Raw genomic sequence first — 477,205 nt, 5'->3', positions numbered from 1 at the left:
CTTTTTAATCTTCCTTTTGATTTCTTCTTTGACCCTTTGGATGTTGAGGAGCATGTTGCTAAATTTCTACATATTTATGAATCTAATCATTTTTATTGGAAAAAAATTAGTCTATTCCATTTGAATGTGGACTGATTATGGGAGAGTAACATGTAACTGCTTCTTTATTAACAAATTTGAATTTAAAATAAACTTGTTTAATGTCTGTAAATTAGGGATATAATATTATATACCTCAAGGGTAGTTGTGAGGATCAAATGAGTTTACAACTTTCAGAAGTTATAGAACACTGTAAGCACATAGAAAGCCCTATGTAAGTGTTTGCCATATAAATAGAAAAATAAAATCTGAGAAGAAAAAACTAATAAACATCGTAATCTTTCATTTTTTTACAGCTGGCATTCACATGTAAATGACAATATGTAAAAAAGGATTTTTGTGGTACAGAATTCCTCTCATCGCCCAGCCATACAATATAGATGCATGACATATTCAATTCCATATTTTACACACATGCTTTTATTTTCTATTTGTAATGTGACCTAAAAGATGTTAAACCTTGCCTTGAGAGTCTGTATCATTGCCTCCAGCACTACCGATTTATTATATATTCCATATTCTTAGAAAAATCATCAACCATCTTATTCCCTCTGATATAAGCATCTTATCTCTAAAAGGGATATGGGCCTATTTCACAAATATGCTTCGAGAAGAATTGAGCTAATTATTCCTTACCCTTGTCTTTATTATTAACAAGTAATGATAAAAACAGGTTACCAGATTGGTTCTGTTGTTGCTGTTATTTTTCTTAATGTTCAAACCTTGTGAAACAAAACCCTCTGATGAAGACTTCATAAAAAGAGTCCCTTGAACTTGGTCATGTAAGTAACTTGAGTAACATTTCCAGAAGGTGTCATGGTTGGGGAATGAGGTGTTTAGATTAAAGTAGGAGAAAGGAAGACGCTTCTCGCTTTATGGAGTAAAGCTGCTCCCTACTGATCCTACCCCAGCAGAGTGGACTCCTCTTCACTTCCAGATGAGGGTGGCAAGTGCACTAATTGGTCTAAGCTCTCAGCTATGGATGTTTAGAAATACGACTCTTTACCAACCCTAAGACTTCGCTCTTATAGCTATGCCATCACCCCTGGTGACAGCTCACTTAGAAAGAGATCTATGAAGATCCAAAATCTAGGCTGTCTTGGGTAGATCTGGCTGAGCAGAATAAGCCTGTGGAGAGGTAAAAGGAAGAAGAGGTAAAAGGAGGAAGAGGTAAAAGGAGAGGAAGTACTGAATCTTCCCTCTAATCATCCTCTCTAGCAACCTGTGTTCCACAGGAGACTATAATTTTGTTTCTGTGTAGTTCTTTCAGTGAGTGGTCCAGGTATCCTCAAGTATGTATAGGAAGAAAGCCAAAACTTGCTATTACTGTGCTGACGTGTGACACCAACAAGGCTTTAGGCAGCTCATCTTCCTTCTCCAGGCTTTGTTTTCTTCATCAGTAGTGGTGTCACCTGCTCTTTGGATTATTATTATGTTTTAAACTTAGTTAGGCAAAAGTGATCATTCTCCCTAGGCTACGAACTCTTTCTGAGCAGGGACAATGTCTTACTTATATTTGGATCACTGTCACTTTGAATGTAGTGAGCGTTTTAAAATGTTTGGTGAATAAATGAATGAAAGAAAGAACAAATTAAAGAACAAAAGAATAGTGAAAAGGGTTGGACTAGGTATCTTCTGAGAGCTCCCCATGACAGGCTGAATCAATACCTCCCCACACCAATGAAAACGAAATTTTGTATGGGTCCAAGAATAGATAACAGAACGATTCAGAAGAACATAGGAAATTATAGGTGAGTTCATTAAATCTCTCATATTCCTTTTGCTGTCTTCCCCAATTCCCACATCCACTCTTTGTCCCCTTCATCCTAAAGGCTAAGATTTGCTTTCCTATTTTCTAAGACAAACAGAGAAAAAAAATTGACATTTGCACTTCTCCACTGGCCTGTGTCACTGTTTACTCAAAAAAACCCACCACTTTCTAGTGCCTTAAAGACAGTCCATGTATGATGCAATATGTCTTTGGTAAATGCAGCCCTTTTTATACTAATCTGAACCCTTTCCCTCAGGTGCACAAAAACCCATAATGTGCCACAACAAGCAGAAGAAAACCACAGAATCCCTTCAGTTCCAAAACCCTTGATGGTTGCAATTAGCATATGTGAACTATTTCTAAGCAGCTTCAACCTTTCCCCCCAGTGTGGGAAGACTTAGGCAGCCAGCTTGGGAACGCAGGCATCCTGGGCAGTGCTTCGCCAGATTTCACCTGCAATGGAAACTTCTGCCAGTTGCTTGAAGGTTCTAGTTGCCTCGGGGAGTGTGACTATAATACTGTTTAGACCTTTACGTTTTACACTAAGGTCAGGGGAAAAGGCAACTTTTAAAATGGCATATACTTAAGTTGTACATTTATCAAAGTTTTTTTTCTTATATACTTCTGGTATTATGTGAAATTGAAAAGCTCCACACATTCAGGTAAAATAGAAGACCTCATAATGCAGGTGATTTTGAGAGAGAAAGAGAAGGGAAATGTGGAGATATCAAAGGACTGTTGGTTTCTCTTAATGCTGTTTCCAAGAAACAATTCCTTTAATGGACCTAGAAAGGAAGCCAAGGAGGACAGTATGAGGAAAGGCAGTGGAATTTAAATCCATGGTTCATAATAATGTGTAATGAATGACTAAGGCTTAGATCAAAGCCCAGAAGGAAAAGAGCAGTCCATCCTTGGCTGTGAAAGTCACAAGTCAAAATGTAAATTAGCGGTGGCCCTCTCTGGACAGTACCATCCCTCTGTATGGCTCTTTCTTTTTTAAGGAAACATATGCCATAGAGAAAACTCGAATCACTAGTGGACATTCTTAAAGGAGTAGCTGTGTGCTCCTTTGCTGCATAATGGTTCAGGAACTGAGCCTCCTGACTGTGTCATTGCATAATAGAAAAACCCAAAGCTGGCAACCCAGGGTTTGTAGCTTCTAAGAACCCTAGCCAAGTCTAATTTCTATATGCTTGCACTTTCCAGACAAAGCATTAGAAGGAGAGGCATCAGGGCTTCTTCACAGGAGTATGAAAATCTGGTGACCCTCAGGCAAGACACTGAAAGTTTCTCTCCTTCTCTTCGTCCCACTTCTGCTGTGTCATGTGCTGTGTGCAAGTGGGCTGCATGCCCTGCCACCAAGAGTTGGCTGCATTTCAGTGGCAAAGAAGATGCCACAGAGCTGTGACTACTCCTTACTGCTTCTGAATATGATTTCTCCTGAATCCCATTACGTATTTTTCAGCATGTTTCAGTCACTGGACCCTTAAAGTCCTTTTTCGCACAGTGGCCACCCAACATTAAAAGGATGTTGAATATTGCTAATTACATTTGTTGCTCAGTCCTGAACTGAGTTCACCGTTCCTACTAGTGCAGTATAATCTGCATGCAAGCAGATTTTTTATATTTGGAAGATTTGGAGAAAGTTACCAAAATTTTGAGATTCCTCAATCCAATCAACAGAGATGTTTCATTAAGATGTTTCCTACATCAGTAGGGCATTCAGTTCATTCTTCATTTTGATCCAATGCCTACTAAGGGGACTGAAGAGGCTATGTGTTATTTAAGTAGGCAAGGCCTAGGGTTTTCAAAATAAGTGACTCCTACTGAGTAGTTGAAACCTTTGTTCTACAGAAGGTGTGGTCAGTGAATGTAAAATTATACTTAAATCATCAGCGAACAGGCTTGTCCCCTACCCTGTAATGACCACTGCCTGCCTAAAAAGCAATGAGACTACTGTGTTTCAGTAAAACTCTCAGTATTTAAAACATCCAAGTGACTTTTGTCTTTCACAAGTAACCTGTTCAATGCCAGTATTTCATATTTTGGAACACCTTGGGAGAAATGCCTTTGGAGCCAGTATCTGAGTCATACAAGAAAAGCACACTTATACCTTCAGATCCACACCTAATCCTTAAACAAAAACAGCATTACCCAGTTTGATCCACCCCCCAATTGCTCATAAGACTTGGATTTCAAAGACTGTATGCCCTTTCCAAAGATTAAATCCATTCTCAAAAGACCAAATTTTTATACCACCGAGAGCCATAAGAATAGGCCCTGAAGGCCGTTCCCAAAATAGTGGGTCAAAATAGGGGCAACCCCAGAATCCTACTGGAGTAAATGCGTGGTCCCCAAAGGGACAACCCTTATTTCTATGTTTAAAATATAGAATGTTATTTAAATAGTGAGGAAGGGGTAAGAAACCTCAATTTAAAGTAGATTTAAAAAATCTAGGCTCCCTCATTTTTAAAGACAAAAATTGGGGTTAAAAACATTGATTTCAAAGGGCTACTGTGATAAATAAATGAGATAGATGGATCCATTTTATAGACCCCAAAGTAGACATTCAGGAATAAGATGGATGTGTATGTAGACAAGTAAGCATAAGTATTTATACATAAAATCAAATCTATTATATTCCTGTCTTATATCCATAAGGGAAACACGAGGAAGAGTTAAAGAGGATAGAAATGAAAGGAATGAGCATTTGAGTTTAGATAGATTAAAAGAGTAGAAAGGTGAATGTAGTTTAAAAGTAGAATAGGAAGGCTTGAAATTTACTAATGATTCACTTTTCCTATCTTAATGCCAAATGGCGCTATTAAAAAATAAGGTTAAACCCTTGAAGAAGAGAGGACTACATTTAAATATAATGAAAAAGGAATTCTCAGTAACTGCTAATGGCGCCTAATTACTCCCAAATTGACTTAGGATTTCTTATTCTTCTTATACTGGTATTTCAGTACAAAACACATTTAACCAAAGGAAGCTAAATGAATGGAGTAGCTTAATTTTAGTTCATTTGAACAAAATTTTACTGGATGAATTTCCTTTTCAGAAATATAACACTTGATACAACTCAAGACCCTTAAAATAAAGAGTAGAATACAGAATTTATCACAGATCTTTGAGTGAATGATTTGTTTTTAATACTTTTCTTTTCCTTTTCAAATTATACACTCAAAGAATCACAAGGATATTTCTCAAGTTAAACTCAACTCTAAGTATATTGGTGGTAGGTTAAAAACTCAATTACTTGGAACTCAACCAGTTAGAACTCTCAAGTTACTGGAATGTTACTGTTATTAACTTGTACTCAGAAGCAAGTAACAAAAAACAAATGAAAGTCAGCCAATTTAGTTAACAAATACTCCCAAATCTTTCGGAATGGAGGGTCTCTTAGTTTTACACTGAGCCCCAATTTTCTACAATTTTCCTATGATCGCTATATAAGAAAATAAAGAAAGCAATAAAGGTTTATGAAACACTTTCTGTGTGCCCATCTGTGTGGTCTGGCCCTGGCTAACATTTTGTACTTATTCCCTCACATATCCTCTCTTCCAGTCATCCTGAACATCTGCCATTTCGTTTAATCTTGACAATAACTCTGTTTTAAAAAGTCATATATATTTAATTTTACAGATGAGGAAACTAAGGCTTAGCGATGTTAAGTAACTTGTCCGAGACCATGAAGTTAAGTCACTTGTCCAAGTTCACATAGTTAGCAGTAATAGGCCTGGTATTTGAATCCAGGTTAGTTACACACCTTAGCACATATTTGAATGATGACCCTTGAACACTGTAAAATCCTCAACCAGCATAAAAATATTGTATTGGCATTCATTAGTATCTCTGTCCTGAGTGGCCTATGAAAGTAAATTTATATACATAAGAAATATTTTCAGCAAAAGATGAAATTAAAACGGCCTTCCATTTAAACTTCAGTTAACTATGGTTTCTTCTAATTCTAAAATTCCAAGTTAAAAGAAAAACGTCCATCAATTAACAAAATAAAGTTATTCATATGGAGTAAGTACCCATATGATCACAATGCAATAATATTAGACATTAATAACAAAATTCTCTCAAAACTTGATACTTGGGAAAATATTTAAATGTCCTTACAGAATGAGTCAAGTAACATCAACAGAAATGACAGAGTGGGGGCCTCTGAAATTCTTTCCTAAAAACAATGAAAAAACTGGCAAAAACTTTCAGAAACAGCTTTTTCAGAACTCTGGATTGCTGAAAGCCTTTGTTAATTTCCAGAGTTCTGTAAAAAGATATACCATACAAATGATAACAAACAGAGAGCTAGAATGGCTATGCTAATACCAGACAAAATGGACTTTAAGACAAAAATTGTTAATGGAAAAAGGGGGACATTTGACTCATAATGATATATGAGTTGATCCTTCAAGAATATATAACAATTATATATATAGGCACCTAACAACAGAAGACACCTAACAGTCCTAAGATACATAAAGCAAACTGACAGAACTGAAGGGAGAATTTGTTCAATAATAACAGTTGGAGACTTCAGTGCCCCACTTGCAATCATGGATAGATAGATCAATAGAACAATAATGGACAGATCAACAAGGAAATAGAAGAATTGAACAACACTAAGCCAACTAAACCTAACAGACATCTATAGAACATGTCACCCAACTACAGCAGAACAAACATTCTTCTCAAGAATTCAGGGAATATTCTCCAGTATAGACCATGTGGCAAACCATAAAACAAGTCTCAATAAATCCAAAAGGATTGAAATCATACAAAATACATCCTTCAACAACAGTGGAGTGAAAGTAGAAATCAATAACAGAAGAGAATTTGGGAAAGCCACATATATGTAAACATTTAACAACACACACTGCATAAACAATGGGTCAGAAAAGAAAACAAAAGAGAAAGTATGTTGCTATGAATGTAAATGAAAAAACAACAAACAAAAACTTATAGAATGCAGCAAAAGCTAAGCTTAAAGGGTAATTTATAACTATAAACACCTTATTAAAAAAACAAGAAAGACCTAAAATAAATGACCCAGACTTCCAACCTAAGAAACTAGAAGAAGACGAGCAAGCTAAACCTAAAGTATGCAAAATGAATGAAATACTAAAAATTAGAGCAGAAATTAATGAAATGGAGAATAGAAAAATAATAGAGAAAATCAACAAAACCAAAAGTTGGTTTTTGCAGTGGTAGAGAAAACTGGCAAAAGTTTAGCTAGATTGACCAAGAAAAAAAGAAGACTAAAGTTACTAAACTCAGGGTTAAAAGAGAGATATTACTACCAATCTTACAGAAATAAAAAGGATTATTATACAAGGATACTATGAACAATTGCAGGACAATAGATTAAATAACATGGAAAAGGACACCAACTACAGAAAGTGACTTAAAAAGAAGTAGAGAATCTGAGTAGACCTATATCAAATAAATAGATTGAAGTAGTAATTTTAAAAATACTACAAAGAAAAGCACAGTCCCAAATAGCTTCACTGGTGAAATCTCCCAAATGTTTAAATCAGAATCACCAATACTTCACAGAGTTTTCCAAAATATCATAGAAGACAGTACACTTCTCAGCTCATTCTATGAAGCCAGTTATTACCCTGCTAACAAAGCCAGGCAAAGACGTTGTAAGAAAAGAAAACTATAAAGCAGTATCTCCTCAAAAGTTTTGTTTCCATATGAGAAAGGAAGAGAGGAAGAAAAGTGAGAAAACAGGACTCCTTCATACAAAGGACAAGTACCATACTGGACAACTCACCCATCTGCTCCATTCTCAGGTGACTTCTATGATTTAAAATTACAGTGTTATTCAGGTTAACTTCTGTGTATTGAACATGCAATATGAGCCAGGCCTAGAGCTACAAGGATGAATACAGCAGTTCCTGGCCTCTAGGAACTCATAGTTCAGTGAGGGTGACAGGCACATTAATGAGTAATTACCCAACAATGGAATTAGGGCTTTAATAGATGTGTGAACAAAGTGCTGTAGGTTGGGGCCAGAAAATGGAGGGACTTAACTGCATCACAAAGAGTTTGTACTTTGTCCAGCAGAGAGTCCTTGCTTTGTGAGCAGGGAAGTGACAAGGTCAAATAAATGTTCTTAAAAATCTGGTGGCTTTGTGTGGTAGGGACAAGGATATGGGAGAAATTATAAGAACGAAAATACTTAGGAGACTATTTAATTAATTCTGACATATGACAAGAAGGGTTTGAAATAAAATAGTGATGGTAGTAAGTGAAATAAAAGAACATATATAGCATTGTTTGTTATTTCAATGGAAAAATTGGAATCAACAGGGCTTGGTGGTTGAGGGGTTGGGAAGGACAAGGCAAAAATGGTTTTGTGTCTATGTAACTGACAGTGTGGTGGTGCTATTGATAGAAATGGAAAGTTTATGAGAGGAGAATATTTTTATTGGTGTATAGTTGTTTTACAATGTTGTGTTAGTTTCTACTGTACAGCAAAGTGGAGTTCCCTGTGCTATACAGCAGGCTCTTATTACTTATCTATTTTATACATATTAGTGTATATATGTCAATCCCAATCTCCCAATTCATCCCACCACCACCACCACCACCCCCTTTCCCCCGCTTGGTGTCCATACATTTGTTCTTTATATCTGTGTCTCTATTTCTGCCTTGCAAACTGGTTCATCTGTATCATTTTTCTAGATTCCACATATATGCGTTAATATACGGTATTTGTTTATCTCTTTCTCACTTACTTCACTCTGTATGACAGTCTCTAGGTCCACCCACATCTCTACAAATAACCCAATTTTGTTCCTTTTTATGGCTGAGTAATATTCCATTGTATATATGTACCACATCTTCTTTATCTGTTAGTCTGTCATACCATTCTACTTACTGTTTCTGCGAGTATGACTTTTGGAGATTCCACATATAAGTGATATCATATAGTATTGAATATTTGTCTTGCTCTGTTTTTTCTATTTCATTTAGCACAATGCCCTCAAGTTCCATCCATGTTGTCACAAATGTCAGGACTTCCATCTTAAGGCTGAATAATATTCCTGTGTGTGTGTGTGTGTGCACGTGTGTGTGTGTATGTGTGTAACATTTTCTGTATTCATTCATCCATTAATGGGCGCTTAGGCTGTTTCCACATCTTGGCTATTGTAAATAATTCAATAAACATGGGAATGTAGATATCTCTTCGATATCCTGTTTTCATTTCTTTGGATATATAACTAGAAGTGAGATTGCTAGATCATATGATAGTGCTACTTTTAATTTTTTGAGGAGCCTCCATAATGTTTTCCATAGTGGCTACACCAATTTACATTCCCACCAATGGTGCACAAGGGTTCCCTTTTCTCCACATCCTTTTTAACACTTGTTATCTCTTGTCTTTTTGATGATAACCATTCTAACAAGTGTGAGGTTATATATCATTATGGTTTAGATTTGCATTTCCCTAATGATTAGTGATGTTGAGCACCTTTTCATGCACCTGTTGGTCATTTGCACATCTTCTTTGGAAAAAATGTATATTCAGGTCCTATGTTTATTTTTAATTGGGTTATTTGTTTTTTTGTTATTGAATTGTATGAGTTGTTAATATGTTTTGAATATTAACCCCTTATAAGATATATCATTTGCAGATATTTTCTCCCATTCCAGAGATTATCTTTCATTTTATTGTTTCCTTTGCTGTTCAGAAGATTTTTAGTTCAATGTAAACCCATTCGTTTATTTTTCCCTTTTTTTTTTTTGCTTTTGGTGTCATATTAAAAAATTACTGCCAAGACCAATGTCAAGGAGCTTTTATGTTTTCTTCTAGACGTTTTATGGTTTCAGGTCTTACAGTTAAGTCTTTAATCCATTTCAAGTTAATTTTTGTGAATGTGTAACATAGGGGTCCAATTTCACTTTTTGCATGTGGTTATCTAGTTTTCCCAACACCACTTATTGAAGAGACTGTCTTTTCCCCATTGAGTATTCTTAGTTCTCAAGTCAAATGTTAGTTGACTGTAAAAGTTGGGGCTCATTTCTGGACTCTTGATTCTGTCTCATTGGTCTTTGTGTCTATTTTTATGCCAGTCCCATACTGTTTTGATTAGTTAGCTTTGTAGAACAGTTTGAATCAGGAAGTGTGATGCCTCCAGCTTTATCCTTCTTTCTCAAGATTGCTGTGACTATTCAGGAACTTTTGTGGTTCCACACAAATTTTAAGATTGTTTCTGTTATTTCTGTGAAAAATACCATTGGAATTTTGATAGGAATTGCATTGAATCAATAAATAGCTTTGGGTAATATGGACATTTTAACAGTATTCGTTCTTCTGATCCATGAACACAGGATATTTTCCATTTGTTTGTGCCTTCTTCAATTTCTTTCATCAGAGACTTGTAGTTTTCAGTGTAGAGATATCTCACCTCCTTAAATTTATTCCAAAGTATCTTATTGTTTTTGATGTTATTGTGAATGGGATTGTTCTCTTGTTTTCTTTTTCAGATAGTTCATTGATAGTGTATAGAAATGCAACCAATTTCTGTATGTTGATTTTATATTCTGTAATTTTATTGAATCATTGATTGGTTCTAACAATTTTTTGGTTGAGTTCTTAGGATTTTCTATGTAGAAGATCATATCACCTGCAAATGAGAATAATTTTACTTCTTCCTTTCTGATTTGGATTCCTTTTATTTCATTATCTTGCCTGATTATCCAGTACTATGTGGAATAAAGATGATGTAAGTAGGCCCCTAGTCCTGTTCCTGAACTTAGAGCAAAAGCTTTCAACCTTTCACCATTGAGTATGATGTTAGCTGTGGGCTTGTCATAGAGGGCTTTATTGTGTTGAGGTTATGTTCCATCTATACCCAATTTGTTGAGAGTTTTTATCATGAAAGGATATATTTTGTCAAGTGTTTTTTCTGCATCTATTGAGATGATCATGTGATTTTATCTTTCATTCTATTAATGTTGTGTATCACATTTATTGATTTGCAAAAGTTGAACGATCCCTGCATCCCAGGGATAAATCCTACTTGATCATGGTGTGTGATCCTTTTAATGTGCTGTTGAATTAGGTTTGTTAATATTTTGTTGAGAATTCTGCATCTATATTCTTCAGGGACATTGGTCTGTAGTTTTCTTTTTTCTTGTAGTCACCTTATCTGGCTTTGGTAGTAGGGTAATGCTGGCCTTGTAAAATGAGTTTGGGAGTGTTCCTTAACAGGAAATTATTTCAGCATTTCCTAATTATTGCCCTCTGTTCTTCAAATTATGGTGCTGAAGAAAAAAGAACAGATGGATAGGCATTGAGAGGAAACATTAAGTACCAGGAGAAATCAGATCTAAGAAATTAACTTCTCAACCAAGCAAGGACAATGCTGAATTGATTATTATTATTTTGCTCCCAGCAGTGAAATATTCAAATTACCCCTTAAAGGTAAAAAAAATCAAATCAGAAAATAGAACAATCTATTCATATATTTTAAAGGGAAAAGAGCAGCTCCTCTTGGGTCAAAGGAGAAATAATTATTTGGAAAGCTATAGCTGTGTTGCTACCTATAGTCATGTTTTCTTGGTGCAAATATAATAATAGTGATTGGTAATAATAATGATAGTAATGATCATTATTTGAGTTATTATGTGCTAGGAATGCTGCTAAAAATTTTCATTTAATCTTCACAATAACCCAATGAAGTAATTATTAAGACCCCCCTTCCCTTTTACAGAGGAGGAAAGTAAATCTTAATTAATCAAATGACATATCCAAAGTCACATAGCTTCTAAGTGGCAGAGCTGGGTCAGGAACCCAAGCAGTCCACTTGCAACAGCATGGATGGACCTTGAGGGCATTATGCTAAGTGAAATAAGTCAGACAAAGAAAGACAAATACTATATGATCTCACTTATATATGAAATCTTAAAAAAGTAAACAAAGAAACAAACTCATAGTAAAAGATTTGTGGTTACTAGAGGCAGGGGCTGGGGATAGGCAGAACTGGATGAAGGTGGTCAAAAGGCATAAACTTCCAGTTATGAAATAAGTAAGTACTAGGAGGGAGGTAGTGTACAACATAATGACTATAGCTAACACTGCTATATGATTGCTAAGAGAGTAAATCCTAAGAGTTATCATCCTCATTACAATAAGTATTTTTTCTTTTTCTTTCTTTTTTTTTTGGTATTTATATGAGATGACAGATGTTAACTAAATTTATTGTGGTAAACATTTCACTATATATGTAAGTCAAATCATTATGCTATATACCCTAATCTTATACAGTGCTGCATGTCAATAATATCTCAATAAAACTAGGGGAAAAAAACCCAGGCAGTCAATCCTAGAGTTTGCACTGGGGACACAATTGTAAGCCAGCACTGACATGGCCCCTGCCCTCATGTGATGCAAACTGAGAAAAGTTCTGAGAAGGAAGTGTGCCAGTGACCTGAGATTGTACATACAAGGAACTTGACTGGTCTAGGGAATCAAGACTTCACTGCATTAAAATCTGAAGTGTGAGCAAATGCTAAATAAGCAAACGTGGTGCAAGGCAGGGACATGTTTGGGGAGAACATTCCAAAAAGAAGGATTAGCCCAGGCAGAGGAAAAGTCCTGTGACTATAGTACATCCCAGTAACAACAATGATGACGTCAACGATGCCAAAAATGGTTGTTGTGGCTGGAATATAGTGAGCATAAGAAAGTATGATCACACCAAAATCAGAGATGTGAGCAGAGTTCAGCTCCTGTAAGGTCTTACAGGTAAAGAATTGGGATTTACTTTAAGGTGGTGACTATGAACTGCGATTTTGCACACTCCTCTGCCCCAAAGGATATTTGGCAATGTCTGGAATCATTTTTGGTCATCACAACTGGGGGTGGGCTGCTACTGACATCTAGTGATTAGAAGTCAGGGATGCTGCTAAACATCTTACCATGCACAAAACAACCCCCTACAACAAAGACTTTTTGGCCTGAAATAGAAATAGTGCTGAGGTGAGAAACACTGTTCTAAGGGTAATGGGAAACTATCGAAGAGTTTTAAGTAGGCAACTGGTCAAATCTTATCTGTATTTTAAGACTGATGTCTTATATCTGATGTCAGTGTGGAAAAATGATGGTGGAGAGATACGACTGGATATAGTTAAACTAATTAAGAGGCTTTTGTAGAATTCCAGGCAAAAGGTGACTAAGAAATTGCCTATGTTTAGAAGTGGTAGCAGAGAAAAGTGAAAGGATTCAACTTCTACTTTAAAAGTAGGTACTAGAGGACTTGCTGAAGGACAAAATGGAGGTGGGTGCAGAAGGAAAATGAGGAATCAAAGATGATACCCACATTTCTGGCTTTAACTGATGGGTGGATGGATGGAGTTATGATTAAGGGAGAAAAAGAAGATTGAGGGAAGCAAAATGTGGAGGGAGAGATGACTTCAATTTTGATGATGGTAGTTTTGAAGTTCCTGTTTAAGATATAAACGAAGACATCAAGAAAATAGATATATGAGTTTGGAGCTCAGAGAAATCTATGCTGGAGAGATACATTCATGAACTGGAAAAGTCTGGAATGTCTGGAGGCAAGTCTTTACCTTCTGAAAAGAGTGTCATGAAAAGATATTGTTGCTCTCTCCTCAAAACTCTCTTGGTATCACAACTGGGTCATAGGGCTTACAGAGCATCAATTTTCTTATATTCTGTAAACCAATATTCATGTTACTTAAATGAAAACCAAGCAGTTATCATTTCCATAAATCATGAAGTGTCAAAGATGAACACGATTGTATGGGTATACCATTTCACACTTGAAGCTAATAAAGTTCTTGTAGATTGGGCATCTTAGGTTTAATTGTCTGCCTATCACTCTAGAGTTCAATTCAAATCACTATATCTAGAATGGTAGGGTATGAGGCACAATTTTCCAAAGAAAAGTCCTATGTTGCTCCAGATTTCACTACATTAATTGATCGGTGAATCTGTCTACCTCTCTCCACATCTACTGCCATCATGCTGGGGCAAACTACCAGCAACTCCCTCCTGGACTTCTGCAACAGGCTGATATTTGGTCTCCTTGTACTCAATCCATTCTTCAGATAGCTGCCAACATTGATTATTCAAAAACATAAATTAAAGCTCATTACTTAAGTCCTTTAAATTTTTTCCAGAAGTTTCCCATGGCACTTGTAGTACAATCAAAATCATCACCAAGGCTTTGTATGATGTATAAGTTGCCTACCTCTCCATCATCTCGTACACTCTCCCCATGCTCACCATGTTCCAGACACAGTATTCTTGTATAGGCCAATGTTGCTCTTGCCTCAGGATTTTAGCACTTGCTGTTACCCCTACTTGGGCTGTTCTTTCCCCAAATATTCACATAGCAGGTCTTAGTCATCCCCTCAGAGAGGGCTGTCTCTGACTGCATTTACTTAGCTGTGTAGCATTGGGTAAATTGTTCACTTTTCTAAGCCTCAGTATCCTCATCAAGGAAATGAAGGTAAAGAGAGTTCTTATCAAGAAAGATGGAAATTTTCATAAATGGTTCTGAGAAAACTGGTTAGCCATTTGGAAAAAGAATAAAACTAGATCCATAATTTAAACTAATTGCAAAGATAAAGTCTATACAGATGAGAGATCTAAATGTAAAAAATGAAAGCAAACAAATCCTAGAAATAAACATGGGTGAATTCCTTTTTAACCTGGGTGTGGGGAAAGGCTTTTTAATTATGGCTTAAAATGAAGAGGCAATAAAAGAAAAAATTGATAAGTTGGATTACATTAAAAAAACTTATGCATGTAAACAACAACCCCCCATCACAATCAAGATCAAAAGGCAACTGAGAAAAACTGGGAAAAAATATTTGCTACACATATCATAAACAAAGGGCTGATATCCCTAACATATTAAAAAATTCTTAAAAATTGAAAGAAAAGGCTGAAGACCTGTTAGAAAAATGGGCAAATGACATGAACAGAAAATTACCCCCACATTTTTTAAATGGCCCTTAAACATGTGAAGAGATATTCAATTTCCGTCATGACAGAGTAATGGAAAGTAAACTTACACTTGAATACCATTTCTCATGTACGAGATTGGCAAAAACTAAAAAGTATAAAAAATGACTCTGTTGGTGAAGCCCTGAGTAAGCTGGCATTCCGATGCATTGCTGGTTGGAATGCAAATTGGTACAGCTCTTCTGGAGGGGAATTTGGCAATAGTTAACAAAGCTACATGTGCATTTGCTTTTTGACCTAGCAAGCCCACTCTACCTTGAAGATTCACTTCCAACAATAGAAAAATAGATATTCACAAGGTTATTCATTGCAGCATTGTTTATAACTGCAAAATATTGTAGCAGTTGAATAAACTATGATGCCTCCATACAGTGGAGTACTATGCAGTTTTGTAAAATAAAATTTTTTGGAAGAGAATGAAGACGATGGTGAGAAAAACAAAGTGTAAGACAGCATTGCAGTATGCTACATTTTGTTTAAGGAAGAAGGGGAAATAAGAAAATGTACAGGAAACTGGTCATTTATGCAAAAGACACAGGAAAAACAGGCTTTCCAGGCAGGGTGGGCCGGGAACTACCCTCAGCCTAGGCTCTGAATTAATTCCCCCCATCCGGGTGGTAGCACGGGAACCCACCATGCAGTTCTGGCTTTTTTCGGGAGGCTGTCAGCCCCACCCACCCATCTCTCAGCTACCGCACTGTTGGCTGCGCAGCTTCCAGGTGTCTGCTCCTCTGGTGAGACGGGGCTGGGAGATGCTCTCCTCAGCTCCTTGCCTGAGTGGGCAAGTCAGGCGCTAGGGCCGACAGAAATCCTCGTTTCAGCGTCCCCGTGAGTTCCCTGGTCAAAGTGCTGCAGCTGAGTGGAGCGGCTGCTTGGGACTACTGTTCGGGCACTGCAGAAAGCCTTCTTGGAATCTGACATGTTATCACATTGGGACCGTTGGCCAGCTGCTCCTGACTTGGCCACATGAAGGCTCAGATTGTCCCAGTATCTGAACTGAAGATAACCAACACTATTAGCATATCTCTCACCACCATGAATGCAAAGTATTTCAATGAAGAGTATCAGGAGGACATCTAAAAATCCCAGAGTGGCATGTGCAAGTTCTGATGAATGCTGGAATAACCCAATGGATCTGGGTGACCTTTGGAGACAGCTGAGACAGAGCTACAACAGGGCACTGGCTGACACCCAACTCATAACCCATCTTCTCCAGCTGTGGGGCGGACAGGGTCTTGGTGCTCCGGCCGGCTGTCAGGCCTGAGTCTCTGAGGTGGGAGAGCCAAATTCAGAACACTGGTCCACCAGAGACCTCCTGGTCCCACGTAATATCAATCGGCAAGAGGTCTCCCAGAGATCTCCGTCTCAACGCTAAGACCCAGCCTCACTCAACGACCAGCAAGCTCCAGTGCTGGACACCCCATGACAAACAACTAGCAAGACAGCAACACAACTCCACTCATTAGCATACAGGCTGCCTAAAATCATAATCAGTTCACAAACACCCCAAAACACATGACCGGATGTGGTCCTGCCCACCAGAAAGACAAGATTCAGCCTCATCCACCAGAAAACAGGCACCAGTCCCCTCCACCAAGAAGCCTAAACAACCCACTGAACCAACACTACTCACTGGGGGCAGACACCAAAAACAACGGGAACTATGAACTTGCAGCCTGGGAAAAGGAGACCTCAAACACAGGAACTTAAGCAAAATGAGAAGACAGAGAAATACACAGCAGATGAAGGAGCAAGGAAAAATCCCAACAGACCAAACAAATGAAGAGGAAATAGGTAGTGTACCTGAAAAAGAATTCAGAGTAATGATAGTAAATATGATCCAAAATCATGGAAATAGAATGGAGAAATAAAACAAACATTTAACAAGGACATAGAAGAACTAAAGAGCAAACAAACAATGATGAACAACACAATAAATGAAATGAAAAATTCTCTAGAAGGAATCAGTAGCAGAATAACTGAGTCCGAAGAATGGATAAGTGACCTGGAAGATAAAATAGTGGAAATAACTACCACAGAGCAGAATAAAGAAAAAAGAATGAAAAGAATTGAGGACACTCTCAGAGACCTCTGGGACAACATTAAATGCACCAACATTCGAATTATAGGGGTTCCAGAAGAAGAAAAGGAAAAGAAATGGACTGAGAAAATATTTGAAGAGATTACAGTTGAAAACTTCCCTAATATGGAGAAGGAAATAGTCAATCAAGTCCAGGAAGCACAGAGAGTCTCATACAGGATAAATCCAAGGAGAAACACACCAAGACACATATTAATCAAACTATCAAAAATTAAATACATACAAAAAACTATTATAAGCAACAAGGGAAAAGCAACAAATAACATACAAGGGAATCCTTATAAGTTTAACAGCTGATCTTTCAGCAGAAACTCTGCAAACCACAAGGGTGTGGCAGGACATATTTAAAGTGATGAAAGGGAAAAACCTACAACCAAGATTACTCTACCCAGCAAGGATCTCATTCAGATTTGACGGAGAAATTAAAACCTTTACAGACAAACAAAAGCTAAGAGAAGTCAGCGCCACCAAACCACCTTTACAACAAAGGCTAAAGGAACTTCTCTAGGAAGGAAACACAAGAGAAGGGAAAGGCCTAGAATAACAAAACCAAAACAATTAATAAAATGGTAATAGGAACATAGATATTGATAATTACCACAAATGTAAATGGATTAAATGCTCCAACCAAAAGTCATAGACTGGCTGAATGGATACATAAACAAGACCCATATATATGCTGTCTACAAGAGACCCACTTCAGACCTAGGGACACATACAGACTGAAAGTGAGGGGATAGAAAAAGATATTCCAGACAAATGGAAATCAACAGAAAGTTGGAGTAGCAATTCTCATAGCAGACAAAATAGACTTTAAAATAAAGAATATTACAAGAGACAAAGAAGGACACTACATAATAACCAAGGGGTCAATCCAAGAAGATATAACAATTGTAAATATTTATGCACCCAACATAGGAGCACCTCAATACATAAGGCAAACGCTAACAGCCATGACAGGGGAAATCGATAGTAACACAATCATAGTAGGGGATTTTAACACCCCACTTTCACCAACGGACAGATCATCCAAAATGAAAATAAATAAGGAAACACAAGCTTTAAATGATACATTAAACAAGATGGACTTAATTGATATTTATAGGACATTCCATCCAAAAACAACAGAATACACTTTCTTCTCAAATGCTCATGGAACATTCTCCAGGATAGATCATATCTTGGGTCACAAGTCAATCCTTGGTAAATTTAAGAAAATTGAAATCAAATCAAGTATCTTTTCCAACCACAACACTGTAAGATTAGATATCAATTCAGGAATAAAACTATAAAAAGTACAAACACATGGAGGCTAAACAATACACTGCTAAATCACCAAGAGATCACTGAGGAAATCAAAGAGGAAATTAAAAAATACCTAGAAACAAATGACAATGAAAATATGACAACCCAAAACCTATGGGATGCAGCAAAAGGAGTTCCAAGAGGGAAGTTTATAGCAATACAATTCTACCACACAAAAAAAGAAAAATCTCAAATAAACAACCTAACCTTACACCTAAAGCAAATAGAGAAAGAAGAACAAAAAACCCCCAAAGTTAGCAGAGGGAAAGAAATCATAAAAATCAGATCAGAAATAAATGAAAAAGAAATGAAGGAAACGATAGCAAAGATCAATAAAACTAAAAGCTGGTTGTCTGAGAAGATAAACAAAATTGAGAAACCATTAGCCAGACTCATCAGGAATAAAAGAGAGAAGACTCAAATCAATAGAATTAGAAATGAAAAAGGAGAAGAAAGAACTGACACTGCAGAAATACAAAGGATCATGAGAGATTACTACAAGCAACTCTATGCCAATAAAATGGACAACCTGGAAGAAATGGACAAATTCTTAGAAAAGCACAACCTTCCGAGAATGAACCAGGAAGAAATAGAAAATATAAACAGACCAATCACAAGCACTGAAATTGAGACTGTGATTGAAAATCTTCCAACCAACAAAAGCCCAGGACCAGATGGCTCCCCAGGAGAATTCTATCAAACATTTAGAGAAGAGCTAACACCTATCCTTCTCAAACTCTTCCACAATATAGCAGAGGGAGGAACACTCCCAAACTCATTCTACGGGGCCACCGTCACCCTGATACCAAAACCAGACAAAGATGTCACAAAGAAAGAAAACTACAGGCCAATATCACTGATCAATATAGATGCAAAAATCCTAAACAGAATACTAGCAAACAGAATCCACCAGTACATTAAAAGGATACTACACCCTGATCAAGTGGGGTTTATCTGAGGATTGCAAGGATTCTTCAATATACACAAATCAATCAATGTGATAAACCGTATTAACAAACTGAAGGAGAAAAAGCATAGGATCATCTCAATAGATGCAGAAAAAGCTTTCAACAAAATTCAACACCCATTCATGATAAAAACCTTCCAGAAAGTAGGCATAGAGGGAACTTACCTCAGCATAATAAAGGCCATATATGACAACCCCGCAGCCAACATTGTTCTCAATGGGGAAAAATTGAAACCATTGCCTCTAAGATCAGGAACAAGACAAGGTTGCCCACTCTCACCACTATTATTCAACATAGTTCTGGAAGTCTTAGCCATAGCAGTCAGAGATGAAAAAGAAATAAAAGGAATCCAAATCGGAAAAGAAGAGGTAAAACTGTCAGTGTTTGCAGATGACGTGATATTATACATAGAGAATCCTAAAGATGTTACCAGAAAACTACTAGTGCTATTCAATGAATTTGGTAAAGTTGCAGGATACAAAATTAATGCACAGAAATCTCTTGCATTCTTGTACATTAATGATGAAAAATCTGAAAGAGAAATTAAGGAAACACTTCCATTAACCATTACAACAAAAAGAATAAAATATCTAGGAATAAACCTACCTAAGGAGACAAAACACCTGTATGCAGAAAACTATAAGACACTGATGAAAGAAATTAAAGATGATACAAACAGATTGAGAGATATACCATGTTCTTGGATTGGAAGAATCAACACTATGAAAATGACTCTGCTACCCAAAGCAGTCTACAGATTCAATGCAATCCCTATTAAACTACCAAAGCATTTTTCACAAAACTAGAACAAAAATTTCACAACTTGTATGGAGACATAAAAGACCCCAAATAGCCAAAGCAATCTTGAGAAAGAACATCAGAGCTGGAGGAATCAGGCTCTCTGACTTCATATTATACTACAAGGCTGCAGTAATCAATACAGTATGGTACTGGAACAAAAAACAGAAATATAGGTAATGGAACAGGATAGAACGCCCAGAGATAAACCCACACACATATGGTCACCTTATCTTTTTTTTTTTTTTTTTTTTTTTGTGGTACGTGGGACTCTCACTGCTGTGGCCTCTCCCGTTGCTGAGCACAGGCTCCGGACGCGCAGGCTCAGCGGCCATGGCTCACGGGCCCAGCTGCTCTGCGGCATGTGGGATCTTCCCAGACTGGGACACGAACCCGTGTCCCCTGCATCGGCAGGCGGACTCTCAACCACTGCGCCACCAGGGAAGCCCTGGTCACCTTATCTTTGATAAAGAAGGCAAGAATATACAATGGAGAAAAGACAGTCTCTTCAATAAGTGGTGCTGGGAAAACTGGACAGCTACATGTAAAAGAATGAAATTAGAACACTCCCTAACACCATACACAAAAATAAGCTCAAAATGGATTAAGGACCTAAATGTAAGGCCAGACACCATCAAACTCTTAGAGGAAAACATAGGCAGAACACTCTTGGACATAAATCACAGCAAGATCCTTTTTGACCCACCTCCTAGAAAAATGGAAATAAAAACAAAAATAAACAAATGGGACCTAATGAAACTTCAAAGCTTTTGCACAGCAAAGGAAACCATAAACAAGACGAAAAGACAACCCCCAGAATGGCAGAAAATAGTTGCAAATGAAGCAACTGACAAAGGATTAATCTCCAAAATTTACAAGCAGCTCATGCAGCTCAATATCAAAAAAACAAACAACCCAATCTAAAAATGGGCAGAAGATCTAAATAGACATTTCCCCAAAGAAGATATACAGATCACCAACAAACACATGAAAAAATGCTCAACATCACTAATCATTAGAGAAATGCAAGTCAAAACTACAATGAGGTATCACCTCACACCAGTCAGAATGGCCATCATCAAAAAATCTAGAAACAATAAATGCTGGAGAGGGTGTGGAGAAAAGGGAACCCTCTTGCACTGTTGGTGGGAATGTAAATTGATATAGCCACTATGGAGAACAGTATGGAGGTTTCTTATAAACTAAAAATAGGGCTTCCCTGGTGGCACAGTGGCTGAGAGTCCGCCTGCCGATGCAGGGGACACGGGTTTGTGCCCTGGTCCGGGAAGATCCCACATGCCATGGAGTGGCCGGGCCCGTGAGCCATGGCCGCTGAGCCTGTGCGTCCCGAGCCTGTGCTCCGCAACGGAAGAGGCCACAATGGTGAGAGGCCCGTGTACCGCAAAACAAACAAAAAAACAAAAAAAAACCCCTTAAAACTAGAACTACCATATGACCCAGCAATCCCACTACTGGGTATATACCCTGAGGAAACCATAATTCAAAAAGAGTCATGTACCACAATTTTCACTGCAACTCTATTTACCATAGCCAAGACATGGAAGCATCCTAAGTGTCCATCGACAGATGAATGGATAAAGAAGATGTGGCACATATATACAATGGAATATTACTCAGCCATAAAAAGATACGAAATTGAGTTATTTGTAGTGAGGTGGATGGACCTAGAGTCTGTCATACAGAGTGAAGTAAGTCAGAAAGAGAAAAACAAATACCGTATGCTAACACATATATATGGAATCTACAAAACAAACAAACTAAAAGGGTTCTGAAGAACCTAGGGACAGGACAGGAATAAAGACGCAAACGTGGAGAGTGGACTTGAGGACCCGGGGAAGGGGAGGGGTGGGCTGGGATGAGGTGAGAGTGACGTGGACATATATACACTACCTAATGTAGAATGGATGTAGAATGGATGGCTGGTGGGAAGCAGCTGCATAGCACAGGGAGATCAGCTCGGGGCTTTGTGACCACCTAGAGTGGTGGAGAGGGAGACTCAAGAGGGAGGGGAAATGGGGATCTGTGTGTACGTATGGCTGATTCACTTTTTTATACAGCAGAAACTAAGGCACAATTGTAGAACAACTATACTCCAATAAAGATGTTGAAAAAAATAAAAAGACACAGGAAGAATAAACTAGAGACTAACAAGATCTGTTCCCTACAGGGTGTGGGTGCAAACATGGTTGAAAAGTAGATACAAATGGAGTAGGCGTGACACTTCTCTGAGGATTCCTTTTTGAACATTTCTAACTCTTGGAACCATGCTAATGTTGCACATACTCAAAAAAAGAAAATCAATAAAATCAACAAGGATTGGGGAAAACCCTACAGTGGAACACAAATAGTAACAAATGTACTGAACTTTATATTTTTAAATGAATAACATAACTACACTAATTCACGTAACTTTTTTCTTTCACACATGAGGTTGTATTGATTGTCTTGAAGATCAGCACACAGATATTATAAACAATTTGTTCAAATTTTAATGAACACACCAAAAATATACAAAGCCATGTAGTTGTAAATCTTTTCTAAGTAGTTATTTAAGTGACTTTCAGTTTAAAATTTGGAGGCAAATTTTCCTTAAGAGGATATCAAGTACCAATACCTTCAAATGTTTGGTAAGCTGCTACACTGTAAGTCTCACTAATTCACAATTTAATATCATACATGCTACATACACGAATTTTCAACCTTTCACAGCATATAACAAAGTTATCAGGAAAACTGGACTACCATAACCAAAAATACATTACAAAGTGCAAACAATTCTGACAGGGAAAGCCAAGGTAAGGGGGTGCTTTTCTTTAAGAAACAATTCTATTAAAAAATGACATGGAATAGAAATCATTTAAATGTTGAAGACATTAAATGCATGACTGTGACTCCAAAGTGCCATTTCATATGCTCTGTATTATAGGATATATTTAAATCTGCCTCTTCTCAATCTACAGAATGTTAAGTTTACACCCAAGATAGTCAAACCTGCCCATAATTAAATATCGCACCATTTTCTGTTTGCACCCAAACAAAAAACAAAGCAAATAGAAACCAAAAAACCCACCCAGCAAATGATTTCACTTCTTGAATAAAAGCATTTACACTTAACAAATGAGATGAAGCAGCATTCCCTTCTTAAGTTTTCTAGAGCTACAAAAAAAAAGCTTGCATTTACAAAATAGTTGAGAAAGATATTCCTATGATAGTACAGAGATATAGGGCCCACTCATACAACTTATAAACAGACTTGGCTTCTTTCTCTCCTGCTTCATTAGAGGCTGGATTCTTCTTGGTTTCAGTTCTTTTTCAGCAGGTCAATCTTTAGTTGCTCCGTTAGTCACTTAGGCCTGTTTGCCATTTGTCTCCCTTTTCACTTTTGTTTGCGCTTTCTTGCCTGAGGATTTATTCTTTCCTGCTGCCTTCTGGGGATTCATTTTCACATTTGCAGGAGCAGGTTTAGGCTCTCTCTTCACTGCCCTTTGGACTGAACTGACTTTCCTCTGGGGCATCTTGGCAGCGGAGGGGTGTATGCCCGGTGCCTACAGGCCTCTGAGTGCAGAGAACCTTCTTGAAGCTGGGCTGCCAGTCTGCTGTCCCTCCTTCTGCCCTCCAATAACTTTTGAACACGGTATTTGGACAATGACCTCAGAGTAAAGATAAAAAGAACTCTAAAAAATATTAAACTCTAGTTTGTAGGCTTCTTTTTCTCAGAGGCATGGGTTAGCCATACTGAATTACTTTCTGTGTATTCTAGGATTGACCAAACACATAGATATATTGTGGATAAAGCCAGCCAGGTTTCTCCTTGTCACTGAAGGGAGTCACAAATACAAAAAATTGGAAAAAAAATATAATGAACACTGTATTGTTGCATTGGATTTGGAGGTATCAGTGTGACCAAATGGATGTTCATATATAGGTATGTAAATAGATATAGATGTATATGGGTGAATATATGTGTCTACTTTCTAGCTTTGCTCTCAGAGGGGGCCTAGAAGGAATGACACCCAAGAAACACTGGGCACATCTAATGCCCAGATCCTGGTTTCTCAATACTCAAAGGAACCTGAACTCATTGAATATATGGCTGATTTCAAGGCTGGGACAGGAAAAGAACAAGATGAGTCTGTAATACCTTGGTGTGCCAGAAACTGTTCAAAGCATGAAGGGAATATGTCAAAAGGAAATAGGAACCATTTGTTAGGGGCTTCCACTGACCAAATGAAGGATAATTTGAGTTTCTAGATAAATGATAGTAAGAGATTTTATTTCATTAAATAAAATAAGAATTCATGAGTCGATATTAATATACTAAATAAATAAATAAGAAATGAAAGGAGAATGGGAAGATCCTTCTTAGACTAGAAAGCCAACTAATAAAGGTAGAAGTAAGCCAGACAGAGAAAGACAAATATCATATGATATCACTTATATGTGGAATCTAAAATATGACACAAATGAACTTATCTAAAAAACAGAAACAGACTCACAGACATAGAGAACAGAATTGTGGTTGCCAAGGGGGAGGAGGGATGGGGGAAGGATGGATTGGGGGTTTGGGATTAGCAGATGCAAACTATTATATATATAGAATGGATGAACAACAAGGTCCTACTGTAGAGCACAGGGAACTATATTCAATATCCTGTGATAAACCATAATGGAGAATAATATAAAAAAGAATTATATATATGTACAACTGAATCACTTTGCTGTACAGCAGAAATTAACACATTGTAAATCAACTACACTTCAATAAAAAAAATAAATTAAAAAAAATTAACATTACCAGTAATGGGACTGATCAACATCATGTGTCCCCTGATGTGATGCAGAAAGAACCCAACTTCACTTCAGAGTTATTCCTGCCCAAATTGCATAACCTGAATATAATTAGGAGTAAACATCAGACAAACCCAAACTGAGGGGTATTCTATCTAGTCAGTGCTGTTAAAAACGTCTTAAAACATAAAGAAAGATTGTGTTTCAGGTTAAAGGAGATTGAATAGACATGACAACTGAATGTACCGCGTGTTTCTGAATTTTGTTTCTAAAAAGAGCATTATTGGGGCAATTGGCAAAACCTGAATGAGGTCTGTAGATGGATAAATAATATTGTGTCAATGTTAATTTTCTGATTTTGATCATAGTACTGTTGTTATATCAGATTCTGTCTTTGCTTTTAGGAAATATACACTGAAGTATTTAGAGATAAAGGGCCATTATGTCTACAACTTATTCTCAAAGGGTTTGGAAAAATAGACATAATAATATGTATATAAAATAATAAGTGTGTATGCATATATTATATGTATATATGTAATATGATGTGTATACAATATACATATATGTTACATGCACATGTGTAGAAAAGTCCTTACTTTGTAGAGATATTTTAAGGATTAAAAAGAAAGTTGTATAAAGGGATTAGTACCGTGCTTGGTACACTACAGATGCTGTATACATGTTAGCGACTGTTGTCATTTTGGGCACTTAGAATTTAGTTTCTTCACCTCTAAAATGGGATCATTTATGCATACCCCAGAGGGTGTTAACCAAGATAATATCTGCAAAAGTGATATGTGAACCCTAATGTTCTCTGAAAAGGTAGTCATTAAAATTATTTTTAAATTTTTTGAGTACTTCCATAGCACTTATTGTGTAGCAATCTTGACTCATTTAATCTTCACAGCAACACTTTTGAGGTAGATACTATTGTCACCCCATTTCACATAGGGGCTAAGTAACTTGCCCAAGGTCATACAGCTAGTAAGTTGTAGATACAAGCTTTGAGACCAGGCAAAATGACTCGTTTGTATTCTTAACCACTAGTCTATGCTGATTGTCATTTCTTTTACTACTTCATTTTAATTTCATGTATCCTAACACCTTCTTCTCCAGGTTTTAGGATGAGGTATTAGACTGCTAATATTCCAGGATTTGCTGACAACCCCATGGTGGCCTTCTCTATACAACTTAACACAGTGCCATTTTGAGTTTCATATATATATATATTATATATATATATATATATATATATATATATTTTTTTTTGGTACGCGGGCCTCTCACTGTTGTGGCCTCTCCCGTTGCGGAGCACAGGCTCCGGACGCGCAGGCTCAGCGGCCATGGCTCACAGGCCCAGCCGCCTTCCTGGACCGGGGCACGAACCCGCGTCCCCTGCATCGGCAGGCAGACTCTCAACCACTGCGCCACCAGGGAAGCCCTGAGTTTCATATATTTTTTATACACTCCTTTTCTCTTCATACTGAAAGCACCTTTTCTCTTTTGTATGTCATTCTGCTACTCTCCCTTATATAAAATTATGAGCAAACTTTCTCATTTCATTTTCTTTTTCTGAATCTTCCCCAGACCTGCACATAGTGGTCTATGCGTGACAGAATTATAATTTTATAGAAGAAATGAAGCATGATGTTTTCCATTTTGTTTCCAGTCCCATTTCTGAAAATGGCCAGCCTTTGGTCAGTAATTTGGGAGGATAAGCTGTTAGGTAACCTGCCTTCAACAAAACTGGTGCTCTTAATCCTGTCTCTGGGAAAACAATTAAAATAGGACTCTGAAAGTGACTTAGGGGAGGAGTCTAGAAATAATTTGCTTCTCTCATGCTTTACCTTTTGCTTTCTTGGTTAGAGTTAATTATTCTAATTATTCAGTTTTATATGTTTAAACATGATAACTAATTTCTAGAAAGGTGACAATAAATACATAACAGCTATTGAAGTTTGTAAGAGATACTGCAACAGTGAAATTGCTGTTTACCTAAAATTCTGAAATATGAATTAAATTTTGGCAAATTTGCTCCTAAATGCTAGCTTTAGAAATCTACAACTTAGCTCTTCTCCCAAGGGACTGCTCCTTCGGTTCACAAATTGGCAAATATATGAGGCAATCATGGCTACAAGTAACAAAAAAATCAACTCTTGTTCTTTTAAGCCTGTCATAAAACAGTTGTGTTTTAACTATTTCTCTTTTAGGAAATTAGGAAGCATGACTGTTTGGGTGTTTTCATCCTCACTCTTAAAGAAATAACCAGCATAAAGTGAAAGCAGTAGGGAAATGATTAAAACAACAACAGTAGTTTGGTGTACTAAATGATGCTCCACACTTCCCTGAAGATCTGTTCAATTTTCTTCATTTTAAAATTCTCTGTTCTTCAGATTGCATGTTGTGGTCTGAATGTTTGTGTCCTCACAAAATTCACATGTTGAAATCGTAATACCCAATGTGACAGTATTAGGGAGTAGGGACTTTGGGGGTGATTAGGTCATGAGGATGGAACCCTCGTGAATGGGGTTAGTGCCCTTCTAAAAGACACCCCAGAGATCTCCCTCCCATCTCCCACCTTGTGAAGCAGAGCTGTGGAGCTCTTCACACTCATGGCTTGCCTTTCCCTCTGGACAGAATCCCTATGCCACTGCGTTGGAGCTGGGGCCAGTCAAATTTTCCTGGAGTGACAACCTCACCCTATGAGACTGGTACTGGGCAGTGGTGGCAACCTCTGATCTTCTTCATTTCCCTCTCCAGGCTTAAAACCTTCACCCTGTGAGCAAGCTGGGTTGATTCAGGCCAGTATCCTTGGCTTGCTGCATGTAGCATAGAGCTTCCACCCTACAAGTGGGGCCTTGTTGGGGGAAGAAGACCCACTTCTTTTGGCCACATCTGCCTGGAATAGAGTTTGTACAACATGATCCAGGGAGATGAGAAACACCAGTATCTCGACCCTCCCAAGTCAAGTCCCAGATTGGAAACTGTGGGGAGAGGGAGCTCCTCTCTTCCTGGTTGCATGTCCCCAAGTCAGAGCTTCCATAATGCAGAGCTGCGAGGGGTGAGCAAGGCTTTTGCTATTCTCATAGACATTTAGTAAATTTGCTTGAATGAATGTTTCTCAATTTGGTGTATACCCTTAAGACACTATCCAGAGATTTTAAATGACTGCTTGATATAAATTTCAACAGTTTGTTTTTTGCTGGAGACGGTTCACTGAGTTCTTTGTTCCATCATTCCAGAAGTCCTATTCCCCACACCCTTTTTTTTTTTAACAGGATGAAACTGAAGTCCAGAGAAATTGTAAATTGCCTACACAGTGATGGGGCTGGAACCAGAACCCAAATCCAATATTTTTTTCAGTATTCCAGGTGCTTCAGATGGGTAAAATGCCCATTTCTGTTTGAGTCATAGTTGAGTAGATGTGATCCAAGTAAAGGGTCAAAATCATAGATAGATCCAGTAATCCAAGTTCAAATCTAGTTCACTGAAGTAACGTGTTGTCAAGTGACCCTACTGTTTCCTTGATGCTTTTCTTCTGATTCTTTTGTGATTCACTGATCCTCCCACTCTCTACTTTATCTCTCACCTCACCCTTTTCATAAACTACACAGGGTCCTTGGGCAGTGGTGAAATTTCCAGAGCCGTTATTCTACTGAGAAGGCACAGGTAGCTTTGAGTCTTTCTGGTGAGTATTGGTTTATCAAACATAAATTTCAAACTGGTGCGTTGATGTAGTAAATAGAATATAGGTTTTGACATCAAACTCAGTTTTATTTCAGATGGGAATGGAAAGTTTATTAAATTGGTAAATGTTATATATCAAAAACTTACAGTGTACATCATAATTTATGAAGAAACTTTAAGAGGCATTCCCTTCAGAAACAAAATCAGGGACAAAATTACTGTCAGTATTTAACAAAGTATGAGGTATCCTGCCCAATGCTATAAAGAAAGAAAAAGAAAGAAGTATATTGATTAGGGGAAAAAGAGGGAAAACCATCATTATTTGCAGGTAATATAATCCTCTAGCTAGAAAAAAACAACAATCAGAAAATTATTATAATTAGTAAGATAATTCACAAGTTTGTCAGTAAGGTCAACTTACAAAAAATAAAAGCATTTTTTTTCTCACCAACAGTAACCAATTATAAAGTGTATGAAAAAAACAAGATATCATTCAGATTACAAGCTGTTTTAGACCACAGCTTGCCCACTTTCTGGTTGGGTGTTCTCTGGCATGTTGGACAACCTTTCAGAAGCTCGATTTCCTGCATCTGAAAAATGGGAATAATAACGCCCTACAGAATGTTGTGAGGAATCAGTGTAGTCAGGCGTGTATAGAATTTGGCCCAGAACAGAGACTCAGTCTGTGGCAGCTCCTTTCCATTCTCAACATCTTTGCTGTTAAAGAAATGTTGGTTATCAGGGTTTCACTCACTGCTCCTTTTCTGCCGATTGTTGCTTAGTTTCTTGTTCCTGATGGTATCTCTTTTGGACATTATGTTGTTCAATTGACGCACGTCCTTAGTACTTTACATAATATAATGCTTTACCTAATATTAAATTCAGTACATTACATAATATTAAAAGGGCAGAACTACCTTGGAGATAGATAGAGTCTGAATGTCTGGTCATTTTGTCCTAGGCTGTGAATTTGGTGTTCCTAATTCCATCCAGCCTCTTATCCGTTTGTGTGGCTGTCCCATTAACCTCAGTTATCAGAGCATCTAGAAATAGTGAAGTAATTCACTAAATTAGTAGTCTGTAGTTCAAAGGGCAATTGTTTTATGTAAGTGTTTTAAAAGATTCATATCCTCCCAAACGTAAGCAATTCAGTAAATCTGCCCAGTCTAAGTGTGTTATGATTAGGCTGGATTAACCTCCTTCCATTAAAAGAAAAATGCAGAACTTTGTTCTGCAGCCAAAGGGAACTGGTTAATGTCCATCAGGGATCGACAAAGTAGTTGTTTGGTCCTAGGCTGACATTTCATTTCCCAACTTCGGAGTTTGTTCATGAAATTGGTATGAGCCTTAGAGTCTGCTGAGAGTGCACAAAGAATGTGTGTGTGTTTGTGTGTGTGCATGTACTTCAGTAGGAGGGGTCTACCTGTGACCTTGAAGGTTCATAGAGAGGTCATGACAGGTCACCAAGGATCATAAAAATAATTAAGAATTACAATGTGTTTATAACGCTGAGGCCCTATTCTAATTGCTTCCTAAGTCTTCATTCATTTAATGCTCACAACAATCCCATCAGGTAGTTATGATTATTATTCCCATTTTTTTAACTTTTTATTTTATATCGGGGTATAGTTGATTAACAACGTTGTGTTAGTTTCAGGTGTACAGCAAAGTGATTCATTTATACATATATATGTATCTATTCTTTTTCAATATTCCTATTTTATAGATGAGAATCCTGAGGCACAGAAAAGTGACTTGCCCATGGTCAAACAGAGTTGGTGTAGAAACTAAGATGGTCAGCTTCGAAATTGATACTGTTAATTACTACGCTGCCTCTTGCATAACGACGTGGGCTATGAAGCATTCAAATGGCTTTTCATTATCCCTAAAGCTGCATTCTTACATTTTTTTCAAAAATTTTTGTGGTAAAATACATATACTATAAAATTTACCATCTTAACATTTTAAGTGTACAGTTCAGTGGTATAAAGTTCAGCTTTTCTTTTTAAATTTATTTTTTTCTTTTTTTTCCTCAGCTTTATTGAGGTATGACTGAAAAATAAAAATGGAATATATGTATTTAGGGTGTACATTCTTCACCCAAGTAGCCTAAGTAAAGGCTGCCCAGTGAGCAGACAGCAAGATATACTCCTCCCGAACCTTGCCACTGACAGTGGAAGTCTGGCTCAACAAGGATGTCTCTCAGTCAATCAGGGTTTGAAAGTTCTGCTTATCTCTCTTATGGGAAACCGAGAAGATGTTACAGTGAAAGCAGCCACTTTGAGAGCAGCCTACTGACAAGGAGCTCAGCTGGGAAGCAAGGGCAGTGCTCCTGGGCACCTAAGATGCTGGAGCAACGCTTCCATCTAAAGTCGACCTTAGGGAGGATCCACATGCCAAAAGCTATCCCAACTCTGAGCCTTCTATTGGACAAGTCCACGTGTCTTCCAACACACAAGATATGGCTGCTGACATCATTAGCTGCTGTTTGTCAATTTAAATGGCATCGGTATGCATAGGATGCATTCTATTTGTGTTGAATCTTTTATTGCTGAGGCTAGTTGCTTGTTTCTTACTTTAAAAAGTATTTCTTTGATGTGATGTAGGCCCCTAAAGAAAGTAGCTAAACAAACCATTGACTACAGAACTCAGACTCAACACAAGCATATTGTGATAATTTGCTGACCATCAATTATAGATTTTTGTCTGCCATTTGCTCTGTTGGGAGAGAGATGGAAAGGGAAAAAAACCTCTGAAAATCCATCTTAAATTCATCAGTAATTGTACCAAAGCAAATGCTGGAGGGGTATTTTCTACCCTGATCTTCAGCTTCATGAGAGACCTTTGCTTTCTTGTCTACACATTAGAAAGTGTCTTTCCTGATAGGATATTGTATCTTATGCCTTGAAGAGGGAAGGAGAAAAAAATTGTATAATAAACTAGAGTTACACACATCTAAGATGTCATTCTCAACTGTTAATTCAAGCAGGGGGCTTATCTAGATTTTTGTCTAATGGAATGAAGCATTTGATACATTGTCTATATTCAAATTGATTTCCTCTTACAAAACAGCAAGTGAAAATGACTGCTCAACATGGATTGATTGATACCATACCTCAGGAGCCACTGACGGAAAATCCCACCTGTTGAGAATCTCAAAAAAGATTTTGTCCCACCGTGGAATCCCAGTGGGGAGATGGAGAGCAAAGGAGCTTGTTCAACTCCCGCCCCATAGAAGGGATATAGGAGAAAGGAGATAGACCCGCTTTGTGCTCTGATAGGTTTTGCCGGGACCCTAATGGACCCTGTGCTGATAGGGGTTTCTGTTCTCTCCCTTCCTCTGCTGACATCCTCTCCTCTTAAGCCCTCCACATCCTTCTCCGTTTCTCTTTCTCTCTCTTGTCTTTACCTTTCTTCCACTGGCCCCTTTTCTCAATTTCTTCTTTTCCCTTGCCTTTTCATTTCGAGTTTTCCCTATTGTCATGATGGAGTTTAATTTGCATTTACCTAATGGATAGCCATGTTGAACGTATTTGCATGGTTTATTTGCCATCCTTATATCTTCTTTGCCCATCTTTTACAATTAGGTTATTTGCTTTCTATTGGTGGAGTTTGAGAATTCCCTGTCTCTCTGTGTCTCTTTCTGTCTCTCTGTCTCTGTCTCTATAGATAGATACACAGATACTTAAATGGATAGATATACATATATAAAATCTATATCTATGCACTGGATCCAAGTCCTTTGGCAAATATTTGATTACAATTATTTTCTCTCATTCTGTGCTTTGTATTTTCATTTTCTTAACATTTATTTTTGAAGAACAGAAGTTGTAAATTTCGATGAAATCAGATTTATCTATTTGTTATTTCATGTTTTGTGTTTTTTGTTGTCATATCTGAAACTCTTTGACTAATCACAGTCCCAAGGATTTTTCTCCTATTATTTCCTGACAGAAGGTTTTATAGTTTTAGGTTTTACATTCATGACAATGATCTATTTTGAGTTAATTTTTGTGTATGGTGCAAGGGATGGATAAAAGTTTATTTTTTTCACATATGGATATCCAGTTTTTCCAGCACCACTTGTTAAAAAGTCTATCATTTCTTCACTGAATCACCTTTGTGCCTCTATCAAAAATCAGTGCAGCATATATGTGTAGGTCTGGATTCTCTATTCTGTTTAATTGTTCTATTTGTCTATCTTTATGCCAATACTACAGTGTTTTGATCACTATAGTTTTATATTGAGACTTTAAAACAGGTAGTGTTAATCCTCCAACTTTGCTCTTCCTTTTGAAAGTTACTTTGTCTATTCCAGGTCCTGTGCATTGTCTTGTGAATTGTAAAGCAGCTCATCAAACTCTGCAGAAGTTTGAGCGGGATCACATTAAATCCATAGATCAATTCTGAGAAATTTGACATCTTAACAAAATTGAATCTTCTAACTCATGAACATGACATACCTCCCCATGTATCAATAATAAAGCATAATATGCTGAAAATGTTGCTTTTTTCTTCCATCTTCAATATTAAAATGGCTACACAAAAATTCACCAATTTTGATAAGGTTTTTTTAAATGCACACTGATATGAGAGCTGTCATAATATAATCTAACAAAATTGTTTCAAATGAAGTTAAAGACAACTAAGTGCTACTAGAGCCATCTTACGGAAAAAACGAACAAAACTTTTAGCCAACCCAATACTTTGCAACCTTACTAACCTCACTGATCAGTTTCAGGAGCTTTTGTAGATTCTATCATGATTTCTACGTAAATGATTATGCCATCTGCAAATAAGGACAGTTTTGCTTTTTCCTTTCTAATCTGTATTCATGTTATGTCTTTTTCTTGTTTATTGCACGGAATAGAACTTCTAGTACAACGATGAATGGAAATGATGGTCTTTTACTGGCCTTAAAAGGAAATCGTTCAGTTTCTTACTATTAATTATAATGTCAACTATAGATTTTTGGCATATGCCCTTATCAAGTTGAGGAAGTTCCCTTCTACTCCTAGTTTGCTCAATATTTCTATCAAGAATGGTTGTTGGGTTTTGGCAAATGCTTTTACTGCATATATTGAGATGATCATATGGTACACATTTTTTGTTTAATAGATTGAATGAATTACAGTGATTGACTTTCAAATATAAAACTAAGCTTGCATTTCTGAGAAAATCTCACTTGGTCATAATATATTATCTTTTTTATATATCAGTGGACTCAAGTTGCAGAACTTTTGGAAATAATGTTTGTGTTTATGCTCATGAGAGATATTGGTCTGTACTTCCCTTATAATGCCTTTGTCTAGTTTTAATATCAGGGTAATGCTAGTCTTAAAGAATTAGTTGAGAAGTATTCTCTCGCTTCCATTTTCTGGAGGAGTTTATGTATAATTAGCATTATTTCCTCCTTAAATGTTTGGTAAAATGTACCAGTGAAGTCAACTGGGCCTGGAGTTTTCTTTGTGGGAAGGTTTTTAACTACAAGTTCAATTTCTTTTATAAATATGGGGCTATTAATGTTATCTATTTATCCTTGAATGAGCCTTAGTAGTTTGTGTCCTTCAATGGATTTGTTTATTTCATCTCACCTGTCAAAATTATTGACATATAGTTCTTCATGATATTTCCTTATTACCCTTTTCAGATCTGTAGTATCTGTAGTGATGACATCTCTCTCATTCCTGATATTAATAATTTGTGTCTTCTCTTTTTTTTTTTGATCAATTTGGCTAGACATTTATCAATTTTATTTCTCCTCCAAAAGAATCAGCTTTTGGTTGCCTTCATTATTTTATCTATTGTTTTTATGTTGTCTATCAATATTTCATCGATTGATACTCTGATCTTTATTACTTCCTTTGTGCTGGTAACTTTGTTTTAATTTGCTCTTTTATTTTACTTTCTTATGGTAGAACCTGAGGTCATTGATTTGAAGCCTTCATTCTTTTTAATGTGAGCATTTAGTGCAATAAATTTCCCTGTAAATACTTCTTTAGTGACATTCAACAAATTTTGATATAGAGCATTTTTACTTTCATTAATTAGACTTAATGTGTAGATTGCTTTAGGCAGTGTAGACATCTTAATAATACTAAGTTTTTTAATCTACAGATACGAGATGTCTTTCCATTATTGATTTACATTTTTTAAGAGGTTAAACATTTCCAAAGAGTATTTCATGTAGGGAAATGCTTTTAAATTTTAACTTTTTATATACAATGCACTGTGCAAATGTAAGGAAATGTAGATAAGTGAATGCAGAGATAAAATATCCTGCGGTTCCACAACTTATAGAAAATCAGTGTTAATCTTTTGGGGTATGTACATATCCAAAATATTTTCTATGCAGTCACACCTCTAGACATCCATTTTAAGAACTGGAGTCAATTTTAAATGCTATTTTTATAACCTGAATTGTTACTTAACAAAGATCATAAATATATCGTAGTAACGGCAAATAGAGATTTATGCCATCACTGCCAATAGCTGCAGCGTATTCCATGTTACTGTCCCACCATACTTCTTTTAATCACCCTTTATTTAAAAAGTATTTCAACTGTTCATTTTCAAACAAAGCTGTAATGAAAACATTTTTAAAAATAGGCTGGATTTTACCTATAATAACAGATAATAGTACCTCAAATTCATTTGCATCTGGAAACCACAAATACACACACACACACACACACACACACACACACACACACATAGAATGCACCACTTAACTGTGTACCCCTTTCTGGCATTTGGCTCAACTGTGCACGAGTTCAGAGAATCATCCCAATTTGTATGATCTGAGCACACACCAGTTCTATGAAAAAAGGGATTTGAATGCCCTCCACCACAGAGGAAAATAAGTAAGTACAAAGCATAAATAACCCCAATATCATTCACGCAATCTTGATAGAATTAGTAGAGAGCACTAATGTATAAGAATAAAAACACAAGTGGCTTTTACTGTTTTATTTTTTTAAAACCCTCTCTTTACACCATGATCAGGTGGGGTTTCTCCCAGAAATGCAAGGATTCTTCAGTATATGCAAATCAATCAATGTGATACACCATATTAACAAATTGAAGGAGAAAAACCATATGATCATCTCAATAGATGCAGAAGCAGCCTTTGACAAAATTCAACACCCATTTATGATAAAAACCCTCCAGAAAGTAGGCATAGAGGGAACTGACCTCAATATAATAAAGGCCATATATGACAAACCCACAGCCAACATTGTTCTCAGTGGTGAAAACCTGAAACCATTGCCTCTAAGATTAGGAACAAGACAAGGTTGTCCACTCTCACCACTATTATTCAATATAGTTTTGGAAGTTTTAGCCACAGCAATTAGAGAAGAAAAAAGAAATAAAAGGAATCCAAATCGAAAAAGAAGAAGTAAAGCAGTTATTGTTTGCAAATGACATGATACTATACATAGAGAATCCTAAAGATGCCACCAGAAAACTTCTAAAGCTAATCAATGAATCTGGTAAAGTTGCAGGATACAAAATTAATGCACAGAAATCTCTTGCATTCCTATACATTAATGATGAAAAATCTGAAAGAGAAATTAAGGAAACACACCCATTTACCACTGCAACGAAAACAATAAAATACCTAGGAATAAACCTACCTAAGGAGACAAAACACCTGTATGCAGAAAACTATAAGACACTGATGAAAGAAATTAAAGATGATACAAACAGATGGAGAGATATACCATGTTCTTGGATTGGAAGAATCAACATTGTGAAAATGTCTATCCTACCTAAAGCAATCTATAGATTCAATGCAATCCCTATTAAACTATCAATGGCATTTTTCACAGAACTAGAACAAAAAATTTCACACTTTGTATGGAAACACAAAAGACCCCAAATAGCCAGAACAATCTTGAGAAAGAAAAACGGAGCTGGAGGAATCAGGCTTCCAGACTTCAGACTATACTACAAAGCTACAGTAATCAAGACAGTATGGCACTGGCACCAAAACAGAAATATAGGTCAATGGAACAGGATAAAAAGCCCAGAGATAAACCCACGCACATATGGTCACCTTATTTTTGATAAAGGAGGCAAGAATATACAATGGAGAAAAGACAGCCTCTTCAATAAGTGGTGCTGGGAAAACTGGACAGCTACATGTAAAAGAATGAAATTAGAACACTCCTTAACACCATACACAAAAATAAACTCTAAATGGATTAAGGACCTAAATGTAAGGCCAGACACCATCAAACTCTTAGAGGAAAACATAGGCAGAACACTCTAGGACATAAATCACAGCAAGATCTTTTTTGACCCACCGCCTAGAGAAATGGAAATAAAAACAAAAATAAACAAATGGGACCTAATGAAACTCCAAAGCTTTTGCACAGCAAAGGAAACCATAAATAAGATGAAAAGACAACCCACAGAATGGGAGAATATATTTGCAAATGAAGCAACTGACAAAGGATTCATCTCCAAAATTTACAAGCAGCTCATGCAGCTCAATATCAGAAACACAAACAACCCAATCCAAAAGTGGGCAGAAGACCTAAATAGACATTTCTCCAAAGAAGATATACAGATTGCCAACAAACACATGAAAGAATGCTCAACATCATTAATGATTAGAGAAATGCAAATCAAAACTACAATGAGATATCACCTCACACCAGTCAGAATGGCCATCATCAAAAAATCTACAAACCATAAACGCTGGAGAAGGTGTGCAGAAAAGGCAACCCTCTTGCACTGTTGGTGGGAATGTAAATTGATACAGCCACTATGGAGAACAGTACGGAGGTTCCTTAAAAAACTAAAAATAGAACTACCATTCGACCCTGCAATCCCACTACTGGGCATATACCCTGAGAAAGCCATAATTCAAAAAGAATCATGTACCACTATGTTCATTGCAGCACTATTTACAATAGCCAGGACATGGAAGCAACCTAAGTGTCCATCAACAGATGAATGGATAAAGAAGATGTGACGCATACATACAGTGGAATATTATCTATAAAAAGAAACGAAATTGAGCTATTTGCAGTGAGGTGGATGGACATAGAGTCTGTCATACAGAGTGAAGTAAGTCAGAAAGAGAAAAACGAATACCGTATGCTAATATGTATATATGGAATCTAATAAAAAAGAAAAAATAATGGTCAGGAGAACCTAGAGGCAAGACGCGAATAAAGATGCAGTCCTACTAGAGAATGGACTTGAGGATATGGGAGGGGGAAGGGTAAGCTGAGACAAATTGAGAGAGTGGCATGGACATATATACACTACCAAATGTAAAATAGATAGCTAGAGGGAAGCAGCCGCATATCACAGGGATTTCAGCTCGGGGCTTTGTGACCACCTAGAGGGGTGGGATAGGAAGGGTGGGAGGGAGGGAGATGCAAGAGGGAAGAGATATGGGGACATATGTATATGTATAACTGATTCACTTTGTTATAAAGCAGAAACTAACACACTATTGTAAAGGAATTATACTACAATAAAGATGTTTAAAAGAAGAAAAAAGAAAGAAAGCGATTAACCACAGAAGATTGGGAGAAAATATTTGCAAAACATATATGAGAAAGGATTTGTATCCAGAACACATATAAAACTCCAGCTTTTACATATACATTATTATTTTCTATAGGCACTGTGTTGCAATTAGATCTCTAGGACTTATGTTGCATAACTGAAACTTGTACACTTTGATTAATAGCTCCCCATTTCTTCCTCCCAGAGCCCCTGGCAACCACCATTTTACTTTCAGTTTCTATAAGTTTGACTGTTTTAGATAGTTAATAGTATTGTATACTTTATTTTATTTATTTATTTATTTAATATTTGGCTGTGTTGGGTCTTTGTTGCTGCATGTGGGCTTTCTCTAGTTGCCACGAGCAGGGGCTACTGTTCGTTGCAGAGCACGGGCTCTAGGTGTGTGGGCTTCAGTAGTTGTGGCACGTGGGCTCAGTAGTTGTGGCTCATGGGCTCTAGAGTGCAGGCTCAGTAGTTGTGGCACATGGGCTTAGTTGCTCCACGGCATGTGGGATCTTCCCAAACCAGGGCTCGAACCTGTGTCCCTTGCATTGGCAGGTGGATTCTTAACCACTGCACCCACCAGGGAAGTTCTGTATACTTTAAAATTGCCAAAAGGGTAAACTTTATGTTAGGTGTCCTTATCATATAAACAAACAAACAGATAAATAAATAAAAAAGGTGGGAGAGAACTTTTGGAGATGATGAATATGTTTAAGGCATTGATTGCGGTGATGGGTTCAATGGATATATACTTATCTCCAAACTCATAAAGTTGTATACATTATATATGTACAGCTTTTTATATGCCAATCATATCTCAATAAAGTGGTTTTTAAAGAAAAAGCTGCACTTTATAGCTTACTAATTCCAAGCAACCGTGGACAATAACAGGACTAGATCCTCTGATTTCATTATTATTGAATTTGACCTGTGTGTTTTCAGGACTGCTCTGAGAGAAAGGAGAGTATTCCTGAATAGATTACTGGATTTCTCTAGAATTAAAGGAAAAATCTTACAGGATAATATACCTATTTTCTCTCACAACTTTAGATTTCCAATGAGTAATTTCATGCTAGAAATACCAAAGAATGTTATTTTCAGTTAAAAATATGTACATATGCCATTTAAAAGTATGTACACATATATACACAGTCTAAATAATCTTATATCTATATATCTATGTCACATCTATAGATATAGATATTAGATTAAGATTAAGTTACTAAAAATAGAAACATGGAATCCAGGCTGCAGCATTAGGCACCATGATGTGCAGTGAACATAATACAGAGGATATTTATGTCTCATTCTATTTTATGTCATCTCATCCTGTTTACATTATTGTTTGATGTGTTCATAGGATATAGATTACCTTCAAACATTCTTGTCAATGACATTTTCTAAAGAGACGCCAACATTCTAGGAAATCACTGTTGTACTTGGAGTTGCAAGGATGTTTTAATCTGTTATGACTGTTCACCTCTTATCAAAAACTCCTAGATCTTATTGAACCAGACTGTGCAGATTCTTCTTCTGCCAATGTTTAGTTTGCAAATTTTTCCAGCCATAAAAAGTAAATTACTTCTTTAATGTGAATGAATAAATATGTATCTTTGCTTAACTTACTTAGCAGTTCTGCAATTAGTCCAGACATATTCCAGTTGTAATTTTACAACCTTATCAATATTCAACAAATATTTGAATATTTGTCAATTATTTACTATGTGAAAAGCACTGTATTAGGTGCTAAAATGGGTGTTACAAAGGTACAAATGATGTCATCCCTGGAATCAAAGACACTAGTAAGGGAGAAAACATGTATGCAAATAACCTTAGTAAAAGCACTAAATTGTAGGTGTGGCTCCAGTAAAGTACTACTGAAGTTTAGAGCAGGGATCAGGAAATGCATAATGCACGATATGGCTTTTGTTCATGGAATGGCAATAGCCACTGAGGCTGAAACGAAGGTTGTGTGAAGATGAATACATTGCCATCAGGCTAGAAATTTAGATTGGTATCAACTATGAAAAATCTTGGATATCACAATAGAAAATCTGACACAAAGAAATTAGATGTTTTTCAGTACACAAGATACTCAGTCCCTTCTGCTGCCATTGACCACTTTCCCTCATTCACCAAAGACTTTGACTCACAGCCTTCTTCTCCATTCCAAACCTTGCCACCTTCATCATTGGTTACATCAATGTCCACAATGGACAACCCTTCTAATACACTGGCCTCTCTATTCCTTAATCTTTGTTAACTCCCCACTTTAACTCCCCACTTCCATGGCAACATTCTGGACTTTTTCATTACCAAAAACTGCTTCATCTTTGAAATCTTAAATTCATATTTCCCACTATATCAATAGACACTCATTTTTCCAGTTCTTTCATTCTGTTGCTCTTATTACACCTGTACTTTGATGACACCAAGAGCTCTATCAGGTCGCTCCCATTACTCCCTTTTCTATGTAGCCTGGATCCTATGGTTCATAACCTCCGTATTCTTATTAGTAACTTCACTTACTTGAAACATAATTTTGTATTTACACCTCCTGGCAAAAATTGAACTTCTGGATCAATCAATTTGCTTTCTCTACATCGATACCAAGGTTGCTGAAAAAAAAATTCTCCAATATACAGAACAATTTCATGATACTTTCCTAATTTTCTATCCCAACTGGCCCTTCCACATTACTCGGCAAACCTGTATTTCCCTGGTCTGCTGCCTTTCTCTTTTCCATCTCCAACCTATGCTCTCTTTTTCAGAATATAATCTCAACTCCTCCTTCACAGAGAAACTAGAAGCCATCTCAAGGAAATGTTCTCGATTTCCTTGTATGCCAGCTATGAAATTAATCCTCCTCCACATCCAGTATATAGTTGGTAACTGAAGCCATGAGAAAGACTAACATTGTCTAGGAGATAGTGTGTAAATTGAACATTGATTTTCAGTATTAAAGGTATATCTTGATCACCTAGGATGCTGAATTAAAATGCAGATGCTAGGATGCTGTGAGATTCTGAAATGGTAAGGGGCAATTAAATTTGCATTTCCACTGAGCACCTTAGGTCATGATGACACAAGTGATCCCAGAATCACACTTTGAAAAATAACAGTGTGGAGTGAGTATAGAACGGATCTAAGAGCAGAACCTTGAGGCATACCACCATTTAAGAGGAATCCGTATGAGTGATCCAGTAGGGAAGGGTAGAGGGGAAAACCAGGAGAGCATTATACCATAAAGAGGGGGAAAGAGGGAATTTAAAGTAGGCAGATGAGGTCAATAATGCCAAACATTCCAGAGATGTCAAAAAATAAGACTAAATAGGTCTGTTTGATTTATATTAAAAAGGTGGGGGAGATAAGTTGATGGTTTGGTAAGAAGGATTTCACTATGAGGAAAATGGTATATTGCAGTAGTTTATGGAGAGAACTGGAGATAAGGCAGCATATGCAATGAATATAGACTTTTCAAGAAATGCAAGTACAAAGTTGAAAACATTAGGGCAGCATTTGGAAAAGATCATGAGATTCTAGACGGAAGACTCTTGGAAGGCAGGGGCTGTGTTTGCTTTGGTCCTTAGGATCCAGTCCAGTCCCACTACATGTTTGCTGAATAAAATAAAATAATTCCTTCAATTGTATGTAATTATGTGTTTCTCTCTGTGATACCAATTTGATTGGAATAGTCCTCAAAGACCCTTAGTGGCAAAGTCTGAGGAGGTAAAGAGTTGATGACCCCAAACCGCTTAAACTCACTAGTGACTGAGGAAGGAGGAAGGTGGGTATTTCATTTACAACAGCTGAGGGTCTAGCTCATGGGGCCCCTACTGCTTTTTTTGTTCAATTAATGACTGAGTCAGAAAATACTCAAAGAGAGAGTAGGAAGAAATAAGTCTTGAAATGTGAGTGGGGCCAGGTCACAGAGAGCTTTGAATTCCTGGTAAGAAATTTGTTATGCCAGACAATTAAAGGTTTTTGAGCAGAGAAATGACAAAATCCATAGGTAGTTAAGCGGATGTTTCAAACTTAATTATCTTAGCTCCTACCTGCCTCATGTGAAATATACCTCTTTCTTTTTGCTCACGGCATCTCTAGCCATATGCTGGGAGCCAGTGGAATGGGCTGGTCAAAAGCAGGGGCTCTAGAGACAGACAGACTTGCTTTCATATCTGGCTCTACCATTTACTCATGGGGTGTTTTAATGAGTCTTCGTTTCCTCATCTTTAAAGTCAGGTTTTGAAGATTCAGGGAGATAACGTGTGCAACGTATTTGACATAGGTTAAACACGAAATACAGGTTGGCCACTATTACTGTTATTATGGAGAATTATAGGTAAGTCCTGCTGGTGTGCTCTCTCTCCAGAGAGCGCCTACTTCTGAGCCAGAAACAACAATTTCCTTTCCTCAGAGCTTTACACCTTTCAAGATGGCAAGGGCACAGATCCTTTTAACTGTTACATTAAATGCATCTTAAACATATCACATGATACCCCACATGAATAATTAAGGTGAAGATAAAAAGCAATTGTTGCTGAAAGCTTGATTACCACTTTATCACTTCACAAAATGGAGTTGTGATGCTTCCATTCTAAGCACTTTTTTAACGTTTCTATTTCCAGAAAGCTTGTAAGAGACTCAGGCAATGTTGGCCAGCATTATTTTTCCTATCTCAGCTGACACACACATGCTCAAATTGAGAAAGTTAAAATATAATCCAATATGGAGTAATTTTTTGATGGTTGAATTTTAAAAAATATTCTCCTGTAGATGGTCTGTGTGCTGGACAGCTGAGATGGCTATGTAAGAATCCCCAATGCCTTGCTTCCATATTTGTGTCAGGAAAAGAGGATGGATCTGTCTTTGCATTTAGTAGGGCATTAAAGTGTCTGCTAGTTATACATTGCCCATCACCAAATTTTATGTATTGTTTTCAAAGGATTGAGCTATAAAATGCTTTTTGTGGGCACATAGCGCTTAAAGTGAGCATCTTGTTAATGATTTGTTTAGTTGATTGCCTTTAGCTAAGATACAATTACCCATCAGGCTCTGTTTCAAGCCCTTGGATGTCAAATGGGGATTTTTAAGCAATTAGAAGGCAGCACCTCTTGCTTTTGGGATCCCTGAAGCAATAAGCTGATGCTTAAACTATTTATTATTCAGTAGTGACTGAGAGGACAATTTGCTGTGCATTTCTTGTAACACAACCACATCAGGTTTTTTTCTTTAGAAATTCTTCAATTGTACTGGGATGGCTTCAATGATTTCCACTTCTGGTATGGGTTCTAAATCCTCAAAATTACTTAACGAAAGAATTGTTAGGTCTTTGGTTAAAAACCCATTTTCAGTACCAAAAAACTAGAAACTGGATTTTGTGATGTGAATCATAGATATAAAGCAGGCTCATCTTAAAAAAAAAAAACTAACAGTGAGGGAATGGCAAAATCTCAGAATAAGGTCTTTAATCTGGGATGAATTTTCTAATAGATGGACCAGTAGTTTCAAGAACTGTTACAGAAACTACTGTAGAACATAAAAATAATGGCAACTTTCTAATAGTTTTGTTTTAATCAGGCCATGTTTTCCTCTTTTGAGCCTTTTTCCCATCCTTAAAAACTCCTTGATTATGAGCTTCTTAGCTACATAAATTGTGACATCGAGTACAAAATGAACATGTGAGATCCCTTGCTCAAAAATTATTGAGTTCCAAGATGGCAACAGATGAGCATGAAACCAAGTGCAGGGCCCTTCTAAGTGTGAAACCGTGTGTGACTGCATAAGTCACATACTCATAAAGCTAGCCCTGTTCCTAGCTTTATAGAATCCCAATGTGGGAAACTTTGCAGATAAATGTCACCTTTTTGTTGAGTCAACAGTCCAATGATCTTCAAATTTTTGCAATGACTAGGACTTCTATTACCTCTTTCATCTCCTCTCCTTTTCTTTTCTTTTTTTTTTTTTTTTGCGGTACGCAGGCCTCTCACTGCTGTGGCCCCTTCCGTTGCGGAGCACAGGCTCCGGACGCGCAGGCTCAGCGGCCATGGCTCACGGGCCCAGCCGCTCCGCGGCGTGTGGGATCCTCTCGGACCAGGGCACGAACCTGTGTCCCCTGCATCGGCAGGCGGACTCTTAACCACTGAGCCACCAGGGAAGCCCTCCTCTCCTTTTCTTAATGGCTCTTATGATATATCTTGAAATAGAGAAATGTGCTTATTTTGGTATTGTAAAAATTTTCTATGCTTTGCTTCCTTTCAGATTTTTGTCTTTGATCCTTGTGTTTAAAAATCTTGGAAAATATCCCTTGGGTGTGCACTGAACTTTGATGATAAAGCCCCCACTCAGTAAGTGTTTACTGTCATTGGGACTTTTCTTCCTCCTAGTTGCAAGGTTTGTGCTAACCAATTAGATGTTAGAGTGCATATATATTTTTTTCTGTTTGCTTTTCTAATCAAGAAACATATACAACTCTTCCTTTGTTTGTGAGTATGAGTATTTAAACTTAGAGCTACTTGTCTCACTTTTAACCTAGGAACTTCCTTTTGATGCTAATCCTGTCTCTATACATAGCTTTATTGGCTCTAGCTGTTACAGCTCAAAGCTTTGAGATGATTTTCATCAATATTCAGTGATTGGATTGGGGATCTGCTAAATTTTTCATATAACAGATTGGCTTAGTGGAATATTTTTTCCAGGTTGAGTTAATGCTCTCATTAGGAGCTCTTGAAGCACAGGTTAGTCAGCACTGGTATATTCATTTGGAGAAGACTCTGTTTGCATTGTTCAAAGATAAAGTAGGAGTGTTCTTGATATCCCTGATAATGTGTTTTCTTCATTGACCTTTCATAGATTTGTTTGTTTAGAACTTTATTTTATTTATTACTTTTCTGTATTTTCACTATCTCCACACACACTGCCCTATCATATATCTCAATATACATGAAGCTTTTTTTTTTAAGTAAGTCTCATTTTGCCTAGTAAAAAACTACACATGTAGAGAGTTATCTGGGAAGAGTTCTTTTAAGGTATGTTAAATGCAGTGATGCGCTCAGGAAAAACCTTCCATGGGGACACACTACTTATGAGAAAATTGATTTTTCTTGTCCTTCTTTAACTTCATAGCAAAGAACCCAGGCTCCACCTTTGCTTCAAATCTGAGACCAGACTTTGTAGGTAGTTAAGAGTTAATCATTACTCCTAAGTGGAATCGTACTCATCAGTATTTCTGAGATGAACCCCATCACTTTCACTTCCCAGTACCACTTTTCCCCTTACCAACAAAAGAAACTCGTAGTAGAGCTCAGGCTGCTGGTCACAAGTGTGGAATACAAAGCACAGTAGAAGTGGTGAGGTCAACAAATAAATCAGCCTGGGTTTGGGGCTTCCTGTGAATGTTACATGGGCATATTAATTGCTTACCGTACCCTCACAGGACACTCAAGGTCTTTTGCTTTTTTTCTGGCTGTCAATTCAGCTCAGATTCTCCAAGGTTCACCATAATTTCAAAAAGCAAGTGGATCACGACACATGGTAGTACAAGTCTGACACTCTTATAAGGCTCAGTGTATATTTGGTAGAAGCCATATATTTGTGTCATAAATATAAAAAAAGCAAGGACTCTAAGTGGCCCTCTGAAGGTGGTTCCCCCCACCTTCTTGCTTTCCCCCACTTGCTAAGCTCAGGGATTGGGGTGAAATTTTGGGTAGAGATCGATTACGGAGGAATTCCATTCATCTCATTGGATAGCAAGGGCAGTCACTGAAGGTCAGGGAATTTCAAATAGGTTTGGGAAATTCTGGGAACTGTTGACTACTCTGCTTTCAGGTGAAGCTACTGTTTAGATGTCTAATTCCTATGACACTAAGTGAGTTGCGGCATTTGTGGTTTTACCTAATGCAATTTGCATGATAAAAAGTCTGAGAGGGCTCCCAAGCTTGGCTCAACAGCTGTTGCTGATCATCCAGTGGAGCAGAGGTGTATCCATGGTGATCTTGTTTCAGCCAGAATAGGGATTCCCATAGGGCTTAATGGCCTGACATATTTCTAGCATCCTTAGTAAATAAAATACTGCATCACACAGGGGAAAATCTGAAACATCCTTTCAGAGAGAGGGTGAAGGTAGTGATATTTGCTATGTTATGTCAGTCGGGGGTAATAGTAAGAAGAGATTCAAATTGGAGGTTATTAAAACACTTCTACTCTTTGAAGGGTCTCATTTTCTCCATTCTTTAATCATGTAAATGACCAATGATTAACGTTCCCAGGGGTATGCGGTTGATTGCACATTACAAATGATGAGAAGGATGCCATGTTGAGGGAGACAAATAGTAAAAGAAGCAAATTTGATGGAGAGGCATTTCTCATTTTATATCCTGTTAGTTTGGGAGCATTTAGGAGAGGGGGGAAATGACAAACGTGTGACAATTTGGAGAGCATCTGTAGCTGGGTATGGGTGAGCATAAGCCAGGGATTTGATTATTTAAAGCATAATGGGAAAGATATTAAATCTTTCTCTCCCTCCCTTTCTCATCTATTCTAGGATATATTTCCCAGATGAGGCAACAAAAATGGTACTGCTGTTGAGAGGGGGGGAAGAGAGAGAGAGAGAGAGAGAGAGAGAGAGAGAGAGAGACTGTAAAGTAAAAGGCATGGTCATTGGAGATCCTAGAGGGGAAGATGGCACAAAAGTAAGACGTGGAGATCACCTTCCTCCCCACAGATACACCAGAAATACATCTACACGTGGAGCAACTCCTACAGAACACCTACTGAACGCTGACAGAAGACCTCAGACCTCCCAAAGGCGAGAAACTCCCCACGTACCTGGGTAGGGCAAAAGAATAAAGAATAAACAGACAAAAGAATACGGACGGGACCTGCACCAGTGGGAGGGAGCTGTGAAGGATGAAAAGTTTCCACACACTAGGAAGCCCCTTCGCGGGCGGAGACTGCGGGTGGCGGAGGGGGGAGCTTCGGGACCGCGGAGGAGTGCACAGCAATGGGTGCGGAGGGCAAAGCGGGGAGATTCCCACACAGAGGATCGGTGCCGACCGGCACTCACCAGGCCGAGACGCTTGTCTACTCACCAGCCGGAGCAGGCGGGTCTGGGAGCTGAGGCTCGGGCTTCGGTCAGAGCGCAGGGAGAGGACTGGGGTTGGCGGCGTGAACACAGCCTTAAGGGGGCTAGTGCACCACAGCTAGCCGGCAGGAAGTCCGGGGAAAAGTCTGGAGCTGCCGAAGAGGCAAGAGACTTTTTCTTCCCTCTTTGTTTCCTGGTGCGCGAGGAGAGGGGATTAAGAGCGCTGCTTAAAGGAGCTCCAGAAACGGGCACGAGCCGCGGCTAAAAGCGCGGACCACAGAGACGGGCATGAGATGCTAAGGCTGCTGCTGCCGCCACCAAGAAGCCTGTGTGCAAGCACAGGTCACTATCCACACCCCCCTTCCGGGGTGCCTGTGCAGCCCGCCACTGCCAGGGTCCCGGGATCCAGGGACAACTGCCCCGGGAGAACGCACAGCGGGCCTCAGGCTGGAGCAACGTCACGGTGGCCTCTGCCGCCGCAGGCTCGCCCCGCACTCCGTACCCCTCCCTCGCCCTGGCCTGAGTGAGTCAGAGCCCCCGAATCAGCGGCTCTTTAACCCCATCCTGTATGAGTGAAGAACAGACGCCCTGCAGCGACCTACACGCAAAGGCAGGGCCAAATCCAAAGCTGAGCCCCTGGGAGCTGTGAGAACAAAGAAGAGAAAGGGAAATCTCTCCCAGCAGCCTCAGAAGCAACGGATTAAGCTCCACAATGAACTTGATTTACCTTGCATCTGTGGAATACCTGAATAGACAACGATCATCCCAAATTAAGGAGGTGGACTTTCAGAGCAAGATTTATGATTTTTTCCCCTTTTCCTCTTTTTGTGAGTGTGCATGTGTATGCTTCTGTGTGAGATTTTGTCTGTATAGCTTTGCTTCCACCATTTGTCCTAGGGTTCTATACGTCCGTTTTTGTTTGTTTGTTTGTTTTTCCTTTAAAAATTTTTTTCCTTAATAATTTTTTTATTTTAATAACTTTATTTTATTTTATCTTTATTTTATCTTCTTTCTTTCTTTCTTTCCCTCCCTCCCTCCCTCCTTCCTTCCTCCTCACTCCCTCCATCCCTCCCTTCTTTCTTTCTTTCTTTCTTTCTTTCTTTCTTTCCACTTTTTCTCCCTTTTATTCTGAGCTGTGTGGATGAAAGGCTCTTGGTGCTGCAGCCAGGAGTCAGTGCTGTGCCTCTGAGGTGGGAGAGCCAACTTCAGGACACTGGTCAACAAGAGACCTCCCAGCTCCACATAATATAAAACGGCAAAACTCTCCCAGACATCTCCATCTCAACACCAGCACCCAGCTTCACTCAACGACCAGCAAGCTAGAGTGCTGGACACCATATGTCAAACAACTATCAAGACAGGAACACAACCCCACCCATTAGCAGAGAGGCTGTCTAAAATCATAATAAGTCCACAGACATCCCAAAACATACCACCAGACGTGGATCTGCCCACCAGAAAGACAAGATCCAGCCTCATCCACAAGAACACAGGCACTAGTTCCCCTCCACCGGGAAGCCTACACAACCCACTGAACCAACCTTAGCCACTGGGGACAGACACCAAAAACAACGGGAACTACGAACCTGCAGCCTGCAAAAAGGAGACCCCAAACACAGTAAGATAAGCAAAATGAGAAGACAGAAAAACACACAGTAGATGAAGGAGCAAGATAAAAACCCACCAGACCTAACAAATGAAGAGGAAATAGGCAGTCTACCTGAAAAAGAACTCAGAATATTGATAGTAAAGATGATCCAAAATCTTGGAAATAGAATAGACAAAATGCAAGAAACATTTAACAAGGACCTAGAAGAACTAAAGATGAAACAAGCAACAATGAACAGCACAATAAATGAAATTAAAAATACTCTAGAAGGGATCAAGAGCAGAATAACTGAGGCAGAAGAACGGATAAGTGACCTGGAAGATAAAATAGTGGAAATAACTACTGCAGAGCAGAATAAAGAAAAAAGAATGAAAAGAACTGAGGACACTCTCAGAGACCTCTGGGAATTAAACACACTAACATTCGAATTACAGGGGTTCCAGAAGAAGAAGAGAAAAAGAAAGGGACTGAGAAAATATTTGAAGAGATTATAGTTGAAAACTTCCCTAATATGGGAAAGGAAATAGTTAATCAACTCTAGGAAGCACAGAGAGTCCCATACAGGATAAATCCAAGGAGAAATATGCCAAGACACATATTAATCAAACTGTCAAAAATTAAATACAAAGAAAACATATTAAAAGCAGCAAGGGAAAAAGAACATATAACACACAAGGGAATCCCCATAAGCTTAACAGCTGATCTTTCAGCAGAAACTCTGCAAGTCAGAAGGGACTGGCAGGACATATTTAAAGTGATGAAGGAGAAAAACCTGCAACAAAGATTACTCTACCCAGCAAGGTTCTCATTCAAATTTGATGGAGAAATTAAAAACCTTACAGACAAGCAAAAGCTGAGAGAGTTCAGCACCACCAAACCAGCTTTACAACAAATGCTAGAGGAACTTCTCTAGGCAAGAAACACAAGAGAAGGAAAAGACCTACAATAACGAACCCAAAACAATTAAGAAAATGGGAATAAGGAGATACATATCGATAATTACCTTAAATATACATGGACTAAATGCTCCCACCACAAGACACAGATTGGCTGAATGGATACAAAAACAAGACCCATATATATCCTGTCTACAAGAGACCATTTCAGACCTAGAGACACATACAGACTGAAAGTAAGGGGATGGAAAAAGATATTTCATGCAAATGGAAACCAAAAGAAAGCTGGAGTAGCAATTCTCATATCAGACAAAATAGACTTTAAAATAAAGACTATTAGAAGAGACAAAGAAGGACACTACATAATGATCAAGGGATCGATCCAAGAAGAGGATATAACAATTGTAAATATTTATGCACCCAACATAGGAGCACCTCAATACATAAGGCAAATACCAACAGCCATAAAAGGGGAAATCGACAGTAACACATTCATAGTAGGGGACTTTAACACCCCACTTTCACGAATGGACGGATCATCCAAAATGAAAATAAATAAGGAAACACAAGCTTTAAATGATACATTAAACAAGATAGACTTAATTGATATTTATAGGACATTCCATCCAAAAACAACAGAATACACATTTCTCTCAAGTGCTCATGGAACATTCTCCAGGATAGATCATATCTTGGGTCACAAATCAAGCCTTGGTAAATTTAAGAAAATTGAAATTGTATCAAGTATCTTTTCCGACCACAACACCATGACACTAGAGACCAATTACAGGAAAATATCTGTAAAAAATACAAACACATGGAGGCTAAAAAATACACTACTTAATAACAAAGTGATCACTGAAGAAATCAAAGAGGAAATTAAAAAATACCTAGAAACAAATGACAACAGAGAGACGATGACCCAAAACCTATGGGATGCAGCAAAAGCAGTTCTAAGAGGGAAGTTCATAGCAATAAAACCCTACCTTAAGAAACAGGAAACATCTCGAATAAACAACCTAACCTTGCACCTAAAGCAATTAGAGAACGAAGAACCAAAAACCCCCAAAGTTAGCAGAAGGAAAGAAATCATAAAAATCAGATCAGAAATAAATGAAAAAGAAATGGAAATGATAGCAAAGATCAATAAAACTAAACGCTGGTTCTTTGAGAAGATAAACAAAATTGATAAAGCATTAGCCAGACTCATCAAGAAAAAAAGGGAGAAGACTCAAATCAATAGAATTAGAAATGAAAAAGGAGAAGTAACAACTGACACTGCAGACATAAAAAAGATCATGAGAGATTACTACAAGCAACTCTATGCCAATCAAATGGACAGATTCTTAGAAAAGCACAACCTTCTGAGACTGAACCAGGAAGTAATAGAAAATATGAACAGACCAATCACAAGCACTGAAATTGAAACTGTAATTAAAGATCTTCCAACAAACAAAAGCCCAGGACCAGATGGCTTCACAGGTGAATTCTCTCAAACATTTAGAAAGGAGCTAACACCTATCCTTCCCAAACTCTGCCAAAATATAGCAGAGGGGGAAGAACACTCCCAAGCTCATTCTACGAGGCCTCCATCACCTTGATACTGAAACCAGACAAGGATGTCACAAAGAAAGAAAACTACAGGCCAATATCACTGATGAGCATAGATGCAAAAATCCTCAACAAAATACTAGCAAACAGAATCCAGCAGCACATTAAAAGGATCATACACCATGATCAAGTGGGGTTTATTCCAGGAATGCAAGGATTCTTTAATTTACACAAGTCAATCAATGTGATACACCATATTAACAAATTAAAAGAGAAAAACCATATGATCATCTCAATAGATGCAGATAATGCTTTCAACAAAATTCAACGCCCATTTATGATACAAACCCTGCAGAAAGTTGGCATAGAGGGAACTTTCCTCAACATAATAAAGGCCATGTATGACAAACACACAGCCAACATTGTCCTCAATGGAGAAAATCTGAAAGCATTTCCACTAAGATCAGGAACAAGACAAGGTTGCCCACTCTCACCACTCTTATTCAACATAGTTTTGGAAGTTTTAGCCACAGCAATCAGATAAGAAATGGAAATAAAAGGAATCCAAATCAGAAAAGAAGAAGTAAAGCTGTCACTGTTTGCAGACGACATGACACTATACATAGAGAATCCTAAAGATGCTACCAGAAAACTACTAGAGCTAATCAATGAATTTGGTAAAGTAGCAGGATATAAAATTAATGCACAGAAATCTCTGGCATTCCTATACACTAATGATGAAAAATCTGAAAGAGAAATCAAGAAAACACTCCCATTTACCATCACAATAATAAGAATAAAATATCTAGGAGTAAACCTACCTAAGGAGACAAAAGACCTGTATGCAGAAAATTATAAGACACTGATGAAAGAAATTAAAGATGATACAAATAGATGGAGAGATATACCATGTTCTTGGATTGGAAGAATCCATATTGTGAAAATGACTCTCCTACCCAGAGCAATCTACAGATTCAATGCAATTCCTATCAAACTACCACTGGCATTTTTCACAGAACTAGAACAAAAAATTTCACAATTTGTATGGAAGCACAAAAGACCCCGAATAGTCAAAGCAATCTTGAGAATGAAAAACGGAGCTGGAGGAATCAGGATCCCTGACTTCAGCTACAGTAATCAGGACAGTATGGTACTGGTGCAAAAACAGAAAGATAGATCAATGGAACAGGATAGAAAGCCCAGAGAGAAACCCACGCACATATGGTCACCTTATCTTTGATAAAGGAGGCAGGAATGTACAGTGGAGAAAGGACAGCCTCTTCAATAAGTGGTGCTGGGAAAACTAGACAGGTACATGTAAAAGTATGAGATTAGATCACTCCCTAACACCATATACACAAATAAGCTCAAAATGGATTAAAGACCTAAATGTAAGGCCAGAAACTATCAAACTCGTAGAGGAAAACTTAGGCAGAACACTCTAGGACATAAATCACAGCAAGATCCTTTTTGACCCACCTCCTAGAGAAATGGAAATAAAAACAAAAATAAACAAATAGGACCTAATGAAACTTCAAAGCTTTTGCACAGCAAAGGAAACCATAAACAAGACCAAAAGACAACCCTCAGAATGGGAGAAAATGTTTGCAAATGAAGCAACTGACAAAGGATTAATCTCCAAAATTTATAAGCAGCTCATGCAGCTCAATAACAAAAAACAACCCAATCCAAAAATGGGCAGAAGACCTAAATAGACATTTCTCCAAAGAAGATATACAGACTTCCAACAAACACATGAAGGAATGCTCAACATCATTAATCATTAGAGAAATGCAAATCAAAACTACAATGAGATATCATCTCACACCAGTCAGAATGGTCATCATCAAAAAATCTAGAAACAATAAATGCTGGAGAGGGTGTGGAGAAAAGGGAACACTCTTGCACTGCTGGTGGGAATGTGAATTGGTACAGCCACTATGGAGAACAGTATGGAGGTTCCTTAAAAAACTACAAATAGAGCTACTATAGACCCAGCAATCCCACTACTGGGCATATACCCTGAGAAAACCATAATTCAAAAAGAGTCATGTACCAAAATGTTCATTGCAACTCTTTTTACAATAGCCCGGAGATGGAAACAACCTAAGTGCCCATCATCGGATGAATGGATAAAGAAGATGTGGCACATATATACAATGGAATATTACTCAGCCATAAAAAGATACGAAATTGAGCTATTTGTAATGAGGTGGATGGACCTAGAGTCTGTCATACAGAGTGAAGTAAGTCAGAAAGAGAAAGAAAAATACCGTATGCTAACACATATATATGGAATTTAAGGAAAAAAATGTCATGAAGAACCTAGGGGTAAGACAGGAATAAAGACACAGACCTACTAGAGAATGGACTTGAGGAAATTGGGAGGGGGAAGGGTAAACTGTGATAAAGCGAGATAGCGGCATGGACATATATACACTACGAAACGTAAAATAGATAGCTAGTGGGAATCAGCCACATAGCACAGGGAGATCAGCTCGGTGCTTTGTGACCACCTAGAGGGGTGGGATAGGGAGGGTGGGAGGGAGGGAGACGCAAGAGGAAAGAGATATGGGAACATATGTATATGTATAACTGATTCACTTTGTTATAAAGCAGAAACTAACACACCATTGTAAAGCAGTTATACTCCAATAAAGATGTAAAAACAAACTGATAAACTATTTTTTAAAAAATAGGCATGGTCATTAGAAGTCTCTGCAAAAGGAACATGTCACTTGGGAGCAGATGGGCAACTTACTGGCACATCTCAATGAATAATTTAACAGTTTGACTAATTGCCGCTTTGAAAGCCACAGTTCTGATCCAGAGATGGCAACAGAGGACATTGTATTGGGGGTAGTAACATGACAAATCAGTGATGGTGTGGAGAGCAATGGGCGGTGGGCTTGGAAGGGGAAGCCCATAATGATGGAGTGCTGACAGGGTAGATGCCCATGAAATGAATTAGAGCCACAGGGAAATAAAATGGTTATATTTATGTCTGATAAAGAAGCCAGAGGCTTCTTTGTTGTTGCTGTGTTACTTTCAGGTGTACGGCAAAGTGATTCAGTTATACATATACATGTAGCTATTCTTTTTCAAATTCTTTCTCAAATTCTTTTCCCATTTAGGTTATTACAGATATTGAGCAGAGCTCCCAGTGAAGCCAGAGGCTTCTTGGAAGGGCTTCAGTTTCCGTGATAACAAAGGAGGATGACTTGGTGACTTACACGATCCATTCTAGTCAGAGCCTGTGGATCAAACTGAAGCATTGGCTCCCAACCACGGAGTCTTTTATTTAGTAGCTATGAATGGAAATCAATAACAGATTTTTAAGGTCTTTAGGAGATTCTGATACATGACCAGTCTTGGCAACCACTGTTTTAGAAGGAAGTAATTGCAAAAATGACCTGAATTCTGTCTAGGCTATATTATCCCACAGTTTTGGGGGAAAAAAAGAGTTATATAATAGATAAACAATTTACAGATAATTTCTATTTTTAAATCTGTGATATTAAGCATAAAATTCCCTTCCCTTTTCAAGACAAAGTGAACCTTTAAGACTGTGTAGTTGAACAAGCACCCAGTGGATCTATTGCTGTTTGGTGATAGAACACTCAAATATTCAGTGTTTTTATTTCCTTATTTTTTTGCTTGTTTGTTTCTTTTGGCTGTTGGTGGTAAGATTTTTTTTTTAATTTTTGGCTTGTTTGCTTAAGAGGGGAAAAGACCAGTTTTGAAAAGTTAGTCCTCTATCCCTTGAGTTAGAGGGAATAGCAAACATTATATGTGTTCGTATAAATGGATTAAGCCTCAGATGGAAAATACAAGTAAAAAATATTGACAGGCTCTAGTCACAATAGCTAAGAGGTGGAAGCAGCCCACGTGTTCATCTATGGATGAATGGATAAGCAAAACATGGTATATGTACACAATGGAACAGTATGTAGCCTTAAAAAAGGAGATCCTGACACATGCTACAACATGGGTAAAGCTTGAGAACATCATGCTAAGTGAAATAAGCCAGTAACAAAAAGACAAATGCTGAATGATTCCACTTATATGAACTATCTAAAAGTAGTCAAATTAATAGAAACAGAAAGTGTAATGGTGGCTACCAGGTGCTGGGGGGAGGGGGAAAAGGGGAGTTATTTTTTAACAGGTAGAGTGTCAGATTTGCAAGATGAAAAAGTTCTGGAGATCTGTTTCACAACCACATGGTTATACTTAACACTAGGGAACTGTACACTTAAAAATGGTTAAGTTGGTAAACGTTATGTTATGTGTTTTGTTTTGTTTTTTATCACAGTTTAAAAAGTAACATTAGCAGTCTCTCACAACCCATCAAGCCATACAGGAATTTCTTTTCCAAGCATGTGAGAATTTTGAACTCTGGCATACATTTGTTCTGAGCTTCCAATAAGTTGTTTTAAAATTGTCTTCAGACATCCTGTAAGTTATTAAGCTTATAAATTCTTCAGTTTTTTCCTTGACGTACACAGCTTTTCCATGGTTCCCCTTTCCAAATATTGAATGCACAATGGATTTATTTCTTTACTTTTCTATTCTGAATTTCATTGTGTCATGATCACTGTGAAATAGGAAGTACCTGTGGGAAATGCAAACTTCCTGCTTTTCCTTACTTTAATCCCAGATAGCCTACTTCTAGCTCCTATGCAGCAAAATGACACTTCTGTATTCTTGGCACTTACATTTTCCAAGTGATCATGATGCTATCACCCTGCCCCTGTTTATCCCCCTGCTGGTGCTTATTCAAACTCATGTCCACTTCAATTATCTTTATAAGAAGTCTCTGTAATCCATCTCTTATTTAATCATGGCATTGCACTTTTCAGAACTCTCTCCAATTTGTTCTGCCTTTTTGTACCTGAAGATCCCTGAGCAATTTATTTGCTCTTTCAGGGGTGGAAGTGGGTTCTGTAAAAGTATCCAGAAATTCATTTCTGAGTGAGAAAATTTTCTTTCGCATAAGGAAACTTTGATGATTGTATAGTCCAAACGATGCTCATCTTTTGAAATATGAGCATAAGAAAAGTTGTGGGCCCTCCATAATAGCATTTTGGACTTTAGCTGTCTGTTAAATGAGAAAATGCACAGTGACCAAAAAATCTCCTCTGAATTCAGTAACATTGTCTTATCAATAACAACATCTAGACACATTTGAAGAATAGGAATATACATATGGGAGAGGTGTATCATTTATTCAATCTCCACACCACATTTATTGGACATATAACTCTAGACAACTTCTCCAACACCATCCCACCCACCACCCTCCAAGAGCTCTACGATCCAAAGTCTAGGAGAACCATTGTATAGACCAGTCTCTGATTCCAGGTAAATTTCACAGAAGTTACTCCAGAGAGAGAGTTATATGATCTATCCTAAACACCTCCAGCAAAGGGGATTCCACAGGCTTGCACTTCCATTCCACAAGCTAATGTGGCAGCGCTTAATAATTCCTTTGTTTTAGGCTCCCTACTAGCCTCAGGCATCATTGTCAGCGAAAGGCAGTAACTCGGGGCAGTTTTTCGTTTCTCCAAGCCTGTGCTTCTCCCCAAGTTGATATATGCAGTCATTTCAGGGGATGGCTTATATGCCTCACCTTCATGTTGCAGAGGTGAACAACAGGGAGCCAGTTACAGGGATAAGGATCTAGAGAGCCCAGGTCTCACATCAAATACATCAAATGCATCCAATGCTATATCTGGAAAAGATAACAGCTGTATTTCAAAAAGATACATGAATCCCAATGTTCATAGCAACACTATTGACAATAGCCAAGAAGTGGAAGCAACCTAAATGTCCGTCGACAGATGAATGGATAAAGAAGATGTGCTATATATATATATATATATATATATATATATATATATACAATGGACTACTACTCAGCCATTAAAATGAATGAAATAATGCCATTTGCAGCAACATGGATGGACCTAGAGATTATCATACTAGGTGAAGTATGTCAGGCAGAAAAAGACAAATATTATATGATAACACTTATATGTGGAATCTAAAAACTGTTACAAATGAATTTCTTATTTCAAAACAGAAACAGACTCACAGACATAGAAAACAAACTTATGGTTACAAAAGGGGAAGGGGGGGAGAGACAAATTGGGAGTATGGGATTAACAGATACACACCACTATATATAAAATAGATAAACAACAAGGATTTACTGTATAGCACAGGGAACTATATTCAATATCTTGTAATAAGCTATAAAGGAAAAAGAATCAAAAAGAATATATATATATATATTTGTATGTATAACTGAAACACTTTGCTGTACACCTGAAACTAACACAATATTGTAAATCAACTATACTTTGATTAAAAAAAAGCAATGCATCAAATGCTGTTTATTGTCATTTCATGTGTTGATCTTGGACAAGTTACTTAAGCTCCCTGAGTTTCTATAGCTTTGTTTGGTAAATGGAGGCAAAAGCAGTGGACAGGCCACTGTGGGGCTTAGATAATTAAGATTCTAGCTCTGGGGAATTTTCCAGCAGTCCAGTGGTTAGGACTACTCGCTTTCACTGCTTCGGGCCCGGGTTCGATCTTTGGTCAGGGAACTAAGATCCCACAAGCTGCGCAGTGTGGCAAAAAAAAAAAAAAAAAAGGATTCTGGCTCTGGACTTCTGTTTTCTAAAGGCTGCAAAGCTGATGAATACTTGCCCTCCTCTTTGAAATCATTCATAAAGTTGTTAAAGAAAGTGTGCTTAATGGTGACCCCTTGGTGGAGAGCTACACCCAGACTAGAACCAAAGTGTATAGCTATTAACTATGCTTAGAGTCTTTGTAGAATCTTGGAATTCACAGGGATCTCCTTTATTTAAGTATTTTGGTTTAAAAAATATTGTATTATTAATATTTTTTTACTTTTTGGTGAAAGAAAATGTAGCCAGAAATGTAGTATCCGGAAAATAGCACTGGACAAAAATAAGATGATAGCTGGTACTGGCTGATTTTATGACCTTAGATACACTCTTACATTGTCTGTGCCTCAGTTTCTTCACCTTTAAAATGAGGTGTTGGAGTAGCTGATCAACAAGGGCTCTTGCAGCTCTGCTTTCTCAAATTCTGTGCTCAGATCACATTGCAGTCAACTGAGACTAATGGCATTATTTTAGAAAACACGTATTTAAGATATAATTTGTGGTAAAAATGATACAATCATATTAGGCTAGTAATTCTCCAAACAGCTATTTAGCACTTATTTCACTATGTAGACTTACCATCTATAAACTAATGATTTGCAAGGTAATAAATACTGGAAATCTGAGTCAAGACCTTGGTTTCTAACATCACTCTGCACGTAAGGGAACTAGGACAACAGAGAGAAATGACTGATTCCAGGTTGACTACAGAGAAGGTACAGATAAACCTTGGACATCTTGTCATATGAGAAAGCAATGAAGTGCTCAAAAAATAATGGAGACGTGTCACAAGGACACAGGAGCTGTCTTGGAGGAGCTCCCATTGGCCAAATCTGGGACAATTTCAGCATGATAATAATTAAGTAATAATTATAAATCGTTGTGGAAAAAGTAGGAAATCATAAAGTCCTATCAATAATAAATAACCAGGGAGAAGGGATAGCTCTTGCCTACAGTTGAATGCTGAATGCTAACTGGTATATGTGAACGAGGTGCTGGATTTGAAAAATCAGTATTTTGTAAGCATCATGATGAAGACTGGATAAAATGAAAATCAATGGATGTTAAATCTAGGTGGAGATTTTGGTGAGGAGCAGGATATTTGCATGGAATTAAAGTGCCTTCCTGGGCTTCCCTGGTGGCGCAGTGGCTGGGAGTCTGCCTGCCAGTGCATGGAACATGGGTTTGGGCCCTGGTCCGGGAGGATCCCACATGCCGCGAAGTGACTGGGCCCGTGTGCCACAACTACTGAGCCTGTGCTCTAGAGCCCGCGAGCCACAACTACTAAAGCCCGTGCACCTAGAGCCCGTGCTCTGCAACAAGAGAAGCCACCACAATGAGAAACCCGCGCACTGCAACGAAGAGTAGCCCCTGCTTGCCGCAACTAGAGAAAAAGCCCGCGTGCAGCAACGAAGACCCAACGCAGCCAAAAATAAAATAAATAAATAAAATTTTTTAAAAAAGTGTCTTCCTACAGACTGCTTATTAGTTGCAAGGGGAAAAGTAGTAATTATACAGTGAAGAAACTGGACAACAATTAGGCCAGGTGATCAACACTAACATCACTATTGATAGACAGGTGAACATTGTGTGCCTTCAATGCAATGCCCTGAGATCACAACACTGATGTAGTGTTCAAGCCTAGAATGCACAGCCGGAATCTAATCATGGATCAGACAAACCCCTCCCCACAAAAAAGGAATGTTGAAAATGTCAATGTCATAAAGAATCAAGAAAGCTTGTGGAATGTTCCAGATTAAAGGAGGCTAAAAATCATGACAACTATATGTAATACCTGATCCTAGACTAAATTCTGCACTGGAGGGAAAGAAACGCTATAAAGGATGTTATTAGGTAAACCGAAAAAAATGTGCAAAATGGATATATAGATGGTAGATTAGATAAAAGTAGTATATCAATGTAAATTTATGAAGTTGGTGACTCCCCTATAGAAGCATACACTGAAGTATTTAGGGGTGAAGGGACGTGATGTATGTAAGACACTTTCAAAGGGTTCGGGAAAAGAATGCATAGGAAGAGAGAGACAGAGAGAGGAGGAGTGAGGGAGGGAGGGAGGGAGAGGGAGGGGGCAAGTAAATGATAAAGCAAATGAAGTAAAATGTTAACAAGAGGTGAAGCTAGATAAAGATTATACATGTATACTCTATGCTATCTGACTTTTGCAACATTTCTGTCTGTTTGAAATTATTTCTAAATAAAAAAGTAAAAAAAAACTTTAAGTAGTAAGAGTTTTCTTAGATACAATCCCCAAAATACAATCTATAAAAATATTGGTAAATTGAATTTCATCAAACTTAAAAACTTCTGCTTTTGAAAGACACTGTGAAGAAAGTGAAAAGACAATCCATGTACTAGGAGAAAATAGTTGTAAATCATATGAAAGACTTGTATCCAAATAAAAGACTTGGATCCAGAATGACCTGCAAGATGATAAACACTAGAAATTTTTTTAAAAGCTGAGCCTGGACCTTGGTCTCTAACACCATTCTCCACCTAAAGGAACTAGGGCAATGCAGAGAATGGCAGAAAATACAGCATGTTAGAAGTACAGAAAAGAACTCTCAACACCAAATAATAAAACAAACAAGCACCAGAGAAGATATACAGATTGCCAACAAACACATGAAAGAATGCTCAACATCATTAATCATTAGAAAAATGCAAATCAAAACTACAATGAGATATCATCTCACAACAGTCAGAATGGCCATCATCAAAAAATCTAGAAACAATAAATGCTGGAGAGGGTGTGGGGAAAAGGGAACCCTCTTGCACTGTTGGTGGGAATGTAAATTGATACAGCCACTATGGAGATCAGTATGGAGGTTCCTTAAAGAACTAAAAATAGAATTACCATATGACTCAGCAACCCCACTACTGGGCATATACCCTGAGAAAACCATAATTCTAAAAGAGTCACGTACCACAATGCTCATTGCAGCTGTATTTACAATAGCCAGGACATGGAAGCAACCTAAGTGTCCATCATTGGATGAATGGATAAAGAAGATGTGGCACATATACAATGGAATATTACTCAGCCATAAAAAGAAACGAAATTTAGATATCTGTAGTGCGGTGGGTGGACATAGAGTCTGTCATACAGGGGTGAAGTAAGTCAGAAAGAGAAAAACAAATACCGTATGCTAACACATATATATGGAATCTAAGAGGAAAAAAAAAAGGTCATGAAGAACTTAGGGGTAAGACGGGAATAAAGACACAGACCTACTAGAGAATGGAGTTGAGGATATGGGGAGGGGGAATGGTAAGCTGGGACAAAGTGAGAGAGTGGCATGGACATATATACACTACCAGACGTAAAATAGATAGCTAGTGGGAAGCAACTGCATAGCACAGGGAGATCAGCTCGGTGCTTTGTGACCACCTAGAAGGGTGGGATAGGGAGGGTGGGAGAGAGGGAGATGCAAGAGGGAAGAGATATGCGGACATATGTATATGTATAACTGATTCACTTTGTTATAAAGCAGAAACTAACACACCATTGTAAAGCAATTATACTCCAATAAAGATGTTTTAAAAAACAAACAAACAAGCAAACAAAACTAATGAAAATGATAAAAATATTTGAATAAGCACATCACCAAAGAAGATACACCCACAGCAAATAAGCACATGAAAAGGTGATGAATCTCAATGATCATTAGGGAAAGGCAAATTAAAACTACACGATACCTCTTCACAATCACTAAATTTAAAAAAGCTGACCATACCAAGTGATGCTGAGGATGCAGAGCTGGAATCTTACATACTGGTGGTGGGAACTGAAAACGATACAACTAATTTGGGAAATATTTTGACATTTATTTAAAAAATCAAACCCGAACTTATCATATGATCTAGCCACTCTACTCTGGTATATACCCAAGAGAAGTTAAAGCATATTTCCACACAAAGACTTGTATAAGAATGTTCATAGCAGCTTTATTTGTATAGCCAAAACTTGGAAACTGCTCAAATACCCATCACCAAGTGAATGGGTAAACAAATTGTGATGGGAAACTACTTAGCAACAAAAAGAAATTAACTATTGATACATGCAACAACTTAGATAATCTCAAAATATTTATACCTAGTGAAAGAAACCAGACAAATGAAAGCACATACTGCATGATTCCATTTATAGAAAATTCTAGAAAATGGAAACTAATTGGTAGTGACAGAAAGCAGAAGAATGATTGCCCGGAGCAGGAGAAGAATAGGGGAGGGAGGAAGGGAAGAGATTCAAAGGTTCATGAAGAAACTTTGGGGAGCGAACGGTAATGAATATTATCTTGACTGTGGTGATGGTTTCATGGGTGTGTACAGATGCCAAAACTTATCAAAATTTACACTCTAATTATGACCAGTTTATTGTGTGTCAATTATATCTCAATAAAGTTGTTTTAAAAAGAGGCTAGCGGGCTTCCCTGGTGGCGCAGTGGTTGAGAGTCCGCCTGCCGATGCAGGGGACACAGGTTCATGCCCCGGTCCAGGAAGATCCCACATGCTGCAGAGCGGCTGGGCCCGTGAGCCATGGCCGCTGAGCCTGCGCGTCCGGAGCCTGTGCTCCGCAACGGGAGAGGCCACAACAGTGAGAGGCCCGCGTGCAGGAAAAAAAAAAAAAAAAGTGGCTAGCAGAGTGGCTGGCATGGCTGGCATTCACTACATATAATTTCTCATCTATTTCCTCTAGGAACCGCTACTCCCCATTCTTTACTATCTACTTAGGAGGGGCAAATAACACTAATATTTGTTACAGTAGTTTTTTTCCGGAAATTTAAAGACAAAAATAAAAACAAAAAACATATACACGAAAGCTGAGCATTAATTACTTGTGTTCACAAAAAAGGGGTGGCAATTATCTGTTCTCCTAGATTTTCAGATAGATAAATGAAGAAAAGAAAGATAGGCAAATGGACAGATGATAGATTCCCTCTCCTGCTCCAACTCTCCACCCCTCCTCTTCCTCCTTCTCATTCTTCTTCTGGCAACTAGGTTTTGCAAAGATTTAATGTAAACAAGAGCCACCACCTTGGGATAGAACTTTCCAGGTTAATTTACGATATGATGCTTACATTAGGTTTTAGGCTAAATAAAATATTTATTCTTTGAAAATGCTGACTCTCTTCTGAGTAGAAACTGGCATTAGTACTGAGGAAGAGTTCTCTGCACAGGTTCATCAGACACCATTGAGAGGATCCAAAGATAGATTATTGTCAATATTTAGTCTAACCCCTTAGATGGGTCACTGAAGTTGTCCTAGAAATGTATATTAATGAGCAGCAGAATAAAGGTAAAGGATTGAAAGACAAATGAATGAGCAAAAAATTGCAAGAGAAACATTTAATCCAAGTTTTAACTTAATACCATCCAACCAGTGGGGCAAGTACCAATAGGCAGAATGATATATGCCCATTGTGAAGATATTAACTAAAACTATAGTTTAAAATATTTTGGTGTGTTCAAATAATTTAAAGGTTTTGAAAAATAAAATAAAAAGTATAAGCTTTTATGGCTTATTTGCTTTCTGGTAAAAGAGATAAGTTTAAAATTTTTTCATATAGTGCAGGTCAGTAAGCCAAACCTTTCTCTAAAAATTCCTGTAACTCTTTGGATACTGAATGGAGTTAAGGGGGAATACTATGGCAGCTTAAAATCAGAGGGCCCTAAATGGGTCTACAGTAGACTCACAGAAGGAACAGAGTAAGCTGGCAATTTAGGACATGATACCCTAAAAGAAAAAGTAGGCATTTACAAGGTTTGATGCTCCACAAGCTGACAAGATTGTTTCTCTGTGTAAACAGCAACACTAGATTTTGGATAAACAGTGGCAGGGCTAAGAGGCTATACTGAGTTTAAGACCAAGGTGAGTTTAAGGGGGACTGTAGCTTAGCCAGGGAAGGGAAACCAGTGTAGAATTAGTTCAATATTTGAGACTGAAGAAAACGTATCAATTTTAACCTACATATTTTGTATCTTAAAATTTGTGTTTACATTTTTATATTTATTCATATCCTAAAGATAACAGCCATATTGTTATTTTTTGTAGATGGCTTTAAAAAACAAAGAAAAGAAAAGGAAAAGAAAGGAGCAACATTTGACTGCATTGCATCTTTTAAAATTTGCTTCTCAATTATATAACCCTGGGGAAAGCTGAACTACAGAGACCTATGCTACACAGACAAGTGCCATTAATAGGGCAGTGACCTAAATGACAGATGTGATACCAAGGAAACTCTAACCCATCTCTAGATCGTTGAGTGTTTCATAAATGTCACCTGATCTAGTAAGGCCTTATCAGAATGAAGATTTTTAATTCATGAAATCCAGTTATGAAAAATGCCTACTTGATCTTAAATGTAATTACACTGGCTTTTAGTTCAGCTTTGTGTCATGCTGTTTCTCCATGACTGTCAACTAGAAAGAAAACAAAACAAGCAAATAAAGAAATGAAAATAGAAAAAAGGGAGCTAATAAGGTAACCAGGTAATTAATTTTCCATATATCAAGACTTTGGAGGTCTAGCTAGTAAATTTAAAACATCTCCAGGATTCCAAAAGAAATACCCAACACATTCTTTTTCACACATGCAAGGCCTTTCAGATCCTGTGAGAAAATAAAGGCTCCTTTTAAAAATCAATTTTGAAATTTGAAAATAAAGGCAGAAATGTGATCTTATAATGCAGAAAAGAGGGTTTAAATTCGTTAGATTTTCTTAAACTTCTAAAATGCTCGCCAACTTTTCAAAGGCCAGTGTCCACACCAAGACCCTTGGGGAGTTCCACCACCACCTTCCCCAGGAGATTCCATCCCTATCTTTTCCCCTCATGCCTTTGTCACTACGTGAATATCCATTTTTTCTTTCTCACCCAATCCCTGTTCTGGTATCATCTTCCCTGTTCCCTCCATCCTCCTTTGCCCACCCTCCATTAATTGGCTATAACATAGAACGAGGTTTAAAAAAAGATAATATGTGAGCGTAATGTAACCTTTTAATTTAAAAACCAGATGAATAGAAAATTCTATATATTTTCCTCTTGGGGGGAGAAAATGATTACTTTTTACTTATATGACCTTGGATTTTTTTCCCCCTGTGGGTCAATGGTCAGAAGGAAAAGTTCCCCACCCTTGATTTATGTAGCCAGCGCTGGGCGCTGCAACAAGGGTAGCGGAGTAAGGAACCAGCAGGAGTCCAGGAAAACTTCTGCTCCATTCCCTGTTGTGAAGGTTGTTTCATTATTAAGCTCTTGCTTTCAACACACTTCCTGAGCAATGGAAGAAAAATGTCCTTGCAATGGTTCTGCCGCCCTTACCATGGAACATGGTTCCTGCTTCTCTTGGTGGGAGGGAGTTAGCCCCTCCAGACTATGTAATGCTTTGGAGATATAGCAAGACGGAGCTTTTACTTGTCAAAAAAAAAAGCTTGTGGGACTGGCTGTGGAATTTCCTATCCAACAACTCTTGCTACCCCTCCTGTTGTTTTCCTGCTCTCCCATCCACCTAATCCTCTGGCTCCCCTACATCCTGTTGCTGTGCTGCCAACAATTCCACAGGCCCTGGGACACTAACATTTACTGAAACATGCGCTTGTCCTCCATGTCCTTGTTTAGGCTTTGAAGGAAGTGTCGCACAGGGCTTTGTAATCAGGAGATGCCCAGTCGAAACTGAACATGTTCACAAACAGCATTCTATATTCAATGTATTTCTTTCTTTCTACAGATGCCTGGCCTCACACTCCCCTTGCACCCCAGCTTCCTTTCTGTCATAAGATCTTATCCTAGAGACTGACTCAGTACTTTGATGTGAGTGTTCTTAGAATTACCTTATACTTTCTAAACTTAGAACATAACCAGTGCGCCGCCCCCGCATGCTGATATTTAACACTTTCGGTGCTCATCAGATGCTGTGAACACAATAAAAAAGCAATATTATCAACAGAAATCTAAGGGCTCAGTCCTCAGAGAATCTTGAGGTTACGGGAGACCTTATTTTGGCTGTTGGGCAATGTTTTTAAGAGGCGTCAGAGGAACAACCATAGGGCAGCCAATGGCCTGTTTAAAATGGCCACTGGCTGAAAGATGCCTCTGCTGTTTCTCTTAGTTTCCATCCTCAGCTATGATTTTTTTTGGGGGTGGGGGCGCAACCTCCTCATTTTGTATCTTGGCCTCTCCTAGTGACCACTGGATATGGACCCTTTCCAACCTGTCATCTTAGACCATGAACCGTACCTACAACCCGCTTACTCCTGTCCTGTAGAGACCCCGCTGCTCCTGGTTTTGAGGTTGCCTGAGGTGCCAAGGCCAGTGGCTGTTGAAGGGAATCAGCATTTAAAATACATGCTTCGGGTTTCCCTGGTGGCGCAGCGGTTGAGAGTCCACCTGCCGATGCAGGGGACACGGGTTCGTGCCCCGGTCCGGGAAGATCCCACATGCCGCGGAGCGCCTGGGCCCGTGAGCCATGGCCGCTGAGCCTGCGCGTCCAGAGCCTGTGGTCCGCAACGGGAGAGGCCACAACAGTGAGAGGCCCGTGTACTGCAAAAAAAAAAAAAATTATTTGCCTAAGGATGGTTCCAAAATCTCTCTGCTGTCCTTTTTGCCATAGTCTAGCCCCTCATTTCTGGATGCCTCTGCAGTATATGTCAAATGCAGAATATCCCCAAATTCATTCCACATCTTCTCCCTAGAAAGTGTTCATCCTCCTGTGTTTGCTCTTTGAGTGGCACCGCCCTTCCAGTTACCCAAAATCATCTCTCGTTCCTCCATCTCCCTTGGCTTTCACATTCAAGTCTTCTCAATTCTACCTTCTCAAATCTCTGGTATTGATTCCTTTCTATTTGCAATTTTATTTTGCTAGTTCATTCCTGTGTTTCCCAAACTTTCATGACTGTTAATTTTCTTCATTCACTGTACTTGTTAGGCTGGCTTTTAAGACATTCTTTTATCTGACATAAATCTATTCTTCCAACTACATGTCCTACTAACTCTGCTTTTATGGAACTTTGATGACAACCTAATGGGATTATTCATCCTTCACCCACACACACATTGCTCCACCCATAAGACATGCTTCTCTTTATACATTTTGCCTGGATTATCCTTCCCTCTATTACCAACTCATCCTTCCCTGGCTAGCTAAATTGACACATCAACCTAGAACTTTCCAACCCCAGAGCACTGTATCAATGCCTCTTCTCTGGTACTTAACACTTTCCACCATGTGTTGTCAATTATTTACAAACACGGCTTATATGCCATAGAAGACTTTGAGCTCCCTAAGGACAATACTTGTGTCTGATTTTTCTTTTCTTCTTTTTTTATTGTGGTAAAATATACATACATAAAATTTACCATTTTAAACATTTAAGTGTACAGTTCAGTGGCATTCAGTATATTTGCACTGTTGTGCAATCACCTGTCCTCATCTAGAGAAATCTGTCATCATCCCAGACTGAAACTCTGTACTCATTAAACAGTAATTCCCAATTTCTCCCTCTTGCAGCCCCTAGAAACCACCGTTCTACTCCCTGTCTGTGAATTTAATGATTCTAAGCACTCACATAACTGGAATTATATGATAATTGTCTTTTTGCATCTGGTTTATTTCATTTAGCATAATATCTACAAGGTTCATCCATGTTGTAGCATGTGTCAGAATTTTATTCCTTTTTAAGGCTGAATAATATTCCAGGGTGTGTGTGTGCTGTGTGTGTGTGTGTGTGTGTGTGTGTGTGTGTGTATCACATTTTGTTTATCCATTTATCTGTCCATGGGCTGTGTCTGAATTTTTAACTCCTATGCCCTCAGTACTTAAAGGAATGCCTATGCCCAACAAACACTTGATGCCTGTCATTTGCATGGCCACTCTTTGGTAAGCCTCTTCCTTTCTCCAAGCTTTAGTTTACCTATGAAATGAGGGGTATAGATTACAATGCCTTTAAGGGATGTTTAGCCTGACATTTAGTAATAATGACTGGGATGGCATTGGTTGCTTGAATGCTTCTGGTGAGTGGAAGTAGGAGATAACCTTTCTGCCCCATATTTACTTACATTAGCTATTTTACATTCAGACTCTATTGGTTAGGGTTCCTTGGCTGCAAGCAACAGAAACCAATTCTGGCTAATTTAAGTAGAAAATGGATTTATAGGAGTGATATAAAGTAGCTCATAGTATCAACGGGGAACCAAGTTTTTTAAAAAAAGAACAAATAAGCAGCTTCAGAGATAAGAGTCAGGAACTACTCACTAGTCTTGTTAGGGTGAGCACACTAAAATAACCAAGTTTCAGCCATTTTCCTAGCCTTAGGTATTTCTTCTCAAGATTAATATTCTTGGGAGAGTCCAATGGCTTATCTTGGGTTATGTGCCCACCCCTTGGGCAAAGGTACACCAGGACAGCATATCATGGGAAAGAGATCATTCTTCATGAGAAAATCAAGATGCTAGGTAGCCAAAACCCAACATTATATTTTTCATTATAGGGACTGAAGAACCTACTGAAGGAAAAGAATTTAACTTGTGTCCAACTTCTGGGTCTCATGGACTACAACAACCCTAACTGAGGCCGTATTGCACAGAGGAACAAAACAGATTTCCAGAGAGATCTTAAAATGAAAGAATAAGGACTGTATAATGATGAGTAGATCTTCCCAAAGAGCCTGCCTTTAGAGAAGAGGGATGATTCAGGATACCACCCTGACAGAATATGTGTGCCACAGGGGACCATAACTTTGCTGTGGGCAGCCTATCTAGCTGCAATTAATAATGGAGAAAAGATAGTGTTCTAACTTTGCAATATCTAAGGGGAGGTAGTGATCGTGGTGATTTAAAACATAGTTCTAGTCTCAGAGGAGACTGTGGTGGACCTATTTGGAGCCTGCATCTGTGGATTCTAAGCTCTGCTAACTGATGCGGTAAGTGACAACCAGGACTAATTTGTCATCAACTGACAACACTTATGGAAATTCTCAGAAATTTTGGGGTAACTGTCAAAGACTATATTGGTTATATAGTCAAATAAGTGGGATCTGCAGAGTTGGCACGATTTTGACACTAGTGATACAATCTCAGTACAATCTGGTTGGTGGAATTGGGAAAATAGACAATATTTCAATGAATTTTTGAAGCTATGAAAGCATCCCTCAAACAGGAGGGTTGGATATTGCAGATAGAGTCTGTTAACAGTAAAAATGTAGAGCAAAGTGAGAAAAAGGAAACCACTCTTAGCTCCATTTGTGATGGGACGAAAAATAGCTAATATGTGAGAAGGAACATGCCAATTTTTCTTATAACTGCATGTCACATCCCTATCTGAGATTTTCCTTGTTTATTTATCTATTTGACTAATTGTTTATCTCCCCCTACTACAAGGTAAGCTCCAGAAGAACCTGAATTTTTGTCACTTTTGTTCCCTGCTGCAGATAGCAACGCTCAATAAAAATTTGTTCAATGAAAGGATAAGTAACATAGTACATTCCTTGAAAGTTTAAGCAACATTCACCAAAATAATTCAAGTATTTGATGGGTGGCCAAAGTATGTCCTTCAAATTCAAAGTGGTGAGTTTTGGGGGGCAGGGATACAGTGAATTCTACAAGTACCATTTTGCATTCATCTGACATTTGTGTAGTTTGTTTGTTTGTTTGTTTGGTATCTCAGCAACTAATGCTCCATGCAAGTACCACATAACCTGGACTTCAGAGAACTAGGTCCTCTGAAGCATGAATCACACTAAGCCTGATAAACTTTAATTAAATTTGTGTGTCTCTTGTTTCCACAAGGGCATTTAATGGTTTTTTAGAACATTAATAGGAATTAGCCTTGCAGTAAATTTCCTTGTACCTTACATAGCGTCTTGCATAGTGTTATACATAGAGAAATCAACAGTAAGTAGTTGTATAATAAATGAAGGAAAGAATTGAATGTACTCTAGAACCAGGTGAACTTAGATTATTGTCCCAAGGTAACTGAAATAAATAAATAACCATGAATCTGATCTAACAGTAGCTCCCATTTTGCTCTGGTAACTGAAGTAGAAGATATTGAGGTTTTTGGAAATATGAGCTATGTGCTCTTCAAGTTTTCTTTCTTTCCTTCCTTCCATCTTCCCTCCCTCTCTATTTCCCCCCTCCCTCTCTCTTCCCTCTCTCCTTTCTCTCTCTCTCCCTTCTCTCTCTTTCTTTTTATTTTTCTTTTAACAGAACAGATGTGCCAGGACTTTGTGAAGGCTGTGCTGGTTTCAGGGTGTTGTGCTGAGGGAAATAGTTTGTGAACATTATTGAATGTTATTCCTTTTAGAATTAAAAATGACAGCAATTATCTTGGAACACTTAATTATTCCATTAAATCATTGGACCAGTTACCTTAAGGGAAAAAAAAAGACAAGCTCATGACTGTGACTAATAACATCAGAATTCTTTACATCAAGAAGAGTATCTGGTACAGATAAAGAGGAGGATGAATCCAATAGGAAAATATTTGAATTATACATTGGCATTCTTATTTTTAGAAAAGAGAAAAATAAGAAATAATTCAATTGGAATGTAAAGTCAAGCACCTGTTGTCTTAATGTTTTTTTATGAAAAAATAAAGAGTGATAGAGAATAAGAGCAAAGGTTGGTAAGGCATATCATAGGAACAAAGAAAGTGATAAAAATAATATTTTTCAAAATTAGTGTTAATGAAGAAACTACCACATAGCTATGTTGTTAAATTGATCTTAGACTGGTTTTGTACCAGGAGTGGTTCTAGAGAAACAGAATATAAGGATGAGTTTTCTGAATTGGTTCTAGGGTTCCTGGGATTGATTCTCTAATCTGATTAGATTTAAAGACACTAATGACTATTTCCAGTAGTAGCAAGAACACTGATTGTCCACAGTGTGATCTGGCAATAGAGGTATGCAAAACATCATCACTGGGTACTCCTAATCAACTACTTAGAAGAAGCAAGGAGCTAGGTGACTTTCTGTATAATGATTTTGAACATTTTTGGAAAACTAACAAGTATAATATGCTGGTTGGTTGCTCCTAATGTCCCTGGACAAAATGGTGAAAGAAAAGGATGAGCTCAAGGATTCAAATTCTCAGCTCAAACGCTACAAAAATGACCTAAACGCTTCTATATGTGCCCCTGAAGGAGACCCTTGTCTCCCATAGCTGCAGGGCTGAAATTGCTGAAAATCAGAACTTGATCTTGCAACTGGCTGAATTACAGCATAAGTTGAAGTCCCAGCCTCCCAGGGTAACTACTGTTAAAGTGAGAGCATTGGTTAGGAAAGAATGAGTTGGGATGAGAACATGTGGAATGATCTTGATGAAGCTGGGTATGTTGAGCCCCTACATTCTGTTGAGTATCTTTTTAATCAGTGGAAGAGGTCTATCCACCCCCAACAGAAGTATCCTCCTCCACCCCAGAAAAGCTGCCTCCCCATTCCGAGTGGCAGGGTCATCCCTACCCACAGTGGTTTGGGCCTTTCCACCTTCACCTGCACCACCTGAGGAAATCTTAATGGCCTCCCCATGAGGCATTTGTCGTGCAAGGCAATGCTGATTCTCCTCAGGACCCACCCCACCACCCGTCCTTCTTCTAGATGTATAGCTAGACTCAAATCCCAGCAGGCCCCTAAAGGAGAGGTACAATGTGTCACAATGAGGAGATATCTTATACCTGAAAAGGACTACTTGAGTTTTCTAATTTACACAAACAAAAATCCAGGGAACACTTGTGGGAATGGATACTAAGAATATGGTATAATGATTGAACATAAAGTGGGATCAAGCTGAATTTACTGACATGTACTTACTAAAAAGAGATTCTACATTTAACATTGCAGCTTGGGGAGTTAGAATGGTCTCAAACAGTTTGGTTGGTAGACTCAATCATGGACTAAAAAATGGCCCATTTTGGGGTGAATTGGAAATGCCCGACATCCCTTGGTTTATTGTAGAGGAAAGGACTCAAAGGTTTAGGAAGATTGGAATGTTACAGTAGAATTTTCATTTAAGACTTTCTCACACGTGCTGGAAGACATACTTTTCATCAATACTGTGAGGAATTAATTTGTGAAGGGAACTCAGGCATCCTTGAAGAGCTCTGTGATCACTCTTCTCAGTCACTGAATTGAGAAACCAAATGCAATGGGAGTCCTTGGATCCCAGAGTGTCAGGCAGTTTGGAGGCAACATATTCTTTATTTGGGTGTGTTACTCCAGCCATTTACCAAATAACTAAAAAAGTTTTGAATGGGGCTTATAACCAAACAAGGCTCAGCACCAGGTCCAGGCTGCTGTGCAAGTTGCTCCTCCACGTGGGCCACATGATCCAGAAGATCCAAAGGTGCTTGAAGTGTCAGTGCAGATAGGGATGCTGTCTGGAGCCTTTGGCGGCTACCACAGGTGAATTGCCTTGCAGGCCTTTAGGATTTTGAAGCAAGGACCTGCCATTATCCACAGATAATTACTCTCCTTTTCAAAAATAGCTCTTCGCATATTACTGGGCCTTTGTAGAGACTGAACGCTTAACTATGGGCCACCAAGTTACCATGTGACCTGAGCTGCCCATCATGAACTGGGTGTGATCTGACCCACCAAGCCATAAAGTTGGGCGTGCACAGCAGCATCCATCATCAAATGGAAGTGGTATATACATGATCAGACAGGAGCAGGCCCTGAAGGCACAAGTGAGTTACATGAAAAAGTAGCCCAAATGCTCATGGTCCCTACTCCTGCTACACGGCCTTCTCTCTCTCAGCTGCACCTATGGCCTCATGGGGAGTCCCCTACAATCAGTTGACAGAGAAAGAGAAGACTTGGACCTGGTTTAGAGATGGTGCTGATAAGCAGGCACTACCCCAAAGTGGATAGCTGTAGCACTACAACCTCTTTCTAGGACGTTTCTGAAGGACAGTGGTGGGGAAAAAATCCTCCCAGTGGGCAGAAGTCCAAGAGGTGTACCTGTGTGTTCACTTTGCTTAGAAGGAGAAATGGCCAGATGTGCAACTAGATACCTAATCATGGGCCATATCCAATGGTTTGGCTGGTAGTTCAGAGACTTGGAAGGGTCATGGTTAGAAAATTGGTAACAAAGAAATTTTGGGAAAAAGTATGTAGATAGACCTCTCTGAATGGGCAAAACACTTGAAGATACTTTGTGTCCCATGCGAATGCTTCAGGGGAGGAGGATGTTAATAATCATGTGGATGCCGGTTAGCCTCTTTCCCCAGCCATCCCCATCATCGCCCACTGGACTCGAACAAATTTGCCATGGTGGCAGGGATAGAGGTTATGCATGGGCTCAGCTGGCTTAAAGATGGAGGGGGACACAAGGCAAGAAACGTGGGTGGCCTTTGGAAGCTGAGAATGACTCCTGGCCAGTAGCCAACAAGGAAACAGAGACCTGACTCCTATGACCACTTGGAAATGAATTCTGCCAGCAACCTGGATGAGCCTGGAAATGGATTCTCCTCACAACCTCCAGAAAGAAGCACAGCTCTGCTGACACTTATTGTCAAACCTGGAGCAGAGAAATGTTGTTAAGCCCGTCTGTATTTCTGACTTACATAAGCATGAGTTAATAGATACATGTTGCTTTCAGCTACTACGTGTGTGGCAATTTGTCACACAGCAGTAGAAAACTAGCTGCAGATTTGAAATTTGAAGACTGACTAGGGTTTAGTTGGGTGAACGGTAGAGGGGTGGAGAAGACAGACTTGTTATAGGTACACAGGGTAACATGCACGGTCCTGAGCAGGAGGAAGGATGGAAGGGTGAGGACTGAACGAAAACCAGAGTGACTGGCTCACAGAGAGAGACAGCAGCACAACATGAGGTTGGAGAGAGATGCAGGAGCCAGGTCATGAGGAGCTTTGTGGGCCAAGGTAAGAAGTTTGGTCTTTCTTCTAAAGCAGTGTTCATTCTCAAAATTTTGTCCTCAAAACCACTTTGTGCTCTTAAAAATTAATGAGAACCCGCACCAACTACCACCAAAGCTTTTGTTTTTATGAGCTATATCTTTAGATAGTTACTCTATTAGAATTGAAAGCAGGGAAGTGTTTAAAAATATTTACTTACTAATTCATTTTCAGACAATAAACCCATTAACATTTTAAAATGAAAATTAGCTATATTTTCTAAAACAAACCAAAAATAGTAAGAAGAGTGGCATTGCTTTACATTTTTGCACATGTTTTTCATTCTGGCTAAATAAAAGAAAGATGGGTTCTCATCTCTTTTTCTGCATTCATTGTGTTGTGCTATGTTGTTTTGGTTGAATTATTTGAAGAAAATTCAGCTTCACCAAGATATATAGTTGGAAAAGGGAGAGGTATTTAAATAGCCATCTCAGATAACTGTGGATGTTCTTTTTTGATACTAGACCAAAACTCAATGTGTCTCAAAAGTTAGCTGTAATGTGAAATTTGAAGCCATATCAACAAAATTTGTAAGCTCATTTTGAAAAACATATATTGGTATATCTTGCACTTTGAATGAGTCTTTTACCCACTTATAATTTTACAACACACTGCCTTGGTCATTTGAATTATATTGGTTCAGTGATTTATGCAGAACTTCCACATGTTGACATATATTATACAATATTAAAAATTTGCATTCATTGATTTCACTACCAATCTCATCAGAAAAGTCTTATATATTGGGAATCTTTCATATTCACAGTTGCAGATGTAAGTTTTCCAAAATTCTAATTTTCACTTGAAAGAGGGAATTTCATCATGGCCAAAAAATACTGTCTTTTCCTTGAAGTGACAGGCTCACTTATTTCATTTTTGAGAAAATGTCTGCAAAATACCTGAGACTGAATAACCATAGTTTTGGGGGGTTTTTTTTGCCAGTAGTTCTGTCATGTAAAAATGGCGTTCCATGGGGAAAAGCGGCTAGTTCAGCTCACGATTCAAACAATTATACAGGTGCTTTTCCTCAAGTCTACAACAGAAATGCATTATGCAGTTTTCATTTTATAACATTGAACATATTAAAAAGACATATATTCAAGGGTCAATACTTAATAAAAAGTAATAATAGTTACTGACTTATCAAGGACACTATTACATGAAAATGGCTTTGATCTTTTAAACTGTGAGTGTGTGGTGGTAAAGAATATAATTACTAACTAGTACAGTTTGGTGCCAGTGCCTTGATTTACACCAAGGCACCAGCAGTTTTACTGTCTGTTGCTTTTGCACCATCTGTGAAAATGTCAACAAGTGAAAAAGGCAAATCGTCTTTTAGTATTACTATGAATATAGATTTGACCTTGTCAATCCTTGAAAGGATCCTAGGGATGCCCAGGGGTCCACCAACAACTCTTTGAAAACTGTCGTTCACAAAAAAGAACATTGTCTGTGATGGATTTTAAGCCAGGCAGAGACACGATCAGAATTAATTATAGTAGAAAGTCAAGTCTCAATTGCCACATCTGTGAAATGAGTATAATAATAGTACTGACTATCCATGGCGATTGTGAAAATTAAATTAAATAATGCAGGAAAATATGCTGAAAATAGTGCCTGGCACATAACAAGCACTCAATAAATGTCAGTCATTATTATCATCCCTGGTTGAAAGTTCTAAGTCTTATAAGACGGAGAAAGCCTTTTGAAGTAAGTGCATTTTATTCATTGGTGAAATATTAATTGTGCACTTATTATGTGAAGAATCATGTGCAGATGGTTAAATCAAAGCGATAAAGTGTTGTTGTTTCATAGAACTTTGTTTAAGATGATACATGTATCTTATCTGCCTGTTAGGAATACTAACACATACCTAGTAGAATTGTTGTGAAGACTAAATAGGATAAACCTGATCCTAGCTCTAGATATGGCAGAGAAAACTGCTAAATGTACCAACTGTCTTAGTGAATACTAAGAAATTAAGAAGCAAGGCAGTTTCCTGAGGTTCATGGAATATCTAATTCAAATCCATTTTGCTTTCCATTTCTGCATAGTTAAGGATGGGTACATTTTGGCCTGAAGTAGCTGGCAAATGGTTATAGTTCTCTCTTTCTCCTCTGCAGATACAGTGACACCCAGGCTTTGCTAGAAACATCTTCATTGCTCTGTGTTTGACCTCAGAAAAAAAGGCAATGTTCTCAATGTACTGGATAGGAGCAGATGTGAAAATAACATCTGACTCAAATTCTATAGCCCAGAGTTCTTTTAGCGGAATTCTTTTGTTGAAGGTCACATACTCTGGAGTCACAAAACTGCTACTTTGATTTATAAACAAAGATCTAATTAGAGCTTAATATGTAATTCTTCAACTTTATAAAGCCAATGATCTAATAGTATTTGTAATATCCTAGAATTGCTCTTTGCTTTGTAAATTAATTACGGACATCTCATCTTGGGGTATTGTGCAAAGCCGGAAGAACAATATGGAGAAATTGTGAAAGTAACAGAGATAAAGACATGCAATTTCACTTTTGTAGCCATGTTTTGTCCCCGGTCATTCTTCAAGCCTACCACCCACATTATTTTCCATATGAAGTAAATAATCAAGTGAGTCAATCTTCTCCTCCTACTTTTGTTCATTTTCATAGAAACCGTAGATTCTCAGACTCATACTAATGCATAGTTCTTCATCTGTGAAAAAAAATGTTTCAATATCTTGAAATTAAGTATGAAAAAAATGTAAGGATTTTTGGGAAGTGTTGGTTTTGTCTGATCTAATATTTCTGTTTAGATTCTCTCTAAAAATCACATTCTGGCTTTTTATAAGTCAGTTGGACATATGCCCGGTGGCATAGGGTGCAGCCTGTACTTTGTGCACTTTTAAAGCAAAAGGAGAGCGAAGCCTTTGGGAATTTCCTTGGCTTGTTTCGTGTGGGGCTGTCAAACTCTGTAACAATCAATCAATCATTCTTTAATTGACAAGGAACCTTGTGTACCACCCATAAAGTCACGTTAGGGAATGATAGTACATAATCCGTATCTGTATGTGCCTGTTCCACTTAACAGGCCCGGCAAAAACTGCCAGATTCTACCCGTAGGCAGTTTCTGCAAAGAAATAAACGTTTGCAACTCTGTCAGTGAACTTAAGATATGGACTTTTAACACAGAGAGATCTTCAGTTCATCTAAGCAAACTCTTCATTTTGCAGATGAAAAAAAAATGAGGCCCATAGATGGGGCTGACTTGCCCAAGGAAACAGAACAAGCTACAAAGTAGAGCCAAGACTGGAAGTCCGTTGTTCTCCCAGCTCAGTGCTCATTCACGTATGTAGGCTGCAAGAATGGAGGTCATGACACAATGTGAAAAGTTAAAAGAAGGCAAAAGAGTTTTATATCCAGTAACATTCCACAGAAATATTATTATTCCACAGAAATAAAAGTATTAAGCATTGTTATGGCATATTTGCCAAAAAATAGCCTCAAGAGTGTCAATAAGGAACTTAAGGATAGAGGGAAAATGTCTCTGATAGTTTTCTCTATTTTTTTGGCCATGCCACACTGCTTGTGGGATCTTAGTTCCCCGACCAGGGATCGAACCCTGGTCCCTGGCAGTGGAAGCATGGAGTCCTAACCACTGGACCACCATGGAATTCCTTCTGATAGTTTTCTCATAAGGGTTGACTAGTTTGGTTATTACTCTTAGGTTCAGGTGAATTTTCTGAATCATATAACATGCTAGACTACATTTTTCTAATCTGTCATTGGCACTGAGTTCTTAGTCTCATTTTCTTGATTACTAGGTAAAGAAAAAAATAAACCTTGAAAAATAATAAAAATTACGTGGCCAAATGATTTGCAATTTGCTGGTGACTATATTGCTGTTGAGAAATATGATAAAGCCACACTGCTGGGTATTTTCCCAGAATGAGGTTTCATAGAGTTTGGGCACATCAAAAATTATACATTGATTTATATATTGTCAGTTTAATTCAATGTCATATTCTGTAGCTGATGATATGGTAGCCTGTGGGTTGGTGAAAAATCTTGAAGTATAATAACATGAAAAATCTTTGCACACAGATTCTGAGTGTGCTATAATGTGTCTGCCTGCAAACAGAATTTTCAATAACATTGAAGTGACTTGCCAAAAACAATTTTAATATGAGTGTGATCTAATCTAAACCTGAACTTCTGCACAAAAGGTTAGATTTCCATTTGTATGTATACGAATGTTAGAAGAGGAACAAAATATTACATGTAAATTACAATGTTTGTTTTTATTTGGGAGGGAAATTACCATTGGACTTATATATAAGAGCTGAGTTATAGTCCAAACACATCAGAATGCTGGTATCCTTTTTTTAAAAAAAGTAATCCTTTCCTTTTGATCGGCATACAGAGAAAGTATAAGATGAAGGTGGAGGAAAAGGAAGACTTTTTCAATAAATGATACTAGCAAATGGCTAGTCATCGGGGGGGGGAACTAAATCATATCTGATGCCTTAAATCAAAATAAATTCCACATAATTTAAAGATTTAAATGTAAAAGAAAAATGAAACACTAACGTAAAAGAAATATTAAAAGTGCTTGAAGAACCTATAGTTGAATATTTTTAAAACTTTGTAGTGGAGAATGCTTTTCCAAAGATGACATAAAAAGCAGAGGCCATAAAAGGTTGACAGATGGGAATACATGAATGAAAAACATTTATATATAGTAAGAACAGCATAGTCAAGGTAAATATCAAACTGAGGGAAAATAATTGTTACATATAACAAAGGGTTATTAGATATAATATACAAAAAGCTCTAACAAATAATTGATAAATGCATATCCCAATAGAAGGTAGGAAAACAATGTAAATAGCAATTCAGAAAAGAAGATATGTAAATGTCCATGTCATACATGAAAAAACAATCTCACTAGTAATTGTGGACTTGGAAAAAAAAAGTGAGACTATTTTTTTTTGGCCTATCACATAGCAACTTTAGTTTGTTTTTTATTTGAAACACTTGTGTTGTGAAAAAGAGTATATTATATGGGTTCCATTGCCATAGATGTGATCATTGTCATTTTATTTCCCATAAACAGCAAGTTACCAGATTCACTGAAGCCCATTGTTGGGTGTTTGGCAAATTAAAGGCTATGATTATTTGGTCAGGCAACTCTGCCATCTCCTCTGAATCCGTAATATCGTTTAGTGCTGAGTAGGAGATGTTTTCAGTCTGGATCTTCAGGTGGCATGAGCTCTTCATGCCCATGGAGTGATACGCTCTTTGGGGAATGGAGATCAGACATGGAATGGTGAAATTTCTCCCACTAGTTTTTGGACAGACTGACACTAATGGTTCTACAATTAAAACTTGATACTTAAACACAGTTGGAATGTAATCAGTCTCCTCATAAATCAGCAAACCCTGTGATATGACACATAGCCCAGGCTAAATCCTAGTGATCTTTTTTCTTTCAAATTTTATTGTTTGATTTTTTTCAGACATACAAAAATGTTGAAAGAATAGCACCATGAACAGTCAAATAGCTACCACGTCAACTGAACAATGAAACCACCATATTTTAAACACATTTTGGAGACCTGTTTCTAAACATCTTTCTAGATCTAAAGGCATACAAATACGCATTTACAAGAATGAGGTCATACTTTACATGTTATTCTGCAGTGCTTTTTGAATTTTTTACTTAAAAATATATTACAAATATCTTTTCAAATTTCACTAAATGTTCTTCCACAACATCATGTTTAATGGTCCTTTAGTATCTGTTGTATGGATCAGTTATAATTTTCATAACCAATTCCCTATGGTTGTACATTGGTGTTGTTTCTAATTCTCCATTATAATGAAAAAAGAGATCAATGAAATTCATGTGTCTTTTTGCCTTTGGGTGAAAATTTCCTGGGGTAAATTCCTAGACTGAGGATTGAGAGCCAAAGGACATGTGCATTTTATATTTTGCTTAGTCTACTTTTGAGGCAAAATTAGTGGCAGACAGCTTTAAAAGCCTACTTTAGAGATTTGATGACGTCATTTACATGCTACCATTGAGGAATTCGTAGTTCCTTGGAAATAAAATATACCAATACCTGAAGCATACCTATTTTGATACCAAATAATTGTTGGCTACTTGAGCTAAACCATATCCTTAAAATGTACCACATAGGGGCTTCCCAGGGGCTTCCCTGGTGGCACAGTGGTTGAGAGTCCGCCTGCCGATGCAGGGGACACGGGTTCGTTGCCCGGTCCGGGAAGATCCCACATGCCGCAGAGCGGCTGGGCCCGTGAGCCATGGCCATTGAGCCTGCGCGTCCGGAGCCTGTGCTCCGCAACGGGAGAGGCCACAACAGTGAGAGCCCCACGTACGGCAAAACAAACAAACAAACAAAACCACATAGCCTCCTGATTTCTTAAAAAGACTATGCTCAACATAGTTTAATCAATATTACTTTTTTAAACGAAGATTCAAGTCATGGTGTGTTTTTCTGGACTATTTGCTCCCACACTAAATGGCCCCGGATTCTCCTATCTTCCTTACATTATCAGATCCTAGTGTGTGGGATACAACATCCCGCTCTTTTCTGCCTCCTTCTGCTCCTCTTCCCACGTCAATAATCTAATAAGAACTGAGGAACAAAAACAATAATTAAACTTATTAAGCCACAATTTATATCCAATTCTGAGTCAATAGACTCTGACCTGAAGCTACTTTCACTCCAGTGTTGCACATCGCTTCTCAGAATTCTTTGACACTGACTTCCCAATTGACATCTTTGTACAGTTGTTGAGATTGGTAAGAATTGACTTGAAGATAATCAAAGTGTTTCCATCACAATGCAGTAAGTTCTTTTTTAAAATTTTGTATTGGAGTATAGTTACTTTACAATGTTGTGTTAGTTTCTGCTGTACAGCAAAGTGAATCAGCTATATGTATGCGTATATCCCCTCTTTCTTGGATTTCCTTCTCATTTAGGTCACCGCAGAGCATTGAGCAGAGTTCCCTTTGCTATACAGTAGGTTCTCATAGTTATCTATTTTATACATAGTATCAATAGTGTATATACGTCAATCTCCACAATGCAGTAAGTTCTTATCAACGTAAAATACTTTCAGTTAAGGCCAAGTCTACATAAGTTTATATTATTTGTCCTGACTCAACTTTGTCCCCCAGCCTAGCCTCTCCAACAAAAGGAAGAAAATATTAGAGGCAGAAATGTCCACTCCTGACCAGGTTTCATTAAACTTTTTCTTCCCAGTAATTGTTTCCAATTATGCATTAAACAGGAAGTCCTATACTTTTATTCTGTAAAGTGATGGTTTTGTCACTAAAATTAGCCTATAAACATAGTGTGCCAGGCACACTTTATGGGAGAAAAAAATGATGCCCATATAGCAAGAAATTATCTGCTAAATTCACTCACACTCAAGCATGAGCTGGGTCTACATAATCAAAGTGAAGTAGAGAATTTAAGTAATTTGAGATAATTCAGACCAGAAAAATCTACCCCAAAACCTTTCACCTAATTGCATCAATTATCTAATTGAAGCAGACCTTGGAGAATTGGGGCTTGAATTATTCTGATAATGGATTTAATTTTCATTTAGTTGTGTGTATGAAAATACACCCACATACACTCTACCTTGAAGCTTTCTATTTAGTGACAAGCTAATGCAGCCTTCATTACTGCAACTGACACAATATTTCACTTGTCATTTCCTCACATTGGCATATCCTGACCATAAGATCTCATTGGCATGGTTATAATACAGCTCTAGGGGGAAAGTTTCAATTTTCTACAACTTGAATTATGTAACTGGATATCGTTTTAGGAGGTGAGGAATGGAGAATTCGTACACTTCTGATATAGACTCAAATTTTTTCTATTTTCCTATTTTTGCTTTTTACAAAATGATTTCTTACTTTTTTTGTATATCTGACATTTTGCTGGAGAAGCTGGAAAACCTTCGTTGGAGAGAAGAGGGCCAGGGGAGAGTTTCACTGCTCAGTTCTGCTAATTCAATAAGAAAGTATTGATATACTGTGCTCATACAGACTCAAAAGATTCCACACATTATCAAATATACAGCTCCCCACATTAATTAAACCCTCTGAACTGGCAGTAGGGGCCCACTAGTTAGTCCCTCTGCTCTTGAAAGCAAACCATCCTCTTTCTGCTTCCCTGCTCAATCACTACTAACTTGGAGTAGTTCAGAAGCATCAAGTATTTGCCTATTCAGACTTTGCCACTAATGGATACCTAAAGACTATTCAATCCAAGCCAGTATCACAAACAAAAACTTATAACTACAGACTATTGTAGGAGTTATTTCATTCAACAAACATTTAGTGGCACTGCGATGGGCCCCGGAGATACAAGATAAGTACAGTCCCCACCCTCCAAAAGTCTTCAGCGTAGTCAAGGAGGAGACAAATAAACTGACAAATTTCAATCTAAACTGAGAGTGTTCCAGGAGGGTAACTGATCACAGGGTACTGGGGGAACACACAGAGGGACCTCTGACCAAGGCTTGCCCTGGGGGTCAGAGAAAGCATTCCAGGCCATAGTCAAGCTTCAGTTTTAGGGTAATAGGACACTATTCAAGAGTTATAAGGTAGGAAATGAAGTTATGAGATCACTCTGGCTGTGTGCCAAAGGAATTGGTGGGGAATGGGAAGGATGGAAATAGGAAATGCAGGAGGACCAACTATCAGGGTGTCACAGTGGTTCAGGTAAGAAAGGATGCAGTGAAAGATGGAGATTAAGTGAAGAGTTGAAAAAGATATTAGGAGAGAGAATCAAAAGGATTTGGTGATTAACTGGATGTGTGGGGTGTGAAGGAGGAGAGGGAGAGATGTTCAACAAGTCTCCTTCATTTCTGGCTGGGGCAGCTGGGCGAGTGATGACACCATTCATTGAGCCAGGAAATGCAGACAGGAAGAGGAGCAGGTTTGGTGTAGGGGAAAGATGATGAGGTCAGTTTTGAACCTGTAGAGTTTGAGGTGAGGTGTCAATAGGATTTTCAATTGGAGATCCAGTAGGCAGTGGGCAGTTGGGAATATGGGTTTAGACTCAGGTAGGAGCTCTGAGCTGGAGGCACTGAGGTGGGATTCCTCAGTATATAGCTGGTAACTGAAGCTATGGGAAAAATTAACATGTCCTAGAGGAGAGTGTATAGAGTTCAAAGAGACAAGAACCCAGGATAGAAACAGCAAGAATTCCATTACATAAAGAATAGGTAGAGGAAGAGGGGCCACCATAAGACAAGAGTAGCCAGGGGAGTAGGAGAAAAAACTGGATATTAGAGTCAGATAGACCTGGGTTTGTTCCCCTGCTCTAGTTACTTGTGTCCTTATGCAAATTACTTAGCTTTTCCAGCTTCATTTTCTTAATCTTTATTGAATTAAAATTAGTAACATCTACTTCCATGTTGTTAGGACTAAAGAAATAAACACAAGCAAAAAGAAAGCTCATGACATAACAAATCACAGTCAATCATAAAGGAAAGAATCATTTAACCTATAGATTTATTCTGGGAATGATGGAAGCAAATGCAGATTTCTGTTTGTTTTTTAAGATTATTCAATGACATATTACTTATTAATAGCAAAATTTTACATATGATCTTGAACTAATACAAAGTGTTAGATGTCAATTAAGATACACAAGAATAAGAGATTTTATCCCGTACCAGACTTAACTATTTTGAAAGATACAGGCTATTTAAACAATAGAAGTAAATGTACTGGCAAAAACTAGAGAAGCATGGGATCAGCAACCCTTTGGTGTAAGTGAAGAATCTTTCTTTAGTATAAATAATTGCCTATTCTGATTTATCAATTTCATAAATTCAAATTTTATTACAACAGATTTTCTTAAATCAGGGCCCACATCTGGTTATATTTACAGCCATTGTTAAAGTACATGAGCAAGAGTATTATCGATGCCATCTTTTTATTATCACTTAGATGGATTTGCGGTAAAATGGATGTTTAAATTAATTACTCTAAATACAGATGTAAAGTTATTGAATATTCCCAATTTTTTTCACAGAACCTTCTCTCTTTCACTTTGCTAATAGCATTTACAAATTTAGCTCATCATCACTGAACCCTTAAAAGTTAGCTAGAACTCTCAACATCTATAGCAACATCCAGGCTGCAATGTCATTAGTATTTTCAGACTTGCAGTTGGTCACATTGGCTAATGTTTGACAAAAGGCAGAACATGAATGCAGCTGGGTTCCTGGGAGCCATTCATGGATGTGGCTGATCAGAGTGTACCTGCAGGCCTCTGGTCAGGATACACTGACCACTCTTTGGCAGTCTCGTGCAGTGAAAGAACATTTATGGTGTCAAGTGAGGAGCAATTGGATGTGCATGCGACAGAACAAACAGGGTAATAAAATCTACAGCAACCAACTGCAATCCTAAAATCTGAAGGGTTGTTTTCCATTTGAGAAAGTAGGAGAGGAAGAACTGTGAGAAAAAAGGGCTCCTTCATATAAAGGACAAGGACAACACTGGACCACCCACCTATCCACTCCACTCTCAGGTGATTTCTATGATCTAAAATTACAACAATGTTATTCACGTTAACTTCTGTGTATTGAACATGCAATATGAGCCAGGTCTAGAGCTACAAGGATGAATACAGCAGTTCCTGGCCTCTAGGAACTCATAGTTCGGTGAGGGTGACAGGCACATTAATGAGTAATTACCCAACAATGGAATTAGGGCTTTAATAGATGTGTGAACAAAGTGCTGTGTTGGAGCCAGAAAGTACAGGGACTTAACTGCATCACAAAGGGTTTGTACTTTGTCCAGTAGAGTCCTTGACGCTTTGTGAGCAGGGAAGTGACATGGACAAATAAATGTTTAATTTAAAAAATCTGGTGGCTTAGTGTAATAAGAACAAGGATATGGGAGAAATTATAGGAAAGAAAATACTTAGGAGACTAATTAATTCTGACATATTACAAGAAGGATTTGAATTAAAAGAGTAATGGTAGTAACTGAAATAAAAGAACATATAGAGGTGTCTGTTATTTCAATGGAAGAATTGGAATCAACAGGGCTTGGTGGTTGAGGGGTTAGGAAGGACAAAGCAAGAATGGTTTTGTGTCTATGTAACTGGCAGTGTAGTGGTGCCATTGATAGAAATGGAAACTTTATGACAGGAGAATACTGTGAAGGAAAGAGGCTATTGTGTGTTTTCAACATGCATGTTTTGGGCAGCAATTGAGCATCTCAGTAGAAATGTTCAGCATACAGCTGGACACATAGGCTTGAGCACAGAAAGGAGGACAGGTGTAAGGAGGAATTATAAGTGTTCCACAACTAGAAGACAGCTGAGGTGGTAGGAATGCATATATACTTTGAGAAAGTGAGTGGAACAAGAGAAAAATGAAGAGCCATAGGACATAACTTTGAGGAATGCTGATACTTATGGGGTAAGAGTAAGAAAAGCAGATAGGGAAGAGTATAGGAAAATTCCAGATATGTTTTCCCAAAAAACACAAATGAGAGACATTCCGTGTTAATCCTATGGTGAAGTCACAGAGGAGGATGGAATTAGAAGAAAAGGCTATGGTTTCCAGGTTTTAGATATCACTGGATATCTTTGAAAAAACTTGTTGAGTATTGCAGGAGGAAGCCAAAGTGCATGGATTCAAGGGAGAATAGTAAAGGCAGCAGAGATAGAGACCACTCCCTTTCACCAAATGAGCCTTTTCACCAAGCTTCCATCCAGTCCGGTGGAAGCACCACTCCATAATGGAGCATTTGCCAATGATTCAATCTAGGGTTTTGACCATGAACTGAAGAAAATGTAATACTCTGTTGAGGGAGCAGCATCAATATCTTTGAGATATAAAGAAAGGCCTTGGAGGATGGACAGAGAGAGAGGATGCATTGAAAACTCATACTGTATTGCTTCTATCTTCTTCAGAACATAGGCAGACAAGTGAAGGAGAGACCTGGGTGGGCAGAAGAATATGTGAGGCATGAGTTGCATGGAGATTAAAAATAAGCATTGAGGGGGCTTCCCTGGTGGCGCAGTGGTTGAGAGTCCGCCTGCTGATGCAGGGGACACGGGTTCGTGCCCTGGTCCGGGAAGATCCCACATGCCGCAGAGCGGCAAGGCCCATGTGCCATGGCCGCTGAGCCTGCGTGTCTGGAGCATGTGCTCCGCAACGGGAAAGGCCACAACAGTGAGAGACCCGCGTACCACAAAAAAAAAAAAAAAAAAAAACCCAAAAAAAGCATTGAGGAGAGTGTGGACAAGAATCAACAAGAGAGGAACTTCCCCGGTGGTCCAGTGATAAAGAATCCACCTTCCTATGCAGGGGCTGCGGGTTCGATTCCTGATCGGGGAACTAAGATCCCACATGATGTGCCACAACTACTGATCCCACGCACCTCAATGAGACAGCCCATGTGCCATGAAACTACAGAGCCTATGCACTCTGGAGCCCGCATACCACAACTAGAGAGAAAGTGAGTGGAACAAGAGAAAAATGTGCCACGTGCCTCAGCGAAGAGCCCGTGCCACAACAAAAGATCCCACGTGCCTCAACAAAGATGCCAAGTGCTGCAACTAAGACCCAAGGCAGCCAAAAAAAAAAAAATCAATAAGAGAAAGAATAAGAGGGAACAGGAAAGGGACTCATATTCTTAGCACTCCTACTATGAGCCAGGCACCCTACTAGTGACTTGTCAGATAAGTAACAATAGTGAGTCTTGAAAGGAGTAGTTGGTCCAAATTAGAATGTTAATGGAGGGAAACTAAGTGCAAGATCTCAGAGAAAGAGCATTTCTTCATGAAATTGGAATTCAGGAAGTCACCAGTATGGTGCATAACTAATGTAGCATGGAGTCTGGGCTCAATGGAGCTGAGGATAGGATGCCATTCTGTTTGCTGAAGTCATCAAGTATATACCAAGGGAAGGAGGGAAGAGGAGAAAACCATGAACTAGTCACCAGAATAATTGAGGAAGGTAACTCCCAGAGCACTAGGGGGTGAAAATTTAGCTGACGTTTATAATTAAAGAAAAAATTCTCCACCTTTCTAGTGAAGAGAAAACTAAACCCAAATCAAGCAAGAAATAAATGAAAAAATAAGGATTAGAGTGTAAATTTAAAAGTAGAGAATGGAAAAACAATAGAAAAAATCAACAAATTAAAAGTTAATTGTTTGAAAAGATAAATTAATTGACAAACCTTTAGCTAGACTGACAAAGAAAAAATAAGCAAACTCAAATTATTAAAATTAAGAATGAAAAATGGGATATTACTACTACCTTAGAGAAATAAAAAGAGTTATAAGGGAATACTATGTATGATTGTATGCCAATCAATTCAATAACCCAGATAAAATGGAGAAATTCCTAGGAAGACACAAATTATCAACACTGACTCAAAGAAGAAATAGAAAATCTGAAAAAAGCTATGACAAGTAAAGAGATTGAATTAGCAATAATTTTAAAAAAAGAGAAACCCAGGCTCAAATGGCTTCACTGGTGAATTCTACCAAGTGTTTAAAGAAAAATTAACACCAAGTTTTCACAAGCTCTTCCAAAAAATAGAAGCGGAGGGAACACCTGTGAGCTCATTTGATGAGGCCATTATTACCCTGACACAAAAACCAGACAAAGACATCACAAGAAAAGAAACTACAGACCAATGTGTCTGGTCAATGTAGATGCAAAAATCCTCAACAAAATATTAGTAAGCTAAATTTAGCAGCTTAAAGGATTTTTATACCATGACCAAATGGGGTTTATCCAAAAATATAAAGTTGCTTCAACATACAAAGATCAATCAATGTAATACACCATATGAAGAGATTAAAGGACAAAAATCACATGGTCATCTCAATATATGCAGAATAAAGCATTTTACAAAGTCCAACACCCTCTCAGATAAAATCATTGAACAAAATAGGAATAGAAGAGAACTCCCTTAACCTGATAAAGGCCATCTATGAAAAACTCATAGTTAGCATCATACTTAATTGTGAAAGCCTTAAAGCTTTCCCCCTAAGAACAGGACCAAGACAAAATTGTTTACTTTTGCCACTTCTATTCAACATTTTACTGGAGGTTCTAACCAGGGCAGTTAGGTAAGAAAATGGAATAAAAGGCATGCAGATTGGAAAGGAAGCTATAAAACAATCTCTATTCATAGATAACATGGTCTTGTATAATATAGAAAATCACAAATATTCCACTAAAAAAACTATTAGAGCTAATAAAGGAGTTCGAAGTTTGTAAGGAACATGATTAATATACAAAAATCGATTGTATTTCTATACAGTGTCAATGAACAATATGAAAATGAAATGAAGGAAACAATTCCGTTTACAGTACTGTCAAAGGAATAAAATATTTTGCATCCAATTTAACAAAGGAAGAGAAAGACATGTGCACTGAAAACTATAAAAACATTTTTAAAGGAAGTTAAAGAAGACCTAAATAAATGGAAAGATGTGCCATGGATTGGAAGACAATGTTGTTAAGATGTCAGTACTTCCCAAACTGATCTACAGATTCAACATAATCCCCCTATCAAAACTCTAGCTGAAAATTCAAGGGACCCAAAATAGGCAAAACAATCTCAGAAAAGAACAAAGTTGGAGGACTTACACTTGCTGATTCCAAAACTTACTACATACCTCTAGTAATCAAAACAGTGTGGTACTTGCATAAGGATAGACATATAGATGAATGGAATCAAATTGAGAGTTCAGAAATACACCCTCAATTTATTTTTGACACATGTGCCAAGACAAGTGAACAGGGAAAGAACAATATTTTCAACAAATTATGCTGGGACAATTGGATATCTACATTCATGAGAATAAATTTGAACCCTTACATATCACCATATTAACTCAAAATGGATCAAAGACTTAGACATAAGAGCTAAAATTATAAGAAACCTAGAAGAAAACATAGGGGTAAATGTTCAAGACCTTGAATTAGCAATGTTTTTTCTTATATATGACACCCAAATTATAAGCGACAAAAGAAAAAATAAATTGAACATTATCAAAATTAAAAACTTTTATGCCGCAAAGAACATCATCAAGAAAGTGAAAAGACAACCCACAGAATGGCAGGAAATATATGCAAATCATAAATCTGATAAGAGTCTTGTATCCATAATATATAAGTAACCCATAACTCAACAATAAAATGACAAATAACCCAATTAAAAATGGGCAAATGATTTGGATATATATTTCTCCAGAGAAGAAATACAAATAGCCAATAAGCACATAAAAAGATGATCAACATCATTAGTCATGAAGGAAATGCAACTCAAAAGCACAATAAGATACCAATTCATTTCCACTAGAATGGCTATAATTTTTAAAAATGGACAGTAACAACTGTTGACAAGGATGTGGAGAAGTTGGAACCATCAAACATTGCTGATGGAACTGTAAAATTTTGCAGCTGCTGTGGAAAATAGCTTGACAACTCCTCAACAAGTTAAACATATAATTACCATAAGACCCAGAAATTCCACTCCCAGGTATATACCCAAAAGAATTGAAGAGAGATATTCAAACAAATGCTTTCACATGAATGTTCATAGCAGCATTATTCACAATAGCCAAAAAGTAGAAACAACGCAAATGTTTGTCCACTGATGAATGTATAAATAAAACGAGATGTATTCATACAATGGAATAGTATTCATCTATAAAAAGGGATAGATTTTAATGATGTAATATCGATGAATCTTGAAAATATTATGCTAGTGAAAAAAGCCACCCACAAAAGACCACGTATTGTATGGTTTCATTTATAAAAAAAGGTCCAGAATAGATAAATCTATACAGAGAGAAAGTAGATTATGTAGTTGTTGCCAAAGTTCTGAGAGGGGAATGGAAAGCAACTGCTTAGTGGGTATGGGGTTTCCTTTTGAGGTGATGAAAATACTCTGAAATTAGATCATTTTGATGATTGCACACTTTGTGAATATACTAAAAACTACTGAATTGTATGCTTTAAAATGGTGATTTTTATAGTATATGAATTAGATCTCAATAAAAAAGCAAATAGCATAAATAAAATCCGAATTCGAAAGAGAATTAGAGGCAATCCAAAACCTCCCTTGTGACTGTGATGTCATTACATTTTGAAATGTATTCAAAAATACATTTCATTTCATTGTGTTGATGGTTTCCTTTGCTGTGCAGAAGCTTTTTCGTTTGATGTTGTCCCATTTGTTTATTTTTGCTTTTGTTTTTCTTGCCTGAGGAAACATATCTAGAAAAGTATTTCTAAGACCAATGTCAAAGAGCAAGCGTACTGTCTATGTTTTCCTTTAGGAGTTTTATGGTTTCAAGTCTTATATTCAAGTCTTTAACCCATTTTTAGTTGATTTTTGTGTATGGTGTGAGATAGTGGTCTAGTTTGTTTGTTTGTTTGTTTCTTTCTTTCTTTTTCTTTTGTTTTGCATGTAGCTGTCCAGTTTTCCCAACACCAAATTTTTTTTTTTTGCGGTACGCGGGCCTCTCACTGTTGTGGCCTCTTCTGTTGTGGAGCACAGGCTCCGGACGTGCAGGCCCAGCGGCCATGGCCCATGGGCCCAGCCGCTCTGTGGCATGTGGGATCCCCCCGGACCGGGGCACGAACCCATGTCCCCCGCATTGGCAGAGGGACTCTCAACCAATGCGCCACCAGGGAAGCCCGCAACACCATTTATTGAAGAGACTATCCTTTCTCTGTTGCATGTTCTTGCTCCTTTGTTGTAAATTAATTGTCCTTGTATGCGTGGATTTATTTCTATGTTTTCAATTCTGTTCTATAGATCTAAGTATCTGTTTTTTCTGCCAATACCACGCTGTTTCAATTACTATGGCTTTCTAATATAGTTTGTAATCGGGAAGTGTGATAAATAGATATTTTTCCAAAGAAGACATGAAAAGATGTTCAACATCACTAATTATTAGTGAAATGCAAATCAAAGCCACAGTGAGATATCACCTCACACGTATTAGAATGGCTATTATCAAAAAAGCAAGAAATAGCAGGTGTTGGTGAGGATTTAGAGAGAAGGGAAACTTCAAACACTGTTGGTGGGAATGTAAATTGATGCAGCCACTATGGAAGACAGTATGGAGATTCCTCAAGAAATTAAGAATAGAACTACCATAGGTACCAGCTATCGCACTTGTGGGTATTTATCCAAGAAATATGAAAACTCTAACCTGAAAAGATATGCACCCCTATGTTCATCGCAGCATTATTTATAGTAGCCAAGATATAGAAACAACCTAAGTGCCCATCAGTGGATGAATGGGTAAAGAAGATATGCCATATAGATACAATGGAATACTACTCAGCCATAAAAAGAAATCTTGCCATTTGGGACAATGTGGATGGACCTCGAGGGTATCATGCTAAGTGAAATAAGTCAGATGGAGAAAGACAAATATCATATGATTTCACTCATGTGGAATAAAAACACAAACAAAAATCAAAATAAATAAACAAATCAAACCACACAAAAACAAACACCTAGCTACAGAGAACAGAGTAGCGGTTACCAGAGGGGAAGGGACAGCAGGGTGGGGGAGGGCAAAATGGGTAAAGAGGATCAACTATATGGTGACAGATGGAAACAAAAATTTTGGTGTTGAGCATGCTGTAGGGTATATAGAAGTAGAAATATAACATATACATGAAACTTGTATAATATTATAAACCAATAAAAAAATAAATCTTAAAAAAATATATTTCTTTCTACCTAGATGTCATTTTAAGATAGTATAGTCCATAAAGGAGAATGACTTTTAGATAGAAGCTTCAGAAACAAACTGAGATTTTTGTCATTAGAAATATAGGCATAATGCAACTAAATATATATAAATAGGGACAAAGGCACTGATTACTTTGATGTAGTAGGAGTAGGTTTTGGTTATTCTAACTTGATGCAAATTTGATATATTTTGCACTGTTCCTGGCTCTTCCTTCTGCCTGGAATATTCTTTCTCTAGGTCTCTGGATGACTAACTCTCATCCTTCTTTCAGGTCTTTGCTCAAGTGTCACTTTCTCAGTAAGGTCTACTCTGATCATCCTGTTCAATAGAGCAACCTACCCACCCCACCCCACACTACCAATTCCCTTAACTCTGCTCTATCTTTTGTTAAATTTTCCATAGCATTTATAACCTTCTAACATACTGTAAAATTTAGTAATTTGTATGTATATTGTTTATTGTCTCTCCTTCCCTGCTGGAATATGAGCTCCATGGGAGCAAGAATCTCTGTCACTTTAGTTCACTGATGTATTCCAATATCTAAAGTAGACCTTGGGATAAAGAAGTTGTGGCACATATATACAGTGGAATATTACTCAGCCATAAAAAGTAACGAGTTATTTGTGGTGAGGTGGATGGACCTAGAGTCTGTCATACAGAGTGAAGTAAGTCAGAAAGAGAAAAACAAATACCATATGCTAACACATATATATGGAATCTAAAAAAAAAATGGTCATGAAGAACCTAGGGGTAAGACAGGAATAAAGACACAGACCTACTAGAGAATGGACTTGAGGACACGGAGAGGGGGAAGGGTAAGCTGGGACAAAGTTGAGAGAGTAGTAGTGTATATATGGACATATATACACTACCAAATGTAAGATAGATAGCTAGTGAGAAGCAGTTGCATAGCACAGGGAGATCAGCTCGGTGCTTTGTGACCACCTAGAAGGGTGGGATAGGGAGGGTGGGAGGAAGGAAGATGCAAGAGGGAAGAGATACGGGGATATATGTATATGTATAACTGATTCACTTTGTTATAAAGCAGAAACTAACACACCATTGTAAAGCAATTATACTCCAATAAAAATGTTAATAAAGTAAAATGCCACATTAAAAAAATAAATAAAGTAGAGCTTGACACATAACAGACAATAAATGTTTGTTGAACAAATTAATGTATCACATGTTATGTAGCTGGTTTCATGTACTTTTTTTTTCCTCTCAATAAGCTTTTTTTTTTTTTTTTTTTTTTTTTTTTTTTTGCAGTACGAGGGCCTCTCACTGTTGTGGCCTCTCCCATTGCGGAGCACAGGCTCTGGACGCGCAGGCTCAGTGGCCATGGCTCACGGGCCCAGCCGCTCCGCAGCATGTGGGATCTTCCCGAACTGGGGCATGAACCTGTGTCCCCTGCATCGGCAGGCGGACTCTCAACCACTGCACCACCAGGGAAGCTTTTTTATTTTAGTTTTTACTTAGAAAAATTAGTAAAAACCAGTTTATTAAATATAAAAAGACTTTGAGAATCTATAAAACTATGCTTCCTATTTCATATCACTTAAGATTGATTTTAAAAGAAACTATTATTATTATTATTACTACTACCACTATTACTATTATTATTTTTTTACATCTTTATTGGAGTATAATTGCTTTTGGTTTCATGTACTTTTGACAGTTTTTTGATGCTTACAAACATCACATCATTTCCCCTTCATTTGGGAGATCAAAATATAGAAATTCCACCTCCCTTTTCTTTGACAACCATCTCCAATCTACACCTGTAATTTCAAGCTCTTTATTTGCAAACAGACATATCTGATTCTAGGTAGTGTGTCGAGGATCACATACAGTTTAAAAATCAAAGAACTTGAACCCTTTGTTTCAGTTTGGGAAAATACAGCCAAAGCTGGATAAGACCAGAGGATGAGAAATGATAGCACAGTCACAGATATTTGAAGAAGGGAATAAGGTGTTAGCATTCCCATCTTTGGATAGAGATACATTGACAGTTGGGCTGGAAGGCTTCTACGTAATTAAGAACAAGCTAGATGAAGTATCCTATGCAATACTCCTTGAAGAGTCCTCAAGAAAATTGATTCCTGTAAATCTCATATTGCTATGGTTAGCAGAATAAACCTTTCTCTGAATGACATAAAATCTTCCTGTTAAAGAAAAGCATGGAGGATATTTTCTGCTACTTCTTGGAATGAAAGGGTCACAGGAAGAGGTGGTTTGGACACTGAAATGTTTGAATTTGGGGAACATTTCCATTGACTTGGGAGAACAACAACGGATTTGAACTTGGGAGGCAACGTAATGTAGTGGGAAGGACATGGGCCTTGGGGTCAGATGAAGCATTGAATTCTGGCTCTGCCACTTATGAACACAGGCTGAGGAGGAAGAAGGAAAAGTGCCTCTTAGTAACTTAGAAGAACGCAGTTTCATGGCCTATAACAATGGAGGTGGCCTGAGATGATTTCTTGTTTAGATAGAAAAAGAATGAGGTCTGTGCTAGGTGAGTGCAATGATCTATGTCAAAGCAAACTATTTATAACAAATCTGGTGGTTCCAGCAATGCTTCTGAGATCATAAACCAGCTCCATTACTGCTTGATAGAATCAGGCAAAGATGTTCACTGATATCAGAAAGGAGGTGTAAGAGATCTCTAAGCATTAACCAAAACTTCTAAAATCCTCTGAGCCTTTCCAGGAGCCCTTGCTCACCATCTGGATGATGCAATAAGATTCTGTGTGAATTTTAAAATATTAAATTATTTAACCAAAGCTGATCTTATAAAAGTGTTGACAGTAAATGGTATATCACCCTTGAATTTCTATTGCTATCTTTTGTTAAAGTCCTTTGACCTTATTTTCCATGCTTATAAGTAGTAGAAAGTCGCCTCTGCTTGCCTTTGACATACACAGTGAGGTGATCAATCGTGGTCTAAAACACTCAATGATAGAGCTTCATGAAGAATCAGGTATTGAATTCCAGCCAAACTTCTATGACTATATTCACAAAAATGTCAAATATAAATCAGGGTATACTGTACGACAGAGGCATTGTGAGTTGCTTTTAAGTGTGAGAGAACATCTGAGAGACATAACTTGTACATGGAAATGTTTGAACTTGGGGACCATTTCCATGGTATATGGCCACAGAGAACAGGTATTTTAAATCCAGAGTCAATTTTCTATGGTAAGAGACAGTAAGGGTACATGGACAGAGCCAAACTTTGGAGTCATTGAGGCCTGGGTTTGAATCCCAGCACCATCACTTAATTAATGAATTTATTTTTTTTATTTTTGGCTGTGTTGTGTCTTCATTTCTGTGCTAGGGCTTTCCCTAGTTGCGGCGAGCGGGGGGCCACTCTTCATCGCGGTGCGCGGGCCTCTTACTGTCTTGACCTCTCTTGTTGCAGAGCACAGGCTCCAAATGCTCAGGCTCAGTAGTTGTGGCTCACGGGCCCAGTTGCTCCGCAGCATGTGGGATCTTCCCAGACCAGGGCTCGAACCCGTGTCCCCTGCATCGGCAGGCGGATTCTCAACCACTGTGCCACCAGGGAAGCCCACCATCACTTAATAACTGAGTAAATCTGTAATTTAATTCCTACACCTATCAACATGGGCATATTTCTATATTCCTTACAGGTTTATTTTGAGGACTCAATGAATTGATATTTTTAAAAGGCCTGGCCTATAATAGGTGCTCCACAAATATTAGTTCATTTATTCATTCAACAAACATTATTGAACACTTTCTGTGTGTGGCAATCATTGTACTAGGTATTGGGACTACAAAGAGACATGAAATAGACTGTTCATTTTTTTTAACATCTTTATTGGAGTATAATTGTTTTACAGTGGTGTGTTAGTTTCTGCTTTATAACAAAGTGAATCAGCTATACATATACGTATATCCCCGTATCTCCTCCCTCTTGCGTCTCCCTCCCTCCCACCCTCCCTATCCCACCCCTTTAGGTAGTCACAAAGCCCAGAGCTGATCTCCCTGTGCTATGCGGCTGCTTCCCACTAGCTATCTATTTTACCTTTGGTAGCGTATATATGTCAATGCCGCTCTCTCACTTCATCTCAGCTTACCCTTCCCCCTCCCCGTGTCCTCAAGTCCATTCTCTACATCTTTGTCTCTATTCCTGTCCTGCCTCTAGGTTCATCAGAACCATTTTTCTTTAGATTCCATATATATGTGTTAGCATACGGTATTTGTTTTTCTCTTTCTGACTTACTTCACTCTGTATGACACACTCTAAGTCCATCCACCTCACTACAAATAACTCAACTTTGTTTCTTTCTATGGCTGAGTAATATTCCATTGTATATATGTGCCGCATCTTCTTTATCCATTCATCTGTCAATGCACACTTAGGTTGCTTCCATGTCCTGGCTATAGTAAATAGAGCTGCAATGAACATAGTGGTACATGACTCTTTTTGAATTATGGTTTTCTCAGGGTATATGCCCAGCAGTGGGATTGCTGGGTCGTATGGTAGTTCTATTTTTAGTTTTTTAAGGAACCTCCATACTGTTCTCCATTAGACTGTTCATTCTTAAGGAGGTCAAAATTAAGGCCCGAAGACCTAGAAACAGACAATTAAGATACAGTATCAAAAATCTGACACTATAAAGCTATGCATAGGCCATTATGAAGGAACCAAAGGAGAGTTAAGGAAGGCTTCCTGAAGTAGGTGATGAAACTTAATGGTTAATTGGGAGATTTTCCAGGTTAAGGGGAGTAGAAGGGCATTCCACACAATAGAAGCAATCTGAGCAAAGGCCAGAGGTGAGAAAGGTAAGAAACATCATATGTGCAAGATACTATGACCATTTGGGTGTTGAGTATGAGGGAAGCATAGTGTATGAGAGCAGGAGTTGATGGAGGTGAGAATGGAGATGTGGGCAGGGAAAGGATTGCAAGGCCCGCTTTTCCTCTTCCTATCCTTTCCTTCTTGGAAAATCCAAAACATGTAGTTACTGTAGTTAGAGCTAGAGGAACAGATTCCTATTCCTTTCTAGGCTATTTGTATGGTACATCTGGAGATAGGAGGGCCATTTTGAGACCACCTACTTCCATTGCCACTTGGCAGCCAGAATGTATGGAAGAAAAAACAATTCTCTAAAGCTCTTGGGTGGGGCAAGTAGACTTAGTAGTTGTGAAGTTAGGCTCTCCTTGCAGTAGAGCTTAGGTAGTTAAGAGTGTGGGCTCGGGCTTCCCTGGTGGCGCAGTGGTTGAGAGTCCGCCTGCCGATGCAGGAGACACGGGTCCGTGCCCTGGTACGGGAGGATCCCACATGCCGCGAAGCGGCTGGGCCCGTGAGCCATGGCCGCTGAGCCTGCACGTCTGGAGCCTGTGCTTCGCAACGGGAGAGGCCACAACAGTGAGAGGCCCACGTACCACAAAAAAAAAAAAGAGTGTGGGCTCTACAGAGAAAAGAATGAAATAATGCCATTTGCAGCAACATGGATGGACCTAGAGTTTTTTTTTTTTTTTTTTGGCTGCGTTGGGTCTTCGTTGCTGCGTGAGGGCTTTCTCTGGTTGTGGGGAGCGGGGGCTACTCTGCAGTGCGCGGGCTTCTCATTGCGGTGGCTTCTCTTCTTGCAGAGCACGGGCTTTAGGCGTGTGGGCTTCAGTAGTTGTGGCACGTGGGCTCAGTAGTTGTGGCTCATGGGCTCTAGAGCGCAAGCTAAGTAGTTGTGGCGCACGGGCTTCGGTGCTCCGCAGCATGTAGGATCTCCCCAGACCAAGGCTCGAACCTGTGTTCCCTGCATTGGCAGGCAGATTCTTTTTTCTTTTTTTTAACATCTTTATTGGAGTATAGTTGCTTTACAATGGTGTGTTAGTTTCTGCTTTATAACAAAGTGAATCAGTTATACATATACATATGTTCCCATATCTCTTCCCTCTTGCATGTCCCTCCCTCCCACCCTCCCTATCCCACCCCTCTAGGTGGTCACGAAGCACCGAGCTGATCTCCCTGTGCTATGCGGCTGCTTCCCACTAGCTACTTATTTTACGTTTGGTAGTGTATATATGTCCATGCCACTCTCTCACTTTTTGGCAGATTCTTAACCACTGTGCCACCAGGGAAGCCCGGATGGACATAGAGATTATCATACTAAGTGAAGTAAGTCAGAAAGAGAAAGACAAATACCATATGCTATCAGTTATATGTGGAATCTAAAATATGACACAAATGAACTTATCTACAAAAGAGAAACAGACTCACAAACATAGAAAACAGAGTTGTGGTTGCCAAGGGGGAGGGTAGGTTGGGGAGGGATGGATTGGGAGTTTGGCATTAGCAGATACAAACTACTATATGCAAAATAGATAAACAACAAGGCCCAACTGTATAGCATAGGGAACTACATTCAGTATCCTATAATAAACCATAATGGAAAAGAATATGAAAAAGAATGTATATAAACTATATATATGTGTGTGTGTGTGTGTGTGTATGTGTGTGTATATAATATATAAAACTGAATCACTTTTCTGTACACCAGAAACTAACACAACATTTTAAACCAACTATACTTCAATTTAAAAAAAAAATTTAAAAAGAGTGTGAGCTGTAGATTCAGACAGACCTGGCTTATGAATTTTACTTATTATAAGCGTTACCTTGAACTAGTTACTTAACTTCTGGGCCTTAGTTTCCCCAGCTGCAAGATGGGTTTAATGAAATGATGCATGTAAAACACTTAGCACACTGCCAGGCTATACAAAGGCACTACGTAAATATGATATTGCTATTGTCTGAGTACTGTCCACCAAAATTGTCATAGAAGAGCAATGAGCCTCAAAGTTGGCCCCATTTTCCCAATGATTATTTCCAAACCCTCCTTACCACTATCACTTTGACTTCATTCCATTTAAATATGACTTGACTACACTTTAGTAGGACCCCCGAAGCTCTGATATTGTCAAACCTGTGGTCATAACAACTAGGAACATAGCAGTCTACTTACGTGTCAAATTGGAAAAGCTATTTTTTTTCCTTCTTCTCCAGGCAAATTCATCTTAAGGGAGGAACATCCAGGGAACCGTCAAAATTCGTTTATGCATTATCACTTATATAATCATCTCCTTTTCTAGACATTGTATGTGCAGAAGATATTAAAATGTACAGATGTGATTAATCATCTAATTAGGAAGCAAATTGAAGGATTCATGTTGTTTTATGAACTTACTTTGAGTTTTAAATACAACTTCACATATGGTAACAAGAAAAAAATTAGACTCAAACCTATGCAGCGTGTTCATTTACAATCTCTTTAAATTCAATTAAACTTAGAAAAGCATGTTAAAAACCATGGCTTAAGAACTCCTTGGTCAAACTGCTAAACATAGAGTTACAACATGAGCCAGCAATTCCAATTTTAGGTATTTACCCAAGATAAATGAAGACATATGTCCACACAAAACTTGTACACAAATGTTCAAAGCAGCATTATTCACAATAGCCCCAAATTGGTAACAACCCAAATGTCCACCCACTAATAAATGGATAAACAAAATGTGGTATAGCCATGCAATGGAGTATTATTCATCTATAAAAATGAATAAAGTGCTGATACAACATGGATGAACCTTGAAGATATTATGCTAAGTGAAAGAAGCCAGAGGTAAGAGGTCACATATCATATGATTCCATTTATCTGAAATATTCACAATAGGTAAATCTACAGGAACAGGAAGTAGATTAATGGTTGTCAGGGGCTGAGGGGAGAGAAGACAGGGAAGTCGCTGTTTAGTGGGTGTGGGGTTTATTTTTGGAGTGATAAAAGTGTTCTAAAGTTAGATAGTGGTGATGACTACACCAAGAACGACTGAATTGTACAATTTCAATGGGTGAACTGTATTCTATGTACATAGAATGAACTATATTATATCTCAATACAGCTGTTAAAAATATCCCACTGCCACATCCCATGTTTATAATTGACCATCTTGGGATTCAGAATGTTTATTTTGCTCCTGAACAACTCCCTTCTCTACCGCTGCTGTTTACCGTGTATGGTAAGAGAACTAATCAGGTCAATGGAAGCAGAAAGGCTAATCGTTGTTATTAAACAACATATTTGTAAACAATAAAAATAATCCCTTTGCCTGATGTTCAAGACAAGTTCCTGACTGTTGGTCTTCAGCAAGGTTAATTAATTTCCTACATATTCCTGCGTGCTAGCTCACCCCATGTGCCCTTCTGCCCTTGATAATTATGCCTCCCGTTACTCTGCAATTGAGCATTAATGTCACTTTTCCTCTGTTGAGTAGTTGAGAAATTTCAAATTGCTGCTAATTAAAGCTGTAACCATTCCCTGAATGGGTATAAATAAAAGGGATGTGCTTTAACATTAAGTGAGAAGCTAGGGGCTAAATGATCTGTTCCAGGCAAGCACTCATCATTTCCAAGTTGGGGTTAAAAAAATAAACAGATTTTTTTCTCACAAAGCTAGATTCAGAAAGGTATACCAGATCAGAGGAGGAGTGAGAGCATATGAATTCCGTAAACAAAATGGGCAAGGTTCATTTGTAGCCCTTTTAAAAGTCAAATTAAACAAGGTCATGGTCTCCAAAAACTTTCTTCTCCTTTCTTTTGAAAAGAATATATTTTGGTGTTAGGTAAGAGATGACTTAACAGTGCCCAAATAATTTCTTAGCTGGTAAGTTATAAAAAGTAAATTATTACAGGAAGAGAAAGAATCAAAAGCTAACATTTTAAAAACCAGGCAGCCAGTTTAAAGATGACCCATTTTGACACTTGGAGCTGTCTAATGGCCGTGCCCTGTGTTCTGCCTTAGATGATTAAAGAGCAAGATCCTAACTTTAATTAAGCCCTTTTATAGGAGGGGGAGTAGATTATACATTATTCCATACATTAGCCTGAATGGAATAGCTGCCTAAAAGCTCTGTTATATCCAGATAGAATCCAGTGAAATGAGTTTAAGAAAGTTTTCCACAGGCACTGAATTCGAAGATAAAGGTCTGTTTTTTGGCAGAGGAAAAAACGTAAAAAACACAAACACATGGAGGCTAAACAATACATTACTAAATAACCAAGAGATCACTGAAGAAATCAAAGAGGAAATCAAAAAATACCTGGAAACAAATAACAATGAAAACATGATGATCCAAAACCTATGCGATGCATTAAAAGAAGTTCTAAGAGGGAAGTTTATAGCAATAGAAGCCTACCTCAAGAAACAAGAAAAATCTCAAATAAACAATCTAACCTTACACCTAAAGGAACAAGAGAAAGAAGAACAAACAAAACCCAAAGTTAGTAGAAGGAAAGAAATCATAAAGATCAGAGCAGAAATAAATGAAATAGAAACAAAGAAAACAATAGCAAAGATCAATAAAACTAAAAGCTGGTTCTTTGAGAAGACAAACCAAATTCATATACCATTAGCCAGACTCATCAAGAAAAAGAGGGAGAGGACTCAAATCAATAAAATTAGAAATGAAAAAGGATAAGTTAAAACAGACACCACAGAAACACAAAGCATTATAAGAGACTACTACAAGCAACGCTATGCCAGTAAAATGGATAACCTGGAAGAAATGGACAAATTCTTAGAAAGGTATAAGCTTCCAAGACTGAACCAGGAAGAAATAGAGAATATGAATAGACCAATCACAAGCAATAAAATTGAAACTGTGATTAAAAATCTTCCAACAAACAAAAGTACGGAACCAGATGGCTTCACAGGTGAATTCTATCAAACATTTAGAGAAGAGCTAACCCCCATCCTTCTCAAACTCTTCCAAAAAATTGCAGAGGAAGGAACACTCCCAAACCCATTCTATAAGGCCACCATCACCCTGATACCAAATCCAGACAATGATACTACAAAAAAAGAAAATTATACACCAATATCACTGATGAATATAGATGCAAAAATCCTCAACAAAATACTAGCAAACAGAATCCAACAGCACAATAAAAGGGTCATACACCATGATCGAGTGAGATTTATCCCAGGGATGCAAGGATTCTTCAATATACACAAATCAATCAATGTGATACACCATATTAAGAAATTAAAGAATAAAAACCACATGATTCTCAGTAGATGCAGAAAAAGGTTTTGACAAAATTCAACCCATTTATGATAAAAAAAACTCTCCAGAAAGTGGGCATAGAGGGAAACTACCTCAACATAGTAAAGGCCATTTATGACAAACGCACAACAAAAATCATTCTCAATGGTGAAAAACTGAAAGCGTTTCCTCTAAGATCAGGAACAAGACAAGGATGTCCACTCTTGGCACTATTATTCAACATAGTTTTGGAAGTCCTAGCCACGGAAATCAGAGAAGAGAAATAAATAAAAGGAATACAATTTGGAAAAGAAGAAGTAAACGTATCACTGTTTGCAGATGAAATGATACTATACATAAAGAATCCTAAGGTTGACACCAGGAAGCTACTAGAACTAATCAATGAATTTGTTAAAGTTGCAGGATACAAAATTAATGCACAGAAATCTCTTGCATTCCTATACACTAACAACGAAAGATCAGAAAGAGAAATTAAGGAAACAATCCCATGCACCATTGCAACAAAAAGAATAAAATACCTAGGAATAAACCTACCTCATGAGGTAAAAGACCTGTACTCAGAAAATTATAAGACACTGGTGAAAGAAATCAAAGATGACACAAACAGATGGAGAGATAAACCATGTTCTTGGATTGGAAGAATCAGTATTGTGAAAATGACTATACTACCCAAAGCAATCTGTAGATTCAATGTAATTCCTATCAAATTACCAGTGGCATTTTTTACAGAACTAGAAGAAAAAATCTTAAAATTTGTATGGAAACACAAAAACCCCGAAGGGTCAAAGCAGTCTTGAGGGAAAAAAACGGAGCTGGAGGAATCAGACTCTCTGACTTCAGACTACATACAAAGCTACAGTAATCAAGACAATATGGTGCTGGCACAAAAACAGAAATATAGATCAATGGAACAGGATAGAAAGCCCAGAGGTAAACCCACACACCTATGGTCAACTAATCTCTGACAAAGGAGGCAAGGATATACAATGGAGAAAAGACAGCCTCTTCAATAAGTGGTGCTGGCAAAACTGGACAGCTACATGTAAAAGAATGAAATTAGAACACTCACTAACACCATACACAGAAATAAACTCAAAATGGATTAGAGATCTAAATGTAAGACCGGACACTATAAAACTCCTAGAGGAAAACATAGGAAGAAAACTCTTTGACATAAATCACAGCAAGATCTTTTTTGACCCACCTCCTAGAGTAATGGAAATAAAAACAAAAATAAACAAAAGGGACCTAAGGAAACTTAAACCTTTTGCAAAGCAAAGGAAACTACAAACAAGATGAAAAGACAATCCTCAGAATGGGAGAAAATATTTGCAAATGAATCAATGGACAAAGGATTAATCTCCAAAATATATAAACAGCTCATGCAGCTCAATATTAAAAAAAACAACCTAATCCAAAAATGGGCAGAAATTGTTGGTGGGAATGTAAGTTGATACAGCCACTATGGAGAACAGTATGGAGGTTCCTTAAAAAGCTAAAAATAGAATTACCGTATGACCCAGCAATCCCACTGCTGGGCATATACCCAGAGGAAACCATACTTCAAAAAGACACATGCACCCCAATGTTCACTGCAACACTATTTACAATAGCCAGGTCATGGAAGCAACATAAATGCCCATTGTCAGACAAATGGATAAAGAAGATGTGGTACATATATATGATGGAATATTACTCAGCCATAAAAAGGAACAAAATTGGGTCATTTGCAGAGACGTGGTTGGATCTAGAGACTGTCATACAGAGTGAAGTAAGTCAGAAAGAGAAAAACAAATATCGTATATTAACGCATGTATGTGGAACCTAGAAAAATGGTACAGATGAACTGGTTTGCAGGGCAGAAATAGAGACACAGATGTAGAGAACAAATGTATGGACACCAAGTGGGGAAGTGGCGGAGGGCGGGTGGTGGTGGGATGAATTGGGAGATTGGGATTGACATATATACACTAATATGTATAAAATAGATAACTAATAAGAACCTGCTGTATAAAAAAATAAAATAAAATTTTAAAAATAGGTGGGTGTCAGGGGGTAAGATTGAAACTTACTGATCTAGAGCACTGTTTCTCAAAGTTTAATATGCTTACAAATCACCTGGGTATCTCGTGCAACAGCAAATCAAGGTTCAGTAGGTCTGGGGTGGAGCCTGAGATTCCGCATTTCCAACAATCTCCCAGGTGATGTTTATGCTGCTGGTCCATGGACCATACTATGGGTATCAAGTGTATAGAGGACCACACCAGCTCTGAAATTCTATGATCTTTATGTGTAATTACTTTCTTCTCACCCCTCTCCCTTCCCACTATGGGTAAAAGGATTGACCCTAGATATCAGGTTTCAATGAGTCTGCTGGTTTGGCCAAGTGGTAAAATGGGGAACTAGGAAGACCATTGCCCCCATCTGGCCCCATATGCCAAATCCAGTTGCTTGTGTGCTGTATATAACATGTGTGTCAGTAGTCCTGACTCTGGGTTCTATGATCCTACTAGCTCTTGGCTATGGGAGTACTCTTTGCCACATCAAATTGCTGGGTAGTGTGGGCACTGACATCTTCCCTAGGATTCCCTGGCATTGTAGAGTGGGGTAGTCCATTTTCATCAGAGAGGCAGGCTTTTAAATGCAGAAAAAGAAACACTATGGGGGAAAAGGGTGATCAATCCACATGGGAAATTTTTCCAAGACTTCTGGCACTAAAATATCGATCTCACTTTACCTTTATGGTTTCATGAATAAGTGCCTTCAGTCTTAGATAGTGAGCCATCCTTGTTCAGCACTATATACACAGGGCCTACCCCAGCACATAGCACAGAGCAGGTGTTCAGTAAATATTTGTTGAATGTATGAATGAATGACAGCCAGAGCCATAGTTTGCTTAAAGAAAACTTCTTTGGGGAATTCAGCAGGAGGAACAACAGAATTAGCTGGAAGCAGAGGGCAGGGAAGCAGGTACTCATTGGGTCATAATTGTCTGAAGTGTCCCTGCCCTTGTACTCCTCTTTGTTGTTCTGTAATACACAACAGGATGCACCTGCCCAGGCATGGGAACTCTAGCTGGGTAGATAGGAAAGCTGATACAAAGCCCTTGTTAATTAAAAAGCATTTGCAACTGGAACGGTCTTCTGGCAAACACAAAGTACCCTGCCTCCTGATGGGTTTAATGTCTACATGTGTTGAGAATATACAATGAACAGTCTCAGGATTATCTCCTAATCCTGAACCCAGCAAAGGAAACAAGATATCCAGTCACTCTCTGGTCTGTTATTTATTATGTAAAAGCCAAAAATTAAATTCATGAACGACCAGATGGCCAAGGAAATCAAGTTTCACTTTTTTATGGGTTATTCATGAAAATAACGTTTAAACATCTCTGCCCTAATTTTCTCTGGTTTCTTACTCCTTGGTCCTACTTATCTCTGAATATCTAGCCAAGAAATAGCACCAATGCCCATGCTAGAACTTTCAGAATGATCTACTCAAACAATTTACACCAAGTTTTCCAAAATCTAGGGGAATTTTCATTTGGACATTAATGAATTTTCAAGAGGACACTAATGAAACCAATGGGATGGATCGAAGATAAGATGAGTGAGAACAAAGTGGAGGTGGGGAGGGAATTCTCCCAGATCTTACCTGAGGCCATGTAGGTAGGCCACCTTTCTCTGCCACACCTGTTAATTAAGACCCTTCTTGTCCCACTAAGTAGATTTGCCACCAGGAAATTAAAACAACTTGTTGTCACCGGCCAACCCAAATCCATTCATTCTACTGTTGCATTTTCAAATTAGCCTAGGCAAAGATCTCCTACTGAACTACTGGGACAGGGAAGAGTTGGTGTCTGCATAAAAGAGGACTCTTTTGTGGCCTGCTGGCAGCACTAAATGACCTGGCCTTCAAACTGGACAGACTGAAGTCCAAAAAGACCAGAGAAGCAGGCAAGTGTTCTGTGAGCTTTCAGCTGAGAGATCAGTGTGCTCCCCTGTGACCAAAGCCTGAACTGCAGCCACTGGGGAGGGGTTCTTCCTGCTAGAGCCTCACCATAAGTAGTGTCAGGTTGCTTTGTTTTTCGAGGGCAGAGGGGAAAGGGGAGGATATTTAGAAGAGCTTTAGAGGTAAATCTAAATTCTGCTCCCAGCATTACTAATTTTCTCTTTGAAAATTAGCAACTCTTTAGTAAAACTCTTGATAGAGCTCCATTAGGGTTTGTGTGTGACAAAGAGTAGCTACTAATGGCCTTTGATGATGAGTAAGTGGATTGCCCAGAATATTACTTATTTAATGAAAAGTAATGGCTGTCTCACTGCAGCGAGGAGAGTGATGCTAAGTGGCCTCTTCACATGTATGTTCCTTTTAGCGCTGGCCTTTGGCGGAGCATACATACTTGAGAGACTCTAAACAAAAAGGACTCAGGCCCACCTGGTAACAACCACTACAAAACACACCCAGAAATTGCTTTCAGTTCATTTTCCACGTGCTCCACAGTGCTTCTAACCAATTCTCAACCTCTTTGTGGTTCTAAAGGTTGGAGACTATTGATCTAATGGAAATGGACCAGAAAAGTAAGGAAATCTAATTTTTTTTCCCTCTGAATCAAATCTCCACTAAGTAGCACATGATGACATCTGTATCCTCATCTAGAAAATAGGGCTTAGGCTCAAGGGCCTTAAAGGACAGTCCTTCAGAATCAGGTTTTCAATGTTCCTGAGCTTCTGTTCCGGTTGTAAATGGAAGGGTGATATTACTGAAGCACACACTTGAAACATGAAATTTATTGGTTGATTGAAAGCAAAAAACGCTTTGCAGCCTTGCTGACTTCTGCATTTATTCGGCCTGCCAGAGCATAGCACCCTAGCCCACTTCCTGCCTCAAAAGTATTGATATTTCAGAGCTGCTACCTCTCTGTTATCTTATCAGATTATTTATGTATTCATAACATGACTTTCCCCATCTTAGGGTGTGGGGAGTCTCCTTGCCAGGATTTTTTAGTTAATCCATGCTATAATCAACAAGGTGGAACAGAATTAGTCCTTCCTAGAAGTGTGTCTTATCTTCCCAACCCAGCGACAACAAACAAGACTAGGATTTATTGAATGTCTACTATGTGTCATGTGCTTTGCTAACTGCTTTATACCTATGACCTAATTGAACACTAATATCATCATTAGGGAGTAGGTATGATTAACCCCCAACTTAACAGATGAGAAAATAGACTCTGAGAAGGTAAAAACAGGAGAAAGGCAATACAGCTTGTGTGTGGTCAACCCGGGATTTATACTCAGGTTGTCTCACTCCAAAGTCCATGCTCTTTCTATGACATGCTACTGTTTATCGTTAATCCATGATGAGCCAGCTCACAAGCCTGGCCCAGAACTTGGGAACTATTCTGCCATGATTCAATGATAAATGAATTATTAAATGATTTCTAAAATGAAGTACTATATCTAAACTGAATATGGGCTAGTGAAGAAAGTAGACATGTCTTTTTTTGAAAGTCATTATAAAAATGACTCTTCTAGTCTTGAGAGTGAACTTGGGAGTACCACCTTTCTTTCAGAGATAGGCAATCATGCTCTCCTATATCTCAACCCAACACTATGACCCTTTCTCTTTTTCTTCCAGCAAATGGTTATTGTGACATTATTATCTTTGTTAGCTTTGCTTTGTTATGATACTAAGTTCCTAAAAATATTACTATTAATGCAATTGAAGAACACAATAAAATAAACAGGTAATCCATGCAAGAGAAACTACAGAAAACAAACACATGAAAACAAAAACCGAAATGAGATGTCCCTTGTCAGTTTGGGAAACTCCAACACATTCTGCAGGAACCAACTTCCATGGTAAGTCTGCCTATGTTCCAGAAAAGCAGAGGTAAACGCATATATTTAATCTACCCCCATTTGCATTCCTATGGAAATGTATACAGGTCTCTGTTATACCACACTCTCTTCTCCTTATCTATCCCACTAGATTGTGAATTCCTCCTAGGCAGTGCCCACATTTTATTCATCTCAATGTCTGTAGTACCTGGCACAATGCCTAACTCAGTATGAGTTCAACAAACATGTTGAATACACGCACCACTTATACACATTATTCAACTAGCAAAAAAACAAAGAAAAATAATTTTTAGATTGCTGTCAAGGGAAACGAGCATACCCATCATCTCTTGGTGTCAGGATACATTGGTACAATATTTTTAGGGCCCAATCTGTATCAAAGCCCATCAAATATTATCAGCCTCAAACCCAATAAGTTCAATTCTGGAAACTTCTCCTAAGCAACAAGTCGAAAGAAGCAAATGGATACATGCACAAACACGTTTACAAAAGTATAATGGGAAGAATGTGGAAATGGCTTAAAAGCTCAACAGTAGGAAAACTATTAAGCAAATTTACAGCTTGGTGGAATATACTAGGCAGCCATTGAAAATGATGGACAAGAAATTGTGTAATAAGAGGAAGGAGTATTTATGAAACACTAAAATGTTTCAAAAGGAAAATGCAGCATTGTATATTTACCATGATTACACCTAAGTAAGTTGTGTAAGCCCATAAATAAATTTTGGAAGGGAATGCGGGGAAATGAAAATAGTTATATTTAGTTGGTAGAGGTTGAAAACGTTTTCGTTTAAATGCCCTTTAATGTGGTTGTAACATTATTTTAACAAATTTCTTAAAAACCGAGTTATAAGTGGACCCTATCTTAAAAACAGGTTATGGTCCTGAGATTGATTTGTAAGTCAGATGTTTGGTACACCAAGATATTATACATGGTGGCTGTGGGGAGTCTCAAATGTTTTCAAAATATCCTCCTGAAGATAACGAAAATACAACTCAAATGTTGAGTTTTTGATTTAAAACTAGTATAAAACTACATTGTTGCAATAAAACAGAAAAAATAGATTTTTTAAACTTCTCTTGAATGATGGTGGTAATTAAGGAACAGCAGGTTTAATAAGAGGAAGGTGAGAAAAGTAGGCACGTACTTTTGTTGACATTCTGAAGGGGTCTTTGACAGTTTCAAGGACTTTAGCAGTTCACGGCACTTGTTCTGAGTATACTTTCATATCATAATTTATGAATTTCTCCTTGATTCAAGTGCATCACTATCATTACTCTTATGCATTTTAGACCTGATTAGGGTTATTATTTTTTGACACTCCAATGAGATGAGTATAGAAGGAGACAAAAAAAGAAACTTTCCTGAGGTAAAGTCAGAGCTGAGAAAGAAAGAAACAACTAAAAGGTGGTTAAAGCAGATGTACCCCAAAATTTAAGAAAGAGACTGAAATGAAATTGCATAAAAAGAGACAACGCCAAGTTTATTTCTGGTGTTCTAGCAGAATAACTATCTTGCCTGATGCTCCTGCCTTAAAAAAAACGAACAAGCACACACACACACTAAACTAAAAATGTTGAATGAAATATTCCAAACATCTTTAAAGCATCGAGGAGCTTGAAAAAGAGTTAGTAGTTACCAGGCCAAAATATAAGTGAGGGCTGGAACTTGGATACATAGCTGGGCATTAATAGTACTTCTGAACTAAGGGCATTTACTGAACCTGGAGCATCTCAGTTTAAATTGTCACAGCCTTCTGGTGTGGGTGACAGAAGGTTAAGCCCAGAGCCACCCAGTATTATATCTAATACTGATATAAAATAGACCAGCAACACGGATGTAGTGCATAGCAAGAGAATTATACCGATTATCTTGTAATAACCTATAATGGAGTATAATCTGCAAAAACACTGAATCACTATGCTGTACACCTGAAAATAACACAATGTCGTAAGTCTACTACACTTCAATAAAAAAAATACTGGGGCTTCCCTGGTGGCGCAGTGGTTGAGAGTCCACCTGCCGATGCAGGGGACGCGGGTTCGTGCCCCGGTCTGGGAGGATCCCACATGCTGCGGAGTGGCTGGGCCCGTAAGTCATGGCTGCTGAGCCTGCGCGTACGGAGCCTGTGCTCCGCAGGGGGAGAGGCTACAACAGTGAGAGGCCCGTGTACCACAAAAAAAAAAAAAAAAAAAAAAAAAATACTGATTGGGCTTCCCTGGTGGCACAGTGGTTAAGAATCTTCCTGCCAATGCAGGGGACACGGGTTCGAGCCCTGGTCCAGGAAGATCCCACATGCCGTGGAGCAACTAAGCCCGTGTGCCACAACTACTGAGCCTGTGCTCTAGAGCCTGAGAGCTACAACTACTGAAGCCCGCACACGTAGGGCCCATGCTCTGCAACAAGAGAAGCCACCAAAACAAGAAGGCTGTGCACCGCAGCGAAGAGTAGCCCCCACTCGCCACAACTAGAGAAAGCCTGCACGCAGCAACGAAGCCCCAAAGCAGCCAAAAATAAATAATAAAGAATTTTTTAAAAATATACTGATTATATAATTATAATGCCTTGTGGGGTCAAGAGAACCGAACTAAAAAATATATAGCAAATCTGTCTACATATATATCTCTCTATCTATATCAGGAGAAGAATAAATATAGGTAGTGTTACAAGGTCTAATAATTGTCCAGGAGAGTAAGAATATGAGCCAAATATTTTTGGTAAGTTAAGTATGCACTCTGCCATTTCAAAGATAAACATTAAAAGCGTAAGACAGAGTCTATAACGTCCAAAGTAGTAGAGGAGAAAATTGAATGACAAAATATACTAAACCCATCTAAAATAATGGAGAAAGAAACACAGAACAAGGGTACAAAAGAAATGGAGGAGCTGAGCCAATTAGAAAGCACAAAAGTAATATGGTAGATATAAATCCAAAGACATAATTAATTAAATCAAATGTAAGTGGACTAAAAGCCCTAGGTAATAAGAAAGACGTTCAGACTAAATTAGTAAAAAGATCAACTAAATGTTGTTTACAAGAGATGCAGCAGAACGCTAAAGATATAGAAAGGTTGGAAATAAAACATGGAAAGAAGATAGAGCATGAACATGCTGAAAAAAGGAATGCAGTGTAGCAAGGTTAATATCTGTTAAAATAGACTTTGAGGCACAAAGTATTGCTAAAGATGAAGATCTCTTTGGGGCTTCCCTGGTGGCACAGTGGTTGAGAATGCCCCTGCTAATGCAGGGGACATGGGTTCGATCCCTGGTCCGGGAAGATCCCACATGCCGTGGAGCAACTAAGCCCATGTGCCACAACTACTGAGCCTGCATGCTGCAACTACTAAAGCCCGGGTGCCTAGAGCCCACGCTCTGCAACAACAGAAGCCACCACAATGAGAAGCCTGCGCACCGTAACAAAGAATAAACCCCACTCGCTGCAATGAGAGAAAGCCCGTGCGCAGCAATGAAGACCCAACACAGCCAAAAATAAACAAATAAAATAAATAAATTTATTTTAAAAAGATCTCTTTTTGTAATGAGAATAAGCTTAATTCACAACAATATGACAATTCTAAATTTGTGTCTCCTAACACCATAGCCTCAAAAATATAAGTAGCCTATAAAAAGATATAGAAAGGAGGAGCTTCAAGGTGGCAGAAGAGTAACACGTGGAGATCACCTTCCTCCCCACAAATACATCAGAAATACATCTACACATGGAACAACTCCTACAGAACACCTACTGAATGCTGGCAGAAGACCTCAGATCTCCCAAAAGGCAAGAAACCCCCCACGTACCTGGGTAGGGCAAAAGAAAAATGAATAAACAGAGACAAAAGGATAGGGACAGGACCTGCACCAGTGGGAGGGAGCTGTGAAGGAGGAAAGGTTTCCACACACTAGGAAGCCCCTTCGCGGGCGGAGACTGCGGGTGGCAGAGGGGGAAGCTTCGGAGCCACGGAGAAGAGCACAGCAACAGGGGTGCGGAGGGCAAAGCGGAGAGATTCCTGCACAGAGGATCAGTGCCGACCGGCACTCACCAGCCCGAGAGGCTTGTCTGCTCCCCCGTGGGGGCGGGCGGGGCTGGGAGCTGAGGCTCAGGCTTCGGTCAGAGCGCAGGGAGAGGACTGGGGCTGGCGGCGTGAACACAGCCTGCAGGGGGTTAGTGCGCCACGGCTAGCCGGGAGGGACTCGGGGGAAAGTCTGGACCTGCCGAAGAGGCAAGAGACTTTTTCTTGCCTCTGTATTTCCTGGTGCGTGAGGAGAGGGGATTAAGACCGCCGCTTAAAGGAGCTCCGGAGACGGGCACGAGCCGTGGCTAAAAGCCCGGACCCCAGAGACGGGCATGAGACACTACGGCTGCTGCTGCCACCATCAAGAAGCCTGTGTGCAAGCGCAGGTCACTATCCACACCGCCCCTCCCGGGAGCCTGTGCAGCCCGCCACTGCCAGGGTCCCGTGATCCAGGGGCAAATTCCATGGGAGAACACAATGGCGTGCCTCAGGCTGGTGCAACATCACACTGGCCTCTGCCGCCGCAGGCTCGCCCCGCTTCCGTACCCCTCCCTCCCCCCGGCCTGAGTGAGCCAGAGCCCCTGAATCAGCAGCTCCTTTAACCCCATCCTGTCTGAGCAGGAACAGATGCCCCCAGGAGACCTACACACAGAGGCAGGGCCAAATCCAAAGCTGAACCCCAGGAGCTGTGCGAACAAAGAAGAGAAAGGGAAATCTCTCCCAGCAGCCTCAGGAGCAGCAGATTAAATCTCCACAATCAACTTGATGTACCCTGCATCTGTGGAATACCTGAATAGATAATGACTCATCCCAAATTGAGGAGCTGGACTTTTGGAGCAGCGATATATATATTTTGTTCCCTTTTTCTCTTTCTGTGAGTGTGTATGTGTATGCTTCTGTGTGTGATTTTGTCTATATAGCTTTGCTTTTACCATTTGCCTGAGGGTTCTGTCTGTACGTTTGTTTTTTGGGTTTTTTTAGTATAGTTTTTAGTGCTTGTTATCATTGGTGGATTTTTGTTTGTTTGGTTGGTTGCTCTTTTCTTTCTTTCTTTCTTACTTTTTTTCTACTTTAAAAAGAATTTTTTATATAATTATTTTAATAACTTTTTTATTTTATCTTCTTGTTTCTTTACTTCAGTCTCTTTTATTCTGAGTCGTGTGGATGAAAGGCTCTTGGTGCTCCAGCCAGGTGTCACGGCTGTGCCTCTGAGGTGGGAGAGCCAAGTTCAGGACATTGGTCCACAAGAGACTCCCAGCTCCACATAATATCAAAAGGTGAAAATCTCCCAGAGATCTCCATCTCAATGCTAAGACCCAGCTCCACTGAATGACCAGAAAACTATAGTGCCTGACACCCTATGCTAAACAACTAGCAAGACAGGAACACAACACAACCCATTAGCAGAGAGGCTGCCTAAAATCATAATAAGGCCACAAACACCCCAAAACACACCACCAGATGTGGACGTGCCCACCAGAAAGACAAGATCCAGTCTCAACCACCAGAACACAGGCACTAGTCCCCTCCACCAGGAAGCCTACACAACCCACTAAACCAACCTTAGACACTGGGGGCAGACACTAAAAGCAACGGGAACTACAAACATGCAGCCTGCAAAAAGGAGACCCCAAACACAGTAAGTTAAGCAAAATGAGAAGACAGAGAAACACACAGCAGAGGAAGGAGCAAGGTAAAAACCCACCAGACCAAACAAATGAAGAGGAAATAGGCAGACAACCTGTAAAAGAATTCAGAATAATGATAGTAAAGATGATACAAAATCTTGGAAATAGAATGGAGAAAATACAAGAAATGTTTAACAAGGACCTAGAAGAACTAAAGAGCAAACAAACTGTGATTAACAACACAATAAATGAAATTAAAAATTCTCTAGAAGGGATCAAGAGCAGAATAACTGAGGCAGAAGAATGGAAAAGTGACCTGGAATATAAAATAGTGGAAATAATTACTGCAGAACAGAATAAAGAAAAAAGAATGAAAAGAATTGAGGACAGTCTCAGAGGCCTCTGGGACAACATTAAACACACCAACATTCCAAATATAGGGGTCCCAGAAGAAGAAGAGAAAAAGAAAGGGACTGAGAAAATATTTGAAGAGACTATACTTGAAAACTTCCCTAATATGGGAAAGGAAATTCTTAATCAACTCCAGGAAGCACAGAGAGCCTGATACAGGATAAATCCAAGGAGAAACATGCCAAGACACATATTAATCAAACTATCAAAAATTAAATACAAAGAAAAATTATTAAAAGCAGCAAGGGAGAAAGAACAAATAACACACAACGGAATCCCCATAAGGTTAACAGCTGATCTTTCAGCAGAAACTCTGCAAGCCAAAAGGGAGTGGCAGAACGTATTTAAAGTGATGAAAGGGAAAAAGGTACAATCAAGACTACTCTACACAGCAAGGATCTCATTCAGATTCGGCTGAGACATTTAAAAATTTACAGACAAGCAAAAGCTAAGAGAATTAAAACCACCAAACCAGCTTTACAACAAACCCTAAAGGAACTTCTCTAGGCAGTAAACACAAGAGAAGGAAAAGACCTACAAAAACAAACAAAAAACAATTAAGAAAATGGTAATAGGAACACATTATTGATAACTACCTTAAATGTAAATGAATTAAATGCTCCAACCAAAAGACATAGACTGGCTGAATGGATACATAAACAAAACCCATATATATGCTGTCTACAAGAGACCCACTTCAGACCTAGGGACACATACAGACTGAAAGTGAGGGGATAGAAAAGATATTCCAGACAAATGGAAATCAACAGAAAGTTGGAGTAGCAATTCTCATAGCAGACAAAATAGACTTTAAAATAAAGAATATTACAAGAGACAAAGAAGGACACTACATAATAACCAAGGGGTCAATCCAAGAAGATATAACAATTGTAAATATTTATGCACCCAACATAGGAGCACCTCAATACATAAGGCAAACGCTAACAGCCATGACAGGGGAAACCGATAGTAACACAATCATAGTAGGGGATTTTAACACCCCACTTTCACCAACGGACAGATCATCCAAAATGAAAATAAATAAGGAAACACAAGCTTTAAATGATACATTAAACAAGATGGACTTAATTGATATTTATAGGACATTCCATCCAAAAACAACAGAATACACTTTCTTCTCAAGTGCTCGTGGAACACTCTCCAGGATAGATCATATCTTGGGTCACAAGTCAATCCTTGGTAAATTTAAGAAAATTGAAACCATATAAGGAATCTTTTCCAACCACAGCACTATGAGACTAGATATCAATTAGAGAAAGAAAATCTGTAAAAAATAGAAACACATGGAAGCTAAACAATACACTACTTAATAACCAAGAGATCACTGAAGAAATCAAAGAGGAAATCAAAAAATACCTAGAAACAAATGACAATGAACACATGACGACCCAAATCCTATGGGATGCAGCAAAAGTGGTTAAAAGAGGGAAGTTTAAAGCAATACAATTCTACATCAAGAAAGAAGAAATATCTCAAATAAACAACCTAAACTTACACCTAAAGCAATTAGAGAAAGAAGAACAAAAAACCCAAAGTTAGCAGAAGGAAAGAAATCATAAAGATCAGATCAGAAATAAATGAAAAAGAAATGAAGGAAACAATAGCAAAGATCAATAAAACTAAAAGCTGGTTCTTTGAGAAGATAAACAAACTTGATAAACCATTAGCCAGACTCATCAGGAAAAAAAGAGAGAAGACTCAAGTCAATAGAATTAGAAATGAAAAAGGAGAAGTAACAACTGACGCTGCAGAAATACAAAGGATCATGAGAGATTACTACAAGCAACTTTATGACAATAAAATGGACAACCTGGAAGAAATGGACAAATTCTTTGCAATGCACAACCTTCCGAGACTGAACCAGGAAGAAATAGAAAATATGAATAGACCAATCACAAGCACTGAAATTGAAACTGTGATTAAAAATCTTCCAACAAACTAAAGCCCAGGACCAAATGCCTTCCCAGGCAAATTCTATCCAACATTTAGAGAAGAGCTAACACCTATCATTCTCAAACTCTTCCACAATATAGCAGAGGGAGGAACACTCCCAAACTCATTCTACGAGGCCACAATCACCCTGACACAAATACCAGGCAAAGATGTCAGAAAGAAAGAAAACTACAGGCCAATATCACTGATGAACATAGATGCAAAAATCCTCAACAAAATACTAGCAAACAGAATCCAACAGCACATTAAAAGGATCATACACCATGATCAAGTGGGGTTTATCCCAGGAATGCAAGGATTCTTCAATATACGCAAGTCAATCAATGTGATACACCATATTAACAAATTGAAGGAAAAAAGCCATATGATCGTCTCAATAGATGCAGAGAGAGCTTTCAACAAAATTCCACACCCATTTATGATAAGAACCCTCCAGAAAGTAGGAATAGAGGGAACTGACCTCAACATAGTAAAGGCCATATATGACAAACCCACAGCCAACATCATTCTCAATGGTGAGAAACTGAAACCATTTCCACTAAGATCAGGAACAAGACAAGGTTGCCCACTCTCACCACTGTTACTCAACATTCTTTTGGAAGTTTTAGCCACAGAAATCAGAGAAGAAAAACAAATAAAAGGAATCCAAATCGGAAAAGAAGAAGTAAAGCTGTTACTGTTTGCAGATGACATGATACTATACATAGAGAATCCTAAAGAGGCTAGCAGAAAACTACTGTAGCTAATCAATGAATTTAGCAAAGTTGCAGGATACAAAATTAATGCAGAGAAATCTCTGGCATTCCTATACACCAATGATGAAAAATCTGAAAGTGAAATTAAGAAAAGATTCCCGTTTACCATTGCAAAAAAAGAATAAAATATCTAGGAGTAAAACTACCTAAGGAGACAAAAGACCTGTATGCAGAAAATTATAAGACACTGATGAAAGAAATTAAAGATGATACAAACAGATGGAGAGATATACTATGTTCTTGGATTGGAAGAATCAACATTGTGAAAATGACTCTACTACCCAAAGCAATCTACAGATTCGTTGCAATCCCTGTCAAACTACCACTGGACTTTTTCACAGAACTAGAACAAAAAATTTCACAATTTGTATGGAAACACAAAAGACCCTGACTAGCCAAAGGAATCTTGAGAAAGAAAAACGGAGCTAGAGGAATCAGGCTCCCTGACTTCAGACTATACTACAAAGCTACAGTAACCAAGACAGTATGGTACTGGCACAAAAACAGAAATATATATCAATGGAACAGGATAGAAAGCCCAGAGATTAACCCACACACACATGGTCACCTTATCTTTGTTAAAGGAGGCAAAAATATACAGTGGAGAAAAGACAACCTCTTCAATAAGTGGTGCTGGGAAAACTGGACAGCTACATGTAAAGGAATAAAATTAGAACACTCCCTAACACCATACACAAAAATAAACTCAAAATGGATTAAAGACCTAAATGTAAGGCCAGACACTATCAAACTCTGAGAGGAAAACTTAGGCAGAACACCCTTTTTGACCCACCTCCTAGCAAAATGGAAATAAAAACAAAAATAAACAAATGGGACCTAATGAAACTTCAAAGCTTTTGCACAGCAAAGGAAACCATAAACAAGACGAAAAGACAACCCTCAGAATGGGAGAAAATATTTGCAAATGAAGCAACTGACAAAGGATAATCTTCAAAATTTACAAGAAGCTCATGTAGCTCAATATGAAAACAACAAACAACCCAATCCAAAAGTGGGCAGAAGACCTAAATAGACATTTCTCCAAAGAAGATATACAGATTGCCAACACACACATGAAAGAATGCTCAACATCATTAATCATTAGAGAAATGCAAATCAAAACTGCAATGAGATATCATCTCACACCTGTCAGAATGGCCATCATCAAAAACTCTACAAACAATAAATGCTGGAGAAGGTGTGGAGAAAAGGGAACCCTCTTGCACTGTTGGTGGGAATGTAAATTGATACAGCCACTATGGAGAACAGTAGGGAGGTTCCTTAAAAAACTAAAAATAGAACTACCATATGACCCAGCAATCCCACTACTGGGCATATACCCTGAGAAAACCATAATTCAAAAAGAGTCATGTACCACAATGTTCATTGCAGCTCTATTTACAATAGCCAGGACATGGAAGCAACCTAAGTGTCCATCGACAGATGAATGGATAAAGAAGACGTGGCACATATATATAGAATGGAATATTACTCAGCCATAGAAAGAAATGAAATTGAGTTATTTGTAGTGAGGTGGTTGGACCTACAGTCTGTCATACAGAGTGAAGTACGTCAGAAAGTGAAAAACAAATACCGTATGCTAACACATATATATGGAATCTGAAGAAAAAAAAAAGGTTCTGATGAACCTAGGATGAGGACAGGAATACAGACGCAGGTGTAGAGAATGGACTTGAGGACATGGGGATGGGGAAGGGTAAGCTGGGACAAAGTGAGAGAGTGGCATGGACATATCTACACTACCAAGTGTAAAATAGATAGCTAGTGGGAAGAAGCCGCATAGCACAGGGAGATTAGCTCAGTGCCTTGTGACCACCTGCTGGGGTGGGATAGGAAGGGTGGGAGGGAGGGAGATGCAAGAGGGAAGTGATATGGGGATATATGTATATGTATAACTGATTCACTTTGTTATGAAGCAGAAAATAACTCACCATTTTAAACCAATTATACTCCTATAAAGATGTTAAAAAAAAAAGAGAAAGAAATCGAAAAACCCACAATAATGGGAGATTTCAAACACACCTCTCTCAGTCATCCATAGAACAAGCAGGAAAAAAAGGGGGAAAATGATGTAAATAGTACATAAAATACATAAGGGCCAAAAAGAGATCTTAACACCACAAAACTGCAAAATATATATTTTCCCCAAGCATTCATAGCACATTTTTATAAAGTTAGAGCTTCAACAAATTTTCAGTCTTCAAAACTACACAATTCACTTTAGCTTACAGCAATGCAATAAAGCTATAAATCAATAACCAAACAGATGACTAGAAAATACATTTGTAAATTAAGAAACATTTTAAATGGGTGAAATAATGAATTATAATGAAAATTAGAAACTAATTTGAACAGAAGGATAATGAAAACCACAAGGAGAGACCCACGATATTGGCAAGAAGGAAGTAGTCGGGGTTCCCTGGTGGCGCAGTGGTTGAGAGTCTGCCTGCCGATGCAGGGGACACGGGTTCGTGCCCCGGTCCGGGAAGATCCCACATGCCGCGGAGCGGTTAGGCCCGTGAGCTATGGCTGCTGAGCCTGCGCGTCCGGAGCCTGTGCTCTGCAACGGGAGAGGCCACAACAGTGAGAGGCCCGCGTACTGCAAAAAAAAAAAAAAAAGAAGGAAGTAGTCTGACAATAACAGCTGTTGATGAATCTGTGGAGCAATGGGAAGTCTCCCACACTGCTTATTAAAATGTAAATTGGTATAAAAATGTAAAAAGAAAACAGTTACCTCCGTAAAATATGCATGCTTTTTTTAAAATTTAATTTTATTTTTTATACAGCATGTTATTAGTTACCTATTTTATACATATTAGTGCATATATGTCAACCCCAATCTCCCAATTCATACTATCACCACCCCCCCCACCCCCGCTTTCCCCACTTGGTGTCCATACATTTGTTCTTAACTCTGTGTCTCTATTTCTCCCTTCAATGCATACTTTTGACTCAGTGAGTCCACTCCTAGGTGTATACCCTTGGGCACCTGTATTTCAGAGATGTGCACAGGAATGTTCATACTACTGTTGTTTGTAATAGCTCAAAAGTGGAAGCAGCCCGAATATTAGTAATAACAACACTGATAATAATGCTGATGATAATAATAATGTGGATGAATAAATAGTGAAAATTTTTTTCTTTTTTAAGACTAGAAGATTTTTATTAAATGGATTGCTGCACAGCAGTTTGCAGCAACATGGATCAATTTCACAAAGAGTGAACCATGCCATTCATAACAGCGTACTGTATAATTCCGTAATTTACATAAAGTTTTTTAAAATCAGGCAAACTAAACTTTAGAGATGCACGCTCAGGGGCTACTACTGGGTATTGTAGGTAAGGGAAAGATAAGCAAGGGAATAAGTAATGCAAAGTCAGCACTGTGGTTTGCTCTGTGAGGAAGCGGGAGAAGAAGAAAGTGAGGAAGAAGCAAAGGGAGCTTCCAAGATGCTGGCACTGTTCTAAATATTTTTTTCTATTTACAACAAGTTTTATTGGGAAGAAATTCATCCAAAAACTGCAATGCATATGCCAAGTTCTGCTGTAACGTGTTAAAATTGCTTCAGTATCACGTTTGTGGTCCATCCATATCTAATCTCTCCATATGAAATGACACTGTTCTATTTTTAACTGGGATGAAAGTTACACAGGTGTTCTCTTTAATATTATTCTTTAAAATATGCCTTTTTTTTTTTCTGTGGTACACGGGCCTCTCACTGCTGTGGCCTCTCCCGTTGCGGAGCACAGGCTCCAGACGCACAGGCTCAGCGGCCATGGCTCACGGGCCCAGCCGCTCCGCGGCATGTGGGATCTTCCCGGACCGGGGCACGAACCCGTGTCCCCCGCATCGGCAGGAGGACTCTCAACCACTGCGCCACCAGGGAAGCCCAAAATATGCCTATGTTTGACATGCATTTCTGTATGTGTGATGTGCTTCACAGAAATGAAACCTAAACCAATATATTAATTTTTTAAAACATTGAGAAAAGAAGGGGTCACTTCCTCTTTAACCTCCTTTTTCACTCACTAAAATATTGAGTTCCTGCTACGTACCAGGTATCGTTCTAGAGAAGATACTGATGATACAGCAACAGTGAAGACAAAGTCCCTGTCTCAAACCTTTTTGTTCCAAATGACGGAAAATCTAACTCAAACTGCCTCACCTAACTGAAATGTCTAGAGGCAGATTTAGACTTCGATGAGGCTTGACCTAGCAACCGAATAATGTCACCAAAGTTCTTTGTGTCCCTCTGTCTTGTCCTCTGAAGTACCAGCTTTACCCTTGGGTTTCACATGATGATCCCCAGCAGCATCAACTGTTACCCTCCTGGCCATCAGTGGCTGTAGCCCCACATCTTCACACCCAAGGAAAAGCAAATGTTCTGAGGTTTACCTTAATTGGATCAGCCTAAGCCTGGGTTATATATTCCCATCTCTGACACAATCAGTAAAACTTCAGGAGGGGGAGTAGATCATGCCACTGGGCTTGGAGTAGGTAATAGGGTCAACATACTAATTCCAAGCACATGGCTGAAAATCTTATTTGGGGCGTTTCCCAAATCGTCATGGGGTATCGTCTGGAGAAAGGGGAATGAAAGAAAGGCAACCAGAATCATCATCTACAGTGACTGCTGCCATGGAGCATACATCCTTGGGAGGGGTTGGGAATCAGTAAACAGATAAATAACAAGCTAGTCAGAAATAGTGGTGTGCTATGACAGTAACAAAGTAGAATGTCACCTCCAAGAAAACAGGGATTTTTTAACATCTTTTTTTATTGAAGTAGAGTTGATTTACAATGTTGTGTTAATTTCTGCTGTACAGCAAAGTGATTCAGTTATATATATATTTTTTTCATATTCTTTTCCATTATGGTTTATCACAGAATATTGAATATAGTTCCCTGTGCTGTACAGTAGGACCTTGTTGTCTATCCATCCTGTATATAACAGTTTGCATCTACTAATCCCCAAAATCCCACTCCATCCCTCCCCCACCACTCTTCCCCCTTGGCAACCACAGGTCTCAAGAAAACAGGGATTTTTTTTTTTTTTTTTTTTGCTGCGTTGGGTCTTCGTTGCTGCATGCAGGTTTTCTCTAGTTGTGGCGAGTGGGGGCTACTCTTCATTGCGGTGCGCCGGCTTCTCATTGCAGTGGATTCTCTTATTGCAGAGCACGGGCTCTAGGCACGCGGGGTCAGTAGCTGTGGCTCGTGGGCTCTAGAGCACAGGCTCAGTAGTTGTGGTGCACGGGCTTTGTTGTTCCGCGGCCTGTGGGATTTTCCCAGAGCAGGGTTCGAACCTGTGTCCCCTGCATTGGCAGGCAGATTTTTAACCACTGCACCACCAGGGAAGTCCTGAAAACAGGGATTCTTATGTGATTTGCTCATTACAGTATCCCACGCTTCTAGTCCAGAGCCTAGCACTGCCCTCCTTGGGTTCCTTGTCAGCCACATGCCTTTGTCTATATGATTCTTCTCACCTGGAACCTTCTCCATTTTCCCTCCATTATCCAGGTCTTATACATCTTCCCAAGTGCTGTTGAAACTCCACGTTGTTTTTTGTTTGTTTGTTTGGCCACAGTGTGTGGCTTGCAGGATCTTAGTTCCCCGACCAGGGATTGAACCTGGGCCCACAGCAGCGAAAGTGTGGAGTTCTAACCACTGGACCGCCAGGGAATTCCCTGAAACTCCATGTTCTTCAGGACATAGCTGCTGTCCTTAACTCTCCTTCCTTCCCATCCCCTACCCCCACCATGACATTTATCAACAATGTGCCTTGTAGCTCTGGGGTTTATTACATTTGTTAATTTGCCATATACTCTTTCATAATGTTAACTAAATCAATTTTACCTTTACACATTTTTAAACCTCAAACAGAACATGATTTACCTGTGGATAGGCATTGGTACTAGCTATATATGAACTTGGAGAAGTGATTCAGCTGGCTGCTCTGCAAGTCAATTTCCTGATCTGCAATATGGGCATAGTGCACGTAGGCTGCTCTGAGTGCTGAGATAATGTATGCCGGTACCATGTGGTAGGTGCCTAATAAACAGTAGCAATGAGGAGGTCGAGGAGGATGGAGAAGAATTTCCTCCTTCTTTCTCTACCCCCTCCCTTCAGCACCGAGCCCAGTTAGGGGTACATAATAAGGGCCTAATAAAGACTTACTGAATTTGCCCAAAGATTCCCATTTCCTAGAAAACTGCAGTCTTGAGCCCTCTTTCTTGTTTGCCACTGGTGTGGAGACCCAGCTGCGAAGCCCACCTTGACTTCAGTGTCAACAGGAGGGACCTCACTGAAGCGCGACCAGCTATGTCACCACACTGCTGAAATGGAGAAGCTGGGAAGGAAGAGAACAGCGGGAACAGGACACAGCCATGGCGCTAATACTCAACTACCACACATCCAGCATCAGTGTGGGCTGAGTGGCTGAACACACACTCAGTAGTTTCCTAATTGACTCAAGTGATAGTCGGTGTGTGCATCCCACGGGTCAAAAAAGAACAGATACTTCATCTGCCACGGGAGGAATGGCAGCAATTAAAGCAGTCACGATGCCATGAGGTGGTATTAACGGAACAAATGAGGACTCCGTCTCTGGGTAAAATCACTCTGGACTTTTGGGGGAGAAAAGCCCTGCCTAACTAATTTCTGTTTACTTTTTATGCTTGTAGCCCATGATTGCTCAATTAGATCATTCATGAACATAGTGTCCCCAAATGTAAAGAGTGAAATGGACAGGCTTTCCTCTAATCCCAGCTCCTCTGCTAGCTGGCTCATTGGGATTAGAATACACCTGCTGTCTTCTCAGCCACAAACTTCCCTGCATGACAATTTATTTTTTTTTTATTTTTAGCACATAGAAAGCACTTAATAAGTGTTAGCTATTACATTAAAGACCTTTGTTGTTATTGGTGTTAACTTGTTTTATTGTGAAGCAGAACACACGCGATGGATCCCCAGAAGCTCCTGTACCCAAGTCTTTTTTTCAGGTTCCCTGCACGACAATTTAGACCCAACTTCTTACCCAAGTCCACCCCATCCAGCACCACTTCCCACCCAGGAGTGAGATTTGGGTCTGGGGAAGGTCAGTACTGAGCAATAAGGTTGAGTGAGTGAAGCCTGAGGTCCTGACCTGGACATATAACTGGCAGGAAAAGCTTTCTTAACGTGTTCAAAGTGTGCTCATTCTAGTAGTTAAGAGTACAGGCTGTGAAATGAGATCGACCTGACTTTAAATGGTCCCATTTATTAGTTATGTGGCTTTCAGCAAACACATCTCTGAGGAAAAAAATAGGTCCTACCTTACGGAGTAGTTATGAGAATCAAATAAGATGGTGCATGCATGGAGATTGGCATGGTGCCAGGCACAGATTAAGTGTTCAGTAAATGTTAGCTCTTATAATTATTGGCAAGGGCAATGGTGATACTGAGAGCAATGGCTTTAACCAGGGAGCTGGATGGATGGATGCTATATCATCTGGATCAACTTGTAGCTGCTCAACCAGGCTGGCCTTCAAGGAGAATTGGCTTGTTTCATAGACCATAAGTGAGCTAGGACACCTACATTTTTTCCATAAATTTTATTCTATTTTATTATTTTTAAATTTTATATTAGGGTATAGTTGATTTACAATGTTGTGTTAGTTTCAGGTGTACAGCCAAGTGGCTCAGTTATACATATACATATATCCATTCTTTTTCAGATTCTTTTCCCATATAGGTTATTACAGAATATTGAGTAGAGTTCCCTGTGCTATACAGTAGGTCCTTGTTGATTATCTATTTTATTTATAGTAGTGTGTATATGTTAATCCCAACCTCCTAATTTATCCATCCCCCCCACCTTTCCCCTTTGGTAACCATAAGTTTGTTTTCAAACTCTATGAGTCTGTTTCTGTTTTTGTAAATAAGTTCATTTGTATCATCTTTTTAGATTCCACATTTAAGTGATATCATACGCTATCTGTCTTTCTCTGTCTGACATACTTCACCTAGTATGATAATCTCTAGGTCCATCCATGTTGCTGCAAATGGCATTACTTCATTCTTCTTTTATGGCTGAGTAGTATTACATCGTGTGTGTGTGTGTGTGTGTGTATACATATCACATCTTCTTTATCGATTCATCTGTCGATGGAAATTTAGGTTGCTTCTGTGTCTTGGCTATTGTAAATAGTGCTGCAGTGAACATTGCGGGCACCTGCAATTTTAAAAAGAGAAGTATCTTCTACAAAGCATTAGTTGTCAGTATCCACGAAGTAGACTTGGTTCCTGCCAGCCCCAGGAATTTAGCTGGGTCAAATGGCTCTGACCAGGTATAGGTGAATCAGCAGCCAGAGTATTTCAGGATCATTAGGGGTTAGCAGCAGCAGCATCTGCTGGCTCAGTGGTAACGTGCAGTGAGACTACTCACATGTACAGTAAGCCTTTGACACCAGCTCTCGTGTGTTCCCATTAATCAATTTGCTAGATCGGGTCCTGCAAGAAGCAGAGATCAAGACAGGATTCAATGTGCAACAATTTCATCAGAGGAAACAACTGTGTGAGAAAATGGGGCAGGGTGGGAGCTGGAGAAGCTGGGAATTGTCTCAGACTGCAATGTAATTCTGACCCTGTGAAGCAAAGGAGAGAGGTCAAATTCCGCAGAGGATCTCAGAGCACAGCAGCTGGGGCCTTTGGTCATTTATGTTCTCTGGAGTTGGAGGTCTGCAATGCGTGTTTTCATGGCTGCCACAATCAATGAGTGGAAAAATATTGAAAAGACACAATGATCAAATTTGCAGATGACACCGAGATGCAATGCTCGGAATCCTGTCTTGCCAGGTTTTGAACTCATCCTTTTTCAAAGGCGAGCATATCCACGAGTTTCCCATAAGAATGCACCAGTTTCTTGGGTTCTCCCCTTATTCTTTCACATCATGATCATCTGTGGCTGTAGAATGAGAATTACATTTTGACAGGTTTAAGAAATTGTACTGTGGAGGAATACTTGATGACATGAAAAGATATTCAAGATGTATTTTTAATTTAAGAAAAATTTGTATTTACAGCATGATTTCCATTTTGTTAAAAATATATATACAGAGGAAAATATAGAAAGATAAACATAAAAATATTAACAGTGGCTATTTTTTAACTTTTTTGTCTCTGTGGTTTCTCTTTTTCCACAGTGAATGCGTATTACTTCTGAGACATTCCCAATGCTTTGGAGCTATCGTCTCTCAAAATCCCCAGTGCTTATTTCAGTGTACCTTGCAAAGGCTGGGGTGTGCCCCTGACTGGCTTGGCCTCTCTGTGAAAGAATGAAATGACAAAGTGGTTTATTTCAAGACTTGTCACTGTTTCAACTACCTTGTTACCTTTTTGACTCTTTACTTGCTTCTGACCATAGATAACTGCTGACACCCTGTCTAGGTCACTATGCCCTCCTAGTGTCCAAACCTCTTACCTGACTTAACTTGAAGCTACTATGGGATTATGCCCTATTGGATTTATTAGCAATAATAATATTATTAATAATTTGGTCTCGCCTCCTCTTTTCCTAAAAACAATGATCAACATTTACTGAGTGCTTACCATGTGCCAGGTACTGTGCTAAATGTTTTAAATGCATTGACTGACTTCGTTCTCTGTGTAACTCTGTGAGGTTGATACTATTATTATCCACATTTTAAAGATTAGGAAACGAGGCAACAGAGGTGAATTAAGTGGGCTAAGCTCCCACAGCCAGTGAGTGGCAGGCCAGGATATTTTCCTACTTTTGCCTGGAAGATTGATTGCCTGATGCTTCATCCTGCCTCCAAACAGTTATCCCTCTCAACTGCCACTGGCCCAGACAGAAGCATAAAAGATCTCTATGCAACTTTGCTGTACACAGGGCACCATGTGAAGCATCCAGCTGTGACTTCGGACAAGTCATTTAAATCCACGGAGCCTCGGTTTCGCCACCTGTAGAGAGGACTAATGTATCTTTTCAGAGTCCTTAAGAAGACTGAGTAGCACAAGGTTTGGATAACACCTAATGCCAATTCCCAATACAGGGACGACACTCACTGAAGGGGAAAGTAAAGAAGAAATGGGAATAGTCACCTTCAGTTAATGGAGGAGAGGGGACTCAAATATGAGCACTATTAAATATGCATTTTTGGAAATGAAAAAAGAAAGATTGTGTTCAGAGTGAACCTTCAGATCAGTGGCCTCCAGAGTTTGGGCATTTGAAAATGTAGACAGTGAAGGAACTGCATGACTAACACCTTGATAGGAAATGTACTGTCCCTCAGGTCCACCCAGGGTGCTATGGAAGCACAAAGGTGTTCCCATAGAGGAGGAGACTAGGAGAAGGGGCCTAAGAAAACTCCCTGGAAGAGGTGGTGTTCACGTTGAATTGTGAAGGGTGGATAGAACTAATCAAGAAAGGGGGTTAGAGCATGCCCTATAGAAGGAACAGCATGCACAAAGGCCCAGAGGCAAAAATGACATCATCATCATCGAAACTATCTTTGAGTACCTGCTATGTTATAGGTACTATACTGTACTAGGTACATTCTATATGTTATTTCAAATCTCCACACAACCCTGTAAAGTACACATTATTACGCACATTTTACAGAAGAGCAAACTGAGACTTCATAGGTTCCATAGAGTTGTGTACATGGTAAAGCTGGAACTGGAGAGCCCAGGCATGCTGACTCCAAAGCCCAGACTCATTCTGCTGCACTGAGGCCCTCCTTTGAGACATGAAAAGCCACTATGAGTTTGGGGAACCATGGACTATTCAGTGTGGTGGAGATGTGTCTGGGGAGTGAGAGAAACTAGGCTAGAGAAATAAGCAGAGTGCAAGTCTCATACAGCTTTAAAGGCCATGATCATGAATGTGAGTCATTTCCCTTCTCTGAGCTTGGGGGTTTTTCCCTTCATGTAAGGCAGCATTAAGAACATGGACTCTGTTGCCAGACTGCTTGGGTTCAAATACCACAACACCACTTATTACCTGTGTGACCCTGGGCTAGTTATTTAATCTCTCCATGTCTGAGTTTCCCCATTTGTAAAATGGGGATAATGGTTATAGAGTTGTTATAAAGATTAAATGATTTAATACCTGCAAAGGACTTAGGACAGTACTTGGTAAGTGTGATATAAATGTTTTCTGTGGCTATTATTATCTAGTCAATGAGGCAGGTGGACCAGGTGTTCTCAAGTATTTCTAGAGTCCTCTTTCCCTCTAACCTAAGCCTCTCCCTGACCAAGGCAGATCCTCGCTGCAGGCCACCCATACCCTCTTAACTTAATTAAAGGGAGAATGCCTTCTCCCTGGCAGCCTATCCACATCCTGCCGATCTATTAAAGGCTTGCTCTACTCTACTCCTATGCAGAACCTTCTCCACATACCCCCATCCTAAAATTTCCTTAAAGCCTGAATTATTTATGCTGTACACACTAACATCTCTTTCATTTTGTGATGAACACAATTCTTGCCTTCTCCTTTCCACTGTTAGGTCTCTTGAGGGCAGAATTGTGTTTTCTATTTCTGAGATGCCCCACAGTAAGTCCAGGAAAACAACTGAATGACCACCTGATGTCAAAAGAGCAGAGTGGAGCTTCTCTCAGAACCATTCTGAATACCGTTGGTCTTGTGTGTCTGCAGAGGTGGTGGCAGTCGACAGGGTGCAACTGGATATGACCAAGAAAACCTCCTTGTCCAAAATATTTCCCTCACCTGGGCCAGGTGTTCCACCATCAGTAATGTCTTTGTCTTAGGCTCTTCCCTTTCTATAACCCTTTCTAAAAATGTAAATACTCATGGGATCTTTATAAGATGGAAAAAGCAGCAAGATTCAAAATGGGAATATGTGGAACAGTGGTGGAAAGAAACATGTAACTGAAGTCAAGTGTCCTCATTCCAATTCCTGGCTCTTCTAATTCCCACGGAGAACTTTCATGAATCACAGTCTCTCTGTGTTTCTGTCTGTATAAAGAAATATTACCCTGTGTAATTCCCAGCATCTCTCTGGCTTGAACCTTCTATGATTCTACTAATGAATCAAATAATGAAAATTCAGGCGTACTTTCAGGCAGCTAAGGAAATATTTCTTGCTTTGTGTCTGTCTTTCAAGCCCTGAGATTGTTGATTGATACAACTAGCTCAGGAATCAATCTTGACATTTATCCAAAACTTTAAAGAGGTTCACATTCTTTGATCCAGTCATTTCATTTCTGTGAAATCATTCCAAATACACCAGAGCTTTAGCAATGAAGACTTTAAATACAGTGATATTTATAATAATGAAAACAGAAACAGCCTAAATGCTAAATCATATGGAAAAGGCTAAGTAAACTATAGATTCCATTCATTCAATTGCCAAGTAGCCTTTAAAAAAGAACACAGCAGGGAAAATGTTTATGCTTTAAAGATAATTTTTTTAAAGTATGCAACATTACATGTACAGTATTTTCACAATCTTGTAAGACAAACAAATCAGAAGAAAAATTCTGCATAAAAGAAAGATTGAAAGGTAATATAACAAAATGGTGGGATTTAGGTGTGAATTTTTTCCTGAATTTTCTAATATGAACATATAGTTATTTTATAGTAGAACAATACTCTTTATTTAAATAATCTATTTAACAGAATTTAATATGCCACAAATTGTAATATGGATGCTAATTTCTTGGACAGTAAAATGTCAAAAATGTTATATCAGACCTTCAGACTACCCAGCTCCAGTCTACTGAAGAGTGGCCTACCTCACAGACATAGAAAACAAACTTATGGCTACCAAAGGGGATAACGGGGCTGGGGGGCAGATAAATTCAGAGTTTGGGATTAACATATACATGCTACTATATATAAAATAGAAAAACTACAAGTGCCTAGCACAGGGAACTATACTCAATATCTTGTAATAACATATAATGGAAAAGAATCTGAAAAAGAATACTATATATATATGTGTGTATATATATATACAAATGTGTATGTATAACTGAATCACTTTGCTGTATACCTGAATCATTGTAAGTCAACTATACTTCATTTTAAAAAAAAGAGTGGCCTAAAGAGTGACCAGCCCTGTAACTCTTTACCTGTGTGACTTTGGGCCAGTCACTTAACTTCTCTGAACTTCCATTTACTCCAAGTATAACATAGGGGTTAATTGCATAAAACAACTTAGCACAAAGGCATGCTCAAAGTACCCACTCAATAAAAATTAGCTATTATTGGTTATAATAGTATTGTTGTCTTTTCCCCACCAATTCTGATAGGAAACAAAGATGAGTAAATTTCCAGTAAAAGGTTTTGCTTTTTGTTTTTTGATTTCACGTTTTTTAGGGGGGGTTGTTTTGTTTTTCTTTTCTTGGTTTTTTTGTTGTTGTTTACTAAAATATGAAGATGGGTTTGATGGTCTGCTTGCATTCACAAAATTACTTGCCTAACTTTTACACTTGCATTAATGAAAACAGAATCACGATACAAAGTGGGGCAGGAATCTAAACAGCAGAGGACAGGTTCCTAGTATATATTTATTTTAAAAGACATTGTACTATGTAGAGAGAAAGCATGGGGTTCACATAACTGGAGATTAGTCATTTAAACTCTGAATATGAAACCCCACTGTAGGATCAGAAGAGGCTTTCTCAGGCATTATCCCCATCCGCAGCGATATTTCCAGGAGTTAACAACTGCAGTCTGTGGCATAAGTGGATTGGAACAAAACTACCTGTGAGAACATTTAGGAAGCAGACTTATTTCTTAATACCTTTCTCTAGCCCTCAAAAGATTTGAAACAGCTATATTTAAAGATAAAATGGTGTGAACCAAAGCAAGGAATAAGATCATGCTAACAACTGATGTATAGGAAAATATTACATATTGTACAAAAGGAAGAGGAAATAGTGTGGTTCTTTGAGTGTGTGGGGAGGAGGTTGAAAACATGACATTAAAGTCAAAGGATGTGGAGAAAAGGGAACCCTCTTGCACTGTTGGTGGGGATGTAAATTGATACAGCCACTATGGAGAACAGTATGGAGGTTCCTTTAAAAAGTACAAATAGAACTACCATATGACCCAGCAATCCCACTACTGGGCATATACCCTGAGAAAACCATAATTCAAAAAGAGTCATGTACCACAATGTTCATTGCAGCTCTATTTACAATAGCTAGGACATGGAAGCAACCTAAGTGTCCATCAACAGATGAATGGATAAAGAAGATGTGGCACATATATACAATGGAATATTACTCAGCTATAAAAAGAAACAAAATTGAGTTATCTGTAGTGAGGTGGATGGACCTAGAGTCTGTCATACAGAGTGAAGTAAGTCAGAAAGAGAAAAACAAATACCGTATGCTAACACATATATATGGAATCTAAAAAAAAAAAAAGGTTCTGAAGAACCTAGGGGCAGGACAGGAATAAAGACGCAGACATAGAGAATAGACTTGAGGATGCAGGGAGGGGGAAGGGTAAGCTGGGATGAAGTGAGAGAGTGGCATGGACATACATACACTACCAAATGTAAAATAGAAAGCTAGTGGGAAGCAGGCGCATAGCACAGGGAGATCAGCTCGGTGCTTTGTGACCACCTAGCGGGGTGGGATAGGGAGGGTGGGAGGGAAATGCAAGAGCAAGGAGTTGTGGGGATATATGTAGATGTATAGCTGATTCACTTTGTTACACAGCAGAAACTAACACAACATTTTAAGCAATTATACTCCAATAAAGATGCTTAAAAAATAAAATAAAATGATTGAATTTTTAAAAATAAATTAAATAAAAAAGTCAAAGGAGACTAACACAAACACACACACACACACACACACACACACACTTAAAAACACAGCAGGCAACATGGGTTGCTTAAATCTCCATGAATTGGTACTGAGCAATCTTAATTGATACTGAGAATTCAAAACAGTATCTTAGGACTTGCATCCTAAAATGTTTAAAGAATCATTTAGATTCTTTGAAAAACTACTGTACCATGTTTGAAAATTCTTGGAAGCCAGCGTTTCCTGGAGATCATAACAAGGACAAAGGCACCACCTACCTTTCAAGAAAGGGTACAGTCAACATAGACATGAAAGGTAAAATAAATCTCATGTTACTCTCAGGACAGCATCTAAAAAAATAATTTCACAATAAAAATTAAAAGAAAGGGAAGAACAGAGAAGAGTCCACACCTGTGCTGCTCAGATCTCCCAGATGGACATTGGAAATAGTTTTTGATGGTTTAGGGCCTCTTTCACTTGACCCCAGCTGTGTGGCTGACAGGGTCTTGGTGCTCCGGCCGGGTGTTAGGCCTGAGCCTCTGAGGTGGGAGAGCCGAGTTCAGGACATTGGTCCACCAGAAACCTCTCTGCCCAATGAAATATCAAACAGTGAAAGCTCCCCCAGAGATCTCCGTCTCAACGCTAAGACCCAGCTCCGCTCAGCAACCAACAAGCTACAGTGCTGGACACCCTATGCCAAACAACTAGCAAGACAGGAGCATAACCCCACCCATTAGCACAGAGGTTGCCTAAAATCATAATAAGGTCACAGACACCCTAAAATACACCACAGAATGAGGACGTGCCCACCAGAAAGACAAGATCCAGCCTAACCCACCAGAGCACAGGCACTAGTCCCCTCCACCAGGAAGCCTGCATGACCCACTAAACCAACCTTAGACACTGGGGGCAGACACTAAAAACAACGGGAACTATGACCCTTCAGCCTGCGAAAAGGAGACCCCAAACACAGTAAGTTAAGCAAAATGAGAAGACAGAGAAATACGCAGCAGATGAAGGAGCAAGGTTAAAAACCCACCAGAGCAAACAAAGGAGGAATAGGCAGTCTACCTGAAAAAGAATTCAGAGTAATGATAGTAAAGATAATCCAAAATCTTGGAAATAGAATGGAGAAAATAGAAGAAACTTTTAACAAGGACCTTGAAGAACTAAAGAGCAAACAAACAATGATGAACAACACAATAAATGAAATTAAAAATTTTCTAGAATGAATCAATAGCAGAATAACTGAGGCAGAAGAACAGATAAGTGATCTGGAATATAAAATAGTGGAAATAACTACTGAAGAGCAGAAAAAAGAAAAAAGAATGAAAATAATTGAGGACAGTCTCAGAGACCTCAGGGACAACATCAAGCACATGAACATTCAAATTAAAGGGGCCCTAGAAGAAGAAGAGAAAAAGAAAGGGACTGAGAAAATATTTGAAGTGATTATAGTTGAAAACTTCCCTAATATGGGAAAGGAAATAGTCAAATCCAGGCAGCACAGAGAGTCCCATACAGGAAAAATCCAAGGAGAAACATGCCAAAACTCATATTAATCAAACTATCAAAAATTAAATACAAAGAAAAAATATTAAAAGCAGCAAGGGAAAAACCAACAAATAGCATGCAAGGGAATCCCCATAAGGTTAACAGCTGATCTTTCAGCAGAAACTCTGCAAGCCAGGAGGTGGTGGCAGGACATATTTAAAGTAAAGAAAAGGAAAAACCTACAACAAAGATTACTCTACACAGAAAAAAATCTCATTAAGATTCAAAAGAGAAATTAAAATCTTTGCAGGCAAGCAAAAGCTAAGAGAATTCAGCAACAGCAAACCAGCTTTACAACAAATGCTACAGGAACTTCTCTAGGCAGGAAACACAAGAGAAGGAAAAAACCTACAGTAACAAACTCCAAACAGTTAAGAAAATGGTAATAGGAACATACATATCGAAAATTACCTTAAACGTAAATGGATTACATGCTCCAACCAAAAGACATAGACTGGCTGAATGGATACAAAACAAAACCCGCATATATGCTGTCTACAACAGACCCACTTCAGACCTAGGGATACATACAGACTGAAAGTGAGGGGATGGAAAAAGATATTGCATGCAAATGGAAATCAAAAGAACGCTGGAGTAGCAATTCTTATATCAGGCAAAGTAAACTTTAAAATAAAGACTATTACAAGAGACAAAGAAGGACACTACATAATGATCAAGGGATCAATCCAAGAAGAAGATATAATAAATGTAAATATTTATGCACCCAACATAGGAGCACCTCAATACATAAGGCAAATGCTAACAGCCATGAAAGGGGAAATCGATAGTAACACAATCATAGTAGGGGACTTTAACACTCCACATTCACCAATGGACAGATCAACCAAAATGAAAATGAATAAGGAAACACAAGCTTTAAATGATACATTAAACAAGATGGAGTTAATATTTATTGGACATTCCATCCAAAAACAACAGAATACACTTTCTTCTCAAGTACTCATGGAACATTCTCCAACATAGATCATATCTTGGGTCACAAATCAAGCCTCGGTAAATTTAAGAAAATTGAAATCATATGAAGTATCTTTTCTGACCACAATGCTATGATACTAGATATCAATTACAGGGGGAAAAAATGTAAAAAATACAAACACGTGGAGTCTAAACAATACACTACTAAATAACCAAGAGATCAATGAAGAAATCAAAGAGGAAATCAGAAAATACCTAGAAACAAATTAGCTTTGAAAACATGATGACCCAAAACTTATGAGACGCAGAAAAAGCAGTTCTAAGAGGGAAGTTTATAACAATACAATCCTACCTCAAGAAACAAGAAACATCTCAAATAAACAACCTAACCTTACACCTAAAGCAATTAGAGAAAGAAGAATTTAAAAAAGGTCAAGTTAGCAGAAGGAAAGAAATCATAAAGATCAGATCAGAAATAAATGAAAAAGAAATGAAGGAAACGATAGCAAAGATCAATAAAACTAAAAGCTGGTTCTTTGAGAAGATAAACAAAATTGATAAAGCATTAGCCAGACTCATCAAGAAAGAAAGGGAGAAGACTCAAATCAATAGAATTAGAAATGAAAAAGGAGAAGTAACAACTGCCACTGCAGAAATACAAAGGATCATGAGAGATTACTACAAGCAACTATATGCCAGTAAAATGGACAACCTGGAAGAAATGGACACATTCTTAGAAAAGCACAACCTTCCAAGACTGAACCAGGAAGAAATAGAAAATATAAACAGACCAATCACAGGCACTGAAATTGAAACTGTGATTAAAAATCTTCCAACAAACAAAAGACCAGGATCAGATGGCTTCACAGGCGACTTCTATCAAACATTTAGAGAAGAGCTAACACCTATCATTCTCAAACTCTTCCACAATATAGCAGAGGGAGGAACACTCCCAAACTCATTCTATGAGGCCACCATCACCCTGATACCAAAACCAGACAAAGATGTCAGAAAAACAGAAAACTAGAGGCCAATATCACTGATGAACACAGACGCAATAATCCTCAACAAAATACTAGCAAACAGAATCCAACAGCACATTAAAAGGATCATACACCATGATCAAGTGGGGTTTATCCCAGGAATGCAAGGATTCTTCAATATACGCAAATCAATCAATGTGATACATCATATTAACAAATTGAAAGAGAAAAAACATAAGATCATCTCAATAGATGTAGAGAAAGCTTTTGACAAAATTCAACACCCATTTATGATAAAAACTCTCCACAAAGTAGGCATAGAGGGAACATACCTCAACATAATAAAGGCCATATATGCCAAACCCACAGCCAACATCATTCTCAATGGTGAAAAACTGAAACCATTTCCTCTAAGATCAGGAACAAGATAAGGTTGCCCACTCTCACCACTCTTATTCAACATAGTTTTGAAAGTTTTAGCCACAGCAATCAGAGAAGAAAAAGAAATAAAAGGAATCCAAATTGGAAAAGAAGAAGTAAAACTGTCACTGTTTGCAGTTTACATGATACTATACATAGAGAATCCTAAAGATGTTACCAGAAAACTACTAGAACTAATCAATGGATCTGGTAAAGTTGCAGGATACAAAATTAATATGCAGAAATCTCTTGCATTCCTATACCCTAATGATGAAATTTCTGTAAGAGAAATTAAGGAAACACTCCCATTTACCATTGTGACAAAAAGAATAAAATACCTAGGAATAAACCTACCTAAGGAGATAAAAGACCTGTATGCAGAAAACTATAAGACACTGATGAAAGAAATTAAAGATGATACAAACAGATGGAGAGATATACCATGTTCTTGGATTGGAAGAATCAATGTTGTGAACATGACTATACTACCCAAAGCAATCTACAGATTCAATGCAATCCCTATGAAACTACCAATGACATTTTTCACACAACTAGAACAAAAAATTTCACAGTTGGTTTGGAAACACGGAAGACCCTAAATAGCCAAAGCAATCTTTTTTTTTTAACATCTTTATTGGAGTATAATTGCTTTACAATGGTGTGTTAGTTTCTGCTTTATAACGAAGTGAATCAGTTATACATATACATATATTCCCATATCTCCCCCTTCTTGCGTCTCCCTCCCACCCTCCCTCTTCCACCCCTCTAGGTGGACACAAAGTACCGAGCTGATCGCCCTGCGCTATGCAGCTGCTTCCCACTAGCTATCTATTTTACGTTTGGCAGTGTATATATGTCCATGCCACTCTCTCACTTCGTCCCAGCTTATCCTTTCCCCTCCCTGCGTCCTCAAGTCCATTCATCTACGTCTGTGTCTTTATTCCTGCCCTGCCCCTAGGTTCTTCAGAACCATTTTTTTTTTAGATTCCATATATATGTGTTAGCATACGGTATTTGTTTTTCTCTTTCTGACTTACTTCACTCTGTATGACAGACTCTAGGTCCATCCACCTCACTACAAATAACTCAATTTCGTTTCTTTTTATGGCTAATATTCCATTGTATATATGTGCCACATCTTCTTTATCCATTCATCTGTTGATGAACACTTAGGTTGCTATCAGCTCACTGCTTTGTGAATCATATACATATGACTCACTTTGTTATACAGCAGCAACTAACACAACATTGTAAAGCAATTATACTCCAATAAAGATGTTTAAAAAAGAAGAAAGGTAAGAACAGCACAGGGTGCTGAGTAACAATCAACACTACATTATGAAGGAAAAAAAATACTGCTGAACAATGTAATTTTTGTTGGTAACAGATGACAAGTCTAATGGATTTTGGATACCAAGCAACATAACATGTATTGACCTTAGAAAGTCTTTTGATTCCACTCCTGGCAATGACCTACTCATTAACGAGCTTGAAAAATATGGTTCAGACCATATACAATTGGCACTAGAGGATGATATTGACAAACTAGGTTTTGATAGTTCAATAAGATCCAGAGGCAGGGAAGCGCACTGTGTTGTGTTTCTCAAGGAACTGACCTAATGCTGATGCTCTTTAATATTTTCATCAGTACTCAGTTGGTATAAGGCAAATATGCCTGTTCATTATAGGAAAATACAGTAATGAAAATTTTCAACCCGGAGATAAGAAATTCCATAATAGATGGTAGCTAGTTTTAACTTTCTCCAGCAAAAGAAAATAGATCTAGAAGAGTATATGAAAGATGGGCAGAGGAAGACACTAGTCTTTGACACATACTATCTTCTAGGATAAGGCAAAAAGGAGGTCATAGAGAGTTATGGTGGAGAGCACATAAATGATAGGGATCTCAGAAAAGGAGCTCTGTGTAGATATAAAGATTAAGGCAACTAGTGGAAAAGGCTGAAAAGTCATTTACAAATATAACTGCAGGTCAAAATCTGATGGTGATATGTGACCCGCAATCTAATATACCTGTTGGAAAAAAGTACAGTGAGGCGCAAATTGCAAAATATGCCTCAGGAGTGCGTTTAACGCAAGCACTCAGCAAAGAAGGTGAACTAATCGGCTAAAATGGATAGCATTCATCATGGCAATTTTTCCTCTGAGGGTAAATAGTTAAGGAGTTGAATGTGGATGGAGGCTTGATGGATGCTACCCTGGTGCAAAAGCATATAAGATACTCAGAAATCAAGAACATTCAACAAAATGCAGTCTAAGAAGGCAAATGTTTTGTAACAAACCAAAAACCATGATAGAGGTCCCCAGGTGATCATGAGGAAATTGTGGGGCAATTGTGAGGATCCCAGAATGGATTATGTCATTTTTAGTCCCTGGGAAGAAAGAAGAGGTGAGAGAGCAAGAAATAGAGTTGGCTGAAGTGACAATTCCCCAGAACCCTGGAAAGAACATTGGAATGCTTTTACAAAAGTCCACATCTAGCCAGATCACAGAACCCTAATGACAAGTACTGAAAACTGCATGATTGTGTAGAAGTGCAATTTGGAAAGCCCTAAAATAAGAAAAGACACAAAAAGTAAAGAGGAAAACATTCTTCAATGAGTTAAGGCAACGAAGGAGGCTGAAGGAAAGAAAAACATGCTTTTCTAGCCAACCCTCTTGCTCCTCACCCCAACCCCTCCCATCATCCCTTGCAGGGCTACAACCAGATGACAACCAGGAAAAACTTGTAATAAAAGCGAATTCTGTGGACCTGAAAAGAACAAAATTAAGGGGTATTAGGAGCACACAGTTGTTAATCTTTATCTCATGTAGGTCTTAGCTTTTAGATTTCTTACTGAGGATTATTTGGGCACCTGTGAAGCTTTGAGAAGAGAGGCTGTAACTTTTCTAATCCTAGTAATATCTTTTAAAATAAATTTATTTTTAAATTTCATAATACGTTAACACATGCTTATTATTAAAAATATAGAGAGAAGTATATAAAGCAAAATGTGGGAGTGTTCCTTCACATTGTCAATCCAAATCCCCTCTGGAGAGCTAGAGCTAATCAGTATTATCAGTTTGTAGTGTGTCCTCCCAGATCTGTTTCTGTATGTTCATACACACACACACACACACACACACACACGCACACACATTTTTTAAAACTATATAGACTGGAGATTGGCTCATGTCAGTACATATAGTTCTGTCTCAATCCTTTTAACAACTGCATATCTCATAGTATTGATATGCCAGTTTATTTAGCCACTGGCCTAACTGATAGAAAATGAGATTGTTTTCCATCTTTTCTAGCATAAACAATGCTGTGATGAGCATCTTCATATGCACAAATTTGGGCACATATTGAGTATTTCTATAGGAGAGGAGACATTCCTAAAAGTGGAATTTCTTGGCATACACATTAGAAGTTTTGATAGAAGCTGCCAAATTGTCATCCAGAATTTCTGTTAAAATTTATTCTCAAGAGTATATGAGGTTTCTTTCATCAGTGTTTTGTAGTTTTCTGAATACGAGTATTTTGCCTCCTTAGGTATTTTATTCTTTTTGTTGCAATCATAAATGGGATTGTTCCTTAATTTCTCTTTCTGATTTTTCACTGTTAGTGTATAGGAATGCCAGAGATTTCTGTGCATTAATTTTGTATCCTGCAACCTTACCAAATTCACTTATTAGTTCTAGTAGTTTTCTGGTGGCATCTTTAGGATTTTCTATGCATAGTATCATGTCATCTGCAAACAGTGACAGTTTTACTTCTTTGTTTCCAATTTGTATTCCTTTTGTTTCTTTCTCTTCTCTTAGTGCCATAGCTAGGAATCCCTATCAAACTACCAACGACATTCTTCACAGAATTAGAACAAAAAATTTTACAATTTGTATGGAAACACAAAAGACCCTGAAGAGCCAAAGCAATACTGAGAAAGAAAAACGAAGCTGGAGGAATCAGTCTCCCTGACTTCAAACTATACTACAAAGCTACAGTAATCAAGACAGTATGGTACTGGCACAAAAACAGAAATATAGATCAGTGGAACAGGATAGAAAGCCCAGAGATAAACCCACACACATATGGTCACCTAATTTATGACAAAGGAGGCAAGAAAATACAATGGAGAAAAGACAGCGTCTTCAATAAGTAGTGCTGGGAAAGCTGGACAGCTATATGTAAAAGAATGAACTTAGAACACTCTCTAACACCACACACAAAAGTAAACTCTAAATGGATTAGATACCTAAGTGTAAGACTGGACACTATAAAGCTTTTAGAGGAAAACATAGGAAAAACACTCTTTGACATAAACCACAGCAAGATCTTTTTTGACCCACATCCTAGAGTAATGAAAATAAAAACGAAAACAAACAAATGGGACCTAATGAAACTTAAAAGCTTTTGCGCAGCAAAGGAAGCCATAAACCAGGTGAAAAGACAACCCTCGGAATGGGAGAAAATATTTGCAAATATATTCCAAAATATACAAACAGCTCATGGAGCTCAATATCAAAAAAAAAAAAAATTAAAAATAGGTCGAAGACCTAAATAGAGGTTTCACCAAAGAAGAAACACAGATGGCCAAGAAGCACATGAAAAGATGCTTAACATCACTAATTATTAGAGCAATGCAAATCAAAACTACAATGAGGTATCACCTCACACTGATCAGAATGGCCATTATTAAAAAATCTACAAACAATAAATGCTGGAGAGGGTGTGGAGAAAAGGGAACCCTCCTGCACCGTTGGTGGGAATGTAAATTGATACAGCCACTGTGAAGAACAGTGTGGAGGTTCCTTAAAAAACTACAAATAGAACTACCATACGACCCAGCAATCCCACTACTGGGCATATACCCTGAGAAAACCATAATTCAAAAAGAGTCATGTACCAAAATGTTCATTGCAGCTCTATTTACAATAGCCAGGACATGGAAGCAACCTAAGCGTCCATCAACAGATGAATGGATGAAGAAGATGTGGCACATATATACAATGGAATATTACTCAGCCATAAAAAGAAACGAAATCGAGTTATTTGTAGTGAGGTGGATGGACCTAGAGTCTGTCATACAGACTGAAGTAAGTCAGAAAGGGAAAAACAAATACCGTATGCTAACGCATATATATGGAATCTTAAAAAAAAAAAAAAGTGGTCATGAAGAACCCAGGGGCAAGATGGGAATAAAGACGCAGACCTACTAGAGAATGGACTTGAGGACACGGGGAGGGGGAAGGCTAAGCTGGGACAAAGTGAGAGAGTGGCATGGACATATATACACTACCAAATGTGAAATAGATAGCTAGTGGGAAGCAGCCGCATAGCACAGGGAGATCAGCTCGGTGCTTTGTGACCACCTAGAGGGGTGGGATAGGGAGGGTGGGAGGGAGACACAAGAGGAAGGGGATATGGGGATATATGTATGCATATGGATGATTCACTTTGTTGTCCAATAGAAACTAACACAGCATTGTGAAGCAATTATACTCCAATAAAGATGTATAAAAAATAAAAGTAAAGTAAAAAAGTAAAATAAAAAAAAGAGTATATGAGAGTATCTCTTTTGCTATACCATCAACAACCCTGGATGTTATCTTTTTTCCCCTTTCTGAGAAGCAAAAATAATGCTATTTTTTTCATTTGGATCTGTATTTTCCTATTACCAGTACCTAGGGGCTTTTCATATGATAATTAGCCATTTATATTTTTTCTGTAAATTTCTTGTTCAAAGATCCTTATTCATTTGGCTGTTGGCTTGTTTATCTTTTCCTTGTTGGTTTTATATTAGTTCTTTGTAATTATGTATATTAACCCTTTGTCATATATGGTATAGTTATTTTCTTCTAGACTTTCACTTGTCTTTTATTTTCTGTAATATCTTAAAATTATCTTTCTATAGGATTTTCTGTTTAGAAAACCAACAATTTTTCAAATTCTAGTATTAAATTGTCTTATTTTTGAATAGAATAAAATTTATACCATTTTACATTCTCTGTTATGTACATATAGCTAATCTTTCTGACCAATGTATTATTAAAGCTGAGCCATACTTTACCTGTTGAGTTGTGAATTCTTTTCTAAAGCACTTAAAGGTAGCTTTCACTCACTTCAAAATCCTATATTTTATGACATTTTAGCCAGGCCCTCCAGGTCACATGCCTACCTTTAGGAATCATGCTGCTAATGGGTGCTATGAACCAATCTACCTTCGTCGAGCCCCAGACAGACGAGACAGCAACACATACTTGCATTAAGACTCTTAAGCCATCTTGAACTGCTGCTATTTCACTGTCCTGTACAGGACTTAAGTGGCATAAAGTAAATGAAACTCTTCATCCAGGCCTCAAGAGAAAGGTATATGGTTAGAGGGGCCAAAACTCTGTGTCCCATTCCACCCCACAACCCATCAAGCACGTCCAATGGCAACAGAATCTGTTGTATAAAATGTGCCAATTTATGCCACAGTTTATTAGCTTGCCATGTAACTGACAAAAGCAAAGAACTCATGATTAGCTGACAGATTTACAGACTGCATACCCACTACTCATCACTACAATTTCAGAGCCAAGCATGGCTGTAAATAGGTTTTCTTCATTTTCAAACACTGCAGATAATATTTGGTAAAACATTCAAATTCCCTGGCTCCCTTCCACATTTGCTATCTTCCCAATGCTTAGGCCCCATATGGAAAGACAAAAAAAGCTGAATATTTAGAGGGCCTTTATCCCCAGCCCCCTCCCCTGTGTACACAATGTACACAGTCATTGCACCATCTTGTGGCCATGCCTATAAACTGCACATTCCTTGCTAGTAGGCAACCTGCCAAGATCCTCTCTGCTGAAACCTTGCAAAACATCCATCACCATCTTGTCTTCTTTTTTTCTCTTTCCAGCCACCAAACTGGAAAGGAAAGTCTGTGCTAGCAAGGCTTACCCACTGTGTTTCCTAAGTCCTTCTCTCTCTCTCTCTCTCTCTCTGGCCTGTCAGGACGGCCTCAATGCCTCAATCAGCTCTAAAAACTCAATCAGAAATCCTGAAAGTCAGAAAAGTGACTTCCAGAATAAATTCTTCACAAAGGTACTGTTTCTTTCAATCACCAATATCACCTACCCATAGACATAGCAGGTCTATGTTTGATTTTTAAACAACTCCTCTATAATCCTGCATAGCCTCTGAAGAGCTATTAAGAGGCAGAAGAACCCAAGGAAGAGTCCTCATTAAAAACAACAGCGACAAATCAAAAAAATCAGCTTAAACACTGCAGAAGAAAATCACCTGTCAGCTCCATAAGATGGCGTTTCTCTGAGGGCTGTGACGATATGACATATTTAAAGGAGTAACAATGTTTGGTTCAAAGTACACTGAGTCAAACAGGGAAGTCTGACACACTCAAGCAGGGTTGAAGGATACAGGTTATATTTTTCTACTGTGAAGGAGTAAGGAGCATTTGATTACTGGCTCTAAAGTATGGGGGTTGAGTCAAAGCCACTGTGTTGGCTTTGTAATGAACCCACTTGCCTAGGCCAAGCTACATTTCCCAGTATTCCCTTTCCCGGATGTTTCAGCTAGAGTGGTCTCCAAGACAGATTCAGAAAGGAAGCAGCAACCATGTTGCACACCTTGTCGCTTATCTGCTGGCTCACCTTGTTGCTGTAAGGATGTGACTGGGCCTGCAACTGTTCCATCTTTCCCTGTATCCTCCTTCAGCTTCTCCAACTTCTGGACCGGGTGTGCATGTGTTTAGCTTTGTGACAAAGTGTCCTGGCCTCTTCAGGACAGCCATGCTATCAAGGTCAAGGCAACAAGTACTGGCATGGGTTTCAACCCATCCTCATGAGTTCCACCACATTCTTGCTTTCCTCCACTTTACATCCATCTTTCCTTCCCAACTGCCTGCCCTGTGGACTTTAAGCTTCAGCATCAGACATAAAGACAACTACGTTACAAAGATGACCGAACCGGCTCCCACGACTGTGTCTTGCCAAATTACTAAAACAAATCTCTTTATAGATAGATAGATATCCTTGTGGTTCTGCTTCTCTGATTTAACCTCTGACTGATAGAGCCACATTACGGATGGACCACACACAAAGAAACTCACTACACCACGAACGGCCCTTGAACTTAAGTGAAGCTTTTCCAAGAATATAATTCAATGAAGAAAGCCCCAATACATTTCCTCACAGGAAAAAATCTAATCCAAACACACAGGTCTTGTGATGGGCAAGTCAATAATAGGAGACAGAAGATGCCTAAAAAAGCACACTTTTACCCTAAAGAATATATTTACAGTTCAGTAAGGGAGATAAGGCAGGCACACAAAAAATAAAATTCAAGGCAGTATGTGATAAGCTCTGGAAGAGAGGTTCAAAGTGTTGTCAGATTATCTTCCTGACCAAGGATCCACTATCAAACTGTATATAGAAATGACCACAAACATCCTACTGCATCACCTCTAAGGATATGCCTACGGTTCTCAAGTTTTCCAAAGGGTATATAAATCAAAGAGAACAGCATCCTATCAAGTCGCATAAAAGCTTATTTATCGCTGGAGGAGAGCTCTTAGAGAGGAGTTCCCAGGTTGGGAGGCTGCCCAAGGCCAGGGACCAGGATGCTGGGTCATGTGCATTGGGGCCTGTTAAGAACTCAGTGAATGGCTGAGTTGGGGCAGCAGCCCCTGCTATAAGCAGCTGCCATATTCTCAAGAACTAGCAGCTCAAGGACTGATGTTAGACCGCTGATGGTCCAGGGCTGCCTGGAGAGGAAAACCAAGATAGAGAACATAGAGATCAGGATTGTTCTTTCCATTACAAGTGACCCTTCATGATAACAGCCTTTGCAGCAGAATTCATTTCAATATCCCTCAGTCAGTAATTAATTCATCAACAAATATGTATTGAGTACCTAAAATGTACTCCCTTTCTCCTCTGACGCACTGCCTCTGTGCAACTAGCTCCGTCTCATCCTTCATGTTGCAGTTTAAATGTCACCTCCCAAAGTAGTCTTCCTTGTTCACCCTAAATATTTCTTCTTTGTTACCCTTTATCACTTTCCTCTATACATTTCCTTCACGGCATTTAGCATGGTCTGGCATAATAATTGACTTGTAAACTATTTTGATTAGTATCAGTCTCCAATGCTAGACTGTAAGCTCCCCAAGAGGGGGGCGGTCATATCTCTTCCATTTATATCTGAATATCCTAGATGAGCACACACCCGGGCATACAGTAGGTTAAATATTTGTTGAATGAATGACTACCAGGGCACTGGACCTATGAAAACGACTGGGACAGGCCATACCCGTGCTTTCCTGGGGCTCACAGCCCATCAGAGGAGGGAAATGGGCAACCAGAAGAATGAATGGTAGAAATGGCCTCAGACAGCTTAACTCATCACGTCTTAAAGATACTCTTACCCCTATCAAGTTTGTGAAGTGCATATAAATCAAAGAGGACAAGGTCCTATGCATTCATGCAAAAGACTATTTGCTATTCTAGGATGAGTGCTGGGATGGGGGTTGACATGGAGGCTGGGGGGAGCACAGGTGAGAGATGACTAAATCCAGGTAGGAGGGGGTCAGGGAAGACTTGCCAAAAGTGGTGACATCGAAGCAGAGACTGAAAGAGGAGCAGAGGTTACCTGTGCTAAGAGGGTGCCTTTATGTGTGTGCGTTATTGGGTGGGGGAACATGCGACGGTGGTAGAGAAGGCAAGAGTGAGGGGGATACAGAATAGCATTTAAGGCAGAGAGAACAGCATGTGTAAAATGCCTCTAGGTGAAATGAGAGATGATGGGAGAACTCAAATAGCTCCTCTTGGCTGCTGCCTGGAGTGTGAGGGGCAGGTGTTAAGAGATAACACAGGCAAGTGCCAGATCCTGAAAGGCCTTGAATGCCAGACTAAAGATCTTAGAACGACACTCCAAGATAGTCGCTGAGTGGGCTTTATTTACAACTGTATCATTTTGTTGGTTATATGCAACCAGGGATTAAAATTAAATGCATGAAGTAATGCTAAAATTTAGTACTAATACTAAAGATAATCATAGTTTTCAGGACAAAAACTGGAACTTATGGACTGACAATGGATTAGAATAATAGAAATCATGATCGCCACGGAAAATGCACGGCCCGTGGCTGATGTGTTCATTGCCTGTACTAGAGTCAACACACAGGGAATTCTGAGTACAGAGCCAAGTACACTTCGCGCATCTGCTGAATAGCGATTCCCAGCATTGTTGAGGATAGCCATTGTTCTTATCTATCCAAAAAAGGTAACTGCCAAATTTACACAGATATTACTGTGTCCAACAAAGTACCCAGTAGGTGTAAAATACAGTACTGGACCCCATGAGGGGAGAGTAGGAGAAAAAGAGAAAGAAAAAAATGTATAGAAATCTAGTTTCTGCAGGGATTTGGGGAAATATTTCCTTTTAGTGATAGTGAATTCAATTACTGGGTAACTTAGCAGAATTCAATGAATGGTTGGGGTGGGGGAAGAATGTAAAACATTACCAAGAAACACAGTGTAGGTGTTCCATTAAAAGTTTCTGAATGAATAAAACATATTAGTCCAAAATAATAAATTGCTTCAGTGCTAGAAATGTTTACCCATATTAATCCAATCAAACTGCAAAGAACCAGAACTCTGTTCTAAAATGCTTTGCATGTTTTAACTCATTTAATTATTACCACAAATCTATGGAGTAAGTACTATTATAATTTCAATTTTAGAAATGAGGAAAGTTAGGCTCAGAAAGATGAAGTCATTTACCCTAGGTCACACAGCTAATAAGCCAAAGCTTATTAGAGTTGATTAAAACTCTGTTAAGATGGCAATCAGCCAAAATAAGATTTTATATAGAGCCTGTTAGAATCTATGATATCTCAAAGACTTCCATTCAAATTCATTTTGCAAGTCCGATGCCTGGGACAAGAGCTTTAGCCTGAAGCAAAGGTTCAAGTTCAAGTAAGGTGGCATTCAATGATGAGCATGGGCAGAGAGTGGGGGTCAGATTATAGAGAGCTTTGTGTATTTAGCTGATGAGTGCGGACTTCCATCTGAGGACGGTGCAGAGCTCCCAGCACTTTCTGAGAAGGGCAGTGCGGTGATCAGACATACGATTTTGGACAGTAGCTCTCCAATGTACCTGCGCATCTTAGAATCTCCTTATGGTCATTTTAGAATCTCACCCAAAAAGGCAGGATCTCTCGCTTTGTACCAGAGATTCTGATTCAGAACCTCTGCGGTGGGGCCCAGGGAATCTGCGTCTTTAAACAAACACATCAGGGAAGCTCCTGAGGCCACAGGTCCATGGATTAGGTTTTGAGATGCAGTTTTAGGAAGATGAGGGTGGTGGTCAAGAAAGAGGCTGAGGGCAGGAGAATAGTTAAGAAGGTATTGTGACCATTCATGTGGGTTACATAGAAACCTGACCTTGAGTAGGAGTGCTGGTAAATCAAAACAATGACCGCCCTGTCAAGTTCCCTGGAGTTTGGGAAAAGCATGTTTCCAACAGCGACAGATGCTGAAGAGCATTGGGAAACTACTGATGACTGTTTAGGTCAAACTCATTCTTGATAAGTCCTGTTCATCTTAACAAGTCAGTGCTGAGGCTCCTTACTTAACCTTCCTTCCTACCTGTTCACTTTTGCAAAGCCTAAATCTGCCTCTTGGGTCAAATTCACGAAGTCTTTGCCACGTAATCCCAAGGCCCTTGATGGACGCATGGTCCTGCTCTAGCTAGTTTCAGGGACAGAAGACCTTTTTCAGGCCTGAGAGGAAAAACCACTCTTGTGTTTGAATTAACCTCTCTTGTGTTTCCTTGAGAAAGCTGGTGGGGTCGAGCTCCAGTTGGCTGATTAGGGCCTATCAAGCTACGGTTAAAGCACTCTCTTAGGTCCTCCTAAGTCACATGAAACCCAGTAGAGCATTTTTAAGTCACAAAAACTGTTAAACTTTTCTTAGGCCCAGTTAGGCATCAGTAAATCTTACTGAGCTTTGTGAAGTCACAAGATTTAACCAGGCACAATGAGAATAGAATTCACACAATTTAGTGAGACTTGATGAGGTTTATTGAACCCTATCCTGCCCTTCAGGCAATAAGATCAAAATTTTAAAATTCAAATGAGAGGGAAGCAAACTATTCTATTTCTTTTCTTTTTTTAAAAGTGAAGTGAACTACCTGAATTTACAAGACTTGTGTGTCCCCTTCCCTGAGGGCCCTTCGTGACTGCTAACATGATAAACTAGGAGGTGCTTTTAATGGGTTGCTCTCCTCCCTCTCTCCTAGGTGGCATAGGTGCATTTTAATAGGGTCTTCTGCACAGGCTGCTTTCACCCAGAGTAGAGACTTGGAGTGTGGGAATTCCAAGCACCCACCCAGACCGGTGAGGGAGGCAGCTAGATCTTTGGGGCTCTCTGGGATCTCACTGTGAAGACAGGCCCATACTCTGACAATGTTGGGTGGGGAGGTGGGTGGGAAAGGAAGGGGCCTGCTGGTGAGTCATCTTTGGTAAGTGCACTAAAGTAGGTCCCCAATCAGCCAGGGATATCATGCATTTTCACTGCTGGAGAGAGTATGGGTGACTCACTTGGCATTTTGTGGATTAGATCTTTCAGGAGATCTGTTCACTGGCTACATTCAAAACTCAGAAGTAAATCTTAGGGTAGGTCTTTTATACATTTAATTATGTAACCTTTGTTATATATATATATATTTTTTAATTAGAAAAGTTTTTTGTTTAATCACAACAGGACATATACTACTTTTGGCTTATTTTCTTGCCAGCACTTTCAATTCTTCATCTCAGAGTCAGTCTTTAGCTATCAAAGACACAGGCATCCATCAGACATCTAGGTTTCAAACTCGTAGCAATAATAATGATAGTGCCATCAAATACGTATCAAGCTTATTTTATGTCAGGCACTGTTCTAAGTGCTTTATAAATATGAACTCATTTAATTCTCACAACAACCCTCTGAAGTTGGAGCTATAATTTTCTCCATTTACAGGGGAGGAAACTGGAGCATGGAAGGGTTAGTGACTTCCCCAAGGTCACAGACCTGGTAAACAGTGGGGCTGGGATTCAAACCCAGGCAGTATGGATCCAGAGCCAACATTCTCAACCTGTAACATCAGCAGTAATCAGTTTGGGGGCTTAGGGGCTTAGGGTCAACCATCCACTATATTCCTATTTTGGAAGGAAAACCAGGATACATTGTTGAGCTTAAAAAAATGGAAACTGAGTAACATTGAAAACTATATGGTTTCATTTTTGTTATCAATATTATATGTGTGTGGGGAGAGAGAAGGGGGGGATTAGATTTGAATGTGAAAAGGACAAGGAGGTCTGGAAGAAATCATATAATTATACTAGTTACTTTGGGGGAGTGAGAATTGTGTAGGTAATTGGTCATTTCATTTTTTATTTACATGTTTCTATATCATTTGCAGTTTTTACAACCATGTAATCAAACACACACACACACACACACACTGAAGAACGAATTAAGCTTTTAACTATACTCTCTGGCACAGCATTTGGTTTAGATTTCCTTAATCCTTTGAGGAAAGATCAGATTCTTCCCTGTTCTTAGGCCTAATGTGGTGCCTTTCATATAATAGTAGGTACCCCATAAATGTTGGTGTGTTGTTGGCTCATTGGGAAGTGTGTTGTTTGAATCACACCCTTCTGTTCTCTCTGACTCTGGAATCATTATAAACTCTGCCAAGATTTTACTATTTGGGAAATTTTGACTGGCTCTCTAGCTCAGAGGTTGACCAATTTTTTTCTCTCAAGGGCGAGAAAATAAATATTTTAGGTTTTCGGGCCATTAGATGTATGTTGCAACTGCTCCTGCCTCTGGGGTATGAGAACAGCCAGAGGAAATATGCAAAGAAAAGGGCATGGCCGTGTTCCAATACACTGTTATTTACAAAAGCAGGTGGAGAGCCACATTTGGCCCCAGGTCTGTCCTTTTGGGACCCCTGCTCAAACAGTGTCACTTGCACTGACAAACAGCTGGTTTGCTTTGTCCTCAAGATAGTTTTCTCCTGCAGTTCTAAAGGCTAGTTCTGAAGGTCTGATTGATGTGTTATAAATTTACTTTAGGATTTTTGAGGTCTTGATCTAATTCCTTTGATGTTTAAAACTGTCAACTCACTTCACTTTGGCCATTTGAGAGATTAGGATTGCCTTATTCCACAATCCCATGGGGTTATATTTGGAGTCAGCATACGCTGTGTCTTGTTAGACTCTTTAGAAAACACCTGGGCTTTGTTTATTTGCTTGGTTTAATCCCTAGTGAAGACAAGAGAACAGTATTCCTCAGCACAGGGCAAGAAAGCTGGGAGTTGCATATCACCAGCCTGGACTACAATGTTGGTCTCTTCTGTGTCTCAGGCATGGGGAGAATGCAGTTGTCTAAAGCCTGTCCTGTGATGTTTTATGGCTCTTTTGGGCTACCTCAGTAGACCCTTTGCTCAGCTTCTGTGTCCAGAAGGATAGGGCAGGTTTTCAACATTTTCCCCACTTCAGTAAGTACTCTCCAAGAGTAGCCTCCTGGAGGGTAAAGGGAAATAATCTTTATTTCCTAAATATTTCAAGTTCTTGACCTCTACATTTCTGTTCACAGTTCCTCCCAAGGGGAAGCCATGGGACCCTTTTGCAGTCAGGACCTTTGACCACCCGATTATTGCTCAATGAACAGTTGATGGGCAGAATTTTTAAAGTATGAATAGCTTGCAGGCTGAGTATAGTTAAACCCCCCAAATTTTGTAGCTTTCTTCCCTCTAATCCTATGAACTGACATCTAAATTCTCTTTTCAAAAGGGCAAGAACAAATCATCCCCATCCATAGTCCTAACCATAAGTTTGTTTGGAAAGATATGTACATTGAATACAATTAGAGCATATTGTCTTCATAACTTTAAAAGCCAATACTTTAATGCTCACCTTTAACCTCTATCCTAGACAGAGGGGATAGATTAAAAAATAAAAGTGCTATTTTTCTTTTCAACATGTGCTTAGATGTGCGAGTATATCCTTTAATAATTTTTAAATTAAAACACTCACATATTTCATTTGCATAGCATAATGGACTGAATGTTTGTCTCCACCAAATTCATATGTTGAAACTCTAATCCCAGTGTGATGGTATGTGGAGGTGTGGTCTTTGGGAGGTGATTAGGTCATGAGGGCAGAGCCCTCATGAATGGGATTAGTGCCCTTATAAGAAAAAGCCAGAGAGTTAGCTAGCTACTTTCTGTGATATGAGGACACAGCAAGAAGACAGACTTCTGCAACTGAGAAGAGGGCCCTCATCAGAACCCGACCATACTGGCCACCTGAGCTCAGACTTTCAGCCTCCAGAACTGTAGGAAATAAGTTTCTGTTGTTGATAAGCCACCCCGTTTATGGTATTTTGTTATAGCAGCCCAAGCTGACTAAAATGCACACTCAACTTTGTCTTTCATTGACAACTTTGTTTTATTCAAAGGAGGACACACTGCGGACTCCCAGAAGGAAGCACCCAAAATTAAGGCCATTTGGGTGTGCTAGATTAGAATGGCTCATCTCATTTCCATACCTGGTGGCTGAGAGGACAAAAAGAAACTCCTTGAGAAAAGAAAATTCTCTCTGTGATGTCATAATGTCTAGTGGCTGCAAACCTTGAAATCACGAAATTACTCAGAGCCTGTAATTTAAAGTTTATTTCATATCTATTGTTAAATTACACAAAAATCAGTGAATGGTTTGTAAAGCTACACCACTGGAAAGATGTTTACAGTCAAAATCATGGGATTTACATGATGGTGACCAAAATGTATATTTATAACGTCCCCTATATACAATAAATCAGTATAGACAGAGAAAATGCACTTAATCTCTGCAAACCATGCACACCACAGCAATAACACAAAATATTTTTTCTGTAACAAGCTTTTCCACTGGCTCGGGCTTCAACCTGCTTTCCAGCAGTACCTATCAGTTTTAAGAGCAAACAATATCAATCAAAACAAAACAAAATTGAAATACCACAGTGATCTACAGAATCATTAGTTTAAAAACACAGAGTACACAAAATAGTTTCACTCTAAAACAGTTTGACTTCAAGATGTTTTGGATTTTGAAAATTTTTTTCCTTTCAGTTTTCCAGTTCTCAGATTCCCAGGACTGCGATACTGTCGGACAAAACAAAATTTAGATCTACTGATACAAGTGCAGAGTCAAGAACATTTATTTTTTAACCAAGTACTCAGCTTCTTGTCCAGCTTGTGGCCTTATTATTACAGATGAAATTAGATCATGCAAATGAGCAGATTGTACAAGATGTGACTTTATGGTCACACTTCTAAGCATGTCCCTCGTGAAAACATAAATGCCACTTCCAGTTGCCTTTTTGATTGACAGCCAGGGGCTTAGCATAAGTCCTTACGAAAGGATAGCAAAACCCGTAAAATGGAAACTGCCCAGAATCAGGATGCCTGCTTGCACGGTGGGTTACATCCTTCTTTGTGCCCTGCGCAATTCGCAGTTGATACCCTAAAAGTATTTCTGCACAGACTTCCAATACCAAATCACTTTCTTCAATCCATATGCTTCTGATGTTTAACCTCAATGCAGAACACTCCTGCCTTTTGTTTTCTCAAAACAAAACCTGGTACACGGTTCACCCAAAGTATGGAGGTAAAGCTTTTGGTGTTACTGAATAATGCTGACTATCCTAGTGCTTCTTCTACCCTTGTTTTTTCTCTTGTAATTGTCTATACTCTGTCAACATGGAAAAGAACTAATGGGCTAGAAAATAGCCAGCCCAACTGGAAACATTACAATAAAAATGCACAAAAAGTAAATAACAATTCATTCACATTCAGGTTTAATTCTATCTGATCAAGAATAATAACTTGAGCAATATTTTAAGACACATTATCCTGTTCAAGAGTTTCTTGATAAGGACCTCACTACACAAACATTGATAAGACAATTCTACAGAAAGAAAGTCCCGACTTTAATCCAGGATTATATTATCACAATGAATTCAGCAACACACCATTTAGATGATGAAGAAAGATTCTAAAATGGGTTAGTTTGGAATGAGCACAACTCGGAGAAGCTTTAAAATGAATGAGAAGCAGTGCCAAAAAGAGTCCAGAATTGTTGAAATTACAGTGCCCAGAAATCATCTGGAAATTAGATCTTTGCATTGGTACTCCATTTGGAAAAAGTGTTTTATTTAATATGAGATACACCCTGTTTAAAACCTTTAAATAGTAGAAGGCAGAAAAAGTTTAAAATTTTAAACATCTCTGAAATAACAAGATATGAGTCCCGTTCTACTCGAAAGCCAATATTTTTACATAAAACTACCCATGTTTGGGAGAGAAGTTTTTCATTTTCTACAGTTTGGTAAACTCTACCATCAGTTCTTATTCTTTTAAAATAGATTCCTTGTTAAAATCAGAAGAAAATGAACAGTTTCGTGTTTAATTTTAGTTTCTTTTGTGTTATATTCGTGCTTACCCCTGGAAAAAAATGTTTGCTTCCAAGACTGGGTTTCGACAGTGTATCATGAACAATGTAAAGTCCATTTATTAGCTATAAGTTAAACGGCCACATTTTATGTTTTCATTTTGTCTCTATGACTAATTTAAGAACTTCTGAAAATATCTAAACAGCAATTTCTGATGAGTCTGGTTTGCCTTTTGGATTTTATAAATTCCCCACGAACAAAAAAGAAAAAAAAGACAATTTAATTACATATTGAAATTTGTTTTACCCATGCACAGTAGGACACTGAATTGAAAGGCAACTGTAAAGGCAACATCTTAACTTTTGTAACTTCCAAACTTAAGGAAGCAGGATGTGTTTGGACACTCTCATGTTTGAAGACTTGCCCTATTTTGACTGGCGCTTTGGGAGGAGTGTGCAAAAGCCCTTGGGAGCCATTTAGCGCCATTTCTCTACACTACCTATGTAGTCATGGGTGCCATTGCTGGTGTTGCCATCGCTCTGCTCTTGGCCAGGGCTCTGCTTCTGGCTTTCCCGATTCTCCTTCGGGCTCGGATTCTGACCCGAGCTCTGAGTCAGATTCTGAATCAGATTCGGAATCAGATTCTGAGTCACATTCTGATTGGCATTTAGGTTTGGGGTCTGACTCGGATTCTGACTCGGATTCTGGCTCTGGCCCTGACTCTGGCTCTGGAAATGGGTCTGAAGGAACCTTCCCTTCAGAAATTTGCGTTGTTCCTGACGCTTCCGCCTAGCTTCCTGATGCTCTTTCTGCCTCATAAACTGATACCTTTGCAAAAAGAGATCCTTTGCATAGCTGTACAATTCCATATCCAGAAAATTCAGTCCCTCAATACGCTTTTGGATTTCCTCATTGATCTCTACGCTAGAGGCCCTAGTGGTGTTATATTGGGTAAACGGCGAAATAAAGTTCATGTTGAAGGTTTTCTCAAACAGATACTGGGTCTTCCGCTGAAACTCGGTGAGGCCGAAGAACGCCATGTGCTTCAGATTCGATTTGGCGCTTTCCAGGAGGACCTTGTTCCTCTGCTTTTCGGGCATGACCGACAGGTTGTAGCAGCCGACGAGGGTCAGGTCAGAAAGCATGCGCACCTGACGGTTGTTGGCTAGGTTATAGGGACAGTCCATGAACTCTTTCAGGGGGCAGCCAGACCAGTCGTCTCCAGTGTAGCAGCTGGGCAGCTCTTCGGAGGTTGGGGGCCTTCCATCGCAGACATGTAGGGACGCTTTCCATGTCGCCCCTCTCTGGACATGCCTCCACTCACTCAGGTACCGGGACACTGGGTCACGGAGGATGGTGATGTAGTGGAAGTTCCTATGGACAAAGCACAAAGGCCAACGGTCAGGGATTCGGGTGACATAAGTGGAGTCCGGGAGGTGCATGGCATATGTGATGTTCACTGGTCAGGAAGGAAGGCAAAAGGGAAATGATGGCGATCTGGTGGCAGTTGTCCTGTGAACTGTGCTATCGTCCCCTCTCTGAGTCCCACTAGCCTGTCCAGAGAGCTCATTTTTCACCCAATTCGCTGGTACTGCAGCTAAAGCACTACATCCGCGGAAACTCCCCTCCCCTCCCCTCCTTTCCCTGCTTTTCTCTCTCTCCAACCAATGACAAAGTCCTCCCAATGACCTCATTTATTTCATACTCCCCACCCCCAAACCCCCATTAACTGATCGTGAAACAGAGACTCAGTGGAAACACGTGATTTCACTGAAGTGATACGAGGTTGACAAGTGAGCTCAAGTTCTAATCTTTCTTACTAAATACACAAAAGCATTTTTCTAATATCTAGCCTAATCGGGATATCTTATTAAAGAACAAAACTTCATTGAAAGAGTGTGTGATATGATGCTTTTGATTCTGGCTGTTGTCATAACATCATGGCTCCTACGTGATGGCAGTGGAATGTGGAGATACGCAGCGCAGCCGGGGGGCCTCCAGAAATGGACATTGTGGTTAGTCACTGACTGAAATAGACATGGTAGCTGCCAATGGCACGTATATAAGCTACTACCTTGGTTTCAGCCTTTGCTCACGTGCTAATATTCCCAGCAGAGGCAAGTTAACTCTATCAGCTCCAAAATGCCCCTTTTCTTTACCCACAGAAAGGACACCCTGATGTCAGCATGTGTGGAAGCTTTGCTGTGTGGCTGTCTTCAATTTAAAGCTGCAAACTGATCAAGTTCTTTGCTCAAATAGCAGACTAGGAAACATTGAAACCACACACCCACACACACCCATACATAGCAGGTGCACGCACACACGTGCACACCCCCCCCCGCACACACACACCCCAGAAGCATCCCAGCTTATAATGTGATGGGGGAAAAGCAACTCAGCAGTTGTGCTTTCATAATAAATGAGCTCCCACTCAGGTTCAGTGGATAAAGGACGAGGTCGTGGATGAGCCGGCCTATCGTGGAAGGAAGACAACAATAAACGCTGAATATTAACATTTAGTTTCTGAAAAGAAACCTGGGGAATGGCTTGCAGCTTCTCTGAAGTTTATTCATTCCCATCTGAGGGATGGTGGTTCTCTGAGTCTGGTAGCTGATATCCTCTGAGCAGACTCTCCTCCTAAGTCTTGGGCTTCGAGCAACGAAGGCACTTTGGGATCTATATCCCGTGTGCCTGTTCTGTGCGTGGTGTTTCCTCTGCCTGGTGTGACCTTCCTTCTTTAACTGAAAAATTCTAGGCATCCTTCGAGTTCCAGTCCAAGTACTATCTCTCCTCTGAGAAAATGTATCCCACCCCTTGCTGCCAGCCGTCACCTCTTCCTCAGTGTCACTTCCACACTTGAACCTTTGTGAAAACACTTTTGATACTGAATTGCAATCAGTTGTTTGTATTTCTGCTTAAACTAGGTTTTCCAGGGCAGGGGCTTTAGGCATTCTTCTCCAACTCTCATCTCGTCCATTTCAGCTTTGTACCAGGCACAAAGCAGAATCTCCTAACTCCCTTAATTACTTCTTTAATGAACTATCTCGGGAAGAGGGGGGAAAGAGTTTGAAACTGGGAAGGCCATGCCTCATTATATTAAAAACTCTGGAGAATCTAAGTGTCTGGCAAAAATTATAGAAAATTTAAAAAATCACCTTCTATGATTTTCTGGCATAAACAAGCATGGGGCACAGGAGAAGCATTGGGGAGTGAGGCCGGAGAGGGGGCCAAGACGACCTTCACCTCTCTCAGTGCTTTTCCTGGGACCTGACTTTGCTGGTGCCACTCAAATTCATCTCTGTAGAGGCCCACTGCTAACCAGTAGCAGCTTTTGTTGACCAACAAAGGTGACTGCTGTTCCCATGGGCTCTGCCCTTCCACTCCTAGCTTTGGTATTCATTCATTCATTCCTTCAGTACAGATTTATCAAGCCTTTATGCTAGGCCTGAGGCCATAGCTTTGTGGCAATTAGTCTGCTTCTTTGGAAAAAAAAAAGAAATTTATGAAGTGCAGTGACACATTTGGATTAGTCTTTCAACCAGCTTTTCCAGGCATGCATCATAAATGCGTGCTTTAAACCCCCATGATGGAGTCACCTTCATGCTCAGCTGACAGTCCTCTGTTTTACTGGTTTAAGCCTACAGTGACATCTTCTGGTAAATTCTAGAGTGCACCCCTGTGCAAGCCTGCGGCTCTCCTACCTAAAATCTCTCCCTTGTCCTTCAGAGTAGACAGATCGCAACCAGCAGGGTTAGTGTCTGGACCAAAGCACCATCCCCATGTGGAGAGAGAGAGAGGCAGCACAGGAAGGCAGAGGCAGACGCTCTCATGTTATGGATGCGCGACTCCTCCCAGATGAAGGTCTCCTAGTGCCGTTATGAGAGGAGAGCCGTCCAAGGTGCGCAGCCTCGGTCTCCACACTGTAAGGATTATCACAGCAGCAGAGAAATTAGAGGCGTCTACACGCGTGCACGCACACGTGCTAGTGATGAGAGCTGCCCTCCACTCAGATGCCAATAGCTCTGGAGAGTCAGTGATTGCCAGCAGCCCCCTTCTTCCAGGGGAAATAGGCCCGGGGTGCCAGACTGCCTCAACTGGAAACACTTGATGCTTCTTGGAAAAAGATCCCCTGGATGGAAAGGAAGATCCGCTGAAGGGTGGGTCTCCAAGACTGTCCAGTGGCCTCCCAAATGGCATAGCGTGTTGGAGGTGGGAAGGCAGGTGAGAATAACCCCTGGAAGGTTTTGTTGGGCAAAGGATCGAGGATGCTCATTATTCTGAGTGAAGAGCTGTCAGGGAAATGTCAGAGAAGCCGTCTCCCCACCCAGAGCAACTGAGGATATGAAAGTCCAAACCAATGGCACAGTGAGTGGAGAGGCAACTAGGCACAGAAACATGGGTGGCACTCTTCCAGCGCTCAGTTCTGTTCAAGCACCTGTGTGCCTGGCACTGAGAGAGGTCCTGGGGATGCCTAGAGGGCTAAGACTCGGGGCCCCTAGCGGAGCATTCCATTCTAATGTGCTATTAATGACTGCAGCAGGGACAAGGCACAAAGAAAGCACCTTGCAGTGATTCTCAGCCTAGTCTAATGATAGAGGAAGAGTTTCTGTAGCTTTATTTTGAAAAACAAGGAAGAATTAGATGAGGCAAAAAAAGCAGAATGGAGTATGAGGCAGAAAGGTCAGCGTGAGCAAAGGCACAGAGGCATAAACTAGCCTGCTGTGTGTGGAGGAAGGGCATAGGAAACATCTTACTGGGAATTACGGGCCAGTGGCCAGAATGGAGGATGGAGAGGTAGTTACGGACCAGGTCGTGGAAGGCCTCAGATGCCACATTAAAGAAGTTAGATTTCTGGGAATTCCCTGGTGGTCCGGTGGTTAGGACTCCACGCTTTCACTGCCGAGGGCCTGGGTTCAATCCCTGGTCAGGGAACTAAGATCCCACAAGCCACTTGGCACGGCCAAAAAGGAAAAAGAAAAGAATTAGACTTCTGAAGGCAACAGGGAGGCCTTTTTAAAGGGTTTTAGGCAAGAGAGTAACATGATGAGGTCTGCGTTTTAGAAAGATCACTGTATATGGTGTGTGGAATTGGGGAAATGAGTTGAGGTTACTATAGAAAACAAGACAGAAGAAGAGGGAGCAGACTAGAGAGATTTAGGTCAAAGTAACAAGACTTAGTGACAAAATGAATATAGGGGAGAGAGAGAAGGAGGGGTAAGGAGGCCTCCCAGGTCTCTGGCTGAATGGACAGATAGAGCCTCAGACAGTGATCTGGGCTTCAGATGTGGAGTTGTCAGCAAAACGTGGTAGTTTCAGACCTTGAGGACTTACTTAGGATCAGTTTTTAATTCCACAAGTGTGGCTTCAGGTATTTGAAGACAGCATTCCATTACCCCAAGGTTTCTTTTCTTCATGCTAAATATGGTTTTCAACTGTTCTCTCCACTGCTTCAGGTCCCCTCACTATCCTTTTGTTTGCCTCTGAATATATTCCACTTTATTGGAACATGCCCTCTAGGCACAGTCTGACAAGGAACAAGTAGGGACAGTCTATCTCCCCCCTCATTCTTGACACCATTTCTCTTCACGTGGCCTCATATCACATCAGCCTTTCTGGCAGACGCGCCACAGCACTGACACACTGTCAACGACCTTCTTGCATTCTTTTACACACAGGCCATTTGGAAACCCAATCTCCTTTGTCCAGAACTGATGCAGTTTGTTTGTGGCCCTGTTTAACTTCTTCTTGGTAGAGGAAGTCTAAGCCTGTCAAAACGCATCTGGGGGCTTCCCTGGTGGCGCAGTGGTTGAGAGTCCGCCTGCCGATGCAGGGGATACGGGTTCGTGCCCCGGTCCGGGAAGATCCCACATGCCGCGAAGCGGCTGGGCCCGTGAGCCATGGCCGCTGAGCCTGCGCGTCCGGAGCCTGCGCTCCGCAACGGGAGAGGCCACAACAGTGAGAGGCCCGCGTACCGCCAAAAAAAAAAAAACACATCTGGATTCTGATCATATCGCCCGATATCTTCACCATATCTTCTTGTTTTCTTCTGGCAATGCCTGGATCCAGGCATTGATTGAAACAGAACAAGATGCAGGTGAGAGCAGATCTTTGGTAGCTGCTGGAAATCTCCCTTCGAGTTGACATAAACCCGAAGGGTGCTGCTGAATTGTCTGATTTAATTTTAAACGAGTGAGCCAAGCTCAGCCACAGAAAAATCACACTCAGCCTGCTTCAGTTAGTAGTGATTGGACAGGAATATCTTGTGGCCAACCATGTCATTTCATTAAGATGACCGGGTATCACACCTTTACAGTCATGACTCCCCCTCAGTTACCCGAGTCGATTTAAAGACCATTGTTTGGTGCCTTTGTATGCCCATGGTTTCTCGACAGGCAGGACACAGTGAAAGGTTTGTCACCCTCTACAAGTCTAGGCCAACTTTTATGTGTCATTGGTAAGCAATTGTGGAAAAACAGCAAAGAAGAAAGAGCTGTCCAAGCAAGAAACCTGGAGGCCGTCTTTGACTTCTCTATCTCGCTTACCTCCAACGTCTGAATTTTCCCTAAGTCCTGCTGATTCTAGTTCTTAAGAGCTCACAAATCCATCCTTTTACCACTGCCTGGAGTTAGGCACTCATCACGTCTCTACTCAATCACTGCATCAGCGTCCTGGCCACCTCCTTGTCTCCAGCCTCACATCCATTCCACAGCCCCATATGGCATGCATCTGACCTACCACTCCCTAGTTAAGACCTCTTAATGGCTCCCTATCAATTATGACATGAGGTTCAAGCTCTTCCACATGCCAGACACAGCCTTGTGGGACCTGGCAACAACATTTCTTTCTCTCCAGCCTTATCTCTATCAAGCTCCCTCTACACAAGTCTTTCTCAACCATGAGTAATTTTGCATCGCCCCCTCCACTTCCCTTCCCTGACTCTAGGACCTTTGGAAATATCTGGAGACATTTTGGTTGTCACAACTGGGGGTCAGGTGCTACTGGCATCTAGTGGGTTGAGTCTAGGGATGCTGCTAAACAGCCTACAATGCAGACTATTGACTAATTATCAGTAGTGCCAAGGTTGAGAAACCCTGCTCTATACTCTACATTCCAAGTATGCAAATGTAATCTTAATATTCCAAATTGGTCCCAGGCAAAGATCCTACAGGCCCTTTTCCTTTGTATATGGAGTGCCTACTCTTTGGAAGGGCTTCGATCTGTCCTTTGTACGTTACCTGGAAACCTCCAAGACTCAACTCTCCAAAGATTGCCTTTTCCACTTTCCCTGACCTTCCTGGGCAGAGTTAACTGCCCTGGTATTCCTCTGTTCCAGCTGTGCTGGTATTCTCCTATTGTAGCATTTATCACCATGGGCTGTGATAGTCTAGTGATTTGTCTGCTTCACCCATTGGACTATGAGCTCTGGAAGGGTAGGGACTGAGTAGCATTTATCAACATGAGCTCCTCTGGGCCTGGCACAATGTTTGACATAAAATAAGTGATTAATAAAAGATTGTTGAATGAATGGCTGTAGCAGAAGCAGCAGAGCGTACCATGAGCTAATGGGAAAATGCCTATCATTTTCTTTGATAAGGAAAAACCACTAGATGTCAGTATTAAATAACAGATATACCATTTTACACCTGTGCCGCAACATTTTAAGGAGCTTTAGCTATGAAGGAGATCCAGTTATATTTAGCAGTTGTCCCTGACTTTCTGTGTAGTAGCCCAATGTTAAAGAAGGCTGGGAAGTTTAAGGATATTAAGAGTAAGTAAATGGATAAAAACAAGAAGCATACAGTTTTCATTTTCATTGAAAGAGATTATTCTGAAATAAGTACCTGAGTTCTAAGTCACAGAATTCGAGACTTGGCAGAGCAAGAAGAAACCTTTGAGGTGGCAAATTATCTAAATCAAAGTCTTCACTTTACAGGTGAAGAAATCAAGGCCCTGAGAGGCAAAGATTTGCCTACAAGTCACAAATTGCAAGTAGCTCTTGGGAATCAACCTAACTGCAAGGAATATTCCTGGGCTGAAGGCCTGTATTTTTAGTAGCTCCTGTCTTTGTGTCGGTTAATTACCTAGGATGGCACAATAAACCGTGCCTGGAAGAGCCCACTAACCCTCAAGAAGGGGAAGCATCTGACTGCAGAGAGCAGGCATTTCCTTACACCAACGGCATAGCCAGGAGCTGGGAGCCTTCGTGCCTGGCACTTACACATTAACTCCCAACAATACTGTGAATCAGATATTATTATTCCCATTTTGAGGATGAAGAAGCTGAGACTAACAGATATGATTTGACCCAGTGTCACAAGTTAAAGTAGGGATGCTCAGACATGAACCAGTTTCTCTTTGACTCTAGAACCTGGATTCTTCCCATCTTACTGCTGGGACACAAACCCAGGATTCTGCTCCTATGAACAAGCTAAGGAAGTGGTTCTCAAATTGTGGCCCCAGAATCAAGCAGCATCATCAGTATCACTTCATAAATTGTTAGAAATTCACACTCTTGGGTCTACCCACTGAAGCAGAAACTCAGGGGCTGGAGCCTAGCGATCTGTTTTAACAAGCCCTCTGGGAAATTCTGATGGACGTGTGCTCGAGTATGAGAACCACTGTCCTAGGCATGTGGCTTCAGATATCAAAAGTCCCTCAGAGATCCCAGGAGTGCCCAGAGTGTGGACAAGTGACCCCAAGAGAAAAAAGCATGACAAAACAAGTCTAAGGATGCCCATTGCTGTCCAGGGAAAGCCCAGGGAACTTGGCCTGAGCAAAGTTATGAGGATTATGCTGTAAACATTTACTTTCCTTTAAGGCCACTGGTTCACAAAAGGCCACAATCAGGTTTTTCCTGCACCACTCAAAGTGGAAATAAATATTAAAGCCATTTTTTTATGGAAGAAGACCAGCAAAACTGTACAAGTTAAGGTCATAGGAGTGATCAATAAAAAGTTAATTTAAGAAAGGAAACAAATTCTTAGCCCAAATCAATAGGACTGAACATTTTGGTATACCTGTAGCTTAGTTTTGTGTTTTATTTTTAAAGTTCAGCCTTTGCACATCTTATTCTTGGAGTAATGATGAGTGGTACAGAAATAAGAACTGTGGTTGGTGGTCCTAAGTAGACTTGGGAGGGGGGCTGTACATGACGTTGGGTCATTAATGCCGAAGGTCTGGTCTCCTTCCTTGGTTAGTGATGTCAAAACCAACTGCACGGGTCCTCCCATTGCATGTAAACAACTCGGTCAAAGCAAGGAGGATGGCTTGCAGATCAAACAACATTAATATACGAACACAGATGAAACGAAAGTATAGTTAAATGATTCAAAGGCAAATATACCTCTGATGCGATTGGATCCCCCAAGCCCTGGGGTTACCATTTTAGCTGTTTTTCTTGTGTGACTCATATACCAGCAGTCCCCAAAGAGGAGTCCCATAAATGCTGTGATCAGCAGTGGCAGCAGCCTCATAAAAGAAGTGTGGAACTTGGGACTTCCCTGGTGGCGCAGTGGTTAAGAATCCGCCTGCCAATGCAGGGGACAAGGGTTCGAGCCCTGGTCCAAAGATCCCACATGCCGCAGAGCAACCAAGCCCGTGCGCCACAACTACTGAGCCCGTGTGCCACAACTACTGAAGCCCGTGCACCTAGAGCCCATGCTCCTCAACAAAAGAAGCCACCGCAATGAGAAGCCCGCGCACCTCAATGAAGAGTAGCCCCCGCTCGCCACAGCTAGAGAAAGCCCGCACGCAGCAACGAAGACCCAACGCAGCCAAAACAAATTAATTAATTTTAAAAAGAACAGTGAATTCTCATGGCCTTTAGAAAACTTTTTTTAAAAAGAAGTGTGGGACTTGAAGAGGGGACAACTTTGAAGTGGGTGGATGCTCATTTAGATGTGTTGTCTTTGGTACATTTGTCAAAACAGTCTTGTGGCTTAGTAGTCATGTTCGGTATAGTGAGAAGAGTGAGCCCTTACAGTCACATAAAGTGTGTTACTTACGATCACTTGACTGTCTTCACAACACTAGGAAGACCTAAATGATCTGGATGCTGAATTTCTCTCTTTTTCTCCTTCAAGCTGATGCTCACAACTAGGCCAGGCTCTCCCGGGCAACCCAGGAGAGGTGGGGAAAAGGACCAATCCTTGGGAGCCCACTGATCTATAAGACAGCCACGACTTTCACTTGCTCTTTGAATGGGTTGACTTAGAGTCCTTAGTGGTACACAGGCATTCCAGGAAAAGCATCTACTGGACATAAAACCAACTCGGAAAAGGCTGAAGTTCTCACACTCCCCAAATAAGCCATCCAGTTCTCCTTGCAGGGAGTTTTCTGCTATTCTTCACACCTCACCCAAGGGAGCAGTTCTGTGTATGTAAACTAACACCGTAATCAATGCCTTAATTAATTGTTTCCCCCCCCCCTCTGGTTAACTGAAGGTTAGCCTGTGTGTATTGTGAGGGAACATTCAACGAAGCACAAATGGGATTTCCTTAAACAGAAGGATGTTTTTCTATGCCATTCTTCTTTTCTTTCTTTTACAAGGCAGGAAAATGATGGTTTCTTATTTGGTGAAAGGGAAGAAAAGAAGATTTCTTATGTCTGTAAATTCAAACCCAACGTGGAACTCTTCACACAATAAGTCCTGGTGATATTTACTTCTTTTTAAAGGAAATCTAGCTCTCCTCCTTCCCAAAGCCCAGTAGGCTCCAAAGTACATAAATCTAAGGACTTTTGCAAACAGTGAGAAAGCTGAGATTTTTAACAAGATGTGAAATTCCAAGCTTTATGACCCGTAAGTTACCAGACTTCACCCAGAGTCCATGCAACTGCTTGGCAGCATGAAAAGTTTTGCAGCTTACACTGCCCCCTGAAATTTTTTGCATTCTAAAATTACTCTGTGAGTCTCGGATCATTAATACTCAGTGTGGTTCTGAGGTGGAAAGAACTTTTAGAGAAAAACCCTTTCAGTGTGAAGGGGTACGATCTATCTATGTCCCATGGAGACCAGTTCTGCCACTGATTAACAGACTCAGGCTTCCTGCCTTCTCCCTCCCCACATGGTATTTCTCAGCTTCCGGAGTGTTTCCATGTGGCATCCCCCTGGCAAACTGTCATCCCCTGAGGGTTGGCATCTGGGGCAGCCAGGGAGAGGGGTTGGTTTTCTTCCTCCCTCCAAAAGAGCGGGCAGAGGTGAAAAGGGGTAAACTTCACCCCCCAGGGGACAGGAGGAAGTCGGGACAAATGTCTAAATGCCTCCCCTGGGACCACCATGGCTGATGCCTTGCTATTTGGATAAGCATCCTTGGTATCTCTTGTCGTGGGTGTCAGTGAAGATAAAATGGGTGATATATATAAAGTTCTTGGAACCGAGCTTGGAAGCCAGCACTGCACAAATGTTAGTCACCATTGTTGTCATTGTTATAACTGTTGTTGCTGTACAGATTAGGGTATTCAGCTAAAAGATGTTATTCAGTCCTCCTAAAATCACAAAGCTGGCTAATGACTGTCTGTCAGGTCCGTGTGACTCCTGAGCCCAGACTCCTGCCCTCCGCCCTGGCTGATGGTGCCCTATTTGGTCTTTGGCCAGGTGTATCTGAGCCTGCAGCTGGTGTGCTCTCTCTGGGTTGTACATCCCCACTTGGACCTGGGCACTGAGCACAGCCTAAGGAGCTACAGGCCAAGGGCACAACTGGCCTGGCCAGAGCAGGAAGTTTCAGGAGGAGGGCGGTTGGATATGCCAGGGTGTGAAAGGAGGGGCTGGGTCCGTGGTTTCTGCGAGCCCCTCAGAGCGATGGGACGTGAGCACGGCAGAGCTGGGGGCCCCCACTACCCATCGCACAGATGAGGAAACCAGAGAGCTGGCTCCCCTGCCATCTCCAGATTGTGAGAAATCTGGAGCCCCTCGGGATCCTTGCTTTAGGGACTTCCCCAAAGACAGGGACTCAAGTAACAGGCCTTTTGCAGATGGTAGGCCGTCAACAAATAGCATTTAAGGTCATTCTGAGCCGGCACCTCGGGTGTGCTTTGGAGAAATCGTTAGAGGAGAACTGGTGGGGATAAATGCCTGCTCTCAGCATCGTGCTATTTTCCAGAACAGCACAAGGGAAAAGTTTCCCCCTCGATGAAGGCTGCCCTTCTCGTGTCCTGGGTTGATGTTAATGAGCTCTAATATTGTCGTAAGGTGCTGAGAGAGACGAAGCGCAAACCCTGGCTTTTGTGGAGAAAACAGACCTTGTTTACCATTTAAACTGTGAAGACCGGGAGCCATTCAGAACTTCCAGGGCTGGCAGGGTCGTGCCTCCTTTCCCCTGGGAGAGCTTTTTTTTTTCTGCAGGTATTCAGGCTGCAAGAGTCACAATTACTGGATAACGCGGCTGTGCTGTATGTGTGTGGAAATGAGCATTATATACAGCACCAGGCACAGCCTGGTTTCCTCACAATGATAACACTGGAAACGGAAAACGAACTCACTAATTCCCCATCCGACCTCTCTACCTCAAAAAAGGATCCCATGTCACGCTGGAGTGAGTACAGGAAGGGGCACCAAAGACAGAAAGATTGTGCTGGAGCAGAAAGAATGATTTTGAGTAGATAAGAGACTGGATAACCGTGTTTCCCCTCTAAGGCAAAAGAGGACCTTCTCTGGAAGCAGTGGTGCCCTCCTCAGCCGCTGCCAGTCACAGGCTGCTTCTCCAGTTTACAACTGAGTATCGCACTGGAATGACCCGAGTCCTGGGGAAAAGATATTTTTGTACCTGTCCAAACTGCGCCAGAGTGGGAAAACTTACAGTGTGTGAAAACAGACAGTGACAGATGTTGTGAAATAGAAGTCCTGGTTCCATTTTGGTTGGTGAAAGCACAGACATCCCACAATTTTTGACAGAGTAGAAACTCTATTTATTTATTTAGGCCTCGCCACATGGCTTGCGGGATCTTAGTTCCCCGACCAGGAATTGAACCCGGTCCACGGCAGTGAATGCGCGGAGTCCTAACCACTGGACCGCCAAGGAATTCCCTAGAAACTCTTTTGAGATGGCACTTTCCAAGCAGCATCTTGGGCCAGATGGAGCCCTATTTTTCTGAGAAGGGGTGGGGCCATCTTCTAGTCACAGTGGGGAGCTGCTCTCCAGATGGGGGAGAACCAGGTTCTGTGTGCGCAAACCGGCCCACCTGGTGAAAGTGAACCCCTCGTGACGGGCACTGATGGCAGCACCCACAGGTGACGGCCACAGACCCATATTTCGCACAGAATAGCAGGGCCGGCAAGCCCCTCGGAGGTCATTTGGTCCAATCATTTTACAAACGAGAACAGCAGAGCCCAGAGATAAAAGATAGGGGCTTGCCTGGGGTCACATGAACCGTCTGTGGCAGAGCCGTGATCCGAAACCAAGTCACTGACTCCTTCCTCAAGTTTCAAAGATCATGCTCAAGGTGACTGACAAACAGGAACCAGCTTCAGGAAAAGGCAGCCCCTCTGTTTGGTTAGAAGCTCACTTATTCTCCACTGCAAGATTTGAAAGCCATAAAGAAGGACTAAAAGTCAATGCTCATATGGTAGTTCTATTTGTAGCTTTTTAAGGAACCTCCATACTGTTCTCCATAGTGGCTGTACCAATTCACATTCCCACCAGCAGTGCAAGAGGGTTCCCTTTTCTCCACACCCTCTCCAGCATTTATTGTTTCTAGATTTTTTGATGATGGCCAGATAGCTAGTGGTAAGCCGCATAGCACAGGGAGATCAGCTCGGTGCTTTGTGACCGCCTGGAGGGGTGGGATAGGGAGGGTGGGAGGGAGGGAGGGAGACGCAAAAGGGAAGAGATATGGGAACATATGTATATGTATAACTGATTCACTTTGTTATAAAGCAGAAACTAACACACCATTGTAAAGCAATTATACTCCAATAAAGTTGTAAAAAAAAAAGTCAATGCTCAGACTAAGAGATGTCTGACTCTGATTTTCTAATCGAAGGCAAATGCTTGAGGGTGCAACACCCTCGGAATCTTCCATTAATCATTGACTCTGAAGACATGTCAGTGGGCAGTCAGATTCATTTACATGCTGCAGGAACCACCGACAGAGCTTTCTCCCGGGGCTTGGCTTTTCTCCCTGGAATCAAGGTTAATTCTCAGACATAGTGACCCACAGGAAGTTGGATTGAAGGCCCCAGATGATTACTCTAAATGACATCCCCCTTCCCACAGTGGTTTTTCAGAAAGGTCATCTGAAAAAAATCCACTGATATCCTGGGACAAGGAAGGAAGGAGGGGAGGAGAGAGGAGGGCAGGGAAGGAAGGAAAAAGGGAAAGCTGGTCAACAACAATCAGAAGTTTCATGTGAAATGATGGATGACTCACTGCTCTTATATCTTTCGTTCCTCACACAGGACAAAATACAGAACTACCATTTTACAGATGAAGTTTGAAATTCAAACAAAGGAAGTGACTTGCCCAAGGATACACAGCTCATCAGCAATAGGTCTAGGACCATAACCCAAGTCCCCTAACTACCAATTCTCTGTTTTCCCTACCATTCTCTGTTGCACATTAAGCCCCCAATGGCTGTCTGAACAGTCTATTTCTCTTGTTTTGTCTTTCCAAGCAGGCTGTACATTCCTTAAAGGTCAAGACTACTTGGGGGAATTCCGTGGTGGTCCAGTGGTTAGAACTTGGTGCTTTCACTGCTGTGGCAGGGGTTCAATCCCTGGTCAGGGAACTAAGATCCCACAAGCCAAGCGGTGTGGGGGAAAAAAAAAGATGGTAATCAAATAGTATGTACAGCATTATTTTAAAACAAAAAAGACTCCTTGGCATGTCTCCCATCTCTCAGCACTGGGCCTAGCACCTTATGGGAATGCAGACTGGTGGGCCAGTTAATGGAACATTTACCATCAAGCCTTGGAATTGGCCAGGATATTCTTTTTTGTCTTCTTCCACCTCTCTGTGCATCAGCTCCTCCTCTCAGATTATTCACCACTAAACAGAGCTCAAGGGCGTTATTCCCCAAGCCACACGGGCCTCTTACTCCCAACATTACCCTGCCTCTGGCTTGCTGCCACTCCTCCGGCCCCAGCGTTGGCATTCCCTAGCCAGGAGAGACTGTTGCATATGCAATACCACCTGAAAGGGTGAAGAAGGCCCCTTCCCCTCAAACACTTCCTCACTGAGGCCCCAAATCTCACCCTTAGTTAGAATTTTGTTTGCCCTTCATGATGGCTAGAAGCTGTTGTCCTCCAGTCTTCACCATCCCTGTCCTACACCTCCCCTTTCCTCTCGCCTTTTCCTGCTGGACTCTCTCAGCTTAGGCTGTTCAGAACCTTAGATATGGAAAGAAAGTGCTTAGAAAAACTCCATTCATCAAAGTGTCATGTACTTGGCGCCACCAGAAGGATTTCCATTCTAGAGAGGCATCCCCTGAGGGGCAGTGCTGCACCCTCTTCACTTAGGAGAGAATTTCACAGCCTGCAGGTGACTGGTTACTGCATGCCGGTGAAAGTCTGCTTCAATAGTCTCAGTCAGGATGCCTGATCCTTTATGCTCAAAGAAAGCACAGGAATTTAAAATGAGGCCATTTGGTGATGGTTTTGATCAGACTGCTTTTCCTTTCCAGAATCATGAATCAGTCATGAACACACTAAGGTTTGATTTCCCTAGGGCTATTTTTGAAGTCCTCTTGTTTCCCTGCCCCACCTCTTTCCCATTTAACATTCAGGAGTCAAGATGTTACAAGAAATGTGTGAGGGGAGAACACAGCAACCTTCACCTTCTGTGTGGTGAGAAAATGTGTTGACAGTTGAAATATGGGCAGGTACATTTTGGAGAGGCCGGTGTTGCCGCATTTCAGTGTACCAAGCATAGTTCAGGTGACAGGTGAGTCACCTTTGAGGTTCTTAAATAATTTGAAATATTTCTATTTCTCAGGTCATTTTCAAGGATTAAAGAGCTATTATTCCAAACATTTTTGAAGGCATAACACTCTCTTTGTCCTCTTCTTCTGAAAAGTTCTCTATCGCAAAGATTTTTTTTTTAACAAAGCACATTTTCTTTCTCTCTCATTAGATCTTTACAACATGCCTGTGAAATCGACAGGTCCAGTCCATTTCATAGATGCAGGTATTAGTGCACAGACAGGTGAAAGGTCACACAGCTAGTAAGGAATCAAGTTACCTATGTCTGAAACCCACGTCTAGACATCCAGACTCGTCTTGCTACCTCATGCCACTGTGCTCATTTATTTGAGAATGAAAGGAATTTCGCGTGAAGCGGTGCAGAGCTTTCTGCAACACCCTAATAGGACATGCCACCAGGGCCAGCCTCGTTGGGTGGCAGAATTTTCAGGGGTGCTGGGAAGCAGAGCTCCCCCTCTCACAGTTGGCCAGGAAACCACAATGTAAGGTTTATTCCATTCCTTTAAGGATCTGCCTCCTGTGTCGGGGGTGGGGAACAGGCGATAGGGGGTAGTGGGTCATAAGCCACTAAGACTTACCAGTCATTTAGATGTCAGAGGGTCTAAATGACCTCTAAGATATCCCTCCTGTAAGTTTAATCATCAGATCTCACGCTGGGGAGGGGGAAAGGTGGTGTGCAGGACGTGTAAAGAGACGGGCATCAAGTTTTGAGGAAGAAACAGGAAACTAAGGAAGAAAACTGAGTACACCAAAGGCAAATGTGGCAGCCTTAGAATTTTTCGGGGGCTAAGGACCCGTCAAGAATCTCTGGTTTAAAAGTAAATGTAAAAGCAAAGATATAAAGGGTAAAGCACAAGGCTTTGCAGGGAAAATTAGCAGACCGATTTTTCATTGAATAATGCCCACGATTTATCACTAAGTTACTGGTCCAAAAGTATCTTCCATCCTATCCCTGCTCTCCTGCACATGGAATCCCACACGCTCAGCCAACCAAACTCTCCCTCCTTGTGCCTTACAAGCCTCCTCACGCCTCTGCTTCTGCTGGTCCCCCAGGCACACTGCCTGCTCCTCTCTACCTCTCTCCAAACAGGTCTTCTCCAGCCTTCCTTCCTCCTGATGGCCATAGTTGAAGCAGCCACACCTTCCTTGGAGCCTGTAGAAAGGGTTATCTTGACTTCTCTCCGGGAACTCTGTTCATCTGACTTTGCGATGTTGGTGTTCATGTCCAAGTCCCCTTTTCCCTCCAAGGCCACGGGCATCGTGGAAAGAGGGTAGGACTGGGTCTTCTTTATATCTCTTCTCCTCTCTCCCCGTGGACGTAGCTGACCCCGAGTCTTGGGAAGCAGTCAGCCACTGATAAATACTTTGTACTTAAGAGCTCTGTCTCTGGGGTTAGAAAGTTCTGGAAGCAAGCCCCAGCTATGGAACCTTGGGCAAATTACTTAACCTCTCGGTCTTCGTTTCCTCAGCTCTAGGCACCAATCTCACGGTGTTGTGATTCTTCAATGAGGTAACCCATGTAAAGTGCTTAGCACGATGCAGGTTGCCTGGTACGTGTTCCACAATTATTTGCTATTAATATTATTTTTCTCTTAGTGAAATGCGCAGTCCTCTCAGGGTCCCTTTATCAATCACCCAAAAGAGACATCATCCCAGAAGCAAAGGGAATTGTGTCAGGAGGGTTTGTTCAATGCCCTGACTCACACTCTAATTACAGCAATATTTACCTCATCAAAATGCAGGGAAGGACAGGAACTGGTTTCAACCTGAATCCAATATTTCTGGGGCCCGCACGCTGAATGCTGCCGAAGTCTCCACTCCCTGAGCAGCGGTTTGTAGAGATGGAATAGCGGCAGTTTTTCATTTTCCAGAGTCCACTCACCCTTCCAAGAATCTCAATGCCTCATTGATTCATAATACAGTGCATAAAGATTTCATTTTTCCTGTCCACAGTGATACATTATGGAAGCAATCTGTTTTGCCACTGAAAAGTTTGCTTAGTAGAAAAATTTGGAGTTTTGACATTCAGGAAATTACAGTCATCTGTAAAACACGATTGATATGCCAAGGCTAACATTTTCATTGCACTCGCAGAGCCAGAATAACTATGATAAAATATGTGTTACCCCACACACGTTTCAGGATCTTTTAAGGAAACATTAGTTAGCTCTGAGAGCCCCTCCCAAGGCTCCTGGACTGCAATGGCTGTGCCAGTTAGCTGTTCGCCATTCACAAGGGTACCTCCATTGACCAAACCAAAACTCGGGTCCTCAGAGAAAGCAACGGCCTAACACGTCTTCCGACTTGGCCTTGGGTTGGAGGCTGGAACTACATATTCTCATGCCAGCAGGTTAAAGACATGAAAGAAGATCGAGGAAAATAAGTTAAAAATATTCCACCCCCATCGTGGAATTGTTAGCCAGCCACAAAAGGCCCAGGTTTATATTAGTTAGAACTAGAAGTTGAAGGCTTACAAAAGAAAAAATTAGACTGTTCTATATCTGCTCTCTATATTTTTACACCCAAGCATTTCTTTGTCTCTTTCTGGGTACCATTTTCAGTGTTAAATGGCATCAGAAACCTGAGTCTCTGGAGTTATCCACCTGTTCAACTTTTGATTTCGGAATGATAAATGCAATTTAGCTAAGGAGTGTGGATGATCTTTATGGCCACGTTGATGCAGCTGTCCGTTCAGGTTGGGCTAGGTTACGGGCAGCTTTTACTTGGTCCTTATCCATTGAGACCCGTGGGAAGTACACATGCAAATGGTCTGGTTCTGGGGGTAAAGGGACAGGTGCCACTGCCCTTGACACTGGAAACAGCTTCACATGATTCCCTATCTAACCACAGGTCAACTTCTTTAGGTACTGAGAAAAGCCTTCTGCACAAAACATACAAGTATGCGTCATGGACCAAGCAGTCTTTAAAGACCTCAGAGAAGTCCTGCATGCACTCAGTTACAGCAAGTGTTCACGGACCCTTTACTAAGTGTGAGTCTGAGTGATTAACATGGAGTATTTCATTTACTTATTCTCACCATCTATGTGGCAGGTGATAGTACTATCATCCTCTTTTTATGGATGAAGAAACTGAGGCACAGAAAGGTTGAGCAACTCCTTCAAAGTCGCACAGTCATAAGAGGTGGAGCTGGCATTCAAGGCTCCAACAGGGTGGCTGTGGAGCTCACGCTCTTGACCTCTATGCTGTATTGCCTTGCTTAAACGTTTTCGGGGAAAAGCCCTCTCTTGTCCTCCTGAAGCTCTTGGATACTCCCACCCCTTTTTTTACATTGACAAAGCATTCTCCTCCTGCCCCATGTTAAGCTTCTTGCAACTAACAACTTAGCTTCATTCATTTCCCAACAGTGGTTGCACAGATGCTAGAGAGGCAAAGCTAAAGGCAAAGGGGGTGGGGCGGAGGACAGATGGGTGCCAGACACACATTAGGCAAAGAACATGCCGACCTAGGAGCATTTGGACCTACCAGCAGGGGGATCCGAGGAAAAGTGATTTCTCAAAAGGGTGGGGAGGATCCTTTTGCCCCCCACTGGGCTTAAGCTTTGGGGGGTACCCATATTCGGGGTTTCTGGATCCCATTGCTCCCCTCTGGTCCTTATTTAAACTGATTCGGCAACTAAATGAGGGAGGCTGAGAGAAAGGAGAACGAAAAGGACTCATCAGAAGACTAGAATGAAGGGAAGTAGAGGTTAGAGGAGTGGAGAAGATGGAGAGGAAGAAAGCAGGGTCGAGGGGTTGGTAAAGAAAGGAAAGGATGAAGGGAGAACAGAGAAAAGAGCAGAGAGGGAGGAGAAAGCGGAACACAAAGGAAGTGGCATGAGGTGGGGTGTGGAGTTGTCTAAGAGACAGAGGGAGACTGAAGGGAAAGGCAAGTGGAGGTGCTCTCCCTCCTGCCTTGCTGTGATCCAAAGCCTGTCCACACAGGCTCTCATCTTCTTTACTAGCCGTCCTTGAGCCCTTGGGTGCCAGCGCAAGGCTCTTCCCTTGCACCGGGCTCCATCTAGATGACCTTGCTCTTCCCCTTCTCTGAGCAACAAGAGCAGTTAGAGTCAGTCCTTGACTCTTTTCCCTGAATTTTTACACATGCTATTTTTTAAATTTATTTTATTCAAGTAGAGTTGATTTACAGTGTTGTGATAATTTCTGCTGTACAGCAAACTGATTCAGTTATACATATATATATACATTCTTTTCATATTCTTTTCCATTATGGTTTACCACAGGATATTGAATATAGTTCCCTGTGCTGTACAGTAGGACGTTGTTGTTTATCCGTCCTATATATAATTGTTTGCATCTGCTAACCCCAACTCCCAATTCACATGCTATTCTTTTTTTTTTTTCGGTCTGTAACTAGGCTATATACTCTTCAGGGGTTGGGATCAACTCTTACAGCATTATTTCTGTCCCCAAATCTGTCTCCAACCATTACAGGAAATTCTTTGAGCATTAGGGTGACTGACATATTTAGTCTCTTATAATCATTAGTTCATATTTATTAGCACGTACTTTATTAGAAAGGAAATAAATATCTTTGCAGGTATGGGACACGAGACAGAGAGTTTTTCTTGGGAGGAAAGGCACTGTTTGGAGATTGCAGGTGCTGGGGGAAGGGACCAAAAGCACACCCAAGGGAAGAATGGTTCTAGGTGCCCCACATAATTCACTCACTTAACAATTCCCCCAGAGTTTATCTATTGTATAAAGCGAGAGATCCCTGATATATTCATGTCCTTACATAATCCTTCTTCTCTATTTATATGATACACATGACTCAACTTTAAGAAATAGTTCTTAAATACTCCTAGGCACGAGTAAGAAAGCTAGGGCTTGGGAACTAGCAGCCTCGGGTCTCTTCAGTGAGGCAAGGGACTGTCATCCCAAGGGACGGTTTCCAGCGATGACTCTCACAACCCCTGCGGGTTGTTGAGAGTGGGAAGGGTTTGGCAGACCCGCTAAAGACAGGCACCCAGAGTGCCCTGGTCCCACTCAATAATGAAGGTGGGCTTTCCTTCTCAGTCCCTCTTGCTTCAGACCTACACCGACTAGGCCCGTAACTCTTTCAGTACAGCCAGTCTTCAAGACTTCAAGAAAGCAAGGCTTTTTCAGGGCTCTGGAGGTGCAAGCGGGGGGCAATTCCAACACAGCTCTCCCTGGCTGTCCTTTCTTTCTTTTCTTTTTTCTTTCCTCTCTTTCTTCCTTTCTTTCTTCTTGAAGTATAGTTGATTTACAGTATTGTGTTGCTTTCAAGTATACAGCAAAGTGATTCATATATATATATATGTATATATGTATGTGTGTATATATATATATATATATATATGTATATATATTCTTTTTCAGATTCTTTTCCATTATAGGTTATTACAAAATGTTGAATATAGTTCCCTGTGCTATACAGTAGGATCTCATTTATTTTATATATAGCAGTGTGTATCTGTTAATCCCAAACTCCTAAATTATCCGCCCCCACTTCCCCTTTGGTAACCATAAATTTGTCCCAGCCCCTTTCACCAAGTTCTCTAGCTTCAGGGATTCAATCCCTTACCCACTTAGCAATTTTCTTCATTCCTGTCCCTAGGTGGTTTCTTTCACACCTCCCCCTATTGTTCTGTTTCCTCCAATTCCAGGGTGATCGATGACCCACTAGGCATTTACATTTACAAAGCAATTGCATTTACATAAGATAGCTCTTACCAAGAGCCCAAAAAGGCACAACTATAATACATATATAATAGGGAGAGTGCCTATTCATCACCCATTTTTACAGTGCCTTCCAACAGGATGGACAGTTCTAGGAATTGGTATATAAGGGGAGAGAGCCCTGTAAAATTTATCGCTAAAGGTAATCAATGAGTTCCAACTAATGCGCTCCACACCTCGAGGTGAAAATATAACAAAAGTATGGGGAAAACATATTTACTCCGTAAAGTTTGCTGAATTCAATTTGTGCTTTCATTGATTTCATTTAATACAAAGATTATATAATCAGGAAGTCAGTAGCAATTGAGAATACCAAGCCCAGTCTGCGCCCATCAGGGCATTTTGATAATATCTAGGAAAGGCAGGAGATTCTCATTTAATAGAATTGGAAATGCGACATATATTAGCTTACAGAAACTTAATCAGTGTGATCAAATTAAGACGGGCCACTCAGACATACCATGCTGATTAAGGCACTTGCAAACACTCCACAATTATCAGAGATTTGTGGTGTTAATGATTTAAACTCAGGTTTTTTCTCTGGGGATTCAGCTCTGGACCTTTTTTTTTTTACTAGACAATTAGAAAACTCCATCCTTTATTTTGAAAAATGTTGCAATAGTATTATTGACATTAATTCTCAAAGAATGCAGAATAGTAAAGAGCATGTGCTGCTGCTTAGTTTTTTCTTTTAACAGTCAATGACTTCTCTTTGGGATGACGATCATTAATCTCAAAGCTTTAGCTCTTGGGTGTGGTAATGAAGTTTGGCAATGGTAAAGTGACCATTTTTAAATGTATCAGAGGAAAACTCCACTTTTCTGCTTTCTGCAAAGCAGCTCTATGTTTTACTTAAAGGCGTTTGCTTATAGCCCTATTCCAAAACCACTTGGAGTGAACTGGCTTGTTGTTCTGGGTAGCAGACTGCAGAAGTAGGCCATTTCTTTTAAATGTGTTCTTAATAGACCATTATGAACATTAGCTTGGGAGATGTCAATTACTCCTCCCCCACTTTAAAGCCCATCTTCCCAACCTACCACCCTTAAAATGCAGCACTAGTTAATTACCTGGAAAGGATCTCATGTTCCTAGCTCCGTTATTTGTGTGAATAGTGGTGATGGGGGCTTGTCTAGCTATTTGTTTCTCCTTTAGTCAGCAAAGCCAGTCCCTACATTAACAGCAGAGAAAATGGAGATTCAGAGAGGCTAGGTGACTTTCTTAAGGTGGCAGAGTTAACAAGGATCAGGTCTGCGGCTAGAATCCCAGTCTTTCAACTTCCAGGGGTTTTTGTTTTTCTCCCATCAATGCTTGGGCCCAGCCCAGTCTCAGTTAGGACAAATAACAAGTCATTGGAATCTGCCTTAAAAGGATGGTGTACTAAGGAATAAGCCAGTCAGTTAATGAAAATAAGGGCTACTGTGGGGATAGAGCAGAGGATGGTGAAGAGGAGGGGAGGGGAATTGCGTGCTGAGATGGGGGAGGAGGTCTGACTTCCAAGAGGCCTGGCATTAGCCTGCTATGGCAAGATGGTTAGAACCAACATCCACCAAAGCACGATCAGGCTTCATTTCCCAGACACCAGTTTGGAAAGGCAGGGACAAGTGATGGGTTAAAACAAAGAGGCCTGGGGCTTCCCTGGTGGCACAGTGGTTGAGAGTCCGCCTGCCGATGCAGGGGACACCAGTTCGTGCCCCAGTCCGGGAAGGTCCCACGTGCTGCGGAGCGGCTGGGCCCTTGAGCCATGGCCGCTGAGCCTGCGTGTCTGGAGCCTGTGCTCCGCAACAGGAGAGGCCACAACAGTGAAAGGCCCGTGTACTGCAAAAAAATAAATAAATAAAAAGTAAAATAAAGAGGCCTGTGGGGTCAGAGCACCCCAGAATCGCTCCCTGCACCTGTCTGTAATCTCACAGGCTCAGGGGAAAGCCAGGAGTCCTACACTTGGTTCAATACCCAAATCCCCAACACAATTCTCTTTGTTTAAAATAATCTTGAGGGTCTTTAAGATTCCAGGAGAAGGATTCATTTATTTATTAGTCTGTTCATTGAAAACATAGGGCTAAGTCATTTTAACGTTTTCACATATTGAGTTACAGTGCGTTAGTGTTCTACCCTTGCAATAAGATGAAACAAGAGAATAGGTGGTCTTTCCCAGAGTGTGTTGCAGACACTTTATTCTGTTTCCTATGGACAGTTTACAGAAGTGTCTCATATCAGTGCATACACTAAGAGCACGATGATGTACTCTGGAACACTGTGGAAGAGAAAAGAATTCCACCTACTTTTCCTTAAGGAGCCATAGCCGTACATTAGCTGGAGACATCAGTAAACAGGGGGAAAGTGAACAATAAGAATGAGAGCTGTTACTTCCAGAACTTTGTCTTTTATTATGCAGCATGCACACTCCTGCAGCTGCGTCTCTGGTTGCACCTTCTTTACAGAGCACACCACTCTGTTCCTTGGATACTAGGTATCTGCGTCTATCAGCATCTTCTCTACTTGAAAAATAAGATGCTTGGGACTTCCCTGGAGGGCCAGTGGTTAAGACTGTGCACTTCCACTGCAGGGGACACAAGTTCGATCCCTGATTGGGGAACTAAGATCCCATGTGCCGCGTGGCGTGGCCAAGGGAAAAAAGAAAAATGAAAGAAAATAACATGCTTAAGAGCAGTGACTGAATCTGTTTCTGTTTCAGCCCTGCTTTCTCTACCTCCTCCCCTCCTTCTCTCACATCTACCTCTCTACTCCCACCCACCCCCAGCATCTGGTACTGTGCCCATCGCATACCAGATGTACAATATTTGCTGATTGACTTAACGAACACATGTTAGTGCCTGGTTAAATGCTAAATGGATATTGTTCAAAAGGGGGAAGGGATGCTCTCAGGCTGCATCAGGAGAGACGTGAAGGAGGAAGACGCATATTAATTGTGTTTTACAGTATGAGTAGTAACAATAATTCCATTTAATGAGCACCCATGTGGACCAGAATATTTGCATAAGTTATCTCACTGACTCCTCAAAGGATCTCTAGTAGAGAGAGGTCTAATTATTACCCCCGTTTTATGGATGAGGAAACTGAGGCTCAAAGACAATAAGTAACTTGTCTAAGATGCTAGAGCTGGGATATGAACCCATCCCTAATCTAACTGAAAGAGTGAGCTCTTTCCAACAACTAGGATTTAGACAGGTGTAGACAGGTCATTCGAGATAGGTGCAATGGGGGAATCCCCTGGCTGTCCAGTGATTAAGACTCTGCGCTTTCACTGCTGAGGGCCCAGGTTCTATCCCTGGTCGGGGAACTAAGACCCCACAAGCCACATGGTGCAGCAAAAAAAAAAAAAAAAAAACCTTCTGAACTTTTAAATCAGAATATACCAAACACAATTATTTAATACTGTCTTAAGGGACTTCCCTGGTGGTCCAGTGGTTAAGACTTCACCTTCCAATGCAGGGGGCACGAGTTCGATCCCTGATTGGGGAAACAAGATCCCACATGCCATGTGGCACGGCCAAAAAAAGAAAAGATAGGTGCAATGGTATGAAAAAAAATAGAATGTGGCAGACGAGGAGACCAGTATAAACAAGGGGAGGGCTGGGCTAATGATGACACTAGATAGTTGTGATAAAGCTGAATTAGTCAGTGAACATAAAATAAAACACTAGAGAGTGAGTTTAAAAATTATAAAATTTTATATAGGATTATATAGAATACCTACAATGAGTAAATATTAGAAAACCTTCCAAGCCTTCTAATGGCGTTCAAAATAACAATACAGACTTTAGCCTAAACACCCGCCTGAGAATGTTTTCCGGGAGAGGATGGCTTAAGCAACTAAAATAATCCTCTTCCCAAAGCTAATGGTCTTTTCCTCCCCTACAGGTTTCATTACAGCCTAGCACAGAGGCCAGTTTAAGGAAATGGAGTGGAAATAGTGTGTGTTCATTTAGTCTTCAGAGCAGAAGCCAATTGGGGAGCATTACTCAAAATCTGTGGCATTTTTTTCCCTCCAAGCATTTCAGGTTCAGCCTGGGTTTAGGGCTGTAATCTAGAGAACAATCACCTGTCAGTCTGGTTCCTTTCATCTGTTCAGAGCAATTTGGCCATAAGAAGAGAAGTATCTCTTTTTTCAATTTACTTCTTCTTTTGTTTTTTCTTTTTGTTCTTAAGAGCTTGCAGAATTGAGAAAGGGGACTGCCAGACTGCCCAAAAGCCAGAGCTGCTTTGCCTGTCACTGGGGAGCTGGGGAACGGTGGAGAAAGGCCAGTATCCCATACTCTGCTCCCCCAATATCCTCAGGCTGGGTTGGACCAGTGGTTATCAAACTCATTCTAAGCAGCAGGGCTTTAAAAAAATGAAATCTAGTCACACCCCGATATATATATATAACAGATTAAAATGGAGTCACTCAGGAAGAGGTGGAGTGGAGGCCTGGAGCCCCATCTATTTACTACTTTAGACTCCCCATTATCCCCACTTTCAGCAGGCTCTGAGGTCCTGCTTCTGAACCCAAGAGCTATTCAGAGCATAGATTGAAAACCGCTGGACTACACAAAGGAAGGATGTGGTTAAGTGCACCGTGATGGCTCTATGAGCCCAAGTAGCTTCTTTAGACTTCTTTTTAGCTCTTTTCCATCTGTTAGAAGACAAAATAGGAATAGAGAATGGTGACAGAATGAACAGGTAGATTCCCCACCAGGAGGCATCTGCAGACGGGGGGGGGGGGGGGGGGGGGGGGGAGTGTGGGAGGGAGAATAAACCTTTGTCTTGGTACTCCTATAGCTTAGCACAGAATGCCTTGTCCATTGTAGGCATTTGGTAATGAATGGGAACAATGACTCCAACTTTACAAGAATAATGAAAAACAAGTCAACAGCCATCCACAATACCATGCATTTGTTTCTTCCTTGCCACCAAGTGGGTGACACAGACCCAGATATTCAGGTAAAGAAACCCACGGCCTCCAAAATGAATGTGTTTACAAGGACAAAGCTGGCTATGTCTAAGTAGTCCCTGAAATGTGGATACTAAAGAAGGAAAGTAGAGAAATGAATATTTGGTGTCACACCAGCCACATGATTGTGAAAAGGCATGATGGCCTGTGGGGTAACAGGGGCAACCGCAGCAGACCTGGCAGAAGGAGAGTCAACATTCTCAGGGAAAGAGTCTGAACCTGTCAACTTTGCTTACGTGGAGATACACTTTTGTCCAAAGTTCCTGAAAACACTAGAAAGAGTGTATGTGGGGCTAACTATTTTTTGAAAGGTCTTTAGAGACATGCTATTGCTTGTTTTCACACCCTCCTAGGGATGCCGGGGGAGTGACGAGAAGGATTATCTGCATTTCACAGAAGGAGGAGCAGTCTTGGGAAAGGGATGTGGGCGGGTAGAGGCAGCAAACTATTTTCTGACAAAGATCACAATTGAAGCAGGTGCCCTGGTGCCTACTGTGAAGGCACAAAATAGCCTGATCACCCTGGAAGGTTCCATAGGCATGAATGGGAGAAACGAAGGTAAACAGGCAGAGGCTGAGTAGAGAGCATCTCATGAAAGCCCGTGGAGAACACATCTCCTCCTCAACGATGAGAAAAGAGGACACTGTTGAGGCCCTTGGAAACAAGCCCAGCACTCTTACTTCTGTCATTATGCTCTTTGATGCCAAAAAAACCAAAACTCTTTAGATTCCGAGGCTTGGAGAATCACTGTCCCCAGCTCAGGTCCACAAGCCAGCCACACTCAAAGCTTCTCTCTGCTGAGGTGCCTGGACATCCACCCTGAAGGGGACCTTTGGGATTGGATACGATCCATGCCACTGAAGCAAGTGATGAGCTCTCCTAGAACCAACGTCAGGGGGCAGTTTTCAGATTAAATGAGAAAATGCATTCATTTAAAGCACTTAGAATAGGGCCTGGTGCTTCGCTGATGTTACAGAGGTTACTTGGTTATTACTCTTGGGGATTCATTACCAGCCCATTGGTGACCATCCCAATGAACTTATAGAGCATATATCATTATTTACAATCATGATAAATATAGTCATTTTTTGCTTCACAGTCACTCTCTAAACTTCAAAATTATGTTCAGCATTTTGTAAAAGTTTCTTCAATTTTCTTATAAAAACTTTTAGCTGGTGTTAGGGTGCAAATTTGTTTTCCTTAAAATAAAATTATTTGACTAATTAAAAAAAAGAATAGGGCCTGGTGCGTAAGAAGCACTCAACAAACGTTACTGCCTATTTAAAAATCCTGGCCCTTGTTATAGTTGGCAGTCTTTTACTGCTTTTGTTGGGAATGAATTCTGTAAGTTCTCTACCTGCATGTAAAGTATGTTTTGCTTTTTTTTTTTTTTTTTTGGTCAGGTACCTAGAATTATTTGACTTAAATTGAAGAGTAGCCTGCTCTTGGGCTCTATGGAGTAGGGAAAATAATTTAGGATTTAGAGAAAAATGGGCCCTGGTTTCATTCATCGCTCTGTCACTTACTATCTACGTGGCTTGGGGCACAATGTGTCATTTTTCTCAGCCTGAGTTTTCTCATCTGTGAGCTGTAGATATAATTCCTGCCTCATACGTTTGCTGATAATGGATGAGAATGCTCTTTGCAAATTATAAAATACTATAAAAGTAATGGGTTCTTTTTAGTATTAGGAATTTGGGGCTTAACCAGACTTGCTTCCCTCCCGCCTCACATGTATCCCCCAATTCACTCTGAGCGTTGCAGACAGTGAAGACCAAACATGTCTCAGGTCTGCCAAACTGCATAGAACTAGTTGACACCAAATAGTCAATTGACCGTTTTGATTAAATTATCCAGCCAATTCAAGCAGTCCATTTTCTCAGTTGTCCCCATCTCCATCCACAATCAACCCCACTCAAGTGACCCAAAACTGTGGCTTGTGATATCATATAAATATATCCTTCAAGCAACGTGATGTTCTTCTTGGACCATCTTCACCACCCAGGGATGCTAGGTACCTGGGAATCAATTTGTGCTTCAAATGCATGTGACATCTTAATCATCCAATACAAATGCTACTTCAAGCAAGCAATAACAAATGGTGGCCTGAATTTTATAGCATCACCAGCATTTTCTGGGCAAAATTTATAGTTCAATCATCAGTGAGCTGAGTCCTGCCTCATTTTTTTTCTGTTTAATCTTTAGCAAACAACCATTCTGAAAACCCAAAGCATGTGCTGTAATGAAGCAATGACCATTGACCAGTAATGTAGTATGTATTTCTGTCCACCCCACTCCTCCATTCTCAGATTGTGTGCACCCAACACACATAGTAAAGAAAGTGTCAAGGCCAGGTGTTGGTGTGGGGGTCCCAGGGAAGAGCACCTTTATCTTCAAGTTGAAATGCTAACAGGAAGATGGGATTTCACGACATTGCATGGCCCCTGAAGAACCTTCTACCTACTCAATACTCTCCCCTCCAACTAAGGCCTCCAGCAGCAGGACCAGTCTTCTGATCCTTGTGAATGTAGGTCTAATATAGTCCCTCAAGCATAAAGGGCATCTTCAGAAAGGATGGATGAACTCAGCCTCGTGGGACAAGCCCAGACACGGTTGGAGTCTTGGTCCCATCATCTATTACCTACGTGACCTGGAACAAGTCAACGTCATCTCAGATTCCTTGTCAGTAAAAAGAGCTAATAATAACCTTTGCTTTATAGACCTATTGTAATGATTAAACAAGATAATATTACATAAGGCACTTTGCACAATGCCTGACACATAAAAAGCACTCAATAAATTGTAGTTAATAAAAAGCGTTATTATATATTTGCTATATGTGAGGAATGGTTCTAATTTTTAACTGTATTACCTTATTTAAATAAAATAAATCTTTCCTCAAATGTCACTTTTCAGTGAGGTCTTCTCCAACCACTTTATTTAAATTTACTAATTTCCTGTCTGCATCACTCCTTATCCCTCTGCCTTGCCTTTCCCCCCTTATAAGTTATTCCCTTTTAAAATACTATATAGTTTACTTAATTGTTTAATGACAGTATCCCTCCACGAGAATGGGCATGAGGGTAAGGAATTTTGTCTGTTTTCTTCTTTGCTGTGTCTCCAGAGCCTACAATAGTACCTGGTATCTCATAAGCAATCAATAAAAGTTTTGAATGAATGAATAATTTAATCCTCAAGAAAATCCTATGAAGCAGACACTATTAGTATCCCCTTTTTACATGTGAAGAAGGTGATGCACAGAGAGATAAAGAAACTTACCCAGGGAAGGGTTGGGATTTTAAAGCAATGACTTGGCTCCAGAGTTTGCCATCTTAACCACTATACCACACTGTTTCTTTTAAAGAACTCATGGAGGGAGAGAGGGGGGAGAGGGGTGAGGGGAGAAGGGAGAGAAAAGAGAGGGAGAAGATACGAATGAGAATAAAGGGAAGAGTGTATGTTATTCTATTTTTCATTTTGTTTTTTGCTTTTTGTTTTCCTCCTCCTCCCCAGGATAGTATCTTTTTCTCTGATGAAATTTCTGTGCAGTACTTTGGGAATCTAGCTTTGACCTTTTGATAAAGGCAGTGATCATTCATTTGTCCCCAAAATATCATCTTTGGAGGACACTTCCATTGTCCAACTATCACTCCGTTGTTTTTATGTGTCTTTTTTACAAAGCTAAACAGGTAGGAATTATTTACACACCAAATAACTCATAGCTATTCAATACCATACTAGAGGTTCTAGCCAGTGCAATAAGGCAAGGAAAACAGGCATCCATATTGGAAAAGAAGAATTAAACTGTCTTTACTCACAGGTGATATAATTGTCTATGTAGAAAATCCAATGGAATCTTCAAAAAAGCTCCTCCTGGAACTAATATGTGAGCTTAGCAAGTTTGTAAATATAAGACTGGTATACAAATATCAATTGTACTTCTATATCCTAGAAATCATACTAAGTGAAGTAAGTCAGACAGAGAAGAGCAAATATCATATGATATCGCTTATATGTGGAATCTAAAAAAAAATAATACAAATGAACTTATTTACAAAACAGAAACAGACTTACAGACATAGAAAACAAACTTATGGCTACCAAAGGGGAAAGGGGGGGGTATAAATTGGGAGTTTGGGATTGACATATACACACTACTATACATAAAATAGATAACCAACAAGGGCCTACTGTACAGCACAGAGAACTATATTCAACATCTTGTAATAACCTATAATGGAAAAGAATCTGAAAAAGAATAGATACTTATATATGTACAACTGAATCACCTTGCTGTACACCTGAAACTAATACAACATTGTAAATCAACTATAATCCAATATAAAATAAAAATTTTATAAAAATAATGGAAACTTGGGGGAAAACAATTAGAAGTTAAAATAAAAGGATACTATTTGCCATAGCATCCAAAGTATGAAATAGTTAGGGATACATCTGAAAAAGTTAGGAAAAACATGTACACTGAAAGCTACAAAACACTGCTAAGTGAAATTAAAGATCTCAATAAATTGAAAGATACACTGTCTTCATAGCTTTTAAGATTGAGTGTTGTTAAGATGTCAGTTTTTCCCAAATTTGATATATAGATTCAACACAATCCCTGCCAAAATCCCAGCAGTTTTTTTTTCTTTTTCTGGAAATTTACAGGCTGATTCTAAAATGCGTATGGAAATTCAAAGGACCTAGACTATCCAAAACAACTTTGAAAAGGAAGAATGAAGTTGAGAGACTCACACCATCTGATTTCAAAACTTATTATAAAGCTAGAGTAATCAAGACAGTGCAGAACTGGCATAGGGATAAAATATTGATCAATTAAGAATCTAGAAATATATATATATATAAAATTGATTTTTGATTTTCAACAAATGTGCTAAGGTAGTTCAATGGAGAAAAGATATTTTCCTTAAGAAGTGGTACTGGAACAACTAGATATCCATATGTGAAACAAAACAAAACTTTGATCTCTACCCTGCACCATATGCAAAACCTAACTCAAATTGGAAAACTGCCCTAAATGTAAAATCAAAACTACAAAACATCTAAAAGAAAACATAGGTGAAAACCTTTGCAACTTTGGGTTAGGGAAAGACTTCTTAGATATGCTACCAAAAGCATAATCCAGAAAAGAAAAAAAATGATAAACTGGATTTCAACAAATTAAAAATTTCTACTCTACATTTAAATGCTTCTACACTCCAGATTTTTAGTCAGTGTTGGATTCATAGTAATTATCTGGATAGCACAATAGTTTTGCCCTGTGTTCCCATCCTCTTTTTTTAAAATTAATTAATTTATCTATTTATTTTTGGCTGCGTTGTGTCTTCATTGCTGCGCGTGGGCTTTCTCTAGTGGCGGCGAGCGGGGGCTACTCTTCCTTGCGGTGCGTGGGCTTCTCATTGTGGTGGCTTCTCTTGTTCCGGAGCATGGGCTCTAGGCACGCAGGCTTCAGTAGTTGTGGCACGCGGGCTCAGTAGTTGTGGCTCGCGGGCTCTCTAGAGCGCAGGCTCAGTAGTTGTGGCGCATGGGCTTAGTTGCTCCGCAGCATGTGGGATCTTCCCGGACCAGAGATCGAACCCGTGTCCCCTACATTGGCAGGCGGATTCTCAACAACTGCGTCACCAGGGAGGTCCCCCCATACTCTCTTAGTACTGCAAACCATAGTGGGCCATGTTTCACTGGTTATTTGTCTGAAAAACAACATGTTTGGCCTGGAGGCATTAGAAGATGCCATTGATTTAGCCTCTGTAATTCCTTCAGCTCAGAAAGAGCTAGGCTGAAAGCTAAAAATATTGGGGTATAAAGGCAAGATGGAGCATTGATAGATAGTTGGATGGGGAAGGAGGGAGGAAAGGAAGGAGGAAGGGAGAAAGAGAGGGAGTTCTAGACGGAGAGAGACACGGACTGCAATAGGGAGACAGAGACGGAGAGAGATGTGTTACTCAGAGGAAAACGGAGGAATCCTATTTAACATCCCTCTTCTTTGCATTCCTAGGCCTTCTCAGGTGAGAGAGGAGTAGAATTCCAGCCAGCACCTGGGAAGTGGACGCAGCCCTGAGGTCCCCTGGAGCAATGCCAATGAGAGTTGTCAACCATGTATGTCACAGAGGAGAAAGGAGTTATTGAGGACCCCTGCTCTAGAGAGCAGCATGTTGAGTCTGTGATTTTGTGCAGCAGGTGAGAAGGGAGAAGAATGACACCTGCCTCCTAAGGCTCCATTAGCACAACACCCTTCTTGACTAAGCTGAAGAACCAGGGTCAGCATGGACAGTCAGATATTTAGGGGGATTTATGATGTTACTGAGTATACTCTACATCCTAACCATCACAGAGATGCACGTGTACCCCCTAGGGAATATTTCCATAACTGGACTGTTTCTTCCTGGATCTTCCAGTAATTTCTTGTCTCAATCTGTGGGCATTGTTTATGTATTGCCAGTGGTGCTGGGGCGTCTGCTTCCCCATTTCTGGAGCTGGCAAAGCAGATAACCAGAGCTCTGATTTGCTCAGGATCATGCTGGCCAGGTCACACTGTCCAGCTGCAGTATGTTGGCAGCAGAGGCAAGCATAATCACTAGTTGACATTTATTAAGCACTTGCCATGTGCCAGGCACTAGAAGAGTCTTACTTGGATTTTATTTTATCCTCACGACAGACCAATGAGGTAGGTACTAAGCTAATCAGTGATAGAGCCAGGATTCACATCCAGGTCTATCTGACTCCAAAGCTGATGTCCTTTCAAATACACACAAGGCTGCATGATTAATTTATTTAAAGAGATCTTTGAACAGCCCCATCTACAGTTGGTTAGCACTAGGTGAAACCTCAAAATATGCCAAGCCTATGTGTTATTTACCCCTTGTTATTAAAAGTCCTTTTCAAATGTCTTACGTTACTTTCCTGCCTAATTAATGAGTATACTTTCTGGGGTAGATTTGACATTTTTGTTGTGACCAAAAGTCTCGCACTATCCTGGCTGGCGAATATTGGAGGGAAAAGGCAATTCGGCTATAAATGTACTGATTCTCGGGCACACTCCACTCCAAGTTGTTCTTAGGAATACATTCTGACATTGGCTTATGTTTCTGTCATTTGCTTTTTTCTACAAAGGAGCAACAGCAGAGATGGAGGGGGAGGGAGGGAGGGCGTGGAGAGAGAGAGAGAGAGAGAGAAGAGAGAGAGTGTTTGGGGCTTTGGTTTTTCACAAGCTTTTGTGATATTAGACTTAGTCTAATAGCTAAACTAAGGCACTATTGACATCATCATCACATCAAACTACAGCGCTTATTTGAAAAGTTCAGTACTTGACCATTTGATTGCTATGCTCATACAGCATACCACCATTGTGAAGTGAAAATACACACACACACACACACACACACACACACACACACGCTCTTTCATACACAGAGGCAAAACTAGGGGTTTTAGTGGTAGTCACAGCCTACTGTCTTAGAAGAAATACATGGCTCTCAATGAGAGGAAATGACATAATCATGAGATCATAGTACACAGGACATGGACTCCAGTGATGCACATGTAAACAACTCAATCTGAACATAAAACTGCACCACACTGAATCCACACAGAACAAGCAAGACTTCACCTCTTCTCTCTAAAGCAGGAAAGTTTTCCGTTTGGGTCCTGCCAACCAAAACCAAAGGACTGTTGGTGTGTTTAGTTGATTTATGAAGCTATGTGCTCCTGACTCTGCTCATCTAGAGACTGCTGAAAAGATAAACAGGCCTGTCCGTTATGAGACAATTTTGGCAAAAACAGCTTGGAATCAGTCTTCCTGTGGCATCTGCTACCAGGGTCGGCTCTGGGTAGAAGTGTAAAGTGAGTAAGAATTGACTTGACCATCTCATATCCCCCTTCTGTACTCCTTTTTCTCCATTTTAGCATCCCCTCCCCAGCTTAATTCATTTAAGCCAATATTTATGGAACTGAACTCAACATTTATGGTATCGTCTACCAGGCACTGTGCTTGGGTGCTCTGCCCTGGTCCTGCAATATTCCTGGCCTTCACCAGTATTTGAACATTGAACTTAGTCTTTGTCTTTCCATAGCCTGAGCCTATGTGAAAAACACCTCAGGCTGAGAGGATTGATTCATTTCCAGCCTCATCTGCAACTGCCTGCAATCTAATTTTTAAATTGATGCCTCTGAATGTTATACACACACACACACACACACACACACACACACACACACACCCTCAGCCTTGGTTGTCTGGTTTGAAGGAGAACAGCTATAGTGATCTACGAGTTCTCTTTATTGCTTTCTTGATGAAAGGGTGTGTTAAAGGCTCGAGATAGCTCAACAGTAATATTGAGAAAGGGTAACTGTCCAAACACAACCAAAATGATGTTATTTTCGAGAAAAAGTGAAGTGTTTGAAAAGTACATGCTGTTTCCCTTCATCATCACTACCCCTACATTTTTTTTAAGTGGAATGATTCCAATTTCTCCCCAAGGGCTCCATTTTCACAGAGGCTAACAGAACCCACCCACACAGGTATGGTAACGTAAAAAGGGCACAGCACTCAGCTGGACATCCTGAGACCAGGCTCCAAGCCTTGTGTGGTGCAATTGGCCGAAGTGTCTTGCTATCTGGGAGCAGAACTGCAGCACACATTGCCGTAGAAAGAGCACAGGACAAGTATTAGAAAACCAGGATTCTAGGCTGACCTCTGCTATGAACTAGACGCGTGACTCTGGGAAAGTGACTGACCCTTCTTGAGTCCTTATCAGGTCAGCGAAAGTGTTGGTCTCATGTGACGTGTGAACACGTTCAGGTACAAAAAGAAAATCTGTAATGGCTCCTTGTGGCTACCATGTATGCTCAGTCTTGACAGTTTAAGTGCTTGCTGGGAATAACCCAATGGATCAGCAAAAGGATTGACTGTGGCTTGATGTGTCAGACAGAATAACAGATTCACATTATCGAAGGGAACCAAATTAAATATGGTGGCCTGGTCTGGCTGGTCTCTGATTAACCTCTGCCAAACCTATGCTTCCTGATCTCAGTGGTATGGCTCTGCACTGCTTTTTTTCCCTGTCCTGTCAATTTGGCTCATCGTTAGCATAGAAGAAACTGCATGTACCTCCCTGAAAGTCACTGCCAGGGTAGTCTGGCTCTGCTGCTCAGACATATCCCATTCCATCTGTTCCTCCCTGAAACAGAGGGCTGGTACCCAGCTTCAGATCAACAGCCCCCCGTGACTGCTCACTGTAAACACCGTGTTGCCATCCTCTGTCCTCTATGAAGACTGAGTTCCTTGAGGGCACCTATTGTATCTTGCATTTGTCTCTGTGGCCCAGGGTCTAGCACAAGGGCACAAAGTCAAAGCTCGATAGATTCTACTGATTGTTATTACTATTATTCGTGCTAAAGAAGGGTTTTACCAAAACTGTTCATTGGGACACCCCATGTAGGCACACAATATCCTCTCCAAGCCTCAATTTCCTCGTGTATCAAATGGAAGTAATAATAGTGCCTACTTCCTGAGCTTTTGGTGGGTGAGAATTAATGACACGAATTGTATCAAGCGCTCGGGGACAGAGGTTGGCCCATAGCACTCACTCAACACATACTAGTTGTTACTATTTTTAGTCATGAGGTATATTTGAGGCAGCTTGACTTGTCTTCAAAAACAGAGGAGGCCAGTTTCTTTCCAGAGAAGAAAAGACACCTTCTGTCTCCCAGCCTGTATCTGGCCTCAAAATAACAGAGGAATTCTTAAAAACTGCTATCCCCCTGTCATGAGGTCAAATAACATGAGAAAACCCAGCAGGACAGCACCCACCCTGGATGCTGTCCACTGTGAAAGGCACCACGGGGAAAATCCCAGGGAGCAGAAGCCCACCTAGCTCCCCACCTCCCCACACACACTCCCAAACCCAGAAGTAACCACTGTCTCTGAAGTATAACAACACACGTGCCTAGACATTGATAGACACTGTTCTAGAGAGTGTGGGAAAATGCCCCCCCCGGATAGTCTCACCATATTCATGGAAGGTCAGTACTGCTGCTGTTGACCAAAATATCCTGAGGAGAAAATGTGCAGAAAAGAGTTTAAAAAAAAACCCAACAACTTCCCGCCAACTGATGGGAGATAAGAGAAAGGGAACCTGAAACATATCCTTGAAGAGAACACTGGCTATTGGAGAACTTTTTAATCTTCATTAATAATCCCCGAAAAGAAAGAAAAATTGTAAAGAACCAGCGCAGTCTGTGAGTCACGTACATGGCAGATAAAAGACACCTAGCTCAGAACGTGCGGGAAGGGAGGCCCTCACCATGGCAGAAGTTTGGGAGGTGTCCAAATCCAGCAAGTGGGATATAAGATCATGTTTATCTACTTAAGAATGTATTTATGCAGGCCTCCTACTGTTAACAAGCCGGGTATGGTATTAGCTATGCGTTCTTTATGTCATCTGAACTCCGATTCTACCGACTGCTCCACGGGGACTCTTCATTCACAAGGTAAGAGTCTGGGTTCCCGCAAAGCCAAAAGAAACAAAACAATGCTCCTTTCAAAGTGCAACAGCAATCACAAACATCCTTAATTATACATGAGGGTCTAATAAACGGAGACTGTGCCCTGCAGTTGTCAGCAGGACAGGTGTGTACAAGATACCCAGACCAGGGCCTGCCGTTTCTGCAAGCATGGAGCTCAAAGAGATTCTCCAAGGCTATCTCTGTTAACCGCGGGCGCATGCTGACGATGAATTGGGACTAATTTGGAAACATTCAGCTGCTTGGGAACGTGTGTATCAATTCCCTTCCTTCATAATTTATTCAGCATTTTGATTGTGGTGCTCAGCAATAAATAACTGAAACGAGTTCTAACTGCTCTGAGATTTCGTCTTCTGTCTTCACCACTGCTTTTGATATTCTCCAAGATAGCCCACATTCAACTTTATATGCAAACCTGAAATGGTATTCAGGAGGAGAAGGGAGAAAAAAAAGGGAGCCAATAGCTCTTTCACTTTGGGAGTTGAAAATAAGATCATATTCAAAGTGCAGCATTTATGGTCCAATGCTGAATACATAAAATATATGACCGTTACAAATTCACCTTTCATGGCAAAGCCATGCTCTTGTAGTGATATATCTTATTGCTAGATTAGAGCTTTTAGCATGATGAAGGCATCTTTCATCTTCTCCTAGATGCAGGCTGGGTTCTCCTTTGGGGTTGTATTTCTGCCCGTCACAATGCCCCACAGCCCTGAGACAGAGGGCTTACAAGAGGACCTGAGTCATTCACCAAAGGGCTGAAGCCACTTCAAAGGGGGAGCGACTAATTGGAGGTATGCCATCTGCATGGGATCACACTGTTTCAGACTGCCATTCTCTGCTGAATCCAAAGGGAGAAGTCGGCCAATGTTGCTTCCTGGAATCAGCCCAAAGAGGTAAATCTAACATCACAAATATTCAGCCAATACAAGTTTTTGGCAATACCAAAAGGACAGTTTTGGGTTAGGTCATGGTACAGGTTAGTCGCTAGGAAAAGAATACACATATCATGTACATCAGTGACATGGTTACAATGCAAATGTAATTAAACCAGGATAGTTATGGAATGGCTTTCCAGATTCTTCTAAATCCACCCCAAATCTTAGTGTATGGATCAAAGACAGATTTTCATGGATTTTGCAAATCATAAAACGATTGATCAGTGCCGCTGCTTCTTCTTTCTTCAACTTTTGAGACTCATAGTCCAAATCTTGCATTGCTATAAGTCCTTACCCATCACAATCAGCCCTAAAAGCTATCTTTCCAAAGCCATCTCTTGACTTCCCCCTCCCTCTCCTCCCCTTCTTTAGTTCTTCATGCACCCAATATTCCTGACACATTCCTTACTCATTTAAATTCCCCAGTGACTAGCCCAAAGCAAAGCACACAGAAGGCATTCTGCAAATCTTTGAATGAATATGAATGAATGACAAAATGAGGACAGTACATGGCTTGGTGACAGCTATGTTGGATGCACAGGGGCACTTTTCACTTACTTCCCGTTCTTAGATGTGTTCCGGGACTTTGTGGATGACGGAGAGTTGGCACCTGGATTAGTGTTTGGAGAACCCCGTCTATCCTTACTACACCCACAGAAAGAATAGAAAAATATATACAACAATGACCACAGAGACAAAAAGAAATTAGTTATTTCATTTAAAGACTTTCAAGGCGTCTCTCTTTCAATATCTTAATCTCTCTCTTCTCCCCCCCACGCCCCCCCGTGTGTGTGTGTGTGTGTGCGTGTGTGTGCATGCGTGTGTCTCTCTCGCCTGTCAAAATAAAGCGTGATCTTATCCAGTGCTGTCCTTCAAAGGTACAGAGAGTGGGAACCATTGGTCAAGTTCAAAGAAAGCTATTCTTTTGGCATTCAAAGCTTGAGCTGGTGGATGCCATTAATGACAGTGCCACAGCCCAGGCCTCAAGAGAGGCTCTGGCCAAAAAAATTAACTAGTCTTTAACATAAAATCCTTTATTTCCTGTCTCTGGGCTCTCTGTACTTCAAGTTCAGTTCTGAAGCTGCTGACTTGTTGTGAAGTTGTGGATGCCAAATGACTTCTAAAAGTCTTTGGGAGATACTATCAGATAAATTAATAATTTTCACTCATAATGTTAACATGGGAAGGCCGTGAATTCAGATATTCTTTCAGGTGAAGCACCACCTGCTTCATGAGTAATTGAATTTAGATCTCCACCTTCAATAACTCCACAGCTTATGTCAAACCTTGGAAACAATTACGAAATAAATCACTAGGAAGGTCTGCTTAATCTCTTCAGGTTAATAAACGCAGACAAATTAATCACTTGAAGGTAAACAAAAAGGAATAATTGATTGGAGGCTTCTTGATTACTTTATTCTATTTTCTTTATCAAACTATTTTTACCATTATCTTCAATTCAGCTGCTCTGCCTTGAAATTATTACTTTACTTCATCTCCAGATTTCCATGGAAACCAATTCAAAGCCTTTTTCCCCACTTGATGATGTGTGGAATTATTTATCCTGATTTCATCAGAAAGAATTTTTTTTTGTTACTAAGATCTACGTCAGCATAACCTTTTACAAAAAGTGAAGGTAAAGATGAAAAATGCATATCTTGGCTTTCAATGAGTATAATAGAGCCTTCCAAGGGCACAGAATATTGTCTCAGAGAATGTCAAAGAGCTTTCCAGATATTTATGAATCTTTTAAGTACCTCAGGAATAGGTGCCTGCAAGCAGCTGTATTTAGATGTGGGGTGAGGTAGGGTAAGAGGGTGGGTCACAAAAGGTATTCTGCCTCACATCCATCAGCTTTAAGTGGCTATGTGGATGTGACTGGAACAAGAGATAATCATGGGTTCCTGGCGATTGCCAAGGCAATACAGATGTGTGTGAGCACAGGGCTAATCAGACAGATAGCGAAAGTTCCAGCAGGTAGGATTCAGTGTCCAGGAGGGCTCCAAAGCACTCCTTTGAAGTGGGAGTCACCAAGGTGAGCGCCAATCCTTCTGCTGGGGTGGGTGGCTCTGGAGAGAGTAGGCGCACAGTCTGTCTCCCAGGAGGTGTCAGAAGCCCGCTGAGACAAAGTGCTGAAGAACTCATGCAGCACTGCCCCTGCCCATCCACGCTGACTTCCTGGCAAAGAACTCCTTAACCATCCCTGGGACCATAGCAGCTACCATCCCCATTCAGAACCCCCCTCAGAAACGAAGTGATAACTGGACAAAAGACTGGAACACAGAAGAATTCAAAAGTGTCTCTTCCAGAAGGCTGCTGCAGTCTCATGCAGAGGATGAAATACGCTGTGTGTTGCAAAATTCAAGCGGGTCTCAATTCCCTCACTTCCACATTCAGCTCACTGGCCACTGAGCCTTCCTCCTCCCACCCCCTCACTCAAACTGGAGGCAGTGGGAAACTTTGATGGAAGCCTTCTGAAACAAGGGATCTTTTGATCTTGCAGGCTGCTAGGTTCAGAATAGTAGGTGGTCACTCAACACCCTGTCTTCCGAGTCACTAAGTTCAGGCATCCACGTTCTTTTGAATAAAAGACACCCATTCCCACTGCTGTATTCCCAAGTCTGTGCCTTGCGAGCCAAGGGTCCTTTAAAATCTGCATGACAAGTGACCCTCTTTAAGCTCAATGCAGGGCACCGCAGGACATCCGGGAAAGCTGTCAGCTGGCCGTGGCGGCCTTATTAACAGCTGCTATGGAGGTGGGAGGAGGTGGTGGTCCTGGAGCAGTCTTCCTTTAAGTGATCGAAATAAGGACCCCCCTCTGACCAAGTGCCAAATCCTTTAAGGGCAGATCTGAGTGGAATAAACACAAAACTTGCTCAGAGAAAAATCACAGACGGAAGGTACGGCACCAAGACTGGAGGTGAAAGTAATCAAGTAACTCAAAATGTTTGTTCCGTGCCAATAGCAGATCCACTGACAGTGGCAAAAGGTATCTGAAAGTGGGGGAGTGGCCAGCAGAATGGTGGCAGGCTTGGATCCTAGGAGTTTAATTCTGTAGATGTACTAAGGAACTGTTGTATAGAAAGGTTGGCCTAACACTGAGGGAAAAGAGCTCCCCCTCAAAGTTCCAGGCTGAGTACGTAAGTCTGGACAAGATGCTATGATTCTGAAACTTTGAGAAAGAGAGACCTCAAGTTTTCCAGAAGTGCTCCACGAGAGAGAAAGAGAAAATCTTGCAACTGCAGACTGTCTGGGAGCCTCAGAGATCTGGAAAAACATGGGTCAATGATCCAAAGATTAAGATGCTGCCAAGGATGCTGACCACTGAAAGAAGCATGTGGCAATCCCAGGGACTTACAGGAATAAGCCCTGCCTGCTTTTAGGATACCTGGATGATAACTTGGGGATATATGAGATTGGGGGGGGCTGCCTGGAATTAGAGCTAGTTTCCAACTTACACATCTGAAACAGGCGCACCCCAGTTGTCATTATCTTGTCTGTCTCTAGACCACTTGTCAGCCCTTTTGACTTTCATCTCCTCTTTGGGATATTAAAAGCTATGGCCTGAAATCCCAGGGGGCATGGATCCAGGCTTCTCCCACTCCTCAGGAGTAGCTATCTTTTTCCTGGGGTAAGATTCTTTCCTCTCTCCCTCCCAAGCCGGCCTCATCAAAGACCTATGGATACAATTCCAGGTGGGTTCCTGATAGGAAAATTTAATGAATGCCAGCACTCGCTCTGTCTGTTTGGTCGGCTGTCCATCAACATGTATTGTAAACCATTTTCCATCGGCTCCACAAATGTCTCCAACACCAGAAAAGTGAAAAATAAAATCCTGCAGTATTATGCACATTGTATCCAGGTGGGAAAACTGACTAACCCAACTCTTCAGCATTTTCAAAGTGTTTCTGATTGAATAATTTGATGCTGAAATGGCATCCAGGGTACTTAACCCAAAATGGCAATCAGATCCACTCCAATCTGGATTTTTCTCTTAGGTCAGAGAGGTACTTGAGGGAGAAGAACCTAGCAGTTTCAAACACCCTCGACTCACTTTCTTGATGGGTGGCATACAGAAACTTCTGCATTTCCGGTAGTACTTCGTAAGCTCTTTTTGGAATTAATCCGTCTCAGACCCATGAGAAATAGTTGTGTTGCTCTAACTAAAACAGCACTGAAGTTTTAAAAATTAATTTTCAGGGCCCTAGGAATTTGAAATTGTATTTCGGAAGAGAGAGTTGGGCTATAATACTCATTGTCTACATATCTTTTTTTGGCACTTAGCATGTGGTGCCTGTAGTGTTGTTTATATTTTACTGTTTATCCATCTCTCCAACTAGCTCTTAAGAGGGTGCTCCAAAAAATATTTGTTGAACAAATAAATGAAAAAGCTGCATTTCGGCTCAGTGGAAAAGGAGTGCCAACTGTATCAATGTCTGGCACTGGTGGGAGAGAAGGAAGTGGTGACACGCATGTCCCATATTTTCCACGCTTAAGGAAGAACGGTCTGGGAAAACTGGATTCCAGTTACTGATGGTTGATCATCACGTGGATCACAAAGAGGTGAGCTTAGAAAGGACTTGCTCGGATGGTTGGCTAGCGCCACGAATAACAACAGAAAGTCTGTTGCATTTGTATGGCTTTTAGTGTTTTTCCAGTGTGTGTTCTTGCAAGTGGTAACAGAGACGAAACCCAAGCTACTGTTAGGGGTTTACTTCAAGTCTCTCTGGGGAAATGGTAGCTACTCTTTGCTCCCTAGAAGTAACCCTTGGCTTCTTAGAGCTCCCAGGATAAGGAAATGTGCTTTACAAATATAGAGTCTAGCAGGCATAGAAGCTCATCTATCTCCTTCCCAAAAGGTGCTTGAGTGCCCTCTACAACATATCAACCCACCAAGTGGTTGTCTTTTGAAGCCTTTTAAATCATGATTGCTTCCCCATGAAAGCCTGCTTTTCTATTTTCTAAGAGGCTCACGTTGCTGAAGTATTTTTGCCCTTGTCCTGTTACTGAGCAAGACAGCTCTTCAAATATTGATTTCCTTTAATTAGAGCTGGTGAGGATTCTTCATTTCATTTTTCTGTCTTGCTAGGTTATGTCCTGAGTGGTTTTCTTTCTTGGTTCCAAACTTTTTCATTTTCTTCTACCCGAAGTGTCTAAAGTCGAGTCCATGTCTCTTTAAGCATCCTCTTCCCATGATCTATGATTTCTATTAACCATCAAGCAAAGAAAGTTCAGTTCACTAAGCTGTGCTTTCCTTTAGCTTCCTCCCCTAGGTTCCCTTTGCTTAACTGTGGGCAATGACTGAGGGTTTTTAGACAAGAGAAAATGCTCATCTTTATTGCTGTGAAGCCCATTGTGGCTACAGTCTCTCAGAAACAACCTCAGGCATTCAAAGCATTTACTCAGGAATCTTGAGTTCTAATCCTGGCTGCCAGGGAGGCATGTGACTTCCTTCTGTCTTAGGATTCTCCTCTCTAAAGCAGAGGGCACTCAGCTGATCAGATAAACCATTCACACAGAAGCGCACAATTACTCTGTAACTGCAGAGCTCTTGGAAAAGGCAGCTGGGACACTCGCATTATCTTGGCCTCTCCCCTTCCATTAACTTTTCACTCCAACAACTCACCACAGGGGCACTGGGGACTGGAGCAATAAGCTTATTGATTATTGTTGCCCTTTTGCTCTCTTCACCTCTTGGCACATGCTGTTTCTGCCCAGGGAAGGCGGTCACATCCCTGAATGCCTCACTGGCATCAGGAAAGAACATGATCAGTTCCTAAATGATATTATTTTCTCACTTCGGCTGGCTATTCACTTAAGTCTTTACCAAGAGCTTGGATGTTGGCTACAGACTATCAGAGGCCACTGGAACTGTGTCTCACCACTATTGCATTCACATCTAGCCCTGGGTTCCTCCATCAGATAGGGGATTGAGAAGCAAAAAAAAAAAAAAAATCATAGTTCTGGTATTGGATGGTTTAGGGTGATTGAGACCTGAAATATGACGGGAACCTGGACCAGAATAGTTGTTACGCGGGTGGAAAGAAGGAAACCACGCACGGCATAGCAAAAGGAAATGACTGAACTTGAGAACTGACTCCATCTGGAGAATGAGAATAAAGTCTACATGAGGCTGCCGAGAAGGTTTGGAAGCTGAATGACTGGGAAAACAGAGGTGCCAGTGAAAGAGACAGATTCGTTGAGAGGGGATCTGGACTAGAGGGGAAGATGATGGATTTGGCCAGGAGCATATCGAGTTGGGGTGTTGATGGACAGTGTCCAGCAGGCAATTAGAGAGATGGCACAGCAGCTCAAGAAGAAAGAGACAGGGTCAGATGTACAGTCATCGCTCCCAAGTGGGAGTCAAAGCTGTGAGATAAGCCGCAAAGCCTGATGGGACAGCAATCCGTTGTGATTAACGAGCGGATGTTTGGGGCGGGGGACAGCCTGTACTGGAACCCGCTTTCTTCCACCCCAGTTTGTGATGATTTACAAGAGGGTTCCAAAGTCTTATAACCCAGGGGCTCAAGGGAAAGAGCCTGAGCCAGTTCACTTACTCGTATAGGGTTCAATGCTAAAGTTAATGAGGGAAAGTACAGGCCTCAAGCCTTTTTCGGTCCATAGGCTGCTACGGGTCTGTGCCCATAGGCTGCTTCTCCCCATCCTCTTAGCCCAGCCAGATTGCTTACAGGTCACAAGGCGAGCTGGACACCAAGGGGAGTGGTGGGTGGCAATCACCGTCAACCCATTTCCCAACGACACCTCGCAAAGTACATCCCAGGCTGCTGTCACCTCAGTGTAAGGAGGGCAGCCTGGCAGAAAAGCAAAACTGAGCTTTAGACTTTGGCTTCACTTGCAGCTCATGCGCCTTCCTCTTTGCTCCCTTTTCCCAAGGACTAACCACATATCAGAGACTATACCTCCCATCGATCGTGCTAAAATCCACTCCTATTTTTTGGCATTATTCCCTTCCCTTTTCCTGTTCTCAGCCTTTGCACTGTGCCTTACGAACTGGCACCCTCAGTCACCCTCTCTTAGCATTCCTAATGGTACAAGGATGACACAACTAGTAACATCACGGCTGGGGATGGGGGCAGCCTGCCTGGGAGCAAATCAAGGGCTTTGCCCTTGAAGAGCCAAAGTACCTCAGGCTTCCTGAGTTGAGCTGAGTTCAGGAGGGCAATGTTTAAGGACCTGTGGCCATTACCTTTCCCAAATTGAGGCAAGCTTTGGCCTCAAGCTCTCGATCTGTAATCGACCCACCGAATCACCTAACTTCTCTGGGTCTCAGTTTCCTCTTCTGCGAGTCCTACTTCTTAAGGCCACATCAAAGTTTTGAAACTTATAAAACGTTAAATAATATATTCACTCAAAAACGTTTACTGTGTGTTTTCTGTGTGCCCTTCATCCTGTTGGGCCCTGGGGATATACTGATGAGTGAGACAAGGTTCCTGCCCTCAGGCGGCCCAAAGGCTGGTGCAGGAGGCAAGCACGTTGACAGATACAAAACAACACCTTGTACCAAATGGGACAAAGCAAGTGTGAAAAGATACTAGGGAAATAAACCAGACGGCAACCACCTATGCTTAGGGGAATCAGGGAAGGCAAAGGTAAAGCTGAATTACTATGATGAAATTTATGATTTGTGTTAAAAATCATAAATCAAAAAAAATCAGAAATCAGAAAATGAAACCTGGGTTATGAGAATTTTCAGAAAATGGAACGAATTATGCCTATCCTTAGTTTGAAACACTTATCTGCCAACAGTGGCTCATAGACTTAGACATGAGAATAACCTGGAGAACTTGTAAAACCCAGATAGCTGGGTCCTACCCACAGTCTCTGATTCAGCAGCTCTAGGAAGCGGGCCTGTGAATTTACACGTCTACCAAGTTCCCGGTGATGCTGACGTTGTTGGCCTTTGAGAGCCACTGCCTCATCGCTTCTCCGCCTTTCTGCTAAGATCAAGTGGGGAGAACCACTGCCTCACAAGAAGCATGAGACAGCCACACTTAGTGGCCACTGAGGGATCACAGTCTGCCGTATCCATTGCCCCTGCTTTCCAGGCAACACGATTAGAATCTTCTGGATGAAATATCCCCCCCGTACTGCTACTGAGTGAGGAAAAGGCAGACGCCAAGGGCTGCCAACATCCATCTCTGGAGAAGCTCCTCTTTCCTGAGGAAGTGGAAATTACTGCAAACACCACAGAGTGGAGCTCAGAGCAGGTGAGACCAAAATTGGATCCGACAGCATTAATTGAGCTTGAAGTTCTATTTACTGAAAATGATCTGGCATAATTAAAAATTCACAACTGGAGCCTAGCTGGTGAACATTATGCATTAAGGAGTCCCCAGAGGAGGCCAGAAAAGTCTCAGTGAACTTTTAGGAAAAGCCAAAGAGGCCAATTGCTGTGGCAGGAATTAGCACACAGAGGGAAAACGAAAAGTCTGTCCATTTCCTTGGAAGTGCGATTCTGACTTTCTACTTCAGAATGACGTGAACCAAGGGCGTCGCTGGGGGCGGGGGCAGGAACTGATCATTTATTCATTTCCTTTTCTCTGGTGAATAATTACTTTGTTTTTACTTTCTACTATGTTCTTATGGGATTCTCAAGAATGTCCACTCTGCCTGCACATTATATATTAAGTTCTTTGAGGACAAGGGTAAATTGTGTTCCTATATGTTCATAAAGTTTCTTACGACATCTGTCATATAGAAGGTTTTCAATATCTGTTGACCGCTAAGCATCCTGATAAATGTGGCTTCTGACATATGTTTTTTGAATTGAACAGACTAACACATATTAAGTTAGAGGTCCGGTAACAGAGTCATGTGCCTTTGGGTTTTTGTTCAAATAACATATCAGACCACACCGTAGGCCTACAAAGGTGATAGCCTATCACAGTGCCATTACTGAGCTCCAATGCCCACTGATATGAAAGTCAAGTAGGATAAAACCAGTGGGAATCAGCAACTTTGGAGACTGGCATTGCCAAACGAACTGAAGGCAACTCTAAAGTTGTATAAAGAGCATGGGCGCTGGCATCAGGCAGACCTGGGGTCATACCCCGTCTTTGTAATAGCTGGATGATCTTGGACAGGTTGGGTGATGGAGGCAGGGTTGGTCCTGCCTAACCAAGGCCTCTGATCTTAACACTGGGGCTTCAGGGCACCAATTCTCTAGCTACATGTTAGTGTCCAAAGCCAGGAGCATTCAGATACATTCTTGTGGCTGAACTCCACATCTTAAGTGCTTCCTAAGGGGGTGAATGTATTCAAGATTTAAAAGTGCAGCTGGGGGCTTCCCTGGTGGTGCAGTGGTTAAGAATCCGCCTGCCAATGCAGGGGACATGGGTTCGAGCCCTGGTCCAGGAAGATCCCACATGCCGCGGAGCAACGAAGCCTGTGCGCCACAACTACTGAGCCTGCGCTCTACAGCCTGCGAGCCACAACTACTGAGCCCACATGCCACAACTACTGAAGCCTGTGCACCTAGAGCCCATGCTCCGCAACAAGAGAAGCCACTGCGATGAGAAGCCTGCACACCACAACAAAGAGTAGCCCCCGCTCGCTGCAACTAGAGAAATCCCGCGTGCAGCAACGAAGACCCAACACAGTCAAAAATAAAATAAAATAATAATAAATAAATAAATAAAAATAAAAGTGCAGCTGGCTCCTTAGAAATAAAATAGAAGGGCCATGTCAACAAGGTGTTGAAAATGCTTTCTGGTGTATTTAGGAAAGAAAAGTTCTCTCAACTCTGCTCCAGTATGTCTCTTAACAGCACTGTGCCTCTAAAGCAAAGGTTTTTAAAGGTTTCTCTTCATTTATATTGAGAGGGACAGTTAAGGCTCAAAAATATTTCCATTTTCAAAGTGCTCAAGCATCACTCATGCAGGGATCACACATTTGTTTGACTGCATGTTGTTTCTAAGTAGGGGCTCCTTTGCAAATATTATCTGTTCTATGATGTGTATAGGCAACTTCTAATTTTCTTTTCCGAGTGAAACCCAATAATCAGCTTCTTTCTGTTGTGTTCCAATTTGGAAATCTGAGCATTCTTCTACTGTGTATGTTCATGGGAGATTAAAATACTGAAGATTCATGGAAACAAATCTTGTTCTCCTTCACCCATTAATCACTGTAGGCCTTGTATAATTTATAACAATATACTTCTTTCCACGAATATGAGTTTTTAATAACAGTCTAGTCTAACACAGAGCACTTAGCTAAGCCAAAGATTAAGGCTCTTTATTGAATATACCCCACCTCAGGTAATGGAAAGACTCAGAAATACGGAGCTAGAAGGCTCCTTAGAGACAAGAAAGTAGGGTTCAGAGAGGAGAATGGATGGACCCAAGGGAGGTATCCAAGCATGGACATTGAGTTAATGATAGAACTTGGCTGGCACCTAGCAAACCTGGTCAGAGCCCCTACAGAATACAGAACAAGGCAGGAAGGCTTGGGACCAAAGATGAGGTAACATGAATGAACTGCGGCTCCATTTGCCAACATAAGTAGTACAAGAAGGCGGGGGGGGGGGAAGCCTTTGGGAGGGCGGAGGGTATGTGGAAGGAAATGAGAGGTTCAGTTTTGGGTTATGTTGAGTTTTCTGTGCCTGTGGGACACAAATTGACAATTGGATATGTGGAGGCAAAGCAGCTACATATACCTCAGCTGAAGAATGGTCTCCAGAGACTTGGAAGTCTTCAGCATATTGGTGGCAGTTGAAAATCTTAGAGTAGAAGAGATTATACAGGGAGAGTGTGTAGAATGAGAAAAGAAGAGCCTGGGAGGAAGATTAATGACAAGCTAGAATGGAGAAAGTGGGCTCATGCAAGCCAAAGGAGAAACTGGATCTGGAAGCATGAATGTTGCAATCAGAAGAGACTCATTTGCTGATTGTAAGACAGTTTTGTGTCTTGGGGTTCCAACTGCTCCATCTTGCTTTCTCCTAGTGCACTTTTCTGATTAGCTGTGGTATTTCATCAGTCATGCTGTCCCTTATAATGCCAAGAGTATTTGATAGAGAATGAGCCTTCTTGATCACATGCAACCTGTTCTCATCAGTTCCTGGAAAAGATGATCTGAAGTATGCTGAAGGAAGCATCTTGTGCCAAACAAATCCATAATTATAGGCTTCGGACATATTTTTTTCAGTCTGGCCTTATTTATTGAAACATAGGTCAATAAAACAAGAAACATTTTTAGTGCCTAAACTAGATGAAGCAACTGTACTAAAGTTTATGCAAATATGACTATAATCTCCCAAAGAAAGAACTAGTCTGCTTTTCATTATTGTTCCTGTTGTTTGCTTTCTCTATTATGTACAAAATCAGAAAGGGGCCTTACTGCTCCCCCCTTGGTTTTGAAACTTCAAGAGAATCTTGGCTCTGGAATAATCAGAATTCAAGTCAGCCACGTGCCAAGACCCAATTGTTTTGCACTTGGGCAGGCCTGGGCTTCCTGAGAGTCCTGATATCATCTCTGTCACCTTTTTGCAAGATAGGTTCTGTGCTTTGAAATAACGGCCCTCTAGTTGTCCCCAGCTACTAAACAATCAACCTCCTATCAACAAGTTCTTTAAACCTGTACAAACTGGGTGTCCATACATTTCTCTATAGCAAACACTGAAATCACAATGCAAGATCTCCCTGTCTGGGAGCACTTCTTGGCTTAGGGAAAATGGAGAAGTGGAGAGGTAGAAAACTACAGTGATAAAAACATGAAAGGCACAAATGAAGCTTATTACTGCAAAAGTCTAAATGAAGTAAAGAACAAAGTCCTCATGAAAAATGTCCTCCTTACTGACTGGGAGCAGATCCTACTAACAGAAGATCCTCCCCTCTTCCTTAACTCCCTCAGCCTTTGTGAGGAAATGACTGTCTTCACTCTGTTATTGACGCTGTCTACGAAGGAACGCCATGAATGTTAAACCATAGTAAGCCACTACCAGATCCCTCTCAATGGGGGATAGATGGGTCAGAACACCCCAGCAACGGGTTGTAAAGAATGATTCTCGGGACTTCCTTGGTGGCACGGTGGTTAAGAATCCGCCTGCCAACACAGGGGACACGGGTTCGAGTCCTGGTCTGGGAAGATCCCACATGCCACGGAGCAACGAAGCGCGTGCACCACAACTACTGAGCCTGTGCTCTAGAGCTCGCGAGCCACAACTACTGAGCCCACGTGCCACAACTAATGAAGCCCACGCACCCTAGAGCCCGTGCTCCACAACAAGAGAAGCCACCACAATGAAAAGCCCACCCACCGCATCAAAGAGTAGCCCCCGCTCGCTGCAACTAGAGAAAGACCACTCGCAGCAATGAAGACCTAATGCAGCCAAAAAATAAATAAATAAATTTATTTTACGAAAAGAAAAAGAATGACTGCCTGTGAGATAGGCAGATAACTTAAGCTCTGAAGGGCTGGAACCTTCTTCGGGGTTCAAGAATGGCAGTTAATCATCCTGCCCTGGAAGGGGTGGGGGGACTCTGGAAGCAGCACAAAAGATCCAACCAGGGAAAGCAAGAGTTGACACTCAGAGGAAAACAAGGTGGTATTTATCTCAGGGAAACCCAGAATTGGGAGGAAAGGCACCCAGATAGATGCATAAAATGGGTATAATGGCTCAGGGGCAAAAGAAATGTGCTTCCTAAAGCTGTTCAATGCTTCTCCTGGGATTCTCAGAATTATGGATTTTGTGACTCCTGTCTACTCAATGCTAATTGTGTTTTCCTTTTGTCTTCTCAGTGTGATTTATTAAGGTTACCTTTGAAATTCTCAGCTTATCTGGGGCTTGTGGGAGGACCGTTCAGTGTTAAAGTTCCAGAAACTCAAGAGGGAGCTGAAACCCCAGAGGGAAAGTGTGACCCTCTTACTCTCAAAAAGGTTTGCTGTTTTTTTCTTTGAATTTCCTTCAGGAGCTCTTGCTCTACTCATTTCTTGTAGGCCTGGGTAGGACTGTTGTTTAAATTAAGGGGACATGGCCTTTACCACCTGCTTGCCAGAATGTCAAAACTCAGCCAGACCTTGTCAAGGCACATTGTCCAACTGCCCATGGTTCTAGAGAAAGGTTATCCACGGCCCATGCAAGACCATGAACTCCAGGGAGTCAACAGCTTGCAGGCCTGGGTCCCGACCCATCTAATTTTGGTTTCTGGGCACGGTACAGAATCTTTGTTTTCCTAGACAGCATCTCTTCTGGAACAGACTGTGCCCTTCAACAAACGAGCAGACGGAGCAGAGTCAATTTTTAATTCTGTCAAGTGATGGCCACAAATTGAAAGTCAAGTAGAGCACCAACAGCCGCAATCCTAGCATCAGTAACTGCCACAGGTCAGTGATCCCTGTGCTGAAAGGTTCTGGCTTAAATGGAAATTTCCTTCTTGGCAGTTTTATACAACTGGCTCCAGAGATAAGAAAACAACAGGGTGGTGAAAGCTGCTCTATGCACTCCCTTCCCACTTTTTCTGATATTTGGAGGCATCTAGAAATTACGATGAAAGATGTATCAATATATAGGGGAAAAGCATCAAATCTATTGTGGAAATAGGGGCTGTGACTAATGGAAACACAGTTTATTCCAAGGAGCACAAGGTCAGGGATAGTAGCATGGGCGAGGGAGAATGCAGGTTGGTGTTAGACCATCACAGGCTAGGTCACAGCAATAATTTTTTGTAATTTATAACCTACCACTATCCCAAATTAAAGGTAGCTTATCCTAAGGTACACCTATAATACGACCCTGGGAAAAAACAAGATCAATAAACATATTTTTAAAAGGGAGAGAGACTCGTTCTCAAAATCTTAGGCAGCAGGATTACTGAAATTGACAGCTAGAGTTAGCTCTGAGTTTCCTAGCAACGAAGGCCATAAGGGAAACAAGTTGGATAACAGTGTTTTCAACTTGCGATAAAAAGGAAGGGCATCCTTTTGTCAGGAGAGTCAAACTTATTCCTGGTGCCGAGTCTAAGAAGCACAGATTTTTCTGGAAATACAGAAGCATTCTCCATAGGACAGTATCTTATATAGACTTTTTAAAAAGTCAAGTTGAGCTACTATATATAAAATAGATAACTAATAGGGACCTGCTGTATAGCACAGGGAAGTCTACTCAGTACTCTGTAATGACCCATATGGGAAAAGAATATAAAAAAGAGTGGGTATATGTCTATGTATAACTGATTCACTCTGCTGTACAGCAGAAACTAACACAACATTGTAAAGCAACTATACTCCAATAAAAATATTTTTAAAGAGTGAAGTTGAGTGCAGTATAATTTCCAGACTATAAAATTCATCCATGTTTAGTGGCTGAGGATATCTTGTTAGAAGGTAAGCTAGTGGCAGCAACCTGCAGGCAGCTAAGATAATGTGGTGTAGGTGCAGCCTTCCTGGTGATCTAAGCGGCTACTGGGGGAGAGGGTGGAAAACCTAGAGGCATGCATTTGAACATGGGCCCTAGACCAATGGTTCCCCAAACCACACGCTCATTGGACTGCAGAAAGGATAGATCCCACTGAGTCGTCTTATGTCAGTGAGCTTGGGGCTTTCCATGGCTTTCTTCTCCCAGTTTCCCTTGGACTTCTTTCTAATTCTTTGTTCGGGACCCCTGGGGCACTGCTCTCCTGTCAAACTCTTTTATCATTATCTCCTCCTTCTATTGGCAATTCTCCTTCTATGCCTCCTATCAGTTCCTCAAGGCAGGGCACTGGCTCATCACCTGAATTGCAAATCTAGTGATCTGATGCTCTTTGCAGGCTCGGAGACCACTTTTTTCTTTCTTGCTCATAGCTTACCTAGGAAAAGTAAGGAAATAGATACTTTTCCCAAGGCATACTCCCGTTTAATCAAAGAAGACACAAAAAGGCACCAGGCCAAACAAAAAGGCTCCCTCTTTCAAGACCTTAACAAATTAAAACCCACATTAATTAATTCTCTGGCCTTTTAATTGTTCCTGGATTAAATATACTGGGGTGATTTTTCATTCCAGCCCAGGTTTTCACAAGCTCAGTAATTCACTTAGGGAATTCTGACATCACATATTTGGCCCTGCTAGTCAATGAAGTCAAAAGGAGTAACTCATTAGGAAGTAAGAGGTATTAATTAGACTTTTGTAAATTTACACTCATGAAAGATGCTAGCTCCATCCAGATTGCTGGAAGGAAAACCAGGCTCAGAGTTACTTGGCAAATAAGTAGTCAAGGTAGGCAGCGTGACAAAGTCTTGAAACAGATCATTAGCAAGAATCCAGGGCCTATATTATACCCAGTGAATGCTGGTCCTCTTAAAGTTGTCACCTGAAGAGGCTGTATACAGATTCCAAGGATGCTGCCGGCATTCACAACGTTTCTAGGGCTCTTCTCTGGGAACTATCTTCACAGACATTTATGAAATATATGAGAAATATCATTCACGACTGTGTGGTCACACCTCACTTTTGGCCCTAACCATAGAACCCAGCTTGATCATCCAGTTAGTACATCATAATTACCTTCTGATGACATTTGACTGATTCCAAAAACCTAATGCAAGCTCAAACGACAAAGATGTCTCCTTCAGTGGGCAGAGTCAAGAGAACATGCTACAGCTGTCGAAGTAGTAACCAATGCAGCTACATGGAAAGCTTGATTATACTGAAGAAATCGGCACTCTTTTCCATCTATTAATCCTGCTATGTTTGTTAAAAACAAATCTGTTCCATTCTTTTATTCACGGTTGTGCTTTGGCTTCATTCTCCTTTTGATTAGAAATAAATCCTAGTATCAGTAGTCCTGGATAAGTTTTTGAGAGTTTTCTTAGTGCGTAAAGACGAAAGGCCCAGGTACCAAGCTGAAATGCCCCCCTTTTTGTAGCTCCTCCCAACGTGTGATCTTTCACTGACTTCTCTAATGGAAATAGTTCTGCTGATGCGTAAGGAAATAGATTCATATGTCAGTGCCTTCAAAGGTCCATTAAACATAACGTTATTTAAAACACATTAACTATCCTAACCAGTGTCAGACAACACCAGGGAAGTGCAGGAGTTTGAAGACTGATGCAGAGCTTCAGGATGCTGAATGAGAATGTAAATCACAGCTCTCACTAATTAAAACTTTGGCCCTTTGATTGCTCCTGGATTAAGTTCACTGGGGTAATTTTTCATCCCTGCCTGGGTTGACACAAGCCCAGTAATTCACTTTGGCATTCTGACGTCACTTGCATGGCTCTGGAGTCAAGAGAAGTATCTCATTAGGGAGGGAGAGGTATTAATTAGACTTTTGTAAATAGTGACGGTGAGGGATGCTAGCCCCTGATTTCACCCAGACTGTTGAGAAGAGCACCACGTGGACAGATGGAAAATTGGGGTCCTTGTTCTAAGCCATCACACAAGTCCCTCAATTGATTGGTATGCCTCGGTTCACACAGATGAAACATGGGGTAAAACAAGACAATCTCACTACCTGACTTCACAGACTAATGATGGTGATAAACGGGAGATGTCAGATGACAACAATTTAATTATTTTATAATTAATATGTGCTGATGATTCTGATTTTATACTCGTTATAGCAGTCGAGGCCTTACTGTACAAGTTCACAGCTGTCCTCTACTATTGTTCCAACAACAACCCACTTACCACCTGCTACAGGCAAAGCTCGAGTGATCCAAAAATATTATGTGCTCTCGATTCTCAGAGAAATTACTGAGTTGTAATATTAAATTCTAGGACACTCAAATGAGCCCTCTTCCTTGCCCCTTGCAGCTAGGTCATGGTACATTTAGGAGCAATAAAAGAATAATTAGTTCATAATAGTCTGGTTTTGTGCAACCTTTATACACTAATAGAAGTCCTCTCCTGTGCCCACTATATTCAGGCTTTTCCTTTCTCTGCCAGTCTTGGACTTCTTTGCCCAGCTGCCTGGATGCCCTCTATCTACGTGTCAGCTCTCCTTGTGGGTCATCTGGAATAGAAGCTGAGGACAGGTCCCTTGGGGATCTCAGCAGTAGGGGAGGGGAGGAGGGGTTTGGATGAACCCTCCAACTTATTACTTTCTCCACGGACGAAGCAGGATGATGAAAAGGAGAGCCAGGGAGCCAGGGCTCATTTGGATGGATAAGTTCTGCTATGTTTGTTAAAGCAAGCCTCATTACCTCATAGCGCTGCTTGGCTTAATGAAGGCCCTTGCTGAATAAACAATCGTACCTAGAGGCAATATGAGCATTCTGGGCCCATTAAGGGCACCCTTTGTTGGGGGAGGGGGAGAATAAATGGCTTGTGATGGCTGAGGGATCAATACTTCTCTGAATGAATTTCATCGTAAGTGACACCCCTTTGGGATAAGGAAGGGCCGACTGGAAATTGTTCAAGGTTATCAACTAAACAACAGCATCTAGAGTATTCAGGTGAAACATCTGAAATGTAAACCGGTGATCATACAAGAAACTACAATGAAAATTGGTTGTAACCTGCCCAGACAGAGGGCACCAATAATTCGACATTTCCGAGAATCCTCGTACAAATCTTCAGTCGAGTAACCAGACCCATCAGAGGATAGCTTTGTTTTGATTACAGAGAAGGTTTCTGAAATACAAATTCAAGCTGCTTCTGATGACTTTACAGAGTATAAAAGCCAGGGGATGGGGCTGGGGGGAAACCTTTCTCCTAGACTTCACAAGAGTCAAAAAACAAGAGAGCTCTAGAAACCCATGAAAAATGGCAAGATCTCCAAGATAAAATGTAATTGGAAATGTAAGGTCATAATTGCATGAAACTATTGATTAGAAACATAGAAACTAATGGGAAAATTACAAAGTACAGTACTCAAAATAATCTAGTTCAAAGAGGCAGTGATGGAAATGTGAAGCTGAAAGGGCGTTGACCCTCTCAGCTAGGAGAATAATCTCAACTAGGCACAGAATCCATCCTTTTCTCTTAGCTTTAAGCTGCAGCTAATACAGTTGCTTGGGAAAGAGGCAGAAAGCAGAAAACTGCCTTAACTGTATGGGCTTAAATGACAGCTAGTCAATGCAAAATATGTCTTTAAACTGCACGAGAAATGATTCATAGGTTGAATGTCTCAAGGTGTAAAATGTGTCTTCCTGACCTTCCAGGGCCGATCCTCAGCTCCTTCACTTATCTCCTGAGCCTCTGTCCCAAGCCAGGATCAACCCTCCCTCATACTTAGTGACGAGATCCAGGAAGAAGCTTTAGGTGAGTATTTAAATTCCTGCTTGAATCCCATTATTCAAAAGCACCCTTGGAAAGCCCAGCTTTGTATGGCATTTTGATGGGAGATGCCACAACAAATAGACAAGTAATAGCCAGAAATCAGTACAAACAACTGCCTGTCCCAACAACCTAAAAACTGTTGCTATTAGAGGTATTAGAATCTACACCTTTTTTTAAGTCAAAGTGCTGACTTAACCATTCAGGCTTAAGCTACAGTTAATCAATACCAAATGTGTCCTCAAATGGCCGGCAGACCCCAGATTGCTTGCTGGTGGTTATATGAAGCAGGTCATTACAAAGGGCAAATGATAAAATTTCCTCTTAATCTCATTTGGGATTATTAGGAAATTTAATATTACATTTTAGAAAATTTAAATATCTCACGTACCTCTACAGAATACAATTTATAGTTAGACGGTCAGCACAAGATTCCATTTTTCTAATTTGATTCTAAAAGTATGGTGGTTGATAGTGTAAGTCACTGAATTAAGTTCTATTGAACCAGAGTGTCCCAGGGTCTAAACTCCCCTCTGGTTAAGAGCTGGGGCTCAGAGAAAGTTATTTAACTCTTTCAGATCAGGAAGCTACTTCTATTTAAAGCAGGAGTTGACAAACGTTTTCTGTAAAGGACCAGATAGTAAATATTTTTGGATTTGCAAACTTTGGTGCTGCAACAAAAAAGCAGACACAGGCAACACGTAAACAAATATGTGGCTACATTCCAACAAAACTTTCTTTACAGACTTTGAAATGTGAATTCATATCATTGTGAAGTGTCACAAAATATTTTTCTTAATTAAAGAAAACATTTGAAATAAAAACCATACTTAGCTCACAGGCCATGCAAAAACAAAACAAAACAGAAACAAAAAAGCCCTGCAATGAACTGGATTGGCTTCGAGGCTGTAATTTGCCGACCTCTGAATATAAAACCCACATCAGCAACTTCCCTAGGACATTAAAAGAGTCTTCAGTTTCCCAAGGTACTAACTTCTAAGTAGAAAGCTCAGAGAGATTCAGGTGCTTTATGTTCAAATAGCAGCAGTTTACCTCAGTGAATGTATGAGTTTGGAGAAAAAGAGACATAATTTTTGTAAGTTCCAATCTCATACAGAGGTTTCTCCTCACCTCTTCCCTTTTCCCTTTCTCAGCCTCTTGCCTTCACCTTCTGTCTTTCTTCCATTTTTTTTTTTTTTTTAGTAACCACAGTTCCTTTTCACCGTGTTTTTAGAACTCAAGAGCAGTATCTGGAAATCCATTATCAGTATTTATTCCTGACCTAGGATCTTCCACTGATGTGTCTCCCAGAACTGCCCACTGGATCTTAAGTCCATTCCAATTCTGTGGTAGTGTTACTCACACACAGAACGTTTTGATGTTTTTATTCACAAATCTTTTTAGAAATGACAGGAACAGGGACTTCCCTGGCGGCGCAGTGGTTAAGTAGGCGCAATGCAGGGCACATGGGTTCGAGCCCTGGTCCAGGAAGATCCCACATGCCGCGGAGCAACTAAGCCCGTGCGCCATAACTACTGAGCCTGCGCTCTAGAGCCCGTGAGCCACAACTACTGAGCCCGCGTGCCACAACTACTGAAGCCTGTGCACCTAAGAGCCCGTGCTCCACAACAAGAGAAGCCACTGCAATGAGAAGCCCGCGCACTGCAACAAAGAGTAGCCCCTGCTCACCGAAACTAGAGAAAGCCCGCGCACAGCAACAAAGACCCAATGCAGCCAAAAATAAATAATAATGACAGGAACATAAAGTAAAACCTTCCTCAGTCCCTTTTCTTTTTTTAAAAAAAAAGCATTCAAACTCCACTTCAGAAAAGAGATCCCATGTACAACACACTATAATTTAAAACGCCACCGATAAAGCCATCAACAACACTGGCAGTTGCAGTCAAGATGCTATGGTGGGGAGATCAGCTCAGTGCTTTGTGACCACCTAGAGGGGTGGGATAAGGAGGGTGGGAGGGAGGGAGACGCAAGAGGGAAGAGATATGGGAACATATGTATATGTATAACTGATTCACTTTGTTATAAAGCAGAAACTAACACACCATTGTAAAGCAATTATACCCCAATAAAGATGTTAAAAAAAAAAAGATGCTATGGTGAACAGCACTGTGCACACTGTAAAGTGCTACATGCCAAGTGTTAGTGATAGTTGGTGGTATTATTATGTCAAGTGTCAAGGATGCAAACGTGTCAACATGAATTTTTGTGAAAGAGCCAGAGTTATTGCTGGGCTACTGGAATTGTCCCCAAGCAGCAGATGAAGGCCTGCCCTCATCTAATAAAGTGAAACACCTGGGTTATAGACCCGATTCTAGCTCTATTTCTGCTGAAGACTAGCCGAGGACAAAGGGTAAATCACCTAACTTCCATGAGCCTTCCTCCTATTTTGTAAAATGGAAGGGTTTGGAAAGGTCCACATTACGATTTCTAAGCGTTTTAAGTCAGAAATGATGACAAAGGACGAAAGTGAAGCTTGCTACCTCAATGTCAGAAAAATGATCAAACAATAAACACTTCTAGCTGCTCCTGTCTGGCTGTCACTGGGCATGATGGGAACAGAGGAGGTGCTTTTCTTGCACAGTCAGTTGCCTCATTTGCCATGATTGTCTGGTCGCTGCCACTCTTTCCAAGACAAAATTTAGATCTGACTTATAAGTTATGACTATTTATTACACATCTGGAAGGTTAAGCGCAGTGAGGTCCCAGACAAGAAAAGGTCAGTAAGCCCTAAGGTTGTTTTACGGGAATACATATCTCGATGGGCTGTAGCATTTGAATGCCTTTGGCCTAGAATAAAACCCTTCAGGATGAAAACTACTTCCAACAAATCACTCAAACAGCAACAGTCTCTGAGGGATTTTTCTCTTTAACTCTTCTTCATCTTGAACTCTAGGCAGTGTCTCCTCAGTTCCGTTAAAAGTAAACCCCTTCCCCTTCACCAGGCGAATTTTAATAAGTTGCGTATTTTGAACAGTTCCACACTCCCTGGGTGTCTTAGTCTGACAAGGCACAGCAGGACTGCTCCACATGTGAGGGATAAAGGCATGGCTCTCTGACTTGTGCACAGCTCAAAAGCACTGGCTCAAACCCATTGGGAGATAAACAACAGAAGCATCTGTTTCCAGGTTTGTCCCTTGGGCTGGGGGGGCGGGTAGCTGGTTGTTTATAGAACAATTTATGGTTACAATTTCAATGGCTGATTTACCTGATTTCTTTTTTTTTTTTTTTTGATTTACCTGATTTCTTAATCCAACTCCTAATCACAGATCAAACACCGGTTCCAATAATGAAGTAATTTTAGGCATGATTACAAACAGCCTCCTACTGAAGGCTTTTGCCTTGGAACAAGGAGCTTTCACCCCATGCTCAGCATAACACAGATCAGGACAAGTGATGGGATTGCAGCATTGACCCACCCCATTCTACCCTCCGGACTCTTGAGCTATTATCGTCTTTGGACAAAATGGCTATTTCGCCCCTCCCTTGCTGGATCTCCGCAGATGACTCCCTATTGCCTACCAATCCAGGTCTGCATCTCAGCCTGGCTTCCGAGACCCTCCATGATGAAACCCAGCCTCACGCATCTTCTAAAGGCCACACCACTGTCCTTTCCAGATCCTCTACGCTTGTGTGTGCTTCTGGGCCTTTACAAAGCGGCTTCCTCTGCCTGGACTGCCCTGCTCCATCTCAGCCTCCCAGCAAACTCCTGCTTCTCTTTAAAAACCTACAGTGGTTGCCTTTTCCTTGGTGTATTCTTCTCCACAGTCCTGGGCAACATCAATCTCTTCCTCCTGGCTCCATTTCGTTCAAATCTGATTATATCGCATTTAATCATAAGATTTCTCTACACTTTATCTTTATGTCCAACTTTTGTGGACGGTGGGCTCTTTTGAGGATAACTGGACTGTGTTTCATCTTGGCATTTCCCCCACCTCCTTTACATACAGGCCGATTGGCCCTCAGCAAATGTTTTCTGAATGAGTCTGGATGGCATATAAGTGTTTAGTATGTCTTTGATTTATAGCAGAGGGAGTCAGAGAAAAATCCTCTTGTGCAGGGCTATGAAATGACCTCAAAGGATGGTAGAGTGACTACCTATTCTGGGCCATCCTTGTGATACTGTCTTTCTTCCCATATAGCTGAATGTCTCACATGATAAGCATGGCAGACACCAGGGCAGCCCCTAGGGGCTGACCCTAGGAATATGTTACAAATCACAGTCACTTTCAGGAACTAGAGGGTTTGAAGTCTGTAACTTGGACATCTGCAGGCTGACCTGGCTTCAGGGCAATGATAGAAATGGGAGCAGTGTCTTGCCGAGCCATCGGCTTAGAGGTTCCTGTAAGTCCACGCTGCAGAAGTGACCTTCACATACTCCTCAGACAGCAAAGGAGGATGGCATTCACTGTTGGTGTCAACAGGCTCTAGGAATAAAGGGTTTCAGGGAAGGCCAAGGTTCTCTAACTGGTGTTTAGGGAAGGAGCTCAGAGGGCAGAGCCTGAAAGGAGCAGCAGTATATAAACAGAATGGCCATGCTATGCTTGTGCTTTGAACTTCAGCACCACTGTTAAATAAAGAAGGGGAGATAAAGAAGGCGAAGGCTGAACCCAATTAAAATCATTGGAGGAATCTACATTAAATGTATTTTTTTACCACCAGCTGAGTGTAAACTATATGAACACTGCTAAAAACATTAAGATTTTGCTTAACCCCAAGGATAGCTTTTGAGTTTAAATAACTCTTCCAGTGTCTCTAAAGGAGGGATTTTTAAAGGAAAGTGAGCTAGTTAGTACACAAGCAGAGATTGTCTTACCTCCTTAAGAGACCTAAGATGATCTCAGCCTCTACCTGCCCATCCCCGTGTGCCCCGAAAACCTCTAAGTCACGTGTTTGACACCACATCACATGTCAGTACTCAGGGAACGGGTCTGCAATGAACGCACAGGTCTTATTTTACAATCATGTTCCCTGAAGAAAACTGACGCAGCCATCACAACATTCATTTAACGTGTTTTAATGTAATCGACTGTTTAAAAATAAGACTCCTGCCTTCATTCCACAAACATTGACTGAAAACCTACTGGGTTTCAGGCACTAGGCCGGACACTGGAGACACGATGATGAATGAGACAACAGCGCTGAACTCCACAGCACACAGTCTAGTAAGGGATGCAGATGGTTAGAAAATAACCCATCTCTTCTTCCACCATTTGACTGAGTTGCTCTCTTAAGAGATCATCAGTGACGGCCTGCTGGCCAAGTCTAGTGACCTCTTTTTAAGAATCAGCCTTCTTGGCAATCTTATTCCTGTGACATCTGAGGAAAGACCTGATTGAATTTAAACACCAAGCCCTGCAAATATCTAGAGGAAGAGCTTTCCAGGCAGAGACAAGAACAAGTGCAAAGGCCCTGAGGTAGCAGCAGGCCTGGTATGTTTAAAGTGAAGCAAGGAGACAGGATTACAGAAGGATGGGCACAGGACAGAGCAATAAAATATGAGGTCAGTGAGAAAAGAGGGGCCAGGCTATTGCAGGCCTTTGCAGGCCAGGGGGAGGCCTCAGTCTTGTATTCTTTGTGAGATGAAGTGCCACTACAGGATTTTGAACAAAGGAGTGACAAAACCTGAATTAACATTTTCAAAGGATCTTGATTTCAGCTTGACTGCTGCGTGGAGAACAGGCTGTAAGGGAGCAATGGTGGAAGCAAGGGAACCAGCCTTTGACAGTGACCCATGTAAGAAATGATGGTGGCTTGCTATGGAAAACAGTATGGATATTCCTTAAAAAACTAAAAAGAGAGTTGATCTCACCATATGATCCAGCAATCCCACGCCTGGGTGTATATCTGGAAAAGACGAAAACTCTAATTCGAAAAGATAAACGTATGCCAGTGTTCATAGCAGCACTATTTACAATAGCCAAGACATAGAAGCAACCTAAATGTCCATTGACAGAGGAAGGGATAAAGACGATGTGATATGTGTGTGTGTGTGTGTGTGTGTGTGTGTGTGTGTGTGTGTGTGTATGAATATTACTCAGCGATAAACAAGAATGAAATATTGCCATTTGCTTGCGCAACATGGATGGACCTAGAGATTGTCATACTGAGTGAAGTAAGTCAGTCACAGAAAGACAAATATCAAATGATATCACTTATATGTAGAATCTAAAAAAGTGATACAAATGAACTTATTTACAAAACAGAAATAGGTCCACAGACACAGAAAACAAACTTATGGTTACCAAAGGGGAAAGGGGGTCAGGGAGGGATAAATTAGGAGTTTGGGATTGATAGATACACACTACTATATATACAGTAGATAAATAGCAAGGACCTACTGTATAGCACAGGGAACTATATTCAATATCTTGTAATAACCTATAATGGAAAAGAATCTGACAAAGAACAGATATATATGTATATATAACTGAATCACTTTGCTGTACACCTGAAACTAACACAACATTGTAAATCAATTATACTTCAGTATAAATAAATAAATAAATAGAAAGAAACGGTGTCTGGGAAGAAGATGCAGAGGAGATGGTGGTGAGGGAGGTCAGATTCCAGATCTATTCTGAAGGCAGAGCAGGCAGAATTTGCTAATGGATTAGATGTGGCCTGGGAGAGAAAAAGACACATGAAAGATACTCTGAGGCCTTGGGGGAGCAGAGGTGCCACTTACTGAGGTGGGAAAGATTGTTAGAGCAACAAGTTTTGGGGGAAAGTCAGGAGTTGGTTTCGGGGCAGGTGAAGTTTGAGATACCAATTAAGCTTCCAGTGGCAATTGGGGCTGAGAAGTTGGCTCTACGAGTCTGGAGACCAGGGGAGAGTTCAGGCCGGCGATGCACATGGAAGCCAAGCCTGTCCTCAGCCTTCCAGCGTCCTCTCCAAGCAGACTCCATGTGCCTCGACTGACGTCCTCAGCCACATAGTGTAAGAACAACCTTGCCTGAAGCCAGCCTGGCGTCCTCACGCATCTTGCTCACCACCCTGGCCTTTGTTCTCAGGACTCGTTTGGCCTGATAAAGCGGGAGTTCTAGTGATGGCAAAAGCTGCTTAAGAAAGTACGATATTGATGGGTGCGATGTAGATCCTGTTTCCCTGACGAGCTATCTTTCACTGAAGAAACACATTATTGATGAAATTTCTTTTCTTCTAACACGTACAAGCAGCAGAATATGAAGATCTGGATAACTTTAGACTGGAGTCTTAGATGCCACAGAGAGACCAACATTCAATCAAATTCATCTGGAGGGGGACCTACCATCAGGACATGCACCCTCAAGTTGAACTCTTGGGCTATTATTTTAGGGGGAGTTGGTAAATTGTAAGCAAAGCAAGAAAATCACAGTGTTTTGTTTTTTGCATAAACCAACGAAAGTGAAATCAACCACATACTACAACCTGTCTGGAGCCTCATTTTTTGCTGCACTCAATTTGTCTTCTAGGTACCTGGTTAGCCCCTCACTAAAGTCATTTGTTGGCTGCTGGGAGCTTGACAAGTACAACTATTCTCATCAGCTCCCCAACCCTGCAAACTAGATTCACAAAATTAAAAGTGGTAAAATTGGAAAGCCTGGAGAACACAATGTGTTCCAAATTATCCACAGAGCTTTAGAAACACAGACAGGTATGCAGACAGAGCTGGGCATGAAAATGCATGGTAGGTTATTTGAGTTTCCTCATCCTCAAGTGGTACTAGCCCCTCCCTACACGCCCTCCCCCCCATAGAAGGTTCTGTTGGGGGAGCCGAAGTAATGGTCATATGTACAAATCCTGACATCTGAGTTCTCCTTCCATTTGGGTATGAGAGGTCATTTACAGATCCTCACATAGCTACTCTTTTGAGCCTGTAGAGGAAAGAAAGACAGCCATACCAGTCAGAAAACGACTCGACAGTGGCCCTCAGAGGGCTAGGCCAGTGCCAGGAAAAGGAAAGCTGCCAGTTCCTCAGATCATCATGGCAGTATCAAAAGTGAAAAGAGGATTCTGTGGATCTGGCTGGTCCGCTTTGTAATTCAATGTCCATTGGCCCACCCTAATATTGGCCTTATCCTATTTTTGTGAAGCCAGCAGACGCATGTTTGCAGTCAGTCAGCCTGTCTGTTTGCACACCTGTCTGTGTATATTTTCTACCTACCCACCTGCCTGGCCTTTTCATATCCTTAGCACCCAAAAGCAGAACTAGAGAGTTGGTAAGTTCCATAGAGTCGCCTTCTGGCACAACCCCTCGTTTTACAGATGGAGAAACCGAGGCCCAAAGAGAAGTGACTGAACCAAGGTCTCAGAGTGATTTGAACAGCAGAATCAGAATGTTAACCCCAAGTTGGCTGATTTTCAATTCTTGGTCTTCGTCCATCTCTGACTCAGCCTCTTGCTGCTTTGTTCGTCTTCCTTTCTTTTAAAAAAATTTTTTTTAATTGAAGTATAATTGATTTACAACGCTGTGTTAATCACGGCAAAGTGATTCAGTTATTCACATATCCTGTGATAAACCATAATGGAAAAGAATATAAAAAAATTAAAAAATAAATTTTACAAAACGTCTTCCTTTCTTTATCTCTGCATTTCTGCTCCTCTCTCCGTCTTTGTCTCTGTCTCTCGTACACACAAGCCTTGGGAGATTAATCTTGGTTTGGCACGTGCCTTACTTTTGCAACATTTTCTCACAAATGCTCACATCCCTATAACATAAAGACTTCGTCAACCCCCATTAATTTACTGCATTGTCTCAGCTCCAAGCTTCGGTCATGTCTTGGTAATATCTCCTTTTGCTAAAAAGGCCAAACTAAGCAACTTTATTATGCCACAGATGTTGCTTTCACCTGTGGGATTATTACAACTCAGAAATATCTCAAGGCTAGTTACTTGAATTAATTTTTATGATACCTCTTCTACCCCCAAGCTGACCCTGACCTTAGAGTATTTAAAATACTGCGCATATTTCCCCATGGCAAATTGAGAATCCACTTTTAATTTGATCCATACTTTTCCAGTGTAACTTGTTGATAGTTAAAAAAAAAAAGAAAGAATATTGCTTGCTTTTTCATCCCCAATTGAAAAAATAACACTATAATCTATTGCATATTATACACAAAACAGCTTTCAACTTGAAAAGTCACAAAAACAGAAAGAATACTCTCTAGAGGTTTCACAAATCCTGGAGAATGTGACTTGCCACTTTCTGTTTTCTTTGAATTTATATGAGAAAGGAAATGAGCATATTTCTTTGTGACGGATATGGTTTCCAGTTGTTGTCTGTTTTAGATTATAAGCTCCCAGAAGACAGGGCTGTCTTAATCCTCTGCTCAGTGGCTATTTAGCGTTTGATGTAAACAGGCAATGAATCTCCTTTTGCCTCAGCTGCAGTTGCTGCTAGAAATGGAGCTGGTGTTGCAAAAAGAGAAAAAAAAAGAAAATCAAGGCTGGCTTCTCACAACAGGTCAGCTGAGGGTTACTCTGACCCAGTCTGATTCTGCATTCAAGGACAAACTCTAGAATATTCCTTATAAACTCCACTTATTTTGAAGCTAGATTTCACAATTCTACCTGCCTTTAAAAATTGGCAAATAGATTTTGTAAAATTGAAGTATAGTTGATTTACAAGATTGTGTTAGTTTCAGGTGTACAGCAAAGTGATTCAGTTATACATACGTATATATCTATTTTTTCAGATTCTTTTCCCTTATAGGTTATTACAAAAGTAGAGTTCCCTGTGCTATAGAGTAGGTCCTTGTTGGTTATCTATTTTATGTATAGTAGTGTGTATATGTCAGTCCCAAACTCCAATATGTATGCAGGTGAATCATACCAAGGCTGCAAAGAGATTTATTTCAGGTAAAGAACATGAGCATACCTGCTCCATCACTTGCTCTCACAGAATAGTTCCCTCAGTCGCTTCTGACCCAATAGCCTCAACCTAGCGCAGACTCTTTAAGGTACTAACCGTGTACCTTTATATTAGCATGCGCCATATTCCGTCACACATTTATTCCTGTCTCCCCAGTTCGACTGGGCGTACCATAAAGGTAGCATCTCTCTCTGATTCACCTTTGTGCCCTCAGTGTCTGGCACAGTGTCTGGCAGAGCAGTTGCTCAAGTAGACACCCCCAGAGCAGATCAGTGCTTTTCAAAGTGGGGGGCTAAAATGACACTAAAGATGCAATTAAATGGCAATCATTGGCTTCCTCCCATTTTACAAAACCATCTTTATTAGCCCTCTTTACTGAGGACACAATCAAGATTTCTAGAACACATGGAATCACTAAAGAGAAGTGGACACCACTTACGTTAGCACAGGAAGGAGCACACAAAGGGTTTTCGGTTCTCCTATCATGGCTTCCTTCATCCGTTCATCTTAACATTGTTGCTTATAAACATTTTCTTTTTTTTTACACTCAAATTGATTATATCTCATCAAAATGGTATATTAGCATTCTACAGATTTATTTGATACAAAATAGCATAAATGAAATTTCATTTTATTGGGGCTAATAAAATGAAAGGACTAAATTATAAGCTGTCATCACCAAGTTTCATGCATTATAGCTGTATTACATAGTATGAAATATCTCAATATTTATTTTATATCCCACTCCCAATCCTAGGATAATTTTTACCAACACAATAGTTAAAGTGCATTTGCCAATGATGACAAGGATAAACCAGAATAAAAGAGAAGCAGGGAAATAGAGACAGTGCTATTGATAGCGAAATATGCCTAAATAATCATTGAAGGACAGTACTCCTCTCACTGCATTTAAAAACAAAGACGTGTAGGGCTTCCCTGGTGGCGCAGTGGTTGAGAGTCCGCTTGCCGGTGCAGGGGACACGGGTTCGTGCCCCGGTCTGGGAAGATCCCACATGCCGCAGAGTGGCTGGGCCCGTGAGCCATGGTCGCTGAGCCTGTGCGTCCGGAGCCTGTGCTCCACAACGGAAGAAGCCACAGCAGTGAGAGGCCCGCGTACCGCAAAAAAAAAAAAAAAACAGAGAAGTGTATAGCACTACTCAGCACAGAATGTATTTTTATTGGCACTCAAAAAATATTACATTAAGTACATATAACCCTCATTTGGGACCAAAACTATTATCCATCAATTTGATCTTCCATATGAGACCGGGCTCCATGTCATGTTTCCAAAAATCATGTCCACCCACAAAGGATAAAATTTGTCCCCAGTGAGTTTATTCCAAAGATGACCCATTCCCTATCTAGCACTCTGCTTATTTCTTTCATAACACCTATCACAATCTGGACGTGCTTTATTGACTTGCTTACTTTGGATGGTCTGTATCCATCACCAGAATGTAAACTCCCTGAGAGCTTTACCTGTCTTATTCAATTGTCAAATCCCCAGCACTAAGAATAGTGCTGGTTTATGGGAGGTGCTCAATGAATATCTCTGTAATGATTGAACAAATTAATTACAAATAAATCTTCAACTACAGTACTAGACAATCACCAAGCTGGAGGTCCCCTCCTGGCTCCCCCAAATCTACTGATGGCCATCACCTGTTTCCTTCAGTCTCAATATGACTGAGTGCCAACCACATTTGATTGCAGGTGATGAAAAGAAGTGAACAAGAGTGCCTATTGCAAAGAGGTGAAACACCTCTTCCATGAGAAGAGGAAATCAGAGTTCTTGTGCTTGAGATTGTTATAGGACGGAAGGTTGAGAAAGGGGACCATCCCCTAGTTACTCTGTTTTCACTGGGCACTCAGATTAGACATGCAGTGCTCTAGCACTCACGTTCATGTAGATTGAGTTTAAAGTCGACCTCAAGAGTATCATTTTATTTATAAATATTTTACTAGCATTGTAAAATAGACACTGAAGGTGCTCATATAGAAAGGAATAAATGAGGCTTACGGAACTTTCCGGGTGGATGGCTTAACATGAGGTTTTACGATCACCGAGTATTAAACCACATGGCTCTTCAATGATATAACATTGTATGGTTTTCAGGGAATCTTCATTCAAAGCTTCTATCCTGTCATCCTATTTCATTTTCTCAAAAAACATACCAGTATTTAAAACTAATTAATTTTTGAGGTTCTCTTAGTTTATTTCACCCTTATGAATTTCAGGAAACCCTCAGTGTTTCCCACATAACCAGAAATTGTCTCATTAATTAGTCGAGAAAGGTTATTTGAGCAAAAGAATATCCCAGTGACTATTTTCCCCTGCATAGGTTCGGAAGGTAGGCTATGGTCTAAAAGGTGTTTGTGAAAGCATCACATAATGTTCATTTCTTCCCTGTAGCTTTTATTCCTTTTCATGCAAACAAGCTGTAATGGGCTTAAGAAACTCTTTATTTTGCCTCATGCATCATCTCTGACATTGTCAAATCAATTCATATGAAAAAATCAGAGAAAGACTATGCACAGGCTCCTCATAAAGTCTTATGCACATTTACATGTTAATATAGGAACAATCAGTAAAGGCCACTAAAAGGCCCACTTATGCCCGTTTAGAATGACTCTGACTTTCCACAGTTGTACATGAGCAGCCTTCTTTTAGGGCTCCCGAAAAATGAACAAGAATTCCCAGAGAGGGCTTCCCTGGTGGCGCAGTGGTTGAGAGCCCGCCTGCCGATGCAGGGGACACGGGTTCGTGCCCCGGTCCGGGAGGATCCCACGTGACGCGGAGCGGCTGGGCCCGTGAGCCATGGCCGCTGAGCCTGCGCGTCCGGCGCCTGTGCTCCGCAACGGGAGAGGCCACAACAGTGAGAGGCCCGCGTACCGCAAGAAAAAAAAAAAAAAAAGAATTCCCAGAAAAGAGAAGGTAAACTGTGCCCCGTGGCGAGCAGAAATAAAGTTGGAAATTGTAAAAGCCATGAGAAAAAGACCAATGTGCAACCAAATGCCGTTTACACATGGTGTCTGGCATACCCAGGGCCCAAATTATGAAAGTTGAAAAGTTTTCAAACTGCATCAGGCCTTGATGAAGCCCCTTTATAATTCCAGTGTCTGGCTGATAAGGCAATGCTGAGCTGTCCAGAAAATCAACGGAGCAAATTGGATGGGCAGCCAATGAAAGTGAAGGGACAGGAAGCCCCATGGTGCCACAGTGACAGTCATTTTTTTTTCCTAGGTGCAATTTTAGAATTTCAAAGAAGGCTATTTGCCAAATAGGAAATATTTCAACTCTGGAAGGGGAACAGAAATAATCTAGTAATTTCTACCTTGTAAAATAGTGTTCTCCATTTTATGTGCTCATAAGATCTCCTATGATATATAGTTGTACTACGAATACTCTGGACAAGACAGTGAGACCAAACTAACAGAAAATATTGCACACACACACAAGAAAACCATCTAGAAGAGTAAAATAGAAAGACAAGGCAGAGGCAACACACACCTGGAAAAGGATTCAAGGTACTGAGAACCTAAAATAAAAGACATTTAAATCTTTTGATGGAGAAAGGGCTAGAGCTGTAATTAAGAATGAGCATTAAAGAAATGATGTATACACTTAACCATGGAGCCCCAGTCTATAGCCACGATTCTTCCTGTCTTCATTTATTTCAACTGAATCTTGCATTTTAGGCTCTATTTCCAATCCAGCTACTCTCTCCTCTTTGTGACCCTGGACTAGCAGCTGGCCCCAAAGCCTCCAAAATAAATGCACTTTACCTATTCCTGAGGGATTTTGCCCCCTTTCATTGATAAACTTCTGTGAGAATAATGAACTACCAGTGCTGTGAACAGAAGTAGCACCCAGAATTAAACAGCAAAAGCAAGCAAACAAGATTCCCAGGTAGCACAGGTAATTCCAAATCAAGGCCCCGGACAGGATGCAGTTGACCTAGATTCTTGTTCTGAGTCTGCCACAAACTAGCTGTGTGTACTTAGATAAGTCACTGTCTTGGTGGGTATCTATTTCCTCACCTGCACAACATTACAGCCTTTTAATGAGAGCCATACAGGAACTCTCTGTGCTATCTCCCTCACCTCTTTCCATAAGCTCTATTCTTCTTCAGTGTCAAGATACTGTGACGGTAAATCAGAGACACACTTCTTTGGAGTTTCCAAACCCTCTTGGATCTTCTTCTTCGGACTCCCTGACCACAAAATCAAGCCCAACTTTTCTCTGGACTTTCAGAAGACTGAATTCCTAAAATCTAGTCATGGAGCTGATTCTTGTGTTTAGAACATGGCGAGTATCTGAATAATAAGTGGAATAGTAGCAACATAGAAGGGAGTTGCCAGTGGACTTCAGATGTTGGTGACTTTCTATCTCTTCCACCCTCTCCAAAACTGCGCTTCCTGCTTCCCCATCTTCTCCCACAAAGCTCAGTGCAGCAAATGTAGGGAAGGTGTGGGGAAGTTAGGGAAGGCAAGCTTTCCAACTCCTACTTTAGTTCCTAACTGGGCTTTGGCCAGGTGCTGAGGCAGACAGCACAGCCACGGCTGCAAGAATCCTGAGTGGCCCTCTAAGAGTTAAGATGCTTTTCTTGGCACCTAACACACTAGTGGGCAACACCTATGCCATGTCATTTTGAAGCCAACTTAGAACGCCTTCCTTCGTTTCAGTGGTATTTTGTTCTTTTTGGAGATTTCCTGTGGGCAGGCTGAAAAGACAGTGAATTTTCAGATATTCACATATAAGAAGTTGACAGTTACGTTTGTGGTGTTGAATTGTTGCCCTCGCTGGCAGAGGTTAAAACAAGAAGCAATGTTTTAACTTCTTGTGACATTTACAAGAATTGTAGAGCTGGCTTTTGCTGGAAAACGTATGCTTAATCTACGCAGTTCTGATACACTGGAAAATGTTCCTACACATCCACTTTACAAAATTAAACAGAATGTTGGAAAGAGATCTTGGCCCACGTCTCTGAAAACAACTGTACCACTTTAGAGCTAGAAAGAACCTAGGGATCATCTACTTGGAACACTGGTTTTATAGATGAAGAAACAGGCTCAGAGAAAGGAAGTGCTATGTCTAAGGCCATATAGCAGGGAGACCCTTCTCTTCTGATCCTCAAACTAGGGCTCTTCCCCCCACAGAAGTGGGCAAAACCAAACGCCACCACAATTACTAACCTTTCATGCCTGTGTTTTTCTTTCAACAGGTAGTTTGTCTTGAGTAACAAAAGTGCTTTGAGTAATCAAGTAGAATATCCCTAAGGGTTAGTAGGCCTATTTACATTCTATGACAGGGAAGTAGGTTAATCTGCCGAATTCTAATGCTGACAAAGATAAGAAAAGTATGGAACAGAAGTTTAACAGGGAGCATACTTTGGGTTATACTTCAGGACTAGCTAAGGGGAGGTGGTCCTAATGACAGAGCGGCCAGGATCCTGAATCCAGGAAAGTATGAAATAGAGGAAACCAAAGAGCCCATACAAAGTGTTGGTGAAACCTGTACAAAACCAATAAAACAAAGAGCAAACTTCACCTTGATCACACTCCACCCATCCAGTCACTCTCTGTCCACTTTTGTTTTATTTTTTTCATGACATTTATCACTCTCTGAGATTAGCTTGTATATTTGTTTATTTCCTGTCTCCCTCCAACACGTGTGCATGTGAGTGTGTGCGCTCGCACACATACACCCAACATGCCCTTTAAGAAACACAAGAACAGAAACCTTGCCTGTCTTATTGTCCCCAATGCCTAGAACAGTGCCTGGAACATAGTAAGTGCTCAGTGCATATGTTTTGAATGAATAAATTTGAGAAAGGTAAAAAATGTTAGACTACAATTGAGGCAAACTGAGAATAAACACATCCAAGACTATAAATTCAAGGATGTTTTTATTATTCTTACTTCCAGTTAGAAAAAGAGAAGTAGGACTTCCCTGGTGGTGCAGTGGCTAAGAATCCGCCTGCCAATGCAGGGGACACAGGTTCGAGCCCTGGTCCGGGAAGATCCCACATGCCGTGGAGCAACTAAGCCTGTGCGCCACAACTACTGAGCCCGTGCTCTGGAGCCTGCGAGCCACAACTACTGAAGCCCGTGTGCCTAGAGCCTGGGCTCTGCAACAAGAGAAGCCACCGCAATGAGAAGCCAGCACACCGCAATGAAGAGTAGCCCCTGCTCGACACAACTAGAGAAAGTCCATGCGCAGCAACGAAGACTCAACGCAGCCAAAAATAAATTAATTAAATAAATAAATTTTTTAAAAAAGAGAAGTACATCAACATATCTAACTCATTTAGGGCAAGAGGAATAGGAACGCTGGTCAATATGTGCACCATTATTAGGACAGCTTTTGTGCCATGAAGGTCCTGAAGGGGGTGCTGTCACAGTAAAAGGGGAGTGGTGCCATCTACAGATCCATAGCAGGACTTTGGGGCATCAAGTTTGGTTTTCAAGATTACAAATGCAATGAGGGATCTTTGGGACCTGAGGGTAACCTTGAAGGGGACTTTGAAATGGACAGCTGTGTCCAAGAACACTTGGATTTAAGATTTGCAAACAAAGGGCCATGCCAAATTTCTAAAGAAGAAGCTGGGGTGCACCCAGGAAGGCAAGGAACTCACCCAGTTTTCTAGACCATTACAATTTGCAGGGTCTGATGACCTCCACATATTCCATAGGACAGTAATTCAACTGGGAGGGATTGCACTTAATTTTGGGAAGGAGGGGAATAAGGTCACCCTCCTTCAAAAGGAATATTGTCCCTGGTGCTAATGCTATAAGCTAGGTCTGTAGCTTCTGTAAGAACAGTTCATTTAGAAAGAATTCTCCTAACAATACTATACACATTAACCAAGATTTGTCTATCCCTCTGCTCTAAGTTTTAGGTTAGACGTAATCATTCCTACTCTGAAACACCGAGAGCCAACTTGAAATGTAAAATCCCAAAGTAATTCAGTATTTGCTAAATTTAAAGGAAGTAATCAATTTCTAATTGGAATTTATGCACATTCCTTTCCTACTTTAGCACTGTCTTTATTTCCCTTAAGTTCCTCTTTGGTCATTACGGTTTTCAGCAGGGCTGTAGTCATTGAATAACCTGTCACACACTGCAGATATTTTGAGACCAAATTAAACTCTCAATGTACTTGCATACAACTAAAGAAAACTGTGTTAGACACTTCAGGACAAAGACCCTGTATGTTCTGTATTGACAGCCTGTTGCTCCACAGAGAGTGTGGCATCTAGTAGGTGTCCAGTAAATATTCGCAGAATAAATGAAAGAAAAAATCTATCTCCCCTCTGATAGAATTATTTTCACACATTCAAAATCTCAGGTATATCTGACCAGGCATGTGTGTATGTGTCTATTCCCACATGCTCATCCTTCAGGATGAAGACATTATCCGTCCTCTGGGCATGTATGTTTGTATAACAAAACACCGAAGCAAGATTCACCATACAAACTGTCCCAAGAAAGATCATTTTAATTAACATTTCCTCAAACATACCAACATTCCAGCACCTAAAAACTGATCTCGATTTTCATTTAGGCGAGCTGTTCCCTCTGCCCTAGAAAACATACACCTTTGTAAGTTTCCATTGCCAATTTGTATCTCCAGTTCATAACAGAAATTCACAGTTAACTTGTTATGCTTTCCCTGGAAAGCTCGGTTTGAACCACTTTGCTAACTTAGACTACTTTTACTTCTGCTCAGACGACTGCCTGCGACTCTTAATACTTCTTGAAGCTAGATTCCCCCATCTGCATTCCTGAGGCAGAATGACAAAAGCCAGACTACACTTCAGCCTCCTAGGATATCCTGCCCTGGAGATGCTCAGCAGGCAATTGGAAATTGGAGTTAGCCTGGAGCTCCGGAATAAGTTAAGAATTAGAGAGGTCAATTTGGGAATCATTAGTGTAGAGGTGAAAGGTGAAGCTATGTCAGGAGATGAAATTACCCAGAATGAGAACATAGCAAGAGAAGAGAAGCAGATCAATGACAGGACCTTGGGAATTGCTTCATTGAAAGGGGCGGGGGGGGGCAGTGAGGAGGAACGCTGTGTGTGTGTGTGTGTGTGTGTGTGTGTGTGTGTGTGTGAAAACAGATCCAACAAAGGAAACTTAAGAAGTGTTGAGAAGAAGACAGGAGGTAAACCAAGATAACTGAGGAACGCTTTCAAGCAAGAGAAGATGTGTAAAAGTTCCATAACCTCCAAAGAGCTCAAGAATATTGAAGCCAGAGAGGCCACTGGATTTTGAAACATGGTGGTCACAGATAGCCTTTGGGAAAGCAGTCTTTCGGGTGAACTCTGTGTGCCCATATGCGGATGTGAATAGGTGTATATGCACGTACACCAAACCACCATAAGATGAAATATTAGTATTGAAGGAGGCTGGTACTGGGTGTACCAGACAATGGTGGTAATAACCACTACCATTTATTGACTGTTTACTATGTGCCGGGAACAGTGCTAAGCACTTGATATGCCCGATCTCAGTTTAATCCTTGAAATAACTCTATAAGGTGTCTACGTTTTATATGTGAAGAAACAAAGTCCACAGAGGTTAAAGAAATGACTCAAGGTCACACTGCTAGAAAGTGGCAGCACCAGGATCAGACCCAAGGACAGTTTGACTCTAAAAGCCCATACTCTCAATCACTGAAGTAATACTTCCATATGCTGACCTTAGCAAGGTAATCTGTGCATGAGGGGAAGAGAGCTGATACATTGGTTGAGTGTCTCCTATTGCCAAGGGTTTTGCATAGGACATCTCCTTTCACATATATACCATCAACATCATGGCTATGTTTAGGCAAACTGTATAAAGGCATAGTTTTAAAAATCTGATTCACTTTTTTGGAAAAAATAGTTGAAGCTGTATGATTCCAAAACAACCAGTTATAATTCAAATGTATTTACTACAATAGCTCCCAAGGGTTCGAAAGTTAAAAAAAAAAAAGTGTGGCATCATTGATTTGGTGGTTGTTACTGATATTCAAATTACTGACAAACTCATCTGAAAAGTGAGAGAATTTCACAGGATAATCTTAAAGGCCTCCTCCAGCCTTGACTTTTTATGATTCTCATATGCAGGTCTAATGTCAATAGTGTTAAAGGTATGGAATATGAAATAGAATGTAAATGCAGCAGCAGAACTGGTTTGTATGTCAGTATCCTTTTATTCCTTAAATTTATAGAATTTATAGGGCCCACTGTTAAAATATTATAAAAATAGTCCTTGGTTGTTTGTGGCATTGACTGCTAACTTAAGTAGAAGCTTGGAAACTCCATCACAAAACAATACCCTGAAAATCCAGCCAAATAATTTGCTTCCAACCAACTGCAGCCCTTATAATACGGCTGGCTATAGGAAAAAGAGAGAAAGAGAGAGTGGCAAACACCCCAGCAGTTAATGTTTTTGCTGTCTATAGAAAAACAAATGAGGTTCTGGTCTGAAACAATTAGCATCGCTGTTAATTGTGCATGTGTGAAGCAATAAGGCAAGGCGTTTGGGATGGCTCCCACTGATTGTTCCCTGCTTTCTCTGGATTAGAAAATCCATTCAGACAACTGAATAACAGCAAGCATTTATGCAAATTGTTAATTATGAGGCAGAGATAATCATAATCTTGTATATTTATAAAAGTGCATGTACAATGGGGATTACCAAATGAATTGTTGCTTTATTATTTTACTAGTGGTCGAAAAACATGCTAGCCTTGCAGATAGCTTTCATACATCATTCAGTCCACCAGAATTAAAAATGGCCCCCATGGATGTTTACCAAAGCCAATTCTTTTCCATCTCACCATCTGTATTCCTCTCTTCCTTTCTCACAAACTAAGAGCAGGTATAAATTATTCTGATAATAACTTCTGGTCAAACTGATCAGCCCCATAATAAAAATAAAGAAATAAGTCAAGATTTGCTTTGTAACATAGCAAAACTGTTAGAGAGAGATGATTCTGGCATGGAGCAAATTTCAAAACAAAAATAAAACAAAATTCTCCATATTTTACCTGTGAAAGCCATTATAGGAATAATAGTCCCTAGGTTAATTGTCCATTATCTTAATGGTCATCCACTCCATTTTATTTTACAGATGAGGAGGTCAAGGTTCACAGCAGACATAGGACTTGAGCAAAGTCACCCCACTAGTTAGTGGCAGTACCTAGTACTCTTGCCACCATGACACATCCAATCTCTGATGCTTAAATGCCCTCCTATACTACTATTGTGTGATTAGCTGTCTATGTGTGTCTATACCATTTATCTCAATGAATTTTAATCTGACTATGGAATTAAACCCTGAATTTACTCTTCTTAGATGTCAAATAAATCCACTGAGGCCCTGATGGGAATATGGAAGGCCAGCTACTGAAAGCCAAACTGGGCATCTAAGATATGGTCAATCTGCTCTATTTTAATGAGTCTGCCCAAGTGGAGGAATCCTAAGGCTAATAACCTTTGCTCTTCCTAAGCTATCTGGCTAGGGAACAAATGATGTAGGTGGGTAGGAAGAGAAAGTAGAGACACTGGTAAACCTTTATGGAGCCAATAAGCCTAGAATAGGCCAAATACGGTGCTGGTGTGCAGGATGATCTTATAAGACCACGTGCCAAGCAACGAGAGCCACATTTACAAAATGGCTTACAATTCTCACCGCCTCTTCAGCACTGATGGCAATATGATGTCACAGCTTGTGGCAACAGTCGTTGCCTGGAAAGACACTATTCTGTCGCATTCTCAACAGCCCCTCCCCCTGACAGTTAGGAACTTTCCTGTGTTTGATTAGACTTGCTCTGCTGCAGAGTTTATGTCACAAAGGCCCCTGGCCTACGGGATTACTCTACCTTGCAAGTCTACATATGTACATACTTTACAAGCCCCTGATATTTTCCAGTAATTGATTTCCCTTCAATAAAATGCTGACCTAGGTGTTCCCTAAACCACCATCCAGCCTAGTGACAGGCAGGTGGGCCTGAAGCACCATGGAGAAAACTTTGTTGATGGTGGGGTTTTCATAACAGAACACTCTACTGTGTCATCCAATGTCAGCAAAAACGAAAAGAAGCTAGTAACCTACTGCCCAGCTGTCTGGGGTGCTGGCCCTGAACTTCCATCCCACTTCTGAACTAGGTAAGCTTTATAGCTGAGACTATAAGCTCCAGTAGTTTCAGCTGTTTTAAACTAAAAAAGAGCCCTGAAGAGAATCTGTCCAAGTGGAAACCGAACTATTTATTGTATGGAAATTAAACTGATAGGCAATGGCAGAGTCTATTTATTCTAGCTCACTTGGGTTCAGTTCAGCTAAAGATCCATTGTCACTTACCTTGCTGCATCTAGAATCTGAAAAATCCTCCACCTGTTAAAGGAACAGTAAAACCAGGTGCTAGCAAGAGCTTGGTAAGAGAGGAATTAAAATAATAAAAGTTTTCCATTTTGCTTTGATAACATATTTTTCCAGCTTTCCAAAGCGCAAGGAAACAGCTCATGGATGGCTCCCCAACTTTGCTCCCCACTAGCTCCTCTCATGTAGTGGGGGATTATGAATCAGAGGGCTTAAAGGGGCAGGGCAGCACTGAGAGCCAGACCTCTGAAGGGCTTTGGGCTGAGAATGATAGAGCCTCCACTCGGTCGTAACTAATTGCATTCCCCTTCACACATGCGATGGCAATCTAAGCAAAAAACAAGTCAATAAACCAAAACCCAGACCATACCAAACCAAGCACTATGGCATCACTAAAACAGAAATGCCTGATTGAAAGAAGCTAGGAGGAATTTACAGGGATTTTTCATACCATCAGGGATATATGAAACACAAGTAACAAAAGGAAAAGAAAAGAAAGAATGATTAGACTTTGCGGATGCTTTTCAAACAGATGAAAATTCAAAGCACACAGAAAGTGATACATAAATCAGCACTAGTTCCTTCCACCCAAATGCAAGACATCCATCAAAGTAGGCAATGTCTCTCCATTTAAAAAAATACTCACCTGTTTTCATAATATATGTCTTAAGAGTCACAAAATACCAATTCTACTACGTGAATTTCTGATATCGGCAGGGACTGGGAAGTTGTGCACGGGTCAATTGCTAATTTGAGAGTTCAAATGGGCTCAGTTAGCTTTTTGTTTTACTATATTAAGCATGGGATATTATAATGTGGTAACACTTTTGTGCCCATAGCGAGTTATATGGCCTGGATATTTTCTTGGGAGAAGTATTTCTTTACATCAAATATATCTGGAGGCTTTAGGAATGAGGTAAGAGAGACTTCATAGCACAACTAGCAGCAGAGGCCTTGCATCAGCATTTGAGAAGCAATATACAGCTCTTTTATCATCAGTTCTTGGCATGGCTAAGGCCCCCTTCCCTAGTTCTACGAGTTGTTAAGACTGGTGGAGAAGCAAGTGTTATGAAAACAAAAGTGATGTAGTTAATGACATCAGATCTGTTAGACAAGACACCTCCATTAGCTGACTCACCATCCAGGGCCCAATGCGATCCTCTTCCATTCCGGCCACAAGAAAGGAGTAATCTAGAGTATTCTGGCCTACCCCATGACTTAGTTTCCCTACACAGTGAAGAAAGGGTAGTACCCCTTCTACTGCACTCAGCTTCATGAACAAAATATAATACAACTTTGGGTGAAAAATAAAAACAACAACAACATGAAAACGTAAAGTTATATGTTGAATCTCAGTGCTAGAAAATTCCAAAGTCAAATATGCAGCCCTTTCCAAAACTATAATTTTACTTTTGCTGCATTAATAGAAATCCTCAAATAATATAAGTAGGTACATAATTTATGTATATTGATGTCTATGGGGACCAGAGCAAATTTAACTTTGCCTCTTGAGATTTTTTAAAAACTTTCTATGTAAGTTTCTCAACTGTCTATTAAAGTTTGCTCAGGGATTACACTTTTGGAAGCTCATTGCCTTACCTGGGAGTCCAGGTTGCCGGAGGTGGATTATTCAGTGGTGATCCAGGAAGATGTTACAGGTGCACCAATCAAAAGGGTGGGCAGTCATTGGAAGTGAATCAAATGCCATGAGGAAAAAGATAAAAAGGAGAGGCATACTGATTAGAAAAAAAATGAATTAACTTTACAAGTCCATTTTACTTACAGGTACACACACACACACGCACACACTCTTTGGAAAGATTCTTAAATGGAATCTTCTTAAAAAGACCCTTTAATAAAATGAAAGGATAATTATGTAATGTGATAGAGGTGCTAATTATCACTACAACAGCAATCATATTACAACATATAAGTGTATCAAATTAACACATTGTACACCTTAAATTTACACAATGTTATGTGTCAAATATATTCAATTAAAAAATCACCCCCCCCCAAAAATGTGTCATTTATTATGTGACAGGCATCATTATAGGTACTTAAGGATACGGCAGTGAGTAAAACGGACGCAAATCTCTGCCTTCACAGAGTTTACAATTTTGTGGAAGATGTTTTTATACCATCTGTTCGGAAAAGAGTTCCACAGAAATATACTATATGTTATGAACTCTAGGAAAATGTTTCTCCTAGTTTTATTTCTGTCTTTATGTATGGAGAACATATCCACTGGCATCAGATTCAACATCTGTATTAGAAAGGCTTCTCTTTCTGATTGGAAGGGACATTATTTCTTTTCATGATTTCTCTGTGTGGAAACTTCCCCCCGCCCCCCACCAAAGGCTGTAAGTCAGGTTTCTTTTTAGTGAGGCCATTTGCTGTTCATAGAATTCCACGTGCGTATACCTTGAAATACTGTGAAAACAAGAAGTCTCTAGATGGCAGCTTCATAATACTGTGGGGTACCACATCCCAGCAGGGTTTTTCTCATTGGATGCTCTAGTGTTCTGTACCACTCTGAGATTGGACTCATCAGCCCTCAGCAAGCCACCTCTTGAGACAGCAACAGCAGGTGGTGGACAAAAGGAGCTGTGCTTCTCATGCCCATGACCCAGACACTGGCTGGAGAAGAAGCAGTAAGAGTAACCTTCTGGACCAAGGTTCAAGATGGGACCAAATATCTCTCAAGTGACAGCTACTACCTAAATATTAGATTAGCAGGAAAGGAATAAAGACACAGACCTATTAGAGAATGGACTTGAGGATATGGGGAGGGGGAAGGGTAAGCTGTGACAAAGCGAGAGAGTGGCATGGACATATATACACTACCAAACGTAAAATAGATAGCTAGTGGGAAGCAGCCGCATAGCACAGGGAGATCAGCTCGGTGCTTTGTGACCACCTAGAGGGGTGGGATAGGGAAGGTGGGAGGGAGACGCAAGAGGGAAGAGATATGGGAACATATATATATGTATAACTGATTCACTTTGTTATAAAGCAGAAACCAACACACCATTATAAAGCAATTATACTCCAATAAAGATGTAAAAAAAAAAAGCAGGAAAAGGAAAAGATGAAAATGAAGGGAAAACACACACACATATATACATACATATATATATATATATATATATCTCAGTGGAAAAATGGGAATTGAGGGGGAGACTTGGGAGCCCCCAAAACTCCAGATAGGTATTCGTGCTAACTAGAAACCTCAAATGATGACACCTACCCCCTGGCATTTAGATTCTCAGGGTAGGTGCTTAATGCTTCAGAATTTAAAAAGTGAAGCTTTCTAAGCACAGGGAACTATATCCAATATCCTGGGATAAACCATAATGGAAAAGAATATAAAAAAGAATGTATGGATATGCATAACTGAATCACTTTGCTGTACAGCAGAAATTAACACAACACTGTAAATCAACTATACTTCAATTTTTTTTTAAAGTGAAGCTATCTATTCACTTTGACATTAAGGATCCAAATTAAGATGTAGGAAAAACAGGATGATGTAAAAATCCGAGAGCCTCTGCCTAAAAATCTGGATTCCTGGTTTCTAATCCTGTTTTGCCAATGACTCATTTGATCTTGGGCAAATTCTCTTCTCCACTCTCTCAGGGAGCCATATGAAGAAAGGGATTTTCACAAGGTGGTTTGTAAAAATCCTCCAGTTCCAATATTTTTGTAATTCTCTAATAGCTTTGCCTTTCATTTTGGTGCCAAGTTAGTTAAAAGGACAGAAATCTCTAGTCGTTTTCTCAGTACAACATGCCATTAGTAGTTCAGAGAGCCCAGAGCCCCACAGTCTGAGCTTATAAGTAGATGAAAACGTGGCCAAAACAATAACAGCCAAGTTGAAATGCAGCCGATCATCATTCTGTCCAGGGAAACAGCTTTGTTTATTTGAAATAGAGAGTGGCTGGTTCTCTAGGATGGAAAAGTTCTACAAGTAAACTTAACTGAGAATAACAAGGAAAATCTAATTTATAAACAACTAACACCCACCCGCCCTTCTCTTTCTGCTGGTGCAGCTGCTTCATCTGCCGGGAGCCTGGGATGTTGGCGACTGTCAATTAGCAGAGACCTCCACAGCCACACTCTCCCAGATAAAGGCTTACATAGATGCTCATATTTTGCAAAGGGTGGTTAAAACAAAACAAAACAAAAACCCACCAACACTGTTTTGGTCTGATGGCAAATCTGTGGCAGACAATACACTCTGGGAACCAATTACCTCCCACTGTTCCAGGGCTGCCAAGCAAACGGCCGATTCAAGCTCTCTGATTTGTGATACTGGATTGGTTTGCTCCCATGCCCAGAGCTGCTGTGCCCTTGATCTCCCACCTTCTTCCCATGTAGAATGCCCTTCCACTCTCATCCTGGTCTGACCTAATATACTGCTGCTCAGTTACCCGCCACCTCCTTTTGTATCTTAGGCCACATCCTCATTTGGTATCTGAAGGCCAAATACAGTATACGTTATTCTGTATGTTGAATCTGGTCCCCTAAATGGGAAGGTGTCCTACACAAAGTCCCAGGTGAAGGACTCTTACTCTTTCGTTGTTTTTCCCAATTTTTATATTTTTATTGCTAATTACCATTAAGTACTTTTAAAATTTTTTATTGAAATATAGTTGATTTACAATGTTGTGTTAGTTTCAGGTGTATAGTAACGTGATTCAGTTATACATTTTTTTAGATTTTTTCCATTACAGGTTATTACAAGATATTGAGTGTAGTTCCCTGTGCTATACAGCAGGTCCTTGTTAGTTATCTATTTTATAGAAGGACTCTTATTCAAACTGGTGGGGGGAAATGCAGAAGCCAGATGAAAGGCCTGGATGATTTTTAAGGCCCTAGGCAAAAAAAAAAGCAACTCGTCTTCTTTACTTGTCTTCTTTACTTTAAAGCTACTATAAAAATGATGCCTGGCCTCAACCTTTTGCTCATGCACAAGCCTGAGAGGCAGTGGGGGGCCGTGGAATAAGCCTAGGTCTCACACAGACTGGGTTCTAGTTCAGGCTCTTTCACTTACTAATTGTATGATACTGCAAAGGTCCCTTAACCTCTCAACCTTGATTTCCTCATCTGCAAAATGGGAACAAGTATAGTACCCACACAAGTAATGATGTTCAACATATTTAACAATCAATACGGTATGGGCACTGGCCAATCAGAAAGGAAGCCAACTGTCAACACCCTGTGTAGACAGGACAATGCATGCCCCAAAAAGTGGTCGTGAGGATTAGATGAGGTCATGTCTGGTATGCATGTTTGGTAGCAAAGTACCACGTCCAGGGACAGAACTCAATAACTTTTGTGCATGATTATTTTCATCCAGGGAAGAAAACTAGTAAGAGAATTGTCCAACAGTATTTTGAGTGTAAGGCGGGCCAGGGTCAAGCCTCCTAGCCTCCTGTGGCTGGCCCTCTTGCCACCCTGGGAACACAGGCAGCTTTTCAAAGCCACAGTTCAAGGACATCTACATGTACAAGGCCATGTTGAAAGGAACCATATTTATTGTTATGGGGGAGGAGTATCCCCCAATATGCATGTTCTACTGTTTGACAACTCTGCTTTCTTCCTCGTTCCACGCCAAGCCTACCAGAAACTGTGCAAACTCCAAGAAAGGGAGCTCTTCAGAGTCTGTCTCAGAAGACTAGAATCCAGAATATCCTTTCCAACATTTACTCTGTAAGTATTTGCTTTCATCCCCTTTGGCACAACTCTGAGGCCTCCTGAGTTTGTCTTGACTGCTCCTATCATAATGGCCTCCTTCCCCCCAGATACTAAATCTGGCTTCCAGACCCATCCTCCTGGCCTACTTTCCCTGACAGCTGACACGATTTCAATCCTATCCTTGCCTTTGAACAGGAACATTTTAAGACTACAGAGTCTTCTAGATCCACAGGAAGGACCCTCTAAAAAATGGTTCAATCTCCAATCCCATGACATTTAGAGAGGACATTTTTTTAACATGTTTATTGGAGTATAACTGCTTTACAATGGCGTGTTAGTTTCTGCTTTATAACAAAGTGAATCAGCTATACATATACATCTATCCCCATATCTCCTCCCTCCTGCGTCTCCCTCCCACCGTTCATATCCCACCCCTCTAGGTGATCACAAAGCACCCAGCTGATCTCCCTGTACTATACGTCTGCTTCCCACTAGCTATTTTACATTTGGTAGCGTATATATGTCCATGCCACTCTCTCACTTCGTCCCAGCTTACCCTTCCCCCTCCCCGTGTCCTCAAGTCCATTCTCTATGTCTGCGTCTTTATTCCTGCCCTGCCCCTAGGTTCTTCAGAACCATTTTTTTTAACATCTTTATTGGAGTATAATTCCTTTACAATGGTGTGTTAGTTTCTGCTGTATAACAAAGTGAATCAGCTACATATACATATATCCCCCTATCTCCTCCCTCTTGTGTCTCCCTCCCTCCCACCCTCCCTATGCCACCCCTCCAGGTGGTCTCAAAGCACCGAGCTGATCTCCCCATGCAATGCAGCTGCTTCCCACTAGCTATCTATTTTACATTTGGTACTATATATATGTCAATGCTACTCTCTCACCTCCTCCCAGCTTACCCTTCCCCCTCCCCGTGTCCTTAAGTCCATTCTCTACATCTGCGAGAGAGGACATATTTTTGATAGGGATTTGTCCCCATACCTCTCCATTTATACCACCTAAATACACTATATACAATACAGTGTAGAATATGTAACAGAGAGCTACGTTGGCTATGTCAAAACCCTGTGGTTCATAGCTGCTGGTTTCTTTTTTTTTTTTTTTTTTGGTACGCGGGCCTCTCACTGTTGTGGCCTCTCCCGCTGCAGAGCACAGGCAATGGACGTGCAGGCTCAGCGGCCATGGCTCACGGGCCCAGCCACTCTGCGGCATGCGGGATCTTCCCAGACCGGGGCACGAACCCATGTCCCCTGCATCGGCAGGCGGACTCTCAACCACTGCGCCACCAGGGAAGCCCAGCTGCTGGTTTCTTATTCGCTGGAGTCATGTGGGTGGGGTGAGACAAATGCAGCACAAGGGAACAGGAAGAGGCCTGGACGAGAAGTCAGAAGACCGAGGTCCTCATGCGAGCTCTGCTGTGTGACCCCTCACCAGTCCACTCTCCAGAGGGGAAGACGGGTCTCAGTTTCCCTATCTGCACAGTGAGGGTGTTAGATTAGGTGCTTTCCCAAAGGCCCCTGTTCATTAGAACATTCTAAGACTTTATAAGGAATGTGACTCCGGAACATTCCTATGAATAGAGCCTGGGTTCTTACCAACCAAGGCTGAGAGAAACACTCTTGCATTGCTCTGAGAGACTCTAGGGCCCAAGGCTGAGTAGACAAGCTTCTTTTCACTGGCCCACTTTTTCCATTAGGTCTCCAGACCTCCCTGGCTCCTCAGGGAACTGCACCTGTGCATGCTCGTGACCTTCTGGCCAGTGCCCGGCGTGTAAGTCAGGAGTTACCTAAATTCTGCGTAATAAGCCAATTTAAGGAGAGCTACTGATGGCCTAATTGTGGTCACTCTCTGAGGTTATACTTGGACTGGGTGGGAAACCTGAAGGAGTGATTAATATGAGCAGATCAGCTGCTCTGGGCTGGAATCCTTCTAGTACCATCTCTCTCAACAGCATGGAGTCATTCTTTAACCCAACATTGGATTCAGAACTCAAGTGGCCAGTATAAATGAGTGGTTTGAAAGGTCTTCCTACCATCGTCAATCACAGACTCCAGAGGGCTGGGAGATGTCTCTGGGTGATCTATCTTTTAGAGACCATTAGTGTTGCAGAACCCTTTCCTGACCCGAGTCTCTGCAGAGGCGGGGACTTGCTGCAGATCACAGACTGCCTCAGTGGCAGGGCCAAGACCAGGATCCAGCTCTACAGGTCCCTTTCCATGACAGGGTACTACCCACCCCATGTCCACCAAAGCATGCCTAGGGCAGCAGACAAGCAGCCATCTGTGTCCCCACATACAACCACACAACCCTTCAGAACAACTCAAAGAGCAATGGCTGCAAAAGACTGGGAAAACAACCCTAAAAGACCCCAAGGACTTTCAATTCTTCCTTTCCAGTAGCTGTTAAATTGTAAACACATTTTCCTAAGCTGCTCTCTCAGGTTTTGTTCTCTGCCTACCCGCACGTTGACTACATCACACCGTAACCATCAGCAATTCTTCTGTTCTTTTCCTTTTGAGAAATAATGCCTAATACCTGGGCCCTGTATTGCCAAAACACCAAGCACGTTTTGGAAACAAAGTGGATCTGATGAGGAAGATTGCTACAGTCCTTTTCAAAGAGTGTTTGCTTACCTATTGGCAAGTCAGGCAATTCTCAGTTGCAGAGGTCTTCCCTAAGCTGTTTGTTATCTGCAGTCATTGCTGAAACCGCCCCATCAGCTCCCCCCCACACCCCTATCCACCAGTTTTTGGTAAAATCCTCCCATTTTGGCATCATAAGAGTGCCCTCTAGCGCTGATCTAATTAAGAACCTGGAGACTGAGGGATTCCTGTTTTTGTGGGAAATGGGTTTAGCTATAACTTGTCCTTGGCTGTGTCAAGATATATTCTTTCTGAAGCATCTCTAAAGCACCTACTTGACAATGTAGTCTTTCAGAAAGCAGTGAAAGGAGTGTTTTGCCACTGAACAAACAATGCAAACCAAAAACCAAAAGAAAAAAAAAAAGGGAGGGCCTTAAAAGAAAACCTGGCTTATGCTCCCTGCTGAGATGCATTCCCACTCATGATGCCGGGGCACTGTTTGAATTATAAAAGAGGGTGCACAGACGCAGGCCGACTCCATCAATTAAAAGTTAACAGTAATTTTAAAAAAAATAAAAAATATATATACAATTTTTAAAGGTTACTTTCCATTTACAGTTATTACAAAATATTGGCTCTATTTCCCGTGTTGTGCAATATATCCTTGAGCCTACCTTATACCCAATACTTTGTACCTCCGACTGCCCCACACTACCTTGCCCCTCCCCCCACTCCCCACTGGTAACCACTAGTTTGTTCTCTATATCTGTGACTCTCTTTCTTTTAAAAAGTTGAGATTGATTTTTGCACAAGGAACTCTGTTCTGAAGTGCCTGGTGCCACGCTTCTACACTCAGTAACCTTGAGCAAGTGACACTAGACTAAACACAAAGAAAAAGAAAAAGGTCTCTGCAGGTGATGAGAAACGTGTGAGAACAGGCTGGATCGAGAATGAGGCACCACGAGGCCCAAGCTGAAAGAAATAACTACTTTCAGTACATCACCCTGACAGTAAAGAGCAAAGGAAAAGTGACGTCTGAGAACTGCAATGCGTTCCGCTTGAACAAAAGAAAGTTGGGTTGTGATAATATAATTCTGGATTCCATGGAATGTTGTGGCTCAGAGAGGCAAGAGATAGAAGACAGAGAAACAATATAGTGGTTCACAGCTGGGGAGTCATTTTTCCCAGGATGAATCATACCTTGAGGTTCAACCATATCTGATTTAGTTGATACTTAGCCGTGTGGCTCACAGGGTCTTGGTGCTCGGCCATGTGTCAAGTCTGAGCCTCTGAGGTGGGAGAGCCAAGTTCAGGACATTGGTCCACCAGAAACCTCCAGGGTCCATGTAATATCAAACAGCAAAAGCTCTCCAAGAAATCTCCATCGCCACGCTAAGACCCAGCTCCACATAACGGCCAGCAAGCTACAGTGCTGGACACCCTATGCCAAACAACTAGCAAGACAGGAACACAACCCCACCCATTAGCACAGAGGCTGCCTAAAATCATAATAAGATCACAGACACCCCAAAACACACCACCAGATGCGATCCTGCCCACCAGAAAGACAACATCCAGCCTCATCCACCAGAACACAGGCACCAGTCCCCTCCACCAGGAAGCTTACACAACCCACTGAACTAACCTTACCCACTGGGGGCAGACACCAAAAACAACGGGAACTACGAACCTGCAGCCTGCGAAAAGGAGACCCCAAACACAGTAAGTTAAGCAAAATGAGAAGGCAGAGAAACACACAGTGGATGAAGGAGCAAGGTAAAAACCCACCAGACCACACAAATGAAGAGGAAATAGGCAGTCTACCTGAAAAAGAATTCAGAGTAATGATAGTAAAGATGATCCAAAATCTTGGAAATAGAATGGAGAAAATTCAAGAAACATTTAACAAGGACCTAGAAGAAATAAAGAGCAAAGAAACAATGATGAACAACACAATAGATGAAATTAAACATTCTCTAGAAGGAATCAATAGCAGAATAACTGAGGCAGATGAACGGATAAGTGACCTGGAAGATAAAAAAGTGGAAATAACTACCGAAGAGCAGAATAAAGAAAAAAGAATGAAAAGAATTGAGGACAGTCCCAGAGACCTGTGGGACAACATTAAACGCACCAACATTGGAATTATAGGGGTCCCAGAACAGGAAGAGCAAAAGAAAGGGACTGAGAAAATATTTGAAGAGATTATAGTTGAAAACTTCCCTAATATGAGAAAGGAAAGAGTCAATCAAGTCCAGGAAGCACAGAGAGTCCCATACGGGATAAATCCAAGGAGAAACACGCCAAGACACATGTTAATCAAGCTATCAAAAATTAAATACAAAGAAAAAATATTGAAAGTAGCAAGGGGAAAACAACAAATAACATACAAGGGAATCCCCAGAAGGTTAACAGCTGATCTTTCAGCAGAACCTCTGCAAGCCAGAAGGGAGTGTCAGGACAGATTTAAAGTGATGAAAGGGAAAACCTACAACCAAGATTACTCAACCCAGCAAGGATCTCATTCATTTTCGACAAAGAAATTAAAACCTTTACAGACAAGCAAAACCTAAGAGAATTCAGCAACACCAAACCACCTTTACAACAAATGCTAAAGGAACTTCTCTAGGCAGGAAACACAAGAGGAGGAAAAGACCTACAATAACAAACCCAAAACAATTAAGAAAATTGTAATAGGACATTACATATCGCTAACTATCTTAAATGTAAATGGATTAAATGCTCCCACCAAAACACACAGGCTCGCTGAATGGATACAAAAACAAGACCCGTATATATGTTGTCTACAAGAGACCCACTTCAGACCTAGGGACACATACAGACTGAAAGTGAGGGGAGGGAAAAAGATATTCCATGCAAATGGAAATCAAAAGAAAGCTGGAGTACCAATTCTCATATCAGAAAAAATAGACTTTAAAATAAAGACTATTAAAAGAGACAAAGAAGGACACTACATAATGATCAAGGGATCAATCCAAGAAGAAGATATAACAGTTGTAAATATTTATGCACCCAACATAGGAGCACCTCAATACAGAAGGCAAATGCTAACAGCCATAAAAGTGGAAATCAACAGTAACACAATCATAGTAAGGGACTTCAACACCCCACATTCACCAATGGACAGATCATCCAAAATGAAAATAAATAAGGAAACACAAGCTTTAAATGATACATTAAACAAGATGGACTTAATTGATATTTATAGGACATTCCATCCAAAAACAACAGAATACACATTTTTCTCAAGTGCTCATGGAACATTCTCCAGGATAGATCATATCTTGGGTCACAAATCAAGCCTTGGTAAATTTAACAAAATGGAAATCGTATCAAGTATCTTTTCTGACAACAATGTTATGACACTAGATATCAATTACAGGAAAAAATCTGTAAAAAATACAAACACATGGAGGCTAAACAATACAATACTAAATAACCAAGAGATCACTGAAGAAATCAAAGAGAAATCAAAAACTACCTAGAAACAAATGACAAAACACGATGACTGAAAACCTATGGGATGCAGCAAGAGCAGTTCTAAGAGGGAAGTTTATAGCAATACAATCATACCTCAAGAAACAAGAAAAATCTCAAATAAACAACCTAACCTTACACCTAAAGCAATTAGAGAAAGAAGAACAGAAAACCCCAAAAGTTAGCAGAAGGAAAGAAATCATAAAGATCAGATCAGAAATAAATGAAAAAGAAATGAAGGAAACAATAGCAAAGATCAATAAAAGTAAAAGCTGGTTCTTTGAGAAGATAAACAAAATTGATAAACCATTAGCCAGACTCATCAAGAAAAAAAGGGAGAAGACTCAAATCAACAGAATTAGAAATGAAAAAAGAGAAGTAACAACTGACACTGCAGAAATACAAAGGATCATGAGAGATTACTACAAGCAACAATATGCCAATAAAATGGACAACCTGGAAGAAATGGACAAATTCCTAGGAAAGTACAACTTTCCAAGACTGAACCAGGAAGAAATAGAAAATATAAACAGACCAATCACAAGCACTGATATTGAAACTGTGATTAAAAATCTTCCAACAAACAAAAGCCCAGGACCAGATGGCTTCACAGGCGAATTCTATCAAACAATTAGAGAAGAGCTAACACCCATCCTTCTCAAACTCTTCCAAAATATAGCAGAGGGAGGAACACTCCCAAACTCATTCTACGAGACCACCATCACCCTGATACCAAAACCAGACAAAGATGTTCACAAAGAAAGAAAACTACAGGCCAATATCACTGGTGAACATAGATGCAAAACTCCTCAACAAAATACTAGCAACCAGAATCCAGCAGCACATTAAAAGGATCATACACCATGATCAAGTGGGGTTTATCCCAGGAATGCAAGGATTCTTCAATATACACAAATCAATCAACGTGATACACCATATTAACAAATTGAAGGAGAAAACCATAAGATCATCTCAATAGATACAGAGAAAGCCTTTGACAAAATTCAACACCCATTTATGATAAAAACCCTCTAATTTACAAGCAGCTGATGCAGCTCAGTATCAAAAAAATAAACAATCCAATCCAAATTGGGCCGAAAAGCTAAATACACATTTCTCCAAAGACATACAGATGGCCAACAAACACATGAAAGGATGCTCAACACCACTAATCATTAGAGAAATGCAGGTCAAAACTACAATGAGGTAACACCTCACACCAGTCAGAATGGCCATCATCAAAATATCTACAAACAATAAATGCTGGAGAGGGTGTGGAGAAAAGGGAACACTCTTGCACTGTTGGTGGGAATGCAAATTGATACAGCCGCTATGGAGGACAGTATGGAGGCTCCTTAAAAAACTAAAAATAGAACTACCATATGACCCAGCAATCCCACTACTGGGCATATACCCTGAGAAAACCATAATTCAAAAAGACTCATGTACCACAATGTTCATTGCAGCTCTATTTACAATAGCCAGGACATGGAAGCAACCCTAAGTGTCCATCGACAGATGAATGGATAAAGAAGATGTGGCACATATATACAGTGGAACATTACTCAGCCATAAAAAGAAACGAAATTGAGTTATTTGTGGTGAGGTGGATGGACCTAGAATCTCTCATACAAGAGTGAAGTAAGTCAGAAAGAGAAAAACAAATACTGTTTGCTAACACATATATATGGAATGTAAAAAAAAATGGTTCTATAGAACCTAGGGGCAGGGCAGGTATAAAGACGCAGACATAGAGAATGTACTTGAGGACACGGGGAGGGGGAAGGGTAAGCTGGGAAGAAGTGAGAGAGTGGCATGGACATATATACACTACCAAATGTAAAACAGATAGCTAGTGGGAAGCAGCCGCATAGCACAGGGAGATCAGCTCGGTGCTTTGTGACCAGCTAAAGGGATGGGATCGGGAGGGTGGGAGGGAGGGAGACGCAAGAGGGAAGAGATATGGAGATATATGTATATGTATAGCTGATTCACTTTGTTATAAAGCAGAAAGTAACACACCATTGTAAAGCAATTATACTCCAATAAAGATGTTTTAAAAAAAAAGTTGACAGTAATTTTTTTTTTTTTTAGCGGTACGTGGGCCTCTCACTGCTGCGGCCTCTCCCGTTGCGGAGCACAGGCTCCAGACGCACAGGCCCAGCGGCCATGGCTCACGGGCCCAACCGCTCCGCGGCATGTGGGATCTTCCTGGACCGGGGCACGAACCCGTGTCCCCTGCATCGGCAGGCGGACTCTCAACCACTGTGCCACCAGGGAAGCCCTGACAGTGATTTTTGAATGTGTTTTAGAGTTTCCCAGATGCAAACGTCTGTATTTGTATGTTAGGTTCCAGCACTGTGTTTCCTCAATTTGATCATATACATACTTTTGCTTTGAAGGGAAGGATAGACCATTAAGAATCCCTTAGAAATGTTCTGGGTATAACAGGGCTTGCTTTCTGATAACAAGAGCCTGAAAAGGTTTCACTTATAATAGAAACATAAATGTGCGTGTGTATTTCTATGGTTTATTTCCATATTTTGGATTTAGGCATCTGGAATATCCACAATGAATGCTATCTCAGCACTAGTTCAACTCAGCAGGGAAGATTTTCACTGTACCTTTTACATTCCGCTTCACAAGAGGCTGTTCCTCTATCGAATTCCAAATAGTGGATGCTGACACAGACAAAGCATTCACATTTTAACATGTTTAAAACACAGAGCATGACAAAGTCCCTAAGGAGTAATCCTTCGGCAAGCGCTAAAATAAAGATCGAGATCATTCTCAAGAAATATTCAGCCAAGTCACTAAGATGATCAGACAGTAACAACACATGGAATGGTCCATCCTGGACATATGTCACTTGCTTTCCTCAAGGAGCTTCTATCTCTGCTGATGTCAAAGTACGGCAGGAGCCAGTGGCTTGGGTCTGAAACTTCCCTCAAGCCAGCCCCAAAGAGGGAACCGGCAGGTCTGTGAAGAAAGAGGCACGTGCTAGGGTGGAGCCAGCACTGGCTTTGGAGCTGACAGAACTGTGTTCGAATCCCAGCTCTTCCAAATGTCTTTGGTTGCTTCAAACCCATCAGTCTCACTTTTCTCAACAAAACTGTGACCTCCTTGTGATCTCCAATATCTGACAGAGGGCACAAACCTGGTGCTCAATAAAACCTGCTGAATTTACTAAAACCAACCATTTTGATTTAAAAAAATGAAAAATACCCCTCATTGTCCAGATGTTTGGGAAGAAGTAAACAAAACATCTGTATAATGGACTCCATTGTTTAAAATCTGTGTTGAAGACTTTAAGCCACTGCTGCTCTTGCCCACATAGATCTTGCTAGTCTCTATCAATGTGACAAATCAAAAGGTCCAGGGCGATGCTTGAGACCCCCAGGCCAAACAGTTCTTTCAGTTTGGCAGATGTAATATTCATGATTGGATTTAACTTGGTGCTATTGATGGATGCACCGCTTTTTGAAAATTCATGACCGGTTCGACATTTTTGTGGACTTTGGACACCTTCCCATGTGAAGATGTAGCACCATTTTTAGGCAAAGCCTGGGTTTTCATGAGAAAGCAGGTTTCCTTTTATAGCAAGATTCTCAGTTTCACCTGAAGTTTCAAAACCAGGTACCAAAAACACCCTGAGTGTTTCTGCCCCCCAAACCCAAAATATGGGACAAGTGTGTCAGATCATCTGGAAGAGTACACAGAATATCTTTTCTAGAATTACTGGAAATTATACCTAAATGACAAACAATAACAATCGTACTATTAGCTATTAAATAATGAGTACTTCCTATATGCCAGGCACCATGCACTTTACAGGAGTTATTTCATCCCGAGCAGAAGTCTATACTCATTGTATAGATGAGAAAACTGAGGCTCAGAGGGACTCGTACAACTAATAACCCAAATCCAGAGTTGTAGGATGCCAGCGCCCAAGCTCATTACCCATTAAGCTGTACTGTACCTGTGAGGCAGGCATCATTTTCATCTTTTTACAGGTAAATTAGGTGAAGCTCAGAGAATAACTTGCTCAAGGTCACATACCTAATAAGTGAAGGTGCTGAGACGAGAATATTCAATATTCCCTGACTCCTAATATTTTTTCTAAGTATAATTGATTTACAACATTGTGTTAGTTCCAGGTGTATAGTAAAGTGATTCAGTTATATATATTTTTTTCAGACTATATTCCATTATAGGTTATTACAAAATATTGAATATTGTCCTGTGTTATACAGTAAATCCTTGTTGCTTATCTATTTTATGTAGAGTAGTTTGTACCTCTTAATTCCAGACTCCTAATTTAACCCTCCCCCTCCCTTTCTTCTTTGGTAACCATAAGTTTGTTTTCTATGTCTGTGGGTCTATTTCTGTTTTGTAAGTAAGTACATTTGTATTTTTTTAAGATTCCATATATAAGCGATATTACATGATATTTGTCTTTCTCTGTCTGACTCACTTCACTTAGTATGATAATCTCTAGGTCCATCCATGTTGCTGCAAATGGCAGTATTTTGTTCTTTTTTTACTGCTGAGTAATATTCCATTGTGTATATACATCACATTTTCTTAAGCCAATCGTCTGCTGGTGGGCACTTGAGTTGTTTCCATGTCTTGGCTATTGTAAATAGTGCTGCAATGAACACTGGGGTGTATGTATCTTTCAAATTAGAGTTTTCATCTTTTCTGGATACATGCCTAGGAGTGGGATTGCTGAATCATATGGTAGTTCTATTTTTAGTTTTTTAAGGAACTTCCAGACTGTTTTCTATAGTGGCTGCACCAATTTACATTTCCGCCAACAGTGTAGGAGGGTTCCCTTTTCTCCACACCCTCTCCAGCCTTTATTATTTGTAGACTTTTTGATGATGGCCATTCTGATCAGTGTGAGGTGATAGTTCACTGTGGTTTTGATTTGCATTTCTCTAATCATTAGTGATGTGGAGCATGTTTTCACATGCCTGTTGGCAATCTGTGTCTTCTTTGGAGAAATGTCTATTTAGGTCTTCTACCCGTTTTTTTGATGGGGTTGTTTGTGGTTTTTTTTTTTTTTTGATATTAAGTTGTATGAGCTGTTTGTATATTTTGGAAATTAACCCCTTGCCCTGACTCCAAATCTTATGTATTCCCTACTGCGCTATGTGCCACACCTCCACAAGGCACAAACGTAGAAAATAATCTCTCTGTGCACGTGAAACCTGCACTGAGAGCAGGGGTTGCCCTCTAGTTACTGTACAAGCCCACAGTGTGCTCGGAAGTGATTCGTTGTGTGCCTCTCTTCAAGCTTCTTGTGGGACCACTTTTCATTTTGAATTTCAGGATAAACTTGCAGGCGGTGAGTGTCAAGCACTTGACTACGCAAGGAAGGGAGGAAATAGCTCATTTGAAGATGAAAACCTAGTGTAAATCTTTACCGCAGCTATGCCACTCCCCTAGGATGTAAATCAGGTGGCAGTGGGTGGGCTAGGGGCCTGTAGGAAAAGGAAGTTGGCAGGCAAATCAGTGCTCACAGGCGCTCGCGCGCTCTCTCTCTCTCTCTCTCTCACTCTCTCTCACTCTCTCTCACTCTCTCTCCCCTACCCCCTCCCTCCCTCCCTCCACAGCAGGGTGGAAGTGAGGGGTGCTTCTTGCTATTATACCTATATTTCCTTATCTATAGGAAAATTTGATTAAGTCATATATATATTAAATCATATATATTTTCGAATCTAGAAAATCCAAGGCAAGTTGACCAAGGCAAAAAACAGGAAGGAACAGGAGTACATGCCTCATTCCAAGAAGTCCCATGTAATTACAGTAGTAAGAGAACTGTTGCCTTGGGAAGGAGCTGTGTTTGTCTAATGATGGAGGAATTCATTCTTAAGCAGGGTGAGCCAGGCCACTCACAATTTGACCTGGATGTAGCTTTAAAACCTATCAAAGTTGGAAGGTACCTTAGAGACCATTCTAAGACCACCCACTGCTTTTTTGCAGGCCCCGAGAGAGAAGGGGACTCGTCCAAAGTCACACAGTTAGTACGTAACAGGGCAATAACCAGCTCCCAGACCTCACGACTTCCAGTTTGAGTCTTATAAGTACCAGGGTCCTCTACAAGAAAATGAATGTGGCCATCTAAGATAGAGGGATGGGAGTGAGAAGGTCAGTTGGGAGTCAGCAGTAGGGATCCAGGCATGAAGGCTGGGCTTAGTTGTTTAATTGGAACGATAACCTTGAAAGATGGTCTTTCCTGTCTCTTTGTACAAGTGACGAAACTGAGCCTCAGAGAGAAGGGGCTGCCAAAGGTCCGGCAGCTACTTAAAGACTGGGACTTGAAGGTTGGTCTGATTCCAAAGTCTAAGTGCTTTTTGCCCTACCTATGTTTTTGCCCCCTCAATTCTCTGTGGTCATCTCCCAAATAGAAAGGAGGTCCCTCCAAGTTACAAGTGAATTGTAATGCCTTCATTATTTTGCAGTTGTAGTGAAAACGGGGTGAGCCCTCATCTGCAAACCCACATCCAACAAAGCCTTGGTCAGTGCCTGGTTCTCAGCTTCCAAGGAGCAACTCTGTACTGTCCTTGGCCTTGGGAACCAAGAAAAGACAGGAAGCCATCAGGGTTACCTATCAAGTCCTTCAAAACCACTGAGGGCTTTGTAATCCACGCACCTCCCCCGCAACAAGAACTGGTGGTGTCACCTGAGGCTGCTGAGGCTGCCCATCTGGGAAGTAAGGGCATCTGAGCTGTCAGCTAAGTGGGATGATGCTGTGGGAGGTTCTTGGTGCCTGAAGGCAAGGGATCCAGCTGAAGTCTGCATACAGCACTAGGCAGTGCTCATCTCCACGCACAGCTCCCCTCAAGGAGTCCTGCCTCAGCCCTACGACGGTAGCCCGACGGCGGCAGATCGGTGTCTCTTCCTTCCGGAAAGTTGACAGGCACTGAAGTAGCGGGGCAGTCCCCAGGAGTCAGAGGAAGAATTTGGAACTGCTTATTTGAAGCTGGACTTGCTGAATTGCTAATTGCCCAACTGGCACATCATTAGGCTACTTGCTCATTCTTCCTGATCAAGATGGGGTGGGGAGTTGGGCAGTGGATATCCTGTAGGCAGTAGAGAAATCACCAGGCAGCTGGGTTTGTGGAAACCGAATCCTAGTTTCCCACTGACACACATCCTGATCAATCTCCGACTGCCCAACCGTTGGCAGTTGCCCTTCACATTCTGGCTTTAAGCTACTCTGCCCCCAGCCCCTCATCAGATAGGTAAAGATCTGAAAGCCCACACGAGCTGCTGCTGTAAAGGAAGCCCAGTGTAAAGGAATCTTTCTCTAGAGAAACCCTTTGAATATATCAGGGTAGTTATTTTAGATTTTGGATGGACATCTTTCCCAAAACAAGGACACACTTGTCTTTGATTCAAATTTTATTCTTTATCCTTCTGACCTATATCTAAATTTCAACAGCTTTATTGAGATATAACTCACATAACCATATAATTCACCTATTCAAAGGGTACAAATCCGTGGTTGTTAGTATAGTCACAGATATGTGGAGTCCTCACTACACTCAGTTTTCAAACATTTTCATTACCTTGAAAATGGTAGCTGTCACCACCATGTCCCCCTACCCCTCCCAGGCCCTGACCACCACTGATCTACTTTCTGTCTCTATGGATTTTCTTATTTTGGACATTACGAGTAAATAGAATCATATAAGGTATTGCCTTTTGTGACTGGCTTCTTTGACTTAGCATAATGTTTTCAAGGTTCATCCATGTTATAGCATATAACAGTACTGCACTCCTTTCATGGCCAAATAATATTCCATTGTATAGCTGTCCAAAGTAAATAAATAAATAAAATGCATCTAAACAATGTCATCCCTACCCACTAGACAAGCCCACAGTCTGTCCTGAGCACCTGCCACCTGCTATGGTACATCTATGACTAGCACCATGGGAGTACACCATGGAGATGAATAAGAAGATACAACAAAAACATCCAAGGATTCACCCAACAAACATCTATTGAGCGTCTCCTACGTGCCAGGAATGTGCTGAGACACTGGGAATATGAGGATGAGCGAGACACGGTCCCTGCGTTCCATGAGCAAATCGTGAGAAAAGCAGTGGGAAAACCATGTATCATAAATATACCTCCACAGGACATAACTACTGAAAGTACCTACACGCTATGGTAAGCTCATTTTCCACTGGGGAGGAGTTCATGGCCCAGGATGAGGTTCTTGAGTCCACAAACATTCATGAGAGAAACTAGCCCAAGAGAGGCTAGCAGCCAGGGTTTCAGGTGTTTTTGTTTGTTTTGCATATTTTTAGTTGAGATGAAATTTACATAACATAAAATTAACCATTTTAAAGTATACAATTCAGTAGAATTTAGTTACATTCACGTGTTGTGCAGCCACCACCCGTCTCTAGGTCCAAAACATTTGTATTATCCCAAAAGGAAACCCTGTACCCATGAAGCAGTCACTCTTTCTTCCCCCTGCTCCCCTCAGCTCCTGGCAACCACCAATCTGCTTTTTGTCTCTAGGGATTTGCCTATTCTGGATAATTCATATGAGTGGAATCATATACCACTTGGCCCTTTTAGTCTGGCTTCTTTCACTTAGCATAATGTTTTTGAGGTTCATCCATGTTGTAGCATATATCAGCACTTCATTCCTTTTTATGGCTGAACAATATTCCATTGTATAGATGCATCACATTTTGTTTACCCACTCATCCTTAGATGGGTATTTGGGTTGCCTTTACTTTTTTATTATCATGATTAATGCTGCCATGAACATTCATGTACATGTTCTTTGGTGTGTGGATCTATGTTTTCATTTCTCTTGGGTATAATACCTGGCACTGGAAGTGCTGGGTCATATGGTAATTCTATGTTTACCTTTTTGAGGAACTGCCAAACCGTTTTTCCAGAGCAGCTGCACCATTTTACATTCCCACCAGCAAGTTACAAGGGTTCCAATTTCTCCCAGAGATTCAGTTTTAGTTTTTACCCCCAGAGAAGAGTTCTATTACATTGGAGACACCCAATTAACCCAAATGATTGACCCTAATGCTGGGCATTAGGCACTGGGCCCCTTAATTAATGCTTAGGCTGGTGGGAGAAACAAAGCAAATGAGGACAAAGAGGAGAGTACTGCCACAGCTCTGGGAGTGCCTCTGCGCATGCTCACAGCCTAAAGGGGAAAGTGTGCAAGCCGGCTGTGGAACCATTCGCCTGACCCACATCAATAGGATTCACAGTATCTTGCCCAGTTGAGAAGTGGGAGGAGAGCATTCTCAGCTATAAGAACCAAGCCCTGCAAAACCCAGGAGGTAATTTTATGAAAGAAATGACATGAAATCAATAATGACTCTGGCAGTCAGGGAAAGAACAGCACAGCCTTCTCTATTAGACAAGAAATTGGAAGAAGCATCAATGGGTTGTGAGGGCACTTAGATCCCATGGTACTTGGCACTTAGATCCCATGGTACTTGGCACTGGCTCCTGTCCCTTGGAATAAAGATCTGACAGATACCTAGGACATAAATAATAATGAAGTATGTCGAGCTCTAAAGATGATGGCGTATATCACTGAGACTTGCCCTTATGGCCTGTCTCTCCCCACCCCCCGCAGTGATCAGACAGCTCGACAAACATTTGATCCACTCCTCCAGCCTATATCAGTCCCTGGGCAAGTGAGCTCCACTCTGAAGCAGTATTAAATCTTTCAAGCCATACGATGCCATTTTCCTGAGCTGAGACTGTCACTTGCCAAGATGACATGCCACCATCCCTGAAGAGCTGAGTCATGATCCCAAATGCCCCTCCTCAAAGCCTGAGAGGCTCTCTTTGGCGAGAGGAAGCCCGGGGAAAGCATCTCAAGGATCCCCCATCACCTCCCAGATCCTTGGATCTTCAGTAACCTAAGATTTGGGTGGGTGGATTTCAAATACTTTTAGAAACACAGCCCTCTTTTCAAACAAAAATCTTCCAATAACTCCAGTATATAAAACACACAAAATCTGAGCTGCTCAGTTTGAAGAGGGGGTGGGGTGAAGGGAAAGGCGATGAGAGCTGCCATTTATTGTCCCCAGGATGGGAAGTGTACAACTCCAAGGAGCATCATTCATGTAGAGCAGCAGTTCTCAAAGTGTGGCATGATGGTAGTCCCCAACACCCTTTCAGGGGGTCCCTGAGGTCCTCCCTCTTCCAAAAATATGGGTGTATGAGGCTGGATTTTCTTATCCTTCAACCGAAGTAACATATTATGAGGGATGGAACGCAGAAGCTGATATGAGATTTCATCTGTCTTCTATAAAGCCAGATATCAAAGAGATTTACAAAATATAAAACATTGCCACTATTTTTTTTTGCTTTGGAAGTTAGTTTATTTTTCATAAAAAATGTTATGTTAATATGTAATAGATGTATTCTTACTTTGAGTTAATACATGTTTTCGAAAATTGCTCAGTTTTAAATTCAAATACAGTCCATACCAATAGATGTATCCCATATAAATAAAAGCTCTTTTGAGCCTCAGTAATTGAGTGTAAAGGAGTCCTGAAACGGAAAAGTCTGAGAGCTGCTGACACGGACTATGCTGTGAATGAGAGTTGTGCAAAGCCCGGGGGCTCTGGGGGGTGGGCTGGAGGGTCTGAGTTCTGCCTGTTCAGCCTCCTCTCTACCTTCCATGCCCCTGAGGCAGCCCTCTGGATACCTCTGCAGAACCCTGAGGGTGCAAGTTTGAAAATAATTGATCAGTTCAGCCCTCTCATTTTAGAAACCAGGAAATGAGGGAAGGCGAGGTTTATGGATCCATAAGGCAAGAACAGCTGGGGTTACATCCGGGTCTTCTGCCATCGGTTCTGGATTCAGGTTCTCTCCCCTGCCTGAGTTGCCATTAAAATAACAGCAGCTACCATCGGTTGAACTTTCTGTGCTCGGCACTGTGCTAGGCGCTCTGATATCCAGCTCGGGCCGCCCCCAGTGCCTCCTGGGTCCCACTTGGCAAGCATATTTGGCCCGGAATGCTCCATGTTTGCTAAATCCACAGAGAGAGAAAAGCAGGCAGTGGGCTGCCCTGCCCCACCACCATATGCATCTGAATCAAGCCAGCCCAGGCATTCTCAATACAAAGAATTCAAGCTGGTACTGGCTTCCTAAGCACATCTTGATAAGCAGCATGCGTCCCACCAGAGAAGGGATTTTTTTTAAAAGCCAGGAATCAATTAATTTAATCTGGTTCCTGTGTGGTTCAAGAAAGGCCCACATGGGCAACAACTGGGAAGTTAAGAGCAGTGTCTTGGCAATTGGCCATGTGGTGACTCCACAGAGGATGCCTTTGTGCCTCCTGCCCTTCTGCCCAAGGAACACCTCCATTCCTTTGAAAAGACTGCTGGGAGGGGCAAGCTGGATATAGTATTGGGCTAATCCCTGTACCACCAGAGTGGCAGCTGCAGGGCACACAATGCCTGATAAGGACCCATCTAAAATTCTCGCTCATCTCCCCAAATGGCAGGGCGGGCCCACAGGGACTGGGTAGCGCCAGGATGCTAAGCCAGAAGTCCACAGCAGAATCAATCACCTGGGAAGCCTTTTTGTTTTTTTTTTTTGGTTGCACCGAGTGGCATGCAGGATCCTAGTTCCCCGACCAGGGATTGAACGCGCACCCTCTGCAGTGCAAGCACCGAGTCTTAACCACTGGACCCCCAGGGAAGTCCCTGGGAAGCCATTTAAAACACACAGGACTTCGGGGCCCTGCGCCAGGGGAAATTCTGCTTTGGTCAGTTAGGGATGGACGGCTAATGAGCACTGCAGATGAGAAGCCAACGAGAGTCCAACTCCCTCTCTTAACACATGGGGAAACTGAAAGACAGAAAGGCAAAGAGTTACAGCTGCGGTGAGACATCGGCTAGCCTGGCCCCCTAGTCCTCTGCTTGGTCCACAATTCCAGGCTCTGCTCAATGGAGGGGGAAAACTAGCGTAGGCACACACGTGGGTGGGGATGAGGGGGCAGTAAGGGGCATTTAGAGATAACCAAGCCATTTTTACTTGATTCATACTTTTCAGTTCACATTCTCCCCCTTTTCTTCCAATTTGATCATTGGATCCAAGTCTTTCACTTTTAGATAAGGAACCTGGGGGCCAGAGTGGAGAAGGGTCAGATTCTGCCCTAGGTCAGATTTAGGAACCAAATCTCTGTGCTTTCTTGCCAGTGTTCCTCCCACTACATTTTGACCCTCAAGTCCCATCCTGAGAGAAATACATTATTATAGATTGACTGTATTTCGTTAGTATTCCTCCCACCAAGGGGCAAAATTTGTTAGAAGCCAACACACTCCCTGGCTCTATGGCATCAGCCTGCCCTGAGAGCTGCTCTAACTGCTTATTTCCAATCTAAGCTCATATTTCAGGGCCGCCCTGGAAATACTGGTAAAGCCAGCACTGCTAATATAGACAAATGATGGCAAAACTAAAGGGTAGTGTTGCAATGAAATAAATTATTTGCATAGGTGGGACTTCTTTTTTAATTTTACTATTTTAAGGTTACAAACTGTTTTCTTGCCTTTATGTATAATTGAATATAGATGTCCTTGGAGCTTAATGTCAGTTTAAATTTCAGCCCTTGGAAAGTAATTTGTTTGCATGTTCAATGAACAAACCATTTCTTATCGGTTTCAAAGACCCAGGCTCAAGCATCATGAATCACGGTTGCCTTTATCAAAGCTAAAAAAGGTCAAGCAAAGTAGGCCTGCAACTCCACCCTTTAAAGAAGAAAAAAGTCAAGCTTTTGGTTCTCTGTCTTAAGGGCACAAATGTCTTAATTTCTTTAGGTATGTGTATGATAATATGAAAGATTCATCAGTGCCCTCTCCACACACAAAAGCCAGGTAAATCGTGCTCATTGTGCCATGATGGACTGAACCACTGGAAGGACTTCGAGCAGCTCCCTCTGCGCTCTGGGCCTCAGTTTCTTCATCTGTATACAGATATCTCTGAAGTTCTTTGGGCTCTGACTGTAGAAGGTAACTAGACATAGAAGTGCTATCCCCGGAGGTGATTTTAAATGATACTGTCTTAGAAAGCAGTTCATGAGGTTTGAAGATTTTTAGGTTAAGCAATCAGCAGGGAAATTAGACCCACAGGTTCTTAGCCATGCTTCCCCCTCTGACTTTCCTCCTTTTGTCCTCTCCACATACAGAAAGATGTCAGCTGTTCCAGCCCCTTTCTCAATGGCTCCAAGATTATTCCCACCTCCTTAGACACCCCTCTACTTCCAGAAATCTATTCTCCCGTGCTTTCTCCAGTCTCTTAGTGTCCGTCTAGTAAATCTACACATATACTACGGTCAAAAAAGGATATTGCTCATTGACAATACATGAGAAAGGTATTTTGTTAAATGAAAATAAGAACAGGTTGTTAACTAGCAGATCTAGTATGATCCTATGGTCCCCCATACCCACAAGTAAACCAATCAGCCCACTCTTTCTGATATGACCTAAGTCTAGACTAGGGTCGCTCTCACTTCCCTCTCAAACTTAACAAAGGATAATTTTTACAAGTTACCCTATAAGTACTTACTGAGTTCTCCGTTTTACCTTTTTTGCTCTAATCCGAGGTATGAACATTTACAGAAACTCTCTTTTTCAAAATGTGTTGAAACTATAGTTTGATTTGAATTCCTTAAAAGGTTAGGATAATAGAATTCAGAGCAGGAAAAGACTTTTGAGTCTAAAGTTTCCATATTAGGAAGGCCAGGTAAGATTAACAGAGTGTGGAAACTTCGAGAAGAGTGGCAGCAGTAGATCTGGAAGTAAGATGACACACTCAAGCCAATGATAAGTGCTTTGTGATATTTTTTTCATTTACTTCTAACAGCAGTACCTTAAGATAATGTATTATTATTTCCATTTTACAGATGAGGCACAGAGAGATTAAGCTGTTTACCCAAGGTCAAAGTTAGCAAATGGTATAGCTGGGTAGAGATTTGAACCCAGTCACTTGTTTCTGGAGCCTATGAACTTTATCTATGCTTTAGGGTAGTATGATGTTAAAAAAGCGAAAGCTTAGGGATCTTTGAATCTGGGTTCTAGTCTCAACCTTACTATTGATCCTCCAACTCTCTGAGGCAATGAAAACTCCATACTAGATAATATCGAAGGTTGCTGCTAACTCTGTTTTGTGGATCCTCAGTAGAATCAAGAAAATTTGCCAAAGTGATTAGATATGCAGATGGCAGAGAGATGATAGTGATGGTATAGCCTGAAGTTGGAAGGTTGGCAACACATGCCTATAGGAATGTCCACGAGACCTTTGAGCTAGAACTCAGGAGGCAGGTCTGGGCTGGAGACACTGAAGCTTTCCTCACAGCAGTGATAGTCTATGAGATCTTGACATGAATGTAGAGAGAAAGAAAGGCAAAAACAGAGGACTGAGCCTCTGAAAAATCCCAGATAAAGGTATGGAGAAGGAAGATCTGGCAACAAAGAAACAAAAACAGAGAAAATAGCACAATGTCAATCAAGCCTAGGGAATCAGGACTTTAAAATGGGAGCAGAAGTGAGGTGGTAAGAGGTAGTGAAAAGTAAAACTAGCTGAGAGACAAGTCACTCCTGCTTGTGAACCCTCATGGCCTTTCCCCCTCTCTTAAGACATGTCTTTCCTCACATGGGCCCCCAGGGTACGGGTTGAAGCTCTACTCTTCCCTGGATGCCCTGGATGTAGTAGGCACTCAGTGTTCTTCCACTGGACTAAATCACACCGCAGTGACTCGTTTGAATCACCACAGTCCTAGGGGCTGTCTCTTCACAAGCAAAGGCAACAGGATGCCTGAAAAGCATAGGGACGGGGCAAAAGCAGCTCAAACCTAAGCTCGATATTTATGAAAACAACATGCCATGTTGGCCCTTTCAACCAAACCTGCATAGGCCTGGATATCACCATTAGCTGTGCCATCTATGAATAAGAACAGAAAGGATAGTGACAGAAAGCCCTGGAAAGATACAGCATGTGAGTGGAGATCAGCACAGCTACCATGGGGTAGAGCTTTTCCGGAGAGAAAGTTGGTAGGGAGATGGGGTGGGAAAGTGGCAGGGTGTGGGAGAACAGGTCTGAGAAAAGATGAGAACAGCAAAATAAATAAATAAAAAGGCAATTTCACTATCATTTCAATTTGGGAAACAACTGTATTCTTTTCTTGATTTTTCAAACACACTTGAAAGATGTAAACACAAGAGGGAAAAATAACGAGATCTTGTCAATGTCTGGAATCCACTCCTCACATACACAGCTGTCATTTGGTGCTTCCGCTTCCTGGGAGTGAGGCTTGTATGTGCCCAGAATGGTCATTGTCTCACTGAAGAGGGATGACATCAGGACAGCAGGAAGTAAGGCAGGTTAGGAGGTGGGCTCCATAAACAGGAGGGCAAGAGGTCAAGGATCTAGAAGGTCAAAGCAGGTGTCAAGAACATGTAAAGACTCCAAGATGTTCCAAAGAAAAAGGTGTGTGAGATGCCAACCAAGTGGCAGAATCCAGTCTGCAACAAGGAATTCGGGCAATTAATCATGCCTTCAGGGTCAGATGAGTTGTAAAGGTCTGAGCACACAAGCAATCTGGAACAAAGGTGTGTGAGGGGAGTTCTTGGCACCAGTCATCAGAGTTTAAATAGGAAGCCTATTCCCAAGGCTTGATCCATTTATGATTTCTCTGGAATTCCAAATGGAGTTGGAATATGGCTGGCCTTGGGCCTGAGGACACCGCAGAGACAGAACAGTTGGAGCTGGAGAGTGAGGGCTCCACACGGTTTATCAGGATTTAGCACTATTCACCTGAAAGGGGGCTTTACAGCACTTCAGCTCTGTTCTGAGCAACGAGACACTGTAGTAAAGGTCACATATGGTCTCAGTTTCCCTTTCTGTAGAATTGGTAATGGGATGGGAATTCGACGAGAATATCATTGAGAGAGTCTGACTCCAAGTTTGACCTATTCAATCCAAAGACCTAAGCATAACCCTGTTAATGTTAGTTCTGATATTCCAAGTCTCCTAAGTGAGATACATTGTATAATACTTCATCATGGGACTGAAAACACACACACACAGAGCTTCTATTAGCTTATTTGCACACCTTTTTCTATTTTTTAGGTTAAACATCTTTTGAGTAATCGCTATTCTCATTTGCTTAGCCTATAACTTAATCAACTGCAATATTGTTAAATACAGGTAGCTGATTGTATTCCTAATGATACGCTGTTAGTTGCAGTTTCCCAACAGGGGTGGCGGTGCGGTAGTGCAGACTCCAGCAGGGTGCATTGCAAATCAACTCACATCTTACAAAACTGATTGTGTTGCCTGTTCTTATGCATCCACACCACCCAGCCCAGCCCTAGCGCAAAGTAAGCACACCATTTTGATAATGCTGAGTGAGAGAATGAATCCATGAATATATAAATGAATGAAAGATCAAACCTAAGATGGAGGTGGCTTCCCTGGCGGTCCAGTGGTTAAGGCTCCGAGCCTCCACTGCAAGGGGCGCGGGTTCCATCCCTGGTCAGGGAACTAAGATCCCACGTGCCGCACAGTGCAGCCAAAAAAGGAAAAAAAAAACAAACCTAAAATGGAAGAGTGGTATCAGGTGATGGGTCAAAGTATCTTAGATAAGTACAAGAGTCCTCCTTGCCCTTCTTAAAAATAAACCTCAAAGAGGCTTGTGAAAGGAACAAAGAGGGGCTATGTCCAGGTTGGTAGGGGATAAAGACGATGGAAAAGAGTCGAGTTTATAAGAATATGAGTAGGAGACGAGACTCCTGGGGGCATCCCAGGAAAGCAATTGCAGTTTGGACCAAAAGATGACAAACTTAACCCCACAGAATGAATACCTGAACTGGAAGGTACCACAGAGCTCATCTGACTTAATGCTCTCACTTTGGAAACACTGATGCCCAGAAGGAAGGTGCTACTTGGCCAAGGTCAAGTAGCTAGACTCTGTGGGGAGCCAAGCAAAAGAATCTTAGACTGAGACACAAATAACAAATGATGATGAAGATGTGGAGAAAAGGGAACCCTCATACACTGTTGGTGGTAAAGTAAATTGGTGCAGCCACTATGGAAAACAATATGGAGGTTCCTTGAAAAACTAAAAATAGAGCTACCATATGATCCAGCAATTCCACTCCTGGGTATATATCCAAAAAAACAAAAACACTAATTTGAAAAGATGATAATGCACCCCCAGTGTTCATAGCAGCATTATTTGCAATTTCCAAGGTATGGAAGCAACCCAAGTGTCCATCAACAGATGAATGGATAAAGAAGATGTGGTATATATATACAATGGAATACTACTGAGCCATAAAAAAGAATGAAATGTTGCCATTTGCAGCAACATAGACTTGGAGGGCATTATGTTAAGTGAAATAAGTCAGACAGAGAAAGACAAATACTGTATGATCTCACTTATATGTGAAATCTAAAAAATACAACAAACTAGTGAATATAACAAAAAAGAAGTAGACTCACAGGTACAGAGAACAAACCAGTGGTTACCAGTGGGGCGAGGGAAGGGGGAGGGGCAGGATAGGGTAGGGCACTAAGAGGTACAGACTGTAATGTATAAAATAAAAAAGCTACAAGGATATATTGTACAGCACAGGGAATAGAGCCAATATTTTGCCGTATAACCTTTAAAAATTGTGAATCACTATACTGTACACCTGTAACATATAATATTGTACAGTAACTATACTTCAACTTTTTTTTTACAAAAAAGACTCTTAGACCAAAGATAACCTGGGCTCCAGGAACCTGGACAAACTGAGGAGCATAGTGAAATCCGGCTTCAGAGCTAATCTCTATATCCATGTGTGGGCCTGAGAGTTCCTTCTTTGTAAATCACATGGCCCCCTCACAGATCCTAACATCTGCTAGATAACTGTTTCTGGTGTTTTCCAGACAGGCATCGCTATCATGACAACTTATTGGGCAGGGGAGTGAGACAAGAGTCAGCAGCTGGGTGGTAGCAAACACGCACATGGCTCTCTGTTTCTCCATTTATTCGACTGGGGCTCACCCTTTCACCCCCAGCTCCTGTCACCTTTAGCAACAGGGAGGGTGAGATGGTCAGGAACTCTGGCCTGGGCCTGGCCCTCCAAGCCTCTCTTCTACGATAAATTCAGCCTAAACACCAGTTTGACCAACTTTCTAATTGGATCAACTCATTGTTTCCCTGAATCATTTCACTGAATCCCTCAGGCCAATTCTGGGAAAACAGTCAAAGCAGCGGAAGGGGCAAGCACAGCTGTTCGCGCATTTCTCTTGCTAGAACATGTCCTGTCCCCCTAGGGGAGAGTGAAGGCCCCCGCCCGGGGCGGGCCGGGGAAGTGGCAGCTGTGGCAGCCGGCAGATTAGGCACGGGGAGGGCTGGGCAGCCTCCTGCCGGGTGCTGAGATTGAGTTCCTGGTAATGGGTGCTTCTGCACCAGGCCAGACGCCAGCAGGGTTGGATCAGGACTTCACCGTGTTGGCTCTCACAGCCAGTGCCTGTCCTGTCCTCCAACCCACCAAGCTGGGTCTGTTCAACAATCCTTGGGTCGAGGCCAGAGCAGTTTTCTGACCTAGTTCCAACCTGAAGCAGCAGCCCTCAGGGAGTCACCTCCCGCTTGGAACTCTCATTGTACGTGGAAGAGTCAGCCTATACCATCTTTTCTGGCTGTTTCCTTCTCACTTCCCTTGCCTCCCCAGCTAGAGTGATAACACCTGTGTGTCTTGTTTACCCTTCCTGATAGCCCCGGGGGATGCGATGGGGACCATCTGTGTACATGGGCTCCCCTATCATGGGCTGAATATTGGTTTGCTTTACCCAACTCACAGACACCTTCCCAAGGTCAAAGAAAGTTGTCTTTCTGCCTGTTGCTTTTTTTATGACGTTGACAAATCCCTATGGGTCTGTGGCCAGACCACGCAGTAGAAGTATAGAAATGCTTTCCCAAGGAGGGATGCAGAGCTGTGGGAAAAGAATGGAACAAGATTGCTGACAGCAAGAAGGGGACCCCTGCATTTTGATATCAACAGTTAATCTACTGTGGCACATCTCTTAGGACATTAAACGAAATGCAGTAACTGCTATGACATTGAAGCTGTGTTGCAAAAACGATTTTATAGAGCAAATAACTGTCGTATACTGGCTATTTTATGCCTTATTGAACAACCAGCAGTTTATGAAAACAACGTTTCATAAATATGGTCACAGGTTCCTGAGTGGAGACTGCCACGATTTGCAGCAAGGGAGAATCACTGGATTCCCCATTCTCCCCCTGAGCTCTTTCCGTGTTTGCCCTACTCTGGGCCTTGGCTCACACATAGCCCCACATCCAGGCACATCTTCTGGGACCCAGGAGACTATATACAAGGTACCGTGGAGGAGTTTGAGCTATAGCAAGACCAACATAAGCTCAAGCAAAGGAGATACTTGTGTGAAACTGAACACTGGATACTAGGTAGGGATGGAAGGAGCCTCAGACCGGGAGTCAGGACACCTAAATTTCAGCCTTGGCTTTGCTATTAACCAACGACACAACAAGTCACTTTACCATCGGAAGTCACTTAAACTCAGGATGCTCATCTGGAAAAGGTAGGTAATTGCACTTGCCCTTCCTGCCTCCCAGTGTTGTAAGACAAAATGTTACCTTTAAAAGCTTTATAGACTGTAAATCACTGATGCACGCATGGGATTATCACTATTATTATGCTTTGAAGAGGCAGCTGCCAGAGGCAGTGAGTGAGTTCAACATTTAAGGAGAGGCTGTCTGACGTGTGCCAAGAAATCACTGAGGGGATTGCAGTGGCACTGGTGGAGTTGACACTAGATGCATCCAAGGTCCTTTTAAGCACTAATTCTGTGAGCTGGGAATGTACAGGCTTTTCATAATTTTCTTAGTGGTGACCATGTATTTGAGTTGAACTGTCATTCTCCAATCCTCTTTTTTAAAAAATTTCTACTAGTTTTTTTCTGATTATAAAATCAATAATACTCTTTATAGAAAACTTGGATAATATAGAAAAGTATGAAAAAGGAAAAAACCACCAATAATCCTCTGTCTTAGAGATAATGACTATTTACATCCAGTAATTTTTCTATGCATTTTATTCTTTTTCAAAATTGGGATGTTTTACAAAATGGGATACAATTAGTTTTGTATCTTGAGAGGATTTTTTAAAAAATATTTTTATACCATAAACAATTTCCTATAACCTTAAATCCTTGAATATTCCCTAAGGACACGGTTTTTGATAAATAGCTGAGTAATAGTCTAGTCTACGATGATACCTTACATTAACTAACACTTTTTAGACATTCAGAGACCTGTAGTTTTTTTTTTCTGAGTAATGCTTCAGTAAAGATCCTTATACATAAACATTTGTATCTGATTATTTCTTTCGGTGAAATTTCTAGCAGCAAAGCTGTAGAGTCAAAGCATACACACATCTTTCATTCTCCTGATCACACTGCCAACATGTTCTCCAGAAAGGCTGTGAGTAATTTATGACTCTTACCAGCACTGTATCAAAACATCCATTCTACTGCATCCTCTCCAATCCTGGGAATTTTGATTTTCAACATTTCTCAGCCAATTTTATACGTAAAAATAATTTCCATTCTTAGTTTTAATTTACAGTTCATTGATTACTAGAGAAGTTGATTTTTTGCCTTTTGTTTATTAGCTATTTGTCCATAATCCGTTGTGAATTGTCTTTTGTATTAGCCCCTTTCAGAATCTACAATTCACACCGCTCTGCAGACGTAATAAGTTCTGAGTCATCAATACGAAAGGAGAACAGTGGTGTTTTGAATGAGCCCAACCCCATCAGAAACTCCTAGAGCTACTCTCCCAGCAAACCACGTACAATAGCAGGAGTGGCGGGGGACTGGGGCTGGGGTGGGGGGTGCGGGGAGGCGGTATACTGAAATCCGTCAGTGATTTGTGTTTCCCTGCATTTACTTCTCCTGCTCTGCTTCTTGTATAAGAGCTAATGAGCACCAAAACTTACAAAAGACTAAGAAAAAAAGAAAGGGTATGGTTAATCCCTTAACTAGGATTGAGGAATGGATGGAGTTTGCCTTCAGAAAGGGAAAAGAAATACAAGACTGATTTTTGCTGTTGTTGTTTTTTAAGCAGTGCAGTTCCCAGTACGACCACTTGATGGCAATCCTCCATTGGTTAGGCAAAAAGCTAAGCTTTCCCAAGGCTAGGGAAACTGAGGAAGCAGCTGCTATGAGAATCAGGCACATCAAGTCAGCTGACAGTTAAATACAGGTAACCTTTAAACGCCTCTGGGAACATGGATCACTGGTGTGCAAGGAGATGAAAAGCAAGGATTATGCCTTTATAGACAATGCGGCTTTGTGGACATTGGCTGGAGGGTCAGAGAAGAGGGAACGCATTTCTTCCTACTTTGTTTGTTTCTTCTTTTCCTCTGCTCTATTTGAGGTATCATTTGATTTACTTCTTTGTGTCTGAAAAGGAAAAATTACCTACTTTGTGCTTGTAGTTGTCAGTAAGGACCACGTGCTTCTCAGGTGCTGTAGCGGGGTGGATGCTGCTGCATTGTAGGGACTCGGAATTGCCACAGCCTAACCGGCTGTACCAGTGAGGCTGCTCAGGATAACAGGGGCCAAGTTCCTGGGCTGTTGGGGAAGCTGGGGCAACGTTCCTGGGAGCAGAGAATGGAAAGCAAACTTACAAGGTCCTTTAAGAACTGTTCTAACCCCAGAGGCAGCATGGTATAGGAGAACCAGCGTAGGTTCGGAGGCAATCATCCTCGGGATCGTGTCAGCTTGGAAGCTTACAGATGTGTGACCTTGAGCAAGCGACCAAATCTCTCTGAGCCTCCGTGTCTTCCTCTATAAAATGGATGATAAAAGTACCTACCTCACAACATACAAGGCAAACTACTACTGTGATGATGACGATGACGATGATGACGATGACGTGGTGTTGCTGTTGCAAATAAGCTAATAGAAGTTCCGTGTGTGTGTGTGTTTTCAGTCCCATGATGAAGTGTTATACAATGTATCTCACTTAGGAGACTTGGAATATCAGAACTAATATTAACAGGGTTATGCTTAGGTCTTTGGATTGAATAAGCCAAACTTGGAGTCAGACTCTCTCAATGATGTTCTCATCGAATTCCCATCCCATTACCAATTCTACAGAAAGGGAAACTGAGACCACATGTGACATTTACTACGGTGTCTCGTATGAACATGAACATCTGTTTTTCCGTGGCACTAAATAATTTTTTGGATTTTATGAAGCCCAGGGTCAATATTTAAAATCACACACATTTCTCATGTTCCTCACCACTAAAAAGATTTAAGGGTACAAGGTGAGCCCTTAGAGGCATGTCTATGCACAATGGTAATATTTCAGATAGATGCCACCAGCTATCCCACAATGCCTGTTTGAGTGTGTAGATGCAGCAGTCAGCGTTCTCAGCAAGGCCAAGTACGAAGTAGGTGTGTCAATTCAAGATTTACAAAAGCACAAAGAGAATAACGGGGAAGATGGTGATGTGAGTAGCACCCCAGTTGGCCTCTGCAAGACCCAAACACGCCCAGATAAATATCAACGCACAATGCCTCCTAAAAAACCCAACCAAAATAATCAAGAGCTGGTGATTGGCTGGACTCAGGGGCCAAAACCCAAGTGCTATTTGACAAGGATGAAGGTAAAGCTGCAAGCTAAGGCTTAGACAGGTAGAAGCTGGGGAGACCTGGTTTCACAGCATCCCTACAATAGGACCTCGGGGTGATCATTGACAGGAAACTCAGCGTCAGCAAACAGAGGGACGCATGAAGCAGTGTGACAAGGAGGCCAGGCTCTGCAGCAGCATAAGTCGAGGGTCTACTTTGTATCCGACACTCCCTGTGGGAGAAAATGGCAAGCTGAAGCATGACTGAATGAAAGGGAAGGGAATGGCAGGGAGTAAAGAGAAGGTGTCCCATTGAGGAGTGGCTGAAGAACTAGCGCAATTCCCTAGCAACCATCAGGATGATGACGGTGACTGGTAATCATAATAACCGTCATTTATGGACCACTCATATACCAGGCATAGTGCTAAATGCTTACATCATCTCCCTCTTCAGCTCCAACAGAGGATGAGGGAAGTGGGACCAACCAAGAGATTTTAACCTACTTGCTCAAGCCACCGAGTCAGGAAATGGAAGAGCCAGAATTCAAACCCAGATCATCTGACACCAAAGCCTGTGTCCTATCTACTCTACTTACGACACCGTTATTTTTCATAAGAATCATCAGGACTACCATATTCGATGTATTCTATGTATTCGCAGTAATAATTTTTCTAGCATTTTGCATGTCTAATTTCATAGAACCCTCCCAGCAACCCTAGGCTCAGATAGGTCAAGTCACTTGCTCAAGTTCACACAGCTAAGAAGCTGCAGGGTCTGATTCCAGAGTTGAGCTTTCCTCTCAAATTGCTCAAGAGGAAGCTTGGGGGTCATGAGGGAAAAGATCCATCCATCCTCATAGTGTCCCGGGGCACTTGATGTCTTCACTCCTCTCTGGTCTTAATAGCTTGAGCCAACCGGGCTCCAACGTGTGCTAAGCAGATGCTTTCAGCCTCCCGGGCTACAGTGCTGTGGTTCAGCTTTCCTGTGTGACTCCACCAGCCCTGTCAATCAAATAACCTGTCAGTCCAACAGTCAGTTGGCTGGATTGTTTTTTCACTCTACTGACCTGTTTGCACAGAATACACTGACAGGCTGCTTCAGGGCTATGTCAATACAGGCCTCCTCCCACCAAGAGCTCTCTCTGTAAGCCCCAAACCTCAAAAGCCCCAAAGTCAAAGATTTGCTACTACCATGTGCCCACCACACTTTCAGATCAAAGACAGGAATGAATGGAAAGCATGCAACAAATAAAAACTTACAGTTTAAAATGACTTAAAATTTGCCGTAAAACTGCTTTGGCCCTACTATTCTGACTGTACTTTGGAAGAAATTTGTTTACGTCCATGTGAAATTCTGTCATCTGTGAGGCAGAATCAGATGCTGTGACAGACTAATGAAGTCAAAGACAAAATCATTAGTGCCTCGTGGCCTTATAAGACATGGTGGGAAGAGAACTGCATCATCCAGATACTCTGTACCCTCACCCACATGTTTATATCCACTCAGACACAGCTCAGGTGAGAGCAGATTTAGTATCTCTCTCTGTAGTGTCTCAAACCTTCACAGACTTGGACGGGGGGGAAATCCTGAGAGTTCTGGCTTAAAGGATTGCCTCTTTTTAGAACCCCCTAGGAAGTAAACGAGAACAAGGAGTAAACACGTTATCACCTTCTACTTAGACCGGTGATTTTCAAATCTGGTTGCACAGTAGAATATCTGGAGAGTTTGTCAAACACTGAGCCTGGCCCATGAGCTTCTGATGGAATTGGTCTGGGTAGGGCCTGAGCATCAGGTTTTTCTTCCTACTAATCTTGTATCAGTTTTTATTTTTTCTTCCCTAGAGTATTACATTAATTTGCTTTTTTTTTTTTTGCGGTACGCGGGCCTCTCACCATCGTGGCATCTCCCGTTGCGGAGCACAGGCTCCGGACGCGCAGGCCCAGTGGCCATGGCTCACGGGCCCAGCCGCTCCACGACATGTCGGATCTTCCCGGACCAGGGCACGAACCCGTGTTCCCTGCATCGGCAGGCGGACTCTCAACCACTGCGCCACCAGGGAAGCCCTAATTTCCAATTTTTGATAAAAGGCTTCGAATGTACAGTAAATGTTGAAAATGATGGACACAGACCAGGAAGAATTTGAAAGCAGGCTCTTTGTCTCTTGTGGCTCATCATAAGCTGCCCTTCCTGCTCCAGCGTTGGCCACAGTGCAAAAAGAAGAGGTTTTTCCTGGAGCAAATGCATCTAAGCTAAAACCACTGCCTCCGATGACCCAGGATTCTGCACGTATGTGGCTTTTAGGAACAGGAATACCATTAAATGCAAACTTGGAGAACTCACTAGAAGTTCAGAGAACCAGCACCAAACCATTTAGTTAAGAGGCAAAAAGTATTCTGACCTGAAGCTCTGCCTTCGTCATAATCCCCCCACCTCCGCCATGGAAGATGCCTCTCCCCTGTGATGTTTCGTGAAGGATGATAGAATTCAGCCATGGCCTCCTAGTATAACCATGATCTAGTCAACAACCTCCATCCTGTTTTCTTAAGTCCACAGTCACAGGCACCCAGAAAGAAACACACCGTAGGATTGTACTGGTATGTCCCTGGCAGACATACCACAGAGAAGGGCTATTCAGCACTGGGGCTTACAGAGTCCCAGGAAGTATCACTCCCAGCAAGGAACAAAGAGCTCACTTGGGTTTCCCATTTTCTCTCCCTGGAGTTGCTGGGTGTTTTTTAATTTGCTGAGGAAACAAGAGTCAAGCTTTGTTACCGTGGGCATCTGAGTCCTCAGTCATTCAAGAAACATTTATTGTCCACTTTGGGCCAGCCCCTGTGCTATGCACCAGGAAATGGAGAGGACGTGGTCCCTGTTCTTGAGGAGCTCAAAGCAAGGGAGACAGACGTGTAAACAGAGACATACATCCGGTGTGATAAGGGCGAAGGTGGGGAGGGGATGTGCAGCTCAGTCTTGGAAACCAGGGAACGTTTCCTGGAAGAGGTGATGCCAAACTATGCAGACCCCTTCCTCCCACTATGGCCATTGGAGGGTAAAAGCTGTGCCAAAAGGGGGCTTAGGTCAATACTAAGACTTCCCACGCGAACCTCCTCTGAAACTGAGAAAGTTCATTGATTCTCTACTTACAAGGCAGATGAAATAGGCAGCAATCTCGCTGGTAGGGAAATGTGACTAGAAAGAAACAGGGCGGTTTACCTGGGGGAGGGGAGCGGCAAGTAGGCCTGTTCCTCTTTCTCCTCCATCCCTTTCCCTATTGGCAGCAATTCAAACACTCCCCCTGCACCTTCCGGAGAGTAATCTGCTGCTCTTGCCTGCTACTGGGAGAGGCATTGCAGCCTGTGGTCGGTGCAAAGAGGGCTAGAAAAAAGAAGCCTAAATTCTACCCCGGCTCTTCCTCCGTAAGCCATATGACCACGAACAAGTCCCTTCCTCTCTCTGGGCCTCCATTTTTCCCTTGGTACAAGGAGGGGTTGGGCTCTGCGCTCTCCAAGGCCCCTTCCAATTCTGATGCTTTCCGATTCTCTGCTTGTCCAAGGTCAGACAGACATGGGGCAAAAAGAACAACCCAGCCAGTCAGCACGGTGGCCTCTGTCATCTCTTTGGGGATGCTGGGGCCACCAGAGGATGCTGTTCCTCGAGGCTCACACCCTTCAGATTGCAGGCTGACATTCTGCTTCCCACCAGGGTAAGGAAACAGCGGGCTTGCAAGATTTGGAAATTAAAGCCACGTGAAAGGCTCACCATTAGTAACAAAAGCCCTACATTATTTTCCTCTGGTTGAAAAAAAATAGGAAAGAAGGTTGAGATTTTTCAAAATAAAAAAAAAATGATGAGCTATATTCTTTGGAAAATATTTTTATTAACAAACCTTTATATTAAGAAATGATGAAATTCTTTCTTAAAACCTTGTCTATGTGTTCAACAACAACAAAAAAAGGTTGACATTTTTCAAAATAAAGCTGCCGCTTCTCTGCCATAGCATATGGGCCAGTAAGCATGCCTGTGAATCAGACATCAAATATTTCCTTTCTTCCCCAACATCGCTCTCTCTGTGGGAACAGGGAGTCTTGTATCAATAATAGCATTAAAAGGGAACTACCCTGCACCACAGCTAAGCTGCAGTTCCCACCTGCCAATCAGAGAAAAGCGATTCCAAATCCTACAGCCATTACTGTCTGCTTCTTCTCTTTTGAAGGACCCTTTGATTCCTTTCTTTCTTTTCATCTTCTTCGGCTTTTCATGCCAACCCTGAACACTTTGGTGATACTCAGGAGTGCGTTAGGAGTCTGCCTCTTGTTAAGCTTCGCTCAGAAGAGAACTGCAGGTAATGGGACCAAAATAAATCTCAGATTTAACTTCTCTCTCCCACAAAGCTGCCGTCCTTGGCCGTCGTCACTGTTGCCACCATTTAGGGGAAGGTGGCTACATACCAAACTTTGGCACCCCAGGAGCAGCCATCCAAACTACACACACTTGCCCATCTCCAAATGCTGACCAGGGTGGGGCTGAGTCCTAAGGGCTCACAGTTGGGAAGAACCTTTCTATAGCCAGGTGCTCTTTACTGAGATCGTTCCCTGCAAAACCACCAGCCGTGGGAGGTCTCTCGTCTCTCAGCTAAGTTTCCCCAAATGCACCAAATGCGTGCGTGCCTTTCCTCACACACGTCTCCCTGCTCGGAATAGCTTTCCCACCTGACCCAGCTCAAATATCACCTCCTCCGAGCAGCCTTTGCTGACTCTCTCCCCTCCCAGGAAGAAGTAATCCTTCCTTCCTTTGGATTCTCCTGGCACTTTTTGTTCTTGCTGCTATCATAGTACGTATTCCATGATGCAACAGCCAGCTGGTGACCTGCCTGTCGCCGCTGAGAGACTGTGAGCTTCTTGAGGACAAGGGCTGCAGCTGATGTTGGAACACTTAACCCTGAGCTCAGCCCAGAGAAAGTTTCAGAACTTGAACCGAATTTGGGGGGTGGGGGGTTGGTAAACGCAGCCTTCAGCAGTGATGTCATAAAATGGTCCTTTACAGCAATAAAATTTGATGAGCCTCAAAATGAAATGTGGCACCACAGACACACTTGATTTTAGGGCTTGGGAAGGTACATCTTCTAGCCACATGAGCCTGGTGCAGAAATAACTATTTCCTTAACTAAACTCACCAGATGTTTTGCAATCAAGCTCACGCACTATTTAGTTCAGGTAGACCAACATGATGTATCTGTGCGAGGCAGACAGCTGCTGGACAGCACTGAACTGCGGGCTACATGCCTATGGGGAATGGCATAGCGCGGGGGCACGGAAAGAGCAAAGGCAGCCTGGTACATTTATTTTGAATTGGGCGATTCACTTGTATAAAAGCAAATTGGAACCCTTGGCAGAGCCATTCAGCAGTATCAAAGATCTATAGTCACTGCAGCCTAGTGGGAGGAGTGCCACTAGTTACAGTTGCTTGGCTGTAAATAAAGTATCCCCTGGAACGAAGCATTTTAATTTGAAGTGATTCTATCAGGAGCAGCTGACAAACCTTTCAAGGAAACTGGCAGTGTGAAGAGGAACCTCTATACCAATAGGAAAAGGGCTTTGAAAAGAGCTAATGAAGTTTCAACACTCAGCCCTGAACATGAGCTAGGCCCATTCGGATACCAGTCAGTGTATTTCAGAAACAGAGACAATTAACCAGGGTGGGGGGCTTTGGAGGCCACACTTCCCAGCTCCCTTCTTGAACTTTCCTGTGAAACACCAGGAGCCAACAGCCTCCTCCCAGCCAACCTCCCACCACAATCTGGGCGGACCAGGCTTTATCTCCAGACTGGACAAGGTCCGATCTGTGCATGTGCGCTTGTAACACCCTCCTCCGATTCCAGTGCCTGAACGGGCCCGTGAACCCGGTAGGTGCTCAATAGATGTGGACAGACTGGAATATCTGGAGGAGGTGTTTCGTTTTGCTTTTTAGTAAGGAAAGATACCGATCACCAAAAAGAACCAGGGAAAGCCTGCAAGCCACCTTGCCCGGTTGGTATCAAACCAACAGGAAACGGGGTAAAGAGTGAACAAGTAAACCAAAAGCCACAACCATCTATTTTTAAAACTACAACAGTATGTGGGCTGTACAGTAGTGCTGCTAGCTTTGTTTTTATCTACAGACATCTGTTTGGGGTTTCTTTGGCTCCGGTACTTGATTTCTGCAGTGTGATGGGCCAAGGGTCTGGGAATTGAGTAGAATAACTTGGATGTATCTGTGTAGTTGCCCAAACAGACAATGCTGTGTAGCTGCATTGTCTGCAGCAGGAAGAGAAGCTCTCAAAATGCTGGGATTTAACAAGTACCCGGGAAAATTCCCCTGATCCCAAACTCCCACCCCTACCACCCCAATCTGCAGCTGGCACCTAAAATTACACCACTCACACAGCAAGGCTTTGGCTTAAGTATTCACCCATGGGCTTGAACGCTTAATGCATATCTCTTGAATTTTGATTCAGTGAAAGCTGAGAGTATATAATAAGCCACAAGCACCAAATCACAGGTCCACGGGTCCTTGTAGAGCAAGCCAGATGGAGATTTTACAGGCCAAGGATTTGTTTTGGAAACGCTCTACATGGTTTCTTAATCCACAGTCTAGTCACCCACAGCTCAGCCCAACCTCTGGGTACACAAAGAAAGATCTGGGGAGAGGACAGCTGCCGTTCCGGATCCAGCCCACCCCCAAAGAACCCTTAGGAGCAGTGTGCCCCACAAGGGGAGTTGTTTCCTGTGGCAACAGCTGCTTCTATCCCCCCTCCCCCATCCTCCACTTTTCAATGAGATCATCTACTCTTCAGCTGCACAATCAAAAAAAGTAAAGAGTAGGTCTCCTGAGTTATGATTGTTATTAAAACTAAACTCCATCAGCACATTCTCAGGACTGCACCTGGGAGGCCAGATGCATGATGCTGCCCGTTCTCAGGGCTGCCCCTGGCTCCCAGGGACCTGAGTGCAAAGCCCAGACAGGGGTCATCACACATTTCAAATGCAAAGTTTTCAGTACGTGGCCTGACCGAACAGGAGAGAAAGGGGGGACAAGCCCCCCCCCAGCTACTCTCCTCTGGAAACCCCTCCTCACCAAGGAGTACTCCCTCCTTCTTGTGCACCTGGAAAAGGAAGGTCAAGAAACCTTGGTGCCATGAGATCCCACCTAGGAATACCATTATTTTCCATGCTGTCTCTTCCGGGATTCTCCCAAGGGCCAACTTTGGTTCCTGAGCCATTTCTCACTGATTAATCAATCAGCAAGAAGGAAACAGCCCTGCAAAACTCGCAGGCCTCCTGCAACATGTCTCCAGAGTAATTCCTGGGTCTGTACTCTAGTGGAAGTATGCCCCACCCCAGTCCCAATCTCACAGCAACTCTCTGGCCCCTCTGTTTTACAAAGGAAGAAATGGAGGTTCTATGGGGCTAGGTAACTTGCCCAGATCACACAGGGAAGAAATTCACAAGCTCAGATTGATACCCAAGTCTGTTTGAAGCTGGAGCCAATGTTCTTATACATGAAACCGGATGGAGTCTCTGGCATGCATTTTCTAGTACTTCCCTCTGCTAACCCCCAAGTGGCAGAGCTGTTAAAGAACAGACACCAGATTCAGCCACTTATTCCAATGGGAATCACACCGCCTGGCTTTGAAGGATCTTCTTGCAGAGATGCCCGTCGGAGATGAGATGGTACGCTCCGAGCTAGTGTCAGCACCACCTCCTCCTGGATCCCAGTTCCCCGCAAAACAAATCTTTCCACCAGAGCCAAGTCAGAAACCGGAAGAGCTCAAGTTGGTTCCACACTGTGCTTTCATTGATGTGGTCACCTGGGGGAATAAAGTGAAAGCAGTGTCTCTACCTCGGACCAGGGTAGAGACACTGAGGGGAAGCGGAGGGGTGGGGGAGAGGTCTGTGCCTATGACATTATGCCTTAAATGGATATTTGTCTTCTCTTGTCAGTACTGATGTGAAAAGAGGGAAAAGAGGCAAGAGAGTAAATAACAGGAAGGATGAAATCTACTCTGGTCTTGTCACCTTCTGGGACAAAGGGCGGGGTTTCCAGAGCTCTGGCTGAGGGGCAGACCCAGGAAGCAAAGATGGCCTCTGTATGCTCTGGGAAGACAGCTTTCCTCTGCAGGAATAAAGCAGCTGTGGGGAAAGCTCTGGCTGGCTGGGCACAGAAGGGTGACCTCTCTTGGATGACACCCTGTTTCTGTGGCTTCGGCTTCTGACCACTGCCTGGCCTCTTCACAGGGCTGGAAAGCTGCAACTTTCGGAAATGCCCACTAAGCTTTCTCGAAAGAAATTCCTTGTCAGAAGCCAAGGAGTGTAATACAGCTTACTCCAAGGAGAAGCTTGTTGGGGGGAAAGAGTACTATGGTTTTATTTATATACAAATAAAGAGAATGTAGGCCAAGAGGGCAGTATGTACAGTTCTCTCCCAGGAAACTAGTGCTAGAAATTTGTTTTGTATTTAGGCAGCTGGACAGGACTAGGGTGAGGCAAGTGAGGCACTCACCTTGGGTGTAAAATTGAAGGGGGCGTCAAAACACTCAGTAATCAAGATGCTTTTTAGAGTAAATGTTTGTATCTTATAATAGTTTCAGATTTACAGAAAAATTGTGAAGACAGTACAGAAAGTTCCCATATACCCCATACCCAGTTTCCCCTATTATTAACATACTGGATTAGTAAAGTACCTTTGCCACAATCAATGTTATTATGAACTAAAGTCTATACTTCATTGAGATTTCCTTAATTTTCACTTTTTTCTGTTCCAGGATCCCACATTACATTTAGCTGTCCATCTTCTTAGGCTCCTCTAGGCAATGACAGTTTCTCCACCTTTCCTGGTATTTGATGACCTTGACAATTTTGAAGAGTACTGGCCAGGTACTCTATGGGATACCATTCTACTGGACTTTTCTTGATATTTTCTCGTGCTTAGACCAGGGCTCTGGATTACTGACAGGAAGACCACAGAGATAAAGTGTCATTCTTATCACACCAACCATATCAAGGGTATGTACTCTCCACATGATTTATGACTATGACTGTTGGTGTTGGCCTTGATCACCTGGCAGAGTATTTATACAAATTATTTGGAATTACCCTGCACAGGAGATTTGTTTCTTCTTACGCATTTATTTAATCATTAATTTATATCAATATGGACTCTGATATTTATATTATACTTTGTGTTATACTCCAATACTACCGTTTTTTTTCTCAGTTGCTTTTTTTTTCGGCCGCACCACGCAGCTTGTGGGATCTTAGTTCCCCGGCCAGGGATTGAACCTGCGCCCTTGGCAGTGGACGTATGGAGTCCTAACCACTGGACTGCCAGGGAATTCCCAATACTACCTTATTTATTTTACTTCTCAATTTTTTGCAGCTTTGGCCATTGGTAGTTCTTTCGGCTGACTCCTGTGCCATACCCCCATCAATGTTTTGCTTTTTGGATTTTTTTGTTTATTTGTTTTTTAGCACTTCTTTACTTTCTGGCACTACAGGATACTCCAGGCTCATCCTGTATATTTCTTGCCCCATTCCTAGCATCAGTCATTTCTCCAAGGAGCCTTGGTTACTTTTATTGGAGAATGCTATTAGCAACCAAGATATGAGCACTACTTGGATAAATCATGTTTTAATGCAATATTCTAAAAAATCAAATCAATAAATTCTCGCCTGCAGTCTATCTGCCTGTTTTTGTAAATAAAGTTTAATTGGAACATGGGATGGCATTAGGGTGGGGCAAGAGAGGCAGGAGTGTGCAAGGGCAGAGCTGGAGACTGTCTTTATGTATAAGTTTCACATTTGGTTCACCCTGGATTTCTCTGCATTTATTTTGAGTAAAACGTATCATCAAAATGTTATTTACTCTGATTACCGAGATTTTTAGCACCCCCTTAAGTTTTGTACCCGAGGTGACTGCCTCACTCACATCACCATAGTTTGGGCACTGCTACGGAGCAGTCAGCAGTCGGGCTTAGAGTCAGTGACCCAGCTGAACTTGTGACTACTTCCTAGGAAAGGGTGCCGCTTAAGGTCCACTGGGCATCGGAATCTCCAACAGAGCTGCGTATTAAAACTACAGATTGCCAGACCTCAGCCCAGCCCTCCTAAATCATACTTTCTGAGAAAATGTTCAGGAACCTGCCACTTTATTTATTTGCAATATTTAGATAATTTTATTATTTTTAAAAAATTCTAAAGTGCTTTACAATTTTCAAAAGTTTCACACACATGATTTCATATAATCTCATAATAACCCTTTTTCCCCAATTCCTCTATTGCTCCTCCCTGCTTCCCTCTCCCCACTGGTAACCACTAGTTTGTTCTCTATATCTGTGAGTCTGTTTCTTTTTTGTTATATTCATTAGTTTGTTGTATTTTTTAGAGTCCACATATAAGTAATATCATATAGTATTTGTCTTTCTCTGTCTGACTTACTTCACTTAGCATAATGCCCTCCAAGTCCATTCATGTTGCTGCAAATGGCAGAATTTCATTCTTTTTTATGGCTGAGTAGTATCCCATTGTATATGTGTGCCACATCTTCTTTATCCATTCCTCTGTTGATGGACTCTTAGGTTGCTTCCATATCTTGGCTGTTATAAATAGTGCTGCAATCAACATGGAGGAACCTGCCATTTTAACACGAAGGAGTCTGTGACATCTATCCAGTGTGACCCCAGGTCTGATGTTTGGGAACCACTAAGTAAAGCCATCTAATATGAGTCTGTGGATGGGAAGGTGGCATGAAAAAAGTATACTCTAAAGTTACCACGCTCTCCTTTGTGTTTAATGATGACATTTGTTTTATAATTTCAAATAGTATCAATGGAGGGGGGGAGTGTATGTGCAACTCCAATTGAGATCTGGGTCTTTAAAGTGGTTGCACAAGGTTGATCCTGAGCATGTGTGTCTGGAGGGCCCAGAAGTTCCACTTTGGATGTGTGTCCGGTCCCCTAGCATCTTCTCTTCCACTCTCACTTACTTATCAAGTTGGGAGCAGTGGCTATTCACTTTGGACTTAATCAGCCCACAGGTATTTGCTAACCTCTCTTGCTGACTCATTTGCCCCTTGAGCGCTCACTCCCCCTTCTCCCTCTTCCCTTTGGCCTCTCTCTTGGGCTCTGCATGCTCTCCATCTGGCTTGCCCTGTGGCTTCCGGCACGTCTCATTCTCTTTGCTCTGCGGGCACTCTTTTCTCGAGGTCGCTCACACTCCTGGGTGTTCTCTTGCCTGAGCTTCCTCTATCCCTCTCTTTCTGTCTCTCCCACAGCTCTCACGACCTTGATCTCACACATGATTATGAACTTGCTTTCTTTCTCACTCTCTCATGCTCTCTTTCTTCCTCCCCAGTCTCTCTCCATCTTGCTCTCCCATTCCCTTGTGTGTGTGTGTGTGTGTGTGTGTGTGTGTGTATGTGTCTTTGAGAGCCAAAGAGTCATTTCCCTAAACAAACATAGTACCCCAGAGCAGAAGAACTAAGCCAGCTCCATGGGGAAAAAAGGAAAAACTTTTTTCACCCACAGTGAGGAAAATGCCATTGGGTCCAAGGCTCTCAAGAGTGATCTCAGGGAACTTCCCTGGTGGTGCAGTGGTTAAGAATCCGCCTGCCAATGCAGGGGACACGGGTTCGATCCCTGGTCTGGGAAGATCCCAGATGCCGCGGAGCAACTAAGCCCGTGCGCCACAACTACTGAGCCTGCACTCTACAGCCCACGAGCCACAACTACTGAGCCCGTGAGCCACAACTACTGAGGCCGTGAGCCGCAACTACTGAGCCCGTGAGCCGCAACTACTGAAGCCTGTGTGCCTACAGCCTGTGCTCCACAACAAGAGAAGACACCGCAATGAGAAGCCCACGCACCACAAGGAAGAGTAGTCCCCGCTCGCCTCTACTAGAGGAAGCCCACGCAAAGCCATGAAGACCCAGCGCAGCCAAAAATAAATAAATAAATTGATATATATAAAAGAAGAGTGATCTCAGAAAACTCTTCAAAACCTTGGGGCAAAAGGTGCTGTTTGGCTATACATGTGCAATCTAGCATCGTCTATTAAAGATAAAGCAGGCGGCCTCATTAGAAGCAATCCAGATTACCAAAGGGGAAAACCACTTCACAGGGAGGGCCCCCTGGGGAGCCCTAACGGCTGGGGCTATTTGAGACTAACTGTCTAACTCACCCTTAGGAACAGGAAGCTGAAGCTGAGGGAGGAGGTTGTTGTAACTCACCTCAAATGTGCTACCAGCAAAAGAAGTTCCCACAGTCGAAAGCCAGCATCTCTGAGATGCAGCCAGCAGAGAGGCGAGCCTTCTGGAGAGTTGCTGGAGGATTTCAGAAACAAGCTTCAAGGATGGAGTCCCTTTGATTTCTGGCACCAAGACAGGCTGGAAGGCTCACTGAATTGCCTCCGGAAACTTCTCTCTGGGCCACTCTCTGCCAGGGAGCAGAGAAGCATGGTTGGTGGCACTTGGGCAGATGCTGGGTCGTGTATGGGTGTGATCAGACTGCAGAATCGGGTGGAGGGAGTCCCAGGTGGAGGCTGGCCCACTGGGGACTCTCTGTGTGTGTGTGTGTCTGTGTGTGTGTGTGTGTGTCTCTGTGTCTTTCTGTCTCTGTCTCTGTGTCTTTCTCTGTCTGCCTCTCCCTCTTCCCTCTTCCCCTCCATAAGTGAAAAGTTAGCTGAAGGCCCAGCTGAAGGAAGGGGTGATTTAGGCAATGCTCCGGTATTTTTATGATACTTCTAAAAGTCTTTCTGAGACAAACACATGCCACAGGCCAAAATAAGACTTGGGCTGTTCAGAAACTTTCCCCTTTGTTTGAAATATCTGCCTTTTAAGAGAGATTTAACCATTTTGTTTGGGGCTCATTTATAGGAATCCATCTAACTGTAGCAACATAAAAAATCATTCCGTTTCCAGAATGCAGTCTTTTTTCTATTAAGCTCTTTCCTCAAGGAACAGAAAGAACTAATTCAGTGGGAGCCACTGAATCTCCTGCCCTATGAATAGGAGGCAAAATTCATTCTTCCCAAAATGAACAAACATGAGAAAACAAAATACCCTTGAGCATGAAAACTTCAAAAATTTCTATTTATTAAAATGCAGAGATGGGTCTTCAAGAACACTTTTCAAATTTCAGCTCATGGATGAGGTTAAAACTAAAACTGTTAGAAACTAGTCCTACAATTTCACTTAATGTATTTTCAACACAGGGAGATCAGCTCGGTGCTTCGTGACTGCCTGGAGGGGTGGGATAGGGAGGGGGGAGGGAGGGAGATTCAAGAGGGAAGAGATATGGGAACATATGTATATGTATAACTGATTCACTTTGTTATAAAGCAGAAACTAACACACCATTGTAAAGCAATTATACCCCAATAAAGATGTAAAAAGAAATAAAAAAAAATAATGGCCACTTACTTAAAACTCCCTTAGTAAAATAGGAACCAGGAATAAACAGAAATGAATGAGAAGCTCTCCTTTGGGGTTACTCCTTTTCAATGTACCTCCTTGATATAACTTTTGTGAATAATCAGATTATTCCTACCCTCCCTTCCATATGACTCCTGAGAGCAGTGTTTCAGTAAGTTCAGTCCAAAGACCAATTACCTCAGAATCACTTGGAGTTACTTGCCCGAGAGTTGTTTCTCTGGTCTCACCATGGTTCTGATTCTACAAGAATGGGGCCCAGGAGTCTGAATTTTGAACGGGCACCCTGGGTGATTCCGATGCAGGCTAAAGTGTGAGGATCACTGAGTTAGAGCAAGACCCCAGACGAAGCACATTTAAATTACAGAGCTCCCTTATGTGTCTAGCTACTTTTAGAATTAATATGAGAAACCCCATTCACCACCCATCAAAGCAAAGTTGCCAAATGTGTTAGTCTTCCCTACTCCCTTTCTGGTCTTATAAACTATGGCAAAGTTGCCCAAGGTAGGGAGATGGTTTCCTAGGAAGAGCCTGCTCTTATAAAAGATGCATAACTGTTCATCCACGGATGAATGGAATGAATGTATAAAGAAGATGTGGTATATATACACAAGGGAATACCATTGTGCCATAAAAAGGAAGGAAACTGTGCTATGTGCAGCAACATGGATGGACCCCGAGGGTATTATGCTAAGTGAAATAAGTCAGACAGGGAAAGACAAACACTGCATGATCTCGCTGACATGTGGGATCTTAAAAAAACAAGCTCATAGAAATAGAGATCAGAATTGTGCTTGCCAGAGGCAGTGTGTAGAGAGGAGGGGGAAGTGGGTAAAGGTGGTCAAAAGGTACAAACTTCCAGTTGTAAGATAAAGAAGTTCTAGGGGTGGGGGAAGGGACGAAATAGGTGAAAGGGATTAAGAGGTACAAACTACGAGTTATCAAATAAATAAGTCAGAGGGATGTCATGTATAGCAAAGGGATTACTGTCACTATTTTATAATAATTTTGTATGGTGTGTAATCTATAAAAATATCGAATCACTATGTTGTACACTTGAAACCAATATAATATTGTAAGTCAACTACACTTCAATAATTTTTTTTAAATATAAATAAGTTCTGGGATGTAATATACAGCATGATGACTATAATTAACCATACTATATTGTATGTATGTTTGAAAGTTGCTAAGAGAGTAGATCTTAAAAGTTCTCATCCCAAGGGAAAAAAATTGTAACTATGCGAGGTGATGGATGTTAACTAGACTTACTGTGGTGATCATTTTGCTATATATACATATTTCAAATCATTGTGCTGCACGCCTTAAACTTATACAATGTTAAGATGTCAATTATATCTCGATCAAACTTTTTAAAGAGATTTTAAAAACTGATAGAGCAACCAGAAAGGCCTGACTAGAAGTCCTGAACCCCACACAATCCGCCTGAACATTACACCAAGAAGCTTGCCAAGCTTGGCTCCAAAGGGCGAGAGAAGCCTTTTCAGGGAGGCCCACAGCCTCACCAGACCAACTGGCCACTATACCAGGCCTTCACAGACATTTGCCAAATCGGAGAGTGTTTTCACCAATGAGCCTTCTTAAGTGTTTGTCCTTTTATCCCACTTCTTACTTGAGTCCTGAGCTAACTGGAGCTTCTCTCTTTTGTCCTTTGCAGCTGACTCGTCAGCCTTTTCCCTTCCTCACACAGCCTGGTGCAAGAAGCCTACGAACTGACCCGCTGCAAAGAAGCAGCCAATCAGGCTGCCCCTGAGTGCTAATGACCTGGGCCCCTCCAACCTGGGCGGTGGGAAGAAGTCAGCAGCTGCAGAAACAAGCCGAGACTTCAAAGGGTTGCATTTTCCCTGAGGGTTATCTGGAACATGCCTCCCAAGACTAAAATTCCTCTCTTGGAATGTGGCAGGATGGAAAGTCAATGCAAAGATACTGACCTGCTCACCTCCTTCCCCAGGCTTTCCCATAATTTGTGGACAGGGGTGTTAAAAATCCATCCCTCCCCTCACTCCAAGTTTCAAGCCCGTTTTCTCTTTCAGCCACAAGACAAAGAAAATAATGTGAAGTAGGACAGACAAGCATACAAGAGACGGTATCTGTGTTGGCAGGAAGGAATGAGAGTGTATCTCTTCGGATTGTCCGCTCTGCTCTCTGATAAGTCAGTCCTAGGCTATCAGAGTCCCTTTCTTCTATTTAGGAATGTATTTCTGACTGACTTTTGGAAAACTATTACTGTCTATAATTCAGCTTCCTGAACTCCTCAGATTTCTGGAATGGCTTACAATCCGAAAGAAATCGATTTCAAAGCAAATAATTTGGCTGGTGGAGGGAGGGAGTGCGGAGTGATTGCTTAGTGGGTACAGGGTTTCCTTTTGGGCTGATAACAATATTTTGAACTAGATAGTGACCACTTCACAGCGTTGCGAGTGTACTAAATGCCACTGAATATTACGCTTTAACATGGTGAATTCTGTTATGTAAATTTCACCTCAATTTTAAAAAGCAAGTAATTCCGTGAGGAAGAAGCTTGTTCTGAGTCCTGAGCAGCAAAGAAACAGAATCAAGATGAAGCAAAATCCTGCAAAACAGCTAAGATCACAATGCTTGGTGAAAACAGCCAAGATTTATTGATTACTCTGAGCTGAGCCGTATGCTACATTATATGCCTTATTTTTACCGAATCTTCACACAATAATCCTACGAAGTAGGTTCCTTTTATGATTCACTGAGGAAACTGAGGCTCATAGGATTCAATGTTCTGCTCAAGGTCACACAGCTAATGAGTAAAGACTTGGCTCCAACTTATGGCATGCCCTTTGCAGCTGACATCTGAGGGAACACGTGCCCCATTGGTTTGCAGCAGGAAGAGACTTCTCTGCCCACAAAGGTTCAGTTTCTTTAAACGAAAAGCTTGATATGGGAGAGTTAGGAAGGCAGGGGCACTGGCGACCAGAAGAGCAGTAATGTGGGGTGGGGTGGGATAGGGTGAGGAAGGAAGGAGAATATGCACTCAGAGTGAAGACAAGCTTTAGAAAGGAGAACGCATCTGTGTGCGTGTCTGTGCGTGTGTGTGTGTGTGTGTGTGTGTGTGTGTGTGTGGAAAGAGACAGCAGGAGTATGAGACAGAATGAGAACTATTTGATTCAATAGAGGGGAACCGGCTTGGTAAATGCCCACCTTCCCACTCTGCTCTCAACACATATAACTCACTCACTCTTGAAACCTGGGCATCCCTCACTTGCTAAGTGTATTTGTCTGAGGGAAAAGAGAATTTGAGGCCCAGGCCGAAGGCACTGGCTTTTTAACAAGATGTTCCATATGTAACCAATAAAAATAAAAGAATAATACTCTGATTACTAATGAGACTTGTAATGACTCCATTTGGGGTGATATGATTTGTATTCAATTCAGCTTAACTAAAAAGAGAGCACTGTTTCCTGGGATAAGATACGACAAAAAAAAAAAAAAAAAAAAAAAGATCACTTTCTATCTAAGACCCTTCCAACTTATTCAAGGAATAAAGAAAGAAACGACTTTTGCCTCTGCTTTGGAGCCGAGAAGGCTGCAGAGTCCTGGCTAGTTGACCCTAGAAACTTTCAGAAAGATGCAGGAAAAGAAGGAAAATTACTTTTTACCTGTCTGAGCACAATTCCCTAGATTAAAGCGCTCCACAGGGTAACTACATCTGTTCTCCTTGGTGCGGCCCCCTCTGCAAACTCCCAGAGTGAAAAGAACTTGTGGCTCTCAGGGACTGAAAAGGGCCCTGGGAAATGAGTGCCCGGAAGTCAATAGGCCCGCTGCTGCTGTGAGAGGGGAGAGGCTGCCAATGGGATCCCACTGCGAGACAAACCCCAGGAGCGCCCTCCTGCAGGGGGCAAGCCAGCACCAGAGCATCCTGGGAAGCCAATCCCGGGAGTGGGCATGAAGTTCTTTGACCCTGAAAGTGTAGATCCCAAGCCCTCCCATTTCCCAGGCCAATCATCCTCTCACCAGCATCTCTACTTCCCCATGGGCAGAGGCAGATAATGAAGTGCCTGTTCTAGCTCATGCTGCTGCTTTAAAAAGGGAGTTTTTTGGGTAATTGGTCCATGTGAGGAAAGTTATTGCATCTTCTGAACCATTAGGTCCCAAATGGCAATACCAAAGCACAATGGCTACAGTCACTGCCTTTGGAGACAGTATATTCCTAGCCATTTCCTGCAGAATGACAGAGAAGACCGAAATGGCAGAGGGATGAGTGCACTGGCATTATGAAAGGCAGGTCTGAATCCTCTGCAAAAACTCCATTAAAGATACCACTCCTTATATGAGTCCACATGATAATTCCACCTCACCTTAATTTCCCCATCTGTACAATGGGGCTCATTATACATACATCAGGGGGATATTGGTGAGGACTCAATGGGACAATGAATGCAAAGTGCTTAGCCCAGTGACTGGCACATGGTGAGCTCTCAAGGAGTATTAACTACTATTGATATAAAATGATAATTTATCATTACTCTTCAGTATTTTAAAGAAGCTTGTCTCTCCTGAAGAAGAGACAGAACTCCATTTATCAGATGAGTACTAAACAACCCATCACATTCCACTTATTGTCTTTGCTAGAATTCAAAGGCAAACTGAATGCTCCACGGATCCTTCTAATGCTCCTGGATTTTGAGCTCCTTGAGGACAGGGGCTGTGTTTGACTCAGCTCTGCATTTTCAGTGGCAGTCCCAGGACCCAGTGCACGGGGCTTAATAAATGTTTGAAATGACTTCCATCCCAAGTCCTTGATGGAAACCACTTTTACCTCCTCTTCTCCCTTGCCTTTCTTCTACAAGGTTTCAGATCTCTTTCTAAGTTTCAATTACTTAATAGTTCTTATTGGGAGTCCCTTCGGGCCCTTTTTAGAAGTAAGTGGGGAATAAATAATACTAAATCTGAAATATTTCTCTATAATAACCCTACACATGTCATCTAAAAGGGTGTCCAAAGAGGAGTGACAATATTTCTGTGGATCCAGAGGGAAAGGACTGCGAGGTCAGGGAGAAGGGCTAGAGTGGCAGAGGCCAGAAAGAACCCAGAAATGGCCTGTGGGCATACTGGTCTATACTGACATGATGTTAGCTCCTAGCAGCTCTTGCCAGAAGACTGACTTAAAATAGCATTTCCCCTTGGGCCTCTGTTGCTAACATAGTGCAGGAAATAAAACCCACTCGTATTCTTCCTAGTCTTAGCCTTTTTGGACAAGGTAGGTGACAGGGAGTTGCCAGCAGCATAGCATCATGGTTAAGAACATAGAGTCTGAAGCCAAATGGACTGGGTTTGAGTCTTAGCTCTGTCACTTACGATCATGTAACCCTGAGCAAGTTTCTTAACCTCTCTGAGCTTCATTTTCCTCTTCTGTGAAATGAGGATTACAATAATAATATTGTCCTCATTAGGTTGCTGTGAAGATTAAATGAGAATTACATAAAGTCTCTGGGCCACTGAAAGAGCTCAATAAATGTGAGCTGCTATGATTACTTGACCTGCAGACATTAGCTCTAGGCTTGGATAACTGAACAGCTCAAAATAGTAGAAAGAATCCTGGGACTAGAAGCCATGGGTTCAAGCCTTGAAGAGTGGGCTGTGGGGCTAATTCCTCATTTCTAACATGGTAAAGGCATAAGTTCTATCCATGTCCCATGATTAAAGTTTTAAGAATCGAATGAGCTAATGAATGTGAAAGTACTTGGTGAAACGCAAGCATTCTGTGCAAATGTAAGTGGTATTCACTGGGCATTCCCAGAGAGAGGGAAACATTACATTTAGCTCATAAATACTTGGGATATAAGCCTTCTGGGGCGTTCCTGCTATCATGCTGGGGTGCAGAGAAGCAGCACGCAGTTCAGACCCCACATGTCCTCTCTGTAAGAGCTGTGCTCTGCTCTCAAATCTCTCCAGGTCCCTCCCTGTACAGAAGCTTTTAGATGGGCCTGCCATTGTTCAAGTTTCCTGCCACCAAGGCCTCAGTGTAGGAATCATCTTTCAGCTGTGACACATCTAATGTTGCTCACTGTGACCATGCTAGGGACATGACAGTGTGACTGAGGGTTTGAAGCTGACTGTCACAGTTAATGGCTCAGCCCACAAGACTTGGAAGCTGCCTGTGTCACCCCTTGTCCAGTTGGCAGATGGAGTGGTATGGAGGGTTGTCATCCATCACCCAAGAGAGATCAATCTCTCCTGATAGAGATAAAACAATCAATGTGTTTGGATTTCAATCAGAGAGTATATGTTTTCTCGGAATAGGTCTTAATCAGTTTGTGCCCTGCCAGATAGCATGTTGGCGTGCAATGTCAGCAATGCAGGAACAAATGTCACTCGGAATACCAAAATAGATCTAATGGGAGAAACATACTTCAGCATATATCCGTGCTTCCCTCCTTCTAGACTCTGTGAGACAATTCTTACAGCATGGTTACCTGACTCATTAGACTGATATTATTTCAACATGAGGAAAGAATGGATTTTCCCAAAAAAGGAATAGCACAATTCTATTTCTGGGAGAATCTTTTGTATACAAAGCTAAAAAGGACCTAAAGATCCACCAATCCAGTTTGCCTCTTTTCTAAAAGGAACTGAGGCCACAAGAGGGCAAGTGACATGCCCGAGGTCACACAGCTGGTCAATGGCAGAGTTAGACTTTGAACCCAAGAAATACTAACCATTTGGGAATGGGACGTAATGCAGGAAACCAACCATGAAAGGCATTTAAACAATCACTGATATTCTTGGAGAAACAGTGAAAGAATAATGGTGCGCGTTCTCTGCTTCGTAATCTAGATGATGGCTAAAATCCCTTCAGCGTTCGCAGTCCAAGAGACTATGACATGACATTTGCATTACATCTCTCAGGGACCAAATCCCTGTTCTATGAAGTGGAGGATATGGGGGCTCACACTGTCTACAAACTCTCAAGCAGCCAGTTGAAAAGTAGAAAATTCAACCAGCCTCCTGTTTCATGAGTCCTAAAGGGAACCAACCCTCCTGATCTGTCTGTTGGGTGCCCATGCAGAAATTCCCCCCAGGCCAAGCTGAGTCTCCCCTGCCCACCAAATTAACGGACACCCACTTACAGGGTTGGGCTTTTCCTTCCTTCAAGAACCAAAGGTGACTGTATGCAGTACTTGGGATAAACCAGAATGGAAAAGAATATTTAAAAGATTGTATATATTGTATAACTGAGTCACTTTGCTGTACAGCAGAAATTAACACAACATTGTAAATCAACTATACTTCAATTAAAAATTAAATTAAGAAAAAAGAGAACCAAAAGTGAAATTTCAGGAAATGTCCTCCCTCTGACTATGATTTTTTTAAAAGGACTGCGGTTGTTGGTGTGGTTTTCATGGTGGTCCTCCCAAGTGCACTTCTTGTGGACATTTCCACCCAATCGTACTGCAGAAGGAACAAGCCAGAGAAGACCCACCATCTCCTAATTTTATTCTGTAACCTCTCACTTGCTCAGGCCTGGGAGAGTAAAGAGATTCTAGTCTGCTGTATTTCAGTTCCGGGTTTTCTCACTTCAAGAACTTCAGGTCAATACAGCAAATAAATTTTCGAGCCCTGCTGAGTACCAAGCACTGTGTATCAGAGCTGTGGCTGCATGAAGTGGAAGTGGGGTGCAGGGCGGTACACCTCCTCTGTCCTAAAGGAGGTTGCAGGCTAGGGAGAGAGAGATGCAAACTACTTTTTTTTTTAACATCTTTATTGGAGTATAACTGCTTTACAGTGGTGTGTTAGTTTCTGCTCTATAACAAAGTGAATCAGCTATATATATACATATATCCCCATATCCCCTCCCTCTTGCCTCTCCCTCCCACCCTCCCTTATCCCACCCCTCTAGGTGGTCACAAAGCACCGAGCTGATCTCCCTGTGCTATGCGGCTGCTTCCCACTAGCTATCTATTTTACATTTGGTAGTGTAGATATGTCCATGTCACTCTCTCACTTCGTCCCAGCTTACCCTTCCCCCTCCTCGTGTCCTCAAGTCCATTCTCTACGTCTGTGTCTTTATTCCTGTCCTGCCCCTAGGTTCATCAGAACCATTTTTCTTTAGATTCCATATATATGTGTTAGCATATGGTATTTGTTTTTCTCTTTCTGACTTACTTCACTCTGCAGGACAGACTCTAGGTCCATCCACCTCACAACAAATAACTCAATTAAGTTTCTTTTTATGGCTGAGTAATATTCCATTGTATCTATGTGCCACATCTTCTTTATCCATTCATCTGTTAATGGACATTTAGGTTGCTTCCATGACCTGGTTATTGTAAATAGAGCTGCAATGAACATTTTGGTACCTGACTATTTTTGAATTATGGTTTTCTCAGGGTATATGCCCAGTAGTGGGATTGCTGGGTCGTATGGTAGTTCTATTTGTAGTTTTTTAAGGAACCTCCATACTGTTCTCCATAGTGGCTGTATCAATTTACATTCCCACCAACAGTGCAAGAGGGTTCCCTTTTCTCCGCACCCTCTCCAGCACTTATTGTTTGGAGATTTTTTGGCGATGGCCATTCTGACCGGTGTGAGGTGATATCTCGTTGTAGTTTTGATTTGCATTTCTCTAATGACTAATGATATTGAGCATTCTTCCATGTGTTTGTTGGCAGTCTGTATATCTTCTTTGGAGAAATGTCTATTTAGGTCTTCTGCCCATTTTTGGATTGGGTTGGTTTTTCTTTTTTTGATATTGAGCTGTATGAGTTGCTTGTATATTTTGGAGATTAATCCTTTGTCAGTTGCTTCATTTGCAAATATTTTCTCCCCTTCTGAGGGTTGTCTTTTGGTCTTGTTTATGGTTTCCTTTGCTGTGCAAAAGCTTTGAAGTTTCATTAGGTCCCATGTGTTTATTTTTGTTTTTATTTCCATTTCTCTAGGAGGTGGGTCAAAAAGGATCTTGCTGTGATTTATGTCATAGAGTGTTCTACCTGTGTTTTCCTCTAAGAGTTTGATAGTGTCTGGCCTTACATTTAGGTCTTTAATCCATTTTGAGTTTATTTTTGTGTACAGTGTTAGGAAGTGTTCTAATTTCATTCTTTTACAGGTAGCTAGGCATTGTTATTCCCTTTTTAAAGTCAAGGATATCAAAGCTCGAGATTTCCAGCTAATCAGTGGCATAGCCTGGATTTGAAGCCAGGCAGTCTGGCTCTAAAGCCCAGCAGTTTTCTAAAAGTTTGGTCTACAAACCTTAGAACCACTTGGGGGAATTCCCTGGTCATCCAGTGGTTAGGACTCCAAGCTTTTACTGCCCAGGGTGTGGGTTCAATCCCTGGCTGAGGAACTAAGATCCTGCAAGATGCCTAGCACAGCAAAAAAAAAGAAAAAAACAGAATCACTGAATCACTTGAGGAGCATGTTAAAAGCACAGATCCTGAGCCCCAGGCCAGACTCAGGAACCAGAATCCTATTCGTGGGGCCCAGGAATTGGTATTTTAAACACAAGTAAAATGAACGCAACTGAAGTTTGAAAGCTACTGCAGTATAGCGTTCATTTGCACCAAGAAAGCTGGAATATTACTACAAAACACATTAACAGTAGTCAATATTATGGGTAAATGAATTTTTTCATCATTAATTTACTAAGTCATGTAGATTTTACCCTGATATGGTTGATAACATACCTAAGAAAGGTAGACTATAAGGCTGGCCACCTGGGATTTGAGGGGAAGCAAGAGTGATGAACAGATGGCAGACACTGGAGAGGGAAGCAAATTGGGTTGCAAAGACAATGGCTACGGAGGACGGTGTCAGAAACTGGAATGCTGGGGCCTCGGCGGTCTAATCCTGGCCCTGCCGCTAAGTAGGTCACTTGACCCAGAGCAAAAACGCTCAGCTTCTCTAGGGCTTGCTCCCCTCTTGGAAAAGAACAGTACATAGTGTATGTAGCCCAGCAAACTAGAGCACTGTAACAATCAAATAATAGTGATGTAGCAAGTATGCCAATGAACACTGTAGCAATGACACCCTAGGATTAGAAGCTAATCACCTGGGGCACTTATCTGATTCAGTAGGACTGGAGTGGGGCCTTGGACTCTGCGTTTCTCATAAGGTCTCACATGATACCCATGTGGTTGGTCAACAGACCACACTTTGAGTGGTAAGGGTCTAACCCATTCTATCATGGAAACATTGACCTTAATGGGCTATAGGAACACTTTTTTATCCATATTGGCAGGAAAGTGAACAGCTCTAAGCCAGAAAACATTCTGTGGTGCTGTGGTTGCTATGTACGTATCACCAATTATCACATCAATTTAATACAATGAAATTCACTCAGTTCTAAAATGATACCGCGTGTAATGAAGTCTTGCTTCCGTACTTCAGAAGACACCTTTATTGGGCACCTGTTATGTTCCGCTGACAAGGTGAAGTGCTTTCACATGGATTATCACATTTCATTCACTCAATAACACTATGCAGTAAATAACTGTTTATTATTTTATGGCTGAGAAGTTAAGTAAGTTAACTTGCCCCGTGTCACATGGCTAGAAAATGACAGAGCCAGGAATGGAGCTCAAATCTGTCCGGCCTCAGCAGCCCAATTACAAAGGCCTTCTATAGTCAATGCAAGATCAGCAGGTTCTAGGCAGGCAGAAAAGACCAGGGACTAGGAACGTGGCCTCTCTCAAAGAGAGCTCCAGTGGAGCTAATTGCTCCAGGTGACTTCAACATGGCCGAGAACTTGTGTCTCAAGGGGCAACTATGCCACTGCTATTGGCAGCTGCCACTCTTCCCAACTGCCCTTTAATGAGCCTCCATGCCAGGTATGGTGCTCTGTGCTTTGCATGCCTAATATCTTTTCTTTTTTTTAAAAAAAATAAATTTATTTATTTTGGCTGCTTTGGGTCTTCGTTGCTGTGCACGGGCTTTCTCTAGTTGTGGCGAGCGGGGGCTACTCTTCATTGTGGTGCACGGGCTTCTCATTGCGGTGGCTTCTCTTGTTGCGGAGCGCAGGCTCTAGGCCACCGGGCTTCAGTAGTTGTGGCATGTGGGCTCAGGAGTTGTGGCTCGCCGGCTCTAGAGCACAGGCTCAGCAGTTGTGGCGCACGCACTTAGTTGCTCCACGGCAGGCGGGATCTTCCCGGACCAGGGCTCCAACCCGTGTCCCCTGCATCGGCAGGCGGACTCTCAACCACTGCGCCACCAGGGAAGTCCCTGAATGCCTAATTTCACTTACGCTTCATTGCTCTCCTTTTATTCTCACGTTTCAAATGATGAAAAAGAACCACAGAGAGGTTAAGCAACTTGCCCAACACTACATAGCTATTAAGCAGGAGAACCGGGATTCAATACTACTCCTGAACGGAATGCAAAGCCTTTTTTAGAAAACCATGATGTTATGGTGTTTCCACTTAGTGAGTGGACCCAGCCAGGCTATCCTGAAGACGAAACGCCGTCTCCTTATGCAGAGTGCTTTGGTAATGACCCAAGCATCCACGTCTACAAACGGGCTCCACGGGGTCAACCCTCAAGGTGAGTGGGACCTGCCTGGTAAAAGAGATACCAAATACTTTATCAGACCCACCATCTTGGACTAACCAGCGTCTAGGACTGTGAAAAATAAATGTTTGCTGTTTATAAGTAAAAAAATTAAAATAATAATCCTCACCAAACATTTTGGGAAGTAAGTATTGCTAACCCGCATTTGACAGATGAGGCAAATGAGGATCAGAGACCTTCACTTGCCTCACAACTGAGCTGAGCTATGCACACGCAGGACCCTGCCACCAAAGCTGGCACTCTTTCCACTGGAGTACACTGGCCATCGGGAGCTAGGCACAGCACTTTAGCTTAATTATCATGGTCAACCTCTCATTTCTCCCCCTTTCATTAGGCTTGTCCATTGGTGTGACTTTGGTTTTTCGTGGATCTTCTTTCTAGACCGTTCTAAGTATTCTTTCCCAGAAGAAATGTCTGCACACATAAATCCAAGCCGTGGGCTTCTCCTAAGTGCTGCTTAATATTTTATTTTTCATCAAAATTCTAGGCATAAGCAACATTCAAATTTGCTTCTTTTATGTGATGTGATTAAAAGTCCTGAATGGTGTCTGTATGAATCATCAGCCCTCGTGAAAGCTTTTCTGTAATAGCATTCCCCCTTTGAATAATGTGCTGATCCATTGATTAAATCAGTTCCAAAGGTTGAATCAGTGAGGTAAAATTGGCAGGCAGAAAGGTATTACCAGACACTAATTCTCCTTCCTCAGGGCGAGCTCTATAAATGTGTAGCAACAGAATAGCTTTGCAATCTTCAGGGAAGTCTATGGTGCTGAAATGAAACCCATCAGACAAAAGAATATCTTTTCCCAAGCACAAATTACCCTGAGTTTTATGAGCAACAGGTAAACAAGTAACTTTTGAAAGTGGGAAGACAATCATATTTTCCATTCAACAAAGGTTTTATTTCACAAAAGCCTGCAGCATTAGTACTTCAGAGCAACAGTTAATTTGTCCTCATTCTTCTTCAACCTGGGGCACTAAATACATCGGCTTCAGGAAAGGAGAAGCCAGCACACATCACTGAAATAGACCAGCTTCCAACCCATAAGAAGAAAGTGTCTCAGGGGGAAAAGCGTATGCATCAATTGCATTTCGAAGACATCCACTGCCGCTGTTCCAGCCACTGACTTCTTTGCCAGACACTTAGAGCTCTTGAATACCCTGTCTCATTTCAAGCTACAAAAGCTATTCTTTAGTGATGGCACAAGAGAAGAATATCACCTGCTCCTCAAAATCTTTGGCCTTGGTAGACAATTCCAGGCAAGCCACAGGCACGCCCTCACGATTCCACAGAGACAAAATGCCCTCCAGGTGCCCTGAATGAGGTGAGTACAAAGGAGGAGAGGTGAGTGGGGCAGAACTTGCACCAAGAGCTGAGAGGAGCAGAACTTGCAATGGCTCTGAGCAACTGATCTTCCTAAGTCTTGGTGTCATGGGACTTGGAGAGCCCACACCATCTTCAGCAATATGTGCCCAGACTCACCTTTGCTGGGACAAGAGTGCCTATCCTTCTGCTGCTCTTTTATGACTGTTACAACTCACTTATGATAGATTTCCTTTTCTCCAAAAGGGTTGTCAATATCATCATCCCTTTTTAACTTGATGCTGGCATAGTACTAAGTATTTTGCATTCATTATTTCATTTAATCTCCATAAAATCCTTGGAAGATAGGAGAAATCATTACTAAAGCAGTGGTAGTTCCATTTCCTGAGAGCTACTGTGTTACGTGCCCGGCACTGTGATAAGCACTTGACACGCATGGTCTCACTTCCTTTTTACACTAGCTTTATCACTAACCACATTTTTCAGATGAGGAAACTAAGACCAGACACACTCTGTAACCTCCCCAAGGTCACTGCTAAGATAAGTAGCAGAGTCAGAACTATAAACCCGGTCTTAGTCAGATTCCGATGCCCACACTTTTCCCTGCAACTGGATTTTGGTCTCTTTGAGGGCAAGAACGGTGTCACTCCGTATCACTCGCAGCACGTAACTCAGGCTCTCACACATAACTGAGAATCAATCAATATTTGGACTGCTTTTCTGAGCTTATGTCAACACCATTTCTCCAGCTCTTAGCTCTGTAAAGATAATTCATAAACTTATATAAATAAACAACCTGCACCACTGCCTCTTCTTGGCCCCAAATCACAATGGCACTAACCTGAGAGAGCTCTCCCAAGTGTTCTTCAATCCTCCTAAACTGACTGCCTTTCCTCCAGGTGCAGGGTAGTCATTCTGACTCTCCCTGCAGGCAGAGGGATGGATTGCTAAGTCTTTCACTTCCTTGAGTTTGCCATTTTGATATTCCCTTTTTAACTGCATTTGAGAAACACTCATACACTAGGTGCTTAAATTGGTAGAGCTTTTTCTAGAGGACAGTTTGGCTAATATAACAAAAGCCAGAGAAATGTGTATACCTTTTGACATAATGTTCAAATATAATTATAAAAGCAAGACATATGAAAACATCTTAAATGACCAACAATAGAGAAATAGTTAATTATGGTAGACATATTATGCAGCCATTAAAAATATTATGTTCCGGGGCTTCCCTGGTGGCGCAGTGGTTGAGAGTCTGCCTGCCGATGCAGGGGACACGGGTTCGTGCCCCAGTCCGGGAAGATCCCACATGCCGCGGAGCGGCTGTGCCCGTGAGCCATGGCCGCTGAGCCTGTGCGTCCGGAGCCTGTGCTCCGCAACGGGAGAGGCCACAACAGTGAGAGGCCCGCGTACCGCAAAAAAAAAAAAAAAAGGAAAGAATTATGTTCCAAGAATGTATAATGACTAGTAAGCGTTCATAGTATGATGTTTAGCGAATAAGATGGTCCTGGAGTTTAGAGTATGAGGGGAGACAGATATTATACCAATAACTATAAACATAATTATTATGAAGAAAATCAGGAGCATGTGTATGTACAATTTACATCCTAACACACTGCATGGCATATAGTAGGTGTTCAGTAAATATCTGTTGAGTGAAATAAAGAATGAATGAATGAACACAAGCAAATGAACAGTGTAAGGAAGCAGGTCAAAGTGGTGCTCTCTGGCTCGTGAGACAGCAGGTGATTTTTAATTTTCCTTCTGTATATTTTCTGGGCTTTGAAATTTGTTTTCTAATGTGTGACTTCTAATACCTGAAAAAAACATCTTCCTGAAGAGATATTGCCTATAAAGAAGGGGTAGGGGGCTTCCCTGGTGGCGCAGTGGTTGAGAGTCCGCCTGCCGATGCAGGGGACACGGGTTCGTGCCCCGGTCTGGGAAGATCCCACATGCCGCGGAGCGGCTGGGCCTGTGAGCCAGGGCCGCTAAGCCTGCGCGTCCGGAGCCTGTGCTCCGCAGAGGGAGAGGCCACAAGAGTGAGAGGCCCGCGTACCACAAAAAAAAAAAAAAAAAAAGAAGGGGTAGGAACCAAACTTCTTCATGTGAAGGGGAAAAGACGAGTGAGAAATCTAATAACTATCTGGAGGACCTGGGGGTATTCTTCACCTCGGAAGTTTTTTTCCACAGAATGACGAGAAGCAGCTGTTGAAACCCCTTCTTTGTGCCCTGCATATAACTTTAGAAAGGGAGACAACTTTTAATTCTTCAGTTAGTCCCCAAAGAAGGAGATGCGAAGCAGATCACAAAAAATGGGCTTCTTGTCCTTAAATGAAGGACTAGATCTCAAAGTCTAAGTTGACTGCTTGGGCTTGGGTCCCTTGGAACCCTACTCACACTGGAAGCCTTTGGCATGTAAAACTGGCAAGGCCTTGGGGAAAATACTGTCACCAAATCATCTTTGAAATAGATTTTACAATGAGTCTTCAAGCTATTTTATTTGTCTAAAAATAAAGTTTGGGGTGAGTTCACAATTTGTAATTTATGAGAGCCTTTGGCATATATTTGACGTCTTCATTTTGATCTCTTCTTTGATGTGATATATCAATCGATTTTCTTTTCCCCATCATTGTTCTTGGATTTGTACAACAGAACACTTTATTTTCAGAAAAGCGATTAGCATGGAATGTGACTTATGGTGTCCTAAACTATGTGCTCTATACATGGTAAATGGTTGTAATTACTATAAGATGAAAGTCATATAGTGGATACATTCTTGGAATTATTATAAAGAAATGGCATGGTCATGGTCTCAAATCAAATTAAAGAGGCATAAAATTCAATTTCATTTTCTCAAGATCTGTGTAAACGTTGAGCACATACAAAATGTGGTTTCAAATGTAACACACTGGCACAGAAGCAGTTTCTGCACAGACGTTGTCAAATGGCATATTTCTAGAATTTTCCATGCTATCTCAAGGCCCAGAGCGTGTTTTCTTATGATGGTCACACCCTGAACCAGAAAAGTGCTAAAATCTGGTTTAGCAGATCCCCAATCTCTCTTTCTCATTAACCCTATGAGGAACTAAAACAACATCACCTCAAACTAAAAATGCTAACGCAACATTGTAAACTATACTCAAAACAAAAACAAACAAACAAAAACCCTAAAGATGCAAGATGGAAAATATTGTACTGGCACTTTTTTGTGGCCATTTCTGATGCAAAGGAACAACACTTTAAGCTTTTCTCACTTGTATTCCATAAGTATATTTATACCATACATTTATAATTGCAAAAGTCAACTATAACCCACTAGGATGGCTATCCTAAAACGACAAGCAACAACAAGTATTGGCAAAAATGTAGAGAAGCAGGAACCCTTGAGCACAGTTGGTGGGAATGTAAAATGGTGCAGGCACTTTGGAAAACAGTCTGGCAGATCCTCAAAAAGTTCAGCATAAAATCACCATATGACCCAGCAATTCCACTCCTAGGTATATACCCAGGAAAACAGAAAACAGGTATCAAACAAAAACGTGTGCATGAACGTTCACAGTAGGAGTATTCACAATAGCCAAAAAGTGGAAACAACCCAAATGTCCATCAATGGATGAATGGATAAACAGAATGTGGAATATTATTCAGCCATAAAAAGGAATGAAGGACTGATACTGCAACAACATGGATGAACCTTGATATCATTTAATTAATTTAAAAAGCCAGCCACAAAAGACCACGTATGGTACCATTCTGCTTATATGAAATGTTCAATACAAGCAAATCCATGGAGACAGAAAATAGATCAGTGACTGCCAGGGGCTGGGGGAGGAGGGAATGTGGAGGGCCTGATAATGGAGACAGTGTTTCTTTTTGGGGGGGGGTGTTAAAAATGTTTTGGAATTAGTGATTGTGGCACAACTCCGTGAATATACTAAAAAACACTCACTTGTGTGGTTTGAAAGTGTGAATTATATGCTATGTGGGTTACATCTCAGTAAAGCTGGTATTTTAAAAAAAACTCAATATCAAGTGGGGAAGCTGGAAATTAAGATAATTATTCAGATAACATGTGTGTCAAACGTTGAAAATTCATTAATTCAACAGTACATTATTCAAACGGAGAAGTGTTGGAGGCCTACCGTTGTGCCAGACATTGTTCCTGGTGCTGGGAATATGGCAATGAGCGTAGCAAAGCCCCTGCCCTCAGTAAGGGGACATTCTAACAACCCAGCTTTACGCATTCTGGCAGGTGTGTGTGATCTTAGGATTGGGGGAACTCCCAAAGAGAAGGTTTTTGGGGGTTGGGAGAAAAGCTGCTGAACCTCCTTGTTCACTTAAAAAACAGTGCTCGTGGCTCTTTTCCGTTCTCCACCCCATACAGTTATTTTTAATACTGACTACAAATAGTCCTGCTTCTAGAAAAATAGCTCCTACAGACTGGCTCAAAACTACTATGAAGCTGAATTCCAGCTCCTCGTGCAAGGACACCTTATCTGTTTGGGGAAAGCCATAGAATGGGTCATGAAAGGAGTGGACAATGGAACTTGAAGTTGTCTAAAGCCCCTTCAGTGAACTGATCAGCATGAATCATAGCTACAGAAATCACCACAATTGGTTTTACTTAAACTTAGGTCATAGAACTCTCTAAGACTGCGCCTGTTCAAAAGGATTTTCTTCTTCAAAGTACCATTTTCTTCCTGGTGCAACTCTGCTCCACGGACTACAGTGGTTACCACTGTTGACAACACTGAGAAGTTTTTCAAGGCCCTACCTTCAGAGCCAGGGCATCCTGTCCATCCAACCTCAGCTGCTGTTCTTCCCCTGAATATATCTTCCTTCCCTGCTCCCGCTGGGCAAGGCATCCAGCCTTTCCCTAAACACAACATGCTAGTTCTCTTCTCATGTTACTCAATACGCCCCCATCTTTCTCTCCATGTTACTTCTCAAGGCCCAGCATAAGTTCGTCCTCCTCCAGGTAACTTTCCACAGCTTTCCAGCCCATATTGGCCTTGGTCTGTGCCACAGAGAATCAGATAATGTGTGCCATATCTTGTTTTGTTTTGGTTTTGGTTTTGCTAATAAACCAAGTGAATTTTCCTCCCTCAGCTAGTATGTGCTTCAATGATACTATAGTCATAGTGCGGAGCTCACTGTTTGGCAGCCATTTTCATTTGTCTCAAGTCTTGAAATAAAAAGTCCTGGGAATATGCTGCTACCCTAACCTTTCAAACATGCACATTTAGTTGCTGGTTATATATAGGTGGTCTGCTAGACGAACCCCTAAGTTACTGAAATGTAAAAAGCACACGTTATATGCTTTATGAACACCCTACGTGCCAGAAGGTTGTTAATCTCGTCAATGTGTATATTATACATTTTGACCAAAATAAACCATGAAAGAATGGTTTTCTTCAGGTGTGCTTAACAATGGTATGATCACGGAGTGAACGGTTCATCAGACAACGTGTACCATATCATTGGAGGAGAGATCGTGTAGGCAAAATTGAGAAAATTTTGAAAGGTGAGGGAGATACAACATAGCTGAAAAGAGAACTGTCTGAAGAGCATGGATTTTAGCCCCAGGAGCTAATGTAAAAGACCTAATGAAGTATATTAATGTGACGAGCATGACAATTAACTTTCGAAGACAAATCTGCAGCACCTACATCTTCCGATCGCCAAAACTCATACAAAGAAGAGAAAGAAAAACAAATCTGCAGAGCCCATCCTATGTGAGTGATCAGATGTTTAGTGCACACACCGCTAAGAGATGCCACTGCTGCATGAGGAATCTGTGCTGTCTCTTTCAACTTGATATTGCCCTCTCTCTTTGTAAAAACAAGGATGAAGGGGTTATGGCCCTGGTCCTGTCCATCCTTCCTCCATCCCATCCTATAAAGTACAGTAAAGTCCCTACCTATATACCCTTGGCATCCTGTTACTCTCAGACATCTAGTGGTTCCCACCCATTAGCCTTCCACCATCTTCTTCCTTCTCCATTCAAGCCAGGCCATCTACTCACCAGGCCCTCCCACAAATCCACCAAATGCACTTCAGTCTGGAAGCACAGCTTGTGACGTTTTTTCCATCTGAAATGACCTCCCAGCTTATCAAAATCTCACCCCTAATTTTTAAGATCCAGTTTAAGACTTGACCACTCGAGCCCATTCACTCCAGTGTATCCCCTCTTCCTCTTACTTCCTCATTTGACAGTCATATGCTCATCCACATGACGAATCACATAACACCAGGGGTTTTCAAAGGGAGGTGGTTTATGCATCCCAGGGGAACCAAAAACGTGGCAACGTCTAGAGACATTTTTGCCCGGCATAACTGGAAAGGGGTGCTACTGGCATCCAGTGAGTTGAAGCCAGGGATGTTGCTAAACATCCTATAACGTGGCCATCTTACAATGTCCACAGGACAACATCCCACAACAAAGAATTATACCACCCAGAAGGTCACTGGTGCTGAGGTTGTGAAAGGTTGTGAAACCCTGATTCACACATAGATAAGTGTTGTCTACTCAACTGGATTGGAAGCTCTCTAAGCAGGACCGCTGCCATTCACAGCGTCTAACCCAGTGCCGAGCATCCCTTACAGCATTCCTTGACAAATGTGTGTGCTGATTGTATGTCACCATCTATCTGGTTGAGTAAAAGAGAAGAAAAGTTCATCTAAAATGATTGGGTTTGCTTTTATCCTTTTTCTATCTAATGGAGTTTATCAGTTTTAAAGAATGTCACTTTATGGGGCTTCCCTGGTGGCGCAGTGGTTGAGAGTCCGCCTGCCGAGACAGGGGACACGGTTTCGTGCCCCGGTCCGGGAAGATCCCACATGCCGCGGAGCGGCTGGGCCCGTGAGCCAGGGCCGCTGAGCCTGCGCGTCCGGAGCCTGTGCTCCGCAGAGGGAGAGGCCACAAGAGTGAGAGGCCCGCGAACCGCAAAAAAAAAAAAGTCACTTTAGACTTATGTTCAGTGCCCTTTCTTCTTAAGCCTTTTATGATATGGATGACTCTCAGTAAGGAAATGGGGACAGCAAGTAGCCATGGGAGTGTCTCAAATTGTTGATTGTGATGGAACTAGAGAGAATAGAAGTCTCAAGCTTTCATTTTCCACTCAGCTGTGGCTGGGCAGATGAGAAGCAATTAATTCAGCCATTCAAAAGACATCTAATGAGCTGCTACTGCGTGGTCAACTCTGGGCTAGGCTCCGTTCTCAAGTTTCGGTGTGATGCATTCATTGCTAGGAGCCAAGTCCCTGTCATAGAATACATCTCCCCATGGAAGCAATGTTACAATCTAGACCAGAGCACAGGAATCAAGTATATCACAGATATTACTATGCATAGAGCCTAAACCAATCATAATCACATCATAATATTGCTTCTCTAAGAAATTCACAAACAACATTGCTAAGTTCTTTAAAGAAACAGTGGTGTCTGGATACAATGATGTACGTATTCAACATGCAAAACACAAGTTCACTGAATTATAAAGTCAACTCAAAACCTAATAAAGTAGCTATAAAAATGGATATCAAATACTGGGATGAGTCATTAATGGATTTGCCTTCTACTAATTTGGAAGGACTTGGGGAGTGGTGTGCGAAGCTGAATGGAAAGTCTTGCATCTTTTTCTTTTTTTAATTTATTTATTTATTTATTTATTTATTTACTTTTGGCTGCGTTGGGTCTTTGTCGCTATGTGACGGCTTTTCTCTAGTTGTGGCGAGCAGGGGCTACCCTTCATTGCGGTGCGCGGGCTTCTCATTGCGGTGGCTTCTCTTGTTGTGCAGCACGGGTTCCAGAGTGCAGGCTCAGTAGTTGAGGCTCACGGGCTCTAGCGTGCAGGCTCAGTAGTTGTGGCGCATGGGCTTAGCTGCTCCGCAGCATGTGGGATCTTCTTGGACCAGGGCTCGAACCCGTGTCCCCTGCATTGGCAGGCGGATTCTTAACCACTGTGCTACCAGGGAAGTCCCAGCCCTAGATCTTTTTAAGAAGTTGTCTTAAGGAAGCTGGAGTTGGCCTTTTCTTTCTCTCCAGGGTCTTCTTGACACTTGGCAGCCATCAGAACGTTTCACACTTCCAGAAAAGCTATATCAAAACATTTAGCTGATCATCAGTGCTACTTTTTTCAAAAAGCGTTTCTAAACATTTTCAAAAAAAACCCGTAAAAACAACAAGAAGACAGTATCCTGGAATGGAGGAACGAATGCAGAGAGAATTGCTGTGTGGGTGTTGAATTAGACAGCAGCCACCTAGTCCAGCAGCACAGGGTGAAGGAAAGGGGCACAGAAACTGCCAGCAGGAAAAGGAGGGCTGGACCAAGTCAAAAGAAAAAAACCTATTGGAGCTCGGGCTGGGATAAGTGCTGTGTGTAGCTGGGCAGTGGCTGTGATTGTGTGGCGGTTCAATCCATTCTGAAAACAAGAGATTCCATCCTTTAAAACATGCTTCACACCGCATTGAAGATACTTTACGTCCTTTCCCCAAACCCACGAGGACCATCTAGTAAATGAAGCTGTTCTGAATCAGATTAAATGTGCAGGCTGCATTCTAGCCATTAAACCTCATCTAATCTAAGAATTAGTGAAAACTCATAATTTTCACCAGATAAAAATATCACGTTACAATCATATCAAGGAAATGCCCGAAAGAGTACACTGTAACTGTCAGATGCTGATATCTGAGAGGGTAGTTTTTAATTGGATCAAAATCTCTATAGTCTTTTAAAAAGCTCATTAAAATCCCAGCCACAAAATAAACTTGAAAGAAAAGAACACAAAGCTTCTTTTAATTAATGGAGGCAAATGCAATATTTGCAGAAGTCGACTTGGGGACGATTCATTTGGGATGATTTCAGCAAGCCCTACGAGCTTCCTCATGGTTCCCTCCCCATCTCTCCCTTGCGACATCCAGCACACACGATAAGGATGACAATAACTGGTATTTCTTGAGATTTTTACCATGTGCCTGGTCTGTGCTAAATACATGCATAAATTCCCTTATTTCTCCCAACGACCCTATGAGGTAGGTACTCTTACCATCTCCAGTCTACATATGAAGAAATTGAGGCCCAGAGAGCTAGTGGGGAACCAAAGCCACACAGCCAGCAAGGGGAGGAGTCACAATTCCAGCCCATGTGGTCTGACTTCCGACTCTACTGCTCTCGCTCTACTCTCCATCGGCTACCCATTTTCACTTGCATCCCTGCCCCAGATGGTCCTCCACATCGATCAGCTGCAGTTCTTACAGGAGTGGATGCCGCTACGCCCACAGGGAAGGCATTAGAAACCGCCGTGCATGTGCAAGGTCAGCTGCATGGACTTCATGCCGAGCCCATCCCTGACTTGCACCAGAGCCAAGCTTTACTGACCTTTTTCAGCCTCCACATGGCCAGCCCTTCTACAATCAAGAGCTCTTGCATCCCGGCTGCCATCTCCCCCGCTGCCCTTAAAATGGAGCCTCCTTTGGCTCCTTGAGAAGTGTCACCATTGTCCCTTTGGAGAAGGGAGCCTCCTTTGGATGTCTGAGAAGTGTGACCTTTTCATAGTCCAAAGAGTTTCTGGACCCAAACTCTCCTTTAATATAAAATTGTCCTCTTGTTTCCCCTTCATCTTGGCTGAAAACAATGTCTCTGACCTCGGCCCATAATAGCTACCATTTATAGCCTACTTACCACGTGCCAAGCATTCTGCATACATCGTATCACTGAAACCTTATGATCATTCCGCAAGGTAAGCACTAGTATTATTCCTACTGTGCAAGGGAGAAAATTGAGACTCAGCTAGATTAACCGATTTGCCCAAGCTAATACAGAAAGGGAGTGCTGGTGGCAGGGTTAGGGCCTGGAGCCGTAAGACCACCTCGAGCAGGTCATTTCACTTTCCTGAGCCTTGGTGTGCTCCCCTGTAACAGGAAGGAAATAAGAGTTCCTACCTTTGGGGTTGCCACGAGGATGAGATAAGATAATGCGTAGAAAAAGTCAGCACAGTGCCTGCACAAAGGAAGCCCTCACCAATGAATATTTTCTTTCCCTTGCTGAGGGAGTAGCCTTCATGGTGTGGGCCACTACTCACAGGCCTCCAGCCCCAAGATGACTGGAGAAAGATCCAGGCGAACTCTCTGGAGCTGTGTCTTGAACTTCTCTCTTAGGAACAGGGGCTCAGGTGACCTTGGGTTTCTCTGCATCAAGGTGTGATTATCCACCTACAATCCAGCCTATCATCACATCATGAAGGTGAGGTAGCACACAGTGGCACATGCCATGTAGCTGAACTCACTAACAAGTACACTCATTGAGATGTGCTCTAGTCCATACCTAGCTATAAGGTTTCTCACATCCACTGCTTTACCACAAACTACAAAGGATGGGATTGTTTTCCTATTGGGTCAGTGATGAATCCAAAATGATGGTGTTAGCAGACACAGAGAACAGACTTGTGGTTACCAAGGAGGGAGGTGGGGGAGGGATGGATTGGGAGTTTGGGATTAGCAGATGCAAACTGGTATCTATAGGATGGGTAAACGACAAGGCCCCACTGTACAGCGCAGGGAACTGTATTCAATATCCTGCAATAAACCAAAATGGAAAAGAGTACTAAAATGAATATATATATATGTATAACTGAGTCACTTTGTATAGCAGAAATTAACAGAACATTGTAAATCAACTATACTTCAATAAAATTTAAAAATAAAAGCTAAGAAAGAAGATGTGGTACATATATGATGAAATACTATGCAGCAATGAAAAAGAATGAAATAATGCCATTTGCAGCAACGTGGATGGACTTAGAGATTATCATACTAGGTAAGTCAGAAAGAGAAATACAAATACCAATGATATCACTTATATGTGTGGAATCTAAAATATGACACAAATGAACCTATCTACAAAACAGAAACAGACTCACAGACATAGAGAACAGACTTGTGGTTGCCAAGGACGAGGGGGATGGGGGGAGGGATGGATTGGGAGTTTGGGGTGAGCAGATACAAACTATATATAGAATGGATAAACAACAAGGTCTACTGTATAGCACAGGGCGCTATATCCAATATCCTGTGACAAACCATAATGGAAAAGAATATGAAAAACAATACATATACATATACGTATATATGTATTGTTTTTCATATTCTTATATATATATATGATATAGATATATATATAGATAGATATCTTTTTCATATATATACATATATATGTATAACTGAGTCACTTTGTTGTACAGAAGAAATTAACACAACATTGTAAATCAACTCTACTTCAAGAAAAGTTTTTAAAATGATATTGTTAAAATGAAAAGACATAGAAATAATCCAATTGGTTTGAAACAGTACGGGGTTACCTAGAAATGAAATCATTTCATACGTGCTAAATCATATTCAAGATATATACAAACATTAGAAGTAAAAACCAGGGGTGACTAACTCTGCCTTGGAGAGAATCAGAGAATCATAAAAGACAGTCAAGCTGAGTCTCCAATGATGGGCTGAAGGTAGGTAAAGGTGGTGAGAGGAGGGGAATGGCTTTTCAGGCAAAGGAAAGGCACAAAAACACAGAGGTGTGTGAGGAAGTAGGGTAGTCTTAAGAATGATGAGAGCAGGACTTCCCTGGTGGTGCAGTGGTTAAGAATCTGCCTGCCAATGCAGGGGACACAGGTCCAAGCCCTGATCTGGGAAGATCTCACATGCCACGGTGCAACTAAGCCCGTGCGCCACAACTACTGAGCCTGCGCTCTAGAGCTCGCGAGCCACAACTACTGAAGCCCACGCACCTAGAGCCCAAGCTCCGCAACAGGAGAAGCCACTGCAGTGAGAAGCCCGCGCACCGCAATGAACAGTAGCCCCCGCTCGCCACAACTAGAGAAAGCCCGCGCGCAGCAATGCAGACCCAACGCAGCCAAAAATTAATTAATTAACTTAAAAAAAAAAAAGAGTGCTGAGAGCAGCGAGGGTTTAAGGGGGAGGGTTTGCTAGACAGATGAGCAAAGGTCAGATGAAGAAGAGTGCCTTGGATGCCATGCCAAGGAGCAGAGCATTCACCCTGTGCTTTCAAAGGTGTCCTGCCAAAGGTTGTTGGCAGGCCGCACACTGAAAAATGTGAGCTTGGGGAAGAGGGGTGACTCCATGATGAAATCCACTTGAGGCGCTGAAATATTCAAAGTTAAACATGCTTGTATGGTGCTAAGAACTGCCTCAGAGGACACCAGAAAATACCAGAGTTGTGAGCTGCATGGGGTTCTCTAACAAATATCATATATTAGACACACGAGCGACAACAGCCCTCCTTGTTCCTCTAAGAGACTTTGGGACAACAAAGCAAAGACAGTCCCCTGAGGATAGGAGCAGAGAGAGGAATGGGCATGCCAACATCAAGTCCTAATGCAATTTGCCATCTCAGGGGAATTCCTGTAAGGACCGAGTGAAAGAGCAAGGGGAGTACGTCCCAGATGGGGGCTGAGTGCAGCCCTTTTGGATGTTAGAGACCTGAGGACCCCAATGATAGAATACATTTCAGAGACTTAAGAGGTGTGATTGGGAAAGTCAGCTGAGGAACCATCTGGCCGAGTCTCAATTCTAAAGTATTGCCTGAATGTGTCAAGAATGGTGTCGCACAAACACCCAGGCGGTATACAGCCTCTGGAAGACAGAGGAATTTGTCTCTAGGAATTTTCCCAGAATATCAGAGGGCCCCAGTAAATGACTGTATTTTGCTCCACCTTCCAGAAATAGATACATCTCTGAGGGTAAAGATCCTTCCAAGGAACTATAAAGATTTTTCTGGGGGGAAAAATGAGTTTGAGTTCTGGCTTTGTTTCAAAGGAAAAGAAACATATTAGGGCATATCTGGCATAGCAAACAGTAGAGTACCTACCAGTGCCTCATGAAATACAAACTGACAAACTGTTTCTGAAATTTAAAAAAACATTTCTTTTCAATAAAAAAAAAAAAAAAAACACGTGCTTGTAACGGAAGGACTTCTCGGGACATTTAATATAATGTGAACCTCCAAGAGGAAAGAAGTATAGTATATAGGTTTTCCTGAAGCTACCTGACCACAGTCCCATTTTTCACACCCTATAAAACTAGGGTGCGATGAATGTACTTTGGGAAATGTAGGTTCACAGAGCCACTGAACAGTTTGAATAGGGCCTTGAAAGATCCTTCTGTCAACAGCATGGAAAACAGACTTGTGAAGTAGAATCAGAGCAATATATTACAAAGCTCTTGAACCACTCTAAGCAAGAGATGGTTAAGTAAAGAAGGAGTCATGGGCATGGAGAGAAGAGAGGTCAACTTTGAGAAATATTCATTGGAGTAGAATCCATAGAACTTGAAAGATTGATTTAGATGAGTGGGTGAGGGAAAAGATGCGCCTGAGTTCCTGGCTTGGCATTGAATAGATCATGTGGAGGGTGATTCCACTCATGAAGCATGGTAAGGAATAAAGAGAAAAGAGCAGGACCAAGGTAGAGTGGTGGTTAGGAGAAATGCTGGATTCCTTTTTGGGGGTGTGTGGAGTCTTAGGTACCTGTAGGATATCCCAAGTGAGAAAGTCCAGCAGGTAGCTGGATGGATGAGTCTGAAGCTCAGGAGGGAGGTCAAGTCTGCAGAGGTCGATTTGGGAGTTGCCAGCATAGAGATGGTACGTCCACGGGAACGGATGAGATTGCCCAATTCAAGAGAGTGGTCTGCATTAGTGCAAAATGCTACGAAGACAGGTTGGGTATGGGTTGATTATTAGGGTGGGGTTTGACGAGCTGGTCATCAGTGACCTGGGAGAGGATAGTTTCATCGGAAATGTTGGACAAGAAGCCAGATTTCAGGGAAGCAAGAAAGACCAGAAGGTGAGGCTCTGGAGAAGTCAAATCTAGAACATATTTGGAAATATAATCTGAAGGAACAGAAGTTGTTTATCCTACAAAGAGACATGGGAGAGGAGGGTCATGACAAGTGATGCCAAAGAGGCATGAGAGTTATTCTGTTTCCCCAGGGGGGACTTACTTCAATTACATGTTAGATTGACTCAGGTTCTTGCCCAGGTTGTGTGACCTTGGGTAAATTATGTCAGTGATCTGAGCCTCAGTTTCTAAATCCACAAAACGAAGACAGTAATCATAGGTACCTCATGGGGTACTGTGAAGATTAAATTATTTACTAGGGTAACATAAGAGTGAATGTACAGATCCCACTGCTTCGCACAGAGTAGGTGCTCCATAAGGGTTCACTCTCGCTCCCTAAATCACAGAGACAATGAGATAATGCCAGTATTCCTTTGCAAACTCAAAATCTTGACATAGATGGATGTGATGGGTGGGGAGGGTGTCTGTAAATCTCTGTTGAATTTTCATTTTGTCAGGAACCTGAAACCCACCCAGACACACGCTGCCTCTTCTCTCCCAAGCCCCAGACCTTGTTTTCTAAAGTCAATCATCACGATCTGAAGTAGCCATCATTTTAGAGACAGGGTTACGTGGGCACCAGAAAGTGCACGTTGAACTCTTGTGTCACTTTGCACGGTTGTCTTCTGTTGTCGGGGTGCTCTGCGGAGGAACCACCAGGTACCATGAGTACTGAAGCCGCCAGGTTTCTGTGAAAGGTCAGCATCCATCCTTAGCCCCATAGAGGCCACAGAAATGCTAGTTTAAAAAATATATTTTATTGAGGTATAGTTGATTTACAATGTTGTGTTTAATTTCTGCTTGGCAGCAGAGTGACTCAGTTATACATATATATTCTTTTTCCTATTCTTTTCCATCATGGTTTATCACAGGATACTGAATATAGTGCCCTGTGCTGTACAGTAGCACCTTGTTGTTTATCTATCCTGTATATAATAGTTTGCATCTGCTAATCCCAAACTCCCAATCCATCCCTCCCCCATCCCTCCCCCTTGGCAACCACAAGTCTGTTCTCTATGCAATGAGACACTCTTGAAGTCAGTGGTTCTCCACATGTACAGTCAGTGGCTGTACATCGAATCACCTGAGGGGTTTTTAAAATTACAAATGCCCATATCGACTTCTTAAAAAACAAAGAAAATCCTAAAGTTTAACTACAAAAACACTTGTACAGAAAACTTGGCATTTCAACAGTTTCAAACACATGTGCACAATTTTTTTTCTAAAATTTTATTTTGACAGAAATTTTTAAAATTACAAATGCCCAGACCCCCACCCAAGAGCAAATGAATCCAAATTTTAGGAGATGGAATTTAACTCAGCCTCTGCATTTTTGAAAAGCTTCTCAGGTGATTCAGTTGTGCAGCCAGAATTGAGAACACGGCTCCACTACTTGCAAAATACCCAGACCCAGTGCCTAGCACACAATGCGTGAGGGTAAATGAGAATCCCCCTCATGCTTTCTCTCATCAGACACCAACCACACCACTGAAGGAAGCCACATCTGGTTGGGCTGGCATCAAGAAAGAATTCCACAAAATCCTTCCATTTGTGACAACATAGATGAACCTTGAGAGCATTATGTTAAGTGAGATAAGTCAGACGGAGATAGACAAATATTGTTTGATCTCACTTACATGTGGAATCTAAAGAAGCTGAACTCATAGAAACAAGAGTAGAATAGTGGTTTTGCCAGGGGATGGGGAAACAGGGAGATGTTGGTCAAAGGGTAGAAACTTTCAGTTATAAGATGATAGGTGATGGGTATGGAACGTACAGCAAGATGACTATAGTTAATGATACTGTCCTGTATACTTGAAAGTTGCTGAAAGAGCACATCTTAAACGTTCTCACCACACACGTGCACACACACACGCACTCACACTCACACAAACTGTAATTATGCAATGTGACAGATGTGTTAACTAGTCTGATTGTGGTAATCATGTCACAATATATGTTTATCAAATCATCACGCTGTATACCTTAAACTTACACAATATGTCAATTATATGTCAAGAAAGCTGGGAAAAAAACAACCCCACAGACCTTCAAAAAAGGTCCTAAAGAAGTGACCACATGGCATTTGAAATCTTGACATAATAGACTCATGCACCCACCAGGCACCAGACACCCCCCCTTGGGAAGGCTCTCTAGAATCTGCCCTTCCATCTCACCCCACCTCCTCCCTGGTTCATTTCAGAAAAGTGAACGTCCTTGTCCACAGCTATGGACCCGAGTGACTCCAGATTGCCCCAGTTGTAACAGCTAAAACATCTATTAGCTCTCTCTTAACCTTTTCAATATTTGATATAAACCTTCTCATTCAGTTATACTTTTCAATTTTCAGTTGCATTTGAGTCTTTTCAACTTAATCGAGGCAAAAGAGTATGATTAAATTGTTCTATCAAAATCAAGTGTTGCCATGTAGCTTTCTACATCACTCCCAGAGAGCGCTCGCACAGCGACTCCATCACAGGAGACTTCAAAGACTTCAGGCTGATGCTGAAGCCCAAGTGCAGCCCTTGGAAGACAGAGAAGTATGGAGAACTGAAGCATGAAATTGCTTTGAAACGATGAAGCAGAGACGCGTTTTTCTTCCCAATCAAATCTCTGCAAATCCTGACAGCAGGTTTACTCACCACCCTGGAAATCTATTCTCTAGCATTGTTTTTCATACCTGAGTCTCCTGTTCAGCACATCACCCTATAATGAAGCCCATTTACCCTTAAATCACTCACAAAGAAACACATTAACATCGTTGGACACTTGGAGGCTGGCTTCTGACATGACCACTGGATTGAACTGAAGCACAAAAATACCTTCTGCCAGCTCCAGAACACTCACTGTTCAAATGGCAATGCCAAGATGGAGGGCAAAATTCTGGGCTGCCCAGTTGTAGAAGTAGGCTGGGTTCACTCCGTCTCAGAGGTAGAAACATTCAAAAAAAGTGGAGACAGGGGGACTGACGAGTTTGTTTGTATACCTGCAGTTACTGGGGGATTATAAACTTATTTGATCAATTTATGCCCGATTGAGGGAGCACCAGAGTTCTGGTTAACATAGGATGCTGCACTGAGAGTCCGAAAACCTGGGCTCCATTCTTGGATCTGCCACTAAACAGCTATATGATTTTGAAAGATACAGACTAGTTGATTATGCCCAAGGTGTATGGCATGACTTATGAGCCGTGTGACCATAGGCAAGTCGCTTAACCTCTCTGCCTCAGTCAGCCCCTCATCTGTACGATGGGAATATAACGGTTTCTACCTCATAGCATTGTTCTGAGGATTAAATGAGTTAATATAAACACTAGAACGGTGACTTGCACGTGGGCATTGCTTTGTAAGGATTAGCTATCAACACTGCTTTTAACTGTAAAATGAAAGGTGTACTAAATGACTCTTAAGTCCCCTTCCAACTCAATGACTGTGTTATTTCTCTGTCATCTTGGCACCTCTGTAAGATACTGAAGTAGAAAGAGCGGAATCTGCTGAGAATGTCCAGGGCCAGTCTGCTTGCTTTTCCACTAAAATCCTGGATTTGTGGCCTAACTGGGGAATGAGTCATTCTGGTTAACTGAGTTTTCCAGATTACAAAGGCTTAGCACTTCTTTTTCTCAGGAATCACCAGCTGTGCCCCATCATCCTCAAAGCTGCATCTTTAATCCTCGTCATTCTCTTCACTCTCTCTGCTTCCTGTCTTTATTTCTACTACTTTCTTCTTCTCTTTGTCCTCCCTTTTTGGGCTCGGGTTTGGCCTAGACCCTCTCCCCAGCTTTAGTCTCCTAGCTCCTACTCACCTTCAAGTCTCAGCTTAAACATGACTTCCCACGCTAGGTCAGAGACCCTTCATATATACTCTCATAGCACCTGATTCTTCGCCTTTTATAGCACTTATCACTATTGAAATTACGAACTCAGAAGTATTTTTGAATGAATGCATGACGTGTATTCATCTGCGCATTCATTCCTCCATCCTTTCAATCACCCAAGCCATTCTTTTCTTTCTGGTCATGAAACTCATTACAGTGTGTCTTGAATAATCCTTGAAGCCTCAGTATTTGGCTCCTTTTCATACTGTGTTCAGAATCATTCTCTGCAACCAAAACTGAATTAAGAAAAGAGACACATATCTCTAAAAACATCACTGCTCTGGGTACCAGAGGACAATGAAAGAGGGGCTGACCATAAACTTTAAGATGTATGTTGATTTTTTTTTAATTTTGGTTAAATGATTTTTAAAAATCCTCTTCAAAGAAAATGTTAAGATATGTTCAAGTTCAAGGACGTGGAATGGTGACTATCACTTCTCATTATAGAGGTATTTTTGGTAATATATTCAGGGAACCATCCTAGGGAAACATGGTATAAGTAGACAGACCATGGTCTACTGTGACAAAAGCTTTAATTTTTACCAACATTTTAAACACTTAATACCACAATTAATCTTTAACAAATAAATATTTATTTATTTAATATTTATTTTTAATCAATATTTTGTAGTTGAATGAAAGGAAGGGGCCATAAGCACCCCCTTTATAATTTCAATTGCAGTGTAATCTCCCTAGAAATATGTGCTCCCTGATGAGATTTTAACAGAAAGTATTTATACTCATCGATGATGGTTAGAAGTCACCATCCACTTTGTTAAAAAATATTTTCTTTTTCAGGCGTCCAAATAATATTTCCTTACTTTGGACTGGTTCCCTTTAAAGTCAGAAAGTGCAAGTGGCTTGGGGATTGAACAAGCAAGAAAGTTTTCCTTTTCCTTTCTCTAAATAAGCAGGAAAAAAAGAGATGACGAATGAAGTGTAGAGCTCAATGCTTTAGGTCTGACATGTTAAACCAGAGTTTTAAAAATCGACTCCTTTTTTTTCTTGAAAGTTTCCACTTCCTATATGAAACATGAAAAAAAATTGTCTGTGGCAGCTGCTTTTCTTAATAGAAACACTGCATTCTTGTGGAAGAAAAATATCCAGGCTATTTCAGTCTCACAAGGGAGTAACCCGAATTGGGTTCTGCAAGTCCCTGCTAAAACATAAGTGGGGAATAACGGGGGGCCAATCTTCATGGTAAAGCAGCTACCCAAGTGGGAGTGATGGCTAGCTGTAGACACAGCTTGAAACTGAAAGTTCTTGTTTCCCCTCTTCCACCAAGGCATCAACTCTCTTCCAGGGAGTTCTCTGTTCTGGGTAATAGAACCAAAGCTAGGGGGCAGCCGGGTGGGCTGGGAGGAAGCTGAAGTTCCTAAGATCCGGGAAGAGAAAAGGGTTAGGAATCAAAACTGGGATTGGGACCTCTTAGGCTAGCCCAGGCTTCTGAACTGGAAGTGCACATCAAAACCATTTGGGGTAAACTTTTTTAAAATAACAGCCTTATTGAGATATCATCCATATACCATACAATGCACCCATTTTAAGGGTATAACTCAGTGTTCTTAGTGTATTCACAAAGTTGTGCAACCATTACCACAATGAACTTAAGAACATTTTCAACACCCTAAAAAGAAACTTCATATGCTTTAGCTGTCATCTCCCAATCTTCCCCTTGCCCGTATCACCTGGCAACCACTGATCTGCTTTCTGTCTCTACAACTGTGGCATTCTGGATATTTCATATACATGAAATCATACAACATGGGATCTTGTGACTGCCTTCTTTCACTTAGCATAACGTTTTCAAGGTTCATTCATGCAGTAGCATGTACTGGCACTTCATTCTTTTTTATGGCTGAATGATATTCCACTGTGTGGATAGACCATATTTTGTTTATCTCTTCATCAGTTGATGGACATTTGAGCTATTTCCACCTTTTGGCTGATATGTGCTTTAAGGTATAGGTGCTGAATTATCAAATAGGGCTCAAAATCAGGTCCACAACAACTCCAGGGGATTCCCTGAGAGTGTTTCCTGGAAGCAGGATGCAAATCTCCAAACCAACTCCTTTTACATGCCAGGCCTTATGCTAGTTGCTGGCCTTAGAGACAAGGATGGGACGTGGTCCCTTCCTTCAGGTAGAAAGAGCATTCAGAGAGAGAGAGAGATTGAGATTGAGATCGAGATCAAGATTGAGAGAGACAGAGAGAGAGAAAGAGAAGAGAGAGATTCTACAAATGGTCCCTATCTTCCTTATTAATCCTGATTGATCTACCAGGGAGTTGATCAGAAGCTCAGATTTGGTGGGAAAAGGCATCAACCTAAATATTTATATAAGAACATTTGTCTTGACCTCTATGGTCGGTCTTCTCATATTCTACGACATATGATACTCTAAGCATGGTATACAGATGTTGAATCAAGTACAATTAGAGTCAAGGTGAAAATGTTTGGTGTTTTCCAATTAAACATTTCTCAGAGCAAGAAATCAAAGTAGCTATGTTGCCAATAATGTGCCGAGGAAGGAGCCTAAGGGAAAGCTAACAAACAGCAATCTAAATCTGACTTTGTTCGTGTTAAGTTATTCCTTTTGGAATTGCCACAGCTTAATTATAATCCTGGAATTGTGTTTGATTCATTCTTGTTAAGACCATATGTGCCCGTGTTGCCAGATTCTAGTAAAATAGATATTCTGTGCCATGTTTCAACACTCTGCCATTTGTAAAATTAGCAATTTCAAGGAAGCAAAAGGCTACTTGCCATTTTGCTGGATCAGCACCTCATTTGATCTGCTTGCATATGCTATGAGTAGAATTAAAGAAAGCACAATTTTGTCTCTAGATAAATAAATTTGAATGCAGAATAGATGCAAAGCTGTGTCTTGAGAGACAGGGTTCATTTAAATCTCAAACTAGCTCTTATACAAAAATGTGGTGCTTGGGCTTGGATGAACGCTTCCTTCTGCTCCAGAAATGTGCTTTAAGGACAAGGAAGCTTGTCCACCAAGGGGGGTGGATAGTACCAATTTACTCTCGTCTAATGGATGATGTCAGTTACATGACTACCCTCTCTTAAATTTCTCATAATCACTTATATTTATGTGGAGCTTCAGGCTTCTAAAATACTTTCACATAATCTCATTTAATCTTTACAATGATTGAGTAATACACAATGGGAAAGGATTATGAAGTTCACTGTACAGATGCAAAAGATGTAGTTAAGTGATCTGTCCACAGTCACATGCCTCATTATTGGTAAAGCTGGCCTTAATGTCGTATCTTCTGACACCTAGCCCCCTTCCACTGCCCAGTACTGAAGTCTCAGTTTGATGGTCCCTGAAAACCTGCAGGTGGCGGAATTCCTAGGGGGGCAAAGGGAAAGGTAGTTCAACTGGGAGAAATATAAATGTTTTCAGCTTATTCCCCTCTCCTCCCCTTTCTGGCTGGGACCACACCTTCCCTCCACTCCACTGACACTGGGAGGGAAGGAGATGGTGACGATGCCATTTGGCAGGTGTTTCAAAGCCATCTCTTGCCTTCTTCCCTCTCCTTGACTACAATACTGGGGGCTAAAGTAATGTGGGTTGTCTGGAAACCTCCCTGGGAGAGAGACCCACATGCTTCCAGTCCCAGGACTGCTTAGGCAGATCCGGTTGGTTTAAGGTCTGAGCCTCAGTTTTCTCATCTGTAACATGGGGATAATAACCTCCACCTCACAGGATCCTTGCAAAGATGACAAAAGAAAATGTGAATAAAACTTTTATCAAGGTGCCTGGCTTGTAGCACTTACTGACCACTGGCAGATATTATTTTTAATAAATTCTCAAAGCTTAATCATATTTATTAAGCATGTTCAGGGGGGCAGAAGGATGGTTTGGGTCAAGGGAGAGGTACATACGTACTGAGAATCCTCTCCAAGTTTCCCCTTTATAGGCAGATATTGCCTTCCTACGGACCTGCAAATCACATCTAACTTGTTTCTGTTCTTATGAAAGCTTGTTAACAATAAATATTCCACATCCCACCTACTGAAGTCCTCCTGCCACCTGGATACAATTTTCCCCTTTTTAATTCCTGCTCTGCTTGATGGCACCATGACTGGGTCTGGCCTAGGGTTAGCTCTAAATACCCACCATATGTTTTCAATAAAAAGGGAATGGCTGTGCCCTGATTGTGTTGAAAGTGGCAATCACACATGGATTGGTAAATTTAATGGGAGTGGTTTCTGAAGAACTTTCTTTGTCCTTTCAGTGCCCATCCCATAAAATGCAATGCTCAAGTTTGAACAGCAGTGTGGCTTTGAAATAAATCTACACATACAGCCGAACCCATGGAACACAGGCAACAGAGCTGTCCAGTTCCCCGGAAGGGACAAGAGAGGCAAGGATGCTTTGGAGTCAGTAACCTCCTACATTTTCAGTGTGTGTGGGGGGGTTGAATCTCTGCCACAATTTCTTTTTTTTTTAAACATCTTTATTGGAGTATAATTGCTTTACACTGGTGTGTTAGTTTCTGCTTTATAACAAAGTGAATCAGTTATACATATACATATGTCCTCATTTAACGTCCCTCTTGCGTCTCCCTCCCTCCCACCCTCCCTATCCCACCCCTCTAGGTGGTCACAAAGCACCCAGCTGATCTCCCTGTGCTATGTGGCTGCTTCCCACTAGCAATCTATTTTATGTTTGGTAGTGTATATATGTCCATGCCACTCTCTCACTTTGTCCCAGCTTACCGTTCCCCCTCCCTGTATCCTCAAGTCAACTCTCTAATAGGTCTGCGACTTTATTCCCGTCTTGCCCATAGATTCGTCATGACCTTTTTTTTTCTTTCTTAAATTCCATATATATGTGTTAGCATACGGTATTTTTCTCTTTCTGACCTACTTCACTCTGTATGACAGACTCTAGGTCCATCCACCTCACTACAAATAACTCAATTTCGTTTCCTCTTATGGCTGAGTAATATTCCATTGAATATATGTGCCACATCTTCTTTATCCATTCATCTGATGATGGACACTCAGGTTGTTTCCATCTCCTGGCTATTGTAAATAGAGCTGAAATGAATATTTTGGTATATGACTCTTTTTGAATTATGGTTTTCTCAGGGTATATGCCCAGTAGTGGGGTTGCTGGGTCATATGGTAGTTCTACTTTTAGTTTTTTTAAGGAAGCTCCATACTGTTCTCCATAGTGGCTGTATCAATTTACATTCCCACCAACACTGCAAGAGGGTTCCCTTTTCTCCACACCCTCTCCAGCATTTATTGTTTGGAGATGTTTTGATGATGGCCATTCTGACTGGTGTGAGATGATATCTCATTGTAGTTTTGATTTGCATTTCTCTAATGATTAATGATGTTGAGCATTCTTTCATGTGTTTGTTGGCAATCTGTATATCTTCTTTGGAGAAATATCTATTTAGGTCTTCTGCCCATTTTTGGATTGGGTTGTTTGTTTTTTGATATTGAGCTGCATGAGCTGCTTGTAAATTTTAGAGATTAATCCTTTGTCAGTTGCTTGATTTGCAAATATTTTCTCCCATTCTGAGGGTTGTCTTTTCATCTTGTTTATGGTTTCCTTTGTTGTGCAAAAGCTTTTAAGTTTCATTAGGTCCCATTTGTTTATTTTTGCTTTTATTTCCACTTCTCTAGGAGGTGGGTCAAAAAGGATCTTGCTGTGATGTATGTCATAGGGTGTTCTGCCTATGTTTTCCTCTAAGAGTTTGATAGTGTCTGGCCTTACATTTAGGTCTTTAATCCATTTTGAGTTTATTTTTGTGTATGGTGTTAGGGAGTGTTCTAATTTCATTCTTTCACATGTAGCTGTCCTGTTTCCCCAGCACAACTTATTGAGGAGGCTGTCTTTTCTCCACTGTATATTCTTGCTTCCTTTATCAAAGATAAGGTGACCATATGGGTGTGGGTTTATCTCTGGACTTTCTATCCTGTTCCATTGATCTATATTTCTGTTTTTGTGCCAGTACCATACTATCTTGATTACTGTAGCTTTGTAGTATAGTCTCAAGTCAGGGAGCCTGATTCCTACAGCTCCGTTTTTCTTTCTCAAGATTGCTTTGGCTATTCAGGGTCTTTTGTGTTTCCATACAAATTGTGAAGTTTTTTGTTCTAGTTCTGTGAAAAATGCCAGTGGTAGTTTGATAGGGATTGCATTGAATCTGTAGATTGCTTTGGGTATTAGAGTCATTTTCACAATGTTGATTCTTCCAATCCAAGAACATGGTATATCTCTCCATCTGTTTGTATCATCTTTAATTTCTTTCATCAGTGTCTTATAATTTTCTGCATACAGGTCTTTTGTCTCCTTAGGTAGGTTTATTCCTAGATATTTTATTCTTTTTGTTGCAATGGAAAATGGGAGTGTTTTCTTAATTTCACTTTCAGATTTTTCATCATTAGTGTATAGGAATGCCAGAGATTTCTGTGCATTAATTTTGTATCCTGCTACTTTACCAAATTCATTGATTAGCTCTAGTAGTTATCTGGTAGCATCTTTAGGATTCTCTATGTATAGTATCATGTCATCTGCAAACAGTGACAGCTTCACTTCTTCTTCTCCGATTTGGATTCTTTTACTTCTTTTTCTTCTCTGATTGCTGTGGTTGAAACTTCCAAATCTATCTTGAATAATAGTGGTGAGAGTGGGCAACCTTGTCTTGTTCCTGATCTTAGTGGAAATGCTTTCAGTTTTTCACCATTGAGGATGATGTTGGCTGTGGGTTTGCCATATATTGCCTTTATTATGTTGAGGAAAGTTCCCTCTATGCCTACTTTATGGAGGGTTCTTATCATAAATGGGTGTTGAATTTTGTTGAAAGCTTTCTCTGCATCCATTGAGATGATCATATGGTTTTTCTCCTTCATTTTGTTAATATGGTGTATCACATTGATTGATTTGCATATATTGAAGAATCCTTGCATTCCTGGAATAAACCCCACTTGATCATGGTGTATGATCCTTTTAATGTGCTGTTGGATTTTCTTTGCTAGTATTTTGTTGAGGAGTTTTGCATCTATATTCATCAGTGATATTGGCCTGTAGTTTTCTTTCTTTGTGACATCTTTGTCTGGTTTGGGTATCAGGGTGATGGGGGCCTCGTAGAATGAGTTTGGGAGTGTTCCTCCCTCTGCTATACTGTGGAAGAGTTTGAGAAGGATAGGTGTAAGCTCTTCTCTAAATGTTTGATAGAATTCGCCTGTGAAGCCATCTGGTCCTGGGCTTTTGTTTGTTGGAAGATTTTTAATCACAGTTTCAATTTCAGTGCTTGTGATTGGTCTGTTCATATTTTCTATTTCTTCCTGGTTCATTCTCGGAAGGTTGTGCTCTTCTAAGAATGTGTCCATTTCTTCCAGGTTGTCCATTTCATTGGCATAGAGTTTCTTGTAGTAATCTCTCATGATCCTTTGTATTTCTGCAGTGTCAGTTGTTACTTCTCCTTTTTCATTTCTAATTCTGTTGATTTGAGTCTTCTCCCTTTTTTTCTTGATGAGTCTGGCTAATGGTTTATCAATTTTGTTTATCTTCTCAAAGAACCAGCTTTTACTTTTATTGATCTTTGCTATCGTTTCCTTCATTTCTTTTTCATTTATTTCTGATCTGATCTTTATTATTTCTTTCCTTCTGCTAACTTTGGGTTTTTTTGTACACTTTCTTATTATTTTTCCGTCTACATTAAGGAACTGAGAGCTTACTGTAAACCCAAAGTGCTAAAATCATAGAAAGGAACGGAAAATGTAGGGCAGAGGTGAATGGTTAGATCTGTAAATAAACTGCATTATGTTCTTTGAGCCAGAAAACTTTAGTACTCCATGATTAGCCCACCTGCTGCTCCCTCACAAGTGGATTCTGGGAAGGCAAATGCATCCTGACAAAGGGTATTGGCCTGAATTCAAATAAATACAAGTAACTCCAAGTCCAAGAAGTCTGTAGCCCACCAATGCTGAAAACACACAAAGATTCGTTTAATCTGTCATGCCCTTTCTCCTTGATTGCAGTGGGTACTTGGTGGACGAAGAGCACAACGTAATTGATGGAAAAAAGTATATTAACCTTAAAGCAAAGTCATGTGGCTGGATGCCGTAATCCCAAGCCCCTGGTATTTTCCAAGTCAGATGAAAAATGAGGCCTTCAGACTGCCGAACTGCAGATTGATTACCTTACCACCCTGTAAAAAGGGCTTGCCAAGAACCCCATCACTATTGGAATTCTGGGCTCTTTCTTCTGTCTGGAACTTGACAAAGAAAATGGAATTCCATTTAATACTGGACTGTGTAAAATTATAGCTGTCATTTTCAGACTCGAGTGAAAATAGGCATTTGGGTCCAGTTCTTTCTCTCTGGCTTGGTGGTGTAGTATGTACACGTGTGTGCACATATGTACACACGTGTGCACATTAGGAGAAGAAGCAGCCCATGCAAGGAAGGAAGCAAAAGGGTTGCCACCTCACCAGGAAGCTGTCAGAGATGTCCAGGATTTTAGCAACTTGTAAAGGAATGTAGGGCTTGAGATTCTCATCCACCACCCATTCTACCCACCAGCAAAACTGAGGTCCAGAGAGGCACAGGGACCTCCCAGGGGCACTCAGCAGAAGAGTCAGCAGGGACCCTGGACTTCCTGTCTACAAGTCATCACTCCCTCTGCCACGCTGCCTCTTTGTACCTAAGGATCTTTAGCATTTTGCTTTTCTTTATGCTTTTTAAGGTGCAGTTGTTTGTATGTTACTGATTCAAGCTTCACAGCACACTGATGTATCCCAGCACTGTCCTATCTGTGCTACTTTATAAATGTATCCCCTGAAGCATGTCAAAACATATAGTTATTAGTTATTTTAAAGGGAAAAAATGGTTCAGTAAACCTCTACAGAATATATCATTTGAGTTCACATAATAAAAAATTGATTTTGTTAAAATAAAATCATTTGAGAAGACAAGTGTTTGGCTTGAGGCTGATGTCAAGTCTAGTGTGGACAGGCCTCCAGATCTTCTAATTGAGCTGCCACCATCCAGCCATGAAGTCACAAGTGCCCACACTCCCAAAGCACTCAGCAAAAAGTGTTGCATATCTTCATAGTAGTACTTATCCAAGGGTTTTATAATTATCTCTTTACTTCTTTTCTCCCCTGGATTTCCCAAGGATGGTAATTCCTTCATCTTTGTGTCCCCAGAACCCAGCAAGGGGCCTGGCCCAGAGTAAGTATTCAGTAAATGTTCGTTAAATAAATTACTAGAGTAGCATCATTCCATTTTACGAAGTTCTGGCAAGTCCATTCCCCCGGGCACTGGATTATGAGCAACTTATGTCCTTGAGCCTAACGATCTTTCGACAATTTCTAGTGGCCCATCAGAAAAGTAAGGCACCATCTTGGTTCTTTTTGGTGAATGGTCAACTATAGCCAAGGGAAGAACCTTTAAGAGGCAGATCAGCACCATTAATAAGAAGTGAGTTTCTAGGCCTTGAAAGCCCCTTCAGAGAAACTGGTGGATAGGACTTGGGATAATTACAAATGTTTCTGGAAATGTCTATCTGATTGGAACTATTTCTAATTAGACACTAATTAGAAAGGTGACGTGCTATGGAGTAGGACAATGCAGTCCCATGTAAGCTCCTAAACATTGATACCTGGGTCACTTTATTTCATCCCCAACACAGTCAGTGTCAATCTCCATGTGAAATACTGTGCTCTCTTTCATTTTTGAGCTGTTGATTGTGCTTCTGCCACTGACTGGTTTTGTATGAATGACAGGATAACCTCTCTGTGAGCATCGCTTCCTTCATCTGTAACGTGAGGATAACATAGGATTATGGAAAGGATTGAATGAGATACTACGTGTGAGATGCCTAGTGCATTTCAACAGTTCTCAGTAAATCTAAACTATTATTCTCCTTCTCTTGGAAAGACCTTACAGGACACGCTGATCTCCTTACCTGCTGGCAAAGGCTGTAATGAAAGGGTACAGTAAAGATAACGTAAGGTGGGGTGTGAGAGAACCAATTCTCAAGAGTCTAGATGCCAGAATAGTGGTCCAGAGCATCTCACTCCCACCATCCCCTATGCTGACTGCTGCCCCACGTGCCTATGTCAAGCCCACAGCCTGTCTTGGAATGCAGGAGAACCCCGTCATACCATGGTCTGCAACTATTGGCTCCAGAGGAATTACATGCCCAATCTCATCACTAGAAACACTCCAGTACCACAGAGAGAAGGGCCGCAAGAACTTGGTTGGTTTCTGAGTATTGTTCCTGCCTCCTGATCCTGGTGTTTCATTAGCCCCATGTCACAGAGCTTGGCTCCAGTTTCCCATAGAAGTTAATCCACAGGAAGGACATCCTATAGTTACAAACATTCTCCTATTTTCTCATTCAGCCCCCCCTTGCAGCTTACTCATTCTACCTCCCTCCTCTTGTGCTAGATTCATTTTATATGATTTGATTAGTTTCACTGCGAAAATTGAATATTGATTATGAGATAAAGTATGGAAAGAAATATTAACTGTTTTGATTTAGAAAGGGGACCTGTTAGGATTGTCCTCTGATGGATTACACAGTTAACTTCCAACTGCTTGGAACCCCCCAGGTCAGCAGGATTTCAGTGCCAAGTGGCTGCTATCTGTTTCCTTCCTCCCTTGGCCCAACATGGGAATAGAACTTGAGGTGGCCTTCTCTCGGGTCCCTTGTGTGCAGCAGACCTCTGTTCTCCCAGAGAACTTCTGCTGCCTGCACTCAAGTGGGTAGCACTTATCACATGGTAGTTGGAAGGAAAACGTTAAACTGGGTGCATCCACAAAGGATGTGAGAAAAAGGATAGTTCTAAGATGCTCTATGGAACCATCCTGGCTAGCAAGGAATCCAAATCTTTTTTTTAATCGATACCTAAGGGATCCAATTAAACATGTGTCTTTTGTTTTTATTGATAACAAAAAAATGGTACATCAGAGAAATACAGGATGAGATGTTTTTCCTCTCCAGAGGAAATATTAATGCTAAGCTGTAAGGTGGATGGTGGAGCATTTATAAAGGCTTAAAGGGTTTATAGACTTTAACTGCGACCTGTTTGAATGAATACAATTAAACATTGTAACACAAAATACCTGCATAACATGTAATTAGAGAAATATACTCTTTAATGGGGTTGTGTGTGAAAGGCTGGTGACAAGGACAAGTGAGGCCAAACACGGTACTAGAGAAAGCTATCATGGTGCTACTCTAGCTAGTTTAAAACCCAACCCAGGAGAAAAACGAAACCTCGGACACATAAAACTAATGACAGTCGTTTATGTACTCTGCTTATTGCTTTTGCCTGAAGACCAGGCAGTGCAATGCTGGTAACGTATCTCAATAGGTGTGTGTCACACTACCTTTGTAGTTGGCTTTGATTTGAAGGGAAAATCAGATGCCTCTCGTCTCTGTCCTCACAGTCTGCGGTCTGCTCCTGCGGCAAGGCTGCCTGCCTCCTCTTGAGTTTCACAGACGAGGGGGAGACTATAAAGTAGTAACACTTTCCTGGGAAAACAAACCTTCATTCCAAAATCAACTTGGAGATTCGAAAAACAGAGCAGACCAGCTGCTCCCTCTAGAAGAAGACTTCCTGCTCAACTTCTGGGAAGCTAACTAATGTTCCCAAGGACAGCTGATAATAGGTGAAAACTCACTCAAGACCAGGGGAACAGAGGGGTGCCAGGAATGCACCTTCACCTCTGCACCTAGTGGTCTGTGCACAAAAACGCTCAACAGAGACGTTGTGATTTTTCCAGTCTCAGACACCCAAGGAAGAGTGGCTTCAGATCTACCTGGTCAGGAAGGGGAGGTCAACCCGAGCAGAGAAGGGGGCTGAAAGCTCTCCTGCCACTACAGTCATCACGCCAAGTTTGGAGTCTCCCTAGAGGATGCTGCCCCAGCAATGAGCCTATTCTCCCCACCCCCATTCCCTCCTTCCTCAGGAACGTGGTCGTGTGGCCTTGTGCACTGTCGCTCCTTGACTATGGCCATGAAAAGGAAGCTGGGGAAAAGGGACATTTACAGGAAGCCTGGACAGGCCCATGGCCACCCCTGCCCAGTTTTAAATATTCTGTTCAGTTCCTACTAGGCCTGGAGCTGTCTCTACTTGGTTAGCTAAGTGGCCAGCTTCTCTGCCTAGTTTTCCCTTCATTGGTCCCTACTAGCTAGAACTTCCTCTGAGGTTTTCCTAGTCTCCCAGGAAATTGCTCCCTTTTACCTTCTTTCCTAGTTTTCCGTTCTAAAACTCCAGGTTTCTATCTCTGCCAAATCGTTAAGACACTGCTTAATGGACACCCCTCCCAGAGCAGCGTCCTGCAGAAGTTCATAAACACGGTGCAAAGAGCTGGGACTGGAAGTCAGGCAGATTTGCCTTAGAATTTCAAGAATTCTGGACAAGCGACTCCCTGAGCCTCAGTTTCCCCATCTGTAACTTGTGTATAAAAATAGTAATCCACCTCCTAGAATTACTGGTGGTATTAAATGAGATAACGTCTGTAGACACTTTGACGATGCCTGGCATATAGTAAGTACTCAAAAAAAAGGTAGCTCTTCTGCATCAGCAGGCATAACTTTAACACCTGCTTCCCTGTACAAAGAGAGAGCCTAAGAGCAGAAGGCTCATGTTGGCAACTGCATAACTGCCATGGCAGGGCATAAAACTCCAGGCTGTTATTTTTATTGTTAAATCAAAACTATATTGATAATTTATACATGAAAATCAACGGCAAACTCAAATAATTGGCTTTATTTACACCTTTAAGCCTATGCCTTTATAAAAGTATGACTCCAGTGAAGAAATATGGCAGAAGGACTGTTGACATATGGTTTTCTTACTCAGGCTTCTTCCCTGAGCTTAGGAGGCTGAACGATTCTGTGGGAGTTACCAACATTCCAGTGCAGTGACAGTGTCACGACTGCCCCAGGTCGGTCACGTCCATCATACAAGCCACCGCTTAGAAGAGGCACAGATATAGGAAAACACATGCACCAAAGGCTGGACATCGAAGGGTCCTTCTTGGCCTTATCCTAGGGGAAGAGGCTGAAGCCCACGAGTCATTACACTGCATGGTGTCAACACCTCTAGCCATGCGCACCGCTGTTCTCCTTCTTAATCCAGTCACCATATCCACACTACTATATATAAAATAGATAACTAATAAAGACCTCCTGTATAGCACAGGGAACTCTGCTCAATACTCTGTCATGGCCTCTATGGGAAAAGAATCTAAACAAGAGTGGATATGTGTATATGTATAACTGATTCACTTTGCCATACAGTAGAAAGTAACACAACATTGTAAATCAACTACACTCCAATAAAACTTTCTATAAAAATCCAGTCACAAGACAGGGTCATGGGCTCTGTTGTCCTACTGGGGTGGTAGTTTGGGCATTCAAATTGATTCCTCTTTAAAGCAGCTTATTGAAATAGCCAGATTTCCACCCTGTATCCAAACCTCATCAAAACGGAAGTCTAGGGCTTCCCTGGTGGCGCAGTGGTTGAGAGTCCGCCTGCCGATGCAGGGGACATGGGTTCGTGCCCCGGTCCGGGAGGATCCCACATGCCGCGGAGCGGCTGGGCCCGTGAGCCATGGCCGCTGAGCCTGCGCGTCTGGAGCCTGTGCTCCACAACGGGAGAGGCCACAACAGTGAGAGGCCCGCGTACCGCAAAAAAAAAAAAAAAAAAGGAAGTCTACACCAGTACAGTGTACAAAGCGGAAATGCTGGTGTATATAGCTACCGGTTGTCACTGTCCATAGGTGTTCAGTGTGGTGCCCGGGGGACAGTATGATGGGAAGGAGGGCTAGAGGGCAAAAGGGGCCAGGTCCAGCCCTACAAAGAAGGACACTTCAGGGTGTAAGGTAAGACTGTTTGGTAGATGATGTATCTGATGAACTTGGAGTGTCAGCTCTATACACATGGGGCCACCTTTGGCCTTCGTTGATCTTTGTCAGCTTGGCTTGTTGGTTGTACACAGAACCATGGGGCACACCAGGGGAGAATCAAATATTATTAAACAGTACATCTCCCCTAACACCAGTCCCGTAAGTGTGAAGGAATCAAGAGCAGGGGACGAGTTGGAGGTTCTGAGATCTTCTCAGCAAGATCTGGTCCAAAAGCTCCTCTTCTCCAGCCTCCCTGCTTTCCTCCTTCCCCTTGTGGCAGGCCAGTCTCTCACCCTTCCCACATGCAGCTTCACAGCCTAGGACCCCTCGCCGACAGAGAGCCCCAGATTGCTATGTCTGCACAGCTCAGCTAAATACACACCTTTCCCCTCAGACACCAGCCCTCCAGATCTCAGCCACGTCTTCCCTGGCCCCATACATACCTCATCCCTCCTGAGAAGCCACTTCATTAAGGGAGGCCAGAGTATGCACTCGGGGAGCAGCTCCTGAACTGTAAACATTCCTACCCTTCCCCCTATCATTCCAAACTGGGTATTATGTTTGTGTATCTCGATAATTGCAAATTTTGTAAAGCATATGAAATGTAATATCTTGCAGGTATTAAAATTAGTTCCAGTACACAAACACCTATTAAAGGTCATCCCCGTTGAACAGCCTGAATGGACTAGGACATTATACAATACAATATTTTGCCTCCCCACAGAATATTGTATCTCTATCAGCAAAGGGATATTAATATGAATATCATCCCTGTAGATCTCCAAGCCTCCTTCCAACCTGGATATTCTGAGGCTTTACATTTCTCTACAAAAATTGCCTTTTTAGGGAGAACAGGGTGTTAAGGTGATATTTGCTGAGATGAGACTTTGCCTTGGTGTGTCACATTTAGAACCAACTCCTCAGAATGACGGTACACCTAATAAGAGCAATTCAATCCATTTTACAAAGAGAAGCTAATCATCCATTCTCTCCTCCTTGCAGAGAAGGTTCTGGTGGAGCAAGAAAAACAAAAGGACTTATACATTCATCTAACCAATTCTGCCACTACTCTTAAATTCTTCCTAATCCCTCCAAGGCACAAAGTGAACCCTTAGCTAAAATGCCACAAAAGCCTCATCTCATTTGTCCTACATGGACTTGTATTATTTCTTCCCTTATAAATCACTCTGCACAACACAGACACACACAGACAAGAGCTGAGGAATATAAGCAGTGATAATCTGCAAGCAATTCCCAAACTATCCGTCCCTGTGATCTTCCAGACTGCTAAATGACCTAGAGCAGGGATTGGCATGATAGGAAATACTTAAACTTTCCAGGCCATATGATCTCTGGTGCAACTTCTGAACTCCGCCGTTGTAGAGTGAAAGTAGCCTGAGACAATACGTAAATGCATGAGCATGGTTGTGTTCCAATAAAAGTTTATTTATGGACACTGAAATTTGAATTTCATGTCATCTCGCCATGCCACAAATAGCACTCTTCTTTTAATCTTTTTGCAACCAACTACAAATGTAAAAATCATTGTTAGCTCACAGGCAAACTGGATTTGGCCTTTGGGTCATGGTTTGCTAAGCCCTGTCCTGGAGGAACAATGTGTAGCAGCCTGTACTATTCCTGCCTGAGGGGGTAAGGAAGTAACAATAATTATGATGACGTCTGCACCCATGATAGGTGCCAAGGATTGTGCTAAGCTTTTTTTTTTTTTTTTTTTGCGGTACGCGGGCCTCTCACTGTTGTGGCCTCTCCCGTCGCAGAGCACAGGCTCCGGATGCGCAGGCCCAGCAGCCATGGCTCACGGGCCCAGCCGCTCCGTGGCATGTAGGATCTTCCCGGACCAGGGCACGAACCCACGTTCCCTGCATCGGCAGGTGGACTCTCAACCACTGCGCCACCAGGGAAGCCCTGTGCTAAGCTATTTAAAGGAAGTTTCTCATGTAATCCTTACAGCCAACCTGTGAGGTTGGGACTAGTGTCCTCATTGTGCAAATGAGGAAACTGAGACATAAGAAAGGTGAAACTGACTTGCCCAAGGCTGGGGTTACTACGTAGAAGAGCCAGGATTGGAACCACATCGGACTGACTCTAAGACCCACGCTCCTTACTGCTACCACACTTTGTACAGAACGGGACTGCCAGGTCTACTCTCGTTGGACTACGCCAGTAATATGAAATCCTGTCTCAGGAAGATGTGAATACAACGGCTGCAAATGACAATACTCTCAAGTACATGAACGAGCGGACCTAAGGCAGCCACGATTCAATTAAAATCTGAGGTGTTGAAACTTGATTTTCCTTGAGTTTTCAACAAGTATTTTAAATGCTTGATTTTTTTCATAGCTGACTGAGATAAAACAATAAAGGTAACCTAAAAAGGAAAGGGGCCAGATGGGCAGAGCTGGATGGAGATGATTGTCGGCAGGGTGGGCGATGGGGAGGAGGGAGTGGACAGTGCCACTGGTTTCTCTCTTGACTTAGTTTCTGTAGCTCTTTATCGAGCTCATGTCAGAGCAGGCAAAATTGCTGAATGTGGCAAAATGGAAAATGTTAACACCTTAAAAGACTAGAAACGATTCAAGAAACAGCTGATAGATTATTTGCTGCAAGGCATGGTTTTGGCTGAAATACAAGCAAGGTGAAAGGACACTAAGAAAGTGACTGAAGGCAGAGGGTTCTGGGCATCAGAGCAAAACAGCACTAGCGCTAAAAGGCTCACGGGAAGGTAATGTCGTGACAAGAGAGGGCTTCTGTTTGCACTCCCTCAAGAGGGCTGGGAGAATCTCAGCGTCGGTGTCTGGCCATTTGCTCCCAGTAGGAAAGTTCCTGAATCCTCTTATGCAACTGCACTTGAGGATCCCCAGCCTACAAGACACTTCAAGCTTGGCTGGCTTGGTGCATTCACTTGCATTCCAGAAGTGTCCTCACAGCCCTTCCCCACCTGTCTGCAGATATTACCCTGTGGAGCTGCTCAGAAAATGGCTTTCCCTAAATCTGTGCTCCAGAAGATCAGACAGGTGCATTAAAATTATCATCTGAATAAGACACAGGATGAACAACAAAAAAATGAGACACACAAAAAGGGAGCCGTTCCACTCAAACCCCCAACGACTTCCCAAAAACCTCTTTTCACATTTCCAAATGTCATGCTCCACACTTAAATTAACATACTTTTCTTCCAGACAGGGAAAAAAGTATCCCATTTGTTTTGCCATTTAAAACTGTGCTTCGTGACCACCTAGAGGGGTGGGATAGGGAGGGTGGGATAGGGAGGGTGGGAGGGAGGGAGACGCAAGAGGGAAGAGATATGGGGACATATGTATATATATAAAACTGATTCACTTTGTTATAAAGCAGAAACTAACACACCATTGTAAAGCAATTATACTCCAATAAAGATGTTAAAAATAAATAAGTAAATAAGAAGGTAAGAAAAAAACCAATAAAGATCTATTTTGTAAAAACTCTGTGAGAATGGATCCGAGAAACCTGCAGACGTTCATTCAACGAAAGTGTTTTCAGCACTCACTCTGTGGCAGGCACTATGGCTGGTGTCGGGATCCACAGTGTCATGGTTCCTGCCTCTACTGCGCTTGCGCACGATCCGCATAGGGGACAGACATCTTAAAGCATATCTCTAATCCCACATTTTGACTAAGGGTCTGAGGAACAAAATCCTCACACAACTGGCTAAATAAATGGAGTTTTCTTTTTCTCTCCCTTTTTGTTTTTTTTTTTTGGCCGCGCACCACGTGGGATCTTAGTTCCCCAAGCAGGGATCGAACCCGGGCTCCTGTGCAGCGGAAGCACCGAGTCCTAACCCCTGGACCACCAGGGAAGTCCCTGTGGAGTTTCTTCCTGGTTTCTTTTCTTTCCTGCTCATGTTCATGTTCTCCTTGCATGGATTACTATTCTAAGAAAGGTCTTGTCCAAGCAACAGTCTCCACTTTATGATCCTATCACATGCCCCATATACCACCTCTATGCTTCACTTCCATTACTATGAGCTTCCCTGGGATGGAAATTACATATCATGAAGAGCAACACAAAACAAACCAACAATGCCTTCCTGACTTGCACTGAAAAAATAATACCTTATCAGCTTTACTCCAACTGCATTGTTCTTTGTACAAAAGTAAATGACTATATGAGCTTGTCTGAAACACAGATATAGCTTTAGTTTAAGCCTCTGCCCTCAAGAGACCAAGCAGCCTGAATCATGAGATAGAGCTGAAGAAGAGGATATTTTCTCCCCGACTCACAACCCACAGGTTTCTGAAACTTCCATGATCACAGTTCCAATCTTGGTGCCAAGAGACACCAGACTAATATTTCTGAAATGTTATTCATGAATCGCCTGTATAAGAATCACTTTGGGATGCTCGTTAAATATGCAGATTCTCAGACTTTCCTTAAGCATTCTAGAGTAGATTAACTGCATTAGTTCCCCCAGTTAATGGCCTCTCTATAGCCTTGCCCTTTGCCCTCTAACTCTGTAGACCCCTCCCACTCCGAATCTGCACTCAGCCATGTGACTCGCTTTGGCCAGTGGGATATTAGCAAATGAGATACAAGCAGAGACTTGAAAAGCTTCAGTGCATTTCCACTTGCTGTCTTGTACGACAGACCTGTGCTGTGCTATGAGAACAAGTCTGGGCTAATTTTCTCAAGGATGATCGTCCACGTGGAGCAGATACTAGCCATCCCAGCTGAAGCCATCCTAGAAAGGCCAACCCCTAGCTGACCCGCCAGCTGACTGCAACTGAGTGAGTCCAGCTCTGCCCAGCCAAGCCTGGCCCTGATCAGCAGAACTATTATCCAACCAACGCACAAGTGTTCCAACATCTCCACATCCTCACCAACACTTGTTATTTTTGTTCTTTGGGGGTATTTTTTAACCATCTCTGAATGGGTGTGAGGTGTGGTTTAGATTTGCATTTTGCTAATAATTAATGATGTTGAGCATCTTTTCACATGCTTATTGGCCATCTGTATATCTTTGGGGGGAGATATATCTATTCAAGTCCTTTGTCCATTTTTAATCAAGTTGTTTGTTTTTTGTTATTGTTGTTTCCATAAGGATTTTACATGGTATAAATGGAGCAAGGTTTCTTAGACAAGTAGAGAATTCTGAATTAAAGAAGGAACTAATCAGGAAAGCCTCAGACTCTGTTGAAAAAGGTCCTTAGTTTATCAATGCCCTGTGCATCCTTTCTTCGTAACCCTATCACAGAGAAGGGGCTCAAGTCCACATCTTATCTCTCCCCATTTATTAGCTGCCTCTTGACTGACTCATTTCTCTCAAAATACGTGATCAAATTTCCCCATCATAAAGATAATTTCTCTAAGATATGTTTTGTCTTCAAGATTCTGCCATCACTCTCCACCTTACTAGACAAGTTTCTGGAAAGAGTAGTCTACACTCAATGTCTCCAGATATCCACTTCACATTCATATTTTAAACCAATGCCACATGATTTCCACCCCTAATAGAGACTTGGTCTGCTTTCTATTCCTCAATAACCTCTCCAATTGCTAAATCCAAGGGACATTTTTCAGTCTATCTGACTTGGTGACTCTGTAGCACCTGACAATACCGACCACACCCTCCTTATTGAAATTCCCTTCTCCAGTGATTTTGGTGATCTCTCTCGCTCACTCTTGGTCCCCTTCAGTTCTTCCTGCTTCCTTGGTTTTGATTCTTTGCTACATTTCTTCTGCCCAGATTCTGTCCTTATTGTCCCTCAAGCTTCAGACCAATATATCCATCTGCTTACTGGACATTTACACTTGGAAGACTCAGAGAAAGTCCAAGCGCAACAAAACTGAGCTCACTTTCCTTCCTTCCCTAATTCCATGCCTCTGCTCAGGCTTCCTACTTCACTGAGTAGCAGCGTGATCCACCACATCATATGAGCTGGAAAACCAGGCCTTCATGGTTGACTCTCCTTCATCTCTGCCCTGACCACATCACATTGGTCACATGTCCTGTCCGGTCAGCTTCTCTTACTTGTATCTCTTCCTCTCCATTTCCATGGTCCTAGTCTATGTCCTCACTACCTTTTACATGTTGTGAAAGTGTCACAACTGATTATTTTGGGTCTCTCATCTTTCCTCCATTTAAACCGTCCTCTACCCTATTGCCAGAGAAAGTAAACAAATAAACGAATAAATAATAAATAAACTACAATGAGTACATGTTTCCTCCATATTCAAAAACCTTCAAAGCTCCCATTTTCTATAATGTCCAAACTGGCATACAAGTCCAGGGGTTACTGTGGTATGTAGAAAGAGTGTGGGCAGTAGGTTCAGAGGGAGATCTCAGTTTGAATCTAGACTCTGCCACTTGTTAGGTGTGATATTCATCAGTTTATTCCACCTCTTCGCATCTGCTTCCTCAGGATGATGGTGAGAATCAAGTGAGTTACCTTATACACATTCAGTACTTGGTACTTTACAGAGCCTGGTGCATAGTAGGGGCCCATAATTATCAATTCTCTTCCCTTTTCCTACTGAGTACAGTCCCAATCTATATTTTCAGGCTCACCTGCTATGCTCTGGACATATAGAACACTTAGCCTTTCTCCGACCATGGCAAATACTTGCTTTCCTCTGCTTCTGCTGTTACCCTACCATGGAATGACTTCTCTCATCCCTTTCAACCTGATGAAATCCGACTCAGATTTCAAAACTCAAATCAAATACCACTGCCTTCAGGAAGCCTTTCCAATACCCTCTATACTTCGTGTGTACTTCATTTGGGGCAGTTCCTATAGTTTGATTTATAGCTACATATCTGTTCACCTGCCGTATCTGTTCACTTGACTCTGAACTCCTTAAGTCTACAGACTATTTCTTAAACATCTTTTTTATACCCAGCACCCAACATTCAAAAGTATATGTTGGAAGAAACTGAATAGAAACTCTGCATGAGGGCAGTCAGGGTTTAAAAGCTGAAGAACAAATATGTAAAGTCTATTTCTGGATCTAATAAAATATATGTTTTCATGTTCAATTACTAGGTAATAACATTATAACAACCACTTATGTAATTCTTCTATTGCAAACAGTATTCTAAATACTTAACATACATTAACTCATTTAATCTTCACAACAGACCTGTAAGGTAGGTACAATTATTACTTCAATTCAACAACAGAGGAAACTGAGGCTCAGAGAGATTAAGTGACTTGCCTGAGGTTACACAGCCTATAAAACGAGGAGCTGAGAGTCAAATCCAGACAGTCTGGCTCTCGAATCCATGCTCTTAACTGCCACTGAGCTCCAAAAGTTCATATTGTAATTAGCTTTGCAGCATGCTAAGATGGCAGCATACATGAATTTTCATCTTGGCTCTGCTATATGTGTATCCGTAGGCAAATCATTTCTCCTCTCTGAGCCTCAGTTTCCTCATATGTCAAATGAGAAGATTATATCCCATGATCTGCTTGGTCCCTCTCAGCATCAACATTCTAGCAGGCTATGGTGGGTACGTTTTATCTGCTCGGCGTCTCTTTCAAGAGGGTTCAAACCCCTCAAAGGCAGATCTTGTGTTTTAATCAAATTTGTGCCCCATAGTGGTTGCCTAGGGGTGAGGGAGATGGGGGGATTGGCAAGTATACTAGGATATGAGGATTCTTTCTGAGGTGATTAATGCTCTAAAATTGACTATAGAGATGATTGCAGAACTCTGTAAATATACTCAAAACTACTGAATTGACATTTTAAATGGGTGAATTTTATGTTCTCTTTATTATATCACAATAAAGCTGTTACCAAAATAATTGTATTCTCAGGGTCCAGAAGATAGCATTGCTCAACAAATGTTTTTTGAGTACTGAACAGCTGTGCTATATGGCTTTTAACCTTCAGATTCTGAGTCTATTAATGGAATGTCTTGTATCTACTTACCAGTTCTTCACATATGAACTGGCACTTCTAAAAGCGTGCTCTACTTGGCAGTTTAAATAACCCCTTTGCCAACTTACTTTCTTCTTGTCATAGACTTATTTTGTTCTCACTGTCTGAATTATTACCTTTGAATTTGCAGGGGCTCAATTAAAGAGGTTAGCTATATTTCTGATCACAGCGTTCACCATTACACTGCCCACGAATTGATTAAACTAGCCCCCAAGATCCAACGGTTATAAATGGCTTTGAGTTCTTCAAGTGAGAGATCTAATAGGAAAAGATGGTGTCTCTACTGTAATTAGTACTTCAGGTACAAAATTAGTTATTTGAACCAAATGCGTAGGGAATCCTTGTCAACAACTGTTTTCCACCTCAAAGGAAATAAAAGAAGCATATTAATTATTGGGAAAAGAGTCTGCAGTTCGTGCAACGGTCTCTAGTGGAGGGCAGTTTTCTTAAAATATTTGTTGGCTTACAATTAGCTCATGCATCTTGATTAATTTGGGCGGGAGGGACCTTCAACTTTGAGAACAAATGTTAAGCTATTATACTTGAGAAAACCCAACTCCAAAGCCAGTAACTTTGGAGTTCACTGCCAACAAAGAGTAATGAAGCTTCCGGGCCCTGGGAACTCCAGCCGCCAGCTGGGTTCTGTGCCTCAGTACAAAGAGGCCCATCAGGCCGGGAGGCAGGCAACAGAAGCAGCGTGGACTCAGGGCTCTCATCGGCAGTGATCAGAGAATAAAATGAAAAGTAAAATGAGACCGCAGCAGGCAAAATGAGGGGAACAGTGGAGGCCGCAAAGTTAAACTTTTGCAACATGTAATCAAGGTGATTAAAAACTCAAGCTGATCCACCTTGTTACTCACGGGCTCGCCAGCTCACCCTGCACCCTCCACAATCACAGCCAATTGCTCCGATTTTTCAGAATGCTCCAACCTAGAAACTCAACTACAGTGGAACTTGTGTTGGGCCATTGAACAGAACTTGGGTGCCCCTCCACCCTCCCCTCACTAATACCATGTAGAGACCTAGACTTGATTCATGCCAACATGCAAAAGGTTTCAGTGGCTTCTGCTTAATTACTTGGAGATAAGAGGTAGTGGAAGTTATGCATAGTAATTAGGACGCAAAATTCCACTTACATTCATGGAACCATCAAAGTTACCTAGCCCATACTCAGAGGTACCTTATAACCACTTTGAACAATCTAGAAGAATGGGCTTGGGGATCCGTGCAACAGCCCTCCAGGGAGCCCTGACTAAAAGCAAAGTGCCAATGCTTGGCCAAGCCACCCGTCTTGAAAAACTCTGATAAATTATCTTTTGAATGTGTTGATTCTCTTCATTCATCCAGTCAAGATATATGGAGCCTCAGACTTTCAAGAATGACTCTTAAGACAAAATCTACATGAGGTCAGCAGTATGCAAATCAATTCAACAAATATCCATAAAACTCACTACATATCAGGCACTGTGGTAGGAGATATGCAAGTGAATAAAAAGGAGCTTGCAGTCAAAAGTGGTTCAAAGCAAAGATTCAGGAGCTGGACTGCTTGACTTCACCTCCTGGTGCTGACACTTATAGCTTTGTAGCCTTGGCCAACTTACCTCTCTTAGTCTCAGTTTCCCCCTCTGTAAAATGGGCGTGATAATCATACCCACCTATGGCTGTGGTGAGAATGAAATGAGTTTGCTTATATTCGTGTATATAAAGCACTGTGTATATAAAGCCTGGCACACAGCAAGCACTGTATGCACTTTAGGTATACATGGAAGTTATTAACCATCTTTGTGTCATGAACTTCTTCAAGAAGCTGATGAAAACTGGCCCAGCTCCCCAGAATACATACATATACCTTTGCATCTAATTTGAAGGTCCTTGTGGATTCCCCAAGGCATCACAGACCTGACTTCAGAGGAGAGATCCCCCCACAAAGCTTTGTAATTCCCCCACCTAATATTAATCATGGTATTGGGATCACAAACCCTTTTGGCTTCCTAGAGTGACAAAGTAGACTAGTGGTTAAGAACATGGGCTGAAGGGTAGAGGAGCTGTAGGTCCCAAGCCTCACTCTATCACTCACTAGTTAAGAGGCAAGTTACTTAAGCTTTCTGAGCCTCAGTTTCCTCATCTGCAAAAGAGAATAGTAATAGTGTCTACTTCACAGGAAGACACAGGAGTAATACATGGAATACTTTGGCCTGTGTCTGGTAAACACTCAATAATTGTCACTAATACTATCATACCCTAGGGATAGGCAATAACTCCCACCAAAACAAATGAGCACCTAAACATCTTTTGAAAATGACAAGCTAAAAGTTTCCCACCTACGACGAAACCTCTATTCATCTGTAATGGGAATGTGTGCAAAACTCAGTCAGGGCTCACTGTGGAAGAGCAAAGGCAAGACGTTGGTGTCCAATGACTTTCTCAATAAATAAAAGACAGTCTATTTTCTGTATTATCAGAGCAGAGAATGCAACATGCCAAGAGAAATAGGTAGGTGTGACCAATTGGGAGTTTCTTTCCATTCCACCAGACTGTTGAATATCTCACCACATCCTTTGTTATCCAAATCAGCAGTGAAAAGCACTGTCAGCCAACCCCCAGTGCATTCAGCAGATAGGTTGCTTAATTAAATATGCTACTGAATGGGCTATAGAATTCTATTGCTTCTTATGACAGGTGAGAGACAGAAGGGACAATTTCCTGGGTTTTTATTTAAGATATATTTTCAATGTAGCCTCCACAAAGGGTGTCCCAGGCTGCATTAATTTTTTTATAAGATTTTTTTTTTCTAAACCTAACTTTACACAGAATGAGCTAGTTGATGAAAACAAGCCTAGAGTCAGTAAGGTTCCCATTGTCCCCACACTGAGAACCAACGCGTGATGGGTGGATTAGGCCGTTGTGAACGATTGAGACGATGCTGCAAAGCGGTGTTGGGAAAGCCTTTCCTGCCATTCTTGGTGTTAATGCCTTTGGACTAAGAGTGGGGAAGTGATCCTCAGTACCCACTGGGGGTCTGGCATTTGTAGACAGTAACAAGTTCTAAATATGCAGGATTTAAAGGTCAACTGAACATGGTTAAATGAAGACTTGCTTAACCTGGGATTGACACAGTGTTGCAAAGAAAATTCAGGAGCCACAAAACAATATAAAATCTTACAGCAATCTAGGGCAAAGTACGGAAGGTCTGGCTTTGTAGGCTTTCTGGAACATTGAGCTAGGAGCTCACCAGGGCCAACTGGAGCCCAGGTCCCATAGTAGCATCAATTGCATGTGATGTGTGCAAAGTAGAATGCTTAGAGAACTAAGAACGTGACCCAGGCTTCCTTGAGAGCTGACCTTTGTGAAACAAATATAAAAGAAAGACAAGGCCCCCAAACAGCATCCTCTTTGGGACCAGTTTGAGAATTGGAAAGAAATCCCCCCTCCTTTTTTCCCACCTGGAGACAGAATCGGTAGTTGACACGCTCCAGGTCACCTGCATTCCCAGAGCCAAGCACTTGACCTGACAAGGGAACTGACAAAGGAGTCCTCTCCGACATCCCCCTTTCCCCTCTTCTTTAGTTTAAGCTGCTGAATATGTGATAATACGAGTCCTTAAAGCTGGGATGGCAACAAAACACACGGATAGGGCCCACCCAGTAGCTTAGCAACTGTTTTATTTCTTTTGGCTTTTTTTTTTTTTTTTTGGAGAAGTAGAGAAAAGAAAAAGAGCTTTGTCAAAGTGAATGTCACACCAGCGTGTTTCTTTCCACTTCACGGCGGTAGGGGTGAGGAAGGGGCTTAGCCAAATGGTAATTGTGAGCTGTGAAGCTTTTCATTCCAAAGGCTAAGAGAGAAGGCTGCAAGGCAGCAGGGGGGTGGCTCTTCCTTTCTTTTAGAAGGCACTGTGCTGATTGGCTATTCTAGAAGGCACCTCCCCAGCCTGAGGTCTACTGCAAGTTAGTGGCTATACCTCTTAGTACCAGGCATTTAAGAAAACGTTCGAGAGAGTTCAACCCTGTCAGTCCAAAGGCCCCCTGCTTCCTCGCTACTGTCTTTCTACAAAACAGATGAAAAACCTTAACAGGCAGGGCCCAAGCCAAGGTGATCACCTTACCTTAAAGGGCAGAAAGTTGGGCACAGCCACGGGTCCAGCCTAAAGCTGGGGTAGATGGTGGGGGAGGGGCAGTCAGCGGACCAGGAATGACCCCCATAGATTTCTGAACCCAGGAGATAGAGAAGGAAGAATGGACAAGTGGCCCTCCTGGTAGGATCTGAGGAAGTCCATGTAACATGTGGGAAAGAGGGACAGACAGCAAGTTGAAGACCAAACCACAAGACTACCATGCAGAGAAACGGCAGCACGATCCAGGGAGGGGAGGGCAAAGGGAGCGTCAGATGACTGCTGTCAAGAATCGCTGTGATGAGCTAAATCTACAACGTGGCTTAAGCAGGAATGTCTGCTCTGATCACTGTCTGGAAGACTTGGGGAAAGGGCATCTCATCACTAGCCTGTAAGCAGCCACAAATTGAAGCAAGGCCCTGAGCTGCTGTTCCATTCATCAGGCTGGTGGTGGGGTTTATGTTGGTGGTGTGATGGCATAAAGGGCAATACACTTACTCCCACTCCATCCCTGAGGGGAACTAGAACAACAATGATGCCCATTTCTATGCTCCGCGTCCCAGGGCATGGGTGTCACCACATGTAGGGAACAGCAGCCTTCCTATTCTGGCATCAGCTCCAATGAACAAATTAAGGTTTGATTGTGAAATTCACATCTCCTCCTCCTCTTTTTTTATAATTTATTTATTCATTTATTTTATTTTTGGCTGCGTTGGGTCTTCGTTGCTGTGCACGGGCTTTCTCTAGTTGCGGTGAGCGGGGGGCTACTCTTCGTTGCGGTGCGTGAGCTTCTCACTGCGGTGGCTTCTCTTGTTGCAGAGCTTGGGCTCTAGGTGCGCGGGCTTCAGTAGTTGTGGCACGCAGGCTCTGGAGCTCAGGCTTAGTAGTTGTGGCGCAAGGGCTTAGTTGCTCCTCGGCATGTGGGATCCTCCTGGACCAAGGCTCGAATCCGTGTCCCCTGCATTGGCAGGCAGATTCTTAACCACTGCACCACCAGGGAAGTCCCACATCTCCTCCTTTTCAAAGTGACTTGACTGATCATTCTTGCCACCTCCTTCTCAAAAAACCCTCACTGATAAAAATATATAAAATTCCTTTAAAATAAACATTTCTTACTTTTAATAACTGAAAGTTAGTCAAAAGCAGTTTTTCCTGACTCTCATGAAATCACAGTTCCTGTTTCCCATTCCTATTTTTTGGAAGCAAGAGGAGGTATCTGAGTGGCCCCCCCACCAGACCCTCCAATCCCTAGGAGCTAAGTTCTCAGAGTGCAACACTGGGGCTGGAGAAATCCAAACTAAAGAGTCTAAATCAGCCCTTTCCCAATGAATATAATAGCTAACAGTTAAAAATACAAAATACAAAGCACTTGACAATACAAACTCATTTAATCTTCATAAGAACCTGAGGAAGTAGGTCACTGTGAGATAATAAATGTGTGTTATTTAAAAGAAAAGAAAAAGAAGAACCTGAGGAAGTAGGTACTATTATTGTCCCTGTTTTACAGATGAGGAGCCACAAGGAGTTTAAGGGACTTGCCCAAGGTCACAAAGTTAATACGTGATAGAGTAAAGATCAAAGTACCAAGAGTTGGGCCCCAGAGTCTGTGTACTGATGTCATGGTATCTCAGATGAGCTGGCTCTGTCCAGGAGGCCCAAGTGATTTCTGCCTCCCTTCCCTTCACTGGTCCAGAGCTACCTCGACCTCCATCCCTGCCCATGGTCTCAGAGAGGACAGCATGTCAGGCTTGCATGGAGGAGCTGGGCAAACTGAGAACACAGAGGAAAGAGAAGGGTAAGGCCCAGCGCCCCTCAGGCTCTGGCTTAAAGGAAGGGATCCTGGCAGCTCCCCAAGCTCTGCCTGAGCTCCTTTCAAATATATCCAGATTATTACCCCAATACTTCACCCGAACCATCCTAATGAAATATGAGTGGATATTAACTAAGCTGTAAAATCCATAAAAATGCTGCTTTACAAGAGACATTTACCTATGAATCAGCAGTTGGGTTAATTCATTATTTAGGAGGCTTGTTATTTATAGCATATTACAGCTTGGTAAATTATTTATATGTGCTTGTTTCTGTGCATGACTTTCCCTTAAGAGAGGGAAAATGTTTATCAACCACACACAGGGAAGTTGTTTCAGTCAGAAGCCTGTTGTGAAAATAGCTCGGGCTCACTTCTCTTTCTTACTTCCTGCTCAAGACTTCCATCTGGAATGTCCAGGGGCTGACAGAACTGTAACCGAATCAGGCATTTCGCCAGTAATGGGGGCCGACAATCAGTGTGTTCTGCTGGACCCCACCAGGCCCACAGGATACGGGTTATGAAATTAAGGTTCTGTAGGCAGGAACTCCACTGGTGGTCCAGTGGCTAAGGCTCTGTGCTCCCAATGCAGGGGGCCCGGGTTTGATCCCTGGTCAGGGAACTAGATCCCACATGCCTCAACTAAAGTTCCCACAGCTAAAGATCCCGCATGTCGCAATGAAGATCCCACGTGGTGCAGCTAAGACCCGGCGCGGCCAAATAAATAACTAAACATGTTTTTTTTAAAAAATAAGAAAGGTTCTGTAGGCAGATCAGTTTGGTTAATACTGGGTTCAAGTCAAGGCTGCAAGACTTCTAAAAGCCTTTAATATACTAACGTGTCTCTTCAGTTTCCAAGAGGAGGGCATGTAATTAATTATTTGACTACAGAGTCCTTTTTATGCACTAAACTCATGGGATGAGAACCCACTTTAGGAACATTCCTCGAAGGAGAAGTATTCATCATGCTTGAAGAGAACTTACATCTGGTAAATTTGGGGGCCTAAACTCTGCCATCTTGTCCCTCTGGGAGAAGTTCAGAAATGGAATGGTCAACATGGACCAATCTATCGATGCAACACAGAAGCAATCTAATCCAACTCCACCCAAGATCTGCACAGCATGCAGCACACTCTTGTAATATTTTCTTTTTTTAATTGAAGTATAGTTGATTTATAATGTTTCACGTGTTCAGCAAAGTGGCTCAGTTTTATATATATATATATTTTTCAGGTTCTTTTCATTGTAGGTTATTACAAGATATTGAATATAGTTCCCTGTGCTATACGGCTTGTCCTCGTTGTTTATCTTGTATTATTTTTTGTTTGCTAACTGTCTTGTGAGTTTTGTTCTGTTCTCTAAAATGACTGCGCTTCACTATGGCAGGGACTGCCTTTGCCTCTTTTGGCCCCTCCTCGCCATGCTTAAGAGCATGACAAACACCAGGACCCGGCAGACACGAGAAAAAGCATCAAACATTAAGTAGCAACCAGCTATTTCAGGCCTTCAATTTCTAGGCTGTTATTTCTTCCAAGAAAAGTACGAAAACAGACCGTGTATTATTGGGCAAAGGAGTCCATAAAGTTAAATGATGTTAGAGGTCAGAAGAAAAATGGTAAAGAAAAGTGGTGGGACATTTGAGGCCAGACTTAGAGGGCCTCTGAGTGTTGTGTAGTGAGCAGTTTGTCAGATAAGGAAGGTACCAGAATGCCTGGCCTCCACTCTGTGGTCATCTGAGTACGTTTTCTAACTCTAAGCATTTTTTTTCTATGATTCGTACTCCAACTGGAACCGTATTCAGAGTAGGGTTTTAATTTTCAAAGTCTGTGCTTTTCTTTTAAATGTGAGTTTTAAAGATTTGCTGCATTGCTAAGCACAGTTTTATTCTATTCAGCAGGGTCGACATGTTTTCCATTTGAAGGACATCTGATTTTATCAACGTTCATAAGACTATTGAGCCCACTTACCATAAACTCATTTCAGAGCAGTCATTGCTGAAATCCATCTCTTAATTCAGGGATACCTATCATCTATGATACAGTTTTTCAATTGTTAAAAAGCCTGAGACAGCTAAAAAATTACTCGAAGTCACTGAAGTACACTTCCTATTCTGAATATGTTGTTTTCTATTGAGAAAGCCTTTGGGAAATGTTAGCATAGCTCTCTGGGTGGGAAGAACCCTGATGAGGGCCTAGCTCTGCCACTTCTACAACTGTGGGACCCTGAGCAAGTCCCTTCCTCCCTGGGCCTCAGTTTGCTCTTTTTATAAGATCAGAGCATTGACCTAAATGGTCTACGAAGATTCCAGTATTCTAGCATGACTTTGGGGTACTGAGGAAAGAGAAAAGAGGAAACCAACTAATGGGACACTGGTTATAAAGACCTGTGTTTAATGACTGCAGTCAAGTCCCAGAGGTATCACGTGAACTGGGCCCATTTGGATCTCTTCAGAAGAAACAAACTGCTGAGAATCCTTGGCTGGAGATTTTCTACTGTATGTTGATGTGGTACCTCAGCATGCCTGTAGTACCTCTGTCAATAGAGGTGGGGACCTCCCATGACACAAAGCACACAGATCACTGCCCCCAACCTTCTCAGGAGCATAACTGCTAATAGTTAAGGTGAATGCTCTGGGCTCAGATTACACTCAGATTCAAAATTTTGCTCTGCCAACTTTCGAAATGTGTGACCTTAGACAAGTCACTCAACCTCTCTAGAGATTGAGCTTTCTCATTTGGAAGATTCAATGACATAATACATATAAAGCACTTAGTAGGGGGACTGACTTCTAATCACTCAAACGCTGGTTGCTATTGTTATTTTCATCACGGTTATTAACGGAAAGCACCTCAGCCATCTCTCTAAACATTTCCCCTCTCTGTAATATGGCCAAAAGAAATCCCACCTCTCTTCCTACAATTCCCTTTATGTGAACTCCCAGTTATAGCCAAGCTAATCTACTCACTGTCTTACGATGCTTCTGATACTTAAGCAATCCTACACCTTTGCTTGGGCTGTACCCCCTGCCTAACCTGTTTACTCTCCCCTTTCTCCATCTCAGATAAATATTGTGTTTGTCCCATGTCCCTTGTCCTCCATGAAACATCCCTGACTACTTCAACTAGCAAGGATTACGTTTTCTTCTAAAGACACGGTCTTTTACAAGCTAAATCACTTGCTTGAGAATTAATCACAAAAACCACCTTGGGGTTGGATACATTATAAATTACAATCAGAGTGACTTCACTTCTCAGGTGTGACTGCTTTGATGGCAGACGCTGTCCTGCACTCTTTCGTCTCCCCCATCAGTGCCTAGCATAGAGTGGGGATTCCATAAACACACCGTTTTGTTTGTTTGTTTTCTAATTTGCCCATGAACAAATGTAGTTCCATCTTTATAGGAAACGTTGCACTACAAGTTTCTTTGGACCTGTGCTGTCTAATATAGTAGCCAGTAGCCACATACGGCTCTCGAGCACTTGAAATGTAGCCAGTCCAAAACGAGATGTGCTGTAAAGTATATATTTCACACCTGATTTTCCAAGACTTTGTACAAAAACAGAATGTAAAGTCTCTGTTATAGTACTTCCATGTTGAAATGATAATATTTTGGATATCTCAGATTAAATAAAATGTATTAAAATTAATTTCATGTTTCTTTTGACATTTTTAATGTGACTACTAGAAAATTTTACGTTATATATGTGACACACATCATATTTCGACTGCATAGCACTGCTGTGGTTCTTGGAAAATATAAAGCGTGTGAAAACATTGATAATTAGATGCACTAATTATGTTACCACTGTTCTTTCCAGAGAACACCTATAACAACCTGCTGGCGCTGGAATTTCATGTCTGTTCTGATCTAGCGCTGTAGGTGTGAACGTTCACGAGTCTTTGGAGAGAATGGGAGCTCCCAGTGTGTATGCCAGATGGGGGACCTGTCTGCAGATACTTGGTAAAGGAATGCGCTATAGTCAGGCCGTTTCTTTCCAGCTTAATATGTTTTTGTTATTAATTAAGAAGCTTGAAAGCTCCCTGGTGAAATACTAAAATAAAATACGGTCAAGTGCTTTATGCATGCGAGTGGGGAGGGTGGCAAAGGAATACACTGAATGATCAGTGTTGGATAATGATATTGATTTTAAGGCAGTGGCTGGGGGAACCAAAGAGCTTCTATTGATCAGAAATCACTCAGGAGCCCTTGGAACAGTCAGAGAACGTTTGTGCCTTTATATAGACTGTGGCTACAAAAGCCGCCTTCCGAATCAGAACTTCGTCTTTGTCACAGCGTTATTCGAGCCTAGGAATCACTGAGTGCTCTGTGCGTGCAATCCCTATAGGTGCCATGGGGGCTGCTGATATACTCCAGGTCATAGGCTCATGGGCTTCCTAAGGTCCACAGTGTCAGGGAAGCCTTCACGAGGGAATCAAGGTTGGAGGTGACCCAGAAGGGCATGCCACCTTGGATCAGAGACCATTTGTTATGGTACACTCTGTTACAGCAAAAGACAAAAAGGATGAAAAGGAGAAGGAAAACAGGAGGAGGATACACATCTTGAAATGTATCAACAGAGGGAAAAGAGGGGATGGCAAAGAAAAAATTTAACTATGACACTTTGGACATGTTCAATCTCCTCATCAGCAAAGGGGAACAATATCCTCCCTATCTAATTGTGAATATGAAATGAGTAACAGCATATGAGAGCACCTAACGTTGTTAGGCCTATTGAAGACACTCCATCATTGTTGATTGGCTCCCTCATCTTTCGGTTTGGGCTAGATGTCTCGGTTTCTGACCTGAACACTGGAATGTATACCTGCAACTGCTGTTGAGCCCTAAGTTCTTGCCCATGATGTTCCTAACCTTGAAGTTGATCTCTATCTGGTTACTAGAGAGGATTTCAGGTGCTTTTTAACCCATGAAGAGCCAGTCTATCTCAGTAAAGATGAAGTCGGCTGAATAAAGCTCTCATGGAAAATTAGGAGCCATGATTTTCATCAAAATCAACAGCAAAATGACCCCTTAGTCTGAGCAAGTGAGTATCCACTCTCTGATCCCACACTTCAAAGCAGAGTGACCAACACAAACATACCATATCCTCAGCCAGTCCTACTCGTCCTAGGAGACTCCATTTTAAATCTACTTCCTAAGGACTTCAGTACAAAGGGCAATTCTGTCCTGGCAACGTATTGCAAGATCTGCAAACCAAGCACTTCACACGCCCTCTGTTTTAACTAATCTATAGAAAGAAGACAGCTAGGGGCAGGCGGGGTGAGGGGCTGTTTCTTTCAAAGGCAGCATTGCTTCTGCTTTATTTCTGTAACACACCTTCATCACCCCTACCTGCTACCTCATGTGGTTCACTACAGATGGCAGTTGGTTTTGTTAATTCCTGGGGTGAAGAAAAAAAACGGTAGTGGATATGGTGGGCACAGTCACAAGTGATCCTAAGACAACCCGAGCACATAAGAAGCTAAGCTCCATACAGGCAATTGGGCAGAAATAAAATAAAGACGGTGCAGGTCTGCTCTGACCTGCCAACATGAGGTGGGAGAAGTCTGCGTGGGTCCAAGAACATGGAGATCTCCTCTCAGATATCACCTGTCAAGTCACTTCAGATGAGAGAAGAAACTTTCAGAAATCACTGGAAAATGAGGACCTTTCAGAATAATGGTTACCTCCAAGAGGGGGTAGATACTGATGGGGGTAGGAGGGAACCTTCTGTGGATGATGGAAATACAAATATCTAAGTTTATATTTTGATCTGGGTAGCATTTTCACAGATGTACCTATGTAAAAATTCACCAAGCTAATGCACTGAAGACTTCTGCACTTTACTGTATGCAAGTTATATCTCATTTAAAAAAAGAAAGATAAATATCATATATCGCTTACATGTAGAGTCTGAAAAAAAAAAGATACAAATGAATTTTTCTACAAAACAGAAACAGGCCCACAGACATAGAAAACAAACTTATGGTTACCAAAGGGGAAAGGAGGGGATAAATAGGGAGTTTGGGACTGACAAATACACACTACTATATATAAAATAGATAATCAACAAGGACCTAATGTATAACACAGGGAACTATATTCAATAGTTTGTGATAACCTATAAGGGAAAAGAATCTAGAAAAGAATATATATATACATATATGTATATATATGTGTGTGTGTGTGTGTGTGTATAACTGAATCACTTTGCTGTACAGCTGAAACTAACACGACATTGTAAATCAACTATACTCCAATAAATTTAAGGTATTTTTTGAATGATTAATGTACCCACGTGCAGGCCTGAAGGAAGACTCAGGCCTTGCTGCTGCCAGACACGTCAACTAGCACAGCCTTTTGGAAAGCAATTTGCCACCATGTATCAAGAGCCTTAAAATAGATTCAGAACCTTTGACTCAGTAATTCCATTTCCAGGTATCGCTCCTAAGGAAATAATCTGAAATGTGAGAAAATCTATGTGTAGGATGATGGCCAAATGCCTGCAAGGAAGATGCACTTGTTGGTGAGTGACTAGGTTATGTTCTGTGAATGTCAGGTTAAAAAAGGATACAAAACCTTGCGTGTAGTTTTTATTTGAAAAATAGTAATATCTGAGGTGCTAAAGTACTAGATAATATTAATCTGAAGAGTCTTCAATTAAGATGTTAAAATTATATTATGCCATAAGAAGTGGACGCTTTCTTCTTGTTATAACAATTTTGTAGTAAATGTTTGAGTCTCTGTCCTAAAGTTGTCTTAGACTCACTCTGTGTCTGTGTATAACATATCCACCACTTGTGTTTTCTATGAAATGTAATTTTACCATTTTTTTAAAAAGTCAAACTATAGGGAACCTACGGGTCTCATGATGGTCCTACTGTTATCAATTGCACCAGGGTCTTTGGTATCAAGTCAGAAAGATGAACATTAGCTTAAAAAAATGATACTTCTCAAGATAATACCAGACCCTACACGGATTCTCTTATATTAGTACCATGCTTTAAATATTTTCCAGAGCACTTTTACATAAATGCATCAAATTTAGAGAAAGAGGCAATGATAAACATGCAAATGTAAATCCCCCAGATCACATAGGCCTCGCTAGGATGGATACCAGACCAGGAATCCAGTGCCTAAAATGGGAAAACAACCACAGAGGTAAAGCTTCAGATGACTAGCTTTGTTCTTCAGATCCTTGCTGTTTCCTAAGAAATTTTGATCAGCCTTGACTTATTCTGCTAGGTGGGTAATCCAGAGGCAAACAAGTTGAGACACATTTTTTTTCACTGGCAATAACAAAAGCAAGCACTTTCAAGTGTTTTTCACCACCCACTGCTACTTCTTACATTTGGAACCCAAATTTTTAAATTCCTGTCGCTTCTCAGAATTTCTTGAGATGTCCTCCTTTTTACCTGTATGAAGTTTGAGGGCATATTTCACTTTCCCCCTCCAGGTTTTCCATTAGCTAAAGCCATTAAAAAAAGCCTGAACCTTGTCTTTATGAGGCCTCCTTCAAAGTGGGCTGTCACTGGGGTTGATGGTCCGGTTACAAGATTGAAGACTTGGGCTCTGTAAAGAACTGCTCTTGAAAAGTCATTAGTGAGGTCCCCAGGCCCAAGCTTTTACACCCCATGCAGAAATTCCCAGGGCATTTTACCTCCAGTGAATACATAAATTCCATTAATCCACACGTACTTTTCTACCACTGTGCATGGGAATGGTTACATACGTAGAATACAACAGAAGGTAGTGGGGGGCAGGGGGAGGCTGGGGGTTGTTTTGTTTTATTTTTCAAATTTCAAAGAACAGTACTCAGGAAACTGTCTCAGGACTTTCATTTTTCCAGAACTTGTCTTCTTTTTAGGTCTCTGAAAGCTAACTATAAATCCTGTGACCAATCTATAATTTCAATACCCTGGATTAAGGCCCAAATCATAAACATGAGGAGAAAGAGGTTTTCCAGAAACCTGACAAAAAGAGGCCGGGAAAACAACTCTGAAATACTGTGATATTATTAATAATGGCAGACAAAACGCCACGAACTGGCTTTGTTAAAAGCAAGACACTTAGGTAACAGGGTCATCGGTCTCCTCATCTGTAGAATGAAGGTTTGCAACAAAAGAGCCTTTCAGTTGCCAGGTTCTCTGGTACAAAATGAGGGCCTAAGAGGGGATTCAAGTGAAAGGCTCTACTTCTGAGACAAGGAGGACTAATACCGGGCTGACTTCTCCAGAGTGAGGCCCAGCCACTTAACAGACGTTCCACTGCACACAGGCCTCGTCCAACTACATCCTGGACACTGCCCTTCAGTTCTCAGAACAGAGATGCTGTGGAAATGGTTCTCATATACTAAAATGTACCCAACAGCTGTACTTAATGAGGGCTGGGAGGAACGCACACGTTCTGTTCCAGGGGCAAACAAAGGGGTCAGGCCTGTCTTAGGCCGAAGCCACCCAAGGCAACAATGCTTCTCTTCACAGTGAGCTTTCCCACCTGTCAACAGATGCTTAAGGCAACAGGATGAATATGAAACAGCTGAACTGGACACCAAAGCTGAGCGAGGCAGCTGTTCCTTGCCTTTCAGTATAAAAAGCATGGCAGTAATGTTGAAAAGGGTCTGGTGGTGTATAAATAAGACCACTCTGAACATTCCCCTCTCTCTGAAATTTTTAGGACTTGAGGTATTTAATGGAAGAAACTGTAGAACAACCAAGAGTTTTCTGGATGGGGAGGCTGAGGAAGACAAAATTATAGGAGACAAAAGATAATAACGTGTGGCCATGGGGAGGGGAAGGATCGCTAGGGAGTCATTGACCCTCAGAATTAAACTTCAATGGAGAGACTAGATTTTATCAAATTATTCACTTGATAAAGTTCATCTTCCCACCAGTCCTTCAGTACTAATGGTTTGAAGATCAATTCTCTGAACTTCTTAATAAAGGTTAATTCTTGCTTGAATTTATAAACTGGATGGAAGATTAAGACATGTAAATTTGGGATGCATTATGACTATGAAGGGGATCAGAATGTGCCGCCCCAAAAGACACCACGTTGGCATAAGGATTATATTGAGCTGAAGGCAACTGAGAAACAGTACACACAGAGGAATTCTCCACCCTTCCCCTTTCTGCCAAGAAGCAGAGTATAAATTTCCCCTTGTGAAAACGGCCTCCTCTCCAATCTCCTGAACCAGGAAGAGGAGACATGCATTATCACTGGAGACAGAAAGTCAACACGGAGATGGGTCTGCACAAACAAACCTTGCCAAAATAACCTTTATCTTCCATTAGTTTTCCCCATATATTTACCTTCCTACAATTTTCCACTCGTAGAACCCCTTTTCCTTTGCCATGTCACTTGTCCACAAACATATCACCCTTTGCTAAAATAGTATATAAGCGTTTAGCCACCTCTTTGGCTCTTTCTTTTCTATGAAGAAAAGTAAATGCACTTAAAAAGTAAAATATTAACATCACACGCACACTCACAGGCAGTATGTGCATACACACATACACACACATGCATGCACAGAGTCACTCATGTGTGCATACTGCATGCACACACATATAATCACATATGTACAGAAACAATGTAAGAGGGAGATTTTAGTAGTGCTCAAAGTAGAGATGTTGGAGGCTAGAACTCAGGAGGAATGAATTTCTAGTAAGGGTATTAACAACAGCAGACCTCTAAGTTTTCACATTTTTTGCCAATCAAATCCTGGAATTTGTCATTTGACTCTTCCAAAGGACAATATTGACTCAGGTTGTATGAGTTCCATATTTTAAAGCAAAATATGATTTTAGATAAATGTTCAATAACTGGATGGAGATGTATTCAGAAACAAACTATGTGAATCTAATAAGGCAAACCCCAGAACATTGATGCTATTAACACTTGGTTAAATAATTCTCATTTAGATAATAACTGTAAGCAACAATGTTATATCTATACTGTGTAGTATCATGGGTCATAATCATAAATTTTAAATAAATATGAATAATGCAACAAAAGTAAAATATTGACATCAAATAAAATTTGCGGACTTCCCTGGTGGTCCAGTGGCTAAGACTCCACACTCCCAATGCAGGAGGCCCGGGTTCGATCTCTGGTCAGGGAACTAGATGCCACATGCCACAACTAACAGTTCACATGCCGTAACTAAAGATCCCACATGCTGCAACTAAAAAAAAGAAAAAGATCCCACATGGCGCAACTAAGATCCGACACAGCCAAATTAATTAATTAATTAATTAATTTGTATGCCTTTGTTCCTGTTAATGTCTTTGTCAGTGTAATTTGCAGGTCCCAATAACAGAAACTAAGAGAATACAGAAAAATATTATTTTCCTCTCCTACAATTAGAAAAAGAATTTTTATTTTACATTCTGAAACATTCAAAAGCTCTAAATATGAACCATGATGGATATCAATTCTGAGAAATAATTTTATTAAGATTATCATATTTATCACTGATTTTCCCCATCAACAATATTTAGGTCTTCTGTTCTATATCTACCATTATGTCTGACAATTTTGTTAAAAGCTAAAATATTTTTGTTTGCTTCTTTTTTTTGAACATCTTTATTGGAGTATAATTACTTTGCAATGGTGTGCTAGTTTCTGCTGTATAACAAAGTGAATCAGCTATACGTATACATATATCCCCATATCACCTCCCTCTTGCGTCTCCATTCCTCCCACCCTCCCTAACCCACCCCTCTAGGTGGTCACAAAGCACCGAGCTGATCTCCCTGTGCTATGGTGGCTGCTTCCCACTAGCTATCTATTTTACATTTGGTAGTGTATATACATCCATGCCACTCTCTCACTTTGTCCCAGCTTACCCTTCCCCATCCCCGTATGCTCAAGTCTGTTCTCTAGTAGGTCTGCGTCTTTATTCCCATCTTGCCCCTAGGTTCTTCATGACCTTTTTTTCTTTCTTTTTAGATTCCATATATATGTGTTAGCATACGGTATTTGTTTTTCCCTTGACTTACTTTACTCTGTACGACAGTCTCTAGGTCCATCCACCTCACTACAAATAACTCAATTTCGTTTCTTTTTATGGCTGAGTAATATTCCATTGTATATATGTGCCACATCTTCTTTACCCATTCATCTGTCGATGGACACTTAGGTTGCTTCCATGTCCTGGCTATTGTAAATAGAGCTGCAATGAACACTGTGGTACATGACTCTTTTGAATTATGGTTTTCTTAGGATATATGCCCAGTAGTGGGATTGCTGGGTCGTATGGTAGCTCTATTTTTAGTTTTTTAAGGAACCTCCATACTGTTCTCCATAGTGGCTGTATCAATTTACATTCCCAACAACAGTGCAAGAGGGTTCCCTTTTCTCCACACCCTCTCCAGCATTTATTGTTTCTAGATTTTTTGATGATGGCCATTCTGACCGGTGTGAGGTGATATCTCATTGTAGTTTTGATTTGCATTTCTCTAATGATTAATGATGTTGAGCATTCTTTCATGTGTTTGTTGGCAATCTGTATATCTTCTTTGGAGGAATGTCTATTTACGTCTTCTGCCCATTTTTGGATTGGGTTGTTTGGTTTTCTGATATTGAGCTGCATGAGCTGCTTGTAAATTTTGGAGATTAATCCTTTGTCAGTTGCTTCATTTGCAAATATTTTCTCCCATTCTGAGGGTTGTCTTTTCATCTTGTTTATGGTTTCCTTTGCTGTGCAAAAGCTTTTAAGTTTCATTAGGTCCCATTTGTTTATTTTTGTTTTTGTTTCCATTTCTCTAGGAGGTGGATCAAAAAGGATCTTGCTGTGGTTTATGTCATAGAGTGTTCTGCCTATGTTTTCCTCTAAGAGTTTTATAGTGTCTGGCCTTACATTTAGGTCTTTAATCCATTTTGAGCTTATTTTTGTGTATGGTGTTAGGGAGTGTTCTAATTTCATTCTTTCACATGTAGCTGTCCCGTTTTCCCAGCACCACTTATTGAAGAGGCTGTTTAAAAGCTAAAATATTAATGAAAAAGCTGAGTATTGACATTTAATCCAGAGTACACAGGGTCATCCACCTTATGCTAAATTTTCATTTAGTATAAAAATAATCGTTATCCTTTATATTTTATTATTTACATTTTAAATTCTGTGAGCTAAAAAAGTTGATATTAATTCAATTTTACTTATTTGCCTTTTAAATAGGTTTTTCATTTTAAAATTTTAAAGTAATTATGTGATCACTATAGAAAACATAGGGATATAGAGAAAAATAAATTTAAAAAAGCAGTCATAATTCAGCACCAAATTATATCCACTGTTAGCCTTTTGGCAAATTTCTTTCTATTCTATTTCTCTATGTATAAGGTTTGTTGCTGTTGATTTTTGTTAACAGCTTTATTGAGATATAATTCACATAACATACTTCTCACACATTTAAAGTGTACTAGCCAATGTTCTTTAGTATATTCAACTCTCATCACAATCAATATTAGAATATTGTCATCACTCCCCAAAGAAACCCCACACTCCTTAGCCATCATCCCCCAATCCTAGGCAACCACTAATATGCTTTCTGTCTTTGCAGATTTGCCTACTGTTGTTAAGTTTCTAATTATACTAAATTTATATAGTATAAAATATATTTATATGTTTGTATGATTTTATTCAGCTAACATTATAACATAAGCCTTTTCTAATGTTAATTACCAAGTTTTCATTTAAAAATAATAATTACATAATAGTCTAGAAAGTAGATTTATGATAATATATCTAACTCCTTGTTATTAGAAATTTAGATACTTTCCACTCCCCTTTATTCTTTTTTTTGTTTGTTTGTTGTTTTTCTTTGTTTGTTTTCTTATTTTTTATTTTTTTTAACATCTTTATTGGAGTATGACACTCCCTTTTATTCTGATCAGTTTAAGTTGCATCAGTCCTGGACCAAAACCAGTTGATGAGCGATTCATTCATATGACTGTAAGTCCCAGGCTGCGACACTAGGGCCACACCAGCCTTCCTGCCAGCCTACATTTTTCCCTCTCTGTCAGAGTTTACTGCTCAGCTAGAATTCTGCCCATGGAACCCGTGGCATGAGTGGCTAACCTTGTCAAGGGGAAACTAGGGCTCAAAAGTGACCCGTGTGACAAGCTGTCAAATGCCGGATGCCTGGTGTCCTGTTATCTTCCTGATCTGATCACTATCACACACAGAATACCTTTCCTCCATTCCGCACTGCAATCTGATGCCCTCAGGCTACAGCCAGAAGCACAAAGCAATCAGGAAACCTGCAAGAACGTAGTCCCGCCTCAGGAAGGAAGTGGGCAAGAGGCTTCCAGGCGCATTCGCAGGAAGGGAAGTTGCACGTTCCACCATCTCCAAATATGAAAAGTCATGAGACAAAACCTAGCAGATCTGGAGGGAATATGTTTTCAGGGCACCATCAGCAGTAACCCCAAAATGACAATGCCTGCTGTGAAGGACATAATAATACTAACCACAGCAAACACTCATTGAGCACTTACATGCTTTTATATGCACTATCTCACTTAATCCTCACAACACAAGCTTGGAGGTACATATTTTTATTATCTAACCCCACTGGGCAAATAAAAAAACCGAGGCTCCCATGCTCAGTAATCTGCCCAAGATCACGCAGCCCTCTGTGTCCCTTCCCCTGCCACAGAAAGCAGTAGAGGCAGAATTCAAATCTAGGTCTTCCCCATGCCAAAGTTCAAGCCCTCTGATTCATTTCAATGCCATCCTCTTGCTACGAAGGAAAAGGGAAAAGACAATATCACATATTTATTAAACACCTAATATGTATCAAGACCTGCACACAAACACCCAATACACTTCGAGTTAAAGATATTTCCCATTTCACAGTTCAACAAACTGAGACTTTGGGGATTAAAGGATTTGTCTGACAGTTACCTCATAGCTAACACATGTCCCAGCTGTGAGGAAATCCATGATTCCAACTGAAAAATCTTATTGTTAAACCAAAGCTTAAAGAAAAATGCCTTTGCTTTAGGTCATTGATAAAGTCAGGGCTGATGGCAACAACATTATTTGAAGAGTCAAGGCTCAGGAAATTGCTCTTTGGCCACATTTTAGGAAAGCAGGTTAAACCTGGCTCGGGGGGCAATAAGTTTTGAATCCTCAGTTTCTAAATGTAAGGTAAACTCAATGTAAACGATATAACTTTCTTCCTGATTTGAGAATTGCACATCGCACATAAATGTGCACTTTGGCAAAGCTTCGTAGTTCACCTTTCCGCTTAACAGACCTCCTGGGGAGCAGAAAAATATGACAATTATGCAAATAGCAGTGTTGAGCCAACTACATAGAAAAGTGGGTGTACTTAAAGGGGAAAAAGAGGTTTGGCAAAACTTAACTCAAAGACATTTTTGGCAAACACGAGGGCATAGGTGGCTCTGGCTTTTTCTCTAGGTGTTATTAGCACCAGAGGGGTCCTCGTCTTTTGTTTTCAGCTTTTAATAAGCCAAGTGCTCTCTAATGGTATTTTAAGTGAGTTGCTAAAATGTTCAGGATTCATTTCCCTGTGTTGAACTCCACAGAGATGATTTTCAGTGAGCAAATAAAAATAAGCATTTAAAAGATTTATCCGCTCATCAAATGGTGAGGAAATCTATTCCTTTTAGCCTGCCCCATGCTTGAAAAGGTTAGTGTGGCCTTTGGAAAATACCAGGCTGTGCATTCCGTACACTGTTAATGATTCCTGGGATGCACTGACACTTTCGAGTACATCTTAGCCTTTTGAAAATGGGGCCTCCATTGTCTTACCTTAATAAGCAGTTTGTTCACCTTGTGTCTTACAAAAGCCACCACAGTGGAAAATATATATGAGATGTAAAGCTGCACGGATGAGCAGTGTCACAGAAGGAGGAGGACGGAGGACCAATTCCATCAAACAGACCTACAGAGTCCCCTGCCCCCATCTCTGACCGCAACCCAGTAAGGACAGCTGCTCGCTTAAACAATACCCAATGATTACGCCTCATCTCAGCATCTTCCTGGAAGTCCTCATCTAATTGTAGCTGTATGAATTGAATTCTTGCACATTTATATGTCTCCTTGTAGCCACCAAACTCCAGACTCACCAAGTGGCCCCTGTGCTTTAGAGAACCAGACTGATGAGAAATCTGCTATATTCATTTCACTCTCCTATTTCAATGCCTCACCTATTCCGGTAGCAAGCACCCTGACCTGTCCCAAGTCCTTTTTCAAATTTTAGATCTTATTCGTCCCGACACATTCTTCAGCATGGCTCCAGGATCCCCTATGTGGGATCAGCTGTCCCCTCCTCCAGACTCCTGCGGGACTTTTTTTTTCTTGGCAGCTTGAAACATTTATTTTTTTTAATAAATAAATAAATTTATTTATTTATTTATGGCTGCGTTGGGTCTTCGTTGCTGCACGCCGGCTTTCTCTAGTAGCAGCGAGCGGGGGCTACTCTTCGTTGCGGTGCGTGGGCTCCTCATTGCAATGGCTTCTCTTGTTGTGGAGCTTGGGCTCTAGGCACGTGGGCTCAGTAGTTGTGGCTCACGGGCTCTAGAGCGCAGGCTCAGTAGTTGTGGCGCAAATAAATACGGGCTTAGTAGCTCCGCGGCATGTGGGATCTTCCTGGACCAGGGCTTGAATCCGTGTCCCCTGCATTGGCAGGCGGATTCTTAACCACTGCACCACCAGGGAAGCCCCTGAAACATTTATTGAGCATCAACCATTGACAACACTGTCTGCTGGGCTCTGGGGTTACAAACTTTAAGTCACATGGTGCCTGCCCTCAATGAGCTCAAAATCAAGTTGGCTACACTTCTGTGGAGTTTCTGTGATGTGCAGACAATTAATGGAAGGATCATTTTTCACGTGTCACTTGCAATTTGTCGCTAACCATGACTGACTCTCAAGGGTCCTGGCAGCGGGGTACCTTGAGGTTGCTGGGGGAGGGGCATGTGTCCACAAGGGAAGGGATGGGAAGAGAATTTATGAAGACAGAAAAGGCCCTTTGGGAGCCTCTCTGGTCTCTCCACCTCTCGGGCAGAGAAATTCTCCTTTCCAGCCTCCCTCGTGACCACCCCACCCCCTAGCAGTTTGCAAACAGTTCAACATACTTTACAGGAAGTGTCCACTTGCTTATCTGTCCTGCTCAGCAGCCAGTGAGTGGCCTGAAGGAAGGGGCCAGGCTTGTTCTTTTTTTTCTGTGTCCCCTCTAGCAGTCAGCACATGTTAGGGCACCTCCTCCGCCCTCCCAGATGAACAGATAAATAAAGGCGAGTGAGGGTGGGTTGGTCCATGGCAGGTCTTGATTATAAGACTAAGGAATTTGAAGCACATGAAAAGCTGCTCAACATCACTAATTATTAGAGAAATGCAAATCAAAACTACAATGAGAGGGGCTTCCCTGGTGGCGCAGTGGTTGAGAGTCAGCCTGCCAATGCAGGGGACACGGGTTTGTGCCCCGGTCTGGAAGATCCCACATGCCGCGGAGCGGCTGGGCCCATGAGCCATGGCCGCTGAGCCTATGCGTCCAGAGCCTGTGCTCCGCAACGGGAGAGGCCACAACAGTGAGAAGCCTGCGTACGGAAAGAAAAAAAAAAAACTACAATGAGGTATCACCTCACACCAGTTAGAATGGGCATCATCAGAAAATCTACAAACAACAAATGCTGGAGATGGTGTGGAGAAAAGGGAACCCTCTTACACAATTCAAAAAGACACATGCACCCCAATGTTCATTGCAGCACTCTTTACAATAGCCAGGTCATGGAAGCAACCTAAATGCCCATCGACAGATGAATGGATAAAGAAGATGTGGTACATATATAGAATGGAATATTACTCAGCCATAAAAAAGAACGAAATTGAGTCATTTGTAGAAACGTGGATGGACCTAGAGACTGTCATACAGAGTGAAGTAAGTCAGAAAGAGAAAAACAAATATCGTATATTAACGCATATATGTGGAACCTAGAAAAATGGTACAGATGAACTGGTTTGCAGGGCAGAATTTGAGACACAGATGTAAAGAACAAACGTATGGACACCAAGGGGGGAAAGCCAAGACGGGGTGGTGGTGGTGGTGTGATGAATTGGGCAATTGGGATTGACATGTATACACTGATGTGTATAAAATTGATGACTAATAAGAACCTGCTGTATAAAAAAATAAATAAAATTTAAATAAAGACTAAGGAATTTGAACTTGGATGTGCACAGATTTTTCATAAGTCAGAAGAAATAAAGCCTCTAAAAGGAAGTGTATATTCATTTATGTTTCCAGGAGAATTAAAAAACTCTAGCTCCCACAGTCTAAAACAAGATATTCAAAACTCTACTGGACAATCCGTTTGTGCGAAACAAGGAGCCATTTAGGATTCATCAGAGCAAAGGGGTTTACTTGAGCCTTGGGGTGGCGAGAAATAGTATTATAAATCCATTTTAAAAAGAAAAGTCGAAAATGCCTAGAAAGCATTTTGCAATACAAGAGAAAAGCAATTTACTTGTTACTGCTTCAATTTCTTAAATCATCTGGCTTCATAGATCAACACTAACTCTCTTTAAATCTACCAAATGAAATTCCATCCAGTGACTCATTACCCAGGGTGAGCCACAAATTGTGATTTGTGATTCTAGGAGTTCCTCCAGGAAATGCGGGAAAAATGATTGTCCAGGAAAACAGCAAAGCGCCACCTGTGTGTAAACAGATGCCATTCACACGCCTACCTGGGTCTGCTCCGTTATGTCCCGAACAGGGAAAACTAATCAAAAATGACCCCTTGACTTCTTAGACAGATGCTTCTAACTAAATATAGACCCCTCGTCCATGTGGGGCTAAAGCTGCCCCACTGGCCACAGACCACAGGAAAGTTACCAAAAACCCTGGCGTCACTGTAATTGCCTTGCAGGGAGTGTCACTGATTCCCTAACTCAAACAGGGACCCTTTACAGCAGGCTCCCCTGGAACAGTCCTGTTGTTTTCTTTCATTAGCTCCGCTCTCATAAGTCCAGGCAAACCATCCTTTACGGAGTAGCATTTGGGAAAAGAAAACCCCCGAACAGATATAATGTCTCATTCAAACTGGTCTATACTCTTCTAAACCTGTGACTGCAGGTACCCAGCAGGTGTCCAGAGAGTTCTTGGCTTGACCCTGTTTCCGGAATCATCCTCTCATCTCTCAAACTACTGGCCATACTCTGTGCATTAGTTGATCGAGTCCTATCTTGCAAGAATTTATTGTTTAATTAATGGCTTGACTGTGAACCACTAACACGAGTATGCAAATAGACATAATACCCATGTTTTTCCTCCTTACGAAAGAGCTGGTTTCTTTACAGCAGAGGCACAGTGGTAGTCATCAAGTGGCCCTTTGGTCTAATGCAGCCTATTTTGCAGTAATTATGTTTTTATGGCTGTATTCTTCCTCACTTACACAAAAACATCCTTTTAATTATCATGAAGCCTTTAACCATCTTACTCTTTTGTAAACACTGGCTTTCTCCCCCTTCCCCACCCTTCACTTCACCAGATTCTGGCAAGCCTACAGCAAAGCTTCCCACACACTTTCCCCCTCCCCGCTACCTACCTCTCCTGCCCTCCCACCCTTTTCCTGCCAGGAAGAGTCACCAGTTCTGTTCTCAAAGATGCCACTCATCCAATGAGATCCTAACAACTAGCTTCTGGTCTCTGTGCATCCAAAAGCATGTAGGTCATGCGCAATGTTCTCACTCTCACCAGATGGTGTTTATAGACAAGGGAGCTATGAGATCACCAAGTGATAGGCTTGGATGGAAGGGGTGGTCTAAAGGGGTTTTGGCTCCTAGGACCCAGAATTATACATTTCAATATGTGAATTGAAATTAGACTCCACTTGGCAATATTGTATTTAATATTATATCATTTTAAGGTGGATTTTATTTTTTCCTACTAAGAAAGGACTTACACAGAAATTCTGAAGTCAAACGTATTACTTTCAGAAGAATGCAAGAAGGTTTTCTTTTTTCTGGGTCACACCTGAACTTGGAAAAAGTGGTTCTGGGTTTCTATACCATTCGCTACAAAATGCAGTTGTAGGTGACAGGTTAAGGGTAAAAGGAGCCTCCCACTTCCCAGCACCATTAAATCTGAAGCAAACAAGAATTGCTCAAAATGATAATGTTCTGGAAGCAGAATTGGAGGATAAAAAATAGATCCCCATGGAACTGGGGATATATCCTCTTTAGAAAAGAGCCTTTGCAAGGCTAATAAGAGCAGCTGAAGAGCTGTGAACGGGGCCTAATCTCTTTCCTCCTGACCATGAAACAAGTCTCTCTCAGTTCTTATCCACATTATACCCACAATGATCCAATTAGTTTAACAATTGGACTTAGTCGGGGGGGGGGGCTCAGAATATTGAGATAAAAAATGCAGGTTCCCAAAAGTTCAAACATTCTGAAATGAGGCAGGCTTGGTGTCTCTCTCCTCCCCAATACACCTTCCCTCCTTCTTTCTTTTCCCCCTTTCCTTCCTCCCACCCTCCTCCTCTCCCTCTCTCTAAAAAAGTCTTGCCAAATGTTTTATTCATATTATTGGAATTTGAAAAGTGTGTACACTGCAAGGATAGTTCGAGGATTAAATGAAATTGTGTATGAAAACGCCTAGCACAGTGCCTGACACATTTGGGGTGCTCATTAAATATTTATTTTACTCCCCTTTTCTCTTTCCCTTCCCTCCCCCACCCCGCTCCCACTCTTTCTACTTTGCTCTTTCTATAACCGTTATGCCCTTATCTGGCCATGACTGGGAACTGACACCAATTCTAATACATACATAGAGCCACAAACACGCATAAATGTTAGGACTTTTTTTTTTTTTTTTTTTTTGCTGCGCCACATGTCTTGTACGGTCCTAGCTCCCCAACCAGGGATCAAACCTGGGCCCTCAGCAGTGAAAGTGCAGAGTCCCAACCACTGGACCTCCAGGGAATTCCCTAGGACTTATTCTTAAATCAAGCTGTAGCCTCCCTGTTTTTAATAATAAAATGGTTATGTTTAACATTTTATATTTCTCTCTCATATATCATGTAAACCGTGTTTGTTTCTGATGAACTTCACTGGGATGGTTCATAAAAATCCCAAAGCAATTTGAAAACTGCAGCAGGTCAGCAGGAAGCAGTAGGCTTACAGAGCTTCATTTTTTTAAGTGCAACAAAGTTGCTCTTAGTTCTAGTTATAAATGGTTTAAAAGCCCATGTGAGAGAAATAAAATTGCATGATCTCACACACTCACCAAATTTTATCCTTTGAAAGAAATTCAGTCTCTAAGTTATTTTTACTAGAAATAATGAACTAGACTCTTAGGTAGAGCCACCTAAGAAGTAAAAAATTGTGACTTACTAGTTTTTAGAGAGTTCCAAAGAAGCCTGTTAGATTTATTGCTCATTTCTCCAAAGGTCTCCAATGGGACTGCTTTTCTTATCTGGAGTTTGACTTTTTCCCAAATCAAGAAACTATCTATAATCAGCATAAATATTGCTCAGTTCCTCCACCCTGGAGCCTCCATATATTCCACAAGTACTCCTCCAGCACCTCCTCTGTGGGAGACTCTTTACGTCTTGTGAATATCCTTAATGGGTATTAAACTGGGCAGCAGAGAGACCACTGACCCTTCCATAGGGAGCAACCACAGGCACGATACTGATTACGGAGTTCAAGGGCACAGAGGCATTGCTGGCAATGAAGCTCATTTATCAGACTGGACAAGGAAGGAGCCTTCCTGCTGGCAATGAGGCTCTCAATAAAATTAAGAGCAAACTGAAGGGGTTCTGGCTACAACAGTCAACTTAGTGACCTACCATATAAAATGGGAAGCCCCTCTCCTGAAGATTTTCAGAAGTAGCCTTCAGTTTAACTTGATACTCATATAGCCAATTGAAAAGTAAAAAAATAGGCAAGCAACCATGTGTCAGGTTTTACTAAGACAAAAAGGCAGCTTTACTGATTATTTTCACAAAGCACAGTTTTTTAAAACTAAATCAGCTTGTTATTTTTATAATCCATAGGCCTATGGTAATAGGTTCAACATTTTATCTCGTGTTTTCAGAGAAATAGGTGGGTGAAACTGATGGACACAGCTGACACACCCATCAGGTAAAGATCAAAGGAAAGATGAAGTAACTGTATCTCTTAAAGTCTAAGAAGATCGAAGATGAAAGAAACTGAGTAAGTAGGAAACTGGCTATGAAGACATGATATCAAACACAAATGATTAAAGGTTAGAAAAATTCAACCCAATGAATTTAGAGGTTTTGTCTGTATGAAGGGGAAAAATAAAAACACTAGCGAAATTCGGTCACTACATCAACCAGTTTTGACTGAACAGATCAACTCACCCTACAGCTTGCCAGCGGCCAGACTCGGCTCTAAGCCATTCCTTGGAGAGACACAAATGACAGCTCAGGCTGGCAAACGCTCCCTGACAAGGTTTTCTGCCTCGTTGTGGGGACCATATATGTTCAGTTTTGGTTTTGTAGGAATTATATGCAGCTAATTTAAGCATATTCATTTTTCACAGAGTGATTGTATTTGTTTGTTTGCCACTTCAGTAGATTGTTCTCTAATCACCAAATAGCTTGTGGGCAAGTACCCTTAAATATGTTAAGTCTAACTCATCATACAAACGCACTGTGCTTCTGTGATGACTTTTCATTACCACTTCTAATTAAATGTTTTGCTAAACTATCAGAAAAATCTTTTCCTTTTTATTCCCAGAAAATCCCGAGAGAGGAGGACAGAGAGAAAACAGTGCTTCGAGGCTGGCCTGCTCTCCCCCCTCCCCTCGCTCCCCCCTCCCTGGGCTCTGGTTATGATGGCTCTGCGAATGCACACGGAAGCTTTCCAGACACACAGAATCCCCTCACTGGTAATCAGTGCATCCAACAGAAAGAAGCTGCTGCAGGATTTGAATCCTGATGACTGTATTCCCATGTGAGGGTCCTGTCACACCTGGGATGATTACACCTATTCTACCTGCCCGGTCCTTGCCTACAATTCATTGTAGACTTGGGACCAGAGGGAGATCTGTAGCTGCATTACAAGTATCTGGATCTATAGCTAATGATTTAACAGCAAGCCACTTAGAAGAAAATGACATTAAGAAACCATTTTCTTTCTTTCTCTAAGGAGCAGAGCCACTACACATTGACACAAGGACACTTTTGCCTTCTACTTACAGCTCTTTGGACACACATGCCACTCAGTGGGCTTCTTGGCTCTGTTCCACTCCAGATAGCCCTAGCAGTAGTCACTCTTTTTAGTGCGTCAGTAGGGAGGAGGTATCTCCACCTCCTACTTGGCTCTCACTTCCTCATCTTATAAATGACAAGTGACCATTTTCTACTGCAAATAAATTCTTCATAATTATTATATCTATTTAATGTCCCGAATGCCACCTGAACTGATGTTTACCACTATATCCCCAGGACTTCCAAATAAAAATCCTAAAAATTCCTTCACAAACAAATAATTGATCATATGATAAATAAATCACTTACGTATTTTCACGTCTGAACATTCTTACTAAATACTGTACCACTCACATGTGTTTTTGGTGTTTACTCTGAAAAATGTCAGGATTTCTTTAGCAATAAGAATAATAAAGGTAAAGTGAGGTTTTTTTTTTTTTAATTCCTGAAGGAAAACGTACTCATCTACATACATGCACACAATTGCCCCAATTTGGGCACCCATGCGATGACTTTTTTTTTTTTTGATAATAACAGTAACTTTTCATTATCATAATTTGATCTTTCCAGCTAGAATAGTGGATATAAATAGATCCATGAGCCAAACCTACAAACACGTCGAAGGACATGCTGGCAAATCAACAGTCAGATCATCATGAATCCGTAGTAGAGTGAAGTGGCTATCACAAAAATGAATGAATTAGGCATTCATAGAAATATTTTAGCTAGAACAATGGGGTTATAATCGTGTTCTGATTTGTGCTGGTCAGAACACCCAAAGAACACTATCCTCGGGGACTTCCCTGGTGGTACAGTGAGTGGTTAAGACTCTGCTCTCCCAATGCTGGGGGCCCGGATTCAACCCCTGGTCTGGGAACTAGATCCCACATGCATGCTGCAACTAAGAGTTCACATGCCACAACTAAGACCCGATGCAACCAAATAAATAAATATTTTTAAAAAAAGAACACTATCTTTAGTTCTAGCTGCCATGACCTTATGAGGGACAACGACACACTAGACAAAAACCCACACACAGGGAAGAGTCTGGAAGCCACAGGTATATGAGGTTTGGAAAGGCTCTTTGGCTTGGGGAAGTCACCCTGAGGAAGGCCTAACAACTGTTCTTATGTTCAAAGGACTGCAGCACGGAAGAGGAGCAGAACTGATTTTCCGTTCCTTTAGAGGACAGAAACCAAACTAATAAGATGAATTTGGGGAAAGTTACACAGAGATAAATTGCCACTTGATGTGAGGAAAAACTTCCTAACAATTCCAGCTGTGCAGCCTCACGAAGTCAGACCTTCACCATTACTGAAAGGTTTAAATGAGACCGTTCAACCACTATTAATCAGAGTCCCTATGGGGAGGTCACATATCTAGAGAGCTGGTTTTGAACCTTTTTTGGGGGGGGGGATGGGAGGGTATCCTGGACCTCCTAGAAAATAATGAAAGCTCTGAATCCCCTCTCCAGAAAGATGTCTAGACACCTAGCCTCTTCAGGAAACCTGTGGACCAACCAGGTTAAGAACCACCGCTCTAGAGGGCTGGAAACCCGGGTCTCTAAGGTCTTTTCCATCCTGAACGTTCCATGATCTTTGCATACTCTCCGTCTTGATCTGCAGGTGCAAATAATGATGTTTCTTGTCTAACTGGGTATGTAAGTTTTGAACCCTAAGCTCTGGATCTAAGTTTTATTAAGGGTCTTCCTTCTTTAGCTAATTATTCCCTTTCTCTTCTTCTCTCATTTCTCTCAGAGCTGCTACTGCGTCTGCCTTCCACTCTGCTCCCAAATGAGGTGCCCAGTCAGGTTGGCTGTCAGCAGAATGAGAACTGACCTCCCAGCCAACCACTTTTTACTCCCCTGGTCCCTTCCCGACACCACAGGGACCCCAAAAGTGGGATCAAAACCCACTGCCCAGAGTGAACTAAGTCAGAAAGAGAAAAATAAATACCGTATGCTAACACATATATATGGAAACTAAAAAAAGAAAAAAAATGTCCCGAAGAACCTAGAGGCAGGAAAGGAATAAAGACGCAGACGTAGAGAACGGACTTGAGGACACAGGGAAGGGGAAGGGGAAGCTGGGACGAAGTGAGAGAGTGGCATGGACATATATACACTACCAAATGTCAAATAGCTAACTAGTGGGAAGCAGCCGCATAGCACAGGGAGATCAGCTCGGTGCTTTGTGACCACCTAGAGGGGTGGGATAGGGAGGGTGGGAGGGAGACGCAAGAGGGAAGAGATATGGGAACATATGTATATATATATAGCTGATTCACTTTGTTATAAAGCAGAAACTAACGCACCATTGTAAAGCAATTATACTCCAATAAAGATGTTTAAAAAAGAAAAATACCACTGCCCTAATGCAGATCTAGCATAAACACGCCCCTGACAATATTCGTGAGATGCCAGAGATATTTAGAGGATAAGTCTCAATCACTGATAAATCCCTAAGGATAAAAATTATATGGATGAAGAAATCTCAAGGATATTGTCTTAATGAAAGTCAATTTCATTCAATTCAATAAACATTTAACAGGTATCTACTATGTGCTGAGCATGGTACTTGAATGCTTGGGATACAAAGGAGAATAAACTATAGTCCTGGCATCCAAAATGAACTACTAAAATATAATGTTCTGGGTGCTGTAATAGTCTCTCTAGAGTTTAAACCCAAGGTTCTGGGGGGAAATAAATATTAATTACATAGAAATATATATATACATAATTATAATATTTATAATAAATATATAATTGTGTTTATCTAGAGGTGGGGTTGATTTAGAGGATGAGTCTCAAACACTGATTAACCTTAGAATTAATTCTAAGGATAAAAATTATATAGATGAATAAATCTCAAGGATTTTTTCCCAGTTAAAAGATTTAATTCATATATATAAAACAAGCAGCTGAAATTTCAAAGTTAGTTTCCTATTATCTCTGTGTATATAAAGGAGACAAATAGCCATAAGCAAAAAATAATAATAATAATTTAATACCAGGTTAATTTCAAAGAAATTGAGGTAGAAGTCCCCTAAGATTCCACATCTGGGAAAATCTCAGAGAAAGGTCTCCACACTTACTGACTGGCACATAGGAAATGCACAAGAATTCTGCTGACTGAACGTAACAAACTGAACAACCTTCAGATCTATTCAGAAGAAGGAGGCACTCCTTTAAAATGCCTATGAACTTTAGAAGTTACTGTACAACCCTAGGTTGAGAGGCTATTAGATGAGTATAAAGAATACAGAAACACCAAACACAGCAACTTTAGTGAGCTTCTTGAAATATTCCTTCCAGCTCCAAGACTGCAATTTTACATATAGAAATAGATGCCTCATTTAGCAGTCTCAAAACTCTCCACAGTTCCTTGAGTCCACACTCAGACACCAAGAGACTCCCATTAAATATGTTATTCATAAGAAGTTTATCTTCCCAGCTCCCAACAGATTAGAAGTCACAAAATGAAGAGTTATCTTTAAAAAGTATGCTCTAGACCAGGGGTTGGCAAGCTTTTCCTATAAGAGGCTAGATAGTAAATATTGGGTTGGCCAAAAAGTTTGTAAGATGTTACAGAAAAACCTGAGCTACTCAACTCTGCTTTTACTTCAAGAAAGCAGCATAGGCAACGTGTAAACAAATAACTGTGGCTTGTGTTCTAATAATCCTTTATATCTGGGCACCGAAATGCAAATTTCATATAATTTTCACATGTCACAAAATAGTCTTGTTTGGACTTTTTTTTCAACCATACAAAAATGTAAAACCCATTCTTAGCTTGTGTCTTCTAGAAAGACAGAAAACAGGACAGATGTGGCTTGCCAGCTGTCGTTTGCTGACCTCTGCTCTACAAGTTAGGATCAAAAATTGCACTTTTGGCCCTTGGAAGCAAAACATTTCCGTTAATAGTTAATTTCACTCAAGTGGAATAGCTCATTCTCTATCGATGCCCAATAAATAAGACATCAGAAATGCCTTAGTAGGGTTCTTATACCAAGCTCATCCCTTGTGATTTGTCTGTGGGATATAATATACTTGAAAGCTGAAATGAGAGTCTGATGATCTTGACCAACAGTGGAGACAATCTGGTCATTAAGCTAGCAACTGGCACAACTGGAGCCCAGCCTGATGCAGAAATCAGAAAGAGGCAAGAAAGTTTTCCTTCAAACAGATCACAGTAGAGACAGCAGGATGCACCCACCATTAGCAGTGATTCTCTCCATCTCTGTCTAGGCAAGTAGAGCTAATAGCCCTGGAATAGCGCTTGGAGTGAATGGATTTTGCCAAGCAACAATCTAGTCACCACTGCTTTTTTCCCCCAGGCACTACGGAGGTCAATACTTTTCCTTCTGCTGATGTGGCATTTGGAGGTTCCCTTTGCAGAGCAGTGGCGCTTAGCTAAACTCTCTCTCTTGCTAATCTGATTGGACAAGAGTGGATACAAATGTCATTCTAGATCACACCAGTTCTCTATTAGGGAAGTCTGAGAGTACCAAAAAAGTAAAAAAGAAAAGGAGATGAAGCCTAGCCCTTCTTAATGATCACCAGCCCATCTGCCACGGAAGTCCATGTCAGTCCAGGAGAACAATCTGCATTAGGTAAGAGGAAAGGCCTCTGAATTTGGTAATAACTGTCCATCAGAAGCAACAGAGGCTCATTTGTGAAGCTGAAAGTACTGAAAATGGGCTGGCTGATGGTGTGTGCCAATCTCGCCAGTCCCAAAGATCTCAACGAGCTATAGTGATGTGATTTCTCACTGGATGACATTAAACAGAAATAAGTGTAAGGTTCTGATACGTGTCAACAAATCTACCTTCACAAGTACAGGTTAGGAATATGGAAGGAATATGGACACGTGTGGCTTAGAGGAATCTCTGGTACAAGAATGCCATTAATGAAACTAACAGGGTTGGGGCTGCATTCTTAAAGCTAGGGAGAGTAGACAGAGAAAGGAGAAAGCAGCACAGGGAGAGCATATCTGAACGTGGTCAAGAGGGGTACAGAAATACAGGTGCCTATTTTTATCAAAGGGAGAGGAAAAATCCAAACTGCTTTATCAGAGGAATGGTTGGGCCACGCTTCATCCCAAGCCCTTCTCTTTTTCAAGTGAACCAACCATGCTCTGACTGAGAGAGAAGGGAACACCCTTCCCCTGTTATCTCAAAGTCATCCTTTTATTCCTCTCTGCTTCATCTCTACTGCATTAGAGGCCACTTGAAAGAACCCAAACCAGACTAGAAAGGGTGGCAGTGGGGTGGCACACAAAGCTCTGAAAGGCTGGCATAATGCAGAACAATTAGATTTCTGTGTGTTTCCAAGAAGCCCAGCTAGCACCGCTAGATGGGAGCAATTGGGAAGAACATTTCAACTTGATGTATGGAATGCGTTCCGAGGGCCCTGTCTCTGAAAGCATCACGCATAGGCAAGGATGACAACTTGGTTGTAGAAGCAGCTGGTGCATCAGATGGGGGTGAGTGGGTGGAGTAGATGACTTTTAAGAGCTCCTCCAGCCCTGAGATTCTCACAAGTATGCGAACGGAACGCTGCCAACACCGTGCTCTTTTCAGAGCAGGCTAAGATGGCAGCCCTGTAAAAGCATACATACCGAAGCTGCCTACCTTACCCAGTACCAGGCTTAACATGGGCTCAAAAAGATCACCTGTTCTCACTACCTTTGGGAGGAATATGGTCCTCCAATCTGCCTCCCTCAGCACTGCCTCGGTGCCTGGAGATGTGCCCCGCTAGGGTAGCTGCCATGGCCGTGAGCCTGTCACAGGATGCCGTCTGGCATCAGCCCATGCCCAACACCTTCTCAAACGGAAACAAAGAAAACCATTTTCCAGATCCTTTCTGTTCAAAGGAAGAGCGCCCTTTAGCACTCCTGGCCCTCTTCCATGGAGTGGGGCCTTCTACTTTCCTGGCACTTGGCTTTTGTGACGCTCAGCATGCATTCACCTGGCGGTCACTGGGCCATTTTCATAGACTTGTGCCATGGACTCTTGGGAACAGCAAATGGGCGGTCTCTTCACTCCTGAAACATAGGTAAGAGGTCTAGGATATACAGCCGGTAATCACTCAACAGGGACCATCAAGAAAATTCTATGCCGACCCCAGGAGCCTCCTTACTGAAACCTATTACTGAAAGCCAACAGCATTCAGGTAGGAAACCCTAAAGTGGTGGGAGCACAGAGGTTTCCAACTCTAGAAACAGCACCTTCTTAAATACCAACATCCCAATAACTGCGAAGGTCAGTCACAAGCAAACAGATAGAAGGGCCAACTGTGATGAGAAAGATGCATGCTTACAGAGTCCTATGTTCTTTCTAAATAATACAGATGAATGTAGCTGAATTTCACATTCTCAAATGTGCCCAGGTTCCATTACAGCTTATCTTAAAAGGGGAAAAAAAGAAATCTCCTTGTCCTTGAGCTAGTCACGCAAAAAAAAGAAAAAAAAGTGTCCGTGGGAGGGGGAATCTTGGTAACTAGATAAAATTCAAAGGCATTGGTTTCAAGAGGTCTTCTTTTTCCTTCTTCATTAAATACCGATAAAGCTCAGCAAGCCATTGAAATAAAAAGCAAACAAAGATAAAAATCTCCTTTTAGTGTCTGCTTTTCTCTCTGTTATAATTTGTAATAAATTCCTTGTGGTGACTTTTGATTGCAGAAATAATTTGTGCCTTTATGCCTTCAGGCAACACAGCATATTAACTCTCCAGCCCTCCCACTGACAATGCAAAGACACAGTCAAAAACCTGGATGCAAGGAGCAGAAGGTATTCCAACTACACATACTGTACAGCATGGCTTCCAAGGAGCCAAAGAACTTTATATGGAAAAAATCAAGGGGGGAGGTTGCCAGCCAAACACAACTGTCTTTTCAAATCAAAATCATTATAATCACAGAAGCCCACATTAGATCACAGGGGTTATGCTAACATTATCAGACAATCATTCCCACCTATGGGAACCATTGTACTACAAATATTAGCACTGCAAAAACAATACTTTTCTGCATTCACCCTAAGCAGAACCCAAGTATTCAATAAAATAAAAAATCTGGAAAAGGTAGAAATGTTTCAATGGGGCACACTGATTTTATAAATTACTCACTTGGTGACACTGTGAATGTCAACAGCTCTGCTTTACCTAATACACAAATAATAAGGTTTGATCCATATTTATTGTACCTACCTCATATCAACCAAGGATATTTTATTATCTATCAAATGAACTTTGTATACACAACTACAGAAAAAGATATCAAAGTCCAGAGAGGTGATTTCACCTGACCAAGGTCACACAGCATGTCCATGGAAAAACAAGTTAGGACCCAGGACCCAGTCAGCCACCTCCTAGCAGAAGGCTCTCTCCACAGACTAGCAATCACTTGTTCATCTTCTACATTGAGATGGATCGACTTTTGGCTTCCCAAAACCAAAAGTCAAATTTCAGTGGAGTTTTGTGTTTGGGGAAAGATATGGTATATGATTTTATAATATTCTCTCAAATTTTTATTTATTTATTTATTTATTTATTTTTTGCGGTATGCGGGCCTCTCACTGCCGCGGCCTCCCCCGTTGCAGAGCACAGGCTCTGGACGCACAGGCTCAGCGGTCATGGCTCACGGGCCCAGCCGCTCCACGGCACGTGGGATCTTCCCGGACCGGGGCACGAACCCGCGTCCCCTGCATCGGCAGGCGGACTCTCAACCACTGCACCACCAGGGAAGCCCTATTTATTTATTTATTTTGCGGTACGTGGGCCTCTCACTGTTGTGGCCTCTCCCGTTGCGGAGCACAGGCTCCGGACGCGCAGGCTCAGCGGCCATGGCTCACGGGCCCAGCCGCTTCGCGGCATGTGGGATCTTCCCGGACTGGGGCACGAACCCGTGTCCCCTGCATCGGCAGGCAGACTCTCAACCACTGCGCCACCAGGGAAGCCCTCAAATTTTTATTTTAAAAATATTTTTGCAAGAAAGATCTCCATTTTCTTGAAGTCTATTTTCTAACCAATGTATTATTAAGTTAAAAATGACATGCTCTGGTGAGTCAACTTTCCCCACTTTTTGTTCACTTTAAAGCTTACCTCTGGCCCAGAATTGTTCTCTGGCCACCAGATGAAGCTGCCAACATATTTTTGCATTTTCTCTTTTTCTAAGAAGCAAAGAGTCAGGAACAATTATGGCAGACAGACAATGCAATATGCCAGTTCAAGTCAGGCAATCTGAATTTCACTTTGTGTGGCATCTGAGGACCTCAATTTCTCCATGTCTAAAATGAGAGGAGCACCTACCAATCAGTTACTAACTACTGTGGGACCCAGTATTTCTAGTTTTGTTTACTTGCACCACTGCCAAGTGGGGAGAAAGAAAGGGTTGGGGGCTGGGTGTGTTAGAGAACATCTGTGAGAGCACAGGTGGGAAATCTACACATACATATGTATGGGCATAATTTACTTTAAATATAAAGGCGAAAAAGTCCAGACAAGAAACGGCTCTCTACATCTACACACACACACTTCCACATCATACACACCCACGTGAAATACAACCTGATGTATTCTCTCCCCAGAGCCAGGTTAAAGTATCCTGGCTCGGTTTTATGTGCAGAGCTAATTCTCAGGCACTGCATGTTGAAAATCAGCTTATTCTGCCCCCCGTCCCTGTTTTGTTTTTGGTTTTTGGGGTTTTTGGTTTTTTTTTTTTTTTTTTTTTACCAATTCTGTACAAGTGATCATGGCTCTGCTATTTGTGTAACATTCTTTGTCATCTATTGTCCTCTTCCAACTCCACAATTGGAAGTCAATTTTCGGTAAAATGCAGAGCCATGAATCTATGTAGAGGCTAGTATAAGATCTATAAAATCTTTGTTAGATTATTAACCATATCCAATGTATGCAATTCACAGAGGTGCTAAGATCTCCACACAGATCAAGAAACTAAGGTTATTTCCAAATGGTTCCATAACTATTTCCTAGTTACTTCCATACTAGGAAGCACATTTTAACCCATGGGGATGGGAGGAGAGAGAGACAAAATTTAGTTCTAATCAAATTTCTCACTTCTACCTCTATGCAACTGTATCCAAAAGGCAATCCAGAGATTCCAAAATCAACTTTAGAAATAAACACCCTCCTTTATAGAAAGATCGTCATCTCTGGCATCAGAAAGACCTGGGTTCAAGCCACTGTGTGAATTTGGGAACATCGCTTAACCTCTCAACTTCAGAGTTGTGGTGAGAATTAAATGAAACATCACCTGGGAAGTATCGAATACATGGTAAGAACCTAAGCAGCGTTACTGCCCTCCTGTTGGAGATAACTAATGTGGGCAGTGGAAACAATATCCATAACTAGGGACAATTAAATATCACTTCACAAATTGTCTGGTTTCACAGATCTATATCATGCATTTTCTACAAGGGCAATATCGCCCACGAGGGGAAGAAAATTCATTCTTAGGGAGGGTGAATAAAAATCTCAGATATTACAGTGGTTTGTGGCCCTTCACAATCCAATCCTACCCTCCTCCCGGCCAAAATCTTACTCCTTAGTATTTAATTGCTATTGTTAGGGATAAGTTAAATTGAATTTAACCTTCTTCCTTACAGGGATGATCATGAAAACAAAGTTGAGAAACACTGATCTATGTCTTTTGCATTATTGAAAAGATACACTCCAAGAAATTTTCATCCTATTTCCCTCCACCAGCAGCCTCCAAAACTGCCGTGGTGTCAGCAAGGGTAGAAGTAACCAAAGAGGGGCTTTAACATTATGTATAATAGCATAAGACATTGTCTGTTATTAATGTAATCATAGTACGCTCCATTTATTAGGGTCCACCTTTATAAATGTTTGTATATCCCTCTTCTCAGCTTCTGATTTCCAGCCCTATTTCTAATCCATTTCAGAAAGACTATCAATATGTTATTCACTTTCCTCTTCAATTAGGATTTGGGACAGGCAGTACTATAGCAAAACATTCTTGGTGCAGATGCAGATTCAATTTAAAGCATCATTCTTGACTATCTGCACTGCCATCCACCCATAGAAATTCATCAAGTTTCCAAGGCTGACCTCCTTGACATAAATCTGCCCAGCTCTCTAATGAATCTGTAGGTGTCAAAGTCTTCTCCTAACCTGTCATCAGTTAATGAGCCTGGGGACCCATCCCAGTATAGGATTCAAATTATGGCCCTGTACTTACCTACAGCCATTCTATAAAATGGATAAATGGATGCCACGGCAAGTTAGTCATTTACGTGTCAAGGTTCTGATGAAAGCAGGAAAGGGGTTCCAAATGGGAGGCCAACACACGGCTGAGAGCCCCAGTCTCTGCCGCCTGTTGGAGATCTTCCCTGCCATCCTGAAGACACTAGGTAACTTCAAATCAAGATTTATCTAGTCTTTCATTTAGAGCCAGCTGCCGATAATTTGTAGTCCTGGGCAACAGCATGAGCACAGGTAACTGAAATCCACAATCTCCCAACACACCATACCAAGAGTGTCAGCCCCATCCTCATTTAACTATTTTCACTTGCAAGAGCTGTAAGAAAGTAAAACTGTTTCCATCCATCCTCCCCTCTCCAATCCTACAGACTTTGAAGCTGGAGCTTACAAAATAAAAGGTAGGCATGCAGACAGCGGGAAGCAAAATGAGGCAGAATATTCTCCAACAAGGATAATCAGACTGTAAATAATCAAGAGTTGGACCCACTGTTGCCCCAAAACACCAAGTCTTCTAAAATGTTACATTGTGATTGTAAATGAATTGTGTCCTGGGGGGTAAGGCATTGTGAGCCTTGGGCTGGGACTGTGGGAGGCTTGAAGCAGGAGCTCAAGAGCCACTTAGGGACAAACAAATACCCACAAACCACACAACCACACTCCCCATGTGGAAAGAGGACCAGCAGCCTGGTTTAAAAGCATTTTGGAATCTGTGCAATTCTCACAGCTTTCATTCCATCGCTAGTCACAACACTATTCTTTGCTGAGATTTTTTTTAAGACTGCCATCTTCATGGTCCTACAACAACCATCTTTTTATAGATGGATATCTTGTTTGAGGAGACTGAAACTTAATTACTCCTCCTGTGTCTTAAAGGATTTTGGTACTAACCTATTAATGTCAATGTGAGTGAAAGAGCAAAACGTAGTTGCAATGGCCGAGTGCTGTGGAAAAAGAAAAACTGTGCTTCTAGTCCCAGTTTCTGTCTCTAACGCACAGTGGACCCTCGAGTAAGTCAATGTCTTCACCTATGAAATGGAGAATCCCTGCCCCACTAGGCAGAATAAAATTGAGATCAGTGCAAAAGCATTTTAAAGAGCATAAACCATTACATGTGTGTAACATTTCCAGACCCATGAATCTGGAAGTAAAACTGCCACAGACTGAATGTTTTTGTCCCCCCAAGATTCATGTTGAAAACTAATCCCCAATGTGATGGTATTTGGAGGTGGGGCCTTTGGGAGGTGATTAGGTCATGGGGGTGGAGCCCTCATGAATGGGATTAGTGCCCTTATAAAAGCGGTCCCAGAAAGCTCCCTCACCCTTCCACCCTATGAAGACACAGCAAGAAGATTACCTTCTATAGATGTATTGAAATGAAACAACTGATTTGAATAAGAATAAGAGTAAGAATAAGAACAAGAACAAGAATAAGAATAAGCGGTTCCCAGTGATTTACTAAGTAGAAATTTGTGAAGTTGTTGGACTGGAGTCAACTCTCTTCTCCCAGGTGCCTCAAATTTACATGGCCTAAATCTTGAGATGCATCCCAGTTGCCATATGGAATTCATTTGAAACAGTTTAAAGTGACTTTTACTGTTCCTTGCTTAAGAAGAAAAGTGACTTTCTGAAATGAAGTATTTCCTTTTCATGCCAGGCAACTAATATGTGGTTCCCTGAGCTGGTCAGTGCTTTCCTTATCGCTAATTACAATGCTCATGGTATCTTGGAAACAACCACCAAAGACAGGTCATTATTAGAGTTCTCACGTAAATTTAAACGACATGTGTGAAATTATGAATCGAAAATAGAAGCTTCATCTCCCTAGACCAAGCTCATTTAATAAATAAACCTGAATTAGTATACATTCCTAAAAGAATACATTTAGCTCCTGACTTAGAAAATATGTAAATATAAATCTACCTTAGCATCTTGAAACTGAAACTTAAATAATATGAAAATGATCACTGGATTGCAAACACTATAAAAATCATATAGGAGTAAATGTATCATATTTCCTTAAAATTTTTTAAATTAATCACATTTTTTAAATTGGAGGTTTTTGTTTTTGTTTTTTTGGTGAAAACCAAATGCTACTGCTAACAAAGAACTTTCTTGAGAGCTAATTACTACTAGTAAACTAATATTACTCCAGGAAAGCTAACCAGAATCCTGCTGGCAGCCTGGCAAAAAGAAGATGTGACAACATTAAACAAAGCTATTGTGGGAAACTCATTATAAAAGAAAAACGATATCCCCAAAATAAACACTCAAGCTGCATCAAATCAGATACCAAATTATTTGGAAATGAAATTATCTCTGAGAGGATATTTACTATAAGCAGTCAAGATTTAAACAAATAAAATTATAGGAGAAAAAAGACCCAATTTTCTCCTGAGGATTGATCATGGTTAAACAAGCAATCTCCTGCAGCTCGAGAATCCAAGGCTATAGCTCTGGGAGCTGCTCTCAGTACAGAAGACTAAACGAAATAAACAAAAGAAGGTTGATGCTGTAATGGGAGAAAATCCAAAGTAATACATGAAAAACTGAGTAAAAGCACATTGTGAACTGGGCACTCAAGGTGGAAATAAAATAGGCACTGTCTTTGGGCTAAAAAAAAAATCTATAACAGAGAAAGAGAAAAGAATGATCTAGGCAAATAGAGCTATAGAAATACCCAAAGATGAGTCATATGAAAAAGGGCATCCTTGTTATTTTCCTTCTAGTACTCAAGATTTTGAATTGTGGGAAAATAAAGACGTGACCAAGAAAGCAAGTAAAGGTGGAGAAGATGGTTGAAGAAAAAACAATAGGAAGGAAAGATGGAAACATTTAGTATACACAGGAGGGTACACAGTCCCAGAGACAGAAGTGGTTTGGTTGAGGCCACACACAACTAGTAAAAGGCAGATCGGGACAAGAGTAGAAAGCTCCACGAAGGCAGGGACATTTGTCTGTTTTGTTCCTTAGAACAATGACTGAAACACGGTAGACACTCAGAAAATATTTCTTGAAGGAAGGGAGGGAGAGAAGTAAAAAGGAAGAATTAATTCAGTTCAACTCAAAAAGTATGTATTATATGATGTCCTGTTGGGAATTCCAAGAAAGTATATGGCATGGCACCCAGCGCCAGGAGTTTGCAGTCTATTTGGGGAAAACAAAATGTACACACAAAAGGATGACTAAACTACCAAATGCTATACCCTGAGAGCCAGATGATGGTGTGGATGTCAGCCCTGAACAGGGGTTGATGAATAGAAACTCAGCTATGTACTGCAGTGGTCGGGGAATTCCTGATGACAAAACAAGCAGCACTTGTCGCCACTAAAGACATATTAGTGTCTTTAGTGGAGTTCTGAGCCTGTTGATTACCTAATGATGTTACAGGGTCTCATTTAATAATACAAGTAATGACATTTCTTAACCGTTTTCAAAGTGCATTCAGTTTGCATTATCCCCTGCAGTCGTTACAAAGCACTAGGGGGTGGGCCAGAATGGGGCGCTGATCTTCTGCAACAAAAAAGAGAGAAGGCACATTCTCCGAAACGAGGATTGAACCCAGCACTGTGAGTAATGGCACCTACCCATCTCCAAGAAGGTGGGAATCTTAATGCGGATGTTGTTAGCATATGTGAGATGAGAAGATGCAAGATGGCCACAGACAAGGTGAGAGAAGGGGATTGTTCGGTAGGGCGGTAGAGTCAAAGCACATCCAGGAAATGAGGTGATGCTGGGGAAAAGCGAACACTTCCTCTAGTGTGTAAGCTAAGCCATTCTCTCCTTGCTAACAATCGAACTGGAGAGAAGGCACTCCCCTCCTGGGGCAGCTGGGGCTACCCCTAGCACATGTGGTGCCTCTATGTGGAAGCCTCAAAGATGCTCTTTCCAGGCACCCCTTCCTCCCGGCTGACATGGCTCCATTCCGAAATCCAGAGCTTAGTGAGCAAAGCACGGGCTGCATCTCATCTCTCATTCATTTCCGTAGCCAGGTACCATTGTACAATGAACAAATTGTACACCCAGACATGTCGGCCCTGGAAATAACCCATACCATCTTTGACCTGCTATATTAGAAGGTGCTTCCTTTTCCAGAGTTGAAATCCACCTCCCACTGGGATTTATTGTGTTCTTTCTAGCCACATGGGAAATATCCAAGTCCCTCTTCCCAGTGACAGACTTTCAAACACATCCACTGCTTTTGTGCCCCTCCTCAATCAAGCCATCACATGGAGCTATCTCTTTGGAAAGAGAACCAACCCCACTCCAAAGCCACAGCAGAACCACGGTGTCATTGAAAGCACACTTAACAGCAGAGCTGCCATAAAGAGGTTTGAAATACAGCAAGAACTCTATACAGACAAGGATCGTGACAAATTTATCAACACTCTAATGGAAGCAGTCAAAGCACAAAAGGTGGGAAAAAGCAGAAGTCGCTGAATATTCACTAAAGGGTAGGGACCAGAACTGCTTAGGAAAAGAAGGAAAGAAAAGGCGGGGGTCAGGGGAGAGAAGGAAGGGAGGATGGAAGGGATGCATGGAGGGTAGGAAGGAAACACAGTGCATATCCACATACATGTCTGGTTTGGGTGTCAGAGTTCACCAACGAACACGACTCTCAAATCAAACCCAATGCCTTCCTATTAATTCTGCATTTACCATATTCATTGAAACAGCAGCTCCGTCTAAGGCATCTGTGTATGTGCGGCGGGGTTGGGGGGGCAGTTTGTTGATTTTTTTCCCCTAAGGGAAATCCACATAGAATGTGGTCTGCAAAATCTGGCTTGAATGATGTTCTCCTTGGTAATGGGCATATCTGAGCTTATGAGTGGCATACTGTCAGTCTGTAGTTGATTTGTTTTATAGTGCTTCAGCTGGGCTTTTTCCAAGTCCACTGCATTTGGATTTTCTTCTGGTATTTCATGTTCATAATCTGCAGTTTAATTTGCCACAGCACATTCTACCAGATGGCCTCCTCTTTCATTCCCACTACCTCTGCTGAATCTTCCCACACAGAGAGAGTCTTTGTACATCCTTTCTCCTGCCAACCATCACAGAATAAATCTCTTCACATAAAGCAGTACTTTCTCCTACTGATTGTGTTCCAATGAAGGTCGGATAATTCCAGTCACTTGCTGCTCATCTAAACAAGGAGTCTGAGGACAAAGTGGGGAAAGGGGCAGCTTCCAACAAGCAACAGTGCTTTATGAATATAATTCACGTCTGCGACTGCCTGTTCATGTTTTCATTTCTATATTTTTATTCATTGCTAAATAGGACATTGGTAAGAAAAAGAAAAAGAAAAAATCACCCACAATCCCATGACCCTAATATACCAACTGTTTTCATTTCCCTGAGTTCCTTTGTAGTCTGGGTCCATATGCATGTGTATCTTGGGACATGGTTGAAATATTACTTAGCCCAGGTATGAATCTGCCTCCTACTGTTTTTCATTTGCCACTATGACCATTTTCCATGTTCCTACATAGTGGCCGTAATGATCATTTTAACAGATGTGTAATATTCCTTAGAGTGTACCTATCATAATTTACTTAACCATCTCCACCAATGACTGGATATTTTCTATTGCTTCCCTTTCTTTCCTTACTAGGACTAATGCTATAATTTTTAATCTTCACAAATTCAATCAATATGTACACTTTTTTTCCACTTTCAAGATTTAGTGGTGGAAGGAGGTAAATTTTTCCTTAAGGGTTTTTTCTTCAGATAAATTTTTGGAGGGGATCATTAAGTCAGAGGTAATAAACATTTTTATGATTCTTGATTATTTTATCAAATTTGCTTTCTAAATCAGAATAACTTCACCTGCCACAAGCAACATATAAATACATCAGTTTTACCACCTTCTCTCCAACACAGAGAATTATTATTTTCTTAAAATTTTCTAAATTCAAAAGGTATAAGATGCTGTCTTGTCATCACTTAACTTGTACCTCTTTGAAAAGCCCCATTTCAACTGTTCCCCATAAGTTTTATTCACTATTTGCATCCCTTGTTATGTCAATTGTCTGTTCATGTTCTTTTCCATTAACTTACCTGAGTGTCCTAAGGTTTTTCTTACTGAAAATCTAATTAGCACCCTTTTCTGTCTTATTTGTTGCAAATATTCCCCAAATCTGTCGTCCTTTTTATTCTAAGTATATTTTTATTGTTCATTAAGTTTTTACTTCTTAATTATTCAAATCCGTAATTTTTTTCCTTCATGATTTCTTCAGAACTTACCACATAACAGATGGTTTCTTAAATGGATTTTCAGCCGTTTATTCTCTTGTGATTTGATTTTTTTTAATAAGTTTATTCTTTAATAATTGAATCATATGCCTCTTGGAATCTATTTTCCTATAATATATCAGGTTAGGAGCTTATGTTTATTTATTTGATAACCAGTTTTCCCCAAACCAGTTAAGTAGCTCTTCTCTTCCTTAATTCTTTCATGATGTCCAGTTTACCATGTATTCAATTATATACATATATGAATATAAATATAACAAACATCTATTTTCTTTTTCCCTTTTTTAATTTCTTTGAGCTTTATTAAGAGATAATTGACAAAACTGTAAGATATTTAATGTGTACATCATGATGATTTGATATACGAATATATTATGAAAGGATTCCTCTGTCCTAGTTAATTAGCACATCCACCACCTCACATATTTATCTCTGTTTCTTTTTTCGGTGAGAACATTTAAGTTCTGCTCACTTAGCAAATTTCAATTACACAATACAATGTTATCTATTTTCATATCTATATACCTTTTCCTCTGTTCCATTAGCCATAATACTATTGGGGGACCAGGTTCATGCTGTTTTAATGACTGTTGTCCTTTATTTTGTATTTATCAGCTTTCTTTCTTTGGTTAATTACAAGTGTACCGGATCCAGGTGTTTCTTCACAAACTGGACACAACAGAAGGGGCACCGTCTAAGTGGTGACCACAGAATAGCAACGAAATAAGGACACTGGCTTCAGAATCAAATCCCTGCTCTGCCATTTGCTAGCTCTGTGACCTTGAGAAAATTATTTAGCCTCTTCGATCCATAGCTTCTTTACATGTAAAGTGAGAATAATGAAAGTACTTATACTTCATATCTGCATCGTCCAATACTGCAGCTACTGGTCACACTGGCTGCTTACATTTTAATGAATCACAATCAAACAGAATTAAAACATCAACTTCTTGTTTCCACTAGAAATATTTCAAGTGCTCAGTATTCACATGTGCTAGTGGCTACCAGAGTTGGATAATACTGGTATTGTGGAACATTTCCATCATTGCAGAAATTTCTCTTGGACAGATCTGCATCTGGGTTGATGTGGTGACTAAAGAAGATACTTCATGGAAAGCAGTTAGCACACAACCCGGCACACAGTAAACACCTTCTGGTAACTGTTGTTGTAGTAGTAAAAGTGTGACCTACACTTGTTTTCAAATAAATATTAAAGTCTCTACTGGTAAAATGAAAAGGGTCTTAATCAAGAACTCATATTTGTACCTCACAGCAAGAGACCATTTATAAATCAGTGGCTTAGGAAGCAGAAGGAATACATCAGTCTAATCAAGGTGGACAAGCATGTGCTCAGCCCTGGAAAATAACTCCAAAAGGTGCTCTGATTCTTCAGGATTGAGATTTGGCATCTCAGCAGAACAATCTCTACTGGAAAAAAGATCATATTCGTGGAAATATTATCCATGGAGCATTCACTAGTTTAGAACTTGGTGTCCCAAGTGGAATCCCCACTAAAGGGTACCATCTTAAGGGTTTGAGAAATCAGTGTCAGTTGACAATACAATTAGCAAATGAATGAAAAGGCACTTTATAGTTATAGAGCAGTATCTTATAAATTTGGTTAAAATAATTCCTCCAAAGTGTGATAAACTCTTGGTGAGCTTAATATTCCTTAAGTTGCCAACAGTGTGAAGGTACTCCCCCGGCCACTATTTTCCCTTGCCTCCAAACACCTTCCTAGGGGGCACTTCTCACCATGATTAGTTGTATATGCAAAGACATGAACACATTCCAATATCACTCTGAGGCACAAAAGTTAGAACTACTGGAGGTGGGAGTGCAGGTGGGGAAGACCTTCAAGCGATCCACATCAGTTGTCCTTTACTGGTGCAGAGAACTGGGAATTGATCATAGTCTTACTCAAGAAATCAGTTAAAATCCCCCTGTAGGTAAAGTCCTTGTACTAGATTTTAAAGTCAGTCTTTCAACTACCTCTCCATTTGTTTAAACTACCAAGGTGGAAAAGATTCCAAAGACTAGGCTGTCTCCTATGGGCTTTTTTTAAACCTTAAAATGTTAAAGCTGGTGAGGGACTTAGAGGGGACTAAGAAACCCCTCATTTTTACAGATCAGGACGCTGACTGGGAAGAAAGGGGAAGTGACTTACCCAAGGTCTCAGCTAATTAGTGGCAGAGTCACAAAACCCATGTGCACTAATTCCCAGTGGAGTGCTTCTGAAACAAATCAAGTGCCTCAGTACTATTTTGCAAACATAATAATAAATCTTGTAATTTAACAGAATCCCTTAATATGATCATATGAACTCTGTAGATTTGCTTATTATTTAAAATATTTAATATTCACAACCAGAAAAAGTTCACAAGAGGCTGCTATAGACTGAATGTTTGTACCCCCCACCCCCCACCCAAATTCATATGTGTCACCCTAACTCCCAGTGTGATGGTATTTGGAGGTGGGGCCCTTGGGAGGTGATTAGGTCATAAGGATGGAGCCCTCATGAATGGGATCAGTGCCCTTTTATAGACCTCAGAGAGACTCCTTCGGCCATGTGAGAACACAGCTAGAAGATGGCAGTCTATGAACCAGGAAGCGAGTTCTCACCACACACCTAATTTGCCAGTGCCCTAACTTAACACTCTCCAGCCTCCAGAACTGTGAGAAATGAATGTATATAGTATTCTGCTATAGCAGCCTGAATGGACTGCTAAGACAGAAGCTGATTCCCTGTTCCTTTGGGATACTAAGAAACTACCAAGATTGCTGTTTTTGAAAGTAAGAAAAATAAATAACTCATTGTGAGATCATTTCAGAATCATATTGTACCAAGACACTTTACAACATAGATACTTTGAACAATAAAAAAAAGATAGCCATGAAACAATCAATAAAATGCCTTCTTTCTGGGCAAGCTGATCAAAGGTCTGGAGAGGTCCAAGCGCTTCCTTCCTCGAGTCCTCAGGAGTAAAGGCAATGCGCTGCTAAGTCCCACGGCTGAGTCAGCAAGCCATTTTCCAACCCAGCGCATCACCTCCTGCAATCTCCCCAAACTGCATTAAGGCCAATTAAACCTCTCATGGATTTAAAAAAAAAAAAAAAAAAAAACTTAGAAAGGAAGGGGAAGCTTTGGCCCTGGTAAGCACCGAAATGTGTAACATGGCCATTTCGTGATCGGGTACTCAGCGACAAGTCTATATAATGTACCAACTCCTCTGTTTTGCTGTCTTGCTGCTACCACAGAACCACAAGGCCAGAGCAGGATGCTCCAGGTCAGGGGTCCCCAACCCCCGGGCCTCGGACAGGTGCCGGTCCATGGCCTGTTAGGAACCAGGCCGCACAGCAGGAGGTGAGTGGCAGGCAAAGAGCCAAGCTTCATCTGCCGCTCCCCATCGCTCGCATTACCCCCTGGATCATCCTCCCTGCCCCCATCCATGGAAAAACTGTCTTCCACGAAACTGGTCCTTGGTGTCAAAAAGGTTGGGGACCGCTGCTCCAGATCACTCTTTCTACTGTATCGGTGACATAAGCTTGCTGCTCTTTCTATCGCCACTCATCCTATTAAATTTCCCCCCGGGGAAGACAGGAAACTAAGTTATTCCATGGGTGGACAATAAGAGATTCTGGGCCCTTGCTCATGCATTTAAATATTATGCTATTCCAAAGCTCTCATTCCCAGCAATTTCCCCTTGCCATCAGACCTCTGGTTATGAAAAGATATTAAAATACTTGAGAAACAGAAGCCTCCATGGCAAACTTCATTAAACTGCATTTGCCTGAAGCATCCATTCATACTTATGCAACTATATGCACAGCATAGACTTGATTTTGAAACACACTTTTTGATTGAACAAGAGTGAGAGAATGAATGAATAGCTTTAATGACATGAGCAGCCATCAGTTCAGCAAACACATGAACCGGTTAAGAACAGAAGTGTCAGTCTACTTAATGATCAAGAATAAGAATGTGTTATGGGACTCAGAGCGGAGAGAACTGACCTGGACAGAGGGTAAGGTTGTGAGCAGCCCTCAACTCAGGCTCCTGCAACATGAATCCACAGCTTCACTGACCTAACAGCAGACAAACTGTCCCCCCAAGTGATGAGACATCATCTTTATGCAGTTGACAGCTTTCTACAACTCCCTCCTACTTCCTGAGAGTAGCCCCCGAACACCAGATTTCTCCCCAAGCAGCCAGAGGCTTTGTACACTGCCCTCTGCCAGGTTTATCAATAACCCTGAAGCTGCAGAATTGCCCTAGATCCAAGAAGGCACTTTCCCACAATTCTCACTCGGGCCTTGGGAATTCTCTGTGTGTACTTTTAGGCAAACAAGTGATCCATAAAAACTGGCAAGAAGAATTTATCCTAGAGCTGCCCCTGCAAAAAGGAAGAATTTGAATCGATAAGCAGAACCATCAATACAACTTTGTTTCAATTGTGAAACACCTTCCTTAGAGCACAGAGAAGCCAAAGAGACAGGTCATGGTAAAAAGCCTCCCCACACACAACCCAGGATGCCAGACCCTCCTGGAGGTGCTTATGGGAACTCTCTCAAGGTTCAGACCAAACCCTCCCCCCAGTGCTACTCCACTCAGGAGTCCTCAGAACCCCACCTGTGCTTCCACCCCCTCAAACCGGCTGTGTGAAAATGAAAAACCCAAATCCTAGCTCAGTCTTGGTCCAGCACAATATCCGGGCCAAAGTGACTGCCAAAGGCCTCCCTGGACTTGGCTGTCTGTTCCACCATGTGGGAGAGGCTCTCCCACACCCACCCACCCCCCTTCCAGAAGGGAAACCCACGGCAGAACGTGGGCAGCGGAGAGTCGGGGGTATTGCCCCTGCCACCTCAGAGAGGGCCATGGATCACAAAGCGGAAGTCCAGGAGGAGAGGAAATGAAATCCACTTCCCAGTGACAAGAAAGCCGTTGGCTACCCTCTAACAAGAAGCATGATTCACAAGCAAAGCAATGAAACTGCAGGGAGTGCCAAAGCCTGGGGCAGAGGACAGGTGGCGGGGGGGGGGGGGGGGAGTTCAGGTTGTAGAATACGGTCCCAGCTGGTGGCATGTCTTGCCATCTTGTCAGTAATAGCAGGACTACAAGGTGCTAACATTGTCCCCGGGAGGAGTAGAGAGTGGGGAGGAAGTTCAATTGATTTTAAACATGGAGCTTGTATTTAATGCTTCCTTCAGTTCAAGGCTCAAGTTCAGGATTTAAAGGGTTCAAGGACCCTGAGTTAGAGTTCAGCTCTCTGGAGATGGAGCCCCAGTGTCTACATGCCCAGCCCTGTTTGAGAGGTAATGAGCAGTCCCAAAGTCCCCCATCTGCATAGGTTAGCAGGCTAGCATGTGAAAAAAGTAAGGAACCCAGCCAGCTGCTTCCTCTCTCTCCCTCCATCTGTAAGCAGCACCCAAGATGTCTGAGCATTTTGTTATGGGCTAGGTAACTGGTTAGCTTGCAATTAGCACAGATCTTTCTGGAAAGTTTCTAGTGGAGGCCCTTGATGGATGGCAGAGGAGATCTTGAATGAATTCATTTTCTTTAGCTGATAGAAATGGGGATGTAATATATCTGTAGAAAAACACACCTAAGGCTAAAGTGTCCAAGGCTGAGATGAGAAGTGGATGTTTTATTTTAAAATTCAGCACACTTTCAAGAACATAAAACTTTGTGGGGGGCGGGGGCAAAGCAGGAATCAGGAGTGAGGGAACACTTGGTTTTACATCAACTCTCTGTTTTCTGTTAGCCCACAAAAACACTGCCTCAGCTGGAGGTGGGGGAGGGAGCCTGACAACCAGGAGATGTAGAGATGAGGTGACTTTTCCAAACTCTTCCCGACCAGATGGTCCACCATCCTCTGGGTGTCCCAGGCATGTTTTAGCTGTAGGAAGGGTCCCCTGCACCTGGAGATTTGGGACCCATGGAATGGGGACCAGGCAGTATTAACTCCAGTGGGGCTGCATTTGCAGGCACATCCTCACCAAGCCGCTCAGCCCCACAAGTGTCCAGCCGTAGGATCCAGGACAGCTGTGGGCCCAGATGATGTGACTCCAAGTTGCGTCACCACCCCTGAATGAATTTTGTAAGAATTTCTCTCTCTCTCACTCTCTCTTTTTTTTTTTTTTTGTATTTTATCTATATTTTTATAATGGGGTAGAGCTGATTTTCAATGCTGTGTTTCTTTCTGCTGTATATCCACTTGATTCACTTACAGAGAGACATCGATAAATTCTTTTTCAGATTCTTAAAAAAAAAATACTGCCTCAGGGTCTCCAAAAGGATGTGAAGTGAAAAATGCAAAGAGAGAGTCATTAAAAGAAAAATCTCAGCTTCTGTGGAAAACATGCTGTAACTGAAAGTTTTACTGGTTGATCATTTCAATGCAGGGGATTTAAAAACCACCACAGTCCCACAATGAGGGGCTTCAATACTGAGAAAATCCTGAAATACCTCTTTTCCAAAATGCAGGTCTATAATCCCGTCCTGTGATAAATATGGGCTTGCTTAGGTAATCCCTCTGAGCACCCCTAGCTCCTTTGTGGTGAAAATGTCAAGGGACAAAGGGGACTGGAGGATGGGTAATTTATGTGAGAATGGAAGGCCTAAACCACAGTCACCTTAGGCAAACTTTATTAACCTTTGAGATACCAGTCCCCGTTTACTAAAGAACTGAGACCCATCCAGAGTTCCACAGGCATCAGGTGCTATGCTCACTGGAATCTGGATCTCCTGACCTTCCTTTCTCTTTCAATAGTTCTTTTAGTGGTATTCTGGAGACAGAATAACAGCTTATTTTCAGGTAATGGGCATGGAGTGGGGTTACATTTAGGATTGCCTTTTCTTGTGAATTTTAGTTTTTTCTTTAATTGCAGTAGAGTTGATTTACAATGTTGTGTTACTTTCTGCTGTACAGCACAGTGACTCAGTTATACATATATACACATTCTTTTTCATATTCTTTTCCATTACGGTTTATCATAGGATATGGAATACAATTCCCTGTGCTATATAGTAGGACCTTGTTTATCCACTGAATTTTAGTTTTCAGGCTTGATTGCCTTTGGTCCCTGGAAAGAAACATCAACCATAGGGTGGAGAGGTTTTTGGAAGTAAGTGTAGGTGGAAAACACAGGGATAGAAGGAGGGAGGTGGCGAATCGTCCTGAAGGAACACCTACTCCTTTATGGTGGGAGGGAGGTGAGAGACAGCTTGAGGGGGCAGAACATTGAGTGACTGCAAGGAATCAGCTCACGTTCCAGCCCAACAGCAGGGGCCCGATTACTTCACTCTGTGATTTTAACCTTTGGTTTACCTTGGCAAAGGAAAATCACGCTCCTGTGCTGGCAGCCGCCATAGCTGTTTCAATACAAATAACATCTTCAGGAGGGAGATTCAGAGGGGAAAACATTTTTCTTCGTCTTCTACTCAAAATCCGAGGTAGGAATATGTGCAAGTAAATATGATATTTCCTCCACATCAAGGACATGAATTCTAAAAGAATAATATTTAGCCTTTTTTACTGGCTGCCATTCAAAGACCTGGAAACATGTACTAGGAAATTTAATTACTTTGCATTTTGTAAAATGCATCAATTTCAAGTAAGAAGTTGGAGCTAGCAAGGCTGAAAAAAAAAAAAAGAAAAAAGCTGTGTCCAATCCAAGACACAAGCAGCCTGACTTCCACACATATTCTTCAGGACCTGGGAAAGCCCCACATCAGGACAGTCCACAGAAGAGAATTTACATCCAGGCAACAGTGATTAAACACCTACTATTTGCTAAGCACTTCCACGTATGTCATCTTATGCTACCTTACTTAATCTTCACCATAACCCAATAAGGAAGGTAGGTATTATCATCTCTCTTTTACAGATCGAGAAATATGAGGCTCTCAAAATGGAAATTTACTACATGTTTATACACTTGCAGTTTCTAAAAGGTTTATACATATACTCGCTCTTTTAATCCTCACAGCAACTTTTCAAATTATCTACATCAAGTATTATTAATATGTACAATAGATAAAATGAGAAAACTGGCTCCGAAAAGTGAAGTAACTGAAGGTCATAGTACTAATCAGTAGCAGGTCTGGGGCTTAAATTAAGTCTTCCAACTCTAACCCTTCAGCTCTGTCAACTTATGGTCAGATCCGGTTTCACACACTCCATTTGATTCAACCAGTGCTCTCCAAAAGGATCAGCTCAATATAATAAGGAAGGTTGTTCATGCAACAAACATGCATGCGTCAGGCACTATGCAAGTCACTGTAGGGATCAGATCCAATCTGCATACTTGCTTTTCTCAAGTACCTGCCAACCTAATGGCAACAGTAGCCAAGAGTTCACTGGTGCCTTGGCAAGGAGGGTAAGAGAGGCCTTGAGGAAGCCCCACTGTACCAATATGTAGTGACCAAGCCATCCATTTCAAATATGGAGGGAGGGAAGTTTGGAGAGTCTTCTTAGAGGGGGTAGCCTTGAAGATCAAGTAGAAGATGGAATTGAATAACATTCCAAGAGAATGGAACCACAAGAGTAAGAATATTTTTTAAAGATGCGGGGAAAAGAGTCATTTGGAACGATAGGATTTTTAAGAAAACCTGCTAGCAAGATGTATTATTCCAAGCAATAAGCAGTTGTAAACTAACTGCTGCTACCAAGGCTACGGCAATTGGTTCAGCTCATGTTCAATGTGAATTTTGAAATGAAGAGAGATTCTAGGCTACAAAGAATGTATTTGCTATGTTTTTAATGCTCAAAGATGGTGAATGATAGCAAATGCCAGTGAAATGCACAGAAATGACACTAGAAAGCAAAATAGAATCTCAAAAACTGCACAAAATATTAATCAAAAGAAAATAAGATCATTTGGAATATAAATCAAGGATAATAAACCCATCATACTGTCAAAATATGGAACATTTTCAATAAGGTACCACATCCTAGACACCACATACCATCAGAAAATTTTCTTGGATGTTACAACTTTAATACAGAGCACCACAACATGCTTCCCTGGCACCCCAAACCAGTCCCATTCCTGAAATAAAACCCAGAAAATCAGTAATGGTGCCTGGGAAAGCAATATGTGAAAACCCCATTTCCAAGATGAAGAATTTCATAAAAAGAAATAAACTTCACCAAAGCCAGCAATGCCCCAGTTGCTTCCAGCTCCCCAGACTGCCTGACAAAAACCAATACAAATCACAAGAATTACTAATTACAAGCATTTAAGGAATTAACATCTATGTTTAATTAGCAAACTGGAATGCAAAACCCAGTTTCGAGGGCTTTCAACGTCTTTCTCCCTAAGCAGAAGAACAGTGAGTTCTGTGGTCCAGTCTTAAACCACATGCAAAATAGCTGATAGTGCAAAGGCTAACCTCTTGAGGAATTCCACCTTGTAACTAGAGTCCTGCTAAGGCAAGCTGAGGTGTGAAATGCCCCTTCCCAATGCCTAACAGCCACTCCGTGAAGAAATCCTGTGCATCAAAAAGAAGAATGCTTATTCTAAAGAGTAACACGCTTTCAGACCATGGTATGTATAGAAAGTGTGGCTATATCTCAACTCCTGGAAACATACTGTTTGGAGCTTATTTGAAATCCTGTAACATCCTAGTAAGTACAACAGGAAACTGACAACCTCCCAGGACTTGACTGAAAACCTATACTATCCAACCACAAAGAGGTGGTTAAAAACAAAAGGAGCACAGGGTTTTCCCTCCAGGAGACTTAGCCACACCTGTCATGGTTGAAAGCAGAGGAATCCACGCTTTCAGGCTAGAAGGAACCTTAGCTTTTGAGTTCAGTTCAATCTTCAATTCAATTTATTTTTATCCATTACACATCAATTGAACACATCCTGGGTACAAGCCTCTGTTCTGGGCACTGGAAATACAAATAGAAGACTCACACTTGCTGTGGTGATCATTTTGCAATATATACAAATATTGAATCATCATAGTGTATCCTTGAAACGAATAGAATGTCAAATGTCAATTATATCTCAATTTAAAAAAAAAAGATTTAAAGAAAGACTCACTTTCTGTGCTGTAGCAGCTCATTGACTAATGGGGAAACAGTCAACGTAGCAGCCAAAGGACCTGTGGGGACATGAAACTCTTTTCCCATCACTATTGCTCTTGGCACTTCTCCTCCATTTCTTATTCTTGCCTATTAGAACACAACACTCCCAATGGTACACTGAGCTAGACTTCAGGGGACACTTTAATCCAACCTTGTACCTAACACAGGAGCCCCTCTTCAAAATGAGTGCCAAGTAGTCGGTGTCCAGCTTCTGTAGGGACGCTCCAGGTCTCCAGATGCAAGTCAAAACTTCTCCAGGACTTGCCGCTACATCACAAATGCTAACAAGATGCTTGTTCACTGATATATTCCTTTCTCTCAAGCACACCTTCATGTCTTCCTGGCTCCTTCCATATTTTCCCACCTCCCTCTACCTCAAAATTAAAATAAATGCAGTAAAGAAGTTTAGAGAGAAGAATCTCATCTGAGAAGATGCATTATAAGTTTAGTAGAGTCTATTTCATCAACTTTTTGAGTGCTTAACCCATGGTGGGGGGGCAATTGAAAATGGGGAGCAACTTCCGTACTGAGTCAAAAAGGAAAGGCATGAAGACCACCAAGTCCTGAGGGTACCAAGAGCAGGTTCAGGAGGGGAGAAAGGAAGAGATGGATGTAGTCAGGAACGAATGTGTCACAGGTTGAGGTCTTCGGAGTGGAGCCACATACAAAAAGTATACGATCAAATGTGTGTTGAGCATGGTGACCATAGTTAACAACACTGTATTGTATACAACTGACCCTTGAACAACTCAGGGATTAGCGGCACCGACCTTCTGCGCAGTTGAAAATCCACGTATGAATTTACAGTCAGCCCTACGTGTCCGTGGTTCCTCCATATGTGTGCTCTGAATCCACGGATTCAACCAATCACAGATCCTGTAGTACAGTACTACGTACTTAGTGGGAAAAAAAAGACCTATAAGTGGACCCCTGCAATTCAAACCCGTGTTGCTCAAGGGTCAACTGTCCTTAAAAGTTGCTTAGAGAGTAGATCTTAAATGTTCTCACCACACACACAAAAAGAAAACTATGTGAGGTGATGGAAGTGTCAACTAACCTTACTGTGGTATATATGTATATCAATATATACGTATATCAAAGCATCACGTTTTACACCTTAAATTTACACAGTTTTATATGTCGATTATATCTCAATACAGCCGGAAAAATAAAAATAAAAAGATCAACTGTGTGACTGTGCTACTGGGTGCATGAGTGGAGGAAAATGGAGCAGAAATGCATATCATGAAAGCTAGAAGAGCAGAGAAGCAGTGATGCATTAGACCAGTCATCAATGCAGAAGTAAGTAGGTGATGGGTAGAAAGACTATGATAGATAACACAAAGATTTCTAATTTCTCCCCCACTAACTTCAAGAGTTCAGCTTTGTAAGCAACACTAACTCCTCATACCCAATGCTCCTGTAAAAAAAGACACATGATTTTTGGCTTAGAGAATAATAATAACTATGAATACTTACTGTGTGCCAGGCATTGGGCTGTGTGCTTTACAGAAATTATTTCATTTAATCTTCAAAACAACCCTATGAGGTCAGCATATCATTATTACAATCATTATGCTCATGATGCAGGAAGAAGAAACAGAGAGGACAAGTACCATGTCCAATGTCACACAGCTATTAAGTGGAAGAATTCGAATTTTAATCCATGCAGTCTGACTCCAGGGCCATAGCTCCCAAGCACTCAGCTCTATGAAAAATATGGAAATGTATACATGAATGGATATTGGTTTAAAGTGTGGGCTTTGACGGCCATTATCAGGATAAGACCGGTTTCCAGCTTGAATCATCAGAATGGCTTGGTGTGCTTAGAGTACCACAAGCCCGTGTGCATATATTGTTTTTTATTTTTAATTCTGTAATTACTTCTTGGTGACTAATGATCCAATATTGATCAAACCCATTTTGTGGTTACAGATGTTGAAAGTGAAGAAACCTGGATAAGTACAGATGGACCTCACTCCCACCATGCTGCTGGTTGAGGCTGTCACATAGGTACAGCTCTAATGACAATCACAAGGGTGGGGGAGGGAAGCCGAAGGTCACTGGCTTTCAACTCTAGGGAACTCAGGGAGTACTTCTGCCTGGGCTTTGGCTGACAGTCATTAGGAAAGTTATCTAAAGGGTCTAGCACATTTATTTTTACCTAATTATAGCTATCAACTGGCATCTTCAAAGGGCTTCAATTATGTAGTCAGCAGCCTGGGAACTCACAGCATCTGATACAAATAAATTGTATATGTTACTATGTACCCTTCTTGGTCAAGGCTTTGGTAACAGGGAAGTTCCAGAACCATTTGAAGGAGTGCACATTTCTGCTGTAGCAGTGGTTCTTTCTTTTTTTTCTTAAACTCTTTATATTCAACACCTCCTTTTATTTTTTTTAATGTTTTTTTCATTGTGGTAAAAGTCACATCATATAAAACATACTATTTTAACCCTATTTAACTGTACAGTTCGGTGGCACTAAGTACATGTACATTGTTGTGCAACTCTCACCACCATCCATCTCCCGAATTTTTCACCTTCCTAAACTGAAACTCTGTTCCCTTTAAACACTAACTCCCCATTCCCCCTCCCCACGCCCCACCCCCTGGCCCCTGGCATCTACCAGTGTACTTTCTGACTCTATGAATTTGACTACCCTAGGCACCTCGTATAAGTGGAATCGAACAGCACAGGGGAAAGAAAAAAAGAAGGTACAATCTGTTTGCAGGGCATATATTAAGTTAACCTTAAAAATGCAGTGGTTCTTAACTTACTTTAGTTCACAGGTCCAAGGAGAGTGTGATGAACAATTCCAGATCCTTTGCTCAGAAAATGCACATATACACATACATGAATGAGTCTGTATATAATCTTGGGCAGGGGAAGTGTAGAAACTTCCTGAAGCACATTCAAAGGCCCCTGCTTAGAATGTCACCAATGTCATGCTGAAGTCACAAGTACAGTAAAAGTGTTATAACATGGTGCATTCCGTCACCTAAATTTTTACAAAGATTTTGTTAACTGAAGGAACAAAACGTTTTGTCAATAGAACTGAGCATCATATTCAATACGGTCTTTAAAAGCAAAAGAACACTTTATCCTGTAATATCACTTCAACGATACTTTTGTTTAACATGCCCAATCACGTTATAATATTCTTGAGTCCCCTTGTATTTCTAATAGTGGATGCTCTTGCTAATCAAAATGTGGTCCATGGATCAGCAGCTTTGGCATCACCTGGAAACTTGGTAGAAACACAGAATCCCAGGTCTCATCCCAGAGGTACTGGCTCAAGATCTGCATTTTACAAGATTCCCAGTTGATGCATATACACATGACATTTGAGAAACATTGATGGGTATGGTAGAGACATCAGGGCCTAAAGAGGCAGTGAGATGTGGTAGAATGAGGACCTAGGCTCCGATACCAAGCTCTATTATTTGCTAGCACGTGACTGTGGGCAAATCCCTCAACTTCTGTGAGGATGCTTCCTCAACTCTATCTATATGTCAAAGAGTTTTTGTGCCTGACTCATAGTAATCACTTGACAAATGGTACTTAATGTTCTTACTGTTAAGGTTTTTATTACATCTTAACAACTGTCATATGTCAGTGCTTAGTAAACTAAAAAACCTCTCTGTAGATGTAAATGGAAGGAAATGAGAGCAGTGTGCAATCGCTCTAGGTGGGATGAGAGGACCAGATGGCTCATGGGGCTTATGCATGCAAAATTAGGGGTCTGAGGCTCTATTGACCATTTCTCAGATGTGTGCCTCTGGGCATAACGGGGAAGATTGAAGCAAAGGCTCAGGATATAAGTTCGAATGCCACACAGATAGCATTGTTCATGAAATCCAACAGAGTTCCCAGACTGGGAGACACCCAGGGCCTGAGCGGTAGTGGGGAAGGTGGAGGGGCCATCGCACCAAGATGGTCTGACTGAAGCCGAGGAAGACAAGAGTGAAGAAGAATGAAGACGGTGTTGGGGTCTATCTAATGTCACCAAAGAGGATGTCCATTTCCTAGAGGTATACGGGTTGCTGTGTTTCCTAACTACACACCGTGAGACTAATTTCCAAATGGTCAGGGACAGAGCCAGGTCCAGAATCCAGGCCTTTAGACTGCAAATTCAGTGCTCCTTCCACCTCATCGCAGGAGCTTCATCCACAACTCGCCTAGCTTCTCTATTTGATGTGCTTGGGGCTTTGCATAACGTGGAGATGTCCCGATTCACCTCTGGCACCCAGCAGGTCAGCACTGGGGTGCTTGTGATGGAATTACAGATGACACTTGTGAAGTCCATTTTGGGGCTATGGCATCACAACACAGCCACAATAGCTTTCAAATTACTAAGAAAAAGTAGACCTATTTTTTTGTAATGGAAAAGATGACTAGGAAAGTCACCTATTACATTTTAAAAGATGATACAGTTTCCAAAGGGAGAACATGGGCTGAAGGGCAGGAAGTCCAGTTTAATGTGAGAAACAGAATATTACCAAGAAAACTAAGTGAATATATATTTTCAAATTTCACTTCAAGTGCAGCCAATTTTATTTTACCTATAAAACCAAAACCTCTTCCTTCTTCTTGTCACTCAGGTCAAATTCTATCACTGATCCTTTGAGTTTCACTACTCCAGTAAACTAAGAAATTAAACTTGTCCTCCTCTAACCCATTACCTTTCACTGGCACTTAAATTTAGCACAGAGAGCATGCCACCAAGAAGAACGTAGCAATTAGATAATTTTATTTTAAAGTGTGTTCATTAATCTGACCGTGTAGAGAGAAGAAATTCTTCTTTTGTGAAATACAAGGGCTCCTCATTTTTTCAGCCGCATTGGAGAAAGCAGTGTTCCATTGTGATAACTGAAGGTACTTCTCAATGAACTACAATCATTTTTAAATTCTAACTACTTCCATGGAAATTATTCTAAGATGTGTCTTTTATACTTCTCTGACTTTAAAGAAGTCAGAGTATAATGTATATAGTATACATATAGTATACTGTATATGATGATATATATAAAGTATAATGATTATAATAGCTTTTTCATTCAAATATGTGTGTGTGAGCTTTATTCAGTGCTTTACATGTGTCAGGCATTTGATGAGGACTTTATATACATTTGTCTCAGGGTCTTTAGGAATATCTGTCACTGTATCAAGTTATAACATGATGCTCAATGATGATATTGACATGGAAACAACTATCTAGCAGCTGGTTGTACTTGTTAGATTAACCTGTTTCCTCTTTCTGCTATCAACTGTCCCTTCTACCTAGGGACACCGGCCTGTGGTTTCTAATCTGTTGCCTTAGGTCTTATCAATGGACTGAGTGATTCTGCATGCCTACAGTGTATAGTGCACAAGCTTGACGAAAACTATTTACACAACTCAGGTGCCTCTTTTGCTTCTATAGGAGCATCATTCTAATCTTGTCACCTGGCAGATCCCCATACTAAATAACTGGAGGACTAACAAACATTAAGAGTGGAAAGATTGCCTCTCTTATTAAAGGTAATATTAAATTCATTGTTTGCTCATATTAAGAACTCAGTGAATACTTTATGATTGGGAATTTGGAGCAGGTTATAATATAAATATAGGGGTGATATGTCATAAACAACTAGAGAGTCAGTGTACCACATGAGAAAGTCAGAAAGACCATGTAACCAAATCCAAAGCAAGTGCTGATAAGTGTCAGAAGGATTTCTGCAGGACATGGTCCACCAAGAAAGACAACATGAAAGAGCCAAGTCTTGGGCTTTGAAGGAACATGAGATTTAAAGGCAGAAATGAGGGTTTCCCTGGTGATGCAGTGGTTAAGAAACCGCCTGCCAATGCAGGGGACGTGGGTTCGAGCCCTGGTCCAGGAAGATCCCACATGCCACGGAGCAGCTAAGCCCATGTGCCACAACTACTGAGCCTGCGCTCTAGAGCCCACGAGCCACAACTACTGAGCCCACGCACCACAACTACTGAAGCCCGCATGCCTAGAGCCCATGCTCCGTAATAAGAGAAGCCACCACAATGAGAAGCCCGCGCACCTCAACGAAGAGTAGCCCCTGCTCGCCACAACTAGAGAAAGCCCGTGCACAGCAACGAAGACCCAATGCAGCCAAAAATAAATAAATAAATTTATAAAAATAAATAAATAAAGGCAGAAATGAGCAGGGTCTGAGCAGGAGACAATAAGGAAGTCCACCACCTAGAACTGTAAGATGGAACTCAATCAGAATGTGGAACATTTTAGAGATTGAGAGATACCTGTTATTGAGTAGCATCCATGCTCTTCCTGGGCCAGGGGTAGCCTAAAATAGATATGGGCGGTGGGTAGAAAGATGCCAGATGACGTAGAAATTAATATGGAAAAACAGGAAAGCCTAGCTTTCTTAACAATTCAGATGGAGATATGAAGGCAAAAATACAGATTATGGCACGCAAAAGGTGTGGGTTCTGGTCGTAGCTCAGCCAATTACTAGCTGTATGGCCTTTAAGTACATAATTAAACCCCTCTGTATCTGAGTTGCTTCACCTCTAAAATGGTAATAGTAGTAGCACAATGTGAGGATTCAGTGAAAGAGAATATATAAAGTACTTATTACAGTGCAAGGCGCATAGTAAGTGCTAGATAAATGGCAGCTCTTATTGTCCAGAGATCATTGATACGACCTGGGTCTCTAAACATGCAGAAAGAAAAAGGGAAGGCAGCTCCAGGAGTAGGGAACATACAAGAAAATGGAGATGTGAAGCCTCTCAACCTATGCGCTACCCTCTTCTATCTACAACCCTAGTAACAGATGAGTTTCAATTCTTACCATTTGGGACCTGGAGTAATTGGATTCGTTGTATAGTCTCAGATGAGTCATTTCTGCTGCTAAATATCACCTTAACCAGTATGTTGTTAGAGTGAGTCAGTGCTTTAAATGGCTTTGCATCTTCCCAGTAGTTCAGAAAACAAAATGTTTTATCTTCTAGAAACTTCTACTAACTACTAGGTTCAAAAAAGGTATCCTTTTATACACGCTGTCTTTACTGACTTCAGGTAAATATATATAAGCTACTCTGGATTTTAATAAGCTGATAAATCAGCACTTGAGGGGCCACTGTAAATTCAATCTGACATCTCAAATATGTATTAACAACTTCTGCTTCCAACCATGATGGAGTAAAAGGAATCAAATTAAACCACTAGAGAACTGGACAAAATATATGAAAACAAATAGTTTACAGACACTGGACAACAGGCCGTGCAGGACTGTGATCGCTGAGAGAAGGGGAACAAATAAGGCAAACACGACAACTGCCCTAGATTACTGCCTGGAGAGGATTTCTGTGCTACAGTGCAAGGACGGGGAATAGAAACAGAGCCCAGTGACTTCTGTGTGTTGAAGAGACAGAGATCATAGTGTGGGGAGACCGAAGCAGTTAAAACTTATGGAGAAAAAATACCAGAGAGCTGCACAGGAGAGAGATCCAGAGGTCTTCAGAAGGGTCCCCTTGTGTCTTCAGCTGGGTATTCATCTGCTCATATATGGGGAAGAAACTACCCAAGACCAAGGAAAGAATCACTGAAAAATAAAGTAGGAAGAACTATCCCCAGAAGCACACAAACGGACAGCAGCAGAGTGGAAAGATCTTGTAATACATGGGGCATTAATTAGCGCCCTCATAAGTGTATTGCCTCAGTAGTGGGACAAAATTTGCCCTAGGCTAAAGGCTGCACGGATACTATCCTAATAAAGCATAAAGCAAGCTTCAAAAGGATCAAACTGATTCCAGTTGACTGCACCCCAGTTCAAAGTTCAATAATATTTAAAGGAATACAATAAAATCCAGCACCCAACAATATAAAATTTATAATATCCAACATCCAATAAAAATTATCAGACATGCAAAGAATCAGTAAGATAGAACTCTTAAGCAAGGAGAAAAAATCAACAGAAACAGACTCAGAAATGACAGAAATCATAAAATTAGCATACAAGGACATTAAAACAGCCATTATAAATATACTTCATTTGATGAGAAAGCTACAGGAAAGATTGAACATGCTAAGTATAAACATGGAAGATACAGAAAAGGATCCAAGGCTCAGTTTAGAAAGCTAGAGGGATATGTTGAGAGAAGAGTCAGAGGAGGGAAGGGAAGAGAGTTTATAGGAGACCTGGAATACTGCTTTGTAACAGAGAACCAGGGAAAGAAGGCTGTATAAAGGAGTATGGGGCCACAAGATCAAATTATGCAGAAGCAGCAAGGCGGACAAAGACTTAAAACAAAGAGACACTGGAATTGACTGTGGCACAGGCAGAGCCTACTCCAGGGGTTGCCTCTATTTGCACACTTCCATACTACCAGACCAGTGGCAGACATCACTAATTAATGACAGCACTGAGGCTATACATAGCCTCAGATCCCTTGGCTTCAGGAAGCTACTACCAAAATATCAGAATTATCACAGGAAATGAAATGTGTCTGTCACCCATAGCCTAATAACTTAAGAAGTCTGGTCTGTAGGGAATAAAGGATCCAAAGAGCTTATTTTGCGATGGAGGCTCATTATATGTGGAGTGAAGAACAAGGAGGATCCTCTTCGAACTAAGAAGTTTGTAGTCTTTGCAAAATCATGCATCTCTTAGAGGGATAAAATGGAGTAAGATTTAAGAAAAAGGCTGCACTTTCCAAAGTAGCAGGGCCTCCTAAATCCACTCTGGTAATCAATGGGTTTAAGGGGGGGCATTAATTTCCTCCAACTAAGAAAGAGCACCCAGGAAAAATCCACAGTTAAAGTTATACTAAATGGTGAAAGACTGAATGCTTTCTCCCTGAGATCAGAAACAAGACAAGGATGTCTGTTTTAGCCACTTTTATTCAACGTTGTACTGGAAGTTTTAGGCAGGGTAATTAAGCAAGACAATGAAATAAAAGGCATCCTGACTGGAAAGGAAGAAGTAAAACTATCTCTATTTGCAGATAACATGATCTTATATATAGAAAATCCTATGGAATGCACTAAAATTATAGCAGAACTAACAAACAAGTTCAGGATGGTTTCAGGATACACAGTCAACATTTAAAAATCAATTATCTTTCTATACAGTAGCAACGAACAAACTGAAAATGAAATTAAGAAAACCATTACACTTGTAATAGCATCCTAAAAATAAAGTACATAGGAATAAATTTAATAAGTGCAAAATATATGCTCTGAAAACTAAAATACATTGTAGAAAGAAATTAAGAGCACCAAAAGAAATGAGAAGACACCCCATGTTCATGAATCAGACTTGATACAGTTAGGATAGCAATACTCTCCAAATTGACCTACAGATTCAATGCAATGCCTATTAAAATCCCAGCTTTCTTTGCAAAATAGACGAGCTGAGGGCTTCCCTGGTGGTGCAGCGGTTGAGAGTCCGCCTGCCGATGCAGGGGACACGGGTTCGTGCCCCGGTCCGGGATGATTCCACATGCCGCGGAGCGGCTGGGCCCGTGAGCCATGGCCGCTGAGCCTGCGCGTCCGGAGCCTGTGCTCCGCAACGGGAGAGGCCACAGCAGTGAGAGGTCCGCGTACCGCAAAAAAAAAAGACAAGCTGATCTTAAAATTCACACAGAAATAGAAAAGAGCTAGAATTTCTTTCCAAAACATTCATGAAAAAGAACAAAGTTGGAGAACTTACATTTCCCTATTTCAAAACATTAATCAAGACAGTGTGATACTGGCATAAGAATAGACCTATAGGTTAATAGAACAGAATTGAGAATAAAGAAATAAACTCTAATATTTATGGTCAACTGATTTTCAACAAGGGTGCTAAGCCAATGGGGAAACAATTCAGTGGGAAAACAATCGCCTTTTTTATGCCATATATCAATTTTTATTACATAGGATTCATGACAATTATTTTGCAGTACAAAAGGATGACATTGTTTGCATGCTAATATTTCAAAACCTACATGTTTTCTTAAAAAACAAGCTCAAAAAAAGCATTTTCGTACCACAGTTCTGCTTCTTGGCTTAAAAACATTACTGTGTATTTTATGTCATAGTAATTGACATGTTCATTTTACAAATTAATCATAGCATACAATGTTTTCACCTATATGTAAAAATGAAAGATTATGAAGCAAAGGCTTCATGTGGCCATGACCTAAGTTTAGCTATAGGACACTGATCACAGCCCTGAAGCCCTCAGATCTCTCCAGCAAGTAACATCCCTTGCACACCCAGAGGTCTCCACATCCTGACTCTTGTAGTCATTATCTCTTTACTTCTTGCTTGTTCATTATCACTATTGTTTCATATTTCATTGTATGAATATACCACAAGTTGTCAACGGTCCTATTGATAAACATTTCTGGTTTTCACTATTACAAACTATGCTGCTATGAATATTTTTGTTGTATCTCTCATGGTGGAATATCTAAGGTCTATAGTTAGGAACGTCATTGCTGAGTCATAGGGGTATACATACAGGATTTTGGATTTTAGTAGATACTGTCAAATTGTTTTCCAACCTACTTGTATCACCTTACACTCCCACAGAAGTGGGTCAGACTCCAATTGCCATAGTACCAATGCTTGGTGTATCAGACACTTTAATTTTTGCTAATTTCATGGTGTAATCGTGTCTCAGTGTGATTTTAATTTGCATATCTAATTACTAACAAGGCTGAATAAATGTTTGTTTATTGGCCATTTAGTTTGTCTCCTTTTGTACAGTACTTATTGGTCTTTCACTTATTTTTTTATTTTTCTTTTTTTCCCAGCTGTAGTTCTTTGTGTATTCTAGATATTCAACCATGTGTAATGTTTTTGCAAATATCTTTTTCCAATTTGTGACTTGTTATTATCCTTATGGTATCTTTTGATGAAGAAAGTTACTCCACTTCAATGAACTTGAACGTAAAACCTTTCCTTTACAGTTCTCACTTTTTAATGACTTGTTTAATAAGGTCTTTTCTACCCTGAGGTCATAGAGACACTCTCTTATGTTATCTTCAAAAGGCTTTTTAGCTTTGCTTTTCACATCTAGGTTTTTAATAAATCTAGAATTGATTTTTTTTTGTTTGTATGATAAGGCAGTAATCTGGGAAACTTTTCTTCCTATATGGATATCCAAATGTCCCACTCCCTTTATGAAAAGTCTATCCATTCACCACTGATCTGCAATGCCTCCTCTAAGGTATGTCAAAGTCCATGTATTCCTGGATCTGTTTCTCAAATTCTGTTCCACGGTTTACACAACTGCTCCAGCATTAATACACCGTCTGATTTATTGCAGCTTGACGTCTGGAGGGGCAGGTTAGCCCATTTTGTGGTTGTTCAAGAATATCTCGTCTCTTTTTGGCTCTTTCCATTCCCTTGTGTTTAAAAATCAGCTTAACAAGTCCCACAAAAATAATTGGGATTTTGATTGCAATTACATTGGATCTGTGGATCAATTTGGGGAGAATTAACAATTTCATAACATCTAATTATCTAATCCATATATGCAGTTTATCTCTCCACTTGGGCAGGCCATCTTTACTATTTCTCAATAAATTTCTATAAACTTCAGAGAAGTCTTATACCGCTTTTGTTACTTTTCCTAAGTCTTTAATGTGTTTATATGTAGAAATGCAACTGATTTTTATACTAACTTTATATGAAGCAACTTTGCTTAACTTTCATTAAGTTTAAACATTTATTTGAAGAGTCTTGTGGATTTTCTATTTGTACAGTCATATCTGGGCAAAATAACAGCTTTGTTTCTTCTCAATTCTCATATGTTTTTATTTTTCATGCTTTACTATGCTGTCTAGGATTTCCAGTGAAATACTGAAGAAGAATGTAGACATCCTTGTCTTGTCACTTTCTGAAATCTCCTGTAATAACTCCATAAGTTTAGTAGCCAAACCAAGGCATGAAAATTGTGGGGCAACAGACAGAGCTGTGACATGCCCATACCATTCTTCACTAGATATGGAGTCTTCTGCTTTACCCATAATGTGACCCATTAACTCTCCACTACCTCTCTTCAACAATGAAATGCTACTCTAGCTAAGGAATCCCATAAGTTTCTGTAAGTGGATCCAAATTAATGTCACTGAGACTGAACAGATCATCACAAGTAAAAACTTGGAGTGTGGTTATGGTGCCACTGCCACCAAAGACAGCTCACCTCAACTCCATGTCTGCTCTGCTAGAAGTTGCCAGAGTGAGACCACTCTGGCAGGGGTAGGGTAAGAAACTGCCAACAATAGCCTTTTCAGCAAATGGTTTTGGGTCAAGTCAATATCCACATGAGAAAGAATGAACCTGGACTCCTACCTCACACCATATACAAAAATTAGCTCAAAATGCCTCAAAGACAGAAATGTAACTGCTAAGACTATAAAACTCTTAGAAGAAAAGGTAGCTGTAAATTTTTGTGACCTTGGATAGGCAATGAATTCTTAGATATGACATCAGAAACACAAACAACAAAAGAAAAAACAAAGTGAACATCATCAAAATTAAAAAACTTTTGTACTGCAAAGAACACCATCAAGAAAGTGAAAACACAACTAATAGAATGGCAGAAAAGTTTTGCAAATTCCATAATGGATACGAGATGTATATCTAGAATATATAAAGAAGTATTACAATTCACTACCAAAATGTCATATAATCCAAGGTTTAAATGAGCAAAGATTCTGAATAGACATTTATCCAAGGAAAATATACAAATGGCCAATCAGCAGATGAAAAGGTGATCAACAGAATTAGTCATTAGGAAATTCAAGTCAAAATTACTACAAGGGACTTCCCTGGTGGCACAGTGGTTAAGAATCCGCCTGCCAATGCAGGGGACACAGGTTTGAGCCCTGGTCCGAGAAGATTCAACATGTCATGGAGCAACTAAGCCCGTGTGCCACAATCAATGAGCCTGCGCTCTAGAGCCTGCAAGCCACAACTACTCAACACACATGCCACAACTACTGAAGCCCACATGTCTAGAGCCCATGCTCTGCAACAAGAGAAGCCACTGCAATGAGAAGCCTGTGCACTGCAAGGAAGAGTAGCCCCTGCTCTCCACAACTAGAGAAAGCCTGCGGGCAGCAATGAAGACCCAAAACAGCCAAAAATAAATCAATAAATAAATATCCTTCTTAAAAAAATTAGAAAACAAAATTGCTATGAAATACCACTTCACACCCACTAGAATGGTTATGAAAAGGATTGACAGTAACAAGTGTTGGCAAGAATGTTGAGAAATTGGAGCCCTCATACATTGCTGGTGGGTGCAACCACTTTGAAAAACAGCCTGGCAGTTCTGCAAAGGATTAAACATAGAGTTATCATATGACCCAACAGTTCCACTCCAAGGTATATACCCAAGAGAAATGATGGCATAGGCCCACAGAAATAGTTGCACAGGTAATTCCCTGGCATCCCAGTGGTTAGGACTCTGTGCTTTCACTGCCGAGGGCCCGGGGTTCGATCCCTGGTCAGGGAACTAAGATCCCACAAGCCACGAGGCACGGCCAAAAAAAAAAAGAAAAAAAGAAAAGAAAATAGTTGCACACAAATGTTCATGGCAGCATTATTCACAATAGTCACAAAGTGGAAACAATCCAAATGTCCGTCAACTGATGAATGGGTAAATAATATGTGGTACATCCATTCAATGGAATATTATTCAGCAATAAAATGAAAGGAGGTACTGATTGATGCTACAACATAGATGAACCAAGAAACCAGTCACAAAGAACCACATATTACATTTTTGCATTTATATTAAAACTGTAGAGACAGAAAGTAGATTGATTAGTGGTTGTCAGGGCTGTGAGAAAAGGGAAGACTGGGAGTGAAGGCTAAGGAGTATGGGGTTCCTTTTGGGGGTAATAAAAATATTCTAAAATCGATTGTGGTTTTGGATGCACAATTTTGTGAATACACTTAAAACCACTGAATTGTACCCTTTAAATGGGTGAATTGTATGGTATGTGAATTATGTATCCCAAAAAGTTAAAAAAAAAAAGGAAAAAAAAAAACTAGGAGCGGGCTTGAGAGTCCCATCAAAGCAGCTGAGTTATACATGGGTTGTTTGTGCCATTGCTTTCCTAAATTAGAAAGAATGGAAATGTTTCAAAGCCAGACCCATAGAATAACTCCACTGGAATCCCCAGTTTGGAATTAGGTACTTCCAAAGCCTGCAGTGTGCTGGACCCCAACCAGCATGAAGCCAATCACCAGGCTGTCTTTTCTGATTAGAGACAATGGGTAGCTATGAGGTGTTAAAGCCAGGTTAACATATAAATATGATTTTCTGCCTGAGCAAACCTGCTCTAAGTGAAATACTTTTAAACAATTATCAGAACAGGGCTACTATTCAGTGGTCTCAAAATATGAAAATGCCAGGATTTCCAAAGTGAGCTGAACAGGCTTTTGTTTCCTGAATCCAGGCAGAGAGATTTTTCAACTGTCAACACGGCATTGATTTGATTTCTCTCATGGCCCAGTGGCTACACACTGATGTATTTCCCACGGCTAAGATGGAATTAGCAATGCAAGACCATACAGTAAGGCTAAATGTAAAGGGGTAAGTAAACACAGGGTCTTTACTAAAAACTACTGATTTGAACTTTAAAAAAAAAAAACACGACTGAAGTTAAGGCAAAATTTCTGCTAACTACATTTACGAAAATAAAACCCTTTCCCGAGACTGAGGAAGGGGAAGGGGCGCATGCTGTGAAGTCATTCCTCAAACCATAACAAATTGAGAGCTGTGGTTTAATATGTAACCCAGATGGTCAGTTTTGTCATAATTTTACGTTTACAGTATCTTCTCTTTTTTTTCTGTGGCATTATATTTCACTTGGCAATAGTTCATATCCTGGTTTCCCTCCAAACACTTCTCAAAGGCAAAAATGTACATGACTTCATTTTGTGGTTTAGTCTTCGTATAATGGAGCATTACAGCAGCAGCAATGATTTCTTGTGACCACCTCTGGCCCGTAGTGAGATCCTTCGGGTGGTAGGATTGCACAAAGCATAATTTCACGACCAGTGAGAATGGTCATTACTTAAATAGCTACAGAGGTGTTAGTAAATGAGGACCTGAGAAACACCCACCCATCCCGCCTAAACTCCACTCTTAAGTGGCCAGAAGATGATGATGTGAACAGGAGTTCCTAATATATTCACGTTCACTCCACCATTTGTCATCCCAAGATCCAGAAAGCCTTCAAATTTGGACCTGAGCCTTATGAGAATTGTATTCTTTTCTTTCTAACTCTTGTGAAAACAGGTTGCTATGAATCTTGACTGCCACCAACAGTTCTTGGAATTTCTGTTAGGAATGAACAGCAGATCCAAACAAATCTAAGGATCCTATTTTAGTAAAATACTTCCTGCTTTGGAGCTGGGGCAAATAATCTCAGAACTAATTCTCCTTCAACAACATTGAATATCAAAGAACGTAACCTTGAAAAGCATTATCACAAAGCGGGGAGAAAAAAAGGAGGGGGGGAAATAAGGAGGCCACATTTGGGTTCCATTATCTTTTCTCTGTAGGCAATGTACAAGGCAACTTATACACACTCTTTCAAAGAACACACTTTTCTTTATATCACAACCAAGAACACCCTGATGATCCATACTATGGAGAGTTTGGATTTTATTAATGCTTTCATGAATCCCATCGATGAAATTACAATTGTGTTAAAAAGGAAAAGAGGAGACATTTTATGCATATCACACAGAAAGCAGAAAATTAAAACTTGCAGGGTCAAAGACAAGTCAGTTCCAGAGCCGGAAGTAACATCCTGGCCTTGTATTGCTTCATTCCAGGGCCCAGCCCACACAGGGATGGTTTCATGTTTCTAGCAGCTAGGAGTCCCTTGCCTTTGATCCATTTGCCTCTGTAAATATGAGCCTCTGACAGACAGCGGAAAAAATATTTCTAGGAATCCTGCAGCATGACGTATACTAAAAGTCTCAGAGGTGAAATATTTGTCAGTATTTTACCAGTAACCTGGTCCTACAGACTTTTTTTTTAACATCTTTATTGGAGTATAATTGCTTTACAATGGTGTGTTAGTTTTTGCTGTATAGCAAAGTGAATCAGCCATACATATACATATATCCCCATATCTCCTCCCTCTTGCGTCTCCTTCCCACCCTCCCTATCCTACCCCTCTAGGTGGACACAAAGCATGGAGCTGATCTCCCTGTGCTATGTGGCTGCTTCCCACTAGCTATCTATTTTACATTTGGTAGTGTATATATGTCCATGCCACTCTCTCACTTTGTCCCAGCTTACCCTTCCCCCTCCCCATATCCTCAAGTCCACTCTCTACATCTGCGTCTTTATTCCTGTCCTGCCCCTAGGTTCTTCAGAACCATTTTTTTTTTAGATTTCATATATATGTGTTAGCATATGGTATTTGTTTTTCTCTTTCTGACTTACTTCACTCTGTATGACAGACTCTAGGTCCATCCACCTCACTACAAATAACTCAATTTCGTTTCTTTTTATGGCTGAGTAATATTCCATTGTATATATGTGCCACATCTTCTTTATCCATTCATCTGTCAGTGGACACTTAGGTTGCTTCCATGTCCTGGCTATTGTAAATAGTGCTGCAATGAACACTGTGGTACATGACTCTTTTTGAATTATGGTTTTCTCAGGGTATATGCCCAGTAGTGGGATTGCTGGGTCATATGATTGTTCTATTTGTAGTTTTGTAAGGAACCTCCATACTGTTCTCCATAGTGGCTGTATCAATTTACATTCCCACCAACAGTGCAAGAGGGTTCCTTTTTCTCCACACCCTCTCCAGCATTTATTGTTTGTAGATGTTTTGATGATGGCCATTCTGCTGGTCCTACAGACTCTTAATAGGCCATTCCTAACTAATTTCCTTCCCACTGTTCCTGGTCCCCGTTATACTCCATTGATCCATCCTGCTCTTACCAAAAACTCAGCAGGTAACAGACAAGTTTTAAGGGGCATTTTGCGACATGAGCTTCTGAGGCCAACTCTTGAGTTATATACACCAGCAAAGTAACAGTTGACCAGTGGGTCTGTCAAAGAAAAACCTCCACAAAGGGCTCAAGCCAAGATCTCATCAATGGTTCTTAGAGCGTATCAACCACAGGGTCTTTGCAACTGCTATTCCCTCAGCCTGGACTTCCCCCATCTTTTCCATGGCTAGTTCCTCCCTATATTCTCTATGCTTTCAGCTCACATGTAACCTCCTCAGAGTAGCCTTTCCTGAGAATCCCTCTTAAGGAGTTCTAACCTCCTCCCACCACAAAACCATCTATCGTGACATATTCCTCTCATGACATCCATAGACTCTACAATCAGACAGTCACTAGTGTCACCATGGGCAAGTCACTTAATTCTCTGAGTCTCCTGACCCTCATCTGGGTGGTCTCCATTGCAAAGTCATGATGAAGTGTAAAGGGGAACAAGTTCTAGATGGAGAATTAGAGGGCCTCCATTTTAGTGTTGACAGTGCAACTAACATGGTGGGTGACCTGGGTCAGTCATTTCCCCTCGTGGGCCCTCAGTTTCCTCATCTGTTCGTTGAAGGGATTGGTCTCAATGAAATCTACAGGTCCTCCCTGCTCTGGGAGTCGCCTGTTCTACATCTAGACATGTTCACGCGCCTATCCCAAATTCCCAGCTGCCCGGGTGTCAGGCCCAGGTTAGCATTTCTAGAGGCACTTGAGCACTTCCCTTCCCTCTCCCAGACAGCACTCAATTCAACTCAATATAATACATAGTTTAATCAATGTAGGCTGTGGCACCCCACTGTGTATGGGGCTGGAAAGGTGTTTACAACCAACAAAGACGTCAGGGTCATCTGTGGTTTGTGGCTCAGAATTTAACTCCCTAAAATTGCACTATTATTTCTCTTGGAACCTTCTTGTCAAATCCAAATGTTCATCTTTGTGCTCTTCCAGTTGGTAGACTTTGTCCCTTCCATTGACCCATTATGGAAACTCCCAGCCCATGGCTTCTCTTCTTGCCTCTGTGTCCTGCTCACCTTTGTGAATCACTAGACCCCATGACCCTTAGGCGGCATCGTCCAAAACTCAGTCCTCCACACTTAGTCAACTTATGAGCCCTAACCCGATGCCAGGCCCTGTATGAGGGTATAGCAATTGAAATGACCTAGCATTCCCTGATTTGGGATTCAGAAATATATTAACCATAAAAAGTCTGTTCCACCAAGTCAAATATTGTATTGTATTGATTGTATACTGTACTGGCAAATGGTGGCTGATTCACCACCCCCTTTCTGCCTCTCCCCCTCTCTCAGGCTTTACAATGCCTGCTCTGAAATGCTGTCCTTTTACCCACCCTTTTAGACTTTGGCTTATTAAGTCATCATGGAATTATTTCAATTGAATTAAATAAAACTCATTGACTAAACATCTTATCTTAGACAGAATGTGAAATTTTTGCTTCAATAATAATAAAAAAAGACCCTTGTGCTTACCCCCATTCTGCTCTTGCAAAGGGAGGAAAAGATTATTAAGGTGCCATCATGTTGCTAACGTTTATACCCCTGACAGTGTGCTTTCCGTGTGATATCATCGCTTTAACAACCCACAAACAGATGCTTAAACTTACCAGGGAGTTACGGAATCCACTGACAGTTACTACCCTGATAATCTACCCAAGCAAGGCGAAAAGGGGCCCTTGTCTGACAAGTACCAAGTCAACGTAACTCACTTCCGGCTCTGAAGCCTGTCCGTGTTCAGAACTGAGGAAAACCACAGACTGCAAAATTTCAGCCTAACTGCCAAATGTTACTTAGGGTGGTTTACTTATAATTGCCTGTTTGGCTTTTTTTTCCCCTTGAATTAAGTGAAATTAACATCATAAAGCTTTGTAAATGGAAACTTTCTATTCATTCACAAAAGAGAAACTCAAAGGAATGGCAGGACCATTTTCCAGGCGGCCAACTCGCCAACACGGGCCCTGACCTGAAGGGCCCAGGGCCAGCACCGAGAAGATTCAGTTTCTTGGTGTGACCAAATCTTTGTCTTCTGAACCTCAGTGGACATCCAATAGGCCTGCTGAGTTGGGCTTGCACCCCTAAACGCGGAACTGGTACCGACTCTACTCTCAAAAGGGACCAAATAAGTGGGCGGGGCTTTTCTTCTTTTCCCTTACAATTTTTTTAAGTATTAACATTTAGAAACAGTTCTATGCCAGCTTAAAAATGATCAACTTTCCAAAATTGCCAATGTCTCATTGAATTTTTAAAAGGAAAGACGTGCAGAAAAGGGGGAAATTGCAGCAGACCAAGAAGGAGCCAAGTGAAACAAGCCTTTGAGGATCCCCTGTAGCCAGCCTGAACTGGACACAGATTACCCAGAGCAACAGCTAATCCCCACATTAGCCACTGGACCGTTGGCAGACTTGCCCTTTGGGACCAGTCTCAGCTCCTCCTTGGCTAGGCCCTCTCACTGGTGGTATAAGAAGTGCTGCCATTGGCCATAAGCCCATTGTTGAACCTTAGCTACCTCTGTTACTATAAACACCGAGATTCAATATAACATAGTCCTTGGGGCTCAGGCTATGGCAACGACTTGTAGGTAAAATCACCCAGTGACTTGGGGTTTCTGGGATACTGGTGACTCAATCTCCCTCATGTAGAGGAGTGGCATTCAGCAGTGAAATGATGTTCCTACAAGCATCTAGTCAATATCGCTTTTTCTCAAGATCTACCTTTAGATTTACATTTTGCTTTGATGTGTAACAACAGGGCATTGAGGAAGTCAGAACCCAGGCACAGTCATCTCAGTTCTGTCACTGTCTGCATGACCTTGAACCATTTGCTTATCCTCCCTGAGCCCCGGTTTCCTCATCCATGAAGATGACAGTATTAATAATAATAATGATGATAATGATAATGGATGATATCCCTCCTTGCCCCCATCTCACAAGCTTTGGTAAAGACAGAAGGAAAGGGTTTATATAAAACAGCTCAGTAAAATGCAAAGGGCTATAGTAACATAAAACGTCGTGATTATTGCTAACTTCTAATAAGAAGAGTTTACAACACCTGCGTGCAAAGGAAATTTCGCTGGAGATGCAATACAACCATAGAGGAGAGGCATTATGACATGGTGCAGAGCATCTGACGGCAGCCGAGAGGCCCAAGCTCTAGTCCCAGCCCGCCCAGTAACTAACTGCATGACCTTCTCTCTGAACCCCTGCAGAACAAACAGGCTGCATTAGGTCAATTTTCAAACACTGTAGGAGCAGAACCCTTCTGTCGCATGAAACTGTAGGTGTGAGCCCGACATATAAAACACATGGACAGCCATCATTTTCAAGATAGGAGGCACATCTCCCGCCCCTTCCCCTCAAGAAAGCCTTCAGAAGTGGATTTCCACTGAAGCCCATTTGCTTCCTCCTTGGAATGTGGGCAGGTACGGCATGGTCTCTCTTACTGGGTGGTCGTCAGTGAAGCCTTGCTCCCTGCTCTGTTTACTCTGCAAAAAACCCCACGTCCTACTGGCAGCCAGCCAGTCACCCTCAGCTTAACCATCCCAGTTCTGGAAGCAGATGACGGCCATACCTCAGAACAAATGACCTGCAGAAGGCAAGAAAGCCTTGTTAACTCTTCTGATCACACCTTCAGGCTGACCCTAAGCCCATGCTGCTTCTTTAGGGAAGTCAGTCCTGAATTTTCCTGCTAACAGAGGGGAACAGGGCCTGTCTAGAAAAGCATGTAATGAAGGAATAGTTCATACTGGATGGTGGGCTATGTTGGGTGATGTTTGCCAAAATCATCTGCCTAATTATGTTTCCTATAAGGGCTCATGGGAATAACTTGCTTTTCCTGGCGTGGCAGCGGCAGGGACTCGTTCAGATGTGTGTAATAGGCGGAGGGGATCCTCCGATCAAGCCCCCATAGTTAACAGCTAGCAGACTAGACCCCGGCAAGGACACGTCACCAAAGGTCACTATGTAAAGACAGGCTAATCTCTTAAGGCAAGTGGCTACAATATTCATTTCATCCCGTAGGTACAACCAGACTTTAATGGAGCAAAAGAGGATAAAAGATGAGACGCGGTTTTCAAATTTTCTACAAGGTGGTCACAAACTTTCTGCTCAGAATCAGGCAACTTCAATGATAAAAATTTTCATTTGGGACACCTATGAATACACAAGACTGCAGCACTGAGTTCTAAAGCCTAAACAACAAGCTCTGCATTTTTTTCCTGCAATACAATGTTCATTTCAAATGAGGTATTTCTTGAGTCTTCTTGAACAACTAAAGAAAACGTGAAATGATTGAAAAAAGGTATTCTGTGCAGCTTCCTTTTCCCACCCTCCCCTCACAACCCTCCAATAACGCATGTGAAGGTACACTTTTTACAACTTTGATCTTCCATTAGCAAATTCCTTCATGTCAAATGCACTTCATTTCCCCCCTCACGCTCGAGTTTGAAATGGTCATTTGAAATCTAAGCAGAGCTGGAAGCTCAGGCTGAAAAACAGCCATCCGAGGCATGACTGCTGAATTTGGGAGGCATTTCACTGGGCAAATTTCTGTCCTTGGAAGCACTTCTTCTCAATGAAGTGAATAGAAGCTGCCTGAACACATTTGAAAACCTGATTTACCCTTTAAGATCTCATTTGATTGATCTTCCCAGTACTTCTCTCTCGAGAAAGCCAGCTGTAAGCATTAGTCAGTGTACAAAGAAACCAGGAAAGATGAACAAAGAACAACCCCTGTGATGAGTTTTTAAATTAAAGGGGGAAGAAAACAAACGCTACCAAATGTCAACAGAGCTCAGCATTCTCCCTTAAATGCAACCACACTCCAGAGGTGGGAGCCAGGGTGGGGACAGAGGGGGTGCTGGCTAAAGACTGGAAAGCAGGGAGCTAAGAATTCCTGAGATAGATTCCTCCCACCCATCCGCCCACTAAAAGAATAGCATTCCTTCCTCTTCTCCCCATCCCCTAAAATCTGGTCATCCCAGATAGAGTAGGTCTCAGCAAACACAGGTGGGCTCCTTTGCTAAAGCCAAAACAACAACAAAAAAACGTGATCGTGGAAATGTGACATTCTACTGTAGCTGCAGCCACCGTCGGCACTGTGGCGGGACGAGCTACATCCCATGCCCTGGATGGGTTCAGTATCAGCAAAGCTCACACCTCACTCAGAATCTGCACACACTCACCATCTACCAAACCGTGGATAAAAGCACAAGAGAAATATGAAAGAAAAAGGAAATGGCAAATCATCTTTTTGGTATGGGACTTGTAACAAATTGTTACTCAGTGTACACTAAAATTCTCAGTAATTCAAATGAAAAAAGAATGTGAGCAAGGGAGTTTGGATTGACTGGGCCCAGAACAGCAAATATTTTGACTAGAAAACTTTGAGATATCTCATCTGTCAGAGAATCTGAAACAATGGATATCAAGTTATTGCGGTTTTATCGTAAATGACATGAAAAGGCTTTTTTGACTGTCTGGTCCAAGAGCCAACAGTCCTAGCATGCTGGGTTCCTGGCCAGCTGGCTAACTGACTGAATGGACAAATGGACGGATAGATAGGTGGATGGGTGGATGGGTGGATGGATGGATGGATGGTCAGTCAATTGGGTGGCTGGATAACTGGCTGGCTGGATGGTCAGTCAATTGGGTGGCTGGATAACTGGCTTGCTGGATAAATGGATGGCTAAAGGGGTGGATGGATGGATGGTCCACTGGGTGGCTGGATAACTGGCTGGCTGGCTATATGGGTAAGTGGATGGCTAAAGGGATGGATGGATGGATGGATAAATGGATGATGGCTGGAAGGATGGATGGATGAATGGAGAGATGGATGGAACAGTATGTGTAGGCAGCCCTTATGCATGAATTGGCCCCTAATTGGTCCACCACCACCCTAAACCCTTGGTTCCTCAAGTCTCACATTGTTTTGCCCCTGCCCCTGCTCCCATCTAATATAAAGGCAACGTAGCAACAGAGGAGTTACTATTTTACCCTGCATAGAAGGCTACAAAGGTAAACATGATCAGAAATGTATCTGAGAAATATCACTTTGGTTGCAGTGTAGAGAATGGTGTGGAGGGGAAAGAGCCAGGGAGATTAGATGAAAGCTATTACACTAATCCCTGCAAAATAATATGAAGGCTTCAGATAAAGTTGTGGCAACAGAAACAGAGACACATGGTCAGAATTGGGACAGAAGCGATAGCATGAACAAGACTTGATGGTGGATTAAGTTTTGGAAATGAGGCAGAGACCCAGGTCTAGACACTTGATACTCGAAGTGTAGTATACAGACCAACAGCATTTGCATCACCTGGGAGCTTGTTAAAAATGAAGAATCTTAGGCTCCATCCCAGATCTACCGATTCAGAATCTGCATTTTAACAAGATCCCCAGGATAAAGTTGAGAAGTGCTGGTTCAGAGAGCACTCTGGTTCCTTTGTAAGCTGGCCATCCACTAAAAAAATGGTTTGGCTTTTAACAGGTTGGAGTTATGGTGCTTGAAAGTTATCCTGCTTATTCAACAAACATTAATTGACTGCTATGGACAAAGGCTCTAGAAGACAGACAAGAAAGTCCCTGGCCTTAGAGAGCTCACATCTGGTAATACAAAATTTTTTTAAAAGGCAATAGCGTGGTGAATGCCATGTTTGAGGTATTCACAGGCTACAAGTTCACCTTCCTACTTTCATACTGCGGGTCAAGAGCCAGCCAGGACCCTGCTTGGGCAGGCTCAGGCTGAACGCAGAAGACCTCTCTTCAAGCTGCTCAGCCAATGAGATGCCCACGTCATCCTTCAACTAGACACACCGATGACTTAGTCAGGGCCCCGGGACTTCTTTCTTTCAATTTTTGTGGTTGGATGGACGACGTAGGAGAATATTTGACAGGGTAGATCATTGGCTCATTAGATGCTGATAAGCTATCATTTCTATCTGCTGCCTTACAGGTCACATCCTTGAAAGGAGTAAAGTCTAAAAGCTATAGACATTAAAGCAGCAGTAGCATTTGAACAATTAAACACTCTTTCAAAAACTTATGAGGTGAAGGGGGAGGGATAAACAGGGAGATTGGGATTGCCATATACACCCTACTATATATAAAATAGATAACTAATAAGGACCTACGGTATAGCACAGGGAACTCTCCTCAATACTCTGTAATGGCCTATATGGGAAAAGAATCTAAAAAAGAGTGGGTACATGTGTATGTATAACTGACTCACTTTGCTGTACACCAGAAACCAACACAATATTGTAAATCAAGTATACTCCAATAAAAATTTAAAAAAAAAAACTTCCTAGGCAGATACGGAGAGTATCACCTTGGCTCAACCACTGGTTGCCTCCATTTACCCTACTCCTTCAAATTCAGTTCATTACCAACAAGAGATCAAAAGCCATTCAAGCCACCAGGCTATGGTCCTTATCTAAATCTGACCAGCATTTCAGTGGTTCCCTCCTGCTTGGAGAGTAACACTTTCCTCTTTGCTTTCTTCAATGCCATCCTTTCCATCTCTGTTTACTGATGTCACTAACCCCTGTTATTTGGTCTATGTGTTTTGCTCCCCCAGTGGTTTCTTGACAATATATTTATACTTACAAAACCACAGACTCAATTTGAGAACAATGCATTTCTCAGTAGAACTCCAAGTCGTTTTAAGGCATGATCTGATTATCAATCTAGCATCTTCATGAGTTCAGTGATAGCAAGTATTAATTTCCACTTTGCCATTAAAGAGACAGAAGCAGAGAAAACTAGGGGCTTTGTCCAGAGTTACTGTGCTGAACTGGGAATGGAACCCAGGAACCCGTGCCCCAAGGGACAGTACCATCTACCACAGCCCTTCGCCATATGTAACAGCATTTGTAAATACATCACTCAGAGGTACAATTAGAAAAACAAATCTCTAGGCATCAGGAAATGTCCACAGAGCTCCATACAACTTTTGCAGTGTCTGGATTTCTGCAAGAATGTAATTTTCCCCTCTAGCATCCAACACTAGATTAAATATCTGGCAAAGATGACACAACTCCTTACAATAACTATTTCCCAGTTAAAAATCATCATTGGGTAGTCTTTTTTTTTTTTTTTTTTTTTTTTTTTTTTTTTTTTTGCCGTACGCGGGCCTTTCATTGTTGTGGCCTCTCCCGTTGCGGAGCACAGGTTCCGGACGCGCAGGCTCAGCGGCCGTGGCTCACGGGCCCAGCCGCTCCGCGGCACGTGGGATCTTCCCAGACCTGGGCAGGAACCCGTGTCCCCTGCATCAGCAGGCGGACTCCCAACCACTGCGCCACCAGGGAAGCCCCATTGGGTAGTCTTTTGCTCTTCACCTGTTCCACGTCATCAAAGGTAAGCTAAAATATCTTAAAATCCTTTGGATATGCACATGAGCTGAAATTTATCTCTTCTTAATATATCCAGCTCAGTCTGGAAACCAGGAATATTTATAGAACACATTGAAAACACTAATAATTCCAAGCTTCACCTAACATATGCAAAAATCAGATAATATAAATGTTTTGGGGCCATTAAAACACTTCAGGCTAAAGGGGAGAGTAACAATAGCTACGAAGCCATGGAAGTTGATACATTTTAGGTTTTTACATAAGTATGTTTGAAATAGTAAATGAGTCATCAATAGATACCCTCATATGTGTTCCTCTAAGACTGGACAAAAACTGGATAGAATCAATCCTTGGTTAGCCTGAGATTTGGAACATAGATACATAGATACTAATAACTACTTAATGATATTCTTTGTTATTAGAGGAAAATGGACTAAACGAGTAGCTTTTAAATAAAGCAACACATTCTGATATTATCAACACTCTCACAATTTTTCTTTTTCTTTTTCTTTTTTTTTTTTTTGGCTGTGTTGGGTCTTTGTTGCTGCGCACGGGCTTTCTCTAGTTGTGGCGAGCGGGGGCTACTCTTTGTTGCAGTGCGCGGGCTTCTCATTGCAGTGGCTTCTCTTGTTACGGTGCACAGGCTCTAGGCGCACAGGTTTCAGTAGTTGTGGCTCTCAGGCTCAGTAGTTGTGGCACATGGGCTTAGTAGTTGTGGCTCATGGGCTCTAGAGCTCAGGCTCAGTAGTTGTGGTGCATGGGCTTAGTTGCTCCACAGCATGTGGGATCTTCCTGAATGAGGGCTCAAACCCACGTCCCCTGCCCTGACAGGTGGATTCCTAACCACTGTGCCACCAGGGAAGTCTCTCTCACAGTTTTTCTAATAACACTTTGACATTTTACAATGAAATCAGAAGCTAAATGATTAAATAATACTTAAACAGAAATTTATACTTTATAAAGCCCTTTCACTTACCTTATAGCATCTGTGCCTCAGAACAATCCCGTGAAGTTTTTACAAATTTTACAAATGAGGGAATCGAGGATCAGAACGAGGTGAAGTGATTTGCCCAAAGTCTCACGAGTGGTAAGTGAAAGAGCCATCACTTAACCCAGGTCTTTATGACTCCAAATCCTAGGATGAAGATGACAGAGCTGAACTCATGTTAATAGTCCTTACCACACCACACATCTAAAAAGGAGGACACAAGGAAACTTTCGGAGTTGATGAATTTGCCTATTACCTTGATTGTGGTGATGATGTCGTCATTGAAACAAGAACCATAAGCCTATGTCCAAACTCATCAAATTGTATACATTAAATATATGCAGTTTCTTGTACATCAATTATACCTCAATAAAACCCCTTTTTCCAAAAGATGGAATAGCTGATTCTAGATTCCTGAGAATAAATATCTCCATTAGTAATTTGACCACTTATAGATAATGCCCATAATGTTACTTATCTTACCCTAAAACTCTTACTTCTCCTTGAACTACTGTGATCTAGAGAAATCTAAGCTTTTGGATAGTAGTAGAGAAAGGGAAGAAAAAATAAATATAGGTATTTATCCTTCAGTGTACACACTTCATGGCACGAATGCACGTTTGTTCACCAGGGCTCTTGGGCTTGGCACATGCAATGGGAAACAATGGGCATCCAAACACCAAAGCTGAGAGGTGCTCTGGCTCTCCCTCACTTAGAGCCCTGATGTTGGGCTGACGCCAGTAAGGCCTTCACACCATTCTGCATGGCTTCCTCTTGTCAATCCATTCCAAACAGTCTCTTCTCACTCTTTCTACTATTATTTAGGTCCAGTTTCCCTGATTTTACCCTCACCAACTAGTGAGGACAATCTATCTATATATTGCAAATAATATTTATTTCTTACATATTTAGAAATTACTTTAAATTTAACAATGAGATAAGCACCTCGTGACTCCGAGCCTCTATCTGCAGCCCTGATCTCTCAACGCACAGATCTACTGCCTCTGGGCGTCCCAACATGGTGACTCCATAGTCTCCTCAAATTCCCTGTGTAAAAAACTGGCCTCGGGGCTTCCCTGGTGGCACAATGGTTAAGAATCCGCCTGCCAATGCAGGGGACACAGGTTCGAGCCCTGGCCCGGGAAGATCCCACATGCTGCAGAGCAACTAAGCCCATGTGCCACAACTACTGAGCCTGAGCTCTGGAGCCCACGAGCCACAACTACTGAGCCCGCGAGCCACAACTACTGAAGCCCGCACACCTAGAGCCTGTGCTCCGCAACAAGAGAAGCCACCGCAGTGAGAAGCCTGCGCACCACAACCAAGAGTAGCCCCCGCTCACCGCAACTAGAGAAAAGCCCGCATGCAGCAATGAAGACCCAATGCAGCCAAAAATAAATAAATTTAAAACAAAACAAAACATAACTAGTCTCATCCCCCATCCCCCTGCCCATCACAGCTCCTCCTCCAGTCTTCCCAAGCCAGAAATCTTAGAGGAAATTCCTTGCCCCCAACTCTCATCCCCACTATCCATACCCTTCAGTCACCACATTCTTTCCAGTCTTCCTCCTAAATACCTCCTGAATCCATTCACCTTTCTGCAGGCCCACAGCCACTCTCCCAAGCCAAGCTACCAACCCCTCTTCCCAGCACTACTCCACAGCCTTCCAACTGGGCTCCCTGTTGTGTGTTCTTACTCCTCTCCAGTCCCTTCTCCACACAGCAGCCAAAGTGATTTAGTTAAAACACAAACCAAAGCACATTACTCCCCTGCTTAAAATGTCCCAACGGTTTCTCTCTGCTCTCAGGATAAAGTCCAAATATGCCTCGTACCCTGCAAGGCTCTGTGTGCCCTGGCTTCTATCTAATTCTGAGATCACAGATCTCATCCCAGCCCCTAAGTACAAGCCCTACTTCTTCTTGTAGGTATGCCTTTACTCATGCTGCTTCCTGAGATTCTACCCTGTTACTTGTCTGGTGATGGATCATTGGGGACTCAGCTCAGGTGTCACCTCCCTCAGCAGAGTCTTTCCTCGTTTGAGACGCCCTTCTCTCCATCATCACAGCAACCTGTGCTCCCCTTTATTATAGCACTGATCACCCTATCTGTTTATTTACCTCCCCACAGTAGTCCGAGAACCTTCCAAAGTCGATGCCTATGGCACTGCCAGCTCTGTAATCCCAAGACCTGACACAATGTCTGGCACATAGTAGGTACTCAGTACATAGTGAATGAATTAGTTAATGGGAAAGATTCCAACTTAGTCAAAATAGGTCATGTTGGGCTTCCCTGGTGGTGCAGTGGTTAAGAATCCACCTGCCAATGCAGGGGACATGGGTTCGAGCCCTGGTCTGGGAAGATCCCACCTGCTGCAGAGCAACTAAGCCCATGCGCCACAACTACAGAGCCCACATGCCACAGCTACTGAAGCCCACGTGCCTAGAGTCTGTGTTCTGCAAGAAGAGAAGCCACCGCAGTGACAAGCCAGAGCACCACAATGAAGAGTAGCCCCCGCTCGCCACAACTGGAGAAAGCCCATGTGCAGCAACAAAGACCCAATGCAGCCAAAAATAAAATAAATAAATTAAAAAAAAATAAATCATGTTACAGACTTGAGTCAAGCTATCAATAATATGAATGGGTGAAACATTTCAATCAAAACGCATAGACTGTCAGATGGATTTTTTAAAAAACAAGATCCAACTATAGTTATCCACAAGAAACACATATTACACGCAAAAGGGAAGAGATATGGGAACATGTGTATATGTATGGCTGATTCGCTTTGTGATGGAGCAGAAACTAACACACCATTGTGGAGCTCCAATAAAGATGTAAAAAAAAAAAAGAAATAATCTAAGTAAAAAGGGAGGAGAAAAGATATATCATGGAAACAAAACCCATAAGAAATATGGAATGCCTATGCCAACATCAGAGAAAACAGACTTTAATAAACGTTACTAGAGATAAAAAGGGAACTTTTATAGTGACGAAAGGAATAATGCATTAGGAAAATATAACAATCACAAATATACATGCAGCTAACAACAGAGCCCAAAAACACATGAAGCAGAAACTGCCAGAATTTAAGGGAGCAATAGAAAATTCAATAATAATAGTTGGAGACGTCAGTATCCCAATTTCAGTAATGGATAGAACAACCAGAAAAGGATCAACAAGGAAATAGAAGACTTAAACAGTACAATAAACCAACAAGATTTAGCAGATATCTATAGAACACTTCACCACCAACAGCAGAATACAGTCTTCTCAAATGCACACAGAACATTCTCCAGGACAGACCATATGTTAGGATATGGAATACTCCTCAATATATTTAAAAGGAATGAATCATACAACATATGTTCTCTGACTACAATGGAATAAAATTATAAATAATGTAAAGAAGGAAATTCAGAAATTCACAAATATGTGGAAATCAAACAATGAACTCTTAAATAATCAATGGTTCAGAGAAGAAAGAACAAGGGAAATTAGCAAATCTTTGAGATAAATTTAAACGAAACAAAACATACCAGGGACTTCCCTGGTGGCGCAGTGGTTAAGAATCCGCCTGCCAATGCAGGGGACACAGGTTCGTGCCCCGGTCCGGGAAGATCCCACATGCCGTGGAGCAACTAAGCCCTTGTGCACCACAACTACTGAGCCTGCACTCTAGAGCCCGAGAGCCACAACTACTGAAGCCCACGTGCCTAGAGACCATGCTCCGCAACAAGAGAAGCCACTGCAATGAGAAGCCCGCCCACCGCAGTGAACCTGCTCGCCACAACTAGAGAAAGCCCGTGCAGCAACAAAGACTTAATGCAGCCATAAATAAATAAATAAATAAATAAAAACATACCAAAACTTATAGGATGCAGCTAAAGCAGTGCTTAGAGGAAATTATAGGCAAAGTAAATGCTGTGTTTTTTTACAGCGTTTACAAAGTAAACGCTTATATTTTTTTTTAAAAAAGATCTTAATTCAATAACCTAACTTTCTACTGCAAAACACTTGAAAATAAAGAACACATAAAACCTCAAGCAAGCGAAGAAAAGAAATATTATAGACTACAGTGGGAATTGAGAGCTAAGAAGAAAGAAAATCAATGAAACCAAAAGTTGGTTCTCTATAAAGATTAACCAAAATTGACAAATATTAACCCAGACTGATCAAGAAAATAAGAGAAAAGACTCAATTACTAAAATCAAAACAGAAAAAGGGGACACTGATACCATCCTTTTTTTTAAATTTATTTACTTATTTTTTTATTATTTTTTTGGCTGCATTGGGCCTTCGTTGCTGTGCGCAGGCTTTCTCTAGTTGCAGCGAGCGGGGGCTACTCTTCATTGTGGTGCATGGGCTTCTCATGGCGGTAACTTCTTTTGTTGCAGAGCACGAGCCCTAGGTACACAGGCTTCAGTAGCTGTGGCACACGGGCTCAGTAGTTGTGGCTCAGGGGCTCTAGAGTGCAGGCTCAGCAGTTGTGGCACACGGGCTTAGTTGCTCCGCAGCAGGTGGGATCTTCTCGGACGAGGGCTCAAACCCGTGTCCCCTGCATTGGCAGGCGGATTCTTAACCACTGCACCACCAGGGAAGCCCACTAATACCATCCTTTAAAACTAAAATAGATTACCAGGGAATACAATGAACAACTGTATTCCAACAAACCGGATAATTTAGACAAAATGGACGAATTCCTAGAAAGACACAAACTATTGAAATTAACTCAAAAAGAAAAAGAATATCTGAATCAAACTATTAAAAAATTAAATGCATTGAATAAATAATTTTAAAACTTACCACAAAGAAAATCCCAGGCCCAAAGTGTTTCTCTAGTGAATTCTACCAAAATATTAATACCAAGTTTCACATACTATTCCAAAGAACAGAAAAGGCAAGAACACTTCTCAACGCATGCTATGAGGTCAGTATTACCCGAATACTAAAACCAGAAAAACACATCACAAGAAAAGAAAACTACAGACCAATATCCCTAATGAATACAGATACATAAATCCTCAAGAAAACACTAGAAAACCCAATCCAGCAACATATAAAAAGGACACTTCACCATGACAAAGTGGGATTTATCCCCACAATGCAAGGTTGGCTTAACATCAAAGAGTTAGTTAATATAAAACACCATATCAAAAGAATAAAGGGGGAAAAATACTATGATTATCTCAATAGAGAAAAATCATTTGACTAAATCTTACACCCATTCATTGATTAAAAAAAAATAATAATAATAAACCCTTACCAAGCTAGGAATGAAAAAGAACTTCCTCAATCTGATAAAAGGCATCTAGGAAAAATCCCAGACATAACATCATGTTTAATGATGAAAGGCTGAATATTGTTCAGATGGTAATATTACCCCAAACTGATCTACAGATTCAACACAATCCCTAACAAAATCCTAGCTGGTTTCTTTGCAGATATTGATAAGCTGATTTTAAAATTCACACTGAAAGTCACGGTACCCAGAAGAGCCAAAACATTCTAGAGAAAGAAGAAAAAACACTGGAAGAGTCACACTTCCTGATTTCAAAGCTAACTACAAAGCAATAGTAGTCAAAGACTATGTGGTGTTTCATAAAGACAGACATATAGATTAATAAAATAGAATTAAGAATCCAAAAATAGGGCTTCCCTGGTGGCGCAGTGGTTGAGAGTCCGCCTGCCGATGCAGGGGACACGGGTTCATGCCCCGGTCCGGGAAGATCCCACATGCCGCGGAGCGGCTGGGCCCATGAGTCATGGCTGCTGAGCCTGCGCGTCCAGAGCCTGTGCTCCACAAAGGGAGAGGCCACAACAGTGAGAGGCCCGCGTACCGCAAAAAAAAAAGAATCCAAAAATAAGTGCATATATTTATGGTCAACTGATTTTCAACAAAGGTACCAATTTAATAAAGGGAAAAGTATTTTCAACAAATGATTCTGGGACAACTGATATCTACATAGAAAAGAATGATGTTGGACCCCCTTCTTACAATACGCACAAAAAAATAACTCAAAATAGATCATGAACTTTAATGTAAGAGATAAAACTATGAAACTCTTAGAGGAAGATACAGGAGTAAATCTTTGTGATCTTAGGTTAGGCAAAGCATTTATGAGAGACAAAAGAAAAGACAGTTAAATTGGATTTCATGAAAATTTAAAATTTTTGTGCTTCAATGAACGTCATGAAGAAAGTGAAGAAGCAACCCACTGAATGGGAGAAAAGTATTTGCAAAGTATAAATACAATAAAGGACTTGTATCTAGAATGTACACAGAACACTTAATACTAAAAAGAAAAAATAACAATTAAAAATGGCAAGGATCTGAATCAAAGAAGACATTCAAATGGGCAATAAGCACATGAAAAGATGCTCAACACCATTACTCCTCAGGAAAATGCAAAGGAAAACCACAGTAAGGTACCACTTCACACCCATAAGATAGCTGGGTGTGAATGGGCAGTGACTGGTAATGATTTTGGATTTCTTTTTAGAGTCATGAAAACTTTTTTGGAATTTGACAGTGGCAATGATTGCACAACTTTGTGAATATATTAAAAGCCACTGTACTGTACACTTTAAAAGGGTGAATATTATAGTGTGGAGTGTGTCTAAATAAGAAAATAACATAAAAAGTATCATAGACTTAATAAAAGTTAAAACTGTAAAACTTTTAGATAAAACATAGAAGAAAATTTCCAAGATCTAGGGCTAGGCAATTAATTCTTTTAATTTATTTATTTATTTAATTATTTATTTATGGCTGCATTGGGTCTTCATTGCTGCACACGGGCTTTCTCTGGTTGTGGCAAGCAGGGGTTAGTCTTCATTGCGGTGCGTGGGCTTCTCCTTGCGGTGGCTTCTCTTGTTGCAGGGCACGGGATCTAGGCACGTGGGCTTCAGTAGCTGTGGCACATGGGCTCAGTACTTGTGGCTCACAGTCTCTAGAGCACAGGCTCAGTAGTTGTGGTGCATGGGCTTAGTTGCTCTGGAGCTTGTGGGATCTTCCCGGACCAGTGCTTGAACCCGTGTCCCCTGCATTTGCAGGCAGATTCTTCAGCACTGCCCCATGAGGGAAGTCCCAATTCTTTTGTTAAATTGAAGTATAGTTGATTTATACTATTGTGCTAATTTCTGGTATACAGCAAAGTGATTCAGTTACATATATATATATTCTTTTTCATATTCTTTTCCATTATGGTTTATTACAGGATATTGAATATAGTTCCCTGTGCTATACAGTAGGACCCTGTTATTTATCTGTTTTGCATATAGTAGTTTGTATCTGCTAATCCCAAACTCCGAATTTATCCCTCCCCCGCACCCTTTCCCCTTTGGTAAACATAAGTTTGTTTTCTATGTCTGTGAGTTTGTTTCTGTTTTGTAAATAATTTCATTTTTATAATATTTTAGATTCTACATATAAATTATGTCATATGATATTTGGCTTTCTCTTTTTGGCTTACTTCACTTAGTATGATAATCTCTAGGTCCATCCATGTTGCTGCAAATGGCATTTTTTCATTCTTTTTGATGGCTGAGTAATATTCCATTGTGTGTGTATATGTATGTATAGGTATATATATATATATATATATATATATATATATATATATATATCACATCTTCTTTATCCATTCATCTGTAGATGGAAATTTAGATGCTTCCATGTCTTGGCAACTGTAAATAATGCTGCTGTGAACATAGGAGTTGCATGTATCTTTTCGAATTAAGAGTTTTCTCCAGATATATGCCCCAGAGTGGGACTGCTGGATCATATGGCAACTCTATTTTTGGTTTTTTAAGGAACCTCCATAATGTTCTCCATAGTGGCTGCACCAGTTTACATTCCCACCAACAGTGTAGGAGGGTTCCCTTTTCTCCACACCCTCTCCAGTATTTATTATTTGTAGACTTTTTGATGATGGCCATTCTGACCAGTGTGATGTGATACCTCATTGTAGTTCTGATTTGCATTTCTCTAATAATTAGCAATGTGGAGCATCTTTTCATGTTAGCCAATTAATTCTTGACACTAAATCATGATCCATGAGAGGAAAAACTGATAGACTGGGACTTCCCTGGTGGCGCAGTGGTTAAGCATCCGCCTGCTAATGCAGGGGACATGGGTTCGAGTCCTGGTCCAAGAAGATCCCACATGCCACAAAGCAGCTAAGCCTGTGCGCCACAACTACCGAGTCTGCGCTCTAGAGCCCATGAGCCACAACTACTGAAGCCCGCATGCCTAGAGCCCGTGCTCCGCAACAAGAGAAGCCACCACGATGAGAAGCCCACGCACCACAATGAAGAGTAGCCCCCACTCGCCACAACTAGAGAAAGCCTGCACACAGCAACGAAGACCCAAGACAGCCAAAAATAAATAAATGAATAATTTTTAAAAAACTGATAGACTGGTGGAACTCTTCAAAATTAGAAATTTTGGTCTTCCCTGGTGGTGCAGTGCTTAAGAATCCGCCTGCCAATGCAAGGGACATGGGTTCGAGCCCTGGTCCGGGAAGATCCCACATGACGCAGAGCAACTAAGCCTGTGCGCCACAACTACCAATCCACGAGCCACAACTACTGAGCCCACGAGCCACAACTACTGAAACTCGTGCACCTAGAGCCCATGCTCCACAACAAGAGAAACCACCACAATGAGAAGCCTGTGCACCACAACAGAGTAGCATCTGCTCGCTGCAACTAGAGAAAGCTGGTGCACAGCAGCGAAGACCCAACACAGCCAAAAATAATAAATAAATTTAAATTTTAAAAAAAAATTAGAAATTTTGCTCTGTCAAATACCATGGGAAAATGTTGAAAAGACAAGCAATGAGCCAGGAGGAAATACAGAATATTTAAGTAACACTCAAAGCTCAACAGTTCAAAAAAAAAAAAAAAAACAAAGAATCCCATCAGAAAATGGGCAAATGACCTTCTACCACAGAGGACCTACAGATGGCTAATAAGCATGTGAAAGAATGTTGAACATCATTAGCCATCAGGGAAAGGGAAATTAAAACCACGATGAGATATTACTACACCTCTATCAGAATGGCTACAATAAAAAAATAATGACAACACCAAATGCTGGAAAGGATGAGGAGAAATGGGATCACTCATACATTGCTGGTGGGAATGTGAAATGATACATTGTCACTCTGGAAAACAGCTTGGCAGTTTCTTATAAAACTAAACATGTGATCACCAAACGTCCCAGCAACCGCATTCTTGAGCATTTATCCTCGAGAAATGAACACTTAGCGTCCCACAAAAGCCTATACAGGAATGTTCATAGCAGCTTTATTCTTAACAGCCAAAAACTAGAATCAGTCCAGATGTCCCTCAACAGTTGAATGGTTAAACAAACTGTGGTACATACTTACCATGGATTACTCTGTAGCAATAAAAAAGAATGAACTATTGCTATAAGCAACAGCTTGGATGAATCTCTGAATTATGAGAATCATAGGAGGAACCCCAAACTAGCTCTCACTCCTAATCCAGCCCCAGAATTCCAGACTGAAAGCCACTAGTGGCCCAGAGACCTAAGGTGCTCACTATTAAAGCTGACAGTTTGCAGGAGACCACTGCCTCCCTCTAGGGCCCTGAAGCAGATGTGGATACGCTGTCCCCAAAGCTCTACCTGGGAGGGCAAGGTCAGAGTCACTAAGAAGCAATCTGCCATTTAATTATGGCAGGAGTTTACCTTTTTTCCCAGTGGTATTTCTCTTTCTCAGACCCAACTTTAGCTTCTGACATTTCAATCGAAACTCCTATTTCTTCACTATTTCTACCTGCTTGAAGTTCTGGGAGAACAGCTGTGTTTTTCTTTCAGGTTTCTTGTACTAAGCTAAATTCAGAGACCACCAAGGTGTGTAACCAAAAGCCAAGTGATACAGCTGTGCAGACCTCAGACTTTCTGGCACTTGGATATCTCCATCTTAGCAGGCTCCTTGCAGACAAGAGCTCCTCTCTATTAACCAGAAAGAGTTGCATCCTGGACTCAGACCTCAGCAAACCACAAGAGCTGGATGTTTGTGGTCCCTTCTTTGCTGTAGGAATGGAAATCTGACCTCTGTGACATTCTCTAGAGATGTTCCCAGCCAAAGGTCACAATCTGAGACCCCACACCCAGTCCCTTGATCCTGGAACCAGAACCTTCCTACTATGAATAATGGTTTCATCACTATGGTTTAAAAGCAAAACAAACATGACATTCAATGGGGAGCATCACAATCTTGCTCATTCCAATCCAACCGTATTTTTTCAAAGAGCAGAGGTCGTCAGTGTAACTGCTAACTTCCATGCATACAAATCCGGTATGCAGCCTTTAACTGAGCATTCTTCTGAACTCTAAAAACGATGAGCCACTTTCCTACAACAGGGTTAGTTAGGCAAGGTGCCTGCAAACACAGGACTCCCTCGTTGAGGGATGAGCTGAGCTAACTTGGCTGCATTCAACAGTCTAGGCAAGCCACATACCTTCAGCTCCCCCCAAGTCAAACGTATACCCCCTCCTGAACAGGAGAAACTGTTGGAAACGAAAAAGTGTGATTTTAGTCTCATCCTAATGGATCTTGTGACTTCCAGGTCTCTAAGCTCCTCAATAATAATTTTTCAAGGCCATCTGGAATAAATAGAAGTCCCACTCCAAGCTGCATGTATGCAAATTGCGGCGCTTTAAATGGATTTTGTCCTTAAGTGCATAAACCAAAAAGCGTGCAAACAACTGGATTAGAAAAGCAAGGTTTTTTTTTAAAACCTCTCTAATTGGTATTAAGTCACCAAACACTGTCAAACACATATCACTTGCTTAATTATTTTGTGTGCACATGTGTATATCTTTATAACTTCATAAACATATAAATGAGAGGGAGATGCAGATTTAATGTACACCCATATGGCGATAAATACAAAAGCTGCCAGAAGATTGTAAAATGCTATACTAATGCTAAAATGATACCTTTTTTTTCTTTTGCTTTGCTTCCAAGTCACAAAGAACAAATTGAGAGTAGAGACACTAAGCCTGGATCCTTATGTAAAAGGAGACATACACACAGACCTTTTTGTCCAGCAATGCAAAATGTTTTTTAAATACCGTTCTTCGGCTCCATATTCTCCTATTAGTCTAATTATCTTTCATTAATCTCATAGTGTGTTTATGCATAAAATCATTTCTGCATGTCCATTAAAATTTTTATTGAAGTAATTTCTCATAAATAACCTACTACGCATCATTCACACCTATATGCCTCATTTCAACACTGCTTTAGGGCTTCCCTGGTGGTGCAGTGATTAAGAATCCGCCTGCTAATGCAGGCGACACGGGTTCGAGCCCTGGTCCGGGAAGATCCCACATGCCGTGGAGCAACTAAGCCCGTGCGCCACAACTACTGAGCCTGTGCTCTAGAGCCCGCGAGCCACAAATACTGAAGCCCACACGCCTAGAGCCCATGCTCCGCAACAAGAGAAGCCACCACAATGAGAAGCCCGCGCACCACAACAAAGAGTAGCCCCCTCTCGCTGCAACTAGAGAAAGCCTGCGCACAGCAACGAAGACCCAACACAGCCAAAAATAAATAAATTAAATAAATAAATTTATTTTTTTAAAAGACACTGCTTTAATAAGTTTTAGTTGGCCTATTACAGTCATAGAACGTACTGAACCACTTTCAGCAAAACCAATCACAAAAATAATAAATATGTTTGCCTCTAGTGTATATGGCAAATAGGCTCAAACGGTCTTTCAACCTTCAAGATGTTGTGGGAGTTAATCTTCTACGTAGCAAAGTCTCAGCCGTGAGGCATCTGCTGAGGTGACCATCATCCCAAGGTCAAACTCCTCTGGTTGTATTGGGCATCTTTTTACCATCCTTCCATGCCTTCAACCTAATTTCTTTGCTGCCCACACTATGTCTGCCAGCCTGGTAGGCCCATGCTAATTTCCACATTCTCTCAAATGGCTCTTTTCTTTTTTAATTTTTATTTTGTAATTTTAAAAAATTTTTCATTGGAGTATAGTTGATTTTACAATGTTGTATTAATTTCTGCTATACAGCAAATTGAATCAGTTATACATATACATATATCCATATATGTATATACATCTTTTTTAGATTTAAATGGCTCTTTTCTAAAGCTGCCTCTTCCAAAGGAGAGAGAATAGTCACTCCTATGGGAATTTGCTACTCTCACTTGGTTATTTCAGTAATAAGGCACTTCTATTATCTTCATGATAAGCCCCTGGCATAAGAGCAGGCTTCAAGATTCATTTTCTCTGGGACGCCTCACTTGAATTAGAGAGAAAGCTTTATTTCACTGGCTCCTCATAACGCGAGATTATGTGAGATGCCCTGGCTGAACTCATTCACAATGCCCTCCAAAGGCTGTGTCTACACAGACCAAAGGGAGCAAAAAAAGCAATGGTCATTTATAGAAACAGGCCAGGTCATAGCAGTGCAACTGACATTGCTAATAAGGCAACTGCCAACATTCCAGAAGGAGTAAGATGCTTCGGCCTCTTACAAATTTTGTGAAGTGGGTGCACCACATTTTAGGCCCACATGGGGCATAAATTAAAATACAGTTGAGGTCTTCATTTTCCTTATCTGGAAGAAAGCCCCAAATCTTTCCTCTAAGGTAACTCCTTTCTTTTCTTCCCCCTAAAACATAATTCTTCTGTGTAAATCATTGTTGAAAGCATTTACAATATCTTGGATATCTAAATCCTTGTTTAAGAGGGGAAAAGAAGAGCTGCAGAATTTACCTTTAGAGAGTGATTTTTTTTTAATTTTTTGGCCATGCCACACAGCATATGGGATCTTAGTTCCCTGACCAGGGATCGAACCCATGGCCCCTGCATTGGAAGCATGGAGTCTTAACCACTGGACCACCAGGGAAGTCCCTAGAGAGTAATTTTTATTAAACATTTTAAAAGGTGCTTTAAAAAATCAGTTAACATGTTGGATCCTGATATTTCCAGATAGTCACCGCAGGTCTCCATTCCACTTAGTTTGTATAGACACATAGCCAAAAGAGAGGGTAAAGGCTTTTACTATGGAGAACAGTATGGAGGCTCTTTAAAAACCTAAAAATAGAGTTACCATATGATTCAGCAATCCCACTCCTGGGCATATATCCAGAGAAAAGTCTAATTTGAAAAGACACATGCAGGCTTCCCTGGTGGTGCAGTGGTTGGGAGTCCGCCTGCCAATGCAGGGGACATGGGTTCGAGCCCTGGTCCAGGAGGATCCCACATGCCGTAGAACAACTGGGCCCCTGCGCCACAACTGCTGAGCCTGTGCTCTAGAGCCCGCGAGCCACAATTACTGAGCCCGTGCACCACAACTACTGAAGCCCATGTGCCTGGAGCCCATGCTCTGCAACAAGAGAGGCCACTGCAACAAGAAGCCTGTGCGCCACAGCGAAGAGTGGCCCCCGCTCGCCGCAACTAGAGAAAGCCCATGAACAGCAACAAAAGACCCGATGCAGCTAAAAGTAAATAAATAAAATTATTTTAAATTTTTTTTTAAGATTAAGAAAAGAAAAGACACATGCACTCCTATGTTCACAGCAGCACTATTTACAATAGCCAAGACATGGAAGCAACCTAAATGTCCATCAACAAATGAATGGACAAGGATGTGGTACAATGGAATATTAGCCACAAAAAAATGAAATAATGCCATTTGCAGTAACATGGATGGACCTAGAGATTACCATACTAAGTGAAATAAGTCAGACAAAGACAAAAATTATATGATATCACTTATATGTGGAACCTAAAAAAATGATACAAATGAGCTTATTTACGAAACAGAAACAGACTCACAGACACAGAAAACAAACTTATGGTTACCAACAGGGAAAGGGGTGGGGGGAGGGATAAATTAAGAGTTTAGGATTAGCAGATACACACTACTATATATAAAATACATAAACAACAAGGACCTACTGTATAGCACAGGGAACCAGATTCAATATTTTGTAATAAACTGTAACGGAAAAGAATCTGAAAAAGAATATTTATATGTGTGTGTATGTGAGTGTGTGTGTGTGTGTATGAAACTGAAGCACTTTGCTATACACCAGAAACTAACACATTGTAAATCAACTATACGTCAATAAAAACAATAAATTAACAAAGGATGGATGGTAAGGGCTTTTGGAGATTTGTCTGAGAATTTAGTAGACATTAAAACATATCAGACACGCCACGTGGCCCAGTTGGTTTTAAATGCCAACTCCAATACTGACTGGCTGGGTATATTTGGGCAGGTTATATATCTCATCCAATTATCTGTTTTCTCCTCTTTAAATGGGTTTTTTACACATCTACCTCAGAGAGTTATTTCGAGGATTAAATGAGGAAAATATATGCTATGCCCTTGGCATAGCACCTGGCTCAGTAGGTATCCCAAAACACTAATACACCTTCATGGAAAGTCAGGCCAAGCTACATGGGTCAAACCATCACTTTACAGCACTTCTCTTTGCCTAAGTCTTGGAGTTCTTCACTTTTTCTTTGGTTGTGTTCCAATAAAACTTTATTTACAAAAATAGGTGGAGACAAGATTTGATTGGAAGTTTGCAAACCCCCGTACAGATAATATGTGTAGTGTAGATGTTACAAACACTGTGTATGTGTGTGCATATATATACCGTAGATATGATTTTTCTAAAGTTTGATTTGGTGTATTTTTATGAGTTTGCTGGATATCTGTATGTTTGTGTGAAAGAGCCTTGTGAATGTTCACCCAAACGAACCTTGGAGAACTGTCTGAGTATTTTATATGTGATGGAGATTTTTTTCGCAAAGGACAAGTTCTTCCATTACTGCTACATAATTTGCCAAATGCAAATATCTTTATAGTTCTCTGAAGATGCAAAGGTTCCCCAAATGGGTAATGATAGCAAAATTTGAGTAATAATCATAGCCATAATTTTTTTTAGCACATATTATATGCTAGGTGCTGAATCGTTGATGTACGTTATATAGATACTAACATGGAGTTCTTCACTCTTGCGTGTGAATTAACAAGCTTGATGTGGTCGGTGAAGGATTCACAATACTTCCAAATATATCAGACTACTAATGATCCTTCTCGTACACTCAGATATGCCTGATCCCTTGTTCTTTCTTAAGCGCTGCATAGTCAGAATGGTCTATATTTTCTCACTGAAGTTTTTCCAGACCAACTTTACGACTTAGTATATGGTCTATTTTCAAAAATGTTCCATATGTGCTTGAGAAGAATGTGTATTCTTCTAAATGGATGCTGGTCTCCTATATTGAGTTTGTTAACCATGTTGCTCAAATCCTCTGTACCCTTACTCATTTTTTGTTCATTTCATCTATCAATTTCTGAAATCAGTTGGTAGATTTTACAATTTCTCCTTATAGCTCTGTCAATTTTTGCTTTATATATTTCAAAACTATGGTATTAAGTGCATACAGGCTTAGAATTGTTATCTGAAGAATTGAACACTTTATCATTATTCAGTGATCCTGTTTATCCCCCAAAAAGGCTTTGCCTTAGTTAATTTAGCTACATCAGCTTTCTTCTGGTTAGTATTTGCATAGTATATATATTCCAATCCTATCCGTGTCCTAATGTTTTAGCTTTGTCTCTCATACACAGCATATAGCTAGATTTTGTATTTTCATCGGTTGTGATAATCTATGTCTTTCAACTGGTGAGTTTAGTCAACTTCTATTTATTGTAATAACTGAGGAGCTGGTTGCCAAGATCAAAGGGCCTTTTAAAAGTACCTCCATGTTTCCTGGCTGTAACCTGGTCACTCTAGTCAATTTCGAAACACTCTTTGCTTGCATTCACTCTCCTGTAGGAAGTTAGCAAAAGTCCAATGATCTCCATGAATGAATCTGAGCTGATACTATACAGTTATGGGAAAAAGTCAATTAATGCAGGGAATAGCACACACAAGCCTAATCCATTTGATGTAAACCAATGCATTGCACACGTTTCAATTGCTCTGTATTCCTTCAGAAAAGTGCATGGAAGTGATTCATTAGAACTATACTCTTCACTGGGACTTCCCTGGTGGCGCAGTGGTTAAGTATCTGCCTGCCGATGCAGGGGACACAGGTTCAAGCCTTAGTCTGGGAAGATCCCACATGCCGCAGAGCAACTAAGCCCGTGCACCACAGCTACTTAGCCTGCGATCTAAAGCCTGCGAGATGCAACTACTGAGCCCGCGTGCCACAACTACTGAAGCCCACACACCTAGAGCCTATGCTCCACAGCAAGAGAAGCCACAGCAATGAGAAGCCCGCGCACTGCAAAGAAGAGTAGCCCCCACTCGCTGCAACTAGAGAAAGCCCGTGCGCAGCAATGAAGACCCAACACAGCCAAAAATACATTCATAAAAAAATAAATTTATTAAAAAAAGAACTATACTCTTCACAAGAAAAATACCAATTCTCTAAGGCTCACAGGGCATCCCTGCTGGTAAAATTCAAAAAGCAAGCACAGTGAATAAGAAGTCCTTTTTGCAGACATTTACATCGGGAAAGAACATGATTCTTGACAATTCAGAGTAAATGAAGTGCAAATTATTCTCTTATAATATATCCCAGAATTGAAGCTTAAATTGTGACTAAAAAAGAACCCACAGTTTAATCAGAAAAATATATTTATTGGTAATTCCCATGAGCTCATATCTGATACATTTATATCATAGGATAACAAGTTCAAAACTATCGCTAAGTTATAAATATGGAATTTATGCCGAATTTGCATGTATTGAATTTTATTTTGAATTTGCATGTGTGACTATATTTGAATATTTATAATATTCCAGAAAAAGCACAGTGGAATGTGCAAGACAGATTTATTTAGTGTAATGCTCTGAAATGTGTCAAAGTCTTCAACACTGTTCCTAGAGGCAAAATAGCAGAAATAACAAATGGGACGCAATAAGACCAACTGAATAATCTGCGAAGTCCAATACCTAGCAAAGCTAGGAAAGCTCTTCTGCCAATAAATATTTTACTAAAGTTTAGACAAATATTTCTCTAAGCTTACAATGACTTTGTATTAGAAGACATATACCATTAATTGGATTCTTCATTACACTTTGATGGAAGAAGGAACATTCCCATGCATATCCTTATTTTCTCTAAACTCAGTGACTAAATATCTCATCTTGGGACTTCTCCGGTGGTCCAGTGGCTAAGACTCTGCGCTCCCAGTGCAGGGGGCTCAGGTTCAATCCCTGACCAGGGAACTAGATCCCGCATGCATGCCGCAACTAAGACCTGGTGCAGTCAAATAAATAAATAAATAAAAATTTAAAATATATAGGGGGAAAAATAAATAAATATCTCATCTTATTTGGCGCAGAATGTTGGTATTAGCTTTCCAAGTGTGAAGCACATTCTTTACGCTGTCAAAGTAACTTGTACCTAGAATGTAGTCTCCATGGAGTCTCAACAATAAGATTCTGAACCTTACTGTATTTAGTGGCCCCTCAGATACCCAGAGCAGTTGAGGAATGAAGTGTTCTAGTCAATTTACAGTTAACCAGGGGCAATGTTATTATGAAGTGAAACTGCTCTGGGGGGAGGCTGCTCCAGCAGAATACACTCCCCTTCTCTCCTGGATGAGGGCAACACATGCACTAACTGATCTAAGCTCTCGGTTGTGGACGTTTAGAACTACAGCCCTTCTCCAATCCCAAGACTTTGCTCTTCCAGCCAGACCATTAGCTCTGGTGTCAGTTCATTTGAAAAGAGGCTCACGAAGATTCAAAATCCAGGCTATCTTGGGTGGCTCTGGCTGAGCAGAGTAAGCCTTTTATTTCCAACTGTGTGCCATTATTAATTTCCAGTTTCATTTAATTTTTAAACAGAGCACAAGCAATAGAAATCCTCTCAAATATCTCTGTACTGTACTGGTATAAGAGTTTCATGGATTCCTTGGAATATAATAACAGCCAATCATCAGAAAAATCAACAGCTGATGCCTGACTTATCACCTCTGCCTTTCAGTCTGTGAGTTTATTTAGCTGAGGCTGCTTTCCTCATTAAGGACTCCCAGAATATCAAGAGGCTAATGAAATAACCAGCCACAGTTTTAGAAACCAAGAAGCAGACTGTGTAATTTATCACAGCCATTATAAAGCATCATTTTTAAAACTGTTAATATTTACTTTTACTATGAAAGTAATGCATATTCATATAGGAAATTCAAATCCTTCAGAGAAACAGGAAAAGAAAATAAGTCACTAATTGATCTATTGATATCTCGGTATTTTTCTTCCATTCTTTGCCTTTTATGCTTAGATTTGAGAGGGATGGAAAGATGATTTGCCTCTCTCCCTCCTCAACCCCTCTCTCACATAATTGTAGTCATACTGGGCCCATAACTGTCTATCTCTTTTTCCCTTAGCATTAAATCACTACCAATTTTCTATAAAAAGGACATTTAAATGGTTTTGAAATAATCCCTCAAGTGGATGTACTGATATTTCTTGAACCATTCTCCTATATGTGGATGCAGATTTTTCCGATTTGTTGCACTCATGAATAGTTCCAAATAACTTAACAAATAATGGTAGTCTCCTAAGATACCATTCTCATATCACCCTATGCTTTTCCCCCATGGCGCTTCTCACAATTTTAAGTAATGAATTATTTGTTTCACGTCTACCTTTCCCACTCTATGAAGCCAGGGACCACATCTACCTGCTTCCTGGTTCCTGGAAGCACCGTGATAAGAGATATTCAATAAATATCTGTAAATAAATAAATAAATAAATGAGTCATAGAAAAACATGTACAGGATTGTTTTTCAGTAAAATCCCAGCAAACAAATCATGGGTCAAAGAAGTAAGTATTTTCAATGTTCTCTGCTGATATTATCTATTTTATTTCGGGAAGAATTATTCCAACATAGTCCCACCAACAACATATGAGAATGATGGTATGTACCACACCCTTGTCAGCACTGGCTACTATCTTTTTTTTTTAATAATAATGATTATTATAACAGCCACTACTTCATTTATTTTTTTTAATTTATTTTATTTTATTTTATTTTTGGCTGCATTGGGTCTTTGTTGCTGCACACGGGCTTTCTCTGGTTGTGGCGAGCAGGGGCTACTCTTCATTGTGGTGCGCGGGCTTCTCATTGCGGTGGCTTCTCTTGTTGCAGAACACGGGCTCTAGGCGCATGGGCTTCAGTAGTTGTGGCTCGCGGGCTCTAGAGCGCAGGCTCAGTAGTTGTGGTGCATGGGCTTAGTTGCTCCGCAGCATGTGGGATCTTCCCGGCCCAGGGCTCGAACCCGTGTCCCCTGCATTGGCAGGCGGATTCTTAACCACTGCACCACCAGGGAAGCCCCGCTACTATCTTTTTTTGTTTGGTGGTGGTGGTGATGTATACCTAGTTTTGTTTTTTTGTTTTAATCCAGGTTAATTAGACAGGCAAAAAGGTTTTCCTACATATAATTATTTGAATTTGCATTTCTTTAGTACCAGTGAGGCTAAAGAGCTTTTCTGTGTCTGTAAACTAGTTGTGGTTCCCATGTTGCAAATTGTCTGGTCATATCCTTTGTTTTTCTAATCAATTTGTACAAGTTCTTTATCTAGGAACGATGTCAGCCTTTTGTCTGTTTTATTTGTTGTGCATATTTTCATCAGTTTGCCATATGCCTTTTCATTTTGGCTATTTTTGGACAGATGAACACTTCTCATTTTTATGTAATCATAACTGTCGAACTTTTCCTCTCTTCAAACAGCCTTTTACCTGGCTGAGAGTCCCACATGTGAATTGCAGCTATCATTTAAATAATAATGCCAATTGTGAATTCAGACTAACTGGATTCAGAGACTCCTACATATACAACGAAGTCCTAACCTGTCCAGAGCCCCCATTCTCACTTCCTTACAAGCCTTGGCCACTAGAAGCCTAGGCAACTTAGACCGGTCACAGTTCTTGGTATCCTCGCAGCCCCCAGCAGATCACCTTCTCAACCTCTCCATTTTGTCAATGGTACCACCTCAACTCCAGACTGGAAATCAGGGTGGTACCTTTAACTGGACTATAGCCTTCATTTACTTTTATGTTTTTTACATCCCTGCCATGCAAGAGCTTCTCATACTCACTGGGGTTCAACCTCCTTGTTGCCATTCCAGGATCTCTACAATGAGGCTCCCTAACCCTCCCCCAGGCATGAACCTTCTCAGGTCTGGCCAGCCCTGGCTAGGTGAGGTGACTTGACCTCACAATGCCATGAGGATGCCACGCCCACCCACAATGCCTCCTTTCTTCTAAATACAACACACCTATTCCTAGAAGCCTTTCCAAACAGATGTCTCCTTTTTCTGGCCTGCTCCTCATACTTTAGAGAGGAAAGGGCCTTAGAAAGCATCTCCTTTAAATCTCCCATTTTACAGAGGGGGATGGACCTGCCCCAAGTCACATGTTCCTCCCCACTCCCCCACCCCCACCTATACATGACATAGTTCTGCATTTTACTATCTAATCTTAATGAACTTGAGGCTAAAGATGGTGACCTTGGCTTTTTTGGATTTGTCTAGGCTCTAATCTCCGCCAACTGCTAGCACTGGGCAGAGGTCATAATACTCCACAAAGTTTGCTGATTAGACCTAAACTGTTATATAAACAGATGGACTTTTCTCTATTTTTTTTTTTTTTTGCCGTACGCGGGCCTCTCACTGTCGTGGCCTCTCCCGTTGCGGAGCACAGGCTCTGGACGCGCAGGCTCAGCGGTCATGGCTCACCGGCCCAGCCACTCCGCGGCATGTGGGATCTTCCCGGACCGGGGCACGAACCCGTGTCCCCTGCATCGGCAGGCGGACTCTCAACCACTGCGCCACCAGGGAAGGCCCTATTTTTAAAACATATTCTGGTAAAGATATGACATCTTAAAGACATTATTGATATTCAAATCATTTTCAAACAAAATCCATCTTCTTTATTAAATATCTAAAACACCAAATTATTCTGTTCTACTGTAAGCTCTGTGAGAGCAAAGATGACACGTCTTCCCTGGAATATAATGGGCAGTTTTGCAGAATTTTGTTTAACGAATGACAGAGGGAAGAGGTGACTATTCTTTAGTGTCATTTCATGCTACTTAAGTTGATGACAGATATCTAGAAAAGACAAGCTCTAACATTCTTATTGCCACGTAACAGCACTAATCTAAAATTACTATTAAGAATATCTAATTCTGAGTAGCTTTTTATACCACCTTGAGAACTTCGAGCTTTGTTGGGCTGCCAGCAACATGTTTGCCATCTGGGCAAAGATGCTAACTACTACGGCTGAAGTTCTACAGATGTTATCATGGTGAATTTCTCGCCTTCTCCTGAGAAATCCGTGGTAGGGGAGTAATAACAGCTCTTAGTATCCTCTTAGCAGCCCCAGCTAAGTGAAGCTACCCCTATGAGAATCCAGTGGCCTACAGCCTGAGGGACCAGAAGGACGGCATCGCTGCCTGGATCAGTCCATTCACTCGCTGCCTTGCCCTGTACCAAAGCCTGTCGTGTTGTCCTGCTTCACTGCAGGAGGGAAGGAGTGGAGTGTGGGCATGTGAGCCATGAGCAGGCTTGTGCACTATGGACTTCTTGCTAAGACACGGCTCTATCAAAATGGAGCCACCTTGGGAATTCCCTGGCGGTCCAGCAGTTAGGACTTGGCGCTTTCACTGCTGGGGTCCGGGTTCGATCCCTGGTCAGGGAAATAAGATCCCACAAGCCGCACACGGCCAAAAAAAAAAAGAAAAGAAAAGAAAAGAAAAGAGCCACCTTTAAACAAGAAAGGGAAAGAAAAGGAATCCTTTACCACAGGTATTAAAAAAGAGTGACCACAAAGAAGACAAAAGAAAGAGAAAAGGCTATGCTCCATGTAAATGCCTTGTAATTCTTTCCTGTCAGTGATAGCCTAGTGGTTTCTAGGTGACGATTAATTACTCTTCCGTAAGACTGCTGCAAAATGTAGAGATACTAAACGTCTAGGATGCAACATGAATATGACGATCAGATTCTTTGACTTGGGTAGCCATGGAACCTGACCTTCCCCTGCCGCCAGCCACCACCCGAGTGTGCCAGCCAGCACAGTGCTTGGGGAAGAAGAATGAGGCTGGTGCAGTTTCTTGGTGCCCAATTCTGAGTTCCTCCCACAGACCCAGTGATGCACTAGAGCTGGCTATAAACGGAGGGAATTTGGCCTGAGAAAAGCCTGCAGAATTCGGGAGTTTGAAGAGCTGGTCAGCAACCATGTTTTGATACATTTTCAAAAACAGTCTTGGTAATTCTAGATTGAGCAGGACCTTTCTCTGGCCCCTAAACAATAGATGCATGAAATTCAATTGCTAGGTTTTTTGAAAAGAAATATGATTCTTAATAAACAATTTGTGCCTTTTGCCAGCCAAGCACTCTCTCTCTTTGTCCTCTCCAGGCAACATGATGGCAGCCGTTTCCACTCAGCCGTTACATATCACTCGAGCACTTCACCATCCGCTGAGGCAGGGAAGCATCTCGAATGTAGCAGTGGGAGCAGAATTCAGGTCTTGGCTTGCAGCCACGGTGGCCTCTCGTGTGCCCCCCACCAATGTGGATGGATGGCTGTGAGTCAAAAGGTGGCCCTTGCCGCTGAGGCCTCTTCCTGACGCTTAGTCACCAGGTCCCCAGCGTCCTCCCATCCTTCTCAGCTTTGCAGTGATTTCTGACTAGGCAATGAGAGGCCCCTTTGCCACCCAGCCACGAGACCTTCTCCTCGTGAGCATAAAACCTCAGGAAGGTAGAAATGTGTTTTTCTCCCAATGGCTGCGGCAACCCTGGTCCAATCACCTGTTCAAACACATGTGTAAAAATGCCTGGAAACGGTGATGATGTAGTTGATAACAATACCAGTTAACATGCACTGAGTGTTCATTTTGTGGTAATGACTCACATGAAATACCTCACTGTGCTTTCACAAAATAAATAAATAAAATTTAAAAAACCTTGTTCATGGAGTCACAGTCAACAGAGCAAGGGCTGTGGAAGCAGCCACAGCTGGAGTAAGGTCCCTGCTGTGTCACTAAAGAGCCCAATGACCTTGAGAAAGTCCTTCAACCCCCTTGGGCTTCTGTCTCATGGGACAGATGGGGAGACTTTTGCCCACTCTGCCTTACTCCTACACATAGTGCAAGTTTACAGAGACATACCAGAGACAAGGGATGGAAAAGCTCATCAGAAACTGGAATGCACTCTCCACAAGACAAGGCTGGGACAGACTCTGGTCCAAGGTCATACAGCTGGTTCACGGCTGGCCTGGAACGAAGGCCCAGGTGTCAGAACTCCCAGGCCAAACAGACTGAGCTGCTGTTCTGCTCAGCTCAGTGGTGCATAGAACCACCAGCAGCTGGCACGGAAGCCTGCTCCACACAGGAACTCCTCGTAGCTGACTTTCGCATCTCCTCGGCCTCACGCATCACCACCAGCACAACTGCCTCTGTCTAAATTTTTAACACACACACACACACACACACACTCTCTCTCTCTCTCACTGTCACACACTTGTGCATACCTTCTCTCACACAGATTATCAGAATTCACAGAACTGGTCCTGTAAGCAGGGATTTGTCAACATCCTGGGAAATTCTGGAACCCTCCGGCTATGACTACTCTTCAGGATGAAGATTTCTGGAGGTGGGTAGGAATTAAGGAAATAAAAGAAATGCCCTTGGGATAACCATGTGTTTCTCTAGCAAATTTTTTTTTTTTTTCGGTACGCGGGCCTCTCACTGCTGTGGCCTCTCCCGTTGCGGAGCACAGTCTCCGGACGTGCAGGCTCAGCGGCCATGGCTCACGGGCCCAGCCGCTCCGCGGCATGTGGGATCTTCCCGGACCGGGGCATGAACCCGTGTCCCCTGCATCGGCAGGCGGACTCTCAACCACTGCGCCACCAGGGAAGCCCCTCTCTAGCAAATTTTATTTCATTTTGGTGAATACCGTAAGATCCAGTAATTCTGACTCTTTAAAAAGTGGGTTTTCTTCTGGGCTTCCCTGGTGGCGCAGTGGTTAAGAATCCGCCTGCCAATGCAGGGGACACAGGTTCGAACCCTGGTCCGGGAAGATCCCACATGCCGTGGAGCAACTAAGCCCGTGCACCACAGCTACTTAGCCTGTGCTCTAAAGCCCGCGAGCCACAACTACTGAGCCCGTGTGCCACAACTACTGAGTCCACGTGCCACAACTACTGAGCCTGTGTGCCTAGAGCCCGTGCTCCACAATGAGAAGCCACCGCAATGAGAAGCCCGTGCACCGCAATGAAGAGTAGCCCCCGCTCGCCGCAACTAGAGAAAGCCCGCACACAGCAACGAAGACCCAACACAGCCAAAAATAAATAAATAAAAGAAATAATTTTTTTTTAAAAGTGGTTCTTCTTTTACTAGACTAGATGGCACTGTGGTATCACCCTTTTGATGATCAAGAAAATCTTATTTCATTTCAAATAATTTTGCTTCCATTGGGGGCCGTCCAAGAGGCTGAACCCTCCCCTTGAGGGGGCCTGGTTATCTTATGGTAAATTTCTGAAGTAATCTGCCAGAAGACCAGATACACAATCAAGACCACAATAATAATGTGTGTCTACAGATCCTGTCACACCCTGACCTACATGTCCAAAAGGATTCTAAAAGGCACATGTGCCCTGAGGAATTCCAAACAGGGCCAGGGAGTCCATAGTGGCCAAGACTTCATTTTTATTCCTGTGCCACAGCCATGGCTGTGGAATTCAATTTTTGCCCTCAAGAGCTTTTTACATCACCACCCCTCACAAAACCTACAGGCTCTATCAGCAAGAGGGATTATTTTCAATATTGCCAAACTGTTTAGGAACGTCTTAAACACCAGAGTCTTGTGGTGACAATGGCTTACACAATTCTCACAACAGATTGAGGCAGCAACCTTCCTAGGGTCAAGGTTCTCTTAGGTCGGGGAAAAAAAAAAAAACGGTTAGTGCTGGAAGGGAAATGAAAGTTCAACAGATTCTCCCAGAATTCCAGCATTCGAAAAGGACACTGTAAACTGAGGGAAGGGAAAGTGAGTAGGGGGTGAGGTTTCCTCTAAATCTCAATGGTGACCAGGAAGTCGGAGCGCTCCATTCGTCTGGGGCTGGACAGAAGAAAGTGCCTGGCTCTTGCATTCCAAGAGGCATCAACAAAATATGGCCGTAGCCCTCACCATGAGGGGTTGGGGAGGCAGAGGAGGGAGTGGGGAGCCTGCCCAGGGAAGCAGCCTCTGTAGCAGCAGCAGCCTCCAGGACCCTTGTGGTCACCTCGCTGGGGAGACAGAGAGCATGGCCATGTCAACGAGACTCACCTTGTCCATTCCCCGGACTGCCTGACGCAGCCCACATCTGTTTTAGGGAGAGTCGCAGAATGGGAGCCCTGACTGGGGCAACTGCACCCCAAAGAGTCCTTCCTACTCCCCCCTTTATGGCATCCATGACCTCCAGCAACTGGGCATTGCAGCTGGCTGGAGGAAAATGCCCTAGCTTCAAAAGCAAGTGGCTTTTCATAAAACAGCTCTTTCCGATTCAGCCCTGGGTTCATAAAGTTGGCTGGCGGCGCCCTGCTCCGGGGCTCAGAGTTTGTAAGTCAGGAGAGGTTTCTCAAGACTGAGCCCCACATGGGATCCGGGGCAGCATTCCACCTGCCCTTCGACCCGCGGGGTGCCCCTCGCACTCGCAAAGCGCCGCTGATGCCCGGCGTGCAGCCAGTAGTGCGGGGCGCAAGCTGGGTACCACGAGCTCTCTCTGGGTGTCCGCAAACAGCCGCAGAGGGACATTCATTCGCCCAGGGAGAGCAGAGCCAGTGGAGAGAAAGGAGGAGGAAGGCGACAAAAGTCAGGAAAAAAGAGAAAGAACAAAAAGGGTTAAAGAAAGAACAAGAAACAAAGTGAAAGAGGAAAACGGAGGGAAAAGGAAAGAGCGAGCGGCCAAGAGCTGACAAGATACCAAGCACGAGAAAGCGAAAAGAGAAAAGAGAAAAAGGCAAATAGAGGAAGCGAGGGGAAAGGCGGGGGGAGGGGAAATGCGGGAGCGGGAAAGAAGAGAGAGCGAAACGAGGCTTGGGAACCTGGGTGCGGAGAAAAGAAGCGAAAGGCTGGAGGGGCTCAGGGACGCTGCACTCAGAACATAGTTCTTTCGGGCCCTCCAGTGCGGAGTCTGCGTGCTGTACCCTGTCCCGGCGGCGGCCGGGGGGCGCTCGTCCCGGGCCTCCTGGCCGCTTCCCCAGCGCGCACTCCCAGCCGCCAAGCAGGCCAACCCGCGGGCAGAGAGAGGAGCCGTCCCAAGTCGGAACGGACGAGCTTCCTGCAGCCGCCACAGTGCCACGAGCGCGCGCGCCGGGGCGCCACCGCAGGGGCGCCGAGGTGCTCCCTGGGTCGCCGGCAGAGGCTAGCCGCGCCTCCCGGCCCTCCGCCCGCCGCGGCCCGGGTCCGCTCCCGCGCCCCAGGGCCCCGCTCCGCCGCGGGCGCGCACTCACCTGGACGGTCTCAGCCTGGCGTCGCGCTTGCTGTCCACCACGGCGGGCACGCAGCTGGTGAGCTCGGTCCAGTCGGCGTGCAGTCCGCAGCTCCAACCCGTGGAGAACCTGGAGAAGAGCCAGGTCTCCCGCTTACCCGGCCGGTGGCAAGTGCATTTCTTCTGACCCACGCGGCATTCGCACGGTTGCTCCAGCTGGATGTTGCGCACCAGGTGGCGGCCGAATGTGGTGCCTCCAGTCTTCTGGATGTGCAGGAACACGATCAGGTCATCACCCTTGATGTCGAAGTCTACCTTGCGCAGGAGGTCGCCGCGGCTGAAATTGTAACGGGGCACGAACCTCGCGGAGCTCTCATCCTCCGAGCGGTACGGGTCCGGCATCGGGGAGCTGAACGCCTGCAGGCGGAGGAGCTGGCATTCTGTGCCGGGGCACACGTATTGGAGGACGATCACGGCAAATAGGAAGAGCATCACCAAAGCCAGCAGCAGCTTGTTGGATTTCTCATCCATGTTCCCGACGCTGGGGAAAACCCAAGCTCCTTACGTCAATCCCGCAGCTCAGCCCGCGCTCGCAGTGCGCCCGTACCGCCTCCCTCCCCCTGGCGCCGCCGTTGCGCCCCTTTCCCCTCCCCTCGGCACCGAGTACTCCACCGCGGCGGCGGCGGCGGCGGCGGCGGCGGCGCCCTTCCCCGCTTCCTTCCTTCCCGGCAGGCTCAGCGCTGTGGCTTCTGCCGCACACACCCCCCTCCCCCCGACTCCTTCCCGCTGGCCGCCTGCCCTCTCCCAGCGCCAGAGCTCTCCGGAGCCGCTTCGCGGGGTTTCGTACCCGTGGGACCCCGCCTGACCCGGTTGCCCCACTCCTCAACTCATACCACGGGTCCGAGCCCCCGCGCGTCTTGTTCCACTCTCGGTGGCTCCGTGACTCCCACCCCCATCCTGCTTCGCCCGCCGGACTCTCCCTGGCGCTTCTGCCCCCAGTCCCCTTGGCGCGCACGCCGCCGCCTCCTCGCCTAGCCCGACTCTCGGGCTCCTTCCCCGTGCGCCCCGAAGCCCTGCTCTTGCCCGCAACGGGTTGCCCACCTTGGGGGACGCCTCAAGGGAGCTCGGAGCCAGGCGTTCGGAGTTATCCTGGGGGAAGGGGGTCCGCCGGCAGCCCGACTTGCTAGCGGAGACGCTGCGCTACGGGTGCCCGCGGAAGCGCGGGGAGGGAGCCACAGCGTGGCCAAACGCGCGCCGCGCCCCTCCGGAGCCCCGGAGCCCGGCCGCCGCGGGCCAGCCGGAACTTTGCGCCTTTCTCTCCCCTCGAGGCTGCCTTCCCTTCCCGCACGGCTCCCGTGCGCCCTGGCCCGGGAGCGCGAGTCCCGCTTTCGCCTAAAACGTACCTGGCCAGGGGACCGAAAATCTTGGAGAAGATCGCGCCGAGCACGTGCTTCAGCGAGTGGCCCAGGGCGGCCAGGCCCCGGGTGAGCAGGGCCCGGCAGAGGGAGCCCAGGTCCCAGCGTCTTCTGAGGTCGTGCATCCGCCTGCGGCGGCCTCGGGCCAGCAGCGCGAAGAGAGGGGCGCGCGCGGCTCCCGCCAGAGAGGAAGAAGCCTTTAGGGGCTCGTCCAGGAGCGGCTGGGAGTTGAATCCGCGAGACACACCCCTAGGAGGGCCCGCGCGGACTGAGGCGGCGACTGATCCGGGCCGGCTTGCTGCCAATTCGGCCTCTACTCTGGAATGCCGGCGGGGACAGGTGGTGCGGGCGGGCGCTTCTCGCTCCGGTTGCAACGGCGGCCCGAGCGCCCGGGCTGCACACGCAGGCAGTGCCATTACCCCCTTGAGGCAACTCAGGGTACTAAGGATCTGGAGCGAGCTTGAATTTATGTAATAATGCCTCACGCCTAAGAGCTCAAACCACTTAACAAGCAGAGAACCTGGGTCTTCTCCTGTCTTGGGGGACGGAGGTCACTCCAGTGAGCACATCAGTACACTCTGGCCTGTAATTTCAACCTCCCCTAAAATAGCAAAGGCGCAAATTGGACCTTTTCCCTCTCTCCTTGCCAATTTCCATTCTCCAACGGAAGCGGGAGCATTTTCTGAAAAGGTAAGTCAGCATGAAGGAAAAGCATGACCAAAAAACGTGTCAGAATGGGAATTTGAGCTTTTTTACAGCAGGGACTGGCCCTTACTCCCCTCCTCTTGCTCAATGCTCAGCACCAAGCCCCGTGCTTACAGGAAGCCTTCACTCATATAAGGTGTATTAAAAGGAACGTACATGACTAAATACTACATCCTAGGGGGGCCATCTAATCCAAGGTGATGTGACAAATGAGGAAACTGAGGCCCAGAGAGGGAAAGGGATGTGCCCAAGGTCACACAGCAGAGCCTCAGCGTTTGAACCCAGGAAGCCATCCATTTCCTAACAGCACCTTTTCTAATAAATAGGTGCAGACCATCCTCAAGCCAAGTGTCCAAAAGGCTCTTTTCAGATGCAGGACCAGCAATGTAAGCATTAGCAAGAAAAGTAGGAATGTCCATTTAGAACAAGGTCCCTAGGACTCGGGGACGGTTCCCATCCGATTGTTCGGGTGGAGCTTGCTGCATACCGGGAACTGGTATTTCCGTGAATGAGTGCCCACCGCTGTCTAGTCCCACCACTGCAGAAGGAGCACGGGGTGGCAGCAGTGTCTCAGAGCAGCGCTGTCTGGGAGGTGGGGGCCGGTGAGATGAGTTCCTCCAGAGACAGCCTCTCCCACGATCTCCCTCAGAACATTTGGGCCCTCACTGAACCCTGCTCCGTCCCTCTTCTATTCTCTCTGCGTAGTGAAGCAGCAAGCGCTGGTCTGGGGATCCTGAGTTTCTGTCATTTCCTTGCTGGGCAGCCCTGGGATAATGACCTGCCCCTCCTGAGCCTCAGGTTCCTCTTCCGTAAAATAGGACTAATTCCTCCTTTTTGGCCATCTGGGTCACTGTGAGGATGGCCTTTGGGCAATTCCAAATATGAGGCAGTGTTTACCTGCTGCTCTAAGCTCGGAGGTGCTGACTGAGTCACGGGCCAGTGAAGGCAGGGGCTCTTCTCAGGCGATTTCACAGCTGTACCCCCTGCCCTTACCTCCCCCCCCAGATGTCCCCAGTCCTGGCTGGACTTCCATGTGGCCCCCAACCTACAGGGGACAGTGAGAGACCCTTTGTCTGGCTACAGGCATGAGGGATTCTTGAGAAACCTGCATTTCAGGCATTTTACCTGGCCGGAGCATCCTGGGGGAATACTCTGACTTATACCAAGGAGCCAGATGCAGCAACTTACAAGGTAGACCTCCTGGCTTCCCTGAGAGCTCCCCTGATGCCCCAGGCTTGTAGGACATGTCTGCGAGGGCAGGTGACAGGGGAGCCACGAGGGTCCCTCAGGAGCTCAGCCTGCCAGCTGTCCCTACCTTCTCCCAGGCCACCCATTCAACCTCTTTGTTCTCTCCAGTATGTGGCTCTCCTCATGGTGCCATCTGAGGACCACCACCCCCCAACCATTACACCATCATAATGACATTCAGTGGATCCCCAGAGAAACACTTCTGGAACAGTGGGTCACACGTTCATGCCCCCAGCAACTAACTCTGGAGTTTCTACTCTAAGAGATATCGGTGGGACTGGAACATGGGGAAGTGCCTTGGGTGAGGGTGGGAGAGTGGTAACCAGTACAGGGAATAATCAGGACTTAGTCATTTGGGTCACGAAGAGGAACACATTCACATACAGTCCGACGCTCAGAGCAAAGGGCAGCAAGGCTGGTGGGTTTGCTCTGTGCAAAGAAGGAACAGGAAGGGGCTGTAAAGTCTGGTTTCTGAGATCAGATATGTCACTAACAATCTAGTGTGAATATATACACCAGCTCACTGGAGGATATTTGCATTTACAAGCCTTTCCTCCACCCTCATGCTATAAGAAAAAGAAAGAAGTGAATCTCTCATGGTGGATTTCATATATCAGGGTTCCTAAAATGGGAAGAAACTTTGGGGGGCAGTAGGGGAGCCCACAAGTCTCAGAGGACCCTTCCTGGGGTGAGGAGGCTCCCTGCTAAGAAGAGGGAACTCTTCCTGTGTGTGTCCCAAAGCACCACGTTCTCCTGAGGCCAGGCCTGGACCTTGGCAGGACGTTCCGAGACCTCTTGCAGTGCTGGGCTAGGCCCACCTCCCAGGAACCGGTTCCTCTCAGGAACTGAATAACAGAGATCCTGATACTCTAGAAATCAGCCCTATTTTGGAGATTGGGGAGGGGGGCAGAAGAGGAAGCAAACTGGCTGAATTGTCAGGTCTGTGGTTTTGCATCTCCTTCTTAGGGCAGCCTGAGTTGCTGCGTGTCTGTGTGTGTGTGTATATATACTTGGGATTCAGGACTTGGAAGGTGAGGACTCCACAGTCTGATCAGGGCTTCCGGTTGTCTCCACAGTGTGGTGTGCTTTTCATTATTTTTCCGGAACCTTGTCCTTCCATGGTTTCCACAAAACGTTGCCGATTCTGGGAACATAAAGGTCAGGCTGGCTTGCATACTAAGCACTGCGTTCCCAAATATGCATTTGGTTTTGCTGGGGTCTGAGAGGAGAGCAGGAGATGGCTGAGAACGCGCTGGCCTGGGAGTCCAGTGACCTGGCTTCTTGTGTTGACTGCTGCGAATGAGCCCCTGTATTGACCCCGAGGAAGACACTTGTTCGCTCTTGGGCTCAGCTTCCCTATTTGTAAGAAGGCAAAGTCGGTGTTGTGCCTTGAAGGGCATTTTCCTGCTCTCACATGGTAAGTCACACGCTTTTCTTGTCTTTCTCAGGGCCAAAGTGCTGCCAAACCCTCAGCGCCTTGTTGCAGGCGAGAGCATGGTCCTCCCTGCTTTCTGTGACACTCACATGGCCGGGGGGGGGGGGCACCGGGCCATCAGCAGCTGGACTTGTTCTGAGCCTATGTGGCAGGGGTAACAGCAGGGTCCCCTGTTCAAACTGAAACAGAAACAATGAAAACTCACTGTGGAAGAAAGTGCTGCTTTCCCCTTAGCCTGAGCATTCGCCGCAATGCTGTCTTTCCAGCTGTCGCTAATTTAAAACAAAAAAACGCTCATACTCTCAATTATAGGCGATTTTTGTCACAAAGATTGAAGGCATGCAAAGTATTGAGTCACTTCGTTGCTGGTTTTATGCGTCTCTCCAAACTGAATGAGCAGCAGTGCTTCACGGAAAGCACTGCTCTGAAATTCGAGCTTTAATATTCTAAACAGGTTGAGTGTGTTATAGACAGCACTCTCAACCACTGTCTATTTTTCCCCCACGAAGCATTGACTTTTATTTGTTTAGCTTTAAAAAAAAAAAGCCATGGGGCTGAAGGAATTAAAAGAGGAGGATGATGCCGGGGTGAAGTGTGTGCTGAATGAACGTGTGGTGCAAAGGCAAGAGAAAGAAGCACTGGACCAGGGTTCACGGTCGACTCTGAACATGCAGACCCGTGGCTGCCCTTCTCCTGATGGGGGCTTCCCACCATTTCCCTGACAGTGACACTACCACTTCTCACTGACAGCCAATGGAAGAGTCAGTTCAGGCAGGGCCTTGAAAGCCATGGTGACCCAAGGCCTGGAAACCACCATAGGCAGCAGGTCAGACTCTGCTCCTGTGACAGTCACATCACTTCTTTGGGCCTCAGTCTCCAATCTTAGAAAACAGCCTGACCAGGTACCTTCCAAAAGCTGGCTTAGGGGTATAGTAAAGAGGAAGCCAATCTGAAATGAGTTTTTTTTAAAAAAGGAGAGCGCACAGGCTTGGAGAGCTCATCAGCCTGGGGTTTCATCAGGGTTCTCTGAGCTCCTCCCTCAGAGCCTCAGTTTTCTTATCCGTGAAAATGGGGCTATAACAAGCTCCCTGGGTTGTTGTATGAGTTAACAAAAATAATCTCTGGGGAGCACTCAGTCTAGTTCCTAGAAGGAGAAGACTTGAGGAAATGTTCCTTCTTCTTCCCTTTTGACTCCATCTTTGGTTTGAGCTCTTGGCTGCATTTCCCACAACAGTAACATACACATATTTACTGACAGGTGGCTGGCTTTGCCCCCACCCGTCTTCTTTACCTGCTGTCTTTTCTCACCCTCCCTCCACACCTCTCCAGTGCTCTTCTGGCTGGTGTCCCCTGGAGGAGGAAAGCCTCTGATCCGTTTAATCGCGCCGAGGGGTGGGACATGTCCACGTGACCCCTGGCAGGAGACATCTACAAAAGAAGGGAAAGAGGGCAGTGCTTCTACCAAATGTCAAAATCACTAACTCAAAAAGATATCTATGGAATATTACTCAGCCATAAAAAGAAACGAAACTGAGTTATTTGTAATGAGGTGGATGGACCTAGAGTCTGTCATACAGAATGAAGTAAGTCAGAAGGAGAAAGACAAATACCGTATGCTAACACATATATATGGAATCTACAAAAAATGGTTCTGAAGAAACTAGGGGCAGGACAAGAATAAAGATGGAGATGTAGAGAATGGACTTGAGGACACAGGGAGGGGAAGGGTAAGCTGGGAAGAAGTGAGAGCGTGGCATGGACATATATACACTACCAAACGTAAGGTAGATAGCTAGTGGGAAGCAGCCGCATAGCACTGGGAGATCAGCTCGGTTCTTTCTGACCGCCTGGAGGGGTGGGATAGGGAGGGTGGGAGGGAGGGAGACGCAAGAGGGAAGAGATATGGGAACATATGTATATGTATAACTGATTCACTTTGTTATAAAGCAGAAACTAACACACCATTGTAAAGCTATTATACTCCAATAAAGATGTTAAAATAAATAATAATTTTTTTTTAAAAAGAGGGCAGTGCATTACCCCAATGAATGATCCCCACCATAAAACACGATGAAACATGCATAACAGGCCAGTGGAGGAGATGCTTGGGGAGCTGAGGTGGAGTAGAGTCAAGAGTTACAAGTATGTGCAGAACTTACAGGGCCAGCCCCACTGTCTATTATTGACACTAATTTTCAACTCCGTTCACTTCAAAAGTTAATGGTCAATCTGGCCAGAGCAGTTTCAACTTGTTCAGCTGAGCAAACCGCAGTGGTCAGACTGAAAAACACAGTCAGTTTTGTGTTCGATCTGTATGAGCCAGAGCTGGGCCGCCAACACCCGTTCACCGTGGCCGAGTAAAAAGAACGCCAAGCCGGAGCCCAAGAAAACAATGTTTGAGTCTCAGTTCTGCCGCCAGCTCACTGTGTGACCCTGGGCTAGTCTCTTGACATCTCTGGGATTTAGCTGCTGACCTTGGTAAACCAAGGGCCTGCATTAGATGACGCTGAAGGCCCATCCCAGCAGGCACTTGCTGTGATCTAAGCTACGCCAGCTACTAAAAGAGCTGAGGAGGGACCCCACTTTGTGTGGGCAAAAATGCACTACCGAAGATGACCCTCCAGCTAGTGGCTGAGTCTGAAAAGCAAAAGAAGAACTTTCATAAGGAGCAAACTTTCTTAGAGCAGTGGGTAAGAAAGAAACTTGAAAATAAGCCTTCCGGGCTTCTACCGACTTGGAAGGTGAAGTCAAAACTGAAGGACTGGAGTTACCGCCTTTCTGTCTTCAGCTTCACGATGCTCCCCTTGGCGAAAAACGCACTAAATCGTCTCGGAGTTCGAAGCATTCAGCAAACAATGGCAAGGCAGAACCACCAGAAGCAGGCACCTGATTTCCATGACAAATACGGTAATGCTGTATTAGCCAGTGGAGCCGCTTTCCACGTTGCTGTATGGGCATATACAGCAACACAAATTGGAATAGAATGGAACCTGTCCCCTGTTTGCAGAGTCACCCCAAAGGAATGGAGAGAACACTAATCATCCCAGCTGGTTTCATACTGAATTGTTTCAAAATCAACTCATAATTGATGCCAAGTTAAAAGCATTATGTACCCATTAACATATGGCGTGATTGTAGAAAATAAAGTACATTTGAAAACTTAAAAAAAAGAACTGAAGGACTCGGACTTCCCTGGTGGTGCAGTGGTTAAGAATCCTCCTGCCAATGCAGGGGACACTGGTTCGAGCCCTGGTCCGGGAAGATCCCACATGCCACAGAGCAACTACGCCCGTGCACCACAACTACTGAGCCTGCACTCCAGAGCCCGTGAGCCACAACTACTGAGCCCCCATGCTGCAACTACTAAAGCCCGCACGCCTAGAGCCCACGCTCCACAACAAGAGAAGCCACTGCAGTGAGAAGCCCGCACACTGCAACTAGAGAAAGCTCGCGCGCAGCAACAAGGCCCCAATGCAGCCAAAAATAAATAAATAAAATAAGTAAATTTATATTAAAAAAAAACTGAAGGACTGGGGAAAAGTGTTGAGAAGTGACCTCCAGCTGACACAAAAGCCCTAGGTGGTTTTAATAATGCTAATAACTAAACCAAGAATGGCCTTGCCTGGTCCACAGCATCCCACTTGTTCGCCTACTCTGGGGTCTTTGCAAGACAGAAGCACACCCATTGCTGATCTCCTGACTGGTCTCCGTGGGAGTTCCAGTTTTGAATAATAAAATACAAAACCTGAAAATTATATCTCAGAGCAACGCAAAGGATTTGGAGGAAGCTAGCCTTGAGGCCAAAGTGGCTCCCAGGAAAAGGATTTCTTTGTCACTCAAATGGGCTTGAAGGGGAATGTTTTAGAAGAACCACGCAAGAAAAGAGAAAATTAGTTTAGAGAAATCATACATGTCACAGACTAAATGAAAATTAATTTTTAATCAGAGCGAGCCAGACTAGACTTAACTGGGCTTGAGAGCAAAACCTGGAAAAGGACTTACGTTTTTACGTACACATTTTCAAAATCCACATTTCGCCAAAAGGCCTGAGAATGCAGAAAGCTACAACATTAGAGCCACAGGGGAAAATGAACTTGGTAAAAGACACGTTGAACGTTCATCTCCACTGAAGAAAGCTGCCTCAGTGGGTACCATCTTGTGAAAGATTTAGCTGATGCAGAAGACAATATTCAAGTCCCCAGTGAGAAGAGTTGATAGGAATGAATGAAGGGTGAGAATTGTAATGGGGGGCGGTTGAGGGGAAGGCAACATTTTGTCAAGGATGCTCCAGTGCTCTGCACCATGGTCATGTCATGGCCATGGTCATATCTCCTGCAGGCTGACTCCAGAATGTTTAGCAAACTATGCCAGTGAGAGCTCCCGGACTCAACACCTATTATGTTTCAAGTACTTGGCTAAACACTTTACATGCTCTCTTTTAATTAACATGCTCCGCAGCCCAATGAAGTGGTTACTTCTGTTGTACTTATTTTACATATGAGTAAACTGGGTTTTACAGAGTTACAGCTACCCAGCTAGGAAGTAGTAGAGCTGTGACTTGAACCCAAATCTGTCAAACTCCACAGTGACTCCGATGCCCCAGTGATCCTCATCCAGCTCCAAGATGTCTGGGCATGAGCTGGAGAGTGTGAGATATCATGTCCCCAAATGGAATATCAAGAGACTTAGATAGGGGCTTCCCTGGTGGCGCAGTGGTTGCGAGTCCACCTGCCGATGCGGGGGACGCGGCTTCGTGCCCCGGTCCAGGAAGATCCCACATGCCGCAGAGCGGCTGGACCCGTGAGCCATGGCCGCTGAGCCTGCGTGTCCAGAGCCTGTGCTCCACGGCAGGAGGGGCCACAACAGTGAGAGGCCCGCGTAACTCAAAAAAAAAAAAAAAGAGAGACTTAGATAGTCCTCATCCTAGGCAGGAGAGCTGGGCGGAGAGAGATCATGGTGTGTGTGTGTGTGTGTGTGTGTGTGTGTGTGTGCGCACGTGTGCACGCACACACGTTTGTCCATGCACCTGCTCTGAGAGCACTGAAGGAGATGGAGGGTAGGGGCTCAGAGTCTGAATTTTAGTAAAGAGGGAAGCAGAGATGGAGACACTGCGAACTGGGTAACTCAACGTGCACACAACCTTGGGACATCACCCACATTATCTGATAGTGTTATTTTTTGGAAGTGTCATAAGCAACTCTGTCCACTCCACTATGCAATAACCTTCTGGAAGGCTGGGACCTTAGCTTCTTCATTTTTAAAACTTCTCCATAGCTCCCAATAGCAATAATATTTGGTCTAAGGCTTCTCAGTTGACCAAATACTTTCACAGACACTGACTGGACCTTCATAACAACTCAGCGAGGCAGCCGTCGTTGTTCTCACTTTATCTGTGTGGAAAATGTTGTGCGTTAGGGCCGAAGGAACTTGGTCAAGGGCACACAGCTGGTACGGAGTTGCCACTGCTGACCACCCCCTTAATCCACCCAAGCACACATGCCAACATGAGGTAATGCCAAGGCACCTCACAAAGGATCTAGCACAGAGTAGGTGCTCAAGAGATGTTAGTTTTCCCCTTACTTGACAATATATGGTTTTAAAATGTTTTCTTTGCACTAACTATATCCTACTGGGTACCCCAGTATCTTCAACAGAGACTGGTCCACGTTCTCAGAGAGCTTACCATTGATGTAAGAAAATACAGCCAACGTGTGTGAACCTGAGGATAGTGAGCCACTGACTAATCTGTGACACAGGCTCTAATGCAGTGAAAGCTCTGAGGATGCTCCACAGTGGGCTGGAACGGTCAGAGGTTTCCTAGCAAACATCAGGGGGAAAGGCCTGGAAAAGCGGATCAACCCACTCTCCCCTCCTTTTTGTCTGCATCCCAGAAAGAGGAACTTTTGCTGATAGAAACTGTTTTGATCGCCTTTCCTTGTGCCCAGTGACCCAGTCCCTTCCTTATCAACGAGGTTGTATGAAAAGTGTCTTAGCTCCAGAACATGTGGTACATATACACAATGGAATACTACTCAGCCATAAAGAAGAATGAAATAATGCCATATGTACCAACATGGATGGACCTAGAGATTATCATACTAAGTGAAGTAAGTCAGAAAGAGAAAGGCAAATATCATATGATATCACTTATATCATATGGAATCTGAAATATGACACAAATGAACTTATTTATGAAACAGAAACAGACTCACGGACATAGAGAACAGACTTGCGGTTGCCAAGTCTGGAGGGGAGAGGGGGTGGGGGAGGGATGGATTGGGAGTTTGGGATTAACAAACACAAACTATTATAGATAGATAGATAGATAGATAGATAGATAACCGAATCACTTTGTTGTGCCCCAGAAACTAACACAACATTGTAAATCAACTATACTTCAGTAAAATAAAAAAAAAGTTTAAGTGTCCTAGCTCTCCCCAGCAACAAATGCAACCCTCCATCTATGGCACCAAGAGTGTGACATTGTGAGGTCTTTCATCAAGGGAGCAGTATGTGGCCACACAAGCACACCACAGTTTGTATCAACATCCACAGCTCCATTAGAACAAATAGTTTATTTTTTAGACCAAGTCAATAAGCTGCTTTTTCCAGGGAGAAGAGCGAGCGGGACAGACACAGTTCAAGTAAAATAAAAGACACTCAGCATTTCACCCTAAATGTTTCCATAGTTCCAGATCTCGCCAGCGGTTTGGTAGCAAGTCAAAGCAGAAACTGACATTTGGTGTTCCAGAGTCTTCTGGAAGAGAGCCAGATAATGAATTGTCAAATGAACAGTTTCTGGCTCTCTTATCAAGGACGAATCCTACTCCAGCTGAGTTGCTAGCAAACTAACAACAACGAGAACAACAATAATTTGCCAGGATGATGCAAACCCAGAATGCAGGAGAGGCTATTTTCTTTGTTGACTGCGTCTGGAAATATGGCTAGATGTGACATTTTATGCTGGATATCAGCTGGAAAAATTGTTATTCAACACTAATTTCATCAAAACCTGGATAGCTGATACAGCCAGATTTTGTCAAATGAGGGAGAATTAGTATGATATAAACTATTCACTATAAAGACATTACTATATTCTCTAAGCCTTCTTTGAGCTCTGTTATACACTAGAGTTTGTGGCCTAATACTTGGATTAAAAGCGGAGAGTAGGATATTCAGGCTGAATTGTGCCTCCCCCCAAGACCCCTGAAACTGATCTGAAATGATAAGGCAGTCCCTCTTAGGAATATTTACAGACTGTTCTTCATGTAAAAGAACATAAGAAGTCCCCAAAAGCCTAAGAAACCGAGTGCCCTGAGCAGATCCTTTTCCTGCCCTTCATTCTCAGAAGTTCGCTGCAAAGGCTCTGGTCAAGTGCTGCAGGCTGCTCTTTCATCTCCGTAACCTGAGTGCCTTTGCAGAACAGGCTCCCTCTCCGGTATTCAGTGAATTCCGAGTCAAGTCCAGGCTCGAGTCAGCTGCCTCCATTGTAAGTCTTCTGCAGTTCGATGGATGGCTTGGCCCTTATGCCTTGAGGATTGGAATCTCCTGGGCAGGGATAGGATTTCACTTTCCATGTCTACAGTGCTTGCACCAAGTTTATTAATATAGTCTATACAGGGTGATCATATTGAGAGCAAGCTGGAATCCACATCACAGAGCCTGTGGCTTGAAGCTAGGCTGAGCCGAGCCCCCAGGAGGAGACTGAGTCACCCTAAGCATCCAGTCACCCTGGGGAATTTTAAGAATTCAATATCAAGTCCAAGTCAATCCTGTCTAAGACACTGTGTCTTTCCTTCTATATCAGCCCCACTCTCCCAGACATCTCACCCATGCCTGGAGGTGCATTTCACCGTGTAAGGGGGAAGAAAGTAATCTGGGAAACACCTCAGGTGTTAGCTCCACGGAGGAGTTAGGGACTCAGAGTTTAAAATGAATGAATGAATCATAATACAGTGATGTATCCCAGCCTAAGAATCAATAAGACCATGGGAGGAGCTGGCAACTATAGCGGAAAGAACACACTTTCTGGAGTCAGACCAGCATTTGGATCTCCATCTGACTCCTTACTAGCTGTCTGGCCTCAAGGCAAACACTTAGCCTTCCAGGGCCTCAGTTTCCTCCTCTGTACAATGGAGATGATCCTAGTCAGCTGTCTTGTAAGGTATGCAGGAGAAATTAGAGAGATAATGTACATAAAGCACATTTTACAGGACCTGGCAGAGAATAGGTATCCAACAAATGGTAGCTACTCTTATGGAACAGGGCAGGAGAGATGGCTGGGTCTGTCTTAGTGTCCTCCAGTCCTGGGTGAATGTGTGCCTCCACTGTGGACAAGAAGCACTCTGCTCAAATACGACACTGGATCGATACATGTGTTTACTCTTCCTTCTACCTTCATGTCTTTAGTGACCCAAGTCATTCATGACTGCAAACTCTATGCAAGTTCAAATATCATAGAAAACACAAAAATTCTCTTGACCCACATCTAATCCCACTCCCTTTCCTCAGGGTAATCACTGGTTTCAGTTCGTTTTGTAGGTTGGGGGGCTTTTTTGGTAAGCAAGTACATATAAGAATTGACATATTAAAAAAAACAATGTTGTTTTATGTGGGTTTTTGGTAAAAAACTAAAATGTATGTTTTGCATGTATGTTTCAATATTTTATTGAAGTATAATATGCATATAGAAAAGCGAACATAGGCTAAGTGTACAGCTTGAATTTTCACAAACTGAACACACATGTAATCAGCACTCATATCAAAAAACAGTACCATCAGGAATTCCCTGGGAGTCCAGTGGTTAGGACTCTGCGCTCTCACTGCTGAGGGCACAGGTTCAGTCCCCGGTCAGGGAACTAAGATCCCACAAGCCATGCGGTACGGCCAAAGAAAAAATTACCATCACCCCCAAAGCCTCTTTTGAGCCCCTTTCTAGTCAATAAACTCCCAACAGTGGCCACTATTGTGACTTATATCAGCGTAAATTAGTTTTGCTTTTGTACTTTATACAAATTGAATCATACAGTGTATCAGTCTTACGTGGCCACTGTAACAAATTACCACAAACTCCACAGCTTAAAACAACCCAAAACTATCATCTCACAGTTTCTGTAGGTCAAACATCCAGGTACAGTGTGGCTGAATTCTCTGCTCAGGGCCTCCCAGGGCTGAAATCAAGGTGTCCACCAGGACTAGGGTCTCCTCTAAGGCTGGGTTCCTCTTCAGAGTTCACTGGTTGTTGATAGAATTAATTTCCTTGTGGTTGTAGGACTAAGGTCCCCGTCTTCTTGTTGGCTCTCAACCAGGGGTCATTCTCAGCAACTAGAGGCCACTCATGTTCCTTGTCACAAGGCCTCCTCCACATTCAAGCCAGCAACAGAGAATTTCTCTAATGTCAACCTGCCTCATGCTTTAACTCTGACTTCCTCTTCTGCCAGCAGCCAAAGAACATGCTCTGCTTTGAAAGAACTCATTTGACCAGGTCAGGCCTCCCCTGGATAATCTCCCTATCTTAAGGTTCACTGCTTTGGGACTGTAAATCCGCAAAATTCCTTTACAGCAGTACCTAGATTAGTGTTTGACTGAATAACTAGGGGCAGATATGTGCCTACCCGGCTCCAGGCATCTTGGAGGGTCACTGAAGAATTCTGCCACATGCAGTATGTCCTCTTTGATGTCTGACTTCTTCCAGTCAACATTATGTTTGTGAGATGCATCCATATTGCAAGGATCAGGTCTTTTAGTGAACATGTGTACATACAGAAATAAACACTTTTTGTTATAAGACACTAAAGTTTTGGAGTCCTTTGTTACCACAAAATAACCCAGTCTATCCTGACCTATACAGAAATCTGGAAGTGGAATTTCTATGACCAAGGGCGATAGATGCTGCCATATTGCCCTCCAGTAAGGCACTGCCCTGAATATTGTACAAGAGCATCTTGCTTGCCACATCCTTACCAACACATGTTATGATAGAAGCGTGTGTGTATAGATGAATTGTGGCCAATCTGAGCTCTATTTTGTATGCCTATAAAATAAGGATTTTACCCTGTGTAAGGATCCAGGAGAACAAGCCTAACCCCCCTGCCTGCCCGAACCACTAACATCACCACCAAGGACTGTGCATGTCCCTTACTGTGCTCTATTTTTTCACGGAATTTATTACTCCCAAATATTCCATATATTTACTAATTTAGGATGTTTATTGTTTGCTTTCTATTGCCACCCACAAGGATATGAGCTTCTGCAAGGCGAAGATCTCTGTTAGGTTATTGATCCCAGAGGCCTAGAAGACTGCATGACACACAGCAGGTGCTTAAAAATATTGGTTAGGGCTTCCCTGGTGGCGGAGTGGTTGAGAGTCCGCCTGCCGATGCAGGGGACACGGGTTCGTGCCCCGGTCCGGGAAGATCCCACATGCCGCGGAGCGGCTAGGCCCGTGAGCCATGGCCGCTGAGCCTGTGCTCCGCAACGGGAGAGGCCACAACAGTGAGAGGCCCACGTACCGCAAAAAAAAAAAAAAAAAGAAAGAAAAAAAATATTGGTTAAATGAACCAATAAATATTAACTCAAGACATGAACTTGAGGTTATTATTATCAATAATTATAATAAGCTATTTTTACAGTAATTGTCATATATTTTCTAAATCAAACAATTAGGTCACTGCCTAAAAATAAGTATTTTCTGAATTGAAATGTGGGAAAAGATTTAGTTATGCACTTGTAGCCATTAAATCTACTTTGCCCTTCTTATTCTACCTCATTTTTTATTTTACTTTACACAGGTTGCAGAGAAATTTTTTTAGAATACCCTAAATTCTTTCTGGATATGCTTATAAAGCTGAGACTACTGCAGAAAACCAGAGATTTAAAGATGCTCTCTTCCTAGGGCATTCTACCACACCAAAACAATAAACATTTGTCCCTGCAAATTCTGTCCTGAAATGTCTTCCCTTCTCACTGCAACTAATCAATATGCTGTTCTTCCTTCAACATTGGAATCAGTTAGGGTCCAGAGCAGAGCTGTCAAAAAGAACTTTCTGCAACGATGGGGATATTCTTCATCTGCACTCCCCAAACCATAGCCACTAGCTACCTGTGGCTTCCAAGCACTTGAAATGTGGCTAGTGTGACCGAGGAATTAAATCATAACCCAACTTAATAAGAAGCCTTTTTTTTTTTTTTTTTTTTTTTGCAGTACGCGGGCCTCTCACTGCTGTGGCCTCTCCCGTTGCAGAGCACAGGCTCCGGACGCGCAGGCTCAGCGGCCATGGCTCACGGGCCCAGCCCCTCCGCGGCATGTGGGATCTTCCCAGACCGGGGCACGAACCCGCGTCCCCTGCATCGGCAGGCGGGCTCTCAACCACTGCGCCACCAGGGAAGCCCGAAGCCATTTTTATTCACTTTAATTTTAAGTAAGTTAAATGACCACAAGTGGCTAGTGGCTACCATATTGGACAGCACAGCTCTACGGAAGGAAATGGAAGAATGGAACCCATTTTTGATCCTTTGATTATGGCAGCCAGAGGGATCCTGAGACTCAAAGGTGACAGAAGAAGGTGCCAGGTCCTTTTTTTCACAACCCCTTCCCCCAAGTGACAGAGAAGAAGGAACACAGTGCTCTTACCTTCTCTCCTCAGATAGAGGAGCTTGGGCCGGCGGACAGAAGGACTCATGTGGTCATTGGCTGAGGCTGTGTCTACCCGGGCCCAGTGACTCAAGCCGGAACTCTGGATGTGAAATGGAATTTTGGAGGCATGGATTTCAGAGCTCACACACAGTTACCCTGCCCACACTATGCTTTGTGCAGCTCACCCTGGGGGCGCTTACCTGCTGGAGGATTGGAAACTTCAAAGGAGGTGGTAACCACTGAAACAGGTAATGGATCATAAGGAAGTAAAGTCTAGATAGGTTATCCAATCAAGAAAATAACCAGACCTAGGGTTTCAAAAGAGCAAAGAAAAATAATATTACCAATTTTGAGTTACTTCTTAGAGCAGAGAATATCTAGCTCTACTGCACCGTTATGAAATTAATTTGAAGCTGAGAATCTGCAATATATTACAGCTATCAGTCTCTCTGGATGGTTTTACAATCAACATGTAAGATATGAAAAAAGAAAGATGCCAATAACATATTAATGTGGTATTCGGTGTTCAATCTTCCTTATGCAGCAGAATATTACAGCTGAGCAAACAATGATCAAAAAGTTGGTTCTCTTTTATACAAACAGAAGAAGGAAACTTGAACTTTAACTTATCCCACCTGTCATTTTCCATTGATTGAGTCTTCCTCATTAAGATAAATTCCGAGCTAGAATATCATTTTTATCTTTGGAGCTCTCCAGAAAGTATGCCCTTCAGCTACCTTGGTTTCTCTTTTATTTTCTTTCCTTATTTTTTTTCTTTTTTTTTTCTATATTGGCAGCTTCCAAGGAAGTATAGAACACTCTATCCCACTGTGTGTATCCCAAATTTCTTATCTGAGTTCTTCTGGAAATATATGTACCTGTAGCTTAACAGCTGACACCCACTTGCAGATATACCCAAGCAAAGTCAGATGTCCCCTTTGTCTCTTTTGCATGCCATGTTGGCATAAGAAGGATGTGAGACTTCTCTTGGACAGAAGAGAAACCAAACTCAGCTCTACCGTAAACGAGCTGTGGGATCCTAGGGGTGTTCTTTACCCTGATTCTCAGCTTCCTCTTCTGTCGAAAGGGAGACATTAATGAAGAGGACAGGATGGCTAAGTGAGTCCGCTTTATGCCTTCTGGCTGGTTCTAACTCACTTCTTCTGACTTAGTTCCCTTCTCTCCCAGCATGCCGTGGCTCTGCTCAGTGACTTATTTCAACCCTCTCCAACAGCTAAAGCTGATGTGGTGCGGATATCCTTGCTAACTGGCAGATAGCAGGTGCTCACTCGGCCTGAGTTCATCCCTCCCTCCCCTCTGTTCTCAGCAAAGCAGCTAGAGCTGCATGTGCATCAGAGGCCCCTCGTTCTTCCCCCTGCCCTTCGTTGCCAGGGGTAAAATGAAGGGACGAAGCAGGAAGCACTCATGATGAAAACATGCTTACGAAGACAACGCAGGTCCAAATGGACCCTGTGAAAAAGTGGAAGGGCAGAAGTTTCTGTTCAGTTGCCTTCCCCCACTCCTCCCCCCACACCCCTGGGGATCCACCTACTTCCCTACTGTCCCTACTTGTGGGATCAGCACCCTCCTTTTCCCCTCTCTTGCCCTCCCCAAACCCACCTTCAGACCCTTCATTCACACTACAGTGTGGGCGAATGAGAACCCTCCTTGTTCCACATACATTTGCACGTGGATCAGAATCTCCAGTTAAGATGGATTGTTCTCAGGAGGGAGATGCAAGAGGGAGGAGATATGGGGATATATGTATATGCATAGCTGATTCACTCTGTTATAAAGCAGAAACTAACACACCATTGTAAAGCGATTATACTCCAATAAAGATGTTTAAAAAAATGGATTGTTCTCTGAGTACAAAATCTCGGGCATCAAGCCGTGGGAGAATATTCTCCATTTCAAAGGCCTTTTCTGGAGTTCTGGAAATAAGGCCGTGTAATTACATGCCCACAGGGGCGAGCCAACACCACAATGCCTTCTTGAACCACAGGCAGGGCCAACTATTTTCCCAGCAGAGATTGCCCAAGCAATGACCCATGAAAGGAATCCTCCTAGGTCCCCATCAGTTTGAACAAGAGGGGACAGCAGAGAGCGGGTGGCCAGAGCTTCCGGAGCAGAGTAAGTGTGGTTGGATAAAATGCTGCAGTTTGGAGACAGGCTTGTGAGGAGGCAGGTTGCAGATGGGGGCGAGGTTGATGCCAAGAGAACAAACAGGACGGGGTGGGGGCAGAGGAGGGGAAGAGGTCTAGGCTTGAATAGACACCATTGTGGCTGGAGACAGAGAATGATGAAGGTATCAGAATCTCCAGATAAAGTCTCTAGGGAGGAAACAAAGGATTCTTCAAGAGCCTAGAGCAGCTCTTCCTAACCTTTTGTGGGTTCTGAAAGGACCCAGGTTTGAAAATATGATGAAATCCAAAGGCCTCCTCTGGAGAAAAGTCAACACATAGATTTTTTTAAATTAATTAATTTATTTTTGGCTGCATTGGGTCTTCGTTGCTGCACGCAGGCTTTCTCTAGTTGCATCAAGCAGGGGCTACCCTTCATTGTGGTGCACAGGCTTCACATTGTGGTGGCTTCTCTTGTTGGGGAGCACGGGCTCTAGGCGCGCGGGCTTCAGGTGTTGTGGCACGCGGGCTCAGTAGTTGTGGCACACGGGCTTAGTTGCTCCGCGGCATGTGGGATCTTCCTAGGCCAGGGATCGAACCCATGTCCTCTGCATTGGCAGGCGGATTCTTAACCACTGCGCCACCAGGGAAGTCCTCAACACATAGATTTTACAATCAAACTCAAGAAGTGTTCAGCTTCCTGTCCAAACCCATGCGTGGACTCCAGGTCCAAAATTAATCTAGGTGCTTAGAAACAGTAAAAGCAAGGCTACCTGGTCACTCAGGTTTCTTATCCTCTTGGATGTGTAGACCTGGGCTGCCCACTCACTCAGGAAGGGGCACCCTGGCCTGTCTTCAGAGGTACTCGCATTTCTATTGGTTCTAAACAATCCCAAAGCAGCCCTGGACTCTGGAGTTTATTAAGGAGTCACATATAAGATTTGGGGGTTCCCCTGCTACTCTCTACCACCATCTACTCGCTAACATATTGAGATATTCCTAAGTGCCAAAGACTTTGCCTTTCTTACCTAAATATGGCCTCAAAGCAAGGAACAGTTACTCTTATCGTCCTCATTTTGTAAATAACAAAACTGAGGTGAAATCACTTGCCCAGGTTCACAGAGCCGGCCAGTTATAGGATGGGCAACCATCCAGCACACTCTGAACCTGAAGTCTGGGTAGTCAGTGTTACCCACGCTGATGACCAGACCCAGCTCAGGCTTCAGAGCTTTTAGAATAACATTTAAACATTGTTCTAGGGAGGAACGTTGTTCAGAAGGTCAGTTTTGAGTCTTTGCTTTTCTGATGAAGAGTGAAGATTCCAGTCATTGGGATACGTGCCCAATATTGGTTAAGCAGGTGAGACAGCCACCTGGGGCGGGGGGAGTGGGACCTGCGATGCTCACTTTCTCTACAGCCTCAGTTCACATGCTGCTTCTTTAAACACTTGACACACACCTCCCCCCACCCCATAACCACACAGGTTATCCTGCTCCAGAACTCCTTACAACCTGTGGAACTCTGTAGATATAAGTTGTTTTCTTCCCTTTTATTATGTTCTCTTAGCTTTTAGTTGATAAAATGTATCTGTTAAAAGAGGGAATATTTCTTAGGAAAAAAAGCAGAGCCTCTAGTGGTGCGGGCAGCTTCCTCCCCACTTGACGATGGAGGTTTGGCTCTCTCACGTGATTATAGGAAAAGGTAGCTTTGAGACATGGGTTCCATACCTGCTGTGGTAGTTAGCCTGTAAAAAACATCAGTTTCCTTAAATAATGTTTTAAAACGTCACGTTTGTTAACTTACTTTTTGAACAACCATATGGAACATAAAACAGATATGATCACAAAGAGCAGGCATTTTAGAGAATAATGAAGTCAGACACGCATCACATAAATAACAGATTCCTGTGGGTTAATTTAACTTGTCTTTATAGCAAAAATACAGCTACCTTTCTTGCTGTTTAATCTGCTGTCATCTTAGATGTCCAGGGCTTTTCACCAGCTTGATAAATAAATTGGATCAAAGCTTCCTATAAGAAAATGAAAAATAATTAAAAATGATGTTTCTCTCCATTTTTTCTTTGAATTTAAAATTCAGTTTATGTTAGAGAAGGCTACATACGTATACAAGAAAACTCTATTCTCCTAGAACACTTCCTGCTTTGGGTTTTATTCAAAACATAGTTTTCCGCTGATTATTGTTTCCCTTTTGGTCAGCCTCGTCATTACTGCCACAGAAAGTCCTCACTCACTTACTACAAAGTTACCAAGTGGTTCTTTTCTCCTATCCTAGAACATTGTTATTTTCCTTATTCCAGTTAATAGAAGGTGTACTTTCCACCACAGGTGGCAGGCAGAGCTCCTGATAAAATGCGCGGGTGGGGCTTCCCTGGTGGCGCAGTAGTTGAGAGTCCACCTGCCGATGCAGTGGACACGGGTTCGTGCCCCGGTCCAGGCAGATCCCACATGCCGCGGAGCGGCTGGGCCCGTGAGCCATGGCCGCTGAGCCTGCGCGTCCGGAGCCTGTGCTCCACAATGGGAGAGGCCACAGCAGTGAGAGGTCCGCGTACCGCAAAAAAAAAAAAAAAAAAAAAAAAAGCGCGGGTGCACAACGAATACAGGCAAAATAAATAAGGAAAATCCAGCGCCTGTATCTTCTGTTTGCTGTATGCCTTGGGTTTCTGCTTCACACGCAGGTTTGTCATTTTACTGGTGCCCCCTCTCACTCTCCTAATTTAAAAAAAAAATGATGTTTTTCTTAACTCCCCTGCAAAGGCATGGCATTATGGCTGATATCCATGAAATATTCAGTGTGCTGGGTCTTGCTCGATTTCCCATATTAAAGCACATTTGGAAAAGATTTTTATTTACTTCTTACAGCTACCTGGATTAATGAGAGTGTCCAGCCAACCACTGTCTGATATTTTGGCTCTAAGTTATTCTTTTTCCAGGAGGAAAATACATTTTAATTAACATGATTTCTCCACATGCTTCTGAAGGGTATGGTGGTCTCACAATGACACACTCTGCTATGTGTAAAGCACTTACCTGTACAAGGTGGTTGCTTCCTGCAAAACGGCACAGTCCTCAGGAGGAGGTGGGAGATGCGCAAGAGAAATGGAAGAGAAGAGGGGAAGCGGAGAAGGAGAAGGAGAGGAGGGAGGAAGAGGAGGGCGAGGAGGCGTGCAGGATCAAAGAGTGGAGAAAAGCCCTGGTATTGAAGTTAGAATGGACTGAGTTGAAATGCAAAAGCAAATGAGTCATTAATTACCCACAAGAGATGGCCAATCAGAAGGTGCTGAGTCATCTTAAAGGGGCAAGGTTTAGTAATTTCCTCCATCAGTGGAAATGGGGGCTCACAAGCAGGTTGACATCTGTTACAGAGACATAAAGAAAGTTACATTTCTGCACAGATGAGTTGCATGAAATCACAAATCTGCTTGAAGGGGCCAACTCCCCCAAAATTTCCAAGTGGCATCAAAATGCTTCCATGTCCTAAGTTCCTCTTAATCGATAGCTGAACTCCAGGGAATGGTAATTTCACAATACATTATCAGCTATGACATGAAAGGAAGTGCTCCGCAATCAAATAAATGTAGGAAAAGCTGAGTTAAATAAAATAAATAGGTACTTGTAATGGCAAGGCTTCTTAGAGCATTTAGTGCTGACGGGCATTGCACACATCTCCCATGGAGGGATACAGCACATTATACTTTCCCAAATATACTTGTCAGGGAGTGTGTTGTTAACAAATGACTATTAATATCTCACTGACCTTGTATTCCCTTGAGGAAGTTTGGGAACTATGGCTTAATAATTTAAGGTGCTTTCCCAGGTATCTAAGCCTAGGATACAGAAAAGATGGGGGTCCCTAAAGGATGGGCAGAGGAACACCAAACACAAGCTTGCCTTTCTTCTTAAGCTTGCCTTGACTGGCCTTGGACTGGTCATGGTAAGAACCCACTTCCTGGTTTCTCTGAGGGTAGTGGATCAACCTCTGGGCTGGACATAAGTAATACCTCCTTAGCTGGTCTAGCAATAACCACGGCTTATGCTGACTCTAGTCCAATACTTCTAGAATGAATTCAGAGGGCAAACAGCTGGGTCCTCCAAACCACCAGGAGACCCCAGTAATTTACATGATGCCTGAAGACTGCAGCCTGAATTTGTCATAGCTCCTAGGCATTTCACCAATAATTGATGACTGGTGGGACTGGAGGAAGGGGTAAAAACAGAGCCAATAGAAATGACAAAGAAAGGATTTGTCGATTCTGCAGTAAAGGGACATGACTGTTGGGATATTTTATTTTATTTTTCCCATAAGAATGATGGCCAGCTTCAAGAATTTCAACAGAGTTCTAGATGTTGGCTGAGAGATCGAAAGCAGAAGAATCCTGCCATTTCACACTTCCATGACCTTAAATCACCCACATATTATCCGGAAAGTGACATTTACTCCAAAGCCCTTTTATTGTGCCTTTCCATGAGTGTGGAATGTCATGCTTTCCTGGAACAACTAAGTTTCTGTCAAAATGCCAAAAGATGGGAAGGTTGGTAATGGGAGTGTTGGGTTAGTGAAATGTACTCTTTCTGTCCTACTTCTGAAGCTCTCTGATGTTTCCCATGTAATTGTCTTTGACATTTAATTGAAAGCACCATGTTTTTTACTAAGCAAGCCATTTGAGCCCTTGGTGGTCACTTAAGACCTACCTCACTGCCGCCTGGCACTCATCCGAAGCCAAGATTATGTAGTAAATGCATGGTTCAGCTCCGTCTGCTGCAGTCGTATATTGATCTTGTGGTTCTTGGGGGAAGTGGTGTCTCATTCAGATTTTCAAGTTCTGTCTTATAACGAAGGTCCTTTGGCTTCCCATGGTTTCATAGCTGTGAAATCAATTACGACTTCAGTAGCACTGACAGTGTACTATATTTGTGAAAAGAAAATTGAAAAATTACTACTTGATGGATGAGAAATAGTTTTGACATTTAAAAACAGAAAATGCTTCTCCATATCTCTTATAAATGATGTCTGATGTTGACATTAGCATTTATGTAATTCATCCAATTGTAGGAACCATCGTGTACTAATCCTTAATAGCAGTAAGACCTATTACAATGGGGAATAATATTCCTTCAAAAGGCTTCATTCTAGCCTTCTTCTTCTAGGCCCATCACATCAACTCCGTAATAATTAACTTGTTTTGCTGTAATTCTGCTTCAGCAGAGACATAATGCTGCCGAGGAAGACATAATGAGGCACCTCGAATGAAAGCTGAAGCGGATGGAGCAACAGGCCTTTGTCCAAAGGTTTGCACTCACTCAGGAAAGCCTTCATGGGCAAGATTAGAGATTGAAACGCATCAACTTTTTAATTTTTTTTGTAACGAGGGCCAAATTTTCTCTTAATTATCCAAAGGCAATTTTGATAAAGAGATCAACAAAGTGTAGGGCTTAGGTTTAGGGTAATCTTAACAGAAAATTATAATCTGCCTACTTGTGATGGGACTAGAGGAAAATGTCATTCTACCTCAGTTCTCCATTTCCCCACAGCAGTTGGCGGTTGGAAGGCTGAAAAGAAAGGGGTTCAACATATCTATAGGTGGAAGTGAGTGGATGTGGGTGTTACCTGCTAGGGTTCTTGGCCTCCTTAATCAACAGGAATTGATCAGAGGCCAGACGAGAAATTCAGGCTGCAGCAGGCAGGAGAGAGAACAACAGGTTTCCTTGCTTGCTTGCTCCCCAGTGGGGTGCGAGCTGCTTCTATAGGGTGAGGGTAGGAGTATGTCCAGGGGTCGGGCTGGAGGGGCGGCTTAAGCGGTCTGCCCACCCCTTTGGTGGTGTCGTGTGCAGGAATCATGCAGAGTGCCCTGCTTTTCCTCCCAACCTCCTGCTTTTGCTCCCAGCTCTTCAGAAGTGGCACTCTGGCTTTTTGATTTCTTTGTATCTTGTTGTCCAGAATTTGCCCCGACTAGGCATGCACACAGTTATTTTTAGTCCCTTATAAGTTTCTTTGCATTTTGTTGCTGGAGGAGATGTTTGTCCAGGTGCAAGCACTGCAGCAAAAAGTCCCAGGTCCCAGCCTGTCTCATTTAGGAGCTCTCTCTCCAGGGAAAAGACCTGGGCGGCAAGACTATATCCCATCAGGTCAACCAGAAGTCAGAGAGGGGTCCCTGCTTGCCGAGCTCCCCGGTACGTGTCTGCACCAGGGGAACACAGCCGCAGCTCCGGAGACAGAGCTCTGTGGGTTGTTGCCAAGGTGTCCTCTTTTGCTCTGGGTAGTAGATTGACGAGGGACACCTTGCCAAGCTGAAAACAGGGAGATGAGCATTCTAGGAGATGGGAGTAGCACATGCAAAGGAAAGTAACTGTGAAAATGCATGTTCTGGAAATACTAAGAGAAGCTCAGGGAGACGAAGAGTATGGGACCATATTTTAAAGAGCTTCCTATGCCACACAGTTTGCACGTGATTTTGGAGAAAGACAAGTGCTAGGGCAGAGGACAGTCTATACGTGGGGAAAGGTCGCCAAGATGTCCTTCTTCCTCTTCTCTCCCTGGGATCCCAATTCATCAGTACAGATTAGCTCCAACACCGCCACCACACAACCTCTGTGAGACTCTCCAAGCAATCGCACCACTACACACACACTCACAGAGACACACACACCCCACAGATAATACTTCCTCCTCAGTGCTCCCATTTCACCTCGTAATTGCTTTTATCCTGGCACCTACCAGGATTTAGTGAATGAGCTCATATATCGTGTTTGCTTTCTCAACTAGAACATGCCATCTGCTCAAGAGCAGAAAATGGGGTTTTTCTGGTTGGTTGGTTTGTTTAAGCACCATCATTCCAGAGACTGGATGGACCCACTTCTCCTTGAACGCTGCTTCCTCAGGCCGACTTCTGTTCGCCCCAGCAGGAGAGAAACTCTCCTTCTCTGAGCCCCTGTCTCTGGCAGGAATCCCCTAAAGGACAGCCCGAGGCAAGGATCTGGTGCCTCCTGATGGACTGGGAGGGGGTGGGAGGGAGGGCAGGAAGTCACAGGGGTGGGATCTCAGGGCAGGTCCACCAAGGAGGGTGGCTCAGTTACATCCCAAGGGGACTCCTGACAGCTGGTCTTTCCCCGGTGGGAGGGGGGTGGGTGAGGGAAGTAAAATCCATGCACGTTCAGATTCCTGGGTGTGCATTTGGAGAGATGGATGGAACAGGGACTTCCCTGGTGGCGGAGTGGATAAGACTCCTCGCTCCCGATGCAAGGGGCCCAGGTTCGATCCCTTGTCAGGGAACTGGATCCCACGTGCATGCTGCAACTAAGAGTTCACGTGCCACAACTAAGGAGCCCACCTGCTGCAACTGAGGAGCCCACGTGCTGCAACTAAGACCCAGCACAACCAAATAAATGAATAAGACAAGGGAACCTATAAGCAAGAATAGAGGACACCTACACGTACCAAAAGACATTTAAAAAATGGGTGGGACAAGGCTACTCTCTGCTGAAGCTCTCTCTACAAGTACCACAGAAAATGTGTTTTATCCATCTCTGTACATGGCCTGGCACATAGTAGGAATTCAATATATGTTTGTTGGATGGAAGAAATTGCTATTCTGGCTGAGAGTCTGATTCCGCTCCTGTAAAGGTGCGATGTTAACATTTTTCTCCTTAACACTTTGGGAGGATATCAGACACGCTGCTTACAACCATTGATTTCTAGTCAGTTGAGATTTGTGCAAAGCCAACTAAGGAGGAGCTATGTTTATTATTTGTTTGCAGCACATTAAAGCGAATGCTTTGGTATTCAAAATCCACTGTACTTCTGCCTCATTTATTTCTAAAAGAGAAGTCAGGAGATATTTTTTCCCCTTTAAGTAATGGACGTGGGAAGCCAACAAAACTACATTTAAAAACACACGCATTCACTTTTCATTTGTCTGAGATAAAGTTAGATATTTCTCTTCCATTATCTCATAAAAGCGTGTGATTTATGAAAGAAACTGAAGCGAGTGTCATTAAAACTGATTACCCTAAGTGAATAGTGATGTATATGTGGGTGTGCAATGTGATTATGGTGTTAGCCAGAGTAATCTAATCATCAGTGGGATAATGTGATTTTGTGGTGTTGATAAAAGACTAAAATCAGAAGCTTGGTGCTTGGTGAAATCACACCTCTGTCCTGAAATAAGCCCCAAATGATGTCCAAGAGGACATTTGTTTTTGACTCCACCCACAGATCCAGCGCCCAGGTGGACATTGCCCTCAGGCTGCCCCAGCTGCCAAGAGTCCAGTCTACTGCAGACCTTGGTGATGATTCTGAATCTCCCTCCACCCGTCGGCCCCCGCACACCACCCTGGCTTATTCAGAAACTGGGAGAGAGAAGAGAGCACACAGCAGGAAGGGGAAGGAAGGTTCTCTCAGGGAGGACCTCTACACAGATGCTCCCAGTGCCACCGTCCTCTGCGCCTGGCACCCTCCAGCCCCCCCGCGTCCCCCTTGCTCCGGGTCTTGCTACATCAATGTTCCTTCTCCTCCTTGCGTATTATCACCCTCTCACCCAGCCCTAGATCCTCCACCCCCCCAGCACTTCCCAGCCTCGAAAATGGCACCGTCCTTCCTCCCTTCTTATACCCACCACCAAACTGGGGGGACACGCACCCTGTCTCTGCCCCCTCTCCTTCCTCGCTGCCCCCCAGCTCTTAACTCCTCTGGGTCTGGGTCTCATTCTCCCATTACACTGGCCTGAATTCAAATGACACAAATTATTAACTGCCACTGCTTCTTCATTCTCCATCACATCTGACCTCTCAGAGCACTGGATGACTTCTTGAGATTCTCTCTGCACTTAGTATCCCCAATATTTCCCTCTCCTGGCCTCTGCTTATTCCCTAAGCAACCCCTTCTCCACCACCTACCGCCTACACGTGGGCAGACTGAAGACTCTAGCCTCACCTTTCCTCTCGTCTCCCTCAGAGATGTCTTCTTTTCCCACGGCTTAGATGACCACCACTCTGTGGCTGAACTCTCAAATCTAGGGCTCCGGCCTATCACACTGGCCCTGGCTCCCCACTCCCATGGGCACACAGATGAAATTCCCTCTTCGCCCTTTGCCCTCTGCCCCTGTGGCATGGTTCACTGCAGTGCTAGGCATTTTACCATGATGATCCAAAGTGAGAAGAGCCAGATAAAAGCAGGTTCATCCAGCTCCGCCACTCACTTCCTGTCTGACCTTGCTTCCTAAACAGTCTGGACCCTCAGCTGCAGCTTCAAAGAGAATAACTCATTCTTGCCTCATATGGTTGCTGTGAAAATTAAAAGCGTTCATGGAAATCACCTGGCCCATAATAATTATTCCTTCTGTTTCAGCTGTTATTATTAATGTACTCAGTAAATGTTTATTGAATAAAGGAATAAACTACAGGGATGCTTCAGGCACTGTCGTGGGAAGGTGGGAAGAGGACAGGAGGTTTGAAGACTTTTAAGCCCTCTCACCTCCTACAATATAAAGTGCAGGCATCTCCTCCGGGAGGCTAGTGCAGCCCAATGAAGATGACTAATCTTTACAAAACATTACTAGAAAGCCTATAAATAACATAATTGTCTTTCAGCTTAAGCTGTGTATCCACTTTAGCCTACTGTATATAAACCCTGTTATAAGGTTATTCCAGTTTTTGTTGATTACGTAAATGGAAAACAATTACCGCAGTGAAAACTGCACAAACAGAATGTGCTATTAAAGAAGGAAATCACCATTTGATTCTCCTGAAATTAAAGCACACTTTCCTCCCCCAACTCAGCTAGGTTATCTTCTGGGAGGTAACAGGCTTTTTCACCTAAGTAACTTTCTCACACGAATGAAACAGTCATCTCCCAAAAGGATTTTCCACCAGTGTGAGAGGGAATCTGTACTCTGAATAGCAATTTGTCTTTGCTTCATTGACTGCTCCGGTTTGTTCTTACCGAAGCCCATTTTTTAAACAAACGTTTTCTTTTGCAATAATTTTATATTTACAGAGAAGTTGCAGAGTTCCTCAACACCTGTCATCCAGTTCCCCCTAATGTTATCATCTTACATAATAAGGGTACAAAGCTAAGAAATTAGCATTCGTAAATTACTATTCATTAAACTACAGGCCTTATTCAGATATCCTTAGTTTTTCCACCTTTTTCCGCCTGCCGATGCAGGGGACGCGGGTTCGTGCCCCGGTCCGGGAAGATCCCACATGCCGCGGAGCAGCTGGGCCCGTGAGCCATGGCCGCTGAGCCCGCGCGTCCGTAGCCTTTGCTCCGCAACGGGAGAGGCCACAACAGTGAGAGGCCCGTGTACCGCAAAAGAGACATGGCCAATTTAGTCTAAAGAAGCATCAGAATTTTTTTCTTTCCTCTCCTTCTCCACAGTTAGGAGGGAGGATTCTTCTTCCAAAACCCTAGTGCTTCTATACGCATCACCCTTGTCCCTCCCATCTCTCCATGAAGAGAGAAGGCTGGAAAGCACCTAACAAATGTACTGATGGTTGCAAAAATGCCACCAAATGCACACTTTTAACACAACCAGACCCAGTACTCCATTTACCTTATTTATTCAAAGCAATTTGACAGAATTTTTTTTTCTTTTTTTTGGCTGCACCGCACGTGGGATCTTAGTTCCCAGACCAGGGATCAAACCTTCACCCCCTGCATTGGAAGCGTGGAGTCTTAATCACTGGACTGCCAGGAAAGTCCTGACAAATATTTTATAATAGATGCCTGATCCAGCCAGGTGCCTAAAACATATGCTGCCCCACCCACAGATCAAACTATTTCCTGTTGCACTGACTTGGCTATCGATCCCAGATTTTAATTATTTGAATTCTGCACCTTGGACAGGTCCCTTCATATTTCTAACGCGGATGCAATGTCTATCTGCCTGGCTTCAGATTTGGGGCCGAGGCACTGCCAATGGGCTTATTCTCATCTCTACACATAGAACAGATGGGCCTCAGTGCCTCATCTCAGGTACCAACACCAAGCCCCCAAACCCCAGCCTAGAGCAGCCTGCACCTGGAGGACCAGCTTCCTTTCCAGAACATCTAGGATGCCATTTACTATGTACAAAAACTGTTTTAGTCCCATCTGAGAATCCATTCAGCCTCTGCTTTGAAGAGTTCACAATTGAGTGAAATCAAACTATAAAGTGTATGTACAGCTCTAATCATAATACAGATAAGAGTGTATCTATTTAGTAGTTTCTCTATTGTCTTAGATTTGGCTATACAATCCTCATCTCAGTCATTACTAATGGTCAAAAGACACTTAAGTTCCTCTCTTGACTGGGCTTTTCTAGTTTTTTTTTGCTTTTTTTTGTTTTTTTGTTTTTTTGCGGTACGTGGGCCTCTCACTGCTGTGGCCTCTCCCGTTGCGGAGCACAGGCTCTGGGCGCGCAGGCCCAGTGACCATGGCTCATGGGCCCAGCTGCTCCGCGGCACGTGGGATCCTCCTGGACCGGGGCACGAACCCATGCTCCCTGCATCGGCAGGCGGACTCTCCACCACTGCGCCACCAGGGAAGCCTGCTTTTCTAGTTTTAATGATCATCTTTGAGAAAGGTAGTTACTATGCTTCACATTTCTAAAGAAGCATCACATAAGTTCTTACTTGGAAAGATCCACAGGTGGTTTCGTTTTCAATGAACACACATCCTTTTCCTTTCCTCACTTGCTTCAGTAAAGCAGTGCTGCCAATGAAACAACATTTGTAAACAGGTTGCAAAGCAACGAACAGCCAGCTCCTGGTACCCAGGTGGCCACCTAATCAGCTTTCAAGTGGAAAGCTGGAGAAAGACTTTCAATTGGACCAGGGCAAGAGCTCCAGTAGCTGCGTTATTAGACAGGAAATAGGGAAGACCTGCAAAACATGGGAAAAAAACCTCGCTACAACTGTTGTTAAGGCACTTGGATCTAAGATTGGCGTGTACATGTCTTGAGTAAAAATCAGGTACACAAATGGGAATGAGTTGCTGGGAGAGAAAGGGGAAAAGAAAAAGGAGCAAACAGGTTCCAGTACCATCCTCTGAGATAAGATCCTCTGCCTGCCTTCTGGCAATAAACCATATATGTCATTAGCTGTCCTGTTAGTATCTACTTCCTTTTGGAATAGAGCAGAAACATTGCAAAGAAACACTAGCGTCAATCTAGCTCAACACCCTTACTTGACATATGAAGAAAGAAGTCCCGAGGGGTCGGGTGGCTTGGCAAAGGATCCACTCGCAGGCTAGTCAATATCAGAACTCCATCTGAGTGCGGTTCAATATCCTGACATCTAATCCAGTGCACTTTCTCTTAAAATTTGCCTCTCAAAAAAAAATCACATGGCTCTTGTAATCTATAGCATCATTAGAAAGAAATATCAATTCTAAGATTTTTTTCTTTTTAGATGTGACTCTACTGGCAGCAAATCTTTTACCTCCTGAAACTAACTAGCACTAACTTACCTTTAACTGAGGCCGAATCACCAGAGAATTCATATTTGCATATGCATATTGTATATACAATGTAAATAGATTTCTGTCTTCCTCTCCTTGTTCTAGTTTAATGTTTCAGTTTGGCTGTACTTATCTATAAGCACCAGCTAGCAGGAAACACTGGACTGATGGCATATGCCATGCACTACAAGCAGTCTGGACCCATGGCAACCTAAGCCTGTGGAGGTGGCACCTAATGGTACCCAGCAGAAAGAGGCTCTAAATAAAATTCTGTTTCCCATTCATGATCGCCTCAGTAGCCACGGAAGACAGAAGCCCTCCTCGCTTACTTAGGTCACCAAATCACCTAAAGACTGTTCTGTTCTAGAAACTTCTCCACAGGAGAATGTGATCAAGGATTAGCATAAGTAGCTTGAGACAAAGGAAAAGGGAACTACTCCAAAACATAACCATCACAAGCACACGTGCTGCAAAAGTGCCAAATGTCCTTTCCTCATGCGGGCAGTTTCTACGGGTAAATAAACTCAGGGTTCATTTAATAATCCAAATCACAGAAGCCAAGATAGACCCTAAGTGAAGTGTGAGCAAAACAGCATCATGTGAACTTATCTGAGCACAGAAGCCCCAGGTAAACAATGTGTTTGTGGAAATAGGAATTCTCTGTTGAGCAGCAGCAAGAGTATAATCACGCGCCCTCACTGCCCTCATTCTTAACTCTCATACCTGCAGTCCCAGAGACCTCTGTACACACAGGAAAATGGAATTATGTCTCACTCTCTGGGAGAGCTGCATCCCCCATTCCCAAAGGCAGGGTAGGCTGGCCATTTTGAATGCTGGGTGTTTGTATGTCAGCAAGCACCTATATTCATTTCAGCTTCCTGAAGCATTTATGAACATAGGTTAGTCATATTTCAGCCACAATATGGGAGATAAGACAGCCAGGAGATCTCATAGGTAGGTAGTGAGGAATAAATAATGAAAAAGCACTTTGCAAAATATGAAGTATGATCCTAACGCTCAACAGCATAAGATACTTTACTTGACCATTAGCCTACTTTATCACAAGCTGCCTGGAAGGAAGGCGAAAGCTAGGCGTCATCAGCACAGCCTCCAGTTATGAATTGGGTCATAGAGAACAAAGTAACTTAGATTGGAGCTGTTTCATCTCAAATGAAACCAGGTCGTTAAGTTTTTCCAGAAGACACCCAGTTCTTGAGATCTTATGACCCCCATTTACCATTCAAAAATAAACTTTGTAATGAGGTAAAAGCTGATTTAATCCATTCAGTTAATCTGGAAAAACACCACTAACAATGTATTGATTTTTTTTTTCTAAGAAGGCAACTTATTACCTATACTCGAGCCTAGGATGGTCTAATAAAGAGGCAGAACACAGAGGTAGAATTTTAAATAGGGCCCTATACCTGCAATTCATTTTCCAATACTGAAGCCCAGGAACTAACACCATTTTGAAACACTGATATATAACAGATAACTGAGACTAAACTATGTATATGAGGCTGACACCATGGAAAAACTGAATAAACAAAAACTGGCACAGGCCTGGACCAAACCTCGCAAAGCTGATGATACAATGTGAATAAGATAAGCACCGTCTCTCCTTAGCTAATTTATAATCAAGATGAGATGACAAATATGTATGATATAAAGAAAGGGCAGGGACTTCCCTGGTGGTCCAATAGTAAAGAATCCACCTTACGATGCAGGGGATGTGGGTTCGATCCCTGGCTGGGGAACTAAGATCCCACATGCCGCGGGGCAACTAAGCCCACGTGCAACAACTACAGAGCCCATGTGCTCTGGAGCCCACGCACCACCACTAGAGAGAAGCCCATGTGCCACAACAAAGACCTGACATAGCCAAAAAATTAAATAAAAATAAATAGATAGATAAATATTTTAAAAAGGACAAAGCCTTCTATAAAATATTATAGGAAGGACCTGTCACCATTCTTCTTTCTGCACCTCCATCCACTCTACCCGTACAAAGAAGGAAAATATCTCTGCCCTAGGCAGCTACTCACTGTAAATTGCGTATTCAATGGAAGTCATTCATAAAGGTTTCTGTTCCTTCTTTTGAAAAGCAAGCTCCTGTACATATTCACACATGTTCAAGTGAAATGTTATGATGTCTGGAATTTTCTTCAAAATAATCCCATAGTGGTAGGATGGGAAAAGGGGCAGAGATCAACCCTGATTGACCATGGGTTCATACTTATGGGTTGATGTTGGGAACATGAAGCTCCTTTGCACTACTTTTCAACTTCCCAGTGTTTGAACATTTCCATGATAAGTTTATAAATTGCCATCTAGCCGCGTAGCACAGGGAGATCAGCTCGGTGCTTTGTGACCGCCTGGAGGGGTGGGATAGGGAGGGTGGGAGGGAGGGAGACGCAAGAGGGAAGAGATATGGGAACATATGTATATGTATAACTGATTCACTTTGTCATAAAGCAGAAACTAACACCCCATTGTAAAGCAATTATACCACAATAAAGATGTTAAAATAAAATTGCCATCTGCCTTATAGAGCAAACCTCAAACACAGGTCATCATGAACAATAAGTGTTTTCTCGTAATCACTTTTCTCCGGAGAGCAGGAAACCACACCAACCCTGCATTAGAAGTGGACTCAGACAGTAGGGGTCAGAGGCTCTGGAGATGTGGCTCACCAGACTCGTCAGCATCTGGCCGGGACCGCAGATTCCAGCATCTAAGGACAATTGATTTCTGACAGGAGACTTCAGACAAAGGATGCCACAAAGGATTATAAAAGCATTGGAATATGAGTAACAGGCAGCTATAGTGGCTCTGTGATGACCTCTACAAAGACTCACATCCCCAGTCACCAATGTGAAACAAAGTCATCACGTGTAAGTAACACCGTACAACGGAGGATGGTATTACAGGAAAGAAAGGTATGTTCCATGGAATCAAGTTGGGACTACAACTCTTTCTAGAAGAAACCAAGTAAAAGCATCTGCCCATTTCATGCTTTAACTCATTCTTTGTATTGACTCTGAATCTTGTTAATATCAAGGGACCAATAACCATGAATGGATTTGGGGCTGATTTCTACCCTCAAATCCAATCCCATCCATCCTTCCTCTTGCTTTTCTCTACTGCAGAGGTTGAAAAGCTAAACACACACACTTGCCTGGACACTTTGACATTACTGGTAGCCTTATGCAAAATGTATTGTCTGGGGGCTTCAATACCTGAATGGAAAGAAGGAACCACCAGGCCTAAGGAAAGCAAAGCCGAACAACCCTCAGTAATACCTGCTATGACACAGATATGTTTACACTATTGCTCAATTGGGGTTTTGGTTACACGCAGCCAAATACACACTTGTCTGCTTCAGGAAGAGAATCAATGTCTCTCTAAGCAAATGAGAACCCAAAAGAGATATGCTGGTAAATGTTTAACAACCAGCTTTCTGAAAGGCAAAAAGAAAAGACCTGGTTTGTAGGGTTTGCCAATTTCTGTGGCATGAAAACTCCCACCATGGCCAAGTTTAAGTTACCAATGGATATCATCAGCTGTGGAGTTGGGAAGGAATGTGCATAAACATCCGGTAGCAGTAAAAACCAGCTTCAGCACATCACTGGCTAGGTCCTGTCTAGAATACCCAGGAAGCCAGACTCAAGCAAATTGCTTAGAAATTGCCTATAACTCCATAGAGAAATGGTATTGAGATGCAAAGGATGGCACAGGGAAGAGGGATGGGAAGGAGGAGGGAAATGGGAAGAGCATGGATTGTTTTAGAATTGGTAATTGCTTACCAAGCTGGAAAGCATTACTTTTAACTCCTAGATTTCCTTGGGAGGCAAGAGCTTTAGAATTCTAAGATATCAACAACTTGGGCAGGAAATGTTTTGTGCTATTTGGTTATTCCACCTGACTCTTAAATTTGGTTTTGTAACTGTCATGTAATCCTAAAGTGCAGGTGCCTCCATGTTTACTACTTGTTTAACCCTTAAGCCTATACATGGTATGTTCACACAAGTTATTTCTTTTAATCCCCACAATCATCCAGAGATAAAGAAATTATTTTTTGTGTGTTTTACAGATTAGGAAACTGAGGCACAGTCATTAAATAGCTTGTTCAAGGTAAGGCAGCTTCAGAGCTTATCCCTTAGGGAAGTAAAAAGTCTGTTTGGGGCAGAGCTGCAGTTTGGGGCAGAGCTGCAGACAGGGAAGGTTTCACTTAGTGGCTATTGGACCCCAACGTATGAAAAGAATGCTTAGTATGGTGGTTTATAATGAATAGAAACACAGTAGCTTGTTTTCCTTTTTTAAGGAAATCGCGCCTCTAACACAAACAAGAACAAAACCCACAGGGACATTGTATGAAAGGTATTGTCAATTTTCACATTTATTCTCAGACTGTGTAGTTTTCAATTTTAATAACAGCTCATATCCCTGGCACTTCACTTGCACTTATAGATAATTGCTTGTAAAATGAAAAGGGCAAAAAGAAAATTAGAAGCTTCTAGAAGAGGAAACTGAAAATCCTATAGAGAAGATAATCATTTTCAATAATGGTTGCAATTATTGCTAAAGGATAGTTTCTGCTCAGCAAACATTTCATTTCCTACTTGTACTTCTCTCTGCTGAACTCCAACTTCTCCCTCACAATTGTGAATATGATCCCAGGTGGAAAAAAATACAGCCATTAGAGCGAAACCCAAACGGCCAATACGACTAAATGAAATATGCCTTATACCTACCATACTCAGGAGTGATTTCAGAATCCCATTCCCGTCTCTTCACCACAAGACCCCAAATGCCACCAGTGAGAGGGGAGAAGAGCTTCAGTAAATAAGGATTCACCTTGACAGTGCAATTACTATCAAGTGTTAGGGGGACCAGCCTACTGAGAAAAGGAAAGTTTTCATGGGCTATAAGGGAAGGTTATGAGGGAGGAGAGAGAAGCAAGAGAGAATAAGAGGCGATTAGAGTGTGGTGCTATGGGGAAAGGCAGTCTTGGGGGTAATACTGAATTGAGGTTGCTAATAAATGCAGAGCCTTTGGAGACTGAGTGAGGTCAAAGTCAACACAGAGGTGGGCTGTGAAAGATGCGAGGAATTAATCCAAAGCAAAAGCGGTCTAATGTAATGGCACCCATGAACCAGGCTGTTGCAGAGTGGAAAACTATCTCCCTCAAAACCACATAGACGCTTGTGGGAATTGGGGACAATCCTATGTACATTTTGTTGCCATCCTAGGCCCTCTGGGTAGACCCTGATAAAAGGATACCCATCATATGCAAAAATACCCCAGTACCAGAGGACCTACTGTTGGCCTGAGCTGTCTCAGAAGCTGCTGGCTCCCACGTTGCCCAAGGCCCTGTAGCATCAGTAAATTCTAAGGTATAGGGAATTCCCTGGCAGTCCAGTGGTTAGGACTCTGAGCTTTCACTGCCAAGGGCCCAGGTTCGATCCCTGGTTGGGGAACTAAGATCCCACAAGTCGTGCGGCATGGCCAAGAAAAAAAAAAAAAGGTATAGAAAGGAATTGTTGCATCAGGCCAGCTGCGGGGACTTTCATTACCACCAACTAGCCTTTCCTAATGCAAATCAGTCAACCTTCTCTGCACCAAAAAGACTGGAAGCAAAGCGGAATGTTGTGTTAGTATAAAAACTCCCAATGTCTTCCTTTCTTCAGTACAACCTTAAAGCCACAGGTTTCCAGATGAGCTATCCCAACTTCCTTTCTGGGGTATCCAGGACGGTAGAATGAATGTATAACTTTTTTTATTTTTTATTTTATTTTTTTAAGTTTAATAACTTTTTATTTATTTATTTTTAACATCTTTATTGGAGTATAATTGCTTTACAATGGTGTGTTAGTTTCTGCTTTATAACAAAGTGAATCAGCTTTACATATATATATATCCCCATATCTCTTCCCTCTTGTGTCTCCCTCCCTCCCACCCTCCCTATCCCACCCCTCTAGGTGGTCACAAAGCACCGAGCTGATCTCCCTGTGCTATGCGGCTGCTTCCCACTAGCTACCTACCTTACGTTTGGTAGTGTAGATATATCCATGACACTCTCTCGCTTTGTCACAGCTCACCCTTCCCCTCCCCATATTCTCAAGTCCATTCTCCAGTAGGTCTGTGTCTTTATTCCTGTCTTACCCCTAGGTTCTTCATGACATTTTTTTTCTTAAATTCCATATATATGTGTTAGCATACGGTATTTGTCTTTCTCTTTCTGACTTACTTCACTCTGTATGACAGACTCTAGGTCCATCCACCTCATTACAAATAGCTCAATTTCGTTTCTTTTTATGGTTGAGTAATATTCCATTGTATATATGTGCCACATCTTCTTTATCCATTCATCCGTCGATGGACACTTAGGTTGCATCCATCTCCGGGCTATTGTAAATAGAGCTGCAATGAACATTGTGGTACATGACTCTTTTTGAATTATGGTTTTCTCAGGGTATATGCCCAGTAGTGGGATTGCTGGGTCATATGGTAGTTCTATTTGTAGTTTTTTAAGGAACCTCCATACTGTTCTCCATAGTGGCTGTTTCAATTTACATTCCTACCAACAGTGCAAGAGGGTTTCCTTTTCTCCACACCTTCTCCAGCATTTATTGTTTGTAGATATTTTGATGATGGCCATTCTGACTGGTGTGAGGTGTACCTCATTAAGGATGCCATAAACAAGATGAAAAGACAACCCTCAGAATGGGAGAAAATATTTGCAAACAAAGCAACTGACAAAGGATTAATCTCCAAAATTTACAAGCAGCTCATGTAGCTCAATATCAAAAAAACCAAACCACCCAATGCAAAAATGGGCAGAAGACCTAAATAGACATTTCTCCAAAGAAGACATACAGATTGCCAACAAACACATGAAAGGATGTTCAACATCACTAATCGTTAGAGAAATGCAAATCAAGTATAACTTGTTTTAAAATTTTTAAGTGAAGCAAGTGTTCTGTGGCGTAGAAAAAGGAAGGGTCAAGGATCTTAGACAAGATTCTAAAGGGACATATTTACTTTCAAGTATTTGGGAAGTATGTTGCTGAAAACATACAGGTATTAAGCCCTTAACGTGGAGCTATATTCCCGGGGTCAGAAAACTGAGTTTCAGAAATTTACTAGCTCAACAGTCACACAGGATTCTAACCCAAATAAAGCTGACGGCTGATGATACTGAAGTGAGGAATCTGTGCCAGTTATCAATGTATTGTCTCTTAGCTCCAAATTCACACGTCCATAGACGCTCTGCAATAGTGGACAGAATTCACTTAAACATCCCTCCTTTACAGTGAGCACGATGCTGAGCTTTGCCAGTAGAGGGCGCCAGAGGGACGTTGAGGGAGGAAAAGGGTTCTCTGCTGCTTCTGGCATGTACAGTGGGTCAGCGGTGTGGATGTGAGGAAGTCTGGGAAAGAGGCATGTGGATCGGTGGCTCCGACTGAGCACAGACTGTGAAGATAGCAGGTGGACAGAATGATGCAGTCTGTGAATGTCAATCAGCCTCTTTCTCCAGTCACCTGACTTCTTGCTCAATGAGCTTATGAACAAAGTGGCCGTGGTGGCAGGGATGGAGGCTGTGCCTGGGCAAGATATGACACCATTCCTCGGCAGGACCAGCCAGCTACCTGTGAGCATATCGATTACCCTGGACTTCTTCTCCCATAGAGGGGGCAAATATTTGTCCTCACTGAAATAGATATATATTCTGGATATGGATTCATCATCCCTGCCGGTAATGCTTTTGCCAGAACCACAATCTCTGGAGTCCCAGAATGCCTTGCCTGACATATGGCAATCCACACAGCCTTGCATCTCATCAGGGAACTCATCTCTCAGCAGGGAAGTGCAACAATGGCCTTGTACCCATGGAAATAACTGGTCTACGGCAGTCTCCATTACCTACAAGCAGCTGGCCTCACTGAGAGGTGGAATGGCTTACCGAAGACTCACTTACAGTGCCAAGTGGAAGAAAACACCTTGCGAGGATGGGTTTCAGCCTCCCAGGTTGCAGTTTATGTTTGAAATCACAGATCCTCATGTGTCCAGGAATTAAGGGGTGG

At 41.7% G+C, this 477,205-nt stretch overlaps 1 protein-coding gene and 1 pseudogene across 1 annotated transcript; one reads left to right on the top strand and one right to left on the bottom strand.

Moving 5' to 3' along the window:
• Nucleotides 1–150,756: 150,756 nt before the first annotated feature.
• On the bottom strand, nt 150,757–439,949 carry HS6ST2 (heparan sulfate 6-O-sulfotransferase 2). The gene is made up of 3 exons (XM_022563935.3): nt 439,508–439,949; nt 438,127–438,645; nt 150,757–153,927 (listed from the first exon to the last, which is right to left on the bottom strand). The coding sequence occupies exons 1-3, from the start codon at nt 439,933–439,935 to the stop codon at nt 153,030–153,032; spliced, it is 1,845 nt and encodes a 614-aa protein (XP_022419643.2). The 5' UTR covers nt 439,936–439,949; the 3' UTR covers nt 150,757–153,029.
• A 5,608-nt stretch (nt 439,950–445,557) lies between these two features.
• LOC111169612 (cytochrome c oxidase subunit 7B, mitochondrial pseudogene) lies at nt 445,558–446,019 on the top strand (annotated as a pseudogene).
• Nucleotides 446,020–477,205: the final 31,186 nt, after the last annotated feature.

Source organism: Delphinapterus leucas, chromosome X (assembly GCF_059928025.1).
Source record: "Delphinapterus leucas isolate spDelLeu-1000000601 "Yukka" chromosome X, BTC_Dleu_Yukka2, whole genome shotgun sequence".
Classification (NCBI taxonomy): Eukaryota; Metazoa; Chordata; class Mammalia; order Artiodactyla; family Monodontidae; genus Delphinapterus; species Delphinapterus leucas.
This window is presented reverse-complemented; position numbering and strand designations above follow the sequence as displayed.

What these genes read in the sequence shown, in the direction of transcription:
- HS6ST2 (XM_022563935.3), bottom strand. Translation starts at nt 439,935, where the DNA reads ATGGCACTGCCTGCGTGTGCAGCCCGGGCGCTCGGGCCGCCGTTGCAA. An exon ending in ATTTTCGGTCCCCTGGCCAG is followed by an intron (nt 438,646 to 439,507) that starts GTACGTTTTAGG and finishes GGTTTTCCCCAG; the next exon opens with CGTCGGGAACATGGATGAGA. An exon ending in GCCAGGCTGAGACCGTCCAG is followed by an intron (nt 153,928 to 438,126) that starts GTGAGTGCGCGC and finishes CTTTGTCCATAG; the next exon opens with GAACTTCCACTACATCACCA.